Below are 558,076 nucleotides of genomic sequence, written 5' to 3' on the forward strand. Positions count from 1 at the left end.
CCAGCCTGGTCTACAGAGCTTGTTCCAGGACAGCTTCCAAAGCCACAGAGAAACCCTGCCTCGAAAATAAAACAAAACAAAACAAAACACAACAAAAACCAATTGTTAAGGGAGCATATGAGCTGATTGTGCACTTTGTACACACTCATGTGTGTCTGTGTTTGTGCATCTGCGTGCATGAATGTGCCTCTAGACTGAATCTAAGAACAGAGCATTATATAGTGGTGGTTCTCAACCTGTGGGTTGAGACCCCTTTGGTAAACGCTATCTCCAAAAATATATTACAACTCATAACAGTAGCCAAAATTACAGTTAGGAAGTAGCAACGAAAATAATTTTATGGTGGGGGGTCTTTACAACATGAGGACCATATTAAGAGGTCTGAGGTTGAGAACCTCTGAGCTACAGCTTCTCAGCACTGGCTTACCATACCCAGTTACTACTGGGGATAATAAGGGATTGGTCATCTGTTCAAGGTTTCTTCTTTTTCTTTTCTTCTTTTTGTTTGTTTATCAAGGCAGGGTTTCTCTGTGTAGCCCTGGCTATAGTGGAACTCACTCTGTAGACCAGGCTGACCTTGAACTCACAGAGATCCCCCTGCCTCTGCTTCTCAAGTGCCACCACCACACAGCTATCTGTGCATGGTTTCCATCACTAAAAGAACGTCAAAGGGTGAGCCCTGGAGTTCAGATAAAATAGCTATGTCTGCCCCTCCTCCCCTCTGGACAGGAAGGACCCTGACTCTCCTAGGAAGGGAATGAACGGGCCTTTGTTTTCTATCATACAACAGTAAGAGAAGAGTTTTTGGTGTCTTTTCGTGTGAGTAAATGGCCCCAGAGAAGACACGTTTATAAATTGCTCTCCAAAGTGACTTGCTTTCTGTTTTCTAAAAATGGTTTTCAGTCACAAGGTTCACATTCTGCAGAAAGATGAAACTATTTATGGAGAATTATGCAACAGGGAGAGGCAGATTTGAGGGTTATGTCCTACCGTAGCATCGTAACTGTCTGCGTCCTTTTCTCTCAGCCCTCAATGGCATTGGTACCTTGTCCTGGTATCTCTACCATCAAATATCTAGTGCAGTGCCTGGCACACAGTAGGGAATCATGCCCACTTTCTAAATACATTAAATGTTTAAGGGAAGATCTGTTTGGTAAATTATTTTAGGTTGTGTGTGATGAACCTTATTTCTTTACTTCTCTATAAAGTGTTTCTCTTAATTTGTGCTCTTGAAACTCCAAGAATATACACTCACAGACGCGTAGTATGAGGGTCCCCAGACCAGAACCCCCGACGTCTGCTTGGCTATAAGGTGATTGTCCACAGAGGGGCAGTACAGTTCAGTGGTTAAAACTCAGGTCCTGCTCTGAATCCTACTGCCTGCTTTCCCCCCCCCTCTCTCCTCTCTCTCTCTCTCTCTCTCTCTCTCTCTTTTCCTTTTTTTCTCTTTCTTTCTTCCTGCCTTTTTGTTTTGTTTTTTGAGACAGGGTTTTCTCTGTGTATCACTGGTTGTCTTGGAACTCACTATGTAGACCAGGCTGTCCTTGAATGCATAGAGATCCACCTGTCTTTGCCTCCTGAGTACTGGTTTTAAAGATGTGGTTTCCTATTTCTTTTTTTTTTTTTTTTGCTTTTTCGAGACAGGGTTTCTCTGTATTGCTTTGGAGGCTGTCCTGGAACTCATTCTGTAGACCAGGCTGGTCTGGAACTCACAGAGATTGGCCTGCCTCTGCCTCCCAAGTGCTGGAATTAAAGGCGTGCGCCACCAACGCCCGGATGGCTTCCTATTTCTTTAGAATATACAATGACACATTTTTTATGTATAGAGAAATTGTGGCATTCCTGAGATTTCCCCCCCCCCTAAAAAATAGGCTATATTATCTGGCCACTGACACAAGGGTAGTCTGCTTTTTTCTATATATCTTGGATAGAAAAATAGCGTTTTGCCATGCCAGATTTCTTCTCCCTCTGTCTCTCTCTCTCTTTCCTACACACACACACTTTGGTTTTTTTTGAGACAGGATTTCTATGTGTAGTCTGGATGTCCTGGAACTCACTCTATATACCAGTTGGTCTTGAACTCAAGAGCTCCACCTGCTTCTGTCTCGAGTGCTGGGATTAAAGGTGAGTGCTTTCTTCCTTCCTTCCCTCCCTTCCTCTCTCCCTCCCTCCCTCCCTCCCTCCCTCCCTCCCTCCCTCCCTTCCTCTCTCTCTCTCTCTCTCTCTCTCTCCCTCCCTCCCTCTCTCTCTCTCTCTCTTTCTTTCTTTTTTGAGACAAGGTTTCATTGTGTAACATCTCTGGTGTCCTGCAACTCACTCTGTAGACCAGGCTTGCCTCAAACTCACTAAAATCCACCTGCCTCTGCCTCCCAAGTGCTGGGATTAAAGTTGTGTGTGCTGCTGCACCGTTTCTTTCATATTAAATATAGTCTTATCAGGAGCTGGAGAGATGAGTCGGTGCTAAAGAGTACCTCCCAACTACCTGTAACTCTAGTTCTCGGGGCTCTGATGCTGGCCTCAGCAGCACTGAGACACACTGGTGTGCATACTTACCTGCAGGCACCCACACATACACATAAGATCATCTTTATCAGTCTGCTGTGGTTTCTGGGTTTTGTGCTATGCCTTCCTCTCGCAGGGGACCTAGATTCAGTTCCCAATGCCCACACAGTGGCTCACAACCATCTGTAACTCCAGTTCAGGGGATCCAATGCTCCTTCTTCACTGGCATCAAGCACTCAGGTGGTGTAAAAACATTCATGCACATGAAATAAAATGTTACGTTTATTTAAAAACCATTTTCATTATAAAATAATAAATGCCCTCATGTTTTCTTCTTCCAATGTTCAGTTTAATCCACACAGAATTTATTTTGGTATAAGGTGTGAAGTATGGTTCCAATTTTATTTTCTCCCAGATGGTTACCTAGTCATTCCAGCACCGTTCGCTCAACTCATTTCCTTCACCAATCTGAAACTGCTCCTTCACGATACTCAGAATTTTTATAGGATGTGAAAAACATTTCCCCAATTTACCTGGAAGGTGCACTTTTTCTTTCCCTGTTTGTGGTTCTTTTTTAAACGTTTAAAAAGTTGCATAGAACCATCAGTGTGGTGTCCTAACAAGACTTTCTCCACACTTCATGCATTTGTCATTACCAGGCTCATTTCGGTTTCTTTCTTGAGTGTGCTGCACACAACCTTCAAATATTATGAACATTTCTCTCTCCCAGCTGTCACTACACCAAACTACATATGTTAGATTTCCCTAAATCATCTTGCTGTGCTCTTTGCGGCTCTCCAGTATACAGCTGATGTCTTCCAACAAGCTGCTCAAAAGCCCCTGTGTTCTAGGTGGATTCAAAAGGAAAGCCCGCCGTCATTCTCGGGTGCCTTCCCAAACGGACCATTGCCATTCGAGAAGACAGACAGGCAACGATTCTGGAAAATAAGAGAATTTTGAAAACCTATAGCATTTGTCGTCTCTTTAAACTATCCACAGGAGAGGGGAGTTCTTCAAAATGCCAATTGTTTTGGTATATATTACATCAAAAAGGTTCAAAAGAAAATAGAGGTCACCCTGTACTGCTGGGTCATCTAAGACACTTCGAAGCTACCTCAGCAGACAGTCTTTCAAGTGTTTTACGATTCTCAACAGTTTCCATTTAAGAGGAAAGAGGCATCATGGCTGGCCCTGCTGGCACCATGGCTGGCCCCGGGTTTATTTAAACGGGAACTAAAATTTGCTGGGTTTCTGTGGACTATTTAGAACCACGTTAGGACAAAGAAGATTACTCTTCATCCCAAATGAGAGGGCAGCAGATACTGAGTCAGTCGAGGAGAGGGGAATGGGAAGTCTGAGGTACGCAGCCAGGTTTGGCGAGCTTGGAGTGAAAGCAGCCTGGGGCGGGCAAGAGACCCCCAAGTTCGCCCTGCTAACCGTTCTAGGTCGTCATCTCCCGCTCAGACCCGCCGCCTCGGCTCTGGGCCCCCACTTAGAACCCTCTCTCCTTGACTCAGCACCTCCCTTTGCCCAAGGGACTCCAGGGCTTTGGTCTCAAGTCCAAACCCCTTCCCTCTGACAGCGCCTCGCTCCTCAGAGGCCTGCAGGGAAACCCGCCCGGCCCCGCCCCGCAGCGCACGCTAGGGCTCTGGCCCCGCCCTCACGTTGTGTACGTCCGCCCCGCCCCGCCCCCACAGCCTTCGCCCCGCCCATGTTGGGGGCGTGCTCTAGAGGTCCTGGATTGGCACCCAACCCTTAGAGATTCGAAGACCGGGTTGTCGTCCTCGGCGTTCTCGGTCCCGGCTAGAACCCCGGCCCGGCTTGGGCGGGAAAGCCCGAGTGGGAATCGTAAGGGATTCACCTTGAAAATCCCGGGGAGGCCGTGGGTTCGAGTGGGGGTGAGTGGCGGGAAGAGGAGGCGCGGGAAAAATCTGAGGAAAACTCGAAGCGTTGAGAAAGCGCGCCCTCTCCACGCCCTTTCTGTGGTAATTTTTGGTCATTGTTGGACTTGACCCGGTGACTGTCGCCTTCCACCCCGACCCTGAGGCGTGTAGACATTTCGAGACTTTCCCTGCCCCCTGTAAATTAGTCCGACCCGAGGCGGCCGGGAAAATGGAGGCCTCAGGGGCCTGACTGAACCGCCTGCTGAGAGGCCACGGGCTCCGACCCCTCTGACTTCCCCTGCCGCCCCCGCCTGTCCCCTGGGCCCCCTCCCCCTGCTGCTCCCCGACAGCGCCCCAAGCTAGCTGTCCTGCTTCAGGCTCCAGGGCGGGTGGGCAACGTGGGTGATGGCAGCAGAGGAAGGCACAGCTGAGGTCCCAGCCGGGGGTCTGACACCCTGAAGGAGACAGAGTTTGCTGAGAGATGTGTTTTCCTCAGTAAGGGTGGTCTGTGGGATTTGGACTAGTCGTACTTGTAGCTGAGAGCAGGCATGGTAACCCCAGAACTGGAGAGTCAAGAGTTCCAAGCCAACGCCGGGCGTTGGTGGCGCACGCCTTTAATCCCAGCACTCGGGAGGCAGAGGCAGGCGGATCTCTGTGAGTTCGAGACCTGGACTACCAAGCGAGTTCCAGGACAGCCTCTAAAACAATACAGAGAAACCCTGTCTCGAAAAACCAAAAAAAAAAAAAAAAAAGAGTTCCAAGCCAGCTTGGATGGGGTGTGTAAACATGTCACACGCATTAAAAAACAAAACCTATCTCAGGAGGCAGAGGCAGAAAATTCGCGGCAAATTCGAAGCCAGTCTGTTCTACATAACGGAGTTCAAGGACAGTCGAGGCTACAAAGCAAAACCCTCTCTCAAGACTGGAAAAAAGCTGTCATACCATCCGGGGCAGGGCCTAGGGCCTCACCCTCGCTGGGGAGCGGATTGGGGATGATGGGGGGGGGCTGGGATTGACATGTGAAGCAAGCTTGTTTCTAATTTAAATTAAAAAAAAAGATTGGAAAAAGGAACAATATTCCAGAAGAGCCCACTCTTTTGTACCCAACTCTTTGCTGCCTTAGTCATTTGTTTCCTTTGTGCTGGGCTTCAACACCTGACTTTGGTATTAAATGAGGAAACAATAAGCCAAGAACAAGATTATTCCTTTTATTGTATTGTACACCATCATGTCTGTAGTTTCCCTGGTTAAACAAACAGACAAAAAAAAAAAAAAACCCTAAGTTGTCACTGGGTATTGTTCCAGCTAGTTTTATGTCAACTTGATACCGGTGCGAGTCATCTGAAGGGAGGGAACTGCAAATGAGAGAATGTTCCTGCAAGATCCAGCTGTAGGGCATTTTCTTAGTGACTGATGGTGGAGGGCCAGCCCGTTGTGGGTGTTAGTAGCCCAGGGCCGGTGGTCCTAGATTCTCTGAGAAAACAGTCCAAGCAAGCCATGAGGAGCAGGTCTGTAAGCAGCAGCCCTCCCTGGCCTGTGCATCAGCTCCAGCCTCCTGTTTGAGCTCCTGTCCTGACTTCTTCAATGATGGACTAGGATGTGGAAGTGTAAGCCAAATCCCTTTTCTCTCCAACTTGATTTTTGGTCATGTGTTTCATAGCAGAAGTAAAAACCCCAATTTAGACAGGTATTACCTTATTTTTTACAAGATTATGAAACTAGTAAGTACTATGGAATATATAGTTTTATGAAGCAAAAGATACATTTACCTGTGTGGCAGTTCACAACTAGAAATCGGGAAGGTATTTATCAGGTATGAGAAAAAGAAAACCCTTTTTACTGAAAGGAAGGATGCAAAGAGGCAAAGAAGAATGATACAAGGTTCTTTTTTCTTTCTTTCTTTCTTTCTTTCTTTCTTTTTTTTTTTTTTTTTTTTTTTTTTTTTTTTGAGGAGGAGTTCGAGACAGGATTTCCTTGTGTAGCTTTGGAGTCTGCCCTGAAACTCTCTGAGTTCAAGGCCAGCCTGGTCTACAGACTTGTTCCAGGACAGCCAGTGCTACACAGAGAAACCCTGTCTCAAAAATAACAACAACAAAGGAAGGCAGGAAGAAAGCAAGCAAGCCATGGAGAACAAGTCAGTGAGCAGCATTTTCCACAGCCTGGGCTTCAGGTCTTGCTTCCGGGTTCCTGCCTTGAGTTCCTCCTTTGGCTTCCCTCAGTGATGGACTGTGACTGGGGTGTGTAAGCCCTTTCTTCCCTAAGTTAATTTTAGTCAATATTTATCACAGAAATAGAAAGAAAATTAGGAAAACTATTTCTTAAATAACATTTTTTTTCTCTTCAAGACAGTTTCTTTGTGTAGCCTTGGTTGTCCTGAAACTACCACTGTAGACCAGGCTAGCCTCAACTCACAGAGATTCGCCTGCCTCTGCCTCCCAACTGCTGGAATTAAAGGTGTGTGCTGCCACTACCTGACTTTAAATAACATTTCTTATTTTCCCAGAATTGATTATTTTTCTGTCGTTTCCCTTTCAACATGAAAGAGGATCAAGTTGTGCAGGAAGAATCAGGATTCCAAGATGAGGAGGTATTATAAGAATGTTAAATGTTATGTTGATGTTCAGTTTTCCATGAAAATCAAATTTGTTTAGGAGCTGAAAGTAGAAATAAGACATACACATAAATGAGTAACAATTTCTTTGGAAGCCAGGTGTTGGTGGCTCATGCCTTTAATCCCAGCACTTGGGAGGCAGAGGCAGGTGGATCTCTGTGAGTTCCAGGCCAGCCTGGTCTACAGAGGGAGTGCCAGGACAACCTCAAAATAATACAGGGAAAGCCTGTCTCAAAAAAAAAACCAAAAAACAAAACAAAACAAATTTTCTTTGGCAAAGGTGCTAAGTTTGGCTACTTAGCAACTAGTATGAAAGTTTTTGTTGTTTGTTTTGCAATAGAAGAGATCCAACCCAATACTTCTTTCTGATAGGTAAATGCTCTTCCCCTGGTTACATCTCCAGCCCCAAATGAAAGCAGCTTAATAACAACTTACTGCTACCTATGCACATCGGTCCTGAAAAGGATATCAAGATTTGTATTAAATAAAATAGGTCAGATGGGGGCTGGAAAAATGGCTCAGCAGTTAGGCTGGCTGCCCTTCCAGAGGACCAAGGTTTAATTCTCAGCACCTATATTGGTTTGTTTTCTAAATATGTAACAACTGGTTTGAAAAAGTAGTTGATCCTACTTCAGTGTTTAGAGAAATGGACCTGAAGTATTATGGAACGACTAGTGAATCAGTATTAGTCACTCCCCAAAATGTGAAACATTTATTTAGATATGAAGATATAAAATCCATTCTTTTTCTTTCATTTAGGAATCTTTGTTTCAAGACATTGACCTGTTACAGAAACATGGAATTGTGAGTGACTTTTCAGTACTACATTAAACAGTCTGTTTCATTTTCTCAGCCTTGTCCTTTCCATCGCAGTGTAATTCTTTATTGTGAAGGGGAGCTGTCAGTCTTAAGTTGTTTAGCAGCGTTTTTGGTGTTACAGAACAATTTAATCCCCGTATATGAGAACTGACCCCCAGGAGCCAGAGATTGAAATAAAGAAGCATTCAAATCTAAAGTTGTACAGGATATAAATAAGGAGAACTTACTAACATAAGTGTGGCCCTGGATGGCAACAAGCCCAAGCAGAGCCCGCAAGTTGAGTTAGAAGGATATATTGGCTAAAAGTGACTTCATCAAAGCTGGACACACTCCAGTGCCTGGTAATAATAAAACCCCACATACCTCTCTAGTGGTTTTGTCTGTTTATAGTACGCTTGGGAATCATACAGAAAAAAAACAACAACAACCAACTAGTGTTACTCTGGGAAATCATGGAGCTACAACTCACAGATCTCTGTAGTCACATCAAACTGAATTCACATACCTGGCCTCTACTCATGCATTCAATGCCAGTAGTACTCCACTACCTGTGACAACCAAAAATGTCTCTAGACGCTGTTGAGGATTCCCAGTGTTTAAAAATCATTGGTTCAGCTGGCGGCATTTGAAGCATCTCTAAACAACCACCACCACCCCTTGTCTCTCTAAATTTAACATTAGGTAGATAATGCTTTCATTTACAGAAGATTCTGTTTGTCCGATGACCAGGGTAAATCATGGTGGCAGAAATGTAGACTATCAAAATTTGTGGATGTCAACAGCAGTCGTTAGTGTTAAAAGTTTGCTGAAGTTGTCTTCTGAAGTCTTTCCATTGATTTTAGAAAACAAGCAGGAGAAAATCCCAGTCTTTTGATGATTTGTGTTCTTCAGGAGCAGAAGGAAAAAAAACCCAACTTTGAAAAATGTAGAGAACATATTGGTAATGAAGTTCTGTAGAAGGGAGAGCTGAACTGAGGGGGTGAATGTGTGATAAATTTGCTGGCTTTTCCACCAACAGACTTTTCTTTTTAATTTCTTGCTACACTGCCATGGTCTCACTAACATTCTTGGGAAAATCAGGGTGCAGCCAGAACATTTGGCAACCTGCTGAGTATGTTCTACTCTGATATTTCCAGAACATTTGGCTAGGTGGTGGGTGGGTTCCACCTGGTCGCTTGTGTAAAATTAGCATCATGATGGAAGGAGATGGACACGAAGCTCATGACATAGTAGAGGAGCCTTTCAGGCTGGCATTTTATCAATCTGCTACGCCCATTCTTTTATTTCAGAATATGGCTGATATTAAGAAACTGAAGTCTGTAGGAATCTGTACCATTAAAGGAATACAAATGACAACAAGAAGAGCCCTCTGCAATGTCAAAGGGCTCTCAGAAGCCAAAGTGGACAAGATTAAAGAGGCAGCCAACAAGCTTATTGTAAGCCAAGTTCACTTTTTTGCTGTTTTAGTTTAGCAGAGTTGTCTTGGTAGCCTGTCTCATGAACACTAGAAACTACAATAGGAATCTTAAGTTCCTGTAGATAGAACACAATATATTCAATATATTATACTCCCCATGTTACCTGCTTATTGCTTCAATCCCAAAGCCACAGCAATTAGTTTCTGGAAGTCTGAGGTAAGCATTAATATACCTAGAACAAAGTCTGACGCTGAGTTCCGTTCCTAGAACCCACATTATAGAAATAGACACCATGGCATACACCCCTAATACACACACAGTTAAAGTAATTAAAATCTAAAAAGAAAATTCAGTTTTGTTTTGTTTTTTAAAAATGCTTGGAATACTATTGAAGGTAATTATTTTACCAAAACTTTTCTTTATATTGCTCTGGCTTTTAAAAGTTCCTCTGGACGGGCGGTAGTGGCGCATGCCTTTAATCCCAGCACTGGGGAGACAGAGGCAGGCGGATCTCTGTGAGTTTGAGGCTGGGCTGGTCCGACAGCCTCCAAAACAATACAGAGAAACCCTGTCTCATAAAAAAAACAAAACAAAACAAAACAAAAGTTCCTCTGCCGTTTTGTTTTTACCTGTCTACTCCTTAGTTTGTTTGTTTGTTTTTTCCCCTCATATATGCTTATAGCAGCTCTGAAGCTCAGTATTAAAGAATTTTCTCTTTCCTGGTATAGGCCAGTTGGTAAGACAGCCCTGGATTGGAAAAAGACTAGCATCAGCTGGGTCTGTGTGTATGCAATTGAAATAGATACAACTGTGAATAAGTCCACTGAGGAAACTGAGTTCATAATCTATACCTTCCAGTGACACCATGGACTGAAAGTAGTCAGGCTGTCAGGGAAAGGCATATAGCCTTAGACCTAAATTCTCCTATAGAGTTTTGGGGATCATCAAAGGACCCCTATTTTCAGTCTAGAAATAGAAATGTATAGAGAATTAGTCACCAAGTAGCCCTCTCTACAGAAAATCAAGGCTTTCTATTTATCTGTGTGTTGTGTATTGGGAGGGTGTCCCACATGATCAGAAGTGGTAGTCAAAGCAGGCAGGTAATACAAGTGGTATGGTGGTCTTGAACTTAGAAAGCACCCAGGTGACTGCTAGTGTTCCTGACTCAATAGATCTGTTCTGGACCTACTAAGGCAATGTATCCAGAGGTTACTTCCTCAACTTCCAGAGTGTCTAAGAAAACCCCACAGTAGTACCCAGATTTTTGGCAAACTACTACTTTCTAGCGCCTACACATATTTTTTGTTAGTTTTTTGAGACAGAGTTCTACTGTGCAGCCCTGGCTGTCCTGAAACTTGCTATAGACCAGGCTAGCCTTGAACCCTCAAACTCACAGATGTCCACCTGCTTTTGCCCCACAAGTGCCACCCACAACCCAATTTATTTTTACATTTGTTTTGGTTTTCCAATACAGGGTTGCTCTATGCAGCCCTGGCTGTCCTGGAATGTACTCTGTAGACCAGAGTGGCCTCAAACCCTCAAATTCACAGAAATCTCCCTGCCTCTGTCTCCCAAGTGCTAAGATTAAAGGCATGTGCTACCATCCTAGTTGCTCCTACACATCTTTTGAAAAAATTTTTCCTCTCTCTCTCTCTCTCTCTCTCTCTCTCTCTCTCTCTCTCTCTCTCTCTCTCTCTGTGTGTGTGTGTGTGTGTGTGTGTGTGTGTGTGTTATGTATAGAGGAGAGACTTGCACTTGTGGAATTTTGTGGAGTTGACTCTCTCCTTTGATTTTTTTTTTTTTTGGTTTTTCAAGACAGGATTTCTCTATATTGTTTTGGAGGTTGTCCTGAAACTCGCTCTGTAGACCAGGCTGCCCTCAAACTCACAGAGAGCCACCTGCCTCTGCCTCCCGAATGCTGGGTCCTTTCATTTTTAATTGGGTTTTGGGATTGAACCAAGGTCAAGTTCAAAGCTTGCACTTTTACCCAATGAATCATTTTACCGTCCTCCATAGTCTACTTACCTTTAAAAGCTAAATCTCATTATTTTGTATGTGTGTGCAGGTATGCATGCATATGTGTACACATGTGTGGAAACCTCAGATATAATTCCTCAGGCACCATTTACTTTTTTTTGAAGGGGTGGGGTTTCTCACTGTCCTAGAACTCATGAAGTTGGCTAGGTTCACTGGCCAGTGAGCTTCAAGAATCCACCTTGTCTGCCTCCTTCGTGCTTAGATTACAAATGCACTACTTTCTGTTTTCTTTACATAAGTTCTAGGACTGAACTTAGACCCTTGTGCTTGCATAGTAAAAGTTTACTGACTGAACTATCTCTTTGACCCCTAAATCTCAAGTGCACGGTGTATATACATATATTGTGTTTAGGTACATGTGCCTATGCTTGTGCATTTAGAGGCATCCTGTGTCTTCCTCTATTAGTCTCCACCTGTTTTTTATTATTTACTTATTTTTATTTTATGTACATTGGTATTTTGTCGACATGTATGTCTGTATGATGGATCCCCTGGAGGTAGAGTTTCAGGCAGTTGTAAACAGCCATGTGGGTACTGGGAATTGAACTCATGTCCTCTGGAAGGACAGCCATTGCTCTTAACTCCTGAGCCATCTTTACAGCCCCTCTACCCTGTTTTTGAGAGAAGGTCTCTTAACAGAACCTGAGATTTAGTTTTGGCTATCCTGGCTGATCAGTGGGCTCCTGGGAGCCACCTCTTTCCATGTCCCAGGGCGGTATTATACACCAACAACCATACTAAGCTCTTTACATAGCTGCTGGGGGGTTTGAACTCAAGTTTTCTTGCCTACATAACAGCCATAAGTTTTATTATTCAAGAAAAGCGAAATACCTTTTTGCATCCAGAGGCTCATCCTTTCTTAACTAAAGCTAGGCCTGGACTTACTCTTCCCTCCCCCAAGTTCTTCAAAGTTTAAGAACCACTGGAACAACAAAGAAACATAACTAACTGCATTAGGGTCCATTTTCGCTGTTCATCACTATATCAGCTGTAGCTCGTTAATTCAGCAAATGAGTGATTCATCTGCCATGTAAAGACATTCTGTTCTTGGACACAATTACTGAGGTCCTTAAAATGTCTAGAGCCTGGGGATACAGGGGAATGATACTATTGAATGAAATCAACTGCATCATTCAGAAAAATGCTATTCTGTTTTGTGCCATGGATGTGTTTCATTTATTCTTCATGGCTATCCTCTAAAGATACACTATTATTATTCATTCTAGACCCTAAAAGTGGATTCTGGAATTGTTCCAGGTACCCCTATATTAGGCTATATAATAAGAATGTGGGATGACTCTAAAGCCTTTTTTAAAAACGATTTTCATCTTCTGTGTATGAGTGTTTTCCATGTATGTATGTATACTATGTGTATGCAGGGTCCATGGAGAATAGAAGAGGGAGTTGGGTCCTTTGGAACTGGAGTTACAGACGGCTCTGAGCCACCATGTGGGTGCTAGGAACTGAACCCAGGTCCTTTACAAGGGAAACAAGAGCTCTTAGCCACTGAGTCATCTCTTTAGCCCCAAGCCTGTTTTTATCCATGCTCTGATAGAAATGATGAGCTTGATAGCTGAGCATGTAGTGCTGGGAGGCAGTTGACATTCCAATCACCTTACACTGTTTTTTAACCTCTCTATTGTCTTTCTTTAGGAACCAGGATTCCTAACTGCATTTGAGTACAGTGAAAAGAGGAAGATGGTTTTCCATATCACCACTGGGAGTCAGGAATTTGAGTGTGTATCTCAATTGTTATTACCACTAAGTACAACATTTGGAGTCCATTTTTCATTTCCTCTATCTCATAATGATTTCCACTATCATGGGTAGAAGTGGCTTCCTCCTTCAAAGGAACTTGTGTTTGTTACAAGGTGAACATGAGACAAATTACATTTCTTCCAAGGAATTCATGCCTATAAGTCATTTCTAATTTATCCTTTATTTATCTGTGACTTGAAATATCATAACATTACCCAGGATGACTTGAACTTGTCATCTTTCTGCTTCAGCCTTCCAAAAGCTGAGATTACAGACCATGCACTGATGGGGATGTATTTCTGTATGCTATGAATATTTGTTTCTCTTATTGGACGATGAATAAAGCTGTTTGACCAATGGACAGTCAGAATTTAGCTAGGCAGGAATTCCAAACAAAGAGACAGGGAAAGAAAGACAAAAGAAGATGCCATATAGCAGCCAAAGAGTCAAGAGACCAAGACATTCTCTGATAAGACAAGGCCACCTACAGATACACAGATTAATAGAAATAGGTTAATATTAATATTAATAGCCAGTAAGAAGCCTAAGCCACTGGCTAAACAATTATAACTGGTATTAAGTCTCAGAGAGGTCTTTTTATTAAGCAACTGCGGGACCTGGTGGGTGGAAGAAAACCAGTCCATTTGGACCCAGACTAAACTGAGAAAAATCTTCATCTACAATGCACCACTATACCTGGCTATTTGTCTAATTATTAACTAGTAAAATCTTCCCAAGGGCTAGATGTGGCTAGATGTGGCCTAGCAGTTGCAAGGCACTGTGCCCCTCAGTGCCCCCTCAAAGATACATATCTTTTTTTTTTTTGGTTTTTTGAGACAGGGTTTCTCTGTGTAGCTTTGGAGCCTATCCTGGCACTCTCTCTGTAGACCAGACTGGCCTTGAACTCATAGAGATCTGCCTGCCTCTGCCTCCCGGGTGCTGGGATTAAGGCGTATGCCACCAACACCCAGCTAGTACATATCTTTTTTAAGTCTAATAATCTTAGAAGTATAGTGAGACTTAGACATTCACAAGTGTTCAGCTATTGTTTATAAGCTTAATTATCAACTTCAAGTTTAATTACCAACTTCAAAACCACAGGTCTAATACCACAACACTCCAGGAGCTATTCTATTGTTATCAGAAAACCAAAGTCTCTCATATTTTGAAAGTTCTCAAACACCAAATAGTAATGTGTAGGTTTGATTTGTATCTGTTTAAATCTTTCTAGATTTAAAATATTACTCTTCTGCACCTAATTCTAAATGTTCCTGAGTTTTACAAAGGAAATCATTTTTAAATTTATTTATTTTTATGTGCATTGGTGTCAGTGAACTGCCATGTGGGTGCTGGGAATTGAACCTTGGTCTATTGGGAGAGTAGTTAGTGCTCTTAACTGCTGAGTCATCTCTCCAGCCTTAGGAAATAATTTTATTATCACAAATAATTTGGGGTGCTTTCACAGATAAGTTTTAGGGTTACTTTTTAAACTTCTCAGCATTGCATAAATACCAGAAATTTTGACTGATATTTTCCAAAACTATACACTTTCAGGATCTTCTCAAGATGAAGAGTAGCATGCAAATTATTTAATAATAGTCACCTGACTTATAAGATTATCCTATCCGAGGGCTTTCACTCCTTGTGGGATGATTTTGTAGTTAATGCCCTCAGATTATACATGGCTAACTTTTTCTTATTTTGTCTTATATATATGAGTATTTAACCCATGAAGGCCAGAAAAGGTATTGTATCCTCTGGAACTGGAGTTACAGATGGTTGTGAGTCACCATGTGGGTGCTAGAAACCAAACTCAGCCTTCTGCAAGAGCAGCAAGCATTCTTAACCACTGAGAAATCTCCAACCTCTTTTTTCCCCTTCTTCCCTCCTTCCTCCTTCCCTCCCTTCTAGCTGGCCTCCAACTCGCTGAGATTCACCTGTCTCTGCCTCCAAAGGGCTAGGATTAAAGGCATGTGCCACCACTGCCCAGCCCCGCCCCCTTTTTTCTTATTTGAAGTCAGCAGAGCTCTTATTAAGTTTGTGGATAACTTCCAAAATGCTTCAATTTGCATTTAAATTGCTGTCTTCTTAGACAAATATGAATCTATTCTCTTAAGACTTTGTCTGATTTGTGATTGCATCCCCAAAGACAGGCTAATAGAAACTTCAAAGACTTCTTAAGTGCTTCTACCAAGTCTCAGCACAGAAACACATACTTCATTTAATGAATGGATGAATGAGATGTAACTTCTTTAGTTCTTCTCATATTAAGAACATTAAGTGCACTAAAACATTGTGTTACCAATTAAATATATGCTGTCAAAACCAGCAGTTTTCTTCTAACTGCTAACATTGTATATGCTATCTGTCTTAGCTGGGGTTTGTACTGCTAATAAAACACCATGACCAAAGTAACATGGGGAGGAAAGAGTTTATTTCATTTTACAACTCCCCCTACCCCTTTCACTTTGGCTTTTTGAAATAGGGTCTCTATGTAGCTCTGCCTGTCCTGGAACTCTGTGTAGACCAGACTGGCACTGAAGTCACAGAGATCCTCCCGACTCTGCCTCCCTTGTGCTAGGATTAACAGTGTGCACCTCACCCCACTCTCATAACTCTCAGTCTCCATTGCTGACATAAATCCGGGCAGGAACTCAAGGCCTGAACCTAGAGGCAGGGGCTAAAGCACAGGCGATGGAAGAATGCTTCTTACTGGCTTGTTCCCCATGGCTTGCTCAACTTGCTACCTCATTATACCCAGGACCCTCTGCCCAAGAATAATACCGCCTACAGTGGCCTTGGCCCTCCTACTTCAACCATTAATCAGACTTGCGTATAGGCCAATATAATGGAGACATTTTCTCTATTAAGATTCCTCTTTCCCGATGTGTCTTGGTTTCAAGATGTCAAAAAACAACCAGCGTACTGTCTTTGAACATTTTCTTTTCTGACAGGATCTGCCTAAAATTTGGTTTTATGTGAGATAAGCCAACAATGACAATCACTGGGGTTCTCTTAATGTCTGTCTGTCTTAAGTCCCTGAGCATATTAAAAATTAAAGTTGGGCATGGTGGTGTGTACCTTTAACTCCAGCCCTTAGGAGTCAAAGACAGGTGGATCTCTGTGAGTTCAAGGCCAACTTGGTTTGCATATTGAGTACCAGGACAGCCTGGTTTACATAGAGAGACATGACTAAAATTTTTTTTTGAATTTTCAGTTAACTTTTAGAAATATTATCTGCACAGTTTGAGAAACTTGGTTAATAACAAGACCATTGCATCTGTATATTTCAGACTTTCTTAGCATATGTAAGACCCTGGTTCAATCCCTAGCACCACAAAATAAACACTGTTTTTCTTTTGTTATTTGGCTTTCCTCGAATTAGCTCTGTAGACCAAGCTGGCCTCAGAGATGGACCTCGGCCTCCCCAGTGCTGGAATTAAAGGTGTGTGCTACCACCACCCAGTTTAACAAATCTTTTAATTACAATTCAAAAGAAAATGGACATAAAGCTTTAGTGATTCATTTACTGTTGATACTCAGGGCTTATAAATTATGTTGTTCATCGTCCTGCTCATCCACAATAGAACCCATGATCAAAACAGTGAGTGTCATTTCTTTCAACTAGGATTTTCCATTCTTGTTGTATAGATAGATGATATGTTATAAATGATACAAATTTCATCTTTTTTTTTGAGACAGAGTCTCTCTACATAGTCCTGATTGTCCTATAGAGTGTACTGAACTTACTCTATAGACCAGACTGGTCTAGAACTCACAGAGATTCCCCCCTGTCTCTGCCTCCTGAGTGTTGGGGATTAAAGACATGCATGACCACACCCAACTCATCCCCTTTCTTGATGTCTGTGTTTATAGTTTGTCACCAGTACTTTATATCTGTTTCCAGTAAATTACTAGGAGGTGGCATTGAAAGTATGGCAATTACAGAAGCTTTTGGAGGTAGGTAGAACCTTAATAGTTTTATATGAAATGACATATTTATATGTGAATAAATATATAATTAAACAATAAAAAATAAGTTCCTATTTGGGAATTTCTGATAAAGTATTAATTATTATAGTACAGGATCATTCCAAGGTAAAATGAAAATATGTACTAACATTAGCATATTTTTTATTGACATTTTCCTTCCTCATATCTCTGATTACTATAGAAACTAATTGAATTTTTTATTCCCTTAAAAGATAATTCAATAATAAGGTCTATCTTTTGTTTAGGCAATGCATATTCTATGAATATAGAGAATAAATTTCTTCTCAGTTTATAGCATATATAATATTGTGTGTGTGTGTGTACATGTGTGTATGTGTACAGGGTCTTATTGTGTGGCCCTGACTCCCTACCTGGCCTGGAATTCACAAAGAACTACCTGCCTTTGCTTCCCAAGTGCTAATATTAAAGGCCCGCACCACCATACCTGACTTATATGCTATATTTTTTACAAATAATCCATGTATAGCTGTTTTAAATGCTAAATCTGACAATCCAATATTTTCAGTCTTAGAGAACTAAATGTTTTGTTGTTACTGTTTCTGTTGATCTGAAGAAATCTGACTTTTATTATTTCTATTGATTCAATCTCAGCAATTTCTTTTCTTGCATATTATTTGTGAGCTTTTTAAAAATTTAAACTGAGAGTTCAGTGGACTTAAGTGATTAGGGAATTATTCCTATGGAGAACATTTGCTTCTGCTGGTAAATGGGGATGTCACCATTCAGGATCACATCAGCTTTTCCTGGAGGATCTCAGCACAGTGAAAAAGCCTGGCTGTCTTTTCTGTGGTCAGGTCTTAAACTTTCATTTGTGTGAATAGTCCTATGAAAAATTTTGCTTTAAATTAACTTTAACCTAAACAGTACTTATGTTGAGGAGATAAATGTTTTCTCTTCCACTTTTGGTATTCATACATGCAGCATCGTTTTGTGATAGGACATCCTTTAAAAGTGAGATTTGACACTTAGAAAGCAGTGAAGTCTTCCATGAAAGGGAATACTGGAGATGGAATTTGGGACCTTGGGCATTTTAGACAAGTGCTGTACTAAGCAATACTCCTAACCCAAATGCAGTGTTAGTTTTAATTGTCTAGTGAAAATATAAAATACTAACTCTACTTTTCTAAAAGCTCCTTTTTCTAAATTTCACAGAATTTCGTACTGGAAAAACTCAGCTGTCTCATACTCTCTGTGGTAAGAACACATACTAACATCAGCAACATGATAGTGATAGAAAATTTACTTACTTCTACTGCATTTTTCATGATCTTATGCAGTCAGACCAAATGTTCAAGAAAATGAAAGTTCAAGAGGTTAAGTAAACAGTCCACTGTTACACAGATGATTTTGGAATGTGTGTATCTGAGGTACTGTTGTCAGTGCTGCACTATAAACCCTGAATGGAAGTACAGAGAAGGTAAGTGGCTTATGGTGAATTGGCAGGAGAGGCACCCAGTATATCAAATGCCTCCTATCTTTTCTGTCTTTTTAAAAAACATAACAATGACATAAAATTTATTGAGGCCTAAAATATTTTACTGCCTGTGGGGTGCATTCTGTCCAAAGAGAAGCATAAAATTAAATTTGGGGCCCAGTGGATATAGGTACTTGCCTCCAAACCTGAGAAACTGAGTTTGATCCCTCGAACCCATACAGTGGTAGGAGAGAGCTGACACCTACAGTTATCCTCTGACCTCCACAAGTATGCCATTGCATCATGTTCCCCAAAATAAATAAGTAAATATAACTTGGGGCTTTTGTTTGTTTGTTTTGAGGCAGAGCTTACTATGTAGTTCTGGCTGGAGTGAAACTTGCTGTGTAGACCAGGCTGGCCTAGAACTCACAGGGATCTGCCTATCCTTGCCTCTCCAGTGCTGGGATTAAATGCATATACCACCTGGCAAATATAAATTTTTAAGAGTAAATACAAACAAGAAACTCCTTGTTCACAAAGATTCTATTTTCATTTCTTTTACTTAAAAGGAACATAGGGGCTAGAGAGATGGCTCAGTAGTTAAAAGCACTGACTGCTCTTCCAGAGGTTCTGATTTCTATTCCCAGCAACCACATGGTGGCTCACAACCATCTATAGTGGGATCTGATGGCCTCTTCTTGCATAAAGTTGTATATAAAGAAAGAACACTCATACATAAAATCAAATGAAACTAGAAGGAACATAGAAAAGTAGCTAAAAGGGGTGTTTGTATGTACACCTGAACACATGTGAACATGCATATATATAAGCTAACACAACACACAAACACATGTATAAGAAAAAAGTGAAAAGGGGGGCAGTATTCTAGAATAAAAATGTCTTGGTTCTATCACTGATAACTGTATGACTGTGGGCAAGTTGCCTTACTCTTTTAATTGTCCTCATAGTAAAACTGAAATAATAGTAGTGATAAATCTTGGGGGAGTTTTGAAAATAAATGAAATAATATGTATGTCTAGTATGAAGTAATTATGTTAATTACTGCAAAACAATTCATATGAGTTGGGGATGTAGCTTGGTTGATAGAGTTGTGCCTAGCATACATGAAGCCCTGTGTTCAATTCCCCAACCCTGTATAAATCAGCTCAAGCCTATAATCTTCACTCTGGAGAGGTGGATCAGAGTTCAAGGTCATCCTTGGCTATATAGTGAGAATCTGATTTTTTTTAGGTAAATACTTGGGCTAGGGAAATAGCTCAGTTGAGAAAAGTGCTTGCCATATAATTATAAGGCTCTAAGTTTGCATCTGTATCACTTTTGTCAAAAGCTGGGCATTGCAGCACACATTTATAATCACAGTACTGGGGAGACTGAAGCAGGAAGATTCCTGGCCCTTGCTGTCCAGCCAGTCTGGCACAATCAATAAGTTTCACATTCAGTGTGAGATGCTGTACATGTGCACTTCCACAGGAACAGGTACACATGCCTACAATATACACATACATATGTATACATGCAAAGTAAATGCATTTAAATGTTACAGTAGTTGAAAGGTAAATAAAATGAATTACTTAGCATAAATTATATTTGTGATTATTATGAAAATAAAATTAGTAACATAAATTCTAGTTGTTTAGTTGGGAGAATTGGCTTTGACAAACATTTCCTATTGTGAGAGGTATTAAAATTCTCAGTTAAATTATTGTACTTATTTTACTACTGGTTACTGAGGTGGAAATACAGCAATTTTTAGAAGCCAAAAGGTCATTCTTCTTTGCTAAGTTTACTAGAGTTGCAACCAGCATAAACTTAAGGTTAATTTATGTGTTTATTTCTGCAAAGTTTATTCATTCCTGTTAATATTAATTTTTAATTGTTCCCTAGTGACAGCGCAACTTCCAGGAGCAGGCGGCTACTCAGGAGGAAAGATTATCTTCATTGATACAGAAAATACTTTGTAACCCTTTTATTTAAAGAAGGCCCCAGGGCAGTGTGGTAGAGCAATGTTATGACAAAAGAGAATGTGTCTTGATGTATCATTTCTGTAGTGATCCTAGTAACCCAACAATAATGACAAAAGCCAAGGGAACAGCAGTGTTGACCAAGTACTCACATCACTGCTTGATTTACTTCTCTTCATGGTTTGATGCAAAATGACAAAACACACACATGAGATGAAATTGTATCTTAATCATTTTTAAAACTTCATATCCAAAGGTTTTGCCTCAATAGAAGGAAAGACTTGAATGGCTTTAAATACACAGAAGGAAAGGGTCACAGCTATTTGTGTCACAGAGAGTATGACAGTTTGATTGATATAAAAGTATTCCAGAGTATACAGCTAGAAAAGTGATTTGGGTCAAAGACATGAAGGACTTTGAAACCAGATGGTGGATGTCAATTAGATATTTTGTCAAAAATCTAGGAAAATGGGAATGTTACTAGGTTGGAAGCAATAAGAGCAAAAAGAAGCTGGGCATGGTAGTGGATGTCTCTAATTCCAGCACCCAGGAGGCAGAGGCAGGCAGATCTCTGTGAGTTTGAGGCCAGCCTGGTACATAGTAAGTTCCAGGGCAATCAGGGCTGTTACATAGAGAAACCCTGTGTCAAAAAACAAACAAATGAAGAAAAAACCAACAGAAAAGGACAGGAAACATTAACAAGGGAAACTGCAGACAAAGGAGGGTGACTCCAGGTCTCATCTAGGCAGAGAGCAGAATGGTGCTGAGGACAACTGATATTTGAGGGGTAAGAGGATGCACTGATGGCTTGGAAATTCTGAGGAAAGGAAGGAGTTAGAGATGTGGACGAATTAACTAAAGAGAGTGTAGAGAAAACTTACAACTTTGACATGGGCTTGTATTTGTGAAGACAAGTAAAATGAATGTACAGTCAGAGAAAGTAGGAGGAAGTCTGGTTGTGGACCACAAGCAAATATGAAGTGTGAAGAAAAGAGAGCAGATGAGAAAGATCAGTGGAGTTGGGAATTAGTTCTAGGGAACATTTGCAGTGGAGTCTGGGGTGACGGAGGCATCTTCCAGGGAGACAGCAAGGGAGGGAGGCAATATGTAATTGGACCTACACAGTGATTTGAGGAGGCACCAGACTGAGAAGATACAAGATCTGCATAGCTTCATTAAAGCTGTTCACAGTGAAGCCCAGCCTCTTCCCTTGGCTTATTTCTCAGCATTGTTGTAATCAGAGGCAAAGGCATGCAATGTTCCAGCCTAATCCCAGCCTGCTAAACACGTTAGAAATTGGAAAACACACATTAGTATTCTTTAGGCCATGAAGGTTTTTGTGTTGTCATCAAGGCCTCTAAAGTCCCCCAGAGCATCTTTCTTTTGTTTTGCTGAAGCACTTTTTTTTTTTTTTTTGGTTTTTTCGAGACAGGGTTTCTCTGTATTGTTTTGGAGGCTGTCGGTCCAGCCCGGCCTCGAGCTCACAGAGATCCACCTGCCTCTGCCTCCCGAGTGCTGGGATTAAAGGGGCTGAAGCACTTTCTTAAGCGGTGCTTTCAGAAAGGTGATCAAGGTGGTAAAAACAGACTTGACATGTCTGAAATGCATCTCGCTTTGCTCTCTTGTGACTATCAGTTTGGCTGGTCATAGAGAAATCCACATGTTGCTTTCCATCCTACAGGGGATTTGCTTCCTTTATCCCCATGTCATAATCTTACTGAATCATACATGTTGTTAAGCCTCTCATATCAAGACCTGCTCATTCTGATTTTCTGGAATTACCCATTTCAGAAAATCTTGTCATTCCTGAACTATTGTAGAATTTATTATCAAAAATATTCTGGTGGTGCCGGCGATGATGGTGCACACCTTTAATCCCAGCACTCAGGAGGCAGAGGCAGGTAATCTCTGTGAGTTCAAAGCCACACTCTGGTCTATAGAGCTAGCTCCTGGACAGCTAAGGCTAGCTTGGAAAAAAAAATACTCCTGTGGAAGAAAAACAAGTCAAGAACTATTTGCACAATGCTGAGAAATCTGGGCACAAGTAGTCTCTGAAGGAATCTTCTGACTTGGAAAAGGAGAGTGGGATGTTTAGAGCTGTATCAAGAGGGACTCATCTGGAGTCCAGCTAGTTTCAGAAAGAATTGACTAAGGGTGCTCCTCAGAAAGGGAGGAATGGCTCCTGCAGGTTAGCAATCTAGATTTTATCAAGACAGGAAGAAAACAGTTAAGAGCAAAGGGAAATTCAGGAGGGAAATCTCATGTTATTTTCCTGGGGTCCCTATACTACAGTTTCTTGATATTTTTCTTCTTATATTTATATTTTGTCTTTAAAAGTTTTACGCTTACTTAGGGAATAGATTCTTATGACTCTGTTTTCTATAATGCTTTGCACTGATAATGGGTGAATATGGTCATCAGATCCATGTAGTAATCAGTAAATACTTCTAGATTTATTTGTATTTCCTCTTAGTGTAAGCTGAACTCTTTTGTTTGTTTGTGGTTTTGTTTTGTTCTGTTTGTTTTTTGTTTTTCAAGACATGGTTTCTCTATCTCTAGCTGTCCTGGAACTCATGTAGACCAGGCTAGCATCAAACTCAGATATCCACCTGCTTCTGCCTCTGAGTGCTGGGATTATTTTTATTTTATTTACTTACTCATTTATCTGTCTGTATCTATCTATCTATCTATCTATCTATCTATCTATCTATCGATCTGTGTTTTTTTGATGCAGCGTTTTTCTGTGTACCCTTGACTGTCCTGGAACTCACACTGTAGAGCAGGCTGGCCTCAAACTCAACAGAGATCTCTCTGTCTCTGCCTCTTAAATGCCAGGATTAAAGGTTTATGCTACCACTGCCTGGCAATGGTTTATGTTCTATAAGCAATGCAAAAAAAAAGTAAAACTAAAGACTTGCATTTTTGTTTTTTTCATTTATTGCAATACTTTTAGGGTCACTAAAGACCATATTCTTTGTAGTTTATTTATTAATGATTATTAGCATCTTCCAGGGCACCTTTGTGGGTATACAGGAATTTGCTAATTTCAGAAAGCTACCAACTTCTTTAGAAGGTATATAAAAAACAAAAACAAAACCTGCTTAATCAAATCAGGTCCTTTTTAGACCCTTGAGGTCTAAATTATAAATCAAATTTATAATTTTTGCCACACATTATTAGTAGAATGTGAAGCTATTTTATTTTGAGCCAATGAAGAATTTGAAGTTACTTGAATTATAACTCAGTGACATTGGTGTTCTAGAATAGATCTATTTTTATAGAGCTTCAAACAAAAGAGACTCAAAACCTTAGTTTTTAGTTTTTCTCTCTAGCTATTCTGCTGCATAATCCTAAATTATTTGCCAAAACTCTTCATCAGTGTCCTTGTAAAATAAGGACATCATAACTAGCTTCTAAACTTATTTTTTAAACGTATTATTTAATTTCTGCTTTACTATTCTCTGTGACCTCCTACAATCACCTAAGGTGTTTTGAAGCACTTTTAGAAAAGGGGCTCTGGAAGTCCTTAAGTGATAACTAGTATCCAGAATGCTTCTGCAGATACACTGTTACATCTCAGTTGTTTTACTCACTCAGTGCTACTTTTTGTAGCTAACTAAGCATTCTCTGGAACTGGTTTATTGGATCCTTAATCTTGGCACACTCTAGCCGTCCAGATCGCCTTCGTAACATTGCTGATCGCTTCAACGTAGACCACGATGCAGTACTGGACAATGTACTCTATGCACGTGCCTATACTAGTAAGAGCCCTGTACAGTTATATTTTAAGCTTGGGTTATAGGAAGGTTGACAACACTAATTTATCATCTGATGATACAACATTTTCATCTGTTTCCTTATTTTATTTAAATTTTCTGCAAACTAGTCCATAAATATCATCTGTTAAGTTCTCAAGAATAAACTTTGAATTCTTGATTTGTTGTCTCTGAAGTGTAGAGTAGCAGTTATTTTCCCCTGTGGTGCTGGGATTGACATGCTAGGCATGTGGTTTACCACTAAACTAAAGCCAACCAGAGCAACAGAGTACCATTTGCCATATATGTTCAAGCAGTATATGCAGTTCTTAGTATAATTAGAAGAAAAGAAGAACTCTGCCTGTCTCTCAGAAACACATACATGAACTTAGCCTCTGCTTCTGGCTTCTGTAACATTTTCTGTCTTTCCCGTCAGGTGAGCATCAGATGGAGTTACTTGATTATGTAGCAGCCAAGTTTCACGAAGAGGCTGGCATTTTCAAACTATTGGTACAAGCTTTTAAATAATGTTCACTGGCAGAGCTATTTACCATATTTTCCTATTCTGTTTAAATAGTCGTCTTCCTTCTATTTTAAAATGCGTGTTTGGTTTTATGTTACTTCTGCACAGATCATTGACTCAATAATGGCACTTTTTCGAGTGGATTTCAGTGGCCGTGGAGAATTGGCTGAAAGGCAGCAAAAATTGGCCCAGATGTTGTCACGACTCCAAAAAATCTCAGAAGGTAGATCTTTAAAATGAAATGGTAGTATCACATAGCATCTGTTGACTATGTCTGCTATAGTATAGTTTGCAGAGAAGCTCAGAAGGGTGTCAGAAGCATAACATTTTCAATTACTTTCATAGTTTAAATGATTTTTTAAGATTTATTTATTTATTTATTTTGTATACAGTGTTCTTCCAGTGTGTATGCCTGCACACCAGAAGAGGGCACCAGATCTCATCAATGGTTGTGAGCCACCATGTGGTTGCTGGGATCGAACTCGGGACTTCTGGAAGAGCAGTTAGTGCTCATAACCTCTGAGCATCTCTCCAGCCTGAAAGTTTAAATGATTATTTAAACTAAAATTGATTCTAATATAAACAGCAATAATGATGACTTTTAGAGTTTTTTATTACTAATAAAAAATAAGAAGCTGATCATGGTGGCACATGCCTTTAATCCTAGCACTTTGGAGACAGAAGCAGGAAGATCTCTGAATTCAAGGCCAGCCTGGTCTATATAGTGATTTCTAGACCAGACAGGGCTACAAAGAGAAACATTGTCTTGAAAAAAAAATTCCATTTGAGGTAGATTTTAGACTGGATAATGGTGGCACTTGCAGACAGATCTTTGAGTTTCAGGCCAGCCTGGTCTACAGAGCAAGTGCCACGATAGGCTCCAAAGCTACACAGAGAAACCCTGACTCGAAAAACCAAAAAAAAAAAAAGGATTCCTAAACTGAAATCTACTTTTTGTTTTATTTTCAAGACAGGGTTTCTCTTTGTAGACCTGGCTTTTCTGGAACTCACAGATATCCACGTGCCTCTGCCTCTCAAGTGTTGGGATTAAAGGTGTGCATCACTACCACCTCCACCACCACCACCCTGCCTAAACTGAAATCTAAACAATGAACTTTATATTTTTATTGCCCTTCTCTTAGAGTCTTAATTTTATTTTTTGATGCAGAATATAATGTTGCTGTTTTTGTGACCAATCAAATGACTGCAGATCCAGGAGCAACTATGACGTAAGTATAGAATAAAATCACCTAGACAGAATCAACCTTATCTGGGTGTGATAACACTGTAAACCTTGAACTTGGGAGATGAAAGCAAGAGGTTTGTTAAGCTCAGAATCAGATTGGGTTATGTCGTAAACCTCATCTCAAAACAAGAACAATAAGCCAGGTGTTGGTGACGCACGCCTTTAATCCCAGCACTCAAGAGGCAGAGGCAGGCGGATCTCTGTGAGTTTGAGGCCAGCTTGGTCTACAGAGAAAGTTCCAGGACAGCTTCCAAAACAATACAGAGAAACCCTGTCTCGAAAAACCAAAAGACCAACAACAAAAAATAAGAAACAAAAACCAAGAATAATAGTAGTCAGCTTTGATATGGGCATGGTGTATCTCAAATCACTTTATTGCACTGTCTGTGCACTGTTACTTCAGAACTGCACATAGTGGTCATTTGTTATTCAGAACCTCTTTGTCTGTATTCTCTATAGAATAAAGCAGAGTTTTAACAATTTTTATCAGTATTAGGGGCCCTGCTCTGATATAAGACAAAGAGGTATTAAAGGACAAATAAGAAAAAGATCTTAGGGGCTTGAGAGATGGTTCATCAGTTTAGAATACTTGTTGCTCTTGCAGAAGACCTGGGTTTGATTCCCAGCACCTACATGGTGGCTCATAACTATCCATAATGCCAGGCCCAACACCTTCTGACCTCCGCAAGCACTGGGTATGCATGTGGTGCACATACAAGCATACATTCAAGCAAAACACTTGTACGCATAAAACAAATCTTAAAAAAGAAGATGATCAGCTGGGTGGTGGCAGTTTAATCCCAGCATTTGGGAGGTAGAGGCAAGTGGATCTTTGTGAGTGTGAGGCCAGCCTGGCCTATAGAGTGACTTCCAGGAAATCCAGGGCTACACAGTGAAAACCTGTCTCAAAAAAGAAAATCGGGGTTGGAGAGATGGCTCAGAGGTTAAGAGCACTGGTTCCTCTTGCAGAGCTCCTGAGTTCAATTCCCAGCACCCACATTGTGACTCACAACCATCTGTAATGAGATCTGGTGCCCTCTTCTATCATGCAGGCATACATTCAGGCAGAATACTGTAATACTGTGTACATAATAGATAAATAAATCTTAAAAAAGAAAATGATCTTAGACAGATAAAGCTTAATTCCAAAAACATTAAAAGACTGTTATACCAAAAACAAAAATTAGGCTTTTGATTAGATATACAAGAGAGATCTTTAAAACACACACACACACACACACAAAGTCTACTGTTCATAGAAACAATGTCAGTTGCACAAGCATATTCAGAATTTCCTGAATTATTTGTCCACATATAAGAGTACAATGGCTCTCTGAAAGATGGCAAGGAATAGCAAAGCAAAGAGAACTAAAATAAGATTGTGAAAGCATAAAATTCAAAGGAAGGTTTGTTATCACCATCCAGAATATTTGACTGAATAAGCAGCCAAATAACCCTGAGTTCATAATGACTTTCAAAAGCTTTGCTGTTTGACTAAGAAAACTTTTTAACCAGAGAAAATTTGCAGATTAACACAATGAGTGCATACACACACCCTTTCTCTTAGGTTCCCCAGTGGGAATACTCTCTCTCTCTCTCTCTCTCTCTCTCTCTCTCTCTCTCTCTCTCTCTCTCTCTCTCTCTCTCTCTCTCTCTCTCTCTCCCTCCCTTTCTCTTTCTCTCTCTCTCTCTCACTCATGTACATGCATGTTGGCATCCACATCTGTGAAATCTTTTTTGTTTATCTATATGCTCACAGTCATATATGTCCATTTGAGAATTTTCTGATTGTTGAGTATTATTTGTGAACTAACAGTTCACAAGTTAACACTTCAGCATATGTCTTCTAAAACAAAAGACATTCTCCTTCATATAAGCACAGAACAATTGACAAATGCTGTTTAACATCAACAAAGACGCTATCTAATATCCAATTTTCTCTAGTTGTTCTGACAATGTTCTTTAAAAGTTGTTTTAGGTTCAAGGTTCTTAGCTGAGGGCATGAATTACACGTACTGACTGAATCTCTAAGTCTCCTTTAATCAAAATAGCTTCTCAACCTTGTTAGATTTTTATGATACTGATATTTGGTTTAATTTTTGTTTGTTTTTTGAGACAGGGTTTCTCTGTGGCTTTGGGGGCTGTCCTGGAACTAGCTCTTGTAGACCTAGCTGGCTTTGAACTCACAGAGATCCGCCTGCCTCTGCCTCCTGAGTGCTGGGATTAAAGGCATGCGCCACCACCACCCGGCTTGGTTTAAATTTTTTAAAGATTTATTTTTACTTTTTTATTTTTTAGCTTTTTGTTTGTTTGGTTTTGGTTTTTCAAGACAGTGTTTCTCTGTGTAACAGCTGTGGCTGTCCTGGAACTCAATTTATAGACTGAGCTGGTCTCAAACTCATAGAGATCCACCTGCCTCTGCCTCCCGTGTGCTAGGATTAACCAAATGCCCAGCAATTTATTTTATTTTTAAGCATGTGCATATGTGTATGTCTGTGTGGAGGTATATACATATGTGAGTGCAAGTGCTTATGGAGTCCAGAAGAGGGTGTTGGATCACCTGGAGCTAAAATTACAGGCAGTTTATGAACCTCTCAACATGGGTGCCAGGAATCAAACTCAGGTCCTCTTCAAGAGCAGTATATGTTCTTAGCTGTTGGGCCATCTCTCCAGTCCCTTAAGACAATAACATTTTTGAAAAGCAGGCCAACTATTTTCAGTATCCCTCAATTTGAAGTTGATTAAAAATTTTTTAAAACATTTTGTTTATGTATACATACATACAACTTGGAGAAGCCAACTTCCACTATACCCATGTGTATTTCTTTTTTTTTTTTAAAGATTTATTTATTTATTAATACAACATCCTTCCTCCATGTATGTCTGCACATACCAGAAGAGGGCACCAGATCTCATTACAGATGGTTGTGAGCCACCATGTGGTTGCTGGGAATTGAACTCAGTACCTCTGGAAGAGCAGTCAGTGCTCTTAACCTCTGAGCCATCTCTCCAGCCCACCCATGTGTATTTCTGAATATTAAACTGTTAGGCTTTGTGACAGGTGTGTTTATCTGCTGAGCTATCTAGCTGACCCTGATTGTTTTTCCTCATTAAGTCTGGTCTACATAGCAAGTTCCAGGCCCGGCAAAACTACATAGTGAAATCCTTTCTCAAAAAACAAAACCACAACAACCAAAACCCAAGATGTTAAGTTTGACCATGTCATTAAGCTAGTATTCTTGAGCCAGGTATGATGATGTGCACCTTTAATCCTAGCACTCAGGAAGAGGAGACAAGTAGATCTATAAGTTCGAGGTCAGCTGGTTCTATCTACATAGTGAGACCCTGTCTGAAAAATACAAAACTAACAAAAAGCACAGCCAATTAGACAAAATAAATACATGGTGTGGAGTTCTTCATTAGAAAAGACACAAAAACACCTCTTGGAAATTCAGTAATTTATGGGTGATACTCAGATGATGTAGCATCATATTTTACAATAAGCTTTCACCATTTGCTTTAGCACCAGTCGATAAATCTTGTCTAAATTAATCATTGCTCCAGTGTTGCAAAACAAGGTGATTTTACTTTAAACCAGGGTAATGCTTCTATTAGGTGTATATAAAATGAGACATAGGCACAGGTAGTAACATATACTTGATATATTTGTGCAAATTCTCTAAGTTGTGCTGAAATTAATGTGCTTCTCTTTAGGCATTTAAAAATTATTCATTCATTTTTATTTGCTTTATATGTTTGAATGCCTGCATGTATGTGTGTGTAGCACATATATGCTTGGTACCTAATAGAGCCAAAAGAAGGCACCAGATTCCCTGGAACTGGAGTTACAGGTGGTTGTGAGCCACCATGTGGGCACTGGGAACTAAATGTGGGTCCTCTGCAAGAGCACCCAATGCTCTTCACCATTGAGTTATTTCTCCAGCCCTCTTCAGGCATCTAAAAGTTTACTGTAGCAAACTGCTGCATCTTTTGCATTTTGATTTTTCTCTCACTTTTCAATACCTTTTATGAGTATTTTCTGCTTAGCTAAAGGGAATAACTAATGTTGAAAATATAAACTATGTAAATAGTAAAAAGAAAGCTAAAATACTGAGGGAACTGAAAGTATTGCTTAGTGGTAGGATGTGTGTTTAGCATGTGGGGAGCCTTGTGTTCAATCTCCCTTCCAAAAAATAAATAAAAGATTGAGGAGAAAACCAACCATAAGTTTAAATGTTTATTGAAAATCTATAGCCGGGCGGTAGTGGCGCACGCCTTTAATCCCAGCACTCGGTAGGCAGAGGCAGGTGGATCTCTGTGAGTTCGAGGCCGGGCTGGACCGACAGCCTCCAAAACAATACAGAGAAACCCCGTCTCGTAAAAAAAAAAAAAAAAAAAAAGAAATCTCCTAAATCTACTAGGTAACAAGATTCTTAGAACTCATTAGCAGCCGGGCGTTGGTGGCACACGCCTTTAATCCCAGCACTCAGGAGGCAGAGGCAGGTGGATCTTGGTGAGTTCGAGGCCAGCCTGGTCTACAGAGCGAGTTCTAGGACAGGCCTCCAAAACAATACAGAGAAACCCTGTCTCGAAAAACAAAAACAAAAACAAAAACAAAACAAAAAACCTCATTAGCAAACAAAAGAGACAAAAGCCTTTGTTTCCATAAAGAATAAAGATAAATGATACCTGTTTTGCTATTTAACTCAGCATTTTAAAGTCTTGGTATGCCCCACATCACATCATCTGTAGTATAGTCCTTGAGTGTCTAAAGCAATCTTTTCTCTATGGAGTGTCTTTTGTATACAGGACATGAAGTACTTCACAAAGAGATTAATTTTAAACTAAAGAGAAATGGAAGATTTTTAAGGCTTGCTTTAAAAAGAGAAAATGACTCATTGGCTCAGAGGGAGGAAGTGGGTTGCATTCAGATAAAGCAGTACAAGTTAAAGAGCACTGTTCTCTCTTCAGGTGTGGGGAGGGAACACTGAAGAGGCCAAAACTGTCACTCTAGAGTTACAAGGGAAAAGAAATCAGTGGAAATTAGGTCAGATAGAGGTTCTTTTCTTTTGTATTTGTAAAAAGTTTCAAAAAGAGTAAAACCATCTTGAATTTAACTCCTGTAAGACAATGAAGGAAGACTTGAGAGGTGACAGAAAGGGAATAAATGGAGAGGGAGGCAGAATGGAGAGATTTATAGTGAAGAAAGCTAAACAGAGAGCCAGTGAAGGTAACTAAAGCCTAATATTTTTGCTGGGTAAGTCTGCTATGAAACATTTCTTCCATCTAGCAAAGCTGTAAGAAAACAAGGCTCACTATAATTAGTGTGTTCTGAAGTATATTAAATTATAACAGTACAGATTAAATACATGTCTTCATGTAAAGCACAAAATTGCCACAGCTAAATGAAAAAAAAGGGACCGTTTTAAACTAAAGGATTTAAAATGCTATCAGAAACCCTCCCATAAATAAAATATCTTTGTTTTCTCGGTGTTGAGGAACTCCAAGCTGCAGCTCGCCTCGAGCCTGTCAGAGAAATATCACTATAATTGGTATGAATCCCCAAGTACACTGACAATAATTGAGGCTTGTATCCCATGCATTATACTTGATGTCACATCGTATTAAAAAAGAACTAAATTATAGAGGCGAGCAGTGGCTGTATGATACAGCAGAGCAGCAGCGCCTAGATGAGGCTACAGATCCAGACATTTGGGCTGCAACTATCCAGTCGATGGATCATAGAGATAACAAGTCAGAGAATGAGCCTGAGAAGCTGCACACCAGGGCAAATAAGCAGCAAGAGAGACCATGATGTCACCATGTACTTCTGTGTGTCCATGGTTCTTAAACAAAAAGCTATCCAGAACATTTTCAGCCTTGTGAATGTATAGCTTATTCACTAAGCACATCAACCTATGACTCACATTGTCAGCTTAAATGAAGAAGTAATATGTTTAGGGTCACTAGCATAGTGCTCTTATGCAGTGTTTAGATTATTTGAACCTCATCCATTCTGCATAATCTTATATAATTCTCATGTGACCCTGATGGAATTCAGCCCTCTTCTACCTTCCTGTGTTTTCTATGAAGACAGTCTCAATATGTGGTTGCACTTTTTCCCACCCTACCCCACCAGATAAGAATTCTAGTTTCAAAAGACTAGGGGGGTGTAGACTTTAATTGTTTTTGAGACAGGGTTCCTTTGTGGCTTTGGAGGCTGTCCTGGAACTAGCTCTTGTAGACCAAGCTGGTCTCGAACTCACAAAGATCTGCCTGCCTCTGCCTCCTGGGACTAAAGGCGTGCACCACCACTCAGCTTAGACTTTAAATTTTTATGTGTGCATATTTTGAGAGTAGACAGAAAAAAATGGATATATAACTTAATAACAACAACTACTACTGTTTCCTCCTCCTCCTTCCTACTTTCCTTTTCTTTCTTCTTTTAGAGAAAATGCTGGCTGTCCTGAATTTGCTATGTAGACCAGACTGGCCTCAAACTCAGAGAATTCTGCCTGTCTCTGCCTCCTGAATGCTGGGACTAAAGGCATGTGCCACCATGCCTGGCTAACAAAATTTGTTACATAACTTCTTTTTTCTTAATTTTGTCTGAGGGTCTCTCTATGTAGCCCTGGCTGGACTGGAAGTCACTATGTAGACCAGGCTGGCCTCAAACTCAGGTCTGTCTGCCTCTGCCTCCTGAGTGTTAGAATTAAAAAACATATCTCACCATACCTGGCCATACTCTTTTTAATAAACCAACTCTTCTCTTAAAAATTCTCTTTTGAAGCCGGGCATTGGTGGCCCACACCTTTAATCCCAGCACTCGGGAGGCAGAGGCAGGCGGATCTCTGTGAGTTCGAGACCAGCCTGGACTACCAAGTGAGTTCCAGGACAGCCTCCAAAGCCATAGAGAAACCCTGTCTCGAAAAAACAAAAACAAAAATTCTCTTTTGAGCTGGGCATTGGTGGCGCATGCCTTTAATCCCAGCACTTGGGATGCAGAGGCAGGAGGATCTCTGTGAGTTCAAGGCCAGCCTGGTCTACAGAGCAAGTTCTAGGACAGCCTCCAAAACAATACAGAGAAACCCTGTCTCGAAAAACCAAAAAAAAAATTCTCTTTTGGCTGTATTCTTTCCTTCCCACATTTCCTTTATTTTAAAGCCTTCTCATTCTGTTTTATTCAGCCTTTATCTTCTCAATGGACCCCTTCTCAGATTTTCACCTTAACCCTGCAAATCAAAAGCACCAAGAGTCCCTTTGTGCCTTTGACTTGCCCTAGCCCATGACTATGAATCTACAATCTGACCAGAATTTAAGATGGTATTATGCATATTCTTAATGTTTAAAAGTAGGCAGCTCAAAATATTTAGTGTCTGCCTAATCATACAGCTAAGACTAAGGAAGTCAGGATTTGAGCCCCATACATCTTTGACTTTGAACTTAATGCTCCTTGGGCAGGGAGATGTAGTTTAGTAGTAGGGTGTTTGCTTACTGTCTTAGTTAGGGTTTCTATTACTGTGAAGAAACACCATGACCAAAGCAAGCTGGAGGAGAAAAGGGCTCATTTCCCTAACACTTCCACATCACCGTCTATCACTAAAGGAAGTCAGGACAGGAACTCAAAGAAACTCAAGAACCTGGAGGCAGGAGCTGATGCAGAGGCCATGGAAGGGTACTGCCTCGTGGCTTGCTCAGCCTGCTTTCTTATAGAACTCAGGGTCACCAGCCCAGAGATGATACTACCCACAGTGGAATGGGCCCTTCCCCATCGATTGCTAATTAAGAAAATTCTGCCAGTAGTGGTGACCCATGATTTTAATCCCAGCACTTGGGAGGCAGAAGCAGGTGGATCTCTGTGAGTTCAGGGCCAGCCTGGTCTATAGAGCAAGTTCCAGGACAGGCTCCAAAGTTACACAGAGAAACCCTGTCTCAAAAAAAAAAATGCCTTACAACTTACCCATAGCCAGATCTTATGGAGGCATTATCTTGATTAAGGTTCCCTCCTCTCAGATGGCTTTTGCGTGTGTCAAGTTAACATAAAAATAGCCAGCACACCTAGCATGCACTAAGTTCTGGGTTAATACTTGGCAGTGGTAGCGCACACCTTTAATCCCATGGCCAGAGCTACACAGAAACCCTGTCTCAAAACACAAAAAGCAAAAAGAGAGACATGGTTTACAAAGTTCTGGGTTCAGTACTCACCACCACTACCACCATCACCACCACAAAACTACAAGAAAGAAAAGAAGTTGATGCTTCTTAGTCACACTGTGTCCTCCCATCCTATCCCGTTTCATCTCAGAACTATTCTTCATGACCTCTGCTAATTTGGAGTTGGAAGATCAGAATAATAGAGTATGCCATGCCCTGTTCAACCAAAGTTATTCCTAGTATCTACCCCCACCTGCTCCCTCATTCTCTCAAGAAAAGAGGAAAAGAGGAGAGAAGAAAATGTAAAGGACTATAAGAGGGACGTGGGAGGCTTTCTGATGCTGTTAACTTGGTCAGAAATAGATGTAAATTAAAGCCCTCTGGAGGAATGTGGGGTGCTATGCCACCTTCTTGTATGTCACCTCAAGACTGTGAATGCTGCAGTAGTCAGGAAGTACAGACACTAAGAAAAATGTCTTGGATTATATTTCATTGAAAGATGGTTATTTAAATTGAACTGCTTAGAGCTGGGCATTGGTGGCACACGCCTTTAATCCCAGCACTCAGAAGACAAAGACAGGCAGATCTCTGTGAGTTCGAGGCCAGTCTGGTCTACAGATCAAGTTCCAGGACAGCCTCCAAAGCTATACAGAGAAACACTGTCTCAAAAAAAATTGAACTGTTTAGTTAAATAATAACTGCAGTTTATTGAGGATATCTTATATGATAAGTTTGCTGTCAGGGTAGAGCTAATGTGTATCAATGAGCAACCATGGTTCCTAGTACACAGTGGCTCCCAATAAGTTATCTTAGTATCTTGAGTCCTTACAACAGTCAAAAGTTCAGGAGTCCATTTTTTCCCCTCATTTTACTATGAAAGAGACTGGGTAAAGTAAGTAGGTAGTAGATGTTTGAGTCAAGAATAGGAAAGCAGATAAATAATAGCTGTAGTCAGTTTGCCTGAATTATTTCATCTTTTTCTTACAAGTTGTCCTACCAGTTGGTACCATTATTATTTCCCATGAAAAGTCAGAAACAGAATGGTTAAACAGTTTTCCTGAGGTAACAGAGCTGACGAGCAGACTTAAAACTCAAGTCTAATTCAAAAGCTCATAAACCATACAACACATCAGAGCTGTGACTGCCAGAGGGGAAACCAGCATGCTGCCACCCCAGAGACTTTGCAGGGATGCACTCGTTATTATAGTAAAATGACCATTGTTCAGGGCCCTCAGCCTTTAAGCAGAAGTGTGGTTGGATTAGAGAATTCTTCTCCCAGGGGAACATAAGCTAGTTTATAAGACTCAGCGAAAAGACAAAGGACTAGTCTGATAAAGAAAATGTAGCTACATTGGAAGTTCATGTGACCAGGGAGTGTAATCTCCCTATACATAGACGTCTAGCAGAATCCAATTTTTAATCCAAATTATTAATATTAAATCTGAGCAATGTGAAGTATAGATGATTTACAAGAATATCTTCAATATAGTAAGGATTCAATAAATTTTGGTTATTATTCATAATCATGTATGTCAGAAGGGAGGTTCAATGGCACTCCTAACCTTATATAAAAATTTTACATATTTGTGTATATGTGTTCATGTTGCTTGATTAGATTCTGTATCTTTTATTAGATTGTCAAAGTGTTGGTGACCTTCATAATAAATGTTTAGGGCTATAAATTCCATATACAAATTGTGCACAGGATTGTTGACAAAGCAAACAAAATTTAAATTGGCTTGAAACTCAAAATTAAAGCTGATGTTATTTTGTAGTCTATTTTGATTAAATATAATCTCAATTGAATTGTCTTGATAACTTTTTTGTAGCTATAATATCATTCCTATGTGTTTTCACAGTATTTTTTAAAAGTCTGTAGTAATTTCTCAATATAGATCATCTATCTGCCTGCAGGGATGACATTGATTAAAATTCAGCCTCTACACCTGGAGCCATCAAGAAGCGGCAATAGGACCTCTTTTCCCTGGTGTGCAGGGGGTCACATTAGTAACAGTAATTTGCTAAAAAAAAAAAAAAAAAATCTTGGCTTTTTATCTAAAAGCTCCACTGTGCCACTTGTGGACAGGTTTCCAGAACAGCCAGCAGGGGGATTTCTTCAACTGGGAGAGCTGGAAAACAGTCTCTTTTATATTTGCCTTTCTTTTTAAATTTTATTTTATCTTTGAGATATGGTCTCACTATGTAACCCTGGCTAGCCTGGAACTCCCTTATACAGGCTGGTTTTGAACTCACAGAAATCCACCTGCCTCTGCCTCTAGTGTGATGGAATTAAAGATGTGTGCCACATTTTAAACTCTCTCCAAGGGCCATTTGTGTATAATTTCTTTGAAAAGACTTTACAAGCCTATATCCAGAAAGACCTACATCTGGGAGAGCCAAAGTATCTTCTCAGTGTCTATGAAAGACCTCCATGTGACACATACTTGTCTAGACATTAGATGAATAGGGGTTATTTAAATAACAGTGAGGGATTCTTTTTCCCTTTCTGATGCTAGGGGTGCCTCTGTACAGCGTGGGGCTCATGTGAGGCCTCTGCCTCCCAAGTGCTGGGATTAAAGATGTGTGCCACCATTCCCAAGGAAATACATTCTAAAAAGCATAAATCACTGTTATAGGTTCAGAGCTCATAGCTCAGTTAATAATACTATCAGCCCTTCTGAACCAACTCTGTACAGCGTGGGGTTCATGTGAGACCATGAGGTAATACCCACAGGCCATGTGACCTAGAAAATTCAGAGATGCTCCTCTAAAAATTGTGACATTGGGGCTGGAGAGATGGCTCAGCTGTTAAGAGCACTAGACACTCTGGCTGCTCTTCCAAAGGACCCGAGTTAAATTCCTAGCACCACATGGCAGTTGACAATTATCTGTAACCCCAGTTCCAGAGGATGTGACATCCTCACACAAACATACATGCAGGCAAAACCCAGTATACATAAAAATTAATCAATTTTAAAAATATGACATTTATCTGCAAACATTATAGAGCTGGTTCATCCAACTGAGATGGCTTTTTTCCCCTACCTATACCATGGCTTCAGCTTCCTAATAGAGCAGCTAGCCTCTTGTTTCTTGACTGTTGTTATCCTCAACTACCTGGCTATTGCTTTCTTCATAGAATTTCACCTAAAACTGTCCTTGTGGAGCTGGAAAGATAGCTCAGCAATTAGAAGTACTTCCTGCTGCTCTAGAGGACCTGAGTTCCATTCTTGGCACCCACATCAGCTAACAACTCCTTGTGTCATAAACATACAAACAATAGATAGATAGATAGATAGATAGATAGATAGATAGATAGATAGATAGATAGATAGATAGATAGGTAGGTAGGTAGGTAGGTAGGTAGGTAGGTAGGTAGACAGACAGACAGACAGACTAAAGAACCTGTTCTTGTTCCTATGACTTACTAATAAATCTTTTTGTTTGTTTTCATTTTTCAAAACAGGGTTTCTCCTTGTAGTCCTGACTGTCCTAGAACTTGCTCTGTAGGCCTGACTGGCCATGAATTCAGACATCTGCCTGCTCCTGCCTCCATAGTGCTGAGATGAAAGGCAGGCACCACCGCCTGGCATCTACTACTGAATCTTCAGCAATTTCACACTATCCTAGATAAGCAGCCCTGGTCTAGCCCTAGAACTCTGTAGTCTTAACAGTTTTATCTTTCTTACCAACCTACAGGCTATGTATTTAATCTTACACCAGTCAGCCACATCCTCAGTACACCAAGACTCAAACTTGAGTGCCCAAAACCCTGAACACTGTCATGGAACAAGCCCAGTTTACATTGACTTGAAACCATGTTCTCCCAGAGTTAAGCAATTATGCTATGTCACGGTTTATTCTAGTCAAATATAAGATGTTTATTCTTTTATGCTTACTTTCCTTTACTGGTGGCTATTACATTTTTTTATTTTTCCAGTTGATAATCATGTTTAGGTTTTTTTCTTCACTGTATTAATACAATAAGTTGGTGATTGCCTTATTGAACCACCTGTGCATTCCTGGAGTCAGTTTTAAATGATCAAGCTGTATACTCCTTTCAGGTTTTCTGAATTCAATTTGGTGGTACTTTGTTGAGGTCTTTTGTGACTAGGATTTTTTTGTGAAGCACTGCCATTAGGGTTATTAAGATACTTTCAGGGATAGAAATGGCTGCTTTTGCAGAGGATCTGGCTTTGGATCCCAGCACACACTTGAGGTGGTTCACAACTGCATGTAACTCCAGCTCCAGGGAATCTGACACCTCTTGCCTACATGGACAACTGCACCCATGTGCACACATCCACATCCACATAACTTTAAAACAACTAAATAAACTTCTGTTTTTTAAAGAATTTTTCACTTCTTAACAATGGGAATGTTAGTTCCCAGGTATCTTTCAAGATAAATACCAATAGTATTTGTAACTTCTTTTCTGTCATAATATGATTTTTGAATCACCATAACTAGACATAGATAAGAGCTTACCTTTTTGTGTGTGTGTGCAATTACTCATGTATGTATGCATTGATGTGTGCACGTGTGTGTGCATACCAGAGATTGACATCAGGTGTCTTCCTCAGTTGCTTTCCACCTTAATTTTGGGACAGGGTCACTGACTACCTGGAGCTTGCCAATTCAGCAAACTCTAGGAACCCTCCACCTCTTCAGCACTAAGAGTGTGCACACATACCACTGCACCCACCTTTAAGACCTTACTCCTTAAACATCCATATTTATAGAAATAAACTTCGGACAACAACAGAAATATTTCTAATGTTGTTCTCACTGCACATTCACAACTTGTACAACATTGAAGGAATCCACCATAAAATTTATAAACAAGAAAGGCTGTCTCGAATTGGGATGGAGCTCAGTAGTAAAACACTTAACTGGTATGTGTGAGGCCCTGGGTTCCATCCACAGCATCACAGAGGAAGAGGGGAGGGGGAGTTCACAATTTACTTTTTTTACAAAGCCTCAAGGAGAAAATTTAGCAGTTTAATTATTTACCTATTTAGAGATAAGGTTTCACGATGTAGCCCAGATTTGCCTTGAATTTTCAATCCTCCTGCCTTAGCCTTTCATCTACCTAGCTTAGATAATTCTTATTCACCAGACTAAAATAGTGCCTGGTGCATAGTAAACCATTAATAAACATTTCTGGCTAGGCAGTGGTGGCGCACACCTAGACAGGTGGATCACTGTGAGTTTGAGGCCAGCCTGGTCTCTAGAGTGAGTTCCAGGACAGCCAGGGTTACACAAAGAAACCCCATCTCAAAACCACCACCACCACCCCCCAAAAATAAAAACAAATAATAAATATTTTTGATAAATGAACTGGTGAATAAATCAAACCAGTATTTGTAGTTTATAAGGAGTTTTTTTTCCAAGACAGAAAAAAAGGCACACCTAAGGTTGACCTGAAATCCTTATACACACACAAAGAATACACACCTTCTTCATCCCTGCCATTCACTCACAGAGGCTGCTTCTTCCTTGCAAATATTACTATCTATCCAAATGAAACCTGAAGAAATGTTTTATTAATTCAGCTTCCAGGCAGATCCCAAGAAACCCGTTGGTGGACACATTCTGGCTCATGCTTCAACAACAAGAATAAGCTTGCGGAAGGGAAGAGGAGAACTGAGGATTGCCAAGATTTATGACAGGTATATACTTTTTTATTCTTCTTCAGATCTTGTGCACATGCCTTTAAACTGAATTGCTAGCCCTGAGAGACTATTCATTGAATTAACAAATGAATGAACTTAAGCATGTCTCATTCAGGCCTCCTACAGATAGATATTTAAGGTAAACACCTCCAGCCATTCTTACTGGCCTACAAGGTTGTTTCAGCCTTGCGAATTCAATAAGGAGTCAGAACAGTAAATTGTCAGCAAGGTTAGTCATGTCAAGTTTCCATAAACTTGACTCAGGTCAGGTGTGGTGGCTCATGTCATATCTCAGCACTTGGAAACTGAGACAGGATTACTATTAAGGTAAGATCAGCCCAGTGAATTCCAGGTGGAATTCTAGCCTGGGCTAGAGAGTGTGAACTGATGTACATCTTATATCAAAATAGCAAAACTAGATCAGAGCTTAAGGTATCAAAACTAGGGGCTGAAGAGGTAGCTCAGCAATTGAGAGCACTTGCTGCCCTGCCAAAGGACCCACCAGACTTCCCATAACTTAGGCCCAAACCCAAGTTTCTGTAGCCATTTACACAGCACTCTATGAATGGCTCTTTAAATTTTTATTCTTATTTTATGTGTATGATTGTTTGCCTGAATGTATGTCTTTACATGTACATCCCTGGTACTGACAGAGGCCAAAAGAGAGCATCAGAACTCTAGAAACTTACAGACAGATGTGAGCTGCTATGTGGGTGGGTGTTCATGGTGCTGGGAACTGAATCAGCTCCTCATAAGCACCAAGTGCCCTGAACCTCTGAGCCAGCTCTCCAGCCCCATGAATCACCTTATACTCATTCCTTGATCCTCCCTTGCTCTGTGCTTCTACCTCACATGGTTTTGTTTTTGAGACAGGGTTTCATGTAGCCCAGGCTGTCCTCAAATTCTTTATACAACCAAAGATGACCTTGAGCTTCTTGTGATCTTCCTCCCTTCTCCTCCCGAGTGCTGAAAACTTGCAGACATGCACCATCAGTCCTGGTTCCATGGAGTACTGGGGACTGAAGCCAGGGCTGCAAGCAGTGTGAGGCAAGAACTCTACCAACTGATCTTTCCCACTCCCATCCCCTTTTTTTCAAGCAAAATTTTGTTATATAGCAAAGGCTGCTCTTAGACTTGTGGTCCTCCAGTGAAGGCACTGCCAGGCATGCTCTACCTTAGAGGATTTGCCCACTTGTTTCCTCTACCTGGAATAACCCTCCCTACATAGGCCTTTGCCTGATTATCTTTCTCTCTCCTCAAGTCTTTGATCAAATGTTGTGTTCTTCAGGATGGGGAGATAGTTTAGTGGGTAGAGAGCTTGCTGTACAATCATGAGGACCTGAGTTTGGAGGAGCCTCAGTAGTACTCACCTAGGAGCTGGGTATGGTGTGTATATCTAATGCCAGCACTGGGGGAACGAGAGAACTCTAGGGGTTGCTAAGCAAGTATGGCTGAAATAGAGTACCCTAGATTTAGGAAAGACCCTGTCTTAAAACATGAGGTCAAGAGGCTGGAGAGATGACTCAGTGGTTAAGAGCACTGACTCTTCTTCCAAAGGACCTGGGTTCAATTCCCAGTACCTACATGTTACCTCACAACTGTCTATAACTCCAGTTTCAAGGGATCTGACACCAATGACAAAAAACATTGAACATAAAATTAAAAACTAATTTTAAGAATGAGGTGGGGTCACATACCCCATGTGAACCTCTAGCTTTCACATATCATACACACAGCTAGCAAGCATTGCCTGCACACACACTCATCTGATAGCCTTCTTACCAGCCCATATCAAAGACCTTTAAGTCACATTATAGGGTTTTATAACTAAATCAAAAGAAAACTCAAAGTACCATACATTTGTTAGTCAAAAAGGGAATGCAGAAATTAATCAATTGATCAAAAATGGGTCGATATCACTGGGTAGTGGTGGCACATGCCTTTAGTCCCAGCACTCAGGAGGTAGAGGCAGGCAGAACTCAGTGAGTTTGAGGCCAGCCTGGTCTATAGAGAGAGTTCCAGGACAGCCTCCAAAGCTATAGAGAAACCCTGTTTTGAAAAAATTAAAGGGTCAATATCTATAGTTCAGTAGTCAATGGTGTTCTACCTTCACAATTTATATTCTGTGAACAAATAGAGTGCACTACTTGTAGTTAATGACAATTCAGGATGTACAGAACCCTTACAGAACTAGGTAAAGGAAGGGAAGGATGTACTAGACAACAGACTTTCCATTGCAGGTGCTTAGGACTTTCCTGGTTTATCCCAAAGCCTTTTACAGACACTTCCACCATGTTAGCAGAGCCTGTAGAAAGGTGTACCCTAAGGAGTCAGACGAGCCTCACAGGATCTGCACCACAGGCCTCAAACTACCCTGAAAGAACTCCCAGTTTATCCTGATTTGCCTGTTTCCAAGTTTGGGGGTAATCTTTCTTGACATTCAAAACTTTATATAGAGTTGTTTAACAAATGTTTGCGAGGGTTGACAGCCCTGCTAGGTAAGCTCTGTAGTCCACATTTAGCTGTACCAGTGCTGCAGTGTCTCGGGAGACTCAGACTGATGGGAACGTGAGGACTGTGACATGTGCACAGTATTTATGGAAACAGAGCTTTTTATAAACTTCTGTTCCCTTGTATTCTGTAGCCCTGATATGCCTGAAAATGAAGCCACCTTCGCAATAACTGCTGGAGGAATCGGGGATGCCAAGGAGTAGGTGGGAAATTGGTACAGATTGCTTCTTGGTGCTTATTAGGGGCTGGAGAAATGGAAAAGCAGTCTTGAATTTACATCTTGAAATAAGTTTGTTTTTTTTTCATGTGTTATTAAAGGAAAGTCAGAAAAAGAGATTTAAAGCTTATATTTATCTTAAAAGTTTCAGCCTGATATGTAACCAACTATATATACACTGTATGTTGATTCAGAAATATGCATACATATTCTTGAATTACTTGATAGACACATAGGCATACATGTGCCTGTCAGGTATGGGGAAGGAGAACTCAATGCCCTTCCTCTGTCTTTCAAAGTGAGGCATTGAGAAGTGAGGCATTGAGCACACAGAAAGTCAAGGAGCTCAGAGGTGCCCCATTCCCCAGACTTCCCATCCAGCATTTTCTGGGACGTAGCACCGATGACCTATGGAATCGGATGCTGTTCCCCAGAGGGAGATGTGTAAGGGGGAATGTTTAGAGTACACCAAGGAGCTGTTTGTCTTCACACTGCAGCCCGCATGTTCATCTTATAGTAACAGAAGAAAAACAGTAAGAAGCCAACTTTTAAGTAATTTGATTTGTCAAGTTGAGATGACTTTGAAAAAAATCTATTATGATAATTGGGCATGGTGGTACACACTTGTAATCTCAATATTTGGGAGACCTAGGCAGCTTTAACTACACGGTGTATTCAAGACTAGCCTGGGCTATATGACATTGAATAAAAAAAAGCATGTTTTTATATTTTGGGTAGAAAATTTGAAATGCTTTAAAATTTTAGAACTAATTTAAATGTAAGATCTAGAACAGAGTGTTCAGAATTTGTGAAAGAACATTGAATTTGTGTGTATGTGATTGTCTGAAATAAAATCTAATTTTCAAAGTATGAGAATATTTAGAAATTAAAATATTAATATATAATCATTACAGATGATCTTTTATATTATATTAACTTATATAAAAATCCAAAAAGTGAAGTGTTTGCTACAAAAGGTTTTGATTCTCCATCCAGCCATTTGCTGGCTAGTTCTCAGATGCTACATATTAATATACAAGTATGGCTCCTGCCTCAAGGAGCAGCACACCGGGGAAGGGAATAATGCTCAGGAGAATGAGAGAGCAAATGGTGAGACCTTGGACTGAATCTTAGAATGCAGTCCTAATGTTGGGAAGGAAAGGTCAAGTGCAGACCACAAAGACCTGAGGGCTCCCTGGGGCCAAGAAGAGATCAACTGGCAGCAGAAAGCATTCAGCACGTGGGGCCTGGGAGGCAGAACCTCGGAATAAAGGAGGAACAGAAGCATCTAAGAGCAGATTTTCTATAGTCTGCAAAATCATTTAAATGAATTATTTTATTATGCAAATATTGAAGCATTGTTTTGTTCTAGGAAAGGGATTTGTTACTAGATGCATTAAAAAAAAACTTTCTGTGCATTGTATTTTGGCATTTAAAAAATCTTTCTGCCAGGTGGTGGTGATGCATGCCTTTGGTCCTCGCACTTGGGAAGCAGAGGCAGGTGGATCTCTGAGTTGGAGGCCAGCCTGGTAACTAAGTTCTAGGACAGCCAGAACTATATAGAAAAACCTTGTCTCAAAAAAAACATTATTAGCCGGGCGTTGGTGGCGCACGCCTTTAATCCCAGCACTCAGGAGGCAGAGGCAGGCGGATCTCTGTGAGTTCGAGGCCAGCCTGGTCTACTGAGTGAGTTCCAGGACAGCCTCCAAAACAATACGGAGAAACCCTGTCTCGAAAAACCAAAAAAAAAAAAAACCAACATTATTAATATTATTATTAGTTCAGTAATGGGCAGTGGGATCAGAAACCAGGGCTCAACACAGAAGCCTTCCATTCTGGGAGGAGGTCTTGTTTCAATATAAGTATCTTGTTCTGACCAGAATCCTTTCTAGTTCACTATCTTGAGAGAACAGTAGCTGGGCCTGTGGAGATGGAAAAGAAACTGAAATTTGATGTCAACTTTAGGAGAACATGGCAAATTGTGTAGGTATTTAGGCCGACAACAGGTACACTTTGAACTGTTCTAAGCTAGGATTCACTTTGTCACCTGTGACCAAAGCAACTGGGCTCTGTTATTTTCTTTCCAGAGGGTAGGAGGAGGTCTGGCCTCTGTTTTAGAGGATATGGAGCAGTGGTGGAAACACTGAGGAAAATGTTGGTCAGTCAGCACTCCTGGTTGCAATCACAGGATCTCAAACTAGCAAGTGCATGTCAAGAAATTCACTGGCTCTGGAAAAAGCTGGTGGAAGAACTGACTTCTGCCGCCGTTGGCACCCAGATCCCAAATGTGTTTTCAGGACATGAACCTGCCATGAATCTGCTCTTTTGCCCTCGGTCTACTGTTGTTCTCCTACATGCTTTCCCTTCATGGTAGCCAAGCCTTGAGCTCTGGGGTGCTTTTCTACCAGGTCAGGCCATCCAATAGAGAAATCATACCTTTCCTCCACCATCATCCATCCTATGAGACGCTACCTAGTCAGCTATATGTTCAGAGTTGCTATAGCAAGAAGCTTCTAGCCTCTACCACTACTTGCATTTGGTAGGCTCAAGGCAGGCACAAGAATGACCTTTGTAGCGACAAAGAGGACTGATTTCAGGCATTCTCTGATTGGGGCCGGTGTGAGAAGCAGCTGGAACATTCATCTGGTAGAAACAGAGAACAGGTAAGGGAATAGCATAGGCATGAGAGAGACCCTGGAACGGTTACAATGATCCAACTGAGATGATGCCATGAGACCAGGCTGGGATATAGATTAGTAGTAGAGCACTTGCCTACTATGCTCAAGGCCTTTAAAGACAAGGCGTTAGATTTGGTGTACGATGAGCTATAAAGAAAGGACAGCGACAGTCACAAGTGACTGTTGACACTGTTCTCTAGCTGAGGAGGGAGGAATACAGCTATCATCAAGGAATGGAGAAGTGTGAATCAGCTCTTTCTCTGAAAAGACCATTATATGATTTGTTAAAGCTGCCCTGACAGTGTACTACAGATTGGCTGAGTATATAGCTCAGTGGAAGAACACCCACTTCAAAAGTATTGGGTTTGATTCTCAGCACATTGAAAAAGGAAATAAACAAAGCATCGTATCACACACTGAAATCAGAGGAGTTAAGCAAAAGAAAAAAAATATTGTCTCTAGCTAGATGTGGTATGTGCCTTTAGTCTCAGGCGGCAGAGGCAGGCTGATCTCTGTGAGTTGGAGGCCAGCCTAGTCTGTCTAGCAAATTCCAGGCTAGCTAAGACTACACAGGGGTATCCTGGCACAAAAATAAATAAGGCCACTTCTCTTTATAGCTTACATAGTCTATTGTGGGAGTAGGACGCTGAGTGGCAGTGCTAAGGGTGAGAGCATGAGTGAGGTCTTAGATACAGTGACAGACAGCAGGTCAGCGGCAATGCAGATGGCCAGAGCAGGCTATTCCTGCTGCTAAGCTAGAGGGCTCTGCCTCCTGACTGCAGCATGTTCAAACTGCATCCATTCCCAAGCTGGTGCTCCAGCCTCCTGTCAACCCAATGACCCTTCGTGTCCTTCTGACAAGGTCACCTGTCCTTTAGTTAGCAGGAATTGGAGCCTACTACTTGTCAGCCACGGTCCAGGCAGGGTGACGCCCCAGTGCTGCTTCCAGGCACTAGAAGAGGACCAGCCAACAGGCCTTGCCTAACATTTTCAGGTGGCGTTTCAAGATTCACTCTCCATAGTCTCCTCTGCAGTAGCAGCAGTACATTAAACAGAAAGTTGTTGAAGAGACTATTATTAGTTTATAAGTTAGAGTTTTACTTGGCTGAATAGAAGAGAAAACCCCCAAATGATTACTGTCTTATACAAAATCCAGGCTTATTTCTCTCACACAGGAAAGAAACATTAGAGTCAGGCATGAAAACTTGTAATCCCAGCTTTCGGGAAGCTGAGGCAGGATCAAAAAATTCCACGATAGCTTGGCTATATAATAAGACTGTTTATAAAAAAAAAAAAAGCCAGGTGGTGTCAGTGGCACATACCTTTCATCCTGCACTCATAGGCGGATCTCTATGAGTTTGAGGCCAGCCTAGTCTACAGAGTGAGTCAGGACAGCTGAGGCTGTTCCATGGAGAAACCCTGTTTAAAAAAAAAAAAAGACTAAAAGACAGGGTGGTTAGAGCTAGGCAGCCAGGGACACTGTGATAGTTCCAGTTCCTCCTCAGGGGCCAGGCTTCTGTTCTGACTATCTGAGCACCCCACTGAAGACAAAGGATGGGAATTCAAGTTAGGTGAAGAAAGATGAGAGGGGTGGGAGCAAAAGAAAAGTTTCTTTAAGCTGAGTCAGCTCCTAGGAAGCAGCCTTCCCACACAGCCTAGCCTTTACATCTTGTTAACCATATTTATCCTCATAGAATGTCACACAATAATGACTTTTGTCCTGGACAGCAGGAGGCCCAGCTGGCATAGAGTAGCCTGTCCTGTTATTAAGAAGGAAAGAGACTTGTATTATTTTTTCTATAACGTGTGTGTGTGTGTGTGTGTGTGTGTGTGTGTGTGTGTGTAAATCTGAGGACAACTTCTTGAGTCTCCATGTTCCATCCTGGAATGAAGTCTGATTGTCAAAATGTGGAGGCAAGCACCTTTATCCACTTAGTCATCTTGCTGGCTCAAAGAATGGTTATTGGGTAAGCATCGAGCTGCACAAATCTCCCAGCACTTCAATGATAAATACAGAGTGTATTATGCATGCTTTTAAAGCACTTCTGATTTGTGTTGTCCAGGAATAGTGCCCCACTCCCTTTAGCTGTAGATGAGGAGAGCAAAACTCCTAATTCTCTTTGTAACAGCTCTGCCTGTCCTGGAACTCTTGTTGTGACCGGGCTGGTCTTGAACTCATAGAGATCCTCCTGCCTCTTCCTCCAGAGTGCTGGGATTAAAGGGGTGCACTGTAAGGATTCAGGCATTATGCTGGCCTGTCCCTGTCACTTGACAGAATACACTCAGGCAGTGCCCTGGTCAGGCCAGGGTTCCATGTTTGCTTAGTCTAAGCATAGGTGCAAAAGACCCCTTTAAAAAAAACAACCTGCCGGGCGTTGGTGGCGCACGCCTTTAATCCCAGCACTCGGGAGGCAGAGGCAGGCGGATCTCTGTGAGTTCGAGACCAGCCTGGACTACCAAGCGAGTTCCAGGACAGCCTCCAAAGCCACAGAGAAACACTGTCTCGAAAAACCAAAAAAAAAAAAAAAACCCTGCCTACTTATGCTCTTTCCCGCTCTTCCGCTGGGGCAGACAGTGCTTTTCTTGTCTCTTTTTTCTTCGTCCTCTCTGTCTCTTTCCTTCCCCCTTCCCTCCCCTTTCTATTAAAACTTCTCACTTAAGCTCTGTCTGACTGGCAATGTTTGTCCATCTGCCTCGGTCACCCTTGCCTGCCGTGGAATCAGCCAAGGTTCTCCACGCATATTATCACAACATGCACCACAACTGTGAGACTTCTTAAACAGTTTTTTAAAATGAGGAAATGCTCCATCTTTCATAAGAAGCCCAGAAATCAATTGGTTTTAGGTCAAGGGCCAGTGTTCTCATTATATCTCCATCCTTTCTATCCTGGTTTTATTATCTCAAATCTCTAGGCCTGGTCAAAAGATGGCTGTCGCGGTTTTACCAGCATGTTCTACAGCATCTGGAGGGCCTCCTCTTAGAAGGAAAGAAACAAGCAGAGTCGTTGGTGGTGCACACCTTTAATCCCAGCACTCAGGAAGCAGAGGCAGGAGGATCTCTGTGAGTCTGAGGCTAGCCTGGTGTACAGAGCAAGTTCCAGAACAGGCTCCAAAGCAATACAGAGAAACCCTATCTGGAAAAACCAAAAAGAAGGCAGGAAACATTTGCTTCCACAGCTTCATAGCCAGTGCTAACTGGAGGGTCTAAGGCAGCCTCCTGTACCCAGAGGACTTGGCAGGGATGGTGTAGAGGCAGGGACCTTGTTTTGCAGTGACATAATTTCTCAGTGATTTAATCCAGTCTACTCTCTGCCAGAGCTTGGGTCCAAGAGAGTAGACACACACTTAGCAAACCTCTGCTGATCTCCCAGTGGCCCAGGAGATGCTGTGACTGCAACAGGAGTGCCTGAAGTCCCTGGAGTGCAGCTCCTTGTATTAGCTGGGGCCTTTGCAGGAATGGAGCATTTCTCTTCCAGAGCTTCTGGCTTGGAGAGTTGCTCACAACCATATGGCTGGGCACAACCGCTGATCTGACGTCCTCTTCTGGCCTTCCCAGATACTTCACCCTTGTGGCACATATACATACATGCAAGCGGGACTCTCAGACACATAACATGAAAATAAACCAGTAAAACTTATGGTTTCTCTCTGGAGTTTTCCAGTTAATATCTTTAGACCAGAGATGTCTGTGACAGCTGAAACTAAGTAGAGTACTGCATAAGTTCATGTATATCTGAGTCCAAGGACTGGGTTGCTAATTATTGTGGGGAGCAGAGGAAGCCATACACATACAATACTACTTAGAACCTTGCCTTCCTTCTATTTTGCTGAGAACATGGAACTGGGGTTTTTTTCCCCATTTCACTTTTTAAATTCTTCTGCAATGACTTTGCACACTCTAGGCAAGTACTCTGCCAGGGCTTTGCACATGCTCAGTAAGCACTCTACCATTGAGCTACATCCTCAGCTCTGTGTGTGTGTGTGAGAGAGAGAGGGGGGGGAGGGAGGGAGAGAGGACAGAGACAGAGAGCAAGAGAGAGAGACAGAGACAGAGAGAGAGAGACACAGAGAGAGAGAGACACAGAGAGAGAGAGCTAGTCTGGAGTGCTTTACTTTCCTGTTTCAATCTCCCCAGTGCTGATGGAATTTTTATTCACATGAAGATGTTACCAACTACTTTGCTTGTTTGCTTTTCTGTGTGTCTCTGCATTTGTCACTTACACTATCCATGACAAAGCCCACAGTGAATGAAAGTTCTGTCATTGTGAAATGGGATGGTGCACTGTTAACTAATGTCCCAGCCATACCCAAGCTCAAAGATTAGATCCCAGAAGCTGTCTCCTCATTTATCTTTCATTTGCTACCATTTGATGGCATCTGCTTCAGGTCACTGTCAACTTAAGTAGATCCATATTCTCAACCTTTCAGGTAAGGAACCCGAAAACCCATACAAGTCTCAAAAACAGAAAAGAGAACCACTGTGTTTCACACTTGGGTGAATTTAACAATGAATTGTAGAAACCAGATAGAATGTTCATACAGAATGTCCTCAGCTCACAGCAAAAATAGCTCAACAATAAAACTTATCACTTTCAGATCTGACAAAAAAGAACATGTCTCTTAGTGGTTGAAATTTGTCTTAGTATGGATTTTGCTGTTATAATAAAACAAAAAAGAATGAATATCAGCAAAAGCAGAGTTTGTAGAGACAAACAAGAGGAAAATGATTGAAACCAGCCTGTAATCCCACTGCAAGACGGACTGGCTTCTGAGCTTTGCTTCTAGATTGGCACGTCCCCTTGGATACAATGAACAGTGTCTAGAGACAGTGTCATCACTTGGGAGAGCCACAGACATCTACGGTGCAGAGGCCAGGGCTGCTGCTCAGCACCTGTGCTGGCTGGTTTGGTGTCAACATGACACAAGCTAGAGTCATCAGAGAGGAAGGAACCTCAGTTGAGGAAATACTTCTGTGAGATCCAGCTGTAAGGCATCAATTAGTGATCAATGGGAAGGGCCCAGCTCATTGTGGCCGGTGCTGTCCCTGGGTTGGTGGTCCTGGGTTCTGTAAGAAAGGTTAAGCAATCCGGTAAGCAGCACTCCTCCAAGGTCTCTGCATCAGCTCCTGCCTCCAAGTTCCTGCCCTGTTTGAATTCCTGTCCTTACTTCCTTTGGTGATGAACAACAAGGTTGAAGCATAAGCTGAATAAACCCTACCCAACTGACTTTTTGGCCATGGTGTTTCATTGTAGCAATAGAAACTCTAACTAAGACAGCACCTTACAATTCAATGTACTAACTGTGATTCTAGACCAGCTATGTAACTCTCTGGACCTCAGCCTTCTCATCTCTAAAGTGGACAGATGGCAGCAGCTAACAGTTGTTGAATATTGTACGTGAGACACTACCCTGAATGATATTCACTGGCTTTTCCCATCATCACTGTAAAGAGATCCCTAATCGTGACTGAAGCCCTGAATTCAATACCTAGCATAGCATCTTCAACAAAAAAGGCAAGACAAGCTAGGCAGTGGTGGTACACACCTTTAATTCCAGTACTCTTGAGGCAGGTGGATCTCTATGAGTTTGAGGCCAGCCTGGTCTACAGAGTGAGTTCCAGGACAGCCTCCAAAGTCACAGAGAAACCCTGTCTCGAAACCCCCCGCAAAAACAAACCATAAACTTTTGCACGGGACAGATGTCTCATTGGTCTAGAGTGGGTATCATTCTTCCAGAAGACCAGACTTCAGTGCCAGCACCCACTCAGGCAACTCACAACTCTCTGTAACTCCAGTTCCAGGGGATCTGGTGTCCTCTTCTGGCTTCTGGCCTCTGCAGGCACTGCTTTCATGTGCACAAATGCACACATACAGTAATTTAAAAATTTTTTATTATTTTTTTGTTTTTCCAGACAGAGTTTCTCTGTGTAGCCCTGGCTATCCTGAAACTAGCTATGTAGACCAACCTGGCCTCAAACTCAGAAATCCACCTTTCTCTGCCCCTGAGTGGTGGGACTAAAGGCATGTACCACCATACATGGCTTCACACACAGTGTATTTTAAAATTAAAACATATACACATATATACATATGTTGAACCAGTTTTTTATTATGTGTACAGCATTCTGCATGCATGCATGCCTGCACAGCAGGAAGAGGACACCAGATCTCATTATAGATGGCTGTGAGCCGCCATGTGGTTGCTCAGGTCCTCTGGAAGAGCAGCCGGTGCTCTTAACTTTTGAGCCATCTCTCCAGCCCCCGTAGGAACCAGCTTTTAAAAAATTAAATTTTTTTCCAAGACAGGGTTTTTCTGTGTATCCCTGAATGTCGTGGAACTTGCTCTGTAGACCAGGCTGGCCTCAAACTCAGAGATCTGCCTGACTCAGCCTCCTGAGTGCTGGGATTAAAGGCGTGCGCCACCGCCACCACTGCCCTGCCTACTGAGCCATTTTTTTAAAAAAGATTATGTATGCAGTGTCCTGTCTGCATGTATGCCTACACGACAGAAGAGGGCACCAGATCTCATTACAGATGGCTGTGAGGCACCACGTGGTTGCTGGTAATTGAACTCAAAAACCTCTGGAAGCATAGTCAGTGCTCCTAACCTCTGAGCCACCTTACCAGCCCAACTGTAGCTTTGGAGACGGTCCTGGAACTCACTCTGTAGACCTGGCTGGCCTCGAACTCACAGACATCCACCTGCCTCTGCCTCACCAGTGCTGGGACTAAAGGCATGAGCCACTAACGCCCGGCTAAATTAATTTTTATAGCCAAACTCAAACATGACAGCTGATAAAAAATAAATACAGGAATATGTAGAAAAGTGGGAAAGGGGTCCAATTACCATCACCCCCTACACCTACTGGCTGCTCTAGGGTGGGCTGTTTACTTTTTCTTTTTTTTTTTTTTCTGTTTTTTCGAGACAGGGTTTCTCTGTATTGTTTTGGAGGCTGTCCTGGAACTCGCTCTGTAGACCAGGCTGGCCTTGAACTCACAGAGATCCACCTGCCTCTGCCTCCCGAGTGCTGGGATTAAAGGCGTGTGCTACCACCACCCAGCTTGTCTTTTTTGTTGAGGGTGCTATGCTAGGTGCTGAATACAGGGCTTCAGTCACGATTAGGATTAGCAAGCATTTACCCACTTTTCTATGGCTTCCATCCCCGCATCCCTCCATTTTCTTTTTCCAAGTTAGCAGCTGTCTAACATAAACATTTATCATCTGACTCCCTCTCTACAAAGTCTGAGCCAAGGAATGTGTTGGTTCCCCCAAGCGTCCAGGCAACTAGCACAATGCCTGGCCACGGCTGTCTCAATCTATGGTGACGAGTGCTGCTTTGCTTTCCTGGTTTTCCAATAGTTCGGGCAACACCCAGGAGACAACACAGCCTCCAGGCTGACGGCCTCCCTTCTCCGCATCTGTAGAAATAAGACTGGAGGAATCAAGGACGCAGCAGATTCACGGTTCTGTAAAGCAGACACGGCCAAGCTTGTGTGGCTTGGCAGTGCTCAGGGATGACCAGCAAAAGCAAGTACTCTAGGAGCTGGGAGGCGCCGGCAGCCTAGGCCGCCTGCCTTCCCCGGACTGGGTCTGCGGACCCCGCACGGGAAGCCCGCCGTTTCCGCAGTCGCCGACCCGAGTGGAGCCAGCGGCGCCCACCTCAGGAAGGGCTCCGGGGAGGTGTGGCCTGTGTGAGCCCAGCAGGAACGGCGACCAGGCTGTCTGGGAAAAACACGGTACTGAGGGAACGTACCCTGGGCGTCTTTTAACCCACTTGGGCAGCCGCCCCCTAAGGAGAGCGACGCGACGCATCCAACATGGCTGCGGCGCCAGCGCGGCGGAAAGCAACGGAAGGAAATGGCACTGGCATGCGTTGCCGGCTGGGCGAACGAAGGGCCCAGGCCATTCATGAGGGCCTCCAGATTCTAAGACCCACAGACCCCCGAAAGCTGACCAAAGCAACATGGAGGGTAGCTATTGTGTCTGCACAAGGCGGGCCTCCGGCGCCGTTTGGGCTCGGAATGCTGGGAAAAGTCTATTCTCTAAGCCGAATGCGCTACGAAGAGTGCGCATCCTCCTAACAGTGGGCCGGCCAATCACGCAAACAATGTTACGTCGCGCCGCAGGCTCGCCCCACCCCCAGCCCACGTTCTAGCGCTGGCGGCGCCGGGACGGTACGCCCGTTACGTACACTGCCTTATTTCGGTGGGCCGCCAAGCGCAGCCACCTCCGTCACTGACGTAAAACGCTTCCTAGAATGTCTGTAACACCGCACCGAGCCCTCGGGCTCCCCCAGACGCTGTTTACGTAGCGTCCCGGCCGTGCGTAGCGTTAAGTTGGAGCAGTCTCAGCGGCCGCCGCCATTTTGTGCAGCCGCTGGGAAGGGAAGGAGACGCCTAAACCGTGGCACCGCCCGGTTTGAGCGTGGCCAAACCTCCCCGCTGTACTAGCAGCCCCGATTCTCTGTGTTTTGCTACCGTCTCCGACGAGAGAGGCGGCGACGGTGGCGTCTGCGACGGGAGACAGCGCGTCGGAGCGAGAGAGCGCCGCGCCTGCCGCCGCCCCAACAGCGGAGGCGCCGCCACCATCGGTCGTCACTCGACCGGAGCCGCAGGCTCTCCCCAGCTCGGCCATCCGTGCCCCGCTCCCAGATCTCTACCCGTTCGGGACCATGCGCGGAGGCGGCTTTGGGGACCGCGATCGGGACCGAGACCGTGGAGGGTAAGGGGGAGGCGCAGGCGGGGGGCGGGTTGCAATGGCGGCCCGGGCGGGCCCCTCCGCCGACTGCCGGCGTGGCGCCGAAGTGCCCGGCCAGCCCTGTCGCCTCGCCTGGCCCGCCTCGCAGCTCATTGGGTCCCTGCACGCCGCAGTGTCTGTCTGTCCGGGAAGAACCCGGATGCTCAAGTCTGGGAACAGCGACCTCGGGATGGAGATGGTTTCCTTTCCGTTATGTCTCCAGCCATCCCCTTTAGAGGGACTGGAGTCGGAAAAGCCTTTTCCGACTCTGAACGAGGCCTTACTCCTCTTCGGTCGTGTTTCGGTTCATTGGAAGCACGTTGTAGTGGGAAGTGTTGGAGTTGAGAGAGCCAGAAGTGCAGGCGACATTTTTACTCATTGCCTTTTAAGGATCCAATTCTGCTGCAGAATTAACTTTTGTTATATGTTTTTTTAATTAACTCAGGAAGCTTCGTGTTGTGTTGCTAGAAAAATCCTTGGGTGTGTGCCCTGGAATGAATACACCAAAAAGCTTTATGCCAACATTGTTCCTGACTCGTAGATACAAGAAACAATTTACATCTAGATAAACTCTGGGTGCTTCGTATTTGGGTGCAATCAAGTCTTGGCCCGTTGTGGTCATGCTCGCCTCTAATGCCAGCACTCGGGTCGAGATGGGTAGAGCTCTTGTGAGTTCCAGGACAGCCAGAACTACATAGTGACACCATGCCTCAAAGGGAGAAAAAAAAAGTCTTTAAAAGTAATAAAGCTATTGAAACCAAGAGAACCTCTTGAGGTGGCACATGTCAGTGATCCCAGCACTAGAGACGAAGGCAGGAGCTTGGTTATCAAGGCCAGCCTGGGCTACGGTAGATTTTGTGTCAAAGCAAGGGAATGGTTTTCAAAGTTCTAGGTGGGGTTGGTTGTAGAAAGAAAGAAAATTCGGTTAGAATAAGATTTGTAAAGGGATCTCAATTTTAGAAGATTCAAATAGTGCTGGATTACAGTAAGAACAATGGAAATAACACATAGGAGTCACATATAAACTCAATTGAGTTAGGCCAAAAAAATCTCTTAAAAATGGGTTTGGGCCATTTTTGCAAGACTGAAAAAATCTGGCTGTATTTGAGTGTTTGAAAACTGTGCTGAGTGATTTTTGCAAGTGGAGTGGCCAACTCAAGGCCCTTTTCACTGAGTTATTGAGCTGAAAGCCCGGGCCCTTTTAAAGGGGGGCTGATGGGGTGCTTGGCTGTATATTTTTTTTCTGTTGTGTTGGTTCAGTGGTGATATGAATAAGTTATCTCAGTTCTGCCTACTGAATGTAAATATCCAATGAACCAGTAAAATTTCTTGCCATAAATCTCTGTGTGGCTTACTCTGCCTCGTGTGGCCTAGAGAGTGCCATTTTTCAGTGTCCACGTTTTGGGATCACCCACCACACCAGGCTGTGACAGAAGAGGGTTGGAGATTGTAGGTTTTGCCCCCACCTCTCCCCAAACTGGCTGGTTTGAAATTGAAATTCTTCAAAGTAGCTATTATTGAATCTTCTGAGTCTGTAGTGTTTGACAGGGAATAAGGAAATGAGATTTTTAAATGCCTTATTTGAGTATCAAAATAAAGCCCTGTACTACTTAGAGTAAGGCAGATAAGGGTGATAATTTGGACTGTTCTAGGAACAATTAACTTCTAATTTCATGCATTTTAGGTTTGGCAAGTGGCTGTATCTGTATTCTTGTTTGGCTTACCTGTTTGTTGTAAAGGGTATATAAAAGAAAAAAAACAAAAGACTTAAGGCCAGGCAGTGGTGGCGCATGCCTTTGATCCCAGCACTTGGGAGGCAGAGACAGACCGATCTCTGAGTTTGAGACCAACCTAGTCTACAGAATGAGTTTCAGGACAGACTCCAAAGCCACAGAGAAACCCTGTCTATTTAAAAAGAAAAATTCTAAATGTTTGAAGGGGGTTTTTGTTTTGATACAAGGTCTCCTAGTCCAGACTGGCCTTAACTCTGATCTTGACACCATCTTTTCAAGTGCTAAGATTATACGTGTTCAGTACCATATGTAACTTTGAGTTTTATTACAACGAAAAACCTTAACCTACATGTTGATGATTTGTTGTGTAACCCAGTAGTAGAATTTGAGCTTGGTGTGGTAGCTTACATCTTTAATCCCAGTGTTTATGTGGCAGGCTGAGGCAGGAAGAATGCTGTGAATTTCTGGGGCATGTGGCTATACAGGGTAAAAGAGGTTCTGCCTCAAAACAGGAGTAGTACTACTTGAGGAAGAAAAAGAAGATACAAGTAAAATGTGTAGATAGGAAATGAAGATGAAGGGATTACAACTCTTTGTTCTGGCTCTTTTGAATAAACTAAAGTTCCTAGATTATTGAGAAATGCTTGCCACAGCAAAGGGGACGTTGACTAGAAGCTGTTGTAGGTTTGAGGGATGTGTTTGAAGTATGTATGTTTTTCTCCATGTCCACTTAAACTACACTGGCTATATGCCATAGCTGGTAGTCTATGATTTTGCTAAATGGATAAATCAGTGGTAGTGCTGTCCCCGCAGAGAAGTGAAGTGTGCTCCCAGAGTACATAGTAAGTTTCAGACTTCAAATGCAAGCCTTGTCAGGTCCAGAACCTATGCTGGACCTTTAGATTATAGTAAGATGAATGGTCTTTCTAAAGGGCTTTCCAGAAACCATCACTTCACATGCTTTCCTGTCAGTCACATGAGATGTGGGTACTAACAAATCAACATTTTCTGGTGTCTCTAGGTTTGGAGCAAGAGGTGGTAGTGGCCTTCCCCCGAAAAAGTTTGGTAATCCCGGGGAGCGTTTACGAAAAAAGAAGTGGGATTTGAGTGAACTTCCCAAGTTTGAGAAGAATTTTTATGTGGAGCATCCAGAAGTAGCAAGATTGACTCCGGTAAGAAGTGGGGGTTGGGGGTGAGTAGGGGGTGTGTAAAACAGCTTAATCTTAGCGTATTGTGTATTTTATAATAGGTCAGATCTTTTTAATATGTTGTGGGTTTTTTCTCTTTTGGATGTGGTGGTTTGTTTTGTTCTTTGGGGTTTTTTTTGTTTGTTTGTTTTTTTGTTTTGTTTTTTGTTTTTGCGGGACAGGGTTTCTCTGTATTGTTTTGGAGGCTCGGTCCAGCCCGGCCTCAAACTCACAGAGATCCGCCTTCCTCTGCCTCCCGAGTGCTGGGATTAAAAGCGTGCCCCACCACTGCCCGGCTGTTTTTTTTTTTTTTTTTTTTTTTTTTTGAGACAGGGTTTCTCTGTGACTTTAGAGGCTGTCCTGGAACTCACTTTGTAGACCAGGCTGGACTTGTACTTACTAAGATCTTCCTGCCTCTTCCCCCCCCCAGGCTCTGATATTAAAAGCATGTGCCACCACTGCCCAGTGGTGTTGTGTTTTTTGTTTGTTGTGTTGTTGCTTTGAAACATGGTTCTCTGTGTAGTCCTTATTCTGGATGGAACTCCCTCTGTAGACCAGGAGCTCAGAGATCTTCTTGCCTCTGCCTCCCAAGCCATGGGATGAAAGGTGCTTGCCACCAGCACTCGGCTCACTTTAATGTATTTTAAAGTTTAGTTTGTTTGTTTTTGAGACAGAGTCTTGATTTGTAACCCTGGCCAACCTGGAGCCTACTATGCAGCCGGGCTGGCCCCAGACTCAGATCACCTGTGTCTGAGTGCTGGGACTAAAGAAGAGCGCCACTGGCTGGCTTGCCTTTGTGTTTTGTTTTGATTCCTATGTGTAAACTGTTCTATTTGTGGTCTCACTTATAGATCTAGGCTGGCCTTTAACTTGCTATCCTGCTACATCAGCTCATGGATGCCAAGGTAACAGGCATGTGCAGGCTTACCTGGTTTTCCATATTCTCTTTTTGGTCAAACCCTGACCTTTGCCCAAGAAGGCAAGTTCTCAATGATTACCAGTACTGAGCTCAAATCTAGCACCACATGCTTGTAAAGCTTAACTCTATAGACCATTGAGGCTGGGCGGTGGTGGCGCACGGCTTTAATCCCAGCACTTGGGAGGCAGAGGCAGGCGGAGCTCTGTGAGTTCAAGACCAGCCAGATCATAGGCTTGGGCCACCACAGCCCAGCATAAAATTAAGTTTTTAGAATAAATTAACATTGTGTGTTTGTGTGCTTTTAATTTTAACCACTTGATAGTGTATTCTACCCAGAAAAAAACCTTTGCTGGTCCAGAAAAATTTATATGATGGAAAGAACATTTGGACCCAAGTTCTACATATTCTCTTCCTAGTTTTAGATAGAAGTTAGCTGTTTGTTTGTAGTAAACTATTTCACTAAGTAACCCTGGCTGGTCTGCAATTGTTTTTTGTAGATATGGTTAGCTTTGAACTTGAGCTGATCCTTCTGCCTGCTATACTGGAATTACAAAGTACTACCCATCCTGGCTAGGAATTACTCTTGAGGTTTTTCTTCTGTGGAAAATGGAACCTTTTTTTGCTCATGTGCATCACAAACTTGAACTCTTGTAAAAAGTATTAGTGTTTATCATTGTGTGATAATAAAATTTAAATTGAGAGGAGCTTTATTGTCTTTCTCTTTTCCCCTATAGTATGAGGTTGATGAGCTGCGGCGAAAGAAAGAGATCACAGTGAGAGGGGGCGATGTTTGTCCAAAACCTGTCTTTGCCTTCCATCATGCTAATTTCCCACGTAAGTGCTCTTTAATCCTGCATCAAGTGGTAGGGTGCTTAGAGGGTTTGAAAGGCTTGGAATTTTGTTGAAAAGACAAATAGAAACCTTTTCTAAAGGAAGGATAGTAGTAACCAGATGGTGATTGCTCACGCCTTTATTTCTAGCATTTGGCAGGCAGATCTCTTGAGTTTGAGGCCAGCCTGGTCTACAGAGTGAGTTCCAGTACAGCCCCAGTTAGACAGAGAAACCCTGTCTCAGGAAACTGACTGGGTTGGGGGTGGGGTAAATGAGAATGGCTCGGTGGGTGAGTGAAGGCCCCGACTTTGGGACCCATATAAACAAGAAAGGAGAAAGCCCACTCCACCAAGCTCCCCTCGCCCCACAGACTCACTCTGGCACATCATGGGCACACATAGTAATAAAGCTCAAAATTTTATGCTTTTATTTACTTTTCAAGACAGTCTCACTATGTAGATCAGGGTGGCCTGAAACTTAGAAATCCACTTGCCCTGCCTCCCAAGTGTTCGAGTAAAGGTGGGTGCGACGATGCCTAGCTTTGAATAGTAATTTCATGTGAGGGTCCAGTATTTAGAATTATTAGTACTAATAAACACTAATAAAAAAAGTTTTTATTTGTGTGGGGTGAGGTTCCCAAGGAAGTCAGAAGAGGGCATCAGATCCCCTGAAGTTGGAATTACTGACAGTTGTCAGCCTGATATGGGTGTTGGGAACCAAACTTGGCTCATCTGCAAGAACAGTAAGCACTGTTGACAGCTGAGCCATCTCAGCCTTTGGTTTGGTTTGGTTTGGTTTTTGAGACGGGTTTCTCTGGCTTTGAACTCAACAGAGACAAGCTGTCTCTGCCTCCCAAATGCTGGGGCTAAGGTGTGCTCCACCACCACCCGGGTTCTGCATTGCTTTTAATGCCAATGCTTGCACTGATGTTTTTTGCCTTAGAGTTTTACAGGGCAACAGAATATCACTTCTAGGATATAGTATGAACTTTGGGAACAGTAAGTGACTCATGGGCCTGTGCTGTTAGCTGAATTAGGGTGGTAGTTCTCAAAGGTAGTAGTGAACTGGCAAGAGATTGGGTTTAAAGTTTTTGAAAAATCCAAGTCAGTCTTAAGTAACTGCCACTTTTTTGGTTTTCAAGACCAAAGGCATGTACCACCACTGCTTGCCTTAACTGCTACGTCCAAAGATTTCCTGTGCGTCCTTCGTTTACTAGTAAAGGTTGTAATGCATTTACTTTCTTTCAGAGTATGTAATGGATGTACTGATGGATCAGCATTTTACAGAGCCAACTCCCATTCAGTGCCAGGGGTTTCCTTTGGCTCTTAGTGGCCGGGATATGGTTGGCATTGCACAGACTGGTTCTGGGAAGACATTGGCGGTAGGTACCAAGTCTTTGACATTGTAGTAACTGATTTTGTTATCCTAGCTGTCGTCTTTCTTATACCCTGCTCCCCCCCACTCGGATAGAGTTTCACTGTGTAGTCCCTGCTGTTGTGGAACTTGATCTGTACCCAATGGTGGCCTCCAACCAGAGAACTGCCTGTCCCTGGGATTAAGTCGTACACCATACCCAGCTCACATTTTCTCAGTTCTTAGACTCATGGTTAAAATACTATGCATAAGCCGGGCATGGTGGGGCACACCTGTAATCGCAGTGCTAGGGAGGCAGAGGCAGGCAGATGAACCTCTGAGTTGGAAGCCAGTTTGGTTTATGCAGTGAAATTCCAGGGTAGCCAGAGCTCCATAGTGAGATGCTGTACCAAGAAGACCAAAAAATAAAATACTTCATGTTCAGAATTTCAGCTGTTTATATTGTACTTGAGTGTGGTAATATGTTCTGGTTTTCTCACTTTCTATTAGGGCATTGCTAATTACTCATTTAAATTAGAACTGTTAAGATAATGGTTTTGTTTTATGACTTTTTGATTCTTGTTCCTCCTCAGTATTTGCTGCCTGCAATTGTTCATATTAACCACCAGCCATACTTGGAAAGAGGAGATGGTCCAATTGTAAGTGTGCTATTATTTGTAATCTTTAAGAATAACTACATTGAATGATGGTTGTTTTAGGCACTGTGCCTAAAACCCAATTTAATTCCTTTTTTAAAAATGTTTATGGGTGTTTTGCCTGTGTGTGGTGCCATGGAGGCCAGAAGAGGACATTTAATCCCCTGGAAATGGAGTTACAGGCAGTTGTTGTCTACAATGTGGTTGTTAGGAATTGAACCCAAGTCCTCTTGAAATGGGGCCAGTGCTCTTAACCACTGAATCATCTCTCCAGCCCCTGCCCTAATTAATTCTTAACCCTTTTCCCCAGTAGAAGTAGTACTGGCCTGTCTTACTTGGAATTAAATGACTTACCCAAAGTTAAACAGAGATGAAATGACTGAATTTGAGGCACTCTTTGTCTATCGCATTTGTGATTCTGGGTAGCTAGTGCCCTTGTATGTGCTAAGACGCTCTGCTTCCCTGGTCTTTGCAACAATTCAAGTATGCGCCTTTGTTTTAGGGTTTGTTTTTTGTACTGGGGGTTGAATTTAGGGCCTGGTGCATGGTATAGTTCAGTATTTAACCACTGGGCTATATCCACAGCCCTCAAACACAATACTAAATTGCTCATTTTTATTATTTTTGGTTATTTTTTGTAGTGAACGGGTACATCACTACCTTTTATCTGTGGAAGTTAGGTCAACTTGTTAGGGTCAAGTCTTCCCATCATGTGGGTCTCAGGATAAGGTTTTCAAACTTGAGCAAGCTTTTTTTTTTTTTTTTTTTTTTTAAATGTAGAATAGGCTCAGAAATCATCCCTCCTGTGCTGGGATTATAGGTGCATACCACCGTGTCCCCTTCTGATGCAAGCCTCTTTCTTAACCCATGAGCCATGTCTCTAGCCTTTGGAGGGGTGGTTGTTGAAGACAGTGTTTCTCTGTGTAGCTTTGAAACCAGTCCTGAAACTCACTGTAGACCAGACTATCCTCAAAGTCAGTAAAGGCATGTGCCACCACCATCTGGTCTTTTTAATTTGTGTTCATTGTGTTTTGCCTGCATGTATGTCTGTGAGTGAGGGTGTAGGATCCTCCAGAACTGGAGTCACAGACAGTTGTGAGTGCTGGGACTTGAACCCAGGGTCTTCTGAGAGAACAGCCAGTGTTCTTAACCACTAAGCCATCCCTCCAAGCTCAACTTTTATCTGTATTCCCTGCTGATAATTATAATTTTGTTGCATGAATCCTCCTGTGTCATTCCCATGGGCTACCCCCCCCCCCCCCACACACACACACACACACGTGCACGCGTGCAGTGTTTCTCTCCTCTGTTACAGCCCTGGATATCCCTGAACTTGCTTTGTAAACTAGGCTGGCCTCAGTCTGACAACAGATCTGTCTGCCTTTGCCTCCTGAGTGCTAGACCACCACCACCTGACACATGGATATATTTTAAGCTGGTTGATCGTCTTGTAAGGTTAAAAGTAGGTAATACAAAACTAGCTGTGGTAGTAAGCCTAGTACTAGTTAAGTGGAGGCAGGAGAAGCAGAAGGAACTTCAAGGTCTTTTTGAGCTACGTAGTTAAAGGCTGGAGAATATATAATAAGACCCTCCTTTTGGGGGCAGGGTTTCTCTGTGACTTTGGACCCTCTTTTTAGTAACAGATAATGCAAGGTATAAATCAACCTAAGGGGGGTCATTTATATGTCACCCAGTCTTAATGCATCAGACTAGGCCAAGTGGGAAAAACACTGATATCATTTCAGTTTCTAAATAGTAAGTTTCTCATAAGCCAATGTGCCCCACTGCTCAAGTAACTTGATGTGTTCAATTGGACAATAAGAGGAAAATTAGACTATCTTTTGGTTCTTAGGGTTGCTGGTTTCTTGTCTCAGGTTTATTTACTTTGTCTCCCTCCCACCCCTCTGTTTCAGTGTTTAGTGTTGGCGCCCACTAGAGAACTTGCTCAGCAGGTGCAGCAGGTGGCTGATGACTACGGAAAGTGCTCGAGGTTGAAGAGTACATGCATTTATGGAGGTGCTCCTAAAGGCCCCCAGATTCGAGATTTGGAGAGAGGTAAAAAAAAAGTGTTTTCATTCTTTGCCAATTTCTATAAATAAAATTGAGCAAAACAGGTTCTTGTAAGAAAGTTCAGTATTTTTTTTAGCCGGGGGGGCGCATGCCTTTAATCCCAGCACTCGGGAGGCAGAGGCAGGCAGATCTCTGTGAGTTCGAGGCCTGGCTGGACAGACAGCCTGCAAAACAGTACAGAGAAACCCTGTCTCGTAAAACCAAAAAAAAAAAAAAAAAAAAAACCAGTATTTTCAATGGTGTAGAAATTCTTGGGATGCAGTACTGTTAGCTACTTTGTGGGGAGCAGCTGGAGGCTGGAGATCCTTCACCTACTCTTTGTGAAGTTCACCATATATCTTGTTCTTCGGATACTGTAAGTTTAACACTGCTGTAACAGTGGATGCAGCTACCAGGGCTGGCGCACCCTAGTTTCTGTGCACTGAGGTTTGGATAGTTTATACGAAAGGGTTCTTCATGGACTAGATCTTTTTTTTTTCTTTGCAGGTGTTGAGATTTGCATAGCCACTCCTGGGCGCCTAATAGATTTCCTAGAGTCGGGAAAGACAAACCTTCGCCGATGTACTTACCTTGTGTTGGATGAGGCTGACCGAATGCTTGATATGGGCTTTGAGCCCCAGATCCGTAAAATTGTTGACCAAATTAGGGTTCGTAAAGCTGTTACTTCGTTAATATTTGTGCCTTTTTGCCTGTCGTGTAGTTCCTTAATCTAAAGGAAAACCTTCATTTCCTGATAGCCTGACCGGCAGACACTGATGTGGAGTGCAACCTGGCCAAAGGAAGTAAGGCAGCTTGCAGAGGACTTCCTTCGTGACTACACCCAGATCAACGTGGGCAATCTGGAGTTGAGTGCCAACCACAACATTCTGCAGATTGTGGATGTCTGTATGGAGAGTGAAAAGGATCACAAGTATGAAAGAATACTTCATTATCCTGGTTTCTGTTGTTGCTTGTTTATTTATGGTTTTTCAAGACAGGGTTTCTCTGTAGCTTTGTAGATCAGGCTCACAGAGATCTGCCTGCCTCTGCTTCCCAAGTGGTCGCACCAAAGTCGTGCGCCACCAATGACTGGCAATTTGGTTTACTTTTTAGACGGCTGCACTAGGTACCTAATGCCTCTAAAATGCCAGAATTACAAACTGTACTACACCACAGCTAAAAAGGCCGGAGGGTTTTTTGTTTTGGTTGAAAACATTCTTTGTGTGTCATTCATTGGAGCATTGTAGTTAAATGCAGTGATCTTGGATCCTTGGGGTTGAATACAGACTTTTTAATGCCAGTTGTATAGTTTTTAGGCAAGTTTAAGATTTACTTCTCATGGCCTCCATTTCTGATTTTTGAGATAGGAATCAGATACATCAGATCTTCTTGAATCTAATGTGGATTAGTTGAAATTCAGTTTTATTTATGTGAAACAGGATCTCATATATCCTTGGCAGGCCTGGAGCTTGAAGTGTCCCATGTACTGGCATATGCCGCCACACTTTATGTGTTGCGGGGATTCAACCCAGGGCATCATGCATGCTAGTAAAATACTGTAAGCACAGTTTTTGTTTGTGTTCATGCACTATGCTCATAAAGGCAAGAAAAGAATTCGGATCCCCTGGGGCTGGATTACAGATGGTTGTCCAGAACCAGTGTCAGTCCCCTCTGTAAGAGCAGCAAAAAACATTAATCCCTTCAGTCCCTGAATTATTGTTTCTTAAAAATAATAAATGTAGGTGTTCGTTAAAATATTTGTCAACAGGCTGGGTGTAGTGGCACACGCCTTTAATCCCAGCGTTTAGGAGACAGAGGCAGGCGGATCTCTCAAGTTAGAGGCCAACCAGATCTACAGAGTGAGTTCCAGGACAGCCAGGACTACATAGAGAAACCCTGACCCCTTGAAAAACAAACAAGTTAGTTTTGAGGTCTTCTTTTGGAAGAGAAGGTTCTTGTGTATCTAGGGTTCACCCTTGAATTCTCCATTCTTCTTCAGCCTCCCAAGTGATTGTAGGCACGTTCCACCACAGTCTTTAGTAGCGTCCGTGTTTGATGTAAAGGAAGAATTTTACTCTGTGAGGCCATATTGTTTGGTCTTTTCAGATTGATCCAACTGATGGAGGAAATCATGGCAGAAAAAGAAAATAAGACTATAATATTTGTGGAAACAAAGAGACGCTGTGATGACCTCACTCGAAGGATGCGCAGAGATGGGTGAGTACAGCACATAGGAAGCTTTGTGTTAGTGTTTCTCCCCTGTAGGGCATGATCGTTGTGGGGGCACCAGAAATGTCAGACAAGCCTTTCACAGTGGTTGCATATCAGATACTCATAACAGTAGCAAAAGTACAGTTAATGAAGGAGCAATGAAACAATCTTATGATTAGGGGTCACCACAGAACTGTATTAAAGGGTTGTAGCAGTGGTTTAGAGCATGCATGTATGGTATTTTAGCCTGGTGTATATGAATATATAACCATTATATAGCTTAAAGAACTTGATAAAATAATGTACTAATACATTAATACTAATGCAAAAGTAAAGATTTCTAATATATAATTTTCTTCTGATAGTTGGCCAGCTATGTGTATCCATGGAGACAAGAGTCAACCAGAAAGAGATTGGGTACTTAATGGTAAGAATAAGACTAAGCATTTTGAGATAGGATCTTACTGTAGATCAGGCTGGCCTTGAACTCACATAAATCCACCTGCCCCTGCCTTCTAAGTGTGGCTGGGATTAAAAATGTACTCTATTGTGCCTAGCACAATTCAATCACCCCCTCCCCCCTTTTTTTTTTTTTTTTTTTTTTTTTGTGGCAGGGTTTCTCTCTAGCTTTGGACCCTATTCTGACACTTGGCTTTGTAGACCAGGCTGGCCTCAGATTTACAGAGATTGGCCAGCCTTTGCCTCCCAAGTGCTGGGATTAAAGGCATGTGCCAACACTGCCCACCCTACACCCTATTTATAAAGAATCAGATAATAGATTATCAGGGGCTTTGTTCATCAAATAATGGGTTGAGTGATTCCTACACAAAAACAAGTGGTCATATACATGACCTGGCTGTGTTCCGCCAAGCAGTTTTGTTTGCAAAAGTATTATGCTAGATTATATTTGTAAATCAAAGTTCACCTGGCTCTATTTTATTTCATTGAACCCTGGGCATTTTCAGTACATCTCCAGATTAAAGTTCATGATTATATAAATAAAAATGAGTATTTTCAAATGAAAGGGGCTGAAGATGACCCATCATTAAGAGTACATACTGCTCTTTGGAGGACAACCACGTGTAATTCCAGCTACAAGGGGATTCAATGCCTCCGGCCTCTGAGCACCTACACTCAACATGCACAGACACAGTTTTTAAAAATACTTAAAAAATACTTTTTCCCCCTTAATTAAAATGGGTGTCTTATGAGCTGTAAAAAAAAAAAAAGTATACAGAACCAACCAACATTATTAAAAGCCATGAGTCTTGGGTGGGTGGGAAAATGGTTTTTCTTCGGTCCATGTCTTTTTACGGATGTTCTTTATAGCCTCTGTTCCCTAACTTGGCACCTTTATTTTTTTTCCTTCAGAGTTCCGATCTGGAAAGGCTCCTATCCTCATTGCCACAGATGTAGCCTCCCGAGGGCTAGGTTTGTATAGATAGGTGTCTCTGTTGGTGGTTTGTGTATCTTTTGGTTTTCAGGTTTTTTTTTGTCATGTCAAATTTAGAGTTGTATGTACATGAGTTTAGTCAAAAGAGTATAAGTGTGATTCCCCTCCCTGCAATTTTTTAAACCTTTGTGGGTTTTTAATTGTTTTATTATTTTGAACTTTCTAAGGTCATCTCACCTGCCTCCCCTTTTATTTTCAAAGTCTCATCTGGCTCCTAACAAACAGGCTTTGGTCTGCAGCAAGGCCTAGGCATGACTATTAAGTTACATGGAGGGGAGACATATCATTTTCTTTTTGGTTTTGTTCATTTTTCTGACTTGATAGAAGGAGCCTAATTGAACCTAGCTAGCAAAAACTGGTTTCTTACTAAGTTTTCCCCTTTATACCAGTCTATCTAGTATAGATACATAGAGGCCACCTCTGTGAACATTTACTAAAAAGGGTTTGATTACTCTGTACTATAATGTCATTCTATTACATCTGCATTGCCTGGTGTTACTTCAGTCGAATGATGGCAATTTTCCCCTATCCTTATCTATCATTAGGCTATTAGTTTAAGAACTTAATCTGAAGGTGTCCTTCTGCAATTTCAACTCATGACTTAAGATACATACAAAATGACCTGTGATGGTTTGGCCTATTGTTTTGAACTGAACAAGTCTGACCAAAATGTTAGCATTTATAAGATTACTCCAGCTGGTGTGTAATGTGTACCTTTGATCCCAGTACTTGGGAGTCGGGCAGGAGGTTTCTTTAGATTGAGGCCAGCCTGGTGTGCATAGTGAGCTGGAGACCAGCTAGGGCTGTACTGTGAGACTGTCTCCACAAAAGATTCTTACAGCTGGACATGGTAGTTTATGCCTAAAAATGCCAGCACTTGAGAGACTTGTGCAGAAGAAGATCTTGCTTTAGAGAGATGGGGATTATTTCTATTGAGGAAATCCATATTGATGTGTGAATTTCCTGTTGAGAAAGGTGAGAAGTACCATGTTTCCCTGTGCAATCTAACATGGAGATATGTATTGAATGCAGCAGTGATGGAGCTTTTTAATCCCTTTAACTCCCAGAGGTAGTGAGCTGCAGCCATGGCGGGAAGTTGTCTCTTCCTCTGAGGTCATGTCTGGGTCCCTGCATTAGAACTGGGGCCTGTTGGGAAGGAGGCGGAACCCTGAAAGCATTTGCATACAGCTTTCAGTAATGGTGGTCTTTAAACAGGCTTGCTATGTGCTGGTAGCTTCTTTGTGCATCTTGCCTAGACAATTAAAAATCTTTGTTCTATGTCCCCGTGCATATTTTAACAAAATCAATTGGCTGCCATTAGAATAACGTAGACTCTTCATCCCACCCTCCCTCATTCAAGTGAGGGAAGAGGGAAGGTGCCTGAGTCTGTTTCTTGTTACTCAACATCAATGCTTGTTTTGGGCCCCTTTGTTTGCTGCCTTGTAAAAATCAAAAGGAGGGAGAAAACCCACCACAATGGCAGAACTCTGACCAAGGTCCTACAAGATCCTGGAAAGTGAAGGCTTCTACCTCATAGACAGGGGTGCTATTTTCAGCTGAGTCACCAGGCCTTTTTTCACTTCTGTGGAGCGATGGTCTCTTAAGTGGTCCCTTCAGGTAAGTTCTTTGCCTCCCATAGTTTCATGATAGTCACCTTCAGGCAACCAGTGTTCCTTTCCACTGGGATATTTTTTATTTCGCTTTTTTTTTCTTTTTTTCTTTTTTTGTTTAAGCTAAAGATTGTTGAACTAAAAGTATTGAATTGATTTTGTTTTGTTTTTTTAGCAGAAGCTTTGATATCAGCTGCAGATCACTCAGTACATGGCTGAGGCAAATCTACATTGGCCCGAAGCCACTCTAGATGAGCCTGCTGGCTAGTCTTAGCTCTCCCAGTTAGTGATTGGAGTTTCAGGCCATGGCATAGGTCTTCCCAAACCACAGTTTCTCCTAGGCCACTGGCCAAAACATGTAACTTTCCATTTCTTACCCTGCTACAGCATCGTCTATAAAGACAGCAAGATAATATTGTGGCAGTGCACCAGTACCCTCAGGGCAGCCTGGACTGGAGAAAACCAGGTTCTGTGCTTGCTCTTAGGTGGCCTCAGTCAGCTGTGTGCACACAGGACACCTTTCTAGTATGAAGAACTTGCACCGTGTCCACCCTTAATCGAGCCCCTCCAGAAGTACTCCCAGCTGTTAGCATCTGGAGCCCCAGTGCTTGCTGTTGGAAAGCACACTCCTGTGCATCCAGTGCATTCAGCGTGCTCCGTTGCCCAGTCACTCAGTGGGAGTGACTGAGGGGCATTATCCAGGCTCTGAAGATGTGCTTATGGAGTTATCCCCAACCCACCCCAGGCTTCCATCCTTGCCCTATAATATTTTTTCTTTGTGGCATCAACGACCCAAGCCGGAGACTCAAGCTGCCCCCTGTGATAAGTGCCTTCTCGTCTTTCTGGTGTGATTCAGGACTTTAGGGGTCAGTAAAGACTGAGGAGCCTTTATTGTAATAAGAAACAGACATAATGCCCCTACTTCACATGCCCCTAACCAGCTGAATTTTTGTTTTTTAATCATCTCCCCTATTCCCTGAAATTAATCCAGTCTGGGCAATAGATGCAGTCTGACCCTTTGGATATAACTTTTTTCTTAATTTTTCTACAATCACCCCAATTACCTTGGGGAGGCGTTGGAGGACCTGAAATTTTTACCTGAACCCAGGTTCTCCGGCGCTTGGCAACCAAATGGGGCTACAGAGAAGCATCTAAGCCAGTTCACAGAGCGAGCGTGTGTGGGGACTCCTCACTGCCACGGACCCTTGATGCATGCTCCCCGCGCTCCAGTGGTCCCGTGTCAGAAGGCGGAGTTTTCGAAAGGAGGCCGCCAAATATAAAAGACAAAGAGACGGGATCGGCTGCAGCGGTTTCCCAAAGGAGGAGGGAGTGTGCATCGGTCTGGTAACAAACAGAGAATGTTTTTTAATTATTTATATCACAGAAATCTGTGTTTTATCTAGGATATTTTCGGAATATTCTTTGTAAAATGCAGATTTTTTCCACAAAAAATGAGGATTCTGTTATTTGTTTGTTAAGTAGGTTAAAAACTACATTTAGCTGAAAGCATTACACTAACATTTACATAATTTGAGTTTAGGGTTAGCCAGCCCAATTCCTTGTCATGTACAGAGTATCAAATGTGCGTCTCAAGGTTCGCTGCTTTGCCCCACATTCTTTGACTATTGAATGAATCTCCAGGTCACATAGACAATCTGACCTTTGACATAAGTACTAAGTTTGCAATGACCTTGAGTTGAGTGGAAACAAAACCTCACTTGAGAAGCTGGGCTTGGTAGTACAGTGAAATTTTAGTGTAATGTGTTCTAGGGTGATAGGAAAGGGAAAGGTACTGTGGGTGTTGAAGCAACGCAACATAGGCGTGTACTTTGACTTTGGTTTGCTTTTTAAATACAAGAGAAGAAAAAGCCTAACTGAGTCTGAGAATGTAGTGAGTAGGTGAATGCCTTTCATATTGCTCTGTGACTGGTCTGAAGGTAAGTTGATTGTGTTGTTGGTAGACTGTGCCAGGCTTCTCCCAACAGAGTAGAAGTGATTTGGCCCTGCACTTTAATGGTGGCTACTGGTTTCTAATACATCCCAGCTTCGAAAGGGGTGGCACTAGGATGTGTCAGTCATAGTGTAGCTCCTGTCAGCACACTGTCACAGAAGAGGCAGGAGTTTGGGGTATTAAATGGGATTCCAGTGAGATTATAGCAAAAGGAGTTGCAGTGCCTGTTTGTGTCCTGAGAGTCACTGATCCTCTTTTACTCTGTTGGGATGAGTCTTTTTTGTACCTGCTCAGAGTGGTTACTAACTTCCTCTTTTCTCCTCTTGCTGTCATCTGCATTCGTGCTTTCCACCTCTTGGCATGTCCTTTATCTTCTCTCTCTCTGCCACATCAACCCACACAATGACTCATCATGACTTGGAAGATGTGGAAGATGTCAAGTTTGTGATCAACTATGACTATCCAAACAGCTCCGAGGACTATGTTCACCGCATCGGCCGCACGGCCCGGAGCACCAATAAGGGCACTGCCTATACCTTCTTTACCCCAGGGAACCTAAAGCAGGCTAGAGAGCTGATCAAAGTGTTGGAAGAGGCCAATCAGGCCATCAATCCAAAATTGATGCAGCTGGTGGACCACAGAGGTGGTGGCGGCGGAGGGGGTAAGGGTAAGTCCTGGAATTTTCCAGGGACTACCAAGGACTAATTATGCCTCTGGAGGCTCTTGCTTGGAACCCAGAATGCTTAGTACTTTTAGTGACATTGTAAGTCAGAAAGTAAGTTTGTCATTGTGCTGTTATTATTACTATATTGTAGCCTGGTGTGTGAGAATCTAAGGCCCAGTAGCAATTAAGCAATTAACTAGTACATTACTATAAATTTCTTTTGTGGGGGGGGCAGGAGGGCTTCAGTCTAGACAGGGTTTCTTTGTAACAACCACACTGACTATCCTACAACTCGTTGTATGCCGGGGTGGCCTTGAACTCACAGAGATACACCTGCCTGTGTCAATTTGCAGGCTTGTGCGCACATACAGACAGATATTAAAAGTGTTTGCCACCACATCAAGCGGCCTGTAAATGTTGACACCTGGAGGTAAAGCCAGGTGTGAATCTTTAAGGAACAGCTTGAGCTTCATATGTAGACCTTGTCTCTTAATGAATACATATAAAGCTAAGCTGTTATTGCTTCTTGATGCCTTTAAATTGCTTCTTTAGATTAGATTGCCATAAGATTGTTTTTGAGGCCTGGTGGTAGTGGCAGTGCACATCTAATCCCAGCACTCCAGAGATGGAGGCAGGCAGATAGATCTCTGAATATCAGAACAGTCAGAGCTATGCTGAGAAATCCCATCACAAAAAAAAAAGAAAAGATTATTTTTTGTCACCAAGTTGAATGAAATATTAACTTAGAGACTAGCGTTGCTGACCATGAAGGTGTGTTGAATATTACTGTTCCCCTTTAGGTTCAGTTTGTTTGGATCTCATACTGGCATTAAAGACACCTTTATCTTCCCATCAGGAGGTCGCTCTCGGTACCGGACTACTTCTTCAGCCAACAACCCCAATCTGATGTATCAGGATGAGTGTGACCGGAGGCTTCGAGGGGTCAAGGATGGTGGCCGGAGAGATTCTACAAGCTACAGGGATCGTAGTGAAACCGATAGAGCCAGCTATGCTAATGGCAGTGGCTATGGAAGCCCCAATTCTGCCTTCGGGGCACAAGCAGGCCAATACACTTATGCTCAAGGCACCTATGGGGCGGCTGCTTATGGCACCAGTGGCTACACGGCTCAAGAGTATGCTGCTGGCACATATGGGGCTAGCAGCACCACCTCAACCGGGAGGAGCTCCCAGAGCTCTAGCCAGCAGTTTAGTGGGATAGGCCGATCTGGGCAGCAGCCACAGCCACTGATGTCACAGCAGTTTGCACAGCCTCCAGGAGCTACCAATATGATAGGCTACATGGGGCAGACTGCTTACCAGTACCCTCCCCCCCCCCTCCTCCCCCTCCTCCTTCTCGTAAATGAAGCTGCTTGGTGAGAGTGACTCGTGCAGATTAATTACATCTAAAGGAACACCGGCTATTCTTTTACCCTTCTGGCCCTTTTCATTTTTACTTTTTCTTTTCCCAGCCATCGTGGTTTATCTTTTTTTTTAATGCAGATTAGTTAAAATTCACTGCCAGATTTCTTCTGCCCATCCAAAAGATCCAGTCTGTAATAACAGATTTTGTAAGGACAAAAATATATATATATATAACTGACTGGAAAAGATTAATTTCTTCCCCCCAATTTAATGCATGTTGATGATATTAAGCTATTTTTCATCTTAAAGGTGTTAGGCGCTTTTGTTGGAGCCTGTTTACTGTTAGGATGGAGGGTAGGGAAGGAGAGACTATTCAGCAGAAGGAAGATGGTGGCATCTGTGCTTCAAACTGTTCTCCTTAGTGGGAGAAGCCAGGAGGGGCTTCATGTGTGTTGTCCATGGTGTTAAGTTAGTGAAGTTAGATTACTCAGACCTGATGAATTTAAGACTGTCAGTCATTTTGGCTGGTGGCTTATTAGTGCGTTGGACAGTTTAAAAATTGCCAATTGGTTTTGCCCCTCTCTTTCTCCATTATATTAACCAGGTTAGTGTTGAGTTAGAAATTAAATTTCTGAGTTCAAGCATACCCTTTTAAGTTAAAAAAAAAAAAAAACTACAAGGCATTGTTTTTGCTAGGTAGACTGGCATCTGAGTAGAGTCTGCCTGGTTTTTCCTCCCCATATAACCAGGGACCATCTGAAAGTCGGTTTTCTAGCCAGATAGCCATTGTGAGCATAAGCATCGGTGCTTAGTGGAAACTTCTGAGCATCTGAGTGTGCGGTAGAGAGCACCGTTAGAAATGATGGGCTCCAGATGGGCAGCTCTTCCTCTTAAGCTCAGTATTTTAGTGAGGGACCGTAGGCTGCTCTGCCCTCTTGGCCGGGCTCTCGTGAGCAGGACTGGTGAAGAGCTGGTCCCCACAGCCTACTGGAGCAGCTGGAGGCACTCGTCCTCCATGTCCCTTTGCACTCTGCTTTTCACAGGTAGGTAGTGCTTAGGAAGCACTCTGGAGGACTAGAGCCCAGGTCCACCTCACTCTCCAGTGTCAAGTGGGTGAGTTTGTCTTACTGAAACTGCCAAGAGCAACGGGTGCATGGAAAGACTTGTGTCACCCTAACAGGACAGGACAACAGATGGCCCCAACACCTATGATAGGTCACAATGGTGGGCCTTTCACAGTACAGTTAAAGAGAGGAGGTTGCACTGCATTCCTTGACTGCCCTCATAGTGCTTGCCGCTTTGTGAGGTCTCCTCCAGGAAGAGAAAAGGGATGCTTTTGAGGGCTCAGTGTGCGACATAACAGGTAGGTTGTCAGCATATGCTGGCTATGCGCATGTGAATGCTTGGCATCCTTCGTTTTCCTTACTATCTTACAGAATGCGAGGCTAAGGGAGAGTGGGGGCACAGATGTGTGGCAACCCTGCTCTGTGCTTTGAAACCAAAGTGTGTGTCCTGTCTGTCCGTCTCACCCTGCCAAAAGGAAGTGTTTAATCATGGACACTGACTAGCCTGTTACAGATACTTCTTTCTACAACCAAATTCAGATTTATGTATTTATTAAGCATCATACCACAGGCTATCCTGTGCTACTGCAGCTCTTCAAAACACCCTTTCTGTTAATGCCTTTGGGGATAAAGCAGTAACTAGGTTGCTTGCCTGTCTACCAGAAGCATAATCCAGATAGAATTAACAGCTGATTTCCCATTTCATGAGCTCTTTGGCCTGGGTACAGCAGAAAACTAGCAGTTTTCCTATTTAGTTCAATGACTTCTGCCTCCTTTGTCTGTCCTTCGTGTTCTCCCAGAACAGGCATAGGCAAACCCCTGGGGCTGGGTCAGCTTGCTTAAGGAAAGGGCTTCAGTATTAAGCTGTGGACTGATTCTCTCTACCCCCCCTCCCAAACAATTCATTGTGCAGACTTCTCATCTGAAAGGTTGGTGGCTTTTGCTTGGGATCAGTGCTCTGGTGATGCCTTTGCTGGTCTCTGAACACATTCCTGTCATTGAGACTTGAATTGTAGGTGTGATGTTAAGGCACAGGATGCTAAGAGCTATGTTACTACTATTCTTAGTTTGTAAATTGCCCTTTTGATACCATCTTGTTTTCTTTTGTAGGTATAAATAAAAAACAATTGACAATAAAGGTGTGAATTTTTATTACATTGAATATAATCTTAGCATTTTGTTCCAACAACAAATATTGAGAGGTTGAATGACCTAGTTAGCACCTCAAACTGGGAGGGGAGGATGGGGCTGATGATGGCACAAGAATCTGAATCAGCAGTTAAGATGGCCACGGTATCCACCTAGGCTGGGAACTGAGGTGAGGCCTAAGCATTTGGCAGAGCTGCTGACTTGGATTGCTGTCATCTTCGATGCAGTGTGGCAACACACCTCTGGTGTCTTCAGTTCCACTCTGACTAGGGAGGGTCTTTGCAAATGGATCTGGCCCATTTCTTGGCATGAGCCTTGTCCCACTGTAGTAAAAGGAGCAATGATTGGTCGTTGGTGGAGATGGTATCTTTTTTTTTTTTTTACAGTTTCAACATTATTTTTTTTAATCAAATAATGATTTTTTTATTCTTTTTTTAAAATTTAGATAAGAAACAAGGTTGCTTCACAAGTCAGTTCCAGGGCCCTCTCCTTTTCTCTCCCCGGAGATGGTATCTTGCTGCTCCTTAATTTCCACTTGCCATTGTAAGACCCCACACTTGGGCAGCTGGACCAGGTTTATTCCATTGCATCCATAAGGGAGTCCTGCCAGCGCTTTGCTCAAATTCACACCAATCACTTGACATCAAGTCACCAAGGAGAAATGGTTTGCTTTGACTGCCTTATAGTGTGGTCCATCTCTTTAGACTGGCATTGGTAGGCTTAACTTCTTTCCTTTAAGGACTAGAAGAAAAGGAAGAAGTTACAGAATGTGCTATACTTAGAAAACAGTTGTTTTTAGCCCTCTTCCCCTTTTTGAGAGCTTCACTAACTTTGACTGGACTTGATATCCACCTGACTATCTCCCTAATGGCTGGAACACAATCTACCACACCCTGCTGTCCCTTCAACAATGTCAGCTTACGGGAGTTACCACAAGTTCCATTTCAGGTTAGCCATGGGCTCTGCTCCTTTGCCCCCATCTTGGTTACATAGTTGTAAATTTAGCAGTTGGCTTCAGTCCACCTGCTTCATTCCCATAGATTTCTTTCGCTTCACCCTGAGCCTCATCAACTGTGTTGGTTGAAATGCTCCTGGTGAGTTTATAGTAAACCCTGGAGGCCCTGTGTTTACGACTTTAAGGCCTGTTGGAGCTTATACATGAGATTTTCCCAGCCAGCGTTGGCAAAAGTTCTCCCAGTTACCTTGTCTGTGCACAAGTATGATTCTCATTGATCTGTGCCTCCCCATCCAGATAAGCTCTAGAACTGATGAACCTTGACTCTGTCTCAGATCAACTGGAGTACCATAGAGTGCAGAATGACATAGGACCAGTGCCTACCTTTGGTCACATACAAGTAGAAGAAATCACAGTAGAAAATGGTTTGTACTACTCCAGATACCACTGAAATCTGATCATAGAAATTCTCTGTCTGATACCGCCAGATCCAGTTGGCTAGATAGAGTGCCCGATACAGCCCCAGGAAGAACAGGTAGTGAGTGGTGATGGTCTCTGCCTCTCCGGTCTTGCTGATCATGAAGAGCTGTGGCAGGATGGCCACTGACTCCAAATAGATGGAGAAGGTCCAGAGTACCTGTCAGAAAAGCAGAAGGGTGGGCGGACCCCTATAGTAAATGTTGGAGAGGGATAACGGTGTAACCCAAGTAGGCTTTGAGCTAATTGCCTCATCTCCCAAGGAAGAGCAGGGGCAACAGGCAAGCTTCACCGCACCAGATTTAAGAAGTTTGTGGCTATTTGGTGTTAGAGACAGAAGCCAAGGGCAGATGCATGCTAGGCAAGAAAGCACTCAGCGTCCCCAGCCCTGAACCTGCTATTGCTTCCTATGGAAATACAAACTCAGGTATGTAATGCCTACTTGTTTTATAACTGCAAACATGTCACAAAACACAGGTTTTACAGACCACACAGTTTATATAAATGACATGATTTAAGCCACAGTGTGGCAGGGTACAGCCCATAAATAGCAGCATAGGACCTCCAAAGATATTTGTCTCTTTAAGCTCAGGCCTGCTAAGCTATAGTCAGCCTGGACTGTTCTTGGGAACACAAGGTTCCAACAGAAGCAGGGTTACCACTTGCTTAACTTGGAACCTCATGACTGTGTAACAGATATGCCCCTTACCGGGAGATGGAGCTGAACATTGTCAATGATAAGAAATTGACTTATACTCGGGAGGCAGAGGCAGGTGGATCTCTGTGAGTTCGAGGCCAGCCTGGTCTACAGAGTGAGTTCCAGGACAGCCTCCAAAGCCACAGAGAAACCCTGTCTCGAAAAACCAAAAAAAAAAAAAAAAAAGAAAAAAAGAAATTGACTTATAGTCGGCAGGCCCAGGTGACTGAAGAGGGTGCTGGGAGGCACCCCTGCCTTAGGATCAGACTCACCTCCATTGGTGCATAACTGTAGTTCACCAGAAAAGAAAGGCCGATCACTGGGACCAAAAGAAACTCCAGCCGGAATGTGTCATTCTCAATGTCAAAAGTTTTCCGGAACTTGCAGTAGATCATGTACACAGTGACATAGGCACAGAGGAGGAAAATAACCTAGAGGAGAGACATGGGCACCTATGAAATCCCCCCCACACACACAGGGTTTCTCTGTAGCTTTGGAGGCTGTCCTGGAACTCACTGTAGACCAGGCTGGCCTCGAATTCACAGACATCCACCTGCCTCTGCCTCCCAAGTGCTGGGATTAGAGGTGTGCACCACCACCACCACCACCTGGCCTATGAAATAATTTCTTAATGCTCATGTTAAGCTGTGATATCTGTAACCCAGAGGGCCAACATGCTATTGTCCCCCAACATGCCACATGTGTGTGATGTTTCTGGGGCCCCTAACCTTGTGGGCTGGAGGTTCACATTAGGGTCACAGTGACTTCTCTAATGCCCGCCCCAGGATCTTCTCCTTTGTCGGGCTGGACAGCCATGGAATTTGCATTCCTAACAACTTCCTGGGTGGTGCTAATGCTGCTAGCTGCACTAGACTAGACTGGCATAGAGAATCCAATCCCTGAAACGTCCCTAGGATGGCATGCCGTTACCACATGTAGCATGGGGGTCATTGCCCTGTGAAAACATGTGAGTCTGTCTCCCCTACAATATGAATCACAGGCAGGACCCTCTGAATCCCCCTCTAGCCTTACTCAGCACAAATTAATGAAGGAGGGAAGGCAGGAAGTGAGGACCACCTTTCCATTCCATTCCAGACTAGATGCCTCATCCTGCCACTCAAGGCTGGGTGTGCAGGTGATGATTCTAAGACGCTAAGATCCCAGACTAAGAGTCATACAGATCAAATGTTTCACAGGTGACAGCACCCTCCCCTACCACTGCTAGTGATGAGCTCCCTGGAATCCCAAAGGATGTCTCTGAGACAGAACATTACCTCTGCTGGGTCCTGCAAGATAGAGATAAGACACTCCCACTCCACACATGAGCAAGTAGAGTCGGGACTTCAGATAATGCATTCAACCAAAACTGCATCTCCAGAGTTGGCGGGGTCACAGGGTAGAGTTTTCAGAACTTTTGGTTTGTCTGTTTGTTTTGGTTTCTCGGCTGTCCTGGAACTCTCTCTGTAGACCAGGCTGGCCTTAGGGATTAAAGGTGTGCACCACCATGCCCAGCTATTTGGTTTTTCAAAGTGTGTCTGTGTGTGTGTTGTCACAAATAAATGCCGTGGTGTGCATATAGATGTCAAAGGACAACTTGTGGTAATTGATTCTCTCCTACCATGTGGGTTCTGGGGACCCAATTCAGATGATCAGGCTTCGTGGTAGGCATCTTTATTCCTGAGCCTTCTTACCAGTCCAAGGTCCTGACATGTATCCCAGGCTAGCCCAGAACTCACCATCCTCCATTTCAGCTTCTTGAGATTTTGGATAAACTTTTTTTTTGGGGGGGGGAGGTTTACGAGACAAGGTTTCTCTGTATTGTTTTGGAGGCTGTCGGACCGACCAGCCCGGCCTCGAACTCACAGAGATCCACCTGCCTCTGCCTCCCGAGTGCTGGGATTAAAGGTATGCACCACCACCGCCCGGCTGGATAAACTATTTAAAAAGAGTTTTTTCCAGCTGGGTGGTGGTGGCACACAACTTTAGTCCCTGCACTCAGGAGGCAGAGACAGGCAGATCTCTGTGAGTTCAAGGCCAGCCTGGTCTGCATAGTGAGTACCAGACAGCCAAGGCTATGTAGAGAGATCCTGTCTCAAAAACCAGCAACAACAACAAAAAGAGCTTTCTTCATAATCCCAGCATATGGGGGGGCCGAGGCAGGATGATTTCAGGTTCAAGGCCAGCTTTGATCCTGTTTCCAAACCAAGAATCGGAGCTGGAGTGAGGTAGTGAGTGTTCTCTGCTCTTGCAGAAAACCCAAGTTTGGCTCCCAATGGAGCAGCTAGCTCACAATGGGCTTTAACTCCAGTTTCAGGGAATCCCACATCGTCTTCTGGCCTCTGTGGGCAGTGGGTACATGCGATGCACATACATGCAGGCGAACACGCAGACACAGAAAACATGAGTAAATCTTTAAAAAGTAAAATAAGCCAGGCATGGTGGCATACTCCTGTGATTGCAGCACTTGGGAGGCAGAGGCAGGTGGATTTCTGTGAGTTCCAGGCCCCCCACGGCTACATAGTAAGAGTCCCATCTTAAAAGAAAGAAAAAGAGCACTGGTTGGCGGGTACCTTACTGTGCCACCGATACCTTTCTGCCTTAGGAGCCACAGCAGACACTTTGCAACCCCATGGTAACTAGGGAGAGATATTATGTTCATGACACAACTCACCAGGCCCACTGCCAAATGAAAATATGAGGCCCTTTGTTTAAAACTAGGAGTTTCAAGATGGCGATACCAGAGACTTCAAGCAAGTGCGGGGTCTGTATTGTTCGCACGCACACTGGTGCTGGCCACGCTAAAGATGTCAGAGTAAGGAGCCACAAGGAGCCTAGGAATCCACGGGACTGTCCAAGCCCTCCCTGAACGGCTCACCCTAGATATTAGGTAACAGGAGGGTTACCCCCTGGCTTTGCTAAAGTCACCCACACTGTTAGCTTCTGAGCCGCCGCACCCCACTTTGCTGACTAGCAACCTGTTCTTGCCCCTGACATACCTTCCTCAGAGCCAGGAAGGGCGGTGAGAAGCTTCACCCCAAATGCACCCTACATTCTCGGCACAGAGAAGAGGCGTGGCATTGGGACTGAGAAAACGGTCCACACTTCCAAACCACAGGACCCCTGAGGCCTTTGGTCCCGCAGCAGACCTGAGCCACCCGACCCTCCTCGCCTCCTCTGGCCTGTCTCCCTGCAGCAATCCCTCAGGGTTCCCACTGCCTCAGCCTCACAGCGGTTCTCTGAAGAGCCCAGCCTGCTCCTGCCTCGCTGGGCCTAGGTCCTGGCGACGCACTGCTGGGCGATTGTCCTCCTATCTGAGGGTTGGTCACGCATCCCTCAGGTTCTGCCCACACTCCCTGAGCCTCTGTCAGATACCTCTTCAAAACTTCCAATTAAAGTAAAATGTTAATAACCCCATCCATCACCAAACGTTCTCATTTGCTCATGGTGTCCCCTCAGGATCTATGAGTCGTGAATGTCTCCAAGTGCCTGGCCCAGCAAAGGCAGAACACAGTTGTTGCAAGGGTGTCCAAACCAAGTTCAGCAATGTCCAGGGTCCAATAAACAAATGTCTAATTTAGTTGTTTAACCATTATGTGCTATGGATAATTTTTAGGGAATATTTAGTCCATGGTAGGGTGCTAGTGTTTACATTTGTTTGTGTATGTATGTGTGTGTGTGTGTGTGGTGTTTATGTGCATTGGTGTTTTGCCTGCATGTATATCTGTGTGAGGGTATCAGAAATTGGAGTTACAGACAGCTGTGAGCTGCCATGCGGGTATGGAAATCAAACCCAGGTCCTCTGGAAGAGCAGTCACTGCTCTCAACTCCTCTCAACCATCTCTTCAGCCCGGTGGTAGAGCCTTTTGAGACACTGTCTCATTGTGTACCCCTGGAACTAAGTATGCAGACCAGGCTGGCCTTGAACTTGCAGCAATCCTCCTGTCTCCCTGATTCCCCAGTGCTGCCATTACAGGAGTGCACCTTGATACCGCCTCATGTTTACATTTAAACTTTACAGCCACGCCCCTGAGCTAAGTGCAAGTCCCACCTTGGTCCTGAGGAAACAGTACGGTGGCCGGCCGGGCCTGAAAGCCCTGAGTAGCAAGGCAGGTGCAATGGCTGCAGCCCCGCCTAAAACTGCCCAGCACCCCAGCAGTCCCCAGGCTCTCACCTTCATCACTGTGTTGTAGATGGAGATGAAATTAGAGAAGAGGTCCAGGTACCTGGTGGTGAAGACCAGAGCGAAAAGAATCTGGCTCTTCCCAGAGATGCCTGTGCAGGGAGAACAAGAGACCTTGAGAGCGCGGACTTCAGGGTGGCCGCCCAGGCTCCAGGAGCCGCTGTCCCTGGCCCACTCTAAGTCACTGGAGTCCCTGTGTCTCTTGTTGAGCTATGATCTGTCTCCAAATAAAGATCCGAACACTACGTTCCAGTCCCCCTGCGTGCGCCACTTTAGTGCTGTGGGCGGGGGTGGTGTGAGTCGCCTGGGTGGGGGTGTTGAGGCTGTTCTGTGTGCCACCCCCAGAGCTCTAGCGGCAATCCCAGAGCTCCATCCTGGGAGAGCAAGGCACTGACACCGGGTGCTGATTCACCAGGGAGACTAGCAGGCAGATGAAGGCCAGCAGCACTCTGCCAAAATGCACAAGTTTTAAAAGCCCTTTATAATACAAAGATCAGGGGTACAGCTCAGGGACAGAGCACTTGCAAAGTGTGTGCAAGTCCCTGGGTTCAAGCCCCAACGGTGCAGTTAGTCAATAATAAACACCAAATGGCACATGCAAAAGCAAAGATATCTCAATGCCCGGCCCCGGCCACAGCTCACCAGACGCACCTGAGCGCATGTGCGTGACCCAGGTGCACGGAGTTGTCACTAATGGTGTCTTATTCTCCATACCGTTTCTTTTTTCTTTCTCTCTTTTGAGACAGGGTCTTGCTGTGTAGTCCTGACTGGCCTAGAGCTTTCTATACAGAATAGGCTGGCTTGCTGGGCTTGGTTGCACACGCCTTAAATCCCTTTTGAATTCAAGGCTATTAGGGCTACACAGTGAAACCTCAAAATTAAAAATTAATCAAGCCGGGCGTTGGTGGCGCATGCCTTTAATCCCAGCACTCGGGAGGTAGAGGCAGGCGGATCTCTGTGAGTTCGAGGCCAGCCTGGTCTACAGAGTGAGTTCCAGGACAGCCTCCAAAACAATACAGAGAAACCCTGTCTCGAAAAACAAACAAACAAAAAAAATTAATCAAAAAAGAAAAGGCTGGCTCAAGCTTTTAGCAACCCTCTCTGGCTCTGCCTTGTCAGGACTGAGGCCACAGGTGGGTACCACAGGTGGGTACCACAGGTGCGTACCACAGGTGGGTACCACAGGTGGGTACCACAGGTGGGTACCACAGGTGGGTACCACAGGTGCGTACCACCACCATGCCCAGTTCCTAGGTTTGTCTGTCTTTCTTTTTAAAAAGAATTTATTTACTTTGAGCTGGAGAGATGGTTCAGTAGTTAAGAGCGCTTATTGCTCTTGTAGAGGACCCGGGTTCAGTTCCCAGCCCCCACAAAGTGCTGCTCACAACTGGCGGTGATTCCAGTTTTGGGTGATCAGATGCTCTCTTGTGACTCCCATCGTCCATGCAAGCATGTGGCACCCATGAATGAACTCCAGTATACACACATACACATAAAAGGAATAAATACATGTAATAAAATACTCTTTATTTTAGCTAGGTGTGGTAGTGCCTTTAACCCCAGCACTCAGGGGGCCAATTAGGTGGATCTGTGAGTTCCAGTCCAGCCATAACTACATCGTGATAACATGTTGCAAAATATAAAAGATCGTGTGTGGGGGGGGTACCGGCATGTATATATTTGCCACACAAGTGTACCTGGTGCCTACGTAAGTACCTGGAACCAAAGTTACAGACATTTGTAAGCCATGATGTAGGTGCTAGGAATCAAGAACAGTCAGTGCTCTTAACCACTGATCTACCTCTCCAGCTCTGGCCCATGGTGTTTCTTGGCCTCCCTGGCCTATCCTTTATTTATCTGAGTTAGAGTCTTGTTATGCAGCCCAAGATGGCCTTGAACTCCCAAGTCTCCTACCCAAAGGGGGGGATGGAGGAATGACTCAGAGGTTAAAAGCAGTAGCTGCTCTTCCAAAGGACCTGGGTTCAATTCCCAGCACCCACATGGCAGCTCACAACTGTCTGTAACTCCAGTGCCAGGGGATCTGATACCCTTACACAGACACACATGCAGGCAAAACACCAATGTACATAAAACTAAAAAACATATATTTATGCCAGGCAGTGGTGGCGCACGCCTTTAATCCCAGCCCTCAGGAGGCAGAGGCAGGCAGATCTCTGTGCATTGGAGGCCAGCCTAGTCTACAGAGTTAGTTCCAGGATAGCCAGGGCTACACAAAGAAACCCTATCTGGAAAACAAACAAAAAATGCATAAAAAGTATTTATTTACTTACTGTGTGTTTGTGTGTGTATGGGGTGTGTGCATACAAGCCATGTATGGAGGTCAGAGGACAACTTTCAATGCACCATGTGGATCAAACTCAGATGCTCAAATTTGACAAGTACCTTAACCCAGTGGGTCATCTCACCAACCCAATCTTTAATATTTTGAGACAGCATCTCATGTAGTCCAGGCTAGTCTCGAACTCTGTATACACAAAGTTGGCCTTGGGTTCCTAATTTTTCTGCGGCCACCTCCTGAGTGCTGCGATTGTGCTGTCACAACCAGGGACCTCTTTGTTTGTTGGTTTGTTTTTTGAGAAAGGGTTTCTCTGTGTAGCCCTGGCTGTCCTGGAACTCACTCTGTAGACCAGGCTGGCCTCAAACTCAGAGATCCTCCTGCCTCTGGCTCCTGAGGGCTGGGATTAAAGGTGTGCGCCTCCACCCTGGTCTACCAGGGACTTGTGGATGAAAGAGTTTCAGAGTCCAGAGAGGTCCCTTGTGCTTTCATTCAGCTTCCACTAAGGTTGGTGGCCATAAAGGTTCTCAGAAGATGAGAACAAGGGTGGGACCTCTGTGCAGTGCCCACCCCCACTCGGAATTCGGAGACAGAGGATTTAAGAGTTCAAGACCGGCCTGGGCTACACAGGGGCCTTGTCTCTTGTCTCTAAATAAATAAGTATCCAGGCAATGGTGGCAAACACCTTTAATCCCAGCACTCGGGAGGCAGAGGCAGGAGGATCTCTGTGTGTTCAAGGCCAGCCTGGTCTACAGAGTGAGTTCCAGGTCAGCCAAGGCTGTTAACGTAGAGTAACCCTGTCTTGAAAAACCACCACCACAACAAATAAATACAGAAAGAAAGAAAGAAAGAAAGAAAGAAAGAAAGAAAGAAAGAAAGAAAGAAAGAAAGAAAGATTGGAGTGTTGCCTAGTGGTAGGGCAGTTGCTGAGCACATGCAAGATCCAGGGCTGCGTCTCGTGCACCAGAATAAACCGTCATAACGAACTATGAGGTCACGGACTCTTGAGTCCACTCCCGTCTCACCTGTGTTCTCCCTGCACGCTCCCCCGCTCAGACCCTGAAACAACACACAATCCTTTGCACTCCTCTGGCTGCTGCTGGTGGGCCTGAGGTGGTGCCGAGAGCCAGGTAACGCCATTTCCTTCTTCCTCGCCACGCCCTCAGGTCACCTCATCTAAACATTCCCCCTCACATTGCCCATGTCTCTGCAGCCAAGGCCAACCGACCTCACTCCTGCTCTCAGGAGCAGCTAACATCACCTGCCCACCCCTAGCATCCCTCTCCAGCCCCGTCCAGTAGCATCATAGAGCTGTGCACCCCTTCTGCAGACAGCAATACCTGTGCCGCCGGCATCCCTGAGGCCGACAGCCTCTAGAACACACGTGCACCCCTACACAAAACACTAGGGTCCCTCCACATCTGAGCCCTCCTCTCAGGGTTGGTTTGTATGTTCATTCACCTGTCTCCTCCATTTTCCAGGACAATCCCACAAGGCCCCCAAAGTCAGCTTTAACACAAACCTCTCTCCCCTCAGCCTGGACCCCCTTCTCAGTCAACAGACCTCCAACCCCTGGCACTCAGGCCCACAAACTCACAGCCACCCTTGCCCTGCCCCTGCCCCTGCCCTGCCCTGCCCTGCCCCCCCTCCCCCCGCCCTGCCCCTGCCCTGCATCCCATCAGTCACCAGGCCAGGCATCCCTTCAGTATTCCTTAGCTTTCTCCCCCGTGCTCTACAGCTCTCAGACGGCCAACTCTCACTTCAGTGCCTCGTGGTCTGCTCTCTCAAAACCTTTCGTTGCTGGCCCGCTGTCCCCCATTTCCATTCTCCATCCAGAAACCTAAGGGCTACTTTAAGATAAAATTTTGCAGCTGGGCGTTGGTGGCACACGTCTTTAATCCCAGCACTCGGGAGGTAGAGGCAGGCGGATCTCTGTGAGTTTGAGGCCAGCCTGGTCTACAAATCGAGTTCCAGGACAGTCTCCAAAGCTACAGAGAAACCCTGTCTCGAAAAACCAAAAAAAAAAAAAAAATTAAAATTTTGCCTAAAGTTTTTAAGTGGCTTCCAAATGTCCTTAAAAGACCCAAAACCTTATCCCAGTTGCTGCCTGGGCCACCCTCTCCCTTGGCTCCTGTCACTCTCCGTCCAGCATGTCCAGATTACATTCCCAATGAACAGAGTGTCTGGGCAGTGTGACCCTTGCATGTCTGTTCCTTCCTATGCCCATGCTGCCTATCTTACTCTTCTGGTGGGGATGACAGACTTGGGACAGGGTGACCTTTTTGTTTGTTTGTTTGGTTGGTTTGGTTTGGTTTTCCAGACAGGGTTTCTCTGTGTAGCCCTGGTTGTCCTGGAACTTGCTCTGTAAACCAGACTGGCTCTAAACTCACAGAGATCCACCTGCCTCTGCCTCCCAAGTGCTGGGATTAAAGGAGTGTGCCGCCACCATCAGGCCAAGGTCATTTTTGATGAGCAAGAAGGGGTACTCCTAAAGTCTCTCCCATTCTGAAGAGCACTGGGCCCACATACTGGCTACCAGCAAGCCTGGGCCTCGCACTCCTCACCAGTAAACCGGCCCACACATACGTGAGCCAGGAGCCGTGTGAGGAAGACCTGGGACCTGAGCAGGGTCCTGGCAGGGAGTGTGCCTGGAGATGGGGATGGCCATGAAGGAACTCAAGCAAGGGGTGACACGTGGGTGACACACATCTAGACAGAGCCAGGGCCCAGTGGGGCTGGCTGGGCGACTCCCTCACCAACCTTCATGGAGGCAGTGCCAGAGAGGCCCTCTGTCCTGTTGGGACGGTGAAAGCAGCAACCCCACAGCAGACACAATCCACTGTGTTCTTCTGTCGTCCTCACCAGTTGGGCTCAGGGTTCCACTCAGAGGCTCCACACACATTCCACACACACTGTTCCCACCAGGAGCCCAGGATAAGAGGGGACACTGAGTCTGAGCCTGAGGAGTCTCCAAGGGGCCCACCAGTCAGGGCAAGGCAGCCTCCTGTCCCTCTGACTGATGGGAAAACAGAGACCCTAAGGCCATATAACACAGTGGATAGCATCTCTGGTGCTAGGGGCTGGCACGGCTGCCATGTTTCTTTATCCCGAACCGCTTACTGACCTGACCTCACTGACCCTGAGTGGGGTTTCAGGGCACAGTGCCCAAGACTGAGGTAGGGAGGGTAACAACACCCTCCCCCATCCTGCCCCTGATGTTTTCTGAAGCACAGGCACGGGTCCAAGTGACTTCCCTCTTGGACCTACAGCCCCCCAGGTGCTCTGAGCCAGGCCCTGGAGGACTGTGAGGAGACTCCAAACCCGGGCAACTTCCGGTTCCGCGCAGAACCACTGGATCCAAAATGTGCCAGGACCCTTAGCCCCGTGCCCTTCCCATCCAGTGTCCCAGGTGATATCTTCTCCACCCCATCTCGGAGAGACCTCCTGTCCCTCCTCTTCCTCGTCCATGTCCTCCCTAATCCTGGGTCCCGAGTGTAGCAGGTGAATGCTTTCACCTCTGGGCAACCCTACCTTCTGGGTTCCTCCCCTCCTGTGCATCCTTCCGGGATATGCCCTGTGCCCTGGGGCTTCTGCGTATTTACACTAGGGTTCTCAACGCTACCCGTCTCTGGGCACACACCCTGTCCATCCATTTCCTCCACATAGCCCTCAGCTGCTCTCTGCTTCCTCAGCTCTGATGGGGTCTGAGCTCATCCCATAGCCGCCTGCCTTCTGCATGCCCAACACAGGCAGGGACGCTAGGGACAAAGACGGCAGAAAGACAGTGGACAGCTTATCTTTGCTGCACCATGGGGCAATACAATCTCCATTTCAACCTGGAAACCTCTCCCGACTCTCGCAAGGCAGCAAGGCGGCCAGACCTCTGGCCAAACGGGGAGCCCCTCGAATATCTCCAAACAGGGAGCCCCTCGGATATCTCCAAACAGGGAGCCCCTCGGATATCTCCAAACATTTCCACTCGGGAGCCAGCTCCACACCCCTGGGCCAGACTGGTGTCAGTAAGCTTGCAGGAAAAGGAAGGTTCTCCCTGGGAAGCAGAAGATAGGAGACAGTGGAGGGAAAGATTCCAAGACTAGGGCGGCTTCTAAATAGGAACCCTTCCCTCCTAGTGAGGGGGAGGGTCGCCACCACCACCCCCAGTCCTGGCCCTGCAGCAGTGACATTGCCAGCTTGGGGGCGAAGGTTGGGGCTAGGGAGGTGCGGCAGCAGTGTCCGTGGAGGCGGAAGCCACGCTCCCGCATAATTTCTCGGATCCTCTGACGTCGAAAAACTTGACTGAAGTTTTTGGAAGCGCGCGTGGTTCCCTCTGAGCCCGAGTCCCCACCCTGGTCCCGTCCCGCCCCGCCCGGGCGCCGCTCACCCGCGCAGCTCTTGGACCGCCAGATCTTGGCCAGGAGCAAGAACATGGCTAGGAGGTGGCTCAGGTCCCCGAGGATTCGGAACACGTTCATGGTTCCGCCCGCCGCTTCCCGCGCCGCGTCGAGCGGAGCTTCCAGGGAACTTTCAGGAGTGCCGGGCGCTGCCACGTCCCCGTCCCCGGGCCTCGCGCTGTCCCAGGCCGGTGCCGCGCCTCCTCGCACGCGCGCTCCCGCCGCGCGCACCCTTGGCCGCGGTGACGTGGCGGGTCGGCCGGGAGCCGGCGAGGAGCCAGGAAGCGGAGTTTCAACCACGTCCCCACGCCGACGGGCGGGGCGGTTTGCACGGCGGCTGCTGGCCTGCGGCCCTCTCTGGTCCTGCACGCGCATCCAGGGGCCCCCTCATCCCTGGAAAGCCCAGGCACAGCCTGACACTTGGCTGAAAGTTCAGTCCCGACTGCTGGGGCCTGGGAGGTGGAAGCAGGCTTTCTGTGGCTGTCAACCTCCAGCGTTGGGACTCCTGGGAAGTAGGGCTGAAGCTAGCCCCGACCTCCTCACCTGTTAATCTGGGTAGCTCTGGGCTAACCTCGTTGATGATTTTGGATGTGGAGACAGGCTGACCCTGACTCCCCTTTCTGGGCCTCAGTATTAACGTCCTTACAATGGAGCTGCTGAGACTTTCAAAGAGCTAAGTGTGTCTCTGGGTCCCACGCCTTCGTTTCTGTTCCCCTCTTCTTCCTGTGAGAAGACGCTGGAAAACACTTCGCTGACCAGGAAACTCTCCAGATGTCAGAGAGGCGGCAGGGGGGAGTGGGGAGAACCTCCAGTGGGCCTGAGGCCTCCCACTGTGTGGGTTCTTGAGCAGGGCACCTACCCTGTCTGGGCACCGATGTCTGAGTCTGTAGACATGGGACAAGACGAATCCGGGGCCTTTCTGCCAGCACCCCTCCCCCTTACTGGAATTTCTCATCTCTCCTCTTCCCACTCCCTCTGTTGCAAGAGAGGCTTTGGCAGGATGAGGATCTGTCACTACCGTGTTCACCAACTCTTTCCATGCCCCCCTCCCTAGTGCCTTCACCATTAGTCCCAGCACAAAGCAGTCCCGGGTGGCTTGTCATGTGACCCAATGGTCTGAGGGAACGTGGCATGTAGGACCCTGGGCAGGCTTGCTGTGAATCTACATGTGAGCACACACACACACACACACACACACACACTAGCTGAACAAAGACACGCGCCCAACAAAAGCTTGAGTCACAATCTGAGCAATGTGCCCAGGTAGACACTGCCATTGTACATTATACACAGAATCCTGCATCCAGATGGGTGAAATCATTTTTCTTGGATTTTTTTATTCGTTCACTTGAGACAGGCCTTTTCTGTGTAGCCCTGACTGTTCTTGAATTCAGTCTGTAGACCAGGATGGCCTTGAACTCACAGAGATCTGCCTGCCTCTGCCTCCCAAGTGCTGGGACCAAAGGCGTGCGCCACCACCCCTGACTATGAAGTCATTTCTGATTATCCCACAGATACCATGTTAGCCTAGCACATGGGGCCCAACCCCACTCTGACTGCACTGGTCTGCGAGTAGTCACGATGGGCAGGGGATTTCCAGCCCAGAGAGGTGAGGAAGGGGGTAGGACCCTATATCAGCAAGGACTCCCACGTGACAGGGAGCTTTCCCACAGTGAAAGCCACAGGGCTTGCACATCTGTGGGGGGCTGCCTACTTGAAGGGTGTTAGGCCCCGTCAGGCGTCTTGGGCAGTTTCTCCCTGTTCAGCTTTAGGGTCCTTAGGGCAGGCAACGGAGCCTGAGGTCAGAGAAGCGAGGTGCATGGACCAAGGGCCTCTGGAAAGATAAATGACCCTCAGTCCTCTGCTCCCTGTTTTCACCCAACCCTGACTGGATGCCTTTCCTGAGTTGATGCCTAGAGAAGGCAGTGGCCACTTAAATCCCTCAGGTGAGGCTGTCCAACCTGTCGGCCTCTCCTCCCAGTGCCTACCTCCTGCTTGAGCTGGGGGAAGCTTGTACGGAAGCTTGTACAGGACATCTGTCCTCCTGGGAAGCAACCCAGCCGTCAGTGGGGTCTGGGGGACCGGGATGGAGCTGAGCCTTCTGCTTCCTGTAGTTCCTCCCAGGAGACTCCTGCCCAGGGGAGACTGGGCAAGGCCTGAAGGCCTGAGAAGTGACCATTGAGATAGGAAGAAGCAAGCTGGGCAGCTGCAGAGCCTGGTCCCAGGCCCCACACTGTGGCTGTGAGCCTTTGCACGCCTCTCCTCTGGGCCTTAGTGTGCCTGTCTGTTAAATGGGTCTTACCGAGGCCCCTGTCAGATGAATGCTAAGTCTGTGGTTCGCAGATGGGGAAATGGATGGGCCAAGTTGTTTATGCCCGCAGCCTGCATCAGCACCCTTTCCCAGGATTCCCCAGCCTGTTCCCTGCCTCCCTGCGCCATCATCATTCGCCATCAGCCCCTGACACCGGTGGATGAGAGCGAATGCCTCACCCCAGTTTCCACACACACCCCCAAAATGTTCTTGCTAAGGTGAAGCCAAGAGTGAAATTTTCCTCAGCTCAAAGGGTGAGGAGTGATCCTTCTCACTACCTAAGAAGCTTGTATGTTCAAGGTCAAGTTGTGGGAGAGAATGAGGGTCACTCGGTTATAGAAAAAAGATATGCATGTGTGATCCCCAGCATAATCCCGTGTAAGAATGTTCTCTTTTTTGTAGTCCCTTGTTATATTTCACCATTGTGTTGAACTCTCTGCAGAGTGTGGGCTGGCTCCCCAGCAGAGCCCCAGAAGGCAGGGAGAATCTATTCTGGGGGCTCTTAAGGGTTCCCAGGCCCCTGAGCATAGCCTCAAATAGCCAGGCAGGGTTGGCTCCCTGCTGCCATTCCCTCCTTGTAGCTGGGCCCCAGGTGTCCCAGAAGCTCGATCCTTGGCAGGTTCAGGGCTGATGGCATTTTATAGATCAGGCAGCCAAACCTCCCTTCCACTTTTAGTGCCAAGTGTATTTATTGAAGACCAGCTGTGTGCCAGGCACAGGCTTTCTTTGGGTGCCTAGTCGGAAGGAGGGGCCTATTCACAAACAGCACAAGACCCAGGGGATGCAGTAAGAAGCCTCGTTAGAGGGTGTTGCCAGCAGGATTGTAATTAAGGAAAAGTGTCGGGGCAAGTGAGTTTTGAGTAGGAGTTTGCCTCCTGGAGAGAGTGCTGCAGGCAGTACCCCAAGACAAGAGGTTGTGACCCACTGACCCAATGCATCCTGTCTGCTCTGCTCTTAAAGGGATTTCAGTAAAGGGACGTTGAAATAGATGAACTTCAGGCTAGCCAGATGAGCTGGTGAGTCTCGGGCATCATCAGCCAAGGAGCTACCCATTTTAAACTGTTGAATCTTTCACGTGTGTGTGTGTGTGTGTGTGTGTGTGTGTGTGTGTGTATGTTGTTTTTTAACTGACTTGGGTCACAGGGCCAAAGTTAGCAAAGTGTCTAAAGCACTATGCAAGGAACAGGTGAAGACCACGTGTCAGTTCTTCGAGCCCCTTCGCAGAAAACCGAGTCCCAAAAAGGGCCGAAAAGCGGACCTGCGAGGTCACATGGAACCGGTGCAGCCTCAGAGGCAATTCCCGCTAAATAGCGCCTTCCTGGCGCGTTCGATTTCTGCCGCTTGAAGTGCTCGGAATTGACCGTGCCGGGTGACGTGGGTTTACGCACTTCACCGAGCTGAGCTTCTGCCTTACGCTTGGAGAGTTAGTCCAGGGACAGACCGCAAACGCCCGTGGTCTGCCGGGTTGCCCCAGCGTGGTGCCGCGAGTCGTGAGCCAGGCCGGCCCGGGCGGGGTTCCCACGGCAACCGCAAGCCGCTCCCGAGTCTCCCGAGTGACGAGGCGCGAGCCAAGACCCGGAGCCCGGATTTCTGGAGCCGAGTCACCGAGGGAGGTTGGAGAGAGATCGCGGCTGGCCAAGTGAGGAGGGGAGCGAGCAGCCTTTCGTCCTTGCTCTGGCAACCCGAGGGCATCCGGCAAACGCCACTCCCACTCACCCTGGTCTCAGTGTGGTCACCAGCTGTGGCCGGATACCCGCCTGGGGATCCCGTCCCTGCTTTTCAGGTGGGGAGACCGAGGGTTGGGCTGTGCCCCAGGATCACTGGATGAAGTGGGCAAAGCTAGGACCTGCTCCCGGTGGCCGGCATCCCGACAGAGGACTGTGCAGACAAGGGGAGGACAAACCACACCACCCGCAGGGCATCTCCTTGGCTGGAGACCAGCCCACTGAGTAACCTGCTGTGTGGTCTTGAAGTCCCCACTCCTCTCCAGGTCTAGGAGATGGAACATTACCACCAATGTCTCAGAACGGCTCTCACCAAGTATGGGAAATAGTCACCAAGTTTAAAAGAAGCTGTCGAACTGCAAAGTGCCTTGAACACGCCAAGGGCCACCTCTGTTTCTGTTCTGGTCCTGTCTGTCACTTCAGACCCAAGGGCAGTCTCTGTGACAGCCAGCTGCACCCTGAAGCTGGGTCTCAGAACCTTCCATGCCTAGAGGTTTCAAACCTGCAGGTGAGTCCGCCCCCACCTCTCTCTCCCCATGGACACAGCCCAGCACAGTTCTCCTGGGACCTATGTGTCCCGGGTGTAGAAGGGTTCATAGAGGCGTGGCATTCCACCTGCCCACCACCTGTCCTCTTTCTCTGTGACTGAACAGATCAAGCTCCTCACTCATTGAGGTTGTCTGAAGCCCAGGACCTGTGCCCTGAACAGAGCCCATTTGGTACCCTTGGAGAGCCACATGCTGGGCATATATGTGTTCGGATGGTTGTATCTGTGATCGTGTGTGTGTGTGTGTGTGTGTGTGTGTGTGTGTGTGTGTGTGTGTGTTGGGGAGGGTATATACATGGGCGTGTGTCTGTGTGCCTGGCATGGCAGGCCTTCGTATACGTGCACTTTGGATGGATGTGTGAATGTGTGTATTTATGGCTGTGTGGAGTGTCATGTGGTATGTGTTGTTCATTCCTGGCATATGTGTTTACCGGGCATCTATGTGTGTCTTTCTGGTGCGGATGCATATCTGGATAGACTTGTGTGGGCAGTGCTCATGTGTGCCTGGGTGGATGTGTGTAGCTGCGGGGATCTTAGGTGCCGTGCCTATGGGAGTGTTGTGGGGGTGTGCTGAGAGTCTCCCTCCCTTCGCCGCTCACCTGGTGACCTTCTTAAGGACTGTGGTGAGGCCACTGGGCCGGCAAAGGCCAGCTCCTGCTCCCTCCACAGACCTGTGGCTGCTCAGGTCTGTGGCCACAGTTGCCACCAGAGGCTAGGTTGGATGGGTGAGCCTGGGGCCAGGGCTCATGTGACACCCCTCACTGCCTGGCCTCCTCCCCTCCCCACAGCAGGAGCAGCAGCAGGAAAGGTTGGCGGAGGGGGGCTATTTTGGGAGCATCTCCTTAGCAACAGCTGCCACCGCCGTCTGTGACGGTTTTTCTATAGGTGCTAAAATATTCCACCCTGGTGACTGAGTGCTGGGCGGTGGGTGAGGATAGGGATCGAGGGTGGGAGAGACCCCCACAGTTCTCCATTCCAAGGGCTGGCATGCTGGCATGAACACCGCCCTTCTGGACCCCAACAGCCCTTTCCCCACTCTGGACTTCTCTTGGATCTGGCAGGACTGTGGAGCTTGAGGCAGATCAGCTGTGTCCTGATCTGATTTCTTATCTAAACAGCTGGGAGGCCTCAGTTTGCCTCATCTGTGGAATAGGCTGGCTGGACTCTCAGAAACTTTCTAAGCAATAAAACCAAACCAAACCTAACCAAAACAACAACAACAACAAAACAAAACCCTGGAGTCAGTAATAGTGATATTTCTAAGTGCACCCCAAACCTCCACAGAACCCCAGCTGTCCCCGCTTGTCAGCTCCCCCTACCCTTCACTCTTTCCAGCTCTATGCACAGGCTCTTGAGGCCACTGTGGGACCCAGGAGGCCTGAGCAGGCTCCTGGAGTGGGAGGGCTAGCGAGCCCTCTGCCAGCCTAGAATGGCCATTCTTTAGAACCTAGGTAGGTGCCGAACCCAGCTCTGGCTCTGGCGTCTGCATTTGTTTGTTCCCACCGAGTGAAAGCAAGTCACCTCTTCTCTGTGCCCCTGTCTGTCTCTGTACCCAGGAACCGAGAGGTCCAGCCTCTGCCTCACAGTTGTGAGGGTCAAATGGGAGCTAAAAATCAGGGGCTTTGGCACAATGAACAAACGAACACACTTCAGCAGAACACTTGTTCTTCTGGGGAGTTGTCTTTGGCCTCAACACAATGCTATGCCTCAGTTTCCCCACTGGAACAGTGTCCTGAAGTATGTAGTTCTTGTAGAGATTGAGGCAATATTTGTAAGGACCTGGAACAGTGCTGGGCTGATGAGAGGCGTCTGCAAAGTCTTGACTGACTGCCCCATACTGCCCACCCCATCAAAGCTACTCTGTCAAGGCATGCTTCTGTATTGGATGAAGATAAGTCCATTGGCCTTTCAGGGACAGGGAAGACTGTCCCATTACAGATGAGGCCTCTAAAGTTGGTCCAGAAAAGATACACAACTTACCAAGGTGCACACAGGTTCTAACACAAGCCATTCTCCTTTCCTTACCCCAAGATCTCTTACACACATTTACGCACACACATGCGTGCACATGCACACACACACACACACACGCGCGCGTGCATGCACACACACACACACACACACACACTGGCAGGCTTCCCACCTCTCATATCAAACTGGGCATAAGTTAATGGACCATGACACATCCTGCTTATTCTCAGGACAACTGCTTAAAGTGGGGGAGGTGTCTTATTCTTACCACCTAACACGGAGAAAACAAGACCCAGAGTGAAGAGACTACCTGCCCAGGGTCACTCGGGTGTTTATTTGATGGTGGAAGAAAAACTCTATTTCCTGGTGTCCCTGGACCTCTCCTGGCTTGGAGTTGCCCTATCTTGTATGACCTAGCCCCAGCCCTGCAGCTTTCCAGGGACTCAGTATTTGCCCTACAGTTCAGTCCAAGCTCGGCAGGGGGGGCCCCATCCCTCCCTCGGACTTTTGCCCAGTGACCGGGCGAGGGACACACAGCCTGCAAGCGCAGCTGTGGTGGGTCTAGCGATCCCTGATTCTGTGTGCCCTCCTTTCTGCTCTTTCTCCTGCAGTCACCACCCAGCAGGGAGGAAACTGCGGGCCACTAGCTGTCCCTCCAACCTGCTGCTTTGAGTCTACACGGAGGTGCAGTAGATACTAGGCATCTGTCAGCTGCTAAGTGCACACTTATTTTGCTGGAAGGAGGGAGCTATGTGCGCTCGTGCATGCACACCACATACACACACACGCACACACACACCACACGCCAGGCAACATCAGTCCTGGCTACCTGCCTGAGGGCACAGCAGGGTAAGCAGGGAGTCTGGCAGAGAGAACAGACACTGTGAAGATCCCCAGTACTGAGGCTGGCACCTGTGGGACAGCCTTGAGCCCCTGCCGCCAGCACCCATCCACCTCCGATGGCCAGTTCACAAGGGGGCCGTGAGCGCTCAGTTTGTGGCCAGGCTAACCAGAATCTCACTCAAGGTCATTATAGTTCCTAAGTGCTTTCAAAGCCAGGTTTGTCTGATTTCCAAGTCTGTTCAACAGGAGCCATACTTGTGCCTACCCCAGGTGCTGGTAATAGGTGGGTCCCCAGCGCTGGCCCATTGAGTGGGTGGGTACTGGGTTACTCATGTCTTGGGAAGTGGTGTTGAGGTAGTAAAGGAGACCAAGGGCATTTCATGCGGGGAGGGGGCGACGGGGACACGGCATGCAGGCAGAGAGAGGTGTGAGGGCATCTGGGACGTTCTTGAACCGGCGGGAATCAGAGGACACGTGTGAATATATGGTGTGCAGGGGCCTGACGGTGTGCCATGCTGAGGGAGAGCGCACAGGTGGCGTGGCCTGTGTATTCCTAGTCTTGTCTCGGGAGGTCTGCTTGGCATGGGAGGCCAAAGAGCCTGGAGACTCAGTTTTCCACAACTTGCTGTGGCCTACTCCTCCCCGGCCAGTCTCTAGCAGGCCCAAATGGCTATGTACCTGCGAGTCTTCTAGACTCCTGTGACCACAGAGAAGTGCTTTCCTTTCATGTTCCCTTAGAAAGCTAGATCAAGGTGGCCAAAGCTCAGGAAAGTGGGCGACTGACTCCCCAGGGGCTGGGAGGGGCTTCCAGAGTGGGGGATCTGGACCTGGGCTCTGGGGAGGTGGCTGGGGGAGGGTCTACTTCCTTCCCTACCAAGACAACTTAGTAAGGGCTGGAGAGATGGCTCTGTCAAGGTTTGCTGTTCTTGCAGACAACCCAGGTTGGGCTCCCAATAGCCATATGCCAGCCCACAACTAACTACCTATAATTCTAGTTCCAGGGGACCTGACAACCTCTCCTGCCGTTTACAGGCACCTGAACACAAGTAGTGCACACACACACACACACATAGGTGCCTTCACACAAGTAGTGCAGATACACATACAGGCACCTGCACACACACACACACACACACACACGGTGCACACACACAGGCTCCTGCACACATGTGGTATACACACACAGACACACACATGCGGGCACACAAACATATACACATAAATAAAAACTAAAAGACAGCTTAATAAGATGAAGAAGAAAACAGGGGCTAGGGCTAGTTTGACTTCCACTCCACTGGGTGACCTTTTGTGGATCTCCTCCGTGGGTCCTTAGTCTCTCCTCTGTGAACTGGAGCCTTACTGACTAGGTGACTTTTAGGGTCCCTCCAAAACAGCGACCTCTATCTCAAGTGGGAGTGCTTCGGGTCCTTAATTGCTAGCGCTTCGGGAGGGAATACAGACCGTCCAGGAGAGGGTCAGGGCCACCTGGACCTCAGCTAGACGGGTTCTCACCTACCCTCTCCTGGGCTCGGAGAACCCTCCCCACCTGCCCACGGGGGCCTCGCAAACCCGGGAGCGGATTCCCGGAACGGATTCCGGGAGGAGCGCGGCAGAGCGAGGAGGAAAACCCGGGCAGGATCCGGGAGAGAATGGGACGGCGCAACCCCCAAGACCCCTGCCCGAGTCGCCGGTCCCGGGCGCGAGTGACCTGCCCGCGTGGGCCGGGCGCACCGGCGGGGCCAGGGCGGGATCCGCCTGGGGCTGGAAGCTGGGGCTCGCGGCCTCCGCAGCGGGGCGCGGGTCACGTGTGAGGAGGGGCGAAAGTCTCCGAAGCGGGGCGCGTGCTGCGAGTTGGGAGTTCTCGGCGCGCCGCGGGCGGCGGGAGCTCGGGCTCCCGGGCGAGCCGGGGACGCGGCGGGGACCGGGTCCCAGACGGAGGGGGCGGCGGCGGGAGTGGGAGGGACGGCGACAGAGAAGGACACAGCCGGCCGAGGAAGCGGCGCGGGGCGAGACTGGGCCGAGGCAGGGGCTGGAGCGCAGCGACGAGGTCCACAACCCTGCGGGAAGAGAGGCGGGACCGAGACGCAGCGGCGGGGACCGTGCAGCAGGCGCGAGGTGGCCTCAAAGCCCGGCGACCCCAGAGCCGAACAGCGAGAGGGTCGCGGGACTGTGGGTGACAGCGGGCGGCGGGGCGCCCTGGGCCCCGGGACCCCACAACCTGAGCTCGGGCTCCACAATGCTACCACCCAGGCAGCGCCCGGCTCTCGGCGCGGGGCAACGCTGAAAGTTGGGCAGGAAGCGGCGCGGGACGGCGCGGAGACCCCGAGACCCACGGCGGCTGCCCGGGTCAACGGCGACATCGCGGGCAGGTGGCGCCCGCGCCCCGACCCCGGCGCCCCCGGACGCCGCCCGCCGGACTCCGTCGTGGGATGTAGCGGCCACCCGCCGCCCAGAACCTCCTCGGACCTTACGCCCCGGGGTAAGCTCGGGCTCGCCCGCCGCGAGCGCTGTCGGTCCGTGAGTGAGTCCGTCCCCAATGCCTATCTAGCCGAGGGAGTGTCTGTTTGTCCTGCCGCTCTGGCCATACCCACCCTGCACTCATCTCTCTGATCAGGGTCCAGAAAGGTCCCTGTGTGGTCCTGTGACTTCCCCGAGTTGCTCTATCCATTTGTCGCCTATGGGTTTTGGCTGGCAAAAGAAAGGAGATAGATGGAAGAGATTTTGACCTCCTGCCCTGGCGATGGCCCTTCTCTGCCCTCGCCCACCTCCATGCCAGGAGCTGCAAGGCAGGTGACTTGCAGCAAGGTGGGAAGGGGGTGTCTCTACTTCCCACCTGCAGTCTCAAAAATCCCCCTTCTGCTGTGTTGAGTACCTGCCTTGTGCCAAATAACCCTAGGGTAGGTGAGAGGGGTGCGTACATGAAGCATTTCAGGGTAGTTAATGGTGGAAACTGAGGCTACAGAGAGAGGAAAAAAATGTTCCTTCCCCCTTCGGCAAAAGGAGAACACAGCGAAGAGTGATGCCTTGAGCTCCAGGCAGAGAGAACTCCCCCCCCCACACACACACACCTGCAGAATGTCCCTTAACCAGGGTCAGCCTATTGCTGCACAAAAACTATGCAGGAGACCCAGACTTCAAGATAGGGAGAAGTAGCCCAGAGAGGCAGGCGGCAGTGGCCTCTAAGCATCGGGAAGCAAGGTGGCTGGGAGTCACGGATATGGGGCCTCAAGAGCAGGAGAGCACCAGGCAGTAGGTTGAAGGAGCTGGGAAGAAGAGGGAGTGTCTGGCCTTGGACAGAGAGGGGCTGGGCCCAGGGATGCCAAATACACTCCGCCCCCACCCTCCATCCAGCCCTGCACCTTCCAGGACTTGGAACGGGGAAGCAGGACACTTGGGACAAGAGATCGTGTGCAACAAGGGGGCACAGCTGCTTGGCATGGGGCTGGAGACCAGAGGGCTGAATCTAGAGCATTCAGCTCTATCCTCCCTTTGGAAGAAGGGTCTCCTTCTGGAGTTTTCCGTACTGGGCATCATGCCTTCTATATTACTTGATCCAGGCTTTAGAAATGAACCCCAGCTAGCTGAGAAACTAGCATACTGGGCAAGGTATGCTCCCCAAGCCTCTGCCAACACATATGTGGAATGGGGACACCAGACTTGCCCCACTGACCTCCAATGGAGGGCCCTGAGCTCTGTGCACAGAGCACTTACTGGTGGGCTGGAAGGCAGGCTGGGAAGATGGGAGTAAGGACTCTATTCACTTTGACCGAAAATAAGTAGCTACTGATTGGCAAGAATATGGCTGGGCATACAGACTGACAGTAATGGAGATGTCTAGGCGTTAAATGGGAGGGGACTTGGGACTTGGGAACTGTACCTAATGATCCCTTGTGTCACCCTTAAAGACACAATTCCCTGGGGCTGGGGGGTGGGGGAACATAGAGGTGACTGGCTAGACAGACATGTCCGCAGGCTTCTGCTGGGGTGACCTTGGGCAGTTGACTTTTCTTCTCTGATCTCAGTTTGTACAAGTGGAAAATGGGAGTGTGGCACTAACTTCATCGAGACGTCAGTGGCTTGCATATAGTGTCAGGGCCCCGAGAAGAGCTTGCAAAGAAATCCAAGGCGTGCAGGTTCTCAAGAGACGTTTGTGGATTGGAGGGCAAAGTCACTCTAGGATGCTGTGGGAAGATTCGGGGCTTAGGATGAGAGCGAGGGGGAGCAAGAACTGTGTGGGCTTACACAGGGCGGGCAGGTTCTTAATGTGGATCTGGGGGAGGCGGGGGCGAGCGCCAGGGGGGTTGTGAGGAGGAGGGGGCCCCTCTGCAGGGACCACTGAGTCACGAGGACATGTAAGCGACATGACAACCAGCAACACGGTAACCAGGAAACTAGCTGCGGGAATGGAGCTGGGGCAGTGTGTAGGGGTGGGGGAGCTGGGGCAGTGTGTAGGGGTGGGGGAGCTGGAGCAGTGTGTAGGGGTGGGGAGACTGGGCTGGCAGCACCCATGCTTGGAGGGTCCCCTGTGGGTTAGGCCGACCGGCCCGCAGGGGATGCAGCCCAGGGCAGGCTAGGGAAGGAAGGGGGTGTGAGTAGAGACGGAGGAGGCACCCGGGGGGTCTGCTGGGCAGGGGGACTTCTCTGTACCTCCCCAGGCTCCTCTTCTCCTCCACATCTCCACTTTTCATGCCTCTCCCCCTAGGATGCCAAATTTGGCTCACGCAATCTGTCGTCTCTCTTCTGAGATTGGCACGGGGACGAAAGCAGAGTGCATTACATCAGCGCCTGATCCCCCTGCTCTGAGAGAGGGAGGGAGGGAGGGGAAGGACCAAGGACTGGGCCAGGCTGGGAGTGGAAGGGCAACAGCCAGACTTCAACTTTCTTGTCCCTTGTTTGCTCTTCTTACCCTAATCTTAGATGTAGGGGGACTTAGGGGGAGCCATGCAGAGCCTAGAGATGGGACCAGGACTCCAATCCTGGGGAGGTGCCGTAGCCGGGGCAGGAAGTCAGGCCCCAGATGGGAGGTTGCCCCCTGGCTAGGTGAGGCCTGGGAGTTTGCCGGACCCCATGTGTCATTGCCTGGCCATGTGACCTTGGGCAGATTCCCCTTGATAGAGTTCACATCTGTATAGTGGATGTTGGCCACTTGTAGTAGTGGCGATTCCCCTGAGAGGAGGTGCCCTCTGCCACTCTGGCATGCCAGGGCCTCAGGAGGGATCCTGTGACCTTCCTGTAGCTTCCCTCCTTGTGCCTCTATCTTCTCACCTGTGAAATGGGAATGGTGGAGTGTTCAAGGTGACCACGTGGGCCCTGGACATGAGTCATGGTACAGGAGACAGAGCAGGGCCCTGGCTCCAAAGTCACAGGTATGTAGGAGTCCTGTGGCCTTCCACATGATGACCAGAGGTAGAGGATTGGCCAGGTTCACCACTATGGGGTCAGGTGGCATGGGAGGACAGTTTCCTACATGCAGAGGGTTGGCACTTGTATCACTGGTCTGATGTTGTCATTTTACCAAAGGGCCACACTGATGACCTAGGGTCGGAGGAAGCAGGCTTCCAGCTCCTGACTCTCAGCCCCTCTTGGAAGCAGGCAGACAATTGGGCCCCTGAGGGCTGGGCCGAGGTCTCTGGCTCTGGCCCCTCCTCTTCCTTTCCTGCCTCCCTACCCGTCTCCACCATCAAGGCCTTTGCCCTCATCCCTTACGTGGTCCACTTGAGGGATTCCGTTAGAACTCCTTTGAGAACTAATCCTAGACTGTCTCTGTGAGGCAGACGCCGGATTTAGGGTTAAGCTAAGAGATATGGTCCATTCTAGAATATTAGGTTCTAGACTATTCCTCTCCCTGAGTTTTAGGCAGGATATGATCTAGTCGTCCCCAAGAACATGAACCCCTTCGGGATCCTGGGGGAAGAACTCATTTTTATGGGTGGGAAGAGGGGCTTAGTGACAAGACTGAGCCGGCCTGGTTGTTCTGACTCAGCCAAATGGCCTGTTACCCCTGGGAGACTGGGAAAGATGGGGATACCCAAAGTTTGGTGAGAAAGTGAGCACCCTGCTCCTAATGTGGCAAAGCTTTCTTTCCTGGTGACTTTCACCTCATGGGTGACTATGAATGGCATCCCCATCTTGGGAATCCTCCGATCTGCATTTCCCAAAGTTGTGCCAGGAGGCCATGTATACCACCCAGCTGCTTAACTGGCAGATATACAGCCTGGGCAGGTAATGAGGCTAGGAGCTTCAGCAAATTCCTACTTATTCCTTGCAGCAGCTCTCCACTGATGATGTAAGGTCTCTGTGTCACAGATGGAGAAGCCACAGCCCAGAGGGACTGTGCTACCTGCCCAAGGTCACACAGCAAAGAATTATGGAGGGACTGGGTTTGAGTTTAGACGGATCTGGTTCCCCAGGGGCTGTCTCTGGGGTTTCCCCAGAAAGAGTGGAAAATATTCCTCCCCTGGGCTGGGGTTTGGCAGGAGATGGTCTAGTCGCCCCCACAGCCCAACTCCCCCTCAGGGATCCTCTGGGGGCTCCATTCTAGAGACAGACGAAGTTATGAACCACCGAGGAGAGCTCATTTTATAGACGGGAAGACTGAGCTGGCCCAGGGTGACCAGAGCATCAGCGTTCAGCCAGGCAGCCTGTTCACTGGCCTGGGACTCTGTCCCCTGCGCCAGCGGAAGGGCCTTGGGTGTATGATGACATGATCTGTGGACTCGGACTCGGAATCTTGAGATGTTGATGGCTCCCGGCTAGGACTTCCAGAAGTGTCGGGTTCTGTCATTCCATGGAACATAAGAGAGCAGGCATGGAAGGTCCTGTTTGTAGTCCTTGCCCCTAGATGGCCTGCAGACATCAGCGCCATGGCCTGATGAGGTTTGGGGATGCCGAGTGAGAGACCTGTCTGGCACAAAACAGTGTAGAAGCTGGTAACCTTATTGTAGTTCTCTGTGTGACCTTAGGTCAGTCAGTTGCCCTCTCTGAGCTTGATCTGCCCAAATGAGGTGACAAAGTTCTGGAAAGAAAAATCTCTTTGCCCCCTCCCTCCCAGTAACTGCCACTGGGCTGTGGTCTCTTAAGTGCTTCTCCCTCCTCCCAAGGACGCTGGGCCCTGGAAGGGGCAGGCAGGAGCCCTGGGGGCTGGCACAACCTTTAAGCCTCCTCAGTCCTCCTTGGGGTGGGGGCTCTCCAGGCTCAACCCTTCTTCTCTTTTTCATCTTTATTTTTCTCTTGCTCCCTCTTCCCTGGCGACGTGGGCTGATCGCTGCTCAAACTTTTAATTCACATGGTAATTGTAATAATAACATGGGCCAAGGCCCCTCTGCCTGTGACACTGCAGCTGGCGGAGCTCAGCTATGAATAGAGCCTGAGTCACACACGCCGGGCGCGCTCCCGAAAGGCCGGCGCGCTCTCTGCGCCTTGGTGGTGGGTGGGGTGAGGCGTGGGGGCAGGGGGCTCACACTTGGGCTGGCTGTAGACCCTGACCTCCTACCTCCAAGGGTCTATGCAAAGACTGTCCCCACAGACTGCCCTTTGGTCGGTCCCTGGGTGAACCTGTGAGACCTAGGGCACGGTTACTTCCCATTCACAGAAGGGGGAGTTGAGGCTGATAGAGGAGAGCAGGGCTGCTGGGAACCTTGGGACTGGATGTGTGGGTTTTGGTTGACTCCGAGGCCATGGGGGCGCTCTGGGGCTAGGCAGGTCTCTCGGCCTCCCAACGGCTCCAGACTCAGCAGGTGCACACAAGAGCCCTGCCTGGGATGGCGGTCCTGTTGTTGTTTGGTGACATAGAGATTGTATGCAGCAGAGAGATGACAGGCTTCTGATCTCCTGCCTCCACTCCCTGCGTGCTAAGATTACAGGTGTGAGTCACCATACCTGGCTTCTACAGTGTTAGGGGGCTGTTTCGCGAACGCTAGACAGCCCCTCTACCAACTGAGCTGCCTCTCCAGTCTTGTAGGTTGTCTTGAGGGCATGAGGAGCAGAAGGTGCTGGACTGTCTGTGCTGTCTCAGGCAGGGCTCCCCACTGTTCCATGAGCACAGCACCCCATTTCCAGGTGAGAAAACAGATGGTAATAAGGGTTTGTCCCAGGCCTCCCAGGTATGTCCTTTGGATCTGCGCATGCGCCGACCCCCAGAAGCCCCAGACCCTCCCATATTTGGTCTCCGGGCCCTGCTTCCCACTTTTGCGTCTCCCTCTTTGCCCCTCCCACCAGCTCCTCATCTCTTCTCTGTGGTGCCAGTCCATAGCCAGCACATGGCGTCAGGTAGCAAGGGTGAGGTGGTGCGCCCCTGGGAGACACCGCCCTTACAGGCTACCAGGAAAGGTGGACATCTGCATTTCCTACCCCTCTAAGAGCCACGCATGGCGACCTACCACTGAGAGCATGGGGTTGGAAATTGCTGGGAGCCTGTGGGAACCTCCAGCTGGGCAGAGGTGAACTAGGGTGTGGGGGTACAGGTTGAGACAGACTGGGGCTGGGCTGAAGAGAAGTCTGTCTCCTGAACTTTCCCTCCCTCTAGCAACCCACCTGAGGCAAATGGCCCAGAGACCACACAGCTTGACTTGGCGTCAGACAAGCATTGGCCTAGTGACGGTGGCAGAGGTGGGACCGGTCCTGCTTCTGCTCCTGAGGGCCTCCAGGGTCCCTGACACCCTCCCTCTCCATCAGGTGCCTGACGCTCTCCATGCTCCTCTCCTGGGCAGGCGAGACAGGGAAGAAGCAGACCCTGCCACAGCGGTAGGAAGAAGGCTCAGCCGCTCAACCCTTTGTGACCTTCACTGTCGCTCTGGGAGGCCCTCTGAGCTCTGTGAAGCCAGGGCCACTAGTGGGGCCTGGAGTCTGCGGGGTGTGCTCTGCTTTTCTCCTCTGTTGCTGGAGCAGGGATGGGCGGTGACAGAGAGGAGGGGCCAGGTGTCCTGTGGGGCTACGGCTGTGCTGTCTCAAGCAGGTAGCAGAGTTAACACCAGGCTTCCTCATCTGGCCTCTTCCCATCCCACAGTACAACTCCTCTCTGCCCGGCTTATGTTGAGATGTCATTGGTCTGGGGACAGACAGGATGGGGGTCAGTGAGGCACAGACAGAAGCCATTACTTTCAGATACATTATCGCCAATCACTTGGTGTCTGTCTGTCTCTCCAAGCCTGCTGAGAGCCTTGCACCCCAGCTCCCTCTTCCTGTCCCCAGACCTGCTGCAGTGGGGTGGGACATTGAATGGGTACCACGCCACGCAGCTGCAGATTCCAAGGCCACCTGACCTTGGAGAAGTCTAGCTGGGCACCAGGGCCACCCCCCAGACACGGGACAGTGACTGAGCAGGAGGGTAGAGGGTATCACCGGGGACAGAGAGGCCAGGGTCCCATCTCAGGGATGCCCTGGGCCCCCAAGTCCTTAGATGAAACCTTTAACCAGCTGAGCCTCATCCCTCGCAGTCGAGCTGCAAGGGCTGCCTATCCTAGGAGGCTTGTGAGCAACTGCAGAATGGCACCTGCTGGGAAACAGCAGAGTCCGGCACAGGGCAGTGGAAGGAACTCAACCCAAATGCAGTGTGGGGATCGCAGACAGCCCATTGTCTCAAGTGTGCATATGGCCTCTAGCGATGTCCCTGTGGGCGCCTTTGCCAGCCAGAGCCCATGGCACCTCCTGCAGTGCTCCTCTTGGCTTGTCTGGGCAGTTGAGGGATTGGACCCTCGACGCCTCAAGCATGCTATCTACACCCCTAACCCCTTCTCCACTCCCGCATTTTTTGCTTTCCCTTCCTGTTTTGAGACAGGGTATCACTAAGTTGTCTAGACTGGCCTTGAACTCTGTAGGGGGCTGACCTTGAATTTGTAATCTTTCTCCCTCCCCCTCTCCAGCAGCCGTGAAGAAAGGGCTGGGGCCACCAGACTTGGCTTTGAGCAGTGCTGGCGCTGGGTCGGCTCCTCAGCACCTTACAGAGAAGGGAAGATCTGGGTGTGGCAGCTCCAATTTTAACCCCAACCCTTTTGATAGGGTGAGGTAGAAGGATTGCTACAGTTTAAAGCCAGCATGGACTCTGTGGTCAGTTCTGGGCCAGCCTGGGCTACAAAGTGAGATTAATAACCAAGTCACAGGCAGGGTCTGACCTAAAGAACAATAAAACACAAGGCATGTCTTTTAGGATGCCGCTGTGTGTGTTTGTGTGTGTGTGTGTGTGTGAATGCTTGTGTGTCTGCACACACTTGTGTGCTTGTTAATAATACACTGTACCCAGCATGTGACTTTACTCTGCGCCTTGTTTGGAACTGAAAATCTGATACCCTGGATAGAGACCCTGAAGCCCCTGTGGATGGATACATGGCCTCCTGTTCTCCCTCGGCTCCTGGGACCCAAGTGCCAAGACCTCTAGGAAGCAGCTGCTCTGCCTCCTATGCCCACCGAGCCTGGATCCCCAGTCCCCTGTAACCAGCTGTCCCCAGGGCCTTAGTCCTGCCTGGGCCATAGTCTAAGCTCTGTCTTGCCCGGCTTCCTCTGCATTCTAGACTTGTACATCTTTCCAGGGACCCCTTCCCCGCCTTTTTTAGTTTTTTTTTTTTTTGAGACAGGGTTTCTTTTTGCAGCCTTAGCCATCCTGGAACTCACTCTGTAGACCAGGCTAGCCTTGAACTCACAAAGACCCGCCTGCCTCCTGAGAGCTAGGATTAAAGGTGTGTGCCACCATGCCCGGCTCAGGGACCCTTTGTTTAGCCCTTGGCTGTGTAGATTCTTTAGCTCCTGTCCTGGAACAAGACACTTCACAAGATCTGAGCTAAGTAGGCCTGCTCAGAGTTCATGTGTTTTTCTTTTTGCAACACGGTTTCACTCTGTAGCCTGGGCTGAAATCACAGACATCCGACTGCCTCCACCTCCTGAGTGTTAGGACTAAAGACATATGCCACCACGCCCAGCTCAGGACTCACTACTTCTCCCCCAGCACGCAGTAGGTACTCAAGATGTCACTATTCACGGTGCATCCTCAGACAGGAAGGCAGTGCTGAGCCAGCTCAGGGTGCCATTAGGTGATCAATGAATGAATGGCTGGAGCTGGTGGGAAATGGTCAGAATCTATGAATAAGTATTCGGTGTTCTTTCAGCCACAGTTCCTTGGCTGTTGTCAAACAATGTTGGGATGTGGCCACAGTCCCTCGCCCTCTGAGGGCTCAGGCTGTTGTGCCCTCTCCCCTAAGCCCTGCTCCACCTCCCAACACATCATTCCTCAAGCTTCCCCCAGGAGATGTGTTGCCCCTCTTCTCCCCGGGTCATCCAGGACGGTCATCCACCTCTGTGGAGGTGGAGCAGAGGCCTGAGACTTGGCCTGTGCTGTCCCCCTTCCCCCCCCCCCCGTCCCCTCTGCTCACAGCTACTGCGCCGCCCGCCGTGTCCCCTGGTGCAATGGCACAGAAGGTTCGTCCTGGTCTTTGCTCGGGGCCACCTCTGCTCCCTCATCACCAGCATCAAAAATAGCTTGTCACATCCTGTGACATGGCCCTGCTCAGGCCCTTCCCAGGAGTTATGACAAGCTGCGCAGATCTCCCGTCCTTGTCCCTTGTCAGTCGTGTGTGAAGCATTTATTGCATGCCAGGCTTCACGACTCAGGGGAATGGTCAAGGGTGCCCAGCACGCATGGACCAGTGGCATAAGGCCTGTGAGGGAGAGGAGGCCATAGCAGGAGAGTACAGGACAAGTCTGAACCTAAGCCTCCAAGTCACACCGAGTGGGAGGGGGCTCGAGCCAAAGAGCCACGGAATGCCGATGAGAAGGGCAGAGACAGCCAGCGCCGCCCCCCCCCCCCGGCAGGGCGCCTGGATATGTTGGGGGGATGGGGAGGAAGGCCGTGCGGCTGTGTGGCAAGGGTTGCGGTAGGAATTGACGGGACAAAGTGTGTGTGAGAGAAGCGTTCGCCCTGGGGGACGTGGGAGCCCTGAAACTACAGCTGGTCAGTAAGAGGACTCCGTGACTGCGGAGGCCAGGAGGCGGCTGTGGCCCAGGCTTGAGGCTGTGGCTACGCAGGACATGGAATACAGCATGCAGTATCCAGTCCGTGGGCCTGCTCCTCAGCTCCCTGGGGGATGAGAATAGGACCACCGCAGCTTGGAATGAGAACCGGAGGATGACAGGTGCCAGCCTTAGTGTCCTGGGGGTGAAGGAGGCACAGGGCTTCGGCCTGGAGCACTCTGGGAGGCCTCGCAGACTGCGTAGAAGGCAGGAGGCAGTGGGCACCTCTCAGCCGCGCAGCAGACACTCTGAGGAAGATGTGGCTGCTGGTATTTTAAGGCTCAGGACAAGATGAGGTCACAGGGGAACTGCAGAGGAGCCGAGGAGGGAGGTCGGTGATGGAGGGAGGCTGCTGGCTGCTGGTGACTGGTGGCTGAGTGTCTGCTCCCAGGGTTCGTGACTTGTAGAAGTGGGAGGAGGCAGGCTAACCCAGAGGGGCTCTCAGGCCTGAAGGCATCAGGAGCAAGATGGGGACTCATCGCAGTGTCCTTCAGAGGGGCCCTGGGAGGCAGAGGGGGGGATGGGAGGGAATGCCCTATAAGACGGGCTTTAGTGGGATCGGGAGATGGCTTGGTGGGTAAGGTGCTTGCTGGGCAAGCATGAGGAGCTGAGTTCAGATTCCCCGACCCTGTGTAAATGCAGAGTGTGGCAGTGTGCTTGTAACCCCAGCCCCGGGGGAAGAGGGAGCAGAAACAGGCAGATCTTGGGACCTGCAGGCCAGCCAGTCCAGTCAAAATATCGAGTTCCAGGTTCAGTGAGAGACTCTGTCAATAAAAAAGTGAGGCAGAGAATAGCTGAAGAAGAGAACCGATGTCAACCCCAGTCCTCCTGGGGCCACTTAGAGAACTTCAGGGAGCCCTGTGCTTGCACAGGCGTGCACTCGTGAACGCCACGGAACAGCTGCATCTTAGTTTCTGCCCTCTGCATTTTACAGTTTCTACCCCTTGCCCTCCACTGGCCGCCTCTGCAGCATGCCTGTGGAATGGGTGTTAGCCGTTCCCCATTGTGTAAACTGTCTGGGATCATACTGTTTGTTGAGGACCTTACGAATGCCGTGACCCCTCTGACAAACACGCATGTTCAGTGCTAATTTTAAAACTCACGGGTAGGTATTTCCCATAGGTGATACACCCATACGGCTCTAAAATTAAAAGACAAATGAAAACCCAGTGCGTGTTCCCCCTCCCTCCTCCCTCCCCAGCCACCTGCTTCCCCTCCCAAGAAGCGGTGTCACCAGCTTCCCGGGTCTCCATCCAGACAGCAGAGAGAAGCAAATGTGTGCAGCTATAAACTCGTCTCCCTTTTCACACGAGGTGGTAGCGGCTCTACTCACCGCTCGTAGCTGTTGGCTTTTTCTCACTTAAAAATACATCTGGCAGATCCGCAAGGCTCCCGAAAGGGCTGCCTCCTTAGCGTCCGTGGCTGCTGCTCACGGAAGGGCAGCGGCGAGGCTTCAAAGCTGTGCCTCCCTCCCAGTGCGCGTGTGACTTGTGTGAGCGTGTGATGGTCTCCACATGGGACATGGCTCCGACTTCAGTGCCCTGGTGCCCTGCGGCTGGGCAGAGCCACCCAGTGTAAGGGAGGAGATGGGGTGGGATGCCAGCCTAGCTCTGAATCACCCCTTCCTCGGGTACCATTTCTGCTTCCTCCCTTCCTTCCTTCCTTCCTTCCTTTTTCCTTCCTCCCTCCCTTCCTTCCTTCCTTCCCACAGGGTCTCACTGTGTAGCCCTGGCTAGCCTGCAGTGTTCTATGTAGGCCTTGAACTCCTAGAGGTCCGCCTGCCTCTGCCTCCCGAGTGCTGGGATTAAAGACGTGTGCCATCACTCCCAGCTTTTTTTCCTTTTTTAGATTTTTAAGAATTTATTAATTTATGTTTTTACATTCCAACCCCAGGTCCTCCTCACTCCCTCCCCCCACTTCCTCCCTACCCCACCTCCCATCTGCTTCTTAGAGGGTGAGGCCTCCTCCAGGAAGTCTACTCAGGCTGTCCCATCATCCCATTGAGGCAGGACCAAGCCACCCCCCCCCATGCCTTCACTCCCAGCTTTTATTTTTACTTTTTTTTCCTTGGTTTTCCAAGACAGGGTTTCTCTGTATTGTTTTGGAGGCTGTCCTGGAACTCGCTGTGTAGACCAGGCTGGCCTCGAACTCACAGAGATCCACCTGCCTCTGCCTCCTGAGTGTTGGGATTAAAGGTGTGCGCCACCACTGCCCGGCCATAGTTTTACTTTTTTTGAAATAGAGTTTCACGTAGCCCATGACGGCCCAGAATTCACTACTGAGCCCAAGATGACACTGAACCCTTGCTTCTTCTGTGCTTACCTCCCAGGTGCTAGGCTGGTGCCTCTTCTGTGGGTAGTGTCAGCTGGGGCAGTCTGCTCTGAGAGGGGACAGCAGTGGCCACTCCTCAGCTCCAGGGATCCCTGTGTCTCCCCACCCTGTCCAGCTATGGGGTCTTGTTGTCTGAGGTCCAGGGGCAAAGCAGTGGCGGTGTGGGTGGGCAGTGAACAATGGGGGGTGACGCAGGGACGATGCAGGCGTGGGCTCTCCTAGGTCGCCGTTGGTCCTCCTTCGTCTTTCCAGCCTTGGGGAAGTGAGCTCCGTGGGCTGAGTGGGTCAGGGGGTCACCGGGCCTGAGCTTCCCGCTGTGAGGCTGCAGGAGGGGCTGAGACCCCTCTCCCTCCGCCCATCCACATCTGCCACATGCTCTAGGTGGACATGCGGGAGTTCTGCAGCCCAGCGGCTGATGACCCAAGATCACCCCCTGCCAAACACTATGGGCTTTGTGCGAGTGTTCCCAGCCCCTTCCTTCTCTCCAGCGCCCAGGCACTGTTACTTGCTTTCCTGCTCTCCCCACCCGACCCCCGTACCTGGAGGCCAGCCTGAAGCGCACTGTCAGGAGCCTAGACCTCAGTGTGCAACTAGGGACACCCTAGGGATGCTTGAGTCCAAGCTGGACTGTATATCGTTATGTAGCCCAGGTTGGCCTCAGACTCCAGGCTGGTTGAAAGTCCTCTGTGCCTTGACCCTTCTCCTTCTAAAACAGGAATAGTGACGGTACCTTTTCTGAGGTCGCCGTGAGGCTGAGAGGAATCGATCAGCGAAAAGCACTCAGAGCGTCTCCTGCTCAGAGTGTCTCCTGCTCAGAGCGAACGCCTGCTAAATGCTCAGTGCAGGTCCTGCAACATGGTAGTGCCGGTCGGGGGAGGGGCGGTGTGCAGAGGGATCCCAGGGTCTAGAGGAAGGCAGCACGGCTTGCACCGTGCGCTGTGCATTTTGGTGACATCAGGGCCACCCTGCACGTAGGAATGTGTTGTTACACTCCTTTTGCCAGTCGAGATACTGAGGTTGAGCTATGAGCTTGCCTGGCCAAGTCCAGACTGTGTGATTTGGATTCCGGGGCCATCACTCTCGGGGCAGTGGATGACACCCTGGATAACATGTTGGGGGGGAGGGAGGTGTGGGTGGGTCCTGGATTCTGCACCTGAGATTCCTCTTTCGATCCCTGAGCAGGAGTGTGCCGTCTCCTCGTGACACTCAGATGTCACTTACCCTATGCAGACATGGGCCGTGTGTGGTCCTGTTTATCCCCTTTACAGTCTAGGCAGTGAGGCATGCAGAGAACAGAGAGATGGAGTATCTGACCTGAAGTCACATAGAAAGTGATCCGAAGGGACTGGAGAAAACCCAGCCGATTACGTGCTTGCCTCCAAGTGTGAGGCTGATCCCCAGAGCTCACATAACATGGTGGGTGTGGTGGCATGTGCTGGGGAAGGAGAGGCAGGAGGATTCTTGGAGCTCACTGGCCGGCCAGCCCAGCCTACTTGTCAAGCCTTGGGCCAGTAAGAAACCCTGTACAGAGAAGGTAGACTGTGTCTCCGAGGATGACAGTCAGGGCTGTGCCCTGGCCCCCATGCAGCATGAAGGGAAGACGGGGCTGAAGGAATCAGAGTATCCAGGGTCAGCAGAACAGGGTAGGAGCCTTCAGGGGGCCTTTCTGCCCCCCACCCCACATGTTTTCTTTTGAGACACAGTCTCGCTATATAGCCCTGGCTAACTTAGAACTTGGTATATAATCCAGGTTGGCTTTCAACTCAGAGGTCTACCTGCCTCTGCCTCCAGAGTGCTGAGACTAAAGGTGTGTTCTACCGTGCCTTCCTTGAAGGGCACAACCCAGCCGCCTGGAGCCTTCAAACCCTCTCCCTCCGCAGAGGCCCAGTGCTGGACTGGAAAGGCCTCCCCACTTAGCCTAGCAAGCCTAAGCCTCACAGCTGGAGGACAGGGTGGACTTGCAATCTCGAGGCTTGGGATAGGAGTTTCGTGTGAATTCCCCTCTTCCCCAAGAGAAGTCTGCCCACCTTCTGGAGGCAGGCCTCACTCCTGCTGCCTGTCTGAGGTGGGGGGGCTAATAAGCAAGGGGTTCCTTGTCTTCATTGCCAGGGCGTTGTGAAGGACAGCGGTGGGTAAACCTGGCCAAAGGGCCCCCCCCCATGTGGTAAAGTCAGGCCAGCAGTTCTCTTCTAGATCTTCTGTTTCTCTGAGTCACTGCAGCACCCTGAGGGGTCTTCCCCACTATCAGGGGTGTCCTCGCCCATAGTGGTTCTCAAAACCGTCCCACCGCCGGCTGGCTGAGGTCAGTGCTGGGACACTGTCTCCCTGTGCAGGTAGGGAAAGGAAGGCAGAAGTCTGAGGGCAGAGACCGAGAGCCCAGGTCTTGCTGTCTCAGACATATCCAACAGGTCATTGTCAGGGTTGATCTGAAGCTAAGTGGGGGTGAGGCAGCAAAGGGGAAGGGCACAGGGGAGCTAGGGCAGCCCGAAGGTCAGTTAGGCAGTGAGAGGGGGGGAGGGAGGGGATTGGGAACCAGAGGAGCAAGGCTGAGTAAAACATCACAGCAGAGGCCGGGCATTGGTGGCGCACACCTTTAATCCCAGCACTCGGGAGGCAGAGGCAGGCAGATCACTATCAGTTCGAGACCAGCCTGGTCTACCGAGCCAGTTCCAGGACAGCCTCCAAAGCCATAGAGAAACCCTGTCTCGAAAAACAAAAACAAAAAAACAAAAAACAAAAAAATCACAGCAGATAAGAGAGGACGGGAACCAGGGGCCGGGGGAGCTGGGGGCCGGGGGAGCTGGGGCGGGGGGGAGCACAGCAGATAAGAGGACAGGAACCAGGGACCAGGGGGAGCTGGGGACCGGGGGTTGCCAGGCCTACGTTGGAGTCCTACCTTGCCACTTCTGCTGTGCAACCCCCAGGCTCATCTCCCCGGCTCTGCAGGCTATCATTCTCCACACGGGGAACAGCAGCCAGAACCCCCTTGTGTTTCAGTAGCCGCTTAATAAATACACGTTAGCTGAACAAAGACACAGCGACGCCTCGGTGAGACAGGCAGGCCAAGCCCAATGTGACGTCCACACTCCCAGAGCAGTCAGAGACCCTGAGACTGAGGTGTGAGACCCCCAGTGAGCCCTGTCACCTCCCATGGTGTCTCCCCACCAGAGTAACCTAGAAGATTCATGATAGGATAAAAAGCCCCAGCAGATGGCTTCCACTGCCATTGGGGCTGGCAGGACCAAAGAGAGGTTCCCAGGGAGGGACTCCATGGCATCTGGTCACTTTCTACCATGGGTAGCCAGAATGTGTGTGGGGGTGCATGGCTAGGTATGGTTATCATCCCAGCCTGTGGGGTTCCTGAACAAACCTTTGCCACTAGACACACCGCAGGATGCAATCTGAGTAAGGACAGGGACTCCATCTCCACTGCTGTCTCTGCTGGACCGGTAGCCTGCTCTTAGAGGCTGTGGGGAACCCTGGCCATCTCGGCTTCCCCTACTTCTGCTGTTCTCTTCACATCCCATCAGCTCAGAAAGCCCAAGACAAGATGGAGGATGAAGGGTCCCAGGCTTGGGGAATGATGCAAGTCTGAGAAAGGGAGACCCTTCACAAGGCATTGCAGAGAGGTCCAGGCTCCTCCTCTTTTCTTCACACGGCCAGCATCCTTTAGTCCACTTGATGGACAGGATGGAGACTCATCCCCGGCCTTCCAGGAGAGTACGGGCTGGGGTCATGCATCTGCCTGGACAAGCAGAGCTCCCCTTTTTTCAAAGTAAATTCTACTCAGAGGAGGAAGATGCTGATCCGTGTCTGTGTCCTATCCTGTCATCTGTGTCCCTTCTCGTTTGAGCTTTTCACAGAAGCCCCGTGTGATCAGAGAAAGCTCTTGGCCATGCCCATGTAGTTACCACATGGACACGCCCGGCTGGTACTTTTCACTGGCGAGATGTGCACTTAGACCACACACTGACAGGCGAGCGTCACCTCTCTCCTGAAAGGGCCCATAGTGGCCACAGCAGCTGCTCACGGGAGCGGGAGGCTGGACTAATTGCACACAGCTACTCCTCGCTGTACCCTAGGGGACATATCTGGGGAGCCAGCATTCCTGAGCACTGGGATGGGCAATAGCCTTAAAAGCCCACCATGAGGCAGGCACAGGAGGGGCTCCAAGAGCCTGCCAGGGCCAGAAAGAGAGCTCTGGAGCCTGCAGAACCATGGGGAAGGTTATAGGAGACTGGGGAGAGTGTGTTGAGCAGGGAAGTGAGTGAGTGCCTGATGTGGACTTGGGAGGGGGAGCTGATGCTGGAAGAGACTCCCTCGTCTTCACCCACTAATCAGAGCCCTCGGCAGTGGTAAAGGAGGGGACATTCCAAAGCCTAGAGCCATGGGGAGCTCCGGCAACCACTCACCGCAGACCCCTTGTGAGCCATCTGCAGCGGCACAAGTGAGCTGGCCCTACCAGCAGGCAGATATCCCGTCCGTCCTTTGCATCTTGGGAGGCGGTCTTTGGCAGGACCCTTCTTGGACAGCTAGCGGCATTCGTTCATCAAAGACCCAGGTGTCACTTCCTGTCCTCTGCCTCGCTTGCAGAGGTGCGGGGTGTGATTAAGAGCCTGTCATGGTGGGGTTAGTGCCCACTTTGTTCTGGCTCTCGAGAAAAGGGACAAAGCCGAAGGCCTCTTCCCCAGTGTCAGGGTGGGTGTGGACAACCTGGTCAGGACTGCCCCAGCTGCCTCATTCTGAAACCCTCGGTGGCTCCTTCCCATGCCAGGGCCTCCTCGGCCTCAGCTGTAAAACAATGGTCTTGAGCGTGGCTACCTTGTGTTCCCCCGCTGTAAGCAAGCATCTTTGGTGCAGATGAAGGAGTTGGCAGCCATGGTGGAACACAGCAGAACTCCAGCTACTGACTACTTTAAAGGGCCAGTGTTGAATTCTGGGCCATACCCAACAAGTCTAATGTACCAGGTCAGGAAACTAAAGACCAATCAAATCACGTAACACATCTGGGACTTGGACTGAGGGAGCCCCTTGGGGTGGGGTGGGGGAGAGAAGCAGGGTCGGGTAGGGTGGCCTGGGGGAGGGGGAGGGAGACTCTGGAGAAAGAGGCAGGGGAAAGGGCTGTTGATATCTAAATTATAGCATTGGCGCGCACCGGTTGCTGCGGCAACCAAGTTGTCCTGAACCAGGGAAGTGTGTAAACATTGCCACAGATGCACAATTAGACCAGGAAGAATAGAACAGAAAATAGAAGCTTCCAGACTTATATAATTCTAGGCCAAGATGTTATCAGGAACCCAGGCTGGGTCCTGGCCCTGCTGGCCTCCGGGGCCTGAGGCTGCATCAGCAGCTGTGGTGCTCAGACCTCAAGGTCAGGGAGCACGGAAAAGAGTGGTCCCTCTGTGTGAGTCCAGCTGGTGGGCACGGGGGTGGCGGGCCTCTGTTGGAACAGCTGGTAACCACAGTCAGGCCCGCCTGCCTCTCAGGCGCCCAGCAAGTGGGGAGCAGCAGGGCGGGGCTTTGTTTTCCAGGGTCTTGTGAGGTAGGAATTCCTACCCTCAGTCTGCAGATGGGGAGACTGAGGCTCGGAGAAGGAAACGGAGTGGTCAGAGGTAGGTAGGAGGGAAGAGTGCCGCTGCCTCACCTATGCCCAGTCTTCATCCAGGAGCTCCTGGCAGGTGACACCCGAGTTTGGATCCACCTTGCTGCCAGCAGGCCCCTCTCCCTCTTTCAGCCAGCTGTGTCCATACAGGGACAGAAGTTCCAGGCTCGCCCTTCCTCCATCTTGACCAGCACGCTGGATGCTCTGTCAACCCCTGTCCTGCTCCCAGCAAGTCTGGGGACAGGACAGGAATCTGGGGGTGAGTGGCACCCTGTCTGGGGACACTAACCCAGTGGTAACTGTTAGCCACGGGGATCTGAGCATCTGCAAAACCAACTATAGGCTGGCACAGAGGCTTAAGCTGGAGGCAAATGGGGGGGGGGTCAAAGCTCTGGGTATAAAGGACGCCGAGTCAAGATGAGCATCAGGGTGGGAGTGTGGCTCAGTGGTGCTTGCTCGATATGCCAAAGCCCTGGGTTCCAATCCTAGCGCCACCAAAAATAAAAAGAGGTTAGCAAGGTGGTCTTGGCAGATAAAGGTGCTTGCTGTGCAAGCCTGGCAGCCTGAGTTTGATCCGTGGAACCCGTGGTGGGTAAAAGAGCTGACTCCTGAAAGTTGTCCTCTCTTTGACTCACACAATGGCAAGCGTGCCCCCTCCCTCTGCTGCTGCTGCTGCTAATACCAACACAATGAAATGAAGGGTGAGTATAGTGGTTTCACACTCAGGAGGCAGAGGCGAGCAGATCTCTGAACTCGAGGCCAGCCTGGTCTACATAATGAGTTCCAGGTTAGCCAAGGCAACATGGTGAAGACCTTGCTTCAAAAACAGAAAAAAAAAAAAAAGATAGAGAAGCTTCCAGAACAGCGGCAAGCCGGAAGGGCCACCCTGAGCAGTGGGGACTGGAGCCTGGACCTGTTCTTCACTGGGCCGACCCCAGCCCAGGGTTTGGATCAGCTTCAGGGACGCGGGCTCAGTTTCCATAACGACCCTCTGGCACAGCCCCCTGAGAGTCAAAGGAAGCCCTGAGGTCCCACGTAGACATTTCTGGTCCTGACGGCCTGGTGGTCTCTTTACAGTGCCGCCTCTCTCCCCAGCATCTCACATGTCCCTTGTTTCCCACAGGCCCTGCATCTCCCCAGGTGACCACGCCGGCCTCAGGTCATGCACGGACACAACCGAAACGGGCAGGCCCACGTGCCGCGGCGGAAACGCCGCAACCGCTTTGTCAAGAAGAACGGCCAGTGCAACGTCTACTTTGCCAACCTGAGCAACAAGTCCCAGCGGTACATGGCAGACATCTTCACCACCTGCGTGGACACGCGCTGGCGCTACATGCTCATGCTCTTTTCTGCGGCCTTCCTCGTCTCCTGGCTCTTTTTCGGCCTCCTCTTCTGGTGCATCGCCTTCTTCCACGGCGACCTGGAGGCCAGCCCCTCGGTGCCCGCTGCAGGAGCCCCGGGGGGCAACGGTGGGGCAGCCCCGGCGGCCCCCAAGCCCTGCATCATGCACGTGAACGGCTTTTTGGGAGCCTTCCTGTTCTCGGTGGAGACGCAGACGACCATCGGCTATGGTTTCCGGTGCGTGACAGAGGAGTGCCCGTTGGCGGTCATTGCAGTCGTGGTCCAGTCCATCGTGGGCTGTGTCATCGACTCCTTCATGATTGGCACTATCATGGCCAAGATGGCACGGCCTAAGAAGAGGGCCCAGACGCTGCTGTTCAGCCACCACGCGGTCATCTCCGTGCGCGATGGCAAGCTCTGCCTGATGTGGCGCGTGGGCAACCTGCGCAAGAGCCACATTGTGGAGGCCCATGTCCGGGCTCAGCTCATCAAGCCCTACATGACCCAAGAGGGTGAGTACCTGCCGCTGGACCAGCGGGACCTCAACGTGGGCTATGACATCGGCCTGGACCGCATCTTCTTGGTGTCACCCATCATCATTGTACATGAGATTGATGAGGACAGTCCACTCTACGGCATGGGCAAGGAGGAGCTGGAGTCAGAGGACTTCGAGATTGTGGTCATCCTGGAGGGCATGGTGGAGGCCACGGCTATGACCACGCAGGCCCGCAGCTCCTACCTGGCCAGTGAGATCCTGTGGGGTCACCGGTTCGAGCCCGTGGTCTTTGAGGAGAAGAGTCACTACAAGGTGGACTACTCACGATTCCACAAGACCTATGAGGTGGCTGGCACGCCCTGCTGCTCTGCCCGTGAGCTGCAGGAGAGCAAGATCACGGTGCTGCCCGCCCCACCGCCCCCTCCCAGTGCCTTCTGCTATGAAAATGAGCTGGCCCTCATGAGCCAGGAGGAAGAGGAGATGGAAGAGGAAGCTGCTGCTGCAGCCGCTGTGGCTGCAGGCCTGGGCCTGGAGGCGGGCCCCAAAGAAGAGGCGGGCATCATTCGGATGCTGGAGTTTGGTAGCCATCTGGATCTGGAGCGCATGCAAGGCACCCTCCCGCTGGACAATATCTCCTACCGCAGGGAGTCTGCCATCTGACCTCCAGGCCCTGCCCTCCTCTATTCCTGCAAGAGCCTCTGCCACGGGTGGGGATCCAGGACAAGCCTCCCACTCTCAGGACAGAGTTGGACCCGGAGGAAGGTGGGGGCTTCAAAGACTGGGAGATCCCTTCCCGTTGACTGCAGAGCCCAGGACTGGGAAGGAAGGACCCAGGTACTCAGCCCTGCTGGCCTGAGCCCCGCCCCCCCAGCACCTCCCCACAGGTGGCTCTGGGCCCCCAGACCTTCCACCCTTTCCCCACTGACCCTTCAAGGATGCGTCCCTTCTGTTCTCAGGACCTTGGGGAAGGCGGCTGGACTGCTGGGGGGTGGGCATCATGGGAGTTCTGGGTGGGCAGGGTGGGCCTGGGGAGGGGGAGGGGTGTGTTTTTTTTGCATGACCATGGTCTGTGCCCTTGACTCCCTTTTGTAAATATCTATAAATGGAAGGGATGGAGACACAAGTCCACCTCTGCCCGTTTCTACCCGAGACAGAGAAGCCGCCGCCCCCTCTCTGTGCCTATCCCTACCCCACCCAGCCCCAGCGCTACCCAGCCGGGACTGGTCCCTTGAGACCCTTGAAGCTAGCTCTGTACGGTGTTGGGTTTGGGTACAGAGGGGACTCCAGAGATGGGATGAGTATCCTCCCTCCTTGCAGTCCCTCCGGTTTCCATACTGATGATGGCATTTGTATCTATTTTTAATAAAGCATATGGTCTGCTAGAAGTAGGCTGGGAGAGAGAGAGAGAGAGAGAGAGAGAGAGAGGAGTGTGCATGAGTATCTTATGTGGGCCCCCTTTCTAACAGTGTGTGTTCATAGTGTGTGTGTGTGAGTGTGTGTGTGTAGGTACACATGTATGTGTCCGTGTGGAAGCCAAATGACAACCTCAGGTGTTGTGCTTCAGGAACCATCCACCTTTTTTAAAGATTTGTTTTCATTTCATAGGAATGAACATTTTCCCTGCATGTATGTCTGTGCACCCTGTGCGTCACTGAGGCACATGGAGTCCGGAAGAGAGTATCGAATCCTCTAGGACTGGAGTTACAGATGGTTGTGAGCCACCTGTGGTGCTGGGAATCAAAGCTGGGTCCTCTGCAAAAGCAACAAGTGCCCTTAACCACTGAGCCATCTCTCCCGCCCCATCCACCTTAGTTTTTGAGACAGGGTCTCTCTGGTCTGGAGCTCATGGTTAGGGTAGGCTAGCTGGCCAGAGAGCCACAGGGTCTACCTGTCTCCTCATAGTGCCAGTTTTTTGTTTTTAACCTAGGTGCTGGGCATTGAACTCAGGTCCTCATGCTTGCACGTTAGTGACTGAGCCATCTCAGGGGTGTGTACCCTTTCTGAGATAACTGATCCTCACAGGGACCTCTGCCATCCAGCAGGCAATGGAGGGACCCTGGGTGAGCATCACAGAAGCCGGGTGTCAGTCAAATCTTTGTAACTCAGGGGAAGTAGGAAGTACTTATGGGATTTGCACACATGCATACGCACACACATTCGTGTCTATGCACGCTGCTGAGGGAGCCTGCAGGACACCCTAGCGTGAGGGTGTGGCGTCTGCACAGCTTGCTGTGGGACCTCTGGCACCCCCCTCCCTCTGGGCTCCACAGTTGGTGATGTATGGAGAACCACCTTCACTCGGGCAACCATCTGTTCTTCAAGGTCTGTGGTTGCTGTGCTCCCAGACAGTTGCTCCTTAAGTCGCTGGGGAGCTGACCTCGGCTGGAATGTCCACTCTGGAAAAGACCCAAGGTAGCCTCAGCAGCATGTTGGCTGATGGTCTGGCGCTGAGCTGGGGCTTCAGGCCCTTCCTCCCATGAATTCCATCAGGTTCCTTTCTACAGTAGGAATCTAAGAGTGAAGGCTGCTGGGGGCCTCAATTTGAACATCATTTCTGATGCAATTTATTGGGCAAGACGGGTCGTCAGAAGACCAATCTGATGCAAGGGGGGGGGGGAAGTCAGACTCCATCTTTAGGAGCAAGGCAAGTGTTGTCATGTTTGATGATCACACTTTTGTTTGTTTTGTTTTGTTTTTCTAGATGGTTTCTTTTCTTTTCCTTTTTTTTTTTTTTTTGTTTGTTTTTTGAGACAGGATTTTTCTGTATAGCCTTGGCTGCCCTGGAACTCGCTCTTGTAGACCAGGCTGGCCTCACACTCACAGAGATCCGCCTGCCTCTGCCTCCCAAGTGCTGGGATTAAAGGCGTGGGCCACCACCGCCCAGTGATCCAGCCCCTTTCTGAGGAGCCGTCTTCAGCCACTCTATTCCACAGCCCAGCACTCAGGCCGTAGAAAAGCAGACGGCACCCTGTGCAGTCTCGGGAGCCTCCGTGCCCTGTTCGCCCCTGTGAAGTAAGCTGGGCTGATGTATGAAGGCTCACGGTTCACCAGCACCGGCCCCTACTGCCGCTTGCACCCAGCACGCTTTAACAGTTTTATAAGGGAATCTGGGCTCTTCCCCAGAGACAGGACCCAAGGCCCCCAACAGAAGCGTGCTGTAGGCAGTCAAGAACTGAGGTCTCATCTGATGGGTGAAGACATGCAGGCTGAAAGAACCAAAGACTGGCGTTTCCCATGTGATGACTGTCAGAGGTCAAAGGGCAGCCTCTGTCCCATGCTCTGAAAGCAGCGATGGACAGAGGCTGTCTGCCATCCTCCTCCTTCCCCACCCTGATATTGAAAGTGCCTCGGTGACCTTCAGCAGCCCCGAAGGGCTGGAGGCAAGGATGGGGAGGTGGTACCCAGAAGGGGGAAAATCTTAATTGTCTTGCTACCCATACTCACGCCAGACCCAGGGAGCTTCTCAGGGATGTCCTTCCGTCCAGCTCCGCAGGTCCTGGGAGGACACAGGTGAGACCCTCCTCTCTTGTTTGCCCCAGGTGATGGGAAGTGTCAGTCCAACTCAAGTCTCGAGATCCAGAATGTGGAACAAGTATCAAGCTGTCCACCCTGGCAAGGAGCCAAGCTGACCAGAGGGCCACCCCGGGGACAAGCACTCCAGGGAGTCACTACCCAGGCTCCCGGAGCAACTGCTCTTTCAAACAACCCTTTCCTGCCTCAGGTCCCATGCAACATGACTTGTGGACGCAAGGGAAGCAGATCTGGCAAGAGCCCAAAGCCAGGGCCTGGTACAGAGCTGCAGGGGAGTACCAGTGTGGGCCCCTGGGCAGACCCGGGGAGCAAGAAGAGAGCTCAGACTGCACAGCTCCATGCAGGCTGCAAGCTCGGCTGCTGCCTCAGCTCTGCTGACTCACCTCTCTCCCACCTGTTCGCCTTTAGCAACCCTCCCACCCGCTTTCCAGCTCCGTGTGCAGCTCCTCTGATCTCGCTCCTGGTGGCTGCGTCCGGGGGCGGCTGCAGCTTAGATACCTCGGTGCTCAGTCATGCAAACTGACTGGCAGCTTGCGGGGCCTTGGAGGTGCCGCCACGCCTTTCTTTGCTTGGCCCAGAAAAGATGAGCTAGACTTGTCCGGCCTGGGCTTGCTTCTCCTTCGGGGATGGGGGCCTCGGAAGGGCTGAAGGGAGGAGTATCGGTGTGGGAAGGGACTGGAGGGGAGGAGGGTGTGGTCTCACAGAGGTTCCACCCTCGCACCTCTGCCTGAAAGCCCTCATTTAAGTGATCCTCGCTCAGCGTGGCTTCCTTGGAAAGAACGAGAAAAGCACCCAGGTGGCATTCAGCTCCATACTGTCAGTCCTTTCTGAGATCACACAGGCTTCTCCCTGTGTGTGGCTTCTGTTATCTGTTCTGGACAAGAGACTGTTCTAGGCAGTATGGTTTGCTTTGTTAGGGTTTTTGTTTGGCTGCAAGACTAGGTCTCATGTAGCCCAGGCTGGCCTCAAACTCAATATGTAGCTGAAGATGATCTTGAATCCTGACTCTCCTGCCTTCACCTCTCAAGGCTGGAACTAAAGGTGTGCACCACCACACCCAGGCAAGTCTTCCATCTTTGGAGTTTGGCAGAAGCAGAGGCAGACGGATCTCTGTGAGTTCCAGCCAAGCTTGGTCTATCTAGCAAGTTCCAGGATAGCAAGGGCTGCATAGAAAGACCTTATGTAAAAAAGCAAACAAAACCCAGAGACGGTAGACTTGGCATCCACACCCTTCCACAAAAACAAGCAAGACCTTTTCAGGATTGGGAAGACAGGACTTCAGCTCCCCGCTTCCTTCCCGGTGTCATGAGGAAGAGGCAAGCGAAGCAAGACCCCTGACACTTCCATGCCTCCACCGAGAGGAGAGGTCACAGATGTGACAACCAGAGGCACCTAAGTGTAAATTTCGCCCTTGCCACTTAACAGCTGCGTGACTTTGGGCAGGTTAATTGTCTCTGAGCTCGAGTGTGTGCCCGAGCGTGAGTGCCTCTGGGTGTGTGTGTGTGTGTGTGTGTGTGTGTGTGTGTGTGTGTGTGTGTAGGGCATTCTCGTTTCTATCTCACATTCTGTATGGATTAAATGAGCTCCTGTATGTGACTGGGCACGGCAGGTGTGGGGTCAGGCGCATTAATGATCTAAATAAATGTTGAGTGGCCTTTGGAACAGGTTTTGATCAACTTAACAATAAACGACACAATTAGTTTGAGAACAAAATTGGAGTTTCATGGCAACAATGGGGAAAACAGAAACCTGAAGTATTATGTAGGTAGCGGTAGGTGCATCTGGGCTCTGAGGCAGGAGAGTGAATGAGTATTGGGTTCCTGAATCACGTTCCTTCTCTGGCCGTAATTTCCTTACCTTCAAGATTAGGAGTTGGGTTTCATGGCTCCTGGGGTTCTGGTGGATTGCACAAACGTAGATTCTGTTCCTGGCTCTTCCTGAGGATGGTTGGAGGCCTTGGGAATGGAGTGGGTCAGGACAGAACTGGAGACAGGCAGGGCTACCCTTGTCTGTCGACAGACTCCCTTGAGTATGGTGTAAAATCACCTCAAGGACCTGGCGGGGGTCTCCCAGCCTACAGCATTGCCTGGGCCCTGTGGCCAGCACGGACATCAGCATCTGCATTCTATCCTCGACCTTAGCCCATGGCCAGAAGTGACCAGGCCTGGTTCTAAGAACTCATTCACCTAACAAATAACTTACAAGGCCTTGCCTTAGGCAATGGAGGCACAATCTCAGGCAAGGGGCTCTGGCCCTAAACCAAAGCTGTGCCTGGAACCAGCACCACTGCCCTTCAAAAGAGCTTGGGCCCGTCTCTAGCCTGGGACCTCAAATCCCTACCCTGCTGGACGGGACCGGATGTCAGGTTTCCCAGGGGCTGGATGGGAGGAAAGACAGGACAGGTACCTCATGTGTGGGGAAGGGGCCAAGCCTGGGACAGTGGGCTGGCAGACGCCTGGCCTTTCTTCAGTCATAGCCAGAGCCGTGGCAGAGTAGAGATGATGAAGGGCAGCCTGGTGGGGGACAACAGGACCGGGGAGCTCAGATGTCAGATGCAGGAACTAGAGCCCTTTCTTCAGGCAGCGGGAGCCACGGGCAAGCTGTCTAGGAGCAGAAGTAGAAAGGGAGATGGAGCCCAGGGAGCCGCACTCCCGGCAGCTGAGTGGGCTGGGTAACCAGAGCCTACAGACCCTTGTCAATCTCCAAGTGTCGAGGCCCCTGAAGGAAGCTGGAGGAGAAGGCAGGAATGGGGGCGGGGGACAGCCTGGGGCTCCAGAACCACAGGACCTGCCAAGCCCGTGAGGAGCCTCTGTGGGGAGTGAAGCTTAGACAGGTTAATGATGGGGAGTGGAAGGGATGGACAGATTCCACTTCCCCCTGACAGGTGAGAGGAGGCAGGACACGGGCAAATGAGCTCGCAGAGGTGGAGAGAGGAGAGAGGCTATTTACGGCCTGGTCCCTGCAGGGAAAGCGTGGGTGAGGACGCTCTCCCTTCCTCGGCGGCTTTGCCACACCCCGGTGACTGACAGAGGACTGGGGCTGGGGGACGAGAGGTGGGCAGTGAGTGACAGGAGCGAGTAGGGCGGGTAGATGGCTGGAGATGAACCCCGGACTCTGATTTCACAGAATCTCAGCCTATGGGCATGACGCGGCCTGCAGCTAAGGTCCCTACGCTGAAGGCTTGTTGCCAGTCTGTGGCACTGTGGCGAGGAGGTGGAACCTCTAGGAGGTGGGTCGTCGGAAGGTCCTTGGGTCGTGATCTTGACAGCCACCCTGAGGTAGGGCATTTGTTGTGAATGGCCGCACTGGCTAATGTCTAGAGACCCAACAGGGATCTGCTACAGGAGAAACCCTTGAGAACCAAGAGCCCAAGTTCAGATTCAGGGTTAAGGATGTGACTCAGTTGGTGGAGCGTTTACCCGGCACACAGGGGCCCCAGCGCCACACCAGATGTGGTGGAGCACACCTGTAACCCCAGCCCTTGAGAAGTGGAAGCAGGAGATGAAGAGTTTAAACTCGGTTTTTCTTATTGTGCTTTGGTTTTGGTTTTTCAATACAGGGTTTCTTTGTGTAGCCCTGGCTATTCTGGAACTCACTCTGTAGACCAGGCTGGCCTTAAACTCAGAGATCACCTGCCTCTGCCTTCTGAGTGCTGGGATTAAAGATCTGTGCCACTACCACCTGGCTAAATTTAAGGTTATTTTTAAGATATTTTAAAGATATATTTAAGATTTTTTTGAGGCTTGCGTGAGCTGCATGAACCCCTGTTCCTTCCCACCCCCCAAAAAAACCCATCTCAAAATACACCCCTCCCCGTTTAGTCGATTTTCTAAAGCATTGTCACAGAGAGAGAACACTGAAAGCAGTTCCAGGCACATTGCCCACGGGTGAGGTGACCACCAGGTCACTCTGAATGAGTGAGCTGCAGGCAGAGAGGCCACTGATCTAAGAGTCCTGAAGGATCTAGCGGAGGGCCATGCCACCTGGGGAGAGGGTCACAGGAGGCCAGAGAGACAGAGAACCCAGGAGGGGACCAAGGAAGGAAGACAGAGAAGGCAGGGGTCACACAGATGCCCATTCTGTGAGACGCTGGCCAAGGCCTTTCCAGATGCCTCACAGAACCTGGAAGCTGGGGACGCTCTTCTGGGCTGTGTGGCTGCAGGCAAACCTCTCCACAGCTGACGGAGGCCCTGCTTGCTCATCTGCAGGGGGAGGACGTGAGGACAGCCACCTTGGGACTGCTCTGAGTGGTCAGATGAAACACTCAGCCCCAGCTAATGGCTGTTATTTTTATCTCCATCCTTCAAAACTCACCTCTCAATTGAGGTGCAGGGTCGACTCTGGCAGGCTCCCAGACAACCGCAAAGGCCCTTTCTATTCTCCTCTGCAGGGTCTGGCTCCCGCCCTGAGAGGGCCTGGTGTCCAGTCTGCTGGGTGAAGGAACAGGCCCAGCCGCCACAGGGGCATCTGGGGACCCTCAGCTGCCAGACCTTACACCTCACTGGGGTCAGCACACCCAAGCCCCAGGTCCTACGGTCACAACAGCTGAACTACAGGGTGGAGGTACTCTTCTTTGCCTCAGTTTCCCCTCCTGCTTCAGAGGGCCACTGAGTGATCCCACTCTCTCCTTCCAGGGAAAGTCCGCCCACCAAAATCGTTACTAATCAGGGAAGTGTGGCAGGCGGGGGTAGGAAGGGAGTGGGGAAATATTGGGGTGGGGTTGTCACTCCCCACAGCATAGCCTGGTAGCAGTCTTGGGGACACTGAGTTGCAGAGCCTTCTCCAAAGAGAGGTACAGAATGGTTGGGCAGCAGAGAGATTGTATTTCAGCCAAGCTGTGACTCCATCCCTGTTGGTCACACCTGCATTGGCAAAGTGCATCTTTTCCCTCCATTGGTCCCACACTGCCCCAGACCCAAGGAGAAGAGGTGACCATAACTCAATTAGCAACTGTTCTCACTGAGAGGTGCCTTGGTACTAAACACAAATGTAACATCACGCGCACACACAGACACAGAGAGAGAGAGAGAGAGAGAGAGAGAGAGAGAGAGAGAGAGAGAGAGAGAGAGAGAGAGAGAGAGAGAGGAGAGGAGAGGAAAAGGTTTATTTGTTTCACCTTACACTCCTGGGTAGCAGTAGCAGTCCATCATCTAAGAAAGCCTGAACACAGGACCTGAAGCAGAGACTGTGGAAGAATGCTGCTTATTGGTACCCAGGCTCCCTCAGTCACTTTTCTTATACAGGACAGACCCAATCTGCCTAGAGATAATAACAAAGTGAGTTCCAGGACAGCCTCCAAAGCCACAGAGAAACCCTGTCTCAAAAAACCAAAAAAAAAAAAAAAAAAAGACTGACCGCCACACCTGGATTAATTCCTAGCACCTTCCCCCAACAAGGTCGTCGTATCTACTGCTAAAGATGATTCTGCGTATGGTTTCTTTTAAACAATACATGTTCATATAAAACAAACACAACTTCTTCAACAAACCAATCAGGAAACAAGAGGCAGAGTGGGGATCACGGAGCCAGGGAGATTTGACCACCTTCCCTTATTGTCCTCTCTTGTCCCCACCCCCACCCCACCCCGCCTCCTGCTGAGAGGTCCCCCTCCTGCCTTATCGCCTGTGTGTGGCCTGCCACATTTGACCAGGTTGCTTGAGTGCTTGGTGCAGGTTGCTCACTTGTGAAGGGCTGAACCTTCACCACAGAGGGACACACCACCGTCAGAAGGATCTGAGAGACAGACAGTCACAGTCTCCTGGCCTCTTCCACATCCCAAAGTGAACAGCACTGACCAAAAGATGGCACCTAATGCGGCTAGGGGATTCTTCTAGAACGGTGGTGGAGTTTGAGTTGCTTTTAAAAGATGGGTCCTGGGGCTGGAGAGATGGCTCAGAGGTTAAGAGCATTGACTGCTCTTCCAGAGGTCCTGAGTTCAATTCCCAGCAACCACATGGTGGCTCACAGCCATCTGTAATGAGATCTGGCGCCCTCTTCTGGCCTGCAGGCATGTTTGCCGGCATAACACTGCATACATAATCAATAAATAAATATTAAAAAAAAAGATGGGTCCTGGTGGGCATGGTGACGCACGCCTTTAATCCTAGCACCCAGGAGGCAGAGGCAGACAAATTTCAGTGAGTTCAAGGCCAGCCTGGTCTACAGAGTGAGTTCCAGGCCAGCCAGGGCTAGGAATGTGACCCTGTCCTTAAAATGAATAAATATATATTTCTTGAGGCAAGCACGTGAATATTTAGAGCTGGTCTACATGACATGAGATTTGCTTCAAGTCAATATGGAAGCAAGGGGTGTTGGATCCCAGCCGCTGAATTACCCAAGGGCTCCTTGGATACTGTTCTGTACTTTTGTATATGCTTGAAATTTTCTGTGATAAAAAATATTTTTAAATAAGAAATTGAGTCACCTCTTACTAAGGCCAACTGGCAACTTGGAAGTGATTTGACTCAGACAAGAAGAGGGGGCGGCAATGAATTACCCTTCTTTGTTGGGAAAAAGATCAAAAGCATTGTCACTACCATGATGTCAGACAAACCAGACTTCAAGGCAAAAGCATTTTTAGAATAGATGAAGGAAGATAACTCCAGGAAGGTGTAACAGTTCAAAACTCTTACACACTTCCTAACACTTGCTTAAAATGCATGAGGCATGGGGCTGGAGAGATGGCTCAGGGCTTAAGAGTGTGGACTCTGTTTGTAGGGTACTGGAGTTCGATTTCCAGCACTCACAGTGAATGGCCCACAGCTGCCTTTAACTCCAGTTCTGGGGGATCTCACACCCTCTTTTGGCCTTTAAGGGAACTGCACACACATAATTAAAAATAAAATCTGTTGTTAAATGTACATATATGGCAAAACAAGGAGCCATAACAAGCCCAACATAATTACAGATTTTCATTATAGGTTTTCAGTGACTGACAGATGAAAAAAATCATTAAGGATCTAGAAGATATCAACAAACCAGAAACTCAATATCATTAGCAATCAGGGAAATGCAAATCAGAGCCACAGTGAGTTGGAATCTTACTCCCACTAGTTTGGCAGAAATTATGAAGTTGAGGAGTCCCAGATATGGTGAGGATGGAGAGCCGTGGAGACGCTCATCCAATCTGGGTGGGCGTATAAGCTGTTTCACCCTCCTTGGAATATAGTTCAGTCTCGCCTAATAGAGTTGAACATGTTGCATGAATTATAATTTAGCAATTCTCATCTGAAACTCATCATTTAGGGAAATATATTCTGTGGTCCATCTGTAAGGAAAAGCCAGCGGGGGAGGGATGCACATGTATAGAGGGGCTCAGGGGTGAGGTCCCAAGATGTGATTTCATACGTGAGTATCTTTATTGTTTTTCTTTCTCTTTTAATTCTTGTTTGTTTGGTTTGGTTTTCTGAGACAGGGTTTCTCTCTGTAGTCTTGGCTGTTCTGGAACTGGCTCTGTAGACCAGGCTGTCCTCCAGCTAACTCACAAAAATCTACCTGCCTCTGCCTCCTGAGTATTGGGATTAAAGGCATGTGCTGCTAGCTTAAACATGGATATGGAAGTGGGTAATGTGCACATGAGTGCAGTACCCACAGAGGCCAGAAGAGGGCATCGGATTCCCTGGGGCTGGAGTTCCAGGTGGTTGTGAGCCACCTGACTTGGGTGCTGGGAACTGAGCTTGGGTTCTCTGAAAGAGACATGTGCTCCTAAGTGCTGAGTAGTCTCTCCAGCCCCTGTATTGTTTTTATGTATTTTTTGCATGTGTATCCTCTAATAAAATGCTATGTACATCACATCTGTTTATAAATGCAAATGAGGAGTGGCAGGAGACTCAAGACTGTACACAGTGCTTCATCCTAGAGAGTGTGACTGGGGGAGAAACAGGGAAGAAAGGGGAGTCTATTTCTACCCCCATCTATTTCAGGGTTGGAATATTTTTACTTAAGTGTGGATGACTTGATAATTTTAGACCTAATTAAATCAAGTAGAGCAAAACAAATCCAAACGGCATTTACTCAGGCTTGGGAATGCGTCTCAGCAGTAGAGAGCTTGCTTCACCTGCACAAGGCCTTCGGTTCAATCCCCAGTACTCCCAAACAAGCACACCAACTAAAAGTGTACAAGGGGGCACCGGGAGATGGCTCAGCAGTGAAGTCAGACAAGCAGAGCACTGATAAAAACCTGGGGGAGCCTGCAGCCCCAGAGCTAGCCCCTGTCAGACAAGCAGAGCACTGATAAAAACCTGGGGGAGCCTGCAGCCCCAGAGCTAGCCCCTGTCAGACAAGCAGAGCACTGATAAAAACCTGGGGGAACCTGCAGCACCAGAGCTGGGTGTATAATGGAAGCAGCTAGATCCCTGAAGCTTGGACGAAGTGAGAAACCCTGTCTCAACAGAAACATCAAAGCAAACCAGGAGAGCAACTGAGGGAAAGCAACCGGTGTTGGTTTTCATGCGCTCACACACACACACACACACACACACACACACACACACACACACACCATATGCGCTAGCACACGTGCGTGAGCACACACACTGCACAACCCCCTCACAAATAAAAATAGTAGTTCGAAAACCGATGGCTGGTCTGTGGCGGCGCACACCTTTAATCCCAGCTCTTGGGAGGCAGAGGCAGGAGGATCTCTGTGAGTTCGAGGCCAGCCTGGTCTACAGAGTGAGTGCCAGGACAGCCAGGGCTACACGGAGAAACCCTGCTGGAAAAACTAAAGAAAAAGAAAAAAAAAAAAAAAAAAAAGGAAGGCTCAGAGGGTAAAAGCATGTCCTGCCGAGCCTGACTGCCTGTGTTTAATCTCCAGGACCCACATGGCGAAAGGAAAGAGCTAACCCCAAAGTCTTCTGACTCCTGACACCCACTACCATGTACCGTGATGCATGCATGTCCCCCTCAAAAGTAAATAAGTGGATAAAAAAGAACACTAGAATGCAGAGGTGGTGTCAGGGCAACCCCCTTCCTGGAGGATGGGGCGGGTGACCTCACGAAGCCCAGTTTCTGAATCTTTAAAATGAGTCTAGTGGGGTCTGGTCTCACTGGTCCCTGGCAGCCTAGGTGGATGAGGTGTGCAAACAGAAAGATAGGATTCGATGTGCATTCTGGGAGCTCAGAGGAGGGTTGGAGACACTCGGCTGGCTGGGGCTAGGGGAGGCTTCAGGAGAGGGGACAACTCTGCTGGGTCTCGGGGCACCAGGAGAGCGTGAGATGGAGATGACATATTTGGCTGGGACACAGAGGGTGTGTCCAGGTCAACCAGGTCATGGGGAGGAGAAGGAGAAGTGTTCCTTAGGTGGCAGAAGCAAGGAGAAAGGAGAATACAGGCTTTATTTGAAACCAGGGAAGCCATGCAAATATATGCAAAATCATGCAAATGAGTCTGGCTGAGTGGCCAGCAGGAAGAGGACACAGCTGGTGATTTTGTTCCTCAAGTGTAGTCGAGGGCCACCTGTGACAGCATCACCTGGAGAGCTCCTCCTGGGTGCCTGCCACCCCCAGATCTGCTGGGGCTGCAGCCGATGTTTAGCGAGCTCACCAGGTGAGTGTTTGTGTCTGCATCTATTTATTAAACATGCCCATGGAAATTCATTATAATTATAACACATTAGGATCTACGAACATTACAATATATAATATAAACATTCAAACAGAAAAGTAAGCCTTCCTCCTCTGCATTCTCCTCCCCCGTCCCCAGAGGCAACAACCAGTACCAGTTCCAGAAGGTGTGTCCTTCTGGAAGCTTCTCTGCAGGCTCCCACGTAATCCAGTCTCGGGTCTTTCAGATCCAGTTTCTTGAGAGTCATAGCTTGATGCCTCTAGGTTACTCTGAAGTCAAACTGTTACTGCTATGTGTCTTTTACCATGCATTCAGAATTCCCCTGGGGTTTGTTCAATGCCACACTTTGCTGAACATAAGGGAAAGTTGAAGCCCTGTTCCTAGGGGGTCCTGGTCAAGGGGAACCAAGGGTTTGCACAGGCAGTGCCTTCTCAAGGCTGTTACCCAGGTGCCCGGGCTAGCAGGACTCTCAGTCGGCCTCAGGTGGTGTGGTTGTTTGAATGAGAGGTACCCTATAGTCTCCAGCATTAGATACGTGATCCCCAGTAGGCGGTGCTGTTGGTGGAGGGTTAGGAGGTGTGGCCAAGTATGTCACCCTCTGGCTTTGAGAGTTTAAAGACAGGTGTCATTCCCGGTTTGCTCTCTGCTTGTTCTTTCGGTTCAAGATGTGAGCTCTTTAGCTGGGCAGAGTGGGGTACACCTTTTGTATTCCAGTGGCAGAGGCAAGCAAATGCCATGAGTTTGAAGCCAGCCTGGTCTACCATAGTGAATTCCAGGACAGCCATAGCTATATAAAGAGAGACCCTTTCTAAAATAAACAAACAAAAATAAATAAATAATAAGTAAAAAAACAAAACAAAACAAAAACCTGCCTTTAAAAAAGAGTCTAGCCAGGCCTGGTGCCCCAAGCCTGTAATCTCAGCTCTTAGGGAGGCAGAGGCAGGTGGATCTCTGTGAGTTCCAGGCCAGCCTGATGTACAGAATGAGTTCCAGGACAGCCAGCACTGTTACACAGAGAAACCCTGTCTCAAAAAAACAAAAACAAACAAAAATAGAATCTAATCCTCCCAACCCTAGGATTGGGAGCGTGCCTTGGCACTACCTGGCTAGCACAAGGTCTCAGCATAACATAAACAAATTTAGGTATAACCCTCCCCTCTGTAGAGAGAGGCTTTTTGTTACTTTGTTTGAGACAGGGTTTCTCCATGTAGCCCTGACTGTCCTGGAATTCACTCTGTAGACCAGGCTGGCCTTGAATTTAGAGATCCACCTGCCTCTGCGTCCCCAGTGATGGGATTAAAGGTGTGCGCCACCACCACCTGGCTGAGAGAGGTATTTTGTATCATTTTAGAACTGAGCCTTCAAGAGGCAAGAGGACTCAAGAAGACCAACAGAGTAGTCTCTGTGTGCTCTGAATCTGCCCTGGCCTCTCCTTGGGCTCCTGCCATAGAGTCCAGCCCCCCCCCCAGCAATGCCGAGGTTGGGATGGTGGAGCTCCCCGTCCCCCACCACTGGTGACCTGGCCTGGCTTGCTCTGTTAGTTCTCACGTCGACAGAGCATGGCCCGGGTTGGGACGGCAGTGCCTGAGAGCGGCTGTACCTCTCACCCCTCCTCCCCAGGGCTAGTCCAACAGTCGTCATCTTTTCTGGTCTCACTGCCACCTCCTAAGTGCCGTATCTTCTCCCAGCAAGAGCTCTGGGTGCCTTGTTCATCGGATGTACCAGTTCCAACTGTAAAAGGAGAACTGGAGGGGAGCAGGGAGAAGGGGGCCTGGAGGGGAGTAGGGGGGAAATGACATCTTCACAGCGGGTGAAGGTTCTCCTGGTTATCTCTGGCTGAGATGTCAAGAGGCCTCTTTACACAAACGCAAAGATTCTGGAGGAGCAGGCACCACTTAGATGACAACTTCACCGTGTCACCCTCAACCAGAATGGGCAAGACTAGCTGCCACCCGCGTGGGCTGGGGCTTTTCTTTCCTCAAAAAAAAAAAAAAAGGGCCGGGCGTTGGTGGCGCACGCCTTTAATCCCAGCACTCGGGAGGCAGAGGCAGGCGGATCTCTGTGAGTTCGAGGCCAGCCTGGTCTACAAAGTGAGTTCCAGGACAGCCTCCAAAGCCAGAGAAACCCTATCTCGAAAAACCAAAAAAAAAAAAAAAAAAGGAAACAATGGATGTTTCTCCATCGTATAGCGGCTCAGAATACACCTGCCAAGTTGAACTGTGCACACTCAGCCTACGACCCAATGGCATTGCGCCCTGCCTGTAGTGCCCAAGGTGACCACGCGGGGGCAGCAGCCGAGCACAGGCTGAGTGCTCCGGCATGGGCTGGAGCCTAAAGGGGCATAGAGAACCGGGGCCAATGGACAATCTTGGCGCCAACCAAGATCTGGGAGTGGTCTCGTCCCAAGAGCCTCAGTTTCCCCATGTGCCAAATGATCTATGCCGCGTGGAAGGGTATTTTAGATCGTTCAACCTGTTCACAAAGTGGGATCCCACCTTCGTCTCACAAAAGCCTGGCGTGTGCAGAGGGAGAGAAGGAGCTGGGACGGGAGCCCAGTTCCGGAGGCCATCCAACCACAGGCTCAAACTGAAAACCCAAAACTGAATTCCGAGGGGTGCAGGGACTCGCCGCCTCTTACCCCTGACGTAAGGCCAGGCTAGTGCTGACCTGCCTGAGGTCTGAGGACTTAGCAGCACCCTGTACCGGTCCTTGTCAATTGTCAGGTCACTCTCTGGGACTCCGTGTCTGGGGCTTGGATTCATTCACCACCAGCCCTCACCGTTGCTCTTCCCTTCCAACATCTCAGCCACTGCCTTCACCAGCGCCGTTTGCTCCCAGGAGGAAGGTCAAGGCCAGAGAGCAGCTGTGTAGCCCCTGCGACCCAGCCGTTCCAACAGCACCGCAGCTGTCACAGGCAAGAGGAAGTCCCCGAGGTTCGGAGAGAGGCAGAGGCAGAATCTGACCTCCCCGTCCCCGGGCCTGTCTACACTGAGCTGCCGCCTTCACATTTGACACAGAAGAAGCAAGAGGAGACAGTCACAGGGCCCTGGCCTCGAGGACTTGCCTCTCTGGGCGCTTCGGCCCCACCCGCGGAGGAGAGTGGCCATCTTGCATCCTATTTATAGCTGAGAGATGGCTGACAGAGCCTGCCTCTTCTTAGCTTTGGGCCCTACAAGTTGCTTCCTGTGTGGCCCCTGAGCCCAGAGGATGTGGAAAAGAGTGAGTTTAATAAAGGTGGTCTAGAGAACATGCTGTTCCACGCCCCGTTTCCCTGGCCCTCCCAGGTAGCATGTGACGGTTACAGAGCTGAGGCAGCTGGAGCTTCAGGGCAGGCTGCCTGTGAGCAACTCCCAAGCCTGTGAAGGCCCTTCAGGAACACAGGGCAGCAGGAGGGGGAGTCCGGGAACATCCCAGGACTTCAGGGCCCCCGGGGAAAACCAGGGTGTCTGGGGGCGGGGGAGGAGCAGAGATGAGCGGGTGACTTTAAGCAAGGACTGGGGGCTCCCTCTCCCACCACCACACACCCAGCTTAGCTAGGCTCAGCCTTGTCAGAGGGTGAGCAGACATGGTGCTGGCCTCTGGAAGCTGCCCTGGCCAAGTAGGATGTCAGACCCAGAGAGGGTGTCAATGAGAGCCTGGCCACCACCATCACCACCGTCATCATCACCGTCATCACCACCATCATCATCACCATCACCACCATCACCATCATCATCACCATCACCACCATCATCATCACCATCACCACCATCACCATCATCACCACCACCATCACCATCACCATCATCACCACCACCATCACCATCATCATCACACCATCACCACCACCATCACCATCATCATCACCATCACCACCATCACCATCACCATCATCACCACCACCATCACCATCATCATCACCACCATCACCACCACCATCATCATCACCACCATCACCACCACCATCACCATCATCATCACCACCATCACCATCATCACCATCATCACCACCACCATCACCATTATCACCACCACCATCACCATCATCACCATCATCACCACCACCATCACCATCATCACCACCACCATCACCATCACCATCACCATCATCACCACCACCATCACCATCACCACCATCACCACCATCACCATCATCACCATCATCACCATCATCACCACCACCATCATCACCACAATCACCATCACCATCATCATCACCACCACCATCATCATCATCATCACCATCACCACCATCACCATCATCATTACCATCATCACCACCATCATCACCACCACCATCACCATCACCATCACCATCATCACCACCACCATCACCATCACCACCATCACCATCATCACCATCATCACCATCACCATCATCATCATCACCACAATCACCATCACCATCATCATCACTATCACCATCATCATCATCATCACCATCACCACCATCACCATCATCATTACCATCATCACCACCACCATCACCTCCACCACCATCATCACCACCACCATCACCATCACCACCATCACCATCATCATCGCTATTATGGGTTTCAGAGAAAAGAGAAGAATGTCCCACTGAGAGCAGAGAGCCAAGGGACACAAGGCTGGTGAAGATCTGAGGCCTCAGCCAGAGCTGGGGTCTGGACTGGGACTGGAGGCCAATGAGGCCCAAAGCTTTTGGCTTGAATACCTGGTCTTATCCCCAGAGGAGGCACCTGTCCCAGAGTTTAGGAAATGAACAGGTTAGAACTGGTTGTGTAGCTTAGCAGCGAGTGCTTGCAAGGTCCTGGGCCGGAACCCTGACACAGCCCCTCCCTCCCAGAAAAGAAAGGGGGGATTGTGCATCTGGGTCCATGTGTAAGGGAGAAGTTCATAGGGACACAGACAGGGAGAGGGGTTTGGAGGCCAGGAGTGGCTGAGGAGCCAATGTTTTAAGAGTGCAGTTTTGGTTTAAGGTGGTGGAAAGTTCCGGAGACAGATGGCAGTGATGTTCGCAGAGCAGTGTGCGTGCGTATGACATCATTAGACCTTAGGAATAGCAAGCTTCACATGGTACCCTCATCACTACTATTTTAATAGTTACTTTCATCTAAAAAACTAAAAAGAAGTAAACATAAAGCTGTCTGTGGTGACATACACCTATAAACTCAGTGCTTAGGAGGTAGACACAGGAGGATCAGGACTTCAAGGCCAACCTGGGCTATATGAGCTCCTGTCTCAAAAAAAAAAGTGGTGTGCAGTAGCACAGGTCTTTAATCACAGCTCTGGCGAACAGAAGCGGGTTGTTCCAGGCTAGCCCCATCTGTTGGTCTACACAGAGTTCCAGGTCAGCCACAGTGAGATGCTATGGAAAATACACACACACACACACACACACACACACACACACACACACACACACACACACACACACAAGACAGTTCCCTAAAACTGCACGTTGGAGAGAGATTGTCCCCGAAAGGTAATAGCAAGGCCTGGGGACATCGGCCATGACAAGGTGGGGAAGTGACGCTGCTGAGACAGCGGGGCGCAGCCAACACCCCTCACCATGCCCAGTGCCCTTGCCCAGCACCCAGAGCCTCCATGCTGAGTCACACTGCATAAGACCCTACGGACTGGCAACAGCCTCACACTGCAGGACACAGGAAGCTGAGGAGTCGTTCCGTCTGTCTCCCTACACAGCGGCCGTGTTGGCCCTTGGGGGGGGAGTGCCAGATCCTGAACTGTGGGCACCTGCACCTGCCTCAAGAAGTCCAGTTGGGTGGTCGTAGTGCACGCCTTTTAATCCCAGCACTTAGGAGGCAAAGGCAAGGGGATCTCTGTGAGTTCAAGGCCAGCCTGGTTTACAGAGTGAGACAGCCAGGGCTATACTAAGAAATCCTGTCTTGAGCCCGGCGTTGGTGGCGCACGCCTTTAATCCCAGCACTTGGGAGGCAGAGGCAGGCAGATCTTTGTGAGTTCGAGGCCAGCCTGGTCTACAGAGCGAGTTCCAGGCCAGACTCCAAAGCCACAGAGAAACCCTGTCTCAAAAAACCAAAAAAAAAAAAAAGAAAGAAAGAAATCCTGTCTCAAAGAAGGAGGAGGAGGAGACCTATCCAGGATCCCTTGCTACAGTCTAGACCCTGAAGTCCAGCTTGTCCCCACCTCCAGACCAGACCCTCTCTACTCTTGAATGACCTCCAGCCTTCAAGGTTGACCTTTCTTTTTTCTAAGAGCTGCCCACGTGGATACAGGTGCATGCATTAAATGTAGAGCCAGGATCGGGAGAGTTCAGCGTCCTCTGTTTGGCCCTGTCCCACAAATACTGTGTGACCTTAGGTAAGTGTCTCCCCTTCTCTGGCCTTTGGTTACAACCTTCTAGAAAATGTGATCTACTGAGCAGTCATTCCCATAGGATGTGCTTTGTCAGCTAGAGAAGATGTCACCCTGATTCAGAGCCTGTGGGTGGGGCATACCAGGGGACAGGGCCAAGGTCATTATCTCTGCAGCAATTGTCTGGGCACTCACTCAGCACTTACTGAGCCTGTCCCAGCTGCTGGAATGTCAGGGTGGCGAGGCCAGGGCTATGACATCACTGTCTCCATCACTGTCCCATCATCCTTAAGAAGTTCAAAGGACTTCCATCTTTGGAGAGAGCCTCCACCTGCGGGTGCTAAGGCTGACCTTTCTCTGGGCAGGGCAGGCTTTATGGATGGACCTCAGACTCTCAGACTTTGCTCCCGCCTTTCTCTGGTGGGAGGGAGGAGGGGGCTCCCCGCCAGATGCCTGCAGTGGGCCTTATTACCTCCGGGAGGTTCTCGAGGTGAGATTTTTTTTAGCCCCAACTTACAGGTGGAAAGACTGAGGCCTGGAACTCACACGGGGAGGTCAGGGCTTACTCCCAGCCTGCCCTGCAGCCTGTGCTTCCCTCTACCTCTCCAGGCAAGAAGTAACCAAGGATAGGAGCACTGAGGGGTGGGCAGTGATGAGTCCCACTGTGAGAGGGTCCCTGCCGTTAGTGTAAATAAAGTTCATAGTCTTATCTTGGGATTGCCAGAAAGCATCTTGAGAAAGGACCAGGCCATATCCAAGGTCTAAAGCCCAGCTGTGTGACCCCCCACCCCCAGTCTCAATTCTTCCTGATAAACTTGTAGGGAGTCCACTCCCTGTTCCCAAGTCATTTCTCAGTCTGTGCTGGATGGGTGGCACTGTTTCTGGGTCCACCCAGGGACTGCTGACGTCCTTCTCCCCAGAAATGTAGTCAAAACTGCCAGTGAGCCAGGCCCGGCCGTGAAGACCTTGGGCCCAGCACTCAGGAGGCAGAGGCAGGCAGCTGGATGAGTCTGAGTTGCATGAACCCAGTCTATGCGGTGAATTCCAGGCATAAGAACAAGTTTTGCTTCGTCTGCTCTGTTGAAGGTGTTAACCCAGAAAAGATTCACATTTTTGAAACCTTCTCACGCGAGTTAACCAGTCGTCCCAGAGTGTGAGCTCCGACCTACGTGAGGAGGCAGAGTCATCACCTACGTGAGGGGAAAAGGTAGAAGCCATGTTGGTCCCTCTGCGTTGTTAACCCCACGTGAGCTCTGGAGCCCACACTCTGCAAAAGGAATTGCCTTGCAGAGTTTTTGCTTTGTGTGTTCCTTTGTGCAACACCGAGACCATTCCTTGCTTGTGACACAGGTCAGCTTTCTGTACACAGCGTTCTAGGCCAGCTTGGAAAGATCTAGAAAAGTTCCAGAGAGGGGGGGGGAAAATCCAGGTCTTAAAGGAATTTAGCCAGAAAAGCTATCCTGGAGCCAGGCATTAGTGGCACTCACCTTTAATCCCAGCACTTGGGGGCAGGGGGGGGAGGGGGGAGGAGGGGGGGGGGGAGACAGAGGTAGGCCAGTCTGACAGTTCGAGGCCAGTCTGGTTTACAGAGTGAGTTCCAGGACAGCCTCCAAAACAATACAGAGAAAGCCTGTCCTGAAAAACAAAAAGCAAAAGCAAAAACAAAAACAAAAAACCAGAAAAGCCATCCCAAGGGGAGCAGTGGTGGCGCACACCTTTAATCCAATCACTCGGGAGGTAAAGACAGGCAGATCTCTGTGAGTTCGAGGCCAGCCTGGTCTATAGAGTAAGTTTCAGGACAGACTCCAAAGCTACATAGAGAAACCCTGTCTGGAAAAAACAAAACAAAACAAAAAAACCAGTTAATCACATTTCCTAGTAAATCTTGGCCTATTCAGAAAGCCAGAACATGCTGGCTTCCTCTGGTGTAAACTCCAAATGGCTGGTGAGCCAGGGCCAGCCATTCCAGTCCTGTGACACCCAGTCTGTTTAGCCCTTCAAAAATGCAGTGTGGCCGGGCGGTGGTGGCGCACGCCTTTAATCCCAGCACTCGGGAGGCAGAAGCAGGCGGATCTCTGTGAGTTCGAGGCTGGACTGGACCGATAGCCTCCAAAACAATACAGAGAAACCCTGTCTCGAAAAACCAAAAAAAAAGAAAAAAAGAAAAGAAAAAAAAATGCAGTGTGAACCAGGCAAACAATGGCCTACTTTGGGCAAATGACCAGAAAATCTAGACCGAACTTTTGATCCTCCTGCCCTTGTCTGGGGCTTGATAGGAGCCATGGCCAGCTCGTGCTCCTGGCTCTGGTGGACCCCACACCACCCTAGTGGGTTAGCTGGCTTGGCCATGTGTGTGGCGCCCGCTTTCTTCAGTCTAAATCTCCCTCCTCCCATCACGTGAGTCTGGGTACCGGATTCAGGCCTGGCCAAGAGGTACCCTTGCCGGCTGAGTCATCTCACCGGCCCACGGTCTTTACGCTTTAAACCAATTCCCACCAGGGAGACCCTGTTGGGCGCTTGCAGTGAGACTGTGCACAGTGCCGGACACAAACTCACTCCTTGAGTCTCACAGCTTTTGTGGCTGGCTTTACACCGTGATAGTCCTCTTACAATGAGGAAACTGAGGCCCGGAACACCAGGGGGCCGGCCTGCCTTTGATGAATCATGTGGTAATTCGTGTCAGGAGGTTCTGTTTGGCTCAACCACTGCTTTGGTGAATACAGACATGGAGGCTCCCCTCCCCCCCTCAGAGATCAAAGAGAGAAGATAGCAATCATGGAAGTCTTCCCAGAGGCAGGAGCACCACAACTGGACTTCAAAGTATGTATAGGAGTTTTCCAAGATGGAGTAAAGGCAGAGGAATTAGTCTGACACCTGAGTAAGCCCTGAGGTGTGATTTGAGCCATGGCCAAGGACAATTTAACACAATGTCTGCCCTTGGGCAGGAGGAAGCAGGAGAGACAGGCCCACCCATGGCATGCTCAGGATGGGAGGACATTGTTGCAGAGTGAGGAGTTCACGGGGTCAGGTGTCAAAGGATGAGGGCAAAGTCTGATGTTCCCAGGTGCTGGTCCTGTCCTGAGAAGTGATGGCCACCAAATAACCATGCACGGACAACACCAGTGCTCAGGAGGCCGTGACAGAAGGACCCTGAGCTCCAGCCCAGCCTGCGCTCTTGCGTAACACCAAATGAAAACATAAAACACTGGAAACAGTCAGCCTGGGATCTCTATCCTAGAAAAGCAAGGCCCCAGGCAGCAGTCCTGTGACCCCCCCAAGCAGAAGGCAGGGATCTCCCTGGGTCACTGATTCCCCCAAAGAACCTCGAAACTCCAGGGGAAGCATCCATCGTCAAAATCTCTGCAGGGGTCCAGAAGAATAAAATGGAGACAAATCATGTTTTCTTTAATATGTAAAGAATCCCTAGAAGAAAATAAGGAAAACAAGCCACCGATGTTGATATTGATATGACTAAGAATGGTAGCCAGTAGCTGGTCAGAAGAAGCATAAGAAAAATGCAGACGGGCTGGTGACCATATTATGTAGGATGAAGTGGGAGAGATAATTGCCAACCTTTCTATCCATTTCATTAAGTCATCTCTGGCAAAACATGGTAGCTTCCTGCAGAAGAGTACAGCTGGTGGGAGTCAGGGGGGAAGGGAGTGGTTTATTTATTTTCTAATTTAAAATTTATTAAATTATTTTATTTAGTTGTTCGGGTGCTTTGCCTGTATGTATGTCTGCACACATGCGTGCACAGCCCATGGAGGTCAGAAGAAGGTGTCAGATCCCCTGGGACTAGAGTTACAGACAGTTGTGAGCCATCATGTGGATGCTGGGAATTGAACCTGGATCCTCTGCAAGAGTAGCCAATGCTTTTAAACTGCTGAGCCATCCCTCCAGGCCCTTTGTGCTGGTAGTGTGGTGTGTGTGTGGTGTGCATGGTGTATGGTGTTTGTGTGTGGTGTACATGGTGTGTATATTGTGTACATGGTGTGTGTGTGGTGTATATGGTGTGTGTGTGTTGTGTTGTGGCATTTGTGTATGGTGTATGTGTATGGTGTGTATAAGGTATGTGTGTATGGTGTGTGTGCATGGTATGTGTGTGTATGGTGTATGTGTATGATGTATGTGTATGGTGTGTGGTGTGGGTGCATCGTGTATGTGTGGTGTGTGTATGGTGTGTGTGGTGTGTAATATGTGTGTGGTGTGTGTGATGTGTATGGTGTGTGTGTGGTATGTGATGTGTATGGTGTGTGTGTGTGGTGTGTATGTGTGTATGGTGTGTGTGATGTGTATGGTGTGTGTGTGTGTGGTATGTATTGTGTGTGTGGTGTGTGTGTATAGTGTGTGTGTGGTGTATCTGGTGTGTGTATGGTGTATATGATGTGTGTGGTGTGTGTGTATGGTGTATCTGGTGTGTGTGTGGTGTGTGATGTGTATGGTGTGTGTATGTGTGGTGTGTATGGTGTGTGTATGGTGTATATGGTGTGTGTGTGGTGTGTGTGTGTGGTGTGTGATGTGTATGGTGTGTGTATGTGTGGTGTGTATGGTGTGTGTATGGTGTATATGGTGTGTATGTAGTGTGTGTATGTGTGGTGTGTATGGTGTGTGTGGTGTGTGTGTGTATGGTGTATATGGTGTGTATGTGGTGTGTGTGTGGTGTGTGATGTGTATGGTGTGTGTATGTGGTGTGTGTGTGGTGTGTGTGTACACTGAAGAGGCAGATTGGGGAACTTGAACATGGACTATGAAATGATGGGGCATGCTGCTTGGCGTTCTGGTCTTAGTAAGGCAGTTTTTTGTCTAAGATATTCACTGAAGCCTGTGTTTCCTTTCTTCACATTTATTTTTTGCAGACAGGATGATCCCAAACCCAATCCTCCTGCCTCAGTCCTCCAAGCGTTGAACTTACCACACCAAGTCAGAAAGCCTATGAGCACTATGAGAGGATCTGGGAGCAGAATTCTTTTTATTTTTTATTTTTTAATTTTTTTGGTTTTTCCAGACAGGGTTTCTCTGTATTGTTTTGGAGGCTGTCCTGGAACTCGCTCTGTAAACCAGGCTGGCCTCGAACTCACAGAGATCCGCCTGCCTCTGCCTCCCGCGTGCTGGGATTAAAGGCGTGCGCCACCAATGCCCGGCTGGAGCAGAATTCTTATTGCAACTTCAGCCCCCACCTGCCCCCAGGAGCCTGTGCCCCTTTGCTTACAGCTGGTGCCCCAGGGCGGCTGGAGGAAGGCAAGCTAGAACTTACCCGGCAGGAGACCACAACCACTTCCCAATTCCTTTAACCCAAACTGAGGCTGGTAGCCCTTCTGGCTTGGGACAGAGTAGCCACATGATTAGAGAAGCAGCCTATCACACCTTCATTTCCTCTTTCTAACATGGGCAGTGCTAATTCTTCCTCCCTTGGCCTGTTCAAGGGCTCTGGGTTAAGAGGGACATCCAGCAATGGGAACTTTATAGGGAGCAAAGGCTGGAAGGTGGCTTGACTTGCGTTTACAAAGGCCTCACTCAGCACAAGAACAAAGTAAAGAATCCCACTTGGTGAAATAACCCCAGCAGATGTTGGCAGGAAAGGCTCAACAAGGCTCATCGTGACTCCACCCACAAAGGGCACAGGGAGCGTTTACTTCCCAGTGCACAAATTGTGTTTTGTTTTCGACTGTGACTGTACTCACATCCTGCTTTTAATTCTCTTAATATTATAACATTTCCTCATATTATCACAAGCTGTTTGTAAACATACCCTTTGACGCTTGCATAATGCTCCACTGTGCGGCTGTACTGATCAGCAAGCCACACTTCCTTGGTCTTTTAGATTAGTTCCAGTTTTCACCAGTATGTAGAACCCCACAATACGTGTATTGCAGATGACTTCGTTAGGACAGATTTCCTAAAATAGACTTGCTGGTCCAAGGCAAACATTTTTTTAAAGCTTTGAGGGTAGCTCGCACCTTTCCAAAGAAAGGGGTGATCTCAACCAGAAGACCTTTCCCTAATCCACAGGGTACAATAATCCCGGATCTCTTAGCAGGGGATGCTGGGTCGGGGAGAGTCGGTGGGCGGGACAGGGAGGTGGTACAAAAAGAAGAAAACATTTTTGCGAATCAGACCCATGCTCCTTCCTGACCCCCAGCCAGCTTCAACCTGGAGCCTGACAGCTCTATATTAACAGGGGAGTGGGTGAGTGGAAGGAGGCAGGACAGATGGCCGGGAGCCCAGGCACGCAGGGGCAGGACGTGAGTGTCGACAGAAGTGTCCAGCACCTCACCCAGCAAGCATGAGAACCACGAAGCCCGAGGGCTGGGATGCCGGGGAGGGACCGGGAAGTCAGGGCGGGGCTTGTGGGTGACGTCACGCCCCGCCCCCTCCGACTCCCTCCTCCGGGGCTGCGGGCTCGCTGAGTCCTCACCTGGAGTGACAGGTGTGCAAGTCTTCGAACCGCGGAGGCTGACATCCCTGCATCAGGTAAGCCCAACGGGAGAAGCTCGGAGGCCCGGCCCGGCAAAGCATGGGAAGAGCTGGGTGCGGGTGGCTGGTGATAAATCGTGCTCCAAACTCCTTCCTTGTCTCTTAGACATACTTACCTGCACTTGAAAACACAGGCCTCGGAGGGATCTGAGGCTCGGGAAGTTGAACCGGAAGGAGCCAGTCTCAGATAGTTCACTGATGCTTTATTACTGTTTTATCTGACGCTGTCCTTAGAAAGCAGAGTGCACTGAGTGACCATTTGTTAAGAGGAAAAAACTAGGGACGAAGTCCTCCGTGTTACAGAGACTCAAACTGAACCCACCGTGGGATTTGGGCGGATGTCCTTGTCTTTTTTTTCCCCTCTGCTCAGGGATATTGGCGTCGTTTTCTCATACTGTATTTACAGTTTCTAAGTTTTGCTTTTCTCTCGCCATCGTAGAAGCATCTTGTGGTGTTGCTGTTAGTCATCCCGGTATGTGTAATCACCCTTTTTAATGGCTGCATAGTGTTACGAGTGAGGGATGGGCGGTGGTTGGGCGCCATTCTGAACCCCAGAGGAAGGAAGTCGGGGGAGATGGAGGTGGTATAGACAGCTTGCTTTGGGGCTCAGAGGTCGGGATCTTGGGAGGGTGCCCCTGCTCTGAGGAGTTGGGGCAGAGCCGCTTTCCCAGGTGTGTGAGGCCTGAAGGGCTAATACGAGCAGAGCAGAATGGGCACTGTTTGTTTGGGGCCTCGACCAAGAGAGGTGCCGAGGAGAGGGAGGAATCCCAGAATGGGGGGCGGGGGTGTCTCTGGTCTGGAACAAATGGGCAGGCCCCAGGAGGGACAGTGCAGATCTTCTCTGTGGAGCAGACACAGTGTCCCAGGAGGTAGGGCCAGTGAGCACGAGGCATGTGGAGTCAGCCTCTTGGTATGAGGCTACGGAAGAGGTTCAGAGCAGAAGAAAAGGAAGTAGGGGAGGCCAGAGAGTTTGCAATCGACTCCAGAGCAGATGAGCACTCGGAGGAGAAGACTTGATCAAGATCCACATGGGCAGGAGGGTTCAGGTTTGCAACCCCAGCCCTGGGGAAGGAGAGGTAGGAGGGTCAGAAGTTCAAGGCCATCCTCTGCTGTAGCAAGGGCTGTAAGGAATTTTGTCTTTCAAATACCCAGGAGCACGCCTTTAATCCCAGCACTCGGGAGGCAGAGGCAGGTGGATCTCTATGAGTTCGAGGCCAGCCTGGTCTACAGAGGGAGTGCCAGGGCAGGCTCCAAAGCTACACAGAGAAACCCTGTCTCGGAAAAACAAAACACAAATCCAGGGTGGGCTGGAAGCAGCTAAGTTGTTAGAGCACTATGAACAAAGTCTGATCCCTAGCGGCCGCCCCAGCTGGATGCAGTAGCACTGGTCTGTAACCCAGCGCTGGATGTGGGGGAGGAACTGGATAAAGTTCAGGGTCATCCTCAGCTGCATTTTAAGTTTGAAGCCAGCCTGGTTTGTGTGGTGCTGGGGCTTGAACCCAGAGCTCCCGGGCATGCTCGGCAAGCACCTCACCAAGCCAGCTCCATCCCCAGTCTGCAGTTTATTTTTGTCCTGGAATTGGAACCCAGGGACTTGTGTTTTCTAAGCAGTCACCTTAATTCTGAGTATATCCAGCCCTCAGAGCAATACCCGAAACAGGTACGCTGTCATCTCACAGGTGGGGAAATTGAGGCAAGGAGTAGTGGACTGGCCCAGAGTGGAGCCAGAACCCAATTCCAGCCCAACTAGTACCAGCATGCCCCTGTTTCTATTGTGGTTGACTCTTCTGAGAGTGTCCGGCCTAATACCCAGCCAAGTTTTCTTTTGTTTAGCTTTTTTGTTTGTTTTTGTTTTCAAGGCAGGGCTTGACTGTCCTAGAACTCACTCTGTAGACCAGGTTGGCCTTGAACTCACAGAGATCTGACCACCTCCCGAGCACTGAGATTAAAGGTATGGGCCACCACTGCCCAGCTAGTCCCACAATTTTTGATAGCATGTATTTATGTGTTTGTTTGTTTAATGTGTGTGTGAATGGGGGCATGTGACAGTATCCATGTGGGTCTCAGAGGAAGACTTAGTTCACTCTTTCCACTGTGAGTTCCAGGGATGGGATTCCCGTAGCCAGGCACCAGGCCATCTCTGAGACAGGAAACTAAGGTTAGGAAAAACCTTTAGCTTTTGAGACAAGGTTTCTGTGTATAACAGTCCTCATTTTGTAGACCAGGCTGGCCTCAAACTCAGAGATCTGCCTGCCCCGAAAGTGCTGGGATTAAAGGTGTGTGCCACCTCCCCTGGCAAGGAAGATAGTTTTAAAATCAGCCTCCTAGCATGACCTTGGAGTAGCCGGTTAAGCACCCGAGGACCCATGTCCTCACATAACATGTGGGCAGGCACATGTGGCCCCCTTGTCTAGTCCTGATAAAAAGCTTTGAGCATGCATTTTGTATCATTATACTTACATGTTCTTGGCATGTAGTTCTGCCATGTTAGGAATACATTATAACTATTACAATAGAATAGTTAGGGGTTGGAGAGATGGCTTAGTTGCTAAACATGAGGTCTGAGTTTAAGCACCAGCACTTAGGTGAAAAAGGCAGGCACAGAAACTGTCATCCCTGCTCCCGGTGCAGGGGAGGCAGAGCCTTGGGATTGCTGGCAGGCAATCTAGACACATTGGAGAATTCCAGGTTCTCTGACTGACCCCATGTAGCCCTGGCTGACTTGGGTCTCCTTCCAGGAACCAGGTTGTCTTGAAACACAAAGCAGCCCTTCTGAGAGTTGAGCCTCAAGGTGCGCACCACCACACTCAAGGACACAGCTGCCTGAGTGGTCTTTCGGTGTCAAGAACGGCGAGGGAACTTTGTAGTGGGGCCCTCACATACCGGGCAGGTCCCCACTGTCAAGTATTAAGGAAGCAGAGACCCACCAGGCTCCAAGGAGGGTCATAGTTTACCTGAGTGTAAACTCAGCTCTCTGCACCTTGACTTTCTCCCTGTATACAAGGCGGGCGTGGGGTGGAATTAAACCAAATGCATTAGAAATACCCAAGGGACTGGCAGGCACATTGACCGTCCCGTACCCGCTAACTCTGGCACTCGCCCACCTCATCCTTCACACAGACTCACAGCTGTTCTTGACGATCTGTTAGGTGTTCCCCTCAGAGTCCAGGGACTGTTGGCGAGTGTGACCCTCCGCACCCACCCGAGGAGAGCATGAGAGTGGGTGAGGGGTGTCAGTTCTTCCCAGGAGTAGAAAGTGAATGAAGTAGAGTCTTGCTGGGCTATTCCCCCAGACTCCTCCTCTGCCCCTCAAACCCTACCTTCTGTGCCCCACCAGCCCCCTCCCACCGCACTGTCAGCTCCCCAGGTTCTCCGTAGACAGGACTGCAGGGGCAGCTGACTGTGGGAACATGGCAGAGCTGTATTTGGGCAATGTTTCACTTACGCTTAGGAGCAAAATTGCTGGGTGGCGGTGGCGCACGCCTTTAATCCCAGCTCTTGGGAGGCAGAGGCAGGTGGATCTCTCTGTGAGTTGGAGGCCAGCCTGGTCTACAGAGAGAGTTTCAGGACAGCCAGGCTGTTGTGTAGACGAACCCTGTCCTGAGGGGGGGGGGGAATAACATGTGGGTGGATATGATGGTATACCTGCAGTGTAGACACTCAGGAGCCCGAGGTGAGGGTCCCTGAGTCCAGGACTTCAGATCAGTCTGGGCACGGGTGGGGAGGTGGGGAGGTGGGGAGGTGGGGGGTTGGGGGGGTGAGGGGGTTGGGGGGGTAACTCATACTAGCCTGGCAGTAGGTGTCATGGCATGCTCTGGGACTCGTGCCTATAACATTCTTTCTAGACTGTTTGCCCGTCTTTCTTACGTGTGACAAGCCCTGTAGTTGATCTTGAAGTCTTGGTGAGGTCTCTCGGGCCCCTCAGAGGAGCCGCCATCAGGAAGTGTTTGTGGACAGGCATGTGACACGGCCAGGACGCGAGTCACAGGGGCTGAGGAAGAGTGTTCATCATCTTCACTCCAGCCCCAGATAATAAGTGGTTGTGCGCCCCGGGGCAGGGACTCCTCGCTCCCCAGAGGTGGAAGGAGAGTGCTTTTGGAGACTGTTGACAGTCATACCAACAAGGGACATTGTGCTGACAGGAGCCCAGAGGGATAGGAAGGTGACAGGCAAAATGTAAGGAGGTTGAGCTGTGGGGACAGTAAAGCGGCTTTGGGGTCTGAGGGAGATTTTAAGGGTTTTTTCAGTTTCTTCCCCCCCCCCCCCCCGACAGGGTTTCTGTGTGTAGCTTTGGAGCCTGTCCTAGAACTCTCCCTGTAGACCAGACTGGCCTTGAACTCACGGGGATTAAAGTCGTGTGCCAACGCCACCCAGCCTTTTTTTTTTTTTTATGGTTTTTACGAAACAGGGTTTCTCTGTATTGTTTTGGAGGCTGTCGGTCCAGCCTGGCCTCGAACTCACAGAGATCTGTCTGCCTCTGCCTCCTGAGTGCTGGGATTAAAGGCGTGCACCACCAACGCCAGTCCAGCCTTATTTTTTTTTGAAGACAAGGTTTCTCTGTGTAACAACTCTGGCTTTCCTAGAACTCACTCTGTAGACCAGGCTGGCCTTGAACTCACAGATCCATCTGCCTCTGTCTCCTGAGTGCTGGGGTTAAAGGTGTGTGCCACCACCGCCCAGCTGAGATTTATAGTTTCTTGTGTTGGGTATCCCTGATCCCTCTAGGAACTGATGCCCTGAAGGAGACCCCGCTGCTGCTGAGTAGCTCAGGTTTGCCCACCTCTGGCTCAGTGCAACAGGATTACAGAGAGCCTCTGGGAGAAGGGAAGAGCCATAGGGAGTTCCGGAAGGAAGGCTGAGGTACAGACGGGCCCTGCTGGGTGTGTCTGTATCTTCACTTCCGGATCTCTCATTATGGGGGCATTGTGGGCATGCATGGGGTGGAGGGTTACCTCTTGAAAATTTTATCATTTTTAAGTGTATGTGTGCATGCACACACATACACTCAGGTAGCTATATGCTCATAAACATGGGCGCCCTTGACAGCTAGAAGCGTCAGATCCCCCGGAGCTGGAGTGACAGACAGTGGTGAGCTGCCCAACATGGTTGCTGGGAGCTGAGCTCTGGTCTTCTGGAAGAGCTTCGTGTACTGTGCTGAACTATCTGTCCAGCCTCGGGGTTTCTCTCTTGCAGTTTATGTTCAAGGACATGGGAAACTGCCTCTCAGCCTGTCTTAATAGCGTGAAGAAAATTAAGCAGGTTGTCTTTTTTTGTTTTTCAAAACAGTGTTTTCTTTGTGTAGCCATATGTGTCCCGGAACTCGCTCTGTAGACCAGGTTAGCCTCGAACTCAGATCCACCTGGCCCTAAAGGTATGCACCACCACCGCCAGGCAAAGGTTGTCTTTCAAAGGACAGAGAGGAAACCCACTCAGGACCATGTGGTTGGGAGCTGGGGAGATGGCTCAGCAGTTAGAGCACTTGCTGTTCTTGCAGAGGACCCTGGTTCAGTTCCCGGCATCCGCACGGTGGTTTACAACCTCTATAGATGGGCCGGGCTTGTCTCGAAAACCAACAACTACAAACAAAACAAAACAAAAACCCCTCTACAGATAATACAAAATACATCTTAAAAATGTCAGACGGGGGGTGGTGGTGGCACAGTCAAGAGGCAGGTGGGTCTCTGAATCCCAGGCCAACTTGATCCACAGAGCAAGTTCCAGGTGCTCAAGAGACAGAGGATTGCAAATTCAAAGCCAGCCTGGGCAAACCTTTTGAGACTGTCTTAAAAGAAAAAGCCAAAAGAGGGCTAAGGCTATACCTCTGCAAGGCCCTAGGTTCAACACCATAGCTTCAGCGTTGGGTGCTATGTGTGCAGCAAAGTCTTGAGAGGAGGAGACAGCTACCGGTACAGACAGCCATTGAAGAGTCTGGGGTAGTTCGGCCTTCTAGGCAAAGACCTGAGGTGAGACCAGCATGTAAGGTGTGCAATGGGGCCTGAGGCGCTTAGAAGCCAGATCACAGGGGTGACCCAGAGTGTGGATTACATTTGTAGGTGTGTCAGTAACAGAGGGAAGGCTCTTAACAGCTGCCCAGCAGCTGTAGTGTCCAGGGGAAAGCAGGGGCTGGTGGCAAGGCTCAGAGTTACGTGGGGATGTGGTAGAGAGGATGGTTCCATTTTGAGGAGGGGGAGGCAAGGAGAGAGCCCTTTCCCACTGAGCCCAGGCTCACATATCCTCAGAGAAATTGCTAACACAGAGCCCTGGATGTGAAACACAGAGATGGTTCCCATTCAGCCACACCCCAAGGCACAGGGCAGGCAGGGAGACTGAGGACCTGTACAAGACACCTCACTCAGCCCCCAGAGTGGGACTTGAAATCTGCAAGATTCCACGCCCTCCAGAGACTAGGTGGGACTCACACCTTGGCCTCTGTGCAGCTCCGCCTCCTGGCTCTGAAGGAGGAGCCATTGCCAGGGTTTGACCTTGTGGGATTATTACCCAGCAGCCTGAGTGTTAAAGGGAAGACCCGGCCTGACTGGAAGAACACAGAGGTAGGCGGAGCCTCATGGATCCTCAGTGGACAGGGAGCAGGGGCCCCATTGAGCAGGCAGCAGCATCCACAGGCTGGCAGGGCCCTGGGAGAGCTCCTCAGGACACGGGTGAGCTGTACACCTCAGGGGACTAGGGGACACCCAGGGGTTGCCTGCTGGTGTCTCAGGAGCTCAGAGGAAGGTGGTTCAAGCTGGTGCAACCAGACCTTCCAATCTGGTCCACCCCTGAAGGGGCAGGCGGTGGTCCGTCAGAGGAAGGGTGAAGGAGGCAGGAAGTGACCAGGATGCAGCTTACAGCATTAAAAGGAAGCCCAGTTCAGACGCCCTGGTTTAAGTGAGCGGAAAAAGTAGCTACTGCTTCCTCCTCAGGACTTCTTCTGGGCAAAGTTGTTTTTGAGGGTTTATTTGTTTGGTTGCATTTTGTTTGTTTGTTGTTCAAGACAGGGTTTCTTTGTATAGCCTTGGCTGTCCAAGAACTAGCTTTGTAGATCAGCCTGGCCTTGAATTTATAGAGATCCGCCTGCTTCTGCCTCCCAAGTGTTAGGATTAAAGGTGTGTGCCACCCACACCACCAGGCAATTTTTCTGGATTTTTAATCCGGTTGACGAGGCCCTTAAGGAACTTGCCTGATAGAAAATGGAAGATTCAGCATTTGAAGACAGCTTTTTTGGTTTGTTTTGTTTTAATTATGTGCATGGGGGGGGGGGTATCATGCATACGAGGCAGGTGCCCATTGAGGCCAGAAGAGGCATTGCATCCCCCTGGCTGGGACTAAGGGGACGTGGGCTGTTTGACATGAGTTTTCCACTAGTGCGGTATGAGCTCTTAACTACCAGTCCACCTCTCCAGTCTTGGTTTTATTGTTGTTGTTTGAGGCAGGGTCTCCACCATGTAGTCCTGGCTGCTCTGGAGCTTGCTGTGTAGATCAGCCTGGCTTCAAACTCACTCCTGCCTCGGCCTCTGAAACTCTAGGAAGGCACGCTTTGCTATGCCACTCCCAGAAGCCAGCCTCTTAAAGCCCCAGGCACTTGCTTCCGGCTCCCCAGCCCGGTTCCTACCCTCCTTAGACATGGATCTGTAGGGGTGGAAGTTAGTGGAGGGGAGTAAAGGGGCCTGCAGTTCTTGAGCTGGGAGACTGGAGTAGTTTATTTATTATTTACTTTTTCGTAGCCCTGGCTGTCCTGGAACTTGCTCTATAGACCACACTGGCCTTGAATTCTGAGATCTGCCTGCCTTTGCCTCCCGAGTGCTGGGATTAAAGGCGTGCGTCACCACTGCCTGGCTTAAAATATCTATCTATTTATTTATTTGTTTTATTTTATTTTTTGTTTGTTCGTTTTCGAGATAGGGTTTCTTTGTGCCTTTGGAGGCTGTCTTGGAACTCACTCTGTAGACCAGGCTGGTCTCGCACTCACAGAGATCCGCCTGCCTCTGTCTCCAGAGTGCTGGGATTAAAGGCGTGAGCCACCACCGCCCGGCCAAAATATATTTATTTTTAACTAAAAATTTTTCTTAAAGACTTATTTATTATGTATCCAGTGTTCTGCCTGCACATCAAAAGAGGAACCAGATCTCATCATAGATAATTGTGAGCTGGGAATTGAACTCACAACCTCTGGAAGAGCGGTCAGTGCTCTTAACCTCTGAGCCATCTCTCCAGCCCCTCTATTTAAAGATTTTTATGTGTATGAGGGCTGGAGAAATGCTGAGCAGTCTCTGCAGTCACTTTAGTGTTTTAAATTGACATTTATTTAGTGTGTGCGTGCATGCGCTTGCGTGTGCTCTCCAAGGTGCATTTGTGGAGGAGGCCAGAGGATACCTTTCCTCATCTGCCACCACATGGGTCCCAGGAATGAGATGCAGGTTACCAGGCTTGGCTGCAAGTGTCTGTCCCGTCACAGCACCGGATTTGCTTCGTTATTGGACAGCATGGAGCATGAACCAGAAGGAAGGTGCCAAGGGCTTAGCCCTTCACAGGCTTGGGTGAGGAAGCTCTGTCAGGCCTCTGCCTCCTCCCAGGGTGGATGTGTTTTATGAGTCGAGGCTGGAAATGGAGTCGGTCTATTACTGGGGCCTGAAACCAGGGGCTAGAACTTCATGTTTGGTTGGCAGAGGCCTCTTCACAGTCCGTTCAATCACCAGCTAGTTGTTAAGTGCTTATAGGAATGGCACTGACTCCTTGCTTTGGTGCACCTTAGCCCTCTAAGTGGGAGTCAGATGAATAACCACCATGGGGCACCCAGAGTATGTTACAGTGTGAGCGTCAGTGGGATGCAGGAGAGATAGTAACCCCATGCGGTCTGGGGTCCAGGATGGAATTTTATACAATTGACTTTAAATTTTGTTCAGTGATATGTGGATGGGGGTTCATCACGCCGCAGAGTTCATGTGGAGGTCAGGGTTTCTCTGTGTAGCTTTGGAGTCTCTCATGGAACTCGCTCTGTAGACCAGGCTGGCCTCGAACTCACAGAGATCCGCCTGCCTCTGCCTCCCGAGTGCTGGGATTAAAGGCGTGTGCCACCAGTCCAGCCTTTCTCTATCTTAACATGGGTTCTGAGGATCAAACTTGGGGTCCTCAGACTTTCTGAGGGGCAAGCACTTTACTCAAAAAGCCACCTTGCCAGGCCAGCAATAGAATTTGAAGCCAGGAGACAGGGAAGCCCATTCTTGAAAGGACCGAGCATGGAGCCCCAGAGAAGTGCATGGATGAGTGTATGCCTCTCAGGGAAGTGTGCCAGGCGGTTGAATGGCCAGGGCCGGGGCAGAGGCTCATAACAGAGGAACCAAAGTCAAGAATGCAGCAGGCAGGGACATGCAGGGGAAGGCCATTTTTAGGACTGTCCTGAACATTTGGTAAGCCAGAATGTGCACAGCCAAGAACCCAGCTTCTCTGCGAGGTCCTGGTCTTATCTCACTGTGCTGCGTGCCCAGGGCTGTCCCTGAACCTCAAGCCCAGTACTCTGTGCCCTGTGGTCCCGAGAGGGGTGAAATGTCTGGTTTGGAAAGGAGCAGGGAAAGCTGTTGTTCCTGCAAAACAGAACTGTAAAAAGCTAGTGTGGCCCCTGGCGAGCTGAGGCTTGCCTGCCTGCATCTTGTGGGTGAGTGTGGGGGAGGGGTGCCTGGGGATGCAGAGAGGTTATACCTTTGGGAGTTGAAGAGGAGGGATCTTTGAGAGGTAATGCAGAGTAACCCGAAGGCGGACCTTGGCTGCTAGGATTCAGCAGGATTTCTGCTTGAGAGCAGTCTCCCCTCCTGCCCTCGCTTCTGCACAGCTGTCTCCACTTAGCACTCAGCTCAGAGCCGTGTGGCGGACTCGCATCTTGACTTATGGGGGTTTAGGAAGGAAGAGGATCAGGCAACAGACAACTGTGTGGAGGAGCATCCTTGGGGGGCAGATCTGGGAAGGAATATTGGAGGGTCCAGCTACCCAGTACCCCTCAGGGGGCCTGAGGCGTGTGCTGGAGCTAGGGGCCCTTAAGCGTTTAAGATCAGCTATGCCTGGATATGCAGGAGAGGTTCCATACTGGGAGGGTGTGGGCCAGGGAGAAGCTACACATCCCGGAGTGGAGGCCGGGTGACAGGATGAAAAGGGGAAGCTGGGACAGTGAGCTGCAAATAGAAGTCTTGTTCCAAAGGGCATGCGATGTCCAGGAAGCAGGACGACAGTGGCTTTAGGTAGAGCCAGGTAGGTGCCCGTCTCCAGACAGGCTGACCCCTGCTTTCAAGTGAGCACTAAGGAGCCCCCATTCTCTTTCTGGAAACCCTGGAATGAATGCCTGTTGTCCTCACTGGAAAGGGTTAAATGAGCTAGCTGCCTCTCTTGGCACTAAAAGAAGAGCAGGCCCACATTTGGAAAGCTGGGCCCAGGTTGGAAGGTTTGGGGGTGGAGAAGACAGGGTGACACTGGTGCATGCTGGGTTATGTTCAGTCTTGTTGGGACCCCACTCACTGTCTGGGCTCTGGTCACAGGGCTGGCTGCCTTTGCTGAGGATTTGTGGCCAGAGTGGTCAAGGCGTCAAGAGAAGTCAGGAATGTGGGCCTGTAATACAAAATCTGCCAATTGGGAATCAACCGACAAAAATGAAGCCAAGAAGTACCATGCAGGCCCAAGCTCAACCCACCATCTGGCTGATGTCCCTGCCTGGGCAAAGGCGGCACACAGAGCCAGGGCTCAGTGCACCATCACAGGTGCCTGCCTTCTGGAGGCCGCTCCTCCACTCCCCCCCTCCGGTCAGCATCCCCAGGACCTCCAGAAGAACTCGGCCATCTCGCTGGGCTGTGTGGGCCTCGGCACACCCCTGGCCCTCTCTGGACCACAGTATTGTGTTCTGTGAAGACACCTGGTCTGTTGGGCTCCCAGCAATTTGGGGGGAGCATCTGGTTAAGTCCCTCGGCCTTGGGGGAAGACGGCAGTTATTATGAAGTGACTCTTTCAGAGATGTGCTTCCGGGGTGGGGTGAGGTGTTCAGAGGGACTGAGTCCACAGTCACAGTTGTATGTGAGAGAATGTGTGTGTGTCATAATTTGGAGCTTTGCATGGCTCAGTGTAAATAGCATTTTAATAGCCTTGTGTTGGGACCTTTCATGGCTGTGCTGGAAGCTGGTGGGAAGCCTTCATTAACTCTCCTGTGACCTGAGGAGTGTATGGTCCTTCTTCCTCGTTTGCTGTTAAGGAAACCCAGGCCTGGTCTGGAGGATGACATGGCTGAATGAGCACCTCTGGGCCCCCTGACTCACGTGTGAGGTTTGGTGGGGGCAGGGGACTCAATGGGTGACACTACTTTGGATCTGAGGGTCTGCCACAGTGGAGCTGAGTGGCAAGGAGCAAAGAAAAGCCCGAGTTTTCTTTGGCTACCTCTCTGGTCCTTGTCCACGCCCCTCCATCCCTATCCCCAAAGCGCCTGGCCAGTGTTCTTCCCCCACCTCCAGGCGACCTAGCCCCAAATCTCCTTTTCAGCACCAGGCGTGTTAGCCAGTCCTCCCGGGAGTCCGCAGCGTTGGCTGGAGATAGGACAAGAAGGCCGGAGTGTAGGAAATCCGAGTTTTGTGTTCCTCCTTATCCAGGGTGGCAGTGTCAGCGCGCGCTCCCGGGGGCTGCGGGCCCTTTAAATCCTCCGGGGCGGCGGCAGCGGGCGGGGGATGACATCAGCGGGCGGGCCCGGGGCTCAATGGGAGCCGCGGGGACGCGCGCGCGGGCCGGGAGCGCGCGAGCCGGCGGCGGGGGCGGGAGGCGGCGGCGGTGGAGCGCGGAGCCTGAGCCCGGCCGGGCCGAGCGCAGCGCAGCGGGCCGGGGAGAGGCTGGCGCGCCCGCGGCCCCGCGAATCCTCTGGCATCCGCCCCGGCGGGCTGCCCCGGCGCGGTGAGCATCGGGGGCCGGGGAAGCGGGGCTCCCTCCGCCTCTTTGTGTTTTCTTTTTGCGCGAGCGCGGGGCGGACACGCGCGTCCGCACTGGGCTGGGGGCGCCGCCCGTGAGGACAAAGGCGCGGCCGGGGACGCGGAGGGGACGTGCGCTTTGCAGGCCGCCGGCTGCACCGAGGCGGCCTCGGGCTGGGGCGGCGGGGGACCTGCGACAGGGGCCTGGCCGAGATCTTGGGGGCGCGTGGGTTTCGGGCCGGCCACGGCCCCTCCTCTGTGCCTTGGACTCCGGGTCAGCGAGGTCGTTTGCGTGTAGGGTGGGGGCTCCGGGGGTTCTAAGTGATGGGGTGCGTGGTCACCCTGGCCACCGGCTTTGTTTTCCTTTGTGGCAAGAAGAAGGGAGGGGATTATTTATCGCCTGGATTCTCATTGCGGTGTGAGACTGCCTTGTGCCGCACGCCTCTGGGAAGCTGGGTGCCTGGGTAGAGCCAGGGCTCCGACTTAGGCCTGCCCCCTCCCCCTACTTTGCCCAGAGTTTTCCCACATATTTTCTTGGCATAACCTTCTCCTAGGAAGGGGGTTTTTGGAGAGAAAGGGGTACAGTTCCGACGAATACTTGTGTTTGGGACGCCTTTCCTAGGTTTAGGGTATTCCTTCAGTTTTTATTTTACTGGTTCATTAACCAGGGGCTCTGGGGAAGGTGGGTGGTGTGTAGGGGGCACTGCCAATGTGCCCGGCTGGTTGTAGTTTGTAATTTTTCTAACCGGCTGAGAAGTCTTGACTCCTATGGCCACCTTTTTTTTTTTTAACTTTGTTTACTGTCCCCCCCACCCCTCCCATAGGAGAGAGGGAGTGAAGAATTGAAAAGCTAACTTGATTGCCTGAAGAAGCCCCCAAAGTTCTTTTTGGGTGGGGGGCTTTTAAGTGGAAGAGGGTTGGAACAGGCAAGACTCTAAGGCTCTGGGTCTCCAGGGTGGGCAGACCCTGGCGTTGGTGGGGTCCTGCAGGGTTGATGTTTGTAGCCCTCTTCCCTTCTGTGTAGACGGTGGAGAGGGGCTTGGGGGTCATGTGCAGCGTATTTATGTAAGACACCCAGACAGAGGGCACTGGTATTTATATAACCTGGCGTGGGTATTTATGTAATATAGGATGCAGTATATTTATGCTCCTTTCCTAACCTGTGGCTTTCCCCGCTGCCATGTGTGGTCTCTGAGTTGGCGTTGGTGGAAACCCGGCTGGGGGTGGTGTTTGTGAGTACACACCCAGTCCCCCCCTTTCCCGTAGGGATCACGAGTGTGAGCCTCTGCTCCTGTCTTCCCTTGGCGGGTGCACTTAGAAAACTGGACCGTATGTGAACCTGTGGTGCCGGGCTGGTGGGTTTTCTGAAGATGTGCAGCTGTGCTGTTGGCAACCAGGGCAACTCAGCTGAGTCCAGGCCAGCCATGTGGGCAAAGGGCCTTGATGGAGAGCCCAGAGTTTGGCTGGCACCCAGTGGCAGCTACTTCCTTGTGGCTGGTGGAAGGACTGTGGTGACTCTCTGGGAACTAGTATGAGGCTGGGGTGTCACTCCTGGCTTGAACCTTTTGACTCTTAGGCTGATCAAGGAGCCCTGATGAATCTCTCTCAGCTTCCTTACAGGCCTGGCAGCTGGGGGTAGGCTTGGCACATGGAAGGGGCAGACCCCCCAAGCAAACCAGCACAGTTACTGTCTCACCTCCTGGTTTTACTTCTCAAGTTTGGAGTGAAATAAGTTCTGGGGAGGAGGCCGCCAGGTGGGCTAGCCTGACCCCTGTTTGCTCCTAGGTGAGGCTCTGCCCATGACTTGTTGGGTGGTAGCCAGACCGCTCCAGGCTGGTCCATCTGCAAAAGGAGTCTACTTTACCCTTCCCTGGCTTCCCATCTTCTGGCATCCCAGACTGCGCCCAGTCCTCGAGTCTTCTTTTCTTCTGGCCTGGAACACGGGGACCCAGACATCTACCGGGCCAGTACAGAGGTTCTTGTTATCCACGAACTTGAGGCATCAGGAAGGAGGGGGTCTGCTCAGATCAGCCCCGCAGGGACTAGTGACTTCAAATCTGCTGTGCCAGGGACCTCTCCCAGGAGACCCTCTCTCCTTGTCTTCAAAGAAGCTTGCGTAGGAATCCACCCAAAGAGATGTGTGCAGAGAAGTCTAGAAACGGTTCTCTACATCCCAAATAGAACCTGGGAGGCATTATGAGGGACCTTGCCTTCCCTTTCTGAGTAGGGATCAAACCCTCTTGTGTGGGCCTACTGGAACAGTCCAGCCTAGCCCTGGGTGAGCCTAGCGGCCCAGGGGCAGGGATAGAGGTGGGTACCCTGTGCCCTCAGGAGTCTCAGTGCTGTGGAACTCTGTGGGGCCTTTCCCTTCTCACCCTTGGAAGTTGGAACTTGCTGGTGGTGGCTTTGGTAGTTTCCAGGACGGTCTGCTCCCATGGACCCTGCTCCTCTGGGGCCCAGGACTTCCCTGAGGTCCTTTTGGTGCCTCTAGAGTGCTTGCAGATAAAGCACTTTGGAGAAGACTTGGCCTTCGTCTGCTAGGGTTGGTGGAGATTCACTGCTGAATCCAAGACACAGGACTTGGGTCTCCTGCCTCTTCCCTGTATCCCTTTGTCCTTGATCAAGCTCCTTTAGCCCGTGGTAACCAGCCTCCCCCTGAGGGGGCTCACACCGGAGGGGCTGCTTTTCTTTCTCCTCCTGGGCCTTGGCTCTGATACCACCTTTTCTGAACTACGTGAAGCCTGTCCTAAGCCTGCCTCAGCCCTGCCCAGGTGTGTGGGCATGAGGGCTACCTGACACCTGGCTGCCCTTGAGCAGAGTGAAGCCAGCTCTCTTCCCAGACAGTGGGAGGGAGGAGGCCAGCCTCTGGTGGGGGAAGGGTCTAGGCCCTGGGGTGCTTGAGGTCCCATCTCTGACCTGTTTCTGCTTCTCCTGCAACAAGGGTGAAGCATGGAGCTGCGTGTGGGGAATAAGTACCGCCTGGGCCGAAAGATCGGCAGTGGGTCCTTTGGAGACATCTACTTGGGTAAGTCACTGGGCCTCTAGCTATGTTTGGCCCTTAGCAGCTCTGGAGGTGGGGAGGAGGAGGACAGTCTGGGATTTGGGGATCTGGGGACAGAACTTTTCTCTGGTTGTGTCGCATGGCTGGGAAGCCTCCAGGGCCATCCTAGATCCACAAGGAGGCCCAGGTAGTGGGGGGGGGGGGGGCGGGTGTGCCTCCCACAGCGGGGCTGCAATGGCAGAGGATCTGTATTTAGCAGATTTCCAGCTGCAGCTGACCTGGGTCTCCACTGGGCATGGGGAAGCCCTGGCTGGATAGGCATCCCTACCACTTGGGTCCTGGCAGAAGGATACTGGTAGATGGAGACAGCATCTACTATCATGAACCTCTGGGAAGGCTCCCAGGAAGTACGGGCCCCTCCCTTAGATGTGGCTTTCTGGAGTGCAGCCTGGGGCTGCTTTGGGATGACACAGGGAGGGTCTCATCCCTCTGGGAGCGCCCTGTCTCCTGGATGTGTTTCCTTTTTTGAAATCCGAGTTTGCGCTAATGTCTTTTTAAGCAGATTGCTGACATCTCAGCCCCTCGTGTTGCTTTCCTAGCCCCGCCCTGTGCCATTTTGAGTCTTCTTGTTCTGAGGAGAGAGTTTGCTTGGTGGCTGCGGAACTGGAGTTGGGAGTCTTGGAGTTGCCGGAGTGAGATGGCAGGCCTTCTAGGCCATCCTTGGTGCTGCCCCTGTGCCCTCAGGAGTAGGACCCAGCTGCCTCGTGTTTTCCTTCTTAGAGAATGAAAGTCCTGGGCAGAGAGAATGCACAAGTCAGGACACTGTGGTCATTAATTAGTTACTGTAGGGGACAGAGTCCCTGACCCTTTGAGTATGAGCCTCAGAAGCAATGGGCTCTTACCTGCAGGCCCCTTTCTAAACAATGTCACCCTCAAGGCAGCCCAGGACTTCTGACAGCAGAAGGTGCAGCGTGGCTAAGTTGACCGCCGGGAATTGCTACAGAAAACTAGCTGGGGGCTCTAGTGAGTGCAGGGGTGGAAGAAGACAGAATGGGAAACAGACATACCTGGATCCTCGACCTTATCTTATGCAGCTGCCCCAGGACCTCGGTGTCCCCATCTGTGTCCCCAGGTTAACAGGCACTGTTGTCGAACACACGTAAAACAACCATGAAGTACAGTTTCATGCCTAGCATCAGGTAGCTCACCACGCCCTGTGAACAGCTTGGTGTTTCTCCGTGGGGTATGGTGGGGCGTGATGGGGCGTGGTGGGGTGTGGTGGGGTGTGCCTGTAGAACCAGGCACTCTAGGGGCTGAAGCAGGAAGATTGCTTGAACCTGGGAGACAATGGCCAAGCCATAGCAATGTAGTGAGATAACTCTGCTCAAAAAATAAGTCACAGGAGATCAAGATGCTTCTGGTTCCTCATTCCTGTCTGGAGGAGCTGCTGTGAGCTGGTGTCTGCTCTGCCACCGCACTCCAGTGCCCAGTACATGACCTGTCCACAGAGGATATCCGGGAAGGTGGAGAGAAGCAGAGGGCGAGGCAGGGGTCTTAGCCTGTGAAAGCCTTGCTGGAGTAGGCTAGGAGAGAGAAGGGATTGGGAACTGGGCAGGCTAGGTTCCTGTTTTTAGTGATTCTCATTTACTGTGTGACCAGGGCTGTCCCTTTCTCTAGACCTGGCCTAAGTGTGAGGACCCCGACTGTGTGAGTGCCTGTGTGTGAGAGTGTGTGCATGTGTGAGTGTGTGCATGTGTGAGTGTGTGCATGTGTGAGTGTGTGCATGTGTGAGTGTGTGCATGTGTGAGTGTGTGCATGTGTGAGTGTGTGAGTGTGTGAGTGTGTGCGTGTGTGCGTGTGTGAGTGTGTGAGTGTGTGAGTGTGTGCATGTGTGTGCTGCTCTGATACACAGCCTGGTGCCTGCTGTTAGACAATGCCCTGCCCTGACCCCTCTTCAGCAGAAGGGATGTGGAAACTTGTGGATGGAGAGGTGCCGCCCAAGGTCACTCAGAAAGGCCTCTGTCCCTGCTTCCTGTGGTCTACCTCCCTGGGGGCAGGACTTCCTGTTTATCTGCGGTGTTTTATGCTAACTGCCAGGTCCAGATTTACTCCTGTTTGTGTTTGCTCTGGAATAAATTGACCCTTGGTCTTTCCTTTGGCCAGCTGTAAACTCTGGTTCCCTGCTAGTCGTGACTCCCCATCTGAGATGGAATTGTGAGATACGCGTGAGCCCCCTGCCTGTGCTGGCATGGGTACTGGTGCCTTTATGCTGCCCCCACCTTCTGCTCTGAGGATCTAAGTCCTGTGGGGGGTCTAAGGGGAGGGGAGCCCTCCCTCTGTCCAGCACTGACTGGGTGCATGGTGTGTGTGAGCACCTCTGTGTGACGAGCGCCTTCCTGCACCCTGTCTTGCCTGTGTGGGAGCAGTGGCGACTGAAGGGCCTCTTTGACTGGCCGTGCTGGCACCCTTTGTCCACAGTGCTGGCCACATTCTCACCAGGGTGTTGGGCCAGGGCCTGACTCCAGTAGGCCTCTACAGGTGGGGCCGGGCTAGGCTTCCACATCTAGCTTTCCAGGATTGCCCTCGAGGAAGTCTTGGGATAAGAGCGTTGTGAAATGCTTGTGAGGCCCTGGACCCTCCTTCATCCATAGTCTCTTCCCCCTTTAGGGTCTAAGGTCAGCTGTGCATCCTGGGAGAACTCTCCAGATCTCTTAAAAGGTGGGGCAGACCTCTGTGCCTCAACGCTGTAAGGGGTTGGGCTGTAGGGCTGAGTCTCACTGTGTTCTGGCTGGCCTTGGATTCAGAGACCTGACAGCCTCTGCCTCCTGTTGGGGGGGTTAAGCATGCATGCCACCATGCCCAGCCTTCAGCCTTTCGACGTGGATTTGAGTTGCTGCTGCTGCTGTTGGTTCTGGGGCAAATGGACTCTGTGGGCCCCTCCCCCAGTCTTTGTATCTGTGTAGGTAGGTGGCCATAGAGAGCTAAAGCGGAAGCTCATCACCCCCTGCCTGCAGCTTCTTTCTAGGTTTCTGGTCCTTCTGGACCTAACCTGACTCACACCTTCTGGATGTCCAAGATTGATTTGGGGACCAGTGGGTTCCTCCATTTTGTTGCTGTATGGAACTGTGGGTCAGGAGTCAGGCCCTTTGCATATGTAGCCCCTCAGCAGGTGCCCATACCAGCCATCTTGCCTCTGCGGTTGCCCTGGGCTCTGTACAGCCCTCCCACAGAAGATGAACTGAGCGTCAGGACAGCCCCACTGCCAGCAGCTCCCCGTGAACCAGTGTGCTTGGGAACAGGAGTGCACAGAGAAGCAGAGGCCCTGGGAGAAATTTGAAATCCTGGCTCTGCTCCAGCCAATTCTGCCTGGCCTAGGCCAGACACTTAGCCTCTCTGAACCGCAGCTCAGTGGTTGGCAGGATTAAGGGAAGTCAGAGAAAAGACTGGCTGCCTCCTGATGGGAATGGACTGCCAAAGGCCTGGCAGCAGGGACGGAGCCGGGGCCACCATTCCAGGGTCAGGAGGCCAGGCCGTGAGGGGGGGTGCCACCGAGGGGAGAGTGCAGGCGGGGGAGGGGAGCCATCAGGAGGCTTTGCCTAGCAGCTTAGGTCCCAGGTCCTTGGCCTGAGAAGTTGGGTGGCAACCTTTGTGTTGAGTTTTCCCTCTGTCAAACAGAGACAGCAGCAGCACTGGCAGGGTGGAGTTCAAAGGGATGGTGAGCCCCTGCCTCTGCTCCCTGTGTATCTGCTGAGTCACCAGTGCTTGTAGGGATCATCTCTGCCCTCCGCCTGGGTATGGTCACTCTGCTGTGACCTCCCAGACCTCCCTTCCCTCCTCAAGTCCCCTCTATCCCTTTCTTATACACTGGTCATTCTTGGTGAGAGGTGACTTGCCGCTTGGAAGGCATTTGGCAAATCCTGAAGACATTTCTGGTTGTTACAACACGGGGCGGGGGAGGGGGTAACGGTGGCTTCTGGTGGGTAGCAGTCGAGGATATTGCCAAACCCCTGACAGGGCAGCAAGAGTTGTGTGACCGCAGACGTCAGGGCTGTTGAGATTGGGAATGCTCACATGTCCATACTGGCTGGGACCCTCAGTTGGGTGGCCAGGGTCGGAGCCCCTCATGTCTGAACCCTTTGTTCTCACAAACCCCTCAGCTTCACCCTTCCCAGCAAGCCTTTGCATGTTCTATGACCCTGGTGTGTCTGACAAATCCCTGTCCCAAGTGCTCAGTGACAGCCTCTTCTCTAGGGAGGCCTCCAGAGCACGTTTCCTCTCTCCCTCCACTCCGTGTGGGGAGTTGTTGCCCCAGCCACCCCACTTCATCCCATCTCTGGCTGGGATGGGCTGGTCCTCATCAGCCCTCACTGTGGAGAGCTTGCTGTACACTGGGGCTCTGCTGAGCTCCTCTGTGTCCTAGACAGCCCAGCAAACGAAGTTTGGCTGGCAGTTTGCAGGAGAGCTACCTGGGCTCAGAAGTAGGAGATCTGAGCCATCTCTCCAGCTGTGTTAGAAAATACGGTGCAGAGTAATTGAGGAAAACTCCCAACACCAACCTCTGGCTTCTGCATGGATGTATGCGTAAGTGCATGTATACACAGTAACGGTGATGGTGGTGGTCACGTGGTCGGTGGGTAACAGGACCAGGACCTAAGATCCAATCCAGCAGCTTGGCTCTATAGCAGACAGGCTTTTGGTATGAAGCCCAGGCTGGTTTCAAACTCACCATCTCCCGTCTCAGCCTCCCAAGTGCTGGGATTACAAGTATGTGCCATCACACTCACAATTCCTATGTTCTTCTGCTGTTGATGCCCATGGCAAGACAGGGTACGCACAGCACTCCAGCTCATCCCAGGTCCCTTTTTGTGCCATAACCTTATGGCCCCCCGAAAACTGTGGGCTCTATGAAATGATTTTTTTTTTTTGGTTTTACGAGACAGGGTTTCTCTGTTTTGGAGGCTGTCGGTCCAGCCTGGCCTCGAACTCACAGAGATCCGCCTGCCTCTGCCTCCCGAGTGCTGGGATTAAAGGCGTGCGCCACCAACGCCCGGCCTATGAAATGATTATTGCTGTGGAACCATAAGTACTTTATGGGGGCCGGGTGGTCGGGGCATAAGCCATTAGTCCCAGCACTTGGGAGGCAGAGGCAGGTGGATCTCTGTGAGTTAAGTCCAACCTGGTCTACAGAGCGAGTCCCAGGACAGGCTCTAAAACAATACAGAGAAACCCTGTCTCAAATAAACCAAACCAAGCAAAAAAGTACTTTAGGGGGTTCTGTTGCATCAGAACCTGAGCAACACTGTCCCCTGTTTACACACAGTTAAAAAAAAAAAGCCAGGTGGTCACCACACACCTTCAATCCCAGCACTGGGGGTGCTGAGGTGGAGAGATGGGATCAGCCAGTCTAACTAATTGGACAAGCTCCAAGTTCAGTGAGACACCCTGGAGGGTTATTTATTTTTGTTGTGTGTATGGGTGTCTGTGCACTCTGTGTTGCAGTGCTTGAGGAGGCCACAGAGGGCGCCAGATCCCCATGGCTGTGAGCTGCAGTGTGGGTGCTGGAAACCCAACCAGCACCTTCTGGAAGAGCAGCAGTGCACTTCCCTGCTGAGCTGCCTCTCCAGCTCCCTGTCCTGAAAACAATAAGGTGGAGAGGGATTGAGGAAAACTCCCAACACCAGCCTCGGGCTTCCACACAGATGTATACATGCAACACGCTCACAAATAGTAATAATAGTAATGATATAATTACAATAATGATAAGTTTAATTTCTTTAAAAGTAGTTTGCAAGCCAGTTTCCAGTTGCTCCCTGGATTTAGTCATCTAATCTGTTTCTCTTTTATGTAGTTCAGAAGTCAAAGTACATATGCAAAAATTGGAATAATGTGTTAAATGAAAGGAAGCAGAAGACCACATAGTGGGTGCTTTCATTTCATTGAAATGCCCAGAATAAGCAAGTCGGAGAGCAGAAATCAGACAACTGGTCCCTAGGGGCTCCGGGAAGGAAATGGGGGGAGGGTCACGATTACTAGAAGGCATAGGCGTTTGAGGCAGTGTTGGACATTTTCTCAGATTGGCTGTGCAATGGGCTGTACGACCCTGTGGGCATCTAAATAGCTTCACAGCGCCCGTGACTGTATCCCACAGTCTGCAATGCATAGTAAGGTGTCTGTGAAGTGCCCCCTCCCCATCAGCCATTGTTTCTTCATGTGACTGCAGCCCAGCACAGATGCTTCCCTGTCTGAAGGAGCACAGAGTCGTGGTCTGGGCTTTGCCTTTTCACTTCCTGTATCTTGGAGACCTTGCACTGTTCCGTGGCGTGAGCTTCCTCTCTCACTCACCATTGTGTTCTGTTATGGATCGGCTGTTCTTTATTTAGCCAGTCCTGAAAGACGGACGTGTGGGTGGCTTCCAAGCTTTTGCTTATTGCAAACAGTGGACAGCCTTGGCCAGGCTCTTTACACCATACAAGGATGCTGCCTGATGGGGCTGCAGAGAGGCTCTGTAGTTGTGTACGCACTGGATGGGCGCTGCGGAGGCAGGGGTAGGTGAATCCAAGCCAGGCAAACTATATTGTGAGACCTGCCTTTAAAAAGGGAAGTGACCCTGTAAGCCTCTAATGCCAGCACTCAGGAGGCAAAGGTAAGCAGATCTCTCAGTTCAAGGCCAGCCTGGTCTACAGAGTGAGTTCCAGGACAGCCAGGGCTACACAAAAAAAACCTTGTATGGAAAAAAGAAAAGCAATGGCCGGGCGGTGGTGGCGCACGCCTTTAATCCCAGCACTCGGGAGGCAGAGGCAGGCGGATCTCTGTGAGTTCGAGGCCAGGCTGGACCGATAGCCTCCAAAACAATACAGAGAAACCCTGTCTCGTAAAAACCAAAAAAAAAAAAAGCAATGAATGAAGAAGGAAGGAAGGAAAAGGAAAAGTAAGAATTCATGCTATTCTTGCAGAGCACACGAGTTTGTCTCTCGGCCCCCAGCACCCATAGTAGGTGTCTCACAACTGCCTGGAATCCCAGCCTCAGGGAAATCTACTGTGATGCCCTGGCCTCTGTGTGCACCTGTGCTAAGTCCCTGTGCCACCTCTCCCCACGCACATACATAGAGCTTAAAAAAATTGTTTCTGAGACAGAGTCTTCCTATGTAACTTTGCCGGCCTGGAGCTTGCTATGTAGACCAAGCTGGCCTCAAAACTCACAGAGATCCTCCTGCCTCTGCCTCGGAGAGTGCTGGGGTTGAAGGTGTGCACCACCACAGCTGGCAGAAATTAAAATCTTTAAGAAAAAAACAAAACTGAAGGAATGTCAGCCAACCTCCCAAATTAGAGGTGCTGGTCACAGCTAGGCCACGGAAAGTCGCCTTCCGGCTGTTCAGGGAGGAGAATCCAGTGGTCTGTGAGCAGTGTCAGCATTGTGGGACCTGTAGCTGTCCTTTGTGCTTACGCTGCACTCGTCCCCAGGGCACTGTCAGCTCCTGTCCTCCATCCCATTTCCCCTTGGGTCTCTCCTGCCCACTAGCAGTGTGCTGTGATAAGAATTGTGTTCTTTGATTCTGGATGTTTTTGAAAGAGAGGGACATTTGGCATTTCTCCTTACCTTTGTTTGCGTGTGTGTAAGCTTGTGTGCGTGGAGGTCAGGTTCTGGGGATTGAACTCTGATCATCAGGCTTGGCAGCAATCACCTTTACCTCCTGAGCCATCTTGCTATCCCTTGAGAAATTCCCCCCCCCACCCACACACACAATACCTTTCTCTTTGAGAAAAGTTTTAACATAGGTGTTTGGTTTTTGTTGTTGTTGTTGGTTTTCTTTTTCTTTTTTCTTTTCTTTTTTGGTTTTTTGAGACAGGGTTTCCCTGTATTGTTTTGAAGGCTGTCCTGGAACTCGCTCTGTAGACCAGGCTGGTTTAGAACTCACAGAGATCAGCCTGCCTCTGCCTCCCGAGTGCTGGGATTAAGGGTGATCCATCCTCTCCCTCCCTCCTTTCCAGACATGACCTCACTCTGTAGCCTAGACTAGAAATCATTATGTAGTCCAGGCTGACCTTGAACTCAGGGAGTGCTGTTGCTTCATTTTCCTCAGCATTGGGATTACAGGTGTGGGCCACCACGTCCAGGTTGAGCCACAGCTTCTGACTGAGAGCTAGGCCTGGGAGTGTGTAACTCCCGAGGCAGAACTTCTTGCTGCCGGCTGTGAGAAGCCAGGAGCGGGTAGGTAGAGGTAGTGATACAGACTGGACTGTCACGCCTAGACTCAGAAGCCAGGGGAACCAGGCTCACTCTCCATTTCTCCGTCTAGCCACATGGCCTTGGCCAAGCCTGTTTCTCGTCTATGCAATTGGGTTGGGAACCCGATGAGAGAAGGTGCTGGGGTCCAGGGTGGGGTTCGCCTTTGATGTAGAGTGAGTTTTAGTTATTAGGCACATGCATTCCTTACTGAACCACCTTCTACTAAGAGTTGTCGTGGGACGTCCCTGGCCCGGACTGTCCCCACTGGGCTCCTGGCCCCTCTTCTGTGACCCTTCAGACCCAACACACCTGCTGCCTATGTCTAAGATCAACATCTGTTCCCTAGTGATTTACAAGCTCTTGTGTGTCTTTGTCATCCAGCCCCTGACCCCTCCCCGCAGGTGTCAGTCTGTCTGGATACACCTGACCTGCGGCATCTAAGCAGCCTCGGGTGTGTCCCCTCCTTCCCTTCTGTGTACGTGCCATGTGCTGCTGAGGAGGCCTCTCCAGCACCCTGTGGTCCGCCTCCCACATGCTCCCTGGTCCCTCTGTGACCTGGCTGCTTCTCAGCCTCACGGAGTGCCGCTGATGCCCAGGCAGCCTCAGGCCTGAGTCGCGGCAACCTCAAATGGGTAAGGACCACGTGGTCGCTTGAAACTGACCCCGGTCCCTTTGCCTCCTCTGGCTCTGGTAGGTGCCAACATTGCCTCTGGTGAGGAAGTAGCCATCAAACTCGAATGTGTGAAAACAAAGCACCCGCAGCTCCACATAGAGAGCAAGTTCTACAAGATGATGCAAGGAGGAGGTAGGCCGGCCGCGGTGGGCGGGGCGGGGTGGGGTAGGCTGGGGGATGGTACCGAAGATGGCTGCTGGCGGTCCTGGTGCCGAGCAGGGAGAAGGGGGGACATGGGTGGGGAGTGACCCTGACCAAGCCTCTTTTCCTTGGGCGCAGTGGGGATCCCGTCCATCAAGTGGTGCGGGGCTGAGGGTGACTACAATGTGATGGTCATGGAGCTGCTGGGGCCCAGTCTCGAGGACCTCTTCAACTTCTGTTCCCGAAAGTTCAGCCTCAAGACAGTGCTGCTGCTGGCCGACCAGATGGTGAGTCTCCACCCCTCCAGCTGTCCAGATGGCTCTCCTGCTGTGCGAGCCACTGGCTCCCGACCATTGTGTCTGTGGGGCCTACATGCCAGCCCTGCGTCCCACCTCCTGAGGTGGAACCCTGGGGGTGCCTTGTTAGTAATATGTAGGTTCCAGGCTCAACCCCAAACCTGATGTGTTAATTCTCTGATACTGTGGTAAACACACCCAATCCTGGAGGCAGTGGCACACACCTTTAATCCCAGCCACTCGGGAGATGGAGGCCAGCCTGGTCTGCAGAACAAGTTTCAGGACAGCCAGGGCTACACAGAGAAACCCTGTCTTCACAAACAAAAACGTGACCAAAAGCAACTTGTGGAAGGAAGGATTGATTGGGGCGGGCTTATGGGCCCAGAGATGGAGTCCATCGTGGTCAGGAAGACATTCCTCATTAAACTGCCATCCGTGCTGAGTCACCCTCCTGGAAGGCCTTGGCCGCAGCCCTGCACGGTTGTCAAGCTCTGCCCCAGGGCCTCACCTGAGGCTTCAGCCGCCTGGTTTTCCCTTTGCCAGGTTGTCACGGGGGTTAGTGGGGTGCTGAGGGCAGAGTAGGCGTCAGGTCCTGCCGCCCTTGGTGGTGCACAGAGGAAAGCCCCGTCAGAGGTAAGACCAGGCCACTCTCCCTGTGTGTCCACCCTGTCTTAGTTAGGGTTACTATCTGTGATGATCAAAGACAAGCTGGGGGTGGGGGGCATTCATTCGGTTTACATATCCTGAGTCAGTCCACTGAAGGAAGCCATGGCGAGAACTCAAACCTGGCGGGATCCTGAATGCAGGGGCTGATGCAGAGGCCATGGAGGGTGCTGCTTACTGGCTTGTTCTCCGTGGCCTGCTCAGCATGCTTTCTTGTAAAACCCAGGACCACCAACCCAGGGATGACACCACCCACAATGGGCTGGGCCTTCCCCCCATCAATCACTAATTAAGAAAATGCCCTACATGCCTGCATACAACTTTGTGGACGCATTTTCTCAATGGAGGCTCTCTCCTCTCCGATGACTTTAGCTTGTGTCAAGCTGACATAAACTAGCCAGCACAACCCCCTCTCCGTTAGGACCCTATTTCTGTTAGGACCCTACTTAAATTTGTGTTAAAACTGCTTCTGAGCCGGGCGTTGGTGGCGCACGCCTTTAATCCCAGCACTCGGGAGGCAGAGGCAGGCGGATCTCTGTGAGTTCGAGACCAGCCTGGACTACCAAGCGAGTTCCAGGACAGCCTCCAAAGCCACAGAGAAACCCTGTCTCGAAAAACCAAAAAAAAAAACCAAAAAAAAAAAAACTGCTTCTGTGTGTGTATGTGTGTGTGTGTGTGTGTGTGTGTGTGTGTGTGTGTGTGGGCACACGTGCACTTGTGTGTATGTGCTCATACATACATGGCAGTACTTGCATGTAAAGGGATGGGGTGCAAAGTTTGACACTGGAGATCTTTAGTTGCTTCTCACTTTATTTTTAAGATGTATTTAAAAAGCTGGGTGTGGGCTGGGCAGTGGTGTTGCCTGCCTTTAATCCCAGCACTCAGGAAGCAGAGGCAGGTGGATCTCTGAGTTCAAGGCCAGCTGGTCTACAGAGTGAGTTCCAGGACAGCCAGGGTTACACAGAGAAACCCTGTCTTGAGGAGCCAAAAAAAGTTATTTTAATTGCGTATACGTGTGCATGTCTGTGTTGGTGCTTGCTGAGGCCAGAGGTGTCAGATCTCCTAGAGCTAAAGTTACAGGCAGTTGTGAGCTAACCGATATGGAACTGAGCTCGGGTTGTCTGGAAGAGTGATGTGTGCTCTTAACTGCTGAGCCATCTCTCCGGCCCCATAAAACCTCATGCCTGTAATCCCAACACTCGGGAGACTGAGGCAGGAGAATTACAGGAAGGTCGAGGCCAGTCGACTACAGTGTAAAACCCACCTAAAAAAACAACAAAGAAAATCCAGATCTGGACTTGGAGTGTAATGGATCATTGTCAGAAACCCCAGTGCTCAAGAGGCTGAGGCTGGAGGATTGCCAGGAGTTTGGAGTCAGCCTGTGACGCATACTAACACTGCCTGTCAACATGTTTTTGTAAGCTCCTTCGAAGTCCATCCTCACTGCTCGGAGGAGCGTGGCCAATCCCTTGAAACCATGCTTCTTCCTGAGGCTAGATCTTTCTCCCTGGCCAGGGCAAGGGGCCTCGTGTACACTTTCCATGTCCGTATGGAGTGACCTGCTGTCTCCTCCCCTCCCCCAGATCAGCCGCATCGAGTACATCCACTCCAAGAACTTCATCCACCGGGACGTGAAACCGGATAACTTTCTCATGGGCTTGGGGAAGAAAGGCAACCTGGTCTACATCATTGACTTCGGCCTGGCCAAGAAGTACCGTGATGCCCGCACCCACCAGCATATCCCCTACCGGGAAAACAAGAACCTGACTGGCACTGCCCGCTATGCCTCCATCAACACCCACCTGGGCATCGGTGAGTGAGCTGGGCCTGAGCAAGCATGCCGTAGCTGCTGGCCAGGATGAGCCTGTGTCCTACCTGGGTTGGCGACTCCAGGGACTTTCCTGGTGAGCCTCACTGAGAAGATCCCCCACCCTGTCTGGCCCACATATAGACTTGTTCTATATGGACCCCTTCATAAGCAGAGCTGTGTGTATTTTGTCTGCCTTGGCAGTCCCCTTGAGTGGGTGGCCGTTTCCCCATTTGTATATCTGAGAAATACAAGCCCAGAGGTTTAGCATGGCTGTTTAAGGGCATGAATTCCAGAGCTGGATTTGACGGAAGCCCTGTCTCAAACTAGAGTGTGAGCTTTAAGCACAAAACAGGCCAGGCAAGGGGGTGGTGGGTGCCCACACACAGTTGTTGAGTGAAATGATGCCTGGGCTAGAAAAACTGGCTGGAACGGACGAGAAAGCCCTGCCTCGGGCAGTCTAGAGGAGGAGGAGAACGGAGCAGCAGTTACAGTAGTGTCCAGCAGCCAGAGAGCACTGGGGGGGGGCTCAGTGAGAAGTGCAGCCGACTGGCCCCTGACCTGTGGCCCCTGACCTCCTGACCTGTGCAGAGCAAAGCCGTCGAGATGACCTGGAGAGCTTGGGCTATGTGCTGATGTACTTCAACCTGGGCTCCCTGCCCTGGCAGGGTCTCAAAGCCGCCACCAAGCGTCAGAAGTACGAGCGGATCAGTGAGAAGAAGATGTCAACGCCCATTGAGGTCCTCTGCAAAGGCTACCCCTGTGAGTAGCTATCGGGCATGGCCTTTCCTTCTGAGGGCAAGACGGGGGGGGGGGTAGGGGGACGCACTAGAATGTTTATGACTCTCTCACTGGAGTCTTTCTGCCTGGGAGCTAGCTGAGATACCTGAACCCCACACCCGGCTCTTAATACCAGGTGTTCCCAGTCCCCTCTCTTGCCTTATCCCCGAGGTCCACTCTCAGTCCGGTGGTTTGAAGAGGTGGGAGCTGGCTTCTTTTGCCTTAGGTCATAATGGGACTCTGCGTCCCATCAGGCCCTCGAGCAGCCTTTGGGTTTGTGGCGACTGTTGACCTGGTGGCTGTGACCTTAGTGCTTGGCCAGACAGGTGGCCAGCTGTGCACCGAGCTCCGCTTGGAAGCGGGCCTGGCTCTGTTCAGTTTTCATCCTGCCCACCTTAGCCTGGTACTGTTGTGGCAGGGACAGTGGGTGCCTGGCACAGAGGTCGCTGCTGAGGCTCCCGGGACAGTGAGTCTCACCGTAGCCTCTCTGTCCTTGTGATCCACCAGCCGAGTTCTCAACATACCTCAACTTCTGCCGCTCCCTGCGGTTCGATGACAAGCCCGACTACTCCTACCTGCGCCAGCTCTTCCGCAACCTCTTTCACCGGCAGGGTTTCTCCTACGACTACGTCTTCGACTGGAACATGCTCAAATTCGTGAGTCACCGACAGGCCGAGGCGGGCTTGGGGGACTGGACAGGGCAGGCCCTGACTCACAAGGCCAGGGTGACATGGTGGGGGGCGGGGCTCCCGTTAAATGGGAGGTATGAGTTGGACAGTGTGAGTGACCTCGCAGGAGTCCCGGAACCCCTCACCTCCAGCCACTTTGGTACAGATAAGGGCCTCCATCGGGGGCAGGGCCCAGGGAAGGCACCACCACCTGCCGGGTGGGGAAGGATCGGGCCTGGCCTCCAGTCCCTCTTGGGTACTTGTGGTGCGTGGATGGCACTGGCTGGACCCCCCCGCTGCCCTGACAGCTGTCTGCACTTCCCTGCTCCTCCTGTGTATGTCCCAGACCGTGGCCCTTTCTGAGACCTCCACAGCCAGCTTGGACCCGGTCGTAGTGGCTTCTTTGCTCCTGATTCTAGGACCCTGGGTCTTACTTGGCAGCTGTTCTGTCTCCCTCTTTTAAGGGTCCTGGGGGTGGGTTAGGGAGAAGCGTTCGCCAGTCATGACTCAAGCACTGGGATCCGTGAAATTGTCTGTCTTGTCTCACATCTCTTCTGGAAAAGGGGGCTTCCTCGAGCCAGGCTCAGCCCCGAGACAAGGAAGCGCTTGCGTCACCCTGCCCCCGTGCTTGGCCTTGCGCCGGGACCACGTGCTCACCCCCTTACTGGTAAGGACCTTCCAAAGCCTGGCCTTTCCAAGATTGGCAGCTTAGCCAGTGAGCATGAGGGCCTAGCCTCAGCCGTGCTCTCTCTGTCCTTTTCAGGTGCCCGGCGCCCCTGGGCACCCAAGGACCCCCAGATAGGCCGGTGGAGGGGGTGGAGCCACTGCCTCCCCAAAGATACTGGCCTGTGGTCTGGACTCCAGGGCCGCAGTTCTGACACCACCAGGGGTGTCTCAGCCCATCTCAGCCAAGCTTGAGGAAGCACCCTGTGGGATGGCAGGGTGAGACCCTGCTCCAGTGGAGAGGGTGGCAGAGGAGACCCTGCATGGGATTCTCAAGAATGAACCAGCTGCCTGAGGGCTAGAACAAGCCTGAAGAAGGGACAGGGACGCTGCCTGCCAGGGACCTGGTGGCACGTCACAGGACCCTGCCCCACGTCAACCTCATCGTTGGCACCTGTATTGATTGTGAGCTCATTAAATACTTCCCTGCCTCCCTCCTCGTGTGCCTCTTTTCACAGAGTGGCCCTTGGCCTGCTCTGTCCCGTGTCAAGAATGAACATAGGCCTTGTCCTCTGGACACCGAGATGAGCACAATGATTTTGGGTTCCTCTTCCCTCTGGGCCCCAGTCAGTGGCCGGGGCCTATTCTTTAGGGAAGCCGACAGGCCAGGGACCTTGTGGACAAGCCTGTGGCTTTTATCTCTGGGGCTGGAGTGACAAGTGGGCAGTGGGGATCCTTCCAGCTCAGAGCATGTTGGCCAAGGGCTTGGTCGTGGGGCTAGCTCTTCTTGTCAAGGCTTCCAGAGTGTTGGGTGCCAGATGTGTGCTGCAGAAAACCAGCTGAATCCCGTCTGGGAATGGGCTTGTGTCCCTTCTTCTCACTTAAGCTTGGAGAATAGATTTTGTGTCCTCTAGACCAGTGCAGCCCACTCTGTTAGCTTCCGGCCATGTAGTGCTGACTCTCCATCCACTGAAATTATCGGAGATGGACGCTGACTCCTCAGTCATCCACCAGATTGCACTCAGAAAGCCACAAGTGACTGCTACATCCCGCTTGGCAAACGTGAACATTCATCATTCCGGGAGGTTCTATGGACAGCTGATGCAGATGCTTCCTTCACAGTGCGTGCCCTCTGCGTGGCTGGCCGGCTGAAGAAATTTCAAACTTGGTCAGATGCGCCCTCCCTCCCTATTGCTGGTGCCCTGATCCCCTCCTTGGAGTCATCTTGGAGGGAGACTCTAGAGGTCAAAGGGCAGCCTTTGCCTCCACCATGTGTGACCCTATCACCACATGGCCAGCTCCATTACCAAGAACATTTACAGAACGCACATCAGAAACTTTTACAGCCGTCACTCCAAGACCAGCCCTTCCTACCTGCCCTGCAGTAAGCAAGCTACCGCCAGTGCTCTGCAGACAGGGCTCCAGGAGCAACAGACTGCAAAGATCCACCTGACCTTGGAGTGACCTTGCGTGTTCCACCCCAGGGAACTGGAATCCCTAGATGCTTGAATCCTGGGATGTCTCTGAGAACACAGCCACTCTTCTAGCCAGGAGGAGACGCCACGCAGCCAAGGACAGAGGTCCGCACGGTAGAGCCAGACACTTGTGTGACTTTGACACTGACTGTTTCCTTGTGGGCAAATAAAGACCATGAAAACTCTCTGGTGTGCGTCTCCTGATGCGTCCTTCACGTTGGGTAGATGGAAGCAGGTTGAGGGACCAGGTCTGGCCTGAGCCTGCTGGAAGTGCTGAGACCCCAGCCATCCATCTGGCCATTGATGGCGGGGCTCTGTGCCCCTGGGTGAAGCTCTTAGCCTCACTAAGCCTCAGTTTCTCATTTAGCAAGGAGCTGAAATCATTGCTGCCGCAGGAGGGACGTAGAGTGCAACAGCCCTTGTTTCTCTCAGGTCGGACTGTGTTGGGCTGAACCAGGCAGCCAGTGAGGGGTGGAACTCTAGCAGTCCTAAGTCCTGGTTTGAGTGAAGGACTAGGAATGTCCAAGGCAGGTCTCTGAAGGGGACCCTTTTGTGGGACAGAGTGGACTCAGTGGCCAGACCATGTTTAGCCACAGCTTTGTACTGGCTGTGACTCCAGCCAGGTCACGAGGCCTCTAATCAGGCCCAGTAGGGACAAAACAATGTCAGCGCTTCCACTTCATAGGGGGCCCCAGAGCAATGCGGGTGACATGGGGGATGTGTCTGCTGGACTCGGGGATCATTCTGAATGAAGCCACTCCCTCCAGGGGTCCCTGAAGAAGCTCCCTCCCCGTTCCCAGAGCTTTGGACTTTTTAGTACCTATAAAGACATGGGTTTGCAGAGCCCATACCCCGTGAGCAGGCTCCCATTTCAGCCTGTAGCTCTCTCCTCCACAGATGCGGCCCCCCTCCCGCCAGCCCCCTGTCCTTCCCTGTGGACGGCCTCAGGACCAGCTAGGTAACTCAGCCAGGCACTGCTCCTACTCTGTGTTTCTTTCTGGTCCTTTCTCCCTCCCTCTTGTACTTGGGGTAGCAGCTTAGAGGACAGACCCTTGGGACTCCAGGCAGCTTCTCTAGCTTTGCCTGAGGGGTCTTTGCATTTAGCCTTCTTTTGTCCCCTGGGCTTCCAGGCAACGGCATTTATGGGATCCCCTAGGTAGGAGTAATGGCCAGGTCTGGGAGCAGGGATTGGCCCTGTGATTGGGTACCAGGGGACCTTGGGACAGTCCTGGCTCTGCTTTCATTGGAGTTACGACTCTGAACCTGCCCTTTCTTCTCTAGCTATGGCCTGTCGGTCAGCTAGTTGGGCTTCTGAACGCCCTTCCTGCTTGGTTGGGAATGCAGGGAAGGACCAAGAGGTACTCTTGGTCACCCTGGAGATATCAGCCTGGCCCAGCTGAGGTCTCTAGCAGCTTCCTCTTCCAGGTGTTGGGTGTCTTGGCCCCTGTGCACTGCGGTAGGGGGCAAGCTCTGGCCTTCTGAGAGAATGGGAGGGAAGGTGGAATTGGTTTTTCTGAGCTTTCCACATACGTCTTCTCCTGCTCTGTCCTGCTAGGGTTAGGGTGCAGTACAGCGTCCTCACAGGACTGACTCTTCTCATGTTCATACAGGGTGCAGCCCGGAATCCCGAGGACGTAGACCGGGAGCGACGAGAACACGAACGGGAAGAGAGGATGGGGCAGTTGCGGGGGTCCGCGACCAGAGCCCTGCCCCCTGGCCCACCCACAGGGGCTACTGCCAATCGACTCCGCAGTGCAGCCGAGCCTGTGGCTTCCACGCCTGCCTCTCGAATCCAGCAAGCTGGTCAGTAGGGGCCTTGAGCCTCGGGCTGGGCCCAGGGAGGGCTAGGGGACTGCTTGTGCCCACACTGAGGGTGGCTGCTGCCCTCCCTCCAGGCAATACTTCTCCCAGAGCGATCTCACGGGCCGACCGGGAGAGGAAGGTGAGCATGCGACTCCACAGAGGCGCACCTGCCAACGTCTCCTCCTCAGACCTCACTGGGCGGCAAGAGGTCTCCCGGATTTCAGCCTCACAGGTGAGCTTCCTGTTGGTGAGCCTCTCCGGGACATAGAGGGCCTAGCTGTTCCTGGTGTTGGCATGACCTTGTGGTGTCCCGTCCGTCCGTCCGTCGTGTGTGTGTGTGTGTGTGTGTGTGTGTGTGTCCCGTGCCTTTACTCTCATCACCCTGGAGTTAATTAGCTCTTCTTCCTCGAGCAAAGTGAGAAACTAAGGCTCAGATGAATACCTTACCATTGGGACCCAGTCTGGTGGGTGACAGGGGCCTCAGAAACAAATCCTTGCACTCCCTGCTATGAGGAAGCCCTCAGTAGTTCCCATCAGTACTGGTCACAGCAAGGATGCCGGAGGAAGGCACGGGGGTGGGGGGGTGTTCCTGTCAGGTGACCCCATTTAGAGACCACGTTGACTCAGAATGTAGGGGAAGGGCCTTGGCAGAGGTAGTTCTACCCATCCTACCTGTGGATGAGCCTCTGCAGACCCAGACCTGGGGTTGAACCATCCTTGGCCTCCAATTTGGGTGTGGCCTGCATCCAACCCTTTGCTATCTGGAGTACTCCAGGCTATAAAGCCAGGGACCCCGGGCGGTGGTGGCACACCCCTTTAATCCCAGCACTCTGGAGGCAGAGGCAGGGGGGATCTCTGAGTTCAAGGCCAGCCTGGTCTACAAAGCTACACTGAGAAACCCTGTCTCAAACAAACAAACAAAAACAACCACCAAAAAAAAAAAAAAAAAGCCAAGGGCAGCCTCCGGCCCCTGAGGTCTCACAGCCTGCCTTCAGATTGAATGCTGTGGATGGAGCCCAAGGTAGGGGTGGGCAGATTTGGGAAATCACTTTAGCCAGCTGCTTAAGGGCTTGACCTGATTCTCCCCCCTTATCTCTCTGGCCCTTCTTGAAGACAAGCGTGCCATTTGACCATCTCGGGAAATGAGGAGAGCCACCACCGACCAGTGTTTGCTTAGGTGAGTGCTGGCATCTGCTATGGGGTGGGGGGGAGGGAAACAATGGTACGTGGACCGGAGGAAGTGACAAGTGGCACCGTGGGCCACCCTTCCTGCCTTCCAGACTGTGGCTTCCTACAGACAGTCCTGAACCTGGATGCTCTAGCTTCTAGGAAATCCTTTTCTTACAGACAGTCCTGAACCTGGATGCTCTAGCTTCTAGGAAACCCTTTTCCAGCCCTTGGTTCATCTGTTGTTGTAGCTCCTAGGAGAGACCAGGGCACCGGCCACAAGTGGACTTCCCAGGCTTCAGCCTAATTTTGCTGTTATATAAGCTAATTTGTGCAAAGCCATAAAGAGGTCAGAATGTAGAAAGGACCTTGGTGCTTTTATACCCAGGAAAGGCCCTCTGACCGACCAAGGTGAGCTAGGGTTGGAATGCCTGAGGCTTGGGAGGCAGTAAGTAGTGAAATATCCATTAGCCTGGTTTGGAGGAAGGGGCCCCAGGCTCTTCTGGTACGTATTGACTCGGCTCCCTGGGGAAAGGGGATGTCAGCAGGCAGTGGCTCACCCACTAAGGGTCTGGCTTCACAGCAGGTTACCCGAGACAGAATTCACACTGTAGAAATTGTCCCGCACACAGCTAGTCTGCTCAGGCCGAGAGGTGGCTGGGGTGACTGCTTAGCCCACCAAGGCAGAGCAGCAGTTGGTTCCCCCTCTGGAGTGATGGAGCACGGTGTGCTGGGTGAAACCAGACTCTGGGCTCCGGTGGGACGAGGAAGGGGTCTGGTGGCTGGTGGACTAAAGCAGCAGGCCCCTGACCATTGTCTTTGTTCCTCTCCTAGTGTCTTCACTGCATTTTCTTAACGAAACAAAACAAAATAAAGGACAGAAAGAAAGAACCAACCACTCAAGTGAACAAAAAGGAAAAAAAAACCACACACAACCCAGCACAGAGTCAACAATGGATTTTGTTTCTTTGATTTATTTTTCCAATGGCAAAAAAGACAAGATTGTCCTTATCACTGAGGATTCCTGTCCCCTCACCTTGCCCACTGCTCCCCACCGAAGGCTGCCAACACTCCTCTAGTGGCATTGGGTCATACGCTAGCCCCCGTTGCCGCCTGGCGGCCACCCACCACATACCGGGCAGCCGATGGAGGCGCCTGAAGAGCTTGCGTCAGGGAGTGGTTTGCCAGTCACAGACAAGTCCCATGAGGTTTTGTGAGCCTCGGATCCAAGGAGACACGCACGCACAGCTGCAGCCCCTCGGCAGCGACAGAGGCCAGCTTTGTATTGGGCGTTCCCAGAGTCCCCCTGAGCATCCTGGTCCCCCTTTCCCCCCTCCCGTCACCTCTATGCAGGGACCTTGAGGGGGCGGTGAGGTGGTGGCCATGATGCCTTGTGCATGTGTGAGTGTGTGACTGTGTGGCAGTGTGAATGTGTGTGTGTGTGACCTGTATTTTCCAGAGCAGCAGGTGACCTGCCATCTTACCTGGCCAAGTTTCTGTTCTTGTCCCCATGAAGTCAAGGTGGGGTGGACAATGACCTCCACATCCCTCAGGGCTTAGAGTCCTTGCCACCACCTGTTCTCAGATGCCAGTGTGTGGCAACCCCATCTTTCTTCCATACCTGATCCTAAGGCAAGTTCACAGAGTCTGTTCCCAGATGGCATCGGCTCTGACTTACCATGTAGTTCCCTGGTCCTGACAGTCACCTGTGGTCACCCCTCTCCTAGGGCCTGATTCTTGAGTAGGACCCTGGGTCAGGGTTAAGTTTTGAATTTACCCTTCCTGGTTAACACCTGGTTTTTAATTTTATTTTTGTTTGTTTTCTCGGTGTGTGTATTTCCTAATTTATTTACCTCTTTTTCCCTTTTTTTTTAATTAAAGAGCAAAACTTTTTATTACTTTGTAATTTAAAAAACTGAAAAAAAATTACTGAAGAACTTTGGGGGGAATTTTGTACTTTTTTCCTGTGTAAATACTGGACTTTTTTGAGCTTTATCGTGGTTGTTAATTTGAAGTAATAAAGTAGAAAAGGACAAAGTGATGTAGGCCACCCCTTGTCCACACCTCTTTGCTCTTGGGGTCTCTGCTTGGGACAGCACATCAGAAGGGACCGGCAGCTGTCGCCAGGGCCCGTGTGACCTGTTGTCGTGTGGTACATCCAGGGGGCACTCAGGGGGCCGAGGCAGGCAGAGCTTTGAGGTTGAGGCCAGCCTGGTCTACAGAGTTCCGGGCTAGCCAGGACTTCATAGTGAGATCTTGAAGATAATTAAATATATAGAGAGAGTAAATAGTTTAAAAAATGGATATTTCCTTGTCCTAAGGCTGTATCTGGGTGTGCTGTCAGTGCAGAGCTCAAACGTGACTTGAAAACATCCATCGTGTGGCTGTCTCATCAATTTTAATGAGTTAGTGCTCCACCCCCCAATTTGGCTTAATTTATCCAGAGGTGAAATGTTTATATATATGAAAGTCACGCTATTAAACAACAACCATAATCAAGGTGTGCTGTGGTGACAAGTGCCGGGTGGTATGAGCCTGGGGTGGCTCATGGGGAGACCCTGTGTCCCCAAAACAAAAGCTACAACAGTTACAACAGAGCCAGCCCTGTCTGAGCCACCCTCCTCTTCCCCAACCTTGTCACCCACTCCTCTGTGGGTGTTCCAGGGAAGGGACATAAGGTGAGGCCAGAGGCCACATCAACCGTACAGTTAATTGAACAGGACAAACAAAGACCGGGAAGTTTTACTCAGACTGAGGGCAGCCATGGCACCTGGTGAGTCATTGTCACTCATGCGGCAAACATAAAGGTGGGGCTCAGAGGTGTGCTGGGCACAGGCGGAGCAGGGTGCCCAGAGAGGAATTGCAGAGAGCCAGGTGGCCCACTCTGTATCCCCGGACACCATCTCAGATGCCGCTTGTAGAGGGTGAGGTTGATGATGTCCACTTCCAAGAACTGTCAGGACTAAAAGTCTACGTGGATACAAGGCTAACTTCACGGAGGGCGCCTGTGCTGAGCCATGACACCCTGCAAGGCTTTGGTTTTTCGAGACAGGGTTTCTCTCTATTGCTTGGAGGCTGTCCTGGAACTCACTCTGTAGACCAGGCTGGCCTCGAACTCATAGAGATCTACCTGCCTCTGCCTCCTGAGTGCTGGGGTTAAAGGCATGCGCCACCAATGCCTGGCTCATAATCTCCATGTTGTGGATGTCTGCCTTGTTGCCTGGCAACACAACTAAAAATTCTTGCTCCACAAACCCAATCTCTGAACCTTTATTGTAGCCAGGCACCTGCACATGCTTGTCAAGGGGAGACTCAGGTGAAGAAGCAGTTCATCCCACACTACACTAGAACACGCTCCTGCCCAGAATGCTTGAGGCCCAGGGTTCCTTCGACAGCATAAGGATCCGTGAGTGGGCTAGGTGGTGGTGGCACACACCTTTAAGCAGGACCCAAGGAAGAAGGAAAAATGTGGTACAGAGGAGGTGTTAACGGAGACGCTCACCCTGGGCCTGGAAATGGAGGTACAAGTTTGCCAGTGTTGAGTGGGAGAGCATTGTTCCCAGCAGGGGAAAAGCGTGGAAAAGAGGCCTAGAGGTCTAGTCTCACTAGACACTGGGGGTGGGTGGGAGGAGTTACGAAATCACAGCTGATGAGGAGGCTGAGGTCACTATGCAGATGTGGACCTGAACCCGGAAGACTCTTCCACTTCCTGCTGTCTGCAAGCAGATCATCTTTAAAAACAAAATAAAAGGAGTGTGGCATAGTAGTGGTGGTCTGTGTGTGTGTGTGTGCGTGCGTGTATGCGCGTGTGTGTGCGCGTGTGTGTGTGCGCGCGCGCGTGCACGCTCACAAATTCAAGCAAATGTGCAAGCTGTTAGCGTGCATGCAAGTCTGAACTCTGTGGAGGCCAGAGGTTGGTGTTGAGTGTCTTCCTCTATTGCTCTCTATTTTCTGAGAGAGCCTGTCACTCTCTGGATGGCTAGACTGACTCTGTCTCCACTTGCCCTGACCTGGCGCTATAGGTGTGTGCTGCCAGAGCTGGCTTAAAATGGGTGACCGGCGTGGAACTCAGCTCTTCACCTTCTGGCAAGAGGCACCATTGACAGCCATCTCCTCCAACCCCTTTTCTCTTTAAATTCTTTCTTTCAAACTAATGTATATATTGGTTTGTATGCAGGAGCCCATGGGGGCCAGAAAGAGTGTTGGATACCTGGGAGCTGAGTTACAGTGTGAGCACCTTGGTGTGGGTGCTGGGAACCTAAATCCAGTCTTCTGCACACCCCCTTCTTTCTCTTCCTTCCCTTTCCTCCTCCTCCCTCCCTCCCTCCCTCCCTCCCTTTGTTTTTTTGAGACAGTGTCTCACCATTTGTTTCCTGTTTTGTTTGTTTTGGTTCTTTGAGACAGGGTATCTCTGTATAACCTCCCCGGCCATCCTGAACACTCTCTGTAGACCAGGCTGGCCTCGAACTCACAGAGACCCTCCTGTCACTGGCTTCCCAGTGCTGGGGCTAAAGGTGTGCCCCGCCATGGTCCAGCAGAGACGGTGTCTCACTCTGTAGTTGAGTGTAGCCTTTAAGGCACTGCAACCCTGTCTTAGCTAAGACCACACGCACGAGCGGCCATCCCCACGAGCGGCCATCTTTCCTGAGACCTGGCTTCCTCATCTATAAAGGGATCTCAAGCTCCTTGGATGCTGCCATCTTCCTTTGCTTGGCCCCCTCTCCTGACTTTGCCATCAGCTCCTCTGTGAGTTGGAACAGACGTGATGGATGTTTATTTGAGGGCAGTTGTGGGCAGGGAGACTTTTATGGTCACCACCTAGGTAGGAGGCAAGGATGCTTGAACTGCCAGGGCTGCGTTTCTGGAGGATATGAGAGCATAGAGGGAAAGCCAGGAGGTGGGTGGGGCTCTGACGAAGGGGCAGAGCATCCAGGAGGCACCTGGAGTAAAGATGGTGGTCAGGGGCTTCAAGTAGCATTGAGTCTGGTAGAGAAGTTTCCATCGACCAGATTCTTTTTAGTGTTCTTTAAAAAATATGTTTTTGCTGGTTAGTGATGTCTTTGATGCTGGCACTCAGGAGGCAGAAGCAGGCAGATCTCCATGAGTCCGAGGCCAGCCTGGTCTACAGAGTGAGTTTCAGGACAGCCAGGACTGTTACACAGAGAAACCCTGTGTGTGTGTGTGTGTGTGTGTGTGTGTGTGTGTGTGTGTGTGTGTGTAAGTTAAGTGTATTTCACATGTGTATGCAGGTACCCTCAGAGGTCAGAAGAAGGTGTCAGATCCCCTGAAGCTGGAGAGAACACTGAGAACCAACCTCAGGTTCTCTGGAAGAACAGAATACACTCTTACCCACTGAGCCATCTGTCCAGCCACACGACTCCTTTATTCTCTTGAGAGGGTCTCACACAGCTGTGTGTCCATACACTGCAGGCTGGTGGGATGGGATGCCATCCCAGTTTTGTACATTGCCTTCCACACAGGCTGGCCATGTTCGGCAAACAGCGGTTGTGATAATGTTACAGATTCATCCCTGGGGCTGCAGGGAGGAACACTGGCCCTTTAAGGAGGTCTCAGTGGAATCCCCTTCCATTGTGCCAGTAGGCAGCAGCCTGACTCCTCCCTGCCCTTTGGAGAATGCTCCTAGGTAATTATACCCCGGCTTCTCATCAAAGCACCTGTGATTCTGGTGAGCCCCACCCTTGCCTTTGAAGTCAAATCATTCAGGTTTACCCTGGGCAGGCAGAGGCAACTCTAGACTTGGGACACCCAGGCCTCCAGGACTAGTCCCTCAGCTCCTAGCATGGCCCTGGCCTATCGGGGGGACTTCTCCAGTATTAGTTGCTTTTCTTCCTGTTGTGGCAAAATACCAGACACAGCCTAAGGAAGGAAAAGGTTGGCCATACTGTGGCCACAGTCAGGAAGCCAGGAGAGATGAGTGCTGGCACTCAGCTTGCTGGCTCCTCTGTCAGCCGGTAGGCCAGTGCTGCCCTCTTCAGTCGAAGCTTTCTAGAGGCGTGCTGGGAGGTGTCTAGAAACACACCCCGAGGTTCTGAGTCCCTTCCTGCTGATGAGCTATCAGCTTCCTTTCCTACGGGCTGTCTGTATCGCCCCATCTCAGCGGCTGCAGCCTGGGCTGTCTGTGTTTCTCCATATCAGCGGCTGCAGCCTGGGCTTGTATAAAGGTCAGACCCTGGATCTGCTCCCGTTAGCATGCCTGTGGGTGCTGACTGCTTTTGCAGAGGCCTTCACCTCTCTCTCCAACACTAGAGGGACAGGCATGGGTGCAGCTGGGAGACCCCAAGCAAGCAGAGCTCTCTGGGTCTCCAACATAGGTTCACATCCCTGACTCACTCACACATCCCTCGATGTTCCCCCAGAAGCAGCCTTGTTCTTCCTAATGACCATCTGTGTCCTAGGTGTCACCACTTCAACAGGAAGGGTAGCCTGGGTGTTCTCTTGTTGGTTGGTCACCACCTCAGGTGGTGGGAAAGTGTCCTAGATTTATTTCACAATTAGCCATTGTGTGTGTGTGAGAGAGAGAGAGAGAGAGAGAGAGAGAGAGAGAGAGAGAGAGAGAGAGAGAGAGAGAGAGAGAGAGAGCACTCAGGGTGGCTTTTGCCAAGTAGCACTGAGTCCTTGTGCCTCGATTTTCTCATTTGCTATTAGCAAAGCCCTGTGAGTTTGTGACTCTGGGGGATCTGATGTCTTCTTTTGAGTTCGGGCCCCAGCAGTCACAAATGGTGCCTTGCAGCTGCCTGGAACTATACAGCTCCAGCGGATCAGACCCTTGTGGCCTCTGCAGGTACTGCACATACCCACACAGAGATGCATGCACACAATACACATAATTTTTAAAATAAGTCAAAAAGACTATTTGTCATCTGGGCGGTTGTAGCTGGAAGTTTTTCTCTGTCTCACAGGTCCCACTGGACTGGCTTCTCTCCTGCCTCATGGTCCCCGCAGCAGACACTTATTTTTGTTGTTTGTCTGTCTGTTTGTTTGCAGACAAGGTCTCTCTGTGTAGCTCTGGCTGTCCTGGAACTCCCTCTATAGACCAGGCTGGCCTTGAACTCACAGAGATCCGACTGCCTCTGCCTCCCGAGCGCTGGGATTAAAGGTGTGCACCACCACTACCACCACCACCACCTGGCCCACCGCCACTTATTAAATAACCATTCTGAGGCTTAATGTTAATTATAATTGTTTGGTCAATGGCTTAGGCTTATTACTGGCTAGCTCTACATATAAATTAATCCATTTCCTTTTTTTCTAACCTTGTTTTTATTGAGCTATAACTTTTTTCCCTCCTCCCCTTTCCCCTTCCACTCTCCCCACTGCCTCCCATGCTCCCTATTTACTCAGGTGATCTTGTCTTTTTTTCCCAATCTTGGTGGATCCATGTGTGTCTCTCTTAGGGTCATCTTTGAAATGAACCCATTTCTCATATTTTGTATTTTACCACGAGGCTCATGACTTGTTACCTCACATGTTGCTTCCCTGGCAGCTACATGGTATCTCCCTGACTCCGACTTCTTTCTCTCAGTAACTCTGTTTGGATTTACTGCCTAGCTACATTCTGTCTGGCCACTGGCTAAAACAGCCTTATTCAGCAACCAATAAAAGCAACACATATTCACAGCATTCAGGAGGACATCCCTCATCAGGTAGTGGTGGCCCACACCTTTAATCCCAGCACTCCGGAGGCAGAAGCAGTGGATCTCTATGAGTTTGAGGCCAGCCTGGTCCACAGATTGAGTACCATGACAACCAGGGCTGTTACACAGAGAAACCCTGTCTCGGAAATTGCCCCCCAAATATTCTTTTTTCTCTATGTTTTAAACAGTGTCTCACTGTGTAGCCCTGGCTGGCCTAGAACTCACTGTAAAAACTAAACTAACCTTGAATTCACACAGATCTGTCTGCCTCTGCCTCTGGAGCTCTGGGATTATAAGTGTGCCCATAAAGTATCTTAAAGAAACCACCTACACATTTTAAGTCATGCATGAGGTAACCAGCATGTGTTTATGAATAACATTTTTCCTTTTGTTAAAAAGGATTTATTTAGGGGCTGGAGAGATGACTCAGAGGTTAAGAGCACTGACTGCTCTTCCAGAGGACCTGAGTTTGATTCCCAGCAACCACATGGTGGTTCACAACCATCTCTAATGACATCTGGTGCCCTCTTCTGGCCTGCAGGCATACATGCAGACAGAACACTGAATGCATAAAAAGTGAATAAATCTTTAAAAGGATTTAGTTATAATGATGTGAATGTGTGTCTGTATATGTCTCATGCACACAGGTGTGTGTGGAGGCTGGAAGAAGATGTCAGAGTTTCTGGACTATAACTAGAGTTACAGGTGGTCATGATCTGCCTGACATGAATGTTGGAAACTGGACTCTGGTCCGTTGTAAGAGCAACAAGTGTTCTTAACCACTGAGCTGTCTCTCCAGCCCTTATCTTTTCTGTCTGTACTGGGGGTTGAACCTAAGACCCTGTGCATGCTAAGCAAGTGAAAACCCCCCAACCTTCCTTTCCCTTTTTGTTTTGAGATAGGATCCCATTATGTTGCCCAGGCTAGCCTTAAACTCACTCTGTAGCCCAGGCTCACCTTGAACTCTCAACTTCTTTTTTAAACCAGCTCTATTCTTTCCTTCTCTTATCTTCTCCAGCTGTCTCTCTCCCTCTCCTCCCGTTTTTTTTCTTTTCCTGCTTTTATCATATGTATCTATGTTACGTGTGCACAAGTGTCTGAGGACCACAGCAGGATTCTGCTCTCTCTCTTTCCCTGTGGTTTCTCAGGGTTGCTCCCAGGGCGCCCGGCTTGGGCAGCAAGCGCCTGTCCTTACTGAGCCATCCCACCAGCCCTTCTCTTTTGAGACGGGGTCTCACTACATGGTGAGCCCAGGGTAACCTGCACTCACCATGCAGACCAGGCTGGCTTCAAACTTGTGACGGTCTCCTGCTTCAGTCAAAAGTGTTTGGGGCACAGCTGGGAGCTGCTGCACGCAGCTTTTTCTCATTTTGTTTTCAGTTCTTTGAGACCGGGTCTCTTGCACCTGAGGCTAGCCCTGAACTTGCTACGTATGCAAAGTTGGATTTGAATTCCTGATCCTTCTGCCTCTACCTTCTCAAGTCCTGGTGTCATAGCCGTGCTTTCATTTAACCAGACTGTGGCCCTGGCCCTGAAAAAGGGCTTCTGGGACAATGGAGGACACAGGTTTCGTGGGTCTCAAGGACTTGCCTAACCCCGTCCCCACCTATCAGCGGCAGAGCTGGAGTTCAAGCCGGGTTCAAGCACAGGCCTCCAGAGAACCACCCCCTCCTCATGGCTTTGCCCTGTTTCTTGTCTCTCTGCTCTGGGGGAGGTTGCATTTGTCCCACCAGGCTGGTCTTTTCTGGGTGACCCTAGGAGAGTGACCTCAACTTCCTTATCTGCTCCCCTGCTCCAAGGTAGTTTCTTCCCAGGTGCTCCTTCTCCCTCCAGCTGTAATACCTACATCCTTCAGGTGCTCACCCGTCCCTCCTGAGTGACCTGGGTTCAGAAGAACACCCCCACCCACCCATCCACCCCCACACTGTCTCTCAGGACTTTCATCCAGGCCTGGCTCATCACTCATGGCATTTCCTCTCTTCAACGACTGGCTCAGAGATGGTACCCTTGTCACAAGATCACAAGATGGCCAATCAGGCAATCCTGGGATAGACTGGAATTCTTGGGAAAGACGTGACTCTCAGTCAGTGGGGTGAAAGGCCATCTGGGAATGCAGCCAACACACACACACACACACACACACACTGAGTCAGTGGGGTGAAAGAGCAGTTGGGAATGTATCCAACACACACACACACACACACACACACACACACACACACAGAGTGGGAGAGCAAACAAGAGACAGAAGGAATAAAGCAGGGCGCCCTGTTGACCATGTATGAGCCCTCAAACCCTCCAGCTTGAACTTCCGTGAGCCCATCGCTTCTGTGTTTAGCTTACTTTTTATTAGATGCCAGTCTGCTGCTACCAGGTCTGATTCTGACAGGGCTTGAATTGGGGATTTCAGGAGCCACTGCTCTGGACACAGCAGCAAAATACTGGCAGGTGGGGAAACTGAGGCTCAGAGGACAAAGCTACATGCCCAAGGTCACTCTGCTGGGAAGCACTTCTGCCTGCTACTCAGACTGACCCTCTGGGCACCTGACTTCCTCCTACAGTGTATTTGGAGACAGGAAGAGAGCAGAGGCTGGGGGTGAGCGGGGCCTTCATCAGCATGCATGCCAGAGGCTCCTGCTCTCCCTTCAACCCTCCCCTACCAGAAGTCAGGAGGAGACTGGAAGGAGGGTCTCCAGTCTCCTTCCCAGTATTAGGGTAGACTGTTTTCTTGGGGTGTTTTGTTTTGTTTTGTTTGGTTTTTCAAGTCAGGGTTTCTCTATGTAACAGTCCTGGATGGCTGCCTTGGAACTCACTCTGTAGACCAGGCTGGCCTCGAACTCATAGGGATCCACCTCCCTCTGCCTCCTAAGTGCTGGGAGTAAAGTCGTGTGTCACCACCACCTGGTGGGGTAGACTTTTTGTCTGTGGCTATTTACTGAGCCAGGTACGACAGGATACAGAGATAAACTGACCCTGCATCTCCACTCTGGAGAGGGCGCCCATCCCCCCAGCAGACAGATGAATTATGATGCAAAATCAGAAGAAAACACAGATGGGGACAACACATCACTTCTTGAAATAACTCTTTGCTAAGTTTGAAGATATTACATGCTTTGGGAAACAAATTTTGGAAAATTAAAAAAAATCATTACTCATAACTCTGCTACTTAGGAGACTCCTTTGATAGCCCATCTGCTACAACCCCTGTCAACCTCCTGTTCCTTTGTTTGTTTTGTTTTTTTGAGACAGGGTTTCTCTGTGGCTTTGGAGGCTGTCCTGAAACTAGCTCTTGTAGACCAGGCTGGTCTCGAACTCACAGAGAACCACCTGCCTCTGCCTCCCAAGTGCTGGGATTAAAGGTGTGTACCACCACCACTCGCCCTTTCAACACTTTTTAAAAATAGAGTTCAAGCCAGGTTGCCACACAAACTTCTTCCAACCTTTATCATATAATATTAATCCTAATAATTTCCTCCATGGCCAGAGTAATCATGTTGAGAAACTATGTTTTTAGGTTGTGTAATTACTTTTAATTTTGCATATGTGTGTGGGGGGGGGCATGCTCTTAACAACTGAGCCTTTCTCCAACTGCATTAAGAGATATTTTTAAGGGGGTTGGAGAGATGGCTCAGTGGTTAAGACACTGGCTGCTATTTTTAGAGGATTTGGGTTCAACTTCCAGCACCTACATTGCAGTTCACAACCATTTGTAACTCCAGTTCCAGGGGACCTGACATTTTGTGAGGGCACCAAGCATGTATATGCAGGCAAGACACCCATACACATCATCATCATCATCATCATCATTAATAATAAAAAGAGGCTGTTAGCTCAGCAGTTTGTGGTGGCGCACGCCTTTAATCCCAGCACTCGGGAGGCAGAGGCAGGCGGATCTCTGTGAGTTCAAGGCCAGTCTGGTCTACAGAGTGAGTTCCAGGACAGCCTCCAAAGCTACAGAGAAACCCTGTCTCGAAAAACCAACCAACCAAACAAACAACCAACAGAGGGAGGGGGGAGGGAAGGAGGGAGGGAGGCAGGGCTTTTAATACCTACACTCAATGTCATTGTGTGGATCACTCAATTTCTTTAACCTTTCTTCAGTGGCTGTCAGGTTGTTTGTAAGGTTTCCTTGGGGAAAATGTCTGTAACCTCACAGTCTGGGAGGCTAAGGACGGAGCATCATCATAAATTAGTGGCCAGTGTGGGCTACATGGGAAATTCCAGGCTGAACTGAACAACAGAATGGGGCCCTGTCTCAAAACAGAACCAAAGACAAAACAGCTGTGGCATGGCCTACAGAGGCCCTGGGTTCTAGTCACTGCCGAAGTAAGTGAGCACACAGGATGAAAAAGGAACAAAAAGCTGGTACCTGCCGTGGTCCCTGAAGGAAGCTGGTGGTTCCCGGAATAGAAAGGGGGTGGGGCTGTGGGTGGGGAAAGCGGTTCCTTCCTCACTGACGGGCAGATGTAGAGAAGGAAGGGTGGCCTAGAAGTTGAAGCATCCGCAGCAGGGTGGTGGCCACAGGCTTGGAGAGAAGGCTAGTCCTAGGTTTCTTGTTAGACAGCCTAAGTGGTGAGGGGAGCTTTTCTTCAAGGAGGAGCAGCCAGTCCAGCACCCCCTGCCCCCCGTGCTACCCTAGCCCTGCACCCCGTCCCGTGCTACCCCAGTCCAGCACCCCCTGCCGCCTGTGCTACCCCAGCCCTGCACCTCCTGCGGGCCCCCCACCCCCGTGCCACCTGCCAAAAGCTGGGTCACCGCATCAGATGACTCTGTCTTGTGGGCCTTTTCTGGCAATTCCTGCCTATAATGCCCACCACCTGCCTATGCCCCTGCTGACACGGCCTCTGTAAGTTGAGAGCCATGAGTACCCCTGGGGTGCAGGGCTAAAATTCTGGATTTGGATGTGGTTCAGCCCAACAGCTCTGGAAGGGGTCAGGGGTTATCAAAGTGAGTCTGGTTAGTAAGTGGTGTAGCTATGGTGACAACTGGGGGCAAGGACTTTGCCCTAGAGGGGGTAGCAAGTCTGGAGGGGAACCAGGAAGTTGTGAACAAATGGGTATTTCAAACCTAGGTTGGGAAGGTGTCTTCTTTCTATTTATTTATCTTTTAGGTATTTTCCACACAAGTTTTATCTGTGTAGCCCTGGCTGTCCTGGAACTTGCTCTGTAGACCAGGCTGGCCTCAAACTCACAGAGATCCACCTGCCTCTGTCTCCTGAGTGCTGGGATTAAAGGTATGTGCTACCACTCTCTCACTTATTTATTTAAATTTTGAGTGACTGTCTTACTACGTAGCCGTGGCTGGTCTAAAACTTGCTATAACCAGGCTGGTCTTAAACTCACGGAGACCTACTTGTTTCTGCTTCCTGAGTAATATAGTTAAGGACATGTGGTTTTTTTAATTTTCTTTGAAAATTTTATTTATTTAGTGTTTGTGTGTGTGTGCATTACTGTGTGCGCATATTGGACAACTTGTAGGAGCTTGTTTTTTCCTTCAGTCACGTAGGTCCTAGGGGTCAAACTCAGGTTGTCGTTACCCCTGAGCCGCCTTTCTTCTGGCACAGGGTTTCCCCCTTCAGACCTAGCTATTATGTTTGTACACATTACAGACACTTTCTGCATATTTACCACGCCAGCCCCAGGGTTTATGTCAGGAAGCAAAAGGTCAGACATCTTTGTCCTTGCTGCATTCACTTTTTCCTGGGGAGATGTGATTTTTTTTTTTTTTTTTTTTGGTTTTTCGAGACAGGGTTTCTCTGTGGCTTTGGAGGCTGTCCTGGAACTCACTTTGTAGACCAGGCTGGCCTCGAACTCACAGAGATCCACCTGCCTCTGCCTCCCGAGTGCTGGGATTAAAGGCGTGCGCCACCAATACCCAGCGAGATGTGATCTTCTTGTCTGGGGTAAGACACCAACTGCAGAACAAAGGAATGAGTCTGCCCAGTCTAGGTTGGTGAACCTATTTTATTACAGCTGCTTTTAGGAGCCAGAGTGAAGGGTTGCTTATAGCCGGATGGGAAAAAAGCCACATCACCTAAAGGTCTCAATCCAGCATGGGTAATGACCTCCCCATCGCTTCATAAGAGTGCCCCTCCCTTCCATTAATTTTCTGCCTCCCAAATACTCCAAGGCTCCCAGAGGCCACATGCAGCAGAGGAGATACACATTCCAGCTGACAGTAGCCCCTCACGCATGTCACCATAGTAAGTTCAATAAACTCACTGGTTCATTGAGGGAGATGTGTGGCATTGCTGGTCTGTCGTGGGCGGCTGCCCTCCTACTTGGAGCATGTGGATGTTTGTCCACATCTCCTGAGAAAATGTTAATGCAACAGTCTTTCTGGAACTTACCTTCAGCTGGAAGAAGATGAAGGATAAAATATAAAAACGATGTTCTTAGGAGAATAGGGCACAGTGAGGTGTTGACTGCATCTCAGGGGCTCAGCAGTCTTGTTCCGATAGATGCTTGGCAGATTGCTCTGGTAGAACAATTCTGCCTCCCTGGCTTTCCTAGTGCAGCCGGTAGAGCCAGGCTTTGAAGCTGTGTCTGGAGAACCTGCAACCTCAGCAGGTGCAGAGGCCTAGAAGCTGAGTGCCTTCATCTGACTGTAGGGACAGCAAGAGGCCTGTGTCCAGGGACAGGAGGAGGCAGCATCAGGCATGCCTGGAGAAAGAGAATGTCAGAGCAAGGCATCTGAAGACCTCAGCTTCTATTTGGAATTTTTTTTTTTTTTTTTTTGGTTTTTACGAGTCAGGGTTTCTCTGTATTGTTTTGGAGGCTATCAGTCCAGCCCAGCCTCGAACTCACAGAGATCCGCCTGCCTCTGCCTCCTGAGTGCTGGGATTAAAGGCGTGCGCCACCAACGCCCGGCTCTGTTTGGAATTTAATGAGGAACTAGTAGAGGGTTTTGAGCAAAGGGCTATAGTTCAACTTGGGATCTGTCTGTCTGTCTCTGTGTGTGTGTGTCTGTCTGTCATCTATTTATGTTTTTGTGGTGCAAGGAATCAAACCCAGGGTCTAATGAATGCTAAGCAAGTGTTCCTCAGCTGGGATTAAAAGCAAGCCCCACCATTGCCCGGCTCAGACCTAGGTTTTAAAGGAATCCCTCTGATTCCCACATTCCATTGACACAGACTGGCAGAGGATAAGGCTGGGAAATCCCAACTATCTCAGTTCACAATACCTGGGCAGAGCCTGGATCACATGGCAGTAGTGGGGTGGAGCGGAGGGGGTCAGAGTCTAGGGAGGCAGGATGTCCTGCTCAAGTGGCTAGTGGGAGATTCCAGACTTTCTGACCTGGAGACTGGAAGCAGGGCTGGGGGAATGCTGTTAGGAGACGGGTGTGGAAGAGGAGGCTGTTGAGCTCTCTAAGTTTGAGGCGTCGGTAGACAGCTGGAGCTGGAGATAAAAATAAACTTGGTTGCACATTACGCGTTTCAGTTAACTGGGTAAGACGCGGGGACCTCGCAAATCAAAATGAGACAGAGGGCTGGAATGACACTTGCAGAATTCGGTTACTTAGGCGGCCTGGAACGAGGTGTGTTAGGACCCACGGTAGCTGGGTGGAGTGGAAAGAAAAAGCCTCTTTTGGTGCTTTGCAGTTTCATTTTGTATAACTGCACAAAACGCTCCGTGAAAGTCCGCTCCATAGCCCCACACCCACCCTACACGTCGCAAACGGCCACTAAAATTTCCTTTCACCTTCAGCGTAGGCGCAGAAAAAGCTTGAGAGAATTGAAGCGCTGGCCAGCCCGCGGGTGTCCAGGGCAGAATCTGTGCATCCTAGGACTGTGTCAGAGCGGGTCGGTCCGTGCATCCCAGGACTGGGTTAGAGAGGGTCAGTCTGTGCATCCCAGGACTGTGGTGGGTGGCACTCGGAAATTTGGGCCTTAGGACTCTCCTAGTGCGTTTGCCAGTTGTGAGAAGCCAGAGCCGTTCTCCTGACCCGAGATGCGCTCGTGGGGCTTCGCAGCACGCGGTCCCTTTAAGGCTCGGCGAGTGACCTCAGTCGCGCGCTCCGGCCCCGCCCCCGCCAGCGGCGCTCCGAGTGCGCAGGCGCGTCGCGGCGGTACTCGGCTGGGCTTGGGACGCGCCAGCGGCGGCGAAGGTACCGGGCTGCGGCGCCTCCAGCTCCGCCCGCAGTCGCCAGCGCCATGGGCTCCTGAGGTACCCGGGCGGCGGGATGCTCGGGATGAGCGGGGACCTGGCGAGGGCTGCGCCTCGGGGAGAGCCCCACGCTGGGGGCTCCCCGCGGGAGGAAGGGACTCACAGGCCCCCGCGCGGCCCGTGGGTGTGCCCGCTCCGCCAGCGTGGCGGGGCCCTGAGAGTAACCGGACCTGCCCGTGGGGGAGCAGGGGTGGGCGGCGCGGGGCCCAGCCTCTTACCGGTGGGACTGTGCGCGCCGCGGTGGGTGTGCTGTATCCAGCCTGGCACGACTGAACGGGATGGGGAGGCATCCATCCGTCCCTGATGCGGTGGCCTTGACCTGGCCGGGTGGTCGGCCCTCGAGGCGGTACAAGCGTACATCGGGACGTGTGTGTGTGTGTGTGTGTGTGTGTGTGTGTGTGTGTGCACCTTGCACACAGGTCATTAGATTTGAAGGGGGACAAATAGGAATCCGAGGCCCCCAGCATGCTGGTGTTCAAAGGAATCCTAGAGATTGGATTGAGTGTGTGCGTCCGACCTGTGTGTTGCGCCTATTTTCCGGGGCACGCCCTTGGACACCTTACTTGGATAGGACTCCAGTGTTAAGGGGCTTCAGGCAGTGGCAAGGCAAGGGAGTCTGAGGAATGGGCCCGGATTTCTAGGGGAGACTGTATGAGGCCGAACACCTCATCCCCTCCCTCTTGCAGGCCGCGGTGGGGCAAACCAGGTGTCTGCCTGTCTGGTACCTGTGTGTGAGGTGAAGGACCATGTATTATTCATCTGACTGCCAGGCGCTGTATGTAAGGAGAGAAGTAGCAATCTGTGCCCTGGAGGCTAATGCTGCAGACTCAGCCCGCACACATACACAGTCACACACACACACACACACACACACACACACACACACACACACACACACACACACACACACCAGCGGAGGTGCAGGTCTTAGAGGTCTGGCTTTTTTCTTTTGTTTGTTTTGTTTTTCGAGACAGGGTTTCTCTGTGTAGCCCTGGCTGTCCTGGAACTCACTCTGTAGACCACGCAGGCCTCAAACTCAGAGATCCGCCTGCCTCTGCCTCCTGAGCCCTGGAATTAAAGGTGTGTGATGCTGCCGCCTCCCAGCCGAGGCTTGGCTTTCTTGATAGGCTGTTTGCAGCATCCCTTCCCGTGTCAGCAAGTTTGGTGGGCCCTTGGGCTCTGCACGTCTGAACTTCTTGAGAGTTCTGCGTTGTGACAGAGTTGGAAGGGTGGGGGAGCCCCAAAAGCCAGGCTGGTGTTCACCAGGACACAGATTCCATGATCCAGGCATCTGCGGACTCTCTCTCAGGTAGCTGGGCAGAATCAAACTTGGAAATAAATAACCACAGGGATTCCAGAAACACAAGACAGAGTTGTACAGAGGTGGGTTTAGTGCTAGGTGTGGGGAGGGGGGGCAGGTCAGCGAAAAAGACTTCAGTACAAAGGGACAGTTGAGCTCAAGCTGGGTGACTGACATCCCTCGGGGGCCTTTTGCTTTTCATGTATATTTTCCCAGTTCGTTCTCACAGCAGCTGGGTGAGTCAAGTACTGTGCTTCATTGTAGACAAGGAAACTGAGGCAGCAGGTGGTGGGGAGGAAATTAGTGACTCATGTCAGTGTGATACTAGTAAGCTCTGGTGGAATCCATCACCCCTGAGTGGGGAACTGCGTCTTGCCATGTTGCCTTGTAACTTACTGAGCATCTGCTGTGTGCCCGGCTCAGGGGCTGTCTCGAGTCCCTGCTCTGCTATTCCTCTCCTTGATGTCCTGGGAGTAGAACACAGAGGAGGGACAGGACCTGCTACCTGCCTCTAGAGGCTCCCAGTCTGCTGGGGAGGGGGACATAGATGGTGACTAGAGAGGCTCTAAATACCCCCCAGGGGCTGACCTGGTGCTCGTGCAGTCCTGGGGCATGGATTATAAGTTGCTCCCAGGGTGGTGGGGTTGCGCCAGGAAAGAGTAGAAGAGCTTCTAGACCGGAATGATGTGGCCAGCTTGTCCTAGCTCAGGGCACTGGCTGGGCTCTGTGGACCTGGACTTCTGTCTAGGGGCTGCTTTCTCCTTCTCTCTCTTCTTGTGCTGCGCATTGAATCGGGGCTCAGACACTCGAGGCGGGCAGTGTGCCACTGACTTCAGGTCTCTCCCACTCTCGACCTAGGAGGTTTTGCTCCTGTTTGCTGGCCGGCCCGCCCGCCCAGTCCTCTCCCCAAGAGGGGCTCAGTGCTATTTCCAGTCCCTGCTGTGCTCATTTCTCTCTGTATGGTCCCTGGAGTAGAAACCGCTAGGCAAGGCAGGGTACAGCCCTTTATTGTTTTGAAAGCAAGTAGCAGCAAATGAGACTGGGGATTTGCTGTGAGTGCTGGGAGGCCTGGAGCTGGGCTCTCAGAGTTCTACGTGGGGTCTGCCCCAGGACCGTGGCCGAGGCTTTTGGGGGCAGCAGATACTTACTGAGTGTCTTCTGTGTGCCCCGAATTTGCTGGCCATCCGGGCAGTGAGGCCAGAGTCCTGGGTTGTCCCACTGTCAAAGGCTGTGGTTGGCTGAGGTGGCCCAGCTAGTAACTAATACATTTGAGACAGTGCCCTACCTGTGGTAGGAAGAGGCCTCTGAAGGGGCCCGGAGGACAAGAGGAGCAACGGCCTGTTTCTTGAGCACTTACTGTGAGCCAACACAGTTCAAAGTGCTTTCGAGAATGATCTTTCATCATCCACCGTCGGGTGAGGTGGGGCTCACCTTTCACATCCCAGGTCAGTTGGTCCCATCTCAGAGTCTCCTCTTCCCCTCAGACGTGGGGTGTGCTGGGGGTCCTAGGGCTCAGTACTGAGGAAGAAGAGGAGGGCTCTAGGAAATAGAAGCCCCAAGCAGATGGGGAGGCTCTGGGAAGGTTTTGATTTGGTCCTGGTGTGGTCAGCAAAGAGCCTTTGAAAGTTTGAGAGGAAGTGACACGCAGGGCCCTGTGTTACGAGGCTGTATCATCACCCTGCATCTTGCTTCCTTCATTCTGGCAAGTAACTCCAGGATGACCTGCCTCCTTCCTGTTTGCTGCCCCTTTGGTCCCTGGTTTCTCTTTAGTCTTTGCTTCTGTTTTTCTTTTGCGTCTTCTGGGCTGAAGGTTACTGTGTCCCAGGCCAGGCCCTGGACTCCCCTTGAAACATTGCCTGCTCTGCTCTCAGCTCGTTTGCTGTGTGTTTGTTTGAGGCAGGGTCTCATGTATTCCAGGCAGAACTTGAATTCACTATGTGGCTGAGGTTGACCTTGAACGTCTGAGCCTCCTTTACCTCCAGTGCCTGGGATACAGGCGTGTGCCATCTGCCCAGTGTGTTCAGTGCCCCACATGCCAGGGAGGCGCTTTACCTGCTGAGCCAGCCCTGGACTTGTTTTCCTAAGTACCGGGTACCGACTCTCCCTGGTCTCCTGGGGCCATAGCTTCTCATGTCACAGATCTCAAATGCCCCTGGGAGGTGTGGTCTGTCACCCACTGCCCATGCTTGGACCCCTCAGCTCTATGACTGTAGGCAGAAAGGAGCAGAGAGAGAGCCAGTATTGGGGCCAGCCAAGCTGGGTGTAGCTGTGGGTCTTTGAGCTCTGAGAAGACTTGCCTGCTCTACTTTGCTAGGGGCCAGGCTGGCTGGCATTTGATGCAGTGACTTGCTAGTCCTGCCAGAGTCTGAGGAATTAACCCTCATCCCTTCTCTGGGCAGTGGCTGTGAGACTGTACATGCCCACTAGGGCTCTTTGCAGAGTACTCTGAAGCACAGCTGTGTGAGGAGCTGGGCCTGAAGCACTGTGAGCACGAGAGGGGGACACGCCAAGTTGAACGCCCTGGGATGGGCAGCTGAGAGTACAGGAATGTGGGCCAGCGAGATGGCTCAGTGGGTAACGGCGCTTGCTGTGCACGGCTGATGACCCAGCTTTGATCCCTAGAGGCTGTGGTGGAAGGAGAGCACCAACTCCTAAAAATTGTTCTCTGACATCCACGTGTGCACTGTGGCACTCCTGTGTCCACATGCACACGCAAGCACACACACCACACACACACCATACAACATACACACACACCATACACCACACACACACACACACCATACAACATACACACACACACACACCATACACCACACACACACACACACACCATACAACATACAACACATACACCACACACACACACACCATACAACATACACACACACACCATACACCACACACACACACACACCATACACCATACACACACACCATACAACATACAACACATACACCATACACCACACACACACACACACACCATACACCACACACACACCATACACCACACACACACACACACCATACAACACACACCATACACACACACACACACACTCTAATAGTAGTAATAAAACTCAAGTTTAAAATTAGAGACTTCATCTCATTGAAAATGCTCTGTGAGAGCAGGAGAGAGGGAGCTAATGAGCTGAGCAGTTCTGGTGACCTGAAAAGAGAATTAGGAATTGCAGGTCAAATCCTTGCTTTTATTAGCACCGTGTCCTTGGGCAGGCTGCATACCAGGCATAATTCATATTTTTAAAAACTAAGGTAGCTAGGCATGGTGGCACATGCATTTAATCCCAGGCTCTGGAGTCAGGGACAAAGCAGGTAGATCTCTGTGAGTTCTAGGCCAGCCTGGTCTATATAGGAAGTTCTAGGACAGCCAGTGATACATAGTGAGACTTTTTTTTATTGAGATAATTGTTTGTCTTATACTATAAAGCAATAAATACACAAAATTAAGGTGGTGGTATTGTTGCACATTATGTAATCCTATTACTTGGGAAGTTGAGGCAGGAGGATGAGGTCAAGGCCAGCTTGGGAAAGGACAGCTGCAGTTTGCCTCCTCTGTAGACTATTGAGTACTGACGGCATAGGCATTATAGCGGCTGTGACCCAGTGTTTGTATTAGTGCAGGGCATGTGCATGCTAGAGGTCAGCCTTGGGCATTCCTCACCCAGCTTGTTTTTACCATAAGATCTCTCACTCGGACCTGGGACTCTCGAGTCAGGATAGGTAGACTGACAGGGAGCCCCAGGGACTTGCCTGGCCCTGCCCCTCTAGTCTAGAATAACACATGTTTTACGTGGGTGCTGGGGATCAAGCTCGGGTCCTCAGGCTTGTATGGCTAGTGTTTTACAACTGCGCTATCTTTCCTGTTCTCACCAGCTTTTGCTGTTTCCTTGCAGGGCATTTAATTTCTTCAGGCGTCCTGTGTGTCAGGCAGTATGTGGGGAGCTGCACCAGCTAGGGAGAGAGACACCAGCTTCAGGGCAATTGTAATTGTCCTGGACGCCTTGAGGGTACATTCCTGCCTGGGCAGACGCTGTTCTGATGAGGTGACAGGTATGATGTCACCATGTGGAAAAGTGGAGAAAGTAAGCTTCAGGCAGAGGGGGCAGCTTATACAATGATCAGAATCCATGCACAAAACCAACCCCGTGGCTCTACCAACTGGCATAGCCTTACAGGTAAGTGCCTGTGGGACTGTCGTGCTTGATCTCCAAAGGTGGCCTCTCAGAAAGGGAGGAAGTGGAGCTGGGAGCACTGTGGAGGGATTTGGGCGAGTCCCTGCTTTTAGGTTTTCTCCTGATTGCTCTGTGGAGTGTGGGGTAGATGTCTTGCCCAGTACACACTAAGAAGTCACTGGTAGCATTTGTTTTTAAGAGCTATTAATTTTTATTTTGTACATATGTGTGTTTGTCTGCATGTGTGCATGTGCACCACATACCCAGGGAGGTAAAACACACACACACACACACACTGGTATTGGATCCCCAGGAATTGGCGTTACAGATAATTGTGAGCTGCCATGAGGGTGCTGGGAACTGAGCCTGGGTCCTCTGCAATAGCAGTCAGTGCTCTTAACCACTGAGCCGTCTCTCCAGCCCCTAGCCAGCAGTATTCTCAACAGCCATTCAGAGCCACATGCGGAGGATGTGGAGGACCAGGACTTGGCCCACACACTCAGGCAACTTTTGCTCATATCCCTAGCTGTGGCTGGAGAGCAGCATGGCTATCTGGTGTGCAGCTTCCAGTGGGCATCTTCCTGCCTTCAGTGAGCAGTGTCTGACTGTCTGGCATGAAGCCTGCACTGAGGAGGTGCTGAGGTGCTGAGGTAGTTTTGAGTGAGCAAATGAACAGTGGATGGTTAATGGCTGCCATTCAAGATTATCCTTGAAGGACTGTGACTCCTCCATGGTGACCAGGATAGGTTGTCTTGACTTACTTATGTTTTGAGACAGGTCTTTCTACATAGCCCTGGCTATCCTTGAACTCATTATATAGATCAGGCTGGACTTGAACTCACAGAGATCCATCTGCCCCTGTTTCCTGAGTACTGGGATTAAAGGCATGCACCACCATGCCCAGCGATTTATTTCATTTATTTAACAATTTTAGTTACTCACTTTAGACAGGGTCTCCCTGTGTATGTCTGGCAGATCTGGAACTCTGCATTGACCAGGCTGGCCTCAGACTCACAGGGATCCCTGTCTCTGCCTCCCAAGGGCTGGGATTAAACCATGCCTGGCTCAGAGCTCCTGATCTTCTTGCCCTCACCTGTGAGTGCTGGTCTGCACCGCCATGTCCAGCTCAGAACAGGCCTGCCTTCTGTTAACATTGAGGTTGCATCACTCGGGAGAGCAGTGCCAAGTGTCCGCCTACAGGGGTGAGGGAGGTCTCGGGCTTGTGAGAAGGCAGGAAGCACAGCAGACACCCCCTTTTCCTTGTCTGGGGGTGGGAACCGGAGCGGGAAGATCCCACCCAGAAAGCCTTTGTGCCAGACCCACACCATTTCCAGCTCCCTCTCCTGTGTGTTAGTCACATACAGAGGCAGCATTGGCTTAGCGAGGACTGCACTGTGGATCTGCAGTCTGCTGTAGCCCATGCCCTGCTGCTGCTGGTGGAGTAGCCACTCAGGACCCCATCTTAACCTCTCCACACCTCCTCAGGAAAGAAGGAATTGGTGTTGAGTTTGATGTTCATTCTGGTAGGTGCTTACACTGCCTCGCTGTTTACTGAGTATGGGGTCACAAGCATTTGCCTGGGTTGTTATAAAGTTGGCCACAGGTAGAGAAGAGTGGTGATGGTCCTGGTGCTTCGCTTGAAGCCCTGTGGGAATGATGAGGTCTTCTCAGCCTCCATCCTGGCCAATGTGGTGGCATGGATGATGGATAGGGCATCGGCAGGCCTAGAAACTGGGGTGACCTTGGGCAGGCCACTTACTATTCCTAAGCTTCACTTCACAATGGGCTTCCTAACCCCCTGCCCACCTCCCTGTGCCAGGTGAGTTCTCAGGTCAAAGCCTGGTCACCAGGATGAGGGGCCCAGTTTGGAGGGTTGACAGGTCACATGGATGTGAAGAAGGGTGTATGCACATCTGTTGTTACGGTCACAACCTGAAGTCTGAACAGTGATCTTGGGAAGACTGTTTCCCTTGCTGAGACTAGCGAGTTCTCTACATGGGATGTCATGGCCTATTCCAAGATGGCTATCCCCCCCCACCCAGGTAATTGCACCTGTCACTCTGAAAAGGATTTTCATGTCAAATGGCTTCCCCACCCTGAGTTTTTCTCCTGGTGAACCCCTGTGGGTAAGCTGTGCCAGGAGAGGCCTGTCCTGTGGCAAATGGCTGAGGACCGCAGGGCACAGCTGTTCTCTAAGGCCCATGGGTCACGCATAGAAAAGGTCTGAAGGCGCTGTTGTAGCCACTGGTTGGCATCTCTGTTTATCTCCTGTGAGCAGCAAGTGGGGGATCCCTGCAGCACTCACACGGGTGTCTGCACAGCGCAGTAATAGGTGTTGGCAAAGGTGTGGTGTGATCACTTTTATATTGTTAATATTGGCATGTAATTTCCCTAATTCCATGCTCAATGTGATTTGTGTAGGGCTTCACAAATTATCCTGCCCAGTGGCCTTGGCCCTGGGAATCATTATTCTTATTCTGTGGATGAAGAGGCTGACACTCAGAGGGTGAATTGCCTGTGGTCCTAGGAATTCTGGCCCTTTACTGGCCTGACCTGAGTGTCCACCAGTGTTGCTCTCCACCAGATTGCTCACAGCCTCCTGGGAAAGCCTGGCATACCAAGTTGCCAGAGGTAGAAAAATGTATAATGAGGGCCTTGATTGATCTGTGGGGACCCAGGAGACAGCAGCAGTCTGCTCTGCCTGGGGTGCGCTGATGGGCAGTTGAGCCAAAACTGTGCAGATGGTGGGTCATGGCATTTGGAGAAGGGAGGACCTTCAGACAGTGGGGCCACACGGAGCACACACAGAGACCTGGGACACAAGCAGTTGACATAGCAGTGAGGTAGAGTGAGCCTTCTTGGGTGGTTTGGGTCCTGCCTCACCTCCAAGAAGGCATTGTGTGATTCATGAGTGTCACAGTGTGGTTTAAGGGAGCAGGAATGTGACAGTCAGGATTTGTCTCAGCTGATCTTTGCTGTGTGAAGCAGTTCAGTTAGGGAGCCTTGACATTTAGGAGTTCCTGGATGTCTCTGTGGGGTTAGGACCCATGAGTGCATGGAGCCAGGTGGACTGTCTGTCCCTCTCTGGCAGAGGTCTCTCCCACTTAGATGGCAGGGGGCCTTTCCTTTCATCCACACTTTCTAGTAGCTGGGCCTGCTTTGGGGATGAGGAGGAAGCCCTGTCCTGCTGGTTACATGTCCTCATTCTCAGGGAGGACACTTGGATTCCTGCCTGAGACTGCCCCCATCTTCCATGGCTGGAGAGGGATGTTTAGGTAGGGTGCTGGGTGGTGAGTTACGTAACAGTGATGAACCGGGAGCAGGCAGGTGAATGTCACATGAGTGTTTGCGTGACTGTGACGTCCCCATGGCTTTGACAGGAGGTGTGATGAGGGGTGCTTTTCCGTCATTTGGGAAGGCTAAACTGGAAGCTAGAGACCCTCCGTTCACTGTCTCATTCCTTCATTCAGAGATAGCAGTTGCAGCTTGGTGTCTTGGTGACCCATTCATCCTAGTGGAGCAGGGGAGAGATGACAGACACTCCAGGTCTAGGCTTTTGTTCTTCCTGTTGGCAGTGGTGGGATAGACCCTGGAGCCTCTGCGTTGCCAGCCAAGGGCTCTACCACTGAGCTGCACACCCAGCCCTGGCTCTCCCCTCTTGTGTGTAAGTGAGTTCATGGGCCGAGCATTGAGCAGGTTGGGTCTGATCTAGGTCCATTACTGACTCCTCACTCAGAGCTCTATTTGTTGAAACTCAGCTTTTCTCTGCCATTTCTTTCCCCACCACCTCAAGTGTCATTCCCAAAGCCAAGATTTGTCTCCTAGGCGAACAACGTAAGTGTACTCCACCTCTGTCTTGACTTGTCTAAAAGGTTCATTTCTGATTCGCCAGAAGCTACAGGAGTGTTGCCACGTGAGGAATGATCGGTTTACACGGTTAGACATCGCTGTCGCTTTTGAAATAGCCAAAGACTGGACTCAACCTCAGTGTCTGTTTACAGGGAGACACAAAGAAATTATAGCCAGTTCAAATGGAGTACTGTGTAGTCACAGCAAAGGTGATAAGGGTCTAGGGGCTGATGCAGATAAACCACTGAATGGAAGCACAGGTGGGGGCGCTGTGTCCAGACCCCTCTGTGAAACACAGGAAATGCTCCTGAGCTCTGGGCAGCCCCAAGAAGCAGCACCTCTGGGGTGGATGTGCTGGCACGGCCATTGCTTGCTGAGTGTCCTTTGTGCCTTCTCCCACCCACAAGGAACAGGGGTGGAGAGCCTGCCTAACCCTGACTCCAGACGCCTAGTTAGAGCAGCTTTCCCTCCTCAACTTCCTGAATGTCACCAAGCCTGGCTCCCCATGCACTTGCGATGGCCGAAATGTAGACATTATATCCTTTGCAGAAAATCAGACAGGCTTAACTGAACTTCATCTGACTCTGCAGGGAGGCCAGGACAGGCCATCCCTTCACGGGCAGCCAGGCTTACTTAGGCCCGACCTCATCCAGTAAAAGTACACACCTAGTTTTCACAGAAGGGTCTGAGGAGGAGGGTAAGTGGGACTTAGTAAGTGGGACCTCTGGCTCCCCAACTGCTGGTAGCTGGGGTTGTCACTTTAAACGCCTGCTTTGGCCCCTTGAGCTATGCTTGCTTGAGAAGCTGCTCTCTCCACTGCTGGTCCCACCCCATGCCTGTGCTTACCCAGCTCCTGTACTCTCTCTCTCCCTGCCCTCCGTCCTTCCCACAGCCGTGTCATCCCTGGTGCTGTCACATGGTACTTTTCCACTGTGTCTCAGGCACCCATTCTCCCTGGCCTCTGTGTGCTCGCTCCTCCCCAGTAAGAACCGCTCGCAGCTCAGCCCCTGGCATTGGTCTGCCTGCTTTGAGTGTCTGCTGCATGGCAGTGCACGTCTCTAGCCTGCTCTCCCACCAGGTGGCAGCGAGGCCGGCCAGCTCTGTAGAAGTGTCCTTGGTTCCTTTTCACTGCCCTGGACGTGCCCATGGGCTGAATTTTACACTGTAGCCTCCCATGTGGACAGGGTCTGGGCCTCCTCTGCTCTTGTCTTGAGCCCCATGCACTCTCTGTGGCGGCTGTGGGCCAGGGTGGGCTGCCCCCTCACTACACGTTTGTGAATGGGTTTAGTGGTTGGGGCTTGCCACCTAGTCATCCTGGGCTGGCAGCATCTTAGGAACAAGCACCTGCATCCGTCTTTGCTCAGGCAGCCTGCTCCCACAGGCCATGGGGACATTGGGGCTCAGGACTCTGCTGCAGCCATGTGCTCAGTGCTAGATGAGGTATCTGCTAGCATTTTAGGGGCTCCAGAGCCCCAGAGGCTGCACAATGATTTACGTATTCTCAGTGTGGAAGGGAACTGAGTAACCACAACTCAGCCTGGTACTGTTGAAAACAAAAAATGAAAGCCCTGAATTTGCCCTTAATCCTGGCACTCTGGAGGCAGAAGCAGGCGGGTCAGAAACAGCAGCCTGCCTACATAGGGAACTCTAGGTCAGCCAAGCCTACATAGACCCCGACTTAAAGAAACCAACAGCAAAACCAAAAGCCTCCACAAGATTCAGGGCTGGAGAGAAGGCTCAATGGCTTAGAGCAGTTGCTACGCTTTCAGAGGACCCAGGTTCTATTCCCAGGACCCACATGGAGCTCACAAGCATCCTAACTCCAGTTCCAGGGGAATCCACAAGCACAGATGTGCATGTGGTCACAGACATAAAACGCAGGCAAAGCATTCACAAATATGCAATCAAATACATTAAAAAAGTAAACAAAACAACAAACCCCCAAGGAAGCCCAAAACAAAAGCACTGAATTCACGGTGATTATATGTAACCCTGTGGAAGGGTGTGGACTCCTCTGGTGTTCCCTTTTGCTTCACCCCCAATCCGCAGCGGGCCCAGGTTGGGTGAGTTTTCCTCCCTGCTTCAGACTTCAGTGGGAGTGTGGACTGGGACAAGGGGAGGTGTGGAGCCCCTGCAGTGGCCTGTCTGGGTGTGCTGATGGGAATAGCATGTGGGGAGGTGGACCCCGTCCCCTCGTGAGGCATGTGACCTTTTTCAGAAGGCTCACCAGGCAAGGCTGCCAGCTGCTGGATGGCCACTCTTGCCTCTAATCCCCTCTGGAGAAGGGCCAGCCTGCGGCTGTTGTCTGGCTCTGATGGATGTGGGTCAGCTTCACTCCAAAGGCAGCAGTGGAGGTGATGAAGCCAAGCAGCCCCCGGAGGCCCAGGGACTCCACACTCCCAGGCTGTAAGCTCAGGAGCAGGGGGCCCGAATGGGGAGAGGAGAGCAGGCATGTGCACTGACATTCCAGAGGAGTGCCTGCCCACCTGTTGGCACTGCAGCCTGGCCTGTGGGCAGCAGCTGCCTGAGCAGGCCGGCATTCCATGGCTGCAGCTCAGAAGGGTCAGATCTGAAATGAATGAACAAAATCCTGGCTGGGTGTTGTGGCTCATGCTTATGAACCCAACACTCAGTCTGAGGCAGGGGGATCAACCCGAGTTCAAGCCAGCGTGGGCTACAGTGAGACCTTGTAGCAAAAAGGGGGTAGGTTGGGATGACGTGAGGCTGGAGGGAGGGCTAGGTGGTTAGGAGTGCTTGCTGCATGCACAACCACGAGGACCGTTTAAGCCGGCGTGCCTCATGCAGTTGTAATCCTCGTGCTGGGTGGGGTCTGAGCCAGGAGGATGGCTGGGGTTGCTGACTGCCAGCCCAAGCCCAAACACACGGACTCCAGGTTCACACGCACACACGAGCACACACACACACACATACACACACACACACATACACACACACACACACATACACACACACACACACAGAGAGAGAGAGAGAGAGACAGACAGACAGACAGAGACCTTCAAAGGAATACCCAACACCTTCCTGGTCTCTGCTTGCATGTGTGTAATGCAGATGCCACACATACATACCATATACATACATATGCTACACACACACATACCATATACATGCATACACCATAGTCACACACTGCACAGCACATACATATACCATAGACACACCATATACACCACACACATACCATATAGACACATACCATTCACACACACACACACACTCTTTGAAGAAAACCAGTGACCAGAGGTACGATCAGTCTGAGCTCAGAGACTGATAGGAATGTGACCCCTCACCCTATATCCCGTGATGGGAGGAGATGGTGGCAATGAGACCAGTAATAGTAATGACAGCAGCACACAGTACTTGTATCTTGTTCTTTCCTGGAAGCTCCTCTGACTTGGGTGTGACCATGTGCCCTTAGTTCCAAGCAGGAAGATGCTGCACAATTTGCCTCTGACTTACCGCTAGAGCGGCAGAGCTTGGAGTCAGGTACAGGTGATCCGCCTCCAGGGCTCCGGGTTGGAGAAGGGGATGTGAGGAGGGCATCCTCAGCAGAGGGGCCGGCAGCCATGCCTTTCCCTAGAGGAGGCTGCAGGTATGGGCTGTTGATGGAGGGAAGTTGAGTGGGTTTTGGGGTTTGGCACAGCTCATTGGCCAGGGCCCCTTCTTGTTTCCCACCGATTCTGTGCTCTCAAGCGTCTTCTGCTCGGATCCAGCTTCCCTGACTCTCAGGTGTACAGCAGAGGGCATGTTGTGTTGGCTACTCCTTGTTTTTGAGCTCGGTTTGCTCAAACTTGCTTCCTTTTTCCCATTGGCCACAGGCCAGCCCCACCATGAGCTCTGCCTTTGTCATGGTGACCCTGTAGGGGCTCTGCCTGGGCACTCAGGTCTGTCTGGGTGCTCTGACCAGACAGCTCTGTTTCACACGTGGCCAGAAGGCCATATGTGGCCTTTCACACTGTCTCACACTGCCCCTGTGTGAGGCTTCTTGGCACAAGCCTGCTCAGACATCAAGGGGACACAGGCTGGCCCAACATCATTGTCCATGTCATGTCTCCTGCCCGCAAATCAGTGTTTAGCGGTCACATTCTAGCCCTCACCCCCTTACTGTCAGTCAGCTAGCCCTCAGGGCTAGTCCCTGTTCTCCTGGAGCAACTCTCACTGGGAAGGCAGGTGTTGAGTGACCAAGTAGCATCACAGTTGAAAAGCTGTGAGAGAAAAGGCCAGACCAGCAAAGGCGTGACTCCGTGCATGTGACAGAGAGTGGCGACGTGCAGGCAGTTGGGGACAGAGTTCTTCAGTGAAAATGGCCGAACATTCCAGTCCCCAAGACAGGAGCTTTAAGATATGACCTCTGACCTCCTCTAGAAGGTTGCAGTGTTGTCATGGAGAAGGCGGGAGTGCGCCCATCTGTGGTCAGTGCCCCTAACTCAGGGAACTTCCTTATTCCAAAAGTAATAAGCCCTTTGCTTGAGTTCCAGCTGGGGAAAGCATCTCTCTTCAGACTCACCTTCGAGCGCCTACCAGCCTGCGACAGTCCTTTGCTGTCCTTGGTGTGGCCTTTCCAGGCTGGAAGATGGATGTGACTCAGCTTCCATCCTGTGCCCTCTCCATGCCCTCCCTCAGCCAGACACTCTGGGGCTCTGTCAGCCATGGGGAGGGTCGGGTGACAGAGCCCACAGAGCAGGCTGGGTGACTCCAGCTCCAGGCTCTCCGTTGCTCAGTGGTTCACACAGTTGTCTTTTTCCGTGTCCCTACCGCATGCTTAGAGTCGTGGGCCTAGAGAATAGTGGGTGTGGGAGCCAGGAATGCAGGCCTTCGCACTGAGCCCAGGCAGGTTCCGCGGGAGTGGGCCGGGCCTAGGGGTGGTGGTGATGTTTATGGTGAGGTGAAACTTGGGGTCTTGTGACCATGAGGACCAGGGCAGAGGAGAAGCACTTGGACACTCAGACATGTATTTACACATGTGGGGCAACAGGGTTTCTGTTGATGATGCTCAGATAGGAGTCTGGGAAGGAGGCCAGAGGCCTGGGTCTCTGGGGAGTCGAGACTGTAGCCCACTCCTGACATTGCTGAGTGGACACAGAAGTCAGTCTGTAGCTCAGGGGCTCCCCAGCCATGTCCCTGTTCCGCCATGGTAGACTCTAGATCTTGTAGAAACCACAGATCTCCCTCCTCCTCAGTCAGCAGCAGACTCATTTCCAGAAAAAATCTGACCTGAATTGATGTGAGGCTAATTATAACCGTTAAAAAGGTTTTATCTAGGTGGGTGAGTTGCATTTTTGCCACGGGAGTGCCATGCATGGGAGGACTAGGGGGTTGCCTAGACTCCCGTGTGAGTGTCAAACCATATGCAATACTATAACCTATTTATTTATTTACTTACATATTTAATTTTGTTGAAACAGTCTCACATACCCCAGGCTGGCCACTCACTGTATAACCGACACCAGTCCTAAACTTCTACCTCCACCTCCGTAGCGAGGATTACAGACATGAGCTACCATGTCGGTTGTTTGTGTGCTAGGGATGGCACCCAAGAAGCAATCATTCTACCCACTGAGCCATGTCCCCAGCCCTATATCCTTTGGAAAGTGTGGATGATTCTAGTTTGCTAAGCTTATTGGCTCAAAGGCCATGGCAACAGAACAGTCTGCACCTTCCTCTGCTCCCAAGATAAGAGCCTGCTCCCTTGTTCAGGCCCAGCTCAGGTGACAGCACACAGATTCCAGCACAACTACCTGACTCAGGATCTGGGACAAAGTACCAGCTTGAAGCCTGGCCTCTTCGGAGTTGCCTGCTGGTGGGTGAGTGGTGGTGAGCGGGGTGGCAGTGCTCACTGGCAGGTGGGCCACTGGAAGGACCAAGCAAGTGCCTGGTGCCTGGGCCCAAGGAGGCTAAGGGACTGTTCTAGGAGAAATAAGGGCAGGGCCCTCTGCAGAAGGATGAGTTGCATCAGTGACCTTTGCTCGCTGTATTTGTACACTTTTATCAGCAACAGAGCTCCCAAATTTGTCATGCTTTTGATCCCAGCACTCAGGAGGCAGAAACAGTTAAATCTGAGTTCCAGGCTAGCCAAGGCTTATATAGTGAGACCCTATCTCAAAACAAAACAAGCAACCAACAACCAATGTGGGCTGTAAGATGACTCATGGGTAGAACCCTTTCTGTTTCAACCATGAGGACGTGTGCTTGGTTCTCCATATAAAAAGGCAGTTGTGACTGTGCATGCACACGTTAACAGCATGTATACAGATAGACAAACACCAGGCTTTTTGAGCATGCACCTCCTGTATGTGGACTTTGATGCACTGATAAGAATATACAACTTTCCCTTCCCATTACATTATAAGACCCATTTGACATAGAGGTCAGAAGACAAACTGAAGATGTCATGAGTTTTAAAGTTGGTGTCACTGATGGCGCAAGCTTTCTGGCTTCCTAGGCTGGCATACTCTGGGCAGGTGAGCTCTAGTGCGGTGGAGGAAGTCTCTGGAAGGCCCGACTCTGCCATCCTGTTTCTGTGCCCAGTTTTCATGGCTGCCTTCCCTGACAAAGCTCCTGTCCAGCACATGCGAGCACGGGACGGTGCTTCTCCCTCGGCTCTTCTCAGTCAGGTTACTCACTGTCCATCCCAGCCACCGACCGTGTAAAGGGACTGCCAGGATTCAGGGGGAGCATTCCCATTTCCTCTGCCCGTCAGATGTTTTTATAAACCAAACAGAAGGCATTTGCTTCAAAGTCTCTAACACAACTCAGATTCTCTGGGAATTTTTTAATCAGAAAGTTCTACTTCAAAGTATCTTAGAATTTCAGATTTAAAAACTGTTTTGTTTTGTTTATTAATTAAAAAAATCAATGCCAGATACAGATTTTGGTCACAAAGCCCTGCGCCAATGGAGCCTTCCATGCTTGTGGCTTCTGATAGTGGTGCCATAGGGCCCCTCAAACAAGGGCTGTTTCCTGTGAAGGAATGCCGTGAATGTGCTTGAGGACATTTTGAAGGCAGTTCTAGGAAGCTGGCCTCCTGCAGCTTGCAGAACTGAAAGACCACACGTGGGTCCCTGAGTCCAGCCCCAGTTTCCCCATCTTTAAGTTTGGTCACTCAGATTGCTTTTCTGCAAGGTAAGGAGACAGTCTGTCCCTTGGGTGTTTCCGCACTCACTCAGTCTCTGCTCTTGTGGAGGTTTTCAGGTCCTGTCTAGTGAGTGTTTCATTGTGGGAAATTTCTTACATGCTCAAGAGCCTGTCTGTCCTGGCCCACAGGGTCTCCACAGTCCTCGGTGTGTGATGCCTCCGTCTTCCTCTCTTCCCTTAACAAAGGACCCCAAGCTGGAGGAGGCTGTGCTTGGGCTGTGGAGGCAGGGGCAGGAACGTTTTTCCCCCTTTTTGAGACAGTCTCATGTAACTCAATCTGGCCTTGAACTTGCTAAGTATAAGTAGCAGGGGACGGTGTTGGACTGTGCTCCCTCTCCCCTCTCCCAGGTGCTGGATTGCCAGCGTGTACTGCCATCCGTTTCTGTGCAGTGCTGGGGGCTGAACCCAGGGCTTCAGGCATGCTAGGCAAGCACTCTACCAGCCAAGCTTCACCCCAGGCCAGAGGACAGACCCCTCCAACACAGGACACAGAATTTAAGGCTGACCCTGGGCAGCGGGGATGGGTGTGGAATATGGTACCATGCTATTTCTTTACCCGTTTATTATGCCAATATGCATCTACATGCTGGAGACTTTAAAATCTATTTTGGGGCTAGAAAAGTGGCTCAGCAGTTAAGAACACTTGTTTCTCCTGAAGAAGACCCAGGTCAGTTCCCAGCACCCACACAGAGGCCTACAACATCTGTAACTCTACTTCCTGTGTTGTTCCATCTTGTGGCTTCTGAGGGCACCAGACACACATGTGCGGTGACATTACATATATGCAGGCAAAATACTCATGCACATGAAGTAAAATTTAAAAAAATCTAAAAACAAAAAACCAGTGCTCTATTTGAAACAAATGGAGACTCACAGGAAGTTACAGACTGGGTATAAAAGGTGCAGTGTTCCTTCTGTTGGTGGGATGTCCTTGTTGGCCGTAGCTACATCAAAGCAGTTATGGAAGTGATTCACAGAGGGCAGTGTGATGGGAACCAGGCTGTGAGACATCCTTGGTTCTATATTGTCACCTGTGAGAGTGTGTGTGTCTGCCTGTAGTGCTGAGTGGTTTGTCTCATGGATTTGTGGACCCATCGCCATTGTCAAGACACCAACTGTCTCATCGCTGGAAGGAACCTACCTGCACAGCACCCTTGTCATTGTCCCTGGCCTCTGCTTCCTGCTCATCTGAGCTCTGGCTTGATAGCTTTGTCACATTGGAAAGTTTTATAAATGGACTCAGACAGTTTCTGACTTGAAATTGGCTACTTTGACTAAGCATAATGCCCTCCAGGCGACCCAGTGCTGTGTGTATTGATACTTTTCCTTTTAGATTCTTTCTCTTGACTGGGTTTCCAATACCAGGTGTGATTTCTCTCTTTTTAAGCAGCTCTTAAGTTCATTGAGAATGCTGTTTTACTGCCACAGCGTTTGGGCCTCTACTGCAACCTTGGGTTATGGTGCCGTGCCGGTTGTTGTGGTAGCCCATGGTGTCAGAGTTGGGCAGGACTGCTGGTTGCTTCCCCGCCTTGTAAGCTTTTGTAGTGGCTTTATGTGCCATGGAAGCTGGTCCTCTAGGAAGCATCAGGTTAGTTCCAGCTCGGGGCCTTGAGGCCTGTGTCTGAAGTGTAATAGAAGCTTAACTTCCACCTCTGGGGGCAACCAGGGGCAGTAGTCAGAGGCTGAATGTTTTAGGAGCCTCTGTCTCTGGAATAGCCCTGGCCAACAAAGAGGGCTTCTGTGTCCAGTGTTAGGGTTTTTATTTTTCTAGACAGGATTTAGCCTGTCTTGTGTGGCCCTGTCTATCCTGGAACTCAGTTTGTAGACCAGGCTGGCCTTGAACTCAGAGAGCTGGGATTAAAGGCTTGTGCCGCCACCACTGCCGCCGCTGCCACCACCACCACCACCACCAGACACACTTTTTCTGAGGTCTGGATGTAGTGATTTTTTTCAGTCTCCACCTATTGACAGACATTTGGGCTATTCTTAGGCTTTGTTTGTTTGTTTGTGACAGGTTTCTCTGTGTAGCAGCCTTGGCTGTCCTGGAACTCACTCTGTAGACCAAGCTGGCCTCAAAGTCATTGAGACCTGCCTGCCTCTGCCTCACAAGTGCTGGGATTAAAGGCGTGCACCACCAACGCCTGGCTCTTTTCTTCCCTTTTTTAACCAGAGAGTTGGAGTTTATTAAGAAGAGATATATTTAGCTGGATGTGGTGGCACGTGCCTTTGATCTCAGAGGCAGGTGAATTTCTGAGCTCAAGACCAGCCTGGCCTATAGTGTGAGTTCCAGAACAGCCAGGGCCCCACAGAGAAACCATGTCTTAAAAAACACATAGATGGCCGGGCGGTGGTGGTGCATGCCTTTAATCCCAGCACTCGGGAGGCAGAGGCAGGTGGATCTCTGTGAGTTTGAGGCCAGGCTGGACTGACAGCCTCCAAAACAGAGAAACCCTGTCTCGTAAAACCAAAACCAAACCAAACCAAAACAAAACAAAAAACCACATAGATGAATACCACCCCCCCCCCAAAAAAAAGAAAAGAAAAAGAAAGAAGGCAACCTGTTAGAGCAGTTGGAATTTTGCACCTTGTCTTGTATGTCTCCTCCCACCTTGAGGGGCATGGACTATATGTAAAGGGGAACCAAAGAGACCACGAGGATTGGAGGGGATTGTACCAGCTGCAGTTGCTGCAGCCACACTCAGTCTTGTTTCTCCAAGGCTCAGGGGTGCAAGTGCTCCTTCCCAGGAAGACATCTGTGTGTCCTAGGAAAGGCACAGCGGGACCCAGTGTCTATCCTCTCTATACACACTGTGAAGAGTGGGACCCAGTGTCTATCCTCTCCATATGCACCGTGAAGAGTGGACCCAGTGTCTATCCTCTCCATACACTGTGAAGAGTGGGACCCGGGTCTCCTCCCTCCTCTCCATACGCACTGTGAAGAGTGGGAGCCGCGGTCTCCTCTCTCCTTACCCTCTGTAACACTGGGAAGTTTGCGAGCTTAGTGTGTTGTAGACTGGACTGCAGATGTCGGCAGCCTCCTTGTGGGTCTTGGGTGTGGATGGAGGAGCTGCTACACGTGGCTTTCAAAGGGACCTGAGGCTAAATGTTTATGAGTGGGGGCATTGCTTTAACTGTTGCCTAAGAGAATGTTCTAGAAGCCTTCAAATCGTTTGGGAGGGGCGTTCCACATCTTTTTTCTATTTCCAAGATGTAGATAATGTCACTTTAAAGTTGCCATGAGAGAAAAGTAAACAAACATCAGATAGTATTTGGGGAACTTGGTGGCAATTTAGGGGTATTGTTCTTGTTTTACCCACCCCCACGTTTATTCTTTCAATGTGGAGTGACAGGCAGAGACTTTGATTTACATTGCAAACCCTTCTAAAGAAAAGTCTCAGGCACGAGCTTTCAACTTGGCAGCCGTGCCTACAGTAGCTATTATTAGGTTGCCACAGTGTCTTTTTTTCCCAGAACTTGCCACCAGTCTTTATATATAGACACCTTCTCCGTTTCTGAGTTTCCCAGTTTAGGTGCCTTCTCCGTTTTTGAATCTTGACTCTGTCTTTTAGTCGGTGGTTAGGGATTGTTTATGTGAGAGAAAACGAGCAGAGTAAGGGACTCTGCTGGCTCCCGGTGTGTGCAGGAGCTGACAGGCAGATGTGGACACAGGCGTTTGAGGGAGCCAGGCAGGAGGTGAGGGTGGGCAGCAGGAAAGGTGTGTCTAGATCACAGGGCAGGTGTGAGCCATTTGCACCCACGAAGCCTCGGGAGAGTCTTCCAAAGGTGTCACTACATTTTGGCCTGGACGTGAAGGGACTGTGAGGTTTGTCACCTGGGCTGACGATGAAGCTGGGGACGCAAGCTTCAGGCAGGCTCTTGCCCAGTGTCTGTGGTCCTCACCGTCTCCCCATTTGTCCTTCTCTTCTGTGTGTGCACGGCGAATCGTGGCCAGAGCCCTTGGTTTGGGCAGTTGGCCTTCCAGGTCACCAGATGGCGGATGGCATTGCCTCTTGTCAGTAGGTGGCAGCACTACAGAGGATGAGGCTCATGGGGCTCTGAGCCAGGGTAAAGGGGCATTTAGGCACCTCCTCTCCAGCTGCTCTAACAATGCTGGAAACTGGCCTGGGCGGTTGAAACCCAGGCACTGACTGCACTGTCCAGTGGGGCCCATTTCTAGTTCATAGGCAGGCAACTCTTCAAGTTGCAGAAAGGCAAGGGGCCTCACACAAGGGCACTGATCCCATTTGTGAGGGCTTCATCCTCCTGACCTAAGCACCCAAGCCTCCTAATGCTGTCACCTTGCAATAGTCTGGAGCTTCAAACTCCTAAGAGCATAGTCTGGATGATCCTCGAAGGATTTGCGCTTGGAAAGTGGCCTTGGTCTCTGGCCCAGCCGTGGTTTCCATTGGTGAACAGCTTGGGCTCCTGACAGTTCTCCGGGCCACATGGGGTTACTTCTCCACATCAAATGGGACTCCAACTCTCTGTCGAGGAAGGCGTTGTTTCCACAGAGCTGCCGTCCACCCTCAGCTTCTTTTTCCTGCTGGAAATTTCCTTGATGACCATTTCCTCTGTTCTGCCTTTTCCTTGTTTGTGGGGCACCTAACTCACATTCTCTTTGAAATATGGATTGAAAGCCACTACTGAAGCTGATTGGGCATTGTAAACAGCCTGGGTGCTGGGCTTGGTGCTGGGGATTCAAAGACAGGAATGGGGTACTGCCGCTGAGCAGGCAGGAGGGTAGACCATGAATGGACTGGAGTGTCTGTTGGGGAAGAGGATAGGCAGGGAGCTGCTGTGTGGATCAGTGGTAGAGTACCTGCCTCACGTGTGAAGTCCTGGGCAGGGGGGAGTGTGAGCTCAGGGCTTGCCTGGGCTATTCGCAGCGAGACCTGGCCTCTGAAGGGGAGCGACAAGAGGAGCTGTGAGGCAGTTGTGTGCCATATGAAGGCCCCAGCTTACAGCAGCTGTACAGCAGACTGCCGGGTAGCAGGTGGGTCAAGCTGCTCTTGAGGGTTGTGGAGTGGAGCTCTTCTGTACCGCTGCATTTCCTCCTAACATCCTAGGGAGCTGTTAGGGACTTTTGTCAGACAAAGGTCCTTGTCTGACTGAGGTCTCAATGTCACAAGGCCTTTGCGTATGTTGTGTATTGGCCTAGACGTGCAGGACAAGGGCAGAACAGGGACGTGGCTGGGGCAGAGTGATGTCAACCTCGAAAGGTGTTTCCAACACTGGCACTCACCCAGATTTCCTCCCTAGGCCAGCCCATCACTCAGATTCTCTCAGGGAGCCTGCTGCTGGGCACCATGACAGTGAGGGGGGCTGCGCTGGCCCCAGACCCAGCATCGCCCACAACCGCAGCAACTTCACCAGATGTCTCTGCAGCCCCCGAGGGCAGTCCCACAGCTATGGAGCACCCCGTGTTCCTGATGACCACCGCTGCCCAGGCCATCTCCGGCTTCTTTGTGTGGACAGCTCTACTCATCACCTGCCACCAGGTACCTGGGTGTGAAGGGGGAGCCTTCATAAGTGTCCCAGTAGTTTCTAGTTCAGTGAAGCACACACTCCAGGGAAGCCAGGCTGAAGCGGTGGGCACACTCAGCCTCCTAGATGATTTCTCCTCCATCCCAGCTCAGCCAAGGGCAAGCTGTGGCTCTGGCGTCATCTGTACTCCTCTACCAACATCAGGAATGCGAGGAGACGTACAGATGCTTGTCTGCCTTGAACTACAAGTGACAGTTACTTGTGATTAGTGGCCTTTGGCCATGCCCATGTCTAGCTGAAGCCACAGGACTGTACATGTCAGAGCTGTCTTTGCAAGGAGAGACTCGAGAGCCTGAGAAGGTGGCAGAGGAGCTGGTTGCACCTGTGTAGGTGGCAGCTCAGTCAGGCTTCGTGTCCTCTGTACCCATGGTCTCAGGGGAGTCTGGGTGCTCAAGCAGGAGGCTTCATGAGTGCCCCGTGTAGGCCGGGTGAATCTGCTCGGGGCCCTGGCAGTCCCTCACCAGCTGCTGTGTGCCTGAGTCTCCTTTAGATCTATCAGGGTTCAAGAGATTGGCTTAGGCTGGCGTTGGTGGCGCACGCCTTTAATCCCAGCGCTCGGGAGGCAGAGGCAGGTGGATCTCTGTGAGTTTGAGGCCAGCCTGGTCTACAAAGTGAGTTCTAGGGCAGCCTCCAAAACAATACAGAGAAACCCTGTCTCCAAAAACAAACAAACAAACAAAAAAAACCAAACAAATAAAAAGAGATTGGCTTACAGCAGATGGGAATATTTTGTGTTTTTCCTCAGCCAGGCCTGGGGTGGATGGAGAGTTGATGTCATGAGAGCTGGGACCGGGCACTGGGGCTGGCTTGGCTCTGCTTTCTCAGAGTTGCGCTGCTCCCTCTGCCCCCCCCCCCCAGGAACATTGCACTGCTGCCTTGGTTCAGCAGATTGAGGACCAAGGCGTAGTGTGGCCTAGAAGTGTACCCATGTCTCTAGAGTGAGGCTCCCATGTGTCCCACCCCTTCTTGTGTCTGCTAAGGTTCAAGGCAGAGGGGCCACAGCCAGATGGCCTCGGTCTGCCCTTGATCAGCCCTTCCGTTAACTCAGCGCTGTTGCTGTGCGGCCCTGAGAGCGTGGCTTTGACAAGGCAGCACGGGCAGCACACACTGAGGACCACGACTTCAGCAGCTCCTGCTGCCCCACTTAGAAAGGTGTCTGCAGCTGCTGCTCACGTACGCCAGCTTCATGTGCTCCCTTTGGCTGGACTCTCATGACGAAGGTTTTATCGGCTAATCTTACGGAGCAGGACTGATGCAGGGTGGATGCTCTGCATCAGGGAGGGCAGAGACAGGAGTCAGGAGCTGCCCTGTTGGCATGGAGCAGGAGGAAGAGGGCAGATCGGCAGGCGGGCCTCAGGCGTGCTCCTGGTGTGTCCTGATGACCTGGTGCCTTCCCCAGATCTACATGCATCTGCGCTGCTACACACGCCCCAACGAGCAGCGCCACATCGTGCGCATCCTGTTCATCGTGCCCATCTACTCCTTCGACTCCTGGCTCAGCCTCCTCTTCTTCACCAATGACCAGTACTACGTGTACTTTGGCACCATCCGAGACTGCTACGAGGGTGAGGAGCGGCGTGGAGGGGGTCTGGAGGGAGAGCTGGGGAGCTGGGGGTCCATCAATGGCTAGAAACCCCAGGCGTGTGTGTGTGTGTGTGTGTGTGTGTGTGTGTGTGTGTGTGTGTGTGTGTGTGTGTGTGTGTGTGTGTGTGTGTGTAGGTAGGTAGGAGTTCTTACACAGCTGGGCCTGTGGGCCCCGTGTGTCCCCATGTGGTGCTGTTGTGTCTCAGGAAAGGGCTGCTACCCTCTCATGGGCCTTGGTTCCTTAGCTCCTCCCACCAAGTCGGCCCTCATCTCTCTTCCACCCCAGCTGGGAGCTGGCGTGGGCCCTGCCCTCATCCTGCCTGCTCCCCAGTGTCACATCCTTCCTGCCCATGCGTAGTTGCAGGGGGCTGTCGGCATCTTCAGTGGGTGCTGCCCTGAGAGGAGGCTTCTCTCAGTGAGAGAACACAGCCAGACACAACAGCAGTTCATGCCTTTTCTCCTCTTTGAGACAGGACCTCATGCAGCCTTGGCTGGCCTGAAACTTCTTTGGGGGTGGTGTCATTTTACAGCTCAGGCTGGCCTTCAACTCACAGAGGTCTGCCTGTTTCTGCCTTTTGAGTACTGGGACTAAAGGTGTGCACCTTATATTCTCTGTTTGTCCATCTTTTGTGTGTATGAGTATTTGCCTGCATTTAGGTCTGTGTACTGTGTATGTGCAGTGCCTCAGGAGTCCAGGAGGTGTTGGTAATCAAACCAGGTGGACTTCTGGAAGAGCAGCTAGTGCCCTTAACCCCTGATCCTTCGCTCCAGCACCAGCCCCAAACTCTTTTTTTTCCCCCCTTTTTTCTTTTGAGAGGGTTTCTCAGTGTTAGCCTTGGCTGTCCTGGAACTTGATCTGTAGACGAGGCTGCCCTTGAACTCAGAGATCCTCCTGTCTCTGCCTCCCGAGTGCTGGGGTTACAAGTGTATGCTGCCATACCTGGTTTATGTGGTGCTGGGCATGGAACCCAGGGCTTTCTAGATGCTAGACAAGCACTCTACCAACTAAAATATACCCCCAGGCCAATCCATTTGTGTGTTTGTGTAGGAGGAATGGGGGCTCACAATACCAGGTGTGTGCTCCTTCTTTAAGCTGCACCCCGTAATTTTTGAATAAAGGAACTTGAGTCGTTCATATTGTGAGCTCTACCCAGCCCCTCTGTAGGCCTGCACTGGTTCCCAGGCACCTTCCTCCTGGCTGGTGGTGCTCCTGTAAATGTAAATCCCTTCCAGGAGAGACCATAGAGGCAGATGGGGACCTGCCCAGTGCTCTGTGCCTGATGTTCCTGAAAGCAGAAAGTCCCCAGGGAAACCTCTGCCTGGGGAAGGGAGGAGCTGAGCACCCTTCTCCCAGCAGGTGCCAGCCCCAAGTGGAACAACTTCTGCTCACCTGGTTCCTTTAGAAGCAAAAGGTTGTTCTTTACTGTGTGTGTGCCTTCGTGTGTGTTTGTATCTGTGTGTCCTGTGTAGTCTAGGGGCAAATGTAGGCTTTCTCCTTGGGTGGGCCCTGAAGAGGGGACATGTAGAACATAGTGAGGACATGGGGGAGCTACCAACCTGTCCTTACTCAACACCACAGAGTAGCTGCAGATAGTGGGTAGCACCCCCACTTCAGAAGCCTCATTGCTCCTCCCACCAGCCCCAACCAGCCTCCCAGCCTGTCTGCCACTCTGGAAGTTCGCCTCCTAGCAACGCTATTGTCTCTGGCCTCATCTCCCGGGGAGTTTACAAACAGCACAGAGCACCTGGAGTTAGCATTGCCTGAGGTCACTGGTTTTTAGTGTCTTGAGTCAGCAGCCTTGGCCCTCACTCTTGCCTGTCCCTTCTATACCTCTTTTCAGGTATCTTTTGTTTCTGTGACAAAACTAAAAAAGCGTACATGCATGCATGCACACACGTTCTCATAAACACTTCTCTTTTCTTCACCTTACTGGGGACGCTGGACTGCAATTTTTTCTAGGTGTGCATTTAGTGTTTGCATTTTATATGTTAAATATTGTTCGAAGCAGGGCAGGGAGGCTGGTCCTCCCTGTCCTTTACATGTAGAAGTCTGGGTTTTCCATAGGTACTATTTGTCTTAATTTTGGAGTGGTTCAGTTTTCTGTGCTCATCATTCATTCTTGAATGCTGTAACTGGGCTTTTAAATGAGGCGACACTGTGTGACTGTGGCCACCACTGCCTTTTGCTTTGACCACATTTCTCTGGGGCCTGTGGTGCTGGCTCTGCTCAGCTGTCACCAGGCTCTGTCATTAGCCATCATTCTTGGACTTGTGTGGGCTTCCCTGTGCTGTGTGAGCCCCCGTCCGTCCCAGGTTCTCCTTTGTTGTGGTTTCTTGTCTCTGTTGGTCCGGGCCATCTTCCACCAGCCTCCTGAAATAGCAGTGCGAAGGGTCTTTACTGGACTGCTCTGTGATTTGCATCCCTGGGAAGGGGCCATACTTTTCACCTTCAGCTCCTGCTGCTTTTAGGAAGTCTGGTGGGTTCTGATCCCGCCTATCCATTTGCATATTCTTCCTGGTTTTTTAGATCTTGTTTTCAACCCCCAAGTCTGAAATCTCACAGAAGATAGAGCAAATAGTCACTGCTGGGAAATCTGGCAGACTTGAACTCCCCAACTCAGGCTTGAGACTTTTTCTTGTGTCTTTGATACGTCCCCTTTTCTTTTAAAAATGATTTTATTATTTAGTTAGCAACCTGGAAAGAAATATTCACGTAAGGGCTTAGCAAGGTTGGGTTCCAATGCTATCCAGGTTTTTCTTAACTTGTCTGAATATAAAGCACATAACAGAGTTAAAGCTAGCTAGAACCACCCCAGTTCTAACCACAGCCTACCTAATCTTTGTGTTCAGGTCCCTATTCATCCAGAGGCCTAGTTCCAGGGCCTTCATAACTTTCTCAAGCATGAACACTCCTCTTAGCTGTGGATTGAAGCATCCATTTGGTTGGAAGTTTGTACAATTAGGAGTCACAAACCAAGGCCTTGATGGGGTTAGCAGTCCTGAGTCTGGGGCTGAAGCATGGCCTTGTCACATGCTCAGCATAAGGGATTGGAGATCCCTGTGGGCTGAAGGATGTTCACCCCAGGAGGGTATCTTTGGTTCAGTAGCTATCTGCCTCGGAAGCATCCATTTTCCCTCCCTCCCTCCCTCCCTCCCTCCCTCCCTCCCTCCCTCCCTCCCTCCCTCCCTCCCTCTCTCTCTCTCTCTCTCTCTCTCTCTCTCTCTCTCTCTCTCTCTGGGGTTCCTGCCATGGGGTATGCTCCTGGAACAAGGCTTGTCTTTTCAATTTCTCGCTCTTTCTGTTGCTCTCCAGGAGCTGTCTGATGCTTGTTTTCACTTTGTCACCTGTGAGCTTTCCCTGTTTACTTCATTTATCTCATTGTAATGTGTCAGTGGTTCTTCTTTGTTCTTTTCAAGGCCCTTGGTGCTGGAAGGTATCTTTTTCTCTGGGGAAACTAATTACGATTTTCTTCTGCATCAGCTCCGCCTCTTGAGTTCTTTGCATCTGTTTGATTTGCACGTGCGTGCGTCTGTGTGTGTGTGTGTGTGTGTGTGTACATTGTGCTGTATGCATGTGTGTGTGGTGTGTGTACATGTGTGCTGTATGCATGTATGTGGTGTGTGTACATGTGTGCTGTATGCATGTGTGTTGTGTGTACATGTGTGCTGTATGCATGTATGTGGTGTGTGTACATGTGTGCTGTATGCATGTGTGTACATGTGTGCTGTATGCATGTGTGCATGTGTACACATGTGTGCTGTATGCATGTATGTGTGCAGGTGCAGAGGCCGGAGGAGGCTGTCTGGTGTCCTGTCTATCACTTTCTGCCTTATTCCTTTAGTCAGGGTCTTTCTCTGAACCTGGAGCTAGACTATAGCCAGAAAACCTCACAATCTTCGGGCTATGCCCCGGAACATCCTCCACCCCCTCACCAGCTTTGGAGTTACAGGTGTGTACACATGAGTGTGATGTTATCACAAGACCATGCTTGGCTTTGGTGGGAATTTGAACTCAGGTCTCTTTGCTTGTACAACAGTGCTCTCACCCACTGAGCCATCTCTCTGCCCCTCATTTGGGTTTTGACCTTTGTATTAGGAACCATCCTCAAATATCTAATGTCTTCAGATTTTTTTCCTATTTAAGACTGGGCTCCTGATAACTGACTGGGCCTCCTAGTTGAGCATAGACGGTCTTCCTTGTTGTGTTTATACAGACATAATGCAGGCACAATGTGATTCTGCACAAAATACTATTCCTAGCTTCTGCTCAGAAGATACAGACAGGTACAGGGAAGAGGGCTGTGGGGATGTTGCATTTTCTGCAGATATCGTTACCGCCCTCAGCCGGGCCAAGTTCTGACCTTTAGGTATTCACAGTCCAAAGTTCTGCATGGAGTCTTTGGCTGCTTTTCCCATTTGCACATCCCCAGCCTCAGAGCTGCACAACAGGAACTGGGGGCTTCTGGGCTCTGTTCCTTTTTTTTTTTTCTTTTGAGATTTTGCTTCATAGCCCTGGTTGACCTAGAACTCACTCCTCCTACCTCTGCTATGATTACGGTGTCTATGTCACCACACTTAGCTCTGAAGTCCCCTGTGTAGTCTAGGCTAGCTTTGAACTTGCAGAGATCTTCCTGCCTTAGCCTCTGAAGCATTGGATTATGGGAATCATCCACCTGGTCTTTGGGGTCCTTGTTGGCACCTTCCCTACTCCAGGACTGCCAGCCTGGGGCATCACCCAGAGCTGCTGCTGCTGTCTCCCAACAGTGGTCCAGTGGCATTCTTTATGTTCTTGATAATTTGCTTCTCATATGAGGTCAGTCCCAATTGTTTGATTACATTTTAAAGGGAAGAGAGGGGGCATTGTGTGTTGCACTCATGTAGATGGCAGGGCTTCCATTCTCTGAGGCAAGGGCCAACCCTCACAGATGATGGGTGCCTTTCCCAGGATGCCCCAGCTCCATACAGCACTCATCATGAGGGCTGGGGTGAGAGACAGTTGATGTCTGATTGGGTTTGGGGTGAGGTCCTGGGCACCTCCCTGCAGGAACTGGAGATGCAGCTTCCTCTCTGCTCCCTACAGTATGTTGTGTGTTTGTGTTTATGTGGCATTCATAGTGGCCCCAGGTCCTTCATCATCCTCAGCACGCTCTTACCTCCTAGTTACCAGGTGGAGTATGTATCACACAGCCATTATACAGTGTGGAAACAGAACTGCAGGCAGCTGTAAAACCTGCCCAGAATGACCTGATAGCGTGAAACACCAGACTCCTGCTTGGCTCTATGCTGGTCAGTGAAAGAGAGGAAGAAGACCCTGTTGTCCCAGAGAGAAGTGTGAACTCTCTGCTAGATCCCCAGGAAGTGTGAACTCTCTGCTAGATCCCTCCAGAGAAGTATAAATTCTCTGTTAGATCCCCAGGAAGTGTGAACTCTCTGCTAGAAAGAGTTTGCATGCATAGGAGGAATGCAGTGGCTTCTCCCCATTTCAGAGTTCAGGTTTTTGTTTTTGAGATACGGTCTAGAAGTGTAGCCCAGGCTGACCTCAAATTCATGATCCTCTTGCCCCAGCCTTCCTTGTGCTGGCTTCACAGCTGTACGATGTCACATCTGGCCCCAGAGTTCACATTTTAGATACATTGAATCTTGACATGTGGCCCAAAAGGAGCCATCGTTTTTGGACAGAGAGGATAGAGTGAATGAACAAAGAGCCATAGGCTAGGCCAGGGAGACAGCTCATCCAGTAAAGATGCTCGCCACCAAGGCTGATGACCCGGTTCTCTCTCCAGGGTCCATATGATGATGGAGAGAATTGGCTCCTGCTGCAGCTTGTCCTCTGATGTCCACATCCATGCTGTGGCACACGTGTTCACACACGTACACAAGTAAATAAATGGATGGGAATTTAAGAAAAACAAGGAGTTGTTGGCCAGTCTGCTGTCAGTCGGACACCCTGACAGGTAGTGGTGCCACTGGCCACAGCTCACCAACAAGAAGTGTGGGAGGAGAGAACCAATGGGAGGGGTCAGGAGCAGCATGTAGGCTGCCAGAAGCAGGGACAAGCGGGATTGATTCAAGGGTGAATTCACACAGGAGGAGGGCTTTGGAGCATTGTATTATTGGGAATATTTACTTAGGGGCAGGCCCCTGTCCGCCAGAGTTGGTTCGCCTAGGATTTCACATGCCCCAGAAATGTGGGAATGTTCTGAGTCTCAGTGTACCAAGCAGAAAGGACTCTGTTCAGAGCAGGCAAATTCAGTTTCTAGACATATCCTCACTTATCTGGAATGCCCCCAAATACCTTGGGCTTTCCAAATCAGCTCAGAGTTTCCATGTAGCAGAGGCAGAGACAGCTGCAGGTCCTCGAGTTTGATGGAGGAGACAGCTCAGAGCAGCCAGACGCACTCAGGACCGTTAGTTCTCTACGGTTCCCAGCATTAAATAGGTGGTAGTCAGGGAGTATACATTGAACAGTGTACTCCTGGCCCAGGGCACAGCTTCAGGGACAACTGAAGGACACTTCTGAGCAGGTTCTCACTGATGTCCTGATCTCCCAGGCTGTGTTGTAGATGCTTGTTCGTGGGGCCGACAGCTGAGAGGCTGGGTGGGCTGTAATGACTTAGCTTGTAACCTCCTGTCCGGGTAGTTACTGGCTAGAGAAGTTGCCACCAAGGGTTGGAAGGGACCCGGTCTCAGCTGAGGGTGCCGGCTTCTGATGCCTATATCTAATGGCCAGCCAGGGGCTCACAGCTCGTTCTCTGCTGATGGTGCTTATTAGAGACATCCTTTCTAATGGTGTACCTTTAGTCCCAGCACTCAGGAGGCAGGGGCCAGAGGATCTCTGCCAGTTCGGGGCCAGCCTCAGCTACCTGATGAGCCCCCATCTTGAAAAACAGGGAGGGAGGGCTGGAGAGATGGCTCAGAGGTTAAGAGCACTGACTGCTCTTCCAGAGGTCCTGAGTTCAATTCCCAGCAACCACATGGTGGCTCACAACCATCTACAATTCAGTCTGGTGCCCTCTTCTGACATGTAGGCAGAACACTGTAATAAATAAATCTTAAAAAAAGAAAGAAAGAAAAAGAAAAACAGAACAGGGAGGGAGAAAGGCATGTTCATTCTATTAAGCTGAAGTCCTCATGTGATCTGAGACTCTATGGCTTCTGTCTGGAGTGTGGACAAGCTTCCAGTACAGTCCTGCTTGTTCTTAACCCTCAGCCTCCTTTCCTGATGGCATACTGTAACTTGAGATATGGTATCTAGAACGGCGCAGAAAGTTCTAGATATCCAACAGTCCAGGGCAGGAGTTGGAGACACCATCACTTCCCTCTAGACTATGGGTCCCATGGTCACTGATGTGTCTTGGGGCCTACTACACGGCTTGTGGTAGGTATTCAGGATACACAGGGGCTTTCCTAAAGACCAAGTCTGGAACCATATTGAGAGTGTGGCAGGGTGACAGCAGAGTTACTCCCTCTTCCTGGTCACGTGTCAACCTCTCTGTTCTGTTTCTGGCCTATGTAGAGGACTCTGGTGTAATGCTGTTGCTGGGTGTTTGGATCTGTTCTGTGTGAGCCTGTGTTTTCCTAGGAAGGGGATGGATTTTTCCAGATGGTCAGGGAGCCGGATTTGACCAATCAAGTCCTGTCTTAAGTAGATTGTCATCTCGTCTCCTCTCTCTGAGAACCGATGAAGTCCATTATTGTCTCACTAATGATCCTTTGGGTGAAGCAGCACATTGGCCGCTGGCCTGTGTACCTAGGCAGTCCTGAGCTGACAGCTGAGTGAAGTGGTCTGAGCAGCTCAGTCAGCTGGTGGTGGCCAGGCCTTGCCTAGTGTCCAGGCGCTTGCTCACACAGCTTATGGTCCTCCTCAGGAAAGCATTACAGGGGCTGCTTGGCAAGAGGAAACGATGCTGTTGGGCCCTGTGGTCTCTCTGGAGGATCCACCTCAAGGAAGGTTTCCTTCCCTGCCTGCCAGAGGGAGTCCTTTGAGAGCTAGTCTGGGTGTAGGCCTGTGGCCTTCCTTGGGCCTTGACTGTAGACACTTTAGGGCTAGGCGCCACATCTGTCCCCTTGACTCCCATGCCTTCCGTGTTGGCTGTGGGTACAGGAACCAGGACTTTGGTTGATACTGGAAGTCGGACTCAGTTCCTACCTGTACGTGGTGTTCATAGTCTGGAAAAGGCATCATGCCATTTGCCAAACTGTCTTGGGAACCCAGCCTTTGGTAGGGCCTCTTATGGTCACTGCTCCTCTCCCACAGCAGGCCCTAAGGAAGCGCTTTTCCCAGTCCACAGATGAGGAAACAGGCACAGAGAGCTTGAGAAACCTGCCTAAAGCTCCTAAGTAGTGGAAGCATGGTCTGCAGCTGAACCTTTGGGCTCAGGGTACATGGCTCTCTGCCCCAACTCTGTGCTGCCCTGTATCCTGAGAGGGTGTGACATCATCAGGAGACTGCAGGGGGAAGCGTACAGCCCCTTCCCTTGCTGTGTACTCTGAGCCATCTGCTGACCTGGACACTTTGCTCTGGACTCTTCACAGCCTTTGTCATCTACAACTTCCTGAGTCTGTGCTATGAGTACCTCGGGGGCGAGAGTGCCATCATGTCTGAGATCAGAGGGAAAGCCATCGAGTGAGTATGACAGCTTTGTACCCCACGTGGGCACCCCACAGCTTGCAGATGGACGCACAGACTTCACCCGTGTCCTCACTGTGCTGCTCCTTACTCTCAGCTCCTCTCGCCCTTTCCCTCCTGCGGTTTTTCTTTCTCATTCAGGGCTGTTTTGTGTGTATTCCCATCCCTGTCCATGCCCTGGCTTGTTTGATGTGGAGGGCAGCCTTTCCCATCCCGCCCTTCCCACCTCCCAGCCCCGTCTACTTGTCTCTCCTAGGTCGAGCTGTATGTATGGCACGTGCTGCCTCTGGGGGAAGACCTACTCCATCGGATTCCTGCGGTTCTGTAAACAGGTACATGCCCAGCAGCAGCCCCAGGTCAGGAGGACTCAGCTAGGGACCTGTGTCTCTGAGGGCAGTTCCTGCTGCATGCTGACCTGTGCCTTACCTGTGGAGGTCCCCTGGTCCCCAGCTGTCCCCAATCTGATCTGGAGGCACTGAGTTAGCGGCATCTGCAGAGGTGGGCATTGAGCAGCCTGGAGCACCTGACAGCCTTGGGCCAGAGAAGCTGTCTGGAGTCTGGCTCCTTTGGACTAAATCTTGCTGACCAGGAAGCACACTGGAGCTCTAGTCTGCCAGTTTGAAAACTCATCCCTGTGTTGGGCAAAAGGGATTGGCATGAAAGATACATAGCAGACAGGGCTGTGTGGCCCCTGCCCTCTCCCGCACGCCGGTTGGCAGTGCCGCAGCTTCTGGTCTCCGTGGCCTCCACTTCCTGGCTGGAGATGGACTTGTAGCTTCTCTGACTGTGTGACCTCAGATCATTTGCTTAACCTTTGTGAGCTTGTTTGTCCTTTTATAAAATAGGGGTGGCAATGCTTATCTCAAGGGTTACTAAAAGGAACAGATGAGACAGTGGATGTGAGCCTTTAGTACCGCTCTGGCTCATTCCGGGACGTAGACTCCGAGGATGCCACACCCAGTCATCATGACTGTCCTTGGCCTCTGCAGGCCCTCTGTCAGTCCCTCCAGCTGGACCAAGTAATCAAGAGGGAAATGCTACCCCCTGCCCCCACAAACTACAGCCTACCCTATTGCCACTCTGTTTCCAGCCTCTATGAAGGGCTCAGGGCCCACAACATGACTGCCCACACAGCAACATGTCAGCAGACATGCCCAGGCCCCAACTCTGCTACTGGTCCTGCCTCCTGAGGGCGTCAGGATCTCTCTCACGGAGTGTCCTGGAAAGGGTTAAAACTGTCCTCGTCCAGGGTGGGGCCTGCAGAGCCTTTGTTTACATGGTTCAGCCACCCAGTCCAGAGCTAGCTCTGACTCATAGCCGCTTTTGTTCATTCGGTTGTTTTGCTCTCAAGAGCAGAGCACAGAGCACCGTCACTGTTACCGGTGCAGATCATTCCCTGCCCTATGGGCTCGAGGCTGGCTGTTGAACCTTGACGTGCAGACTGGCAGTGAGAGGAGAATAGCGCATGAAGGCTCCCAGCAGGCACCCCAGCGCTCAGAGTCTTTGTTCCAGAGCCACCGGGTGGGCCAGGATGTCCTCGGGCCCAGAGCCCAGTGTCTGAGTCTTGGAACACTTGTTAAAAGTGGGAATTCCTGGGCTGGGGCTGCAAAGTGGTGGGGAAGCACTTGCCTCATGTGTGAGGCCCTGGGCTTTGTCCCCTGATTCTGCCAATGGCAAGGAAGAAGGGTGGGCGGGGAATAGAGCCTTCTGGATCAGTGACCATGAGGCGAGCCCAGCAGAGGTCTAGGAAGGACTGCCCACTCCTGGAACTGACATGTGACTTTGACCTCTGACCTGGTCTGTGGTTGACCCATGGTGCATCTGCGGCCTGCTGGCGCTCCAGTGCTACGTCTTGCATTCAGCTCTATGCCTGTTTTCTTGTCTGAGACTGGGGTGTGAACCCCTGCTCTTTCCCTCCCTCAACTCCTTCTGGGTGGAGGTTTGCAGCCAGGAATTGTGTGGGGTTTTCTGGTAGCAGCTCTTCTGTCTCACGCTGCTCTGCAGGGCTTTCCCACAGCACAGGCCAGGCCCGCAGTGGGCAAAGATGGGTTCCCAGGCTGCTCTTCTTCTCCAGCCCCTGGTCCTATCCAGAGCCACGCTGGCCAAGCCACATGGCTGGAGCTGGAGCACCCACCCCTTTACACGGGGCTTCTGGATGAGGGTGAACACTCTTGGGTCAATGGCAGTCTGTGGGTGGCATGGACACCCCACCGGATTACGGGGACTGTCGAGCCTGGCTTAGCACACTCTCCCAGGTCTGAGCAAGTCTGAAAATCCTGACTGCACATAGAATAGGCAGCCTCAACAGACACTGCTGTCCAGCTCTCCCTGGACACCCTGTGCTGTGGGCATGGGTTAGGCTAACATTTACCCAGATGGTGACCGTTGGAGACCAGGTACCTGCCTGAAAGACTGCAGTGACTAGCCGACCAGGCCTGAACTCCCACATGCCTTCCAGGGCTCCCATGCATTAGAGGGTGTCCTCTCCCCACTTACTCCTCTTGAAGGCTAGCTCCAGCCTACTCAGACCCCAGCTCCATAGAAACCCTGGCTCAGGCCAGAACGTGAGTCAAGGAAGCAGAGGCGCGTGTCCTCACCCACTCCCTGTGTGGCCAACTCCTCGTTAGAGCTCACTTGCCCAGGGCCTCCCTGCTGCTCTCTCCAGTGCCCACTCCCTGTCCTTGTCCACATACTGCCCTGGTGAGCCTCTGCTTGAACTGCTCCTGTGCGTGTATATATGCATGTATGTATGTGTGTGTGTATGTATGCGTGCGTGTATGTATGTATGTGTGCATGCATGCATGTATTTGTGTGGGTGCGTGTGTGGACGTGGCTTGTAGGAAGTTCTTTCCTTCCACAGTGTGTCCTAAGGATCAAACCTAGGTAGCAGGCTTGGCAAACAAGTACCTTTACCTGCCCGAGCCATTCCACTGGCCTGCAGCTGCTCCCTCTGCCTCCACATCTTCCTGAAGGCCCCTTACCTTCTGAGCTGTCTCTGGGGCGTCTTCTACCCCTGGTCTCTGGGCCTGATATTCCCAGTCCTGAGTCCCCAGCAGCATGGTGTCTCCTCACACGCCCTGCCTCCTCCTGCACACAGTTCCCTGTCCCTCCTTCCTAGGGACCAGCATAGCCCAGCTGCCAGAGCCGCTGCTTTCCCACATCCTACTTTACCCTGTCTTGTCTGTCTCCCAAACAGGCCACCCTACAGTTCTGTGTGGTGAAGCCGCTCATGGCTGTCAGCACCGTTATTCTCCAGGCCTTCGGCAAGTACCGAGACGGGGACTTTGAGTAAGCAGGCATCCTCCCCGGGACCTATGGGTGTATTGGCACAAGGGTGGGTGCCCTACCTTGACAGAGGCCATACCTGTGGTCTTTCTAAGTTGCATGGGGCTCAGACCTCCCTGAATCTCTGCCTGAGCCCAGCCGTGACCTTCTCATACTTGGTCCTGAGGCCAGCTTTTAGCCGGTCATGCCCAAGTTATTCTTGGGGTGTGTGGTAGCAACCATGGGTAAGTCTCAGAAGGTGGGGGCTACTCTAAGACATTTTGAAAGTGCAGGAGCCCCAGATGTAAAGACCCCACTATTTAAAGCAGCCACACCTTTTCATTTGTGGGTTAGTGAAGGCTGCCTTACACCTGGGCCTGGGTTGTGAGTTCTTGTTTCTGCCTGTAACCTGTACCACAGCCCACCTAGGCAGATGAGCACACCGAGGTCAGGAAGAGAGAGCAGAGCCAGCGGAAGGGAACCGCTGTGACTGTTGGCCTCCAGGATAGCCTAGACTTCCCTGTAGTGCCCGCCATCAGGAATAGGTTTGGAGCAGGGCCACCGTGTGAGTGAATGAAGTGGTCATGGAGGCCAGCCTGCCCACAGGCACACCTTGTAGCACATTCCCAGTGTGTCCTCCCTTCCCTGTCCCTCCTCCCAGTAGTCCATTGTGCCTTGTTGGAGAGCACAGCGGTGGCCCGTGGGAACAAGTTGTGGGCAGGGCAGAGGAGGGAGCAGTCTGCCCTGTCAGGATGGGTCCTAGCCACAGCATGCCTGTCCCACAGTGCCACCAGTGGGTACCTCTATGTGACAATCATCTACAACGTCTCAGTCAGCCTGGCCCTTTACGCCCTCTTCCTCTTCTACTTCGCCACACGGGAGCTGCTCAGTCCCTACAGCCCTGTCCTCAAGTTCTTCATGGTCAAGTCCGTCATCTTTCTCTCCTTCTGGCAAGGTGAGCCTCCTCTCAGCCTGGTGACCATACCCCGTTTCCACTTGTTTCCCACACTCGCCCATGCTCTCACAACCCCTTTACGTCCTGCCCTCAATCTCAGAGATACCGTGGCCACTGGACACTTAGGAGGGGCGAGGCTTGCAGGAAACTTGAGTGCAGCCTTGGACACTTAGTGATGTCCCAGTTTCCTGACTGGCAGGTAGCTAAGAGTATTGGGTTTGCAGGTTTGCAGAGGCCTTGGGTCTGTCTTCATCCTTGCCTCCAGGAGCAAATGAGCCTTCCTGTAACCTGTGGTGTGCGGGGCTGCGTGAAGGGCATGGGAAGGGGTCCAGTGTGTGACCAGACAGTGCTTCTCCCTGTGCAGGCATGCTACTGGCCATCTTAGAGAAATGTGGGGCCATCCCCAAGATCAACTCAGCCCGCGTGTCAGTGGGTGAGGGCACCGTTGCTGCTGGCTACCAGGACTTCATCATCTGTATCGAGATGTTCTTTGCAGCCTTGGCCCTGCGGCACGCCTTCACCTACAAGGTCTACGCTGACAAGAGCCTGGACGCTCAAGGTATGAGCCAGGTTCCTAGGGCAGGACCCAGCCTCATGAGGTCAGCTCCAGGCCTTCCTACCACCCAACATCTTGTAAGGGTTGACCCTGTCTGTTCTGAAAGGGGCGTAAAGAGGTCAGAGCATAGGGACTGTCAGAGCCCAGAGGGATCCCCAGTTTGTTTCTGGAAGCTAAGCTTACCCTTTAGGTCCTAGTGTGGAGACCCACAGATGGTATAGAGAAGGTGTATACTATAATCCCTGCATTCAAGAGGCTGAGGCAGGAGGGTTACCATGAGTTTAAGAAAAAGAACAAAAAAGGAAGTTGGGACAGAGACTAGTGAACAGATACCACTGTGTGGAGTCTGCTCTGTCCTATTCTGTCTGCTGAGATTCTCCAAGGAACAAGAGTCAGAAAGCTGCTTCCCTGTGAGAAGCAGGGTCAGAGGCAGTTTCCACAGCTTGCTCTTTATACCACTAACCCTTGTTGCTGATGAGTGTTCTGCAGCCCCTGGGCACGTCTGTGATTGTAGGATGCATAGCCTTGAGAAGCTTTCTGGTGACTGGAAGTGCAGCTGTCCGGGAAAGCATCAGGCCAGCGGGGGCCCGAAGGCCTGTTCTGAGAGAATGCCCAAGGCTGGCGTCCACAGCGAGGGGCTGTGGGGACTGGAGAGGGAGGCCTCCTGTTCAAGGCATCTGTCACCTAGTTGCTGTCAGCTTTACCCATGTCTGGAGGCCAGACAGCCTCCTTCCCCAGGCTTCAGTGCCCCCCACAGGTCCCTGTGCTTGGCTTGGGAGTCTTAGGGATCCACAGGCACAGGACTCCCTGCCCAGTCCCTCTATTGCCCCTTCCCTGGTTGGGAAGAAACTTTGAAATGCCGCTGCTGGACTGTGCTCTCTGCCACACTGCGGTGCTCCGGTTGCCACTCTGGTCTTTGATGGCATTCCTGTTCTGCCCTGAGCTACTTGCTGGCTTCCTGCTTCCTGCTGGGCCCCAGTGGGAAAGGTCTGGGTCCCTTAACCCTGGTTTAACAGGCCCTGGACAGGAGCCAGGCAGGCCACTTACAGGAGCAAGCTGGGCTATCTCCAGGAACGCCTTACTGCCTGGCTGTCTTTCCACATACTACCCTCAGACAGCACCCCCATTAGAGGCACCCCCCAGAGGAAACAACCCGCCCTGGACAAACTGCTGTTGGTGTGGGCGGTAGTCCATCCTCTTAACCATAACCATGGCACCCAGTCCCTCCCAGCTTCACGTTAGGTTGGGGTGAAAAACCAGCTCTGCTCTACAATCATCCTCTGAACCTTGATTTCCAGATCTGTGCAGAGGAGTGAGCATTGCGAGGCATAGGGCTCCATGCAGACATAGCTCCAGCAAACCCTGGGAGAAGTGGGGAAGAGGCCCTGACTCTTGGGGTGGAACGTCACTGCCACTGGGATGACCCATTAGCCTGAGCACGGTCCATCAGGTGCAGCCAGAGCAGCCTGACTGGCGGGGATAGTGGGGGCGTCACTGGGCCTGGAGTGGGCAGGCAATTTACACTCAGCTGTCTCTTGTCTTCTCTACCCCTCCGGCTTCTCTCCTTGTCCCTTTACCCCACATTTGCCCTGGGTTTGGCCTCGGGCAGTGCTGACATACGGCCCATACGGTAGGTCTGCTCTCGGCTCTGTCTGCACGTCCGTCCTGCACGTCAGTCTGGTCCTGTCACTGGCATGCCTTTCTGTAGCTCCTCTGTGTACCTATCTCCTCCCGGCTAGCACCCCTGCCTAAGAGGGCTGCCCTTTGGAGAGTTTGGCTGCCTTCATTCCATTCTTGAGCTTTGAAATACACCCTGCTAGGTTCTGGGGCACAGTGCCCACTAAAGGGGTGGCAAGGGTATTTAGCAGTGTTTCTGAGACAGGGCACCCACAGGGTGGGAGGCTGAGTCCCAAGTCCTGGGCCAGGGTTGAGCTCATCCCTCCAGCTTGGCTTGGTGACCTGCACTGCGCGTGCTTCCTCCCCTGCCTGACCCTGTAGGGCACATCTTCAAAGGAAGAGTTGGAAGCATGCAAAGCAGCCAGTTCTGGCCCTCTTAGAGGGAGAGCCCACAGGCCGGCCTGCTCCTGGGGCCTCTGCTCCCTGGTCCAGCAGCCCTCACAGGTGGAGGCCATAAGTCTGGCCCTGGGGCCTAGGGTGTTGAGGTGACTGCCTGCAGCCTTCCCCGTTCTGCCCAGTCTCTCTCTCCTGTGAGCATCTCTCCCAGAGTGGTTTGCCTCTGCCCTCTGTCTACACGTCCTTCCCAGCTCCCCGTGGTCACTCCAGTCAGCAGCAGCACTGTTGTCCTGTCCCCTTTCATGTCTCGGGAGGGGGCAATGAAGGAGAACATTGGGGATGGGGCAGGGACTGATCAGGCTTCTCCCCACTCTGGCCCTCGCCCCACCTGGCTCCTCCCTGCAGGCCGCTGTGCCCCCATGAAGAGCATCTCCAGCAGCCTCAAGGAGACAATGAACCCACACGACATCGTGCAGGACGCCATCCATAACTTCTCCCCTGCCTACCAGCAGTATACGCAGCAGTCTACTTTGGAGCCTGGGCCCACCTGGCGCGGTGGCACCCACAGCCTTTCCCGGTCCCACAGCCTTAGCGGTGCCCGTGACAATGAGAAGACTCTGTTGCTCAGCTCTGATGATGAGTTCTGAGTGTGGGCACCGGTGGGGAAGGAGAGGCGCCTCCTCCAGCCTCCAGCCAGGCTGGGAGCAGTCAGCGCAGTGTTGCTGTTGCCCTTTTATTTATTGAACCAGAAACACTCACATATCACTTCCAGAGGAACAAGCCTCAGGAATGTGTCTACATGGCCAACCCTTCACTATCCAGGGCCGGAGCAAAGGACACTGGCTGTAGCTGCCACACCTCTGCTGCCCATCCTGTACTGGAGACACATCTGGAACCAGCCATGCCTGGGCCCAAATGCTTGTGTGTTGGCCAGAAGCTGCATCCTGAGCCCCCTCCCCAACAAGGCATCTGCCCAGGCTGTCAGGCCCAGCCCACCCCACACCGTGCAATACCCAGACCTGATCTGATCTTCCCACCTGCTGCCCTTCCCTGTTCATTTCTGTCCAGTGTGAGATTTGTCTCATTCCCAGAAGGGGGAGATGTGACTGCTCCGTGGACCCTCCCCTTTTGCCAACCTAGGCCTGCCTAGCATGCTGCAAGGATCAGAGCCAGACCCCGGAGCCTCAGGGCTCACCTAGGAAGGATGCCTCCGTGCCTATGTGCCCTTGGGTGTTCTCACCGTGGCCACTTGGCCTGCCTCTTGGCTCTTCTGGTCTGCTGAGGACAGCCAGCAGCCTACACTGCTCTCTCATTTGGGTCCAGTTCTGGATAGTTTGGGGCAGAGCCCCCCTATATTTCCTGACTGTGCCAGGGCTTGGGCTTCCCAGCACCTCCTCAATGGAGCAGTCATACTCCTGCTGGGTCCTGGGAAGTCTGAGTGTCCACATCTCAGCCCGCTTCCAGAGGAGGCTGGGGGGATGGTTATGCAGCAGGCGTAAGGTAGGGGTGGTCTCAGACCCTCCTGGGTCCCCTGGCCATGTAGGACCTGGTGTTCTGCTCCCTCTGGCCCCCGGCCCATCTCTTCTGTGCCTTAGTCACATATGAAAGCCCCCCCCCAGTCCCCAGTCTGTCCCAGGCACTTCCTTGTTGAGCTGCAGGCACTCAGGACTGCGGGTAGTCGGGCATGGGGTCAGGTGCCCTCGTCTGGGACCACCTGTTCTCTCTCCTGACTCCCTCTCTTCTCACATCCAGAGCAGCCTCCAGGGCTGGAGCCTCCAAGGTAGGGTGGCAGAGGACCCGGCGAGTAGGATCCACGCAGCACTTGGGTGTGGCTTCAGTAGCCTCTTGAGGTGGACAGAGTGGTATAGAAGAGCCCTGCTGTGGTCTTCCCTGGAAGCTCTCCCTCTGGTCACCTCTGGAACAAACAGGCTCCTTCTCTAGGGTCTATGGGAAGGGCCCTCACGGGGCTGTCGTCTCCTAACAACCTTCTTAGCCTCCTTCCTGAGCACATAAGGTACCAGAGGGCAGCTCTCAGCTCCGCCCAGTAGGCCTGGCCAGCTGGTTCCAGGCTTGCCCAGGAAGGCAGCTGGCATGTGGGAGCTCTTGGGAGTGGCCACGGTTCCCCCCAGGGTTGCTTCTACCAGTCTGTTTCTCAGACCTTCCCCTTCCTTCCAGGCCAAAGTATGTTGCTGGTTCCTGTCCCCACTGGTCCCTACCCACCCTGGCACTTGCCTGCTGGCATGGTGGGTGAGGTTGGGGGGAACTCAGTGGCAGGAAGCTAGTGGTCCTTGGGAACACGGGACAGGAACCTGTACCATTCTTTCTTTCTAGGATGCATAACCTATCTTGTCTCGTTTATTTTTTATTTTTTCCAGATAGAGTAGCTCTTTGTACATAAAAGAAAATACTTGAAAATTAATTGTATGATGTATGAGAAGACAGAGCCCCCTAGTTTTGTATCTTGTCATGTGACTGCCATGCGTTCCACCAGAAAGCCGCTCTATTTTGGTCTCTGTGATATTTTAAATGAGTGACAGAAGCAAGCAAATAAAGTCAGGAAGAAATATATATATGAGATAATATAGATTGTATCAAAATCTCTTCTGCCTGCCAGTGAGGTTTTTTCTTGCCCCCTTTTTGTCTAGAAGTGTGGCCGTGGGCAGAGAGAGGCATTCGCCCTCTTCCTGTGTGCGGTGTATATGCAGGTCACGGAGAGGGGTGCTTACATTGTCTGGGACTAAATCCACATCCCCACTGGACGCTTGTCCTTTCCTCAGAGACAACCACGAAGTGTTCACCCTCTCCCCCACCCCCATGAGGGCTAGGCCTCATCCCGTTTTTTAAGCTATCTCCCAGAAGATCAGAGACCTGCCTTGGCCTCTCTGAGTCCACTCTCCACCCTTAGGAACCAGGAGGCATAGGGCAAAGGTACCAGGCCATGGATACCTTCCCTGCAGGCACCAGGCCTTTCTTAGGTCTGTCCCATGGGTGACAGGCATGGCTGGAATGAGTGTGGGCAGGGGAACTTCCCAGGCAGCCTGTAACCCTAAGGTAAACCGTCTACATGATCTGTGTACCCCCACTTCTACCCATCACCCCTCCTGCTGCCAGGCCTGAGGAAGGCCTCTCAGGAAGGAGTCTTGGCTTGGCACAGCCCCAGTTTGAGGGGGAGACAGTTCTGTGGGTCCAGCCACATGATCTGGCCTTTCCCTACACTCCAACTTTGCCCCTTGGCTTGGTCCCTCTCCCTCCCTGAGCAGCCACATACAAGGACTGTCACTTGTTATGCATTTAGGGCTTGAAGCCTTTCTGGCTTTCCTAGGCTATGCCTCTATAGCACCATCATTTCAAAGGAAACTGGAGCAGCAAGAAACCACCCAGAAAAAGACCATTTGGGCCCAATCCCAGTTCCCCTGGCTGAAGACCAGAGTATTCCACTCCTTACCAGGCAGGGCAGGGCAAATGCGTGGGTACCCTTCCCTTCTCCCTAAGACCTAAGATTAAGGTTGAGGACTGCTGGCTAGAACTCAGCAGTCCACTTTCCTGGGCCTTCAGGTACACTGGGAAGTAGCTCCCACTAGGCTGAAGAAAAATCAGACCTATGTGAAAAGAGGTAGACAGTTTGAAAATGCAGGACTTCTCTCTGCCTGGGCTGTGCAGACCTGAGCACAGCTTTTCCTTGCCCGGTCTCCACCCACACCTGCTTGCAAAAGTCAGCAATGGGATTTAGCCTCCCATGACCCAAAAGTGGTCTCAGGCCACTCAGTCAGAGCACACACACAACACTCCAGGACACACACTTATCTGTGGAAAAGAACTCGACTTTATTCAGTAAGTCTACAAAATACTCAAGGCAGATAACTGGCTCACTTTAAGTCAGAAAATAAATAACTCTGGGAGCTGGGTAGTTTTTTTTTTTTTAAAAACCTTGCTGTTTTCGCCATCCAGCTTTCCCTAAATATAAGATTAAATGTGATTTATTTGTAGATATAAAATATAAAGTCCAGCCCAGGGCCCACATATTTCCCAGGGAAGAGAAGCTGGGCTCTGGCTGGTTAGAATAACTTAGATTCGTGCAATAAATAAGAGTGGGAGGGTTCAGCTGTATACAGTATCAGGGAGGTGCTGGCCAGACTTCCCAGGGGACCGATAGTCAACCCCCACAACCACCACAGATACTCAGGACCAAAGGAAGCCTTGATTCCAAGGCCCCTTTCCTCCACTCCCCGCGCCAGGACCAGTGTCTGTCTCCACCTACCACAGAGGTCATCTCCAATGCCCCTCCTCTGGCTGGCCGGCTCCTCACCGAGTCCCTTTGTGTCACCTCCTCTCTCCCTCAGCTTCTCTTCCCCCACCACATAGACAAAGGTCTCCCAGGCCGGAGAGGCCCTCCTACAACTCCATTCCCCTCTGCAGTCAATCCATGGCTGGAATGTTAGCAGTGAGAAGGCCCCATGTCAGGCTGCTGTGTGGTCATGGGTCACGTTGCCTTGACAGCTTCCCCATCTGTCAACTGAGCTTCACTGGTCAGCCCAAAGACTCTTAGCTTGGGAAAGCCTGACATTCCCAGGTCCCAAGCAGAGTTGGGAGGTCTCGAGTTCTGCTTCCCAGCAAGGCACCCCCACAAGGTCACACCCAGCCCTAAGTCCTGGGAGGGACGGAAGGGCATGCTGGTGCAATCCAAAGCCTCTCTTGCCAACTCTTCTCCGGACCATCTCTACACCACCTCCTTCCCATCCGAGATGGACTTTCAGCCCAAGGAAACCCAGGACCCCAACGCCCTCCCCTCAATTTAGCAAAGCTGCCCCTCCCCAGGGCCATCAGGTCCCAGTTTGGGGGTCTGCAAGAGTTAAAAAGAGCCCAGGAAAGGAATGTGAAGTCACCACACTGGGTAGCAGTGGCAGAGAAACGGACTTGGAGCAGGAGGCGCTCAGGCACTTTGGTAAGGGAGTCGGGTCAGAGGGGCGGTGCCGGGGGGGGAAAGGGGCGGGTACTAAGAGCAGGGGGGCGGGGTCAGGAGCAGGGGAGGGGCCTGGCGCCGACTTGACGATGGTAATGACGCTGGCGGGCGCCACCAGTGCGGTGGGCCCGCGGGAGGCAGCCACCGAGCGTGCGAAGCCCTGCAGCGCCTCGCACTTGCCGCGCAGCGCGTCGAGCTCCAGGCGCATGGCGGCGTTCTCGCGCGCCAGCTTGTCCACCTCGCGCTCCAGCTCGGACTTCTGCTTCTGCAGCTCCTCCTTCTGGCACACGCGCTTCACACGGCAGCTGGCCGCATAGCCGCGGTTCTTGAGTGTGCGACGCCGCTGCTTCAGCCGTGTCACCTCCTCCGCCGACAGACCGCGCAGGTTTCGGTTCAGCTCGCGCACCGACAACCCCATCAGCGCCTCATCCGACAGGTGCGGCGTGTTCTCGCTCAGCTCACGCTTGACCTGCGAGCCGTGGGGAAACAGAGGCATGCCGCCCGTGCTGGGGATGCCGTCCCACTTCCTAGGGCGCCCCTCCTCCCCGTTTTGGCGGTTACTGGACTTGAGCCAAGACCTTGAAGGTGACCGGAACTAGCATCAGCACATAGGAGGCCACCCAGGGCTCAAACTAACCAAGCGTCAAGTCCTGGACCCAGCTGAGAAACCCAGCCTGGAAAGCCCCTTTCAGTGGGGGAAGCGGTTCAGCCCCTTGCTGCTTGGTCCAGGAAGGAAAGGGGAATTGGGAGGTCCGGTCCGCTGCACTACCAGGAGCAGCAGCAGAGACCTCAGGAGCTAGTACCTCACCTTCAGGGCTTTGCTGGATAAGGGATCCACAGACATTTTTGCAGAAGGTGCCCTTTGGGCTGGAGACCTAGGAGAGAAAGAAGCTGACAGTCATCTTAGTTGTTTTGTTTATGCCTTACTTAGAATAAAATCCAATCTCCATACCCTGGCATTCAAGGCTCCTATCTCAGAATTCGGGCCTACCCAGCTCCCCGCAGTGACTGGTTATCTAGATCTTCCTCTTCAGAGGGGTCCTCTCTGACCACCCACCATCCCAGCTGCTGGGCTGTCCCTCCCTCCCTGTCCTCCACCAAGTGCCAGTCTCACCACGGCCTCAGCACGCCAAGGTGGGTGCCTGCACACACCAAGTCCTCAACAAATGGTTGGACTAAGGAAGTGGCCACTCCTCCCTCTGACCATTCTCCCACGCGGGGCCCGGGCATGCTTGTTTTGGTCTGTTTCAGTTGTATGTGTTAGTTGGGTCCACCAGAGCCATGACAGCTGGGTGGAGGTCAGAGGGTAATTTGCAGGAGTCAGTTTTCCCCGTCCACTTGTGGGCTCTAGGGTATCCATCTAAGATCCTTTAAGCACAGCGCAGTCCCACCATATGACCCAGGCTGGCCCCAAACTCCCTATCGTCTTGCCTCTGCCTCTTGAGTGCCCAAAGTCCATCCTGTAGATACAGGATACAGCACCCCAGTGTCCTCCCCAGCCGCATCTGTCCAAGGTCATGTTTTGGGAAGGTTTCCCAAACTGTCTGGACTCTGCCCACCGGGAACTAACTCCATGGCCCTAGAGGGAATATCAGCCATCCCCTAGCCGAAAGTGAGCCGTGGTCCCCTGAGCCTTCCCCATAGGCCTGGAAGCCTCGCATTCCTCCAACGGCCAGTTCCTGGTTAGCTAGTTTGCCTTGTACCTGGCACTGGGGAGACAGGTGAACTTTAAAAGCTGGTGGGGGAGGCTGGTGTGGCGCACGACTGTGCCCAGCATTTGAGAAGTGGCAGATCAAGAAGGACTTAAGGCCACTGTTGCACATAGCAAGCTTGAGGCCAGCCAGGGTTACATGAGATCCTGTCAAACAACTGCTCTTCGCCATGGAGCCATCTCTCCAACCCTCTCTCTTTCTTTTTGAATTGGGGAATGAACACATGGTGCACAGATATGTATGCAGACAAAATACTCATGCACAGGAAACAAAATGTTAAAAATTTAAAAGGGCACCAGGTGGTAGTTGGTGGTGCACACCTTTAAACCCAGCACTAGGGAGGCAGAGGCAGGAGGATCTCTGTGAGTTCCGGGCAAGTGAGAGGCACAGGGTTTGGATTCCCCAAACCCATGTAAAGATGGGATCCCCGAGGCAAGCTGGCTAGCTAGGCTAACTGAACCGGGAGCTCTGAGTTCGTATACAGCCACAAGTAATCAAAGAGGACACTGGGCGCCAACCTTTGGCCTCCACACCCACACGCACACACATCTGGCCCTGAGTCTTCACACTCACATACGTGTACCATCTTGCTCAGTGTCCGTCCTGTGAGGCAGTCCCCTCTCCAACAGCAGGACCCCTGTTCAGTCCTCTGTGGTTTACCCCTGGGCTTAGAACAGGTCTAGCCGGCCAGAGAAGGTGCTCGTGTGGCAACTGTGGAATTCTTCGCTGTGACTCAGGCTGAGGTGGGGGCAGTCTGGGGCTTCTGAGGAACTCCCACTGGGTTAGGGGCTGGTGGAGCAGCTCAGACAGCAGGAAGGAGTGGGGCAGGAAAGGGAAGTTGGCCACTGAAGACACTGTTGACCGACACAGCTCCTGTGGCACCAAGGCTAGGAGGGTCTTATGGGGGCCTGCAGGTGCACAGGACCCCGGCAACAGGAAACAGACAGGAGGGTCAGAAGTCCAGGGCATCCTGTTAGATCATGGATTCAAAGCCAGCCTGGGCTAAAACAAAACTAAAACTAATAAAGAACCACTAGGTCAGGCGTGACACACACCCTTTAATCCCAGGGCTGGGAAGGCTGAAGAAAGAAGGTCATAATTTTCAGTCCATCCTTGGCTACACACCAAGTTCAAGCAAGACCCTGTCTCTACAAAACAGAAAGCCACCATGCCCCCTCACGATGTAGCTAGGGGCTGCACCTGGGGCTCAGACCAGACTCGGGCAGTTCTAGACTTCCTGTGCTGACTTCGCAGGAGACTCTAGAACCTTTGGTCCTCCTGCCTCAGTCACTGAGTACTGGGATTACAGCTGCGGGCCACCTCATCTGGTTGTAGTGGCGTTTGTTAAATACTACCCTGCCTGAGCCACACACTATGGTGGTGGTGGTGGTGGTGGGGTGGTACCTCCCATGGGTCCCATTGGTCCCTACTAGCCAGAAGACAAGGGTGCAGGCGTCGCGCGGTGCTCTGGGCATGCCTCCCTCCATTCTGCCTCCAGCCTGGAGGAATCTCTCACTTTCTCTCCCACTCCTGCCCTTCCCCCGTCCTGCACCCCCCACACTCTCGGTTCCTGTGCCAGGTTCCTGCCCACTCTCGGTCCCTAGGGTAGGAAGCCCTCCCTGGCCCATAGGACTGCCTGGTACCCTCTGTCCCCCAGCCCTTCTTGCCCTTGGTGGTGTAACCATCCATTTCCTTGTTGTCCCTATACCAGACAGCTGAGTCAGCCCTGCCCAACGTGGGCAGGGAACGGGCAGTGGGGGTGTGGGCGAGTGGAGCTTCTGTCATGGTCACCCAGCTGGCAACTGTCCCAGCCAAGTCCCAAGACCAGCTTAGGGGAACACGGTGAGCGAAACCTGTTAGTTAGCCTCTACATCTTTCTCCTCGCTATCTGCCAGGCAGATGCCACCGGTGCCAGGAGAATTGGAACAAGCATAGGGACCGCACCCATGTGACCTTTGGCCCAGACCAGGTCTTGGGAAGCAGGGAAAGGGGCACTGACTGAGAAGCATGCCCGGAGTTTGAGTACTGTCCATGTTTTCTCCAGGCTGTGCGACCTGGGGAGAGCTTCACAACTCTGGCCTCTACCTTCCCATCTGTAGAATGAAACAGTTTCTTCCACAGTTTTAGCTGAAGCTTGTCGTATAAACTGCGGGGCAGAGGTGGTCTGGCATCTTAGTAAAACTGCTGAGCCTGACCAGGTGTCAGGGTTGCGGTCAGCTCTGGGGGCTTGCTCTGAGTCAGCACAGCAAGCCAGGGTCACCACAGAGCAGCACGTAGGAAAGGCCCTAGAGACCACCCCAAGAGGAAGTAGTGACCCAGAGAGGCACATCACTTGCTAAAAGCCACACAGCAGCCTGTCTGCAATCCAGGCAGAATTCTCAGAGGTTTTTTTCCCCTTCATTTTTTGAGACAGGTTTTCTCTGCAGCTTTAGAGCCTGTCCTGGAACTTGCTCTGTAGACCAGGCTGGCCTCGAACTCACAGAGATCCACCTGCCTCTGCCTCCCAAGTGCTGGGATTAAAGGTGTGTGCCACCACCGCCAGGCTCAGGACTGACTCTTAATCCCTCCCATCATCTTCATAGTCTTCCTGATAACAATGTCAGATAATACCCAAAGAAGGTGACAGAGGGGTCACAGCCACACAGGGCAGAGCCCAGGACTGAAGCCACACCTAGCCAGACACTTCCTCACAGTATGCCCTCAGTACAGCTCCTTCTATGAGCCCTGTTTCCTCATCTGGGGAGAGGAAGCCACTTCACCTAGGGTGTGTGCCTGGACCTGGTTTAGGTCAGCTAGGGATGGAACACACACATGACCCCAAACAGCCGGGCCTTCTAGCCAGCCGTGTGCAGGACTGCTGGGGGCACTTGCTTAGTCAAGGGGCCTGGTGGAAGAAGGGGCCTCTCCCTGCATAGGTTAACTAGGGCCTGCCTGGTGCTGGGTGCTGCGCCTGGTCCAGAGCCTCGGCAGCACAGCCTGACCCTAAGGAGTCAGGTGTCTTTTCTGGTCTCCTTGCATCTTAGACGAAGTCAAGGTTGGACCTGGAGGGCTGGGCACTGCCCACTCTAAGCAGGCAAGTCTTTCCAGTAAGATGACAGCAGCTCCCGAAGCTTCCAAAACCTCAGGTGGCACACGCCTTTAGTCCCAGCACTCGGGAGGCAGAGGCAGGCGGATCTCTGAGTTTGATGCCAGCCTGGTCTACAGAGTGAGTTCCAGCACAGTCAGGGCTACACAGAGAAACCCTGCTTCAGAAAACAAAACCCTCAGTTTTCCACTGAACCTTCACATGACCTCAGAATCCTCAACATAGCCAGGCCCCCAAGAGGTGGGGCTGCAGCCATGTTCTACCCTAGGAACGAATGAAAGCATGATTGCTCTACCCAAGGAAGGCTGGCACCTGCCCATCCCACCAACCCCCATTGTAGCCTCAGGTCCCTCCGTGGCATCCTCAAACTCCAATGGAGGCCCACATTTGCCCAGGAATGTCCCGGCTCAGCAGTCACAGTCACAGAGGGAATGTCCCAGCACGAGAAGGGGGAAGTTTTTCCGTCACCTTTGACTTTCGGCTTCTAGCCGCAGGCCCCAGCTTGCAGGACACAAGGCCAGGAGGCTCCACTGCCACCAGTCTGCCCGATCCAGGGACCCCACCCTCCAGGCTTTTCTTCTTCCTGGGGAAGCCAGTAGGGCCAACTCCAGGTCTGAGGTTCCTAGTATTCTTTGGAGACCCAGGAGTGAGCTCATTCTCGGGTCATGATGGCTGAGCAGCCCGGGGCCATGGCCTTCCTGTCCCTGTCCCGGGCCCCTCAGCTGTACACCCGAGACATCCTGCAGACGGCCCACCCACTGGCATGGGCTCCTCTCCGGCTGCTGAGCCACACTGCTTACTTGGTGAGGACAGAGGGAAAAAATGTGTTTGCCTGGGTCTTGGCAGTGAGCACGGGCCGCCTCCTCCCTGCTGGAGGGCGCAAGACTGGGAGAACTGAGCAGTGCAGGGACGCATCCTGGGGTTCCAGCCCCGCTCTGCCACCCACAGTCTCACTGTGTGACCTCAAGCTGTCACTCCCTTTCTCTGGCCCAGACTCCCCTGATGCTAAGGCACCAACCACCCAGCGATGACAATGGCCGACTTTTAGTCTGTCAGATTCTGGCCCAGTGGAAAGCTCCCAACGCCTCCCGCAGGGTGGAGGCACCGCACGAAAGGAAAGGAAACCAGGGAAGGCTTCCTGGAGGCAGAAGCATGAGAGTACAAGCAGCCAGGCTGTGAGCACTGACCTCCCTTCTCCTCCACCTGCACAGCTAGGGGCCACTTCCTCTTCCAGCCAAACCAAGACCACAGTGGCCTCACCACTGCCTTACCCCCTCCTCTGCCTCTACCTCCACCTCCAATAGCGTCAAAGGGGTCACTGGAGACACATACCTACAAACTTGACCATGTTTGGCATGTTTCGAGACCTTGTGCTAGTCAGGTGTGGTCACCTACACCTCAAGAGGCAGAAATCAGAAGGCCAGAAGTTCAAAGCCGGCTCAGGCTACATAAGACCCTGTATCACAAAACAAACATAGTGCCAGAGAGATGGCGCTGTGGCTAAGAGCACCTGCTGCTCCTGCAGAGGACCCGGGTTCTGGCCTCAGTACCAAGTCAAGTGGATCATGTCCACCAGCAACTGCAGTTCCAGGGGTCTGACACCCTCTGGCCTCCACAGCCATCTGCACACATGTGGTACACATAAACCCACTAAGGCACACACACCTATGTAAATAGAAATGAACTTTAAACGAATCTTTGGAAAAAAATCAAAACCACAGGGTCCATGCTATCAGCTGCCCCGTCCACAGAGGAGCCTCCATGATAACATGTTCCCTTCCTCTCCCAGCATTCTTTTTGCTAATAAGCAACAAATGAGCAGTTTAGATTTCCTGATGACTACTGGCCAAAAGGAACGCAGGCTCTGTGTGTGAAGGAGGAAGCTACCTGCGCCCTACAGGACCTGCTCATTTTGGGGGACATTCCTTCAAGACTCCTACAGCTCACAATCTTGCTATCTGCTTCCCTGGACTCACTGCCCATTTCCTCAACTATCCACATATCCAAGAAGCACCTGCTGTGTGCCAAGCCCTGTGCTGAGTCCCGAATGACCGCACCATCAGACTCTACTCCCTAGCCTCCTCCACAGGGAAACCTTCCATGATTGCCCTGGCTAAGTAGGAGCCCTGTTACTACTGAGGCCGAAGTAACTTCTCCTTCGTGGCCCCTATCTCAGCTGCTGATTTGTACTCAGCTTTTGGGCTCTTTTTCTCTGTCTCCCAGGATGCAGTCCCCGGATCTGTCTGTTCACTGCACCCCTAAGCATCTAGCCCAGCCTCTGTGCGAGCTCAGGGTCAGCTAAGCTTCCCAGCGCAGTGAGATGGGAGCCAGCGGCCCCACACTAGCGCGGCCATGGGTGAGCTGCCCTCACCAGGCCTTCCTGTTGCAGTGAGGGTATGCCCATTTACACTGTGACCCAAAGTGGGTCCTCCCTTACAAGATCGATAAGCCGGACAGGACAGACCGCTCAGTGCTTAAGAGCACTTGTCACCCTTGCGGAGGAGGACACAGGTTCCCAGCGCCCACATGACGGCTCACAACCATCCATAACTACAATTCTGAGGGACCCAAGACCCTCTTCTGACCTCTGCTGGCACCAGACACTCATTTTAAAAAAGTGCATTATCTAGGGGTCCTGGGCTCTAGTGGACCCCTGGGGATCAAGGAAAAACAGACTCTTTCCATGCTAAGTTCCCATCTGGCAGTGAGCCAGTTAGCCCCTTTTCCCTCACCACTGACCCTCCAGCCCTACCGGGAGTGTTTCTTGAACAGTTTCAAGGATGGACCCACCTAAATCCTGGGGTCCTGGCTGCAGCCCCCCAACTCTACACACACCTCCATCTTCAGGCCTTGGTTCCCCTGATAAACAGGCTGTGCACGGCAGCCTATGGCGCTCTCCTGCCATCCCGCCACAGACGGGGGCGGGACATTGCAGTCCTCAGTGGTAGCAGAACTCACTGGGCTCAAAGTTAAAGTATCACTGACTCTGCCCCATAACAAGCTCAGCTGCCACTTCCTTGGATTCCAGAACGCTCAAGCAGCGGGGCCAGAGGGAAAGTTCGAGCATGACCATGGTTGCTGGCCTAACCAAGTGTTTTCTGACAGTGCTCCCCTTCCACATTAACCCTTCCCGAAGGAGGACCAGGGATTATACTGCCTGCTGATCTTGCTGGTTCAGGGTGGACTCTAGATGGGCCAGTCTTTCATTAGCCCTGGGGTCCAGTCTAACGAGTCCCATCAGAGAACTGAAACTTCCAGAAGTGTGACTATCAACCTCACTCCATCCTTCAGGACCCAGCAGGTGCAGCCTCAGACATCCGGACTAGCCACTGTAGCCCGGGAGCCTTGCCTTCCCCAATCTTTGCCAAGGCCTCTCTGGCCTTCTCTATTTCTCCTTAGAGGAATGGACAGTCCAGAGAGGAACAGTCCATACTGAGCCAGAAAACCCGGGGCTAAGAAGGACTTCCACGCCCTTCGTTACCAGGTAGCCAGGAGAAGACTGGCTCGCTCACTTCTGCTCTACCTCGCGCTGGGCGAGGAACAAACACTGATGTCATATGGCTCCAGCCAGGGGAAACTCCGGAGACAACTGGGGCCGGGCAGTACCGGCTGGTGGGAAGGGGGAGGACAGCGGAGGGTGGAGAGGAGGGAGAGTTAAAAAAAAAATTCCAGACCTGGTGTAACCATCGACTGGGCCACTTCCTTCACTCGGGTCCTTATTCCGCATTTGCGCCAGTGGACACCGGTGCGCACTCAGCCCGTAGGTACAACCCGGTTAGTGTCAGTCTCCAGGGAGCGCGTGCGGCCAAAGGCAAACCCACGCACCCCGAGGTACCCCGTGCGCACTCAGCCCGTAGGACCCAGGAGAACACACGCGCACGCCCGCCGCCGGGAGACGTAAACAAACCGCGCACACAAGGTGCTGGGCGAGGCTCCAGGGACTGTTCTCACCGAGTCACGTACGTGCACGCCCCGCCTCCGCCCCCGCCCCCGCCCCCGCCCCGGCTTCCTGCGGGGCCCGCGCGCCGCCTCCCAGCCAGCCCCTCCGGGGCCCCTCGGTGGGCAGACGCTCCGGGGCGCCGACAGCGCGGCCCAGGCACGATCCGGAGCGCTCGCCCCTCGCGCGGTCCCGGTCCCTGACGCGTCCTCACCGCTCTCCGCCGGGCCCGGCTCTCCGCGCGCGCTTAGTCGCAGCTGTCCCCGCAGCTGTCGCGGTGGCGGTCCCAGGCCGCTCTCGAGCCCCACTCCTCCCCGATTGGGACCGCAGTTCACTGGGAACCCGGCTCCGCGCAGCGCCGCTCGGAGTTTTGTTATGGGGCGGGCGGCGCAGGGGGCCGGAGCCGCGCGCAGTTGTAAGGCGAGCTTCCCGGAATTACTCACGCACAGGATTCCTTTCATTCATAAAAACCCAGTCATGCACTGACGTCATCGCCCCGGCCGCCGGCCGGTCCCGGAGCTGCCGCCGAGAGCTAAGGCCATGCCCACAGCCGAAGTGAGGCCCCGCCCCAGGCAGGCCCCGCTCTGGGGGCCCCCGGCCAGAGCTTCCTGGGTTCTCAGTAGCCTTCCCCGCTCCAGACTTCGTCCTCTCTGGAGGCATTCACGTGACACCTCTCGAGCATGACAGGGGAGATGTCGCTTCACTTTACAGTTCTCTGTCTGGACTCTGGCTTCGATCTACACCCTTTGCCTGGATGATCTCATCCCGTCTCCTGGTTTTCAATGCCATTTCTGTACCTATGGGCCCTCGGTTTGTATACCCCACTCCGGGTCTTCAACTGTGCCTCCGCTCGCCCCAGTGGTTGCTGCCTCCACCGTGTGGGTAAAGGTGCCTGTCACTAACTCTGACAACTGGAGTTTGATCCCCACAATTTACACACGGAAGGAGACAAGCAGCTCCTGAAGGCTGTCTCTGCACTCGAACACAGACACACAACAAACGAATTTAAGGTATATATAAAAACTATAAATAAGAATTTTTTAAAATTTGACCTCTGAACTAATGTTCTCAAATTCTAGAAAGTACGCAATCGTGAGCTGTCTCTCCTGTTCACCCCCACTTTCCTACCTTTTAAAGAGCTGAGGCCATGCCTGGCAAATAGCAGTGAAGGGATCCAGTAGCCCCGTAGGTCACGTGGGAACTCCATGTGGCTACAGCCTTTGGCCTCATCCCCAGCTTAAGAGCACAGAGGAGTAAGGAAGGCTTCATCACCCACACCCTGATGCCATAGAGGTCGATCTCTTTGGTAGTCGTGCAATGTTGCATTTAAAAGTGGGGTTGGCGTTAGCCTTCTCACACTGTCTTTCCAGTGTCAGAGACCCAAGATGACTCAAAAAAAAAAAAAAAAAAAAGGGTACCCGCAAGGCGAAGGCAAATGATAAGGAATAGGTCTTGGACCTCAGCTCAGGTGGCTGGAGGAGAGAATTACTTGGTATCTCTCACACCATTGCATCTTTCAGTGAGACCTTTGTCAGTGTCCACTGATCGTCTAGTAAGGAAACCTTTGCCGAGAGGGACTGGCCGAGGGGGTGGGGGTGGAGGGGTGGGGATGTGAAAGCTGACCAAGAGGAGGTCCTCCCCAGATGCTGTCATGTCTGCTTCAGGGACTGGGCACCGCTATTCTGTCTGCCTAACTGTGGACCACGGGAGGAAACAAGACTACATCTCCTGGACCCAGGACCTGTCAATCGCTCACTTGGGATGAAGGATCAGGCCGATTGAGGATGTGACCTCCATCCCCTCTGACAGCCCTCGAAGGAAGGAAGGTCGCTGTGGTCACTGTCTGTGGACAGGACTTCTCAGGTTGCTTTCTGTTAATAAATTGCCTTCCTGTAAGCTAAAAAAAAAAAAAGTGGGGCGGCTCTCAGGCTTGAGGCAGCTCTGACTAGCTAAATCTGGGACAACTTGGGCGTTTAAATAGAGCAATAATGGATCGTAACCTATTAAGTAAGAATTGTTGAGTTTGCCTTGATAGAAATGAATGGGAAAAAAAGTGGGGAAATCCCTCAAGTGGAGAGAACTATGGCATTAGAGTAGCCATCAAGCCACCACATCGTAAAAACACACTGCAACAATGATCATCATCAGGGATTTGTGTTTGACAAGAGGCAAGATATTCTCATGGTTTGGAGCCAGCAAGATGGCTCAGCAGATAAAGACACTTGCCACCCAAGGACACAAGCCTGACGGATTAGTCCCACAGAGTCCATGTGAGTACTGACCTCACAGAGTTGTCTTCTGACCTGACCCCTCTCTCCCTCCCTTCCTCCCTCCACCCCTCCCTCTGTCCCTCCCTCTGTCCCTCCCTCTGTCCCTCCCTCCCTCTCTCTCTCTTTCTCACACACATACAGAGGATGATGATGATGAATAACGTTTGAAAATAAAAACAATGTATTTCAGGCTGGAGACTGCTCACCAGTTAAGGCCTGCTCTTGCAGAAGACCTGAGCCAGGCTCCGATCACCCACACCAGCTGGGTGTGGTGCAGCTTGTAACTGCAGCCTCAGGGGTATCTGAAACCTCTGGCTTCTGCCTCCAGCTGGCACCTGTACTCACATGGACACCCAAAAAAAAAAAATCCTTAAAAAGAGATTCCCACAGCTTCAAGGTAACTTTCTGCAAGACAAGTGTTAACTATTATTTTATGTTTTTATTTTAGTTATTGCTATTGTGTGTGTATGGTGGGGGGGTGTAGGTCAGAAGGCTAACTTGTTTTGTTTTGTTTTTTGTTTTTTGTTTTTTGTTTTCTAGACAGGAACTTGCTCTGTAGACCAGGCTGGCTTCAAACCACAGAGGGATTAAAGGCACGCACCACCCTGGTTAGAAGGCCAACTTTCAGACGTCAGTTCTCTCTTTTTGCTGTGGGATCCAGGGATCAAACTTTGGTCATCAGGCTTGCACTGCAAGCACTTTTATCTGTTGAGCTTTCTCGCTGGCCTGAAATAGTTAATTATTAGCGATGGAAGGAAACACTAACTCTACAATGGAGGAACTTGGCAGACCCAACCTTCACCAGTGATCCAACTTTCTAAACCAGCAGTGGGACAAACAGATGGATTTGAGAGCATGATAGCTCGTAGCAGACAATACCATATTCTCACAGTATAACATTGTCATAGCATATCTTACAGGATAGCATTGTCATAGCATATTCTCACAGTATAGCACTGTTATAGCATATTCTCATAGTATAGCACTGTCATAGCATAGTCTCATAGTATAACATTGTCATAGCATATTCTCACAGGATAGCATTGTCATAGCATATTCTCACAGAATAGCATTGTCATAGCATACTCGCATAGAATAGCATTGCCAACCTCCGTGTTCTGGTAGTTCTGTGAGCTGTAGGAAAGTGTTCTTGATTTTAGTAAATACTCATGAAGTATTAGGTAAAGGGACCTCATGCCTTTGGTATACTCTGAAGGCATGGAGATACAAATATGTGAATAGTCTGGGCTACATAGTTATGTCAACTTGACACACGCTAGAGTCAGTTGGAAAGAGGGAAACTGGATAAGAAAGTGTCTTCACCAGTTGCCCTGTGGAGAGCCTGTAGTGCATTTTCTCTACTGATGTGGTGGGGTGGAAAGCATCTCACTGTGGGCAGTGTCAACCCTGGGCTGGTGGTCCTAGAAATCAGGCTGAGCAGGCCCTAAGGAGCAAGCCAGTAAGTGGTGCTTCTCCATGGCCTCTGCATCAGCTCCTGCCTCCAAGCTCCTGCGCTGACTGACTTCCCTGGATTATGAACTACAAACTGTAAAATGAGATACACCCTCCCTTCCCCGAGTCGCTTTTGATCATGGTGTTTATCACAGCAGTAAAAACCCTAAGACATCATGTTGTGGGCGAAATTGTGTCATCAAATTGTGGATATTGAGCCGGGAGTTGGTGGCGCACGCCTTTAATCCCAGCACTCGGGAGGCAGAGGCAGGTGGATCTCTGTGAGTTCGAGACCAGCCTGGACTACCAAGCGAGTTCCAGGACAGCCTCCAAAGCCACAGAGAAACCCTGTCTCGAAAAACCAAAAAAAAAAAAAAAAAGTGGATATTGAAGGATACCTAACACACACCTCAGATCATACCTATACTTGGAAGTAAGACCGTATGTTTTGAGATATTCATCTTATTGTGCATGAATATTTGCTTGCATATGTTTATCTGCACCACATGTATGCAGGGCCCTTAGACACCAGGCAGGACATCAGATTCCCTGTAACTGGAGTTACAGATGGTAGTGAGCCACCCTGTGGGTGTTGTGTCCTCTGAATATAAGAATATCAGCAAGGTTTAAAGAAGTGTGAGTCGAGGTAAGGTCTTTAGGGTAGACTAATTTCATCTGATTCTGGTCCTTAGAAGAGGCGGGAGTGTTGACACACAGGGAGAGCCGGGGGGTGCTCACACAGAGCAAGATCTGGGGAGATGAGGCCTCTGGAGAAATCCACCCTGTTGTAGCTTTGTCCTCAACGTCCAGTGAGAAAATGAGTTCCAGCTCTGAGGCCACCTAGGCCACGACCATTTGTCATGGCAATCCTGTCAAAAAATAGAAGGGAATGTAATACAACAAAATCTGCTCAAATATTAACATTTGGGGGACTCTTATTGATAATCATAAGGAAATTAAGCTTGTAATTTTTCTTTAAACTCGAATTATATCATAATGAGAATACTTAGAGACAATTAAGATAGGTATAGAGTGGGGTTCTGGGCTGCCCCCCCTCTCAGCTGGCCTCCTCTGCCGTGTGTGCTGGCGTGGTAACAGTGCCTACTCTGCAGGCTGGGAAAGTTTCATGCACTCACCTACAAGCCTTTACACCATGCTTATTATGTAACAGAGAATCAATAATATTGGGTGAGACACAGATGAGGCCTCCAATGTCTCCTAGGGCACTCCCTCTGGGAAACCTACTTATCCCACGGTGAATGACTTTAGTCACACCGAGTTGGGTGTGATCTCACCCTGCCAGGACACCTCACCCTGCAGGGAGGTACCTTGTTGCCAGTTTCTAGAGAGTCACCCTCCGCTTGCACTGCCCTGCAGAATTGTTGCTGGCCCAATTGGTTCCCCATTCACCTTCCAGACTATAGGGGATGGGTGCCCAGAGACTCCGGCTCATGGCAGAGGAAGTGGCTCGGGGACAGGGTTGCAGCTTGGATTGCGCTTCTAGCTGACCTCAGTTGGGGTCAGGGGATGCTCTTCATTCTTCCAGGCCTCATTTGCTCCTGCAGGTTGAGAACGTGGTACTAGGTCTCTGGTTTGATCTCCAGTCCCCGTGAGCTGATGTCATTTGGCCCTCCTGGTCCCCTTCAGCACTGGGCCAGCAGCACATTTCCATGGGTCCCTTTGCCAAGTGGAAGTTATGCTAAAAGGGGTTCCTTTGGCGCCTTCGGCCGCCTGGTATTGCTCAAAATGCTCTCACCACCCTCCAGTCTTGCCCTAGTTTCTTCCTGCTGGTAATTAATGACAACTTCTAATAATGATGATTGTGCCCTTATTGAGACACTCCCCTTGTGCCAGGCACTGTGCTGAGTGCCCACAGCCCATTCTCGTGGTGTCTTTCACTTGTTCTCTTTTATTTTGAATCAGGATCTCGTGTAGCCCAGGCTGGCCTCAAAGTTCTTATGTAACTGAGGATGACCAACTTCCGAGTCTTCTGCCTCCACCTCCTGAGTGCGGGGATTACAAGTGTGTGCCTCCACACCCCACTGGGGACCAAACCCAGGGCTTTGTGTGTGGATCCACCGAGCAAGCTACATCCAACCCCCTGCGTGCTGTGTATGCCGCCAGCTCTTCCTTCTCACTGTCCCGACCAACCCCACAAGCCTCCCTCCCCAGAGATCGACTCAAATTCATATGGCATGTGAGTCTCACCTTTTCATTATTTAGAGAATGCTCTATTGCTGGAATCAGACCCGTGTGGATCCCTAAGGTATGCTGCTCCTGTTTAAGGCATGTCGATGTATTTAAACCTGTTTCCCTTCTCACAAAGCCTCCCTAGTGAATCACTGTCACCTTCTCAGAGATGTGGGCCCACCAGCTAGGCCAGGAGGTGGGGGACCTCTGGTTTCCCAGGTGGTGAGGAATATTATTTTAAGGTGTGTGACTTTTGTTTATGCTGCACTTGTTTAACTCTGTGAAGCTGTGTTACTGTGCCTGTCTAAAACACCTGATGGTCCTGTCCTAATAAAGAGCTGAACGGCCAATAGCAAGACAGGAGCAAAGATAGGCAGGGCTGTCAGGCAGAGAGGATAAATAGAAGGAGAACCGAGGAAGGAGCAAGAGAACAAACAAGGAGAGGAGGACTTCCAGGGCCAGCCACGCAGCCACGCAGCCACGCAGCCAGTCAGAGTAAGAGTGAAAGTAAGATTTACAGAAGAGTGAGATAAAAGCACAGAGGCAAAAGGAAGTTGGGATAATTTAAGTTAAGAAAAGATGGCAAGGTCAGGCATTGGTGGTACATGCCTTTAATCCCAGCACTCGGGAGGCAGAAGCAAGCAGATCTCTGTGAGTTCGAGACCAGTCTGGTCTACAAGAACTTAGTCCCAGGACAGGCTCCAAAACAATACAGAGTCTGGGCGTTGGTGGTATTGCCTTTAATCCCAGCACTGGGGAGGCAGAGGCAAGTGGATCTCTGTGAGTTCGAGACCAGCCTGGTCTACAAGAGTTTAGTTCCAGGACAGCTTCCAAAGCCACAGAGAAACCCTGCTTCAAAAAGAAAAAAAAACAAAAAACAGAGAAACCCTGCCTTGAAAAACAAAACCAAAAACAAAAAAGCAAGCAAACAACAGCAAAAGAAGAGTTATCACTCGTATGCTTTTAGTCCTACAGATCCCTCCATCTGACATGTCCTCCTGGCCCATTTGTCTTTCAATCTCTGCCTTGGATGTTGCTTTTCTCAGCGGCTTCCACATCCCACAGGGAAGGGGCTCAGGGGAGAAGCCCCAGTGCCCTCTGTCCTTTCCCACTTCCATGTGTCCACAGCTATGTCACCGGGCCCGTCATTGTTTGGGGCTGCAGCCACCTCCTCTTCTTTTCAAACACAATGTGTTTATTTAGTGTCTGTGTGTGCACAGGTGGGGTCTGGGGTTGCTAGGAGCGTTGTCTAGAGGTGGGTGTGTGCGTACACTATGTGCAGGTCAGGGAATTCAGCTGCTCCGAGCATTGCTACAACAGCAGTGTGTGTAGGAAAAACCCAAACCAAGTAGGGTCCCAGGGTACTACACTGTCACAGGTTACTACACTGTCACAGGTTACTACACTGTCTCCAGTTACTACACTGTCACAGGTTACTACACTGTCACAGGTTACTACACTGTCACAGGTTACTACACTGTCACAGGTTGCTACACTGTCACAGGTTACTACACTGTCACAGGTTGCTGCACTGTCTCCAGTTACTACACTGTCTCCAGTTACTACACTGTCTCCAGTTACTACACTGACACAGGTTACTACACTGTCACAGGTTACTACACTGTCACAGGTTACTACACTGTCTCCAGTTACTACACTGTCACAGGTTACTACACTGTCACAGGTTACTATACTGTCTCCAGTTACTACACTGTCTCCAGTTACTACACTGACACAGGTTACTACACTGACACAGGTTACTACACTGTCACAGGTTATTACACTGTCACAGGTTACTACACTGTAACACGTTACTACACTGTCACAGGTTACTACACTGTCACAGGTTACTACACTGTCTCCAGTTACTACACTGTCACAGGTTACTACACTGTCACAGGTTACTACACTGTCACAGGTTGCTACACTGTTGCCTGTGTTCCCTGGCTCACTCTTTCCTCTTTAGATTCTGAAGGATTATTTGCTTACTTTGTGGTAATTTACCTATTTCCCTACACTAATTCAAGTTGGACTTTTGTTGTTTATATCCAAAAGTTCTGACTCATTTTGATTTCTCTCTATCTTCCTCTCTCTTCACCCTTCCTCCTTCCCTCCCTCCCTCCTTCCTCCTCTCCCTGTCCCTTTTTCTCTGTCTCCAAGGTCTTGCAACATAGCCTAGATTGACTAGGAACTAACTATGTAGACCAGGTTGACCTTGAACTTACAACTCTCCTGCATCCACCTCCTGAGTGCTGGGATCTCAGGCATGTGCCACTACACCCAGCACTGGCCTCTTTCTGTTTAACCAGATAGGACCTTGTCTATCTTTTCTCATTTTTCTCTGATGGAAATCTTATATAAATGACTGTATTGTCATGTCAAACTCATTTGCATATGGTTTGAGAAACCTGTCCAAAGACTGACTGAAACATGACTAATAGCTGATCAAGCCCAGAGGTCTTTGTCATCACAAACTAAACATAACCTTATGTTGATCATAAGGCTTAAACAGGCCTTGCTGGTCACCTTGAGGTCTGGTGAGATACTCACACATTGTCTAGGTTCTTCCTGCTTCCTTTTCCAGCTCCTTTCAGTTAGATATGGCTACATGGCGAGCCACATTGCTTCTAACCAGTAGATTTAAGAGCTAGGGTTGGGGATGCACTAGGTGCTCACCCCCTGTCATGGTGACCATGAGTGCCTCTTAGCCTAAACTCTAAGTGGTGGCAATAAACAAGAGATCCTAGCCCTCCTCACACTGAACAGAGAAGTACCTTATGGCTAGCCAATGAAATTGAGGGACTGTTTGTAACAACAGTATCCACCCCCCCATCCTGCCTGATACAATCTAAAACACTACCCAATATCATTTCAGTGTGTGTGTGTGTGTGTGTGTGTGTGTGTGTGTGTACATGCAAATCTGTGGAGGCCAGAGGAGGCTGTCAGGGTTCCTGCTCTATCATTCTCCACCCTTGAGAGGGAGCCTGAACCCAAAGGTAGGCTAGCAACCCACGATTCCCTAGTCTGTCCCCCTCACAGTGCTCAGGCCACAGGGACCTATGTCCACAAGTGGCTTTTGACATGGGTTCTGGGTCCTCAGTCACGCTCAGCAAGTGCTTCTGCCCACTGAGTTCTCTCCCTAGTCCCGCAGCTCATGATTTTGACCAAATTTTCACAAGCACCATCTTAGTCCTTCAGGCTACTACATAGTAAAATGCCTTAGACTAGGTAATTTACAGACTGAAAATCCACTGCTGGTAATGTTGGAGGCTGGGAAATTCAAGACAACAACAGACTACCTAGAGCAGGCCCACACTGCTTTAACCAATGACTTGTTGCTAAATCATACAGTTGAGAGGCCAAAGGTGGCAAAGGGCTCTCTCAAGCCTCTTTGTAATGATAATGCTATAAAAATGTTAGGAGCATGATTAGGAGCGAAAGCCTGTGATTGGTGTAAATATAATCCTTCATTTGAATGAAGAAGTATGCTGGGATTGCTAAAAACACCTTACGAATACACACTCTTGTCTATATAACCAAACTTTTGTTTTTGGTTTTGGACCTCCATAGGTCAGGCTGGCTTTGAACTTACAGCAACCCTCCTGCCTCAACCTCCCAAATGCTAGGCTTACAGAAATGTGTCCCCATCCCTAGCTCAACTTGCTTTTCTAGTCATTTGGGAAACAGCACCCTCCTGGTCTGTGTCTGGGGTTGCAACATTAGGTCCCCTGAAAGGTTTCTGGGGTATGTGTGTGCGGTGGCTCAGTGGGCAGAGATACTTGCTCTGCAAGCATGGGGATCTGAGGTTGAGTCCTTAGTACTCACATACACTATGGAGTGAATGTCTGTACCACAGCATTGGTGGGAGAAGGCAGGCAGAGTCTGAGATCGATGGGTGGTCAGCTTAGCCCAGACAGAGAGCTTCTGGTTCATCTATAGAGTGTCCTGAGAGCTTCTCAAGGCAACAGGTGTGGAGAAGGGTACAGGACCACACCCAATGTCCTGCCTTGGCCTCAGAATGCATGCCCAAGGATGTGTGTACTCACTCACACACTCCCGTGCGCGCACCACATAGATCACATACTCACAAGCAAAAAATGTGGGGAAGAGGTTTTTAGGTAGTTTCTCCTTGCCTACCTGGATTATTTCTACGTGCACAGCTGGCTGAGCCTGGGACACAAAAAGAAGATGGTGGCAGCAGCCACAGCAGTGCCACCAAGGAAGCAACTGAGTACCAGAGAGTGGCCATCCAAGGCAGTGAAGAGCTGGAGAGGCGGGGCCATGCCTGCTGGTCCGTAGAAAAGTCCCAGGGAAAAATCAAGCCTTCAGAGCCAAGGTTCCGCTGTGGAGGTGGCACACACCTTTAACCCCAGCACTCAGGAGGCAGAGACAGGCGGATCTCTGAGTTCTAGGCCAGCCTGGTCTACGGAGTGAGTTCCAGGACAGCTAGAAGAAAACATAGAGGAACCCTGTCTCAAACAAACCCAGAAGCTATGACACTGATCTGTTAGAAGTCATCCATCTCCACACCCTTTGCTCGGGGAGCTTTGACCAAGCTGGTGCTGGCTTCTGCCCCTGGTAGTCGTTAGTGAAGCCAAGGATTTCACTACCTGCCAAGTACCAGACCACTCAGAACAGAGCCTCTAAAGCCCAGTACTTGGAGCTCTGAGTCTCTGGGTTTGGTACTTGGAGCCACAAGCTTCTGAATGTGTCAGCTCAGCCTGTGAGCCTTTGGCTCTCCTCTGGGTAGAACAAAGGGACACCAACCCTTCTTCTGGTCACCTGCTGAGTATGTGGGTAAGGGTCTCCACCATGGGAAATCCCACCTTTCCTGACCAGGGTCAGGTTTTCCCCTCAGGATGCGAGTGGATGTGGCGGGTGCTTCCTTCCTGAGGAGGGCGGGAGGACACAGCCCCAGTTGCCCCTCCGAAGCCACAGAATTGGCCTAACCACACGGAGTTGCCTCTGGCCTCTGGGTCCCCTGCTGTCATCCTTCAGCAGCAGGGTTTTACACACTGCTTCTCTGCATAGGCAATCTTACTGCCTCAGAACGGGGCCCCAGCCCCAGCCGAGCACTCCAGGCCCCAGCCGACATCTGTGGTCTGCTTACTGGCTCACCCACTAGCTTCCAGCATCACTCATCCACGTAATTTCATCCCAATCCATTTAATTTCAAGACGTTGACCTTACCTCTCCTCCTCCATGGTTCCTTCCACCTAGAATGTTCTTACCTTCCTAACCCGATTTAAGATTAGGGTCAGTCTCGCCCCTCCCAAGGGAAAAAAACCTCCAAGGCAAGGCAAGGCAAGGCGTGGAGGTTTTGGCTGAATATTTTACACGTTAGGGTCTTACAGCGGTACTTTGGAGATCTGTGTAGTGTGTGAGAGTGGGACTCTGTACAGACAGGGGGTCCCCGCTTCTGAGTGCTGAGTGGGGCAACCCTTCATCTGTAACTTGAAATCAAAACTGTCAGATTTAATTTTTTATCATTTAAGGAAGGTTAAGTTTGAGAACAAGATTTTTGAGTTGGCTTCTTCAGATCAATGATTTTAAAATACAACTAGTGGAGATTTTGTAGCTCAGATTATATTTGTATATAATTATTAACTAACCTGTAAATTGTAATAAATATATTTGCAATTATTAAATGCTATGAAATAGAAAAAAGATGAGGGTCAATCTCACCTCTAGAAAACTCACAGAATGGACTAATCTGGGCTCACAGGGGCTCACAGAGACTGAACTGATAACCAGGGAGTCTGCATGGACTGACCTAGGCATCTGCATATATGTTACGGTTGTGTAACTTGCTCCTCTTATGGAACTCCCAACAGTGGGAACAGGGACTGTCTCCAACTCTTTTACTGGCTTCTGGGACCCTGCTTCTCATACCTGGTCTCCTTGCCCAGCCTTACTACATGGGGAGGTGTTCAGTCTTACTGCAGCTTGATATGCCCTGCTTTATTGATACTCACAGGAGACCTGCCCTTTCCTAAACAGAAACGGGGGGGTGAGGGGTGGTGGATTGGGGGTGGGAACAGAGTGGGAGTGAGGGGAGGGACTGGGAGGAGATGAGGGAGGGAGGTAGGAAGGAAGGGAAGGAAGGAGGGGCGGAGGGAGGGGAAAATGCAGCTGGATGTAAAATAAATAAATACATTTATTTAAAAAAATAAAGAAGAATAGCATCAGTTTGGGTTTTCTTGGTTTTTGTTTTGTTTGTTTTTGTTTTTCCAGACAGGGTTTCTCTGTGGCTTTGGAGGTTGTCCTGGAACTCGCTCTGTAGACCAGGCTGGCCTCAAACTCACAGAGATCCACCTGCCTCTGCCTCCTGAGTGCTGGGATTAAAGGTGTGCGTCACCACTTAGGGTCATGTTTAGGGTCAGTTTTTTGCTTTTGTTTTCCTATCCAGGGCCAACCTAGAAATACTTCAGGTTTTGTCAGCCCTGTGGCGTTTGTCAGGCCTGCCTTTGGAAAGAGCAGACACGCGTAAACATTCGGTGTGGCTGGGATCCAGTAGACCTCTGCAGAAGCCGTGGCAGTGGGCTGCATACTCTCTCCTGCTCACGAGGTACCTCACAGGCTCCCCACAGGAGGAACTTTGTCTGAATGCCAACCAGGACCACAGTGATTCTCTTGTGAGGTTAAGTGGGATTCGACACGCCACTGTCTCCACAACAGCCTCCTGGCATCTGCCTCTCCTTTGCAGGCCATTCTCTCAGAACAGATGTGGTCAGTTAAAATGTAAATTTGCCCAGGCTACTCCTCTGCTGTGAATCCTCTCATGGCTCCCTATTGCCTTAGGAGTAAAAACCAAAGTCTCAAGGTACTCTAGGTCTTATGGGTCCGACAGTCTCATGCTCTCCTTTCCCCCCTCCGCCGCCCGACCCCCCCCCCCCCCGCACTTTGCCCACTCCACCCCCTCTGGCTGGCTCTGCTCCAGCCACAGTGGCCTCTCTGCTTCTCTTGGGAAAACCCCGGCATACACCTGGTACAGGGCCTTTGTTTTCATGCTTCCTTATCTGGGGCGCTCTTCTCCAGGGAAGCCTGACTCTCCCCCCAGTTCGTTTGCGGCTTTAAGTAGGCTCCCTTCTCAATGAGGTCTTCCCGGATGCTCTAAAGGCTTCGGACATGGCTTGGTGACAGAGCACTCTCTTAGCACACACCGAAAAGCTTTGGGTTAGATTCCTATCACCGTGGGGAAACAAAGAAATGTAGGCTGGAACCCTGCCCTGTCTCTTATCAGCTTTGGCTCCAACGGTACACGTCACCTCTAGTACACTAAATACTCTGCTAACTGCACCTGCCCTTTTACATAGAGATATTTCCAATGAGAATGCTAAAATAGCAGCCAGGTGGTGGCAGCACACACGATTAGTTCCAGCACTCGGGAGGCAGAGGCAGGCGGATCTCTGTGAGTTCGAGACCAGCCTGGTCTACAGATCTCCAGCATTCAACCTTCCTGCCTCTGCCTCCCAAGTGAAAGGTCGGGACCATCACATCACAGCTTTTTGTATAAATATGAAAGTAGTGAAATGCATGGCTGTGCGGCATCCAAGCTCCCACGCCAGGGACAGAGAGAGGAGGGTCGCAGGGACTGAGAGGGGAAGGGATTGTGAGGAAGCACAGGCAGAGAAAGCGATTTATTTACTATAGGTCAAGTAATTGGGCAGCAGGGCATACGCCGGCACACACGGACCGGTGCACGGGCTGCATGGAGGTGGGCGCACAGACCTGAAAGCTAACACACCCAGGCAGGCTGGCAAAGGCGAAGCGAACCGCTAACGAGGGCCCCGGCCTTACGGCCATGTTCCTACAAAATCACACAAGAGGCGCTCTGCCAAGAATAATTACATAACGGATCACATCACCGTTTAAGGTTGCCTGGACATTCTCGGTCAGCCTTTTGTGCTGAATCATAGCTCCACCCATGCACCGTGTCCAGGGTCAGCCATGTTTTAGCTGACTCATACCTGGTGTGCTTTACTTCAACGTTGCCTCAAGCGTAAACCAGCCCTTAAAGCCCGCTGTCCCCAACTCACTCACAGCCTTAGAGCCTATACTTGGGGTCTATTTGAGACAGGATGGAAAGACTAGGAAAACTGAGGCGAAACGTGGAAGAAGTCTCTTGTCACCTAAGGACCGACAACAACAGGGTGATTAGCAACAGCCGCTGTGACATTTGCCTACGGAGGCAATACGCCTTTTACTTCCATCAAGAGACTACCGCCGATCCTTGACCCATGGTTTTATTTTATCGGGTTGCAGTCCTACCCAGGGGTCCTGCAGAGTCGCCCTATAACCCCACTAATCAAAAAGGAAGGCCTCAGTGGTGTGAAGAGCTGAGTTCATGTCCCTCGAATCGTCTATCCCAGCCCTCCTACACTGTGATTCCAGGAGGAGCCAGGGGCATTTTTAAAAGCTCACAGACCAACTAGCCTGGCACCTCCAGTGGAAAATAACAAAAAGATCTCTAAAAAAAATGTGTTCTGCCCGGTGGTGGTGGTGGTGCATGCCTTTAATCGCAGCACTGGGGAGGCAGAGGCAGGAGGATCTCTGTGAGTTCGAGACCAGCCTGGTCTACAGAGCGAGTTCCAGGACAGCCTCCAAAGCCACAGAGAAACCCTGTCTCGAAAAACCAAAAAAAAGAGAAAAAAAGTGTTCTTTTTCATGGGCACATGTGTGCACCTGTGTGTGGGTATGAGAACATGAGTTCAGGTACCCAAGAGGACGAAGTTGGATTGCCCTGGAGCAGGCGGTAGATGATTGTGAGGAGTCTGCCATGGGTGCTGGGTCCTTTGGAAGCTTAGTATGTCCCTAACTGCTGAGCTGAGCCATCTCTCCAGCCCTGAGAAAGGTTTTAAAGGTGAAAATCCAGGACTGACAGCCAAGGTTGTCCTTTGACCGTCACATCCCAGCACAAGCACTCCTGTGCAGACACAGGGTCACTCAGGACCCCTGGGTGCAGCCCTCTCTGGGGAATCCACACCCGTAATTGTGTGTGCACTGCCCTTTCTTCTTTCTCCTCTCTCCCCCTTTCTTTCTCTTTCTTTTTTGAGGCAAGGTCACACTTGATGACCTGGAACTCTATCTAGACCAGGCTGGCCTCAAACTCCCAGAGTTCTATTTACCTTTGCCTCCTAAGTACTGGGTCTAGGGGTGAGTGCTACCACGCTCAGCTTTGCTATCCCGTTGTTAAGTGTGCTCCCCCTCTCTAAAAAGCTAAAAAGCATGCCTCCGGTTGCTGCAGGTGACTTCCTGGTGTCCTGTCCACAGTCACTGCCATGTTGACAGGAAGCTGCTGACCCCGGGACAACTTGAGCAAAGACTTTAGACACATTGCGTTTTACTACTGCATCTTGCTGGTTGCCAGTTGGGATGACTAGTGTTGTCAGCTTGACAAAAGCTAGAGTCATTTGGGAAACGAGAACCTCACCAGGGAAACTGGCTCCAATGGGTAGGCCTGTAGGCCAGTCTGTGGAGACATTCTCTTGATTAACAACCGACAGGGAAGGGCCCAGCCCACTGTGAGTGGTGCCAACCCTGGGCATGGGCCTGGGGTGTATAGCAAAGCAGGCTGGGGAAGCCAGTAAGCAGCACCCTCCATGACCTCTGCTTCAGCTCCAGCCTCCAGGTTCCTGGCCTGGCTTCTCTCAGTGACACGGTGTGATCTGAGACCTGGAAGCCAAATAAAAAGTTGGTTTAGGTCAGTGTCTTACCACAGCTGCAGGAGAGCAAACCAGAGCACCTGTCTTTTCTGAGTAGGGTGCCAACACTACACGACCTTGGGCTTTGTTGGTTTTAGAAACTGTAGTTTTATCAGCACCAAGAACACTGTCTGGCAGGTGGTGGATGAAAAGATAAAACAGTTCCTGCTTCTGCCTCTCATTGACATGCAACTCTGGGATCCATTTCCTCACTCTGTCTATAAAGTGGGGACGACGGCACTACTCCTCAGTGTTGTCATGAGGATAGAATCAGTAAGCGTAGGCTTAATGTAGAGTTACTTTCTGACTCCTTCTCTGAGGGAGGGGACTGGTCTACTTTCCCCTCTGGACCGCTGGGAAACTCTGTGGTGTTTGTAGCTACAGGGTGGAGTACAACCCTCAGGATAGTTTCTTTTCTTTTCTTTTGTTTGCTTGTTTTGTTTTCGAGACAGGGTTGCTCCGTGCAGCTGTCCTGGAACAAGCCCTGTAGACCAGACTGGCCTCTAACTCAGAGATCAGCCTGCCTCTGCCTCCCGAGTTTTGGAACTAAAGGTGGTGCCACCACTGCCTGGCTACCCATGTAGTTTCTTAACTAAACAGAAGGTTGGTTGCATTGCACTTTCTATGTGGACGGAGGGCGGTCTGGGAGATCTAGCTAGGCCTCTGGCTCAAGGCTCATTAGGGAAAACAAAAACTCAACTGAATCTGGAGGGCTGAAGAAGAGGAAGAGGCATGCTGAGTCAGGAGCAAGTGAGAGTCACCATTCTTAATTGACATCAGCATTACTGATCTTAGCTGTCATTTATCGAAATCCCGCTGTGGGTAGGCACAAGGGTTGAGTTTTCTCAGTGACCATCATCTACCCCATATGTCACTTCTCAGCTTCACGGCGATCATTTGACCAAATTCCTATTAGAAGCACTAAACTATTTCCAGAAATTAATTAGTTGATTAATTAATTAATAGACAGAGCATCTGGTTGGGATCCAACTGAATTAGTTGAGGCTGAGTTTGAACTCCTGCTCTTCAGGACTCCAGCATCTAAGTTGGGATGATTAAGTATGTAGTTACCACACTCACCATTCCTTGACATCTTGAGGTAGGATTGCCAGGCAACAAATAAAATCTTATCACTTAACAGCTTGTTTAGGGGTGGCTAGATTGCCCAGTTGGAAAGTGCTTGCTGAGCTGTCATGACGACCTGAGTTCGATTCCAGGACCCATGAAAAAAGCTAAATATGTGTGTGCAACTCGAAGCTGTGGCAGAGGAGACAAGAGGACTCCTGGGGCTCCATGGCTGGTTAGCCCAGTGGGTGAGCTCCGAATTCAGTGACAGACCCTGTCCAAACAGCAACGACAAAAAAAAAAAAAAAGGTGGAAAGGGATTGGAAAAGACATCCATACACACGCCAACATTTAACAATTTTTGTTTGCTCTTAATTCAATCTAACCGGAAGTCCCGTATTTTGATTTGCAATCTAGTTTGGGAGAACCTGACAAAAATCAAAGTCGGTTCTTCCCGGTTATGCCCTGTGGCTTTGTTGGCTTTCTTACTATCTCCATGAGCTGTCATGAACAAAAAGTTCGGGGCCGCCCCCGGGTTGCTTGAGGTCAGGGCGAGCCAGGGGCAGCCTTCTGCCCGTCACCAACATGTCTGCCAAACTGCCTTCAGAGGGCCTTCCGCCCGATGCAGACATGACCGCCAACAGTCACGCAGGATTGGCTCCAGTGGGAAGCCCGACCTCCCCCTGGCAACGGAAGCGGCTTCCATTGGGCAGTTATAAAACATGGCGGCGCCTGACCGCGTGCGAGGCCGCGCCTGGGGGCGGGGCCACAGCCTGCGGGTCGCACGGGCCCCGTCGATTGGTGGAGAGCCGTAGGGGCGTCACGTGATCGGGGCGCGTCTGTTTGCGGAAGTAAGCGGGCGGAGAAGTGCTGAGTAAGCCGAGGTGAGTGACGGCGCGGCGGGGGCGGGGCCCGATGGCCCTTCCCAAACCTTCTGTGTGCCCCTGTCTCGGATGTCGCCACCCGGACCCGGCTTAGGACCGTCCTCGTGTCTCCGACTCTGAGGCATGCCCTCCGTTAGCTCTTGCCTGACCCCCCCAGTGCTCCCGGCTTCTGCCCTTTGATCCCTTGGTGCCCCCAACTCCCATCCGGTGACCGAATTCTTCTCGGTTGCTTCCCTTAGTTTCCCGGACTTCCTGAGTTAACCCTTTCCCCTCTCAGTGCCCCAGCTTTCACCCTAGACTGACCGCTGTCCCCAGTTCCTCCCTGTGCGCTTCTAAGTGCTCCTGGTTTTCCGCGTCAGTAAATTATTGCCCGATTTCCCCCACGCCACCTGCTTCCTGCATCCCTCCCTTTGCCCCCCCCCTGCTTATCTTCTCCTGTGCCTCTGATTTTCATCTCCCGCATGTGTTCTTCCCAGTTTCCTAGCCCCCCAACTCTGGGCTCACTGCCAGCTCCCGCAGATGACCTGGAAGCTGGTGACTGGAAGCCTGTGACCCAGGTGACTATGTGACTGGGCCAGGGATTGGGTGTAAGGCAGGGAGGGCACAGGCGCTCCTGGATCTGTGCCTGTACTTTTAATGGGCTACTCACGTGATCCCAAGCAAACACTAACCCTCCAAGGTTCCCTCACCTGCTCTCTTCCCAGCCCAACAGGAGTGGGCAGGTTTGGTTTGGCATCATTGAAGCTCCGCCCTCGGGCGGGTTCGGAGTTTTGGTCTTGTCTCAGCCGCTACGTGTGTGGAGCTTGAAGACCATGTTCTGTCCAGGTCTCAGTTTTCTCTCTGTGCCGGAGAGGACTGTATTTTCTGCCCACTATGGCTGCCCCGAGGCTCAGTATTTGAATGAGAAGAATTAGAAGACAGTGCTTAGTGACCAGTGTGACCCTGTACAAGTGTATGGCTTTGCTGTTGTGTCGTAGGCAGGATGGGAAGGGAAAGGGACCGGTTACAGAGAGAGAGAAGCGGAAGTATATTTCCTTTCGTTCACGTTTTCAGGGTTTATTAATCACCCCTGTTAAACAGGCTCTTTTATTCAAGCTACCTTTACTATTCATTCGTTTTCCACTGAGCAAATATTGATGTAGCCAGCACTGTTCCCACTTAGCACGAAGAAGGGAGCCAGTTGACCTCCTTTGCCAGGACCATGCTGATGAGCTTGGAGCTGAATTTTCAGTGTAGAGGGTCCCCAGTTTTATTATTATTTTTTTAGGTGTTTATTGTATGCATAGGAGTGTTTTGCCTGTATCTATGTAAGCGCACTCCATGTGTTCCTGGTGTCTGTGTGTCGGTGGCAGAATAAGGGGCTAGATCACGTGGCACTGGACTTCTGAAGGTTGTGAACTGCCATGTGGGTGCTGGAAATTGAACCCTGGTCCTCTTCAAGAGCAGCAAGGACTCTTAACTTCTGAGCCACCTCCCCAGCTCCGAGCATTCCCAGTTTCTAATGGACTGACTTGATTTCTGGAGTCGATAATGTTATGAAGAAGTCTGCATTTAGTAGAAATTGTACTTTGAATTTTGTCCCTGAATTGGTGTCATGTGACTTGATCCTGCTCATGCTGGGCCGTTGCAGTGAACCACGCCCAGACATGGTACCTGAGGGAAAATGACAGATACTGCTCAGTGCTGAATCACATTGCTCATAGGGCAGATGCCTTCCCCACTTTTCCTCCCGTGTCATAAGTCAGGGGATCTGTGCCCCACAGTGTGACACCAGCCTTGTGACTGATGTTGTATAAGAGTTCCTGCTGTTGGCTCAGTGCTTAAGGCCTTTCCCCACCCTTCTGTGGGTTACTTTGCTTGTTAAATGTGACTGTTAGCATGCTTAAGAGGGGATTTCCTGTTTGCCCAGCATGGTGTTATCACTGAGATACAGTGAAAGGAGCCACCTAAATATGTGTGCATTCTTCTGCATTTAAACGCCCTGTGTGTGTGGAGGGTGTGCACGTTCAACAGGCCTCACACCTGGATCAGCACTCAGGCTCTCAGCCTGCGGCCATGGGAGTGGGGGGGGGGGAGGTGGACAGGAAAGGCATCCCTGCTCAGGAGCGTGGCACCCCAGTGTTCCAAACATGAGACATCCTGCGGGACTCAGCAGGCAGTCTGTGTTTGCATGTGCTCCCAGAAGCCCCTACAGCCATCATCTGAGATGTGCTCCGATGTTTTGGTCTGTCTCTCCCCCCTCCGTGGTTGTCTGGGTCAGGTGGAGGCAGCCCGTCACTATTCAACTTTCATGACAGGCTAAAAATGAGTTTGGTTGTTGGTATCCTGCTGGTCAGTGAAGCTGATTTTTCCAGGAGGAACTAGGCAATCATCCACTGGCACTCCTAAGACCCAGCAGGGCTGGAGGAGGGTCTCCTGGCGGGGGTGGGGGGTGCTCCTTGGAGGAAAGCAGGAGGCTGGGTTCACCCACGTTTTTTTTGTGGAGAGAAGGGCCTGATGTGCAGAGGGAGGTGGGGTCTCCTTGGCCTCAGGGATGCCAGCTGGTGGCTCACAGATGCTCACTCGTTCCCATTCATCCATTGATTTGTTAAGTTAATGATAAACTTAATGTTTATCCGTCAGCTGCTGGAAATGTGTGTCATGCCCTTGAAGAAGGAATAAAAGCAGTGTCATGGTCCTTTTGTGAGGGTCCCCATGGTGTGGGGTTGCAGAGGAAGAAGGCTGAGGGAAAAGAGGGCTTCTCTGTAACATGAATAAATGAAAGACCCAGAGACTGATATTGGGGTTCAAACTTCAAGCTGAAGATCAGAAAAGCAAAGCAGCCGGCCTCTTGCTTTTACCTCTAGCTGAGGCTGAATGGACTCATTCTGTCACCACGAGATCCACCAAGCCTCAGACTAACCTCTCCTCAGTGTGGCTGCAGAATGAATGCCTCTTTGGTACCTTGCTTCTGTCTTATATGTTTCCCTAATGCTGGGATTAAAGGTGTGAGCTGTAATTCTCTTTTTGACTGATTCACTCTTGTGTAGATATGGGTGGCCTTGGATTTACAGAGATCTGTCTACCTCTTAACCCTGAGTCCTAGGATTAAAGGTGGGTGCCACCACCTCCTAGCTTCTGGCTGCTGGAATTAAAGGTGCCTGACTTGTGGTGGCTGACTTTGCTTTTCTGAATCCTCAGTCAAGTTTAATAAATCATAAATAATATATGCACTTCTGGATGAGGTGGCCCCCAAACTGTGTCTTGAGAGACAAGAAAGGAAAAGTTCATTTCACTACATGCCTCTTGTCTGTGAGGAGAGAGGTTCGATGGGGCAGGGAGCAATGCAGGCACACGTATGACAGTCTGGGAGGTGATGCTGGGGCTGAATGCCTAGATGGGGTGAGGAGCGGGAGTGCAGGCTGGCCCTCTTCTGGGGATTCTGACATGTGCTCTGGAGTTTGGGTTTTCTCTGAAGTGTCAGAGATCCACAGGACAGGCAGGGTCAGGGGGGGGGTGCGGTCATTGAGGGGGGAGCTACAGTTATTCAGTCGGTGGGGGGTGCGGTCATTGAGGGGGGAGCTACAGTTATTCAGTCAGTGGGGAGGTGGGGTCATGCAGCACAGGGGAGGGGAGTTACAGTCATTCATTTTGTAGTCTTTGTGCTAGATAGGCACAGAGGAGCCATGTGGGTAAGATTGGACCAGGATTGGGGCTTTCACAATGTCTTAAATGCTAGCTTGTAGGAAGGGGCCAGTCCCGTGTTTGCTTTGCCTTTGGAGTGACAAAGGACCCAGAATGGCGACGAAGACATTCTGGGTCCTATAGAATGGACTGGATGGCTCATGGCTCCCAGCTAGCAGCTTCCACCGGAATCCACCCGGGAGTGGGAGGGAAGGCAGACAGCCTGGCAGCCTTGGCAGAAGAGTGACCCCCAAGGAATGGGCGCAGCTCCCGTCTCCCCTGAGACCTGCCCAAGGACCTTCATGACTGAGGGGGATGCAGACCTCCCTCAGCCGGGCCAGATGACATGCTTGTCCATGACAGCCATGCAGCCTCTGTCCTCCCACCCATTTCCCTTCTCTGTACATGCTCGGTGGAGAGGGGCTCTCCCCATCCTCCTCTGTTTCTCCCTTGGAGCGTGAGCCCTATCCTCCAGCGTCCTTACCCAGGAACGTTATGCGGTGTTTTACTCTTCTGACTTTTTGGTCTTTTTGAGGGACCCCACCACCCAGCTCCCAACTAAATCACAAATGGAGGCTTATTCTTAGTTATGAGTGCCTGGCCTTAGCTTGGCTTGTTTCTAGCCAGCTTTTCTTATCTTAAATTAACCCGTCTACCTTTTCCCCATGGACTTTTATCCTTATTGCTTCTGTATGTCTTTCCTTTTCACTCTGACTGGCTGGGTTCTGGCCCCTGCTGGTCTCCTCTCCTTGTTCTCTTGCTGCTCCTCCTCCTTTCTCCTTCTGTTTATCCTCTCTGCCTGCCAGCCCCACCTGTCCTTGGGGCTCCTGCCTCGCTATTGGCTGTTCATATCTTTATTAGACCATCAGGTGTTTTAGACAGGCAAAGAAGCACAGCTTCACAGAGTTAAACAAGTGCAGCATAAGTAAAAGTCACACACCTTAAAATAGTATGCTACCACACAGAGACCACACACTCAGAGGGACTCTTCCAGGGTCTCTTCAGAATTTTTGCTTTTCATTTTAGTGGCCAGATGTCTTCTCTTGCTTTTTGAACCTTCCATTTGAGGCCCTCCCTGGATGTAATCTCCCTGTCTCTGATGAGAGTCTACTAGTTTTTGGCCTTCCTGCCCTCAGTCCCTCCAGCAAAGCTCCAAACTCCACAGACACTGTCTGTCTTCCAGAAACAAACCAAGCAGGTCCACTGGACTCCCGCCTGAAAGCGGGTGAGAGAGACAAGGCCACAGAGCTTGACCTTACTCTGTTCTTTTTTTTTAAGATTTATTTATTTATTACATATACACCAGATTGAATTGTAGATGGTTGTAAGCCACCATGTGGTTGCTGGGAATTGAACTCAAGACCTCTGGAAGAGGAGTCAGTGCTCTTAACCTCTGAGCCATCTCTCCAGCCCCTTGACCTTACTCTGGAGTGAACAGTCACCTCTGGCCTGGGCTTGTCCCTTTTCACTGTGGCGCTTAGCCTGGAAACAGGCAGTCTGTATCAAATGACCCCGTCAGGGAGGCAGTTCTGGAGTGGAGCAGAGGGGTCCGTAGTAGAAAACGAATGTTACAGGAACATAGACACTGTAAGAAGCAAGCCCGGCAGGTGGGGAGGGAGCTCTGGCTGCAGCTTGTTCCTAGCCTGATTCTGCCCTGTAGCTAGACTGGAAGGACCCAGCTGGGCCCTGAGGCGGTAGGGACAGGATGGCAAGAGGTGGGCATACTTGTCTCCTCTCTGCCTTGTACACCCCTGGCTGGTCATGCCATGCTTGTTCCAGGATGTGACCCGCAGTCCGTAGAGTTCATTTCCTTTCTCCCACCTGAGGAGAACAATGGCTGCTGTTGGAGTGTCACAGTGGGCTGGCTCCCTGGCCTTTTCCTTAGTTATGTCATTGTGTCACACTGGCTCCAGCAGACTGGATGGAAGCCAGGCCTTTCAACACATGGGAAGTGTCTCTACTAGAGGGTGCTGGGGTGGGGACTGGCCTCTAAGTAATGCTGCTGGTCCCCCTGGCAAGTGGGTTACTGCGGGGCTCTTCTCTGCATCTGGCCTGGCCTCTGGCCAATCTGCATGAAGCTATAGCCCTTCTGAACTGGGCCTGACACACAGCCCAGGCTCAGCCGACACAGCTTCTTTGTATAAAGCTTTGGTCATTCTGTGTGCCATTCGGAAAGCCAAGAAAAGCAACACGGATCCAGGCCTTCACCTCCAGATGTCCTGGTATGCTGCTTTACCTGTCATCCTTTTTATTTTCGATTCCATTTGCTTTCTTATGTGCATGTGGGTAGAGTGTGTGCTGTGGTGGGCATGTGGAGGTCAGAGGACAACTTAGTTAGTTCCTTCCACCTTAACATGTGTTCTAGGGATTGAATTCAGGTTCCAGGCTCACACTATAACTGCCTTTACCTGGTGAGCCATCTCACCAGCCCTTCAGAAAGAGTGTGCAAAATATTTACTCAGTTAAGTTTTGTCATAAGAAACTTGAACTGGGTAGTGGTGGCGCACGACCTTTAATCCCAGCACATGGGGGGCAGAGGCAGGAGGATCTCTGAGTTTGAGGCCATTCTAATTTACAGAGCTAGTTAACAGCCAGGGCTGTTAGAAACCCTGTCTTGAAAAGACAAAAAAAGCCAGGCGTTGGTGGCGCACGCCTTTAATTCCAGCACTCGGGAGGCAGAGATGGGTGGATCTCTGTGAGTTCGAGGCCAGCCTGGTCTACAAATCAAGTTCCAGGACAGCCTCCAAGACAATACAGAGAAACCCTGTCTCGAAAAAGAAAAAAGAAAAGACAAAAAAAAAAAAAAAAGACACTTGAGCTGTACTTCATGCAGGGGTGAGAGACCTTTGGAGTCACTTCATTTATTTGTGTGTATGGGGGGGGCAAGGTCCTCTTAAATCAATATTTTTAGCAAAAATCTTGACTATCAGACTGGGCATACAGCCCAGTAGAATGCTTGTTTTGTGTTCCTGAGACCATGGGATAGATTCCCCAACTTTCCCCAAAACAATTGTTACTACAGCTAGTGTATATATGGTTTTTGTCCCACCTTAGCATTTTTAGTGTGTGTGTGTGTGTGTGCGCGCACGCGCGCGTGCGTGTGCGTGCATGTGTGTTACATTGCATACACGGAGGCCAGAGGACAACTTGAAAATACCTAAAAAAAGTAAAGCTGGGCGCAGTGCACAGTGGCCCACACTTGGGATGTTGGTGCTGGAGAGGCAGACACGAGGGTCTCTGGGTCTCACTGGCTAGCCCATCTAGCCTACTTTGTGAGTTCCAGGTCAGCGAGAGCCTGTCTCAAAAACAAGGTGGAGAATACCTGAAAACAGATACCTGGGGGTGACCCTGGCCCACAAGTATGTGCAGACATTCACACGCATCTCTATGTCCACAAATCCCCAAACGGACACTTGGTGGGTTCACTTTCATCCTGAGGGCCCGCCTCTGTGGCTGCTTTTAGAGCTCTGTGAAACCAGGGACAGGGTGCAGAGAGACATGCGCTCCCTGCCTCCTTCCTAGTGGCGTGGGGCAGTCTGGTATATCACAGCCAGGGGCCCTTGGCTTTGCTTGTGAAATTGGCATGCCCATGCCAAGCTTAGCTATCTCCAGAATGTCATTTTTGATTTTCGAGGTAAGAAGCTGCTCACTTGCCCAGGCCTTGTCGCAGACATTCATGCCCACTGTCCTTACTGTCAGTACCAGTCCTCTGTCAGAGAGGTCCCTGGCCTGGCCTGAGGGTCTGGAACTTTCCATCAGACCTGCTATTCCATGCAGGGCGGTTTCTCTCCTCTTCAGGTTCCTGCTGGTCCAGAATTGGTTCAGAGCTGGAGGGGTGATGGAATGCCCGTGAGGACACCTGTGAGAGGCATGAGAGGCTGCGTCCAACTCACCAGAGACCTTCTTTTCTTCCAGAGCGAGGGGGCAGGCTGGCCCCACTGCCCCACGGAGGATGCAGTTCTTCGGACGCCTCGTCAACACCCTCAGTAGTGTCACCAACTTGTTCTCAAACCCATTCCGGGTGAAGGAGGTGTCGGTGGCTGACTATGCCTCAAGTGAACGTGTTCGAGAGGAAGGGCAGCTGGTCCTGTTCCACAGTGCTTCCAATCGCACCTGGGACTGCATACTGGTCAGCCCTAGGAACCCACAGAGCGGCTTCCGGTAGGTGATGGGCTGCGGGACCTGCACTCTCTTTTCATTCCTTCCGTCCTGAGCTTTTGGGGTCCCTGTGGATATGGCTTCTTTGCCTGGAAGTCCTGTTACTGGAGGGAAGGGTCAGGCGGAGAAGGCAGTGGGTCATTCCTGAGTCTTCTTGCCTGTAGATGATGGGAAGGAGGAAGGACTGGGAAGCTGGCAGGGCCCGTTGGGGTACCCTTCCACTGGATTGCAGTGCTGTGACTAGTGTAGGCGTCAGGGTCTGGACAGCCAGGGTGTAAGGGCTGGCAATAGGCAAGCAGGGACTTCTTGGCCCTCAAAGGCTAGGGCAGGACTCCAGGACAAGGCAGAGTGGGAGAAGGGGACACTCCACAGAGCCAAGACTCCATTTCAGGGTCTGATGGAGCTGGGCTGCCTGACGTCAAGGTGGGTTTATACCAATGCTCTTTTTGCTTGCTCTTCTGTCTGGCTATCCCATCAGCCACCTGTTCACAAGAGCTCTGGGCCTGGGGCCAGTCAGCCCTGTGAGGTGACACAAGTGGTCTGTGTCTTTAAGGAACACTCAGTCTGGTGAAGGAAACCACAAGTACACAGGCCTGCTAATCCTTGTTCCGTGTCCTGATAGACGGAGAACCTGGGTAACCAGAGAGACACAAGAAGCAGTCCTTTGCTGTTGCTGGCCAAGCCTGCAGAACTACTCTGGAGGAGAGCTAGCTTTGCTCCAGAGAAGGGAAAAGGCTGTTCCAGGTCTTCAGAGGCAGGGAGGGCTCATGCCAAGGACCTGAGTTTGCTTCTCAGTACCCGGGTCAGGCAGCTCACAACTGTAACTCCAGCCCCAGGGATCCTGTGTCCTATTCTGGCCTCAGAAGGCACCTGCACTCATGCAGACACACACACACACACACACACACACACACACACACACACACACACAATTTAAAAATTGTGAAATAAGCTGGGCGGTGGTGGCACATGCCTTTAATCCCAGCACTTGGGAGGCAGAGGCAGGTGGATCTCTGTGAGTTCGAGGCCGGGCTGGACTGACAGCCTCCAAAACAATACAGAGAAACCCTGTCTCATAAAAACCAAAAAAAAAAAAATTGTGAAATACAACAGACATCTAGAAGAGTATCTTTCACCCAGAGATTAATCACAAATATCTCTACTGACACCACACTGAGAAACAGAACATGCTGTACTAGAGGCTTCTTTTCACCAAAGAATGACAATTAGCAACCTGACTTTTGTATTCATCGCTTTTGTATTCTTCACCCAACTTTCTTTCTTTCTTTTTGTTTTTTTGTTTGTTTGTGTTTTTTGAGACAGGGTTTCTCTGTATTGCTTTGGAACCTGCTCTGGAACCAAATTTTGTAGTTCAGGCTGACCTCGAACTCACAGAGATCCGCCTGCCTCTGCTTCCTCAGTGCTGGGATCAAAGGTGTGCACCACCACTGGCTTAACTTTCTTTTTTAAAGATTTTATTTGCTTTTCTGTGTACTGGTGTTTTGTCTCCGTGTATGTCAGGGTGAAGGAACCAGATTCACTGGAACTGCAGTTACAGACAGTTCTGAGCCACCATGTGGGTGCTGGGATTGAACCTGGGTCCTCTGGAAGAGCAGCCAGTGCTCTTAACTGCTGAGCCCTCTCTCCAGCCCTATGTTAGTATGTTTATATTTGTTTTTATGTGTATGGCTATTTTGCCTGCATGCATGTTGATGCATCATAGCACGCCTGGTGCCTGAAGAAACTGTCAACGTGTATAGCACATGATCATGAGTCTGGCCCTTTCCACTTACACTTTTACAACTTTTGATTGTTTTCTCTTATTATTATTTTGCTTTTATTTATTTATTTAGATACAGGGTCTCACTATGTAGCTCTGGCTGTCCTGGAGCTCTGTAGACCAGACTAGTCTTGAACTTATAGAAATCTATCTGCCTGCCTCTGCCTCCTGAGTCCTAGGATTAAAGGTGTGTGCTTCCATGCCTGGGTATTATTTTTTAAGTGTGTGTGTAAGTGTGCGTACCCACCCGACATGGATGGGTGCTGGGAACTGAACTCTGGTCCTCTTCAAGAACACCAAAGACTCTTAACTGCTGAGCCATCTCTCCAGCCTCCTTGGATTGTTCTTTGTTTGCTTGGGGGTTACTGTGCATAGTCTTTTCTCCAAGGTTTCTTTTCTTTTAGCTCTGTGGAGCTGTTGTTGTGTTGTCCTTGGCTTCCATGTTGACAAGCCAGCTGTCACACTGTGGTCATCCTCTGCCATGTTAATTACCTCCTTGCATCTGTGCTCATGCCAGCTTCTGCTTGTGTTCAACACTGCTCCTTGACAGTTATTGCTATGCCACAAAGCATCCCAGAGTGCAGTGGCCCAAAGCTAAAAGTATGTGATCTGAGCAGGATACCTGCTAGGATGGCCTGACTGCACGTTCCTCTTTGGAAGTGTCTCAGCCTGGCTGGTTGGTGCTAGCACCTGGCTGTGAGTTCATCCAGGGCCCAGAGATCTCCGCTATTGCTTCTCGTGGCGTTCTGGCCAGGTCCTAAAAGAGAGATATCTTGTAGTGGTAAAGCAGTTAGCCAGGCAGGTCAAAGAGCAGAGCAATACAGATCCTAGTGACTTGGTGACAGGCATGTCAGAGGATTTGGGTTGCTGTTTTATAGCCTACACATGTGGTAGATATGGATTGGGGTTTTGTTTTTTAAAAGATTTATTCATGGGACCAAGATGGATCAATGAGTAAAGGCTCTTTCCACCAAATCCAACAACCTGAGTTCAATCCCTGGTACCCACATTTTACATGCACATGCATAGAAATAAATAAATATAATAAAATATTTTTTCCAAAAAAGACTTGTGTGTGTGTGTGTGTGTGTGTGTGTTGGAAGACAACTTTTGGGAATCACTCCCTCTGTCAGTCATGTGACTCTTGGAAATCAAACTAAGGTTGTCAGGCTTGGCAGCAAGCACCTTCACCCACTGAGCCATCATGCCTGCCTTATTTTTACTTTATTTTTGAGACAGGGTCTTAGACTGTGGTTCAGGCTGCCATGATACTTACTATGAGGCCTAGATTGGCCTCCAACACAGAGCAGTTCCCTGCATCAGTCTTCTCAATGCTGGGATTATAGGCATGTGCTATTACCCAGCTTTGGCATTTAAAGTTTTGGGGATTTATAGGGAGATGGACTTGGAGAATAGAGTAAATCAATAGAACGTTTTTTTCTTTTAAATTTGTTTTGGAAAGTTTGTAGACATTAACCCTTAAAATAAGACTTCCATCTAGCCTTTTCTGCTCTGTGCCTGGCCCTCTCATGATGGTTTGCGTCTCTTCCCTGTTTTCCTGTATTTTCTTTTCTGTTCTTTTATCTACACACACTTGATTCTGCCTGTTTTCTGTGGACTTTTCTTCCCATTCACCAGTTTTTTTCCTCAACACTGTTCAGTCTGTTGAATTTCAGCTTTTTCAGGCAGTGTCTAACAAATCCCAGGCTAGTGTCAAGCTTGTCACATAGCTTAGGATGACACTGAACTCACCATGCTCTGTGTGAGACATTGTTCTAAACAGAGAAAGTAAAAGAACAAACAAGTGGAAACACCCACTGCCGTGATGGACAGAAGAGAAAGAGCCAAAACCTGCCAGGGCTCCTCCTGCACGCTGAGTGCTGGGGTTGTCATACACTCACGCTCTCTGAGTGCTTCATGTTGTTGCCCTCCCCATAAGAACAGACACGCTGTCTCAAAATAACAAACCAAAACCAAAAAAGAACACACTCCATGGCTCACACCTTTAATACCAGCACTTAGAAGGCAGAGGCAGGTGGATCTCTGAGTTTGAGGCCAGTGTGGTCTACAGAGTGAGTACCAGGAAAGCCAGGGCTATACAGAAAGACCCTGCCTTGCAAAACCCAAAAAAACCAGCGCGCGCGCGCGCGCACACACACACACACACACACACACACACCAGACTCTATCGTCGCTCTGTTGAGACCCATGTCCAGCATAGAGCATGCCTGGAGGTGTTTGTTAAGTGCGCCCTTCAGAGGACAGGCTGGGGAGGACGGGCTGGGGAGGACGGGCTGGCTCCATCAAACCAGCCTTCTATGGGCACTGCCTGTACTAAAGCCAGCTGACTTCCGCACTTGTATAGGTGTGAGACAAAGCCCGACTGTTGGGAACCATGGCCAGAACTCCAGGTTACCCCCCCTAGCGTGCAGTTGCCTGGCTTTGTGACTGTCACACTACTTTCTCACCATCCTCACAGGAGTGTTTCAGATGGGACTCAGAGAAGGGAAGGGTTTACCAAAGTCTCAAATCAACTTAATAGCAGAACTGGACTCACACCCAACGCCTTTTCAATTATCAGAATTTTCTTTTCTGATTAGAAAAATAACTCATATACTCATTAGCGAAATTTAGAAATAAGAGAAATGGGTAGGTGTTGGTGGAGTTTGTTTTCCGTCTGGTCCCACAAACTTTTAGCCCAAATAAACACACAGAGACTTATTTTAATTATGAACTGTTTGGCCAATGGCACAGGCTTCTTATTGGCTAGCTGTCTCTTAATTATTAACCGATAACTACTAATCTGTGTATTTCTACATGGTCTTATCTTATCAGAGAATATCTGGCATCCTGTCATCCCAACAGCTACATGGTGTCTTTTCTTGCCGACTTCTCTCTTTCCTTTCCCCAGAATTCTCCTGGTATGGTAGCCCCACCTGTATTTCTTGCCTGGCTACTGGTCAATCAGTGTTTTATTCATCAACCAACAAGAGAAGCATATATACAGAAGGACATCCCCTATCATCTCCTCTTTTCTGTCTAAATAAAAAGAAAGGTTTTAACTTTAACATAATAAAATTATATGTAACAAAACAGCTATCAGGGCTGGAGAGATGGTTCAGAGGTTAAGAGCACTGACTGCTCTTCTAGAGGTCCAGAGTTCAATTCCCAGCAACCACATGGTGGCTCACAATCATCTGCAATTCAATCTGATGCCTTCTTCTGGGATGTAGGCAGAACACTGTATATGTAATAAGTAATAAATAAATACAAATCTTTAAAAAAACAGCTATCAAGCAAGAACTATAGTTAATAATATTTAGTTCACTAACATTTGGCAAAATTTATAGAAAATATTCTATCATCTATCCTATCTTTGTGAGTCTAAAGTTTTATATGTAACTTATTTTTTATCACAACTAAGGAAAACCATAGCCATAACTATATGTCTTCAAAGACCACAGGAGGACAATATATAAACTCTAAAAATGATAGAGACATCTCACTGCCTGGACAGTCACCTGAAGTTCCTCTGTAACATTGGGGAATCCATCTTCAGCCTATAGGTCAGAGTGTGCCTGGCAGACTTCTCAGAGAAGCAGGAAATTTTAAACAGTCTGCCTGTATTGGCAGCTTGTTGGTCATTTTTTTTATGTCCTGCAGAATGTCTGGCAGACTTTCATGAAGCAGGAACCCTGCAGGACTGTCTCATCTTGTTTTGGCAAGTTCAGTAGTCACTTCCCTGTGGGTCCTGGATGTCCAGTTCATGTAGCATAGAGTCAGACAGTTCAGGAGCAGTTTCTTGCCCAAATGGCTATTTCTGCCATGTTGAAGGCAAACTCCATACGTAGTTTCTTCGATGCCCATCTTCCTCTCTAACGTAATTGTTGTTTCCAGGAGCAGTTGTGTCTAATTGTAATGAAAAACCCTAATAAACCATTTTGTATGCCACAATCTGAAGGTCTTTGAAAGGTTTGAGTAATATCAGGTAGGAATGTTGGATTTATTCTACTCTATATACATTGTGACACACATCGTTACAGTCCTTCTTGCATAGTTGAGATCACTTTGTGTTATATATTAATTGCATCCTTCTTTTTCACTTGTTACAAAAGTAAATCTCCGTCTTCTTTGAAAATAATTTACTATATTTTGTTTATTTTGTATAGGCCTATGTCATAGTGTAGAGTAGGGGTCGTGTCATAGTGTAGAGTGGGGTCGTGTCTAGTGTAGGGTGGGGTCTATGTCATAGTGTAGGGTGGGGTCTATGTCATAGTGTAGGGTGGGGTCTATGTCATAGTGTAGAGTGTGGTCTATATCATAGTGTAGAGTGTGGTCTATATCATAGTGTAGAGTGTGGTCTATATCATAGTGTAGAGTGTGGTCTATATCATAGTGTAGAGTGGGGTCTATATCATAGTGTAGGGTGGGGTTGTGTCATAGTGTAGAGTAGGGTCTATGTCATAGTGTAGGGCGGGGTCTGTGTCATAGTGTAGAGTGGGGTCTATGTCATAGTGTAGAGTGGGGGTCGTGTCATAGTGTAGAATGGGGTCTATGGCATAGTGTAAGTTGGGGTCTATGTCATAGTGTAGAGTAGGGTCTATGTCATAGTGTAGAGTGGGGTCTATATCATAGTGTAGGGTGGGGTCGTGTCACAGTGTAGGGTGGGGTCTGTATCATAGGTTAGAGTGTGGTCTATATCATAGTGTAGGGTGTGGTCTATAGATAGTGTAGGGTGGGGTCTATATCATAGTGTAGGGTGTGGTCTATATTATAGTCTAGAGTGTGGTCTATATCATAGTGTAAGGTGTGGTCTATTTCATAGTGTAGAGTTGGGTCTATATCATAGTGTAGGGTGGGGTCGTGTGATAGTGTAGAGTGTGGTCTATATCATATTGTAGGGTGGGGTCGTGTCACAGTGTAGGGTGGGGTCTGTATCATAGGTTAGAGTGTGGTCTGTATCATAGTGTAGGGTGTGGTCTATAGATAGTGTAGGGTGGGGTCTATATCATAGTGTAGGGTGTGGTCTATATTATAGTCTAGAGTGTGGTCTATATCATAGTGTAAGGTGTGGTCTATTTCATAGTGTAGAGTTGGGTCTATATCATAGTATAGGGTGTGGTCGTGTCATAGTTAGAGTGGGGTCGTGTCATAGTGTAGAGTAGGGTCTGTGTCATAGTGTAGGGTTGGGTCTATGTCATGGTGTAGGGTGTGGTCGTGTCAAAGTGTAGAGTGGAGTCTATGTCATAGTGTAGGGTGTGGTAGTGTCATAGTGTAGAGTGGGGTCTATATCATAGTGTAGAGTGTGGTCTATATCATAGTGTAGAGTGGGGTCTATATCATAGTGTAGGGTGGGGTTGTGTCATAGTGTAGAGTAGGGTCTATGTCATAGTGTAGGGCGGGGTCTGTGTCATAGTGTAGAGTGGGGTCTATGTCATAGTGTAGAGTGGGGGTCGTGTCATAGTGTAGAATGGGGTCTATGGCATAGTGTAAGTTGGGGTCTATGTCATAGTGTAGAGTAGGGTCTATATCATAGTGTAGGGTGGGGTCGTGTCACAGTGTAGGGTGGGGTCTGTATCATAGGTTAGAGTGTGGTCTATATCATAGTGTAGGGTGTGGTCTATAGATAGTGTAGGGTGGGGTCTATATCATAGTGTAGGGTGTGGTCTATATTATAGTGTAGAGTGTGGTCTATATCATAGTGTAGAGTGGGGGTCGTGTCATAGTGTAGGGTGGGGTCTATATCATAGTGTAGGGTGGGGTCGTGTCATAGTGTAGAGTAGGGTCTATGTCATAGTGTAGAGGGGGGTCGTGTCATAATGTAGAGTGGGGTCTATGTCATAGTGTAGGGTGGGGTCGTGTCATAGTGTAGAGTAGGGTCTATGTCATAGTGTAGTGGGGTCTATGTCATAGTGTAGAGTGTGGTCTATGTCATAGTGTAGGGTGGGGTCTGTGTCATAGTGTAGGGTGGGGTCTATGTCATAGTGTAGGGTGGGGTCTGTGTCATAGTGTAGGGTGGGGTCTATGTCATAGTGTAGAGTGTGGTCTATGTCATAGTGTAGTGGGGTCTATGTCATAGTGTAGAGTGTGGTCTATGTCATAGTGTAGGGTGGGGTCTATGTCATAGTGTAGGGTGGGGTCTGTGTCATAGTGTAGGGTGGGGTCTATGTCATAGTGTAGGGTGGGGTCGTGTCATAGTGTAGAGTGGGGTCGTGTCATAGTGTAGAGTGTGGTCTATGTCATAGTGTAGGGTGGGGGTCATGTCATAGGAGGTCTAAGGGTGACTTTTTGGAATCTACTTCTTTCTTCCATGTGGGTCTTTAGGATATAACTCGGGTTGTTAGGTGTGGCAGTGGATGCCTTTACCCACTGGGATATTTTTCTAGTCCTTTCCTATTTTGCTAAACCCTTTTAATGGCTGTATAATATCCATTGCATAGATAATTGAACCATAACTCACATGGTATTCTCTAGCTTACCATATATCTTAAGTAGCACTTGGTGCCGACCATATGCAAAGAGCCAGAGTTTGAGACTGAGGCTCCTGGATGTGACAATCAAATCAGAAGTGACTGTGACTTGGTTTTCATTAAATAAGGCATAAAATCACCAGATGGAAGACTTTAAGCATAGTTAAATACAAAGTAAACTATTTTTGAGGATGGTGTTGGAACAAGGGGAGCAGACTTGATTGCAGCCTGGGCCAGAGGGTGACTTGTTTGCGGCATTCATGGTGATTATGCTGGGCACTGCCCCTCAGCTGGCCCAGCCTGTATCCCCGTGACTCACCTCAGAGGCCTCTTTTCCTTGGTGGCAGACTCTTCCAACTGGAGTCGGAGGCAGATGCCCTGGTGAACTTCCAGCAGTACTCCTCCCAGCTGCCTCCCTTCTACGAGAGCTCTGTGCAGGTCCTGCACGTGGAGGTCCTGCAGCACCTGTCTGACCTCATCCGCAGCCACCCCAGCTGGACGGTGACGCACCTGGCGGTGGAGCTTGGCATTCGGGAATGCTTCCATCACAGCCGCATCATTAGGTGAGAGTGCATGTTGCTCGAGAGCTGGGCCATTGGAGTGTGGTGGGTGATGATCAGCCCTGGGTGCACATGCTGCTGGTTAAGAGAGGAGCAGCTCTGCCCTGGCTAATAACTGAGAGCACTGGTTACAGTCGGAAGGAGATGCCGCATTGAATGTTTCCAGCCATTCTGTCATCTCAGAGACACCCTGGAATCAGGGCCACAGCTATTCAGTAGGAGAGGGCTCAATAGAGGCTCAGGTCATAGTCCCCTTCCCAAGCCCCACTGTTTTCCTGATGCTTGGATGGTCTCTTTCATATCCATCTAGTGAGTGTTGTGTCAGCAAATTCCCCAAAGAGGTCACCTTGGATGCCCTTGCAGGTCACTGGCTGGCTGCCCTGTACTCCTTGGTTTAATGCTTGGGTTCCAGCTAAAACCTTATCAAGCTGGGCATGGTGATGCCACCTTTAGTCTCAGCACCTGCCTGGTGCATTTCTGTATGTTCAAGGCTAGCCTGGTCCTCATAGTGAGGCCTTATTTCAAAAGCAAAGTCAAAACCTCTCTTGAGTTTTCCAGCTCACAGCAGTTCCTGAAGTAGAGGTTCAACAGGCTTCTGCATTGTGCGCCCCTTCTCTGTCACCCTGTTGCCACCTTCCCTTGGCATGGCCACAGGGTACATGTCCCCACAGGTGAGCAGAGCTCCCTGCAGCCCGCTCAGCTCAGCAGGCGCTATACAGTGGCTCAGGCTGATATGGGGCTTGCCCGGATGCTGCTTCCGTGCTTGGACTTCTCGGCATCCCTGCCTTCGGTCCCATCTTATCGCTTACCTGTCACTGCCACCCAATGCCCCCACAGCTGCGCCAACAGCACAGAGAATGAGGAGGGCTGCACCCCACTGCATCTGGCCTGCCGCAAGGGTGACAGTGAGATCCTGGTGGAGTTGGTCCAGTACTGCCATGCCCAGATGGACGTCACTGACAACAAAGGAGAGACGGCCTTCCATTACGCCGTACAAGGGGACAATTCCCAGGTGCTGCAGGTGAGTGCTGATGGCAGGCAGGGGACCAAGCAGCCAAGCACCTCCTTCTGCCTGAAACTTGCCTTGCGGCCTTAGGTTCCTGGATCACTCTGAGGCTTCTCTCTCACCCATCTTTTTGTGGGTTTCATATCTGGAGGAGAATTACATATGTATTTGAACAATTTTTCCTCATTGTTATGTCCTAATAAACTACTGTTCATCTAGCCATGCAGTGATGGTGCACACCTTTAATCCCAGTACTTGGGAGGCAGAGGCAGGCAGATCTCTGTGAATCTGAGGCCAGCCTCATCTACAGAGCGAGTTCTAGGACAGCCAAGGCTGATACATAGAGAAACCCTGTCTCAAAAAACCAAACTAAAACCAAGCCCAGACAACTGTTCATCTAATATTTACATTGTGTGAGGCTGTAGACAACATCTAGAGATGATGACAAGTACTGTGGGGTACATCCCATACCAAAGACTCGAGTACCCTAGGATTTGGGTAGACAGGAAGGCGCGGTACCAGGGATTGGACTCAGAGCTTTATGCATGCCAGGGAAGCATTGTACCGCTAGGCCACTTGATTTCTTTTATTGAAAACATAATACCAGCTGGGCATTGGTGGTACATGCTGTTAATCCCAGCACTGGGGAGGCAGAGGCAGGAGAATCTCTGTGAGTTCGAGGCCAGCCTGGTCTACAGAGGGAGTTCCAGGACAGCCTCCAAAGCCACAGAGAAACCCTGTCTCAAAAAACCAAAAAAACCAACCAAACAAAACAAAACAAAAATAAAAACATAATACCTGCATGCAGAAAGATATTCAGATATTCTGCAGGATTGAAGGTGTCCCAGTTGTTGTAATAACCCACTCCAACCAAAAGCAACTTAGGGGAGAAAAGAATTTACTTGACATAATGTCTAGATCACAGTCTGTCATGAGGGAAGTCAGAAGAGAGCTCAATCAGGGACTCAGAAGCCATGAAGGGCTGCTGCCCTCTGACTTGCTCGCCTGCGTCTCGTGTTTGCCTTAGCTAGGTGTAAGATCACCTGCCTGAAGATGGTGCCGCCCACAGTAGGCGGGGATTTCCTATGTCAGTTAATAATCAAGACAGTCTCTCACAGATATGCCCACAGGTTAATATGACCCAGACCTTTCCTCAGCTGAGGCCCCTCCTCTCACATGACTCTATGTCAAATTGAGGAGACTAACCAGGGCTGAAGGACATGTGACGGAGAGCAAGAAATCTCCCCACCTAGAAAACAAAGTTCTTTTTGTTCTTTTTATTCCAGGCTGGCCAGGAACTCACTGTGTAGTCTAGACTAGCTTTGAACTTGACCTTCTGCCTCAGTCTCCCCAGTACTGGGATGACAGGCTTGTGCTACCATGCCCGGGTTAAGATTCTTCAGAAGTGTTCATACGAGCCACAGTCAGGTGGGGTCCACACCCCACACACTGACCCCACTGTCAGGCTCTTCTTATCTTCTGCAAACGCCATTCATTCCCGTCAGATGTCCCTGGAGTGTGCTAGAGAGGGAGTGGCAGGTAGCTTATGTGTGCTGTCCTGCCAGCTCCTAGGAAAGAACGCCTCGGCCGGCCTGAACCAGGTGAACAAGCAAGGACTAACCCCGCTGCACCTGGCCTGCCAGATGGGGAAGCAGGAGATGGTGCGCGTACTGCTGCTTTGCAATGCCCGCTGCAACATCATGGGGCCCGGTGGCTTCCCCATCCACACAGCCATGAAGTTCTCCCAGAAGGGGTAAGCCACGCCATCACATGACCCCCACTCCCTGCAGAGCCCAGGGCAGAGGCCCTGGTTCTTCAAGCTTCCTCAGGTGACCTGCCAAAGGCGTTAGCCTCAAGAAGGCACTTGACGCTGTTGTGTGAGCTGCACGTCCATGCCCACGAGTCACTGTGCAGAGAATAGACCGCCTAGAGTTTTGTGCTAATGCACCCAGGTTTCTGACCGCGAGCCTTGATGCGCCAGTTTCGAGTCTGCTGCAGACCTGAGGCTTGGCGGGTTTGCAGCACTTGGCCTTGTGCTTGCTCACAGCCCGAGGATGCTAGCCCACTGATCGAGGCCCTGTGTTGCAGCACATTGCTTCTTTGGAGCTGGCAGCCCTTGCTTTAGGAGTGCAGGACCCTCTCCAGCTCTCATGTAAACTCTGGGACTTGTCAGGTCCCCACGGAGTTCTCTATTTGTGTTGGAGAACTAAAGAGTACAATACTGCCGAATGCCACCCAGCCAGAACACCATCTGGAGTGAGTGAGTGAACGCTCAGTTGCTCTTCTTCCCGGCTCCGTCTAAGCACTGGCCTTGGGAAATGAATGAGCAAAGCCCTGTCCGCGGAGTACGCCAGACCCCAGCCTCCCCCTCACAGTGCAGAGGTGGCCTCATGGCAGGTTGTGACCTGAGCGGACACCAGATGACACATACTGCGCACCTGCCTCAGGCTTCTCTGTACCTGTGTGTTCCCTCCTTGGCGCCCTCTCTGCCCCACAGGGTCATCCTTGGTGAGTCTGCAGTCACATTCCAACGAAGACCTTTGTGCAGAAAATGGGGTCTGGGGACTCTTCGTATTGTTTTCTTTGTCTCTGCTTCATTAATTTCTGCTACAATTCTTATTGTTTCTTGCCTTCCACTGGATTTGGGTTTAGCTTGTTCTTGTGTTTTCAAATTCTTGAGTTGTATCACTTAGTCATTTATTAATGTTCTTTCTGATTTTTCAATGTAGGCACTTAGAACTATAATTTTTTCCTCCTAAGACTGTGTTTAATATGTCCCAGGGGTTTTGTGTTGTGTTTTTTTGTTTTCATTTAGTTCCAGGAATTTTTTTCTTTTGACCTGCTCTTTATTCAGTAGTAAACTGTTAAATCTCTGTGAGTTTCCATGTTGGAGGTCCTCTTCTCAGTGCCTGAGTGCTCCCTCTCCTCTTCTCAGTGCCTGAGTGCTCCCTCTCCTCTTCTCAGTGCCTGAGTGCTCCCTCTCCTCTTCTCAGTGCCTGAGTGCTCTCTCTCCTCTGCACAGTGCCTGAGTGCTCCCTCTCTGCTTGGTGCCTGAATGTTCCCTCTCTGCTCAGTGCCTGAGTGCGCCCTCCCCTCTGCACATCGCCTGAGTGCTCCCTCTCCTCTTCTCAGTGCCTGAGTGCTCTCTCCCCTCTGCTCAGTGCATGAGTGCTCCCTCTCTGCTCAGTGCCTGAGTGCTCCCTCTCCTCATGCCCTCACCAGCACTGTGCCCTATTACATTTTGATAATAGATGTTCTCACAGCTAAGAGATGGAATCTCAGTGGTTCTGATTTGCATTTCCCCTTTGGTCGCTTAGGTTGAACAGCTTGCCGTAGACCTGTTGGTCATTTTATGTCTTCTTTAGGGAAATGTCTATTTGGGTCTATAAGGTGAAGTTTCCAGGTCAGGAAAAGCCATCCCTGGGTTGGAGATTCAACAAGGTTGTGTGGTGGAGTAGAGTGTCTTCATTGTGAAGGTAGAATTTTGAGATCCAAAGATGAGTTCTCTTAGGCAATCTTTTTTTTAGGCAATCTTAAAACAAAACAAAAAATAGCAAGCAAACAAAATGAAACAAAACAAAAAACCCCAACAGACTGTCCTTGACTTCCTGATCGTCCTGCCTCTGCCTCCCAAGTGCTGGGATTATAGACTGTGTCCCCACATTTGGTGCTGTTTGGCCCTCCTTTAGTCCCCATGCCCATCTCTGTGTCTATCAGGTAAAATATTCTCAGCAGACCACTGGCTTCCAGCCAGCCCCAAAACTAAGAATGTCACCGTTAGCAGATGTGCCGTGGCAGAGATTTCCCAACCTCGCTGTAACTGCCTATAGTGTTCCATGCCACACCTGATAAATGATTTGCTTAACATTTTTATATTCAGTTTTAATTTTATTTTATGCATGTGAGTGTTTTGCCTTTTTTATTTTTGCACCACTGTGCAGTGCCCACAGAGGCCAGAAGAGAGCATCCAGATACCCGAAATGGGAATTACTGTTAGTCACCCCATGGGTGCTGGGACTCTAACCCAGGTCCTCTGGAAGAACAGCAGCCAGTGCTCTTAAGCCGGGGGCCACTTTCCAGCCCCGTGACTTGCTTTTTAAAGTTGTTGCTGCTCTTGTTGTACATTAGTTACTTGTTCATGTGTATCCCAGGGATTGAACTCAGGTACTCAGGGTTAGCAGCAAGCGCTTTTACCTGCTGAACCATTTTGTGCTCCACCCCCACACACCCTTTCTGAGAAAGGCCTGTGCTGTGCAGTCCAACCTGGCTTGGAATTTGGAATCCTCTTGCACAGCATCCTAAATGTTGGGATTGCAAGTATAATCCCAACCATGCCTGACTTTAGTTTTCAGTTTTTACTCTAGTATAGGTTGCCCTTTCATTTTGTTAGTCATTTCATGTAGTTCTGTTTATTTGTATTTGCCTTGGTGTGCTATCTAGGAGGCCATCATACAATCAGCTAGTTGGCTGTATTGTATGACTGCCTCCGTCATCAATATGAGAAGCCCCGGGTGTCCAGTGCAGTGTCCCTCACTGTCCTGCTCTCTCCCCAGGTGTGCTGAAATGATTATTAGCATGGACAGTAGTCAGATCCACAGCAAGGACCCTCGCTATGGAGCCAGCCCACTCCACTGGGCCAAGAATGCCGAGGTAGGCAGAGTCAGCGGGTGAGAGGCAGGGCAGGGCTGCAGGAGATGCCTGGGAGGATGACGGTGGCACCTGGTGACATGCCCAAGAACAGCTGAGATCCCACCACTGTCCTGCTGCTCTCTGGTTGGTGGCCTTGATTCCTCGTCCATGACTGGGGGCCCTGCTGCCTGACTTTGGAGGTCTTGGGAGGTTAACAGGGCAGCATGGAAACCTGTGCCTCACATGTAGAAGGGGACAATGGTGATATGGCCACTGGGCACAGCAGCCTCCACTCAGAGCCTGCTGGCCTAGCTAAGCAACACATGGGGGCCACCAACACCTGTACTTGCATGTGACGGGCAGGAGGGCTAGGCTGCCACCTCTATGGGACACCAGCTTGTTCACACATGTCCCTTCGGTGCCACATCTGTGAGGCATGCAAGCATGTCTGCTGTCAGGACCTCACATTTCAAAGTGAGTCAGGGTGTCATGCAAAGGCCCCTGGGACACATCCTGTGGAGGCCTCGGGGGAGTCAACGCTCTAGGACCTGGCCCAGAGACCCCTTTGTGGTTCCAGGAAGGGAACAGAAGCTTCTGGAATCAATTTGTGCATCTTCACCTATTTGTCACCTAGTTCTGGAGGTGCGGGTGTGTGTGGGTTAAGGTCTAAGGTCACTCATAGGGCTGGGGCCTGCCTTGAACTTCTCTTCCTTTCTTATACGGGAGGGCTGCCAGGGCGCCCCCCCAGTGCCCACCTGGTCTGTGTCCCCAGATGGCCCGGATGCTGCTGAAGCGGGGGTGTGATGTGGACAGCACGAGCACTGCGGGGAACACAGCCCTGCACGTGGCCGTGATGCGCAACCGCTTTGACTGTGTCATGGTGCTGCTGACCTACGGGGCCAACGCGGGGGGCCCGAGGAGAGCATGGGAACACGCCGCTGCACCTGGCCATGTCGGTGAGCCTGCGGCCACATGGCCTCTCTGTGCTGTCGTGGGGGTATGGGAGGAACAACTGAGGCACTGTGCCTCCCCTCACTCTCCTCCTTTCCTTGGCTGCTACATCAGACATGCCTCCTCCCTTAGCCCGAAGCCCCTGGGGGCAGCCATTGGTTGTCAGGGGACAGACTGCAGTCTTAAAGCATTCTAGTGAGATGAGACAAGAGTGTGAGCATCTTAGCCATGGTGGGAGGGCACTGCCTGCCATCCACCTAGTCTCAGATGAGACTCTGAGGGAAGCGTCAGCCCACAGTCAAGGACAGCCTGTTCTCTGCCCTGACTGTCATGGGCACATTGCCCAACAGGCTGAAACTCTAATTAAGACCAGGGAGGTTGTTAGCACAGGCTAGACCCTTGGAAGAATCTAGTTCTGCAGTTCTCCAGCTTTTTGATTTATTTGGTCCATTTATACTTTTGAAAAATGGCCAAGCTAAACATCTGGGCATGGTAGCATACTCCAGGAGCCAAAGGCTAAGTTCAAGACCACCTTCAGCTACACAGTATTCAGGGCCAGCTTGGGCCGCACGAGACTGTCAAAAACAAAAAAGGTGTACTGTTGTGCCCAAGTTGCAAAGTCCCCAGAGACCACTAGGAAGACAGACCCACTGAACTACAAAAGCAAGGTTTAATGGTTGTTCACCCACCCATGACAGGGACCCCGTCTGACTAGCTGTCACAGCAGCCTCCAGAGGGAGTGAAGTTCCCTGTCTACTGCTAGGTTTTAAAGACAAAAGTTACAGGATTACATCAGTAGATACCAATTGGTTTTTGATTGGTTGACATTTGGGAACAATTATGAGAATTTCTCAAAGTCATATTTTGGCATGAAATACCTGTGAACCAGTTATTTTCATTGGTCAGTGCTGAGAGGGAGCATTCTGTGGTTTCAATGGCTTTGTCTTGTTACTTGCAGGTGGCCTGTTGTTCATAGATACCAATAGTTTCAGAATGATATCCTGGAGACTACAGGGGAGGTTTTGGTCTCCCCTAGAGTTTCTTTTGTGAACAAACAGTTCCCAGGAACCGAGTATCTAGGAGGCTGGGGTGGGGTGGGGGAATCTGGAGTTTCTTTGTGTTCAGTTTTGGCCCTAGGCTCTGGGAGGCCAGAGGATCTGGAGTTTCCTTGTGTCAGAGGCCTACATGTCTTTTCTGTACCTGTCATCGATGCTAAAGCAGGAGCTGAGTGAGGATCTGGTCTGTTCATATTTAAAAGTGAGGCCTTTTGTTGGGCAGTGGTAGCACACACCTTTAATCCCAGCACTTGGGAGGCAGAGGCAGGCGGATCTCTGTGAGTTCAAGGCCAGGCTGGACCGACAGCCTCCAAAACAATACAGAGAAACCCTGTCTCATAAAAAAAAAAAAAGGTGAGGCCTTTGAGTTTAGTTTACCTCTTTCAGTAGCACAATTGTTTTGTTTTTTGATTTTTCGAGACAGGCTTTCTCTGTGTAGCCCTAGTTGTCCTGGAACTAGCTCTTATAGACCAGGCTGACCTTGAACTCACAGACATCTGCCTGCTTTTGCCTCCCAAGCGCTGGGATAGTGTACTCAGGCAGCAACAGGAGGCTCACCACTCAAGGCCAGCCTGGGCTACACAGCAAGGCTACCTCAAACATAAAAACCAATAACCAGGCACATGCATCAGTAACATATCTTCCTTCCTTCCTTCCTTCCTTCCTTCCTTCCTTCCTTCCTTCCTTCCTTCCTCCCTCCCTCCCTCCCTCCCTCCCTCCCTTCCTTCCTTCCTTCCTTCCTTTTCTTTTCCTTGTTGTTGTTTGTTGTTTTGGTTTTTTCAAGACAGGGTTTCTCTGTGTAGCCCTGGCTCTGTAGACCAGGCTAGCCTCAAACTCAGAGATCCACCTCCTCTGCCTGCCAAGTGCTGGGATCAAAGGTGTGCACCACCACACCTAGCTAACAGTAGCATTTCTATGAAAAACTTCATTTTCCAAACCAAAATAAAATTAATGAGTGAAAAAAAGACAGCAATATTTTACATGTTGTGAAACCTTTGTGAATCCTTTTATGCAGAAACCATGAATCCTCATGCCTCCTGGGACATGTAAAAACACTTCAGAAGCTCTAGAGCCTGCTCCCGCCCATCCCCCCCACATGGCTGGGAAGTACACACCGTTTTAGATGTTTGCTGAGTTGCTTTGATGCTATGCCAGAACGCGTCATGTGGCAGTTTCTGACATGCCGAATGAATGCATGGGCCTCTCTGAGGCCATTGCCCTGAACTTTGTCACACTACTGTCCCTGGCTCCTCTTGTACTTTGCAGAGATCTCCTTATACAAGCATGACTTCATATTGCCATTGGAAAATACTGGTGCAATGAATGTGTATTAGGAAAGCCTTTCAATGTGAGGAAGTGGGTAAGCCCATCATAGCATAGGCAGTGGATAAGCCCATCATAGCATAGGCAGATACGATTTTGTTTTCCTTGAAACTTTGAATTTTTTCCCGAGGCAGGGTTTCTCTATGTATTCCTAGCTGTCCTGGAACTCACTCTGTAGACCAGGCTAGCCTCAAACTCACAGAGATCCGCCTTTCTCTGCCTCCGGAGTGCTGGGATTAAAGGTGAACCCACTACTTTCCAGCTGAAAGTTTGAGTTTTATCATGAGCAAAAAATATATTGCCATTTTCTTTCTTAAAACTACAGACTCACTGAATTCATTTTTTTAAAACAAGAGCTCTCTATATATCCCTGACTGACCTAGAACTCACTCTGTAGACCAGGTTGGCTTCAGTCTCAATGATCTTCCTGTTTCTGCCTCTTGAGTGCTGGGATTAAAGGCATGCGCCACCATGCCTGGCATTGCCTTCATTTTTCGACTAAGGCCGAACACTGCCAGCTTATTTGACAGTCTTTCCTACCTTCCACCAACCAAAGCAGCTGGTTGAGTTGTAACTCACACAGCTGTCTAATTCTTACTGATCTAACTCATCTTACTGTCTAATTCATCCTTCAGCAGGGCTGGCTTTTTCTTTTCCTTCCTTCCTTCCTTCCTTCCTTCCTTCCTTCCTTCCTTCCTTCCTTCCTTCCTTCCTCCTTCCCTCCCTTCCTCTCTCCCTCCCTCCCTCCCTCCCTTCTTTTTTCTTGTTTTTGAGGGAGCACATGTAGTTGTGAAAAACAAGACTTCAGGCCGTGACCTCGATGCCCATGTTGTGGTGAGCTCTGAGGCACTGGCAGTTTCATCCACCATCAGTTTTGATCATCTTGTGTCAGCCTGGTTCACAGGGCACACAGATTCTTGATGTTATTGTGAAAATAGCTGTGACCTTACAGACTCTCTGCAGGGTTCTAAGCTCATGGGTCCCCGAGGCCTTACTCTGGGAGCTGTTGATGTGGTTTTGTTCTGTACTGTCACAGATGAACCATTTTTCCAGTTTTTGATAAGTTACTGACCATTTTGACAGTTTTATGTTTAATCACTTCTTCAGGTGAGTTTATTCTCCCCCCTAGAACTTGCCTTACAACCAGACTGGCTTTGAAATTGTGGCACCCCCATAATGCAACCCCCCAAGTGCCAGGATTATGTGTGCACTCAGATGGTATTTTTTAATAATTTATTTTTATTTTATGTTCATTGGTATTTTACCTGTATGTATGTGTGTGAAGGTGCCAGATCCTCTGGAACTGGAGTTATAGAGACTGGGTTCTGGGATTTGAACCCGGGGTCCTCTGGAAAAGCAGCCAGTGTTCTTAACCACTGAGCCATATCTCCAGCCCCGTCAGCTGCTTTAATTTTAAACACACTTAATTTCATTTGGAAGGCCCTATTTTAGCAACACCTTAAGTGCATATGTAAAAATCCAGAAAAGACAGGCATCAGCCTGGGAATCCAGCATGGGACTTATCAAGACCCCCTGAATGTGGGTGTCAGTGAGGAGGCCTAGGGAATCTATTGAGCCTTGGGCAGCAGATCAGTACCCATCCCAAGTATACACACGGACTTTGGACTCCCATAGAACAATGTGAGGTGCACTCTCACCCTGAACTCTTGGGGAAGGGTCTAGGCCATGCCCTATATGAAATGACAGACTATGGACACCACCATGGAGGGCCTCACCCTCCCTGGGGGAATGAGGGGATAATGGGGGGGGGATGGGGGGAGGGCACGGGAGGAGGGGAGGGAATGGGAGAGGGACCTGGAACTGACTTGTGAAGCAACCTCGTTTCTTATCTAAATTTAAACTGGAAAATAAAATATAAAAAAAATCCAGAAAAGAAAGACTTGGGTGACCAGAACACACCTATTTGCCTGTGTCCATATAAATCCAAATAGAACTTGAACTACTTGGAAAAGAACATTCTGGATGTACCACTGCATTCCCTCGGCAGGAAAAGCAGGCTCTTAGAACAGAGCTTAGGGAAAGTTTCTAGGCAGCCAGTCTTTTGGTTTGTGCTTGCCTACCCAAGGGTTAGCTGCATGGCATTCTGGGCCAGGAAGCTACTACCTTAAAGGCTGCCACTGGGGAGAGTCCGTGCAAGGTTGTCTGCAGTGGACAGGCAAGATGGCATCGCAGTCCTCAAGCATCCTGTAACGCTCCTGAGTGTTGGTTGGCAGCATTTGGCTCCTCCATGTCCCCAGATGCCTTACTGTTCTATTGCTGTAAAAAGACAGCGTGTCCGGGGCAACTCTTATAACACAAAACATGTAATTGGGAGCTTGCTTACAGTTTCAGAGCCTTAGTCCATTATCAGTCATTATGACAGAGAGCATGGTAGGAGGCTGAAGAAATAGCTGAGAGCTACATCCTGATCTACAAGCAGAGGGAGGGGAGGGAGGGAGGGAGGAAGAGGGAGGGAGGGAGGGAGGGAGAGTCAGTCCAACCTGGACCTGGCATGGACTTTTGAAACCTCAAAGCCTACCCCTATAGATCCACTTCCAACAAGGCCACACCTACTCCTAGTCCTTCTAATCCTATCAAAGAGTTCCACTTTCTGGTGATTAAGCATTCAAATGTATGAATGAGCCTGTGGGGACTCTTGTTCAAGCCACCATACTATGGCTCCTGGGTTGTCAGTGCAGGTACATTGCTTGCTGTGAGCAAGATGTTTTGGCGAATCTTTCTGGGCCTAGTCCTGCACAGCTGGTCCTTGAAACTCGACTGGCAGTAGAGGATGAAGAAGCAGCAGATGCACATAAGAGAGGCTGGAGTGGGGTGGACTTGCTGACTCTGCTGGGCCAGCAGCAGAAAAGGAGGGGTTAGCTAGTCTCAGTGGGGGTCTCTGCTGGGCATGTCAGGTTGCAGTCATGTGGGAGGAGAGAGATGTGGTTGCTGATTTTGCACATATTGTCAACATCTGCAAACTAGAGGAAGACTTTCCAATCCCGAGTCTGACTCGGGAAGGCTTTGACAGTCCCATGGGTCCTTGTCACTATGCCATGTCAGTATACACATCCGCTCAGGACTTCATCCGCCCCAGTGCTCTTCCATTTTCTCCCTAAGCTCTTGGGCCCTCCCCCAGGGGTCTCTGAAGGTCACAGGTGAAGGCATCGGTCTTCAAGCATCGTTCTTTGTCAGGGGACCCCAGTGTCTCCTCATGCCTCATGCGCTCAGCCTCGGTGAGAGAGTTGGTGGGTGGGGTCTTGGACTATTGCTTATTTCTCTCACCTTCTATTCCCAACAGAAAGATAACATGGAGATGATCAAAGCCCTCATTGTATTTGGGGCAGAAGTGGATACCCCAAATGACTTTGGGGAGACTCCTGCCTTCATGGCCTCCAAGATCAGCAAACGTATGTGCTTTGCAGTCTGGGACAGAGCTGCAGGGTTGGGGAGGTGTGGAAACTGAGGAGGGAAGTCCTGGCTGGAAGGTATCAGATTGACCTGGCTGCTCCCTGCCGAGTGGCCTAATTCCCCAAAGACAGGACAGGAGATGTAGGCCCACCCAGGGCCTTGCTGAGCGTGGTCCTCACTTCAGGGTGAGTGTGTTCAGGCTCCCAGTGGGGATGGGACCAGATTCACAGCAGCAGAGCAAGCACAGGGTCATTGCATGTGCCATGCATGTCCACATATGCCCATGCTTCATACATGCTGGATGCATACATAGACTCGCATGCGCATTGCTGCCCCTGTCCACTGTGCTTAGCCTCAGGGTTATATGAGGCAGCTTCCCTTCACAGAAGCCTACATCCCCTCTGGAAGGCTCACAGGAGTATAGCGTTAGCATGGGTGTGGCCCTGATTGTTTGACCTCTTCTCTCAGCAGAGAGCCCAGCCCTACCATCTAGATGGGCCCCTCCTCCTCCCTCCTACCGTCACCTCCTCTGTCATCCTCCCTCCTCCCCCCTCTTCTTCCCTTCCCTTCCCCTCCTCCTCCCCCTTCCCCTCCTTCCTCCTCCTCCCTTCTCCAGCTCTGCCTGGAGCCAACCCTGCAGAAAAGACAGGGAGGCCAAGGTGGAAGCAGGTGAAGGTACGAGTTGTGGCCCTGTCCCTGGTCTCCTCTGTTCCCTGGGCTTGGTGCCATTGGCTGCCTCATCCCTCTGTGACTCTGCAAGGGGCAACCCTTGTCGTTTTTGAGAACTGCTGACCATGGGGCTAGAGTATCATCATAGCTGGTGAAGGAGAGATGGAGTGCCCACAGTAACTGGGATGACTCTGCCCCCTCTTGCCATATCCCACAGTCCTCCTCGGCCCCTTCCCTGGTGCCAGGAGCTGCTTGGATGTAATGGACCAGTCAGCATACAGTCAGGGAGTTACCCCACATAGCCAGGTCACCTGCTGGATGAGGACCATGTGTAAAGAGGGGGTGTCTCTTGTTAGTTGACGCCATGTCTACCTTCTTCCATCTCTCCTTCCCAAACCCTGACAAGTGATTACCAGGAAGGCGCTCTTGAGTCTGCTGAGAACTGTGGGTGCTGACCACCGCCTCCCACTCATCCAGGGGGTCCCCATGGACCAGAGCTCTGCAGCAACACCTCACCCCTTCTTCTCCCTGGACAAAACTCAGCCCCCAGCGATCAGCTTAAACAACCTAGGTAGGCCACTGCTCTCCCTTCCGCCTCCGCAACTCTGTCTGGGCCCTTGAATCCCAGCAGCCCCCACTAAAATGAGCAGGCCTTCAGGGCGGAAGTAGTTGAAGGGAGGAGAGCCAAGCTTTATCGACCAGTGTAGGCCACCAAATGACCCACAGATCCCTGAGGCCTACTGGGTCCCTAGGTGAGGTCCCTGAGAGGATGCCCTGGATGTGGGCTCAGGGTGGCTATTTCCCATGGTACTTCTCAGGTGGGCACTGTCACAGCCTCTGGCTCTCTGAGAAAGAAGGGTGGATGGATGGTTAGGTGAGCGGCTAGACACCTGGCTTCAGCTCTCGCATTGTTTAAATCTGTGTAGCATAAGACTTGATATGCCCCCTGCTGGCTCCTTTACTTACTTACAGGCTTAGTTTTTCTTTTTCTTTTTTTTTTTGGGGGGGTGGATGTTGTTTTTGTTTCTCAAGACAGGACTTTTCTGTGTAGCCCTGGCTGTCCTGGAACTCACTTTGTAGACCAGGCTACCCTTGAACTAACAGAGATCTGGCTGTGTCTGCCTCCCAAGTGCTTGGATTAAAGGCGTGCGCCGCCACCACCCAGCACTTGCAGGCTTTTTGATGTGGCCAGGAAGCCAGCATTTGCCAGTGTGTGTCACGATGCCCTTAGAGACAGACTAGAGTAGATGGGGATCTGTTCAGGGCCTTCTGGGTTCTGGTCCACCAGGGACCTAGGATTTTTGGGAGTAAGAGTCCTTAAACAGAACTGAGTCTAAGCAGTCAGACCTCTCTAACTGTGGAGGTAGACATCCCAAGCCCAGCCCGGAGCTCTGGAGGGCAGAAAACCTGAAATTCCCCAGCACCCACCTTTCTCTCTCCATTCACAGGCAGGCAGTCATTCAAACCAGGCTGGACAGTGGGCCTGGGTGCGGCGGTGAATGGGTAATGCCTGAGCCTAAAGAAGCCGCTGAGCCTGCCCTCTCCACTGTAGCTAGACCTCCACCCCCACCTCGCCCCCTTCTCAAGCTGCACACCCAGGCATAGGCACCGTCCCTGCACCCTGCCCCTGGTCCCATCTGCTGTCTTGCTGGTCATTCTCCCGCATGTGTGCCTGACCTGCTCCGTGGCATGTGCCTGCTAAGAGAGGCACTGCTGGTGTCCCCTACCTTGCTGCCTGTAGCTTTACTGCACAGTAGCTGTCAAGCCACCTTACAGGGTGACCTGGGGGAGGGGGTGGGGGCTAGAGTACACAGGAAGATGGCTAGATGAGCAGATGGGCAGGTCTGAGCCATCCGGGACAGGACAAGGTGGTCTGAGGGATGACTGGGATGTTCCCTTCATTTGTGGAATCTGGCCCTGATCAGTGTCCTGAAGCCCTTTTTGTTGACGGACTGTGGTCAAGGCATGGGTGGCTGTCAGCAGCATCCTCTCTGGCAGATGACAGGGCACAGCTGGGAGGTCAGGCTTCAGGGTTGTAGGAGGGATCGAGGAGTTTCTGGGAGCTAGCTGGACAGGTGGGGAGCCCTTCCCAAAGCAGCAGGCCCCCTCCTCACTCCAGCTCCGTGGCATCTAGCTTGGCTTTACCCTGGAGCACAGAGCCTCTCCTGGAGCAGGAGGTGATGCTGGGGCCGGTGGAGTGTGAGCTCAGCCGTGGGTAGAACTCAGCCATGAGGAGATAGATGTACAGAAGGACGGGATGCAGTTCTGTTTGCTCTAGAGATCTGTGGGGTCTGGGAGACAGCTGCTGGCCCCAGGTTGACCTGCCCTGTCCCCACAGAGCTTCAGGACCTCATGCCCATCTCCCGAGCCCGGAAGCCAGCATTCATCCTGAGCTCCATGAGGGACGAGAAGCGAACGTAAGTAGACTGGGCACCAGGCTGATGTGGGAAAGTTCTCCTGGTGCCCTCAGTGGACTTGTTCCTCATCCCCACTGTGTGCTGGGAGGCACTCTCCTGCCTGCGCACAGTCATGGCAGAGACCAAGTCTTTGGAGCCTGTGGCAGCTCCTTAGTGACAGGTGATGCCCCCTCCAGAGACCAGCACAGGGCCATGCAACAGGGCCGAGCTTGGCCTCACGCAGTATATGTAGTTCCATTGTCTTTGCTTTATGATTTATGGGGAGAAGGTGGACTGAACCCCTTCTGGAGAGACGCCTGCGTCTGCTTCCCTCTGCTGCCAGCTTCCCAACCTGCCTTCCTCCCTCCTCAGGCTTTGCCTCCCGGTTGTGTGCTCTGGCCCCTTGTAGGAGGTCGGCCTGGGAGACGGGGCAGAGACAGAGATGGGAGCTTGTTGTCCAGAGGTGGAGTGTGAGCCAGCAATGGTTTCTTCAGAGGCTAGCAGGACCACCACAGGGAGTTAGGGGGCCCCAGCTGCCCCAGCTAATCCTGCTGGCACTGGGTGGGTGTCCTAGAAAACAGTTCATGGGAGAAAGGAGTCTGCTTCATCTTCTAATCATCACTGTAGGGAGTCAAACTAGGAATTTCAAACAACTAGTCACATCACATCTGCATTCAATAGCACGAGAAAACAGTGCACGCATGCTCCTGTCTTGTTTGTGCTCAGCTTGATTCTTCCTCTTGTACAGAGTTCAGGTCCTGCTAACTAGGGGACGGTGCTGCCCACAGTGGGCTGGGGTCTTCCGCCCCTACAGATCTGAGCAGGCCAACCAGTGTGGGCAGTCTCTCTCAAGACTCTTCTCACGCCATTCGCAGTTGTGTCAAGATGACAGTTGGCTCTTACAGGCAGTGATCAAGCTGAGAAGGCAGGCATGGCGGTGCATATTTGTAAATCTCACAGCTCAAGACTGGTGGCGCACGCCTTTAATCCCAGCACTCGGGAGGCAGAGGCAGGCGGATCTCTGTGAGTTTGAGGCCAGCCTGGTCTACAAGAGCGAGTTCCAGGACAGCCAGGGCTACACAGAGAAACCCTGTCTCCAAAAAAAAAAACCAAAAAACAAAAACAAACAAACAAACAAAAAACAAGCAAACAAAAAAACAAAAACCAGAAAAGCCTGGGGAAGAAGGACTGTGAATTCAAGGCCAGCCCAAGATACTTGTCTCATAATACCAAAAACATAACAGAATCACAAAACTGAGAGGGGAAAATGATCCTAGAAGGAAGGGTTGAGCATAGACTGCAAGTATCCCCAGGTAGTGGCCATGAAGGCCTGGCACCTTGCATTTTCTGCCATCCTTGGGACTAAGCTGGGCTGGGCAGGAGTGTACAACCTTTTAGCACTGAGACTTGGCATCTACAGAGTTCATGCACAAGAACCGTGTAATTGTATTATAACAACAACACAATCACACACACACACTCTCACACACACACACTCTCACACACACACTCTCACACACACACTCACATACACACACACTCACATACACACACACCCCTTATGCTTTAAGTCAGTTTATGATTGCATCCATAGCTGTCATCTGCCATATGCAGCTCTCAGACTGCAGGTTGGACAAGCCTGCTAGAGTGTGTCACTCAGAAGCCAGCTCCCCGCCCATCATGCCCCCTACCCCACTCCTTGTCCCACTTGCCACCCTGTTCCTCACCCCACCCCTCCTTTCCCTTTGCGCATCTGAGACGCCCACTTCTTTCCCGCCCACCCGCTTCCATGCCCAATAGCAGGGAGGCTCCCAGGCAGTGTGTCCCCGCTGTGCAGAAGCTCAGGTGGTGTGAGGTTGAGAACGCCATCATGACACCCTCTTGGCCCCCGCTATCCTCGCTACAGACATGACCACCTGCTCTGCCTGGACGGAGGGGGTGTGAAAGGCCTGGTCATCATCCAGCTCCTCATTGCCATCGAGAAGGCCTCAGGCGTGGCCACCAAGGACCTCTTCGACTGGGTGGCAGGAACGAGCACTGGGGGCATCCTGGCCCTGGCCATTCTGCACAGTGAGCATAGCCTCTGGGCATGGGGGTGGGCGGGCAGACAGGCCATCTGCCCTCATGCCAGAGTACAGAGCCAGTTTAGGAGGGTTTTCTGTCTCGGTTTCCATGTCCACCCCACACTCCTGCAAGCCAGCACCACAGACCCTGCTGGCTGCTGGCAGTGGAAACACCTTTGGTGGACGGAATGGGCGTGTGGGAAAATAAGCGAGTCACAGGATGCCAACGCCCTGGGATGCTTGGACAGTCAAGACCCTGGCTGAGAAAGTGTGCCAGAGGGGCATGGCACACTGTGGAGTACCCAGTGTTCCCCTGACTCAGCAATCCCCTCACAAGTCACCAGGCTGCCTCGGTCGAGCTAGCCTCACACAGCACAGGCATTTGGATAGCTGGAGGTTGCCACATAGGGCCAGCATTGCCATTCAGGTGGCCTGGCACCTCCTCTGGGGAGATCCTGCCAAAATCAGGATCCTGGTGCCCTGAGGCACCAGAGGAGGACACTCCCTCCACCCTAAGTGTAGGCATCATGAGTACTCGAGATCTGAGGATGTGGAGCTGAGTCCTGGCTTCAGGAAGCTCCTGGTGAGACAGGGGTACAGGCACCTGGGCATCTGCAGGGCTCTGGAGTGAGGTCATGGGTTCAGCCTAGGGCCTTTCAGGAATATGGGCACAGCCATCCCAGGGAGCTGTGGGGGCCATCTCCTGTGAGGCTCTGGAAAGGAAGTCTTCTACCAGGGAGAGCTGTTGGGGTTTGGTCATCAGCTGGCTGGTCTAGTGACAAGTGCTTCACTTGCTGGAGATTCTCGCCCTAGTTCTGTGGGGGTGAGCACACAGGGAATCTGGGGACCAGAGAGAGAGGGCCACACTACACATCAAACCAGAGCCAGAGTTGGCTCCCCCGAGTCTCTCCTGGCCTGTAGAGGACCTGTTCTGCCCACAGTGCATGGGGTCTTCCTCTTGCTGAACAGGCGGAAGTCCCAGCTCATCTTCAGATTGGCAGGGGAATGAGAAGCTGCCCGGTTCGACCTCAGACAGACACAATGCCTGCTTCGGCAGGCCCCTCTGCTTCACACCCTGGCCCCTAGGGAGCCTGTCAGATAGCTGGACACCTCCTCCCCACAGCCTGTCTGGCCTGCAGGCTTAGAGGACAGGGAAATGGGACCAGCTTTGTACAATTTTGTATCTCAAGGTCCTTTTCAGTGATGCAGATTTAAGCAGAGAACCCTGAAAGGGTTTCTGCCTGTATGTGCAGGTTTTATAGAAGGGCCTGGAAGTTGGTGCTCCGCTAGCCCTTTGCCACCTCCTGGCCGCGCTTCCGGAAGCTTGCAGCTGCTCGGCATGCTGCCATCCCTCAGGGGCCTGCACACCACCCTGGGCTCTCTCCAGTTCCTCATCTTTTCTTCCTAGGTAAGTCCATGGCCTATATGCGTGGCGTGTACTTCCGTATGAAGGACGAGGTGTTTCGGGGCTCACGGCCCTATGAGTCTGGGCCCCTGGAGGAGTTCCTGAAGCGGGAGTTTGGGGAACACACCAAGATGACAGATGTCAAAAAACCCAAGTAAGCCTGCCCAGATCTGGGGAGCAGGGCAGTACCTGTAGATGAGGGTCTCTCCTGAGGGCAGGGGAGACGAGCAGGGAGAGCAGTAAGCTAAACAGCAGGCAGGGAAGCTGCCCAGAAGAGCCTTCTCATGCTGCAGCTCCGAAGACAGCCTGTAGAAAGGTTAATCTGAAAGTGCTGTACCAACGTGTTTGTCTGCACGTCACAAGAGGGCACCAGATCTCAGTACAGATGGTTGTGAGCCACCAAGTGGTTGCTGGGAATTGAACTCAGGACCTCTGGAAGAACAGCCAGTGCTCTTAACTGCTGAGCCATCTCTCCATCTCTATGAGGTTTAAAAGGCAGGAACGCCTTGTTCTCTGCGGCCCTGGCCCCTAGCACAGGCAGGCCATCTAACAGTGTCTGTCACCCGACTGAGTGACCAGGAAAGAGAAAGGAGAGGCTGCCAGAGGAAGGGGAGCAGCGGTGAGGTGAGCAAGGCCCAGCAGCCCGGGGTGTGTTGTTTTCCCAGCCGCGGGGCCTCTCGTTCTTTTTAGGGTTTGAGACAGGCTCTTGTGCATAGCTTTGGCTGTGGGGTATTGTCTTCACTAACAACTGATGCGGAGGGCCCCGCCAGCTGTGGGCAGTGCCATCTCCGGAAGGTGGACCGGGAGTGGTTTGCGGAAGCAGGTTGAGCAGGTCAGTGAGCCGTGCTCCTCCACGGCCTCTGCTTCCATTCCGTTCCCCGAGAGCTGTGAGTACACCCTCCCCTCCCCAAGCTGTGTTTGGTCATGGTGTGTATCACAGCATAGAACCCTTCTAAGGTGTGTAGTGTATTTACTTCTGACATTTATTTGTTTTAAGTTTGGAAGAGCTATCTAAGTGCGAGAGTGGAATACTATTATTATTATTTCAGGGCCCATGTAGTCTTTTATGTTTTAGCGTTTGTTTTATGAAATCAGAGGCTCTAATATTCAGCACATACTCGCCGTCTGTTGCTTCTGTGGAGGCCACCGGTCTCGTGTGTAGACTCTGCCGGCTCTGCCTGCTCAAGGTTGCTGCTCAGCTTCGGATGCTGGCATAGGCAGAGGTGGATTCCTGTGATGTGTCTGTGTGCGCTCAAGCCCTGGCGTCTTTTGAACTTTTGTCTCCGCTACTTCATTCCCCCTCCCAGCCCCGTCTCTCTCCCTGAGTGTTTCCTCTGTAAATTTAGTTAAGCCCACGCTAGAAGCATACTTACCTCCTCCAGAGCTTTTAACCTCCCTTGCATTTCCTTTCTAAATTTTAGCTTTTATTTTAGAGAGAGAGAATGAGAACATAGAGGTCAGAGGACAACATTTAGGATTGTGTCTCTCCTTTCACCAGGTGGGTTCTAAGGATCGGCCTCAGGACTTACAGCCAATGCCTTTACCCGCTGAGCTCATTAACCAGCCAGCCCGCTCTCCAACCTTCCTTCCTTCCTTTTTTTTTTTTTTTTTGAAACAGGGTTCACTATATAACCCTGACTTTCCTGGAAGAATGACCTTGAACTCACAGAGATCCCCCTGCCTCTGCCCTCCAAGTGCTAGAATCAAAGGCATGTGCCGCTATGCGCACCTTCTAACGTTTGGTGTCTTTGTGTTGCAGTCTGGGTAATTGCTTACCTGTTTTCCAGTCCACGAATTCTCTCTGTTGCTTTGTTATTTTCCCATCTGTTGACTTAAAATTTTTTTTCACATACATGTGCATATGGGTGTATATACCCCACCCCCAAGAAAAGCACTCTTTGGTCTTCAAGGTCATTACCTATAACCTCCTGTTCCCTGAAAATATCACGAGGCTTGGACTGCAGTCCCTGCCCAGTGACAGAGTGCTTGCTTAGTATGCTCCCAGCATTGCAGAGCAACAAAGATGTTATCAAGCCTGCATCTGTTAACTGCAGTGCTGTGGCCTGTTGAAGCCTGTGCCTGTGTTCTGTTGTCCTTAGTCTGCCTTGACCCAGAGTGTGTGTCTTCCATCACTGAGTTCTGTTCCCAGCTCCCCCGGTGACCTCTCCTGTGTGTCCCTCCCTAGTTATCTGTGTACTGTCTGCACTGTTCCCTAGTGTTGAAAATCAGATTCTTTGAAGCTCAGAATGAGCCCACTCCCTGCAGAGGGCTTGCTTTGTGCTGTGTCTTGGGTGTGCAGGCTTGCCTCTGCTCTGCTGCTTTGATGGGGTATTGTCGTGGAAGCTGTGGGACTGTCCCCAGATGATGTGTACAAGCTAGCAGCTGACGGGCAGAATTGTCCCAGCCTTGTTCCACTCCAGGGTTTCTTTTCCCTGTAGCCTCCAGGGGTGAGGAAGGTGCTGGTCGAGGCTGGAGGGATGGCGTAGGAGTTAGAGCATTTGTTTGCCGCTCTTGTGGAAGACCTACATTTGATTCCCAGAACCCACTTGGCCGCTCACAGTCATTTGTAACTGCAGTCCTAGGGGGTCTGATACCCTCTTTTGTTCCCTTCAGGAAGTAACACAGATGGTGCATAGACATAGATGCAGGCAAAAATGTACACCTGTACACCAAAAAATGTAAAAGGGCATGTCATGTTTGTGTCTGGTCTGTATTTATCCTGGGAGTGTAACCCTTCAGAGTCCCAACCCAACATAGAATAGTCTCCATTAGACCTCAGATCGGTGGACTTTTGACCCCCGCTTATCCTGTCTTGTGTGTGCCCGTGTGTGTGGGTGTCCTCAGAGACTGGAAGTCATGGGTTCCCTGGTGCTGGAGTGGCAGGCGATTATGACCCCCTGACGTGGCGCTGAGAACCAGCCTTGTCCTCGTCCTTGGTGAAAGCAGGAAGCACTCTTGACCACGGAGCCATCTTCTCAGCTCCGTTCAGACTGGAGGGATGTTTCAGCGGTGAAGAGCGCTGGCCACTTTTCCAGAGGACCTTGGTTGGATTCTCATCGTTCACGGACACCTGTGTGTGCTGCTACTCCAGTTAGATAGACGGGGTGGCTAGCAGCCGCGGTGCTGAGAGCCCTACAGAGAGCCCTTCCTTTCCAGGGTGGGAGCTGGAGCTCACAGAACCACGCTGTGCAAGGATCTGAACACACGCTGATTTTCAAGGGTCTGTGCTGGATTCTTTGTTGCAGGGTTAGGAGGAGCTCTCTTTTTATTGTTGCTGTATGTGTGTGAATGTTTCCCTGCATGTATGTCTGTGTACTGCATTCATACATGGTACCTGCAGAGGCCAGCGGAGGCATCCAGTTCCCTGGGACTACAGTTATATATAGATGGTTATGAGCCATCCTATGGGTTTTTGGAATTGAACTCATGTCCTCTGAAGGAGCAGCAGATGCTCTTAACTGCTGAGCTGTTTCTCCAGGCCTCCCCCCCCCCCCGTGGGAAGAGGGGCTTTTTTAATGGCTGTTGAAATGACAGAAAGAAGACATAAAAGGAAGGTGTCCAAGGTCACAGTGGGGGATGCTCTCCACCCCTCAGCTCACCCCAGGTCCTGGAGTCTGCTCACTGCGCTCAGGCCTTCCAGAGTTGGCCTCTACCCAGCTGAGTAGTTATCCTGTTGATTTGTTTCTAAACACCTCACAGCGTGCTGAAGACACTGCCCCAGACCTTACTTTCCTTGTGTACCTGCTCCTTGGACCCCAGCAAGTGCCACCATGGTTGTTATTCAGTGTCATGCCCCCCATGAGTAAGGAGTCGTGGCTATGACAGCTGGCTTGCCAGTGGACCGTGAGGTTGTCCCCAGTGGACGGTGAGGTTGTCCCCAGTCATCTGTTCTAATAATGGATGCTGCCACTGGTGGCTCTGTGCAGCCTGTCTGCTGCCCTGGAGACCTCCTGGGGTGAATTTCCAGAAATTTCCAGAGTGGGGTTATTGGATAGGGAAACAGCTGTGAGTAAATAGGGCAGAGTTGGCCAATCCCCTTCATGAAGCTGCCCGGATCTACAGGAGACGCTTGTGTGAGGACAGCCAGGGGGAAGCCCACTCAGAACAGGGTCCAGGGCATGACCTGTTGAGGAGACGATGGATGGCTGAGCCAGCTCCCCTCTGTTGTTCCCGCAGGGTGATGCTCACGGGGACACTGTCTGACCGGCAGCCCGCAGAGCTCCACCTGTTCCGCAATTACGATGCTCCAGAGGCCATTCGGGAACCTCGCTTCAACCACAACATTAACCTGAAGCCGCCAACTCAGCCTGCAGGTCAGTGGATTTGATGTGCCCCCGGGAAGGGCTCGCTGAGGCTGGGAGGGGCTGGGGAGTCACAGACAAGGTGCTGGAACCCTCGCCACCCACATCACTGCCCTGGTCTCGGTTGGCTAAGGACAAGTGTTGCTGGAGGCTGTTAGGCCTCAGAGAGTTCAAGAGGCCCCTGAAGTCCATAGTGACACACAGCCTTTCATCAAGTTGCTAAGACCCAGCAGCAAGGCCTTATGGGTCCTGTTTCTAGTAACTTCCTGGTTCTTCCCTCTGAACCCTGAGATGGGAAGGGACAGGTGTTATGTCATGGAGCCACCGTCTTTTCCCACCCCTAGACCAACTGGTGTGGCGGGCTGCCCGGAGCAGTGGGGCAGCCCCAACCTACTTCCGGCCCAATGGACGCTTCCTGGATGGTGGACTGCTGGCCAACAACCCCACACTAGATGCCATGACTGAAATCCATGAATACAATCAGGACATGATCCGAAAGGTGAGAGCCTCTCGGGTCACAGATGGACACGCCCCACACTGCTGATGAGCGCGGACCGCTCTGATGCATGTCCTCACCAGTTGCTCAAACACTCGGCGGCAGTCATATCCCACGCACGCACGGCCTCTCTGATGGGCAGTGTCTGTAGACTTCTGAGGCTCCGTCCACACGGAGCACAGGGACGACTGTCATCTGTAGCCCGCACCTGCCGTTAGGGAGGGCAGTGTATAGGCTGCACATCTGACACTCCCCAGCTGAGACACGCCCTGGCCTTGCAGAGCTTGCATCCTGCTTGGAGACTGCACAAGCAGGATACTCTCCTGTGTGTGTCCTTTCTGGAGGAGCCCCTGCAGAGGCGGGAGGAGGAGGGCCTGTGTGAGAGGACTAAGGTCTGGGGAAGGGCTCCTGAGCTTGGAACCTGTCCTGAGGCACGGGGCAGTGTGGAGACAGTGACAAGACCTGTGCGCCGAGGGAGCCGAGCATGCTGTGGTGAGCTGATCAGTCTCCTGACCTCCAGCAGCAGCCGTGCCCGTCTGAGCGCCCTGTGGACTCGGGGCGCGGGGCCTGTGGCAGTCTTGAAGGCACCCCACCAGGTGTGCACAGCTGGCTCCCGCAGTCACACAAGCCCAGCACAGACCTGGAGCACCGACATGCACCTTGGATTAGAATCTGGATTGCTCTTGTTCAAGGCCTTGTCTGTGCCCCTCACAGCCTTGCACTCAGCTTTGGCCTCTCTGACCCTACCTCTGACTGCCTTTGTCCTGCTCACCACAGGGCCAAGGCAACAAGGTGAAGAAACTCTCCATAGTCGTCTCTCTGGGGACAGGAAGGTCCCCTCAAGTGCCTGTAACCTGTGTAGATGTCTTCCGCCCCAGTAACCCCTGGGAACTGGCCAAGACTGTTTTTGGAGCCAAGGAACTGGGCAAGATGGTGGTAGACTGTGTGAGTTGGTATCCTTCCCCGGCCTTCCCCTCAGGTCTCCATCTCTGGCCGATGCCTCCACACACTGCCATGTCCATCCCTGTCAGTCAGCTCTGGGAGACAGCCCAGACTCAGGCTCCAGGCTGACCAGACCCCACCAGGTTTCAGATGTTCTTTGACTATAGATCTCTGTGCACACAGCTCTGTGGAAAGCCAGGATGCACGTGGATGAAATCTACAGTAGGGAATGCAAGGCCCCTTGTCACTGCCCTCAGAGATCCTGAGCTGATTCTGCACAGCTAGGCAGTCACTGAGGCCCAGACTCCTGGACCTGTTCAGATCACTCTGCTAGTGAATGGCTAGAGCCCAGGCATCTTGGAGGGTGGGTAGCAGGGCACTGTGGCCAGGGCTTACGGACACTCTTTCCCTCAGTGCACGGATCCAGATGGCCGGGCCGTGGACCGGGCCCGGGCCTGGTGTGAGATGGTTGGCATCCAGTACTTCAGGTAAGGTTTGAGTCTGACCCGACTCCGCCAGGCCCCCCCACACCCATCTCACCAACAGAGGTCCTTGCCCCCACCCCACCTGACGAGATTCATGGACACATACCCACCTGACGAGATTCATGGACACATACCCACCTACCCTTGATGTGGTCTTTCCTAGCTGCCCTCCCCAGCCCAAGTTCCTGTCCCTACCTAGGCTGAGCATCCTGAGTGACCCTCTCCTCCTTTCTCCCAACAGACTGAACCCACAGCTAGGAGCAGACATCATGCTGGACGAGGTCAGTGATGCGGTGCTGGTCAATGCCCTCTGGGAGACGGAGGTCTACATCTACGAGCACCGGGAGGAGTTCCAGAAGCTCGTCCAAATGCTGCTGTCGCCCTGAGCCCTGGGCCATGCTGGCAGCGGTGTGCCAGGCCACCCAGCACACTGGGGGCCAAGCTGGGCCAGGCAGCTGTGTCCACTGAGGACTAGGGCTCAGAGCACTAGCAGGCTCCCCACAAGGCCCCTCCTGACCCATCTGCACTTTGCCCAGAGTCCCCTCAGCCCCTTTATGTGACTGTGAATGACAGCTGGCCCGTCAGTTGCCCCACATATCAGTGAAATCAACACTAAGGTGCCCAGAGTGCCCAGAGGGTTCTCCCAGGGTCCCCAGCCACCAAAACCCACCCCTTCTCCCCACTTCCTGAAGTCAGGGATTACAGAAATGGGGTTCCACCCCATCATCAGGTGAAATCCAGTCTGCTCGACTTTGCCCCTCTGCACCTGCAGCCTCCCCACCTTAAGAGCCTCCCAGCTCCCAAAGGTCGATTCTGTGCGTGCACTCTTCTCTGGGAGGAGAGTGGGCATGGGTTCAAGTCCACCTCAACTGTGAAATAAACGGTTTAGACTCAAGCTCCCCTGTGTAGTGTGTGTAAGTGTGTCCTGTCCCCAACCCTGCTGCCTTAGACATGACCAGGACAGCCCCTCTTCTGGCCCTGATATAACAGACAATAGAGTAGGCAGCGTTAGCGCCAGGCCCACCTGCCAGGGAAGCCGATGGGAGCCTCGTTTGAGACTTGGCCAGGGCAAAGGTCTGCACATATGGCTGGGTGAGGGAAGAGGACCACACTTCTGCCCCGGCTCTGTGGGACTGTCGTCCTTGCTCTGGCGTTAGGAAGGAGGGAATTGGGACTAGAGAGGGAACTCAGCAGTGACGTGCTTGCCCAGAATATTTGAGATCATGGGTTCCATCCCCGGCGCTGGGGGCAGGGGCTGGGTCCCCCTCAAGGCATAGGGTCCCAAGCAGAGATGCCACCTGTGAGAACAGTAAGTCCTCCACATGGCTTACCTCCAGGCGCCTCAGCTTGCTGCGGCAGGAGGGTGTGTGTTCCAGACCCTACAGAGGCAGATGAAGGACGGGCTCAGAGTAGGAGGTGACCTGGGAAGTGGCCCATCCACGAATGCCCACCAGTCCACGCCCAGAGGGTAAATAATTAAAGGGCATCTCACAGGAGCCTGCCTGCGTCACAGGGTCTGGTTACGCTCCAGATCGCATTGACACCCCCCCCACCAACTGGTGAATAATTAAGCAGCTACCTCCTTCCAGACAGGACTCCATCTGCAGGCCCCAAGCAACAGCTTCCTCGCCGCCCACTGCCTGTGAAACAGAGCACTGGGCACCTGTAGAGACTGACCCCAGCATTCCAAGGCCTGCTGGAGCCGCCTGCCTCCTTAGTGCCAGCGCCACCTTCCATGGCCCCCGAAATGGACCAGTTCTACAGGTCCACCATGGCCATCTACAAGGTGAGCTCATGGGCCACGGGCAGCATGTGGAGGCCAGGCTGGCTCCAGGACGGAGGGGGAGCCCAGGCTGGGCTAAACTGTAGGCGTGGGGAGGAGGGCTTGGGAATTACATGCAGGACCCTTCCCCCACGCACGCCTGGCACGTGAGGTAGGAAATAGCCAGCCTACCGGATAGATGAAAACCAAGCCCACAGAGGTTGTTCAAGGTCGGCAAGGGGAGAAGAGGATGCTGGGATTGCAGTCAAATCCCAATTCTAAGTGTCGGGGATGCCCCATGGCCCAGGGTGTTCTCCAGCTGGTGGCAGCCCAGGGTGGTAACCCAACCACATTGTGGATCCAAAGGGTGCTTTTAAAAAGGAGAGATGCAGCAGCCCCAGAAATCCATTCTGGTGAGGCCTGGGCACAGGGTGGGCTGAGCTGTGCCCAGTGGGGTGGCAGCAGAGGTGATTGCACTCAGCCAGTGTGACTCTGAGGCTCCTCATGTCGGGAGGGAGCAGGCCTCTCTGGGGCAGGTGTGTGGCAGAGGCTGTCTGCAAGCGACTCCTGGCTTGGGACTGGCTCCCCCTAGATGCCTCTGTGGCATTTGTAGCAGAGCCAGGATTCTGGTGACCTCAGCGGTCAAGGTGGGCTTCGAGGGCTAGGTGCTTCTGTCCATCTGTCCTTCTTTCCACCGCCATGGCCTGCGTCCCCTGCCCTCCGGTCCAGAGCATCATGGAGCAGTTTAACCCTGCACTAGAGAATCTTGTGTACCTGGGCAACAACTACCTGCGGGCCTTCCATGGTGAGTATCTGCCCTGGCGTCAGCCCCTGCCGTCCATCGCTGGGGCTGACGCTTAGCACTCCTTACTAGCCGCTGGGCTCACCCTCAGCGCCGGCCCACGTGTACTCCCAGGGACTCTGCACACGGCCCACTCCTTGGCAAGCACACCGGTGCCTGCAGCCCTCCCCCAGGACACACATGGAAGGTCTTGGCAGGAGCGAGCTCCACACATCACCCAAGGGCTCTCCACCACATCTCAGGGGCCCCTCCACACAATCAGGGTAGCACAGATTGAGCGCTGGGCCTAAACGCTCACCTTCCCGGCAGCCCTGTCCGAGGCGGCGGAGGTGTACTTCAGCGCCATCCAGAAGATTGGGGAACAGGCTCTGCAGAGCTCCACATCACAGATTCTGGGTGAGGTTCTGCCCTCTGCACCCCACCCTCCACTCCCAGCACCCTCCTCTTGTCCCAGCCCAGGACCCTTTGCCTGTGGTTTTTTTGCTTGGTTTTGTTTTTCAGGACAGGGCTTCTCTGTGTAGCCCTGGCTGTCCTGGAACTCATTTTGTACACCATGCTGGCCTTGAATTTAGAGACTGCCTGCCTCTGCCTCGTGAGCACTGGAATTAAAGGCGTGCACCTGGCTTACCTGCGTTCTTATCATCTCCTCGGCTCTAGGGCCCATGTGGTCCATGCTCTGGGGTCCACTAGGGTTTTCTTCTGTACATGAGCCTTTCTAGAAGCCCCCACCTCAACACAGGCCCATGGCCAGTGCTGGGAGCCCCTCTCTCAGGCCTGACCTCCAGCTCTTCCCTACCCCTCCCTGTAGAGCAGGTTTACCAAGTCCTGAGCCAAAGCCATGTGTGAAATACTTGGACCTTGAACTCCAATCCAGCCAGCAATGTCCCGGTTGGCTTCTGGCACGAGGGAGGCAGATGGAGCAGGCTCTCCACACTAACTGCAGCCCCTCTTGCCTCCAGGTGAGATCTTGGTTCAGATGTCAGACACTCAGCGGCACTTGAACTCAGATCTGGAGGTGGTGGTGAGTATCAGGCCCCGGGGCCAGAATCACTCCAGCAGATGGGTCGCAGTTCAGGAGCCAGGGCCAGAGACTAAGGAGGTAGTCTCAGGTGGTAAAGTACCCGCTCTGCAGGCCCGGGCCTCGGGCCAGATCCTGAGCACCTTCGTGAAAGCCCAAGCACATGTCTGTAATCCCAGGACCGGGGCATGAAGACAGGAGGACCCTGGGGCTTGCTGCTGCCCGAGAAGTCTCGTGAGTCAGGGAGCTGTGAGTGAGTGAGAGCCCCTGCCTTGAAAAAAAGGGAGGTGGTAAGCCATGGGGGAAGCCACTAGCTGTCTCTAAGTAGCTTTCACATATATGTACGCACACATGCACATGTACCCCCCCACATACAGGCACGTACAAACCTGTACATGCATACACCAGAGAGAGAGAGGGGGAGAGAGAGAGAGAGAAAGACAGTGCGCCAGACCACTCAAACCCACATCTAGGGGCGGCCCCTTAGGCTCCTCTGGCTGTCGACAACAGGAAGACAAGTTAGCCTAGGCAAGCCTCAGCAAGCCCAGCTGCCACTGCCTTTTCTGTCCCATTTTATGAGGAAGCTGAGTGTCAGGGTCTAGACATCACTGCCCACGATTCTAGAGTGAGTGGAGCAGCTGAGGAGAGAGAGGTCTACTGCACCAGGCCCAGGGCATTGCCCCTCTCCACCCCAGCCCCTCCCTCCATGCCTCCAGCGGCCGCCATTCCAATGCACCAGGAGCAAACACAGGCGCCTCAGCAAAGCCTCATGCCTGGCACACCCAGCAGCTCTGGCACTCCCGGGTCCCAGCCCTGCTACCCTGAGCAGCTGCCCCTCGGCAGCTGTGGTCATGGGCTGCTCCTTGTTGGCCTCACGGCCCAGAACTGCCACCCTTCCTCCTGAGCGGCTCCCACCTCAGAAGGTTCCCTCCTGCCCACAGCAGGTGCTTCTGTTTGCGCCTAGAACATGAAAGTGAAGGCAGGAAGTCAGTTCAGGCTCAGAGCCTGGCTCCACCACCCGCTGGCTCTGGTGTCCTCGGACTCTGGACCTCACTTTACCTACCCGAAAAAATGGAGATAATCATATTTCCTGGTAGGGTTCTCTAGGGGGTTAGAGCGTGGCTTCGTGTGGTTCACCTGGGCTGGGCAGGGACAAGTGTCACCCAGGCCCACTCTGTAAGGAGAGCTGCCTCTCCAGGCACCAACAGCTTGGCTGTGACAACTGGGCAGGGCCCTACAGATCCTGGGCCCTGTTGGAGGTGACTGGGATACAGACAGAAACCTCGCCCTCCCACAGAGGGACGAGGCCAAGTGGATAGCCAGGGACCATATGTGTCACACAGTAAATTCCAAGTGACAAGGCAGGGAATGTTTGGGGGTCGTATGGGAAGCCATGCAGAGGAAGGGGAGCTGGAGAGGGCCTGGGGGAGCTCCGTAAGCCCCGGGGATGGCCAGGCTGCAGCAGGCGGCAGGACCCAGCAGATGGGTCAGTGGCAGGGCCACGGTTGGCCATTGCTCTCTGAAAGTGTCACAATCCGTGCTCTTTGAGTAAAGAAGTGACAGGCTCTGGCTTAGATTTCTTAAAAACCTGGTTTTGAATGGCAAAATTAAAAATACATACAGTAAATCTCACCATGATAAGATGGCCCAGCCCAGTGTCAGCGTTAGCTCCCAGGTCTAGCGCTCAGTCTGCCAGCCCTGGGAGACCCCTCCTGTGTGCCACCAAAGTCACAGCCCCCCACCCTCAATGAGTGTCTAAGCTGTCACATTGTCCCACAAATTCCATCCCAAGACCCAGAATGTGATTCTTTTTAAAGACAGGGTCTCTCTGTATGGTCCTGGCTGCCTTGAACTCGCAGAGATCCTCCTGCCTCTGCCTCCAGAGTGCTGGGATTAAAGGTGTGCACCACCTCACCCAGCCTTCGATGCGATATTATCAGGCCTCTTTTTAAAAACGGACTGACTCCCCTTGGCTTGTACGCTTTCTCTTCCTTGGCTGTTGAACCCCAGAGCCCCTAGCTCCTGGGAGTCCCTGCAGTGTTCCTGGCTCCGTTTGGTGTGTTCTTCTGGCCGTGGGCCTTTCCCCCAGGCTTGCTTTGGGTCCCACTGTTGGGGAGCACCTGCTCTGTGGAGCCACTCATCAGTCGGGTTCCCCAGCAATGATAGTTGTCTGGGGGACATAGCTACCTAAATATGTCAGTCTTAGCTAGGGATTTTATTGCTGTGAAGAGACACTATGACCACAGCAACTCTTATAAAGGAAAACATTTCATTGGGGCTTACAGTTTCAGAGGTTTAGTCCATTATCATGGTGGACGTGGCAGCGTGCTGGAGATGGAACTGAGAGTTCTACATCTTGATCCACAGGCAACAGGAAGTGAACCGTGTGTCCCACACTGGGTATAGCTTGAACATTAGAGACCTCCACAGCGACACACTTCCTGCAATAAGGCCGTACCTACTCCCAACAAGGCCCTCTCTACTAATAATGCCACTTCCTTTGGGCCAAGCATTCAAACATGATCTATGGGGCCATTCCTATACAAACCATCACAACCTCTATAGAGATAGACTTCCTATCTCTGTGGCTACTCACCATGCACTTTACCTCACCTCACTGCCCTCCCCTCCTCTCAGCTCTCAAGACAACACGGACTGTCCCTCCCCCATCTTCCTCTGAAGGTAGCCCAGTCATTATTAAGGAGTGTGTGTCTGAGTGGGAGTATATGCATATGAGTGCAATTGCCCTAGAGGCCAGAAGAGGGCATCAGATTCCCTGAGTTGGAGTTACAGGCACTTGAGAGCTGCTCAATGTGGATGCTGGGAATTGAACTCTTGTCCTCTGTGAGAGCAGTATGTACTCTTAAAGCTGGGGCCACCTCTCCAGTTTTAATTTGATTTTTGAAAGTATTTATTTTTACTATATTTATGTGTATATGCCACATGTGTGCAGGTGCCTTTGAAGGTCACAAAACAGTGTGAGATCCCTTGGAGCTGGAGTTAGGAGTTGTGAGCCACCCCATGTGGGTGCTGGGAATGAAACTCACCAAACTCTAACAAGAGCAGCAAACACAAACCACTCCAGTCCTAACTTGATGCTTTTGCCCACACCATTATTGCTGTTTCTTCTGCTACCATCAGTGTTAGCGATTTCAGCCTCATGTGTCTATTTTAGTCCTGAGCAATGGTTATCTCCATGAAAGGTCTTCAGCCAGGGAAACCTGGCTCTCCAGCTTCTGTGCCCTGCAGACAGGATCTGTGTTCTGACGTGGACTTAGCCATTTCTCCCCCACAGACCTGGTGTGTTTTGGTCCTGATATTGTTTGTAAGTTTTGTGGCAAGTGGTATTTTGAGACCATAATGTGGGCACTGGAAACATTGAACGCTCCAAAACTCATCATTGATTCTGGTCTTTCTCAGTGGCCTGTGCTATATGCATGCACATGGGGAGTCACACATTCATATCTCCATGCATGTACATACACGCATGTGTATACATACACACATCTATATACACACACATCTGTATAATACACACATATGTACACACACATCTGTATACACACATCTGTATACATACACACATCTGTATACATACACACATCTGCATACACACATCTGTATTCATACACACATCTGTACACACACATCTGCATACACATACATCTGCATACACACACATCTGTATACATACACACATCTGTACACACACATCTGCATACACACACATCTGCATACACACACATCTGTACACACACACACACCTGTACACACACATCTTTGTACACACACATCTGTACACACATCTGTATATACACATCTGCATGCATACACACATCTGTATACACATATCTGTATACATACACACATCTATATACATACACACATCAGGACACACACATCTGTACACACACATCTGTAACACATCTGTATACACACACATCTGTATACACACTCGTATCTGTATACATACACACATCTGTATACACACATCTGTACACACACATCTGTATACAAACACACATCTGCATACATACACACATCTGTATACACACACGTATCTGTATACATACACACATCAGGACACACACATCTGTACACACATCTGTATACAATCACATCTGTATACACACATCTGTACACACACATCTGTAACACATCTGTATACAAGCACATCTGTATACACACATCTGTATACAATCACATCTGTATACACACACATCTGTATACACACACGTATCTGTATACATGCACAATCAGTCTCAGGATAACATGCCCAGAGCTTCCAGTTCAGCCTTCCACCAGCTTCTCCATCACACCCGTCTCCTTCGTCCCCCACCAAGGGTCCCTCTGTGGACATGTGGAGAGTGAAGCAGTAGACGTCCTGCAGCCCCCTTCGCTGCATCCACACCCCACACAGCAGCCTTGGCACAGCTGCCGCTGACTGCACATGGACCATTCTGGAGAGCAGTCTCAGTGGGCTGTGTCCTGAGAGCAGATGTACTGTCTCCGAGCAAGCGTGTCACACCTGTCACAGCTGTCTCTGGGTCATCTTCCTGCTGTGACCTGGCAGCACCCACCAGGCACTGTGACTCGGGTCATTTTGACCGCCCTCCAGCCGCTCCCACAAGAAGGGACCCTGGGACACTGTTCTCTGAGTCCTTGCTGCTGGCGTTTATTCTTGTTATAGTACAAAGACCATTTTGCTCCCTCCCATCCTCTTTTGCTCCCCACTCCCATTTCCTTCCCTCTCTTCCTTTCCTTGGAATGTCTTGAGTGTTTTTCTTCTGGCCCAGAACTCTGAGCTCTGCTATAGAAGTCTGACTACCCAGTTCTTCATTGTTCTTTTCCGTCCAGATGTGTGGTCCCCCCTTTCCTTTTCTTAACTCTAATATTCTTTTCTAGAATATATTTTGAGACTAATCAGTCTGGGTTGCTTTCAGTTGTACGATGTACTTCTTTGTGTGTGTGTATGTGTGTGTGTGTGTGTGTGTGTGTGCGCGCGCGTGTGTGCATGTACATGCAAATGCCCACATGTGCTCATACGTGGGTGGACCAAAGGTCAACATCAGTAACTTGTGTCTCACGTCACCTTAGTTTCTGAAGTGCAGTCTCTCACTGAACCTGGAGCGCACCAGCTCAGCTTGACTAGGCGGCTAGTGAGCACAAGGGATCCACCTGCCTCCATCCCCCAGGACAAGGGTTGCAGGAGCATACAACCATGCCCAGCTTTGTGTGTGGGCGCTGGGTATCCAGGCTCAGGCCCTCAGATTTAAGCAACAGGCACGTTACCACTGAGCCATCTGCCCAGACCTGAAATGTAATTCTTCAAAAACTGTTCACATTTTATTTTATGCACTGCGCATCACGTCTGTGCAGTGCCCATGGAGGCCAGGAGAGGGTGTCCTCTGGACCTGGAGTTATAGACAGTTAGGAGCCTCCATGTGGGTGTTAGGAACCCAACCCTGTCCTGGAGCAGTAAATGCTCTTATCTGCTGAGCATCTCCACTCCCCTCGTCATCTTCCCCTCCCCGTCTCCTCTGAAGTCTCTTGTTTTGTGCAGGTTGTGTGCCAGTGAGCACAAAAGGCCAGAGCATGACTTCAGTGTCTTCCTCCACCTATCTCTGTCTTATCACCTAGAGATAGGTCCCTCACTGAGCTGGAAGCAGGACTGGCTGGACAGTATGCTCATGGAACCTGCCTCTGCCACCCCCTAGCTCTGGGGTTACACACACACACAAGGATTTGAACTCAAGTCCTCGTGTTTAGGGAACAAGTGCTGAGCCAGTTTATTTTTAATGATTTATTTGTTTTTATTTTAATGAGCATTGGTGTTTTGCCTGCATGTGTATTGGTGTGAGGATCTTGGGTCTCCTGGAACTGGAGTTAGAGACGATTGTGAGCTGCCATGTTTTGTGAAGAACTCCAAAGAAATTTTGACCTCTGAGCTCCCACAATGACGGGCCAGCACCGCTGCTTCTCGGCTGCCTGGCCAGCATCAACGCAGTCACCGTCTTCTGTTTTGTCCTCTTTTGGTTATGGTATGCTCCTCACTGTGGCTTTGTTTCATATGCCCTGGATGGCTGTGACTTCCATGGGCTCTCTGGACATCTGTGTGTGGTCTCCTGAGAACATTCGTTTAGTGTTTTGCCGTTTTTATTGGGCTGTACTTGCTGTTGACATTTTTGGAGACAGGGTCTCCCTATGTAACTCAGACTCACAGACCTCTGCCTGCCTTTCTCCTAAGTGCTAAGATTACAGGAAAACGCCAACATGTCCAGCTTATAGGAGTTCTTTGTATAATCAAAACATGAGCCTCTGTCAGATATACGTGTGCAGGGACCACTTTTACCCAGTCTTAGCTTGTCTGCCTTTTTCTTTTTATGGGTTTTTAAAACAGTGGCTCACTCTGTAGCCCGGGCTGGCCTTTAATTCACATCCATCTCCCCGTCTTAGCCTTTTGCATGCAAAGATTCCAGACATGCACCCCATGCCCAATTGTCTAACCATACGATTTCTTTTCCTTTCTACTTATTTCTTTTAGTTTTGAGATTATATCATCTCCCTCTTGCCCACCCTCCCACCAAACCTTTACAAATACTCCTCCTTCCTTTCTCATTCATGACCTTATTAGTTATTTGCACAATTAATTTTCATATATATTCCTAGTTGTGACCTGCTCAGTCTGTATAATGTTACTCGTGTGTGTGTGTGTGTGTGTGTTTAAGATTTATTTATTTATTGTGTATACAGTGTTCTGTTTGCATATATCCCTGCAGGCCAGAAGAAGGCACCAGATCTCATTACGAATGGTTGTGAGCCACCATGTGGTTGCTGGGAATTGAACTCAGGTCCTCTGGAAGAGCAGCCAGTACTCTTAACCACTGAGCCACCTCTCCAGCCCCTCCTATGTGTGTTTTTATGGCTGACCTTTTGGTATTGGATTACCAGTTGGCAGTCTTCCACAAGGAAGTAGTGGCCAAGTAGTTCTTTGTGTAGTGTTGAGACCTCGTGGGTTTCCCCTGCCCACACCGACATGTCTCCTGGTGTCCTCCTTGTTCAGCTCAAATATAGGCAGTCATGTTGGTGAGGCTTTGTGGGTGTAGCTTCTGATATTACTGTGGGGCACAATCTCACAGCAAACTCCCCGATCCTCTGGTTCTCGCAATCATGCAGTCCCTTGAATCTTAGGTGCAGGATTGTTTTAGAGCTACATCCATTGGTACTGGGCTCCATGACTCCACATTGGTGTGCTTTCTGCAATGGTCTCTGTTGCAAAGAGAAGTTTCCTTGATGAGGGGTGAGGACCACACTTACCTGTGGAAGAAAGGACAAATGTTTAGAGTGTAGTTAGGGATATGCTGGGTTAGTAAAGTGCTTGTGGGCTCTCTTCCAAGAGCTGTGTCACTGGCACTGAGTGGTTGGCTGGGTTTCCAGGACCAGGCATGATTTTCCTGTTGCTGAGCAGGTCTCAGGTCCAATTAGAGAGCTGCTTGTTATCACTATTGTGTGCATGCCGCTGCTGCTCCTATTGGGCAGTGCTAGCTAATATTACGGCTTATGGGTGCCATAACTAAGCACCTATCCATTTTCTTTTATTTTTATTTCATGTCAGCATAGAGGCCAGAGAAAGGTGTCAGATATCCTAGGACCAGAGTTAGAGGTGGCTGTGAGCCACGATGTTGGTGCTGGGGATTGAACCCAAGTCCCCTGGGAGAGCAACCAGTGCCCTTAACCACTGAGCCATCTCTCCAGCCCTTCTACTCACTGGTATGGTAGGACACGCCTTTAATCCCAGCACTTGGGAGGCAGATGCAGGCAAATCCCTGAGTTCAAGGCCAGCCTGGTCTACATAGCAAGCTTCAGACCAGTCAGGGTCACACAGAAAAAGCCTCTCACAAAAAATTATATACATATAGTGTAGTCTTTTAAAAACTATTTATTTCATATGTATGAGTGTTTGCCTATATGTGTATTTGTGTGCAATGCCTGTGGAGGCCAGAAGAAGGTGTCTTATCCCCTAGAACTAGAGTTCTAGGTGATTATGAACCACTATGTGGTTGCTGGGAACTGAACCCAGGTCTTCAGCAAGATCAGCCAGTGCTTTTACCCCCACACCATCTCTCCAGCCTGGCCAGTCTTTGAAGAGCAGGGATTTTCATGCTTACCCCTTACTGAGAAACATTTGCTGCCTCATGGCAAAGGTATCCTTTGTTTTCCTCTGGAAACTCTGTCTTCTGGACTTCACGTCTGTGTCTGACCCTTCTCAATCTGTCCTGTATGCAGAGTCAGCGTTCACACACACACACACACACACACACACACACACACACACACACGTACACGCACGCATACACATCGAGGATAATCGGATATCCTAACACCACTGGAAAGTTTCCTTCAGTCATCAGTAGACTGGAAACTGACTAGTGACACATGGGGGGTAGGACCGTGTCTGGGCTCTTGCTCTGTTCCATGCTGACTTCTGTCCACAGGCCAGTCCCATGGCATCCCCTATGTAGTTGAGGGTGAGCTCTGACACCAGGCCAGCTAAGAATGTCACTTCTCTTCATTGAGATCATTTGATCATTTGCCTGCCTTTTCATCTATCAATCTATCATTTATCTATCCATCCATCCATCCATTTGTTATTCATATTATTATTACTATTATTTTGGTTTTATGAGACAGGCTTTCTCTGTGTAGCTCTGGCTGTCCTGGAATTCACTCTGTAGACCAGGCTGGCCTCAAACTCACAGAGATCCTCCTGCCTCTGCCTCCCGAGTGCTGGGATTAAAGGCGTGTGCTATCACCTCCCGGCTTTTTGTTTGGTTTTTGTTTTTCTCTTTCCATGGACTCAGTCTGTTGGCTTCTTCAAGAAAGCTTGCTGGAGTTTGACAGAGGTTCCTCTGGGGCGTTGGGGGGGTCACCTTAACCATACGGCTTCAGCTCACCCACATGCTGGAGCCCCGGTGTATTTTTCTAAGTAGTGTGTGTTACTTTCAGCATAGCAGTCTTACACACCCTAGGACAGGTTAGTCCCTGGGTATCGGATGTTTTTAAAAAGTCTTTGTGTGTGTTGTGTGTGCTGTGTGCGTGTGTGTTCATTGTGTGTGAGTACTGGACATGGCTGAACCATGGCGCAGTTGTGGATGTCAGAGGACAACCTCGGTCTCAGCCCTTGCCTTCTACATGTTTGAGATATGGTTGTTTGCCAAGGTCTGCACCTGGCTAGCTGGCCTGCGGGCTTCTCCTGTCTCTGCCTTCCATCTCGTCAGAGCTCACCGGCTTTCCCTGAGCTATGGTATACGCTTTACATGGATTCTGGGGATTCTAACTCAGATCCTCACACTGTACAGCAAGAGCTTCACCCACAAAGCCATCCATCCCCCACAGCTCTAGCTGATGCTTTTGAAGTCACTGTAAATGGCATTACCAACCTCATTTTCCAATTGTTTGTAGCTTGGCGGGGTGAAGTGCACATACCGGTAATCACAACATTTCAGAGGCAGGAGGATTTTGAGTTCAAGGATAGCCTGGACTACATAGCAAGACCCTGTCTCAAAAAAAAAAAACCCTCCGTTGTTCACTGCTTGATTTATATTCTAAAAGGATGAGTGTGGCTCCCATACTAAGAACTTTAGTACAGGGGAGAAGGACAGAAGCAGGAAGGCCAGCAGGGGGCGATGGCAATCCCTTGGGAAGGGTGATGTGGTTGGGGAAGGGGTGGCTGTGTGGTAGGTGGTCCTGGGAAGAAGTCAGACTAAAGAGAGTCACCAGGATTTTCTGAGTGATGGAGGGCGGATGAAAAGGGGGAAGTTGGGGACGACGTCCAGGATGACCACCTAGACCAGTGGATCTCAGCCTCCCCATGCTGCCACCCTGAAATACAGTGCCTCCTGTTGTGGTGACCCCAACACAAAACTACTTCCATTGCTACTTCATAACTGTAGTGTTGCTACTCTCATGAGTCATAGCTATCTGATATGCAACCCCAAAGGGGTCACGACCCACAGGTTGAGAACCACTGAGCTAGACCTACAGCGGCTTTTTAGCAAGGAATCAGAGGTCTGGAAAGTCAGTCGCGCTGGGATGGGGCCTGGGCCACGCATCTGTGAATTATCAACATGAGCACCAAGGAGCTTACCAAGGTTGCACTTCCAGGGCGAGGGGGTCACCGTAGGGCGTCAGGGAGAGGAAGAAGAGTAAAGAGTGCATATGCTGTGAAGCTGAGGGAAGGTATCCGAGGAGTGGGTATCAACTGTGTGGAGTCATGAGCCCCCAGATGGCGTGGAATGCAGCGTTGCAGTGCTGTGCGGTCGTTGGCCCTGGGGAATTGGAAAAGCGGTGTTTCGCATGATGACTGAGCTGGGGGGGTGCTCAGGAGGAGACCTGGGCCAGCTGTCAAGATTCCCCTCAACCAGCTGAGGGTATAGCTTGGTGGGAAAGCTGAGACCTGGCTTTGACACCCAGCGCTGCGAAGGCTGGATGGCTCCCGGCCTAGAAGGCGAGAGGACTCACTGGGCTGCTGTCCCACGCAGGGATTCGTGGTGTGCACTGTGCAGGTGGCCTGTGTCTGTGTCCAGGACTTCACGCGATCTTCTTAATTCTTACGCCATGAGTGTGCCCTGTGACGACAGGCAGAGGGAATCCCTCAGCCTTCCCTGGGGTTGGTGACTTTTCTTGTGTCCTCAGCCACCTGTTGATAGCAGGTGTTCCTCCGGCTTCCCTGCAGCTAGGCCCTCACTTCAGTTGAGTCTCTTTGCAGGCCCACTGCAGCCTGAGGGAGACTTTCACACACTTGTGGCCTTGCCCCCCCGCCTGATCAGTTAGCCTGTGTCTTCCGCACCTTCGCCATCCCAGCCGAGCCACAGCAGCGGGAGCGACTGAGATGCGGCTGTCATGGCCGGTTGTGCTTGTCCGTGGCATGGTGCCTCAGTCCACACAGGGCAGAAAACGGGAGCTATGCTGCCTTCCACGGAAGCCGAGCCGGGAGGACACAGGGAAAGCCCCCGCGAGTGGCAAAGAAAAGGCACTCAGTTTTGTCTCTGCATTGGAGAGCCCTGCAGGCCACACTTAAGGGAGATGCCAAGGGAATTCTGCAGCACTGCTGTCAGGGCAGGATGCTCTACTTCCCGTGACCACCCGAGAAGTTCTGTGTCTTCCTGTGTCATGGTCTCTACAGGCAGGCTCTCCCCGCTAAAGCCTTCTGAGCGTGTCTGGTTTGCTAGTCTGGTACATTTAAAATGTTCTATGGCTTTCCATGGGGTTTAGGCTGTCACTGCGTAACCACCATTCACAGTCCTTGCTCTGGTCTAAGAGGGGCCTGGGTTTGAGGCTGCGCCTGGCCCCACACCTACCCAGGCCACATGGTTTATATTTGTGGGTTGTGCTGGAGACTGGGTTTTCAGGAACATATGTATGTGCCTGCACACAAACCCTGGACTGTCTGGTGTGAGTCCGCATCAGGAGGAGGGCAAGGTGGACAGGATGGACGATGTGAGCAGACAGCACTGTGAGGGGCCACGCCTATCCAGGGGTCCCATGTTCTAGAATGTTCCACATTTCTGTGGGCTGTTTTTATAAGCATCCCTAGGCACAGGCTGGTGGCAGCAGCTGGGGTTCAAGGGCTTAGTGTGTAAAAAAAAAGGAGCCTTAGCCGGGCGGTGGTGGTGCATGCCTTCAATCCCAGCACTTGGGAGGCAGAGGCAGGTGGATCTCTGTGAGTTCGAGGCCAGGCTGGTCCGACAGCTTCCAAAACAATACAGAGAAACCCTGTCTTGTAAAACAAAAACAAAAACAAACAAAAACAAAAAGGAGCCTTAAGGTCCCTGGCAGACAAGTTCTTAAGAACAACCGTGGGGCTGAGCGGTGGTGGCGCACGCCTTTAATCCCAGCACTCAGGAGGTAGAGGCAGGTGGATCTCTGTGAGTTCCAGGACAGCCTGGTCTACAAAGAGAGTTCCAGGACAGCCTCCAAAGGTACAGAGAAACCCTGTCTCAAAAAAAAAAAAGAGAAGGAAGGAAGGAAGGAAGGAAGGAAGGAAGGAAGAAAGAAAGAAAGAAAGAAAGAAAGAAAGAAAGAAAGAAAGGAAGAAAGAAAGAACAACCATGGAGTTGAGATGACTCAGTGTTTAGAGCACCGGCTGTTCTTCCAGAAGTCCTGAGTTCAATCCCCAGAAACCACATGGTGGCTAACAACCATCTATAATGAGATCTGGTGCCCTGTTCTGGCCTACAGGCAAATATGCAGGCAGAACACTGTATACATAATAAATAAATAAATTTTTACCAAAAAAAAAAGAACCATGGGAGAACTTAAGAATATTCCAGCATACTAACTCTCTGCACGTGGGGAAGTTCACAGCATCCCTTTTTTGTGTGGTACCTTAGCCCCATGGAAAGGGGTCAGGCAGCTTCCCACAGGTGAAGAAAGGATACGGGAGAGGCATTCAGAGCTGGCAGAAGTCAGCACATCAGAGGGGCAGAGGTAGCCTTGTTCCCATGCAGCTAACACCCAATGGCTCAGGCTTGACTCTGCCCAGCATTGTCAGGGAATAGGGACGTGCCAGCACCCTACCCAGCCCATAGCATTAGAACTCACCAGGTTCTTAGAGAACATCTGGGGAAACTGAGGCCCAGAATGGGACAGCATCCAGTCCAAAGTCACAAAGCACATTGGAAGCAGACCGAGGACCCTCAGCTCAGCAGCTTCTCCTGCCCCTCCCCCAGGGGATGCTTGTGAGGGGCTCCCCTCTTGTCTCCCCCTTCCCAGGCCTCTGCAGCTCTGGACCCTTATGTAGGGCAGGCTCTGCCATGCTTTGGGGACCACCATTTCCCTCATACCCACTGCAGCTCCAGGGAACTATAGACAGGGAACTGTAGTGAATTCTTCCCCACGGCTGGGAGAGCAAAGGAGTGTGTGTGCATTTTAGAGACCATCGAGGGCTGTGGATTCTGCCTAGGGGGGCAGGAAGGGGCAGAGGCGCAGGAAAGCAGCTTTTGAGGATGGAGCAGAAGCTACAGGCAGAGAGAACAGAATGAATACACAGGGCCCAGACTGACTGAAAAAATGAGACCCAGGAGCCTTCAACACATTGACTCACAGATTCCAAGCCAGCTACCTGGTCAACTCTGCAATCTTCCTTCCGGCCGCACAACCTTATCATCCCCCTTTTCTCTGTTATGTGGGCCAGAGCCTGGTGTGCTAGGGATATGGTGGGCAGCATCGTAATAAAAAGTGGAGCTGTTGGGGTCCGAGGGCGTCCTGGTTACCCCCGGCCTGTGTTCCATTCAGGTGCAGACATTCCATGGAGACCTGCTCCAGCACATGGAGAAGAACAGCAAGCTGGACATGCAGTTCATCAAGGTGAGTCTGTGCCTCTGCCCCAGCCCCTCCCAGACAAGACACACGCATACACATACACACGCGCACGCTCGCGCACACACACACATGTACACACATGCGCACATGCACGCACACATGCACACTTGCACATGCACACTTACACATGCACGCACTTACATATGCACATGTGCACGCACACATGCATGCACACAAACACACAGGCACCCTTGCAAGAGAGGGCCACATAGCCCCAGGCATCCACCTACCCCAGGTTGCATACAGTCCCATCTGGGCCCCTCGGTTCCATGTCCACTACTCTGGGCCCTGGCCTCTTTAATGCTGGGATCCCATGTCTCTCTGACCTACCCCAGGATAGCTGCCAGCACTATGAAATTGAGTATCGTCACCGAGCAGTCAACCTGGAGAAGTGCATGTCTGAGCTGTGGCGCATGGAGCGCAAGAGGGACAAGAATGCAAGGGAGATGAAGGTGTGAAGGCTGAGCAGCTGGGGACAGGTCTCCAGGGAAACCCAGAACCCTTGTGAGCGCTTCCACACAAACTGATCCCAGCTGTGGAGAGCACAGCAGGAGAGAGTCACCAAAGGCCACCCTCAGCCCTTCCACTTCCCTCAGCCTCATCAAAAAAACGGGACCACTGTTGCTCTTGAATGGGTAGCAAAAAACGGGTCTACCCACAGCCTGCCTGAAAAGAGACATCCAGTCCCTGCCCAGGGCGCTCCCTGATGCCATCCCTGCCATCCCTTGGGTCTCTGGAACTCAAGCCCACTGTTTAACTTCTGAGTCCTGTCTCCTCTCCCCAGAATCTCCCTTCCAATAGAACCTCACTCATCCTCTGTTTCAGTAAGCCATTCTCCCTATGGCCACCTCTGCACTCCCCTGTGCGGGGTACCAGAGACAGGACATGGGCCAAAGGTGCAAACCACACATTCAGAGGAGGCCTGGAGAAGGGGCATCTGAGCCCGAACAGGGCTCAGACCCCCAGCCAGACCTTCTCCTTCTGCCTCCAGGAGAGCGTGAACCGGCTGCACGCACAGATGCAGGCCTTCGTGTCCGAGAGCAAGCGCGCAGCCGAGCTGGAAGAGAAGCGTCGCTACCGCTTCCTGGCTGAGAAGCACCTGCTGCTCTCTAACACCTTCCTGCAGTTCTTGGGCCGGGTGAGTGGGGCTGGGGAGAGCAGGCCACGCCCTCCTGCGTGGGGCTGGGGAGAGCAGGCCACGCCCTCCTGCGTCAGCTGTGAGCAAGAGGCAGGGACGCTCCTTCCCTCTCTCTTCCTTTCCTTTCTTCAGCTGAGTAGAAATTAATCTCACAACACTGTTTCTGTGTTCATTTGCATATATAATTAATTCATTATTTGTTTTGCATACATACACTTATTCATTCATATGCAAGTCATTTATTTAATGGATCAGAGGACAACTCTGTGTAGTTGGTTCTTTTTTATACTTTACTTGGCTTGCAGGGCTCAACTCAGATTATCAATCAGGCTTTTGCAGCAATCCCCTTTGCTAAGTGCTGTCCCCACCCCCTTTTCTTCTTCCTTCCTTCCTTCCTTCCTTCCTTCCTTCCTTCCTTCCTTCCTTCCTTCCTTCCTCCCTGTCTGTGCTGTCTTGCTTATCCTGGAACTCATATGTAGACCAGCCTGGCCTCAAACTCACAAGTGCTGGGATTAAAGGCACGTGCCACCACTGCCCAGCATCACCGTTTTTTTTTTTAAATGCTGAATGCATATGCCCACCCTTCATCCATTCAGTCCCAGGGCTGTTCAGTGATTAGATATTAATTGTGTCATCAAAGTGGACTATTTGAACCTCTGTGCTGTCTGCTAGAGCAGTCCGATTTTCTCAGTTCTCTTGGGTCTCTAATGGTTTTACTTTCTGCATTTAGTTGTTTTGCCCTTTGGGGTGTAAGACTATTAGGCCTTTCTCATAAAAATGTGTGTGTGTGTGTGTGTGTGTGTGTGTGTGTGTGTGTGTGTGCTTGATAGCTGTCTTAGTCAAATTTGAAGCTTTTAATTGCGCTGTGATGTTAGCGCATTCTTGTCTTTCTCCAAGCACGGGCTCCATTAACAGCATAGGCTGAGTTTTGGCTTTTGACCAGGTTGACCATCTGTGGTCATCATTACTATCTTTTTCTCTTCTTTCTTTATCCCCTTCTTTTTCCTCCCTCTGTCCTTCCTCCTACTCTCTTTCTTCTTGAGACAGGTTCTCCTATAGCCCACGTTGGCTTCTAACTCACTGTGTAACTGAGGACGACCTTTAACCTCTGACCCTCCTGCCTACCACATCCCACCATTCACCATGTGTGTGCGCTAGGGACTGAGCAGGTCTGTCTTCACACATGCAGACAGATACTCTGTCGATGGAGCTACCTCCTCAGTACACAGCCTGTGTCTGTCTTCTAAATGGGGATCCCACCGTCCCCATTCAAGCTGATGTCTGCTATACCTAGGGTGTGGCCGGCTAACTGGAAGGGTGAAGAGAATAAGGGGGAGGAGTTGTAGATTTTTTTCAAGGGGGTCTTCTCCCGAAGCCCCTTCCAGATGGGATAGGGGCCGGTAGTCCTTGGCCATGAAGAATTCAGTGACGCTCTGGGCATTGAAACCTTGTAGCCTTTGCTGGAGAAACTTGGTGAGACGGCTGAAAGGGCAGGGACCCAAGAGTCAAGTTAGCAGGAGCATAGTGATTGGGCCTGCCAAGGGGGCAGTCAGGTGCCCTTCCGGAAAGTACTGTCTGCCCTTTCTCTGTGTTTGATCTTTCTAATTGTTTAGCATGTTCTCAATAGGCCAGGTTGGTTCCCATGAAAACAGCGTTCTTCCCCCAGGAAGCACAGATGCACCCCCCTCTGTTGTCAGTCACTGAGTCTAGTTCTCTGCGCTTTTGGAGGACCACAGAAGCTAGGGGATCTATTTGATTTTGTAAGGTAATTATGCTTTTAATACCAAAGCAGGTTTTCCTTAACCTAATTGGTCAGCTGGCCGTGTTATAACTGTTGGAGCCCTGTCATCGATGCCTCTCTAGGGCCACCTGGGGAGTACTGAAGTAGCCTGGGGCTTCTCTTTCTTCTACTGCTATGATCAAGATGCTGATAAACGTCCCATCTCGAGAGCATCTAAGGCTAGCGCTAGCGTGAGGAAGACTGTGGCACATGGTCCTCCAGGGTAGCAACTGTTAAGTTCTATCCTGACATATAAAGCAAGGACCCTTTGATGCCTTGGGAACCAACTGGGTTCAATTTGGTTCTGGTCCTATACAACTGGCCTTGACTATTGTCTGAATCAGGGTTCTGGCTAAGCAGGGTTCATCTTTTGACTGGTTGGTTTGTGTTAGGCTGGGTATGCCTGCCCGGCAGTATGTGTCATTTGGCTGGCTCTCAAACAAATCCTGGAATTTTCCCCTGTCCCTGGACCTCGAGACATGACTGGAGTTTCCCACTGGAGCATTTTTTCAGAGGGGTATTGGGATTAAAGAAGGGTGACTGTGATCATGGGACCCCGATCCCAGGAGTGAGTTGGTGAGCTGGGGTGCCCAGGCATCTCACAATTGTCTGTAACTCCAGTTCCAGGGGATCCTACATCCATGGCAAAACACCAATGCACATAAAATTTAAAAAATAAAAAACCATCAAAATCCAAAATTTCGAATTGGGGCCAGCGATAGCCACTACTGAGGGGGTACTATGGCTATTGAGGGGTACTATGGCTATTGAGGGGTACTATGGCTATTGAGGGGTACTATGGCTATTGAGGGGTACTATGGCTATTGAGGGGTGCTATGGCTATTGAGGGGTACTATGGCTATTGAGGGGTACTATGGCTATTGAGGGGTACTATGGCTATTGAGGGGTACTATGGCTATTGAGGGGTGCTATGGCTATTGAGGGGTACTATGGCTATTGAGGGGTGCTATGGCTATTGAGGGGTACTATGGCTATTGAGGGGTGCTATGGCTATTGAGGGGTACTATGGCTATTGAGGGGTACTATGGCTATTGAGGGGTGCTATGGCTATTGAGGGGTGCTATGGCTATTGAGGGGTGCTATGGCTACATAATGCTAGGAGAGTGCTTGCCCTGGAGCTGAGTCCCTGCCCACCACCACGTGAGGTTTCCCATGTCCTGGGAAAACCTTGGTGGTGACCCATGACTAGCTTGGAACTTGCTATCCAGGACAGCCTCAAACTTGCAACCATCCTCCTGCTTCTGCCTCTTGAGTGCTGGGATTATATGAGACACCCCACGGGGGGCCACCCCTGCCCCTGACTTTAAACTCCTGATCCTCCTGCCTCCCGCTCCCCAGTAATGGGACTAAAGGCATATGGCACCACAACCCTGGTGACTTCTTCTTTCTTCTTCTTTTTAGTATTTATCTATTTGTGCATACATGCACCCTGGTGCATGTGTGGTCCGTGGGTTCTTGTCTCTCAGCTTGTCCAGACAGGGTCTCTTGTTACTACTGCTGCTGCGCCGTGTGCCCCAGGCCAGCTGGATGTAGGAGTGTTGGACTTACAGATGTGTGTCCTGCATCAGGCTTCCTGCTTGGGTCACCAGGCTTGAGCAGCTGGCCCGTTTACCCTGTGAGCCATCTTGTCTTGTCATCCAAGAATCCCCTTTCTGCCCCACCTGTATATTTCCAGATTCTTGACTGGTGTCTTCTCTGGCTTTGGGACCCCAGGTCCACTCTGCCTCTTCTTAGGTGCAGGTTACCGGGACTGGGCAGGGCTGAGAGAAGCTAAGTGCTGTCAGGCCAGCCTTGGTGTTTCAGGCCTAGCTAGGGGCTCTCAAATTGGGCAAAGGTCCCTCTAAACTAGACAGGCAGGGCTGGGGTGCCAGCAGTTCACTGACCCTGAAGCGTCTCTCTGAGTTCCTATACTAATTACTGACTGTAAGGAAACATGGCGTCCACTCAGGCCTGCTGGACCAGCTGCTCCTACAGTGTCAGGACCGTGGTCACTGCTGCAGGAAACAGTTCTGAAGGTGCAAGCTGCTGCTCTGTGGCTATGAGATCGTCACTGAGCTCTCTGACCCTCTTCAGTAACAGGGCCACCAGGAGATGCAAATGAGATAAAGACAGGTGTCCTCATTGCTTGATCTCTGCTTTATTGATTTTTTTGTTTTGTTTTGTTTTTCTCTGTGGCTTTGGAGGCTGTCCTGGAACTAGCTCTTGTAGACGAGGCTGGTCTCGAACTCTCAGAGATCTGCCTGCCTCTGCCTCCTCAGTGCTGGGACTAAAGGCATGTGCCACCATCTCCCGGCTATGATCTCTGCTTTATTTACTGAGGCAAAGCCTTGCTGCATCCAGAGCCAATGGTTGTCGGGCTCATCTAGCTAGCCAGTTTGCCCAGGATATCCCACAAGGCCTGGACACTTTGTTCTGTAAACTTCCCAGTTCGTCTTGTTTTATATAATAAAGCGTCCAGGTTGCTACGATTAGGACCATGGTGAAGGACCATGGTCCCCTGTGGAGTCCAGAGCCTGACTGTCAGGCCCACGGTTTCCTTGATAAGGAATGAGCCAGGGAAAGGTGGGCAGGCCTCAGATGGTGTGGTTAACCCCCACAGGTCTGGGCTGCACCCCACCCCACCCACCCCACCCCTCTGCCTCTGCAAGGAGCCTTTGCACACAGGAAAGGCAGGCTCCCAGATAAGGGGTGGTGTCTTAAGCAATCTCCAAGACGCGACACCTGTAGGGCCCCAGCATCTGTGAGCCACACTTGACCCAGTGTCTCTGGCCAGGCCCGGGGGATGCTACAGAACCGCGTGCTGCTGTGGAAGGAGCAGACCGAGGCCAGCCGCAGCCCGTCGCGTGCCCACTCCCCGGGGCTGCTGGGCGCAGCACTGGGGCCGCCCTACCCCTCGGGCCGCTTGACGCCCACCCGGCTGGACATGGTGAGGCCCTGGCCGCCCCCGCCGCCCTTCGCACCCCCGCCGCCCTTTGCGGGGCCCTGGGCACCGCCGCCCTGCGCCTGGAGCCCGCCGTCCCCCGCACCCCCGCTCTACGCTGCGCCCCTCGCGCCCTGGCGTCGGGGGATCGCCTCTGCGCCCCCGTGGTGGCCCCGCCGTGTCCCCAACCCTTACGCCGCCGACACCTGGGACTGGTACTGGGGACGGAGCTAGCGAGGCTCCGCCCCTCCCGCCCCACCCCCTGCCCTCTCCCCTCACAGCCCCCGAGGCCCCTGGGAGAGTATGGCTCCCCCCGCAGCCGGCATGGCTCCGGGTCCTACGGTCCAGAGCCCGCCGAGGCGAGGTCCGCGTCCCAGTTGGAGCCAGACCGCCGATCACTGCCCCGGACGCCGTCGGCCTGTGGGTATCCCACGCACAGAGGTGCAGGGGGTGGGCCAGGAAGGGGCTGGGGACTGGGTTGCAGCATGAGGGATGAAGGATAGACTGCTGGGAGAACTTTCACTCATACCCTCCCCCGACCCCGCAGCCTCGCTCTATGCTAGCAGCACCCAGCGCTCCCGGTCCAATTCCTTCGGCGAGCGCCTGGGCGGCGGGGGTGCCAGGAGAGTCCGCGCCCTGGTCTCCCACTCGGAGGGTGCCAACCACACGCTGCTGCGCTTCTCGGCTGGAGACGTTGTTGAGGTGCTGGTGCCCAAAGCTCAGAACGGCTGGCTCTATGGCAAGCTGGAGGGCTCGTCCGCGTGAGTGGAGCCCCCAGGCCTCCCTGTCCCCTTCTCCAATCCCCGTCCTGCCCCCACCCCATCAACTCAGCTGATCCTGGGGCTGAGAACCAAGTAGGGGCCTTGGAGAAGGGCACAGATGGGATGGGCAGCGGGCAAAGGGACTCAGAAAAACCTTCATGCCTTCTGGGCACCCCTCCGCGCCCTCTGCGCCGGAGCTGAGATCCCCGCAAGCACTGTACAGCTGCCAGCCCCGAGGAACTCAAACGGGCTGAGGAGGAGGAGGGAGAGCTAGACACCCCCGAGCCTCCACACAAACGGGACTCACAGACGGCTCGCAGACTCAGAGCCTGCTAAACACCACTGTCCACCCGCCTGCAGGGCGGAGGTCGGGGAAAGTGTCTCCTCACGGGGCACCGGTTGCTATGTCAGTCACTTTCGGGTGAGGAGTACTCTTTGAGGAACATTCTCCCAGCATCTGCTGCCCGTCCCCCGTCGGCCTTCTGAAAGATTAGGGGGTACCTGACCCGGTGGCTGCGGACCCTCATAACTGTGCCACTCGCTAGGCCAACTCCAAACTGGTGCCGACCCTGTGGACGGGGACATAACAGAGGGCCCGTGGCTGAGGGCCATCACTACCTGTCCCTGGTGGGACAGGAGGCACACGCCCTACTAAGCCTTGACTACCGGAAGCCACGTTGGTGGGGTGGGGCAGGCCGCTGTCTGTGGTGTCTTCAGAGCCCAGGCTGCCTGCAGCCCTCCTTACGAGGCCATGCTCAAGGGGCCATTGGTGTCCGCCCTACAGGAGTGGCTGGTTCCCTGAGGCCTATGTGAAACCTTTGGAGGAGATGCCAGTGAACCCCATGAACCCTGTAGCCCCCATGAACTCCACGGCCCCCATGAGCCCAAGGAACGAACTGCCTTCCAGGTACCTCAGCTGGGGTGGGGCGCCAAGGGTGTTCTGTCGGTCCCTCCAGGAAGCATCTATGAGACAATTGTCTTTTTTGGCCTCTGGAGAACTGTGGCCCGGATTTCCCACCTCCTAATGAAGGCTGTTGTGTAATTCTCTCTGCCTCCTGTTAGGGCTCCTTCACCGTCATCCCCCAGCCTCAGGCCCAGCAGGTGGGAGGGGGGCCCCAGACCTTCCTGCTCTCTCTGTCTCTCTGACTCAGGTCCTACCCGCTCCGGGGCAGCCACAGCCTTGAAGACCTCTTGGACAAGCCAGGCAACCCCGCAGCTGCATCAGACTACTGGGATAGCCAGTCTCGGTCCCGGAACCCGAGCCGTGCCCCCAGCCCCGTGCCCACACCCCTGTCCAGCAGCAGGCGGAGCAGTGTGGGCAGCATGGGGGCAGCCACCGATGTCAAGGTCAGCCCCACTGTCCTCAGCCTGGCCAGACCTACGGAGTCTCCCAGCAAGGGAGACCTTGGCCGTTCTTGGCGGGATGGGAGGCGGTGGCGGTGATGACAAAAGAGTGGGCTGGGGCCACGGGGTCGCCAGCCTTACCTTGCAGGGGCAGTCAGCCCCAGGCCATGGCGCTGTGCAAGGCCTAGAGCTTTCTCGGAAACCAGGCTTTGGGCTGCACTGTGTCCTCAAATCCCCGCCCTTCAGGGCCTCTGCCTCCCAGCCCTGTGCTCTCTTGGGGTGAGTGGTGGGACCCCACCTTCCTTTCGCCCCTGAACCTGCCCTCCCTTCGTGCAGAAACTCATGTCCTGGGAACAGCAACCCCCAGAGCTCTTTCCACGGTGAGTCCCAGGGCGCAGGAAGCCAGCCAGATGGGAGCCGGTGACTCGAATCGGGCGGGCGGGGCGGCGAGCAGCGGATGCTTGGCCAGCTACTCTCCCTAGACACACAGCCGGTGGGGAGGGGGGTCTGCCCCCCTTACCGTAGCCTATCCCCCACAGGGGTACAAATCCCTTTGCCACCGTGAAGCTGCGCCCCACTGTCACCAACGACCGCTCAGCACCCCTCATCCGCTGAGGCCGAGTCCTGCACCAGGGCCTGAGGTGGCCCAGCACACCTGCCCAGGGCTCTTCCCGCAGCAGCAGCAGCAGCAGCAGTGGATCCAAGATGCCAGGCGCTCGTACCCAGGGGACCATCCCTACCCCTCTGCCCGAAGTCCAAGAGCTCCCTGAGGGCTGGGCCTGCAACACGGAGCAGGGGGAAGGGGGCGGGGTCACAGAGCAGCTTTGGGGGCCCAAGACTCCCCAGGATCCAGCCTCCCAGCTTCTTCCCGCCTATGCCCCAAAGGCAAAGGCCTCCTCTTCCACCCCACGTCCCTGTTTAACTTTTGTAAATGATAAAAATAAAGAAAGTGGGCACAGTGGCAGTGGAGCTGTCTGATTTGCGGGCAGGGTGCGGCCTTGGAAGTGGGATCCTCTAGGGTTAATGGAGTCTCAGGTTGGTCTCCCCCTCCAGCCCTCAGGACTCTTTTTTTTTTAATCTAGGGCTGCACTAAGGCTCTCGCTGTCACCCCACCCCTCCCTGTCTCCAAATGGCATCCCAAAGAACGGTGCCTGCTCCCTTCACTGGGACACAGCACCCTTTGTTCCCGCCCCCCCCCCCAGCCAGGCTCGGGACTGGATTAGCCTTATCCACGGGAAGCCAGGAGCCCCTCCTGGAATGTGACCGGGGCTGGGGTGGGAGCAATGGCACAGAAGTGACTTGACAGGGCACCACTCTGCCCCCAGACCCAGATCACACACGCCCCCCCCCCCTGCAAGGCAGGGCTGGTGCCCCTGTCAGAAGCACCGAGAGGTGAAGGGGGTGAAGGGGGTCTCCTTGCTCTTGGCCCCACTATGTCAGCCCCTCTGGCTCACTTGTGCTCAACTCCCTTTCTGGTAAAGCCTCTTAGCAGGGGTGGGTGAGGGGACTCTAAGTCGCAGGCCTGGGGTAGGAGTTGAATTGCAGGAGCACAGTCTCAGTAGCCAGGGCTGTCTGAATCTGTACCTGCCAGCCTCAGGAACCTGGAAGCAGTCCCTCCCTCAGGCCTCAGGAGATGTGAGGCTGAACCCTAAATCCAGAGTCAAGTCCAGGTGAGTGTCTGGGGAGGGCTGCGGGCAGTTTCCTGTCCCTGTGTTCACAGGCATGTTGGGTGTGGGGAGGCAAGGAAAGTCAGAACCTGAAACTTCGGGAGGGCAGAGTCCCAGGTGTCCCTGGGGAGAGGTCCTGGGGGCAGAGCCCAGGGCCCCCACCCTCCTCACCTGTGGTGGATATAGTAGGACTTTGGGACCCCTGCCTAGAGATGGAGAGCCTAGGTTATGAAGTGCTGGGCTCGGGTCTCTCTTCCAGAGGCCCTTCTCTTCCCCAAGATTTCCAGCTGGTCTCCCAGTGCTCAATCAGCCATCCTACTGGTGGGGAAACTGAGGCTCAGCAGGGAGAGAGGGCCTGTCCAAGTTACAGGGCAAACTCCTTCCAGAACAGGCACAAGCTGAGCCGGGGCCAGGGTCCTGTTGATTTAATTATGACTCATTGCTGGTCACTGACAAGAGTCAAGAGCAAGAGAGGGCTCAGTGCAGCTGGCATCTGCCCCACTGGGTGATTGGATCATTTGTCCAAAAACCCAAATGTTCTCACAGATACTGACAGTCCTACTACACACACCCCACACAATACACAACACACAACACATATACACACACCACACACCACACACCACACCACACCACAAACACACACACCACACACCACACCACACACACACACACACCACACCACACACCACACCACACACACACACACCACACACCACACAACACACACCACACACACCACATATACACACACCACACAACACATATACACACACCACACACACCACATATACACACACCACACACACCACATATACACACACCACACAACACATATACACACACCACACAACACACACCACACACACCACATATACACACACCACACACCACATATACACACACCACACACACCACATATACACACACCACACACACCACATATACACACACCACACACCACATATACACACAACACACAACACACACCACACACACCACATATACACACACCACACAACACATATACACACACCACACACACCACATATACACACACCACACACACCACATATACACACACCACACCACACATATACACACACCACACACACCACACACACCACATATACACACACCACACAACACATATACACACACCACACACACCACATATACACACACCACATATACACACACCACACAACACATATACACACACCACACCACACATATACACACACCACACACACCACACACCACACACCACACACACACCTCAGGGTCCACAGTGGCTGCTGGGCTCTGGCACTCACTGGTCCTCTTCCCCTGTCATTACTAGGTCCCAGGAGGAGAAGAGTCCTAGTGGGGAGTCCTTGAAGTCAGGTCTATTCACCCATCACAGGCCTTTGCAGGAAGGTGGGAAGACTTGGGGCTGCCTCCCTTGCGGGATCTGTAACCCTGAAAGGGCTCAGGGGGCAGCCTGGGGCTGTTTCTCCTTGCAGGTCTCAGTCCTCTCCTCTGCAGCGCCCACCACTGCCTTTTGTGCCCCTCTTCCCCAGCAGAGGTAGAGGCAATGGGCACTGGCCACCCACGACGGGGTGCAGGCCCCCCAGATGGCGGCTGGGGTTGGGTGGTGCTGGGCGCCTGCTTCGTGATCACCGGCTTTGCCTACGGCTTCCCCAAGGCTGTGAGCGTCTTTTTCGGAGAGCTCAAGCATGACTTCGGTGCAGGCTACAGTGACACAGCCTGGGTGTCCTCCATCATGCTGGCCATGCTCTACGGCACAGGTCAGCACTCCTCCCAGAGCTCCTGGGGTCCAGCGTCTGGGGTAGGGGATCTACATCCTACAGAAGCACCACTGCCCCGCCCCCCCCTTGGGAGCATGTGGAAGCCTCAGCCCCAGAAAAGAGCAGGTAGGGCATATAGGTGGAAATGGAAACCCCCTCCCAATGCTGGCCTGGAGGGATTTCCTGCCAGCAAACCCACACTGGGCTGCGTTAACCTGGAGAAGCATCCCAGCTCCCCACAGCCCTGACGCTGGAGTTTTGAGAGGGTGGGGGCCTTCAGGAGGATGGCGTCTGGTGGGATTCAGAGACGAAGAGTGGAAGCCATCCTTTGGGCTGTGGAGGGGGCGTAAACACCCCTTCAGGGTCTTTCAGACCTCGGAGGTACAAAGCAGGGCCTGGCGCATTTTCTGGAGGGAAGGTTGGTCTAACCCGGGCGGTGACCCTGCTCTGCCCACAGGCCCCTTATCCAGCATCCTCGTGACGCGTTTTGGCTGTCGTCCAGTGATGCTGACTGGTGGGCTCCTGGCTTCTGCGGGCATGATCCTGGCTTCCTTTGCCTCGCGCCTGCTGGAGGTATACCTGACAGCTGGGGTGCTCACAGGTGAGGGCACCCATGTCTTCTCCCTGCAGGGATGTGGGTGGCATAACCCACACGTGGGTGCGGGTCGGGAGTCCCTGCCGCAAGTCTCTCGGTTCCCAGTTTCCCCCAAAGGGGTGCCTCCCTAAGTCCCCTGTCTCACCATCCCGGGTTGGTACTTATCCTCCCGGTCCCGGCCCAGCCTGGCCCTGCCGCTGAGGCCAGAAGGGGCACCCCAGCCGCGTCGCCTCGCCTGCAGGCCTGGGCCTGGCCCTCAACTTCCAGCCGTCGCTCATCATGCTGGGGCTCTACTTCGAGCGGCGACGGCCCCTGGCCAACGGGCTGGCAGCGGCGGGCAGCCCGGTGTTCCTGTCCACGCTGTCGCCGCTCGGCCAGCTGCTGGGGGAGCGCTTCGGCTGGCGCGGCGGCTTCCTGCTGTTCGGCGGCCTCCTGCTGCACTGCTGCGCCTGCGGGGCCGTCATGCGGCCGCCACCAGGGCCCCCGCCTCCACCGCGCCCGGACCCTGCGGAGGACCGCGCGCCCTCCGGTGGCCCGGCTCGCCGCCGCCTGCTGGACGTGGCGGTGTGCACCGACCGCGCCTTCCTGGTGTACGTGGTCACCAAGTTCCTGATGGCGCTTGGGCTTTTCGTGCCCCCCATCCTGCTGGTGAACTACGCCAAGGACGCGGGCGTGCCTGACGCGGAGGCTGCCTTCTTGTTGTCCATCGTGGGCTTCGTGGACATCGTGGCGCGGCCGGCGTGCGGTGCCCTGGCGGGCCTGGCACGCCTGCGACCCCATGTCCCATATCTCTTCAGTCTGGCCCTGCTGGCCAACGGGCTCACAGACCTGATCAGTGCGCGTGCGCGCTCCTATGGCACCCTCGTGGCTTTCTGCATCGCCTTCGGCCTCTCGTATGGCATGGTGGGCGCGCTTCAGTTCGAGGTGCTCATGGCGACCGTGGGTGCACCCCGCTTCCCCAGTGCGCTGGGCCTGGTACTGCTCGTGGAGGCCGTGGCGGTGCTCATAGGACCACCCTCTGCCGGTGCGCACTGTAGGAAGCATGGCTAAGCACGGGCGCTGTTGGTGGAAGGGAAGCCCTTTAGACAGAACTTCCAGAGTTGAGGGGAAGGCAGGCCCCCTTGCTGGAAAGCCTGGTTGGTGGACTCCCTCCATGGCTAGGTAACTCCTCCCCCAGCCAGGGACCACCCCCAGGGGGGTGAGGATGGAAAAGCCAGAGGTCGGTCTCAAGAAGAAATACACAAATTGCCATCTAGCCATCTAGCTAAGACGTCTTGGGCACACCAGCCTTCTCAAGCAGTTGGCACGAGGGTAGGGCCGAGGAGGGGGTTAGATTCGGAAGCTTAGCCTGAGTTGTGGGCCCGGATCTGCCCCTGGACCGAATATGTGTGGACATCAGTCCCCAGCCTGTAAAGCAGAACAGGGAACCAGCCCTGGCTAGGAACAGAGAAGCCGTGCTCCAGCACCTTTTCTGCCAGGTCCTCTGCCCATCCCGGCCATGCTCTGCAGGTGAAGGGGGGGGGAGGGGGGCGATGTGAAAGGAAGGGCGGGGAAAGTTATCAGTGAACAAGTGAGGCCTAAGATAAGGTGGAAAAGGTGGATCCTGGACACTGAGACCTTCCTGAGTTGTCTGATTATGCTGAGCAAGCAGGAGCCAGCCTTAAGTGAGCCACAGCTAGGCTTCAGGAGTGAATGGGAGAGGAGCCCAGGCGGCGACAGAGATGGAGTAAGCAGCCATCTTTCCTTCAGAGACAGCCAGATGGCAGAGTGTCCCAAGCAAGCTCTGTCTGCTTGCCTGACCCAGGGAAAAAGGCAAAGCCCCTGAACCAAAGTGTGGGTACCCTCTCTCAAGTCCACCACCCAGAAAGCCTCAAGGTTGGCCCACGCAGAAGCCCGGGGACCAGCTGCTGTTAGAGGGATCTAATAGGGAAGGAGTGCAGGCCCCATGATAAAGTGGGGGCTGAGTACCGCCAGACGGGGAAGGGACTGGGACATCTGGATAGGGTGAAGTTATAGTCACCAGGAAACTCCCTGAACATCACTGCCTGGCGCGGACACAGGAATACTCGTAAGAGTGAAGCCCACGGAAGAACAGGACAGTAGGGACTGGGATGTCGCTGTGGCAGATTATCATGTGCCTAGCATGTGTGGCGCCCTGGGTTCAGACCCCCAACACAAAACTAGAGATTCCCCTCTCCATACGGAGATAGTGCCCAGGAAAGGAACCTGGGCAATGAAAGGATATGAGGCCTCTTCCGGAGCACAGGCAGAGCCCCGTCCCCAGCCCGTGTCGAGGCGCCTCTCCAGCTCGGTTTGGATGGCTTGTAGCTCCTGATGAGGGTGCTGAGCCAAGTCCCTATAGACCAGATTATACAGAAAGAGTTGGGGAGCCCTTAGTCCTAGCCAGGGCTAAGTGGGGTTCACCCCACTGCAACCCTAACACCCACAAGCAGGCCAAGTCACTTGTGGGCAAGCATTGATGTGGAGAGGGAACCTTGTAAACTACAAAAGCATTACCTCCTCAGAAGCGTTAGATTGAGGCTCAGGGAGGAAAATGACACTTGGGACCCCACAAGAAAGGATCCATGTGGAGTTTTGCATTTGTAATCAGGAACAAAGATAGGGCATATGTGTGTCACCAGTGAGCCCCATCCAACTAGTGCAGAGGGGACCCTGACAGGTTGTGACACCTCCCCCCTCCCCAGGACGCCTGGTGGACGCCCTGAAGAACTATGAGATCATCTTCTACCTTGCTGGCTCTGAGGTGGCCTTGGCAGGAGTCTTCATGGCAGTTGCCACCTACTGTTGCCTGCGCTGCTCTAAGGATACCCCATCAGACCCAGCTGCCCAGGGAGGAGCCAGTGACACCGAGGATGTGGAGGCCGAGGGGGACTCGGAGCCAATGCCTGCCAGCACTGAGGAGCCTGGCAGTCTTGAGGCTTTGGAGATGCTGAGCCCAAGGGCGGGGTCTCCAGGACCAGAACCAGAGGTGGAGGCAGTGCCTGGGCTGGCTCACGAGTCTGTGTAGACATCAGGCCCGTGACCAGCGGGCACGAAGACACGGCTTCCCCTCTGAGGGCCTGGTACACGGGGAGGCAGCCTGGGGCACGCCACCTGCCAGGCTCTGTTTGTTCCCAGTGAAGCTGTTGGGGACTGACGAGGGCACACGATAAAGGTCTACAGAAAGACACTCTGCTCCTGTGTCTCTGCCAGGGCTTGGGCCCCCTGAACTAGGGGAGGGGTAAGAGCCATTGGAGCTCAGTAGGAATGGTGGGGGGAACCCCCAGGAGACCTAGGGGCTGGAGTGGATGCTGTATGCTGATGCACGCCTAGCCGCCATCTGCAGAAGCACAGGGTCAGGAGTGGAGACCAGAGTCAATCTCAGAGAGCATGGGAGCCAGGTGGTCAGCAGCAAAACCTCAGGGACTGTGGAGGTGTGCGCCCCTCACTGCCTGGAGCGGCCACCCCTCTAGAGAATCTCTAGTGACTGCCACTCCTGGAGGACACAGTTGTGGCTTTGTGGACAGTCCATCCATCAGTGGTCCTGGCACCTGCTCTCTACCCCAGGGGCTTGTGGCCCATGACCGCTCTCAGTCAGATTCTGCCTCCGCCACCCAAGCGCAGGATTCCAGATGCACACTGTCACTCGGAACACTTGCACTTTGCTCCATGTGAAGACCTTCCTGTCTCACTCCCAACTCTTCTAGCTAGACCTCAGCGGAGCCCCTCCCACCTACTGTTGCCAGCTGGGCCTCATTTTCCGTTCAAGGTTTGGGGAAATGCTCTGTGGCTCCCAGACTCCAGAAGGGATGGCATCTTATCTAAGCAGGTACCAACAGTGCTAACTTGGCCAAGACCATTCTATGCCCTTTATAAATCTCACTGATTCTCTTAACAATCCAACGCGGTAGAATTTACCCACACTTCACACAGGAAACATAATGTGGGTAGGAATCAGCCCAGGTCGCAGAGGCCATTGTTAGGGCCCAAGCTGTAGTTTTTGTTGTTTGAGGCAGGGTTTCTCTGTGTATCCCTGGCTGTCCTGGAACTCGCTCTGTAGACCAGGCTGGCTTCAAACTCAGAGATCCGCCTGCCTCTCTCTACCTCTTAAGCGCTGGGATGAAAGATGTGGCCATCATGCCCAGCTTCAAGCTGTTGGCTTTGATCTGTGCCCTTGACCACTAACTAGATATCTCTTCAGAGAGGCAGTGTGGCCAGACAGCTGCTGGGCCCCATGGGATAGATGGTAACAGGCTATCTCCCTCCACCCTGAGAATCCCACCTGGGTCTCTGCAGGACTGCAGAGCTCAGAGCTACTTTTCCATTTCGGACCCTGCGAACTTTGCACATTCCTTGTCTTTCTGCTCTCAAGACGGCCACATCCGTCCTAATGGGCATTTCAGGGTAAAATGGTTGCAGGTGTGCCGCACCCAGCCAGACTACTGCCTAAGGGTGGCAGCGTCTCCCTTGTGCCCCCCGGGCCTGAACTCAACAGGCGCCCCTGGAGTGGCCTTGTCAGCATTCTCTCACCTGACCAGTGTCTGTTCTGCCCCCTTGCCCAAATAAAGGTTTACTTCACAGCCAGATACACAGAAAGGGTTGAAGGGAGAGTACTCAGTGACGCTGCAAGCAGTGGGAGCAGGTGACAGTCAAAGCTTTGGAACCTGCAGACGCAAGCTCAGCTCCATTGTTCTCATGTGTGGTCCTGAGCCTCTCAACCCCAGATGCTACGGGAACAAGAAAGCTGCTCCTGTAGGTGCTGCAAGAGATGAGTGACGGACACAGAGAGAACCGCCTAAGCCTCGTGTCCCACCCTCCCTTATGACCCAGGAGGCAGGGGAGCCATTGCAAGGAGCCCATCCATTCTGTCTGGGTTTCTGTTTATTCAATACAGGCCCAGCATCCAGCCCTTGAGGCTAAGCCAGGAACAAATAAATATAGGCTGCCAAGGTGTGCGTGTGGACTCAGGGGGCCGGCCTGGTACACTGGCCCCAGCCTCTGATGTCCACCCGGCTCCCATTCCCTGCAGGCTTGGCACCACCGAGGCACTCACAGGACAGGTCCTGCACTCTGCCCGCGCCAGCCCCTCCTCTTTTCTGTCCAAGGCCCAGCTCTCCCTCCAGCTGGGAGGTGGGAATGAAGGACGGGGGCCAGAGTCCAGGTCCCAGGATGCAACCTGGGTTCACTGTGCGAGGACAGAGGAGCAGGGAGGCAGGCGCCCCGAGCCAGCAGGCCTTTATGCGCCACTACACGCCTTCACTGTCCTACAGTGGCCCCGCCCCGTTCCCGATGCGGTCCTCCCGCTGCCCTGCCCCCCAGGTCCGCTTGAGGGGGCACTCAGGAGTCACACCAGCTTCCGCCCTTGTCCATGGGCCCCGCGGCCCCACGTGCATCCTTGGACACTTCCCTAGCTGCCCCGTCCTCCTCATCCTCGTCCTCATCCTCTCCATCAGTGAAGCCACACTGGTTAGGGCCATAGGCTAGAGTGGTGTGCGCCAGGTCCACCTCAATGGGAAAGACGTCGGCGTCGCGCAGCACAGCGTAGCAGTCATTGTAGTACTTGGACATGGTGGACACGAAGCGCTGCAGCTGGAACACGATGTCCTGGACTGCGCAGGAGGCGAGCAGACAGGCCCAGTGGCTGCGGCTGCCTCCCCTCAGGGAAGACCCGGAGCTGCCTCCCCTCAGGGAAGACCCGGAGCTGCCTCCCCTCAGGGAAGACCCGGAGCTGCCTCTCCTTCCCACCGGGACACTTCCTGGGCCCCAGCCAGAGGCTTTCTGGCCCTGCCTAGTTGGCCACCTAGTCCTCTAAACTCCTAGCTCAGGAAACAGAGAAGGCTGCCTGAGTGAGTGGATCACCAACCCAAGACCTGGCCCCAACCTAACCAGGTTCTGGGTGGACTCCTGCAGGGCCTGGCCCTGAGGCCCCGGGAGACCACCCTCTCTAGGCCTCATTTCTGATCTAGGGAGAGAACGGCACCCACCCTGGGGCTAAGTGCCAAGAAAGGACTAACTGGGGCAGTGCTCAGGCCCCAGAGCCCCTCACCATGCTTCTGGTCCAGCAGCTCCATCTTCTCCAGCACATCCTTGCGCATCTGGGAGAAGCGGGCTCGAGCCTCCTGGCGGCAGCGCAGGATCAGGCGGTATTCGTAGTTGCCTGTGCTCACTCGGTATAAGGGTTCTCCTAGGGCCTGGGGCAGGCAAGCTTGTCAGCTCTCTTGGGTTGACCTGGGCCGCCCAGGACAGATGGGGCTGGAAAGCTGCAGGGCTGGCCCAGCTCACAGCTGTACCACAATGGGCTTTCAGATGCCAGAGACACACAGAAGCCCAAAACAGTAACTTTGGAGGGACAAAAATCAACCACAGAAACACGAACACAATTCACATGAAATAAATGAATATTGGCCAAAAGATGGACCTTGATTGCAAACAAATCACAAATTAGAAACAAAAACAACAAAAGACAACCAGGGGCTGGAGAGTGGCTCAGTGGTTAGTGCTCATTCCTGCAGAGGCCTGGGCTCAGTTACCAGCGCCACACGATTGCTCACAACTGTCTGTAATTTCAGCTCTAACACCCTCTTCTGACCTCCACAGGTATCAGCCATGCAAACCGACACCACACACACACACACACAGGCAAAACACTCGTGTATATATATAGAAACAAAAAAAAGACTATTTTTTTTTTAAAAAAATCAGAGCGTGTATATATATAGAAACAAAAAAAAGACTATTTTTTTTTTAAATCAAAGCATAGCTCAGAAGTGAAATCAGTCAACTTTTTCCAGTAGGAGCCTCACAAACTTGGGGTACCTGGTCTAGAGCAGGCCTGGGGAGTCAGTCACTTCATGGCAAATGAGCTGGTTGGTACTCCAATCCAGAGGAGCTGGTAGTTGGTTTGACAGCTCCAAACTAAGTCCCCAGGATACCCAACACACCCAATACCTCTGGCAGACCCAGGGCCTTCTGAGGTGAAGTGTGGGCACCCCAAGCCTTCCTGATAGCAGCCTGGGCCCCTTTGGTACTCACGATGCAGCTGTATTCCTCGTCGTCCATCTCCTTCACCTTTAGACAGTAGGACTGTATAGGATGGGATGGATGAGGCCAGAAGTCAGTGGCCAAGCTTCCTGGAAGCCCATCCTCATGATTCCAGCTCTGCCTGCCCTGCCTCCCTATGCCCTCAGGACACCTGGGAACCTAGACACACCAAGAGAGCAGTGGCCACATAGGCCACCTAGGTCTGGGCCACCTGGGAAAGGCTGGAGGCAGCCATGGACAGAGGCCCAGGAAAAGGGCAGCAGAGAGATGGGCACTCCTCTGGGAGGGTGCAATGGCCTGAAGGCTTGAGAAATTCCAGAGAAACCAAATTCAAGCATCTCTAAGGAGATGCTCTGGGGACTGGAGGCTGTGACTCAGTGGCACAGCACTTGCCTAACATGCATGAGGCCTGGGGCTCTATTTGTCTCCACAAGAGCAAAGACCCAAAGGCATTGTGTGCAGCGGTGCTGGAGGGACAGGAGAGCTGCAGCCCCTTGAGGACATGAGCACCGGCCTCGTCAAGGCACTGGGAAGTGCTGCAGAGAGAAGCCTGAAGACTTAACATCATTTTCTGGGCTTCTTTGACCATTTGGCCATCCAAATGTCCTTCGAAGCATCCCAGACCTCATCTGAGCTGTTGCTAAAGGCGACAAGTTCCAAGGAGTAGACATGATATAGAATGAGCGCTCTCCTGCTCACCAGGCTCTAGGTAGCTCCGAGCTCCCTGGTGTGGGAAATGCAGAGTCTAGGCTGCTTCCGATTAGTCAGGCCTTTAACCCCTCACTCCTGACCCAGCATCCTGCCTGCCGTGTCATGGCTGCCTGTCTCAGGGCTGGCTTCCAGGGAGGGCTCACCCCAGCTGGGCAGCACTGCAGGCCACTCACCAGGTACTCAAACTTCACATCCAGATATTTCTTGATGGTGAGGCGCGTATCAGGGATGGCCTTATTGAGGTACGTGTTCAGGTCCGTCAGCATCTACAAGGTTGGGTTACAAATGGCACAGACATGTCATCCCTTCCAGTGGACTTGGAAATCTGACAAAGGGCACGTGTCAAGGTTAGAAGACTATGTCAGGCCACTGGCACATTGTGATCCAGCAGAGTCTTGAAGTCAACAGTGACCCCAGGAGGCTCAGTGACTGACAGCTGGTTGGCCACAGAGGTGACCAAGCTAGTGTCCGCACCTGGCACCTGACTCCAGCCCAGAACCCCTCCTGTGCTAAGCTGTCCCTCCTGCTCTGGCCAGCGGAACATGCTGCATTCTGAGGGACGCACCGGTTTGATGGTTTTCAGTAGCCGGATGCCAAACTTCTCAATACTGCGGTGTGCGTCAGCAAACTTCACGAAGGCCTCACTTGCTGCTGGCTGCGGCTCCCGTACCCCAATCACAGAGAACACGTCCCCAAAGGCTGCATGACAAGTTTGCCTTGAGGCCCCTCCTGACCCCTAGTGGAGAAGCCAGGGGCTGGCTGGGCAGCAGGACAGGGGCTTGATGAGCAGAGAGCCATGGTCTGCCTGAGGGCCCACATCTGAAGGAAGCACATCTTTCAAGGGGCCTGGGCCGCACTCCCGAGGAGCGGCATCCCTCACTCTGGGGCTAGGCTCCCAGGGGGTAGCTTTCGTTCCCCCAGCGCCCCCACAAAAGGCTAAGTGAGGCTCTAAGGAGGTCATGCAGGGCAAGCAGAGGGCCAGGCTGACTCTGGGCTCCTGCATTCCAATGCCAGGCTCTGCCACCATCCTCTCGACCTACTCCTTGTCTGGGCTTCCCTTCCTGGCCAGTGAATGGGCTTGTGTCTTTACTGCCCACCATGGTGTTGAAGAGACCAAACGAAGAGAGGCTGCCTGCACTGTAAGTAGCATCGAGGTACACTGCATCCTCCAGAGGCCAGCCGGGGTCAGGCCGGAGGTCAGAGCTGGGAGGTGGCCTTGCCACAGGGATGAGAAGGGCCCCAGAGAAGAGCCTAGCCACCTCACTGTTAGGAGTTACTGAGCCCTGAGGGACAGGGGTTTGCAGGGTCACATGGCATGTCTGGGGATGCCATTACCCCGGTGCGTCTGTGACAGCTCATAAAAGGCCCGAAGGAGATTCTTGGTGTGTTCCGTCATCCCTGTGGGAAGAGACCCAAGTGACAGAAGACAGAGACCGAAATCAGGGATCACACTGGCCCCCAGCCTCACAGTCCACCTGAGGTCCTCACTGGGCATTAGGGCCCAGGCTTTTCCCCAAGGCCTGGGGATGAAGGCTGAGTTGGCCCTCTCTGTGGATCCCATGTAACAGGCAGCTGGGATTATCCTAGGGGATCTCTCTGGGACTGTAGGAATTTGGAGGGGCGTCTGTTTCCAAAATTTTCTAGGTAGCTCCCTTGCCCCGGTGCCAGTCTCTAGGACAGTCCTAGGATGGAGCAGCAGCAGGTGGTCCACCTACCTTTGTACAGTTCAGCAGTGCGTTCCAGCTCCTCCAGCCGCTTTACCAGTCCATCTGTGGAGGGTAAGAACAGGGGAGGCTGTGGGCTCCGCAAGTCAGGGAGGACAGCCCAGCTGGAGAGTGAAGGGTAGCCCCTGAGGACTAGCCTCTGCCAAAAACAGGAGGTCTGGATGGAGTTTGGGCCTCAGGGTTTACTCATCAACCTTCCTGCAAATGTAGAGAGGTTAGAGCCAGGCAGAGCTGGCTCAGACCTGTGTCAGGAGCCTCCCTCCACCCACCACTGGCTAGGGCAATCTAGGGGCTGACGGCCATTCCAGTATAGCACTTCCCAAAGTCATGAGTGTATGAGGGTGGGTTTCCCCTAGGCCACACCCAAGGGTAGCTTCCCATAGGCCCAGAAGGCAAACCCTGGGCCAGCAGCAAAGGCTGCCCACACAGCAGTTAGAGGGGAGCAGAGCCTTTTGATCATGTCCAGGGCTGGCTTTGACAAGTGTACAGGATGGGCTGGAGTCAGGGAGAAGGGATTCAGGAGGGCTTGGAGAAAAGTCCTCCCCTAGAAGAACTTGCTGACCACAGCCAATGACCAAACAAGTATAGGCTAAGTACACACTTCTCCCTGAAACTGGGCAGTCACTCGACCCCTCTCTGCTTGAGTACACATTGAAAGCTGAGAGACGCTCTCAGACTGAGCTAAACTGCGGAAGGGAGACCAGACCAGCTGCTTGGGAGGAGAAACAAGATGAGCTGCTTGGAAGAGATCTGGGAAGGACACCCTCCAACCTGCTAAGCTGTCACCCATGCTTGGTGAGTCTTGGTAATGTAGCTGTGTCTGAGTCATTTCTGTTCCTGTAAGTGACCCCAATAACGCTCATTGATTCACCATGTTGGACATGGGTGATATCTGTACTTCGGTCTGCCGTGGGCTCCCAATCTGGGGTGAGTAGACATGTATTGTGGCTCCTCAATAAAAGTTTTGTCACCAGCTTGGCTACCACCCAGGCCCACAGCCGGGCCTTGGGTTGGCCCACCCTAGCATCTACCCCATCTGGGACCTACTGGAGCTGCTGAAGGAACTGGTCCTGTGGAATGATACCCACAGATCTCCATGACTCAGAATGACCAGAGATCCAGTGAGGACGGTGAACCGGAAACCAGAGGCCTTGAACCCAGACCAGTGACTCATTGCAATGGACATATGCCAGTAAAGCTGATGGGACACAGGGGTCGCTGTGTGACACACCAAAGCCCCCAAAGCCACCGGGACGAATGAAGAGGTGATGGAGAGGCAGGAAAGAAGGGGAAGCAAAGGGAGTTTTCTGTTGCTGGTTGGGTTTGGTTTTGAGAGGCCACAGAGAAACCCTGTCTCGAAAAACCAAAACCAGAAAAGATGAAGGACTCTCAGCTCCTTCCCCAGCACCATGTCTCCTGCACGCTGCCATGTCCCCCATGATGACAGTGGGCTAAACCTCTCAAAGTGTAAGAAGCCCCCAATGAAATCTTTTCCTCTATAAGGAAAAAAAGTTTTGTCACACAATAGCACATTAGGTCTGGGGAGTGACTGTGGTAAAACCAAGCTTCAGGTACTGCCCCTGGGGCTCCAAGTTCATCAGAGGAGTTGGCCAGTAGCCAGTGACCAGAACAGGACGGTGGAGGGGGTGCAGGAACAACAGCCACCCCAACTCAGGACAGGCTGGGCACGGGAGGCAGCTGACTCAGGGTGGAAGCACAGACATAGGTTTTCGAGTGCAGGGAGCATGGCCTCCTTGGGCTCCCCAACTCTGGATATGTCCCCACCTGTGGGGATGAACTACTCATACCTCTCATGAGAGGGTGAAGCCTTTTAGGCCCTGACCAGGCGTGAGAATACCTGAAGCCACACTGAGTCTCCTGCTGGGAGCCAGACACTGAAAGTCCCCTGATGACCCCTGACCCTTCTCTAGCCTGCACCTCATGAGAAGGGTCCACTTGGCCTGTTCTACAGAGGAAGCTGAGGGCTGAGTGGTGGGCAACTTGCCTGGAGTCATAGAGCCGTGCCTGTGTGAGCAGAGCTTAGGGTCATGGAGCCTGTGTGAGCAGAGCCTGGAGTCATAGAGCCGTGCCTGTGTGAGCAGAGCTTAGGGTCATAGAGCCGTGTCTGTGTGAGCAGAGCTTAGGGTCATGGAGCCTGTGTGAGCAGAGCCTGGAGTCATAGAGCTGTGCCTGTGTGAGCAGAGCTTAGGGTCATGGAGCCTGTGTGAGCAGAGCCTGGAGTCATAGAGCCGTGCCTGTGTGAGCAGAGCTTAGGGTCATAGAGCCGTGTCTGTGTGAGCAGAGCTTAGGGTCATGGAGCCTGTGTGAGCAGAGCCTGGAGTCATAGAGCCGTGCCTGTGTGAGCAGAGCTTAGGGTCATGGAGCCGTGCCTGTGTGAGCAGAGCCTGGAGTCATGGAGCCTGTGTGAGCAGAGCTTAGGGTCATGGAGCCGTGTCTGTGTGAGCAGAGCCTGGAGTCATAGAGCCGTGTCTGTGTGAGCAGAGTCTACAGTCATAGAGCCGTGTCTGTGTGAGCAGAGTCTACAGTCATAGAGCCGTGTCTGTGTGAGCAGAGCCTGGAGTCATAGAGCCGTGCCTGCGTGAGCAGAGCCTAGAGTCATGGAGCCGTGTCTGTGTGAGCAGAGTCTACAGTCATAGAGCCGTGCCTGTGTGAGCAGAGCCTGGAGTCATGGAGCCGTGCCTGCGTGAGCAGAGCCTGGAGTCATGGAGTTGTGCCTGTGTGAGCAGAGGCTGGAGTCATGGAGTTGTGCCTGTGTGAGCAGAGCCTGGAGTCATAGAGCCGTGTCTGTGTGAGCAGAGTCTACAGTCATAGAGCCGTGTCTGTGTGAGCAGAGCCTGGAGTCATAGAGCCGTGCCTGCGTGAGCAGAGCCTAGAGTCATGGAGCCGTGTCTGTGTGAGCAGAGTCTACAGTCATAGAGCCGTGCCTGTGTGAGCAGAGCCTGGAGTCATGGAGCCGTGCCTGCGTGAGCAGAGCCTGGAGTCATGGAGTTGTGCCTGTGTGAGCAGAGGCTGGAGTCATGGAGTTGTGCCTGTGTGAGCAGAGGCTGGAGTCATGGAGTTGTGCCTGTGTGAGCAGAGGCTGGCTCTCCTGGCTTTCTTTAGTGTGGAGATTGCTCAGTCAGAGGCTTTTGAGCAGGAGAGGGGGGCGCAGCACAGGCAGAAGCTTTTCTCTGGGCAGGAAAGCTGGCCGTGTGGAGGGCTCTGAGTGGGAGAATGGGGGAGGGTGGACACCTTAGAGGTCTTCAGGAAGCTATGGTGGCCTACAGCCTAGGTTCTGGCTCCCTGAAGCATGAGCACAGGGCCAGCAGGCATAGTTGTTTTTAGCTGGGTCATGGGACATCATGACAGCTTCAATTTTAGAAATCCTATTTACAGCTAGGGAAATTGCATGGTTCGGGGGAAACAACAACCAGTTCTAATTTCATCTCAATGCATGGTGACTACAGTAACAAGGATTTATAGGCACCACAGGGCTGAAAATAGCAGCCGCCACTTTGTACCCCATTTGGAACATGCTCAGGCCCCACCCCCACTCTCCCAGCTGAGCCCACGGTTTACATGGATATTTTTATCTTCCCCGAGTACATGCATCGCACTGCTATTTATAAGCATGGGCTGGCGATGGCGATGGCAGGACCACAGTTCTATCGGCCTCCTGGGGAGACGTCCAGGGCATGCGTCTGCGTGTGTAAAGTGCCTGCACATGGCTTCTCTGAGCACAAACTAGGGGAGACGGGCGGCAGCGCCACCTCCTGGTCACGGGCAGGACTGAGGCGAGCAGCACAGAGCAGGACAAGTGCAGCTATGCAGGGAGCGTCAGGCAGTGAGGGGACTCAGCCCTGACAGCTTCTGCTCTTGGAGAGTACAAGAGGACCCCAGGGACACAGAGAAGTGACTTGGCTGTGCACACTGAGGCAGGGAAGGGCTCTCAGACTTGTTAGCTTGATGGACAGTCGGCCATGGAGCTGGTGGAAGGACAACTCACCATTGCACAGGATGGCACGGCTCAGGCCCAGGGCGTCGGCTGTGCCTGAACTCATGTTCTCCACCAGCCGGTGTTTGACCTTCTTCAACACTGCAAGAGAGAAGGGCCAATGAGTGCTGCTGGGCAGGCTGTCCAGGCCTGAGCCTGTCCGCTGCAGGCTGGGTGAAGAAGACGGGCCCAGGGTCTGCTGTTTGGGGTGTGGTCAGGAAACAGTGGCTCTCAGCAGTGTGCCCTGCGCTACCTGTCCCACTCAGCCCCAACTCGCAGGAGCCAGACACATAAATATGAGTGCTTGGCACAAGGACTGAGACCTGCTGTCTGCCACTGGTGTCACTGAGAGCCCAGAGCTTGTCCACGCTAAGGAGTAGCTGACAGGCCAGAGAGGGCCTTGTCCCTTCTCTTCCAGCCAGCATACGAGATGACCTGTGCCAAGGCCAGGGCTCTGGAGGTGGTTCTCAAGGGTCACACTACAGCCGCAGGCACCACTAAGAGCCACTGGCGGCACTGCATGTAACCAGTTGGGGTCCTAGAAGGGGTCCTGGGCTGGAATCAAAGGACTCAAGAGCAAGAATGTCAGACCAGGTGTGGTGGTGCATCTTTAATCCCAGCACTTGGTAGGCAAAGGCAGGAATCTGTGAGTTCAAGGCCAGCCTGGTCTACAGAGCCAGTTCCAGGCCAGCCAGGGTTACAGAGAAAGCACTGGTGAGCTTATTCGCCATTGGCCTCTGTCCTAAAGGGTGGTGGGCATGAGGTGTTTATCTGAGGGCTCTGCCAGGAAACTGCCAAGCCTCTTGTGCCTCTCACTGAGAGTGTCGTGTGGTGGATCCAGAGACAGCAGTAGCTAACTATTGCTGCCTCAAGGCTTCTACAGAATCGAGGTCCTGCCCGTCTAGACACAGGACCTTGTCAAACACTACACCACAAGGTCCAGTTTGCATCCCAGTCTTCCTGGAAGTACACTGCAGGAGAGGCCATGGAGGAGGGGGACTAAAAACAGACATGACAAACTGGGCAGTGGTGGTGCACACCTTTAATCCCAGCACTCGGGAGGCAGGGGCAGGTGGATCTCTGTGAGTTCGAAGCCAGACTGGTCTACAGAGCAAGTTCCAGGACAGCCAAGGCTGTTACACAGAGAAACCGTGTCTCGAAAACCAATAAAACAAAAACAAACGAACAGGCATGACACACAGGCCCAGGTCTGGGAGTGGGCAGTGAGAATGCAGGGCCAGAGGCCTGGGAAGAGCTACACGGGGGGGCACCTGGATCCTCCTAGCCTTTTGGATCAGCTTGGACAGAAGAAGCCAGAGCCCATGGCACATGGCCGCTCTGGCCTGGCTTACCGATGTCCAGGGACATGCCCTGCTTAGGGTCCGCCTGCAGCTTGTTGTAATGGATGGTCACCTCCCCCTGCAAGAGCAGCACAGACACAATTAGGACAGTGGCTCCCAGGCTCCAGGCCCTCCCAAACACTATTTTCTACACCTGGCACTAGAACACCAGCCATGAGGAAAGGAGCAGGACTTCTTGGGGACTCCAGTTCAGCAGCAGAGGCTGAGTGACTTGGGGATTCATTTAGTCCCATATTCTAGTGACTGCCTTAGGGGAGGGCTGCTGACCACAGGAGGCCACCATGGTCACTCTAGCTCTGGCAATCCTAAGGCCTTTGAGACTGGACTGCATCTACTCACATCAAACTTGGTTGAGAACTTACACCCACAGCACAGATGAAGTGAGCCGATGAGGTCAGTTAGGGGCAGGGTGTGAAGGGTTCCCTTGGGACTGACATGGCTCTGAGCTCTGAGTCCATGCTTGGTCTGTCTGATGCCTGAGGGGCACCAGGAGCTACAGAGGTCATCCTTTCCTTAAAGGACTAAGTACCAGGGTGACTCGGGGACAGGACCAGAGGAAGCCAGGGTGGTGTAGGTCCGAGTGGAAGCAAGAAGGGGAGAGTGGGGGTGGAGAGATGGCTCAGTTCTCAGCACTGCATGGGGGTTCACAACCATCTATAACTTCCAAGGGCAGAGAGGAAAATGTGGTGCACATGTATACTTGCAGCCAAAGTGCACATAAAAACAAAATAAATCCAATAAAAAATATTTCTTAAACGGGACAGTAGGGGCTGGTCTGGCGCCTTGGTGGATAGCAGCAGGAAGGGAAAGGCACTGGCCTGGCTGGGGTTTGGGGCTCAGGCACCGGCCCACACACGAGCTAGACCCCACGCTTGGTCTGGGACTGCCTTATCATCCGTGGCTCTGCATCCTCATGCAGCTAGCTCGCTCACCACTTTTTACAAGGGTCTCCTGTGGCTGACAGCCGGGGAACAGGAAAAAGGCTGTGCTTGCTTTGTGAGTGACAAGGCACTGTATGGAGCAAGGGTTTCAACGGAACATCTGGGGAAGGAAACTAGCAGGAGGGAAGGGGTGTAGGCTACATCTAGACTGGATTCTCCATAACCCAAGTCCCTGGGACTCTGGGAAGCAGCCCCCCCCCCAAAGCTCTGGGGCAAACATGGCCTAGCTGTGGTCACTAGAGTTCATTGACCCATGAGGGTCACTGTTGGCATCTAGCTGCCTCTGCAGCTCCAACAAGGACATCACGGCTCATGAGTGTTTAGCACTTCCGGAAGCTTAGAGGGGCCCAGGACAAGCCCCAAGAATATTTAGCATTAACTGAGGGTCCAGGGGGCCCAGGACACTGGAATGTGTCCCTCAGGCTGCTATACAAGAAGTAGGCAGCGATCCTTAAGCCTGCTAGGCCCCTGGCAGCCTCCATTTCACTCTGGAGCAAGCTTCCAACTGCTCCCCAGTGGTCTTACCTTCACCTCCTGGATCATCTTTGCCACCTCTACTTTGGTTTTCCCTTTGATTGACCTGCCATTGACCCCAGTGATCTCATCACCAGCCGCCACCGTGCCGTCCAAGGCTGCAGGTGTGTTGTCAAATACCTGCGGATGTGCAGAAAGTGGAGGAGACGGGATGGACCTGGGACTCCTCCCCCTCCCTCCCCCCACCTCAGCAGTGCCAGGGAGGACAAGGGGAAAACTCCCCATTCTTGGGAAAGGGAAAGAAGACAGGATGTGGATCCCAACAGGTGAGATTTTTTTTCTCATACAGCAAATACAGTGGCTTTCACGGCCCACAGGAATGTGAACCTCTATGTCTGGCTCCTGTGTTACCTTTAGTTTCTAAATTTTCTTTAAAAAAAAAAGAGAGAGAGAGAGAGCCATGCCTAAAGCATGCTTTGTAATATTTTTTTTTACAATGTTTCAAGGAAATCTGGAGTAATCAAGCTAAGCATGTATCAATTCAGATCAGACTACGTGTCACAAGACGGGCAGACAATGGGAACTAGAAAGAGGCATTATCAGACAGAAGGACTCTGTGATGCTAGACGTGACCTCCACCGTGAGCGGATGGAGACTGGTGAAACATCCCTTGGATGTCAGTGAAGATGCTGCCTGAGAGAATGACCTTCGTGGGGTGGCATCACCCCACACGACTGGTTAGGAGAAAGGCTGCTGGCATGGGGCGTCGCTGCTCTCAGGCCATCAGGGTGGAGCTGCTCTGCTCCTGTCATGGAATATGACGGAATCAAAACGAGTGCTTCCTCTCTCCAAGTATTTTGTTACAGCAATGATTAAGCCCGACTCAGACAATGGGTACTAAAGAAATGAGATTGCTGCTATGACTAAGCATGATCAATGGTCCTTGAGCCTGGTTTGCAGAGGAAATTTAGAAAAGTTGGGAGGTGCAGCCTAGAGAAGCCCCCAATGTGGTAAACTTATCCTGGTGGGCAATTCTGGTGGTAGAAGAAGAGAGCCGACTCCTACAAGCTGTCCTGACTTCCACTAGCATGCCATGGCATGTGTGCACATGTGCACACACACACACATACACACACACAACAGATAATGCTGAGAACAGAACCAAGCCTATGGGATCTTAGCTAACACATCTGGATACATCTGGATTGTACGACGAAGATGAACCTTTCCGTGGATGCTGTGGTTTACAGTAGATGTCAAGCTGACAAGATCTCCACAGTCCACTTGCTGTCACATGTGCATCTGTGAGGATGAATGCAGGCAGGCAGCGTCCCATAGGCGGGAGCCTGGACAGAGGGAAAGAGGAAAGAGAAAGGCAGCCAGCACAGAGCACACACTCCTGTTCTCTGGATGCCTCTGATGTGACCACTCAGCCACGAGCTCTGTACTGAGGGACAGAAACCTGTGACACCAGCCTAAGTAAATCCCTTCCTGAACTTCCCCTCGGGTATCTGGGCACAGCTGTGAAAGCAATGGTCCATATTTGTAGACAAGAAGATATGACATGTCAATACTGTCCACAGCAATATGCAGACTCAGTCAGCTCCCTGACAAAGTCCCAAGGACATTTTTATAGATGAAAAACTCTAAAAACCTAAATCCTAAGGTTCATACAGAATATCAAGGAACTCTGAAAAGTCAACGTAGTCTTGAGAAAGAATAATAAAGCTGAGAGACTCACATTTGATTTCAAATTTTCCTACAAAGCCAGAGACATCAAATAATGTGGCACTGGCAGTGGGGATCAGAGATTTAGAAATTACCAAGAATTCTAGGAACAGCAGGCGTCGGTGGTGCAAGCCTTTAATCCCAGCACTTCGGAGGCAGAGGCAGGCAGATCCCTGTGAGTTTCAGGTCAGGCTGGTCAGAGCGAGTTCCAGGACAGACTCCAAAACAATACAGAGAAACCTTGTCTCGAACCCCCCCCCCACACACACACACAAAAAAGTTTTAGGAACATCCAAGGATAAAGGTCAGTGTGGAGAAGACAGAAAATTAACTTGTAATATTGAGTTAAAAGGAAACTATGAACTCTCTAACATCACACTAGGCAAAATAAATGCCCAGTTCTAGGTACAAGAATCTCTAGAGGCTGGGTAGTGGTGGTACACGCCTTTAATCCCAGCACTCGGGAGGCAGGGGTAGATGGATCTCTGTGAGTTCAAGGCCAGCCTGATCTACAGAGCGAGTTCCAGAACAGTCAGGGCTGTTAGACAGAGAAAGATGACTGGGTGGTGAAGAGCACTTGTTGCACTGCAGAGGACCCGAGTTCAGGCCCAGCACCTATCTAGAGGTTTACAGCCATCTGTAGATCCAGTTCCAGGGGGATCTGACGCCCTCTTCTGGCCTCCATGGGCATCAGGCAAGCATGTGGTGCGCCCACACACATAAATCTAAAAAATAAACAGGTTTCAAAAGTTCTGATTGAAACTTGTTTCCAAACCTAGTATCACTTTTTAAGTGCTGGAGATGGACCACTCTAAGCACATACCACTGAGCCTCCCCAGCCCTTTGCCTTCCTGAACTTGAGCTCCTGTTCACTTTGAGGAATAAGGGAAGGACACTAACAGAAAGACAAACGAGATCTCTAGGATACACACTGTCCATCTGCCCTTCCTCAGAAAGCCAGAGGCTATGCTCCATCCAGAGGGGGGCGGAGGCCAAAAAGGGGCCTGGAACGGGAATGAAGAGCAGAGGTTCCCAAGGGTTAGACTGAGGACAGATGACAGCATGAACAGGATGGGAAGTCTGACTGTGACAAGTCTATTGAGAAAGCAAAAAGACCGCATGGGGGCAAACAGCAGGAAATACCGGAGAACACAAGGAGAAGCTCTGCTAAGAAGACGGGCTGAGCATGGTGGTACATGCCTCTAAGTCTAGCACTTGAGGCAGAAGCTGGAGGATCAGTAGTTCAAGGCCAACTTCAGCTCCGTGGGGACTTAGAGACCAGTCTAGGCTACATGAGACTTTGCCTTTTTGTTGTTTTTTTTTTTGTTTTGTTTTTCGAGACAGGGTTTCTCTGTAGCTTTGGACCCTGTCCTGGAACTCACTCTGTAGACCAGGCTGTCCTCGAACTCACAGAGATCCACCTGCCTCTGCCTCCCAAGTACTGGGATTAAAGATGTGCACCACCAACACCCAGCGAGACTTTGTCTTAAAAAAAAAAAAGTCAAGAAAAAGTCACCAATTCAAGACTAAAGAGGTGGCTCAGCAGTTAAGGGCACTGGTCACTTTTCCAGAGGACCTGGGCTTGAATCCCAGCACCCACATGGTGGCTCACTACTGTCTGTAACTACAGTCCCAGGGGATCTGATGCCCTCTTCTGGCTTCCACAGGCACCAGGCATGGATTTGATGGAGAGATACACATGCAGGCAAAACACACACACACATAAAAATTAATAAGTGCACCCTTTAATCCTAGAACTCGGGAGACAGAAGCAGGCAGATCTCTGTGAGTTCGAGGCCAGCCTGGTCTACAAAGTGAACTCCAGGATAACCTCCAAAGCCACAGAGAAACCCTGTCTCAAAACAAACAAAAGATAATAGGAGGCAGGCAGGCAGGCACAAAGACTCCAGCTCATCAGAAAGTTCAGCCCACGAGCTACAGAGGGTGGGGTTTGTTTTTGTCCCTTTTCCATCCCCTTGGCCTCCAGAGCTGGACAGGGATTTAGAAAACATTTCCCAGATGTTGCCTGTGGTGAGTCAAGAGTGACTGTCATGGCAGATGGGGTAAGAGGGAGGTCTGTGGTTTTAGAAGAGCTGAACTCTTATCTCCTGAACCAAGAACAAGTGATCAATCAAGAAAACAAAGCCAGGAGGGCTGGCGAGGTGGCTCAGCAGATCAGAGTGCGTCCTGTTCTGACCACATTCAGCCCCCAGTCCCCACGCCAAGCTGCTCACAAATGCCTGTGACTTAGCTTCAAAGGGATCTGACACCTGTTCTGCTCGGACTCAGGAGCACGAGAGCGCACACACACACACACACACACACAATTAAAATAACAAAACCAAGGGAAGCAGGGAGCCGTATCTGCAGCAGCAGCTGAACGGCAGGGTGAGAGGGGGGCGGGGCCACGGTGGACACAGGCCTGTGCCCCTGACTGCTACACGCAAACACAACAAACCCCGTCATGCTGTCATGCAGCTCATTAAAACAAACATGCCCTTCGGGTCCTGAACAGATGGGCTGAGGGGTGTGGCACAGATGCTGAGCAGGCATGTAGACAGGAGGGACCTGGGTAAGGTCTCCTGGGGCAGAGGAGACCAAATCACCCTCGAAGGTAGAGGTAAGAGCGGATGATCCTTCCAAAGACCCAAAGTCCTGTCTGCCCTGAGGCCTACTCCGCTAGCTAGGTGTCCCAATAGGGTAGAGTCTGGCTCCTTCCCAGGCCACAGACATGTCCCTGACTGGTCAGGCACCTAGTGAAGGAGGCCTCAAGACTGAACAGATCACAGGGGGGCTCCCTCCCCTAACTCCAGCACAGCAGCTGGGCCCCATACATAGCAGCTGTGACTAGGTGAAGCTGCCTGGCCCTTGCTTTACCGTTCTGCTGCATTTTCACAAGAACTCAAAGACATTTGTGCTTCCATATTTCACATCATTTATGAACTCAGTTTTGTTTCTTTTGAAACAGGGTCTCATGCAGCCCATTACATTCATTTAAGTTTTAGAATTTCACATGTGCGTGTGAATGAATGTTTGTGTACCATAAGCATGTGTGGGTTGGAGGTGGCAGAAGACATCACCAGATCCCATGGAACTTGAGTTATAGGTGATTGTGACCGCCTGATAGGGGTGCTGGGAACCAAACCTGGGCTACAGATTTTAAACCCTCACTTTCCAAGTCAGAAAACTGAGACCCAGAGTGGATAAAAAACTCACGGGTATTGGGGGATATACATGTAAATCTTGGGCTACCATTTTCCTCCTTTGTTTGCTGAGACAGGGTCTCAAGTAGCCTACATTGGCCTCAGACTCATTGTTTAGCTGGGCATGACTTGGAATTGTTGACCCTCCCTGCCTCACCTCCCAAGTGCAGGGGCTACAGGTATATGCTGCCACGCTCAGCAAGGACGCTATTACTTCATAGCCTGCCCTCTTCAGTTAGCAAGCACATTCATTAGAGACTGTTACCGAACAGACGTCTATTACATGCTAGTCACGGACCGGCACTAACTTCAGTCTAACAAACATGGTGTAAGGCTGAGAGTCTGCCAGATAGCCAGATCAGAACAAGTCAGAAGCAAACGGGTGAAAAGGAACAGGGACAGTCCCACCTAGGGCGGTGGCCAGTCTTGCTCAGAACAGACCTCAGAAACACGGGGGCCTGCTGAGATCCTCGGCCAGTACAGTGCTTACTATGCAAGTCTGATGGTCTGATTTCAAACCTGTTATCTCACAGTAGAAAACTGACCCACTAAGGGTTGTCCTTTGACCTCTGTGTGCTCGCCATGACACGAGAGCACCTATACTCATACACACATCAAACACATCAAAACGCAAATACTAATCACAAAATTTTAAAGAAACAAGACATACTTTTGTGTCTCTCTGTGTTTCCACACGAAGGGGTGTGTTTTGTGTTGTGTGTGTGTGTGTTTCCACACACAGGGGTGTGTTGTGTGGTGTGTGTTGTGTCTGTATGTGTGTGTTTCCACGAGCAGGGGTGTGGTGTGTGTTGTGTCTGTGTGTGTTTCCACAGGCAGGGGTGTGTTGTGTCCCTGTGTGTGTGTGTTTCCACGCGCAGGGGTGTGTTGGTCAGTCACTCTTTGCTTTCATTCTTGTTTGGTTTCTTTGGACTCAGTGTCTCTGTGGCCTGCAGCTCTCTTCTCAAGGTAGACTGGCGGCCAGTGAAGCCCAGGGATCCACTGTCTCCACTCCCCAGCACTACTGTGATGAGCACACTGCCACCTCAGTGTTTTACTCAGGCGCTTGGGATCGAACTCTGCTACCCAAGCGTGCTCGGCAAGCACTGTACTGACTGAGCCATCTCCCAGGCCCTGAAGCCACTTTTTTCAAAGTGGAGAAATGCACCTCTTTCTGTCACACCCAAGAAGGGAGGTGACTCACTCTACCCAGGACCCTGCCCCCACCTCATACCTCATACCTGGACAATATAGAGACAGGGACAGTACTGGGCCCCTCCTCCAATGCTGATCCCAATCAGGTTCTGAGCATCCTTCTGCAGGGTGACCTTCCCAGGCACAGTGGGGATCCCTCTGGAAACAGAAGCAAGTGAAGGTGAACTCTGGAGAAAGGATGACTGGAAGGAGCAGGCTACACAGAGGAGCCTCTTCCTCTGCCAGAAAGAACACTGGTACCAGAACATGCTCAGGAGTCATGTCTACAGGATCGAAACCCCGAGCTGCCAGAGCCCGCTATGGGACTCAGGTCAGGCACTTTCTCTGCATCTGTTTCCTTCACCCACAGAATGAAATGGGGCTCTCTGGCCAGCGACCTTACATGAAATGCGCGTGGGAGGCTCTGCGCATCCTAGTCCAAGGAAACAAACTCAAAGATTCAGCTGGGCTCTGTCCTTGTCCCTGTTGCAGGCACATGCAGGACATCATAGCCACCTTTTAGGATAAAGTTACTCAACTCTCCTCCAGTCATCTTCCGATTAGACTGCTCAGTTACCGCCCCCCCGGCATTCACCATCAGTGAGCTTAGGTGTGTCTTGCTGTGGACAGGCACAGGTGCCAGCTTGGTTACTGAAGACTGATTTGCTAACAGCCAAGGACTGCTCACCCCTTACTGAGGACTAACAACACAAGGGCCATGACATCTACTCCACACTCTGGGAGTACCTTCTAACTCTATCGGTCATCTATGCTGGGGAGGAGGGTCAGTGACACCCCCATGCAGCCTTTGCAACCCTGGCTGGGTTGCCGCCTTTGGAACACCTTCCCAGGCCACGCCAGCAGGACCGCTCCTCCCGCTGTGTTGTGGCTGGATCATGCCATAGGGCTTACACGGCCCGAATCGTGATTTAGCTGTTAACTTGTCGCACCCCTCCGAAGCGACGAACTACCTGGATGTCTGGACCTACTTCTGCTTCCGTACACAGAGAAGTAAACGTGTGTGGAGCTATGACACCCAAGGACACGAGGGACCTGGGTCCTCAGCTCCCAGAGCCTGGGGAAGAAAATACTCACAATTTATCCTCCTCGATGTCATAGTCTAAGTCTGCAAACATGGTTCCAAGAGTTGGGGCCGACTGGCTAATTGCCCAGCTCGGGAGGGGAGTGGGGAACTGGGTCTGGGAGAGAAAAAAACCAGGGCTTCAGGGGACTGAAGTGCCCAGATGCCAGCCCCAAGCTACCCCTCCCCCGATCCGGGACGGCGGGCCTCTGGTCCTCCCCTGTGGACTGGGGCAGGGAGCCTACGGCTGGAAGGCGGGCAGGTGATTCTTACTTGGTACAGGGGACGACCCCAGGCCAGGGCGATGGGCTCGGATTCCAGAATCCGCCCTGCGGTCTCCAGACCCTTGGGAGCCTCTTCGGTCGCTCACCGAGAGAGTCGGTCCCACAGCCAGGCCTGGGCCAGGCTGGCACCTGAACCCACCTGCCGTTCCACCTGGCGGCGACCGCGACTGTCGCGTCACTTCCTGTAGGACGCGGAAGTCCCGCCTCTCCCTTTGGGGCTTTGCCCCAATCCCTGCAGGCAACCCATTTCTCTCCACTCCGAGACTCTCTGAACCAGGAAAAAAAAACAAGTGTTGGTGGAAGTTCGCTGTCAGTGTGAAAAAAAGGGAAAGGAAGGAAAGGTCTAGACTTTGTAGCCGTCCTGGACCCCTCCCTTGGCTGTGTCGCCATCTTGGGGAGGGCAGGGCTCTTCCCGGCTTCCTTAGCGGCACTCTGGGGACCACGCAGGCCCGGCGGTTGCCGGGGCAACGGAAGCATCTTGGGGCCGACGAAGTTCAGTGAACGGCAAACCTCAAGACCTTTGCTCTCACGTTTTGCTAAGAAAAGCCTGTGTTTCCTCCACTAAAAAGCGTCAGGGCTGGAAGGTTCCCTCAAGATCCCAGTGCCACAAAGAAATTAAGTTCCTGAGAGGGGGAGTCGCTTTGTTCAGAGATGCTTACAGTTGGTGTTAAGATCCAGATCTTGGTCCTGAAACCCCTACCGCCAGTCTGGGGTCCTTTGGACATCTGTGGTAAACTCGGAGCCACAAGAGGTATATTCGGTGGGTTTTTAGAAGGCAGATTTGGTGTCTTTCCTGCACGTACCTCAGCTTTCCCACATACATGCTGTTAGCATTCGGTAAATGTTCCTGAGGTGTCTGGAGGAGAATGGTCCTGCTAGAGCCACAGTTCTGGAAACACCTCATCCTGGCAGAGTGGGAACATTCCCCTTCCCAGCTGTTAGAGGCATGAAGTCCTTGTGCTCCCAGATAACCACTAGGGGAACCAGAGGTGCTAAACACACGGTTGTCACTTCAAGGGAGAGATGCATAACCTGTTTGCCCAGAAGGCAGGCAGTGCACGCGGTTAATTGCTTGGTGGTCTTTGCATTATCTGCATGGCTGAGACGTCACTTGATGCTTCCCCAGACCCTTATCTTGAGCTTGTTTTCTCAGCTAATCTATCCACCCCATCTTTATGGACGATGTCACATGTACTTTACAGTGTAGTCACGTCTCAAGGTCTGATATGCACATGGTTGAATAATTATCACCAGGATACGTTTTTTACTGAATTAATGCTGTGCTTATATATGCCCAAAATAAACTCCCCAAGGGGAAGACCCCAAAGGCTACACCAGCACCGGCCACTGAGTCATATTGAACCAAACTGCCATCTTGCCTCTCCTGAACTGACACTTTGCTGGCCTCGGTGTTCACAGAGACCCCACAGGGGTGCAGGATGACTATCCACATGTCCTCTGGAAGGCCTCCCATCGCCTGCAGGGAGCTGAGCTGTCTCAGCCCCTGTGTCGAATGCCACCATGGCAACCACCTTCCCCTGTGCCCACTGCTCTGCAGCCCAGATCCCTGTCAGAGAATCCTAGTTCCTCTTCACCCACCCCACCCCCTGTGCAGCTACCCTGTGCAATGGAGAATGGGCTGAGACGCCTTCCCTTTGTCGCAGGTGGTCGGTGGGCGTGGCTTCGCCAAACTGTTTTCAGGTGGGTGGTTTGGGTTTTGAGATAAGATCTCATGTAGCCCAAGTTCACTCCTGCCCTGGCCATCAGGGCACAACAGAGCCCAGAGAAACCTGGAATGAGGGGACAGGAGACTCGAGAAACGGACAGCAAGACAGGCTTTCTGATCGAGCTGTAAAAGTTTATTTTCCTTAGGCGCTTTATGTAGTGGCTACGGCGGAAGGCTAGGTAAGGCAGGGTAATCAAAGAGAGGGGTCATTGCCTAGTAACCAGACCACAGAAAGTTCTTAGTCACAGGTCACTGAAGGTGAGCAGGATAGCAGTTGTTAGCAGGGTGAAGAGGTCGCAGGAGGAGGACCTAACTGCGGAATGTTCTTTCTTTCAGCTATCTTCCTGTTGATTCGATAGGGGGTGAGGGAAGGTTAACTGGGCTGTTTGTGTGGTTTCAGCCCTTAAAGTTTCATTGTAACCGGCTCAAGAGATGGCTCAGAGGTTAAGAGCACTGACTGCTCTTCCAGAGGTCCTGAGTTCGATTCCCAGCAACCACATGATGGCTCACAACCATCCGTAATGAGATCTGGTGCCCTCTTCTGACCTGCAGGGATACATGTAGACACAATACTATATACATAATAAATAAAAATTTTTTAAAAAGTTTCATTGTAACCAATGCTCCTGGCACACTCCGAGAAAGGCCTTAAGGTTCTGTCCTTCTGCCTTCATGTCCCTGGTGCTGCTTGCCCAATTGATGTGGATCTGGGGATCCAACCCAGGGCTTCCTCAGCTTCTCTCCCCACACAACCGTAGTTCATACCCAGGCTCTGCAATTTTATATCAGGGATTTTGGGGCAAGTCACTGGCACACATCTGGCTGGGAGTAAAATGCTTGTAGAAACTGACATGGTTCTCTGTGGGGGACAAGGAGATGACTGGGGTGTCCTCAGGAGGTCCCGAGGCCTGGTCATGTTCAGGGAGAAGTGAGCAGGACAGCAGCCGTGGCCACTCGAGTCCCAGGCCACTGTTAGGTCCTGAACTGGGCTCAGCGGGGCAGCGTCCTCCCGCCCAGAATGTACATCAAATTCACCTTTCCAGCCCCCGGTGAGCAGTAAGCCCAAGCCCCACCGTTTCACTGAGACCTTAAGCAATCACCGTTTTTCCACAGGCCTCGGTGCCTGCAGAGCGACCATCCTCCCAAGGTAGCCAGTAAAGGGGATGAAATGTAAATGTGGTTTGTGAGTGAGCTCTGTCACACAGGTGGCAGAGGTCTCATTGTTGCTTCACAGGAAAACCATGTAGTCCAACCACCTCCGAGGGCAGGGCTGACCATGCCTCCAAAGGGCCTTACAGTACTTATGCTTCTGTGTGTACATCTGGGGAGTGTCCTGAACTCGGATCCCTGGGCTTTTCCCAGACCTACGGAGAGAATCTGGAGAAGGGTCTTGCGGCCTGCATTTGCACAATTCTGTGGGTGTTGTCCAAAGATGTCAGAGGCCCAGACTGCAGCGTCTAGATACCAGGAAGGGGCTGTTCAGGGGACCAGCGCTCCTGAACAGCAGCTTCCCCATCCCTGGAGAGCAGGATGCTGTGTGGGTCCAGAGGAGTGCTCTAACCAAGGCAGGCTTCCTGGAGGAAGGGGCTCTCCATCCTACAGGAAGTGCTCTGTGCCAGCAGAGGAAGAGAGGAGGGTAAAGGCTTCTAGAGGCAGGCTGTGGAGAGACAGTGTCTGACCTCAGAGAATCCATATGCAGGAGAAATAGACAGCTGGGACAAGGTTACTGGAGGACAAGGCATGTCTCAAGGGAGCACAGGGCGAGCCTCACAGAGACCTCACAGAGACTTCTAGGCCCCTCCTCAAGGGCAGCAGGGCTCCTGGGGTTTAAAACAGAATGAGGGTAAACACTCATTTTAGGTTGATCCCCGTTCATTCCTCCTTGAACAAGCCCCTGCTCCCCATTCTCTCCAAGCAGACACGGACCTCTCTTAGCCATGCCACTTAAAGCTTGCCACCGCGTGCAAGTTGCAGCCCCTGAGTCTGCCAAGATTGCACCTCTGTGGTTCCCTGCATCAGATTCACTCCCCAGAACCACTTACCATCACACATCCTTTTCCTGGGGTAGTGCTGCCCCCTGGTGGCTATTTCCAGTACTACCTAAGAGTGCCAAAATAGCCCATCGCCGGGGTCAGAGCCTGCTGACTCAGGGCTGACTGCAGAGCCCGAGAGTCTGCAGTGTGTGCACAATGGGTGAGGCTGGTTATTTGAATGCCAGGTTGTGCCTGACCCTCTACCTCTCAGCTGCTGTGACCCAGCACAAGCTTACACTCCTCACTCTGACCTGTCCGTGGCATTGAAGGTCACTTTGAGGGTCAAGACGGCAGGGATGGGTCTGACCCATTCACTCATTCCTAAGTTCATTTTATAAATATTTATTGAGCACTTGCCAAGTCCAGTCAAGATGACATACAGCGAAAGGGACAAGTGGAGCCTGCTGCTGACAAGCTCTTAGGACCAAGTGGGAATGGCGGGCAAAATAGAGGAAATCGCTAATTCCAAGATGAACTCGATGGAGTAGGTGACTGGCTCTATTCATTCTGTCTCTGGGGAGACTTTGGGGATGGCAGTGTGGAGGCAGTTGGCAGAGACCCCAGCAGAGTGTATACCACACTGTTTGGAGGGTGACAGGAGATAAACTAGGAGGCCAGCAGGGTCACTGTGTGTTCATATGTGGTGGTCTGTGTTGTGTGTGTATATATTTGCTTACTGACCAGCTCTCTATCATATTGTAAGCTCCCAGAGTCTGGAACGTAGCCTAATCAAATCACCCTCTCTCCCCAACTCCTAGCAAGGTGGCCAGCACATGGCCAGCGTTCCACACGGGTCTGTTTGGATAAATGAGTGACTGTCATCATCCCACCACCGTGGCCACCCTTTCTTCTCAGCCACTGCCTTCAGTCAGCTGACTAGGCCAGCAGTGGGATATATACCTCAGAGGCCCCCAGGTCCCTCCAGCCACGGCCCAGCTCAGCATGCAAAGACTGACCTCTGACTCGCCCCTGCCCCCTGCACCTCGAGTTCTCTGCCCTCTGGGTTAGGTCAGTGATGAAAGTCATGGCAGCCTGGGGGCGGGGAGTAGAGAGACAATGTCTGATTGTTCCCCAACCCTACTGGCCACTGAGGACTAGGTTTCAGACCGCCCCTCCCTCCCTCCGTGTCTTCTCTCCCTCTTCCTTCCCTCCTCCCCCTTCCTCTCCCAAATTCCAGGGGGAAGTTATTGCCCGTGCAGATGCTTGGGGTCCACTTTGGAAAGAGCCTAGGTCTGAAGGCAGAAGACCTCGGGCGCTCTCTCAGGCTGTGACCTCGAGTGACACGTAGCTTGGGAGGCTCATGAGTGCAGCCTCACAAGGCCCCAAGAATGGCAGGTGGAGGAGACAGATGTGAAGAGCTCCTCCTCGTCAGTGTCCTGCAGTGTTCCCTGGGTGCCGCCTTGCGCTATCCCTCGGTTTCAGGGTCCAGCTGTGCTGCCGGAGCCCACTGGCCTGAGCTGCACCCTAGGCTAAGGCAGGCAAGGCCCCACTCCTCTGAAGGGTGTCTGGGGCTCATGCTGGTTCTCGTGATTGTGTTTAACTTAATGTCCACACATGTCTGGGAAGAAGCAGGTATCGACTTTCCTCGTGTGCTAGCTGCTGCCTCCGGACATTGATTTGGGTGTCTCCTTCACTTCTTTTTTGTTTTTGTTTTTTTAAGACAGGGTTTCTCTGTGGCTTTGGAGGCTGTCCTGGAACTCGCTCGGTAGACCAGGCTGGTCTCAAACACACAGAGATCCGCCTGCCTCTGCCTCCCGAGTGCTGGGATTAAAGGCATGCGCCACCAACGCCCGGCTTAAATCAAATTTTTTAGAGCCAGCCAGGCTGGCACACACCTGTGATCCCCTTCTCAGGAGGCTGGGGCAGGAAGAGCATTCACCACTTTGAATGTCTACTGCATCCATCAGTGCTGTTAGGGCTTTGCAGGATTGCACAAGCTTCACCAGTGTTGAATTCCAAAGCATGTACCATACCTCCCCAAAAGCCCACTTCCCACCCACGTTCACTTCCTGGCCCTCTTCACAGCTCTCCCCAGGCCTGCTCTGCTTGTGCCTCATAGTTTACATGTTGTGGAATTTCCAAAAAGTGCAATAATTTCATGTGTGTCCTTTTGTAGCTGGCTTCTTTCATTAGCATAATATTTTCTCTTTTTAAAAATATGTTATTATATTTTACATGCATTGGTTTAAGGACGTCAGATCCCCTGGAACTGGAGTTACAGACAGATGTGAGCTGCCTTGTGGGTACTGGGAAAAGAACCTGGGTCCTCTGGAAGAGCAGTCGGTGCTCTTAACCCCTGAGCCATCTCTCTAGCCCCAGCATAATATTTTCAAATTTCACAGAGGTTGTAGCTGCGGTTCATGGTTTTGTTGTTTGGATTTGTGCTTTAAAATAAAAAAGACATTCTCTTACCATCTAGCCCAGACTGACCAAGAACTATGTAGACCAGGGTATCCTAGAACTTTCAACAATCCACAGGCTTCTGCCTCTTTTTTTCTTCATTTTTAATGTATATGTATAGGTGTTTTGCGTGTGTGTGTGTGTGTGTGTGTGTGTGTGTGTGTGTGTGTGTGATGTCCATGGAGGCCAGCAGAGGGCATTGGATGCCTGAGACTGAAGTTACAGACAATTGTGAGCCCCAGGTGGGTGCTGAGAATCATACCCAGGTCCTCTGGAGGCACAGCCAGTGCTCTTAACCCCTGAGCCTTGTCTCTGGCACCTGCCTCTGCCTCTTGATTGCTGAGAATGTAGGTGTGTGCCACTAAGTCTGGCTTTGCAATTAAAAAGAAATTAGCAGGCTGGAGGGGTGGCTTAGTGTTTAGTAGAGTTCAATTTCCAGGACCCTCACAGTGACTCACATCTGTAATTCCAATCCCAAGGTATCTAACACCCTCCTCTGGTCTCTGAGGGCACCAGGCACATGCTTGATACACATTCATAAGCAAAACACTCAGACACAAATATTTTTTAAACTGCATTGTGTGTGTGTGTGTGTGTGTGTGTGTGTGTGTGTGTGTGTGTGTGTAGCACAGGCCAGGTGCAGAGGTCAAAGGGTAAGCCATGGGAGTTTGTTCTCGTCTACCTTTGGGTTTCTGGGGGTTGAACTCAAGGCATCAGGCTGAGTAGGAGCCTTTACAAGCTGAGCCATCTGACCAGCCCAGCAGTTAGTCTTTTATGTGCTTCCATGGATGTGTCCCTTGGGCAAATTAGCAGTTAGTCTTTTATGTGCTTCCATGGATGTGTCTCTTGGGCAAATTTCCCTTTCTAGCCATTTGCCTGTGGACTATTTTGGGTTTTGTGTGGCTCTGCAATGTCGGTCTGCACCCTGCTTCTCAGTGCCCACAGGTTTTGTTTTGGAAGTTGGCTGTGCAGACCCACTGCCTAGGAGAGGAGCTCGGATACAACAGGAGCAGACACTTGGATGCGTGGCAAATGCAAAGACTTTGAGGGATGGGTCTCTTGCCCCTCTGGAAACTGTGTTGGGCTTCAGCAGTGATCTCTCAGCTTGGAGGGAGGCTCCACCCCCACCCTGTGGGTCTGAGACAGTTCATCCTGTGAGTTGCTGAGATGTGTCTCCAGGGCTGAGATGGCTGTGGGACTGTCTCCTGAATTCATTCATTCAGTGATGAATTGTGTTGACAGATTCCAAGTAGTATGTCAGGCTCGCATTTCTAGGACGTGTCCATGTCCTTCTGCCTGGCTGGATCTGTGTTGCTGAGACTTATTTAGGAGTGTTAATGTGCTAATGTCTGAGTAAGACCCACCGTCTTATTTCATAGCTTGCCTTTGAACACACAGTGGAGGGGACAAGAGCAGGCTTTATCCACCCTTCCTGTCTGTCTCAGGCTTTCCCATTCCTCCTTCTCACATTGCTCTCTGCCTTGAAGCACTTGGCCCCATGAATGCTCCGAAGGGATGCTCTCTCCTGCTCAAACCTGAAGTAGTCATGGAACTAGAGGGTGTGAGGTCCAAGCTCCAGGGGCACCCACAGAGAGAGAGAGCTGTGACCCCCAAACCCCATTGAAGAGAGCATCATGATGGAATCCTGCCCTCCCTCCTCCTGCAGAGGAAGTGGCTAAGTAGGGGGCCAGGGTCAGGGGTTAATGACCATATTGTGCTCAGGGCTGTGGATAGTTCAGCTTGTCAGCTGCAGCAGCTAAGCATTCACAGCCCCAGGGGAACCCCTCCCCTTTCCCATCCATGCTTCTTGGAGGGAGGAGTCCCTGCTGGCTTTTAATTGCCATCAGGTCATCGTACTTAGTGGGGACAGCAGGCCATCTACTCTGGTGAGGTCTGTTTTGCTGAGGCCCCAGATACAACCCTCCACCTCTTCTGTCCCTCTGTTATATTCTGAAGTATGTTTCCTGTGCTTGAGCAAGTTTGTACAACCTCCCCACCTTCCCCAGGTGGGGGCTGGAGGACAACTTTGGGGTGCCAGTCCTGGGTACGATCCACCCTGTTTTTGAGACAGGGACTCTTACTGGCCTAGAACCTGACAAGTTTTCTAGGCTGGCTGCCCGTGAGCAGAGGGATCCACCTGTGTTGAGAATTGCAAGCATGTGATATCATGTCTGGCTTTCTCATGTAGGTTTCAGGAATTGAACTCAGGTCTTCAGATGGCAAGTACTTTACCAATTGGGTCATCCCCAGCCTGTCCTATTTTCTCGAGCCCATCCTGTTCCCTTTCTACACATGCTTAGAGGCAGTCGATTCACGCAGGACACACTGTTGGTTTTTACCTTGTTGCCCCTTGGAGAAGTTATCTGAATGGATACATCTGCTTATGTTGTGGGGTTTCACAGATGCTTACACTTCCCAACATCGTTAAAATCCTGCGTGAATGTCGTTTTTACTACCACAATGTGTTTGTTCCGTGAAGGTGATCTGCCGTGGGTTCCCGTCCTGTGCTCCTGAACGTTAAGACAAGGCCAGCTTTTGTTATTACACACATAGCAATGGCATCTTCGGGCATAGATCTGTACAGACCTATCTTCTTTAATGGAGTCAAGTGCAGTCTCCCCTGGAACCGAGTCACAACAGAGCCTGGGTTGGCACATGGTCCTTGGGGAAGCAGCCCTGCCTTGTGGTTGTGGCAGGTCTGTCCTGTTTGTCATATGGTGACTCTGCAGCCCCTCATGACGGGAACCTGCAAACGTTGAGGTAAGTAAGGTTAACTCAACAGCTATCCCCTGGGCCTAGGCCCTGGGCCCTCCTGCCCTGTGCACCCTGGTTGGTCCCCTGTCCTGTTGCTCCAGTCCTGGGAACTGAGCAGAAAGGATGACTGATGTCTATGACAGAAGTATAAGGGTTCCCTGGAAATGAAGAGTCTGGTTTGGATAGCAGGGAAAAAGACGTGCCCCCCCTCCCCGCCCCTGTGGACCAACAGGGAGCCCTGTTCTCTCCTGTGCAGGAATATTGTGTTGGGCAAGGTGTCCTCATGAGTAGGCAGGGAACAGGGCTTTGAACTCTGCCAAGAGCAGACAAGTGCAGGGCAAACATGCTTCAAGTCCTGCCATGTGTTTTGGCACCATGTTGTGGCAGATGAGAGGTTTGCAGCCCTTTGGGGAAAGAGCAGGGGGGGCTCACACAAAGGGATGTGGCTGGAGACCACCAACCCCTCTGGAGCTGTCTAGTCCTTGTTACCCACACCGTGGGGTGATGGCAGCCGCTGAGCACCAGGTGAGGCACCTCTCTCTGAAAACCATCAGAATGGCAAGGGTATAAGACAGGCTCATTTCTCCCAGGCCAGGAATGTGGCCAACACCACGAAGGAAAAGGCAGCTTGGCAGCTCCTGGAGATGCCAGCTGTCAGGGCACCCCAAGCTCTATGCACCCCAGTTCTCAGAGCACCCCAGGCGCTATGCACCCAGCCTCCAACTGCAGAGTGTTAAGGCCACTGAACAGAGCCTTCGGCCTCCCCTCTCCCACCATCAAATGGCTCCCATCTCCAGAATCATCCTCCTCTGCTCTCCTGCCTGCTGGGGGATCTCCTTCCCCTCCAAGTCCATCCATGATGAGGCTCTCCCCCTGCACTGTCAGGATCTCTCCTTCCCCACCCCTGCCCCAGATACCATCAGCAAGTCCTCTTTCCCAAATACCCTGACCTCTGCTCTGCTCTGGGCATGGTTCACTGCCCAGGCCCTTCTCTCGAAGCCATCTCTCCTGTCTTTTCCAGGCCACATTGCTGGTCACCTGACCTCTATGGCCCCCATCCCTGTGGCAGTAGGGCGAGCCAGCATCCTCCTCTCTCCACGCCCAGGGCATCTACAAGCTTTTCACGAATCTCCCTGGCCTTGCCCCACTTTTCCCAGTCCCAAGCCGTGAGCCCCACCCCAGACCTCACAGCATCTCGTCACATACATGCTCGTGGTCCTCAAACCTTCCTGCCCTGCGGTGAAATGGAACCACCTTCTATCTACTGAAAACAGGGGTGGGGGTGTGGCTGCTCTTGACACCTTCCCTGCCTGTGCCTGCCCCCACCCTGTGGTCTGCACTGTCCCTTCGAGTCTCACCCATCCCTGTCCTGTGAGCCGGCACCCAGTGAATTTCCACCCACCGCTCAGAGGCGCAGGTACCCCGAGTGAATCCTACGTGAGTGTCATCTTCCTGGATGAGGTGACAGGGCAAGCAACCCTTCCTTCTTCATGGCTTGTTTGGTGCTGTGTGAAGACCTTATCCTTGGCGATCATCACTGTTGCCTCTGATCAGAGTCCCTGCCTCCATACCCCCGCCCCAGGAACACCCTGCATGGAGTGCTGGCCATGAACACAGGACATGGAGGTAAGGCGGCCATGTTTCTCCATCCACTGCAACAGGCCCACAAGGCCGGCACCTGACACCCCATGTGCACGAAGAGACTGGGGCCTTGGTGTCACAGCTAGAGAGAGCCACTGCCCCAATGGATGTGGCCTGCACCACTCACGGATTCAAACCTTTGACAGATGCTGGGCACTGCGCTACATGCTGGAGGCCCAACAGTAAGCCAGGCAAGCACAGACCTAGCCAACAGGGCAGGGATCTTTCTAGAACAAAATAAATCTGACTCCATAAACTCAGTGAGTAGTTAGGGCCAGGCCTTTAATGCCAGAACTTAGGCAAAGGCAGGCAGGAGGTCTCTGGGAGTTGGAGGCCAGCCTGGTCTATACAGAGTTCCAGGACAGTCAGAGCTACACAGACTCTGTCTCCTAAATAAGCAAACACAAAATAGATCATTACGTTTTCCTCTGCCCTCAGGATACATGTGTCTTCTCTAGTCCTCTGGGCTCACGTGGCAACTCGCCTCTGCCCACCCCTCATTTTCCCTGCCCACACTCCACTACAGCACACACGGGACAGCACACACGCTCCCCCACCCCACCATCTCCTTCATGCCTCTCCACAGCAGCAGCTCCTCCATGTTCCTTACCTCAGCCTTCACTAGAATCTAACCCGTCACCTCCTCCAGGCAGCCTTCCCCCTCAGCTTCCAGACAGGAAGCAGGAGCCCTCAGTGTGTGCAGGCGCCCTGACTAGCAGCATGAGACTCATTTGGGGGCTACGGGAGAGCTGCTCAACTCAGGGTCTCTCCTCATTCTCCCACTGTCCTTCACCTCCCATCCACCAAGTCCTGGAGCTCCTGGTTGCCTTTGCCTCTGCCTCCCTGGGACGCAAGCCCAGCAGAGACAGAAGGGCGCACACGCATTCTCCCAGCCCCTGTGCATGATAAAGTGCAGGGCTCTGGTGGCCGAGCCCAGCCTCCTCAGAGCGACGACGGCTTCTGCGATTCTAGACGTGGCCAGGTGGCTGTGATCGCCTAAATGTCTCTGCCCATCTCCCTCCAGGCTCTGGACCCTTTGGGCATGGGCAGGCGGTAGCCCTGAAGACAGAACAGTGAGATCCAAGAAGACCCGACTGTGGAGCTTCCCGGTGACTCAGTTTCCTCATTTAAAAAGTGATATCATCAGTCCTTCCCGGCCCGATTCACAGAGTGGCTGTGGGAGGGGACAGTGACAAAACCTTCCCAGAGAGCAGACACTTCACTGTCTGGCCGGCTTCCTGGCATCCCCATCGCAGACACGTCCTGTTTCATTTTGCAAAGTGCCGGGGAATTTGGTTTTGGCCAGACCGAGTGTGCGTGTTGCCCTCTCTAGAGGGGTCTGCTGGGAGTCGCCTGTGCCTTGGCCCCAAGCGCAGCACCTGCACACCGAGGCCTTGACACCAACACATCCCCTTTGAGTCCTGGTCTGCACTTCCCAGGGCAATTTCCTCGCCTCAGGAGGCCGCTGTGTAGATGAACGGAGATGGCTGACTGAAAAGCTACCCTGTCCCGGTGCGCAGACGCAGCCCGGGCTGCAGGCTTGGGAGAAGAGGGTCCCATTCCCGCCTGGAGGCAGAAAGTGGGCCTCAGGACATCAACTCGAGCCCTAGGCTTTCCCCGAGCGGCTCCTCCAATGCCGGCAGCCTCTCACAGGCCGCGGACCGCCTAGGCGAGCCGTTTTCAAAATGGCCGCCGAGGCCGCCAAGGTCCCTTCTCCTCCCAGGGCGCCCTGGGAGAGGGAGGGCACCACGGCCAGGCCACGGTCACTCCTGCAGCCCAGGGGTGCAGCAGAGTAGGGCAGGAGGCGTGGGGAGGAGGGAGCTGGGGTGGGTGGGGGGCAGAGGAGAGCCAGAGAGAGGGGCCGGGAGAGGAACAAAAGGTCCCTTTGTGACACGGGGCAGGGAGAAGAGGGAGCGCATTACCCAATGCCCAGAAGCCATGTTGGTAACAAGAGAACCATTCTCTGCCTCGCTTGGAAAACAACTTGGAGCAGAGAGAGACAGGGAGAGATTTAACCCCATGGGCGCGGGCACAGGGGCCCGAGGCCACTGTGGGAGGTAGGGAGAGGCTAGCGCTGGAGGGGGCTACGGTCCAGAGCGGTGGGACTTCCTGCCTCCCGGCCCTCAATTGCAGAGTCACACTCCCAACATGGCCGCTTGGCCAAATCCCAGCGGCCTCTGGCCTGGGGACGAGCCACAGACGGGCTTCTACCTGCCTCGGCCTGGCTGCACGAGCTATGAGGAAGGCCTTCACGTTCCAGGGCCTCGCCACCCAGTTCCAAGGCTGCCGGGCCGCTTCTTGCTGCAGGGAAACTTATCTCTCCTCGACGACGACGAAGCACCTTCCATCTTCACGCTGCTGTAGAAAGTTCTTCAAATCTGAGTTTCTTTAATCCCAGCGCAGCTTTTTCCTCTTACCCCACCTGCTACGTACTGGTCTTGGTGCCCAGGCTTCTAGAAGCCACATCGATAACAAGGCAGGGGCACTAAAAGGTCCTTTTCCTTCCTCCCCCCTCCCTTCTTCCAACATTGATGGAGCCCCCGGTCCTCAACCTTTCCAGCCTTGGGGCTACGGCCATGGGCAAATGGACTGACTTTACCCTTGCGAATCCAGCGCCCCTATGACACCAGACACACCTACGAGCTAACATGAGGCTGTGTGGTGAACCCTGAAGCAGGCTAGAGGGAAAGCGGGAGGGAGGTCACATGAGAACAAAATCGCCACAGGCGTGTCATTGGGAGCCCACCATCCCAGGACTCCAAGGCTAAGGTAGGGAAATCTCAAGTTCTAGCCCAGCCTGGGCTACAGAATAAGTGCCAGGTCCTGTCGAGAAAAAGGTGGAGGAGGAGGAGGAGGTGGAGGAGGAGGAGGAGGTGGAGGAGGAGGGGGGCCGGGACACCGCTGAAGGAGTGAGACGTTTCACGATGATTCTGAATGAAAGGAAGAGTGCTTAGAAGAAGACTGCTCTAGACAGAGACCAACGCATGCCAAGGCCCCAAGACGGAATGTGTTGCTGAGCTTAGGAATGGGCAGGGTGCCAACGGGGCAGGAGCAGACAGAGCCAAGGAGACGAGGGAACAGAAGTCAAAAGCGAGGGTCGGGAGCCCAGCTGTGAAGGCTAAAGCAAGGGAAGATGTCAGGGGTCCACCAAGGCCTGGAGCAGGGGTGGTGTGGTCTGTGCTGTGCATGGGTAAGGCTTTACAGGAGGTCTCGAGCATAGAAGCTTTGGAGATGACTTCCACAGGCCCCTCCTTCTTGGGTAGCCATCCCACCATCATCCAATCCTTGCTGTTGGTGTTTATGTATACCTACTAAGTGCCAAGAGTGGGAATTGTACCTAGTAGGTGTGTAAGGTGAGCTCACTGTGGCAGGCAGGTGACAGGCCCCTGAACAGCAACTGTACAGGGCAAACCTCACCTACAATGCCTCGGCCCCATAGCATGAAGTCCTCCTGTGGACTGTGTCTAAGGACACGCACCCCCGAAGTCCCATCTCGCCGTGGCACCTTGCTGCAAATGGCTCCCAAAAAGCAGAGCTTAAGTCCTGGGCCGCCCGTCGGTGGCTTCCCGAAGCTTCACTTTCCAATGGGCACAGCCACACCCACTGAGCAGGTTTGTGGGTGCATTAAAAAAGAGAATTCAGCCGGGCACTATGGCACAGGCCTTTAATCCCAGCACTTGGGAGGCAGAGGCAGGAGGATCTGTCTGGGTTTGAGACCAGCCTGGTCTACAAAGTAAATTGCAGGACAGCCAGAACTGTATAGTGAGACTCTGCTTCAGAGAGGGGTGGCTGGTTGGTGGGGGGAGCGGGGATATGAATTCATCCCTCAGAGGGCAGAGAGGGGTCACTCAGCTGAGGTCATCGTCACTCAGTGAGTCTTCTGGCCGGGTTTGCAGAGACACAGCCGAGGGGGAATCGGGCCAGGCCTGGGCATTAGCAGCAACCCGAGGCCACAGGTGGTGGCCCTTAGGCAGCCCCAGGGCTTGGCACCCTCTTCTCTCCGTGGAAGCCTCTTCAGGCCCTTAGGGTGGTGTCAAGAGACCAGCCCGGTGCAGGGAAGGCCACCGATGGAAACAGTGTAAGGGGACCAGGCATGCGCACACTTCACTACGCAGTCCAGCAGGTGGACTCCCGACACAGGCTGTGCAGAGAACACTGGGAGGCAGAGGCAGACAGAAGACTGGGTGAGGGGGCTGGGGGGGCAGTGGCATCGAGGAAGGACCATGCATAAGAAGGCCCTGGTCTGCATTCTAAAACACGCCTGTGAGCAAGCCTGGCCTCGCCAAGTCCTCATTTTCTCATCCACAGAATGAAGGCCATACTGGTGCCATATTCTCACAGGCAGTCCAGTAAATGATAAACGTCAGGGATGGGACTGGTCCCTAAGTTAAGCCCTGGCCTGGCATGCAGAAAGTGGTGCAAAAACAATTATTTAATTATTAACTTCAGTTAAGTTACAGAGCCTGATGTTGCTACAAATGGACCCTAGTTCCCACTAAAAATAAATGACCCAGCCAGAGCCAGGCGGTGGTGGTGGCGCATGCCTTTAATCCCAGCACTCGGGAGGCAGAGGCAGCTCTGTGAGTTTGAGGCTAGCCTCGTCTACACAGGGATTCCAGGCCAGTAGGGCCACATAATGAGAGACTGTCTCGCTAAGTGAATAAATATGAAAAACAAATAATTCAGTTTGCTTTTGATTGTGTTAAAGCCCCTGTTCACCCTGTGGCCTTTACTTCCCCTGGATATGAGATCGGAGTTTCTGTGGTTTTTATCCTGACTCACTGACATGGGCTCTATAGGCCTGGCCTCTCCAGGAAGCCAGGCACTGTTATTCTCATTTTTCAGAGGGAGAAACTGAGTCTCAGAGCAATGCCCCAGGCTGCACATCTGAAGAAAGTATGGGGACTACAGCGAAGGTTGAGAGAGAGCGAGCCCTTCCCTGCCTCCACCACCCAACCTTCCCCAGGCACTTCTCTCCCACCAACCCAGGGCGTGGTGGGTGGGGGCCCTTGGTTCTTTTGGAACAATCCCACTGCTCAGAGTAGCTGAAAACCTCACGAAGGCTGGGACTAGTCGGCTACCCCTCAACCAGGCAGTGTCTGAGAAGACCCTGAGAGGAGGGAGGAGGTCAGAGGAAGCAGGGGTGAGTGGAAAGGATAAGGCCAGGCCAAGGCAGGGACCAGTGCGTGGAGCCCAAGAAGGCAAGAAAGACCAGCGGGAGAGGTATCAAGACCCAGCCAGGATGGTGGGCCCACAATAGGAGCCAGCTTAGGGGCAGGTGAAGCAGGAAGAGGAAGCTGGAGAGACAGGCGGCTGTGTCCGCCCGCTGTAGGCCTGTTTAAGTACCTGGCCCCCAGGATGACACAGACTGGGAGTCAGCCACCACCGTGATCACTCTTAACTCACAGGATCAAAGGGTCGACCCAAGCGGGGGCAGCCTGCTTGGAGACAACGGATCACGCGGGGGCGCAGTCCATGTGGGCCCAGTGCCTTGGTCAACGCCACCCACTTGTCCAGCAGCCCAGGACGGAAGCCTCTAGGCCTTTCCACGCAGCACTGTCGTCAGCCAAGTCACATGGCAGGCAGGCAGCAGTGGGGCTATGGCGCCTTCCGGTGGCTTCTCCGCCTCCACCCCGCCCCTCAGGATACTGCTACCACGTTTGGAAAACAACCGAGGAAATCAAGTGGAAACACAAATCCGCCACCCGGTTCCTCCCGTTCCCCTGGGCCAGACATCCCCCCACCCCACCCCACCCCACCCCCAGCACGGGGAGACAGAGCCAGCACGGCTTGGTTTGCTTTGGCGAGGCCCCGTGGGCACTGTGGCTCTTTCCCAGGATTCCCAGCAGCTAGGCCTATCCCGCCCTCCCCAAAGGAACTTGGGGCACTAGGCTTGACCCCCATCCTTCCTCCCCCCCCAACCCTCTAGGCTCATGGAAATGGCCCACCAGGCTTCTCCCAAAGATACACAATGACCCTGGCTAAGTCCTTCCTTCCGTGGCTCTGTGTAAAATGGCCAAGTGTTGCTTTCCCAGACCCCGTATTGGAGAAGCTGACCCCACTTAGAAGACAGGAATCAGGAATTTCTGGGCAGTGGAGGCAAAGGCAGGTGGGTCTCTGTGAGTTCGAGTCCAGCCTGGTCTACAGGAATTGTGGATGTCAAGAAGACTCCCCGAGGCCATACATCTCTGATCAGAAGTCCCTTATTCCACAAGCCTTTCTCAGCCTAGCTTCCATATGCCCCTGTCTGGCCACCTGGCCTCTCCCAGCTTGACCCCTAAACACTTCCAAGCCCCTCCTAAATCCATGCATACCATTCCTCCCGCCCAAATCTGCCTCCAGGTAGAACCTGGCACATGCGAGGCTCAATTCCTCTGCCAAGCTGCAGACCCCCAGAAGAGCGGCACCTGCTGCCGTGTGTGTGTGTGTGTGTGTGTGTGTGTGTGTGTGTGTGTGTGTGTGGTTTAAGTGGATGGTGCCAGCGTGTGGCATCATTGGGCCTTTACCCTGTGTCTGACGAAGGGCAGGATCCAGTGGGGTTGAGCAGAGGGCATAAGTGGTGGTGATGGCTGGTGGTAGGCAACATTGAGCTTGGGAGACAAGGACGTTCTTGAAAGGTCAAAGTTCAGTGTGGTGCCCTGCACACACCCTTTAGGGCTCCTTCCTCCTTCTGCAGTAGCCGGTGTCCCCAGCCTCTCCTGGGTCCCAGACTCCAGCGTACAGCAAGGTTCCTTGCCAAGGGGTTAGGAGGGGGAGCTCATGGATGTTAAGTCACGTCCTGCCAGGAAACTGCAGCGCATTTCTTGGAGGGTCCCGGCACAACCCCAGGAACTCTGCTGGGGTTGGCCATTTAGAAAGTGGACAGAAGCATCCAGACTTCAGACCAAAACAGAATCCAAGAAAGAGGGAACCAGAGCCCTCGGAAGGGGTTGGTGGGTATGAACAATGGCTTGAAGGGAAAACCGTTGTGGATGATGACCAGCCATGGGGGTGATGAATTCGAAAGTTTCATGCCTGGGTCATTCGAGAACAGTGGGGCCATTGATGTGCGGGGAAGTGGTGGGGGCTTGTTTGGGGGCGGAATGGTGACACAGGTTTGGGACATGGATATCTTGGGGCTAGAAGCAACTCCAGAGGCTACCCACATGCCACATGAGGAAGTGGCAGCCAGCTGAGCACTGTGAAAAGAAGGGTCTGGGACCAGGGACTGCAGTTGGCTTGAGGGCTAAGGCTGGGGACTCATCAAGGTCACAGGTGTGAGGTTTATGCTAAGCTAGGGGAACCCAGAAGGGAATAGCAGTCACTCTCCACCCTCAGGAATCTGCTGTCCTATAGGGGAGATGGACAGGGCCACAGTGCTATCTGGATCTTGGAGTGCCCATAGGCACCGTGGGGACCCTGGGGAAAAATAAGGGTGACAGGTAGGGTAGCAAGGAGCCATAGTGTCAACGCTGTCCCGAATAGTCTCCTCTGTGTTAAGGGCATCCATTTAACCCCTGCAACCATCATACAAGATGAAAGCAGCACTCTTTGTAAAGGATGTTAGTAAGATCATTGATGGTTAGTGAAACTGAGATCTGTAGGTTGTAAAGCAGCGATGCTGATTTCCTGATATTTGATAATTACATTGCAATTAGGTAAAAGAGCACCTGGCTTTAATGAAGCACCCCAAATCTTGGGGAATGAAGGTTTATCTCAGCACCTGCCTTCAACAAGCAGTTAAGAAAGCATGTGCGATGTGTAGTGTGTGTGTGTGGTCATGCATGCCAGTCATGAACACATAGAAAAGTGGAAAAGAAAATGACAGGCGACAGAGGAAATGAGGTCAAATGTTAGCCTCTGTGGAATTTGTGTTGTGATAGATTTGACTTTCCTTCACTACTTTAGTGGATTCTTCTATCAGATATATTGCTTTAAAATTAAACAATGGCTGCAGATACGGCCCAGTGGGTAAGAGTGCCTCCTGCCTTTCCAGAGGACCAAGTTCAGTTTTCAGCACCCACATGGGGCAGCTCACAACTGCCCATAACTCCAGTTCCAGAGAGTCATGTACCCTCTATGGAGGCCCCTCTCTACATACATATAGATAAATAATAAAATAATATTTTAAAATCTAAACAAAACCAAAATCTACATGACAATAAAGTCCGACACTAAAAAACAAGAACAAAAAATCGAAGTATTGCCCTAGTTGATACCTGAGCCTAAGAAAGGTCAAGCAGATTGGAGGTCATGTTGGATCCAAGCCCTTTAGACCAGGGCTTTTCCCAGAGACAAGGAGGGAGGGTCAGTACCAGATGCACTAAGGCCTAGAGACACATCTCGTCACAGGTAGGTTGAGGCATGGGTAGTCTGGGGCGTCTTGCCTGGGGAGTCTCCCTGCCACTGTCTTCAAGGCCCTCACCTTGCACTCCCTGCATGCCCACGTCTTCACAGCTGTTTAATGTGTTCCACGAGTGAACTAGGGGTAGTCTTTATCCCCACGTCTTCACAGCTGTTTGATGTGTGCCACGAGTGAACTAGGGGTAGTCTTTATCCTTGTGGGGCCCAGCCCATCCTGCCCCTCGCCCCTTCCTGTATGTGGTCCTCCAGTGGTCTCACACAACCCTGAGCGTGGGGTGACGTGTGCTGAGTCACACTACACTGTCACCAAGCAAAAGTTGAGATGTAGGTCAGGTCTCAGACAGGAGAGGCCTTGCCCACCCTGGCTGCCATCCGCTTGGTCCCCTGGAGTAAGTGATAAACCAGGACAGAAGGAGAGCTGGGTACCCACTGACTTAGAAACTACAGCCCTGAAGAGGCAGCTCACACCAGCTCAAAAGAGCTGACTGGCCCACTCATCTGTACTTCTAAGCTGTGGTTTTCCCCTGGAAACGTGACACCGATTGAAGGGAGATTTTTAACACTGTGAAAATCCAAATCCACCTCTCTGCTCTCCATCGCCCTCAGAACTGGTTACTGAGCTCCTGACCCTTTGCCTGGCTCCCTTAGAGACTTCTTAAGTCAGTCAAGCTCACTCAAACTTGTTGCTGTGCTCGAAATCCCTCAGTGCCCCCCACTGACCACGAATAGAAGCCCAAACTCTCCCCAGTCCAGCCCAAGGCAGCCACAGTTGCCAGTTGGTGTGGAGCAGCCCCTTTATGGCCTGGTCCAAGCCACAGAGGAAGAGGTGACACCCAGGTGCTGAGGAGACCTGGTGGAACAAATCGGGGTTGGACCGAGGCTCTGGAACCAGGAGGGAGCTGGGAAGGTGAACCATAGGGGCGTCTACTCTTGGCACCACACTACCCAGTCTCTGGAGCCCAGGTGGGCTGCAGATGTCAATCAGGGCAAACGCAGGAGCCAACACACCCTACCTGTGTTACAGGGAAGCCAGTGCTCCCACTTTCTGATCAGTCTCCTCAGCTCCTCCTCATCCTTCAAAACCCAACCCAGAAGTTACCTCCTGCAGAGCTCTTTCCCGTGGAATGTCAAGCTCCCACTCTTACCCTTGCCTCCGGCACTGAGCAGTGCTCCTCTGACTGTCACCCCCTAGGCTACAGCCTCCCTGAGACGGAGCCTTGTGAGGCTGAGTCCTCCGCCTAGTGCTCAGCAGGCCTAGGAACTACTTTTTGAGTGGGATTATCTCTCATCATCTCCTCCCTCCCTGGCCTCCGCTCTTCCCCTCTGTTTTGGGTTTTCTCTGAACTTAGAGGTCAAACTAGGGCTTCCTTTGATTTTAGTTTTTTTTTTTTTTGTTTCTTTTTTTTTTTTTTAAACAAGGTTGTACCATGCAGCCCAGGCTGGTTTAGAACTGAGCAGTTCCCTGCCTCAGCCTCCTGAGTGCTGGGAGTACAAGCACTGACCACTGTACTAACTTTCCCCTCTCTGTATAAACTAGATTTAGACAGTAGCTTACCACACTCTCATCCAGGGGCCTGTGAGGACACCTGATACCACTCCTCTCTTTAAAATTTTTATTTACTTACTTTATTTTTTAATTATTTATTTTCATTTTATGTGCATTGGTGTTCTGCCTGAGTGTATGTCTGTGTGTGGGTGTCGGATCTTGGAGTTATAGGCAGTTGTGAATTGCTATGTGGGTGCTGGGAATTGAACCCTGGTCCTCTGGAAGAGCAGTGGGTGCTCTTAACCGCTGAGCCATCTCTCCAGCCCCTACTTAATTTATTAATGTACATGAGTAAGTGTTTTTGCCTTCATATTTATCTACGTACCATGTGCATTCCTGGTGCCTGTGGAGGCCAGAGGAGGGCATCGAATCCCCTGGAACTGGAGTTACAGAGGGCTGAGAACTAGCATATAGGTGCCGGGAATTGAGCCCAGACCCTCTGCAAGAACAGTGAGTACTCTAAAGCACTGAGCTGTCTCTCCAGCCTCTTGTTTGTTTGTTCCGAGACAGGGTTTCTCTGTGTAGCTCTGGCTGTCCTAGAACTCGCTCTGTAGACCAGGCTGGGCTTGAACTCAGAGATCCCCTGTCTCTACCTCCCACGTGCTGGCATTAAAGGTGTGGGCCCCCACACCTGACCCCTCTTCCTCCTAATCAGGCCCTAACCGCCAGCCCCTGCTGCCTTTACTCCTACCCTACAGACTTTCCAGGCCGTTTTCAGGGTGCTATCTTTTCTCATATTGTGCTTCCCGAAGGGACACAGACTGTGTCCCCCAAGTCCAGCCTCCTTCGCTTCCCAGTGGAAACACAGCACCCTAAGTGCTCGTCAGTAGACTGAGTTGCTATGGCCTGTGCTTGCAGGCTGGTGGCAGAGTCCCCATTCAGATAGGCCTGTCTGTCACAGCGAGTGCTCCCGAATCTCAGGAGAGTACACAGACACACGTTCTATCTGTACCACAGAGGGCATGTCTGGTGTGCACAGGCGTGTGAGCAGGGGGGTGTATGGGACGGCGCACCTGCTCCTCAGCCGCAGATAAGATGGAGTGGCCATGCAGTCGCCAGGCGGAGGCAGCTGCACACTTCCCGTTTGCACTAACACACCTGCATGCAAGGACGGTCACCCTGGATCTGGAATCTGTGCGGGTGTCGGCGCGTTGTCCACAGGGACCACAGGAATTCCTCAAGAGATTTTCCCCCCTTCTCTTTTAAAGAATTACTGATTTTATAGATGAGAGAGAGAGACACATACAAAGAGAGGGAGACAGAGAGCAAAAGCAAGAGCATACACGTGCCTTGGTGCTTGTGTGGAAGTCAGAGGACAACTTGGAGTCAATTCTCTCATTCCATCAGGGGGTGTCCTGGGAATTTAACTCAGGTTGTCAGGCTTAGCAGCAAGTGTCATTATCAATGAGCCATGTCACTGGCCCCTTATAGTCATTTTTTTTTAGATATGATCTCATATAGCCCAGGCTGACCTCAAACTCCATATGTAGTCAAGGATGACCTTGAACTTCTGATCTTCCTGTCTCCACCTCCTAAGCGCTGGGGTTGCAGGTATGTATCACCACGCCTGCTTTACACAGATCTGGAGATAAACCCAGGCTTGTGTGCACACGGAACAAACACTCCTAACTGAATTATATCGCAGCCCACTCAAGAGTTGTGAAATCCCAACCGGGCGGTGGCGGCGCACGCCTTTAATCCCAGCACTCGGGAGGCAGAGGCAGGCGGATCTCTGTGAGTTCAAGAACAGCCTGGTCTGCAAGAGCTAGTTCCAGGACAGCCTCCAAAGCCACAGAGAAACCCTGTCTTGAACGCCCCCCCAAAAAGAGTTGTGAAATCCCAGAACCTTGACCCAAAGCAGTCTCCCCCAGCGAGAGAGACAAACCCTGGTCTGCTTCTTTCTTCCAGCGTCTTCTACATCTCTGCTTTCATCTTCTCCTGTCTCTCTTGTGCATGGGGATCCGAGTCCAGGCCTGGGGGAGGGCTGGGCATACAAAGGAAATGGCAGGATGTCAAGCAGACGAGCTGTGGGGGGGGGGGGCTCTGGGAGGCTCCTGGTTTATGCAGATACAGTGGTTCAGAGGCTGGTCTCTGACATCTCCTTCCTAAAAAGCTGACAATTCTAGGCAGCTCCAAACCTCCCTCTAGCCCAGCTGGTCTCTGGGTAACTCAGTGGCAGGACACAGCAGCCCCATAGAGCAGGCACTGTGGCGCAGTGGGCTGACAGGTGTCTGCCCTACAGTGAGTGTTCCATAAACATTAGCAGCTGGTCTTATGAGGCTAGAGGGGGTGGCATCCAAAGTCCTTGTCTGAGCTGGGGCCTGGGGGGTTCATGAAGATGAGCTGGGACAGACAGGGAGAGAAGGGCAGTGCGTGCGTGCGTGCGTGCGTGCGTGTGTGTGTGTGTGTGTGTGTGTGTGTGTGTGTGTGTGTTGGGGGAGGGGCCGGCTCCTGGCTTCTGTGTGGACACACTGCACACCCGCACATGCTTCAAGATAAACCAAGGAAGCAAGCAAAGACAGGTAAGGGGCCGGGTCTTGCTGGAGGAGGGTGGAGAGCTGTGACAAGGAGCAGAGATGTCCACAGAACAGAGAAGTGAACGGAGCAAGTTCGACACAGAAGGACCACCTGGATAAATGCCCAGTGAGCCTTGTGCACCATGGTTAGGGACAGTCACTGTGAAGCCCAGGGCCTCAAGAGAACCACTCCCCAGCAGAGCTGCACAGAGACCAGTGAGCTTCCCCTGACCCTGTCCCCATCACTGCACAGGAGCCCCGAGCCCCACTCAGGCGGTCGTGCTCCTCCCTTCAAGCTCTGTGCCTTTGTTTACATTGCTTCCTCCCAAAGAAGTCATGGCCTCTTAGAAGCACTGGAACCCAGTTAGTTTTGTCTATTACCACCAACAGACAGACCTACACTAACGGGAAACTCAGACTAGATGAATGAATGAATGAATGAATGAAGCAAGACCACATCTCCTCAATGCTAATGAGTCACCTGGTGACTGAAGCCATTGGCATGTGCCCACACTGAACAGCTCAGAGAGCACCAACACACCCCAGCAGGCCAGCACCGTCACGAAGCCTAGCTGCCACCCGTCCCCACAACCACGTGGAGAGTGGCTTTCTCCCCTTGTGCCCCCCCCACCCAGCCACCACCCACGCACACTTTCCCTCTTGCCTGGGGCAGCTGGTGGGAGGGGGCTGGGCCAAACTGGCGACTGGGGGAGGCTGGGAAAGTCCAGGCTGTCCCTCTTGGGGGGGTCGGGGATGTGTGCTGGGATGCTTACGGGGATGGAGGGAGGGAGGGTCTGCAGCCCGTACAGCTGCGGTCCCCTTCCCAGCAGCCTGCCCGGGCACAGAAAGGTCTCTTTGTTCTCTGCCTTTAAAGGGTAAGAGAAACACTTACGCATGGCAAATTAGCCCAAAAATGTATTTCTCTAAAGCACCCGATTGTCTCCCCAGCCTGCAGCTGCAGGGAAGTCCCAGGAGCTGGGGAGGGGCGGCTTTGGGGTGACCCTGGGGGACAGGGAGAGGAGATGGGGAAGGAGGGTCTTGCCTTCCTGTCTCTGCGCTCAGACTTCCAGTCACAGAAGGGCACAGCTGGGGAGGGTCTCGGGCTTAGGGAGACAACCCACCCTGTGTTCGGGAGAGAGAAATTGAGGTTATAGAAGTGGTACAATTACCTTCAGGTCACATTGCAGAGAGGAACACTGACCTGTGGAAGAAAAGTTCTCTTGAATTAGAATTAATTTCTCTGCTTTGTCCTCACTTGAGGGAAGGGGTGCGTAGTCCCCCATGGTCAGCCAAGCCATTTGCCCCAGGCATGGAAGAAAAAGGAACCTGGTCACTTGGCCTAGTCTTTGCCCACTCAGGGCCAGAAGGTAGACACACCTTCCAAGCCTCCTCCTGAGCATGGAGTCACCCTCAGACATTTGAAGGCTGCAGGCCCAGGGGAGGTGAAGGTTGAGGATGAAGCCCATGGTGGGAATCCTCCCCAGGGGCAGCAGGAAGGTCACCTTGAGTAAGTCAGGTAAGGAGGAAGTTCAGAATCCCACACAGTGTGCTCCAGGAACCAGCTTTCTGTGGACCCTGCGAGCATCGATAGGTTCCCAACGGCAAATAGGGCGTAGTTGTGTTCCCAGGAAGCTCAGTCCTTTGAGAAGACAGACAAGCAAATGGTCCCACTGGGAGAGGCCCTAGAGACAGACCCAAACCAAGCACCCCAAATCCAGGGGAGCCAATGTGAAGAAGGTCTTCCCCAAAGAGGGGTCCAGGCCTCGAGACTGAGAGTGGGAGGAGGAGCGTGTCACTGTGGCCTCCTACAGCCACTCTGTGACAACCACCTCAGACCCTGATTCTGTGGGATCCATAGACCACTTCTGAGTCCAGCCTGTGGAGGACAGACAGGACAGTCTGTGCCCTGGAGGTCTCATTCATCAGCTCGGTGAGGTAAGTTTTCCATGGGGACACTGCCCAGCTGCCACAAACTACCCCCCAAGGAGGTTCAGCTCTGTGAGGCGACCAGATTCTTGGTGCACACGGGGGTAGTGAGGCACAGACCCTGACAGTTGTAAGACGTGAGCAGCAGACCCTGGATGAGCCAAGCCTGTTGTGGAGGCGTGCGGCGGTTGCTAGGTGCAGGTGCGGTACACACGCACAGGCAAAACACTTACACACCTAAGACAAATACATCTTTTTAAAAAGCAAAGAGCAGCCGGGCGGTGGTGGCGCACGCCTTTAGTCCCAGCACTCCGGAGGCAGAGACAGGCGGATCTCTGTGAGTTGGAGGCCAACCTGGTCTTACAGAGTAAGTTCCAGGACAGCCTCCAAAACAATACAGAGAAACCCTGTCTCAAAAAAACCAAAAAAAAAAAAAAAAAAGTAAAGAGCATATGGATGAGAGGGCTCAGCAGGTGGAGGCTCTAAGCCTGCCTCCAAGGTTGAGACCCACATGGTGGAAGGAGAAAATGGATTCCTAATTTGTCCCCTGATCTACACACACACAATAAATAAATAATAAATGTAGTTTTTTTTACTTCATTTTATTTTAGTTTTGCCTCAGGGTCTCTCTATGAAGTCTTGGCTGGCCTGAGACTCGATATGTAGACCAGGCTGGTCTCGAACTCGAAGAGATCTGCCTTTGCTTCCCAAGTGCAAAGATTAGAGGTGTGTGCCACCACACCTGGCTTGTAAGCATAATTTTAAAAAGCCAAGGAGTTAGTGTGAGTGTGCGAATAGTATGAATGAGAGGTGTGTGTGTGTGTGTGTGTGTGTGTGTCCTGTGGTTGCATGCAAGTATGTTCGATTGTACACCCGAGCCTCTGTGAGCGTGCTATGATTGTACATGGCTGTGTACTCCCCTGTGAGTGTTCACGCCTGCAAATGTGTATGCACACATGTAGGTGACTGGCATGCACACTTGCATTTGAGCATGTACATGCCAGTGAATTTTGGGTACGTGTTTGTGGTGTGCACCTATGTGCATATGTGTTCCTGTGTCTCATATGGCAATTAGATGCGTGCAGACAGTTGAGTTACTGGATGAGAGTGCCTGGAAAACGTATGAAGAACATGCGTGCTGTGAGTGCATGGGTGAGCACATGGGTGTGGTAAATGTGTGTGCGCACGTGACCACGGAGGGACCCTCTTGGGAATGCTTCTCAGGAAGGGAATCCAGCTGAGCCTCTAGGTGTCAGGGTATGAAGGAGCCAAGCTGCCTGGGTGATGTCCTCTTGGGTGGCTAGAGGGACCATGAAGAACCCCAGGAGACTGATCTGCCATGGGCGAAGCCTTCACTCAACATGCTGTTCTCCGGCTCAAGGTGACACCAGCAGCCAAGCCATATCCTGAGTGGAGTATGGTCCCGCTCCTACAGTCTAGAATCTTGCTTGCAGAAGAACCCAGAGCTATTACACAGGACTGAAGGACGCCCTCACAGTCACACCCTGCTAGGTGGCTGGGCTCCTCAGGCAGACTCCCACCACGCACCATTCTCTCTCTCTCTCTCTCTCTCTCTCTCTCTCTCTCTCTCTCTCTCTCTCTCTCTCTCTCTCTCTCTCTCTCTCTCTCCTTGCCTGCTCAGGAACCCTGTTAGCCACCAAGTGCCCAACTTCACTGGTCCCCTTCCCTTTCCTCTCCAGGCTCCCCATAGTGATGTTGTCACAGGCAGAGGGGGCAGTCCTTGGGTGTGGAGCTGAGACCACGGGAAACTCATCAATGATCGCTCTATAAAACAGCACAGACACTAAAAGCAGACTCATACGGACCGATGGACGGACGCCAGACTGCCCCTGTCCCTCCCTAGTAACATGACTCACACAGCCAAATGATGGGTCAACCCAGGGCCCATAGACAGCAAATGGTCAAACAGACTGTAGTCGGTGCCATGATGGACTTTGTATTGTTCACCATAAAAGGGAGGCAGGGAGTCAAGGGGATGGGTCAGCCATTCAATCCTGATGACATGAGTTCCATCCCTGGCACCCAGAGAAAGGAGGCAAGAGAGAACCAACTTCACAGATTTGTCTGCCGCTATCTCCATGAACACCATGGCAATCACGTCCACATACACACATCATGCACATGCTATGACATGGATGACCCTTGAAGACACATGCTAAGTGAAAGAAGCCAGAAACAGGGAAACTCCTCTTAAATAACGGAGCTGGAGCGGGCAAGGTGGGAGGCAGAGAGGAGAGTGGTGGTTACCAGGGAGCTGAGGGAAACTTGGAGAGTTAGTGTCTAAGAGGTACAAAGATTTCAATTTAGGAAGATGAGAGAGCTGGGTGGTGGTGCATACATTTAATCCCAGCACTCAGGAGGCAGAGGCAGGTAGATCTCTGTGAGTTTGAGGCCAATCTGGTCTACAGAGCGAGTTCCAGGATAGCCAGGACTAAACAGAGAAGCCCTGTCTCGAAAAACCAAAAGAAAAAAGAAAAAAGAAAGAGAGAAGAGAGAATTTTGGAAATGGAGGTGGTAACAGTGTGAATGCAATTAATACCACTGACTTATACACCCAAAAGTGGTTGAAATTGTTAACTGCATAGTATATATACTTTCTATACAATTGTGCCCACATGTGCATGTACATGTGTGCGTGTGTGTGTACACACAGGCACACGTGCACGCGCACACACGCACATGCACAGGGGATTGAATCCAAGGTCTCGTGCATGCTAAAGTACATCTTCAGCCTTTAAGACATTTCTGGAGAGACATCAAGCTGAGCGGTTTTATTAGAAAGTCATTTTCGTGGTTTGGTTTTGCTTGAGGCAGGGTCCCATGTCGTCCTTAACTGACTTCAAAGTCATATGTAGCAGAGGATGACCTTAAATTTCTGATTGCTCCCCCCTGCTTTACGTAGTGCAGGGGACCAAGTCCAGGCCCCTGCACTCTAGGGCAAGCGCTCTGTCCACTGAGATATAATGCAGTTCTCCAGGTTTTAGGAAAGCATTCCTGCTTTGTAACCGGTTGCAGCTGCGGGTGAATGAACAGCTTTGACAGATGTCACATCCCAGGGTCCTGTTGTCCCCCACCCAGCACAGGGAGATGCAGGTAGAGTGGAGGCATGGTGACAAGTGCCAATGGGTCCCCTGCCAGGCAGCTTCCTTCCCTCTCACAACTCCCATGACAACCCAGAATTTTCAGGAAATGGCAGGGCTCCCCAAGGGGACACCAAATGGCTCCGGCTTGGGACGCAAGCAAACCCTAAGAGAGGTTCTATAAGATGCTCTCTGTCCAACCCTCAGGACTCACGCCAACTACAGTGATGGCTTCTGTAACCAAACTGGCCCGGGGGGGTCTCAGTGGTGGGGATTGCTCCTAGCATGTTTGAGTTCAGGCCTTAGCAGCATAGTAAACCAAAAAGCTGAGTTTTTTTTAATGTATTGATTATTTATGGGTGTGGGTGTTTTGCCTGCAGAGGCTGTAAGAGTTCCCCTGGAACTGGAGTTACAGGTTGTTGTGAGATGTCATGTGGGTTGCCATCTCTCCGGCCCTGTGGCAACTGATTTTTGCTCTCCAAGCTCAGGATTAAACAGCTTCTACTGGTGAGGACTCTGCATTCTGGGATCTCTTTGCTCCTCATTCTTTTTATTTTGTTTTGTTTTTTGTTGGTTTTGGTTTTCGAGACAGGGTTTCTCTGTGGCTTTGGAGGCTGTCCTAGAACTAGCTCTTGTAGATCAAGCTGGCCTCAAACTCACAGAGATTCACCTGCCTCTGCCTCCCGGGTGCTGGGATTAAAGGCGTGCGTCACCACAACAGCCTGGCTGTGCTCCACATTCTTACCAAGAAGGCCGTACAGTGGGCAAACCTGAGACGTTAGCCCAGGCCGTTGCAGGACAGACATCTGTGGTTCCATTTAGCAGGCAGGAGCTGTGAGCCTCCCATCCTCACATGTCCCTTACAGATGAACCTGATGCAGATTAGCTTCTCCCTGGTACCAGGGCTAGAAGGCACCAGAACCATGGCTCAACCCCACTGGATCTAACCCAAAACTGTGCTGTTTACACTGGCTGTCAGAGAACAAGGGGCAGGCTCTTCGAGGAGGTGCTCCCTGGAACCACCACACCAAACATCAGTAAATCCAGGTACTAGCCCCAGCCAAAGGCTAATACCTGCCTGGTCCATCCCTCCACATCTAACTTCAAAGCCAGGAATGCCATGAGACCTTCCTTGGTCCTTTACCCAGCCAGACAACCTGTGAGCCCAGGCCTTCCCTCGCTAGTGGCTCCCCCAATAGAACAGAGGCTCCTCCAGCGAAGACAGGCCCGTGTCTGTGGACTGGATGCTCAGCAGAGACTCAATGTACAGTAGACAGAGCAGGTGATGCTATTCCTGAGAGGCACAGGAGGCTCCTGGGGTCCCTTTGGGACCTGACATTGTATGTATGTATGATGACCCTCACAGCAGAAGCCGAAGGGATGGGCAGGGAGAGAAGAGACAGACATCAGTGACTGGAGCGAGTATCCTCACCTACTTAACCCCAGAATAGAGGCAGCAGGAAAGAACCAGAGAAGCCTAACGGTGATGCCAGAGGAGCGTGAGGAAGGGAGAGGCAGGAAGCCATCCGTCTCATCCCACAGACTTCTCTTTGTTTTGTTTGTTTTTGTTTTGTTTTGTTTTGTTTTTGATGCGGGATCTCGTGTAGCCTAGGCTAGCCTCAAACTCCCTACGTAGTCAAAAATGACCTTGACTCTGATCCTCCCAAGTGCTAGGATTATGGGTGTGTACCATCCTGCCTGGCTTCATGCTAGGGATCCAATCCAGGGTTTTGTGCACGCATGTGCTACCGAAGTCCCCATGGGCTACTTAGAAAGTGTCTGAAGCTTTGAAAGCTTTGGTGGCCTCACCACCCTCCATGTCCTCACATTGGGCTCATCTCTGCTTGCCGTGGTCGTGTGCCTGTAACCGGGTTTGCTTGGGTAGTACAGGAGAAAAGGTATGTGACACACAGGGCTGTGACTGACCTTTGACCTGACAGTCACCACGCTCAGCCACCTCTAAACTGGTCCTTGCTAGGCCTTGGGGCTGTTTCTGATCTTGGAGCATCTCCAGCTACCAGGCAGTCATCACGGGCTCTCAGCTGACAGGCTGTGCAAGGTCCAGACGCCAGTCATGTGGGACGGCCAGGACCCTGGTGGGATGCAGACCCTGTGTGCTGAAGCATCGGTATCCACAGCTCAGGGTGATGGAGAGGGGAGGCGTCCATACGCCTCCATACCGACCTACCCACATCACACGTAAGCCCCCAACCCTAGCTCAGCCTCTATCACCACAGACTTAGGAGCAGCCCCCACCCACGGGACACCTTCCTAACATGTAATCTCCTATCAGCATATCTGCACACGGCAGGGGCTCCTCAACCCCTCTTCCTTCCCTGGTCCGGCCTCTTCCACCCTCCCCAGTCTCTCTGCATGTTTCCCAGCCCCCAAGCATCTCTTCACAGACACAGCCCCAGACAGGGTCCTGACCCACATCACAGCTGAGCGCTGGCCCCAGGCCAGCCCCAGACACAGTCCTTGACACTGGCTATAGATTGTCCATCAAAGCTGGGTGATTGCCAGAGGCCTTTACCCAGCCTGACCCTGGCCCTGACCCCAGCCTGCAGCCTGACCTTAAACCCAAAGTGAACACTTACCAGCCTTGATCTTGGTGACAGACATGAACCCTAATCTTGAATCAAAAATGAGCACTTTCCTTGGTCATAGACTGAGCCTCAAGCCTGGCATGAACCTTTATCCTAATTCTTGAATGAATACTCACCCTCTCTCTGACATAGTGTCTACTGAGCCTTTTCCATACCCTACACTACCCTTATCCTAGACCTGTATAACCCTTATCCTGAGTCTGGATCTTGAATAAACCCTTACTTTCTCCTACAATGAATTTCCCCCATCTACAGACTGAGCCCTGGCCCTGAATACACCCTCGGCTGTGATTCTAACCCTGACTAAGCCCTGATCCTGATGCTACAATCTGAGCCGTGATCCTAACCCTGACTGACTAAGCCCCAGTCTTGATGCTAGACTGAGCCCTGAGCTTAGACTGAATCCTGACTAGCCATAGCCTGAGCCCTGAGTCCACATCCTGGTTATGTGTGACCTTTACCTAACCCTCAGCAGTCCTGAAAAACTGGGCTCCATCTCACACAACCTCCACCCTGTAATGGGTCCTCCTCAACCATTCCCAGGACAGCAAGGAGGATCTTGAACTTTCCACAGACCCACACGTGACCTTGGGAGGACAGCGGGGACATCTGTCCACACTTTACAGGTGAAGAGTGGAAATCTCAGAGACCCTTGACTGAAGCAAAAGCAGAAAAGCATTTACCCAGTCTGGACCGGCCAGAGACAGAGTGCTCTCTCTGTGTCATAGAGATGGGCCAGAACAGGCAGTGCCTTCCTGGCTGGCGGCACAGAGAAGGCCACACGCAGTGGCAGAGAGAAGCCCATAGCCTTGGAGGACCCTCCAGCTCTGAGAAACCCAGGGCCTTCATGTCTCCTTCAGGGACCCTGAATTGCCACATCTAGATAAGCACAGCCTGGAGCCTGACACCAGAGGAGAGAGACAGGCTCAGAGCCACCTAGGATGGGCTGTGGCTCCGCCTCCATTTTCAGGTCCCTCTCTTTCCCCTCCCCTCACATCTGTCAGAGGCCCAGATGGGAGAGAGGCCCCGGAGCCAAGCTGGCATTTGGTATTGTCGTTCTGGGGGCAGTTTGGGGCTCTGCCCCAGCATGTGTTTCCTCCTCTGCCTGGGCTCCGGCGTACAGCCCCAGGACTAGGGAGAATACCCTTCTATTTCCAGAAGGCCAGGCAGCCTTTCACCCCTGGCACTGCCCATTTCACAGACCTCAGCCACAGACCTGAGAGGCCAAGCCAGCTGCCCAGGCAGCACAGGCCGGCAAAGCCACGTCGGAATGCGGACCTAACCCTGGCACTACCCCACTCCAGCTGCCTCAGGAGGACCAGCCGACGGTGGGGAACCTGGTGCCAGGCAGCAGAGGCTAGGGTGGGGGAGACTGGCTGACCCCTCATGCCACCACCCCCGCCACCAGGCACCCCCGCCTGGCTCCATGCAGCCCTGCTACCCAGCTGCCAGCACATCCGCCCAGGCCCAGATATCAATCCACACCACACCAGGGCCCTTGCTCGGCTTTCCTTGCTGGTCTCTTCCCTCGCCAGCTCCTCTCTCTCTCTCTCTCTCTCTCTCTCTCTCTCTCTCTCTCTCTCTCTCTCTCTCTCAACATGTCATTACAGTAGAAACAAAAAGCGCGGGGGACAATGCGGGCATTGACAGCGCCCCCTCCCGCCCCTCCCCCCTCAGTGCGTGCCAGCACTCTTTCCACCCGCCCAGGGCTGGAACCACTGCCAAAGGAGCCCTGCTCATAAACAAGAGGAACCAGATAAACCAGGAACACAATAGAGGGATTTGTTGCACTCAGAATGGTGGGAACAATGTCAACGTCGCGCGCAGCTGCTTCTAAGTCCCCACCCCACCAAGTCCTGCCAAGCAGCCCCTCGCCCCCAGCCCCTCTGATTTATGAAAGGTCAGAGGGCATCATGGCTAAAGGGCCCCTTCCTTGCATCCCTCGTTAACCCTTCGAAGACAATGGTCCCTTCTCTAAGAGGTGGCGCCTGGGGGCGGGTGTCATGCACAGCACTTCCTGGAGCATCCTGGGGTCGGCTGGTGACAGAGTGTAATATAGGGAGGCATGGGCTCCAAGATGCCTTTGGGCCAGGCTTCATCCCTTTCCAAGTGACAGTCCCGTTGGAGGAGGTCCTTCTTGGTGACCCCCCATTGGGTTGACAAGCCGGCACCTGACATTGCCATCCCATTGTGCATTTGGGGACCACAGTGGCTGCTGGTGCTCAGTGTGCACTGAGTCCTTTGACAGACGCAGGGTGTGAGAAGAGCCAGAGTCCCTAGTCTGGAAGGAGACAGACTGTGAGTGAGCAGAAGCCCAGGGAAGTGGGCCTGGCTCTGCTGGCCCTGGCCAGGGAACGGGGAGAGCAGCAGGGCAGAGCTCCAGGGCAGGTGAGGCATGAACAGAGGTGACAGGAGTAACAGCCAAGGCTGCCAGTTCCCAGCGCCTCCCTGCTCCACTCCTGAGGGGTTGGAGAAGGTCGGCAGTTAGTGAGACTGAGGTCCTTGTGGCCACCTCACAGGCCACTGAATGAGTGGCCACAAGCCAGGCGTGTGGTGATGCTCGCTCGCTCGGCGTGCTGCGGAGTCTCGCAGTCACCTTGTCTTCCTCAAGATCCCCACAGCCGGACTCCTGAGCTGAGACTCCCCTAATAACGCACACCTGACCTGACCGCAAGCCACATCTTGTCAGCTGGGACCCTCTCCCTCTCAGCTGTTTTGGGAGAGGGGTCCTGAAGCCAAGAATCCGGGACTGGGAAAGAGAGGGATACTAGGGGTGGAGGCCAAGCAGACTGGAGACTTCTGAAAGTAACTGCTTTAGTCCCTTCGTGTTTAAGACTCAGGGAAGTCACTCTCTTTCAATCTCTGCACGTCATGAGCACCTCTGAGAAGGGGCCCTTTGACAACATCACCCTCCATCTCCCATGCAGCAACGCCCCCGCCCCCCCCCCCCCGCGCCGTCACTAAAGCCCAGTTTTAAGGATTCCGTGATCTCTGCCTTCACAACACATGGACATTTGCTCTCACTTCCATTCAGTATTAATGGGGAAGCCAGTGTGGTAAGGCAAGAAAATGAAGTAAAAGGAAGCAAAGTGGAAAGGGAAAGTGACGCTCTTCACAGTCAGTTATCCTAAACAAGTGACTCGCAAAAATGTATAATTAATAAGTCACTTTAGCACCAGGCAGTGGAGGCACATGCCTTTAATCCCAGCACTCAGGAGGCAGAGGCAGGTGGATCTCTGAGTTTGAGGCCAGCCTGGTCTACAGAGTTCCAGAACAGCCTCCAAAGCCACAGAGAAACCCTGTCTCGAAAAAAAAAGTCACTTTAGCACCAGGCATTGGTGGCATACTCCTTTAATCCCAGCACTCAAGAGGCAGAGGCAGGTGGATCTCCGTGAGTTTGAGGTCAGCCTGGTCTACAAAGTGAGTTCCAGGACAGCCAGGGTTACACAGAAAAACCCTGTCTCAAAAAACCAAAAATACATAAGTGGATGGATGGATAGATAGATAGATAGATAGATAGATAGATAGATAGATAGATAGATAGATAGATAGATAGAATAGATAGACAGGCAGATAGACAGGCAGACAGACAGCAGGGCGTAGTGGCTCATGCCTTTAGTCCCAGCACTAGGGAGGCAGAAGCAGTTGGATCTCTGAGTTTGAGGCTAGCCTGGTCTACAGAGCGAGTTTCAGGAGAGCCAGGGCTACACAGAGAAACCCTCTCTTGAAAAACCAATAAATAAATAAATCTTAAACAATATCACGATAGTTTTCTATTCTAGATGTATATTATAATAACAGAATGGGGGAAAGGAGGGGGCTGAGCCAAACAGTGCGTGTTTATGTGCAGACTGGAGACTACAGCAAAGGGAACTGCACAAACACTGTATGGTGGACGGAAAGCTTATTTTAGACAAGAGTGTGAGTTAGCAATTTTGACACCATATTACATATTTACTGATACTGAACAAATGGAGGGCCAAGAAGATGGCTCATGGGCTAACGGTGTTTGTCACTAAGCCCAATGACCTGAGTCTGAACCCCAGAATCCACATGGTGGAAGGAAAGAAGCAACCCCCTCAAGTTATTCTCTGACCTCTGCACATGCACACACCAATACTCAGTGATAAATGCACTGGAAAACGGAGCACATGGCTGAACTCTCAGTATAGATCACAAGGGGCAGGGAGTTAGAAAGGGGCAGTGGAGACAGACCACAACACATCCTGCACGCCTGGGAGAGCTGCTTCCCTCTTCCTGAGTGGGAACTGCACTTAGTAATTCCCCTCCCACACCTATGGAAGCCAGGTCTTTGCAGGAGAGAAGCCCAGCGAGTTCATGTCACCAGTAAACGCGACAGTATCACGCACCGCCCAAAACCATGCAATGACCCCCAAGACCTCAGGACCTCGGCCACACAACTCGTCTCGGTGGTGTTCGTCCGCCAAATCCACACCCTCCACGCGATGAGGAAAAAATAAGGACCAGGCTACAAAGTGTTCAACCCTTCAAACGTGTCAAAGCCGCAACACACAAGAGAAGATGCTGGAGGGACTGTCAGCAGTCAGAGAGGACTCAGAAAACTTAACTGAGTGCAGGGTGGAGTCCTGACGAGTCCTGGAAGCGAGGGAGGGAGGGAGGAAGGGAGGGAGGGAGGGAGGGAGGGAGGGAGGGAGGGAGGGAGGGAGGGAGGGAAGGAGGGAGAAACGAGGGGGGGGAGGGAAGAAGAGTGGACACTAATGGACAAACTAAGAAAATCTGAAGTCAGTAATTCATTCACTTGTTAGTTCTGCACCAATGCTAATTCCCTCCCCCCTTCCTACCTCCCCCCTCAGTTTTTAAAGACAGGGTCTTATGTAGCACAGACCAGGCTGGCCTTAAACTTACTATGCAGTTAAGAAGACCTTGAACTCCTGGTCCTCCTGCCTCTACCTCCTAAGTTTGGAGCCAGCCTGGTCTGTAAAGTGAGTTTCAGGTCAGGGCTACATAGTGAGACCCTGTCTTGGCTGTGTATGTGGGGTGGGGGTACTGTTAACGTCGTAGGAATCTGGGTAAAGGATATTTCTGGGGTTTCTGGGTTTTGTTTCATTTCGTTTCGTTTTTGAGTGTCCTTACAAACTCTTTCTGTAATTCAAACTTTTTGCCAAACTAAAACATAAGAGCAAAAACAACTTAGCAGCTAACACAGCCTCAGTATATGAATTAGGTGGATGAGAAAGACGTCTCGGTGGACAGACGCACTTGCCACTGGGCCGGAAGACTTGGGTTTGATCCCTGGGACCCAGGAGGTAGAAAAGAGAAGTGACTCCTGTCTGTTGTCCGCCAAGGTCCACATATGCACTGTGTCATGCACACACATGAACAAACCACATTTTTTTTTGGTTGGTGTTTTGAGACATGGTTTCTCTGTGTAAGCGTTCTGGCTGTCCTGAAACTCAATTTGTAGACCAGGCTGGCCTCAAACTCACAGAGATCCGCCTGCCTCTGCCTCCCATGTACTGGGATTAAAGGCGTATTCCACCACTGCCCAGCTACAAACAATTTTCTAAAAGCAAAGGCTTACGAATAAATTTAACAGACGACATGAGTGCCCATGAGTAAAATCTATGCCATATTGTTGAGAGGCATTAAACACCAATCCATTACAAAGGTCTGTTACATCCACAGGTGAAAAGACTCCATATTAGTGAAGTATTCAGCTCCCTAAAATTGGTGGATAGATTTAAGCCAATTCCAGTTGAAATGAAACCCCAGCAAGGGGTCAGCGCTGTGGCTCAATGGGCAGAACACTTACTAGGTAAGCTTGACAGCCTGCTTCTCCCGAGAGATGGTGGCTGAGGCAGGACAATCCCTGGAAGCTCAAGGGCTAGCTAACCCAGTATAGCAGTGAGCACTGGAACCTGAGGTCATTCTCTGACCTCCACACACATGGACTTAAGCCACCTGACCACATGACTGACAAGGCTTCAGTGATCACTGCAGTATAGTACTCCATTAAAAAAATATGTCCTGGGCATGGTGGCTCACGCCTTTAGTCCCAGAACTTGGGAGGCAGAGGCTGGTGGATTTCTGAGTTCAAGGCCAACCTGGTTTGCAGAATGAGTTCTGACATCCAGGGCTACACAGAGAAACCCTGCCTTGAAAAGCACAACAAAAGAAAAATGTAGATCAATGGACAAGCAGTGTCTAAGAATAAACTCACACAGTCAATTAATTTTCAACTTATGAGCAAAAGACAAAGCAGGGACGGTAAGATGGCTCAGGCGAAGGTTCTTGCCACCAAACCTGGTAACCTTTGTTCAGTCCCCAGAACCTACAAGGTATAAGGCGAGAAGCGACTCCGGCATGTCGTCCTCTGACCTGTACACCTGCGCTTTGGCCCACATGTGCCCAAACACACGCATACACAGAATAAATAAATAATAAACCAGTAGACTGGTTGATTTTTTTGTTTTGTGTTTGTTTTGTCAACTTGCCACAGCCACAGTCAGGAATCTCAATTGCGATAATGCCTCCATCAGATTGGCCCATACTTAGCCTGTGGGGCGGTGTCTTGATTAATGAGGGATGTGGGAGGGGCCAGCCCAGAGTGGGCGGTGCTATGCCTGCCAAGTGGTCCTTGGGTGTGTGAGAAAGCCGGCCGAGTAAGCCAGGAGGCAGCATTTCCTCAGTGGCCTCCGCTTTAGTTCCTGCCCGGAGTCCCTGCCTTGACTTCCCTTCACGGCGGACTGTGTGCCGTAAAATGAGACAAACCCTGTCCTACCCTGCTGTGGAAGACTCCTTTACACTGCGTGAGGACCACAGGCCACTGCAACTGGTTTAGTAAAAAGCTGAACAGCCAATAGCCAGGCAGGATTTCCAGGCACAGAGGACTCGGGGAGAAGAGGTGTGGAGCAGCCAGACACAGACTCCAAGAAGGGACAGAGGTAAGAGCCATGTGGTTGGGATAGGGAAAAGGGGCCAGTCAAAGAAACACACCCTGAGCAGAGCCAAAGAAACACACTTTGGCCCTGCAACCAGAACCAAAGAAATGCACCCTGACCCTGAAACCAGTGCCAAAGAAACACACTTTGTCCCTGGAATCAAAGCCAGTGAAAGAAATACACCCTGGCCCTAAAATTGGAGCCATAAGGCTAAAAAGGACCAGAGAAAAAAACACACTTTGGCCTTGAAACCAGAGCCAAATCTGACCCTAACCCTGTGCAGAAAACCAACCAATCCCTGAGTACGAGATCTAGCCAATGTGAGCTCAGGATCAAAATCTGACCAATCCCCACCCTGGAAGCCCTATATAAACCCTGTGTCTGTTCAGCTTGTGGCTGTTCCTGCTACCCGGCTGTCCTCTGCCACTCTGGCAGAGGGCAGCACTCTCCTGGATTCTTCCCTCCCAATAAGTCCCTTGGATGGGCTTTGGGTGAAGATCTTCTTTTGCAGCGTTAAAGCAGAGACAACACTGGGCAGAGCAGAGCGAGCAGGGCTGTAACACTTTTGCTGGGAAACCTTCCCCTGGCAGAGTCAAGTTGTTACACTCAGCTCTCCACTCTCCCGGGGCGGAGCACAGCTGAACTGCAGCAACTTCGCCTGGGAAACCTTCTTGGGCCTGAGCAAGACTGCTGCACTGGGCAAACATCCCCAGCTGGAAGACCCTCTCCTCTTGCCAGAGCAGAGCAGACACACTGGGGAAGCCTTTCCCCCGAGGCAGAGCTGTAAGCAGCTACACTTAACTGCGGCCTGTGGTGGTCCTTGGCTCCCGAGCTCCAGGATACCTTTCCACCTGAGCTGTGTAACACTCATTATTCTGTGCCAGAATACCTGTCCCACCCGATCCATCTGAAATGCCTACAAGAAGTTTTGTTAGAAAGAGGAGAGAAGGGGAAGAAAAGAGAAAGAAAGGTAAAAAGACACAGAGACAGAGGGAGGACAGAGGGAGATAGGAAAAGTCCTGTCTGCCCCAGGGGAACAGCAGGAAAAGGGGGGGCAGGAAGACAGTATAAGTGGGCGGGGTCTGTCTTTTAAAGGGGTCCTTTGCACCTGCGTGCAGACTATGCAATCATGGCCAGGGTACCGCCTGAGCACATTCTGCCAGGTGACAGGGGCAGGCCAACATAGTGCCTGAATCCTTACAAAAAGAGCTAGTCAGAAAGTATCGGCCAAGCTTTCATAATTAATAAGAAGTCTCGGTGTGGTTATTTGGGAGCTGGTTGATGGAAACAGAAAGACCTGCCTACACTCTCCAACTTTTTTTTTTTTTTTTTTTTTTTGGTTTTTACGAGACAAGGTTTCTCTGTGTTGTTTTGGAGGCTGTCGGTCCAGCCCAGCCTCAAACTCACAGAGATCCGCCTGCCTCTGCCTCCCGAGTGCTGGGATTAAAGGTGTGCGCCACCACCGCCCGGCATCTCCAACTTATTTTTGGTTGTGAAGCATGTCCCAGCAACGGAAAGCAAACCAGGACAAGTTTTTCTTAAAATGACAGGTCACTGGGGAAAGCACATTTTCTCCAATAGTGTTCGAGCAACTGACTGGCCATGGGCAAAATAACCTGCATCTCACACAGCATATGTGAGGAAATTCCCCGGGTGGATCACAGGCATAAATAGCACATATAAACTGTTGTGTTTCTGGGAGAAAATCTGAGACCTTAGGCAAATATTCCCTATACACATTAAATTCACGGTGTATAAAAGGAAAAAAAAAAGATAAACAAAACTTGCTTTTCAAAGAACACCGTTAGATGAAGAGACATCAAAATGTGCTACTTAAAAGGTTTGTTTTTTGAGACAAGATTTCACTGTGTGACCCTGGCTGGCCTAGAATTCACAATGAAGACCAGGCTAGCCTTAGACTCACACAAATCCACCTGCCTTTGAGTGCTGGGATTAAAGGTGTGCACCACCACACCTGACCTAATAATAACTTTTAAAAATGGAAGACAATCCAAAAACAGAGAAATATCTGTAAGTTGCATAGGCAATAAAGATCTGTAAGCATAAGATAGTAAGAAATTCTCAAAACTCAAGAACTCAAAGATCCCTATGTTACTTTTTAAATGTTTAAGATTTATTTATTTTATGTAAGTAAATGTTTTGCCTGCCTGCATTGCACGTATATGTATCATGTATGTGCCAGCTGGATTCCCTGGAACTGGGCTTACGGATGGTTGTGAGCCGCTATGTGGGTGCTGGGAATCAAACCCTGGGCCTCTGCAAAAGCAACAAATGCTCCTAATCACTGAGCCACCATCTTTCCATCCTTTAGTGTCATTTTGTAAAAATTTGTGCATGTGTGTGAGCTTACGTGGGGGGGGAGGGCACACTTCAGGGTACACGTATAAAGGTCAGAGGTCAACTTTTGAAGAGTCAGTTCTTTCCTTCTATGTGTCAAGGCTGCGTCTCTCATGTCTCTCTGTGGTCAGCCCATGAGCTTCTTCTGTGTCTAGCTCCCGTATCACTGCAGGAGTGCTAGGGTTAAAGATGTGCGCCACATACGGCTCTTTTCATGGCTTCCTGGGATTGCAAGAACTTCAACCAGCTCAGCAATCTCCCTGGTCCTATTTATGTTTTGAAACATGGTCTCACTATATCCCCGGGTGATCTTGAACTCCATGTAGCAGAGGATAACCTTGAACTTGGTCCTCCCACTTCCAACTTGCAAGTGCTGGAATTAACAATCCTGTTTATGTTTTGCTGTAGATGGAGCAGGGCTTTGTGCTCCCTAGGCAAGCACTCTACCAACTGAGTCATATCCCCAGGCCCCACAATGCCCCCCACCAGTTTTTCCAGACAGGGTTCTCTGTGTAACAGTCCTGACTGTCCTGGGACTCACTCTGTAGACCAGGCTGGCCTGGAACTCACAGAGATCCGCCTGCCTCTGCCTCCCTTTAATATTGCTGGGATTAAAGATGGGCTCTACCACCACCCAGCTTCTTTTTTCTTTTTATATTTTAGACAGAAGATCTGTAGATAATTCAACAAAGAGGCTATTGGCAAATGAGCACAAGAGACACCAGAGCATGATGCATTAGGGGAAAACCAACGAGAGGCTCCTGTGTTTATTAAAGTGGCCACAGACAGTGTCACCAGCCTGGGAAGAAGCTGGACATTCACACTCTGCTGGTAGGGACATCAGGGAAATAAAATACCAACAACAAAAAAAAGTTCTCCAAAAGGTAAATAGACATAGCCTCTGACCCAGACATCTCACTTGTAGGTGTTTACCTACAAGAAGAGAAACATAAGTCTGTACAATGAGAACACGAATGCTCACAGCAGTTTTGTTTGTAATAAGCTCAAATCTGGAAGCAGCCCAAACATCCGTCAACAGTCGAGTAAACGAATTATGGTCTATCCATACAGCTCGGGGCTCTTGCACAATGGAAAGGAAGCACCCCACCCACAACGGCAGTGATGGAGCTCAAAATGAGTATGCTGCATGGAAGGAGGCAGGCGCTCTGCTCCCCAAAAGCACACACTGAGTTCCACGAGAAGATTCTAGAAGATGCAGATGAACCCAGAGAGGACCAGTCCTGTCAACAGCTCCCTGGGGATGAGGTAGTATTGGAAGAGAGATCGCTAAGAAGGAAACTGGGGAGAGTTTATGGTAATGTTTAGGTTTGGGGTTTGCTGTGTGTCAAAGTCCGTCTAAGTGTATATAAACCTGGGAGCCTCACATGTCAACCATGCTTCAATGAGCTGTGAAGAAAAGGAAGTTTTTTGTTTTTCAAGACAGGGTTTTGCTGTGTCGCCTTCCTTGGCTGTGCTGGAACTCACTCTGTAGACCAGGCTGGCCTCGAACTCAGAGATACACCTGCCTCTGCTTTCTGTGGGCTGGGATTAAAGGCCTGGGCTGCTGCCACCACCCCCCAGAAGGAAGAGTAATTTTTAAGGCATGGAATGTCGGTGGTAGAACGCAGCATGGCTGAAAAGAAAGGAGACGGCCTTGGAGGAGGGTTTAGCAGAATGTACTGTATGGAAAAAAATCAATTTTCAATAAAATAAATTTAGAAATTGAGATTTAAAAAGAAATCATTTTTAAACCAGGTGGTGGTGGTGCACACCTTTAGTCCCAGCACTCAGGAGGCAGAGGCAGAGGGATCTCTGTGAGTTCGCTTCACAAAGAAACCCTGTCTCAAAAAAAAAAAAAAGTCATTTTCAAATGGGAGAAACTAATTCCCAAACAGGGCATTGGGTCTCAGTATGTAGCCCAGGTAGCCTCGTTAAGTAGTGAGGCTAGCCGTGAACATGGAATCTTCTTGCCTTTGCCTCCCAAGTCCCGGGACTGCAGGTGAGCGCCATCTCTCTTAGCTGACCACCTGCTTCTGGGCTACCTCCAGGAGTCTCCTCCTGGTCTCCCAGGCCTGACAGCCTTAGACCTTCTCAGGAGCACAGACCTGGCACACACTTGACAGTGGGGACCCCAAACTGTCTCTGCTGGGCTTCAGCCTGCCACCCCTGTCCTCAGAGCCAACCCCGACCTGTGCAGAGACCGTGTGGTGGCCTCAGACCTCCACCCCATTGCAGGCCTCTCTCCCTCTGCTCCCGTCATGCTGGCCTCCTGCTATCCCTGGAATACCCCAGCCACTTCGCCCACGGGGACTTCTGCACCTGCTGACGCTCCTGTCCGGAATGTTCTTTCTGAGAAACTCCTGTGCCTAACCTCCTCGGAAGCCACAGGTCTTCAGTCAAGTGTATTGATCTCAGAGGGTCAGCCTCAAGCCCTCTGTTCACGGCTGAGGCTGCCCTTCTTTCTGCCCCAGATGCCTGCCTCCTCCTTGCTCCATTTCCTCTAGTTACATCATGAAAACAATTGTAGCCCTTGTGGTGATGCAGGCCAATGATTCCTTGGGAGGCTGAGGCAGGAGGGCTTCAAGTTCAAGGCTAGCCTTGGTGTTCAGTGCAAGTGTTTCCCAGCATGCACCAGGCCTCAGGCTCCACCCCCAGTATTACCCTCCTCCCGGTCAATCTATTTTGGTTTCTCTTTGTTTCCTTTGGGTACAATCTGAATTGTACTACTTCCCTGGTGTAGCCTGAGGGCACCATGATAGATTCCAATAAATACCCATGGAAGGGATGTTCCCTGTGCCCCAGTGTGCACATTCCAAGTGTTCCCACACATCACAACGACCTCAGAAGCTGAACTGTGGTTCCCTCTTGCAGATGTGGCAACCAAAGCACAACCTTGGCCACTGGCTGTCACCCAGACCACTCTGCCACCTCTCCCAGTACCAGACCTGGGTCACCTGGTCACTGCTTCCAGTCACATACAGCCAGGCTTCTGCTACCAGCCAGAGTCGAGGCTTTGCCCCTGCCCAGTTCAGTCTCCTGTTGTAAGAACAACAGAGAGAATGGCCCTTCCTGGTTTCCATCCAAAGGGGAAAAGAGAAGCCAGGCATGGGACACAGAAAATGCTGTGGGAAACAATCAAAAACACCGGAGCTGAGGAATCATCACTCGGTCAGTAAAGTGCTTACTATGCAAGCCTGAAGACCCGAGTTCAGACTCCCAGCAACCACGTAAAAATCTGGCCCAGCGGCATGTAATCCCAGCCCTGGGAGGCGGAGACCAGGGGTGCCTGGAGCTTGCTGGCCAGCCAGGCTAGCTGAATCAGAGAGAGATGAAGTCTTAAACTAGGGTGGAAGGTACCTACCTGATGTTGACATCTGGCCTCCACATGCATGTACTCCCCACAAATGTGCGCATATCACATACACACACACACATACACACACGCACACACGCGCACACACGCACACACACACACCTCACCACCACCACCTACAACAAAGGGAGGCGCATTAAAGAGGATGTGTGCTGGGGCCGCAGCCCAGGTGGACAGCTCACTACACATACACGGAAGATAGATAGGGTACACTGCTTCTCAAATCCCTCTGACAGGCCCCAAGGACAGCGATAGACAGCACTGTAAATTACAGTAACCCATGGCTACAGTTAATTTTAGCCCCCTTCTCCTTCAGATACCTGTTTGCCAAAGAGCACTAAAAACAACAACAACACCCTGAACGTAATAAAGTTAGAAGGTAATCATAACAAAGATATAATGATGTAAGTAGAGGTTGGAGAGATGGCTCAGTGGTTAAGAGCCTGAACTGCTCTTGCAGAGGACCTGGGTTTGATTCCCAGCACCTGCTCACAACTGTCTGCAACTCCAGCTCCGGGGGACCTGATGCCTCTAACCACTATGGGTACCCACACATATATGATAACATAAACTCTTGCAAAGGCACACACATACACATAAATTAAAATAAATAAACAAACAAATGTTTTTAGACATGAAAAGAGTTCACCAAATAACACACCAACAAAAAGCATAAAGCACTCGGAAAGGAAGCAAAGGCAGGCGGATCTCTGTGAGTTAGGGGCCAGCCTGGTCTACAGAGTGAGTTCCAGGATAGCTGAGGTTACACAGAGAAATGCTGTCTTGAAAAAAACAAACAAAAAATGTGGGGTTGAAGGAGGGACTCCAGAACAGTTTGCCAACAACGAAGTTGATGTGACCCTGAAGATGCAGACAGACACACACATATCAACCCACACCCCACTCACAGACTGGATCACACCACACTCACACCACACTAACACCACACTCACACCACACTCACAGACAGGCTCATACCACACTCACAGACTGGCTCACACCACACTCACAGACTCACTCACACCACACTCACAGACTGGCTCACACCACACTCACAGACTGGCTCACACCACACTCACACCACACTCACAGACAGGCTCATACCACACTCACAGACTCACTCACACCACACTCACAGACTGGATCACACCACACTCACAGACTGGATCACACCACACTCACACCACACTCACAGACTCACTCACACCACACTCACAGACTCACTCACACCATACTCACAGACAGGCTCACACCACACTCACAGACTGGCTCATTCTCTGTGCGTTTTGCTGTCAGGCGGTTACACACAGACACAGCCGGGTGCACACGCAGCTGCACAGGCACGGAGCTGAGGGTCTGGAGAGATTCACACCCAACTGTCACACTCTCTGGGTGTGTTTTTGTCTTTGCTGTTTTGTTTACTTGTGGAGAATGTCTGTCATGTGCTTCTGACACAGGTTTAGGTTCAAGGCACAGGATTCTGGTCGGTGGGAAGTTCACACGATGCAGATTATAACGGAATGGGACCCAGCACCTACTCCTCCCTCAGGGTTAAGTGAGGAAATACACTCTGTGGACTTAGCAATCCCAGGCCCATTCCAAACACACAAAGGACACTGAGTGTTGTTATTGCCACCTGCTTCCCAGGCCCAGCCGTGCCCAGTTCTCAGATGTCCCCTCGCAGTGTCACCCCACTCTGACTCATCAGTGTTAGGAGGATTAACACCCCAGTCTCCCAACAGCTTTGTGGCCCCCAACAACTCCCAGTACCTCCCCCTTCCCACTCCTCCAACTATGAAACTCCCACGATGCTTTAATAGTAAACGTCATAAAAGGTTGAAACCGAGGGGTGTGTCTCATTATAGAACTCATGTAGCATGTAGGGGGCTTTGGGTTCCATTCCTAGCAACACGCACACACACACACACACATACGCACGCACGCACGCACACACACACACACACATGCACGCATGCACGCACACTACACACTCCCATGTCTGCAATGACCATGTCATTTTCCTATTCCTCTTCTTAAAACTCTTCATGGTCCCTGATTGTCCATAGGATAAAATCAAGCCTGATTACCTAACACTCAGCCAGCCTCCTATGTACAGACATTCACCTAAATTCTCCATATAACTATCACTGGACCACTTTTCCTTCTGCTCAATCCCTGCTCCTCCTTTAAGGTTTGACCCAAGTATCACCTCCTCTGGGAAGTCTTCCCTGGTTGGCCCTGGACACAGCTCTGCTTGCTGAAAACCCTCACTCGCCTGGAGCTGTACAAACACCTCTAAATTTTCCCATCTCCCTATAAATATATATATATATATATAATATTTATTGATATATATCAACCTATAACAAATAGAATTTTTTGTTTATAATCATGTTTATTTTTATTTTATTTTGGTCTTTGTTTTTTCTTGAGATAAGGTTTCTCTGTGTATCCCTGGCTGTCCTGGAACTCACTCTGTAGACCAGGCTGGCTTCAACATCAGAGAACTGCCTGTCTCTGCATCCTGAGTGCTGAAATTAAAAGCATGCACCACCACTTGGCTGGTTTTTTTTTTAGTGTTGTTGTTGTTTTGGGTTTTTTTTTTTTGTTTTTTTTGTTTTTGGTTTTTCAAGACAGGGTTTCTCTGTATTGTTTTGGAGCCTGTCCTGGAACTTGCTCTGTAGACCAGGCTGGCCTCGAACTCACATCAACGCCCAGCTTGGCTGTTTATTTTTAATTTTAAAAAGTTTTTTAGCCAGACATTGGTGGCTCACACCTTTAATCCCAGCACTCAGAGGTAGAGCAGTCAGACCTCTATTGAGTTCAAGGCCAGCCTAGTCTACAGAGAAAGTTCCAGGACAGCCTCCAAAACATTACAGAGAAGCTGTGTCTTGAAAATAAAATAATAATAATAATAATAATAATTTAAATTATCCCAGTATGGTGGCACATTCCTTTATGCTGTTACTTGGGAGATAGAAGAGTGTGGATCTATATGAGTTCAAGCCAATCTGGTCTACGTAGCAAATTCTAGGAAATATATATATATATGTGTGTATATATATATATATATATATATATATATATATATATATATATATATAGTGAGAGTCTGTCTCAAAAAGAAAACAAAAGCTTTTTCAAATCTACAAGTGCAGGCGCTCTTAGGAGCTGGAGTTCCAGGCAGTTTCCAGCTGCCTGACAAGGGTGCTGGGAGTCAAACCGGAGTTTTCCGCAGGGCAGCAGGCACTCTTAGCCACTTGGACAGCTCTCCAGCCCTGGTTTTTGAAACCGCTTCCATGGAGCAGAGTAGCTCATTCCTACAACCCCAGCGCTCACAGGCTGAGAACCTTGGGCTTCCCGCCCTCAGTCCTCTGTACCTCTGGTTAGCGTCCGTCCGTCCCTACACAGGGTTTGTGGACGAGCTTGGAACAGGACCTGTTCTCCACCTTTGAGGCTGCCTTTGGGGATTGTGGTGTGGTCCACTGAGCAGCTACCTCATGAGGATCCCCAAAGCGGCCCTGCTACACGCCTTTACGTCTTTGTAAACCATGACACACAAGGGCATTGAGCGCCTCTGGTTCAAGCTACATAAGGACTTCCAGGTCAGCCTGTCGACAATGTGAGCCTCTGACCAAAAAAATAAAAACAAAAAAGTGGGGCTTAGCCGGGCGTTGGTGGCGCACGCCTTTAATCCCAGCACTCGGGAGGCAGAGGCAGGCGGATCTCTGTGAGTTCGAGACCAGCCTGGTCTACAGAGCGAGTTCCAGGACAGCTACAAAGAAACCCTGTCTCAAAAAACCAAAAACAAAAAAAATGGGGCTTGTAATCACAGTATCGGGGATAGGTCAGGATGATCATGCATTCAAGGTCAAGCCTGGGCTACATGAGAACCTGTCTCAAACAACAATAACAACAACAAAAATACTTGTGTGGGTTTCCAATAGAAACTTTCATTGATTTCTATTTTTCCATCTTTGTGTATTTTGTATGTGCATATTTATGCTCCTGTACATTTCGTGTGTGTGTGTGTGTGTGTGTATACACGTGGAGTGTCTTCATTAATCACTCTCCACCTTAGTTTTTTATGTAATTTATTTATTTTTATTTTATGTGCATTGGTGTTTTGCCTGCATGTATTCTGTGTGAAGGTGTCAGGTCCCCTGGAACTGAAGTTACTGTTGTGAGCTGCCTTGTGGGCTCTGGGAATTGAACTCAGGTCCTCTGGAAGAACAGTCAGTGCTCTTAACTACTGAGCCATCTCTCCAGCCCCTCCACCTTAGTTTTTGAGACAGTGAAACTGAAGCTTACCGTCAGGCTGGCAAGTCCCAGGGATCCTCCTGCCTCCTCCTCCTCTCCAGCGTGGCATGGGGCAGCTGCTAGCTACCAAGCCCATCTTTTATGTGAGCGTTGAGGATCCAAATTCAGGTCCTCATGACTGTGCAACAAGCTCCTTATTCACAGAGCCATATTTTTTTCTTCCAGACTCAAAAATTTGTAGAGGCCAGTAAGAAGCCCACAAGCCCTGAGCAGTGAGGCTCCAGCACAAGGGTTAGTAGACGCCCAGCTCTACCTCCATGCCACGCTGCCTCTGTCATGTGGCCCTTGGCCCCGTCCTTCCTTGGATCTGGGTGCTTCAGGGCAAGACAGAGCCAGGCCCCTGAGTCCTTGCAGTTGAATAAGTTCCTTTCTTCTGTTTCTCCTGCCTCTGAGTCTAGACACTGCAGCCTCTGCGTGTTTCTCTGTCACCTAGGTCACTACAAAGCTCTTCTCCCTGAAGCTGTCTGTGCACGACACAGGGCACGGTGACCAGAACACCATCCACACATATGCCACCTCTCTTGAGCCCTGAATAACTTCCACCACCCTGCTCTGTGAAAAAGGAGGCTGAGGCTAAGAGGGAAGGGCTGGTGCACAAAGGACTACAGCTTGAGTCTGAAGACGGCCCGGGACTGTGTGGTCCCAGCTTTGCTGATCTCTCAGCACCCCTGCAGCACCCCTGCAGCACCCCTGCCCGAGACAGCCATCAGGCATCTCCTGCCCTGTTCCTACCATGACCCAGACTCCACCTCCTCCGTACACCTCATCTTGCCAGCAGTTGGGTTGGCTCAACAGCATTGTTCGATCCCACATTCCCCGAGGTCCCACTATATGGTGCCAGGCAGGGAAAACAGTGAATGTCAAAGCCATCAGCTTCTGGGCCACTGGGGTGGTAGGACCTTGGAAGCCTCCCTGAGATTGTTCTGTACCTGTGTCCCTGAGGATCCAACACCCGCCACAGCTCCAAGCTAAGCAGGAAGCGTGAGCTGCCCACTCCTCAGTCCTGTGCCATCCGTACCTCTGGTTAGAGCTCGGAATAGGCCTGGCCCACCTGCTGTCCACCTTTCAGACTGCCATTGAGGATTCCCCTACAGGTCACTGGGTCAGCTCCTTCATGAGGAACTCCCAAAGCGGCCACTGTGCTTTTCCATCTTTGTGAACCACACCACACAGTGTGGGAAGGGAAACTGATTCTTCATTGATCTTCTCCCTCACTGCTCCTCTCCCCACCCTGACTAGGAAGCTGCTGTAGTCAGGACGCAGGAGTCCAGACTCCCAGCCTCGGTGGCTAGTGTTTATTGTCAGCTTGGCAGGATCTAGAATTACTGAAGAGGCAAATTTCTGTGCATGGCAGCGGGGAATAGTCTAGATGAGACTGAGGTGGGACAATTCACCCTAAATGTGAGTGGTACCGGTCCATGGCTGGACTAAATTAAAAGGAGAAAGTAAGGCCTGGAGAGGTGGCTCAGTTTGCTGCTTTTGCAGAGGACCAAAACTCAGTTCCCAGCACCCACATGAGGCAGTTCACAACTGCCTGTAACTGCTCACAACCGCTCCAGTGGACACCATCTTCTGGCTTCTGCAGGTGCCTATATTCTTCGCATAGGCACACACATGCGTGCACACACACATTCATGCACACAAACACACACACACATGCGTGCACACACATGCGTGCACACAAACACACACACACACTAAAAGTTGGAGGTCACCGGCATTCATCCCTCGTCTTCCTGACTATGGATGAAATATGATTGGCTGCCTCAAGCTTCCTGTGGCCCCGACTTCCTCTCCATGGTGGACCTGTACCCTCCAAATAAACTGTCCCGCCTTAAGCAGCTTTTGTCAGATGGTCTGTCGCAGCCCTGAGATGAGCAACCGACACACAGCCCAGTGTAGAAAGGTTGGTACCCCCTGCTGACCTCTTGGTACCCCAGAAGCCCCCTCTTCTCCAGACTCCAGCTCCCCACTTGCACACTTCCAGGGTGTAGCCAGGGTTCCCCATGCCCCAGTTCCCATGGTTACTAAGACTGATCGCTTCATAGGGGAGGAAACTGAGACCTGAAGAACTCCGGAGCTGTCACTATGTCCCACAGTGCCATGTCCCCTGACTCTTCACCACACTACTAGCCATCAGGGATGCAGGGACAGGATGGTCACCAGATACAGAATGACATTGATCCACTGGGCACCAGGAACTCACCCCACCAAAACTGGAGGTAAGGAGCCTGATGCCGCGCCAGGTGCTGGGGCTGCCACGTGGGGTGGCAGGCAGCGAAATGGTGTAAACAACAAGCCGTCTAGCCCGAGGGCACCGGGCACTATCCAGACTTCCAGGAACTAAACAGTCCTGAGCCAGGGCCTGAGCTGAAGCTCAGTGGTAGAGTACTTGCCTCGAAGGCACAAGGCCCCAGGTTTGACCCCTAGCACCAAATAAACAACTAAATAAATGAGTTTCAGGCCAGCCTGGTCTACATAGCAAGTTCCAGGACAGCCAGGACAATACAGAGAAACCCTGTCTTGGAAGGAAGGAAGGAAGGAAGGAAGGAAGGAAGGGAGAGAGGGAGGGAGGGAGGGAGGGAGGGAGGGAGGGAGGAAGGCAGGCAGGAAGGGAGGAAGGGAGGAAGGAATGAAGGAAGGAAGGGAGGAGGGAAGGAGGGAAGGGAGGGAGGGAGGGAGGAAGGGAGGGAGGGAGGGAGGAAGGCAGGCAGGAAGGAAGGGAGGGAGGAAGGGAGGGAGGGAGGGAGGGAGGGAGGGAGGAAGGGAGGGAGGGAGGAAGGGAGGGAGGGAGGGAGGGAGGAAGGAAGGGAGGGAGGGGGGAGGGAGGAAGGAAGGGAGGGAGGGAGGGAGGGAGGGAGGGAGGGAGGGGGAGGGAGGGAGGGAGGGAGGAATAGCAGCATACAGTGGCTGTATCCAGGTTACAAGCCTATTGAGTTTCATTTTACCCCAGAATGAAGTTACCGGCTGCCAGTGGTTGGTGATTATGAGTCACAGAGCCAGAGACGGTGCCTGAGTCAAACAGACAGGTGTTCTGCACCCTCTGCGGCTCCAGTTCTTTCTGCCCCCAGTCTGAGTACAGGGTGTTTGGTGAGACCCCACACAGGGGGCCAGGATATCAATCTGGAAACAGATGGCCTGGGTCAATTCCAGCTCAGCTCCAACCCAGGGCAAGCAAGTGCCCTCCCGGGCCTCTGCATATGTGCCCCACCAAACCAGAAGTGTGGCCTGGAGCTCCTCCAAGGTCTGCATTGGGCTGTGGCATTTCCGAAGACTCCGGGGGCTGCTGTTCCTTGGTCATGAGCCAGGCTGACACCAGAAGGTGCAGGCTCAGCAGCTGATGAGCCGTGTCCTGTGATGGTTGAGCTGCCCAGTGTGCCCCTCCCATGCAGGCAACTAAAGGGGCACCCGGTGGGATGTGTCTGAGCTGACCCTGCAGTTTGGTCGAAGGGGCTCCTGGGTCCAGGACAGAGGGTACAGCTCTGGAGCACAGGCTGGCCTTCCACAGACCCCTAAGAAAAGATGGGGCGGGTAGAGGGCCCCAGAAAGCAGGAGCAGCAGCCAGTCCTGACAGGATCCCGGGAGAGAGACACATGGGGTGCAGTCATCTGGGAATGTCAAAAGAGAAGAGGGGAGCGCCTTGCTGAGGGATGACAAGACCTGGACACATCTAAGGGAGAAGGGTCTGTCCTAGAGCATTACAGCCACATACCAGGGACTACTGTGACCAGCAGGTCCTCATGCCCTTCTCTCGATATCTGTGCTTCAAGACTCCATTCACCTTCTCTGTCTCTCTGTGTGTGTCTTTCTGTCTGTCTGTGTGTGTGTCTCTCTCTGTCTCTGTGTATCCCTCTGTCTCTGTTTCTCGGTCTCTCCCTCTGTTTCTTTCTGTCTCTGTCTCTGTCTCTCTCTCTTGCATTCCTCTGGGAGTTGATCAGGGCTTGAATGACACCCCTGTTGACTCCTTGCTATTAATTCCCACACAGAGAATAGAGCCCTTGTTCCCTCCAGAGGAATGGTCAGAGCCATCCCAACAGTCCTTGGCTTAACCCCTTCTCCCAACAGCTCCCATTGCTTGTCCCTCACGGAAGCCACAAGACCAGCAAGGACCCGAGTAGACAGGGACACCAGGAAGACAGAGCTCCCTCCTTCCCAAGGCTCCGGCAATCAAGTCCCAGGGTGAGAAAGGAGACCCAGCCCAGCTTGTCCGAGTGCCAGACCCCTGCTCTGTACCCAAAACTCCCAGACAGACCCGGTGGACCAAAAGTCTGTACAGCCACACCCGGGGCCACAGTCCTTAGCCTCCCCGGGGCCAGGAGACCCCACTGTCAGTACCGACAGTCTTTGCTTATTGCCAAGGCAGGCCTGAACCCTCAAGCCCCAGATTCATCCAGACTGGCCCCTCCTCCCTGTGTCCTGCCACCAGCAGACAGTAGTGGGGGGGGGTGTCTGGGAGCCACATCCCAAGACAGCCAGCAAAGGGGCCAAAGGTGGGGAGCTGAGCTGGAAATCGGAAGAGGCAGCTCAGTGCTGGGCTCAGGCCAAGGGAGGGGCAGGTGACCCAGGGTTTACAGGTGACCTGGAGAGAAGCAAGGTGGAAAGATGGGCTGGAGCCAGTCGGAGAGGGCTCAGAGGATAAGTCAGAGGGACAGCCCCAACCCCGGGGCCCATTCTCTCTGGCATCCTTCACAAAAAGCTTGATCCGTCCAGCCTGTCACCTTTCCCCGGGCTGTCTCATTTTTCCCAGAGCTCCCTAACTCCTAGGCAGCCCCACCCCCACCCCAGAGAAATGCGCAGGGAGAAAGGGACATAGAGAGAAACAGAGACAGAGAGATGAGGAGAAGAGATCCTGAGGGGGAGTGGAATGTAGCCTAGAGAGAGAGGCTGGGACCCTGGAGACAATGGCAGACTGGACGAAGAGAAGAAAGGATGGTCACTCTGACAGACTGACCACTAGGAAAGGGAGACAGGACCAAGTATGGGGTGGCCACACCTTTGATCCCAGCACTCTGGAGGCAGAAGCAGGCAGATTGCTGTGAGTTCAAGGCCAGCCTGGTCTACAGAGAAGATCTAGACAGCCAGGGCTACATAACAGAGGGACCCTGTCGAAAGAAAGAAAGAAAGAAAGAAAGAAAGAAAGAAAGAAAGAAAGGAAGGAAGGAAGGAAGGAAGGAAGGAAGGAAGGAAGGAAGGAAGGAAGGAAGGAAGGAAGGGAGAAGGAGGGAGGGAGGAGAGGGGAGAAAAAAGAAAAAAAGGCTAGACAGTGATGGCACACGCCTTTAATCCCAGCACTCGGGAGGCAGAGGCAGGCGGATCTCTGTGAGTTCGAGTCCAGCCTGGTCTACAAAGTGAGTTCTAGGACAGCCCTAGCTGTTAACACAGAGAAACTCTGTCTTTCAAGGGGGTGGGGGGGGGGAGAGAAAAAGAGAGAGAGAGAGAACAAATTATGAAGTCAAAGAGGCAGAAAGAGGAAACAGTACAGAAAGAGATATAGAAGCAGAGGCAAAAGAACGGAGACAGAGTCAAGAGGAAGAGATTCTAAGAGAGCCTGCAGGAGCAGAGATAGCTCCAGGCAGAGCTGGGACCTCCCAGGCTCCTCTGGGCCTCTGACAGGTAACAACACACTGCTCCACACCTTATAGCTCAGGGAGTCAATCACTGCAGTCAGCCCCTGTCCCAGACAGCCCAGGGGAGACCTGTTCACTTGGTGGCAGTTTGGACGCTGGGGAGGAAGGCTTTGGAAGAAGTATGCTCCAAAAAAGTCCCTGCCAGGTTCATTTCATAGCTGAGCTTTTAAAATTATAGAATTTCACCCAAATCTGCAACTCCAAATGGGGAGTTCTCCAAAGAGTTTGTTGTAACACCTTGTTTGGGGGCTCCCTTGGCATCTAAAGAGAGCAGCAGCGGCCAGAGAAGAGCCGTACCCCACCTGAGATGGCATACAATTCCCAGCAGGGCCTGGCCTCCCAAGGAGGCTTATAGGTCCCAGCCTGTTCTTCCTCCTGCAGGGTGGGCTTCGTAGTGCCCACAGTGCTCCCTTCTGTTCCTCTACCACCAAGGTCTAGGCACAACTCCAGGGGCTGCTGGGGCAGTGGCCCCCCCCAAAAAAAAACCCAGAGAAGAAAGGATTGGGTAGGAAAGGGATTTCTGTCGTGCATTCCCCCACCCCTGTCCCCACCCACATCCTCGGAGTACCAAGGCCTGGGGCTGTAAGCTCTCACCAGAATGGGGGTGGAGGGCAGGACAAGAGAGAGGAGGGGAAGACACAGGGGCTTCCTGTCCCCACCCCATCGCCCTTGCCCTGACTCCCTGGGTTCAGGGCTGGGTCCCCTGGAGGGGCGGGTGGCATTTGAGGCTGACAGATCTGCCCTGTCCTTCCTGACTGCTGGGGGAAGGGGTGGAGAGGGCTCAGCTCTCTATCCCCTCCTCCCTTGTTTAGATACCAGGGGCCTGGTTCCCCAATAAATTATGTCCCATTCCAGGACCCCAACTCCAGGAAAAGAGGAACTCAAGATCTGACCAGCTGTCTCCAATATACGAGGGACCCTGAGAAAGCTCACCTCTGACCCTCCGTGAGCCTTCCCAGTACCTCTCCCCATGAGGTTTCATTGGGACACAGTTTCATTCTCTGGGCACCACCGTGCACCAAGCTCCATGCAGCACCATGTCTCCCCCTGAGCACCCATAAAACTGCTCTTCTCAGGGGAGGGGGACCATGTCGAGCTAGCCATAAACACATAATCATAAGTTGCAATATGCTATAAAGGAAGTATGTGTACTGGACGACCATGGGTCTGTCTGTAGACTTGACCATTATGCTGAGCCCTAAGCAAGGGCTCACCAGGGAGGGCACATGTGGGTCCTGCCCCACAGATTCGGCAGGAATGACATGACACAGACCAGGGGACAGGTCTACAAAGCAGGGAGGGGAGGAGGATTTTTCGTGTGATATCTCCACGGTTAGTGAGCTCGGCAAACACTTTTGAATGACTGCAGTCTGCTGACACATTTAGCCCGGAAGCAGTAGCCTAGACAGAGACAAAACCAGGTGCTTGCCTTTCCCTGCAGGACCGGAAGACCCCTGATGCTGAATGCGATAGAGCCCCTAGAGGTGTCAGAAGCCAACTCTCTCCCCGTATAAATGAAGGGAAGCACCTACAGGGCAGCTGGCTTCTCCAAGGTCACCCTGCAAGGGTTAGGACCTTAGCAGAGTTGGGAGCAGTTCCTCTCACTGCACCTGCCAAGATAAAGCCTCCAAGACTTTTTTGTTGTTTTTCAAAACAGGGTTTCTCTGTGTAGCTTTGGAGCCTGCCCTGGAACTCACTCTGTAGACCAGGCTGGCCTTGAACTCACAGAGTTCCTCCGGTCTCCGCCTCCCTAGTGCTGGAATTAAAGGCGTGTGCCACCACTACCCAGCAGCTCCAAGACTGTGAGTCTAAGCCCCAAACAGCAGGCACCCACACTGATTTCTCAGCTCACATGGAGGAGAGACAAAAGACCAGAATCCAGGTGGCTGGGTGGGCTGATGCTTCAGTTACACCATGTGAAGCCCAGCTCCTTGACATGTTCACACACACACACACACACACACACACACACACACACACACACACACACACACACACACACACACCTCCCAGGACTGTCCCACAGACGCTGCTCTTGACATAAGGCCTCTTCACTTAGGAAGGGACAGGAAAGTCCAGGGGTATTGGTGTAGATCATTAGCTGCGGTGCCTGCCGAATGCTGGACACTAACTCACAGTCCACGTGACCCAGAGGAGGCAACGCCCCGTCCAGGTTTGTCCCAGAACCACACCTTTGCAACAGTCTTATAAGGCAGGTATCGCCACCCTCATTTCACGGATGAGGAGATCAAGGCACAGGGACATTAGGTGGCCTGACCGGGTAAGTGGGACAAAGGCCACGCTTGAACTCTGGTCTCTCTGGCTCTGGTGCCCAGGCTTCCATACTACTCAGCAACGTTTCTCATAATGAAGCGACATCATCAAAGTCACACAAATGTCAAAATCCCCCCCCAATCACCCCACTTTCAATTCTAGGAGAAAAAAGTAAACCATGTGAAAACAAAATAAATAAATAGATAAGCGAGTGTCCTGGGCTCAGTTTAGCCTAGCCCTGGGTGGGACCATGGATGGCTGAGAAAAGGGACTAGGAATGCCAGGTGAGGAGCCGCCAGCTGTTCACCTCAACAAGCCCCTTACCCAGCTGCTGGGAGCCAGCAGTAGAAGGGCTGAAATCTCCAGTGACCACATTCAGCCTCCCGTGTACAAGCAGTCCCCTGTGTCCACAGCCGTGTCCCCATGCTCCAGGCCTCCCTCCCTGGCCCCTCCCTCCATCTTTCCATGCACATCTGTATGCTGTTGCTTAGAAAGGATCTGGGGATCTATGAATGAATGAATGAATGAATGAATGAATGAAAGAATGGAAAGACAATTCCTAATAAATCTGTAAGTTCTTCCCTTAACCTACAGACAACAGAGCCCTCCCTTGGGTGTGTTCTCAGAAGACCTGGAGGCAAAAGTCACAGTGATGTTCAGGCCCATAACCATGACCTCTGTTGCCTGCTCCCCTTTCTGTGTGGTTCAGTGGGCCCTGAGCCTGCTCCTGCTCTGTCTGGGTTAGTGGGGGCAGATTCAGGGACTCCTGGAGAAAGCAATGTGACAGGACAAGCAGCAGTGACCACTGGGATGCTCAAGATTGGACAGCCACCTGTGGTAGAAGTCAGGAATGGTAACTGTCATTGACCATGATCCAAGGGCTGTCCTAAATGTCTACCAGCATGATCTGCTTTAATCCCAACCTCAGCCTAGAAGGAAGCTAAGAGCCAGAGGCCTTAAGCCATTTGCAGGGGAAACACAGCTGCTGAGTAGGGGTGCAGGATTTAAACCCGCAGGTGTGCACCCTGAGTACTAGCTCAGGCCTTCCCAGGCCTCCCCCCAAAGACCTCCCTGTTTTCCTGTGGCCCTCTATCAGGCAGCCCAGCAGAACCCAGCTCTGAGGTCACAACCAAAAGAGATGAGGCCCCATGCGTGGCTGAGCAAAGCAGGAGGCAGAAGACAGGCTAGCCCGTGGGGTGGGAGGTGGACCTGGCTGTAGGGAGGGCCAAGGGCAGGGGTAAATTGAGGTGCAGGGGTTGGGAGCTCAGTATGGGGATGGGCAAGCTGAAATCACAGCCCTTCTCCCCTTACTCTTGAGAGGGGGAGGGGGAGGGGGAGAACAGGAAGCAGAAAGGCTGTGGTGGGAGGAAGGAGCTGGAGGGAGAAGAGATGCTTGAATCACGGAACGTGAAGGCTCCGAAGACAGGAGGGACACCAAGCCCTGTAAAGCAGGCCTGACACCAGGTAGTCACCCCAAATGTCACAACAGGCAGGGCTGGAAAGACTGCACCGTGCTAAGGCACAGAGGTGCCTCCAAGTCCACCTTCAGCAGCTCTGTCCTCTCTGGAATGGTGGGACTATCAAACAGTGGTCAACAAGTAGAAAGACACCGTGGCACTTGCCTATAAGCACGGCACTCAAGAGGCTGAAGCAGGAGACAGTGAACTCAGGACCAACCTAGGCTACCTAGCAAGCAAAGCCTAGGCCAGCCTGTTTCATGTAGTGAGACCCTATTCCAGCACAACAGCGAAGAAATAATAGAAAACTTGAGGGTTCCTCTGTAAGTTCGAGGCCAGCTCGGTCTACATAGTAAGTTCCAGGACAGCCAGGGCTACATAGTGAGACTCTGTCTTGAAAACAAAACAACAAAACAAAAACAAAATTGAGGGTTCATGTTTTCAGTAAAAGGCATTTTCTTAATTCTGGAACCTTGAACTTTCACCACATTACTACGACTGTAGGAGAATATGGTGTCTGCCCATGACCCTGCCCCTCAGGAGAGACCCAGGGACATGCTAAGGTGCACAAAGGGCAGGCATTGGACTGGGCCCTGGCCTCCTTTGTGAAGTACAGATATCTTGCCTGGCCCTCATTTTCCTAAGGTCCAGAGAGGGAGAAAGGTAGCCAGGGCAACGCAGGCATCTGGGACTAGTGCACTCCAGGGGGTGTTTCCAGTCTATATCGTCCAGGGAGGACTTGGGCTGCAGGGGGTGTTTCTGATCTGTAACATCTGTGGAGGACTCAGTCATGCCAGGTTCTAGGGTTCCAGGCTAGTCTGACTGAATAAGCCCTGAACTCCAAAGCCAGGCTGACGCCATCCCCTCCTGTCCCAGCTCCTGGCCCCCTGCCCTGCCCTGCCCGGCACTGAGGCACTGAAGGCAGTCACCAAAGGCCGAAGCAACTGAGCTGCTCAGAGCAGAGCAGAGCAGGAAGGGCTTTCGGGCAGCTGAGTCCATTGACAGGAACGGGCAGTCTCAGTCTCTGAGGGCTTCTAAGAAGGGGGCAGAGGCCACGCTGCCCCAGGCAGCACTGGGCACCAACCCCAACTTCCTTGTTCCCGGAGAGGGTGGGGTTGGAAGAAGGAAGATTTGGGCTTCTGGAATGGCCTCCAGCTCAGAGCACAAACAGGGCAGTGCCAGAGCCCCTGTTGGGTCAGGTTTGGAACATTTATATTCCTTGTCCCTCAGAGCGCAGGCCCTCCACCTCCAGGAAGCCCTGCCTGCCTGCCCCAGCTTCCTTCTCTTTTCCTCCCTAGGTAGCAACTCAATTCGAGGACCACCACCGAAAGGCATTCTGGGCGGCAGAGCAACCAAGACCAATGAGCCCCGCCCTCTGAGGACTGCAACACTAAGCTGGACCAGGAAGAGAACACAGGGAGCACAAATACACACTTCTCCACTGGAGCATGGAGGGAAAATATTCTAGCTAAAATGCCCAGACTTAGCTAGGCTGAAGCAAGGCCTAGACCTCAAGCAGGCAGATGGTAAGAAAGGCCCAGTGAGTTGGCTCGGGGCGGGGCAGCGGGGGGGGCGGGAGGAGGGGGGCAAGGTCAATAGCCCAGCCCAGCAGGAGAGAAGAAAGGATAGGCCCCTGTGACTCTGCCTGGGACAGCTATCAGGGACTGGACTGGAGAGACAAACCCCAGGTCTCATAACTTTCATCACTAGCTGGTTGAGCACGGGCCCATCCCTCAGCCTTTCTGTGCCTCGGTTTCCCTGGAGGAAGAGTGGAGTCAAACACAGGGAGCCTTGGAGCTGGGCAGGCTCTCCCTCTCCAGAGGTTCACGGCAGCTCACGACGTACCCTGGCCTGAACCTGCATTTGAGAGGCACGTGAGACGCTCCTGAGGGTAAGGGCTGGGTATGGGCACTTGCCTCGTATGTGGGAGTCTCTCAGCCTGGGTTCCATGCCCCACCCCCCCCCATTCCCTGGCAAGCAGAACCCGAATTCCTGGAGGTGGGTCTGCAGCCAGGTGCCTAAGCAATGGGAATGAAGACAGATCACCCCACCATGTCTCTCTGCATTAGCCCCAAACCTACATTGTTTTCTCTAGTGAATGCTTACCGCAATTACCGAGTAGGTGTGTGTGTGGGGAGGGAGGTGGGGGGGGTTACTCTTTCTCTCCCTTACATACACATACTTTAAAGATATAAGCAGTAAATGTGTGAAATTGTCAACACTGTACAGGTAAAGCCAAGGCCCAGCATTCCCAGGCTTTGGAATGAATGGGCATGAGCGGTTGCCCCTCACTGACTCCACATCGTTTCCCACTATATCCAAACAGAGAAAGACACAGCCTTGCCAAGATGGGGTGGCCTAGAAGGTGTTCAAGAGTACATACTCCCCCCCCCCAGACCTCCCCAGTGCAAGCTGAGGCTTCAAGGGATGGTTGGACATCAGGGTCACTCTTGACTTCTAGCCCTAGCCGGCCACCTCTCAGAGCACGGCCCTGCTCTCGCCACGCCCTCAGACTCCTTGGACATCTCAGTGTAACGTGCAAGCTTGGCCACTGGCTCTCGGGCTCAGAGTCCAAGTCCTGTTCAGTCTTCTGAGATCTGGCAGGGAAGGACCCCAGTCCTGGAGCTCCAGGGGACCCTTTGAAGGAACCCTGAGGCTGCCAAGGGAATTACAAACATAAAAATAAAGTACACCTGCCTCTCCTTTCTTCAAAACGAACCAGTCTGGTGTAGAATCTGACATTCTGAATCTGAACCAACGTTTGTTTTAACTCCACACAGTTGATGTGGTGGTGAACACCTAGCTCCTTGGAGGGCTGAGGCAGGGGAATGGAGAGTTCAAGGCCAACTGAAGCTGCATAGTGAGACTTATGTACATGGTTCCAGGCATGAGACCAGCCCTGAGCAAACCTGACAGGAATGCGGAGCCTCAGGCCCCTCACCACTGAGAAGCATCAAGCTAGTCCCCAGGTCCCAGAGCAGCGGGGACACAGACCCAGAACAGCAAATGAGAGGGAGCAGGGATTCCAGGAGGGTCTACACCTCGGTGACCAGAGGTGGCAAATGCCTTCCTTGGGGTGCCTCGTCTCATCCTTTCCCTCTCCTATGAGGGGATCTGAAAGACAGGTAACAGACAGGAAGGCTGAAGCCGAGGCAAAGGCTCAGACGTCCCTGGAGCTGGCCTAACTAACCCCGCAAGGTTCCTGGTTCTACCAAACAGCAGGTTTGCCATTGTCTGCATACCCTCCAAGGCAGGGAAGGACGGCATTGCCCTGCCATGCGATGGATGAGGGGCCTGGGCTCAGGCTTGGGAGCCATGGGTGAAGCCTGCTGCCAGGGGACGGCACCTCAGAGAAGCAGCGGTAAGGGTTACTGTTGACCTGGGGTGACTAGTCCTGGCAGTATCCTCAGTGGGCATCAAGTCTGCCTGAAAGACTTCAGGTCCCTCCCAAGGGCTGCCCTCTGGGGGAATTTGGGGCCATCTCAAAGGAACAGTAGCTGGACCCAGGAAGCTCCTGATTGGCCTCTGCCCAAGGCAGGAAGCATGGATTCCACCACACTAGAGCCTTGGCCCTCTGCTGGAGAGCATATATCTGCACCACCCCTCACCAACGGTGGGGAGGAGCCCTCCTCTCTGATAGGGTGTGGGGCATGGGGGTCACATGCATCCCTGGGATAGTCAGGAACGGAGAGAAAACGAGACCTCCCCTCTAGCTGCCAGCTGGGGAAGAACCAGATGGTAGCCCTGGCCCTCCAGGTCACCCTGATGTCTCCAAAGCCTGAGGTCTTCAGCAGGGACCCTCCCAACTCTTCTAATTCCCTATTGTGCAGGGGAAACGGGGCCTTTGCCTTCCCCTGCTGGAGAAAACTGGGTCCCTACCTAAAATGAGGCAGAAGGCATCTTGACTGTTGCTCCCAGATGTCTTGTTCACAGGGGGAATCCTCAGTCAACACACAATCCTTCCCCGCCCCCACAGAGACCTGACCTCCTCAGCAGCACCCCTCAGCAGGTAGGTAGTCAGGGTCCAACCGACCAAGCACTCAGGAGAACCTGTGTGCAGGGACGAGGGAGAAACAGAGAGGGAGCACAAACCAGGTGTGGCTCTCTATAGAGCGCCCCCCTCCACACACACCCCCCTTCCTGGTGGCTGGGCCCAAGAGGGTGGAGGCAGGGAACTAGAGAGGGCATCTGGCTGTGAGACCACCACCTCCCCCACCGGCTTCCTATAATCCTGGGCCCGTTCCTCCCCACAGCACTCCTCCATGCCCCAGGGGTCTCAGACTCAGCCACAGACAGAGAGCAGGGAGGACCGTCCCTCCAAGAGGAGGGACCAGAGGGTGGAGGGATGAACAGCGACCCACCGGGAGAGAGATGCCAGGCAGGCAGGCGGGCAGCCGGCGGAGAGCGGCGGACGTTGGGGACCGACGCCGGGAGCCAGGACACGACTGGCTGGATGCTTGTAGCTCAGTCCCTCTGTCCATCCATGGCGGCTTCTCTCCGGGCGGTTCTGAGGCCGGGCGGGCGCTGTTAAAAAGCTTTTTATGTGTGTGTGTGTTAATCACATGATTGCCGTTCACCTGTATTTCGAACAAAGACAGCTCACTGTTTCAAGGCCCCGAACAAGAGTCTGGGCACAGGGAAGAGAAGGGAGGCGGGGGGAGGAGGGTTGGCAGCGCTGGGGGTGGCGTCGAGGAAAACTGGGGGGAGATTGTCCAAGGCCAGCAAGCGAGAGAAAGAGAAAACCCTTATCAGACTCCTAATTCACTGGGCTCTGCAGCCCCAGACACACTGGCCCAATTGTCTGCCTGGTTGTGTGTGCGCAAGCATGTGTGAGTGTGTGTTACCAATGTCTGCCACCCCCTAGACATGCCTGTGCCCCGTGTGACTGTCTCATTGTGTCCCACTGTCCGCCCTGGGGCCCTTCCCAATCATGAGGCCTTGATTCTCCAGACCCCGGTTCCAGCCCACTCCAGACAGGGGTACCTGTTTGGTGTGGGCCTAGGGCCACATTGTCACTGGCTCCCCTGTTTCTGCCTCCATGGGCACCCCTGTTCTGCTTAGCCACTCAACCAGGAAAGGCTGCCTTCACTGAGGAGAGAAGGGGACAAGAGCCTGGGGAGGTGTGACCGAGGAAGGCATCGAGGGAGGTGAGGGAAAGGGCCCTGGGGCGATGGGCAGGAAGAACCAAGGATAGCGTGAGGGGCAGAGAAGGGGGGTCAGAGCCAGGGCAGCTCCTTTCTCAGTGTGGGACAGTGAGGGACTTCATGACATCAGGGCCCGGCCTCTTCCATCCCTTCCCTGTCCTAGGAGAGGAAGAGCCCAGCGTGGAGCGAGACTCCAAAGTCCTCTGTGTCCTTCTTAAAGAAGGCCCTCTCCCACCCCCCTCAGCCTCTTGTGTCTCTCCCTTGGGCCAGTCCGCCCTTCTGGATGCTGAGGAGGGATCCTGGCTTCACCGGGGTATACGGACGGGGCAAAGGCTGTTCAGCCGCTGTCCTCCTCAGGACCTCTGGCTGTGTAGGCTGAGTCGGAGAGGACAGGGGAGGTAACTGCCATGCTGACATCTGGCAGCGGTGCCCAGCACACAGTGGGACTCAGTGGGGTTTCTTAAATTAAGCAACACAGGCTGCCACCCTTCCGGGTCACCCGCTTTCCTCGAATCTCCTTCTAGTCAACAGCCCACGCCGCTACCTGAGGCAGAGGTCTAGGGTCTCAGGCAACAGGTTCTGACTGCACCACCTGCATCTCTGCCTCCCCAGACGTAAAATGCCCCGACTCTCACACCAGCCGCCCAAACCCAAGCTTAGTCCAGGGAGACGGGCCTAGGCAGCAGTGCAGGGAAGGCTGGGGGGGGGGGCTGGGCAGAGTGGAGGCGTCCTGGGTGTTGGGGATGAAGGCAGCGCTGGAGGCTCCACCTTCTGCCCTCCCTCCCTCCTTTTCCCCCTCCCCTCCCCCCCTTCCTTCCCCAGCCGTCTGCAGCAGCTCAGTCGCTCAGTCAGTCTCAGGCTGTCCAGCCGGGGTGTTTGGTGGCGAGGATTCAGGCTCCGTCCAGACGAGGCCGTGGCCTGAGGCTTAGGGCCCCCCAGCCCCTCCCTCCCAGTCCATCAGCGTCACTCCCCCAGCCCCGAGCTGGACCGCACACCTTGGGACACGGTTTTCCACTTCCTCAGGACGAGCCCCAGACTGGAGGAGAGGTCGGAGGAGGTGAGTGCGCACTGCTCCCCTGGGCCCGGACTGCCAACAGGGGCCTGGGTTCCCTCCACCCAATTTGGGGTGGGAGAGGCTGACACCCCACAGGCAGACGTGCCCCCCACCCAGCTTCCCTGGACTGTCAGGGCAGAGGGGGGAAAGGAGAGCGGAGAGAAAAGGTGGGAAATTCCAGGGGCCCGGATTAGAGTCGAATAAAGGGTCCGTTTTTCTTCCTTTCCATCAACAAACCTCCACCCAAGAGGAGGTTTAAGGAAAAAAAAAACCCACCCACACCTAGAGACGGTTGGGATCAGGGGGTGGGGAGACGTGGAGGCGGGTCGCACCCACTTGGGGTCTGGCATGTGCGCGGCAGGCCCAGGCCCGAGTGGGTTTAGCGCGGGTAAGAGGACCGTAAGAGGACCGCCACCTCGGGGCTCCCTCGAGTGCAGCCTGGGGTGGCGCGCAGCGCCTCTCCATCGCGCCCTCCTTCCTGTCCAGGTGGGCGCTGGGCTCTTCGCGAGGACCCCTGCGGTGGGCCCGGGGGAGGCGGCCGAAGCCGCGGCGGCCGGGAGCGACATGGCCGAGGAGCAGGACCTATCAGAGGTGGAGCTGAGCCCTGTGGGCTCCGAGGAGCCCCGCTGCCTGTCCCCGGGCAGTGCGCCGTCGCTGGGCCCCGACGGCGGTGGCGGCGGCGGTGGCTCGGGCCTGCGAGCCAGCCCGGGGCCGGGCGAACTGGGCAAGGTCAAGAAGGAGCAGCAGGACGGCGAGGCCGACGACGACAAGTTCCCCGTGTGCATCCGCGAGGCGGTCAGCCAGGTGCTCAGCGGCTACGACTGGACGCTGGTGCCCATGCCCGTGCGTGTTAACGGCGCCAGCAAGAGCAAGCCGCACGTCAAGCGCCCCATGAACGCCTTCATGGTGTGGGCGCAGGCGGCGCGCAGGAAGCTGGCGGACCAATACCCGCACCTCCACAATGCCGAGCTCAGCAAGACGCTGGGCAAGCTATGGAGGTGAGCCCTGCCCCGCCCCAGCCCCGCAGGCCCCAGCTTCGCGGGCATTAGGGCTAGCCTTAGGCCCCAAAGTAGGATCGTCCAGGCCCCTCTCCTAGGGAAGTCCAACTCTCTCTTAAGAAGACCAGATCTGGGGACCTTGCCCACTCATCAACCCCAGAGTGCTCCCGTGGGGGCTCCTCGGACTGCTCACCCTGGAACTCAGAACCCCAGCGGCCTAGGCTGGGCCTCCCCATCCTGGGACAGCGGGCAGGGAGGCGCCCCCTCGTGGTTGGAATTCTGTGGGTGGTGGGCAGGTATGACCTCCACTCAATCCCATATTCACACACTTGGGGTGCCGCTGCCATGGTCGGGAGAATGTGGGAAACTCTGGGTAGCTGTAGATGCTGTGAAACTAAAGCAGCCAGATGGAGAGCTTGAGGAGAGGAGGGTCTGCAAGGACAACAAGGAAGTCAGAGAGAGAGCGGAGAACTTTGTTCCCTGCCACCTCAGGGTCCCTGTCCCGGATGCCCTGGGAGACCTTCCCGACCCCAGCCTCTAGACTGAGGGTGTCTTTACTCCCAGGAGAGGGCACACAGAGAGGCTTTCCCCTCCAGCTGTGTCCCGAGCCACCAGGCCACTCGCTCCTCGCCACTCTCTCCAGCTTTGACGCCATCTTCCCTTCCTGGGCTCCACCCAATGGTTGAGCAACCTCTTCCCCAAGCTCAAAAACTGGAGCAGAGCACCCTAGCCAGGAGGAAGCCTGCTTCCTGCCAGGGTCCCTCAGAGGCCTCTGGGGCAACGTTTTCCCAGGAAGCAAATCTGACCCTTGTGCTCACCTGGCCAGTTGCAGATGTGCGGAGTACCCCTACACACTGCAGGCACCCTGGGCCAGGCCCAAAAGGAACAAGGGTTCCAGCAGGTGCTAGACGGCTGAGGTCACCTGATCTCCACTAGACTTTCCAAGAGACAGGCCCAAGAGAAACACACTAACTTCCTAGGTCGGTCAGCGACAGAGTCCTCGTCAGAGGTTATCCCTGCATTCTCCCCGATGACAGTGGGGAGTCACACTTCACTCTCTGGAGCGGGTCTGTTGGGGGGGACAGAGAACAGGAGAGGGGAGGGTTCCGTGCTGGAGGAGACTTGGGGTCGGTTAGAGGGCCAGGCTCCTTCACGTTGCTGGAGGAGACTTGGGGTCGGTTAGAGGGCCGGGCTCCTTCCATGTTGCTGGCCGTCTGTGAAGACCAAAGGCCTGAAGCAGTGAAGGAGCCATCAGTTCCCAAGAGCAGAGGAACCCGCAAGCAGCTTCCCGGCCTGCACTTTGCCATGTGCTTGCTGAAGGCAGGCCCAACACCCCTCCCCCAGCCTCCTCAGCCCTCAGCTCTGACCAGGCAATAGCCAGCCGCTCTGAGCCCAGGGCCCAGCTCCACTCAGGAAAAGCATGGGCAGCTAACTCCTTTGTCCAAGGTCCGTCTAGGGGTGCAGCAGCAGTAAGAGGTGGACCCCCATTCTCCCACTGCCATCTGCTGCCTGGAGTTCTTGGAGTCCCCCGTTGTCACTGTCCCAGTTCCCACGCTGGAACCCCTGACTGAGTCCCTTTCAGGCAGACTCGGTGCTGGCTGCCACTCAGACTGTGCCATAGCGGTCCACCTGGGGCAGAGGAACGGGAGGTAGCAAAACAATACCAAGGGGCCAAGACGGTGCCCACAGGTAGTGGCTACCTGGGCCCTGGAGGGGTCCTCAGGGACGCTGGAGTGTGGGCTGGGCTGGCCGGTTGCTCTAAGAGTCTGGACATCTTTCCCAAACCCGAGACTCCAAGGACACGAGGAGCATAGATGGTTGGGTAGACAGAAGTGGAAAACATCCTGAGCTCAGACCGAGGAGAGCCTGAGTTTGGGATCAGTGCTCTTGAACACAGGTCCCGGGTGGCCATGCGAGCACTTGGCTCGCCAACCTTGGCTGCCATCTGGGGAGGAACCATTACACGCTGACCCGTGGGATGTTCGGTGCTGTTTAACCTGTGTGCAAGGAGGTGTGAGCCAGGAAACTAGGACTGGGCTGCATCTGAGCTCCTCCCACAGGGGGCTCACAGCCCTCTCCTCGCCCCAAGTGGCACGGGCTCTTGGCCTGACAGGAGGGACCTATAACAGCAGCCAGGGTCCCACCAGGAGCCGCCCACTGGGCTGGGAACCAGCCTCTCTTCTCCATCCACCCATTCCAAACCCACAGGCGGGGGGGGGGCGGGGGGGGAAAGGGGGTAACTGAGGACTGAGCTGGGGTGGGGGCGGGGCCGGCAGTGGAGAAGGGCAACCCTGAACATGAGGACTTGTATAGGGGTGAAGGTTGGCTGCGGGGTGGGGCGGGGTGGATGAGGAGAGCTGCCTGGTGGTGGGCACGGGTTGGGGGGCTAAGATTGGAGCTGGTACCACAGCACCCCCAGGTTCCCGTTGGGGCTAACTGGGTAAAAGGCAGCTCGGGAGGTCATGGTGGGATCCAGTGTTATGGTTTTCCTGCGCTTCTGGTAATGTGCGGCCCTCTCCCACATTCCTGGCCATCTTCTTGGTGATTTCAGATTGCCAACCGGGCGGGGGACACTGAGAAAGGTAGGGGAGGGCATCTGCGCTGGGCCCAGGCTGGCAGAGCTGCACCACCCTGCTAGGAGGCTCTTCCTAAGGGGTCTCCATCTGTCCTGAAAGTCACAGTGGAGTCTGACTTCACTAGAGGGTCCTTTGTGGAATGCTGGGAGGGTGCAGGGCGGACCTGGAGGCTAAGCTGCAAAGGAATGCTGCTGGCTAGAGAGTGCCCGGGTGTAGCCAGCCCGGAGACGGGGCTCGGTCTTCTGTTGCCCAGGAGAAGGGGGCAGCAGCTGAGCGTCTCTCGAATGGCCGAGTGGCCCCTGTGTCTGGGGTCTGTGGCTCTCTTCTTTCCCCTCCTTAAGGTGCCCCACCCTGTCTTCCTCGCCCTGGGACAGGCAAGTCCTGCTACCCTCCCCCTCCAACTTTGACCTGAAGCTTGAGTCAGGTGGGTGGGGGCACTGAAGTGAGGGCTTCTCCATGCCGTGGGCTGGCCTCAGATTCCTCTGTCACCCCGGGTCCCAGATACAGGGTCTCTCTGTCCGGAAACAGCACCCCCATATTGAAGGGGGCTCACACTCAGAACTCCCAGTCCCACCACACGGAAATTTCACCGGATCATTTTTCTAGAGTTGAGGGTCTACCCTTGGGCTCTCCTGCGCAGCTCCTCCCCAAGGACCACTAGAGCAGCGCCCATTTTCTCTAGGTCCCTCCCTCCCTGGGCCTGGGCACTTCATGTCTGTATTTCTGGTGACCCCACACCCGGGTAAAGTAGTTGATGTCATCCCCGTTTTGTAGGTGAAGAAACTCCAGAGAAGTAACTTGTGCATAGCCTAGCACACAGCTCGTAAGTAGCAGAGACTGGGTTCCTCTGCAGCCATCTGTTTCTGCCCACACCCTCCAGGGTGTGAGCCAGGGAGCTCACCCTTCAGTGAGGTGGCCAGCTCTACACTTCAGCGACAGGAACATTTCCCTCTCCTGAACCTGCCCCCCTTGTAACTCCTTTTTGACTGTGTGCTCAGAGGCTGACCCCCGGTGCCCTCCAGTCACTGAGAGGTAGGGGACAGAGATCACAACCACCTCAAGCTGGGACTCCTTGGTCTGGCATTTTCTGGGTGCCCCATCCCAGGAATGAAATCCAAATGGCAGCTCACCTGGGTGCCCCAGCACTCATGTTGGCTCTGGCGTCCTCCCCCTCCAGGTTGCTGAACGAGAGTGACAAGCGCCCCTTCATTGAGGAGGCCGAGCGCCTGCGGATGCAACACAAGAAGGACCATCCGGACTACAAGTACCAACCTCGGAGACGGAAGAATGGGAAGGCAGCCCAGGGGGAGGCGGAGTGCCCAGGCGGAGAAGCTGAGCAAGGAGGGCCTGCTGCCATCCAGGCCCACTACAAGAGTGCCCACCTGGACCACCGGCACCCGGAAGAGGGCTCCCCCATGTCAGATGGGAACCCAGAGCACCCCTCGGGTGAGTGCTGAGTTGGGAGCTAGCAGTGGACTGTGGGAGCAGCTGCCAAGGGGCTGGGAGGAGCCGGACAGTGGAGAGTTCCCCAGCCTGAGCCGGGATCTGAGAAGGCTTGGCCAGGCATGCAGCTCCCCTAGCTGGAGTGCAGAACCCGGAGGCAGTTCAGGGGGGATTTTGGTAGCTTGCAGTTAGGCAAGGTGTCTAGGGAGGGTCACTGGTTCTGGGCAAGGAAAGCCGTGGAGTTCATGAGGTGAGAAGACACCACAGCAGCCGCAGAGAAAGGGCAGAGGGATGCTTTTGAGAAACAAACAAAAAAGACAGGTGGTGTCGCACACCTTTAATCCCAGCAGAGGCCGATCTCTGTGAGTTCGAGGCCAGCCTGGTCTACAGAGTGAGTTCCAGGACAGCCAGGGGCGTGCAGAGAAACCCTGTCTGGAAAAACCAGAAAGGTGTGGGGGAGGGGGTGATCAAACATGGGTGGAGAGGAAACCCCTGCCTCCTCCAGCTCCTGCCCCAGGGTGATGCTGAGCAAGCCCTTTCCACGGAGGGCCCAGACGTGGCCCGTTCATATTTAGCTCTCATTGAAGATGTGAACACGCAGTGTGCCAGGCACAGGCTGGTTGCCTTGTGTACTGATTTCTTCCACCAAGCAGTCAGCCCCAAGTGCTGTGGTGGGGTGCCAGCACTCAGATCACCATCGTTCTAGAGATAAGGAGACAGAAGAAGGAGCTTGCTCTGCAGCTGAGGTCTGAGCCCAGGTGGTGGGACTGCAGGACTTGAGGTTGGCTCTATGGCTGCCTCACTTGTGTCCCTCATAAACAGAGTGCCAAGGTGTAGAGAGGGCTCAGTGAGCAGAAAACTCTGCCTTCCGAAGACAAGCTAAGTCCTTTGTTTCAAGCATCGGAGAGGACGCCAGGAGAAGCTCTTGTTCCCTGACTCAATTGCCTACAGTCTAGAGGGAGGACTAGGGATGAAATCTGGTGAATGATATATAGGAGAAACTAGTCTTAGAGACTCAGAAGCTTCTGTCTGTCCAGGAAATATCCATCTCGAGTGTAATCAGGGAGGGACTCCCCAAGATACAGTATCTATGCTCCCTGGACTCGACTCCACTCTACTGACAAACTGCTTAAAAGAAGGTTGAGGCCGGGCGTTGGTGGCGCACGCCTTTAATCCCAGCACTCGGGAGGCAGAGGCAGGCAGATCTCTGTGAGTTCGAGGCCAGCCTGGTCTACAGAGTGAGTTCCAGGACAGCCTCCAAAGCTACAAAGAAACTCTGTCTCGAAAAACCAAAAAAAAAAAAAAAAAAAAAAAAAAAAAAGAAGGTTGAGGGTTTGCCAGGGGTCATACAGTGAATGGCAGAGCCAGAATTCAAGCCTCGGTAGGTCTCCTAAGTTCGGAGCCCTTGGCTAATGAAGGACTTGACACTGCAGCTGCTAGCCTTACAATGCAATGCCATGGGCTTGTTTCTCTGTGATGGGATGCTCGGTCTAGTCACCTCCCTACATGCCATCTCATCATCAGAACCTCTGGGACATTCAGATGCACTTAATGAGACATCCCCCAAACCCCTGGGACAGCAGGTGGCTTCCTTGTCTAGTCTCCTCAGTCCTTTGCATGTCCCTTCACAAGGCACCTACTGCGGGCAGAGCCTTGAATGGGCTCTTATCCCTCCATGGCTGCAAGCTTTTGGAGACAGGGCCTGATTTTATTTCCATCTACCCCTAGCATCTGGCACACTGCCTGGCACTTAGCAGTGCCCTGAGCATTTGCTGAGATGTTTGGATGAGAAAGTTAACAGACAAAGAAAAGGGGGCCAGCAGGGCGAGAGTAGCCAGGCTTAGTGCTGTTTGGAGGTAGTAAGAGGTAACAGTCCAAAGTGGGCGGGGCAGGTGGGCTTAGACAGAGAGTGACCGCAGATGTCAAGGGTGCTCTGAAGAGCAGGCAGGGCCCAGGACAATGGTCCAGCATGACCCAGTAGGGTCAGCCATTAGGCAGCACATCAGGGAAGCTGGTCTCAGAGGTCAGCATCCTGCTGCTTAGAGCTGGGCCAATAGGCTTTCTTGGGGTCCACTTGCCTTTAACCTGCTCATTCTTGCTCTTCCCGCCTCTCTCCTATCCAGGCCAGAGCCATGGCCCTCCCACCCCTCCAACCACCCCAAAGACAGAGCTGCAGTCCGGCAAGGCAGACCCCAAAAGGGATGGGCGCTCCCTGGGAGAGGGCGGGAAGCCCCACATTGACTTCGGCAACGTGGACATCGGGGAGATCAGCCACGAGGTAATGTCCAACATGGAGACCTTTGATGTGACTGAGCTGGACCAATACCTGCCACCCAATGGGCACCCAAGCCACGTGGGTAGCTACTCAGCAGCCGGCTACGGGCTGGGCAGTGCCCTGGCTGTGGCCAGTGGACACTCTGCCTGGATCTCCAAGCCACCAGGTGTGGCTCTGCCCACGGTCTCACCCCCTGGAGTGGATGCCAAAGCCCAGGTGAAGACAGAGACCACAGGCCCCCAGGGACCCCCACACTACACTGAGCAGCCGTCCACTTCCCAGATCGCCTACACCTCCCTCAGTCTGCCCCACTACGGCTCCGCCTTCCCCTCCATCTCACGCCCTCAGTTTGACTACTCTGACCATCAGCCCTCAGGACCCTACTATGGCCACGCAAGCCAGGCCTCTGGCCTCTACTCAGCCTTTTCCTACATGGGGCCCTCTCAGCGGCCCCTCTATACGGCCATCTCTGACCCCAGCCCCTCGGGGCCCCAGTCCCACAGCCCCACACACTGGGAGCAGCCAGTATATACGACTCTGTCCCGACCATAGAGGGGGCCCTGCCACCACCAGTCCCTACCTGGCCCCAGGGCCCCGCCCCCAGCCTGTGTGTCCTGCTCCCCATCAGCCCCAGGCCTGGCAGTGGCAGTGGCGGAGGCTGCAGGGGCTGACAGCAGCAGGGAGGTTTCTGCCAGCTCCTGCCCTGATGACCTCCACACACCCCGGCTCTGGAGGCCCAGCCCTGCCTGAGCTGGCAGAGGAGTTTGGTGGCTGCCCCAGACTGAGGGTGAGGGGCCGCCCACCCCTGGAAACGGCCTGTCTCCTCCTTAGAGATAAGGGGCTCAAACGCCCATGTGCCATTGTGTCACAGTGCCTAAGAGCTAGGCTGCCCAGGGACCTGCCTCAGAGCTGGAGCTGGCTCTGTCCTGTCACTCGGGACTGAGGACAGCTTTGAACAGCTTTGTGGAGAGGCTGGGACACTCAATGGAAGCTCCGATTCTTTCAATAACCCCTCCTCACCTGAATGCAGGAAGGAACTGGCAGAGGTCCCCAGATCCAACTCTGTGTCAATAACCTCATCCTGTGTCTGAGGACAGACCCCAGGCTCTTCCCCAACACCTCCCACACCTCAAAGCCCACCCCAAGTGACGAGGCTAGCGTTCCAGGAAAGGGCAGAGCCAACTCACCCAGCCTTCCTCTCCCCTCCTGACCCAGCCTCAAGTCCCCAGGCTCAGAGTTAGCACTGCACGGGCCCTAGTCCCAGAGCCCAGCACCCAGGCTGCTGGCAGCAGGCTGGACACTAAATCCCTGCTGTGTACACTCCACCCTTGTCCTGTGCCCTTCGCTGCAGCGATCGATACCTTAATAAAGTGTGTAGCTGTCTCCCCATCTGTTCTGCAGCCCAGTCCACATGTAACACATGGATGCCCCCTATTTATCTCCATAGTCGCCATGCTCCTCCTCCCTCTAGCTACCCCAGTCCCCATTAACTTTCATTAAGCACTCCAAGTAATAAAATCAAAACTTCTGGTCGCCTACTTGGTGGCCTGATCTGGCCTGTCTCTTGGTCTCTTATCCTCGTGCCTGTGCTTCTTCAAATGCTTTCCGGAACTGCTGCCAGGAGAGCACAAAGGTGAGCAGTCCTAGGATCTTTCTCCCTTAAGGAGGGTAGTTCTGTAGAATCCAGGGATGGACTCCTGTAGCTGCACTTCTGTATCCATCCCTCCCCCAGTGCATAGAAACGTGTGACGAGAGAGAGAGAGAGAGAGAGAGAGAGAGAGAGAACAGCAGAGAGAGAGAGAGAGAGAGAGAGAGAGAGAGAGAGAGAGAGAGAGAGAGAGAGAGAGAGAGAGAGAGAGAAATTCCAGCATCTAGCCAAGCCATCACAGCAGAGGCCTGTGTCTAAGCCAAGAAGCTCTGTTCATTTGTGCTTCCCAAGAGTCTGTACCCAGTAGGGGTCATGACCAAGGCCACTGCTAAGCTCACATCACCAGGGTCAGGGGAAGTCTCTACCAAGTTGCTCCGACAGGAAGGGCCAATGGCCAACATTCCCACAGTAGCCAAGTTCCTAGTGTGTCCTTGGTTGCTGGCTTTGCCAGGGTGGTACATCCTTTAGCCTCCGAGGGAGTGGCCCCTGTTGCTTGATGTTTTGGCGCCCTAATGACAGCATGTGCCCTGAACCACTTGTTCCAAGCCCCACTTCATCCCTCCTTCTCCACCAGTCCTTGAGAGGGTGGGTACCACTCCATCTAAACACTGTAGCCAGAAAACTCCAGCCACCTCCCCCACGCCACTGGTTCCCTTGGAGCTTGGTTATGAAACCCTTGTTCTCTTCAACAATATCTGATGCAGCGTCAGACCACCCACCCTATACAGAAGTTGGTTTTGTTTTTTTATTGGTCTTTATTATATCTTTTACCTGTTGGGTTTGACCCGTTGCTCTGCCTCTATTAAATCTTAGGGCCTAGCGAAGTCCAGGTGTATGCATCTATGTATGTGAGTACCTTCACTGAAGTCACTAATAAAGGCTGGGAAGTAAAGGGCAGGGCTTGCACATGCCACGGGTGCCCCTCCTCCTCAGCTGTCCTCCCCACACATGGACTGTCCTTTACCCATTGCAGGCGAAGGAGACGCCAACTCCCGGGGAAAACCAAAGGCCAGTGATCAGGGCGGTCCCTTGACCTACCAGCCCAGAAATCAGAGAAAAAAATGTTTTTCTTTTGACTTGACAATACTAACTCTTAAGACCCCTCCTGGCTTTCATCCTATAACAGCACTATCAGATACAAAACCTTGCATGCTGACGCTCAGCTGCCACCCTACTGAAAAACAGGACATTTGTCCACTTCAGTCTAAGCACCGCTCCTGCTCTGACGAGGGACTGCAGAGTTGGCAAGATGGAGGGGCCCATCAAGGGGGGCTGCCACCTCATGAGACTGACCATGTATAGGCAACAGGAAAATGTCCGTGGGAAAGACAAAAATGGAAGCCAACACTGGTGGGCTGTGCGCATGCCTTGGAACAGGTTTGGGTGTGCTCTGGCAGAGCAGAAGCTCCAGAGTCAGGTGTGTTTAAATGACCCAGATGACCTTAAACCTAGAGAATGGAAGCCTTTACAATGTTGGCAAATGATGTACATTCAGCAGGAGACAAACCCAGACCCAGCCAGCCGAATGAGGGGCTTCCCAAGAGCATCGGAATGTGAAGAGGAGAGAGGGGAGGCTGCCCTCTTCTCCATCTCCTTACACCCTATCCCCTAAGGGTTAACCCCCCTCCTCCCCAAGCTCCATCTCCCTTTAATCACATCTGATACTGAGCAGCCCAGCAGGAAACAAAGGTCCCATTTAGAGAAATGGGGCCGAGAAAGTGACCCCGCACTCTGGGGTGGCTGCCTGGATGCCGGCACAAAGGCGGCATTTCAGAGCTGAAATTTCAGCACCCTGCTTGATTAAAGGATTCCAAAAGCTTGGAGGAGGGTGACAGGGGTGCGAAGTCTGTGACTCCCAGAATTAACCCCGTCCAGAGCAGCAAGCACCCCTCCTACTCCTGTGGCCGCTCATCCTTCCCACCCTGACCAGGGTGTCCGATCCCACACGAGTGCCATGCCTCCTCGGGGTTGCAGTGGACCTGAGGTTAGGCCAATCTTCCGCCTAGTAAGCCAGTGTCCATGGCTGCCTTCTTTTCTAAAAACATTCCTCAGCAAGGTCTCATACAGCCCAGGCAGGTCTTGAAGCTGCTGTGCGAGCCTCCCGCCTCCACGGTTCTGGATTATAGGTGTGCCCCACCCACATCTCTACCACAGGATATGAAAGGCTCTTCCTGGGGTGGGGAAACAGGGTGCACAAGAGAGTCCATTGGCAGAGGCAGGAGAGGAGCTCCAGCCCGCGTCTGAGAAGCAGAGGCAGGAGAGGAGCTCCAGCCCGCGTCTGAGAAGCAGAGGGCACAGGTGGCAGACCAGAGAGAGGGCCACGAGAACACTGTGTGGCACAGATCCGGGACGGCTGGGCAGGTGCTTGGTCCTTGCTGACTTGCCCAACAGGGCTCTGCCTGGGGACAGTGGGGGATCACTGCACCCCCACACTTCCTGCTAGGGCACCACTCCTGAAAGGGGATCTGAGACCTTGATAAGAGCTCGAGGCAGGTCCCTAGGAACAATGGCTGGCTTGATGAGACCTGCTCTGTGATACTCCTGAGAAGGGAGAAGCCCCTGCAGCCAGTCCCCACTGGAAAGGAAATTGGGGGTTTCCATGGCAACCAGCTCCCTGGGCACAAAGACTCATCTGTCTGCTGAGAAGGCAGCTGAGGTGTCTCCCCTGCAGCAGCTTTTGCTCTGGTGCGTGGGGAGATAGAGGGAGGGATGGGGGGGCACCCACGGGGCGCTTCAGAAAGAGCTAACAGTCGCAGGGCCACCTCAATGTGGGCGCACTCTCTGCAGCAGGACAGGAACAAGGAGGCAGCAGGTGGCAGCACTGCAGATAGAGGGACAGCTGGGCGGAAAGGTGACGTTTATTATTTACATGTACAAAGTAGGCAGAGAAGTGGCACCCAGGCACAGTCGGCAGCTCTGCTCAGTCAGTGATGATGAGCTCATCCACACCCCAGTCCTCGTAGCTTCCATCTGGCAGGTAACGGCGAATGATGATTGGGATCTTCCGGGCCCTGTTATGGGGAGAAGTCCCAGGACGTGAGGGCTGGTGCCCTAGCTCCGAGCAGAGAACAGGTGGCAGAAGTGTGTGTCACATAAATGCCCTCCTTCCACTCCCAGGGCCTCACTAGGAATGAGCCAGAGATCTACAGGATCAAACACCACCTGCCCTAGACAGGCCTGAGAGCTGCATGCTGGGCTCTGGAGGAAAGGACACCACTGTCTGAGGCACTTACTTGAGTTCCTTCATGGCGATGAGCAAAGGGTCTGTCTCCCCCTCCAGCTCCACCATCACGGGAGCACACATCCTGCAGGGACAGACACGGAGACAAGGCTCAGAGAAGGTGACTATGGTGTCCTGATCCTCATTTAGCAAGGTCACCTAGACAGGGCAGCAGTGGTCTCAGTAGTATACAGGGAGCTGCCACTAAGCAGAGAGCAGACCAGCAGGTTGGATTTAAATTGTGCTTCTAAGGACAAGTCACTAGGTTGTTCTCCCCATCCCAATAGCCTTATTTAAAAAAGATATTCCCACCTCACTGGGAAAATGATGACAAAAAACCCTAAAAACTAGAAGATTCCATGCCATTCACGACTGACACTCTCTCGTTGAAGGGAGTCCTACTTTGACAACTATTTTCTTGAAAGGAAACTAAGGTACAGAAAGGTAAGCGCCTGCTCAAGGTCACACACACAGGCAGGGGGCAGAGCCAAGGTCTGCTCCTCACCACGGTGTATGGTATGTCCCATGTAACACACCGGCACCATCTAAACGTGACACTCGTCAGAAAGGATCTTCATTCTTACCACGTCAGGCCAACCCCACAAGCCCTTCACAGCAACACCCCCAGAAGGCTCCCACTCTTCCAGCCTGGGCCCATCCAAGCACCCACAACAAACTTCTACGCCTTCCTCCTCCACTGTGTTACGGTTCTGAAGTGTCCCCTATGCTCTTAAGTTAGCATGATGTCAGCACTGGAGGAGGGGCCTTTGGAAGGTCATGAGGGTAAAGAGGAGAAACAGAAATCCAGGCCAGCGGGGCTGCATGGTCTCACCGTGTCACACTCTGCCATCTTACGCTGCAGCTTGAGGCCTCATCGGGTGCAGGTGCCATGTTCCTGGGCCTCCAACCCCCAGAAATGTGAGCCAAATGTGCCGAGCCAGGAACCTGCCTCACGTGCTCTGTCACAGTCACTGCAAGCAAGCTCGGACACCTGCACATTCCATATCATTCTCCTGAGTCCCTCTCTCCAGAAGCCTGAGACTCAGTGTCCCCACCCTGGAAATGACTGTCTTCAGTGCCCGTTACATTACATATGCCTTTTGTGGCATCAAAGCCACTAGCCTACTGTTCACAGCAGACCGTGAGCTTCCAGTGGCCCAGACCGCAGCTGATGCTTGGTCTAAGCAGAGGCCCCAACACCACACAGGGAGATGTCAACTCCAGGCACGCCTCCTAAGAAAGACATCTCTCATTACTCTGGATGGCCTTACACCAATAAATCCAGGGCCCACGCCTTCTCTAGACCATCAGGACAGATTTTATATTTTATTTATTTATTCTTTAAGGCAGGGTTTCTCTGTGCAGCCCTGGTTGTCCTGAAACTCACTCTATAGACTAAGCTGGTCTTAAACCCACAGAGATCCACCTGCCTCTGCCTACTAAGTGCTGGGATCAAAGGCGTGTGCCACCACCTCCCAGCTTCTTTGAAAATTTTTTCTTATTTTATTTACTTATTGTGCATACATTGTTCCTGCCTGCACACCAGAAAAGGGCACCAGATCTCATTATAGATGGTTGTGAGCCACCATGTAGTGCTGGGACTTGAACTCAGGACCTCTGGAAGAGTAGCTGGTGCTCTGAACCTTAGCCACCTCTCCAGCCCCTCTTTAAAAGTTTTAATTACTTTATTTTATATGTATGGGTGTCTTGCCTGCACGTAGACCTATGCCTTTGAAGGACATTGAATATCCGGGAACTGGAGGGACAGATGGTTGAGTCATCGTGTGGGTGGTAGGAATCAAACCTGTGTCCTCTGCAAGAGCAGCAGGTACTGATGATTGTTTCTTCAGCCCTGGGCCAGATTTCTAATGAAGGGTTCTGAGGATCGCACTTTCAGACCTGCTGCGTGCTTTGGAGACCAACCAGTTTGAAAGCTACATTGACTATTTATTTTGATCTCTGCTATTCTCAAAAGCCTGCATTTTCCCAAGGGCAGAAACCAAGTGTCTTTCTTTCCTGAATAGAAAAATATTCCCCAAACATGGGGTGTAGGTCAGCAGTAGGCCCTGGGCTTAGTTCCTAACACCAAGAAAACAAAAGAAATACATCTCTATAAGCCTTACAGACCATGCATGGCCACCCTGGCATATCTGTAATGCCCACTGTATATAAAGCCTTACAGACCATGCATGGCCGCCCTGGCCTGCCCGGGCCTGGTCTCTCCAGATGGAACAGGAGTAACTCAAAGGCATTCTTTCCTCAGTGCCCTATGGACATGCAAAGTTCAAGTGTGGCCTCAAGTGACTCATGCTGCAATTTACCAATAAGCAAGCCATCCACCCAGCTCCAAGTAGTGAGCGACATCAGCCACCAGGTGGTGCTAGCAGGCCAGACTGAGCCCAACTGAAGCTATCCAAAGACAGAATTCAGTCTGGCTGTGAACCACAGGCAGGGAGGGCACCAGCAAAGGGCACTGGATCCCTCAGGGAAGGAGCACTAAAGCCTGGGCTATGCTGGAGCCCTCTTCCTTCCAAAGAAAAATGTCAGTTGTCTTGGATGAGGGTTGTCTGGGCATTTCACACTCTATGAATGCTCCACACTGGCTTATCAAATATCAATTTGAACCTGTCCCTGTAGGGTTGACTGACATCTTTCACTAATTTTGTTCCTTAAAGTTTTTTTTAATTGTCTGTGTTTGTGTGCCTATGTTGGGGTACGTGCAGAAAAGGAAGTGCCTATGGAGGCCAGAAGCATCAGACCCCCTGGAGCTGAAGTGACAGGTAGCTAAGACTCAGTTCCTCTACAACAGTATGTGTCCTAACTTCTCGCCAGCTTTTTTATTATTTTTGGTTTTTCAGGACGGTTTCTCTGTCCTGGAACTCACTCTGTAGACCAGGTTGGCCCTGAACTCACTTAATTTAAATGGCCACATGGAAGTCAGTGAGTGACACGCAGACAGAACAGGCTGACAGGACTGTACCCTCTGAAGGTGGCTCCAACTTTACTCAAAGGAGCCAAGGATGCTAGAGAAAAGTCTATTGCTGCCCACACATAAAACCCCTTATCCAGGCAGACACTGCAGTCATCTTTACCCAGGGCCGAGTGAACCTGCGGGAGGGGATGCAGACGGCACTGGGCCTCCCCATGCCCTGCGGCAGGACGCTCAGTCTGTTTTTCTTTCTCTGATCTCCCTAGTCCCTCCTTCAGCATCCACCACCACCCACACCAACATGTCACAAGTCCAGCGGTGTCTCTCAGGCTCAGGTCTAGGTTACACTAGATGGCCTGGGTCTGTCTACCGTCCCCAGAAGCCAGAAGCTACCGCAGCTCTCAGGCTTTCCCAAGTGAAGGGCCCTCCTTACTCCACCGGGCTGGCCAGTCCCCGAATCCACCGTCATTCCACTTCACGAAACAGACAGGAGTTATCCGAACTCAAGCCATGATCCTCCTGCTTGTCTCCTGAGTGTCTGTGCCACCAGGCCTATCTAGGACTTTTTTTGTCACTGTTTTCCTCGGTTACTTTTCATGGCCTGTCTTTCTTTACATGACACCACGCAGCGCATGGTCAGCAGCCCGGGGCTCACTGTGGCCCAGCTGATGGAAACCACAGCAAAGGGGCAACACTTACGCGATCTGGAGAGCCCGGGTGCCCAGGACACGGGCTCGCTCATACTTGGTCATGTAAGGAGTAGTGATGCGCTTCTGGTTGGCCTGTGGTCGCTCACCAGAGGGGAGGATCTCAACATTCTCCTGACCCTCCTGGATACCAAGAAAACAAAGATGGGAAACCTCAGGGCAAGTTTTGGGTCAGGGAAGATGATGACAATGACACTCAGCACCATTACCACTTTCTGGATGCAAGGACTATACAAAGACTCACTAATATCCCATTCCTTACCACCTTGTCAGGCAGGGATGAAGCCCCCATTCCAAGGGCTTCAAAAGCCAGCCAATCTGACTAAAGTCTCCAAGCTAGCAGTAAAGAGGACTTCAGTCAGGATATAGAGCCAGCTGCTCTGCCCAAAAGGAGACTGGTCCTATAAGTGATAAACATACCTAAACAGGAAGTCACACAAACACACAGGACAACTGAGTCAATGGGTTGAGTGACTAGAACAGTCAGGGTAAGGAGGAAGTCATACCAGAAGGGACCAGACCCCCACTCAGCCCCCTGCTTTAGCAGCCATGACAGGCTACAGAAAAGACACGTAGGCCTCTGACACAAGGAAACTCCAGATCCTCTGACCTCCAAGAGTCTAGGGCCAAAACTGAACACAAAAAAACTCCAGATCCCCCCCCCCCCCACCTCAGCCTCCTAGATCTTGGTTCCTGGGAACTGTTTGGCCATAAAAGAAACTCCAAGGGAAACAAAAACCTCTGTAGTCTCCAGGATACATTTCTGAAAACTATTGGTATCTATGAACAACAGAATAAGCCAGGTGTTGGTGGCGTACACCTTTAATCCCAGTACTCAGGAGGCAGAGGCAGGCGGATCTCTGTGAATTCGAGGACAGCCTGGTCTACAAACAGTTCCAGGACAGGCTCCAAAACAATACAGAGAAACCCTGTCTCAAACCCCCCCCCCAAAAAAAAGAAACCACACAGAATGTTCCCTCTCAGCACTGACCAATGAAAGTAATTGGTTCACAGGTATTTCATGCCAAAATAGGACTTTGAGAAATTCTCGTAATTGTTCCCAAATGTCAACCAATCACTAACCAATCTGTACCTACTGATGTAATCCTGTAACTTTTGTCTTTAAAACCTAGCAGTAGCCGGGCAGTGGTGGCACACACCTTTAATCCTAGCACTCAGGAGGCAGAGGCAGGCGGATCTATGTGAGTTCGAGGCTGGGCTGGACTGACAGCCTCCAAAACAATACAGAGAAACCCTGTCTCGTAAAACCAAAAAACAAAACAAAACAAAACAAAAAGTAGACAGGAAACTTCACTCCCTCTGGAAGCTGCTGTGACAGCTAGCCAGACAGGGTTCCTGTCATGGGTGGATGAACAATCATTAAACCTTGCTTTTGCAATTTAGTGGGTCTGTCTCCCTGGTGGTCTCTGGGGATCTTCGAAACTTGGGCACAACAATATCATACTGAGCAATGACTGGCTACACATCTGTTCAGGCTATGCTGAGGACACACAAGGCCCTGGGTTCCATCCTCTGCAACACACACACACACACACCTGGCCAAACACTGCCATCCACAGATACTGAGGCTCTGAAAGCAGAGCCATGACCTAGAGAAAACACGCACAGAGCAGCAGCTGCGGCCAGGAATGCACACAGCCTAGAGTTTACAGGACTCTGAAACCAAGAACAAGGGCCTAAATGTGGGTCCTCAGTCTCCATGTAAGAGTCTGGGTAGACAACAGTGTGTGCCTATATCCACAGAACTAGGAGGCATCGACAGAAAGATTTCTGGGGCTTGTTGACTGACAGCCTAGCCAAAGCAGTGAACCCAAGTTCAGAGAACGACAGAGGCTAACACCTGACAGCAACCTCTGCCCCTCCATATGCACTATACAGCTGAGCACACAGGACACAGACACACATGTGCATATGCACACATTTTTCTTTGTTTGAGACAGGGTTTCTCTGTGTATCCTTAGCTGTCCTGGAACTTATTCTGTAGACCAGGCTGGCCTTGAATTCACAGAGATCCGCCTGCCTCTGCCTCCCGAGTGCTGGGATTAAAGGCGTGTGCCACCACCAGCTGGCACACACCCACACACAAAAAAATTTTTTTAAATAGAAAGTGTTTGCTGACTACTTACTATAGGTCCAATGGTATTTTAAGTGCTTAGGATAGAGTACTGAATAAAACAGATCAAAGCTACTTCTACCAGAACTCACACCTTTAATCCCAGCACTCAGGTGGCAAAGGAAGGATGATTTCTGTGAGCTAGAGGCCAGTCTGGTTTAAATACTGAGTTCCAGGGCTAAGTACTAAGAACAAGTCTTTTTTTTTTTTTTTTTTTTTTTTTTTTTGGTTTTTCGAGGCAGGGTTTCTCTGTATTGTTCTGGAGGCTATCCTGGAACTCGCGCTGTAGACCAGGCTGGCCTCGAACTCACAGAAATCCGCCGCCCTCTGCCTCCCGAGTGCTGGGATTAAAGGCGTGCGCCACCAAAGCCCGGCGAAGAACAAGTCTTAAAAAAAAAAATCCATGGGGCTGGAGAGATGGCTCAGAGGTTAAGAGCACTGACTGCTCTTCCAGAGGTCCTGAGTTCAATTCCCAGCAACCACATGGTGGCTCACAACCATCTACAATTCAATCTGGTGCCCTCTTCTGGCAGAACACTGTATATGTAATAAATAAATAAATCTTTAAAAAAAATCCATAACAAGACTCAACAAGCCGGGTGTTGGTGGTGCACACCTTTAATCCCAGTACTTGGGAGCCAGAGGCAGTCGGATCTCCGTGAGTTCAAGAAACAAGAGCTAGTTCCAGGACAGGCTCCAAAGCTATGCAAAGAAACCCTGTCTCAAAAAACAAAAAAAAAGGAAAGAAAGATAAGATGCAACAATCCTAAGACGTATCTGAGGTGACACTTAGGCAAAAGCAAAGTGTGTCTGTAGGAGACACACTCCTGGAAAGGGGAGCGGTGAAACCTGTGGGCCACCATCACACCCCACTGTCTAGCATCCAGGTTGCAGTGCAGGAAGCTGAGGATGGCTACTGACCTCCTCGGCGTTTTCCAAGTCATCTAGTCCTTCGTCCTCTTCCACATCATCAAAGTCATCGCCGTCAAAACTAAGCCAGAAGAAACTGGTGGTTAGAATCACCTGCCAGAAGCAGGGACACAGCTTGGGGCCTCTGCTGTGATGTAGGAGGGACCAGCAAATCTCAATAAGGGAATCCAACTCTGGCTTCACAGTGTTCCAGATGAATGTGTATATGTGAATAGCATCTCTTTCTTTCATATACATGTGGGTTGTGTGTGTGTGTGGGTGTGTGTGTTTCACACTTTAATCCCACCATTTGGAAATGGATCTCTCTAAATTCCTTTTTTTCCTGAGACAGGGTTCCTCTGTTCTGGCTGTCCTGCAACTCGCTTTGTAGACCAGGCTGGCCGTTTCGAACTCACAGAGATTCGCCTGCCTCTGCCTCCCAAGTGCTGGGATCAAAGGCGTGCACCACCACCGCCCGTCCCGGCTGTATCTCTAAACTCGAGCCACCTGGTATACAAATAAATAAAATATATGTCCAAAATTCAGCGGGGTCTGGTGCCTCACAACACTTGGGAGGCTCAGCAAGGAGGACTGTGGCGAATTCAAAGCTAGCCTTAGCTACAAAGTGAATTCCCGACCAGTCTGGGTTTCAGAGTGCGACCCTGCCCCAAGCAACACTAAACTTACGGCCACCTCTGCTACAAACCAGCGCCCGCTCCCAGCCTTCCAAGGCCATGCTCTGGGTTGCTTCTTTCTTCCTAATTCCACGAACTACACGAACTACACCACCCGCATTCCCTTCCAGAAAGGGGGCGCCCGGGGGGCAAGGGCTACACGCGCTTGACTCTGCATGCTGCCCCGCACTGCTCCGCGAGGTAGGAAGTTCTGAAGACTTCGCCCCACAGACCCGGCATCCGGGTTAGCCTGTGCTCCAAGCGCCCGGCTCGCACCACGACCTCCTCCCCTCCGAGCCCGCGCTCACTTGTCCTCGTTGTCTGACATGACGCCTTCGCCGCACTGGCCGGTCCCGAGCGCGGAACCGCGAAGCGCGCCACAGCGTCCCCCGGCACTACGCGTGGTCTGCGCCTGCGCCGTTACCCAAAGGCAATCACTTCCGGGAGGCAGCAGAGGCGGGTCGCAAATGCGCGTGCGTGGGGGCGTGTACGCTGGTTACCGTAGTAACCAGATGCGCTTGGTGCGAGCGCGGACACTCTGGCTTCCCCCGGGCTCTCCTTGAAGAAGGCGCCGCCGCGGGTAGGGTAAGCGCTCCCTCCGCCGGGGACCGACGGCCGGGGTGCTGGCGACGAGAGGCGGGGACTGCGGCGCGGTGAGGGCTGCTCATTGCCTCTCTCCCTCCTAGGGCCTCCCATGGCTTCACAGGAGAGGGTGGACGCGGTGACCAAAGGAAGTGGGTTCCGGCGCTGCCGTAGGCAGCTCGCTTACACGCCGGGAACCTGCGAGCTGCTCAGAGGTCAGTGCTCTAGAGAGACAGCGACAGGAGACTGGGATTCTGAAAGGTCCGGGAAAGGGTCAAAGGCCAGAGGACGGAAAATCGGGGGGTGGTTAGCTCATCTTTACATCGCACTTTCAATGAAGCCTATCTCCCTCCTACCCCGGTAAGACCCTCTCACACTATCAAATGCAATTCCCTACACTGGGCTTAGCACAATATATAGTCGATCGGATAGGCGTTTAGTTTCCCAACTATCACCTTTAAAAAAAAATGATTTATGGGCTGGAGAGATGGCTCAGCCGTTAAAGGCTAGGCTCACAACCAAAAAAAAAAAAAAAGATTTATTTTATGTGCATTGATGTTCTGCCTGCAAGTTATGTCTGTGTGAGGGTGCCAGTTTCCCTGGAACTGGATTGCTGGGAAATGAACCCAGGGCCTTTTTTTTTTTTTTTTTTTTTTTGAGACAGGCTTTCTCTGTGTAGCTTTGGAACCTGTCCTGGAACTAACTCTGTAGACCAGGCTGGTCTTGAACTAAAAGAGATCCATCAACCTGCCTTTGCCTCCAGAATGCTGGGATTAAAGATGTGCGCTACCACTGCCCAGGTGGGATGTTAATAAGAAAAAAATTAACGAGAAAAAATTATAGAGCTGGGGTATAGCTCAGTAATATATGCTAGGCATACATGAAGCTTGGGTTTCAATCCCATCACACCACACACAAAAAGGCTTGTTACAGTTGGAGAGATGGCTCAGTGGTTAAAAGCATGTACTGTTCTTCAAGACCCGAGTTCAGTCCCCAGCACCCAACTTAGCCTCTCACCAAAAGTGTGTGTCTCCTAGGTAAATATAATGATATGGGAGTGTGCTGCTTGAGAGGACTGCCTGAGCCCAAAAATGTTTGGCCTGGATAATTAATAATGGTCTTTAAAATAAAGTGAAATAAAGAATGTAGAGACGGGTGTTGGTGGTGCACACTTTTTTTTTTTTTTTTTTTTTTTTGGTTTTTCGAGACAGGGTTTCTCTGTATTGTTTTGGAGCCTGTCCTGGAACTAGCTCTTGTAGACCAGGCTGGCCTCGAACTCACAGGTGGTGAACGCCTTTAATCCCAGCACTCGGGAGGCAGAAGCAGTCAGATGTCTGTCTTGGAAAAAAAAAAAAAAGCACTGGCTGCCCTTCCAGAGGTCCTGAGTTCAATTCCCAGCAACCACATGGTGGCTCACAACCATCTGTAATGAGATCTGGTGCCCTCTTCTGACCTGCAGGCAGATATGCAGACAGACACTGTATACATAATAAACAGACTTTAAATAAAAAGCTGCATATAGTAGCTCATGACTTTAATCCCAGCACTCTGGAGGCAGAGGTGGGTGGATCTCTTCCAAGTTTGAGGCCTGCCCAATAAACAGCATGTTTCAGAACAGCCACATAGTAAGACCCTTTCTATAGATAGATAGACAGATAGATCGATCGATAGATAGATGATACAGACAGACAGACAGACAGACAGACAGACAGATAGATAGATAGATAGACAGATAGATAGGTGGATAAATAAATAGAAAAGGGGAAAGCCTGGCCGGGCGTTGGTGGCGCACGTCTTTAATCCCAGCACTTGGGAGGCAGAGGCAGGCCGATCTCTGTGAGTTCGAGGCCAGCCTGGGCTACAAAGTGAGTTCCAGGACAGCCTCCAAAACCACAGAGAAACCCTCTCGGAAAAAAAAAAGGGGGGGAGCCTGAAGTGTCTTGTGCTCTAGAGAAAAGGAAACAAGCAGAGCACTTCGTTGAAGTTGGGGAGGCAGTGCTAGGGTGGAGTTTAGGCAGGATGAGATGACATGAGGGAGACTCGGGAGCTTGCTGCAGCTCAGGAAGCCTCACAGAGGGCTTTATTTTGCAGTGATGATGAAGGAGTCCAAACTGACTAACTTTCAGCAACGACACATCATGGACACCGTAAAAAGTAAGGACAGTCACTGGAGAGACTTCCTGGGCAGAGGAGCCAATACATTTTTAAGGTTCCTCTATACAAAAGAGAATTTATTTCAAAAGATGAAGTCAGACTTGATGGTGTACATCTCTAGTCCCAGCACTCAGGAGGCAGAGACGGGCAGATCTCTGTGAGTTCAAGGCCAGCCTGGTCTACAGAGTGAGTTCCAGGACAGCAGGACCACACAGAGAAACCCTGTCATGGGAAAAAAAAAATCCAAACTGTTTTGGCCCAGTTGGTAGAGCCCTTGCCTTGGATGCACCAAGTCCTGGATTGCATCCCCAGCACCACATAAACCAGGTGTGGTGACACATACCTAGAACCCCCATGCCATGGAAGGTAGAGGCAGGAAGACCAAAAGTTTACAGCCATCTTTAGTTCTATGGGGGTTGGATAGAGGGCCTGCCTTTAAAAAAGCAAAAACCAAAACACAGGACTGGTGAGATGGTTAAGCAGGGAAAAGTGCCAAGTGTATCTGAGTTTAATCCTAGAACACAAGTGGACAGAGAGAACTGATTCCTACAAGTTGTCCCCTGACCTCTACACATACACACACACACACACACACACACACACACACACACACACACACACACACACACACAAAACCACAAAATAAAAGACCATGCCAAAGACTCAGTGTATAAGAATGTTTATTGCAGCATTGTCAGAAGTGGTAAAAATCCAACCCCCCCCCCCCCCGCAAAAAGAAAACCAAACCAGACAGAACCTGAATGACTAGCTGAATAAATAGTGTCATCATTCTAACAACTAATACATTGCTATAAAAAATAAGTTATAAATGTATCTTTATGGAAAGTTGGCCATGATAAATTGGTAAGTGAAAAGGGTCTATTGTTGACCATATGGTTTGATCCAGTGTTTAAGAACCGTATGTGTACACACCAAACAGAACATCCTTGGATGTGTGTTATAAGCATTGAGAACGATGAGCAACCACCTAACTGTTCCTCAGCCTGCACAGGAGCAGGCTGAGGCCCAGAGACTGCCCCTTTCTCTTTGGAAAGAAAGACAAACAGGTGCTGTCACTTGGCCCTTCTATTCCCAGGAGGAGCCCCTCTGCCCCTGCAGTGCAACCCAACATCCAGCCAGAGGGACTCTCCTTCCAAGAAGCCGTCTACTGCCACCTACCTACCTCCTATCCTGGCTACCCACTCCCACCTCCGGCCTGCCAGCATGTGTCAAGCCAATGGGGCATACAGCCGCGAACAATTCAAGCCTCAGGCCACCAGTATGTGACCAGCTTGGGCTAGGTGCTCCCTTCTGTCTTCTGGGGTCATAGCAGCCTGGGACCGACAGCACCATTCCAGTAATGGGTAACAAACCAACCCAGGCAGGTCTTCCTACGGCTTTCTTTCAAACGAATCCAGCTTTCCCAATCCCAGAAGGACACGTGGCTGTCAACTGCTTATCCTCCCAGTCCCTCAATTCCATTTCCTCTGCCTCTGAGCCCACATCTGGGAGCCCCTCCTCCTGGTCTCCAATAGTGCTTTTGGCCCGGACCCCCCAGCATCCCTACAGTTCCACACACATAGGCAACCTCGGAAGCTTGTGTTTCTGGGTTCTCTTAGCTCTGCACTGAGATGCTCAACTGCTAACCTGACATGTTCTGCTCAGGAACAGCCAGGGGAGGGGCTGGGTCTGCAGCAGCCCGCTCCTCCCGACCCAGACGCCCAGCAGTGTGCACAGACAAGGGAAACAGCCGCTCTGCACCTTAACAAGACCACTTCTGGGCCCTGCAGGAGATCTGGAGAAGGAGAAACGAAGACTTCAAAATATCTTTGCCAGGGGGAAGGACACAGAGGAATGGAAAATGGCTCCTCATGTGCAGCAAGAGGACCCAGCTCCTGAGCTGGACCGGTTTGAAGAACGTGAGCCTGTGTGTGTGTGTGTGTGTGTGTGTGTGTGTGTGTGTGTGTGTGTGTGTGTGTGTGTGTGTGTGTGCGTGCGTGCGTGCGCGTGCAACATGACTTGATAGAGACCTCCCCCTACTTCCCCGTAGAGACCACACACTGCCTAGGCCCTGTGCGCTCCCACCGCCATGTGCTGACTGACAGCCCTTCCCCTCTGCAGTGGTGAAGGAAATCCAGGACAGGAAGGAATTCTTGGCTGCCATGGAGGCTCTAGGACAGGGCAAGCAATACCGAGGAATGATCCTGGCAGAAATCTCCCAGGTAGGAGAGCCCACGCAAGTGCGTAAGAGCTCCAGCCAGCACTGTGGCTAGCCTCTCAGGTGGCAAGCTCCCACCATGGTGGCCTGCCCTGACAGCAGCTCTTCCTGATGGCCCTTTGCAGAAACTACGGGAAATGGAGGACATTGACCGCAGTAGGAGCGAGAAACTTAGGAAGGCTCTTGCCACCACTTAATGGGGTGGGCCAGCCCAATGCGACCACCAGAGCAGCACGACCGTCAAGCAGTCCCCAGGTCTGCCCACCCACAGGGGCCATGCCAGACCATGATGTGGCACTGTCTTGGAGCACAAGACAAGACACTGCCCGGGAATGCAGAGGCCTCAGTGGTGCCACAGCGTTGAAGCCTTCTCTAGGGGAAAGCCCCAGGCCTACCACGTTGACACCAGGCTCACCACCTTGGACATTTGCCTAAGGGCGCCCTCTCTCTGGCTCTCCTGCCACAGCTAGCTGCCAGGTGCTCTGTGAACACCACTCTGCCCTTCCTACATCTCAGGGTCTACTTCTTTGCCTTCTTGTAGCCGGGGGCAAATGTTTGCCCACAATGATTAATTGGCCAATAAAACACATTTAACTTGGTCATCGCAAGTTCAGCCTTGTTTCCACAGGGATAAAGCCTATAATTGCTGTTTGCATATTTCCAGAGGAGCAGGGAAATAAGGTTCCTGATCACCCTGCAGTCAATGCTGACCCTCAAGACTGCGGTGTGAGAACTCAGGTTCACCAAGAAACTCCATCCTGGAGTGCCAAGAGTATGGGCAGAAGCGTAACAGAGGGGTCCACACTGAAAGGGCCCTGGCAGGGACCATGGCCTTGGGTCCAGTTCCTTTCAAGGCCTCTCAGGCCCCAACCTAAAGGAAAGCAGCCTGCTCCACACCTGGTGTGTCACCCACAACTGAGTACCTCACATCAGTGTCCTGCGCCAGTATTTTGTCATTGCCTGGTCTCTATAAAAGTATTTCCTGCACCTGCATTAGTCCCATAATTCCAATAGAACATATAATCTGTCCTCTTGCCCAAGAATAAACACAGCTACTATGCAACAGCCAGCAGGTAAGAGTCAGGTCAGTAGGGATACACCCACCACCTCACAGGCCTCGCACACTAGAAAACCCAGGACAAGTGTAGCCCACTGTGGCAAACTCAAATATGATGTCAGCATTTACAAATTATGCCTGTACAAAAACTGGATTCTGGGGTTCTTTTGAAAAGTGGGCAAGATCTGGCAAGCCTGGGCCCACATTCACAGAATACAGGTGACTTTCGTGAGGAAGGCTGTTCCCTTGAGACATGGACATGTTCCTTGACACTGAGACTGCCTCCTGGTGAATCCCAGTCTTGGGTTACAGCAGCTGGGTCACAGGGCCCCTCTGTAAGACCTCTGAGGCGGTGGCCCTGGCTCCATGTCTACAAGTGTATTTGGAAAGATTGCCTCTCCCCAAACAGGAAGGGAACCCTGCCCATGGTAGGTGGTGATGGCCAAGTCCCCAAATGCGTGGACAGCCCAGACCCTCCTGGGTGACCAGATGCCTATACATGAGGTGGAGACAGACAGGCAAGGGGGCACGGGTGTGGCTGCACCCAAGGCTACAGGGCACTGGCAGCTGAGGTACAGTGCCTTCCTTCCCAGGATGTAGACGAGGGGCACGGAAGACCCCAAGAGCAAGAACAGTGCATGGCATATTTCTTAGGGAAAAGAGGTCCCCATCACCCTTCTCCCAGAGCCGCCAGTGGTGCGTGGCCATCAGTCCTTGGAGGGAACAGACAACAGAAAAGACAGGCTGCACCAACCACAAAAAGGAATGGGCCCATCGCCTGGACATGGGGTGACGGAAAGCCTGTGTCAGAGGTGAGACTACACACTTTAGAGAACAAAGGTTAGCACCTACCCAAGCACGCGTTCCTAGGCTAGTCTGAGTCACAGCCACCAGGTCCTCGTGTGGTGGGTGAGACTTCCCATGGAGCAAGTGAGATGAGGAAGGCAGAGGAGGCAGCACATTCCCAACTGACACAACACAGCACTCACTGAGGGACCAGAGTCTGAGATTCATAGAGCTCTGAGTAAGGGGACACGACTTTCAAGGGCACCTGTGTTAGATAGGAAGGCAGGGACTAGAGTTCAGGGTTGAGAAGGAAGAAGCTGGGCAGCCAGCCTTGCTGCTGGTCTGCTGCAAGGTGCACAAATCCTAGGCCAGGGCCTGCCTTGGGCAGGACTGACAGTGAAGACTCCATCTCGTCTCTGCCTCTGCCAAGACCCTGCACCCCTGCTTGCCCCTGGGCCTGTCACAGCATCTGGGACATAGGGAAGAGGGAAGAAAACTTTAGCCCAGAGCAGCTGGAGAGCCCCCCCAAGGAGGGTGAAGCTCACCCAGGGACTCCCTCCCAAGGTCATCACCCCCTTAGCAGGTCTGAGCAGCAGAGTGCTGCTCTGGCCGTGAGGCTCCAGAAGAGGAGAGGAAGTCTGCTTCCCTCATGAGGCTCCAGAAGAGGAGAAGTCTGTTTCCCTCGTGAGGCTCCAGAAGAGGAGAAGTCTGCTTCCCTTGCTGTCAGCTCTTGTCCCCAGGGGCCTTGCTTTTGGTGTCACGCTTGTTGCCCAGCAGCTTCAGCATCTTCATGGTCTTGAGCCTGCCTTTCTTCTTACCCTCAGACTCAGCCTCTCTTTGGAACTCTGCAGCAAAGAGCAAAGGTACTCAGCCAGGGAGGGAGGGGAGCGCTGGGGGCGGGGGGGGGGGGGCAGTGGCCAGTGTCACTGAGCAGGTGTGTGACCATCAAGTCCATCCACACACCAAGTCATGTCACTATACCCAGTCTCCCTTTTCTCCCTGAGATCCACATATCTGTGAGAACAATCTGGAATCTCTGAGGCAGGGGTGCTCAACCTGGAGTGTATCAGATACTTACAATTCATAACAGTAGCAAAATTAGTTATGAAATAGCAACAAAATAATTTTGTGGTTGGGGGTCACCACAACATGAGGAACTGTATTAAGAGCTTGCAGCATTAGGTAGGTTGAGAACCACTGCAAGGTGTAATAACTTGGGTCACCTGTACTGAGCTACAACAGAAATACTGAGTGCCAGGACTAGGAACACCTCAGAAACCATCTGCCCAAACCTCAAACTTTCACAAGGAAGGCATGTGCCCCTGAAAAGAACCAGCACCAGCCATGCACTATAGGAGCCTAACCCCAGGCTGGTGCTCTACACAGTCAGCTCCATAACCCTGGGCCGGCACCGGAGAGAGGGACCATCACAACGGAAGTGTGGTGAGGGCTGAAGGAACTGGCTCAGCCACCCAGCTCATCTCCAAGCAGGGACCAGAAGCCAGTCTGGCTCCAGCCTCAGCCAAGATGTACCTTCAAGGCCACACAGCGAGCCACAGGTGGAACCAAGGTCAATCCCTGAGCCCCAGCTCTCGGGACAGCAACCTTAGCTACTCTGGACTCTCTGACCCTGAACAAGCTTGAGGTTCCCATGCCCCTAAGCCAACCTGCAGAGCTCTGGGCAAAAACCACTGCTGGTGGACCACAGTCCTTCTGTAGACACAAGGGAATGCCCTGGCTGCCCTTCCAGCCTGAGCCACAGCCACACGGCTATGACTGGCCTCCCTCATTTCACTTGGCTTTCCAGCAAAACAGAGCCTGGGACTCTGCATCACAACCACTCATCCCTGCGGGACGGGGCCTGCTCAACCTCCATTTCCAGGCCGCAAACAGGACGAGCCTCACCTTTCTTCCTGATCATAGCTTCCAACATCTTGTCCTCCTCCTCTTCCCTGGGGTGGAAAAGACAAGCTGAGTGCCCACAGCACCAGGTCATCTGTGAGTCCCTTCCAGCCTCCAGGCCCCACAGATCTGGGCAAGTGGGAGGGAAAGCTGGCAGTGAGGGCAGGGCTAACTGTCCCCCAGGCTCTGCCAGGAAGTGGCTCCACCCACGGGGTCCCAGGCATGGCACCTCTGCCGGTCTTCATCCAGACAGTTGACAATGGCATTGCGCTGGTCGACGAGGGTCATGAATTCCTGCAGCAGCACCTTCTCTCTGGCCCGATCCTCCTCTGTCCAGTCCTTTTCTGTCAAAGCAGAAAGTCAGAGTGAGTGATAGGGACTCTTGTCTTCACAATGGCAGACACACCACCTGAGTTCCTGGGAAGACTGCAGGCCATCCATACTGTGGGTTGAGAGGAGGGCCCAGAGTGCCACTCACAAGCTCTTACAGAGATGAAGATAATTCTAGTAAAAAAAAAAAAAAAAAACAAAAAAAAACCAAAGACACTTGGCTACCCACCAAAACCCTTCAAGAGATACCCTGTAGGGACAGAGATTCTCAAGAGCTTCCTGCCCACCAAACACTGTTCGAGGACACCATGCAGGGCCAATGTGCCCACCAAACACAAGGACACTGTGCAACACCAGCAATTCTTTTTTTTTTTTTTTTTGGTTTTTCGAGACAGGGTTTCTCTGTGGCTTTGGAGGCTGTCCTGGAACTAGCTCTTGTAGACCAGGCTGGCCTCGAACTCACAGAGATCCACCTGCCTCTGCCTCCCAAGTGCTGGGATTAAAGGCATGCGCCACCAATGCCCGGCCCCGCAACACCGGCAATTCTTAAGGGCTTCCTGCATACCAAACACACTCTTCAAGACCCCAGTCGGGGCCAGCACTCCTCAAAGGCTTTTGGCAACAGACACTTGGTAGCAGCTTTTTGTTTTGTTTTGTTTTTCAAGACAGGGTTTCTCTGAACATCTTAAAGCTACCAGGAACTGCTCCATTCCCCTATGACCTCACCGTGCCAAAACTGAGGGTTGGGAAGCCCCAGCCTAGTTCTGGGGACAGAGTATGGTTTCACAGTCACCACCCAAGTTCAAATCCTGTTCTGTCTTTCTTCTACCTAGACCCTGGTACGTTACGCTCCTGATCTACAGGTAGGGAACTGAAGCTTTGGAAAATGAAGCCTTTGGCCAGCAATGCCCAGAGAAGGTAAAGCCAAACGGAACCCAGGAAGCCTGACCTCCTACATGGTGACCTTTCTTGGTATCTATGGACCCAACTCCCTCAGGGTCACATAAATCAGCTTCATCTTCAAAAGCAGCATCAGGGAGAAGCTAAAGGGGACAGGATGACAGCAACAGCCTTGGGCTGATGGTTTCATACCTGCTCTAGTTACACTGGACTCCTAAGTGGTGGCCACACCCCCAGCTTTCTGCTGAGTTAGAAGTGACTCACAGTTGGCAAAAGGGGCCTAGGACATTTTGTGACTTGGGGTCACTCCAGCCTTCCAAGTTCCCCAGTCAATGGAGAGGCAAGATTCCAGTCAGAGAGATGGGAGACTGGTGTTGAGGGCAGACACAGGGCAAAGTCAGAGCTAGAGCTCCTACACAAATAAAGACACCCTGGCCTCAGGTCCATTTCTCTCTAAGCTAAGCTGTGAAATGGCAATGATGGCCCACCACCCAAGCCTGGTGATGCCACAACACAGGAAAGAGGTCAGAGCTCTGGATCCTTCCATAGCTCTGTGGTCTCTACTAGCAGCTATAGATCAGTGCATGCCACACAGACAGACAGACAGACAGACAGACAGACAGACAGACACACATACACACACACACACACACACACACACACACACACACACACACACACACACACAACAGGTCAGTGTGTGCCACAGCCACAGACAAGGAAGTCAGTCTCTCTTCTACTCCATGCCCCAACTCATCCCTTGGCCCAAATGAAGTTCCCAATATGTCTGGACTCCACAAATAGTGGGTTCTAAGAGTCAAACTTGGGTCCTCATACTTGCACAAGCACTTAGTGACTAAGCCACCTCCCCAGACCTTCAGAGTTTTGTTTTGTTTTTCAAGACAGGGTTTCTCTATGTATTCCTGGTTGTCTTGGAACTCACTTTGTAGATCAGGCTGGCCTCAAACTCACAGAGCTCCGCCTGTCTCTGCCTCCTGAGTTCTGACTTATTTTTAAGTCTCTAAGATGGCTCACCTGGCTTGTTGAGAAGACACCGAAGCTCAAACTCCACATCAGCCTGGCGCTGCTCCAGGTTCTGCTGCTTAACACTGAAGCGTGTGATGAAGAGGAATAAACACTTCTGCCAAGTGCCCACCACCCCACCCCACCCCCCACCCCCACCCCCGTGCTGTGTCATGGCAGAGGGTGAAAGCTCCCAGCCCTCCCTCCACAGACCCCGGCAGGGAGCAGGCAGGGCAGCCCGGACTCACACATAGATGAGCTCTGACTCTCGCCGCACTAGTAGGTGTTTCTCGTGGATGAGCTTGAACCAGTCCACCAGCATGTTGTCCTCGCTGCCCTCTGGAAGCCAGATCCCCACTGAGGCCAGAGCGGGCACCCCTCCCAGCTCAGCACCCCCAGGCTGAGGGGCTCCCACCAGCCCACAGCCCTCAGCTAGCTCCTTCTACAGTTCCCGCACCATTTGCTCCGCCACGCAGCTTCTCCTCCAGCAGAACGCCACGGTGTTCCAGGGCATCCAGCTGGCGCTCAATAGTGTCCATCTCACCGTAAATGTCCTCCTCAGGGATATGCTGGTCAGCCTGGACCTGCCCAACAATAAATACTCTGGTTACCTAAAGAGCAATGGCCCTCCCCTCCAATTCACAGGGTCTGCTGGCCACTGCAGGCTCTAGGAACCCAGGTCCTGACCCACAGGTAGAATAAGAAGCAGCATCAGTGTGGGGAAGGGCCAGAGAGGGGACAGCCATGACCAAGGGTCTGACAGACTCCCAATGAGAGGTCCAAGTTCCTACTCCAGAAGGAAGCCTCTCCCTCCGCTGTCACTCAGTTCTTTGTGGGACAGTGAGCTAGTGTAACAGGTTACAGAGCACACTGGGGACACCTTCTGAGAAGCACGAGTTTCTCCTAGCACTAGTGTTAGAAACAAACACCCCACCCACCGCCCCTGGCTGCACAGGATCCCTGATCTAATAAGTGCCACCTTCAAGAAGAGCCACCCATGGGTCCCAGATGCCTAAGGCTGCTGAGGGGAGGATGCTGGGTCCAGGCCAGCTGGGCCTCAGGGCCTCTCTGTGGCACCTTGCGTTTGATGAGTGGAAAGCCATGTCCGGGGGCAGGTGGTCTCACGGGCTTGGCTCCTTTGGTGGCCTTCCTTACGGTTGGAGATGCAGAGGGAGACGGCTTCCGGTTGAAAGGGTTCTCCTTGCAGGAAGACTGAAGGAAGAGACACCACAGATGGTTAAGTCTGAGAAGTCTGATCATACAGGAACATGGAAAGCAGGCCAGGACCCAAGGGACTGGAGATGAGGGCCCAGGAAATAACAGACTCTCCCAAGTTCCATCTCTCTACATTCATTCAGCAAACGGTTCCATTTCCAGAGTGCTTCCCAGTGTCAGTTCTCACAATACACAAACTTTCTGCTCCAGAGCATGGCTGAGAAAAAAGTCCTTGTATGAGCCCAGTGTGGGAGCACACCCCATTAATTCCAGCACCAGGAGGCAGACGCAGAGACAGATAGATCACTAAGTTTGAGGCCAGCCTGGTCTACACAGTGATTTACAGGACGGCCAGGGTTATAAAGTGGGAAAGGGGGTGGGTTAAAAGTTGAGCTTAAGGCTGGGCGTTGGTGGCGCATGCCTTTAATCCCAGCACTCAGAAGGCAGAGGCAGGTGGATCTCTGTGAGTTCGAGGCCAGCCTGGTCTACAGAGTGAGTTCCAGGTCAGCCTCCAAAAACAATACAGAGAAACCCTGTCTCGAAAAACCAAAAAAAAAAAAAAAGTTGAACTTAGAAGGTAGGGAGTTAAAATAAAATAATCAGAATGCCTTTGTTTTCCTTGGGCTCTAGCCCTGGTGTCAAATGCACATGGAAGCCTCGCTTACTGCACGCTCAGTGCAGAGGTTAAGCGCCCAGCCCCAGGTCACCCACTTCCTAGAGGCCCAGTAGCATCCACCACTCAGGGGCAGTGGTCAGGGAGTGAGGTCAAAGACCCCACCCTGGACTACACAGTCACAGTCTTCACAGCCAGCTTTCTCCAGTGGAGACTAGAAGGCTCAGAGAGGCACAGTGCCCCCACCTAGGGTCACCCAGCCAGGAAATGCAACAACAGGACTCCTACCCTCCCTCAAGCTAACAGATGAGAGGTGATTCTCCCCTACGTACCCTCTCCTTCCTACCACAGACACCCTCAGACAATGGCTCTCCATCTTTCTGTTTCTCTAGAGGCCTGCCTTCCCGACAGTGCCCTTCAGCTTAGGGGAAGCAGGCACCCAGCCTGAGGCCTTAGCTTCCTTGTACCTTGTGGGGAGAGGGGAATGCCCCTGCCCTCATCCAGTCAGAGCTGGAAATGGACTAGCATTTGGTTTCATGAGGTAACAGACACAGTCTCTACACTGAGGCAGAGACATTGTTGTCACCCACAACCCGTTTCCTGCTCCAATCCCAGAGGTGAGAGAGGGACTGGGTCCCTTAGGAAGACCCTGGGATTCTGCCCTCTCCCTCTGCACCAACACAGAGAGAGTTCAGTAAAGTCCATGGCCTCTGAGCCCTTTAGGCTTTTTTAACCACAGAATCTTTCTCTCTCTCTCTCTCTCTCTCTCTCTCTCTCTCTCTCTCTCTCTCTCTCTCTCTCTCTCTCTCTCTCTGTCTCTCTCTCTCTGTCTCTCTCTCCTTTTTTTGCTTTTGTTTTTTTCAAGACAGGGTTCCTCTGTTTTGCTTTGGAGTCTGTCCAGGCACTCACTCTGTAGACCAGGCTGGCCTTGAACTCAGAGATCTGCCTGCCTCTGCCTCCCAGGTGCTGGGATTAAAAGTGTGTGCCACCAACACCCGGCCACAGAACATTCTTAAATCAGTGTCCTGTACAATCCATGCTTTCATTACAAGTAGAGCAGGGCAGGCTGCAAACATGGCTCAGTGGTTAAGAGCACACACTGCTCTTCCAGAAGTCCAGGGTCAGGGTCCCAGCACCCACATCAGGTGACCACAGGACCCCTTGGGACTCCAACTCTAAGAGGGCTGACTCCCTGTGGTGGCTATCATAGGCAAGGCACTCACATGCACAGACCCATACATGGATACACATAATTTCAAATAAGAAAATAAGATACCCAGAGGTTCTTCAGAATACTCTGGAAACTTGGCACTAACCAGTAGCTTACTGTCAAAAGCAGGCCTTCTCAGCGTCACACAACAGGTCGCAGAGCTGGAAGTACCACACCTACCTGAGTAGCTGTGGTTCAGTGAGGGTCAGTCTAAGAAACAAGTGAACTTAGAACTACAAAACCTGTCAAAAGCCAAATGGCCAGATAGTGGTCAGCCAGACCCTCCTCATGCCCACTTTGCCTCTGAGAGAAGACAGAGCCTAGCAAGGGTCTAGGGTTGGTCTGGTCTGTCCTTCGCAAACATTCCCTCACAACCCATAAAAGAGGAGCCCAGGAGCTCAGGTGTGCGTCCTGAGCCCCTACGCCTGATGGGTCATTTCAGAACCTGCTGACCAGACAATGGACCGCTCAAGAACAGAGACTACTAGGCCTGTGTGACCCAGGAATCCAGGTGTCCCACACACACGGGCAATGATGGAAAACAGGATGAGCCCACACCCACCAGCTAGAAGGCTGCTTCTGACACACTGGGAGAACCCACCTTGATCTGCAGCTGTGGGGATGAGCTCCCCGGGGACGGGGCAGGGCTCCCGTCTCCAGCCAACAGGAAAGGGGTGGGGGTAGCACCACTGCAGGGCTTGGTGGTCTGGGTACTTGGGTTGCACCTGGTCCTGGTCTGTGGCGTTTGTTCGCCACTAGGCTGTCCCAGCTCCCCAGAAGGCGAAAGGGAAGAGTCGGCCAAGGGAGTGACAGAGTTCCCAGATGTGCCAAGGGTACCAGGCATGTGCACGGTAGGGTCTGAGGAGCTCTTGGGTACAGCAGGCGGTTCCAAGGGCTCTGCATTGGCAGTGTGGCTGGAGCTCTCAGAGGACAGGCTCTCCACACTAAGGGCTGGCGATGGTGTGGCTGAAGGAGGCTCCGAGTGTGACAGGCGGGAAGCATGGAGAACTGTTGCAACAGAACAGCAGAAACATTGAAGCGGTGGACAGGACTTCTGACCTCCCCCATCACACCCTGCTCCCAGAGCTGGAGGTAGCCTGGATACCAAGCTTTTCCCCATCTGGATGGGCAAGAGGCCAGAAAACACCAACCCCATGCCAGGACCCACATCACAAAGGCACTCAGCCATCAGACCCCATCTTGCACCTGTGATGCTCTAGGGTGCCACCTTGTGGCACATTTATGGCCCTAACTTCTTACCCAGAGAGACAGCTGCCTTGCACTCCCCCCTCCCAAGTGCCCCATGGTCCTCTCACACCCAAGCCCACTCAAAGGAAACCTCTGGGGCAGATGGGGATTCTAGCACAGGGCAGGCAGGGAGATGAGGCTGGCCTCGGTCTCTGGCAACAGCAGAGGATGGGGGCGGCACCTGCTGCAGCCAGTGCTGGCCCGGGCACTGCCAGGCACGGCTTTCTCCTTCTGCAGATGCCATGGACTGTGCCACCACAGTCGCACTTCCTGGATGAAGTCAGATTCAGCAAAGGGTTCTCCCTAGCTAGGTCATCTTTAGACATAGCTCGGGCCACCTTCAGAGCTCATGCCCCCTTTACCCCAAGCCCATCCACCAAGGGGACCCAGGGCACAGGCCACCAGAGTGTTGGCCTCTAACTGTTTCTGGCGGGTGCTTGGTCCCACAGAGCTTTCAGCCACACCCCTAGGAGTGGGAAGGGGACCAAGGGTTTAAGACAAATCTGAGGTCAAACCAAAACCTGGGGAAAGGGACCTGGAGCCGACCCCCATCTCACGTGAGGAGACAAAAGCCAGATGAGGGAAGGACTAAGTCCTACAAAGCCAAGCTGCTCGGTGGCTGGAGATGAGACACGGGGAGGCAGGGTTCAGTGAAGCCCTGCCTCGGGCCTTTCAGAAGCCCAAGGGAGGGCTGTGTCAAGCCCCTCCCTGACTGCCACACTGAATTAGCATAACAGGAAACTTTAAAAGCAGGGATTCAAAGCCTGCCTCTGCTGCTTAGGCACTGTGCGTCTCTTATGACATGGCAATAATGCTGCCCTCTCCCAGCCTGCTCGAGGATGAATGGGAGATCACGCACCCACAGTGTACAAAACTACGAAGTCCCCCGCACCTCAGACGCAGCACTCACCAAGTGGGGAGGCACTGGGTGCTCTCGGGGCAGGGCGCTTCTTTGTCTTGGGGCTGCTGGTGGGGGTGATGCCGTACCAGGGGTGCAAGGCCTTGGGTGTAGACTCTGGTGGGGCTGGAGCAGGGCCTGGTACTGCTGGGGCTGACTCTTCCTCCTCCTCAAAGGGGTTGTAGGGCTTGGGCTCTGGCTCGGCTACTGGGCTCTTCTGGGTCCTTTCTTCCAGGCCTCCGTTCTCCACCTGTCTGCTTGGTGGCCCAGGACTGCTGCTGGGGGGCAGTGGGGCTGGCTTCTTCTTTGGCTCTGTCTGCACCAGTGTGATCCATGGGGGGTCTTTCCTTGGTGCTGGCATCCTACAGGGAGGCCAAGGCAAGGGGTCAGCCTTCTGCCGGCTAGGAAGTTTCAGTCTGTCCCAGAGGAGGGAGACACTGCCCCCTGTGCTCTCCCAAGCCTAGCCCCAAGGTCAGGCCAAGCACATATGGTTGACGGTGGTCACATCCCAATAGGGCACCTTGAAGCCCAGAGAAGACAAGCCTTCAATCACACAGCTGCTGTCAATGCAGCTCCCTAAAAGGGGCTGTATGACATTTGATGACATCACCCACCTCTCTATGCCTCAGGCTCATTTGCTCTATGGAGGCTTAACCTAACATTCCGTTTCACAGGGTCCAGTGAGTCCTAAATCCTGCCCAAGTGTGGTCACACACCAGGAGCTGCACAAATGTTCACTAGTAGGACACTGTGGTCCCTTACCCCTCACAGGGCGACCATCCTGATGAGGACAGCTCTCAAAGAAGAGCTAGAAGCATGTCCTCCCTGGAGTCGGGGAGGAGACAGCCGGGCACAGCAGCTCTGCTTGTCCAGGCCTTTCTGTGTACTCTGTGAACAAGGACTAGACTCCTGTGTCACCCAGGAAGTACAGGCTTAGGGAAGCAAAATGACTCTAGCGATGGCTATCCCCACTTGGGGCACAGGTCAGACAAACCGGGGACACGGTTTTCCTTCCTCACCGAGAAAGGAACCTCCCTGTGGGCCCAGGAAATCCTATCCCCACCTGGGCCCTAGAAACCCCCCCACCACTGACACCTTTCAGGGCCAGCATACCTCTCTGACAGCTTGGGTGTCCCTCTTGGCCTGGGAATAGGAGGTCCCTGCAGCCTTCCTAGACGTGAAAAGACAATGAGCCAGGCCTTCAAGGGCTGCAGAGGGGCACCAAGAGCCAGCCAGGGTGCTGGCTTTGCAAGGAGTGCCCTTGTGCCCTACCCAGCAGGGCACAGACCAGGGTGACCACAGCCCCTCCCTAGCTAGCCCTCAGGGAGATTAGATAAGACGGAAGGTGAATGGGAGGCTGCAAGGCTTCTGACAGGCCCAACTGCACGTTAGCTGACAAGTCCCCACCCAGAACCCCTCAGTTACTTGCTCTACACCAGGGTAGCTGCCCAGTGCCACCTCCCTGAACCCCACAGCCTCCCTCGGCTCCCTTCCATCCACTCCAGCAGCGTGTCGATCAAATTGTTTAGGGATGCCTGTGCCTGTCACTGTTTCCTCCAAACATTTTCTGTGTCCCTTTTACTCAAACCTAAGCCAGACTCCAGAAATGCTGGGCAGATTCAACTACACAGAATGTTCTGGTACAAGTCCGGGAGGCTCTCTTCCTCCAGCCTTCATTGCCTTTCCTGACTGAATGATAAGAGATGCTCAGCATATCTCAGGTTCTCATGAGCACACAGCATGTATTCATCCAAGAATACAGACAGCAGGCCAGGAGTCTCCGCTGCAGTTCAGGTGAGCTCAGGAGGCCTAACCCCGCTGACCTCCCCAGGCCCCTCAGCTCTCTCCAGACAGATGACAGATAAGCATGATGGGAATGGGAAGTTACTTGGTGCATACCTGGGAATGACCCAGGACACATATGACTGATATCAACATGCACAGTCTCAGGACACATATATGTACATTTGCTACACTCCAAACCACAAGACAGAAACAAAACATACACCTGGAACACAGGTGGGACTGTGGTTTTGAGCTGTACCAGTTTGAAGAATTACATGGCATGACAAGGCATAAGGTGACCGGCACACACACACATGACCCCATCACACACACATACAAGTGCCAGCTCAGAAAGCAGTTCACAGGGCTGGAGACATGCCTCAGCAGTTAAGAGCACTTGTTCTTCCAAGGGGACACGAGTTCAGTTCCCAACACCCAAGTCAGGTGACTCACAACAACCTGTAAGTCCAGCTCTTCTGGACTCTGGACTTTGTGGACACCGACAGTCACATGCACAGACACAAACACATACAACTTAAGGCAGGAAGGGAGGGAGGGAGGGAGGGAGGGAGGGAGGGAGGGAGGGAGGGAGGGAGGGAGGGAGGGAGGGAGGAAGCTGGTTGATACTATTCCTGGAACACAAGGCTATTTACATGCCCACAGGTGGGGACACATTCAGCCAGCACGCCATGTCCAACTGAACCCTCACTCACCATTCACAAGGCCACTGCTGACACCCTGATCCACCAAGCCATCCTGCTGCAGGCTAGACCGTGGCCGTGGTGTTGGGGGCGTCAAGGCTGAGTTCTCAGAAGCCTTCCTGGGGGCAGGTGTGGGCCGGCCAACAGGGGGACTGGCCACCTCCTGGGGCTTGCTGGGAAGAGGTGGCTTGTTCAGGATCTGGGGCTGTACCTCGGAGCTGGCCTGGAGGCCATCTGCCTCGGCCACCCCAGCCACACTTGGGCTAGGGTCACTGTCCTCTCCATCCTTGGCTGCTTCTGCTACCTGCTGCTGTCTTCGCTGTGAGAGGGGCCTAGTGCCTGCCCCGCCTCCTGGACCGAGCCTCGCGCAGCGTTCTGCACACACAAAGGTGCCTTCCTCCAGCCCACTGCTGTAAGAGCCAGGGAGAAGTGTGCTGGAGCAGTACCGACATCTGCAGGGACAGAGCAGGCGGGGAAAGGCCTCCATCAGAAACCAAAGCTATTCCCTCACCCCCTCCCTCAGCGGCCAGGCCCACCCGGGACTTTCCAGAAGGAAAAGAGCATGGCGACTGCCAGAATCAGGGGAACAGTAAGCCAAGTCAAATTGGAAACAGGAATTGTGAAATGTGCTTGTGCTGCAAGGGGAAGAGGCCAAAGTGCCCCAGGGTTTGCCCCAGGGGAAGATTGTCAGTAGTCAGTGACTCAGGAAATCATTTTGGCTCCCTGCCTACCAGGTTTGTTTTGGTTAAGTTTTCCTTTCACTTTGTTTTTCAGGGCTGGGAACCAAAGCCAGTTTAAAAAAACAAAAACAAAAACAAAACCACTAAACACTGTGCACTACCCCTTGGGCCACAGCTCACTGTGAGCCAGCCTTGTGAATACTGGATAAGCACCCCACCACTGCGAGAGACACACACACACACACACACACACACACACACACACACACACGTACACGCGCATGCAGCCTCAGCTCAGCATGCTTTTAATGAAATAGGGTAAAATACAATACTTTATCAGAGTGACTCCGGGATGATTAACACAGCTGCAGGAAGCTCTTATACGGGCTGTGCATCTACTGACATGCTTCATACCATGTATGCACATCCAGTAATAGCAAATGTGTGTTGGGGGGGGATTTACTTTTCTTTTGTTGTTTTTTGTTTTTGTTTTTTCAAGACACATTTTCTCCATGTAACTGTCCTGGCTGTCCTGGACTCGTTGGTCTGAAACACAGAGATCTGCCTGTCTCTGCCTCTCAAGTGCTGGGAATCCTGGCTTCCTTAGGCTGGGAATATAGCTCTGTGGTAGTGTTTGCCTAGCAGGCATAAGACTGGTTTAGTCCCAGCACAAGGCCAAACAACTTTGGATCCCCAGGAAGTCACACTTAAATATAAGAAAATTCTTTGTGGCCGGGCGTTGGTGGCGCACGCCTTTAATCCCAGCACTCGGGAGGCAGAGGCAGGCGGATCTCTGTGAGTTCCAGACCAGCCTGATCTACCGAGCAAGTTCCAAGACAGACTCCAAATCAATACAGAGAAACCCTGTCTTGAAAAAAAACAATGAGAACAGGAGGGAAATCCTGTGACTGAGCAGGTCTTTTTTTCCTAAGCCATAGTTTGTTCCTCTATAAAGCGAGGATAAGCTGAATGCTTGGTATAAACAGCCCACAGAGTGTGAACAGCCCACTGGGTGTGAACAGCCCACTGGGTGTGAACAGCCCACTGGGTGTGAACAGCCCAGTGGGTGTGAACAGCCCAGTGGGTGTGAACAGTCCAGTGGGTGTGAATGGTGAAGTTGGTGTGGACAGTCCGGTGAGTGTGAACAGTCCAGTGAGTGTGAACAGTCCAGTGAGTGTGAACAGTCCGGTGAGTGTGAACAGTCCGGTGGGTGTGAACAGTCCGGTGGCTGTGAACAGTCCGGTGGCTGTGAACAGCCCAGTGGGTGTGAACAGCCCAGTGAGTGTGAACAGCCCAGTGGGTATGAGGCACAGTCTGTATGAATTGCACAGTGGGTGTGAACAGTGTGCTGACCCCAGGGTGCTCCCGCCCAGGTGCTGGGAGATATGTTCTGCCCTATAACACTCACCGGAAGCAGTGCCGGTGGTAGAGCCTGCCCTCAGCCAAGTACCGCTGCACCAGGTGCACCCGCTGCCCACAGGCTGCGCACACACTGCTCGGGGGCTGCTGTCTACCCTGCTCCGCCAGCCTGTCTGAGGAGAGCTCGTCATCCTGCAGGAAATGGGGTAGAGTTACCAGCCACGCTGCTCCTGGGTAGCTGCCTTTCCCTCCCCCATCACAGCCGTGTCCCTTGAATGTACACCAAGCTCCGTGGTGCTAACATATGAAGATCAGAGAACAGGAGGCTGTCGCCTTCTCCCACACGAGAAAGCACGAGCCCAGAGAAGGGTGACTTTCTCAACATCCCAAGCCAGTATGGAAACAGTGAAGCCCAGACTTCCAACTTCCAAAGAAGGCTCCTAACACTGGGACAGGAAACTTTGGGTTGTAAAGTTGCTCTAGCCGACCCTCCTTTCCTCTGGAGGCCTTGATCTCCATTAGCTAGCCCAGGAGTGTCAGCCTACTCAGGCAGTCTGGGCCTACTTCTCTCTAAATCTCATGAAAAGCTTGTGTCCCTTGGAGAGGGGACTAACAAGGTGGCCCCCACTTCTCTACTGAGTGACTTTGGACAAAGTCATTGTTTCCTGTCTGGACAACAAAGGCCTGAGAGATGCCACTGTGGAGGGGCCTCAGTGATGTCACACTGAGTGGTTCAAAGCTCAGACTCCACAGAGTCAAAGGGAATATTCCCATCATTATGCATGTAGCTCCTGACGGTCCCGTGATGGAAAGGACAGCGTGAGGTCTGTCCACTCGGCCACAGCAATGACCGTGACTCACTCAGAGTCTGGAGAAAACATCCAGGCTCCCTCCTACAAAATGGGGCTGTTGGGCTGGCACCCTGGCCCTGGGAACCCAGTAGGGCAACAGCAGAGAATACCCTCCTAATATGGCCACGGCCTGCTGCCTCCCACAACAGTCACCATGACGACAGCTGTGCCCTTCACCTACTCTTCCACCCAAAAAGTCTGCCTACCTGAGCCTCCTCTCCTGGTTGCACAGCAGGTGATGCAGATGTGGGGGAGGGGGTTGCTGGGTCCTTTGCTGAGGTGGGTGGTGAGACAGCAGCTACAAGACAGGAAAGACCCTGAGGTGGGTACAGAACCTGGAGCTTAGGGAGATACCAACCCACCCAAAGCTCTACAGCCACCAGCTCCGGGCAGAACACCGGGCCGCAACTGTAATCTATGTAACGCAGAGCAGGAAACACTTCCATTTTCAAGTCATGTGCCAGGGGCAAGCCACTCACTCAGTGGCTGAGTCTCCCTCAAATGGAGCCAATGATTCCCACCATGCAGGTCTACCACAAGCATAGGTACAGTAGGCTGGTCACAACTTCCTTCCCACTCAGACAGGGATGAAGCCTCATCTGAAGGCTCAGGGAGGTGGCCTGCTCACTGAGGTCACCCGCCTGTCTCCAAGTGAGCAGATGTGGCCCGGAGTCAGAGGAAACCCCACACACATACCAGGGCATCCCTCAGACCATCTCCCTCCTCCATCAGCTAGTGTCAAGTTGAGAGCCTCCTCTGCACCCAAGCAGTAAAACAAAGCCCAACCTCTAACGCCTTTAGAACTCTGTGTGGTAACTTAACAAGTCAGGTATCCAGGCAGCTCATCCATAGAGCGCTTGAGTAGCGTGATCAAGGCTGAGTTCAACCCCAGGACCAAAATCAAACAAGCAAAGTGTGCACGTGTGTGCATGTGTGGTGCACACCTGTCATCCCAGTACCCGGGATGCTGAGGAATGTGAACTCTGAGCTAGCCTGGGCTACAAGCAAGACCCCATCTCAAAATATAATTAATTAGTTAATTAATTAAAGAGCCAGTGAGATGATGAAGCAGATAAAGGCTCTTGCCGCCAAGTCTGAAGATTTGAGTTCAATCTCCTGAATCCACATGGTAGACGGAACGAACTGACTCCCACAATTGTCCCCTGCCCTGCACACATGTGCCATGACAAATTAAATAAATGTCAATTTTTTGGGGGGTCAGAAGGGGGCTCAAGACAGGGTTTCTCTGTGTAGCTCTGGTTATCCTGGAACTAGTTCTGTAGACCAGGCTGGCCTCAAACTCACAGAGATCCGCCTGCCTCTACCCCCCAAGTGTTGGTATTAAAGGTATGCACCACCATTGCCTGGCTTAAAAAATGGCTCTGACAGAGGACCTGGCTGGAGTTTTTGGCATCCACATGGCATCTCACAAACACCTGTAACTGCAGTTCCAGGAGACCCAATGTCCTTCTGGTCTCCTGCAAGCTATTGCACACACATGCTGCACAGAGCTATGCTCAGGCACACACATACTCATACATACAAAACAAGTACCTATACTAAGAATGGTAATACGCTGGGCTCCTGAGAGATGTTCTGTTTAATGCTTTTTTCCCTTCCTCCAGCATCATACAACACAGTCTGAGACTTCCTCTTTCCCCAGCAGCCAACACCGTGCCTGGCACACAGCAAGGGCTCTAAAAGTATTTGCTAAAGGCACAAGACGTTCCAGGTGCTGGGACATCAGCATCGCAGCTGTGCAGGCAGAGATGGCCTGCAGGGAGAGGAGGAAGATGTGGGGGCTGGACAGGGCTCAGTGCAAGGTGCCTGTTTAGCTAGCGTGTGGGAAGCCCTGGGTGTATTCTGTGTTCCCCAGAAGAAAGGGGCAGGGCCTACTGTACAGATGAGAGGCCGGTGCCCCCCCCATTTTCCACTTGCCCAGAAAGTACAATACAGGACCATCTGGAGGAGGGAACACAGGATTGGAACACATCAGAGCGGTGGCAGATGGGATAAAAATGGTTTGTGTATGGAGGACAACTGACAAAAAGATACAAATTTATCAATGGAACCCCACAGGACACCCCCACCTTGCAGGCAGGTCTAGGAAGTGACTTCCAGATCGGGGTTAAGAGAGATGACTGGCCAGAGACTGGGAACTAAAGTGAGCGTGACAGCACATCTTTAGCTCTGCTTAGAAGGCGAGGAAGAAGCATCCTGAGTTTCAGGCTAGCGTGAACTACATGAAGACTGTCTGAAAGGGAGGAGGGAGAGCAGACTAGAGCAGTGCAGCTTGGGAAATAGACAAAATTGTGATCGGGATTACACGGTCCACTCATGGATCCTGACTATTATGCAAGGTACACTTGATCAACAGTATAGATACACACACTCTTTTACAGCAGGCTAGCTAGAAAACACCCTTAGGCTGAATTTCATCTTTTATAAATCAACAACACACTGCAGATGTTAGTCATTTCCCAGACTTCAAAAGTTACAGTCGTGAAACTGTACCACCCGAGTGGGGAACATGTGAGTCCTAACCTGGAGAGGGCAAACATGCTCAGCAATGCCCCTGTAACTCCTCATAACAGCCCTGCGGGGTGGGCACTGTGCACAACCCCATCGCAAAGAGGAGACGGAGGCTGCAGGTGAAGTCTGAAACCACGTTCTTATCTCTACCGAAGCTAGACTCCTTCCCACCAGTGACTCTGGGGTTTTCCAATGCAGTTTCCTTGGCAAGTGCAGATACCAAAGTTCCAGCGGGCTCAAGCCAGCTGCGTGCGTCCTCCATAACACTGTTTACCCAGTTTAAAACCCTAAGGTTTGCTTTTGTGTTCTGACTGTGCGTGTATGTGTATGTCGATGTCCACATGAGTGCAACCCCTATAAAGGTCGGATCCCCCGGAGCTGGCTATAGGCAGCTGTAAGCTGGGAGCAGAACTCCCTTCTTTTTTTTTTTTTTTTTTTTTTTTTTTGGCTTTTCGAGACAGGGTTCCTCTGCGTAACAGCCCTGGCTGTCCTGGAACTCGATTTGTAGACCAGGCTGGCCTCAAACTCACTGAGATCCTCCTGCCTCTGCCTCCCAAGTGCTGGGATTAAAGGTGAGTGCCACCACCACTTGGCTCTTTCTTTCTTTCTTTCTTTTTTAATTAATTTATCTTCTCATTTAATTTATGTGTATGGATGTTTTGCCTGCATGTATGTATGTACAGTACATGCATGCATGGTGCTCCCACAATCTGGAAGAAGGTGTCAAGATCTCTTGAGACCCACTGGAGTTACAGACAGTTGTGAGCTGCTATGTGGGTGCTGGGAATTGAACCCAGGTCCTCTGAAGAGCAGCCAGTGCTCTTTTTTTTTTTTTTTTTTTTTTTTTTGAGACAAGGTCTCACATTGCAGCCCTCCCTGGCTGGCCTAGGAATCCCTTTGTAGACCAGGCTGGCCTTAAACTCACAGAAATCAGCCTGCCTCTGCCTCCTATGAGCTGGTATGCAAGGCATGTACAACCATACCCAGACTTTTTTTTTTCCCCTAGAGAGGGTTTCTCTGTGGCTTTGAAGGCTGTCCTGGAATTAGCTCTTGTAGACCAGGCTGGTCTCAAACTCAGAGATTCGACTGCCTCTGCCTCCTGAATGCTGGGATTAAAGGTGTGTGCCACCACCGCCTGGTTCAGACCCAGCTTTTTAAAAAAACAACTTTTTTTTTTTTTTTTTTTGGTTTTTCGAGACAGGGTTTCTCTGTGGCTTTGGAGGCTGTCCTGGAACTCCCTTGGTAGTCCAGGCTGGTCTCGAACTCACAGAGATCCACCTGCCTCTGCCTCCCGAGTGCTGGGATTAAAGGCGTGCGCCACCAACGCCCGGCAAAAAACAACTTTTTATTATTATTTATTTATGTCTGCTCATGCCTGATGCTTGCAGAGGCCAGGAAAGCATCTGATGCCCTGGAACTAGAATTACAAACAGTTGTGAGCCTCTATGAACATGTGGGGGTGTGTTGCTGGGTCCTCTGAAAGAGCAGAGAGAGCTCTTACCCACTGAGCCATCTCTCCAGCCCCACTCCACCCCATCTGAAGAGACAGACTGGCTTCTCCTCACACAGAAGACACAGAAAACATGACCCACGTGGGACTTTTTGGAGCCTAGTGGCAGCAACTGCCCAGTCAGTCAGGACTCAGGACCCTGGATCTCAGCCCCACTGCTGAGCTCTTGTATCGTGTTCTCCAGCTCCTTGCTTCCCTCTTTGGATTCACTTCCCCTACACAGAAAGGAGCTGTCTGTCCCCAAGCGGCCCTGGGACACTCAGCAACCTGACTGGAACAGAGGGGACACCTGTGCCTCCCTGCAGCATATCCCCTTCTCTATTCTGACGCCAGGAGGCGGGCACTGCAAAGAAGCTGTGCAGCAGCCCAGAAGAGAGGAGCAGCACTGCAGAAAGAAAAAGCCCCAAGTGTCGGGACAGGAAGTGTCAGACAGGAAATGCGGTGAGTGAGGGGTGAACTCCTGGATGAGTTCACCTGAGCTTATTGTCTGTCTCCCCCCACCACACACACACACACACACACACACACACACACACACACACACACACGGCAAAGCAGACAGGGTCTAATTCTGTGGCACTAGCTGGCTTCAAACTTGAGGTGATCCTTCTGCCTCAGCCTCCCAAGTATGGAGATTTCACCCAAGCCAGTGCTGTTTAGTGTAATAAATATATGAACCAGCAAATTCACAGTCAGTGAATGAATGACAGACTATTTCCTGACTATTTCTTCCTTTTTTTTTTTTTCTTGGAGACAGGGTTTCTTTGTATAGCCCTGGCTGTCTTTGAACTCACTCTGTAGACCAGGTTGACCTCCAACTCAGAGATCCACATGCCTCTGCCTCCGATTAGAGGCATATGCCACCACCACCCTGCCATCTGGCTTTTTTTTTTTTTAAATGTATAAGTGCTCTGTCTGCAGTTCTGGGATGCCTGAGAAGAGGGCACCAGATCCCATTATGGATGGTTCTGAGTCACCATGTGGGTGCTGGGAATTGAACTCAGGTCCTCTGGGAGAGCAGCCAGTGCTCTTAACTGCAGAGCCATCTCTCCAGCCCCCCTGGCTATTTCTTAACCACCAGGGCAGCCTCCCTGAAGGGCTGGGTCCCCTCGTACCTTGACCAGAACTGGTGAAGTGGTTGTAGTACTGGGACACGTAGGTCATGATGCTAAGACAGTCGGGGACACTCATGGAGACCATGTCATTGGGGTCCAGGAGAGCAGGGATCCCCAGCTCTTTTTCCGCCACTTCAAACGCCTGGGGTGGAGGCAGGTGCGAAAGTGGAGACAGGAGCAGCCGCAGTGAAGAGAGACGGCAGAGTTAGTGAGTACTCAGAGTGGAACCGGCCCATTGTAAGGGGATGGGTGACTACGGTGCCAGCCCACAGGGTGGTGTGAAGAGGAGAGAGGGGAGGAGAACCTCTGTGACCCCTGCCCTCTCCCGCCACAGCCCTCTGCGCTCCCACCTGTCTGAGGACTCACCAAACGGTTATTCTCAAAGACATTTTCCTTGGAGAGCGACTGGAAGTCTCTGCAAGAGACAGGAGGACTGGTCAAGAGAGGTGACGGGCAGTCAGCCAGGAAGGAGGGGGAAGAGGTGACCTTCTCCTGGCAGGACTAGCCTCGGTTCTATAAGGTTTGGGAGGGCGCTTACGGGTTCCTAAGGAGGAAACTGAGGCTGCAAGCCCCGATAGAGCTGTCACTGTCAACTGGAAGCAGAGAGTGAGCCTATGGCCCCTGAAGGCACCCAAGCAAGGCCTGAGAAGTCTGTGAGAAGGGGTGGGCTCAAGGCAAGCTCCCAGTCTTGGGCTGGATTCCCAACTCTTCCCCAGAAGGCCTTCTCCTCAGGCAGTGGCAAAAAGGGCCAACCAAGCATGTGGACTTGCATCGCGGGCACCCGTGCAGGGGAGCCCACTCTTCCCAGCCGCTCACCTGACAGGTGCTCACCCATGCAGGGGAGCCCACTCTTCCCAGAAGCTCACCTGACAGGTGCTCACCCATGCAGGGGAGCCCACTCTTCCCAGCAGCTCACCTGACAGGTGCTCACCCTGTGCTACCGAAGACAACGCTGAGATTCAAGAGGGAAGCTAGTCAGCCCCGGGAATCTATACTTTTGGAACTTCCACCGAATGTCACAAACACACAAGCCACACCAAGAATGGAATCCAAAAGCCCATCTAACTCCAGGAGGAATGTTTCCTTGGTTTTTTGTTTTGTTAAACTTGTATTATTTATTTGTGTGTAGTGTGCATACATATTTTCTTGTTTATTTATTTATTTATTTATTTATTTTTGGTTTTTTGAGACAAGGTTTCTCTGTGGCTTTGGAGGCTGTCCTGGAACTCAGTCTGTAGACCAGGCTGGCCTCGAACTCACAGAGATCCGCCTGCCTCTGCCTCCCGAGTGCTGGGATTAAAGGCGTGCGCCACCAACGCCCTGCCTACATGTGTTTCTTAAAGGGCCCAAAAAAGAACAATTAGAGCCAGAGTAGAACTGAACCTAACCCAGAGCTGCTAGGACTAAACAGATGGCCTGTCCCATCAGTCAGTCCTGGGGACAGCTTCCTTAGAGGGGACTTCTTAGTTCCCTAGTAAAGGGCTTCTAGGCTTCCGAAGTGAGGCAGGTGAGTGATGGCAGCACTTATCTACCCACAGGGCACTGGTGTGGGAGCAGGCTTCATCCATCTGTGGAGACTAGCAGGCTGGAGCATGAGCAGGTAGGGCACTGTGGGCCTGCTCTTTCAGGAAGGCTGTGTGACTTGGGCGGGACAAGAACCCCACCTGCCTCTACTGCCTGAAACCGCAGGAGAACCCCAGGCCTTGCTCCCAGGAATGAGGGCCAGCAGGGTCTGAGAGTGACAGAAGCCTCCTAGATACCGCAAAGTGTAGCAAAGTTTACAAGCTTCGCCACTGCCTAACAATGACCTTCTTCAGCCAGCTACTTAGTCTCCTGTACCTCAGTTTCCTGGTCTGTGACACTAAACACAATGAATGTCCAACATGGGGATTCTAAAACCAACGACACAAGGGCAGCTTGTCTGGACAGTCTGGTTTCCTCAGCAGTGTTCTTTTTTTTTTTTTAAGATTTATTTATTTATCACATATACAGTATTCTGCCTACATGCCAGAAGAGGGCACCAGGTTGAATTGTAGATGGCTGTGAGCCACCATGTGGTTGCTGGGAATTGAACTCAGGACCCCTGGAAGAGCAGTCAGCGCTCTAAACCTCTGAGCCAGCTCTCCAGCCCCCTCAGCAGTGTTCTTAGAATGTGGGGTCATAGTTGGTCCCCATTGCTTCCCTAGGCCCCTACACAGGTTCCTGGTGATTATGAAGTGTTCTTGTACATATTTGCTGAAATAATACACGATAAGAACTATAAAACTGTAGTACTGGGACTGGGGAGGTGGCTCCTTGTGATGCACTTGCCACAGCAGCATGAGGACCTGAGTTCAATCCCCAGCACCGATATAAGCAGCAGGTGTGGTGGTGCACACGTGTGACCCCAGCACTGAAAGTGGTCTATCATCTGACCTCTAGTCTACACACACACCATATAAATATACAGACATCATTAAACACACACAATACTAGCTTTTCCCCCCAACTTTTCCCCCTCTGTCCCTAAATACCATCTGGGTTTGGGTAACGCAGATCTCTTTTCTGAGAATTTTCAAAGGCCGAGAAAGTTCCATTTGGTTCTAGAGGAAATGAAAGCAAAGAAATGAATGCCACATGGGTCCTGGTCTCAAGGGAATTCAGAAAAGGCTGGAGGGAGAAGGGCATGCATGGTCCAGTTCCTCCCCAACACAGCAGGAACCCCCTCACCCCCCCACACACACAGAGGCCTGGGGGCAGCACTCACCCCACACACACAGAGGCCTGGGGGCAGCACTCATCCCCCCCCACACACACACAGAGGCCTGGGGGCAGCACGGGGCAGGCAGGGCCTGCAGCCTCAGAGGCTAGACCCCTCACCCTACCTATACTCATGTACACATCTGCCCCTAAGTGCCGAGGGTGTAACTCTCTGCTTGTGTGCTTGCTCAGCGCGCATACAGGCTTGGATTCAACCCCAGCAAATAAATAAATGGACAGATAGACCTCCACCGTTCTCCGTGCTTTATGAGGAACCTGGCCTCAGTTTCTCTCCCATGCAGGCAGCATGGTCCAGACCCAGCCTCCCTAGCAATGAACAACTGGATTGAGTCCCAACCTCTGCTTAGGAGGAAACACCCTTCACACCTGCTTCCTGAACATGAGTGACCACCTCAGGCAGGACTTTGGGGGCTTCTCTTGACTTTTGCCGTTTCCCCAGGACGTCTCCCCTGGAGGCCTCCATCAGGCACTACTGTAGAGTTGCCTTGAGCTCCACTTGTGTGACAGTAGGTAGGTGGTTTTGGTTTTGGCTTTGAGATTCAAGACAGCATTTCTCTGTGTTGCCTTGGCTGTCTTAGAACTGGCTCTGTAGACCAGGCTGGCCTCGAACTCTCAGAGATCCACCTGCCAGTATGTAGGCTTTTGCCTTGTTGGCTGTGATCTCTGACAGGATGAGGGAGCAGCGACTATACATCCGTTGACCAGATGAAGGAGTTAAGCAGTCATTCCCACCAACCCCCACCACCACCTAATCGTACCTCTTCTAGGGGTTAGTGTTAACTGCATGCTTATTATCTTATTTAAAATCCTCAAGTCCTCACCATAAGGCTGTGAGGTAGGTCTTGTTATCAACCCCACCTTCCAGATGCCCAGAGAAGCAATAACCAATGATTTTCCCCAGGGCTTAACATTAGCACCAGGCAGCCAGCACTTGCGGGGGAGGGGGGGCACCTAGCATCCAGACATTAAATCCTCCCTTGAGACTCATCCCATCTCCTGCCTCAGGGCTAGTCCCCAGCAAAAATACAAGACTCCAGAAGGGCAGCTCCAGAACAGGGGCCAAGCTCCGATCCTCACCACTGCAAGCCCAAGCCCACCTCCCTACTTCGTTAAGCACTGGGTCCCATTATAAAGCCTGGCTCTCTTCTGCACCCACACCCCCAAAATGCTGTCTTCCAGGGCCCCTCCGACACTGTCCAACTGGACGCACCCCAAATCAACTTAGAGCTGGACAATCCCTTCGGGCCCTCCCACATTCTGTCCTATGGAGACAGGTCTGGGAGAGGTCCACAGAGACACTGCAGGTTCTGCGAGTTGGAGGAGCCCTCCCCGGGGGCTATAAACAAGACAGAACCAGGTTTGCTACTGAAACCTGAAGTGAAAGGAAGGCAGACCCGAGATGAACTGTCACTTTCAGTTTTACGAATAAATAAATCAATGAACCAATAAAAAGAGGTTCCAGGCCTGGCGTTGGTGGCGCAGGCCTTTAATCCCAGCACTCGGGAGGCAGAGGCAGGTGGATCTCTGTGAGTTCGAGGCCAGCCTGGTCTACAGAGCTATTTCAGGGCAGCTAGGGGTGTTACACGGGGGCTGGGGGGGTCCCTCAGGGAAGAAAGCTGAGGTCAATTGTTCTGCAGGTCTGAAAACATTTTCCCGGGAAACCCTTTGGAGTAGCTGGGGTAGGAGGGACTCACTTTCCAGCAGGAAGTCACAGATTGGCAGCTGTCAACTGTCCTAGAGTCTTCCCCCTGCCAGGCTCCTTCTCTGCCCATCGCGGTGCCCCACTGTGAACAGCGGAGCCATGGGGCACAGACCTTGTCGGATTCCCAGTTGGGAAGTAGTGCACCCCAAGTCACCCGACAGTCATCAACGCAGGAGCTCCGTGCCAGAGACCGGGTTAACACCCCGAAATGCCTTACAGAGAGGTGGCTTCCCTCCACCCCTCTAGGTTCTTTCAATGTACTCCACCCCTCTAGGTTCTTTCAACGTAAATGACAAAACAGCTGAAGAGAGAATTGAAACTAATGACCTCCATTCCTACGGGAGTCCGACAAAATATGGGACTCGGAGAGTCGGATGACAAAAGCTTATATATAGAAGGGAACCGTGCTGAGGGTTCTGGGGGAGGGAAGGACCGGGGAAGTGAATAAAGCCCGCACCGGGCAGCTGTCTCTCAGGTAGGAAGTGATCGGGGGCAGCATTCTTTCTAAGACCCTTCCCGGTGGTGGCTCTTACAGATGTAAATTCTACTGGAAAAAGAGCCTTCTTCCAGAGCACTCGGAGGTCTGCTCACACCAGCTCGAACTTGGAGGCAGCCTATCCGGAGGAGTGGCACATTCTGATTCCCTACAGTCAAGTTTGGGGGTGCTACGCTCAGTAAGTCTGCAGGAGCCTGGAGTAGGGGCGTCCCTAGGGTGGGGATGGGGGCAGGGAGGTCAGAGTTCCCGCCTAGAGGTCAGAGCCTGACACCGGTGGCCGGAGGTGGGGGAGGGGTGCCTGGGTCTGGGGGTCTCGGCGGCCCCGCTCCGCACTCAGGGCGGACCGGTGCGGACTCCCGGACCTCTCAGGGCGGCGCGTGCCACCGCGTCACTGAGGGGGGCGGCGGTCCCCAGCCCCGCGCGCTCGCGCGCCCCGGGCACTCACAGCAGGTCCGGCCGGTGCCGGTGCAGGATGGCGCAGAAAGCCAGGCCGTCCCGGAAGGAGCTGCTCAGGTCGCGGATGTCCACGCCGCGGTAGCCCTCGCACTGGCGGCGGCACCAGGCCAGGAGAGCGCCCCGCGGCCCCGCCATGGCGGGCCGGGCTCGGACGGCCCCGGCTGGGGCTCGCACTCGGGCTCCGGCTCGGAGTCAGGCGGCACTAGGCTGGCGCTCGGGCTCCGGCGGGGCCGGTTTCCGGCTGAGTCTGCGGCGCGGCTCGGAGCTCGCTCCCTGGCTCGCTCGCTCGGGGCGCCACCGGCGGCCGGGGCGGGGCCTCGGTGTCCTCGCTCGGCTCTGGCGCGGCTAGGGCTGCGGACTCGGCTCCCGACCCCGCCCGGCCAGCCTGCCCCGACCTGCCCGCGCAGCCTCCGCCCCGCGAGGCCCGGCCTGGCCGGCCGCCGCTTACTCACCGCGGCCCGCTGTACTCATTGTGGGCCGGGCCGGGCGCCCACCGCCTCCGTCCCCGCCCCCGACCGCGCCGCGGGGGAGCGCGAGGAGGAGGGGGCCCCACCCTGCGGCCCCGCCCACGCCGTCGAGCCCCTTCCCCGGAAGGGCGGACGCCCCATAACCCCTCTTCTCCAGCCCGAGTCACCCCTTCCCATGGGGAGCCCCTCCTGGCAGCCGGGACAGCCCATCGCTGGTAGCCCCTCCCCATCGCCACCCGCAGGCCCCCCAGGCCCTCCTACCCCAGAGGCGGGACACTCTGGCTTGCCGCCTGCCTTGCCTCGAGCTCGCCGCTCCTCAGACCCTGCAGATCCTCCTCACTGGCTTCTCTGAACCACACCCACACCCGGTTTGGAAGAATCGGCAGTTTCCCCGCAGATCCCAAACCTCCATATGGTCACCATGCTTCACCACTCTACGACATACCGATCGCCCGTCCCTCCACCCCGCATGGCCTGCCTAGGGGACCCAAACACCTCTACCACCGCCAGCCCAGAGATCTACGTAGTGACCGGCTGGAGACCCCCCACTACCAAGCTGGTCCTTCTTGGTAGACCCTCTCTGGCTGTGTAAACTAGGTCTCACGCGCACACACCCTTCTGGGCCCTTGTCCCTTCAACTTTAAGAAAGGCAGGGGGCTGGGCTCTTGCTGGAAGGACCTAGAACAGACCATTGTCTAATAGTGTGTTGTGGCCACACCTGGCTTTGGAACCTCCCCTGCCGTATCGCCTCCTGGTCTGCTTGTTTCTTAGGACCCCGCCAATAGACCCCTCCCCCAGATGCCTCTCCGAACTACAGGCTGATGAATCAGCTGCAGAGACGGTGACATCACTCTGACCTCCGTAGTTGGTAAGAATGGGTCTGCTGCTCCCCACTGAGGGAGTGAACAGGGTCTTAGTCATCTGAAACAGGGTTTTGGAGTTCTATCAACCCAGGCTCAAATCCTGGCTCCCTCCCCGGCCGTGTGATTTTGTGTCACCTTGAACTATGGTTTCAATATCTTAAAAATGGAGATAGAGCCTTCTGGTTTATGGCTATAATCCCAGCACCTGGGAGTTAGATGCCAGCCTGTGCTACAAAAACCTGTCTCAAAAATAAAAACAAAGCTGGGCAGAATGACTCACATGCTTATACAAGGCATGGGGGGAATGAACCGTCCAAGTTTGAGGATAACCTTATTACACAGTACCAGAGCCAGCCTGAGCTACAATGTAAAACTGTCTCAGAAATAAATAGGAGCCTGGCATGATGGCACACTTTTAATCCCGGTACTCAGGAGGCAGGGGCAGGTGGATCTTTGGGAGTTTTTGGCCAGCGGGATTACATAGTGAGTTCCAGGACAGCCAGGGCTGCGCAGAGAGACTGTCTTAGGGTAAATAAGTAGCCGGTGACATGGCTGATCAGGAAAGGCTGCCAAGCCTACTACCTGAGTTCAACGGTCCAGACCCACATGGTGGAAGGAGAGAACCAACTCCCACAACTTGTCCTCTGACCGTCCCACAGGTCTCCACGACCACAAACACACATGCGCACACAAAAATGAGTGTAGAATAAAAAATAAATGTATGGAGCAGGAAAGAGCACTTGCTGTTCTTGTGGACAACCTGGGTTCGATTTCCAGCACCCAGTCTGCAACTAACACACATGGAACTGCAGTTTGGAGATCTGACACCCTCTTGACTCTGAGGGCACTGTCTGCATGCTGTGCACAGACAGACATGCAGGCAAAACACTCACTTATATGAAATTCATAAATCCTTTTAAAAGTGGTAAATGAGCCATGCCTTTAATCCCAGCAATCAGAGGCAGACTCGGGTGGATCTCAATGAGTTCAAGGCCAGCCTGGTCTACAAAGTGAGTTCCAGGACAGCAAGGGCTGTTACACGGAGAATCCCTGTCTCAAAAACCCAAAATAATAATAATAATAATATAGATGTATGCCTAACCCTCATAAGTTAAGCAATTGATATTGGTACTTCATGACGTGAGAGAGATTGAAACCTCTGTACCTAACCTTGTTGCCTGGGCCTCTGAGGGTCAATTATCAAGGAGAGATTGACTTAAATACAGCTGTGACCCAGCGCCTGGGGTTACACCTCTGAGTATGTCTGCAGCTAGAAGGCCAGCATCCTGCCTTCCACTGACACCTCCTGCCCTGTCCCCTGTGGAGTCAGGGCCTAAGCACGTCCATTAAATCAATGACTTGGGCTGGGCATTGGTGGCGCAGGCCTTTAGTCCCAGCACTTGGGAGGCAGAGGCAGGTGGATCTCTATGAGTTCAAGGCCAGCCTGGTCTACAGAGTGAGTTCCAGGACAGTCTCCAAAGCAATACAGAGAAACCCTGTCTCGAAAAAAAAACCAAAACAAAAACAAAAAATCAATGACTTGGGGTTGGGATCCTGAAACTAAACTTCTTCAGTCTTCCAACAGCGCTCAGGATTCTCACTAAAAACCCAGAACAATGGGGGTTGGGGTTTAGCTCAGTGGTAGAGTGCTTGCCTAGCAAAAGGCCCTGGGTTTGCTTCAGCTCCAAAGTTGGGTGGGGTGGGGCGGGGTGGGATGGGGAAGGGGAGGGTTTAGGGGCCAGCTTGATCTATGTAGCAAAATCTGTCCAAAATACTGAAAATCCAAGGAGAGTCTGTAGGTGACTCACTGCTGTTGATCTGATCCTGATCTCTCCCATTGCCTTAATGATAGCTTACACAGCTCAGCCCTTGGCCCCTACAGCCATCTGTGGGCTTCCCAAACCCATCTCCTGAGTCAGCTTGCCCAATCATGAAGGACTGGCGTGGTGGCCAGAGCTGTGTGACTGCAGGCCAGACACCTCACCTCATTAAGCCACAGTGTCCCTCCCTATAAGATGCGGATAATGATCTTTGCCTGCATCCCAGGTTTGTGGGTAGCCAGGTGAGATAATGGTGGTAAAATACTGTGTAGACAGTCAACCACGGTTCGGGAAGAGCATGAGTCCCTGATTACAGGTGAGATTCGGGAGCCACAGACCAATGGGCAAGTCTGGCCTCCTGGCCAAAGTCAAGGTGAAGCCATGGTTTAAGATTAGGAGTCAGGGTCTTTAGCACATTTTTTATAAAGTTTTATTTAAATTAGAAACAATGTTATTTTACATATCCCAGTTCCCTCTCCCTCTGGTTCTCCCATGCCCCCTACCGACAGCCCTCTCCCCATCCCACCTGCCTTTTTTTTTTAAGACAGTGTCTTTCTGTGTAATCCTGACTGTCCTGGGAGTCTCTCCCTAGATCAAAATGGCCTCAGACTCAGAGCTCTGCCGGCCTCTGTATCCTGAGCACTGGGGTTAAAGGCATGTTCCGCTGTGCTCAACTAGCACTTTTGATAATCATGTACACATGTGTTCTATTCTATCTTGGCAGTATTGAGGATCGAATCCAGGGCCCTATGTGTCTGCTATGCAAGCACTCTGCCAGACATTACTCTTTTGGGGGAGAAGTTCGAGACAGGGTTTCTCTGTGGCTTTGGAGGCACATTACTCTTTTGAGATGGGGCCTTTTACTAACTCTGGAGCTGAGCTGGCAGCCAGCACACTCCAGCCACCTTCCTGTCCCCACCCATGCCCCCACAGCACTGTGGTTACAGGTACCTGTGGCAACATTTGGTGTTTTCCATGCTACTGGTGATGCAGTAAATGTTCTTACCCACTGAGCCATCTCTCCAGCCCCTTTTTTTTCCCTTTTCATGCAGTCCAGGCTTCCAGCCCATGGGATGGCATGGTAGTGTTAATGAGAATGGCCCCCATAGGCACATCCATTTGAAAGTTGGGTTCACAGTTAGCAGGACTGTTTAGGAAGGATTTGGAGGTGTGACCTTGTCGGAAGAAATGTGTCACTGGGGTGACTTGAGGTTTCAGCAGCCCGTGCCAAGCTCAGTGTCTGTTTTCTCTCTCAGTCTTCTGCTTGTGGGTCGGATGTAAGCTCTTAGCTATTGTTCCAGTGCCGCTGTGATCATGGACTAATCCTCTGAAATTGCAAGTCCCCAATTCTTCTATAAGTTGCCTTGGTCATGGTGCCTCCTCAGCAGTCCAACAGTGACTGAGACAGATGGTATCACCTGCACTCAAGGAAGGCCTTCCTTCCTGACCTCTCATATGGGCCTGAGTCTCTGTGTCCTGGGTGATTCTATGTTGACAATGAAAATTAACCATCACACTGGGTGTTGGTGGCACACCCCTTTGATCCCAGCTCTTGGGAGGCAGAGGCAGACAGATTTCTGTGAGTTTGAGGCCAGCCTGAGTGAGTTCCAGGACAAGATCCAAAACTACACAGAGAAACCCTGCCTCGACAAACCAAAAAAAAAAAAAAAAAAAAAGAAGAAGAAAGGAGAAAATTAATCATCATAAACAGCAGCCAACAAACCACTGAGTATGGGAGAGAGTAGCATTTAATGACTATTGTGAGAAAGAATGAATGAATAAACTAGGACCCAGGGCTCACATTTATTTTCACATGTAAGTCTCAAGGCAAGATTCAGAGAGAGAAAAAAGAGAAGAATGGGCTACAGATAGTAAGTCAAGGGTAGAACACTTGCAATTGCAAGACCTTAGATTCAATCCCAGTACCTCATCCCTTCCCTGCAAAAAAGGAACCTCACGGAAAATTTTAGAGAGAGGCTAGAGGCAAAGAACATTCTTGTGGCCTTTAATCTCAGCACTTGGGAGGAGAGACAGAAGAACTCTGTGAGTTCCAGGCCAGCCTGGTCTACATATTGAGTTCCAGGATAGCCAAGGCTGTTATGTTACATAGAGAAACCCTGTCTCAAAAAAACCAGAAATAAATAAAAACCAGGAGGCCAAGGAGATGGCAAGGTCGGCAAAGTGCATGATACTTAAGCGTAAGGATCTGTGTTTAGACCTCCAGAACCCCAATTACCACAAGAGCCAGATGCCTGTAACCCCAAAGTTGTGATGGGCTAAGACAGCAAAATCCCTAGAGTTCATAGGTCGATCAGTTTACCCAACTGGGGAGCTGCAAGGTCAGGGAGAGACCCTGTCTAAAAAAAGATGTGGGGCTTGGAAAGAAGGCTTAGAGGTTAGGGTGCTTGCTGCTCTTTCAGAGGACCAGAGTTTGACTCCCAGCCAAGGACCTACATTGGGTAGCTCACAACCACCTTTAACTACAGTTACAGGGGGTCCAGCATGTCCTCTCTGGTGGAAGCAGCTGGGTGGTGGCCCATGCCTTTAATCACAGCACTCAAGGCCAGCCTGGTCTACAGAGTGAGTTCCAGGACATCCAGAGCTACACAGAGAAACCCTGTCTTGAAAAAACGATAGATAGATAGATAGATAGATAGATAGATAGATAGATAGATAGATAGATAGATAGATAGATGTGGAAGCTAGGTGCGGTGGCACCGCCTTTAATCCCAACACTCTAGAGACAGAGGCAGGAGAATCTCTGTGAGTTCCAGGATAGCCAGAGCTATGTAGAGAGCCTTTCTCAACTAAGGTGAAGCCAGAGAGATTGAAAGGCCTGGCATCAGCTGAGGACACCCCAAGACCAAGTTCTCAAAGGTTTATTTACCCCAGAGGGACAGAAGGAAGGGAATGAAGGGAATAAGAGACAAAGACAGGAGGCAGAGGATGAGGGAGAAGGGGAAGGGAACTACGGAGTGGAGCAGGGACATTTGTCCCAGAGGAACAAAGGACAGTCTCTGGACAGAAAGGAGACAGATGCGGCTCATAGACAAATGGTGGTTTGTCAAGGGAAAGGGAAACTCCGAGTTAGGATGAGGTGTTTAATTTTAACGGGGCATGTTAATTAGGTGAGTGAAAGGGAGCTTTTGGTTGCTGGACTTCAATACTTTGATAGGTGGGCCTTGATAGTCTCAGGGGGAGGAAATGAATAGGCCTTGGTGGCTAGCTTTAGGAATGTCATCTAATGGTTTTTAGCAAGGCAGAGGGAATGAGGGAGAAGGGTAGGCCTGATAGAGTTGTGTTTGTAATGCTCCAGCTGGCTGGAACCCTTCAGAGATGACTCAGGATAAAGACAATTGCTACCAAGCCTAAAAACAGGAGTTCAATCCCCAAGACCCTCATGGCAGAAGGAAAGAACTGACTCTTGAGTTGTCCTGACTTCCACACCAGCTGTAGCATGTGCACCCCCTCCACACACAAAATAAATGAATAAACAAAAGAAAAAGAGAGTGGTCAAGGAAGATTCAATTTTGGTCTCTAGTCCTGCATCCATGTGAATAAACACCCTCCAATACATGCCACAAACCCACATGAACACATACATATACCACACATACATACGAAAAAGTCATTTTAACTTTTTCATGTCACTGTAACACTGCTGTCAGTTAAATGTCATTGGAAGGAAATCAGGGTTGTTTTGTTTTTGTTTTAGTTTTTTACATAGTTACTATTGCAGTGCTGATGATTCAACCCAGGACCACACTATACTACTAAAGGCACACTGCCAAGGCCTAGGTTCTAACTTGAAAATAAAGCCAGCCCCCAGACAAGGAACCCCTAGCAAAGGAAGTACAAATTTGCCCACTCAGCCTACCAGGGCCTTGGGAAAATCACTGGTAAGATGGGAAGTCTGAATAACTCAAGAGGAGCAAGTGCAGCTTTATAAGAAAAGGGAGAGGGGAATGGAAGGATGGCTCTGTGGTTAAGAGCATTGACTGCTCTTCCAAAGGGCCCAGGTTCGATTCCCAGCACCCACATGGCAGCTGGTACTGTAACTCCAGTTCCAGGGGACCTGACACTTTCACACCAATGCACATATAAAATAAACTTAAATGAATTATTTAAAAAAGAAAAAGGAACCGGGCAGTGGTGGCACACACCTTTGATCCCAGCACTCAGGAGGCAGAGGCAGACAGATCTCCATGAGTTCGAGACCAGCCTGATCTACAAGAGCTAGTTCCAGGACAGCCTCCAATCCACAGAGAAACCCTGTCTCGAAAAACCGAAAGAAAAGGGAGAGGGATGGACCTGTGGTCTAATTTTCTCTGCATTTTCTAAGGGACCTTGACCCTCAGATTCCAGGGTTCTTAGCATAGGATTCCCCAAGTTCCTTAGCTGCAAGTTTTTTCCACCCAAGCTGTCCTGAGAATGAGGCCTTGCCAGGCCCCCAGCTCAGAGCTGCTCCCTGGGGGTCAGTCTGGCAAAGCAGTAGACAATGGGAGCCTTGTGGAGTCCCAGGAGCAGGGCTGGGACCAGCCATGGGTATGTGGGATGTTCCGTGGCTGGAAGGCAGCTTTCTGCCTTTCACCATCCTCCTGGGCCAGAGCGGCCCACAATCTGCTAGCGCACTTGCCTACAGGAAGCCCGAGCCCTGGAAGCCCAGACAGGCTTAGCCTTGCAGACCAAACTGTCTTCACCTGCTGCGTTCTAGTTAGTCTTCCTGGAACTGGGCAAACGGAGTCCCCTTCCACTAAGCACTGCTGCCCGTCATCTGGGACTGCTCTGGCTTGGTCAATACCCTAATCTAGTGAGTTCCCTCTATGTAGTGAACTGAGAAGAGGGAGAGGGGGTTTGCTAGGGGCACAAATGTGCCCCCACCCTTTGCAGCAGGCACTGTTGGGTTTTCAGGCAGCCTCTGCTTTGGCTGTTCAGAGATTCATGTTGCTGCTATTCTAGACTGTACCTGGGCTCTGAGCCTCAGATGCCACCTCCTCCTGAGATTGTCTCTGCCTAGCCCAGACTGAAGTCAGGCCTTCTTCTCACAGGACTCACCCTCAGAATGAGAGGGGCCCCAAAGGGGATGTTCATGCTGAGTTCAGACAGGAATTTCCACATGTACCCAGAGGATCTGACAGCTGGTGGAGAAGACAGACTTGTAAGCTGTCACAGGCAATGACCACGAAAAGATGATGAGTGACAGGATGAGAAAAATGGGCAAAATGCTTGAGAACCTTCTCGCTTCTGCAGGAGACAAAAGGTCAGTCCTAAAGGCTACATTTGGGTGGTCACCCACACCGGGTGATATTTTTTGTACTCAAGTGTTTGCCCATTGGACCAAGATGATAAACAATACAAACAGCCGAGAAACTTTACTGGGCATCAACTGTGGTCCAAACATTGCGTGTATTTTGTCACTAACATGCATTGCTACACTTTATAAGGACTGTAGACTCAGAAAGATATGTGTATCAGAAGGAGCCAGGACTCAGCTTTGGTCGTTTGGACTTTACTAGAGTTTTCTTCACCATCAAGATGTATTCCTGCTGGGTGTAGGGGTACACTCCTTTAATCCCGGCATTCAGGAGGCAGAGGCAGGCAGATCTCTGAGTTCAAGGTCAGCCTGGTCTACAAGAGTGAGTTCGAGGACAGCCAGGGCTACACAGAGAAACCCTGTCTCAAAGGAAAAAAAAAAAAAGAACCCCAACAAGAAACAAAACAAACAAAAAACAAGATGTATTGCCATGCTAAGAACCATGGTGTGTCCACTGACGCATTAGTGGCATGGTTGTTATGGGACTAAACTGCTTTCTGATTGGATTTGAGGAAATTCATGCCTGGTGCTGTAATCCTGTTCAAAAGCCCAAAGATGGGAAGGCCATAGGCCCTAGTAGAAAAGCTACTATTGCTGTTCTTCTATCTAAATGAATATGATGCACTCGTCAAACTGCTGTCTACGTGTTCATGTTTACATCCATAGATTAGTTTTCAGCTTTAGGCAGAACAGCATCCCACCTGACATGCAGCAGGCAGGAGTTCCTGAAGAAACTCAGAGCTGGTCAAAGTGCTGAGGATAAAAGATCCTTCCGTGGCCAATCCTAAATAAGACATCTACATCACTCTTTCCAACACTCAGTGAACATCACAGAATAGTGGGCAGAAAGAATGCAAATGCTTGAGGGAGGACTGGGTGGATATTGTATAACTCTGTCTTCCATGAATGGCATGGCTGTTACACTCATAAACTCACATTAGCTGTGATTACCTACGAAAGACTTCACAGGGCCAGGGCCATTGGTATTTCACCATGAATGGGGCCTTAGCCTTCCCGAGGGAGTTATTAGAAGTTTTGAGGTGTAGCCACTGGTGAGAGGCCCATGTTCTGGGAATTAGCCCCTTACACAAGCTCGTGTACATAACCCATCCTAATCAAGCCCACTGGGTACAGACATAGACACAGAATAGAAGGGGTGGAGTTGGGAGTTGGGAAGGTAAGCAGGAACTGGATAGGGGACAAAAGAGGGTGATGAGGGGTGAACATGATCAAAATACTTTACATTCAACTATGAAAACACCATAATGAAATTTATTATAGTGGGTACTGGTGGTGCAAGCCTTTAAATCCAGAAATTGGAAGGCAGAGGCAGGTGGATCTCTGAGTCTGAGGCCAGCCTGGTCTACAAAGGGAGTTCCAGGGCAGCCGAGGGCTACACAGAGAAACTGTTTTAAAAAACGAGAAATTCATTATATATAATTGAAACATCCTGAAAAAAGATGTATTCCTCATAAATCGCAGCAGGTGCTGTGTTCAAGTCACCACTGCGTAGCTGGTTGTCACCATCCAGTTGGCTTCTGGATTGCTGGTGAACGAGTCACCCTAGGCTGCTCCAGATACACCGAAGCCCTGCCTTAAGATGTCAAAGGCCACGCCTGGGCAGACATCCCCAAAACCTCCAACTCAGGCCTTCTAGTAACTTCTCATTTTCCTGTCAGCAGTGATAACTGCTATTGGCACTACTTGCCATTTGGCCAGCAGGGCCTTAAGAGATGGGCTCCTGTGCAAAAATTTACCTGGAGGATGAGTCAAAGTGTGTGAGTTGGTCCTCATGGTGAGTTCCCTGACCATGCATCAGCTGTTCGGGGGAGCCCTCCCCTCTCAATAAAGGCAGGCAGAGAGGAAACGGCTCCTGAGCTTTCCTGACACAGGAAGATGGCCTCTCTGAGGACTAAGTGACAAGGAAAGGGCTGTCATACACAGGAAAAGGTTTGTTTGCTTCCCAATTGCCTGGCTCCCTGCAGCTCTTCCTGTCACAAACAACAAGTGGCACTTTTCTGTCCAAGATCCACGAGTTAGGGTGGGTTTCAGCCCCAGGTGACCCAGAGCACCAGCTAACTGGAGGGACAGGAAGAACACACCCAGGTGTGTTACTGTCCCGGAGCTAAGTGTTAATAGAAAGGTCCAGGACGGGCAAGCAAGCGGCCCTGACTGACTGGGTGGATGGCCGAGGCTGAGAAAGTGGGGGCAGAAGTCTCCTAGTCTGAAGGGGCTGCACCAGGATGGGGACCCTGGGGGTTCCTTGAGTTCCCAACTATGATCAGAGGAGGGACCGCTTCTCAGGATTCACCAGCTTCTGAAGACGTAGAGGTTGGGTGGTGAATACAGGGGGGAAGAGCCTGGCCAAGGGTAGGGTGGGGTCAGAAATGAGCAGTCCTGGCCTCCCAACAGACTGGACAGGAATGCCAAGCCCCAGGCACCAGGACACACTGCTTCCCATCCCCACCTCCCTCCGGAAAACCTCAGGAAATTACTTGTCGGGTTTTAGACCTTGACATTGGCAGGTCCCTTAGCTCCATCTCAGCCTCTTCCTGGATCCTGCCCCATCCCAGGAAGCCAGCTCTTGCCCCAACTGCAGTGCAGGCCACTGACACAGGCCGAGTAGTCATTGTTCCCTGAATGTGTCCCTCTCCAGGCCCTTGTTCTATGTCTCCACATTCTGTGTAGGACTTGAGCACACACCTAATTTTTCCTCTTTTTTTTTTTCCAAGACAGGGTTGCTCTGTGTAACAGCCCTGGAACTCGATTTCAAATCCCAAGATCCACCTGCCTCTGCCTCCCCAGTGCTGGGATTGAAGGTGTGCGCCACCACTGCCAGGCTCTGTGTTAATTCTTTTCTTTTTTTTTTTTAAGATTTATTTATTATGGGCCGAGTGGTGGTGGTGCACGCCTTTAATCCCAGCACTCGGGAGGCAGAGGCAGGCGGATCTCTGTGAGTTCGAGGCCAGGCTGGACCGACAGCCTCCAAAACAATGCAGAGAAACCCTGCCTTGTAAAAACCAAAAAAAAAAAAAAAAAAAAAAAAAAAAGATTTATTTATTATGAATACAACACCTTGCCTCCATGTATGTCTGCACGCCAGAAGAGGGCACCAGATCTCATTACAGATGGTCGTGAGCCACCATGTGGTTGCTGGGAATTGAACTCAGAACCTCTGGAAGAGCAGTCAGTGCTCTTAACCTCTGAGCCATCTCTGGCTCTCTGTCTTAATTCTTATTTATGTATTCCTCAAGAATTTATCAGTTGCTCATTCAAGACGATATGCCCACTGCCTGCATATGTCCACTGCCTGGGTCTTTGTTACCAAGAAACCTCTTTCTCAGGTTCACACAGATCCTAAATGGCCCTCAGAATTTGAGACAGGCAGTGCTGATGATGTCACTGTCCTACTTGCTGAACCAACTAAGGTCTAGGCAATACAGGAAGGAAAGGCCTGTTTTGGGTTCATCATACAGTGTGTAAGAGGAGACAGGTTCCCAAGGCTGCTCTGTGCTGAGAAGCCAATTCTAGTCTGGGGGTCTAGATTTCAGGATTCTTTTGTTTTGTTTTTTTGTTTTTTTTTTTTTTTCGGTTTTTCCAGACAGGGTTTCTCTGTATTGTTTTGGAGTCTGTCCTGGAACTCACTGTGTAGACCAGGCTGGTCTCGAACTCACAGAGATCTGCCTGCCTCTGCCTCCTGAGTGCTGGGATTATAGGCATGCGCCCTGGCTAGATTTCAGGATTCTAGCCCCAGCTATGGCTGTCTCTCTTCTAGTTGTTATTTCCTTGGAACCTTGCCAGCCTCACCCAGGCTTCTCCCCAACTACACATGCCCTCACTTCCCTCCTGCCTAGCACTGTCCCCATGTCATTCATCATCACCCCACTGTCTGAGTCAGGAAACTGGGCTTCTCCCACCTCATAGCCCTCACAGCCAAATCCTGTCCTCTGAAACTCCTGAAGCCCCTATGTTTTCCTGTGCCTGTTGCTCAGCTACTCTGGGGAGAGCCTCAGCCTGTGAAATGGTCTCTGTACTGGCCCTTCCTTTGATGTGGGAGTGGGACCCAGTCTCCCAAAGGCACCTCCTGCACTCTGACTCTCCATTCGGTCCTTGGAGAAACAGACTGGAGAAAGCCCTGATGTGGTGTCTGCAGATCCCTGCTCTACCATGACATTGCCAGGCTGTTGCATACGTGACCTTTCTGCCTAGTTTATGACTATCAAGTTCCCAGCCAGCTAATAATGGCTTTCAGTCCCTAATTGCACATTAAGTGCCATGCTAAGAACTTTATACAATTTACTCATCAGCACAATCTGGAGGCAGGTGCCTTTCCCATTTTATAGATGAGAAACCATAGCATTGAGCAGTAACTTGGGCTGTAATCACACGGCTAGTAACAGTCAGGGTTCAAGCCCCAGTGTGGCCATGCCCACACTCTGCTATGCTGCCTTCTCTTACTGATTTAGAAACTTCTGGTAACCAGCTCCACCCAGCCAGAACTCCCATTCCCTGATAACGAAACCCTTGCCATGTCTGGCCATGTCTGGAAGGATTCTGAGCCGGCTTGCTCTGCTTCGGGCAAGACAGAACCAGGCCCCTGCGTGTTGGGTGCAGCTGCTGTCTTGATACATTCTTCATTGTGCCAGGCAGAGTTCGGCGGTGCCTGCCCGACACAAGGGCTGCTGGCTGCCAAGCACAGCCACTGGGCCCAGAGGTCGCTGGGTCTGTGTGACCCTGGCTAAGGCAAGCAGAGGGCCAGGAAGCCATGTCAGCCCACTGGACCGGAGAACACCCTGAGTATTTTTATTTATGAATACGTATGAAGCTGTCTTTTTATTTATGAATGTGCATGAGGCTGTCTTAGTTTATACACTACAGGTGCTTGCAGGTGGCCAGGGGATGCCCTGGAACTGGACTTATAGGGAGTTTATTTTGTTTTTAATCTATTTTTACTTTATATGCACTGGTGTTTTACCTGCACGGATGTCTGTGTGAGGATGTTGGGTCTCCGGATGTTGGATCCCCCGGAGCTGGAGTTACAGACAGGCGTGAGCTGCCATGTGGGTACTGGGAATTGAAGTCGAGTCCTCTGGAAAAACAGTCAGTGCTCCTAAACACTGAGTCATCATCTCTCCAGCCTCTTACAGGAATTTTTGAACTACTAGATGTAGGTGGTAGGAATTGAACCCAGGTCCTCTGCAAGAACAGTATTTGCTCTTAACCACTGAGCCATCTCTCCAGGTCCCTGATCAGTATGAGAAAGGAAAGAAAAACCTGTAACTCCAGTGTTAGCCCAGGCTGTGTTCACTTCCAAAACATGGTTTTTCTGTGTAGCTCTGGCTGTCCTGGAACTTGCTCTGAAGACCAGACTGGCCTTGAACTCACATTCTGCCTGTCTCTGTCTCCTGAGTGCTGGGATTAAAGGTATGCAGTCACTGCCCAGCAAAAACTGAATTATTTATTTTTCGGGGCAGGGTTTCTCTGTGGCTTTGGAGGCTGTCCTGAAATTGGCTCTTGTAGACCAAGCTGGTCTCGAACTCACAGAGATCCACCTGCCTCTGCCTCCCAGGTACTGGGATTAAAGGCCTGCACCACCACTGCCCGGCTCCAAATCCTATCTTTTAGGCTGAAACTTTCTTTGGTGGTGGATAAGGGATAAATCAGCAGGCAGACAGGTGGATCTCTGTGAGTTCGAGGCCAGCCTGGTCCACAAAGCTACACTGAGAAATCCTGTCTAAAACAAAAAACAAAAAAAGAGATAGGAATTGGGGAAGCTTCTCCTCATACTGGGCTTAGTGATAGGTCATGCTTTGTTGACACCCATGGGAGACCTGTCCCTTTCAGAACAGAAACAGAGGAGTGGATGGGGGGGGCAGGAGAAGTGGTGGGAGGGAATGGAAGGAGGGAGGGGAAACTGGTTAGGATGTAAAATAATGAAAAATTGAATAAAAAGGTAGGGTTTTGTTTTCCCATACTTGGACCTCTTCCTTGCCTAGCAGCACCTGGCCAGTTTCCCATGGATATAGAACCCCTTCTTCCTCTTATCAAGTCCTATGCTGTCCCCAGGGCTGCTGTACAAAATAACACTTGGAGGCTTACGGCAGAAATCACATTGTACTAGATAGAGGTCCAAAATCCAAAGTCCAAATGACAGCTCTCCAGGAGCTGGGGACCCCAATGTCTGTTCTTCTCTATCTCTGCTAACTGTGGCTCCCGTAGGGATCCTGTCAGTGGATTCAGAGCCCACCTGGACTCTAGTTTCTATCCACACAGATCTCTTTCCACACAAGGGTACATCAATACCTTGCAGGCATTAAGCAAATCAGTGGGAGAGAAGAGTTTTTGAGTTCCAAATGTGGGGGAGGAATTAACAAGAGCATCTACTGTGTGCCAGGCAACAAATGCAAACAGCGTCCTGCCCATTCCTACTCTTGGCTCAGAAAGTACAAGCTGTCCTGTAGTCACCTCCTGTACAGGCATCAAACGCAGGCACTGGATTATAAGCAAAGGTACCAAGGTGACAGACACATCACTAACATAAGGAAAGAGAAAACCACTTTGCCCAGCTCTAGCACCTGCCAACCGCCAGAAGTTAACTAGGAGGACGATTACAAGTCCAAGACCAGCCGGGCACTGGTGACGCAAACCTTTAATCCCAGCACTCGGGAGGCAGAGGCAGGCGGATCTCTGTGAGTTCGAGACCAGCCTGGTCTACAGAGTGAGTTCCAGGACAGGCTCCAAAGCCACAGAGAAACCCTGTCTCAAAAAACAACAACAACAAAAAACAAGTCTGAGACCAACGTGAGCTACCCTGTCTCAAAAAGTCAAAAAAAAAGACCGGGTGGCGGCGGCGTGTACTTTTAATCCCAGAACTCAGGAGGCAGAGGCAGGTGAATCTCAGTGAGTTTGAGGACAGCCTGGTCTACAATGCAAGTTCCAGGACAGCCAGGACTGCTATACAGAGAAATCCAGTCTTGAAAAACAAACAACAACAAGCTAAACAAGGACTGGAGAGAGGATCCAACATCCTTTCTGGCTTCCACAGGCACTGTACACATGGTGCACAGACATATACAAACACCCACCCCTCACCCCCCATCCCCCCCTAGCCTGAAAAGCCCCACATCTATAATCCTAGTAATAGAGAAACTGAGACAGGAGGATTATGTCTGAGGGCATCCTGGGGTACACAGCCTTGTTTCAAACAACCCTGCCACAGATCTACAGAGCAGGCCCGGCTCTGTCTGGCAACAGGTACTAACAGGGACAGAGGCAGTCATAATTAATTTAAAGACTGGCTTGTTTATAACTGTATGACCTCGATCAAGTTATTCACGCTGCATAAGCCTGAGCTGTAAGGGTTAAACATGTCTGAGACCCATCTGCACAACTCCTGGCAGTAAGAGATGCCCCACAGTCTCTTCCCAGGGCCCAGCACTGCCACTAACATGCTATGCAAATTATGGCAGTTCATTTAAACCTCATGGGATTCATATGGGGGCGTAAAACAGACACAGGACATGCAAACTTCCTATAAAGCACACAGCACGTCACGGACACAGGGATTAAAGATCTCAGTTTCAGCACTGTCTGATGTACCAGGAAGGCAGAGTACACAGGAAACAGTGGACTGCAGCCAGAGTCACAGATCTGCCCATAATAATGAGAGCACAAGCCGGTGGTGGTGGTGGTGGCGGCGGCGGCGGCGGCGGCCCACGCCTTTAATCCCAGCACTCCGGAGGCAGAGGCAGGTGGATCTCTGTGAATTTGAGGCCAGCCTGATCTACAGAGTGAGTTTTAGGACAGCCTCCAAAGCCTCAGAGAAACCCTGTTTCGAAAAACCAAAACAAATAAATAAATGAGACCACAAATCCAGCTCCAACAAAGACCCTTTACTGAGCGCTCCCTAAAACATCCCGTCCTTGATTTGAACAAGTTTCAACTCAGCTGATGGCTGACTTAGGTAAGGCTTCTTGGTGACAAGAATGCTTCCCATCTACAATGTCAAAACAGTTCTTCATCCTGCATGAGTGTCTTCAGGGCCTCTGTCCCATCTTCTTCAGGGTTCGATTAAGCTGCAAGGGAAAGAAAAGCTGACTTAGATGCAGATCTTTGGGACCTATCCCAACTGTGCACCATCAGGAAGCCAGACTCCAGCAGCTCCCCGCCCGAGGGCCACTGAAAGCCAGGCATTCTTTAGACCCTCGGTGTCACAGCCTTCTCTCGCCTACACCGCCCTGCCCACTTCAGACAGGACAAGGGCTCGGGGTGGCTAGACGAGTCCAGCTTCAGCCTCTCTGATAGAACAGTCCCTGACTCACTGTCTGACAGGTAAGGCTTAGACAGCAAGACAGTAAAACAGTGCCACACTGTCACAATCCTGAAGGAGCATGTCCTCTGTCGGAGGACTCCGGGCACTAGGAAAAAGTGCCTCAGAGATGGACTAGGGAGCCCCACAACCTTGTGCTCTTTGGCCCGACATACAAGATGTTTCTTACGGGAACATTAGGTCTGTCAAACACAGCTTCCAGTCCTCCAGCATGCAGACACTGGCCAGACCTGTCTGAGCTGGAGAACGCCCCAACTGGGAACCGGGGAAGGAGGGACTCAGCAGCAAATCCACCCATATTAGGAAATACCAGGAAGGGTGAGGAGAGCAGCACCCTTTGCAGGGCCACCCGCAGACCAAGATCTTGGAAAGAGATACCCTAGAAAGGGCTGACACAGCAACTCCTGAACCCAATCCACTCTCTAGCTGCCAGTCAGGCGAGCTTAGAACGTTAAAGGGCCAATCACACATTTCTTAAAAGAAGCGAGAAAAATTTCAAAGCCTCATCTCCATCCTCAGGCTTATCAGCCATTCTCGTCTTACCTCTTCAAATTTGTGGATCTGCCGGATAAAGAAATCCCCATAGCGCCTGGCAACCTTGGTGTCTGCAATGTGGATCATGTCCTATGGGAGAAAGCAGAGGTGGTGGGGTGGGGAGGTGTGGGCGCTGATGGAGAAGAGGGCCACCTAGTGTGCAGCCACTTCACTGAAAGCACAATGGCGCCAAGGGTTACCCCAGTGCTGTCCCTAGTACGTGTGGGGGGGGCCCCCACGGGGACATGATGACAGTGATGCTCTATTGTTTAGCTATGTCCCTGTCCTCTTTATTTTTTATTTTGAAGTATCACTTTAGATGCATCCTTCTCAGTCTCCTAAGCAAACATTATTCAGTTTCCTAAAACATTTTCCAAAGCAAAGTTTAGGGGAAGCAGATCAATACCTGTCACTGAGAAACACACAGGCACACACATGTAATCCTAACACTTGAGAGGCTGGTGAACCAGGACCACCCCTGAGCTACACAGTGAAGACTACCCTGCCCTCAACACTCCCCAACCAAAGTCATAATTGGCAGAGCCATTAAAGCATTAGCTTCATCTGAATACAAGTCATGGCAAAGTGACTTGTGGGCAACAGACGGTTCAGTGAAGGTGAGCACCTGTAATCTCGGCATTCCTACTTGGGATGGGAGGTGGGGACATAAGCCTCCAGCAGAGCAAAACAAGACAGACCCTGTCTCACCAAGACGGGAGCGGAGAACCAACTCCCAAAACTTGTCCTCTGCCTCCACGTGCACACCAGCACACAGATCACACACGATTAACACCGCATCCAGAGGCTAACAAGAATGTCTTCTTTTACTACTCTCCACCTTACCTATTTTTTAAGCTTTTAAATGGCATGCAGGTGTGTCTGTTTGTACTCGAGTAAGTGCTCGTGAGTTCGGGTGCCCAAGGAGGCTAGAGGCGTTATCCCCTGGACAGTGAGAGCAGCCTGAGGGGAATTCCAGTCCTCCAAAAGAGCAGCGAGTGGTTTTGTTTGTTTCTTGAGACAGTCTTTCTCTGTATAGTCCTGGCAGTCCTGGACTATACCCCAAGCTGTCCTCAAACTCACTGAAATCCACTTGCCTTTGCCTCCTGAGCACAGGGATTAAAGGCATGTGCCACCATGCTCACCTCCAAGAAAATTCTTAAAGCCAAATTATTGGCCATCATGTAAAGACAGAAAGAGAGCCAACTCACAAAGCAATACTCTAGCCGCCTCTCTGTGTGTCCCCCTCTCCCTCTCGGAGTGTGCTACCATGCTTGAAAGCACCATTCACGAGAGCCAGAAAGAGCTAGTACAGTGGGTATAAGCACTTTCTGTGTATGCTTGATGGAAGATCCGATACGTGGACCTCACACTGCAGGAGAGAAGCGATTCCTACAGTTGCCCTCTGATCTCCACATATATACCCTCCTCTACGTACAAATAAATACATCCAGGGGCACTTCACGTGAAGTAGCTGGTCAGAGAAACTGCAGTACTTGCTATGTAACATGTTCACTGCTCTGTGCTTCTGACAAAAGTATCAATGGAAATTAAAGCAAGGCTGGTGCGGGGTTTGAGTGAGAATGGCCCCTCAGGCTCACAGACCTGAGTGCTGGGTCTCCAGCTGGTGGACCTGTTGGGAGGAGTAGCCGTGATTTGCTGTAGAAGGGGTGTCACCGGGAGTGGGCTTCGAGGTTTCAAAAGCTCACACCGTGCCCAGTTGGCTCTATCGCTCTCTGCTTCACCCCAGCACCTCGGTCCCTGCTACGATGGCTAATCTTTGGCAGCCACGAGGCACAAATGAAATGTTTTCATAAAATGTCTTGGTGATATGATAGTGTTTTGTCACGGCAGTGGAAAGCTAAAACAATGGGCATGGTGGCACAGACCTGTAACCCCAACTACTTAGAAAGCTGAGGCAGGAGGATCCAAGTTCAAGGCCTGCCCAGGCAATTTCACAAAATGGAAGGTAAGACTGGGCTGGGAATACAGCAAAGTGGAGAGTGCTTGCCTAATATACACAGCACTGCTCAATACCCAGCACCAAACCAAACAACACGAGGCCATTTCTGTGTTCTCATTAAATAGAACACTAAAGTATCACAGTACAGAAAACACTTTCTTCTGCTTACCTCTTATCCCAAGGAAGCCACTGTTAGTATTTCAGTAGGAACTCAACACACACCCAGACACACACAAATGTGTTACAGATTGTTGACAGCTAACCTACAAAAGCCTTATGTAAACCAGACAATGGTGTATGTGTACACTTCCAACATGGGAAACTGAGGCAGGAGGATCATAAATTAAAGATCCCATTTCTCAAAAGAGCCTTCCTGTTCTTTATACAATAACCTCTCCAATCACCCGGAAGCCTGCCCACAGGAGAGCAGAGGAGGCACGGAGCCATCACTGTAGCGGGCGATGGGAAGTGACTGTCTCAGGGCCGGGGTGAAGGAACTGAACATGCATAGTCGTGGAGAACAATTTTCTCAGTCAACGCTAAGCTCTAATCCCAGCTTAAATCTCACTTTCTCAGCAAAGCATTCCATACCAGCTCATGTCTGCAACCTACTATACATCTGACTTTACTACAGATCTATCATTTACCCCTTTGAAAGATAAGCAGGGTGACCAGGGTTGCTGGCCCAGCCGACGCCATACCTTATCAATATAGAAGTCCACCTCTGAGGCTGACTGGAATTCGCCATCTAGAGCAGAAATGCCACTGGTCCACACCAGGTTCTTCATCTTGTGCTTGAAGACAAGCAGCTGGATGCGGAACTCCTGCTCTGTGAGGTCTAGGAAGCCTGCGAGCTTGGCCACGGGCATGGTGGTGTAGAGCTTGAGGAAGCTGCGGATGGTGGAGAGCTGGGCCTGCTGCTGCACTTCATCAGAAAACACTTTCAGCTGCTGCAGAAAAGGCTCCTTGTGGTAGTTGGGATGGACATTGTCATAGTTGGGCACCACGGGAGACAGGAACTTGGGACAGGCGTAGCTGAACAGCTCCTCGTAGACCTGGGGGTCGCCCTTTTGCATGCGCAGCATCTTGTCCCCGTATTTCTCCCGCAGTTGCAGGTGGATGCTCTCATCAATCCGCATGGGGTACATGGTGAGAGCGATGGCCAGCAGGGCATGCATCTGCTCGTTCTGCTTGTTAATCTGGGGGCAAACACACACTCCTGAACCCCACTGTGGGCCCGCCTACCCGCAACACCAACCCCCAAGCTCTCCCGAGCCCCACCCAGTGCTAAGTTCTCCTCAGTAGTCTCTAGAAGTCTCCACAGGGCCTCTCCAGTTAGCTTCACATTACTGGAAAGTCAGTTCTTGGAAACTTGCTAAGACTAAGTTAGCAGAAACCTCTGATGCCAACAGAAAACAAAACCCTCTATGTGGTAATGGTGGACTAGCAAAGCTAATCTTTACATTCCCTGTAACCCCACCGCCTAAGCTATTCTACAGAGCTGTGTGCCAGGACTCTCAAGCCCCACCCTCTGTGCTCAGGTCATTCATGCTGCCTAGGAGACCTCCCCAGTCCACATGCCTTCAGCCCATCCTCATCCACTAACTGCTTCAGACAATGTTTGTTTTTAGTGCTAAGGATTGAATCCAAGGCTTTGATCATGCTAGACAAGGGCTCCACCATCAAACTAAGCCCCTAGCTCTCTAACTTGCTCTTATTACCAGGGTTAGTAATCTGAGGTAAATGTCATGCTAACAGGCACTAAAGCCCTGCTGCAATGCACTTCAGTGGTCAGTTGTCTGCATGTGCGATGGCATAAGGGGAAATCCAGCTGAAGAATAAAACACACATGCTCACATGCAGCAGTTAAGGAAATTCATTTTAGAGACAAGCAGGGAAGAGCGGACCCCAGTGCGCAGACTCCAGTGGCTGAGGCAGGGAGCACAGACTCAAGGCCTGCAAGGATAGTCTGGGGAACTTGGCGAGACCTTCTTTAAAATAAGCTTGGGGGGGGGGGGAGGCTGGGAATACGGCTCAATGGTACACTGATTACCTAACAAGCACTAGACCCTAAGTTTAAGCCCCAATACACAGAGAAGCTGTGAGCCCTATAAGCTAAAATCATGACCAGTATGGAAAAATATACCCCTGGGAGCAACAATGGCACAAATATTACAGGGGTAACCAACTGACTAGATTTAAGGCCTGCTACACAAGAGGAAATGTATGCCTGCTACCCTAAACTGTGTAACGGACAGCAGTCAACACAGGAACTCCCAAGTGGTCAAACCCAGGGAGACGTTTGTGGGCTGGCTAGTCACAAAGGGCCACCTGCATTACATCCGCTGCACCCAAGGCTCAGGGACCATGGAGAAAGAGGGACCAGAAAGACTTAAGAGTCAGAGGCTGAGAAGGACTCTGGAGCATGATAGTGTCTTCCGGGCATGGCAGGATCCCTGCACTCACAAACTGACAGCAACTGTGGTTTCCTGCACAAGAACAAGCTTGTCATTCCAGCAGGAAGCAGGGAGGGGAGGAAGAGAGGGATAAGAGCCACCAGCACTGGCTAAGGAGCCTTTAACAGCTATGGCTTCTGGGGAGGCGGGAGGTCAGTTTTCAATGTCATTACACCCTGGGTTATTAAATAAGCACAAAGAAGACACAACGCTGAGAGAGTTGGGGGTCCTGGGAAGAGTAGGGAGTGAATATGATATAAAGATATAAACTCTCAAGTAATTAAGGAAAATATTATACTGTTTTAACAACCCAATATGCAGCTGGGTGGTGGTGGCACATACCTTTAACCCTAGTGCTTGGAAGGCAAAGACAGGTGAATCTCTGAGTTCAAGGCCAGCCTGGTCTACAGAGCTACAGAGAAACCCTGTCTTGTAAAAAAATAAAAACAAAACAAAAACAACCCAACATGCTGAGGCAGGAAGACCCCTGTGAACGGGAGACAGTGGCTGGCTGCAGCTATCAACAAAGTTCTGGAACAACAGTCACTATAATTCCCCTGGAAGTGAGTGGGTAGACAGAAGGAGTTCAGAGGATAGGCATGTAATAGATGGAAAAAGAAAAAATGGTGAGTTTTATATAGCGGAGCAGGAGTGCTGTTTTATATCAATTTATATCTACAAAGAACTAGGAAAGGGGCTGGAGAGATAGCTCAGAGGTTAAGAGCACTGGTTGCTCTTATAGAGGTTATGAGTTCAATTCCCAGCAACCACATGGTGGCTCACAACCATCTGTAATGAGATCTGGTGACCTCTTGTGGTCTGCAGGAATACACGCAGACATAACACTGTATACATAACAAATAAACCTAAAACAAACAAACAAAAAAACAAAAAAACAAGAGCCATGCAAGGCTGTGGTGGCAGAGGCAGGGGGAATCTCTGAGTTCAAGGAAAGTCTTGGTCTACAGAGCAAGTTCCAGGACAGCCAGGGCTACACAGTGAAATGCTGTCTCAAAAACAAACAAAACCAAAAGCAAAACAAAGAACTAGAAGAATAGTTTGAAGGTTTTCAACACAAAGAAATGATAAATGGTTAGGGATGAGAAATATTCTGATGATTTTGTTTTTGTGAGACAGGGTCTCTTTACATAGCCAGGGCTGTTCTGGAACTCACCATGTAGTCCAGAGCAACCTCAAATTCAAGGGTTACACTGTCTCTGCCTTCCAAGAGCAAGGATTAAAGGTGTGCACCACCCAGCTGTGACATATCCCACAAATACACACAATTTAAGCTGTATAGAAATGAGTATCTTCAAGAGTAGCAGTTTCGGATAGTGCTTATCCGGAACTGTTTGCACAAGTGCCGAGGAACCGGCTGACTGGTAGACAGCGGCTGCAGAGTTCTCTTACCATTTCATACTTGTATGTGGTCCTCTGGAACATACTCTTGGTCCTCTGGATATACAGGAGGATGTTGGCAAAGACCCGGATAGCATCCTGGTAGCGACGCATCATCAAATACGCAAAGCCAACATAATAGTATGTTGTGACCTGGCACTCAGGCACACGGGAATACATGCTCTGCAAAGGAAGATGGAAGCAGTAGCCATGAGTCATCCCAAACCAAAAAGCCAGGCAGTGGTGGCACACATCTTTAATCCCAGTGATGAGCATGTCCTCTGTACATGTTTCTCTATTGGTTGATGAATAAAGCGTGGTGGCCAATGAGGCAGGATGAGTGGGACTAGGAGACAAGGAGGATTAAAGGTGGCGCATATGCCTTTAATCCCAGCACTCGGGAGGCAGACAGGCAGCTCTCTGTGGGTTCAAGGCCAGCCTGGTCTACAGAGTGAGTGCTAGGACAGGCTCCAAAGCTACACAGAGAAACCCTGTCTTGAAAAACAAGCAAACAGGGCTGGAGAGATGGCTCAGAGGTTAAGAGCACCGACTGCTCTTCTAGAGGTCCTGAGTTCAATTTCCAGCAACCACAAGGTGGCTTACAACCAACTACAACTCAATCTGGTGCCCTCTTCTGGTGGAACACTGTATATATAATAAATAAATCTTTTTTTTTTTTTTGGGTTTTTCGAGACAGGGTTTCTCACAGAGTTCGGCATAAATAAATCTTAAAAAAAAAAAAAACAAGCCGGGCGTTGGTGGCGCACGCCTTTAATCCCAGCACTCGGGAGGCAGAGGCAGGCGAATCTGTGAGTTTGAGACCAGCCTGGTCTACAAGAGCTAGTTCCAGGTCAGCCTCCAAAGCCACAGAGAAGCCCTGTCTCGAAAAACCCAAAAAAAAAAAAAAAAAAAAAAAAAAAAAAAAGAAGGAAGCCCAAGCCAAGGGCAAACAGTTTCATTATTAATATAAGTCTTGTGTGCTTATTTGGGGGCTCTGAGGTGGCTAAGGAACAGGGCGGGAATTCCGTAGCATCCCAGCACTTGGGAGGCAGAAGAAGCTGGATCTCTGAGTTCCAGGACAGCCAGGACAGAGAAACCATGTCTTGAAAAACCAAAAAGTTGCCGGGCGTTGGTGGCACACGCCTTTAATCCCAGCACTTGGGACGCAGAGGCAGGCGGATCTCTGTAAATTTGAGACCAGCCTGGACTACCAAGGGAGTTCCAGGACAGCCTCCAAAGCCACAGAGAAACCCTGTCTCGAAAAACCAAAAAAAAAAAAAAAAAAAAAAAAAAGAAAAGAAAAAAAGAAAAACCAAAAAGTAAATAAAATAAACACACGACACAAACCTAAGACTTTCAGCTGGGTGCACACACACTTGCAATCCCAGCACTTGGTGGAAGAGGTTAAGTGCGTTTCTGTGCGTTTGAACCCAGCTGGTCTAAGCAAGTTCCCCCAAGACAGTTAAAGCTATACAGTGAGACCGTTTCCCAGAAACAAACATAAACAAAACCAAGTCTTTCAGGAATTTGTTCTTGTTTTTAGAGATGGGGGGCCTGGAATTTACTATGTAGACCAAGATGGCCTTGAACTTGCAGAGCTGGGTTATAGGCAGGCACTGCCTTTTAACTCTACACTAATAAAGAGCTCATTAGCCTTCTGTTTTGAAGACAGGACAAGACTCTGAGACAAGTCACTTCAGTGACATCAGCCACCAAGGCCAAGCACAGACAGCTTTAGGCTCACTTTCAACTGGCTTGGGGACAAAGCAAGGGCCCTGTTTTCTGTTACTTACCCTTGAGGATCAGTTTCGGGGAGTCAGAGCAGAGGGACAGGAGTACTCACCTTCTTGTTCAGCTCAATGTTCTCCAGCACCTTGATAGCCTGGTAGTAATCCCCCAACAGGGAGTGCAGGCGCAGAAGCCCCACCAGGCTGAAGTAGCCCAGCATCTTGTAGAGGGAGTGCCGTCCATATTCCCCAGCCACACTTTCAGGGTCGCCTGTGAGGGAAGATGCTCTGAGTGCTTCCACAGAGGAAGGTAAAAGGAGCAGCCTGGCCTCTGACTGTTACTCAGGAAGAGTGCCACCTGCTCCCCTCACATGGACTGGCTGTGTTCTCCCCTTGTGGTGACAGATAGCTGCTTTGAGTGGCAGCTCATTTGTTGGTTTCTGTTTTCATCCTAATATAATGTGAGAATGTGAGCAGGGCCTCAGTGAGAACAGTTACTCACAAGGTCCTTCCTTTTGGAACGCAAGGCCAAAGCTATTTACCCGCAGAAGCTATGGCCTCTTTCTAAGGACGACACAGAAGCAATGCCGCCTCTGCATCAGGCAGCATGTCCGGATGACACATGGTGGGTGCCTGCACCTTGCCACAGCTGACCTAAAGAACCAGTCCCTTGCCTCAGACTCTGCTTGACACAATTACATACAAGAACCAGACTCAGCCGGAAGGACACATCTCCAAATATACAGTAATCTCTCCGACTGCAGTGAAGGCTAAAAGGGCCAACAATAGCTCAGCAGGTAATGGTGCTGGCCACCCAGCCTGACAATCTGAGCCAGAACTCCCAGAACCCAAGTGTGGAAAGAGAGAATCAATTCCAACAAATTGTTCTCTGTTCCCTGCATGTGTGCATTGTGGCACATACACACCTATACACAGAAATAAATAAAATTTACTTTGAAAAAAATTAGTGAAAACTATTTGCTGTTGAATAATTAAAAAAAAAAGTGAGCTTTGCCTGATTTAGCGGTGCCCACATTTAGTCTCAGCAGAGGCAGGCAGGTCTCTGAGTTCAAGGCAAGCCAGGGCTACACAGAGAAACCCTGTCTCACAAAGAAAAATACTGAGCTTTTGATCTGTTTGTCACTATAAGCACAATGGGTTCCAAACATTCACCTAATGATATGAGGAATAAGATTTTTGTTTTTGTTTTTGTTGCTAGGAACTGAGTCTAGGACTATGTATATGCTGAGCACATAGCTTTCCACTGAGTTATACCCAAGCTCATCAGAGGCAGATGGATGTCTGTGAGTTCAAGGTCAGCCTGTGTCCACACAGGAGAATGTCACTCATGTTTACCAAGGACCCACTGAAATTGCAGGGCAGACCAGTAAGTTTGAGGTAACTAAGTGAAACCTCACACCAACATAGCACCTGGCCAACACTACCTGATCAAAGAGCCACTGTCCAACCCCAAAGAAGCACACACTCTCCAGTGCAGAGCAGGGAGCAGAGCACCGGCACTACCTGAAAGGCTGTTAACTCTTCCTTCGGGTTGGGCATTGGTGGTACACACATTTAACCCAGCACTCAGGAGGCAGAGGCAGGCGGATCTCTGTGATTTCCAGGTCAACCTGGTCTACAGTGAGAGTTCCAAGACATCCAGTAATGTTACACAGAGAAACCCTGTCTCAAAAAACCAAAACCAAACCCAAACCAAACCAAAACACCTTCCTACCCGATCTACACAGAGTTCTAGGCTGACCCAAACACACAAACCAGAAACCACTCTTTCCAGCTGAGCAGTGTGAAACTAGAATACCCTCAGATACATCAACCAAAACCTGTTACAGGCCTGACACAAAAACAGAGGTGAGACTCCAGGTCTCCTAAGAAGTCAGATTCTAATGAGCCCTGAAAAAACGCTGCTTTAACTGAAAATAAAACGAGACAGAGTGTGGAGCTGTGTGAGAATCTGAGAGCCTGTGAGAAGCCGTGAGCCCGCTGTTCCTTCTGAGCTTGGGTTTGCTCTTTGGAATGTGCTTTTGTGCGCTTCCTGGGTGCTGTAAACAGGTTTACTTCAGATACCTAATATCTTACCTTCATTATTCTAAAGATAATTTCCTGCCATGGTGGTGGTAGTGAACCCTAGAACTTAGGAGGCAGAGGCAGATGATCTCTGAATTCCAAGACAGCCAGGGTCACACAGAGAAACCCTGCCTTTAAACCAAAACAAAGTTCCTGAGCACAGCCTGTCCTTGCGTTCGTATAGTTTGAAGTTGTGTAAATTTTGCTCATATCACCTTGCTTAACCTCCAGACTATAAACGTCTGATGCTCTAAATAAACTTGGCTATTTCATGAGACTCTAGTCCACCTCATTTTTAGGCTCTATTCCTCTCCAGGGCTCACACCACCAACTGCAGTGGTGACATGTACACACACACACATACATACTTATTAATTAAAATGTTAGAGTTCTCAGTATTTTAAATGTAAAGAGCAGTAAGATGTCTCAGTCAGGAAGGGCGCTGGCTGTATATATACAACCTGACTTTGATTCCTGGAATCCATGCGATGGCTGAGAACCAACTTCTACAGGTGTGTCCACACGCATATCACAGCACACATACATACACAGCATTCTTTAACCCTAAGGAGTTCCCACAAGAAGTGGAGAGGCACTAACCCAGCCTAGGCCGCGAGACACGCAGGAGCAGTTAAAGTGCCCATCCCGATGCACTCACCCCCGCTTGTGTAGACCTCCAGCTGCCGGTTGATGTTGGATTTGTCCACCAGAGAATGAAGCACATTGAGGACGCTGTGAACATTCCAGATTTTAGGGTTCGATCTAAGGAAGTCGATCTCCTCCTCTGACTTCTTGGCAGTTTTACAGCGGTACTGACTAAATGATTGGAACTGGTGAGGAAGAAGGGAAAGACGTGGAAAGGGCATAAATCCCAGTGGCAGCCATGCGGAGAATGAAGCCATATACCCTTTTATTAATTAAGTAACTTTTTAGGGGTGGAATGACATAGCTATATAGCTCAGGCTGCCTCAAACTCTCATTGGTCCTGCTTTTGCCTAAGTGCCAGGATGAGGACCAGATGGGTGTTTTTAAGCCACAGCAAATGGCACTATAAAGCACAACATCCAAGTTCATATAAACACCTATGTGCCAATGTGGTGCCCTTCCCTCTAGAGTAAGCGATGTCTAGGCTACAGGAACCAGGCACTTCTATGTTATCTGAGGTTTGAAAAGACTAAATAAAACTCCATCCAAAAGGCCAGGGGAGGTGGCACTGCCTTTAATCCCAGCAGCACTTGAGGAAGGCAGAAGTCTAAATTCAAGGTCAGCCTGGTCAGAGCTAGGTAGTAAAACCTGGGTTGAGGAAGAGCAATTCCCATTGTCTATTGCTTTGGCCAGGAAGAATCACAGGCTCTCCTGATCCTCTTGTTCAGTCTCTGTGGATTAGTAAGCCCCTTAACAAAAGAACACCAGCTAAACTAAGGAATTATGCTTATCTTAAGATGGATGAAGATCAACCAGAGGATTCTCTCCATTCCCAAACCAATAGGACAGTCAACAATCTCAAATTATGCCAAGAGGCTGACACACCCAAGAAACCAGGGAGGCCAAGCAAAATGTTTGGCCTGAGATTTGTACCATGAAAGGCACTGGTGCCCCCCTTAGAGCAAGAAGCCTCTCTCTCACAGAGCCGGAAGGTGTTTTCACCTGCCAGAATTCACTGACACTTTGTATTCACAAAGGCTCCCTGGCCTGTGGCATTCAAAACTTTAATTAACTAATGATTTCAGGCCAGGCAGTGGGGGCACAGCCTATAGTCCCAAAATTTGGGAGGCAGAGACAGGCTGACCCCTGGTCTACAGAGTGAGTTACAGAACAGCCAGGGTTACACAGAGAAATCCTGTCCTGGGAGTGGGTAGGGGGATACTGATTTCTTTTTCTTTCTTTCTTTCTTTCTTTCTTTTTTCAAGACAGGGATTCTCTTTATAACAGCCCTGGCTCTCCTGGAACTTAACTCTGCAGACCAGGCTGACCTCGAATTCACAGAGATCCTCCTGCCTCTGCCTCTGGAGTGCTGGGATTAAAGGGGTGCGCCACCAACACCTGGCAGATGGGACACTGATTTCTAACCTGGTCTGTCATGCCGCAACATGGAGAAGAGGCAGAAGTTTCAAGAGAGCCTAGGTTACATGAGACACCATGTCAAAGCAAATGAGGACACAGACACAGATTTCCCCAAAATTTTCTAAATTTGAAACGTTTTTGAGAGACAACATGGCCTTGAACTTGATACAATCCTCTTGCCCTTTCTTCCCAATCACGCCCAGCGATGTATCCTGCTTGTGAGATGACTACATAAAAGCTGGAAAAGGTTCGGGACGATACTGACCACATAAGCATCACTCGGTAGCTGTTTTGAGACTAAGCACTGTATATGCAGGGCCCCAGGAATCTTCCCAGCAACTCCTGTGCTAAAGATGAGGAAGCCACTGTATGGTTAAATCACACATCCAACTGCCAGGGCCAGTCAGCAGTGACACTGAACCTCTACCCCCGGGCTACACAGTAGTGAGCACACTTCACACCTGGCCACATTCTCAGTGCAATCTCAAGAGAAGCCCGAGGCAAGAGCCGTTTCCTTCCTGACAAGCATTCTGACCTTGCACATATCAGGTAAACACCATGATTAAGATACAGACCTATTTCTAGTCAGGCAGGGTGGCACACCCTTTAATCCCAACACTTGGGAGACAGAGGTCAGCCTGGTCTACAAAGAGAACCCAAACATTTCCATTTGATGGGAAGACTAATGAAAACTTAAACAATGTCAGTTTCTGAGACATGAGGCAGCCCCCAGTCTGGAACTGACTCTAAAGCCTGAAGCATGTGGCTGCCCGACCAGTTCCTGACATCAGAAAAGCACTAGGTGTTGGAGTTCAAGCTGAAGACTTCCAAATTTGCACCTGGAATTCTCAGGCTTCACTGCTTTCTTCAGAAAACCGTTCTAATCCAGAGCCCAGTGCCACAGGGCCTCTCTGGAGATTGCGCCACACAAATGAACGATAGCAATGGCTGCTCTCTGGGAATGACTTATTTCAAGTTAAGGCTGAGCTGCACACACACCTGGTAGATGAACTCGTCGATGATGTCCCAGAGCCACTGGTTGGGGAGCTCTAGGGGAGCAGGTCCGTCAGCATCTGTAGAGACCACAGGAAACTCAGGTAGCAGGAAGGAGGTTGCCTGTTGGAGCAGGGCTAGAACACCCTTCATAATCCCGAATCCCCCTCATCACACCACTATAAACCACAGCACCTCCCTTCTCCCCAACATTGAAATCTGACAAAAAAGGAAGTGGGCAAGCCAGGCAGTGTTGGCACACACCTTTAATGCCAGCACTCAGGAGGCAGAGGCAGGTTCAAGGCCAGCCTGGTCTACAGAGCGAGTTCTAGGACAGTCAAGGTCATACAGAGACACTGTCTTTTTTTTTTTTTTCTTTTTTTGGTTTTTCGAGACAGGGTTTCTCTGTATTGTTTTGGAGGCTGTCCTGGAACTCACTCTGTAGACCAGGCTGGCCTCGAACTCACAGAGATCGCCTGCCTCTGCCTCCCGAGTGCTGGGATTAAAGGTGTGAGCCACCAACACCCGGCGAGACACTCTGTCTTGAACAACAACGACGACGACGACGAGCTGGGTGCCCTAATGCTACCGTCTGAGCAAAGGTGAGACTTACTGAGGATGTAGTTGAAGAGATTGCAGTAGTTGTAGTAGGATTCGAACCTCTGCTCTAAGGAGGGGCCTCCCTGTAAAGAGAACAGGGTGTCAGGACACAAGGTGAGGTTTAAGGGCTCTGCCCATGCTCTACCATGATGGCTGAGAAATGAGGTCCATCTTGGGAGGAGCACTACAGTGAATGAACATCAGGGCAGGGCCAAGTTCTATGGTCAGAGATCAGGGCCAGCACTCACGACAGGCGTGAGCTCTAGAGGCAGAGAAAGGGAAGGCGCGCTTTTAGAACTACCACCCTATCAAAGGTGAAAAGGTCAAGGAGTTAGAGACAACACAACACTGGGCTCCCAAGGATCTCCAGTGCCAAACAGAGTCCAGGGGGCGGTAGAACCACTGCCCATGGACCATCTGTCCACAAAGGTGGAACATTCAGCCATGCTCACCCACTGGTATCCTTTATGGCTCCTAAAAAGGCACAGATGGGCAGCTTTAAGTTACCGTATCCCCCAACTTTACAACATTGGCTGCCTAGTCCTTCACAAAGGTTGCTGACCCTGGTTCAGACTCTCTTGGACTGGGAAACACAGCCGACAATGTATTTGTGATGGAGTAGAGAAAGCTGGCTTGAACTGTTAGCCCCAGCACTATCCACTATCCAACTGTGTGGCTCTCACAAGGTATTTAATCAGGGCTAGTCAGAGTTAGACAAGATCGTGGAGTGCAATGTGCTGGTGACCACAATTCCCCAGATGGGAGGATGAGGCAAGATAATGAATTCAAGGCCAGCCTGGGCTACAAAGAAAAAAAAAAAAGAAGTGGTGTGTGTGTGTGGTATTTTATACCAAAAACAAGCTCATCCAGGGAGAAGTGAGGTGGGGTGTGCGTGCGTGCGTGCGTGTGTGCGTATAAGGTATTTTATACCAAAAACATGCTCATCCAGGGCTGGGCCAGCCTGGTCCGCATACTGAGTTCCAACCACAGCTACATAGTTAAACTCCACCTCAAAAAACAAAACAACAACAACAAAAAAACCTAATCATTCAAAGAAAAATCTCTCTCCAGGGGTTTAAAACTGGTCACACCCAGTGACAGTCTAGAACCTACCAAGACTCCAGGTGGCAATGAACTGCTAAGTGTCTAGTCTGCAGACCAGACAGAAGCAATGAAGTCCAGTTAGATCCTGTCTTCCCTATGTAGCCACACACACCATGGCTATCTTCAGCCTAGCTCACAAGGCTGAACTTTAGCATTAATGGCAGGAAGGAACCCTTGCTTTCTCTCAGGTAAAGTAGCAGAGATCCCACTGGATGCAGTAAGACAGCCCCAGAACTCCTCGAACGGCCGCTGCTGGTGGCTCCTGCAGCCAGGACGGGAGCTGCAGGCAGGGCAAGCGGCCAAGGACTGAGGAGGAGTCACTGAGAGTCAAGTCAGAGAGACTCTGCTGCAGCTTCCTTCACTGATACATGCCTATGTCGTTGGTGACAAGTCTGACATCATTCCAGGAACTGAATGATAGCAGTGAGCAAAACAGAGCCCAAAGCCCAGCAGCGCTAACATCCTAGTGGGAAAGCAGAGACCCAAGTGAGCAAACAAGACAGTGTGTGAATGTCTGGTGCTTTGAAGAGCCGAGCGTAGCTAGGAATCCAGGGAGGGAGGGAACGGTCCCAAGGAATGAAACTGGCAAACCAGTCAGCCAGATGCAGCAGGGCCATGGATCTAACCGTGGATTTCCTAAGCATGATGGACTCTAAGTCCCCATGAAGGAGGACTGGGATTATCGAGATATTAAGGGCGGACAAGCGTCTACAACAGACACCAGCTTTACGGGTCAAACTATTCTTTTGCCTTTTTCTTCAAAAAAAAAAAAAAAAAAAGTTAAAATGGGGGGAGGGCTTTAATCCCAGCACTCAGGAGGCAGAGGCAAGTGGATCTCTATGAATTTGAGGCCAGCCTGGTCTACAGAGTGAGTTCCAGGACACTGTATACATGATAGATAGATAGACAGACACACACACACACACAGAATAAATCTTTAAAAAAAAAGAAAACAAACAAAAACCAGACCAAGCACATGGAACAAATACAACTAGAGACTGTTTGTAGATGAAACTGACACAAACAGTTTACAAAAGTATTAGTAACACCAATATTAATGTAAAATACTCACACTGACTTTGGCGTATATATGCCTGTAGTACAATTCTTTGTACAAAATTAAGAATACAGCATCTAAAAGACATAAGGAAAGGGTATTTCGTTAAAGTACAAACCAACTGGCGTCTCCTGCAGCCCAGCCTTCCAGTGGAGGGACAGAGGTGATCTATAAACTTTTAAACCAATGGTTTTCAACCTTCCTGACACTGCAACCCTCATGCTGGTGACCCCCACACCATAAAATTATTTCGCTATTCCATAACTGTAATTTTGCTGTTATAACAGCAACATAAATATCTGTTTTCTGATGGTTGTTTAGCTTCCCTTAAGGAATCTCTATCCGGGCTGGAGAGATGGCTCAGAGGTTAAGAGCACTGACTGCTCTTCCAAAGGTCCTGAGTTCAATTCCCAGCAACCACATGGTGGCTCACGGCCATCTATAATGAGATCTGGTGTCCTCTTCTGGCCTGCAGGCATACATGCAGGCAGAATACTGTATGCATAATAAATAAATAAATCTTTAAAAAAAAAAAGGACTCTCTACCCATAGGCTGAGATCTGCTGCTTTAAACGTCCTAACCTGTCCATTCTCTTCCTCTGAGGCATGTTATCAGTGGCTTTAAATGGATCCCCATCCCACCCCCAAAGAGAGCGAAAAGAAAACTCCTCATCTGGGAGAGCTCAAATTGTACAGCTTCCTCTCACCATGTAATTTTACTAAGAGCCTACATGTTAAAGTTCTGGGGAAATGAAATGCTAAGTGAAACACACAGGCTGACCATGGTGGCACACACAGGCAGATCTCTGAATCTGAGGCCAGAGTGAGTTCCAGGACAGCCAGGGCTACACAGAGAAACCATGGTTGGAACAAACAAACAAAAACAGAAAAAGAAGAAAGACACACACACACACAAGCTCCCTGGCCTTTCTGATAATATCTGCTATTATGGTATCTGCTATCCAGCACTCGTGAGACACAGCATTTATACCTACCATTGCCAACTTGGGGTGCAATGGCTTCTGCCTCAGGCCATGGTGTATTCTTGAAGAATCTTTCAGTGAGTTTGGTCCAGCTGAAAGTCAAGCAAAAACAATTCACAACTAAAAAACCAAGAAAGACTCAGGACCCAAGCCTCAAATTTTATGTATAGGACTCAGAGACGTGAGAAATATCACAGAAACAGAGCCTGAGCCCCTCCCAAGTCTAAGACTTTCCTCAACCCAGCTCTCCTCTACGGACCTTTAGCAACGTGGGAATAGAGTTCAATTCCTGTTCACTGATCTAATAGGTGTCTGATCACTGGCACACACCCCATCCTCCCAGAATTTGCTTGAAGTATTTCCTGTCTCGTCCCTAATTGCCCGTCTTATATCTGGCATTCATCATTATCAGGGCATCCCCTCACCACTACTCTGGAGCTTGGCCTGTGCTGGCACGCACAGGGAGACTGTACAGTTTAAAAATTAGGCTCTGGGATCAGTCTGCAAGTTCAGAACACAGCATATGCACAGTGCTAGATATGATTCATTTCAATGTTTCCGTACAATTTACACCATGGGATTACCAATACAGGCAAAGAAGCAAAAGTACTCCAACACTGCTTGACCTATACTGACAATATATGTTAATAGCTACTATCATCAGTAGTAATTGCTGTAGTTCTTTAAAAAATGTGCGAGAGAAAGATGCCAAGCTACAGAGTTCAGGCAGAGGGGTTTTTTTATTAGGGAAAAAGGATCTTAAAAGGGGGGACAGGGGAGGGGGGAGACTTGCCTCCGAGGACAGGAGCAGAGGGAGGAGAGGCAGAGAGAGAGAAAGAACAGACGAGAGAGAGAGAGAGAGAGAGAGAGAGAGAGAGAGAGAGAGAGAGAGAGAGGGAGGGAGGGAGGGAGGGAGGGAGGGAGGGAGGGAGGGAGGGAGGGAGAGAGGGAGAGAGGGAGAGAGGGAGAGAGGGAGAGGGAGAGAGGGAGGGAGAGAGGGAGAGAGGGAGAGAAAGAAAAAGGAACAGAGAGAGGGAAAGGGAAGGATGGGAACATAGTGAATAGGCACTGGTGGTGTTCTTGGTGGCTGTAGCTGAGAGCAAATCCTGTCAGAACTCTAAAGGTAGGACAGTACAAATGACTGAATACTAACAGTACCGACATCATTTTAGATTTGAACCTTTTTGTTTCTGGGATACAAAGTTCAGCTAATTAACATGCCTCTAGCCCAGTATTTCTAAACCTGTGGATCTCAACCCTTTTTGCAAACCTCTATCTCCAAAAAACTTACATTACAATATGTAACAGTAGCAAAATTAAAGTTACAAAGTACCAATGTTAATTATTTAATGGTTGGGGTCACCACAACATGAGTTCTGTATTGAAGGACGTCAGCATTAGGAAGGTTGAGAACCGCTGCTTGAGCCCAAGGGAGTCACAATCTCAAAAAACAAAAACCATAAGCCCTCTACACACATGCACACACGCACGCACAACATTGCTCATCTTGTAGGAGTTGTATCACCAGGCAATCCCACTCAGAAACACAATGTTATGGCCCATACCTGTTCTCATAAATGTCCTGGATCTCATACACCTTCTGGTCGATGACATCACTAGAGACACGACTGGCCTGAAGCTCATATACTTTCTGGTCAATCAAATCTGAGACAGTTTTGTGGAAGTACTGGATGAAGTTTTTGATCACTTCAGGAATCACCTGATAGGTCTGCTGCTCGTACTGCCGTTCATAGGCAAGGTCCTGCTTTGGGTCTCCTAGAAGATGGATACAGTAAAAACGTCAGCGTTTGCAAGTTCATAATTATGATGGACCAGAAGGGCAGGACCACCCTAGAGGGCTGGGAATATAGTTCAATCTTAATCACAGAATGCCTGCCCAGCATGAGTAAGGGCTTAAATTCAATATGAAACTGTATGGGACGGACAGAGGAGGCAGACACAGAAACATGTACCTCATCACATAAACTAAACTCAGCGCTAAATAAACCAGCATAACTTCCCTGTAACATTTAGAGATATACACTTTCCCCAAGTCACCCTCAAACTCATCCCCCTATTCTTGTTTCTTCTGAACAATTGCCATCAAAGTTATTTCTTAGCTGAACACTGTGGTGCACACCTTTAGTCCCAGTCCTTAGAGGCAGGTGGATCTCTGAGGCCAGCCTGGTCTATATATAGTTAAGTTCCAGGATAGCCAGAGCTACACGGTGAGATTTCTGTCTCAAAAAAATCAAAAAACCAAAAATAGAACAGAAACTCACTTTCTAACTGGATAACTCATGGCAAGCCACTCAGCCCCCTTCCTTGGTTTTTCACTCTTAAACATTAACTCGCTCGCACACACATATATATACATTTGTGTGTGTGTGTGACAGGGTTTCTTTGTAGCTTTTGGAGCCTGTCATGGAAAACACTCTGTAGACCAGGCTGGCCTCAAACTCACTGAGATCTGCCTGCCTCTGCATCTGAGTTGGGGAATTAAAGGTGTGGGCCACCACTGCCTGTCAACATATATATTTTGTAAAACTACTCAGTCTAAATAAAACATTTAATATAATATACCCTGGGCAACGCATGCCATTTGGTACTTAGGTAATATCAAAGTCACTATAGCTCTTCAGTAAACTTCAAAAGGCTACCCAGGATATTTTCCTTGATTTGGTTTGAATCGAGTACATTTTTCACACCAAGATTTTCTTCCTCGGGGCTGGAGTGTGGGTCAAATGGTAGTGTGTGTGCCCAGTGTGCCCCGAACCCCCGAGGTCAATCTCCAGTCCAAAACAAACCCACAAAGGTTTTTCACCTTCACCTGATGGTTTAAACAAGGAGGGTGGTGGGTGTGGTTCCAAGCTTGCCTAGAAGCTTGGGGCTCCAGGTTCCATCCCCAGCATGACAAACAGGATTACCCACAAGTAAGGAAAACCTAGCCAAGCCAGATACCCTCCCCTTCTGACACCCGGTGGAAGACCACAAAAAAGGTTTGATTTATTAGGCTCTTGCACCACCTACCGCTCAGACCTAATGGCAGACTCCACACTTGGGCCATCAAGGGGCAGTTTTTACCAGGTCCCTGTCGGGAGTCAGCGCTGAGACATTAAAAAAGGTGCCAACCCCCGGAGTCGCTGGGCCAGCAGGGCAAATTCAAACCTCACCTGTGTGCATATCATAGTCCCCCGGGTAGGCATAAGGATCATACGCAGCCTGCAAGGAAAGAGACAGTCAGGAACGCACGCCAGGTGGGATTCCAAAATGCTCGTCCTCGGGCATACGCACCAAGCAGGAGGCTAATGACACCGCGTAGATAATTGAGTCCCCAAGTCCCCACCTCGGAGGGAGTCACACGCGTTCGAGACAGCGAGCAAATACGACCCACGGTCACGGGGGAGGACGATAAGGGAAGCGCAGCACGAGCGCGCCATCAGCAGACGCAGCCAGCACCAAGGGCTCAGCTCCAAACACCCTTCCGCCTCTCGGGCTGCGACGACATGCGGGGACGTACGCCGAGCAGGCGGGCGGGCGGGCAGAAGAGGGGTGGGCGAGGGGTCCCGCAGCCATGAGGGCCCGGATGGTCGCGGCAGGCATGTTCCGGCCGGATGTGGACGCCGCCTCAACTAGGGGACAGATCCCACCGAGCCGGGTCCCCGACGCGGAGCCCGCCACGCGCACACCTCGCTCCTTACCTCAGACTCGTAGTCATCAGCGGGATAGGACATGGCTACGGCGCTCCAGAACCCGGCGGAAGAGAGCGGAAGAAGTACTCCGCGCTTGTCTGGCAGGACCGGAAGTCCCGCCCAGCCCAAGTCTTACCCGAAGCCCTTCCGGGGCGGCCAGGGAGCTGACGCAGCTTCGATTGGAAGGACGGAGCTGGAAGCCCAGCGGAGTTCCCTCCTCCTCCAAGGGAGAGTTTCCCAAGGGTGTGGTTCTGGGGTGCTGGTGTGCGCCCAGAAACAGGGCCGGCGGGGGTTCTGTGTAAAGGGGAAACCTAGAGGGCCTCTTGGCCCTCGTCGGCGAGCGCATGGATGGCGGGGGCCAGAGGTTCGCAGAGAGTTCGCGGGTACCCTGAGTTTAGTTATTTCCAAGGCAATATGGTTATAAAGCGAGATCCTAAAAGAAAAAAAAAAAAAAAAAGAAATGAGGACACAAGGGGAGTCGGAAGGGAACGGCACACAGAAGATGACTGACTGCTGACTTCGGTTGGGGAGATAATGGTGTAGCGGGCCTGACCTTAGATTTAGGTGAAAGTGGTTATCTACAGCGAGAAATGTATTTTAAAAAATTAAGCTGGGGGCTGGAGAGATGGTTCAGAGGTTAAGAGCACTGGCTGTTCTTCCAGAGGTCCTGAGTTCAATTCCCAGCATCCACATGGTGGCTCACGACCATCTGTACTGAGATCTGGTGCCCTCTTCTAGCGTGCAACCAGAACACTATACATAATACGTAAGTAAAATCTTTTTTAAAAGGTAATGAAGCCGGGCTGTGGTGGCGCACACCTTTAATCTCAGCACTCGGGAGGCAGAGGCAGGCAGACCTCTGTGAGTTCGAGGCCAGCCTAGTCTACAGGACAGCCTCCAAAACGATACAGAGAAACCCTGTCTCGAAAAACAATTAAAAAAAAAAGACAATGAGTTCCCAATATGTCCCCATTCGCCATGGTGACCATGTCTTTAAAGAAAAGAAAAAAAATTAACCCCGAAACAGGCGAGACAGCACAGCGGGTAAAGGACCTTGTCGTCCCAGCCTAACCTGATTTGATCCCAAGGGACCCACATGATAGGACAAGAGAACTAACTCTGAAAGTTGTCCTCTGACCTCCAAGTACACTCGAGGACAGACTAAATAAATGTCAAGGGAAAAGGTGTGTGTGTGTGTGTGTGTGTGTGTGTGTGTGTGTGTGTGTGTGTGTCTGGGGGCGGGGTTACAAGTTGAGACTTCGTTCCTTGAAATTACAGGCCCCGGAGAAGGTGTTCCCAGCTTTTGGAATTCAGGATCCTAGCAGGCAAAGATGGGGTCAACTGTAGAATGTCTGGATTGCTCACCTTAGACTCCGGCTGGAGAGGGTAGTAAAAGCCCCCAAGGTCCTGGAAGTAGGGGTGGAGTTTTAAAGCAACTCGGCAGAAACTCATACCTGGTGTGTGGAGTTCCTTGGGTTGCGTAGTTAACAGGTAATCACAGCGAGAAGAAATCTGCCTTCCAGTCTATCCCCGGGCTGATTGGCCACTCTTCTGGGCACCAGCATCCATGTCTCCTGGTAACAACACTCTTTGCTTATGATAGCCAGGTGCACTCTGGGCTTTGGCACTGATGTTTACCTCCACTTGACTATAGTACGATTTCCTCAGGATGACTGTGAGGCTCTCCATTGCTGGACAGGTGTTGTATAGTAGTGCCTTCTACTCAAAGAAGTTAGAATTGCTATACTCCTCCCTGACTCCTTAAGGCTTCAGGTCTGATTCTTTTTGCTTTAGACAAAGAGAGTTTAATAAGGATTTTACTTTAAAAATTATTATTTATTCGTGTGTGTGTAATGCACAGAGGGCTCAATCCTCTGGAGTTACAGCTGATTGTGACCTCTGTGGAATATAGGAGTGAAAATTGGGCCCTCTGAAAGAGTAGTAAACATTCCTTACTCCATCCCCAACAGTTCTTATTTGTTTATTTTTGAAACAGGGTTTCTCTATTACATAGTTCTGGGTGTCCTGAAACTCAATGTGTAGACCAAGCTGGCCTCAAACTCACAAAAGATCTTGTCTCTGCCTCCCAAGTGCTGGGATCAAAAGCCAGTACAATCACACCCAGCCCCCCACTCTCCCCCCACCTCAAGTTTTTTTTTTTTTTTTTTTTTTTTTTTTGGTTTTCCGAGACAGGGTTTCTCTGTATTGTTTTGGAGGCTGTCCTGGAACTCACTCTGGAGACCAGGCTGGCCTCGAACTCACAGAGATCCACCTGCCTCTGCCTCCCGAGTGCTGGGATTAAAGGCGTGTGCCACCACTGCCTGGCCCACCTCAAGATTTTTTTTTTTTTTTTTTTTTTTTGGTTTTTCGAGACAGGGTTTCTCTGCAGCTTTGGAGACTGTCCTGGAACTAGCTCTTGTAGACCAGGCTGGTCTCAAACTCGCAGAGATCCGCCTGCCTCTGCCTCCCGAGTGCTGGGATTAAAGGCGTGAGCCACCACCGCCCGGCACCTCAAGATATTTTAACACAGGCTTTAGCATTAGAAAATAGAGACGCCGGGCGTTGGTGGCGCACGCCTTTAATCCCAGCACTCGGGAGGCAGAGGCAGGCGGATCTCTGTGAGTTCGAGGCCAGCCTGGTCTACAAAGCTAGTTCCAGGACAGTTTCCAAAGCCACAGAGAAATCCTGTCTCAAAAAACCAAAAAAAAAAAAAAAAAAAAAAAGAAAGAAAATAGAGGCACTCAGAAAAATGTTAGATACACCTGAGTGCAGGGCCGTGAGCTTCTCAACTAGTCATAGTAATACCAAGGGTGAGAAATGGCTCCTCAGGGGAGGTCGCTGTTGCCGTTTTCCTTTGCCTCCTCCTCTGTAGTAGGACCAGAGGTGAATATGGTCCTGAGACTAATGACTCTGAAGCCCCTAGACTCCCCAGGACCTCTTTTGACTGCAGTGAGGTTACCCAGTAAGGTACTCAGATAGGTATATGATTTTTATAAAATTGGCACGGCAGTGCTTTTACTGCAATTGTCCAAGGAAGCTCTTTCCACTTGGGTTTCCCTCTTGTTACAGTTCCCCTTGTGTCTGGAATCCTGCTGAAGAAACCCACCTGGAAGCATATATATTCAATAGACTTCAGTGTGGATTTAAGTTATTGCTGGCATTCTGCATGCAGGAATGGCTAGTACCTGTGGGTATCAATGAGTATCCATAATGAGAAAAGATTTGAAGGTTAAGCAGGGCACTAAGGAATTGAATTTACATGATATCTCACAGTGCATCTATGACAGGGATTTCATACACTTTGTCAAAATGTGACAATGTTTCTCAAACTGTGTAATGACATATTTTAAAAAAGAGTTCCAAAAAAAAAAAAAAGCTGGGCGTTAGTGGCGCATGCCTTTAATCCCAGCACTCGGGAGGCAGAAGCAGGCAGATCTCTGTGAGTTCGAGGCCAGCCTGGTCTACAGAGTGAGTTCCAGGACAGCCTCCAAAACAATACAGAGAAACCCTGTCTCAAAAAACCAAAAAAAAAAAAAAAAAAAGTTATGGGCTGCAGAGATGGCTCAGTGGTTAAGAGCATTGACTGTTCCTCCAGAGAACCCAGGTTCAATTCCCAGCACCCACATAGCATCTCACAACTGTCTATCATTCCAGTTCCAGGGAACTGGGCATCCATGACAAAACATCAATGCACACAGAATAAAGACAAATCAATTTAAAAAATAAATAAAAATGAGTTGTGCCGGGCGGTGGTACACATGCCTTCAATCCCAGCACTCGGGGGGCAGAGGCAGGCGGATCTCTGTGAGTTTGAGCCTGGCCTGGTCTACAAGAGTTGTTCCAGGACAGCCTCCAAAGCCACAGAGAAACCCTGTCTCGAGGGGAAAAAAGAAAGAAAAAAAAAGTTGTGAAATTGGAAGATATATATGTGATTTTGTGCCAAACAAGGTAACACACGTCTATAGTCCCAGCACTTCAGGACCTGAAGCAGGAGAATCACAAGGTTAGTGCTGTGGGGTGGTGATGTCACACACCTTCAATCGCAGCACTCAGGAGGCGGAGGCAGGTGGATCTCCAAGTTCCAGGTCAGTCTGGTATACAAAGCAAGTTCTAGAATAGTTAAGACTGTTACACAGAGACACCCAGTCTCAAAATATAAATAAATAAATAAATAGTGTGTGTTTCTGAACATCAACATGTATATTTGCTTCCTGAGTTTTGAGAACGTTGTGTTGCTTTTGTTTTAATCCAGGGCAGATTCTTACTCTGTACTCTGGCTGACCTGGCACTTACTATCTAGTCCAGTCTGGCCTCAAATTTACGATAATCCTACTGCCTTAGCTTCTCCAGTGCTAGGATTACAGGTATGGAACACCACTCTTAGCTTTTGAGTTATGTTTTGTTTTGTCTTATTACTTGAGATAAGGTCTCACTGTGTAACCCAAGCTGGCTCCAGCTCTTGGTTGCCTTAGCTTCACAAGTTCCTGGGGCTGGAGAGATGTCCCAGTGGTTGAACGCATTGGTGTTCTTCCAGAGGACCTGGGTTCAATTCCCAGCACCCACAAGGCACACAGGTACACTTGCAGGTAAAACTCCAATGTACATGAGATAAAGATAAGTACATTTTAAAAATAAGAGAAATTATTTTATTTTAATTTATGAATGTGTGTGTGTGCTTATATGCATGTTCACACAGGAATTTATGGAAGCCAGAAGAGGGTGTTAGAGGGTGAGCTGGAGTTACAGGCAGTAGCGAGCTACCCAGGATGCTAGGAACCGAACTGAGGTCCTCTGCAAGAGGGGGAAACACTCTAGCACTGAGCCATCTCTCCAGCCCCAAGAGCATGCACTTTAGAGAACTGCAGAACTAAGCCCAATCATGAAAGCCCTTCCTCGCTGGCCACCTGTTCTCATGTCCTTTTGTGTGATTTCCTCCTTAACTTTCCAAACCCTAAGTCCCTTTTTTATCTTCCGGTCTACATTAACTACCTAGTAGCTTATCGGGTTCAGTAGGCTTAAGTACCACCTATATGCTAATAATCTTCACTTTCTTTTTTTTTTTTTGGTTTTTCGAGACAGGGTTTCTCTGTATTGTTTTGGAGGCTGTCCTGGAACTTGCTCTTGTAGACCAGGCTGGCCTCGAGTGCTGGGATTAAAGGAGTGTGCCACCACCGCCCGGCGGATCGTGGGTTTTATAATTGGATATCAAAGGCACCTCAAAATTAGCATGCCCAGACATGGTAAGGGCTTCATAACACGTGTAAGGCTCTGGTTTGATCACTAGCATCGATGATGATGATGATGATGATGATGATGATGATGACGACAGCCAGGCAGTAGTGGTGCACACCTTTAATCCCAGCACTTGGGAGACAGAGGCAGGTGGATCTCTGTGATTGAGGCCAGGCTGGTCTACAGAGTGAGTTCCCGGACAGCTTCCATTTAACCGTATGTGTACAATTGCATGTGAGTCGAAACTAGCTTCATAGATTGACAGCACATTAACTCAGCTGGGTAAGGCAACTTTGGGGAGCAGATGAAAGCCCTCCACAAGCTGTCCAATCTTTCATCACAGGGTGTTTGATTTTTGCAAGGCTCCCTTGCAAATGGAAAAGCAGGACTTCAAAGAACAGAGCAGCCTCAGGCTCCTGGAACGGGGGTTCTGCAGAAATGCTGCCTTTCCCCTTGATCTTTTGCCTGAGGTTTGAGGTAGGTAATTCTCTGGCTTGGACCGTTAGATACATCTCAGCCTAGCCAGGCTTTGCAGACAGATGTGTTTGAAGCTCCTTTTCCCACAGCCATGAGGTTTGTTTGTAGTTCACCTCCGGTCCCATTTCTCGCACTGCCCTGATCACTATCCCCGATGACTATCTCAGAAGCCTTACCTACCCTTTGCCAGTCAGATAGAAGCATCATCTCTGTGGCATAGGTTTCATCAAGCAAAACCTAAACTGTGTACACTATATAATAAAGAGGCCAATGAAGGTGCAGGCTGTCTCCTTATTGCATCTTAAATTCTTTTTCTTTCACCATAGACTTTGAAGACTATATTGTTCTTGGCCACAAATAATCTGCTTACTTGTGTGGGTATTGTTTTGTTTTGCTTTGCTCCATTTTTTTACAGAATTAATCTTATTTTATGTAATAAGGGTTTTGCTGTGTGTATATATGTGCACCACATGTATGTAGTGCCGTTGGAGGTCAGGAGAGGACATCAGATCCTCTGGAATTGGAAGAGTAGCAGGTACTCTTAACTTCTAAACCATCTCTCCAGCCCAGAGCTTAGCCTTAAAAAAAAATCCAGGGAGTACTGGTACAAACCTTTAATCCCAGCACTCAGGAGGCAGAGGCAAACAGATTTCCTGAGTTTGTGACCAGCCTGGTCTATAAAGTGAGTTCTGGGACTCTGTATCAAAAAAAAAAAAAAAAAAAGGAAGAAAGAAAGGAAAGAAAGAGAAAAGAAAAAATGCAATATAATTGAAGCACAAGATAAGGATTTCAAAGCAGCAAGTAAAATGTGTTCAAGGACCTTACAGTATATGAATAAATCCCTTAATGAAGGCAATGAAAATACAAAGAAAGCCGGGCATTGGTGGCGCACGCCTTAAATCCTAGCACTCGGGAGGCAGAGGCAGGTGGATGTCTGTGAGTTTCAGGACAGCCTCCAAAACAATACAGAGAAACCCTGTCTCGTAAAACCAAAATAAATAAATAAAAGAATAGAAATAGAATTACTAGCCAGGCGTTGGTGGCGCACGCCTTTAATCCCAGCACTCGGGAGGCAGAGGCAGGCGGATCTCTGTGAGTTCGAGACCAGCCTGGACTACCAAGCGAGTTCCAGGACAGCCTCCAAAGCCACAGAGAAACCCTGTCTCGAAAAAAAAAAACCAAAAAAAAAAAAATAGAATCACTAAAAAAAAAACCCAAAATACGGGCTGGAGAGTTGGCTCAGTGGTTAAGAGCACTGTCTGCTCTTCCTAAGGTCATGAGTTCAGTTTCAAGCAAGTGGCTTACAACCATCTAAAAATGAGATCTGGCGCCCTCTTCAGGCATGCTGGCAAACATGTAGTAGAACACTGTATATGTAACAAATAAAATCTTAAAAAAAAAAGAAAACCCAAAATGCAATAAAACTAGAAATGAACATTTCAGAGATCAGTGCCTCATCCCGTCATTATCAGAGAAGCTTCTTGCAGCAGATGGAAACCACAACTGTAAAATGCGCAGAAATTGAGATACTTTAGAGCAGTCACTGCTAAAGAAGACATCAGGATCTAACCAAGAGAAGAGGCAGAAAGGCTGTAGGATACAGAGAAACCCTGTCTCAAAAAACGGAGTGTGTGTGTGTGTTCGTATGTGAAGGTTTATTTTATTGAGGATCTCACTTTCTAGCTCTGACTGGCCTGGAGCTCACAATATACACCAGGCTGGCCTCCGACTCAAAAAGATCCACTTTCATCTGCCTCCTGAGTGCTGAGGTTAAAGGTGTGCGCCACAGTGTTACAGTGCCCTGCCTCATCATTCCACCTTTAAGAGGGAAAAGTAACATTTTCACTTCCTGTTAACTCAGCTGAAGAACACGAGGCTAAGAACACTAGCTGGTCTTCTCTGAGGTCCTGAGTTCAATTCCCAGCAATCACATGGTGGCTCACAACCATCTATAATGAGATCTGAGATCTGGTGCCCCCTTCTGGCCTGCAGGGATACATGCAGGCAGAACACTGTATCCATTAAAAAAACAAAAGGCTTTCTGCCAGTCCATAATGGTGCTTGCCTTTAATCCCAGCACTTAGGAGGAAGAGGCAGAGGGAATCTCTGAGTTCAAGGCCACACTGGTCTACAGAGCAAGTTTAAGGACAGTCAGGGTTACACAGAGAAACCATATCTCCCCCCCCCCAAAAAAAAGACCTTCCTACAAATATGACAGGAAGTGGCAATTGCCTTTCAGCCTGCATTGGAAGGGGACAGGAGTATGGAGTACTATGTAGGGCAGGGGAATAGGGTAGGGAAAGGAGAGCAGGAGCTAAGGTGTAACTCAGTAGGCAGGGTGCTTGCCTATCTTGCACCAAGCACTGAGTTTGGTGCTGAGCAATACATAAACAAGAGAGAGTGGTGTGTGCTTGTGATCCTGGTTCTGTTCAAGAAGAGGAGTTCAAGGTCATCCTCGGCTGCATAGTAAGGCTCACATAACAATGTCCAATAGTAAAACCAGGAATCAGGTTATGCATTGACATATCTTCTAATTTTTAGGAGAATGCCAACAAAAATGTTATTTGAAGCTGCCAAGTGTTATTTTTTTTTTTGGCTTTTGTTTGTTTGTTTTGATTTTTCAAGACAGGGTTTCTCTGTATAACAGCTCTGGCTGTCCTGGAACTCACTCCGTAGACCAGGCTGGCCTTGAACTCAGAGATCTGCCTGCCTCTGCCTCCTGAGTGCTGAGACTAAAAGCATGTGCTACCATCGCCCCACTGCCAAGGTGTTATTTAAACTTTTATTATGATTTGTGTGTGAGAGTGGGGTGAGGGCAGGCGGGAAGGGAGACAGACGTTGGGTGCATCCATGCCATGGAGCGAGTGTGGAGGTCAAAGGAGACCCACCACAGGGCTGGGATCAAACGCAGGCGGCCAGGCTACTGCAACAAGAGTTCTCCAACTTCCTACTGCTGCAGTCCCTTAACACGGCTCCTCACGTGGTGCTGACCCCAAACATCATTTCGTTCCTACTTCACAACTGTAATTTGCTACCGTTATGAATCATAATGTAAGTATCTGGTACGCAGAGGGTTTAAATATCTGATAGGCTGTTTCTGTGAACCGGTTGTCTGCGACCCACGGGTTGAGAACCACTGTCGATCTTGCTGGCTCGGTTTCCAATTTTTTAAAAATCTTTTTTCAAGATTTACCTATTTGTTTATTATGTATATAATGTTCTGTCTGCATGCATGCCTGAAGGCCAGAAAAGGGCACCAGATCTCATTACAGATGACTGTGAGCCGCCGTGTGGTTGCTGGGTACTGAACTCAGGACCTCTGCAAGAGAAGCCAGTGCTCCCAACCTCCGAGCCATCTCTCCAGCTCTAAATTTTTTAAGGTTTATTTAATTCTTTATGTGCACTGGTGTTTTGCATAAGAGTGTGTCTGAGGGTGAGAGATTATTCTGGAGTTAAGAGACAGTTGTGAGCTGCCATGTGGATGCTGGGAATCAAAACCAGGTCCTCAGAGTCATCTCTCCAGCCCCATCAGCGGTCGAATTTTAAATGCTGACAACCAGTTCAAATTTCTCTAATATTCTGAAAAGGCTGACCGGTCAAGGCAAAGAGAGATGGAAAGACGAGGCAGCTTGTTGGATCTAGATTCATACCCAACCTAGAAAAACTCCTGGCGGAAAGACCGGCTCCAAGAAGTTGCCCCCAAATTACAAACATGGGGTAGAACAGGACTAAAACCCATGTCCTTGGAGTCCCACAAGACAATGATACAGGTATTTATTTTCTTGGCCTTTCAAGTGTTTTATTTATGAATTGACCAAATGCAAATGACGTGTGTGTGTGTGTGTGTACTTGGGTCAGGTTCAGGCCCGTGTTTGGTAGGGCTTTCAAGGGTGAAAAATAGCTCTGAGCTAATTTGTCTACTGAAGGACCACTCTTTTTTTTTTGGTTTTTTTCGAGACAGGGTTTCTCTGTGGCTTTGGAGGCTGTCCTGGAACTCACTTTGTAGACCAGGCTGGCTTCGAACTCACAGAGATCCGCCTGCCTCTGCCTCCCAAGTGCTGGGATTAAAGGTGTGCGCCACCAACGCCCGGCCTGAAGGACCACTCTTGTATAATTACATGAAATTAAAATTCCTTGTTAAATGATCTCCGTGGGGGAAAGAGAACCCTGACAAAGCGAAATCTAATATATTAGAAGATATTAACGCCTGCTTCGTGGAGATATCTTCAAATCATTGTGCGTTTTGTGGAAAATCTTTTTCTGTGAGCGCGTGTTCATTGATTCAAAACACACATCAAGAGTAGGTTGGTTTCTTCATTTTCCTTTCCGATTGGCTGGAGAGCATCTTATGATGATTGGCTAAAGTATCTGCCAGTCGTCCTTCCGGATCTTCGATAGGAAGAATTGGAAGAAGGGAAGCAGCCTGAACTCTGCTTTTTTATTGACTCCTGTAGCAACACCGCTTAGTGCGTAGCAATCCTGACTTATGATTGGCTTATCTACCCGCCAGTCAAACCGCCGTAAACCAGTGCTCTCTGTATCCTTTGCCTTCCTTGCCTGATAGGCTGTGTTGTGCAGGTTCCGCGATCTCTGATTGGTCTGACGCTCTACAGAGCCCGGTCTGCCCGCTCTCTGTTGCCGTGGTTGCAGGCCCCGCCCACCCGCCCGCTCTCTCGCTCGCTCGCTCGCTGACAGCGAGGCTCCTCCGGGAGGGAAACGGGTCCGTTGGTCGGTCCGGAACGAGGCTGGCGCTGCCAGGCCCACGCCTAGCCGTTGCCATGGCAGCCACCGGCGGGGTCGCGGATGACGAGTCCCGATCGGGCCGCTCGAGCTCCGACGGCGAGTGCGCGGTGGCGCCGGAGCCGCTGGCGGAAGCCGGAGGCCTGTTCTCCTTCGCGGACCTAGGCGCTGCGCTGGGCGGCGGCGCAGGCCTCCCGGGCCGGGCAGCCGGCAGGGCCCAGTCCCCGCTGCGCTACCTGCAGGTCCTGTGGCAGCAGGACGCCGAGCCCCGCGATGAACTGCGCTGCAAGATCCCCGCCGGGCGGCTGAGGCGCGCCGCTAGGCCCCACCGCCGGCTCGGGCCCACGGGCAAGGAGGTGCACGGTGAGCTCAACCAGGGATCCTGGGGTCGCTTGGGAGCGATCGCCGTGGTTAAAGCTTGTTGGGGACCGTGACTTCGGCCACTTGGACGTCACTGAATAAAAACTCTCCACTCTCGAGAGCGGTTGTTAGTAGACGACAATGTGGGACAATGGGGAATATTTACGTTGTTAGAGAAGGGAGCCTCCCCCAGAGCCTGTGGCCAAGCTGTACCAACTTGTGTGAAGAATGCACAGATCTGAACCAGACTGCCCCACACTTGGCCCTTACGCAACCTACAGACGCGTGTGGCCTCGGTTTTCTGTTTGTAGAATGGGTACACCACCAGCTTTCCTCGGGTGTTAAGAGTTCGGTAAGGTTCTGATCTTTGTGATGGACCAAACACTTGTTTGATAAACAACCTTTTACAGTCATTCCAAGAGATACATTGTGACCCATAAGAAGGGACTTGTACAGAGGTTACTGTAAACAAGTAAAACCGCCAGAGCCGTTTCGATAAAACCGAGAGAGACAGACAGAGAGAGAGAGAGTTGTGAGAGTATGCCTGTAATCCTGAGCAGGCAGAGGCAAGAAGATCTCTGTGAGTTCAAGGCTGGTCTAAGTATCAAGTTCTGGGGTCACAATGTGGGAATCTTGGTGATTACACGCAGGAGGTCAGGTTTTGTAGCAAGCATCTTTTCACACTGAGTCAGTTATTACCATTTGGACATTCTGATTTCAAGTCACACAGGAAAAGGCTATGTTGGTATTCCAACCCAGATCAGCCAGACTGCCCTGGTATGTCTGTTGTATTGTTTGCTACAGTTTATGGGTGAAAAGGGAAATGAGGTACAGAAGGATTAATATTGGAAAGTTTTAAGGTCTCTTTTCAGACTAGGACCATTTGACCTGGTGTCTTAATGTTATAAAGATCAAAAGAGGGCCAGGCAATGGTGTCCCATGCCTTTAATCCCAGCACTCAGGAGGCAGAGGCAGGCAGATCTCTGTGAGTTCGAGGCCAGCCTGGTCTACAGACTGAGTTCTAGGACAGCCAGGGCTACACAGAGAAACCCTGTCTCGAAAAAGATTAAAAGAGAATTTCAAAGTGCTGTATAAACAAAAAAGTGGCATATGGATGTATGCAATTGTTACATCTAGTTTGCAATTTTTTGGTCGTTGTCTTGACAACAAAGGTATTGCTTTCTGTTAGTTCTAAAGTAGAAGTAGCATCAGTGAGAAGAGGGAAGTTTCTACTTAGGAATTACTGAGTTTGCTAAGTCATTTAGGAATGACCTGCTTTGAAGCAGGATAATAAAACAGTGAATGCAATTAGCTCACAAAGGACTAAACCTGCTCAGTCTTTCTCTTTTAAAGATTATCTCAATTTTCTTTGTAACAACTTAAGAGTTTACAGAACAACTCAGCCTTGTTTTACGATGATGGGCTGGGGCCCAGCACAAGTAACTGGCTTGTTCAAGGTCGCCAGCTACCACAAGTGGCAGAAATTAGATCTGGCTCCAGAAGTCAGTTTGCTACAGAAATCGGTCTCTCCTCCAACTGTGGCCCAGTGCCAGTGTCTCCTTGTTCCCAGACTAGTGCTAGAAAGTCCCGACACCTTTGCCTCTCTGTGCTGCTGTGACTGAAGGGTGGACTGTCAGGGAGCACTAGGAAGCCATGTGCCTTCTGGTTTTGTTACGACTTTTTTAACTGTCACTTTTCTCTTTATAGCTCTGAAGAGGCTGAGGGATTCTGCCAATGCCAATGATGTAGAAACAGGTGAGTGTGCACAGTGGGTCTACGGGCTGATGGGAGGAAAAGGCCGAGTGCTCCACACCAGGGCAGTGTCGCAGCCGAGTGCTCCCCTCATTCCGTCAGAGCATGCTAACTGTGTTTACTCCTGACCCTGAAATCACCGTGCAAAACAGAAGGAAGGTGTAGGCTCCCTCAGTGTGCTCCTCCGTCACCAGAGTCTCCAGTGTCACAGTGCTCATCACCCTGTGTGTTTCCTGATGCTAAGGCCATGCCTGGTGGGTTGTTGTTGTTGTTTTCTACACAGGGTTTCTCTGTGGCTTTGGAGGGTGTCCTGGATCTAGCTCTTGTAGACCAGGCTGGTCTTGAACTCACAGAGATCTGCCTGCTTCTGCCTCCCAAGTGCTGGGATTACAGGCGTGTGGCACCGCCGCTCGGCTCCTGGTTGTTTTTAATCCCTGGGATTTAGCAATGTGCTCAGCAAAAAGCAAATGCCAACTTTGGAACTTTTGGCTCCTAGGAGTGAATACTACCAGGTGATCATCTGGTACCCCTGGCTGTCCGGTAACTGGTTCTCTGACCTGTCATTGACAGGACATCTGGCAAGCATGGGTGGGGTTCCCTACAGGACACTTCTGTAGGCTTTCTGTTGCTGCTTCTGAGCATTCCCCAGCTGAGGTAGAGCATTGGAGCTACAAGGACAGCTTGTAGGACAAATACCACCACCTCTACCACCAGTTACTTATTTAACCCGATAATAATACTTCCCATGTATCGGGGAAATGGTGTATCGGGGAAATGTCTGCTGTATGGTCAGACTTTTGTCACAGTGACAGAGAAGCACCTAAGGAAGGAGATTACTTTTGGCTCATGATCTCATTTAGTGCATTCACATCTCAGTGTGGTGGGGTATGCCCTTCATCTCCGCCCTCAGGAGGCAGAGGTAGTTGGATGACAAATTAAGGTCTGTCTGGACTACCATAGCAAGTTCTAAAACAGCCTGGAGTACAAAAGGAGATAAAAATAATAGGTTTGGTCTGGGGAATGGCTCCGTGGGTAAGAGCACTTGCTGTAAAGGCAAGAGGACCTGAGTTCAAATCCCCAGGGCCTGTGTAAAAAATGTCAGGCATGAGGGAGAAATGGCTCAGTGGTTAATGGCACTGACTGTTCTTCCAGAGGACGGGGTTCAATTCCCAGCACCCACATGGCACCTCACAACTGTCTCTAACTCCAAGATCTGACAGCCTCACACAAACAGACATACACACATGCAGGCAAAACACCAATGCACATAAAATACAAATTATTAAAAAACTTTTTAAGTGTTGCTTAAAAAAAAAAGTCATGTATGGCTCCATGTGCCTGTAACCCCAGTATTAGGGGGTTGGAGACAGGTGGATCCTAGGAGTTTGGTGGCCAGTCATCCAAACTGAAGCGGGAAGCTGTAGGTTCAGTGAGAGACTGAAAAATACAGTGGAGAGTGACAGAAGATGCCTGATGCCTTTCTCTGGTCTCTGTATGCACACCTAGGTGCATACACTTGTATACACTGTGGACATATACATACACAACACAAAAAAAGATGACTAAATGAAAGGAAAACCAAACAAGTTTCCATTGCCCATTGCTGAAGGGTGTGGCAGGAGAGAGGTCAGTGTCACTGACAGGAAGCAGAAAGAGCACGCGTGAGCTCTCCGGCTCCCTCCTTTCCCTTTCCTGTCCTTCTGGGCCCACGAGCTACGGGATGGTGCTGGCCACACTCAGGTTAGGGATTCCCTCCTCGAATCTTTTCTGAGTGTCCTCATAGGCTCACAGTGACTTACTGATCAAGTTAGGACTCACCATCGGAGCTGCCTCAACAAATGGCCCAGACACTGCTTAACAACACAAGTAGCATGGACAGTTTACATTCATCCCGGTTCCCTGGCCAGGCTGCATCTCCAGGTGTCTGCCAGGCTGCGGCTTTTTGCAGGGTCATGGAAAGAATCTGTTTCTCTGTTTTGCATCCTCTAAGTTGCAGAGTTTCTCGGTGCTAGGCCTCTTTCTCATCTACAAAGCCTGCAACAGTGGACTGAGTCCTCATCTTGCCATCTCAGTTTTTGAAGTAGGAAAAGGTCCCCTAGTTTGAAGGATTCATGTGGTTCCACTGGGCCTGGATAATCCAGCATTGTCTCCATATCTTAAGAGCCTTGGGCAGAGCTACAAAAGTTGCTTTTGCCTTGAAGGCATCATATCCACAAAATTGGAGGGCCATTATTCTGCCTACCTCCAGGATATAGCACTCTGCCTGGGTGGTGGGTTGCCGTGGCAACAGGTAAGAAGTGATGAAGTGCCTTGGTCACAGGTACCCCTTACAGCAGGCATGAGGTAGGGACAGTTACCCAGGGACCTGCTTCCAGATGGTTCCCTTGCCTTTGGCACAGCAATAGAAAGTTTTACAATGAAAGATAATAGACTATTTTTTAACATCTGTTGTTTGGGGAGCATGTGTGTCCTTGTAGATGTCAGAGAACAACTTATGGGTACTAGTACCTTCCTTCAACAATGTGGGTTTCAGCGATTGAACTCAGGTCATCAATGTTAGCGCTTTTACCACTGAGATTTCCTGCCCACTCAGGCACTTTTTTGTTTGTTTGAAAGATTTGTTTATTATGTATACAGTGTTCTTTTTTTAATGGTTTATTTATTTTTACTTTATTGGTATTTTGCCTACATATATATCTGTGCAAGGGTGTTAGATCCCCTGTAGGTGGGCTTACAGACAGTTGTGAGCTGCCATGTGGTTGCTGGGAATTGAACTCAGGTCCTCTGGAAGAACAGCCAGTGCTCTTAACCACTTTAGCCCAGATACAGTGTTCTGTCTGCAGGCCAGAAGAGGGCACCAGATCTCATTACAGATGGTTGTGAGCCACCATGTGGTTGCTGGGAATCGAACTCAGGACCTCTGGAAGAGCAGGCAGTGCTCTTAACTGCTGAGCCATCTCTCCAGCCCACTCACACACTTTTTTAAAAATGCTAGGGAGGCAAAGGCAGGTAGATCTCTGTGAGTTCAAGGCCAACCTGGTCTACAGAGCAAGTTCCAGGACAGGCTTCAAAGCAATACTGAGAAACCCTGTCTCGAACCCCCCCCCCAAAAAAAAGCTCTGGTGTGTGTCAAGAGAACAGGGTTAGGGCTATTGTCTTTCAGTTTGGCCTTGAACCTGTGATTCTCCTGTCTCTCTCTAGAGTGCTATGGTTACAGGTATGTGACACAATCCCCTGTCAGCCATTCAATAACAGTAACTGAGCCAGCACTTACAGGGCACTATGTCTCATGCCCAAGCTATAAATCCATAATATAGCTGAGGAGGAAGTCTATACATTGTCACCAGTTCAAAACTCAAATGCAGCTGAGGAGGAAGTCTATACATTGTCACCAGTTCAAAACTCAAATGCAGCTGAGGAGGAAGTCTATACATTGTCACCAGTTCAAAACTCAAATGCAGCTGAGGAGGAAGTCTATACATTGTCACCAGAATGCAGCTGAGGAGGAAGTCTATACATTGTCACCAGTTCAAAACTCAAATGCAGCTGAGGAGGAAGTCTATACATTGTCACCAGTTCAAAACTCAAATGCAGCTGAGGAGGAAGTCTATACATTGTCACCAGAATGCAGCTGAGGAGGAAGTCTATACATTGTCACCAGTTCAAAACTCAAATGCAGCTGAGGAGGAAGTCTATACATTGTCACCAGTTCAAAACTCAAATGCAGCTGAGGAGGAAGTCTATACATTGTCACCAGTTCAAAACTCAAATGCAGCCGGGTGGTGGTGGTGGGACACGCCTCTAATCCCAACACTCTGGGGGCAGAGGCAGAAGGATCTTGATGAGTTTGAGGCCAGCCTGGTCTACAGAGTGAGTTACAGGACAGCCAGGGCTACAGCAGTGGTGTGCTGAGCTGGAGCAGAAAGGCCAGGTTTGCAGCCCGCTCGCCTCTCGTCACCTGGGTCACTGTGACCTCTGAACCTTACATCTCACTGGGTCAAAGTGCCCTGCTTTGTGAAGTGGATGTGACACCTTGCATGACTATTGTCAGGCTGATGCTGGCCAGAATTCCCAGGGCACTGTACAGTGAGCACTGTTCTAGAATGGACAGTCTTCTGCTGCTAAAGAACAGGAAATGGAAGAAGTGTGGGGAGGAGAGGCTGACTCAGCTGGGGAGATCTGCATGGACAGGAAGCAGTTTGGACTTTGGCTGCAAGGACTACTCAGGGAAAGAGACTAAAACGTCACTGACTCTAAAATGACTGGCAGCAATTTTCCCCACTTGTGCTGGACATGGTCATTAGTGTGTAATGTCTCCCCATTTCAGGGCCCCTGCACTGCCAGAGAAGGAATAGCACATCCATTATCCATATCACAGTGGCTCTGCAGATGTCAGCACACAGATGATGCTCATTTTCTGGTGACTGCTTTGCAAGTCCAGGCTTCCATGCCTGTTCCCATCCAGTTTCTGCCACCTCCACACGCTGATGGCTGTGCACTCCTTTCTTGCTTAGCTTAGCCTGGGATTTTGTGTGTCCCTGAGGCTTGTGCTCTGTCCCCTTCAAAGTGCTACCCCTTGACCACCAAGTACCAGCCAATAGCTTGGGCAGCTGTGTCCAGCTGGAATGGATGTGTATCCAAGCAGAGACAAAGGAGTGGGCCCACGGCCTATGCCAGAATTACTGTGACTCTGCAGTTGCTACCATGAAGATAAAGAGCCTCTTCCGATGTTCCGTCCAATCCCTAGACACATAGGCTAAACACAGACTCCATGGACATTAAGATAACAGAATTCCCCTTGGGCCAATAGTCCTTGCGGGGCTAGCGTCTAGGAGGGACCAACTTTCCTGTGAATTGTGAGTGGCTCACCTAGAGGGGCCCTTGAGCATCACTGTCCATCCCTAGGGACTGCAGCATCGCTAACACTTCTCACCCTTCTCCTCCCCCATCTTGGTGGTCAGTGCAGCAGCTGCTGGAAGATGGCACGGATCCCTGTGCAGCTGATGACAAAGGCCGCACAGCCCTCCATTTTGCCTCCTGTAATGGCAATGACCAGATTGGTGAGTTCTGGGGAAGCAAGAGGAACTGGTCAAGGCCAGTGACACCTTCTAAATGGAATGGGGGAAGAATTGCTGTGTCAGCATGCCTCAGGGGGCCAGGGGGTGGGACAGGAAGACTTGTGACAGGAGCCCTCAAGTACTAGGGTTACAGATATGTGCTGTTATGCCCAGCTGGTTTGGTCCTGGGAATCAAATTCAGGGGCTTCACTGGTTTTAGGAAGTGCTCCACCACTAAGCTATACCTCCAGTCCTGTTCGTACTTCTTACTCAGTCCTGTTCGTATTTTTTACTTTGAGACAGGGTCCTAGTAAGTTGTTCAGGCTGGCCTTGAGCTCATGCTACAAACCAGGCAGGCCTTGAACTTGAGACCCTCTAGCCTCAGACTCCTGGATAGCTAGTCACAGACCTGAGCCACAAGGCCCAGCTACAGTATTCTGGTCACTCCTTTCCTTTGGTTAGTGGGTTTTTTCTGTGTGTGACTCTTTACGAAATCTTCACCTTCCCCACAAAGATAGTCTCCTGTTCACATTTCGTCTATGACCAATCTCTCTGGAATTTAGCTTTTGTTCTTCTGTAAGAGTCAGCCTGGCCCTCCAACTCAATGTCCTTAACCTAAGTGATCCGAGCTGGGTGATTGGCAAGTCCTGGCAAGATGAGGTGGCGCAGGACTGCAGAGGGGAGACTGTTCTTGGAGCACAGCGTCGTCCATGGCCTGGCTCTCAGTGCAGCGTGCTGCTGTACGGGGAATAGGAAATATCTTCAGGAGCCTCTCCGGTACTTTCATATAGGACCAAGAGGCCAAGAGACATTTCTAGAGTCCTTGGGGTCCTACACATAAACCCTGTAAGTCACATAAGTGATTGAGTGCGTGCAACAACACAGGAACCATGTCTGGGTTCTGACTTCACTCCAAGAAAGCCTCTACTGGCTTCAGGGTGAGGTTTAGTTGGTGCAAACCTCTAACAGTATATCTTGGGTTTTTCTGTCTTCAGTGCAGCTTCTCCTGGACCACGGGGCTGACCCCAACCAACAGGATGGTCTAGGCAATACACCATTGCACCTGGGTAAGTTCTCAAAAGCCACCACAAGGTAGACATCTAAGATATAAAGGCTGGGGTTCTGCAGGCTCCCAGAAGTGTCTCCTAGCACCCTGGCAGGGCCTGAACCACAAGTGTGCATTCCCAGTCTGTGTCCCCAGACCACAGACCATTCATTCATAGTGGGTTGTGCACTTGGCAGAGCTGTTTGTGTGCCTTAGACTGGTTGTAACCACCTCTGCTAGGAAGCCTTGCTTTGGACTCCAGGCCTCAGTCTCCCCAACTATACAGGGAAATACTGGACTTGATCTGAGTGCTGCCCAACAGGGCACATTCCCTTGGTGACACTGTCTCAGGAGGTAACGTGCACAAGACCACTCAGAAGCATAGCTTCTTTTTCCTGCTCTCCAAAGCCATGGTTCTTTTTTCTTTTTCTTTTTCTTTTTTTTTCTTTTTGGTTTTTTGAGACAGGGTTTCTCTGTATTGTTTTGGAGGTTGTCCTGGAACTCACTCTGTAGACCAGGTTAACCTCGAACTCACAGAGATCCGCCTGCCTCTGCCTCCCGAGTGCTGGGATTAAAGACGTGCGCCACCAACACCCGGCTTTTCTTTGTTTTTAGAGACAAGGTGTCTCTGTGTAGCCCTATCCTGGAACTCACTCCTTAGACCAGGCTGGCCTCAAACTCACAGGGATCCTCCTGCCTCTTCCTCCCAAGTGCTGGGATTAAAGGCGTGTGCCACCACCACCCGGCCACAATCATGAGTCTTAAGTCTGTCTTCTTTCACAGCGGCCTGCACCAACCATGTGCCTGTCATCACCACACTGCTCCGAGGAGGTATGTGTCCCCTTCCCCTTCCTGCCCGTCTCTCATTCTCATCCCCAGCTTGCTCCCTTCTGCCTCCTCCCACAGGGGCCCGTGTGGATGCCCTGGACAGAGCTGGCCGAACACCCCTACACCTGGCCAAGTCGAAGCTGAACATCCTACAGGAGGGCCACTCCCAGTGCCTGGAGGCTGTCCGGCTGGAGGTGAAGCAGGTGAGCGATTCCTCCCTGGCTGGGTATCACACTTGGCAGATTGCCTGCCTCTGGCTTAGGGCTTCTGACCCCCAACGTCCCTGCCCCATTATGCTATTGGTTTCAAGTTGGGCCTGTGCCTGCCTTCCAGCCAGCAGCTCGGCTCTCCTTCTCCTTCCAGATCATCCACATGTTACGGGAGTACCTGGAACGCCTTGGGCGGCATGAACAGCGGGAACGGCTGGATGACCTCTGTACCCGCCTCCAGATGACAAGTACCAAAGAGCAGGTGAGCTACAGCCACAGGACCTGGAGTGTTGCCACCACCATGGCCCTCACAGCTTCTGTCCACTTCCTTGAAGTTGTGCTGGCTAGTGTGTGCTCATGTCCCTGTTCCAGGGGGGTGGGTAGTCAGTCCTAGACTACCCAGTGCCCAGGATGAGCTCATGGTCAGAGAGAAGGGTTGGTGACACCTAGGCCTTCACTGGGTAAGGTCTCCTCTAAGCCCAGCACAAAAGTCTTCAACCCCCATCCTAGTCATTGAGACACTCTCCAAGAGGAGGAAGCACTTGTATGCCATGAAGAGGGACAATGCCTGTGGCCTGTGGCGATGTCCCTTGGATCAGCTGGGTTTCTCCCTGCAGGTGGATGAGGTGACGGACCTTTTGGCCAGCTTTACCTCCCTCAGTCTGCAGATGCAGAGCATGGAGCAGAGGTAGCAAGGAAGCGTCTTCCTGGCTTTGTCACCACCCTCCTGCCCTCCGCTCTGCTACAGGGAAAGCCCAGGGGGCTCTGGAGTTCCACCTTGCCCTCGCCCTTAGAAGCTGAGGGCGGAGCTGCTCCCAGACAGTCTGCATCATCTCTATGGGCCAGGGCCACAGCCCCAGCTCCTGGTGCACAATGCCAGCCTCTGTAGCCGCATTCCAGGCCCACACGCGCTGCCCTAGCAGACGCCACTCCTCCTGCGGCCTCCCTGTCCTCAGCAAGCCCCAGAGCCCCATTTCTTCCCAGCCATGGACTTGTTACCGTCATCTGGCTTTGGGTAGGTACTCTGAGGCCACCCTGCTGCTGTGGATCTCTAAGCTGGCCCCGCCCCTCACACCAGCACTTAAGTTTAGCCCTGCACCTGACTTTCAAGGGCACACTGCACTGCCTGGGTGTCTCTGAACAGAAGAGGGACATTGCCGATGCTTAGGCCTTCATAAGGTTAGGAAGGACCCTGTTTAGCCCAAGGAAAGATCTCTACCTCCTTCCCTCCAGCCACTGAAACACTACGGATGGGGATCTGTTTTACAGCCAAGTTGTCAGAGGTAGATAGCGGTTCGTTTGCCCAGGTCCTCATCCCAGGAACCTCTAGGCCCTAGTTGGTGTGACAAGAGTCTGAACAGATATATAACCAGAGGTCTTTAGAGGAGAGAGGATCCTGGACCGTCTAGGTAGGTGGGGTATCACCCCAGAGAGCCCTGTGGGGGGAGGCAGGAGATGGCTGCTGCCATGTGGATGTGAGAAGGAAGGAGCCAGGAGCTGTCAAGGACAGCAAATGGACTGCCCTCTGAGCCTGCAGCGGGGGCTGGCTCTGCCCTCTGAGCCTGCAGCGGGGGCTGCCTCTGCTGGCAACTGGACTTCAGCTCAGCGGGATGCATTTCAGTTTCTAGCTTCCAGAATGATGAGAGTAAATCTGCTGTTTAAGCTGGTTTTTTAGTGGTGGCTTCTTGTAGTGACAACAGAAACTCAGGGACTCCGACTCATTGCTGAAAAGTGCCTGACCCTATCGTGAAGATGGTTCTGGGGTGTGGGGTACTCCTCACAGAGGAGGCTGCCTCTGCTGACAGGGTTTTGGCCGTGGCTTCTCAGCTCAGTCCACATCTGGCCTGGTGTTGCCGTTTCTCTCTCACAAGCTAAAAGCCCTGGGTAGTGGCAGAGGAGAGCCCACCTTCAGATCCCAGCCTGGTACTGAATGGAACTCGGCCACTCCCCAGACCCTGGAGGAAGAATTGGATAGTATTTTACCCCCCCCCCATGGCAGGGTTGGGGGGCAAAGTGCTTCAGCAGCCCCAAGACTGGGAGGAGCAGCTGCTGTCCCTGCTGAGTGACGAGAGGAACAAGGGGCTGTGTGTGTGGGATAGACTTTCTTCTCTCCTGGGTGACCAACTCTCCAGATGATCTTCACTTCCTGCGGCCCAAGGGTGCACTTGATCTTGCTGTCTTCTTGAGGCTTCACTGGGCCTGGGGTCATTACCTGGGGAGGCTGGAGACCAAGACAGAAGAGGCAAGTGGGAAGGGACGGCCCCTCTCAGGCTTGCATCCTTGGGCCTCCTCACCCTGACCACCTGGAAAGAGAAAGGCATGCCAGGGAAGGAACATGAACCTCAGGAGTAAGGTTTGTGTGGAGTGCACACTAGCATTCTGAAGAAAAATCTACATTAGGGGCTGGAGAAATGACTCAGTGGTTAAGATCACTGACTGCTCTTCCAGAGGACCTAGGTTCAATTTCCAGAACCCACACAGCAACTAACAATTATATGTAACACCAAGATCTGACATCCTCATACAGACATATGTGCAGGCAAAACACCAATGCACATTAAGAATAAATACATTGCCGGGCGTTGGTGGTGCACACCTTTAATCCCAGCACTAGGGAGGCAGAGACAGGCAGATCTCTGTGAGTTCAAGGCCAGCCTGGTCTACAGAGCGAGTTCCAGGACAGCCTCCAAAATGATACAGAGAAACCCTGTCTCGAAAAACCAAAAAAAAAAAAAAAAAACATTAAGCAAAATTGGGACTCGAGCTTTGGCTCCCTGGAAGCAGAAGCACAAAGAGCTGCCAGGATCTTCTGGGGCTGCCTGGGCATGTCAAGGACACTGTGCCCCAGGCTGCTGATTTGAATTTGAAGAGTGGGGTGTGCTGAGATGACCCAGAATTTCTAAGACAGTAAGACACAAGGACTAATTGATTCCTGAAGCCTGGGCCTCCAGGAACAAGGAAGGCATCCTCCGCCCGTTACTTCAGGCCAGGCCCCAAGAGCACCGTTGTCCCTAGCACAGTGCCTGTTACTAACTCCCTCTGTGGTCATGCAGACAGCAAAGGGAGGGCCTGGTTCAGGAAGGTGGCTTTTAGGTTAATCAAACCCTGGCCAGGCAGCCAGGCAATCTGCCTTGTCCCATTTCCCGCCAGAATATTTCCTGGATCAGTCTGAAGAGCCAGCCAGAGAGTTGACCCAGACACTGGAGTGAGTCAGGAAATACACAAGTGGGCCCTGGGCAATGGACTGGGCAGCAACAGGAAAGAACTCAGCTGAATCAGTCCTCCGGGGTTGGCTCTCCTGGAGCTGACTTCCTGGAAGCCACTGACTGGGAGAGGGGGCAGTGGGCATTGGGGGGGGGGGCTCTTGGTTTCACCTGGTCCTGACTGCTTCCTTCCTAATTTGAACAATCCTTAAACTGAGCACTTACTCATACATTCCAGGTGGACCTGCTCTTGCTTCAGCCCACAACTGACCAAACAGGTTTGCCAGAGACCCCCACCGTGCCGCCCCCAGGCAGCCAGGTCTGCCTCAAACGCATGCAGTTTCTACCGTGCCTCACAATCCATTTCCTCACACAAGGTGTGGCTCTGTGTCAGCAGGTGTGTCTATGATAGTGTGACCGTGTGTGTGTGTGTGTGTGTGTGTGTGTGTGTGTGTGACTGTGTGTGTGTGTGACTGTGTGTGTGTGTGTGTGTGTGTGTTCATTCCCCTATTCTGCTGTGGAGAACTGGGGTGTGGACAGAAGGTAGCTTGCTTGGAATCAGATGTGTCAGACTCTAGTATTCTCCCCTGGCTTCCAAAAGCCCAGAAGCAGAAGATCTGACTCCTTCCTTACCAAGCTCACCGTAGATAAGACATACCTCATACTAAGACAAGGTCAAGGTGATGGGGCTGGTCAGGAGCCTAGATAGTCCTGATGATCTGTGGGGAGGGGACCCCAAAGGGTGATAGATTGCCTAAGGGGGAAAGTGGATTTGGCTAGGGAAGGCCCCTAGGAGGAGCTTCTGAACAAGACCATAATGCCTTGGAGGGAGGCCAGCTGAAACCAGTTCTACCCAGAGGCCTCTCGCTGTGAAGTAGAGCAGCTGGGATTCAAACTGTACATTCTGAAGCGCACCCACTTGCCCTGAGCTACACCGCTGCTCTGGGTTGTCCCAGCAGCTGAGGCCAGTGCCTGCTCCAGCTCCATGCTACCAGAACCACAGATGTGGAGGGGGCCCCAGTGCACCCACAGGTAGCCCATCCACCCTGTCCTAGAACCATCCTTTCAATTGCAGCCTCACCCCTGCATAAGCCACTTAGCCTGTTGCCAAGCAGATGTCTCCATGATCAGTCTGAGCCTCTTAACCAGCTCTCAGCCTGTCCTGCTGGCCTCACATCATCCTGCAGCCAGCAATTCGCAAATGAGCCCAGCTTCAGGAAGCGATGTTCATTAACAGGAAAGCTGGGTGGTTAATTGGTGTTTATTTCCCCTGGTCCACACCTCGAAGTTGATAGATGATGCTGTCCCTGCCAGCCCAAGGCGGGAGGAGGGGCTGGTGAGTAGGGCTGTGCCAGAGCTCTCAGCCCGGGTCAGGCAGCCCTGTCACGGGAACGGCACAGGGCTGGGCACAGGGAGGCCACCTTCTTTGCGCGTTCTGGTTCACCCCACTCCCAATCAGCTCCATCTTGCCACTTCTATGACTACGTGAAGCCAGATCAGACAAACCTGAGCTCTGTGGTCTAGGGCAAGTTACCCAACCTTTCTGGTCTTCATCTTCCAACTCAAGCAGGTGAGACATAAGTTCCAGAGCCGAGCGCAAGAACTAAATACAACATGGCAGGTGTAGCACGCCACTTCCCCGCGGACCCCACAGCCCACCCCACCCAGATACCTCAGTCTAATGTGTCTCAACCAAGCTCGTCACTTTCCCCAGAAAGTCCTCTTAATTGTCCCCACTGATACCCCAGGGCTCAAGCTAGAAGCTCGTGTGTCATCTGAGGTACCTTTTTCTTCCTCAACTGTCATCAGTCTTGACAGTTATATTTCCCACGTGATTGACTGCTTGAGTCCCCACTGTCTTTGTCCTGAATGTCTTCAGCTCTGGATTTTCAGCAGCCTGAGCTGTGTCCCTGCCCCTGTTCTTTCATCATACAAATGCCAACGATGGCAGCAACAGGAAGTTCCTAAAACCTCATCAAATCACTCTGGTTTCAGAACCACAGCAATGGCTCCTCCTTGCCCTCAGGAGGTATCCCATGTTCAGATGACACCCAGAGCCTTCTTCACAATGCCCCCACCACCTTTGCCTCCCTTCCCCAGGGGACCCTGTGCCACCACAGGCCCCTGCATCAGTAACCCCTGCAAATGGTCTTTCAGGGCTCCTTTGAGCTGCAGTGAATACACGTTTAACAGCTGTCCTTGGGCACAGTTTCTCCAGGAAGTCTCGGAGTCCACACTGATGGGACCTCCCCTGGGCTCCACAGTCCCAGCTGTCTCCCCTGCTGCGCCCGGCAGGTGCTCAAGTGTGGTTACACACTACTCCTCATGAGTTCTGCGGCACGGTGGTATATGCCTCTCATCCCAGCACTCAGGAGACCATGTCTCAGAAAAAGAAAGAAAAAAGACTTCACCAACCAGAAGTCAAGGGCTGCAGAGTCTAACCCTGCTCCAGCTGGAAAGGCCTTCCTACTGAGGCCACCCCAGCCTTGGCCTCAGTGTTGCTGGGGCCTCAAGTCAGACAACCTCTCCTGGCCTCAGCACCCTGGTTTCACTCAGCCTCTGCTCCAGACCCCACTGCCTGCCTTGGGCTCCACAGGACACACGGTTCTCTCCTTACCAAATCATTGCCACCACCTGCTCTTCTGTGTACCTCATTAGTCCCCGAAACAAACCCCGAGTCCTGGAAGCCAAGCCTACACCTAGCAGCAGGCTTTCAATCTTCCTGTCATGTCTGCAAAACCCATTTTCCAGCTCTGGCCCAGGACTTGAAGGCTCTCCTTCCCAGCCTGTGCTTATGACCCTGGGACTTTCTGAGCAGTGCCTCAGAGGGAGCCCCATTTCTCCACCTCTTCACTCCTGGAAATCAGGGTTTGCCGGACCTGCTCTGCCTGAAAGATGGATTTCCTACTGTCCCCACTGAGCTCACCTACCCTTCCCACTCGAGCTGTGTAAGCTTGCTTCTGGCTCCTCATCCCTTCCCTTCTTGTGGTTTGCCTTCCTCCAGAAACACACACACACACACACACATACACACACAAAGACTTACACATACACACCACACACACAGTAACACATACAGACACACCACACACACACTCCTTCACATGTCACCTCAGGAACCAGGCACAGTGATGCATGCCTGTAGTCCTAGTACTCAGGAGGCTGAGGCCGGAGGATTGCTGTGACTTTGGACCTAGCCTGGGCTATATAATAAGAACACCAGGTCAGCCAGGCTGCACAGAAGGGCCAGTAGATATTTCAGGTTTGCAGGCCTGAGGACCTGAATTTGATCTCCAGGTACCATGTAAAAAGCCACAGCTGAATACAGAGAAACCCTGTCTCGAAAAACAAACAAAAAAGCCACAGCTGGTCCTCAAATACCTTGAATCCCAGCATTCTGGAGATAGAGGCAGGCCAGATCTCTGTGAATTCCAGGCTGGTCAGGCCTACATAGTGAGACCCTACCTCAGCAAAACAAGACAAAAGCTGTGACTATAATCCTAGAGCTGAGAACGCCGGGACAGGAGGATCCCAGGGGTTTTCTGGGGAGTTTCAGATTCAGTGAGAGAAAATAAGATAGAGATCAATCAGGAGGATACCCAATTTGGACCTCTGGCTTACACACCATGCATATACAAATGGACGTGTACAAACACACTCATAGGCATTCTCTCTGGAATTCCTGTTTGCATTGTCCAGGGAGGCAGGAACTTTCCTGTCTGGGCCATTTCAGGTCAGTGTGTTCTTCTGTTAGGGCCTTTTCTCTTTCTGGCAGTACTGGGAATTGAACTCAGGGCGTCATGCATACTAAGCAAGTACTCTACCACTGAGATATAGCCCTAGCTCTCTCTACTTCTTGAGATGGGTCTCACTAAGTTGCCAAGGCTGGCCTCGAACTCACTGTGTAGCCTAGGCAGGCACTGAACTTGTGATCCTTCTACTTCAAATTCCCCAGAAAAGAGCCACTGGCCTGTCCCACTAGACTCTGCTGGGCTGGCCCTTCATGTCACTGTGCTGTCCCATCTTCCGCCCCCCCCCCCGTTTTTACTTAGATCTCTAGCCAGGCTCCCAGCAGACAGGGCCAAGATAAACTCAGGCCACCTTTGGTTTCTCTTAAAGTCAGGCTTGGGGCAGATGCTTGTGGTAAAGAAGAGGACAGGCAGGGCCCAGCCTTTTCTTCCCTGGTACCTTGTCCTCACATACAAGTATCTACCCACTGCCTGCCTTCACTTCCTGGGCTTCCCTTAGCCCATAGATCCTGGGTGGTTGCACTGAGCCAGAGTCCTGCTTCAAAAGCACAGGTCTCAGCAAGCCAGCTAGGGGTCCGGCTGTCCAGTGGTCCTCCACCTGTTGAGCAGAGTCAGGCCACTGTGACAGGGCCCAGAGACCATTAACTTCTCAGGTTCACAAAGGTTCCAGTTGGGTCGCCTGCCTGGAACTACAGAGGACTACTGGCTGGCTAGACTCACTTCCTTTCAGCCAGCCGAGAGGTTTTGTCCTCACTCCTACTTGGCAGATGTGCGCTGACCCTGACAGCTCTCAGTGGCCTTTCTGTGTTTACTCAAAGATGCTGGGTTGCCCTGAAAATGTCCTCTGGGTCTAGTGTGGGTCCCAGACCAACTTTAGTGTGATATCAAATTACTTATTGAAATATGACTTGTCAATTACACCCACTTTATCTGTACACTTCAATGGCGTCGGCATGTCCAGTGGTTGCACAGTATCATGATCTACTTGTCCTTTACTTTTGCCTTTTGAGGCAGGATCTTTCCGTGTAGCCCAGGCTAGCCTGGTACTTGCTAGGTAGACCAAGCCGGTCTCAAACTCACAGAGATCTGCTTACGTCTATCTCCTGAGTGATGGAATCAAGATTGCGCACCAAACATCCCACTTAGTTTTGCTTTAACAAGTTATGCATCTGTATGAGTGTATGTAGGGAGAGTGTGTTCATGTTCAAACATGCCACCACACACATGTGGAGGTCAGGACAGCTTGTAGGAGCGGATTCTCTTTCCACAGTGTGGGTCTGGGGAATCAAACTCAGGTTGTCATGCTTGACAGCAGGCTCCTTATCTGATGTGTCATCTTTTCTGACCACGCCCTCCCGCCTTTTTGTTTGTTTGTTTGTTTTTTTAGATGGGGTCTCATGCTGGCTTTGAACTTGCTACATATGCAAGGAGGATTTTTTTTTTTTGAGAGAGGTTGTTACTACACCCTAGTTGGCCTGTAACTCACTGTATACTCCAAGTCAGCCTGAAAACCACACGCAGGAGCATGTCTCCCTTTGCTAGGATTAAAGGCATGCTCCACGACATCTGGCCCACTCATCAGGAACTTCCGATTCTCCTGCATCCATTTCCCAAGTGTTGAGATTACAGTCACATGTAGGCCACCACCTTTTGGGAATTGAACTCAAAGCTTGATTTAACCCAGAGCATTCTGTACACTGGGCAAGCACCAGCTGAGCTATGGACGGCCCTGGTGATCTAGTTTAGACCCTTTTCATCCACCTAAGGAGAAACTCAGCACCTATTAGCATCCTTATCCCCATCTCCCCACCACTCCCAGACCTAAGCAAACAGCAAATAGGTTTTGTCTTTATAAATCTGCTGATTATACAACACATGTCTCAGTGCCTATTTCCAAGGCCTGTTTTATGTGGCTTTCATTGCTATTTACATATGGAATGCTGCACCACTGTGTGGGCTCCATATTCCATTCAGGGGCTCATATTTGGGGTGCTCCCATGTTTACTTAAATGCTACTACTATCTGCTACTCATTTATGTTTGACCCGGCACGCTGTCTGCCTCCCTGCGTCCCCGGTGTGGGAGGCCTGACTGGGTCCTGGAAGCAGCCACTGGCCTGGCTGATCTCAGCCTCCTGCTGTTCCGACTTCTGCGTCAGCAGCAGGTGGCAGGCTGTACCAACCAAACAGCTGCCTCCTGACAGGGAGAGCCCTTCCCAGGGTGCTCCAAGCAGAAGATGGGAGGGTGTTAGGGCCCGAAGCTAATCAGCATTATTGACATGTGGAAAGGGAGGGCACAGGCAGGCAGCTTGGGACCCAGCAAGACTGATTTATTGGTTAATTAGTCCTTCCTCAGCTGTGTGTGGGGATGGGGAGGGGGCAGGGGGACCAAAGCCCTTAGGAGGCCAGCTGGGGCCCAGGCGAGATTCGTTCTCTCTCTCTCTCTCTCTCTCTCTCTCTCTCTCTCTCTCTCTCTCTCTCTCTCTCTCTCTCTCTCTCTCTCTCTCTCTCTCTCTCTCTCTCTCTCTCGTTGTTGTTGTTTTTTTGAGACCAGACTAGCCTTGAACTCACAGAGATCCGCCTGCCTCTGCCTCCTGAGGGCTGGGATTAAAGGTGTGCGCCACCACCACCTGGCATCATTGTCTCTTTTGAGCCAGGAACACCAGAGCTCAGGGAGTAATGCAAGGTGTGTGGGCTAGGGAACTGACCCTAAGAATGCATGAGTTCAGGAAGCCCCCTGTAGCCAAGCAGAATTCTGAAGGAAGGTGCCTGGGAGTCCTGAAGCTTCTGGAACATCGTGGAGCAGAAGAGCTGCAAGGCAGAAACAAAGCAAGAGCACACAGCTCTTGGGAATACAGCTCAGGGGTAGAGCACTTGCCTACCATTCACAAATTCTTCAGAAACAAGCACACAAAAGATAAAAAATCAACCAATGACAACCGTAAGGAAGAAAGGGCATTGAGCAAAAACCGTTAGACAGCTGTGGATGTGGATCTAGCCTCTACCAAACACTCTCTGACCCTTGGTTTCTGCGTCTGTAAAGTGAGGTTAATTATACCTACCCTGCCTTACAAAGCTGTCTGTATGGTTAAATATAGCATTCTGTAAGGTACATAATAAGAGTTATGGGAATACTTGGTACCCCCTCCTTGAACAAGTCAGGAGTTTGGGGTGCCCACCATCCCAGCCCTTGGGTCGTAGAAGCGGAAGATAAAAGAGTTCAAGGTCATCCTTGGCTGCAGTAGGCAGCTCCAGGTCAGCCTAGACTACATGAATCTGACTCAACTTGTGTCTGTCTCTCTCAACCACAGAACAGAACAAAGCAAAACAAAACTTAGGTCAGGGCTTGGGAGCAAAAAGGGCCATTTAGAGGTAGTAGAAGAAAACGGTCTGGGAGGTGAAGGAACTGTTCTGCCAGACTGGGTTTGGATAGGGGCTGAGGCTGCCTGCTTTGGGACACTGTGTCTGGTCGGGTGGACCAGCTTTAACCACCGCGTCCCTTGCACTGGAGCTGCAACGCTGCCTCTGTTCTGCGGTGGAGTCTGGTCAGGCTGTCACCCTCTAGCGCTCTTCGGTGGCGCTGTATCACTCAGGGAGAAGAGGACAGACTGACAGGCGGCAGAATCCAAGCGGGCAGGGTTTATTGCGGTCTGCGGGCGGACAGGGCTAGTCCAGTCTCTCCACCATGCAGGGCATCCCCTCTGGGTTCCATACTCCAACCGCGAGGCCTGGCGTCTCTGGGGCAACCTGCGGGCCCCGAAGACGCTGGCCGGACACGACGGAGGGCGCGGTGGGCGCGGTGGTGGCGGTGGCGACGGCGGCCGCAGGGCCACAGGCGGCGGAAGCGCGCGCGGAAGTGGCGCGAGGCGAGCGAGTAGACGAGCGGGTTGAGGCAGGAGTTGGCATAGGCGAGGCAGTGCGAAGCCAGGCGGCAGGCGTAGGTGGCCGGGCTGAAGGCGAAGCTGCCGTACCAGAAGCAGAGGATGAGCGCGTGGTGCGGGCCCCAGCACAGCGCGTAGAGCGCGGCCACAGCCAGCATGGCTCGCCCCGCGCGGCCCGTCGCCCGTCTGCGCGCCTCTGCCGCCGCCGCGCCCGCGGGACCCACGGCGGCCCACAGGAAGCGCAGCGTGCGCCCGTAGGCCAGGCTCACCACGGCCACCGGCAGCAGGTAGCCCGCGGCGAAGGTGGCCACGTCGAGTGCGCGCCGCCGCGCGTCCTCCCAGGCGGGCACGCAGAGCTCGAGTGCGCCGTAGCGCACCGTGCCGTAGTAGCTGAGGTAGGGCGCCGAAAAGAGCGCGGCCAGCAGCCACACCAGCCCCACGGCGGCGCGCGCGTTGCGGGGTGTGCGCAGGGCCCGAGAGCGCAGCGGGTGGCGCACTGCCAGGTACCTGCGGGGAGGGTCAGAGGGCACGGGGTCAGGGGGCCGGGCCTCTTGCGCGCGGTCGTCCCGCACCTGCCTTAATTTCCCCATCCCACCCCCACCCCCCTTGCCTGCCGTCTAGCCACAGAAGCAGATGTAAGGGCTATGTGAGCCAGATGTGGGGACTTAACTTCTGAAGAATGCATTGAGAGTTTCTTTCCCTTCCTTCCTTCCTTCCTTCCTTCCTTCCTTCCTTCCTTCCTTCCTTCCTTCCTTCCTTCCTTCCTTCCTTCCTTCCTTCCTCCCTCTCTCCCTCCCTCCCTCTCTCCCTTCTCCCCTTTCCTCCCCCCCCCACCGCACAGAGTTTCTCTGTGTAGCCCTGGCTGCCCTGGAACTCCCTGTGTAGATCAGGCTGGCCTCGAACTCACAGAGATCCTCCTACCTCTGCCTCCAGAGTGTTGGGACTAAAGGTGTTCGTTAGCATCCCTGGTCCTGGAGTTTCCTTTGTTCCTGCGTATTTTACCCTTATGCCAGGCCTGTGCTGACACTTGGGACACAGAAATGTCCTCTGAAAGTTCACAGCGGAGGCGGAAAAGGCAGGTACCACTGAGGCGTCCCTTCATGCCCAGCCAACCTCTAGTCCCCAGTCTCTCCTCCACTAGCCGTAAGAATCTGCCCAGGTCCCTCTCCTGGCTGCCCTAGGTATGGCTCACCTGTCCACTGAGACGGCGGCCAGCGTGAAGCTGCTGGCGTACATGGTGAGGTAGATGAGCAGGTGCACCGTCTTGCACACAAAAGCCCCGAAGAGCCAGGCGTCCAGGGTGTAGATGGCGGCCTGGAAGGGCACACAGCACAGGAGGAAGCAGAGGTCGGCCACCGCCAGGTTGAGGATGAAGAGGTCGGTGGTGCTGCCCGGCTCCTGCCAGGCACCGGGGCCAGGCTGCAGCAGCACAGCCAACACCAGCCCGTTGCCCACCATGCCCAACAGGAAGATGAGGGCAAAGACCACAGGCACTGCCACAGCCCCTACGCTCCCCGGGCTGTCCAGCGAAATGTTCTGGATGTCCGTCATCCTCCTATCAGATGGGGAAGAGAAAAATGGATCCTCAGACAGGAGGCCAGGCACTTGACCCAGGGGCCTCGTTCCTCCCCCCTGGATCTGACCAAGTATCCTGGGCTAACTCATGACAAATGGAAGAGGGTAGAGCCAAGCTAAAGCTCACAGTGTGAGCAAGAACCTGTCACAGTCACATCGGGGTGTGTGTGTGTGTGTGTGTGTGTGTGTGTGTACGAGCGCGCGTGCATGCATGCTCGAACGTGAGCGCTACTGCTTGGTTTCCTAGGGAACACCTCTGTAACCTGGAGCCTGGAAGGCCGCTTGGGTCACTCTGGACTTAGACACAGGCAGAAGATGTGAAGGTGTTAGAGCTGGGGGAGGGACAGTGCAGACACTGGCTGTTCTCACCCAGGCCTGAAGTTCATGAGAGACCCTTGTAACCAGGGACATTTTGTGGCCGATGGCCGCGCTGGTGACACCCCCGAGTCACTGGAGAGTCCATCCTCGTGAAAGCACTGCAGCAGCAAAGCTAGGAAGGCTTCGCACACAGGGAAACTGAGTCCTAGATGTGGCGTGAGTGGGGCTGCTGTGACCCTGGCCCCTGCGCTGGAGCGCTCGCCTGAAAGACTGGCAGAGCTGCCCCTGACAACTCCCCTGTGCCCCACTGCACGTGACCATGAGCACGCTGCCCGATTTCACCCTGCCCCGTCCCTCGGCTCACAACCTGTGGATTGCCTGGTGCTCCAGGCCCACTGCAGCGGAGCGGTGGGACGAATTAGGAGCAAGAGGGTCAAGAGGAAGGGAGGAGAAGGGTAGTATCTGCCCCTGCATAGCACCCAGCATGCAGCAGGCCCCCAAGCCCACGACGGGCAACACCCACCTCAGCCCTAGGCACTGGGCCCCTGCATGCTTCCTGATAAATGGCGAGGCCAGAGCTTCCCGGCTCAGCGGCTGCCCTTGGTGCCTCCCTGCAGGTACGACTCTGCCTCCTATTTCTCTGCCTTGTCTTCAAGGCCCCCACTCTCCCCTCATCTGCCCACCGCTGTCTGCTGAGTTGGATGTGGGCACTTGCTGTCGCTGCTCCGGAGTGGACTGCCCAATCTCCTCCGCAGATTCTGATTTCCCCGGGGTGGCATGCTCCCCTGCCAGGCTCTTGTCTGTCCGGCTCTTCTCAGCCTGTCTGCGTGGTTGCTACCTCACTCTCTCTTTCACCGGCAGTAACCCATTGATCTCGGTGAGATTGGCTTTGTGGTTAACCCCTCCATGCCCAGGGCTCAGCGTGCTCCTGGCCCCTCCCACCTCCTGTGGCCCTGCCTGTGACTCCTCCCCCTATTGCCTAGCTTCCCTGGCTCCAGGTAGAACTCCGACCTAAGCTTAGGAAGGATTTCTAGTTTAAATGGACTTTCCAAAGCTGGGAAAGCAGAACCAAAGTGTCTTTGCTGTGGATTTCAGGTAGGAACCCCAGAGACCCATTTCCTTCCCTTAGTTGATTTCAGGAGCTTCATCCACTGTAAACGAAGTCTTGGTTTAGCCTGAAAGCCATGAGGAAGTTAGAGAAGGTAGAACAGGACCCGTGCCTTCATTTTGTAAGGACTTTGATATGGCTGAGGTTAAAAGTACAGAGATGTCTGCTCTTGGTCTTTTGAGAATGCCTTGCCCTGGCAGGGACCAGAGGTTAGGCGATGGTGAGCCCTTGGAGGAGTGTTCTGTGACCAAATGCTTCCAGGAGGAGAGCAGCTGCCACTTGGACAAGTGTATCAAGGGCTGAAGACAGTCTGCTGTGAGTCAGAAAGGAAGAGTTCTAGACCGTGAACGTGGAGGGGACATCAGAGAAGTGTGTGTGTGTGTGTGTGTGTGTGTGTGTGTGTGTGTGTGTGTGTGTGTGTGTGATGGAGCCAGACTGGAAGAACTGGGAAACACTCTTGGAGACCAGTTCCTGTGGGAGGGGCCTCTATACTGCCACCAACTGCATGTGCAGAGACTCACTGAGCTCAAGCCATTAGGAACCCAACGTGGACGCCACAAGCATAGTTGTGGACCCATTGGAACTGAGGATCTGAAAAGCAGGGTCTTGGGAACTCTTGACAGGGCACTTGTGGGACTCTACAAGTGTGGGGACAGTGCTGTGGGGACAGTGCTGTGGGGGGTGACAGTGCTGTGGGGGGTGACAATGCAGCACAAGTATGCGCCCACGCACCCATACCCGCGTCCCTGGAAGCCCCTCACTGGCCTGGCCTGCAGACCTTCTCCTTCCCTGCTGGGGTTGGGCAAAGCAGCAGGGTTCCGCTGATGCAGGGGAGGGGGGGGGAGGGAGGTCCCTGAGAGCCTGGCTGTGGAGCAGGGGAGACAGACCACCATGCTGGAGCCCCAGGGTGTCCCTACCACCACCTCCTCCCTTGCTTTGCTCCTGCCAGCCTCTGTCTTGAGCCCCATGCCAGATGCAGAGGACAAGGACAGTGTGGCCTGGAAATGAGCCCTGGAGTCCTGGACTCAAGATGAGGACTTATGGCTGACCTGCGGCTGGTTCTTCCAATGCCTCACTTACAGCTTGCCACAGGGGTCCAAAGACTGGCAGTATGTGCCCACTCTGGAACATGGGCACCCTGGGAGGCTGCTGTGTGTGTACTGGGTACTGGATGGCGGAGCAGCGGCAAGGGGACTGAGCCAAACCTGGATCAGGGCAGCAGGCTCCCTGAGCCCCGTGCTGACTGATAGCCTGGAGTGGCCCAGGAGGTGGGTGCAGCTGCTACAGGAACCACCTCTTGGGAAATGATGCCTGGGCACTGCAGGGGGTGGTGCTGCTGGCTGGTGATCACGCTTCCTGCAGCTTCACTTGGGTGTGGGCGGACCTGGGCCTGGTGTTCTGGCCCGCCTGGGTACGCCGCACACACTACCTTATGGCTGCTCTTGGCTCCCAGGCCGGCCCTACAGCTGGCACAGAGCACACGCATCACACTGCTGGCCTAGCGCTACAGGCTGAATCTCCGGCTGGTGCTGCATCATCAACAGTGGTATACCTGGCATTGGCATCAGGTGCTCTGGCTGCTGGTGGCAGTCTGCAGGTAGCCCTGCCCTTGGGGTCACCACAGCTGCCTCCTGCCAGGCTGCAACACTCGCAGCACTACTGGGTTGCAAACAAGGGTTCCCCATTTTAAGAATCTGCAGGATTAGGTTGGAGCTCACTCTGATGGACCATGGCTCCCAACACGCCCTGGTACCCAGACAGGTGGACTGGAAGTATGAGGCCTTGTGAAAAGGCAAGGCCTTTTGTCCTCAGTTCTACTTCAAGCAAACTGAAGAGTTTCCAGAGGCCACACCACCACACTGAGCCCGCAGCTGAGAGCAGAGAGCTCCATCTCCTCCCACAGAGCCCACGGCAAAACCAGGTCAGCAATGTGGGAAGGAGGCGGACACCTACGGTAACAATGGAGCAGGTGGTAGTTAGTGGGGAAGACAAAGGACAGGGCCTTGGCAGCAGCACAGCAGCCCTTCTGGCCTTGCCTGAAGGCTGTGGAACAGCCTGGTCCAAGGCCTCCAGCTCAAGAAGGCAGGGCAGGCAGTGGATGGAGTCTGAGTTCGCTGCGCCCTCTGGAGGCTGACCATCAGACTGTAGGCTTTGGAACCAGACACAGAAGGTGTGGTTGCCAATGGGGAACAGCTGCCTCTAAAATGGGGGAAACTGGGACCTGCACAGGGGCCTAAAGCCATGGAATTAGGGACAAAGAACTCTAGAAAACAGCATTAGATGTCCTTCAGCGGCGACCTGCTTTCTTTTCTCTGGGGCCTGAATCCTCTGCCCTCTCCCAAACACAGGTCCCTTCCTATTTGGCATTTGTTTTGTTCCGTGGATGGGCACAGGAGACGAGTCACCGAGGTTAGACCGAGACAGGGTCCACAGGGCTGGTTGTCAGCGGCCCTCCACAGCGGCACAGAACCTGGCTGTACCAAATGATACCTCCCAGACGCAGGATTCCGATTCAGTTTAGAAGTCACCTCCTGTGGCAGACTGCCCCCAGAGACCCGGTTCCTGCCAGATTCATTAGTCAGCCACAGGACTGGGCCTACTCAGAAAGAATAAAGCAGACCAAGGTGTCATGACCAATTTTCACATTGTTGTCTCTCCAACCACAAGTACACCCCATTTTCAACCAGGCTGGAGAAGTCTGGGTTGGGTCAGAGCCTCTAGGACCCCTTTGTCACTATGGCAGTAGAGGGACTTTGGCTCTGCTGGCCCCTCCCCAGAGCTTAGGGTAGAGCTCCATGCAGCCGCCCCACCTCCACGAAGGCCTCCACACAGCGATCGATGTCCTCTTCACTGTGTACCGCCGAGATCTGCACCCGGATCCGAGCCTTGCCCTTAGGGACCACAGGGTAACTGAATCCGATGACAAAGATGCCTGAGAAGACACCAAAGGCACACAGAGGTAGATAGGCTTCGGGGCCATGACACGTAAGGGCCTGCTGTCCCAAGGCCCACCCACAGAGAATGAGAGAGCTGCTGAACTCAGACACGGTGCTACCTCGTAGTCTGGGGTTGTCACGTTTGGATAGACGGCTGACCCCCAGGCCTGGGGAGGCTCTGCAGTCTATAGGTATTCTCTTCTCTGGGGACACTGCCCCTGGTCCTCTTACCTTTCTTTTTTTTTTTGGTTTTTCGAGACAGGGTTTCTCTGTGGCTTTGGAGGCTGTCCTGGAACTCGCTTGGTAGTCCAGGCTGGTCTCGAACTTACAGAGATCCGCCTGCCTCTGCCTCCCAAGTGCTGGGATTAAAGGCGTGCACCACCAACGCCCGGTCCTCTTACCTTTCTTTAACATGTCATCTGCCATTTGAGAAGACAACCGGGCATCGCCCAACATAACAGGGCAGATGGGGTGATCGGCTCCTGAGACAGTGAAGCCAGCAGCTTCCATCTTACTGCGGAACCTGAGGACACAGCTGAATGTCACGGGTAGCTGAAGTGAAGCCAGAGGAAGAGGCCCAGGGTCTGTGCCCATGTCTGAGAGGAAGGGAAGACAGAAGTACGGACCAAAGGGCAGGTGAGGCGCAGGCGGGGCAGACAGAAGCAGGCACAAGGGGAGGTGGGAAAGGATGACAAGAAGGGCACAGGGGACAGGAGGCGGACGCCGTGATGACGGCGAAGGAAAAGAGGGGTGCACGCAAGAAGAGGAAGACAGGCCTGCAGCTGCCGCCTCCTCCCCCACCCGCTCCAGCCCCTGGCGCCATACCGCCTGGTCTTGGCAGCTATAGACTGGATGATGGCATTGTCCTCCATGAGCAGGTCCAGGGCCTTAGAAGCACAGCCAACAACAGCAGGGGGCAGACTGTTGGAGAAGAGGTAGGGCCGAGAACGCTGTCGAAGCAGGGCTATCAGAGGCTCAGGCCCGGTGGTATAGCCCCCTGAAGACAGAGGACAATGTGAAGAGGAGCTAGTCAGGCGCCAGGAACTGCCCCCAACCCCTCCTATAGTCCATACTGCCCTCCCCTCCATGTCCCCTCCCCCCCTTCCCTACCCCATACAAGGCAGGCCCTGCCTGCGGGGAAGGAGACCCCACAGACAGGGTTCCGTAGGCACCTGATGCTCCGCCCAGCGCCTTCCCCAGAGTGGAGTTGATGATGGTGACCTGGTCCGTCACCCCTAGCAGCTCATCTGTGCCCCTGCAGAGGAAGCAACCACTGCTGCCACTGGCCTCCTGACTTCCCACCCACCTTCAGAAGCCCCCACCCAGGCCTCAAATGCTCCCACCGTCCGGTGGGCCCAAGAAAGCCAGTGGCATGGCATTCATCCACAAAGACCAGGGCACCGTAGCGGGCAGCGAGGCTGCAGATCTCTTGTAGAGGAGCAATGTCACCATCCATGGAGAAGGCCCCATCTGTGGCCACCAGGCGCAGTCGGTGCTTCTGCGGGACAGAAGAGAGCAGGGGATAAGTAGCAGGACCAAGCCACCCACTCTTCCACTGCCTTGGGGCTGTACCCTGAGCTAATCCATCTCCTCCAAGCTCAGCCAACGAGCCCTGGCCCTGATAAGGGGCTCAGACCTCCCCAACCTGACCCAGACCTCCAGAGGGCAGGCTGGAGCGGGGCCAGGTCCTAGTCATATCCTCACACCTGCTGCTCAGGTCTTGCTGACCTCAGGCCATGTGGAGCTATAGTCTTGGCACAAGGGATGATGAGGTCCAAAGGGCTCCTTCAGCCCTTCCGGCTATTTGTGAAAAGGGAGCCCCTCACGCCTAATTTCCTTGAGCAGGGGAGTTGGGCCTTTCTCCGGAGCCCAGGGCCTCCACCCACCTGGGCCTCCTTCAGCTTGGCTTCCAGGTCGGCCATGTCCAGGTGGCGGTAACGGTACTTGTGGGCCTTGCACAGCCGGATGCCGTCAATGATGGAGGCATGGTTCAGCTCGTCTGACAGGACTGCATCCTCAGGTGTCAGCAGAGCCTGTGGGGAGGAGCTCCTGTATAGCCACCCAGGAGTTCCCCTTCCCCATTAACCTCCCCCAAGGCAAAACTCTACCTCTACCCGGGTGCCTAGGGCCAGATGAAAACTTCAGGTCAGCACCAGGCCCCTCCCCCCTGCCCTCTAGTTTACATCGGCTGCTCTGTGGCACCGACACTCTGTCATGCTCCCCCAGCTGCCCGCCTCCGAGTCATCCACAGCCTCTACGTACCTCAAATAGGCCGGCATTGGCATCGAAGCAGCTGGGGTAGAGGATGGCATCCTCACGCTGGTGGAAACGGGCTATCTTGGCTTCTAGATTCTTGTGGATGCTCTAAAGGATACGGGCAGGTTGACGGTGAGTGCCTGTGGGCTTTGTGGGGCGAGTCCTAGAGGACCACTAGCAGACCCAGTGCAGAAGGCCTGGGGCCTCGGCCACACCCTTCCTTTGGCACCACACGGGTGACTCCTGGAGCCTTGGACTGCAGCAGCTGCTCCCGCTGTGGAGGACGAGGCCTGGAAGGTCTCGGGTCCTCGGTGGACCTTTGTGTCCCGGGGGGTCTGTCTAGAGTTTGGATTCTGAGTGATGCTGGGGTCAGAAGATATGTCTTCACATCAGACTGTCTTTTTCTCCACAGCAAAGAGGATCACATTAAGTAAGGCTATGTTTATTTGGGGCTGTAAGTCTTAGATTTGGGAGCTGTTTGGTCTGACTCAGGAGTTTTATTAGAAAGTAAATACATGAAAACCGAGTGTAAGCCAGGCAGTGGTGGCGCACGCCTTTGATCCCAACACTCAGGAGGCAGAGGCAGGTGGATCTCTATGAGTTTGAGGCCAGCCTGATCATATAGCCAGGATAGCTGAGGCTACACAAAGAAACAAAACAACAACAACAAAAAGAAACAAATAAAGGAAGGAGGGAAAAGAAAGAATGAAAGGAAAGAAAAGAAAACATATGCTCTGATCCCAGCACTCAGGATACAGAGGCAGGCAGATCTCTGAGTTTGAGGCCAGCCTGGTCTACAGAGCAAGTTTCAGGACAGCCAGGGCTCCACAGAGAAACCCTGTCTAGAAACAAATCAAAAACGAATGGAAACAAAAACCAGAGGCGGGGGGTTCTTGCCTGTGTTCATTCGCTCTCACTTTCAATGAGGTCACTGAGAAACATGGACTCTTTCAAAAGTGCTGACCGAGATGAGACCTCATGGCCCTGGCTAGCCTAGCCTGGAACTCTAACCCAGAAAGATCTGCCTGCCTCTCTTCAGCGTGTGGCAGCACGCTTGGCCTAGGAGTGTGGACCCTTACATAATGTACTTGGGTTCCAGTCCCACTATAAAGTTTGTGCTTTGGATAATTAATTAGTCTCTTTTGGCTTTGGTGACCCAGTGTCAATAACATGGATAAATGGATAAGAACAGCACTGATTGCTTGGGACTGTTAAGGGAATTAATGGATTGATCGATGTATTTTCCCCCCTTTTTGGTTTTTCATGACAGGATTTCTCTGTGTAGCTTTGGAGCTCATTCTGGAGCTTGCTCTGTAAATTAGGCTAGCCTCAAACTCACAGAGATCTACCTGCCTCTGCTCCTGAGTGCTGGGATCAAAGGTGAGCGCCACCAACGCCTGGCAGCTGTGGTGTTCTTAGAGGTACCTGGAACACAGCAGGCACTATGTAAGTTTTGGTTTTGAAGCAAAGGTGGGAGTTTATTAAGAGAAAAAGATTACCATTTTAAAAATTAACTCTTTGCTTTTGATTGTTTTTGTTTTTGAGACTAGGTTTCTCATAGCTCTGGCCATCCTGGAACTCATTCTATAGAGCTAGCTGGACTCCAACTCTGCATTCTGAGGGCTGGAATTAAAGATACCTCTGCATGGCTAGCTTTTTGCTCTTTAAAAAAAAATATGTGGGGCCGGGCATTGGTGGCGCACGCCTTTAATCCCAGCACTCGGGAGACAGAGGCAGGCGGATCTCTGTGAGTTCGAGACCAGCCTGGACTACCAAGTGAGTTCCAGGACAGCCTCCAAAGCCACAGAGAAACCCTGTCTCGAAAAACCAAAAAAAAAAAAAAAATGTGTCTGGGTGTGCACATGTGTGGAGGTCAGAGGGCAGCTTTTGGGCATCAGTTCTCTCTTTGACTGTGACTTCTGGGGATGGAACTCAGGTTGTCAGGCTGACACAGCTGGTGCGTTTACCTGCAGCGCCATCTTGCTGGGTTTATTTATTTATTTATATTTATTTTTTGGTTTTTCGAGACAGGGTTTCTCTGTGGCTTTGGAGGCTGTCCTGGAACTCGCTTGGTAGTCCAGGCTGGTCACGAATTTACAGAGATCCGCCTGCCTCTGCCTCCCGAGTGCTGGGATTAAAGGCGTGTGCCACCAACGGCTAGCTTTGCTGGGTTTATTAAACTTGAATGGGTTTAATGTGGGTAGGAGTGGGCATTAGGGAGGAAAAGCACTCTAGAGAACGGCAGTCCATACCCAGTGGTGGGAGAAGACTTCTTGAGACCTGCCATCAGCCTCATGTTTATGTTAACTTATTTTATATCATTTACAAATCAGTTACTACTCATATCTAATATTATCATAAATTTTAATATGAGCTAATATTTATACTGTGGACCGGAGACCATTCTAAAGCAGCTTTAAATGTATTAACTGCCACCTGTAGCAAGTCTACCAAGTATTATAATGTAATGTACTGATGAAGAGGCAGAGGAAGGCCAGGCAGGGTGGTACATGCTTTTAATCTAAAAGCAATGGGAGGAAGAGGCAGGTGGATCCATGTGATTTGAGGCCAGCCTGGTCTACATGGGGAGTTCCAGGCCCACTAGAACTACATATTGAGACCCTGTCTTAAAACAAAGAGCAAAATAGGGAGGCTAAGACACTGCCTTAGTGGCACAGCGTGTGCATGGCATCCTGGAGACTGTGTCAAACCAGATACCTCTAAACCCTCCACATCTCCAGCGCTGCCTTCTGCCCCTTTCCTGCAGAATGGCAGGTGTTCTGGCCTACAGGTGAGAATCAGGAGCTCAGAGGTCAAGTTCCTGGTTCCGGGCTTCTCAGAAGAGGCCTGCCCCGGCCTTGCAGTGGGCCCTGGGCTCCGTGCCCCGGCCACTGCCCCGTGCCCCGGGCTTGCAGTGGGCCCCATGCCCCGGCCACTGCCCTGTGCCCCGGCCTTGCAGTGGGCCCCGTGCCCCGGGCTTGCAGTGGGCCCCATGCCCCGGCCACTGCCCTGTGCCCCGGCCTTGCAGTGGGCCCCATGCCCCCTGCCCCAGCCACTGCCCCGTGCCCCGGGCTTACAGTGGGCCCCGGCCACTGCTCCATGCCCCGGGCTTGCAGTGGGCCCCATGCGCCCTGGGATTAGCCGTGCTGGCTGAACCAGCCCTGTTGACTGGAAGCAGACAGCTGGGGCCAGGGCCGCTCAACACCTGCTGTACCTGGGTGCCACAGATGAAGCGAGTAGAGCTGAGGCCAGCTCCAAACTCCTCCAGAGCCTGCAGGCCTGCCTGGATCACCTCAGGGTGGCTGCTCAGGCCCAAGTAGTTATTGGCACAGAAGTTGAGGATTCCTGAAGTGGAGAAGACCAACAATACAGTTCAGGAGAGCAAAGAAGGGCCTGCAAGGACCACAGTGTCAGGCCCGGGACTGGGGCCAGCGGGAAGTCAACTTGGATTTGCCCTTGAGAGGCAGACAGCTGCACACATGACCCATTCTGGGGAGAAGCCAGAGGCTTTGAATCCACTGCCACAGTGCAGGAGGGTGAGGAGAAGTTTGTCCCTCTCTGCCTTGAAGGATGTAATGGTTTTTTTTTTTTTGGTTTTTCGAGACAGGGTTTCTCTGTATTGTTTTGGAGGCTGTCCTGGAACTCGCCCGGCTGAAGGATGTAATGTTTCAAACCTGGCTATGAATAACATCCCATCTGAGAGGGTCCCAGACCTTCCTCACAGGGTCAAACCATCATCATCTTGGTTTTGCTTTTCTTGATTGTGAAAGAGGCTGCCAATGCTCACTCATCTGCTGCCCAGGAGTTGCATCTCCAGAGGGGTGTCTCTGAGACCTCAGTTTTCAATCTTAAAAAGTTAATACAGGCCTGGCGGTGGTGGTGCACGCCTTTAATCCCAGCACTCAGGAGGCAGAGGCAGGCGGATCTCTGTGAGTTTGAGGTCAGCCTGGTCTACAGAGAGAGTTCCAGGACAGCCTCCAAAACAATACAGAGAAACCCTGTCTGGAAAAAAAAAAAAGTTAATACAGTTGGCCCCAGGGAATTTCGGCCTGAGGAAGGGACAGCTCATGACCTGGGGCCAGCACAAAGAGTCTAAGAACTTGGTTATCTAAATGTCTCATCTTTGCTTGTGGTGTGTGAGTGCTGGGACCTGAACTCACAGCCCTAGGTGTGCTGGGCAAGCACTGTGCCCCTGAATCACACCCTAGCCTGTTGTCTCTCTCTCTCTGAAGTCACGTGGGGAAAGCAGTTTCGTCACTCTCTAGTCCTCTTTAGGAGAAGACAGGCAGACACAGGTACTTCTGCAGACCTAACCCTCTTACTTGCTTAAACTTTAACCTCTCTGGTGGAAGCTGACCTTCCATTCCAATATCCTGTGACACTGGAGCTAGCCAGTGTTTCCCCAGATTTCTGGGGAAATCTGCTTGCATTTCACCTTCTTCCTTTCTCTCTGATTTATTTTTATTTATTTGTTTGCTTTGGGTTTTTGAGACAGGATTTCTCTGTGTAGCCCTGGATGCCCTGGATCCCTATAGCTCTGTAGATCAGGCTGGCCACGAACTCGCAAAGATCCGCCTGCCTCTGCCTCCTGAGTGGTAGGCTTAAAGGCGTGCTTCCTTTCAATGAGAATTGGTCTCTCTAGCCCCAAAGTGGTGACACAAGCCTGTAATCCCTGCACTGGGGAGGCAGAGGCAGGCGCTCACGGCCAGCCTGATTTACAGAGTGGATCCCAGGACAACCAGGGATCCACAGAGAAATCCTGTCTCGAAAAACTAAGACGGAAAAAAAAAGGAACTTGTCTCTCATGCATATTTCATCAGGAATAAAGACTTAGGAACTGGTAACCTTTACACATTGGGCTCAGTGAATGAATGAGGGTTTTTGTCTAATCACTCTTTCTGGAAGCAGGGCGTAGGAGACCAGTGCAGCTGGATAGCGCTCTCTTTTTCTCACAAGGTTGGGTCTCTTTGCAGCACAACCCCCCAACCCCCGGGGCCCAAAAGGTGCTGACAGGCAAATCACCTCCCTCCGTCGAAACAGGTTTAAACAGGTGGAGTTTACTCTAGGACGCCATAGTGTGCCTGAGAGTCTGGAAGGAGACTATGCATGCATGTGCCTCCCCCGCATCCACCCTAGGGCCTCCATTGCATGCAAGTCCTGGAAGGGCTCTTGGCCACCTGGCCAGATACGATGACCCCCCAGCAGGGGAAGTTACCTCCGGGGATACCATCCACGCGGATGCACGGTCCCTGGCGGGACGTGATCACTCGCTCACTCCTCCAGGTGCCAGCCCCGCGGATCCCTTCCAGCTCGCCCTCTACGATGCCGCGCAGCTGCGCCAACGCTGAGTGCGCGCGGCGGCCGGGTGACAACTTCGCGCGCCACACGCTGCTGACCCACATCGCGCCCACGGGACGGAATGAATGCGCCTGCCAGCCAGCCGCCTAGCTCGCCCTGTCACGTGGCGTGGGCAGGGCCCCGACAGCCAATTGGAGCAATGGGAGCTTTCTTTAAGGGGCTGGTGAGGCGGTCCTGCCCGCAGGCGGAGCCTGACGCCACCTACAGGCGACGAAAGTGGATTGATTTGTAAGTCAAACCCCGGGAGGTCCGCGCTGGGGAAGCGACTTCAGGGCATCCCCTCCCCACACACCCGCCTCTCCCGAGGACCCGCCACCGTGCCTCGCCGACCGCCTCCTGCCGGTCCAGGGTTCTAGTCTCTCCCCAAAGCTTCGCTTTTTCCCGGCGCTAACGTGGCGCCAGCTCTCCCCCACATTACCCATCCGATTGCTACTCTCCTCCGGTTGAGGAAAACGCACCACTCAGATTTTTTTCCAGTTTTATTATTTTAAACTTTAAAATGACAACCACAGCAACTTTTTTCCGGCAATTATAACACTTGTTTAAAAAGGGGAAAGGGGCGCGAGTTTCCTATTTTATTAAAATAAGGGAAAGACAACTGTACAGGTTTTTTCTCCCAGCTCCCGAAGTGAGACTAAGTACTAGTCTTAGATATGGATATATACATATACACACATGCACACAATCCTGGCTCTCTAAAGCTACCTAGCAAATTCAAATCAACTGTGTCTTACAGTGCACTCCCTGCCTCTCCCCCTCCTGGGCTACTTAGGAAAGGTTCAAACAGTAAAAGCAGTTGGAGTTTTACGTGGCAGCTGGTAAAACCGAAGCCGCACCAAGCAAAGCCACATCTCGTACAGGAAGGAAAAAGAAAAGAACAAAGTCCTCCTAGGACACAAATCTTCAATCGTGTGGAAAAAAACCCAAGTTTCCACAGGCACACGGAGGCACTTGGCTGACTCCCCCACCCTCCCCCTATGTCCACTCCCATTTAACAAGAGACTGCTGAAAAGACCCCCCTCCCTCCTCAATGGCTACACCCTGACTGTGAGAAGCAAGGGTTTCTCCAACCAGCTGTCACCTGGACCCCTTTTCCCCTGTAGACAATGGGTTATGTGACAAGAAAACCCAGGTCCCCAGCGGCTCACCACTGCTCAGGGCAGCCCAGGGATATTTCCCCCCTCCCTGGGGGGTCACCCTCTGCTTTGCACCAAAGGTCCCGAAGCTCTCACAAGGGATGGATGAGCAGCTTAAAGCCTTAAAAAGACAAACTTCAGTTCCTAGGTCCCCTCATCTAGCCAGAACTTTGCCAGTTCCATTTGCCTTCACAGTAAACAAACCTCCCAACGAAACACCCACCCCCACCCTAACCCCATAAGGTTAAATATCAAAACAGGGGGAAAAAAAAAGAGTACATCTTCATCATTTCAAAGATGAGGTCTGTGGCTGTCCTTGCACAATGGGCTAAGGAAAGGGGAATCGTTCCAATGTCTGTCTGAGGAATCCGAACTGTCCTTTTTGTAAAGTCAGGATAGAATGGGCAAAGGGCTGCAGAAGGGATCAAGAGAGAAATGTATTTACAGAGAACAGGAGGGAGGGAGGAGTGTCACAAGCAAAGCCGTCGTTGTCACTTCTTCTTGCTGGCCCTCTTGGCACTGGACTTGGCTTTGGGCTTCACGGGTTTGGCCTTCTTGGGTTTGGTTGTCTTGACTGGCTTGGCTTTGACAGTCTTGGGCTTTTTGGCTTTCTTGGGCGTGGCAGCCGGCTTCTTGGCCTTCTTGACAGGGGTGGCTTTGGGTTTCTTGCTCGGGGCTTTGGCGGCAGCCTTCTTGGGCTTGGCTGCCTTCTTTGGAGCGGCCACTTTCTTGACTTCCTTCTTGGTCTTCTTGAAAGCCACCGACCTCTTGGGCTCATCGCCCTTGGCCAGCCTGAAAGAGCCCGAGGCGCCCACCCCTTTGGTTTGCTTGAGAACCCCGGTGGTCACCAGGCGCTTGATGGACAACTTGATCTGGGAGTCGGCGTTCTCACCCACCTTGTAGTGGCTCTTGATATACTTTTGGATGGACTGGCGCGAGGAGCCGGCGCGGTTCTTCTCTGCCTGGATGGCAGCCACGATCATATCGGAATACTTGGGATGGTCAGTGGACTTCTTGGAGGCCTTGGCCCGTTTGGGCTTCGCCGCAGGGGCGGACGTGGAGTTCTCGGTCATGGTGGCCGGCCTGCGCCTGCTGTTGAAAGAGCCTTCCGAAGGGCCAGCCCTCGCGGTTGGCTGGGCGCGACCCGAGCCGGGGTCTGCTCTCCCGCTCGCCTAGCAGGCCAGACGCGGGCGACGCACGGCCCCTGTCCTCCCCGGCGCGGGTCGCCTGCGGGCTCGCGGGCTGCTCTGCGCGGCCCAGCCCCCACCGCTCTGCCGCTCGTCCGGCGCCCGGCGCTGCCTCCGCCTCCTCGGCCTCCCTTTTCCCAGCTCTGCGTCTGGCGCTCGGGCGGCGCATCCGGGTATTTAGCGGCGGCGGGCGGACCGCGGTGAGGACTGGGCTGCTGGCTGCCTGCTCCCGGCCCGGAATGGCGCCGCGCCGCCGCCATCTGTGTTTCTTCCGCCGAGCAAACCCGACCTTTCCCGGCGCTCCAGGCCCTCCCGCTGCCCGCTGTCTCTCGGGGTCCCTGCCCGGCTCCCTAGGCTTCCCCGCTGGGGACCCAGGCGCCCCGGCCGCTGTCCCCCGCGCCCGCCACGAGCCCCAAACTGCGCCGAGGAGCGCTGAGGCGCCGGCACATTTCCCCTTTGCGGGGGGCTGGCTCTGCGGGGCCCGGGAGCCCCCGGGCTTGAGACCCCCCGTAGGAAAGCTCACCCCTGGGACTACCAGAGTTCCCACTCCCGGCCCGCTGCGGGGTCCCCCAGCCTGGCGGAACAGGGCAGAAGCGGCCCCAACTAACACACGCCGCCCCGAGCTGGGCGACTCCCAGCCGGGCCGAGTCGGGACAAGGGGGGAGGGGTCGTCTCCCCGGGGTCCGGCCACCTCTTGGGGGTCACCCGGCCGCAGGCCCCCCAGCACCCCTAAGCCTTCTCTGTCCCCGGGGCCTTCAAGGAAACTTTCCCTGGAAGAGTTGGAAGGGACGCTTCAAACTTTGTCCCTTCCCCCTCTTGAGTCTCCTCTCCCTTCGACGCGCCCCCAGTTCGCTGCGTGGGGATTCCTGCTTGAACCCGAGCCCCCAAAGCTTCCTGGGACCCCTGGGAGATGGGGACTGGCTTCCTGGGTGCCCTGCTCTCCTCAAAGGCGCCCCCCACATCTCCCATACATCCGAACCTAAGAGTTCATTTACATGCCTTCATAGCTTGGGAGTTTCCTAGTTTTGGGGGTGTGCGTAGCAGGACCGCGAGGCCCACCCTGGGGGGTGAAGCTCCCTCTCCCACTGGCCTCTGGAAAGTTAGGGTGTGCCTGATGGGGTGCAGCACACATCGTTGGCGCTGACCAGAGACTGTCCTCTGGGCCGCTGAGATGAGCAGAGGCTCTGTGTGCTTTGGAGCGAGTCCTCCTTTCTCTGGTCGGGACTTAGGTCTGCAGTCCTTCGGGGAGCCGGGGTCGGGACCACAGCCCTTTTGCTGGGAAGACGCCATGCCCTTGTTATAAAATGTGTCTACCTTTCCAGCCCGGCTCGGCACAAATCCATGAAGTGAGCAAGGGGCTCCGCCGTCTGTAGTGCGACCTGGGGCTGTTGGGAGGCCTAGGCTCCTAGGGACTTTAGAGATAAGCTGAAGACATTCCCAGGGAGCCTGGAACCTCTTGTCTGCAGTCTACCTCCTCCAAATGCCAGGATGGCTAGGGCAAGATAATAAGCCTCCCCCCACCTCAACACCACAGGTTGGTGTAGGGAAAAGGGGCCAGTCAAAGAAACACACCCTGAGCAGAGCCAAAGAAACACACTTTGGCCCTGCAACCAGAACCAAAGAAATGTGCCCTGACCCTGAAACCAGTGCCAGAGGAACACACTTTGTCCCTGGAATCAGAGTCAGTGAAACAAATGCACCCTGGCCCTAAAATTGGAGCCAAAAGGCTAAAAAGGACCAGAGAAAGAAACACACTTTGGCCCTGAAACCAGAGCCAAATCTGACCCTAACCTGTGCAGAAAACTAACCAATCCCTGAGCAGAGCTCTAGCCAATCTGAGCTCAGCACTAAAATCTGACCAATCCCCAGCCTGGAAGCCCTATATAAACCCCGTGTCTGGTCAGCTTGCGTCTGTTCGCGCTACTTGGCTGTCTTCTGTCACTCTGGCAGAGGGCAGCCACTCTCCTGGATCCTTCCCTCCCAATAAACCCCTTGGGTGACCTTTGGGTGAAGATCTTCTTTTGTGGTGGCGACGGAGCAAATGTGACCCTGGGCAGAGCAGAGCAGAGCAGAGCGAGCAGGGCTGTAACACTTGACTTCCCTTGGCAGAGCAGAGTTAGAGCTGAACTGTAGCAACTTCGCCAAGAAACCTCCTACGGAGCAAAACTGCTACACTGGGGAACATCCCCAGCTGGAAGACCCTGTCCTGTGGGAGCGGAGCCGATACACTGGGGAAGCCCTTCCCTGAGGCAAGGCGCAGCTAAGCTTACTGCAACCTGTGGTAGTCCCTGGCTCCCGAGCTCCAGGATACCTTTCCACCTGAGCTGTGTAACACTCAGTATTCTGTGGCTCCCGAGTGCCAGATACCTGACCCATCCCCATCCCAATCTGCCCGAAATGCCTACAGTTAGTCCAAATAATTAGGGGAGGGGAGGAACCAAGGCCCGTGCCTTCACCACAGGCATATACCCAGGTGAAGGGACTGCCGCCAAAGGCCAGCTTAGTTCAAAAGTTCAAGGTTTTTCAGTTCTGATGATGTCAGTGACCCTGAAGTTTCCTAATTTGAAAACATATTCTGGTAGGCTTGTTTGGGTTATTTTGAAAACCAATTCTCTGGGTTTCCATTAGGAACTTTCTGGAGAAGGCTGAGATACCGTACTGCTCTCTCCATCCCTCCCCCAGGTCTATGCATGCCTTAGAATATACACCGAATGACTCAGTGTGGAAGTTTTTTTATTCTCACAGCCCATTACAGCTTGTGAGGTGTTTCCCATTAGTTCCTTGACCCTGCCTGGGTGGTGACTCATACCCACGTTTACCCAGAGGCCTTGGGGCTTGGAAGGAGAGGTGAGAGGCATTGCATTGTGAGGCTCAACTCCCACAGACCCCACACTTTGATTCACCCTTACAGCTCTAACATCTTTACCTGCCAGAATATGAGGACCGGGTGGGGCATCTCCCGCTGCGGCAGGAGATTAGCAGCTCTACCTCCCCGCTGCTGGGGAGTTAGGGAGGAAAGGGGGATCTTTCTGGGAGATGCCAGAGGGTCAAGATGAGAGGGGCTGCCCCAGGCTGGCACTGCAGGGCCAGGGAGGAGGCGGGGTGACTCCCTCCTGGCCACACAATCCCCTCACAGGCGGCTCTCTGGTGCCGCCTTCTGTCGGCCAGACACTGCTATCCGTTCACCCCCACCCCCTACCTGGGTGCCCTTTACAACCCCAGAGCGCTGTGGCAGCCTTCCTGGGAAATGGAGTCTCTGTGTGGAGTCTCCCGGCTACCTTGCTTCTTCTCACAGGCCAAAAAAAAAAAAAAAGAGGGGGGGGCTCTGCTGCCTCTGGGGTTAGTGTGACAGAGAAATGAAGCCTTGCTTGGAAAAACCCATAAATGGAATTAGGGTGGGAATGACGCTCTCGTGGGGGAGGGGCTTACTGAGCCCTTGACTGACTTCTACAAGTTACACACAGG

General features: G+C 51.4%; 20 protein-coding genes and 7 long non-coding RNA genes across 59 annotated transcripts; 14 read left to right on the plus strand and 13 right to left on the minus strand.

Annotated features, from left to right (window-relative positions):
- The first annotated feature begins 4,250 nt into the window (after positions 1-4,250).
- Dmc1 (DNA meiotic recombinase 1) lies at positions 4,251-43,389 on the plus strand. 4 transcript variants are annotated; one of them, XM_040754138.1, is made up of 14 exons: positions 4,251-4,350; positions 6,889-6,972; positions 7,756-7,800; positions 9,105-9,251; positions 12,924-13,006; positions 16,936-16,988; positions 18,195-18,236; positions 20,362-20,434; positions 24,108-24,199; positions 24,630-24,703; positions 24,825-24,939; positions 25,885-25,945; positions 39,672-39,788; positions 42,436-43,389. In XM_040754138.1, exons 2-14 carry the CDS (start codon positions 6,922-6,924, stop codon positions 42,503-42,505), a joined length of 1,023 nt encoding a protein of 340 aa, XP_040610072.1. In that variant the 5' UTR covers positions 4,251-4,350; positions 6,889-6,921; the 3' UTR covers positions 42,506-43,389. The 4 variants fall into 4 exon arrangements, with proteins under 4 accessions (XP_040610072.1, XP_040610070.1, XP_040610071.1 ...); XM_040754136.1 differs by having other exon boundaries at positions 4,258-4,487; XM_040754137.1 differs by having other exon boundaries at positions 4,258-4,400.
- Positions 43,390-53,526: 10,137 nt separating this feature from the next.
- Ddx17 (DEAD-box helicase 17) lies at positions 53,527-74,113 on the plus strand. Its single transcript, XM_040754140.1, is given in 14 exon segments — positions 53,527-53,917; positions 56,687-56,837; positions 58,506-58,605; positions 59,850-59,983; positions 60,549-60,614; positions 62,525-62,666; positions 63,168-63,328; positions 63,419-63,591; positions 64,767-64,877; positions 65,237-65,298; positions 66,243-66,302; positions 70,310-70,552; positions 71,406-71,875; positions 71,878-74,113. Coding segments are annotated over 14 exon segments (1,959 nt in total). The 5' UTR covers positions 53,527-53,867; the 3' UTR covers positions 71,914-74,113.
- Positions 74,110-87,348, minus strand: Kdelr3 (KDEL endoplasmic reticulum protein retention receptor 3). Its single transcript, XM_040754141.1, has 5 exons — positions 87,111-87,348; positions 80,425-80,525; positions 76,526-76,684; positions 75,464-75,716; positions 74,110-74,865 (listed from the first exon to the last, which is right to left on the minus strand). The coding sequence occupies exons 1-5, from the start codon at positions 87,199-87,201 to the stop codon at positions 74,825-74,827; spliced, it is 645 nt and encodes a 214-aa protein (XP_040610075.1). The 5' UTR covers positions 87,202-87,348; the 3' UTR covers positions 74,110-74,824.
- Positions 87,349-91,011: 3,663 nt separating this feature from the next.
- Positions 91,012-117,297, plus strand: Kcnj4 (potassium inwardly rectifying channel subfamily J member 4). Of its 3 annotated transcripts, none has more exons than XM_040754142.1 (2): positions 91,012-91,663; positions 115,570-117,297. In XM_040754142.1, exon 2 carries the CDS (start codon positions 115,609-115,611, stop codon positions 116,941-116,943), a length of 1,335 nt encoding a protein of 444 aa, XP_040610076.1. In that variant the 5' UTR covers positions 91,012-91,663; positions 115,570-115,608; the 3' UTR covers positions 116,944-117,297. The 3 variants fall into 3 exon arrangements, with proteins under 3 accessions (XP_040610076.1, XP_005066905.4, XP_040610077.1); XM_005066848.4 differs by lacking the exon at positions 91,012-91,663 and adding an exon at positions 96,862-96,995; XM_040754143.1 differs by lacking the exon at positions 91,012-91,663 and adding an exon at positions 106,615-106,635.
- Positions 117,298-142,125: 24,828 nt separating this feature from the next.
- On the plus strand, positions 142,126-177,482 carry Csnk1e (casein kinase 1, epsilon). 8 transcript variants are annotated; one of them, XM_021225296.2, is made up of 12 exons: positions 142,126-142,150; positions 157,019-157,102; positions 166,000-166,110; positions 166,258-166,406; positions 168,662-168,890; positions 169,477-169,647; positions 170,173-170,321; positions 173,369-173,429; positions 174,082-174,274; positions 174,367-174,506; positions 175,388-175,451; positions 176,276-177,482. In XM_021225296.2, the coding sequence occupies exons 2-11, from the start codon at positions 157,027-157,029 to the stop codon at positions 175,402-175,404; spliced, it is 1,296 nt and encodes a 431-aa protein (XP_021080955.1). In that variant the 5' UTR covers positions 142,126-142,150; positions 157,019-157,026; the 3' UTR covers positions 175,405-175,451; positions 176,276-177,482. The 8 variants fall into 8 exon arrangements, with proteins under 8 accessions (XP_021080955.1, XP_021080953.1, XP_040608607.1 ...); XM_021225294.2 differs by lacking the exon at positions 142,126-142,150 and adding an exon at positions 153,925-154,063; XM_021225295.2 differs by lacking the exon at positions 142,126-142,150 and adding an exon at positions 154,342-156,387.
- Positions 177,483-189,041: 11,559 nt separating this feature from the next.
- On the minus strand, positions 189,042-191,063 carry LOC121142940. The gene is made up of 3 exons (XR_005880101.1): positions 190,797-191,063; positions 190,279-190,493; positions 189,042-189,758 (listed from the first exon to the last, which is right to left on the minus strand). It is a non-coding gene; the product is annotated as an uncharacterized LOC121142940 (long non-coding RNA).
- Positions 191,064-191,146: 83 nt separating this feature from the next.
- On the plus strand, positions 191,147-232,907 carry Tmem184b (transmembrane protein 184B). Of its 3 annotated transcripts, XM_021225375.2 has the most exons (11): positions 191,150-191,261; positions 196,479-196,760; positions 213,021-213,259; positions 214,705-214,870; positions 223,425-223,515; positions 223,775-223,850; positions 226,715-226,806; positions 227,568-227,737; positions 228,102-228,296; positions 229,903-229,923; positions 230,712-232,907. In XM_021225375.2, exons 2-11 carry the CDS (start codon positions 196,649-196,651, stop codon positions 230,951-230,953), a joined length of 1,404 nt encoding a protein of 467 aa, XP_021081034.1. In that variant the 5' UTR covers positions 191,150-191,261; positions 196,479-196,648; the 3' UTR covers positions 230,954-232,907. The 3 variants fall into 3 exon arrangements, with proteins under 3 accessions (XP_012966692.1, XP_021081034.1, XP_021081035.1); XM_013111238.3 differs by lacking the exon at positions 196,479-196,760 and having other exon boundaries at positions 191,147-191,261; XM_021225376.2 differs by lacking the exon at positions 229,903-229,923 and having other exon boundaries at positions 191,151-191,261.
- Positions 232,908-234,111: 1,204 nt separating this feature from the next.
- On the minus strand, positions 234,112-245,169 carry Maff (MAF bZIP transcription factor F). 6 transcript variants are annotated; one of them, XM_040754150.1, is made up of 3 exons: positions 245,129-245,169; positions 236,075-236,141; positions 234,112-235,735 (listed from the first exon to the last, which is right to left on the minus strand). In XM_040754150.1, the coding sequence occupies exons 2-3, from the start codon at positions 236,108-236,110 to the stop codon at positions 235,127-235,129; spliced, it is 645 nt and encodes a 214-aa protein (XP_040610084.1). In that variant the 5' UTR covers positions 236,111-236,141; positions 245,129-245,169; the 3' UTR covers positions 234,112-235,126. The 6 variants fall into 6 exon arrangements, with proteins under 6 accessions (XP_040610084.1, XP_040610083.1, XP_040610081.1 ...); XM_040754149.1 differs by lacking the exon at positions 245,129-245,169 and adding an exon at positions 244,215-244,346; XM_040754147.1 differs by lacking the exon at positions 245,129-245,169 and adding an exon at positions 243,738-244,025.
- On the plus strand, positions 244,733-247,899 carry LOC121142939. The gene is made up of 4 exons (XR_005880100.1): positions 244,733-245,010; positions 245,665-246,270; positions 246,461-246,667; positions 246,811-247,899. It is a non-coding gene; the product is annotated as an uncharacterized LOC121142939 (long non-coding RNA).
- A 13,728-nt stretch (positions 247,900-261,627) lies between these two features.
- On the plus strand, positions 261,628-304,223 carry Pla2g6 (phospholipase A2 group VI). The gene is given in 19 exon segments (XM_040754151.1): positions 261,628-261,686; positions 262,042-262,122; positions 269,144-269,389; positions 277,984-278,199; positions 279,034-279,217; positions 280,768-280,955; positions 283,756-283,852; positions 284,604-284,738; positions 284,740-284,787; positions 290,462-290,570; positions 291,647-291,811; positions 293,579-293,657; positions 295,543-295,706; positions 297,108-297,258; positions 301,281-301,417; positions 301,750-301,904; positions 302,679-302,846; positions 303,258-303,331; positions 303,570-304,223. Coding segments are annotated over 17 exon segments (2,424 nt in total). The 5' UTR covers positions 261,628-261,686; positions 262,042-262,122; positions 269,144-269,180; the 3' UTR covers positions 303,715-304,223.
- LOC121142941 lies at positions 299,782-305,010 on the minus strand. Its single transcript, XR_005880102.1, has 2 exons — positions 304,908-305,010; positions 299,782-304,707 (listed from the first exon to the last, which is right to left on the minus strand). It is a non-coding gene; the product is annotated as an uncharacterized LOC121142941 (long non-coding RNA).
- Positions 304,975-329,221, plus strand: Baiap2l2 (BAR/IMD domain containing adaptor protein 2 like 2). 2 transcript variants are annotated; one of them, XM_040754152.1, is made up of 14 exons: positions 304,975-305,114; positions 305,820-305,895; positions 306,202-306,288; positions 306,852-306,913; positions 320,207-320,278; positions 320,629-320,745; positions 321,285-321,431; positions 326,006-326,158; positions 326,434-326,572; positions 326,700-326,913; positions 327,698-327,820; positions 328,065-328,260; positions 328,594-328,637; positions 328,797-329,221. In XM_040754152.1, the coding sequence occupies exons 1-14, from the start codon at positions 305,064-305,066 to the stop codon at positions 328,870-328,872; spliced, it is 1,557 nt and encodes a 518-aa protein (XP_040610086.1). In that variant the 5' UTR covers positions 304,975-305,063; the 3' UTR covers positions 328,873-329,221. The 2 variants fall into 2 exon arrangements, with proteins under 2 accessions (XP_040610086.1, XP_040610087.1); XM_040754153.1 differs by lacking the exon at positions 304,975-305,114 and adding an exon at positions 305,370-305,503.
- Positions 329,222-331,169: 1,948 nt separating this feature from the next.
- Slc16a8 (solute carrier family 16 member 8) lies at positions 331,170-335,497 on the plus strand. 3 transcript variants are annotated; one of them, XM_040754159.1, is made up of 4 exons: positions 331,170-331,714; positions 332,172-332,315; positions 332,551-333,333; positions 335,015-335,497. In XM_040754159.1, the coding sequence occupies exons 1-4, from the start codon at positions 331,501-331,503 to the stop codon at positions 335,335-335,337; spliced, it is 1,464 nt and encodes a 487-aa protein (XP_040610093.1). In that variant the 5' UTR covers positions 331,170-331,500; the 3' UTR covers positions 335,338-335,497. The 3 variants fall into 3 exon arrangements, with proteins under 3 accessions (XP_040610093.1, XP_005067037.2, XP_040610092.1); XM_005066980.4 differs by lacking the exon at positions 331,170-331,714 and having other exon boundaries at positions 331,860-332,315; XM_040754158.1 differs by lacking the exons at positions 331,170-331,714; positions 332,551-333,333 and having other exon boundaries at positions 331,860-332,315.
- Positions 335,498-337,172: 1,675 nt separating this feature from the next.
- Pick1 (protein interacting with PRKCA 1) lies at positions 337,173-356,320 on the minus strand. Of its 3 annotated transcripts, none has more exons than XM_040754161.1 (13): positions 356,182-356,320; positions 355,773-355,876; positions 354,725-354,836; positions 348,607-348,735; positions 347,132-347,198; positions 345,792-345,881; positions 341,777-341,830; positions 341,397-341,459; positions 340,627-340,760; positions 340,235-340,327; positions 339,342-339,392; positions 338,356-338,500; positions 337,173-337,918 (listed from the first exon to the last, which is right to left on the minus strand). In XM_040754161.1, the coding sequence occupies exons 2-13, from the start codon at positions 355,811-355,813 to the stop codon at positions 337,647-337,649; spliced, it is 1,251 nt and encodes a 416-aa protein (XP_040610095.1). In that variant the 5' UTR covers positions 355,814-355,876; positions 356,182-356,320; the 3' UTR covers positions 337,173-337,646. The 3 variants fall into 3 exon arrangements, with proteins under 3 accessions (XP_040610095.1, XP_040610094.1, XP_040610096.1); XM_040754160.1 differs by lacking the exon at positions 356,182-356,320 and adding an exon at positions 356,032-356,175; XM_040754162.1 differs by lacking the exons at positions 341,397-341,459; positions 356,182-356,320 and adding an exon at positions 356,032-356,175.
- An 8,305-nt stretch (positions 356,321-364,625) lies between these two features.
- LOC121142943 lies at positions 364,626-417,706 on the minus strand. The gene is made up of 2 exons (XR_005880104.1): positions 417,328-417,706; positions 364,626-364,947 (listed from the first exon to the last, which is right to left on the minus strand). It is a non-coding gene; the product is annotated as an uncharacterized LOC121142943 (long non-coding RNA).
- Positions 366,854-372,303, minus strand: LOC121142945. Its single transcript, XR_005880106.1, has 2 exons — positions 372,003-372,303; positions 366,854-370,751 (listed from the first exon to the last, which is right to left on the minus strand). It is a non-coding gene; the product is annotated as an uncharacterized LOC121142945 (long non-coding RNA).
- LOC121142942 lies at positions 413,813-417,352 on the plus strand. The gene is made up of 4 exons (XR_005880103.1): positions 413,813-414,492; positions 414,677-414,857; positions 415,293-416,975; positions 417,220-417,352. It is a non-coding gene; the product is annotated as an uncharacterized LOC121142942 (long non-coding RNA).
- A 42-nt stretch (positions 417,707-417,748) lies between the features above and the next one.
- Sox10 (SRY-box transcription factor 10) lies at positions 417,749-427,994 on the plus strand. Its single transcript, XM_005066979.4, has 5 exons — positions 417,749-418,113; positions 418,933-419,167; positions 419,651-420,162; positions 423,916-424,184; positions 426,305-427,994. Exons 3-5 carry the CDS (start codon positions 419,729-419,731, stop codon positions 427,006-427,008), a joined length of 1,407 nt encoding a protein of 468 aa, XP_005067036.1. The 5' UTR covers positions 417,749-418,113; positions 418,933-419,167; positions 419,651-419,728; the 3' UTR covers positions 427,009-427,994.
- A 2,950-nt stretch (positions 427,995-430,944) lies between these two features.
- Polr2f (RNA polymerase II, I and III subunit F) lies at positions 430,945-439,131 on the minus strand. Of its 2 annotated transcripts, XM_005066978.4 has the most exons (5): positions 438,986-439,131; positions 438,016-438,085; positions 434,953-435,083; positions 431,338-431,409; positions 430,945-431,115 (listed from the first exon to the last, which is right to left on the minus strand). In XM_005066978.4, exons 1-5 carry the CDS (start codon positions 439,003-439,005, stop codon positions 431,025-431,027), a joined length of 384 nt encoding a protein of 127 aa, XP_005067035.1. In that variant the 5' UTR covers positions 439,006-439,131; the 3' UTR covers positions 430,945-431,024. The 2 variants fall into 2 exon arrangements, with proteins under 2 accessions (XP_005067035.1, XP_040610101.1); XM_040754167.1 differs by lacking the exons at positions 434,953-435,083; positions 438,016-438,085; positions 438,986-439,131 and adding an exon at positions 432,157-432,571.
- Positions 439,132-439,142: 11 nt separating this feature from the next.
- Positions 439,143-444,239, plus strand: CUNH22orf23 (chromosome unknown C22orf23 homolog). Of its 4 annotated transcripts, none has more exons than XM_040754163.1 (7): positions 439,143-439,262; positions 439,364-439,474; positions 441,351-441,413; positions 442,510-442,692; positions 443,204-443,332; positions 443,535-443,635; positions 443,757-444,239. In XM_040754163.1, the coding sequence occupies exons 2-7, from the start codon at positions 439,372-439,374 to the stop codon at positions 443,826-443,828; spliced, it is 651 nt and encodes a 216-aa protein (XP_040610097.1). In that variant the 5' UTR covers positions 439,143-439,262; positions 439,364-439,371; the 3' UTR covers positions 443,829-444,239. The 4 variants fall into 4 exon arrangements, with proteins under 4 accessions (XP_040610097.1, XP_040610099.1, XP_040610098.1 ...); XM_040754164.1 differs by having other exon boundaries at positions 439,156-439,257; XM_040754165.1 differs by lacking the exon at positions 441,351-441,413.
- Positions 444,240-445,677: 1,438 nt separating this feature from the next.
- Micall1 (MICAL like 1) lies at positions 445,678-471,278 on the minus strand. 3 transcript variants are annotated; one of them, XM_040754156.1, is made up of 17 exons: positions 470,750-470,776; positions 467,860-467,928; positions 465,713-465,761; positions 465,347-465,488; positions 460,396-460,487; positions 459,388-459,530; positions 457,312-457,751; positions 455,927-455,984; positions 454,826-455,175; positions 453,269-453,675; positions 450,707-450,841; positions 450,087-450,213; positions 449,878-449,968; positions 449,642-449,715; positions 447,606-447,720; positions 447,380-447,426; positions 445,678-446,319 (listed from the first exon to the last, which is right to left on the minus strand). In XM_040754156.1, the coding sequence occupies exons 4-17, from the start codon at positions 465,429-465,431 to the stop codon at positions 446,198-446,200; spliced, it is 2,286 nt and encodes a 761-aa protein (XP_040610090.1). In that variant the 5' UTR covers positions 465,432-465,488; positions 465,713-465,761; positions 467,860-467,928; positions 470,750-470,776; the 3' UTR covers positions 445,678-446,197. The 3 variants fall into 3 exon arrangements, with proteins under 3 accessions (XP_040610090.1, XP_040610088.1, XP_040610089.1); XM_040754154.1 differs by lacking the exon at positions 467,860-467,928 and having other exon boundaries at positions 470,750-471,278; XM_040754155.1 differs by lacking the exons at positions 467,860-467,928; positions 470,750-470,776 and adding an exon at positions 469,801-470,680.
- Positions 446,222-449,884, plus strand: LOC121142944. The gene is made up of 3 exons (XR_005880105.1): positions 446,222-446,337; positions 448,540-448,624; positions 449,625-449,884. It is a non-coding gene; the product is annotated as an uncharacterized LOC121142944 (long non-coding RNA).
- A 15,823-nt stretch (positions 471,279-487,101) lies between the features above and the next one.
- Eif3l (eukaryotic translation initiation factor 3 subunit L) lies at positions 487,102-508,355 on the minus strand. 2 transcript variants are annotated; one of them, XM_005066975.4, is made up of 13 exons: positions 508,216-508,355; positions 507,688-507,736; positions 506,080-506,290; positions 504,527-504,606; positions 503,547-503,608; positions 501,384-501,453; positions 500,777-500,850; positions 498,372-498,543; positions 495,745-495,899; positions 493,914-494,084; positions 490,749-491,246; positions 488,097-488,177; positions 487,102-487,299 (listed from the first exon to the last, which is right to left on the minus strand). In XM_005066975.4, exons 1-13 carry the CDS (start codon positions 508,246-508,248, stop codon positions 487,261-487,263), a joined length of 1,695 nt encoding a protein of 564 aa, XP_005067032.1. In that variant the 5' UTR covers positions 508,249-508,355; the 3' UTR covers positions 487,102-487,260. The 2 variants fall into 2 exon arrangements, with proteins under 2 accessions (XP_005067032.1, XP_040610102.1); XM_040754168.1 differs by lacking the exons at positions 504,527-504,606; positions 507,688-507,736; positions 508,216-508,355 and having other exon boundaries at positions 506,080-506,158.
- A 10,228-nt stretch (positions 508,356-518,583) lies between these two features.
- Positions 518,584-529,573, plus strand: Ankrd54 (ankyrin repeat domain 54). The gene is made up of 8 exons (XM_005066974.4): positions 518,584-519,018; positions 520,723-520,770; positions 525,729-525,827; positions 526,820-526,891; positions 527,653-527,700; positions 527,776-527,900; positions 528,061-528,168; positions 528,524-529,573. The coding sequence occupies exons 1-8, from the start codon at positions 518,694-518,696 to the stop codon at positions 528,596-528,598; spliced, it is 900 nt and encodes a 299-aa protein (XP_005067031.1). The 5' UTR covers positions 518,584-518,693; the 3' UTR covers positions 528,599-529,573.
- An 8,907-nt stretch (positions 529,574-538,480) lies between these two features.
- On the minus strand, positions 538,481-542,646 carry Galr3 (galanin receptor 3). The gene is made up of 2 exons (XM_005066972.4): positions 539,930-542,646; positions 538,481-539,244 (listed from the first exon to the last, which is right to left on the minus strand). The coding sequence occupies exons 1-2, from the start codon at positions 540,286-540,288 to the stop codon at positions 538,497-538,499; spliced, it is 1,107 nt and encodes a 368-aa protein (XP_005067029.1). The 5' UTR covers positions 540,289-542,646; the 3' UTR covers positions 538,481-538,496.
- A 1,719-nt stretch (positions 542,647-544,365) lies between these two features.
- Positions 544,366-552,381, minus strand: Gcat (glycine C-acetyltransferase). 2 transcript variants are annotated; one of them, XM_005066973.4, is made up of 9 exons: positions 552,146-552,378; positions 550,145-550,275; positions 546,937-547,038; positions 546,561-546,707; positions 546,018-546,172; positions 545,847-545,929; positions 545,500-545,671; positions 545,076-545,197; positions 544,366-544,670 (listed from the first exon to the last, which is right to left on the minus strand). In XM_005066973.4, the coding sequence occupies exons 1-9, from the start codon at positions 552,330-552,332 to the stop codon at positions 544,519-544,521; spliced, it is 1,251 nt and encodes a 416-aa protein (XP_005067030.1). In that variant the 5' UTR covers positions 552,333-552,378; the 3' UTR covers positions 544,366-544,518. The 2 variants fall into 2 exon arrangements, with proteins under 2 accessions (XP_005067030.1, XP_040610103.1); XM_040754169.1 differs by lacking the exon at positions 544,366-544,670 and having other exon boundaries at positions 545,135-545,270; positions 552,146-552,381.
- Positions 552,382-552,749: 368 nt separating this feature from the next.
- Positions 552,750-554,692, minus strand: LOC101827473 (histone H1.0). Its single transcript, XM_013111022.3, has one exon. The coding sequence runs from the start codon at positions 554,495-554,497 to the stop codon at positions 553,916-553,918; it is 582 nt and encodes a 193-aa protein (XP_012966476.1). The 5' UTR covers positions 554,498-554,692; the 3' UTR covers positions 552,750-553,915.
- Between the last annotated feature and the right edge of the window lie 3,384 nt (positions 554,693-558,076).

Source organism: Mesocricetus auratus, unplaced genomic scaffold (genome assembly GCF_017639785.1).
Source record: "Mesocricetus auratus isolate SY011 unplaced genomic scaffold, BCM_Maur_2.0 Super-Scaffold_100010, whole genome shotgun sequence".
NCBI lineage: Eukaryota > Metazoa > Chordata > Mammalia > Rodentia > Cricetidae > Mesocricetus > Mesocricetus auratus.

Excerpts from the sequence above, each read along its gene's own strand:
- CUNH22orf23 (XM_040754163.1), top strand. The coding sequence starts at position 439,372 with ATGGCTTCACAGGAGAGGGTGGACGCGGTGACCAAAGGAAGTGGGTTC. Across the intron at positions 441,414-442,509 it reads CATCATGGACACCGTAAAAA|GAGGAGCCCCTCTGCCCCTG; the intron begins GTAAGGACAGTC and ends TTCTATTCCCAG. Across the intron at positions 442,693-443,203 it reads ATTCAAGCCTCAGGCCACCA|GAGATCTGGAGAAGGAGAAA; the intron begins GTATGTGACCAG and ends TGGGCCCTGCAG.
- Csnk1e (XM_021225296.2), top strand. The coding sequence starts at position 157,027 with ATGGAGCTGCGTGTGGGGAATAAGTACCGCCTGGGCCGAAAGATCGGC. Across the intron at positions 169,648-170,172 it reads CCTCTGCAAAGGCTACCCCT|CCGAGTTCTCAACATACCTC; the intron begins GTGAGTAGCTAT and ends GTGATCCACCAG. Across the intron at positions 170,322-173,368 it reads ACTGGAACATGCTCAAATTC|ATGCGGCCCCCCTCCCGCCA; the intron begins GTGAGTCACCGA and ends TCTCCTCCACAG.
- Maff (XM_040754145.1), bottom strand. The coding sequence starts at position 240,719 with ATGAGCTCACTCCTGGGTCTCCAAAGAATACTAGGAACCTCAGACCTG. Across the intron at positions 236,142-240,531 it reads CTAGAAGCCGAAAGTCAAAG|GTCTCCAGCCCAAAGGGCAC; the intron begins GTGACGGAAAAA and ends TTTCTCTCCTAG. Across the intron at positions 235,736-236,074 it reads TATCCAGCAAAGCCCTGAAG|GTCAAGCGTGAGCTGAGCGA; the intron begins GTGAGGTACTAG and ends CACGGCTCGCAG.
- Polr2f (XM_005066978.4), bottom strand. The coding sequence starts at position 439,005 with ATGTCAGACAACGAGGACAA. Across the intron at positions 438,086-438,985 it reads ATGTCAGACAACGAGGACAA|TTTTGACGGCGATGACTTTG; the intron begins GTGAGCGCGGGC and ends CTTCTGGCTTAG. Across the intron at positions 431,116-431,337 it reads ATCGCCATGAAGGAACTCAA|GGCCCGGAAGATCCCAATCA; the intron begins GTAAGTGCCTCA and ends TCCCCATAACAG.
- Gcat (XM_005066973.4), bottom strand. The coding sequence starts at position 552,332 with ATGTGGGTCAGCAGCGTGTGGCGCGCGAAGTTGTCACCCGGCCGCCGC. Across the intron at positions 550,276-552,145 it reads CGTGGATGGTATCCCCGGAG|GAATCCTCAACTTCTGTGCC; the intron begins GTAACTTCCCCT and ends TCTCCACTTCAG. Across the intron at positions 546,173-546,560 it reads CCAAGCTGAAGGAGGCCCAG|AAGCACCGACTGCGCCTGGT; the intron begins GTGGGTGGAGGC and ends TCTGTCCCGCAG.
- Pick1 (XM_040754161.1), bottom strand. The coding sequence starts at position 355,813 with ATGTTTGCAGACTTAGACTATGACATCGAGGAGGATAAATT. Across the intron at positions 340,761-341,396 it reads GCTGTCACAGACGCACCGGG|CCTTTGGGGACGTGTTCTCT; the intron begins GTAATGGCATCC and ends CTTGTCATGCAG. Across the intron at positions 337,919-338,355 it reads GCTGCTGGACCAGAAGCATG|TCCAGGACATCGTGTTCCAG; the intron begins GTGAGGGGCTCT and ends CCTCCTGCGCAG.
- LOC101827473 (XM_013111022.3), bottom strand. The coding sequence starts at position 554,497 with ATGACCGAGAACTCCACGTCCGCCCCTGCGGCGAAGCCCAAACGGGCC.
- Slc16a8 (XM_005066980.4), top strand. The coding sequence starts at position 331,877 with ATGCTGGCCTGGAGGGATTTCCTGCCAGCAAACCCACACTGGGCTGCG. Across the intron at positions 332,316-332,550 it reads GACAGCTGGGGTGCTCACAG|GCCTGGGCCTGGCCCTCAAC; the intron begins GTGAGGGCACCC and ends CCTCGCCTGCAG. Across the intron at positions 333,334-335,014 it reads CATAGGACCACCCTCTGCCG|GACGCCTGGTGGACGCCCTG; the intron begins GTGCGCACTGTA and ends CCCCCTCCCCAG.
- Micall1 (XM_040754154.1), bottom strand. The coding sequence starts at position 470,895 with ATGGCGGGGCCGCGGGGCGCTCTCCTGGCCTGGTGCCGCCGCCAGTGC. Across the intron at positions 465,489-465,712 it reads TCTTTGAGAATAACCGTTTG|GCGTTTGAAGTGGCGGAAAA; the intron begins GTGAGTCCTCAG and ends CCTCCACCCCAG. Across the intron at positions 453,676-454,825 it reads ACCCAGTGCCTCCCCACTTG|TTCTCCATGCTTCCCGCCTG; the intron begins GTGAGTGCTGCG and ends CTGTTGCAACAG.
- Eif3l (XM_005066975.4), bottom strand. The coding sequence starts at position 508,248 with ATGTCCTATCCCGCTGATGACTACGAGTCTGAG. Across the intron at positions 507,737-508,215 it reads CTGATGACTACGAGTCTGAG|GCTGCGTATGATCCTTATGC; the intron begins GTAAGGAGCGAG and ends CTTTCCTTGCAG. Across the intron at positions 503,609-504,526 it reads TGCACCCCAAGTTGGCAATG|ATGCTGTATTCTTAATTTTG; the intron begins GTAGGTATAAAT and ends TATGTCTTTTAG.
- Galr3 (XM_005066972.4), bottom strand. The coding sequence starts at position 540,288 with ATGACGGACATCCAGAACATTTCGCTGGACAGCCCGGGGAGCGTAGGG. Across the intron at positions 539,245-539,929 it reads GCCGCCGTCTCAGTGGACAG|GTACCTGGCAGTGCGCCACC; the intron begins GTGAGCCATACC and ends CCCTCCCCGCAG.
- Kdelr3 (XM_040754141.1), bottom strand. The coding sequence starts at position 87,201 with ATGAACGTGTTCCGAATCCTCGGGGACCTGAGCCACCTCCTAGCCATG. Across the intron at positions 76,685-80,424 it reads TCTACAACACAGTGATGAAG|GTTATTTTCCTCCTCTGTGC; the intron begins GTGAGAGCCTGG and ends TCTCTCCTCTAG. Across the intron at positions 75,717-76,525 it reads ACAGTTATGCACCAATGGAG|GTACTCTGGACCTTCTCCAT; the intron begins GTGAGTCTGATC and ends CTTTTCTGACAG.
- Baiap2l2 (XM_040754152.1), top strand. The coding sequence starts at position 305,064 with ATGGCCCCCGAAATGGACCAGTTCTACAGGTCCACCATGGCCATCTAC. Across the intron at positions 320,279-320,628 it reads TGGACATGCAGTTCATCAAG|GATAGCTGCCAGCACTATGA; the intron begins GTGAGTCTGTGC and ends GACCTACCCCAG. Across the intron at positions 326,573-326,699 it reads GCCCCGGACGCCGTCGGCCT|CCTCGCTCTATGCTAGCAGC; the intron begins GTGGGTATCCCA and ends CCGACCCCGCAG.
- Sox10 (XM_005066979.4), top strand. The coding sequence starts at position 419,729 with ATGGCCGAGGAGCAGGACCTATCAGAGGTGGAGCTGAGCCCTGTGGGC. Across the intron at positions 420,163-423,915 it reads ACGCTGGGCAAGCTATGGAG|GTTGCTGAACGAGAGTGACA; the intron begins GTGAGCCCTGCC and ends CTCCCCCTCCAG. Across the intron at positions 424,185-426,304 it reads GAACCCAGAGCACCCCTCGG|GCCAGAGCCATGGCCCTCCC; the intron begins GTGAGTGCTGAG and ends TCTCCTATCCAG.
- Dmc1 (XM_040754138.1), top strand. The coding sequence starts at position 6,922 with ATGAAAGAGGATCAAGTTGTGCAGGAAGAATCAGGATTCCAAGATGAG. Across the intron at positions 6,973-7,755 it reads CAGGATTCCAAGATGAGGAG|GAATCTTTGTTTCAAGACAT; the intron begins GTATTATAAGAA and ends TCTTTCATTTAG. Across the intron at positions 39,789-42,435 it reads ATTGCCAAGATTTATGACAG|CCCTGATATGCCTGAAAATG; the intron begins GTATATACTTTT and ends TGTATTCTGTAG.
- Tmem184b (XM_021225375.2), top strand. The coding sequence starts at position 196,649 with ATGTGGAAAAGTGGAGAAAGTAAGCTTCAGGCAGAGGGGGCAGCTTAT. Across the intron at positions 223,516-223,774 it reads ATCAGAGGGAAAGCCATCGA|GTCGAGCTGTATGTATGGCA; the intron begins GTGAGTATGACA and ends TGTCTCTCCTAG. Across the intron at positions 227,738-228,101 it reads CTTTCTCTCCTTCTGGCAAG|GCATGCTACTGGCCATCTTA; the intron begins GTGAGCCTCCTC and ends CTCCCTGTGCAG.
- Kcnj4 (XM_040754142.1), top strand. The coding sequence starts at position 115,609 with ATGCACGGACACAACCGAAACGGGCAGGCCCACGTGCCGCGGCGGAAA.
- Ankrd54 (XM_005066974.4), top strand. The coding sequence starts at position 518,694 with ATGGCAGCCACCGGCGGGGTCGCGGATGACGAGTCCCGATCGGGCCGC. Across the intron at positions 520,771-525,728 it reads TGCCAATGATGTAGAAACAG|TGCAGCAGCTGCTGGAAGAT; the intron begins GTGAGTGTGCAC and ends CTTGGTGGTCAG. Across the intron at positions 528,169-528,523 it reads TGACAAGTACCAAAGAGCAG|GTGGATGAGGTGACGGACCT; the intron begins GTGAGCTACAGC and ends TTCTCCCTGCAG.